At 41.8% G+C, this 576,716-nt stretch overlaps 2 protein-coding genes across 10 annotated transcripts; one reads left to right on the forward strand and one right to left on the reverse strand.

Moving 5' to 3' along the window:
- Positions 1-8,285: 8,285 nt before the first annotated feature.
- On the forward strand, positions 8,286-40,602 carry PACRGL (parkin coregulated like). Of its 3 annotated transcripts, XR_008445195.1 has the most exons (9): positions 8,286-8,380; positions 13,673-13,833; positions 18,702-18,769; positions 22,396-22,486; positions 27,561-27,695; positions 32,329-32,436; positions 36,261-36,341; positions 38,284-38,427; positions 39,659-40,602. XR_008445195.1 is itself a non-coding variant. In XM_054030742.1 (8 exons), the coding sequence occupies exons 2-8, from the start codon at positions 13,690-13,692 to the stop codon at positions 38,338-38,340; spliced, it is 684 nt and encodes a 227-aa protein (XP_053886717.1). In that variant the 5' UTR covers positions 8,286-8,380; positions 13,673-13,689; the 3' UTR covers positions 38,341-39,620. The 3 variants fall into 3 exon arrangements, 2 of the variants coding, with proteins under 2 accessions (XP_053886717.1, XP_053886718.1); XM_054030742.1 differs by lacking the exon at positions 39,659-40,602 and having other exon boundaries at positions 38,284-39,620; XM_054030743.1 differs by lacking the exons at positions 8,286-8,380; positions 39,659-40,602 and adding an exon at positions 8,409-9,682 and having other exon boundaries at positions 38,284-39,620.
- On the reverse strand, positions 40,588-412,681 carry KCNIP4 (potassium voltage-gated channel interacting protein 4). Of its 7 annotated transcripts, none has more exons than XM_054030738.1 (8): positions 412,582-412,681; positions 131,256-131,380; positions 73,562-73,631; positions 63,951-64,021; positions 46,974-47,081; positions 45,732-45,836; positions 45,334-45,396; positions 40,588-40,674 (listed from the first exon to the last, which is right to left on the reverse strand). In XM_054030738.1, the coding sequence occupies exons 1-8, from the start codon at positions 412,679-412,681 to the stop codon at positions 40,627-40,629; spliced, it is 690 nt and encodes a 229-aa protein (XP_053886713.1). In that variant the 3' UTR covers positions 40,588-40,626. The 7 variants fall into 7 exon arrangements, with proteins under 7 accessions (XP_053886713.1, XP_053886712.1, XP_053886716.1 ...); XM_054030737.1 differs by lacking the exon at positions 412,582-412,681 and adding an exon at positions 233,602-234,024; XM_054030741.1 differs by lacking the exons at positions 40,588-40,674; positions 412,582-412,681 and adding an exon at positions 146,046-146,127 and having other exon boundaries at positions 44,357-45,396.
- Positions 412,682-576,716: the final 164,035 nt, after the last annotated feature.

The raw sequence follows: 576,716 nt of genomic DNA on the forward strand, positions 1-576,716 counted from the left end.
ATCAGGTTTCTTTTGGCCCAATCCTCTAATTTGCCTAGGTCCCTCTGTATCCTATCCCTACCCTACAGCATATCTACCACACCTCCCAGTTTAGTATCATCTGCAAACTTGCTGAGAGTGCAGTCCACGCCATCCTCCAGATCATTAATGAAGATATTGAATAAAACCAGCCCCAGGACCGACCCTTGGGGCACTCCGCTTGATACCGGCTGCCAACTAGACATGGAGCCATTGATCACTACCCGTTGAGCCCGACAATCTAGCCAGCTTTCTATCCACCTTATAGTCCATTCATCCAGCCCATACTTCTTTAACTTGCCGGCAAGATTACTGTGGGAGACCGTATCAAAAGCTTTGCTAAAGTCAAGGAATAACACATCCACTGCTTTCCCCTCATCCACAGACCCAGTTATCTCCTCATAGAAGGCAATTAGGTTAGTCAGGCATGAGTTGCCCTTGGTGAATCCATGCTGACTGTTCCTGATCACTTTCCTCTCCTCAAAATGCTTCAGAATTGATTCCTTGAGGACCTGCTCCATGATTTTTCCAGGGACGGCGGTGAGGCTGACTGGCCTGTAGTTCCCTGGATCCTCCTTCTTCCCTTTTTTAAAGGTGGGGACTACATTAGCCTTTTTCCAGTCATCCGGGACCTCCCCCGATCGCCATGAGTTTTCAAAGATAATGGCCAATGGCTCTGCAATCACATATGCCAACTCCTTTAGCACCCTTGGATGCAGCTCATCCGGCCCCATGGACTTGTGCTCGTCAAGTTTTTCTAAATAGTCCCCAAGGTAGGGGCTTGGGATGCAGTAGGGGGTGCAGGCTCAGGGCAGGAGTTTGGGTGCGGCAGTGGGCTCAGGGCTGGGGGTTGGGGTGTGGAAGGGTGTGAGGGGTGTGGGCTCCAGTCAGGAGGTGCTTACCTTGTGCGGCTCCTGCTTGGCAGCACAGCCCAGAAGCGGCCGGCACATCCCTGCGGGAGGGGGAACTGGGGGCCCCGCGTGCTGCCCGCGCCCGCAAGCTCCCATTGGCTGCAGTTTCTGGCCAATGGGAACTGTGGAGTTGGTGCTCGGGGTGGGGGCAGTGTGCAGAGACCCCCTTGTCCCTGCCCAGGAGAGGTGTGGGGCCAGGGCAGGTATGGAGCCTGCCTTAACCCTGCTGCGCCAATGGACTTTAGCACCTAAAATCTCCCAGTTTGGTTTTAGTAGTCTCCAGGAGATAGGGCCTGATTCCAGGAGACTCCCAGCAAAACTGGGAGGCTTGGCAACCCTAGTTAGGTGGGGAAGCATACCATGCAAAGCAACAACTTCCCTGCCCTGCTCACTTCCTGCCCCCAATATGCTATCTTCAGACCCAAGAGCCTTGGCCACATGGATTACTCCTAGCACTGGGGAGGGGATGGGCTTTCATGGTCTCCTATGAATGGACAAAGCATTTATTTCCCTGGTTATTATTACTTCAATGCAGGGGCCATAAAGTTCAATGAACTGCCCTTAATCAGCATTTTATATGTCATATATGCTCTGTTTCCTGGTCTGGGATAAAATTAGAAAAAGATTTCTCAGTAAATAAAACAGTTTCTCTGGCAATTGAGCTAAGAAATGTGTCTCCTTCCTATTCAGCAATCTCTTCTATTTTGGCACCTTTAATATGTGAATTAATAGAAGATTTTATTTTTTCCATGTTCAATTCCCCATACTGACAGCAGCAGCAGTAGAACAATGAGGAATGGGTAATATTTCAAACAGCTAGCACAGGCAACGTAATGAACAAAAGACAGTGAATCATCACCACCAAGTGGACAAAATAGAAAACTGAAAAAGACGTATCTCTGTGGATTACTTCTTCTTCTGGCGCTCTGTTAGAGAAAATGTATCAGAACAGCCTGTACTCACACTATCAGCCTAATTATCAACTGTAAAGAGATTTCTATATCAGTTTGCCTAAGTAGTGTATAAACTACATTCCCTCTGACTTCAGCTTATCCAGTTTAGAAGAATATAAGGGTGAATATGACAATTAAAACAACCAGTCTGCAGTAATTTGCTAGTTAGAGCAGACCAGCTCAATCTTCTGTAGGAAAGTAATTTTACCCAACTAATAAGTATATCAGATGTGAATACCTTCCTCTAAAGCATACAGCCAGCATCAAAAGCTGTTTGTGCTGCGAATACCAAATTTTGTACTACAGAAATCTGTGGGAGCAGGATCAAAGGTAAAGTAAACAGGTTTTTTCCCCCATAGTATACTAAGGTATGTTATAAAGTAACAAACCTCAAATATGAAATAGCAATCAAGCATTTCTGAATGATCCAATTAGAGAAATGTGTGAGAGAAAATCCAAGCATCTCTGAATGTGCTGACAATATCTCAGATAGTTTGATTAAACTAGAGAATTTGGAGTTGAGAACACTGGTTTCCTGTTCTTAGCTCTGTCACTAATTTGTATGACTTTGGGTGTCACAAACCTTTCTGTATCTGATTTACTGTGATCACAGGCATACTCTAATCCCCTGTGCCTCTGTTTACAAGGATTCTAATAATATTTGTGAACCTTCATAGATTTGGTATAAGGCTGAATTAATGAATGTTTATGAAGTGCCTTGAGGTCTCTGGATAAAAGGCACTATAAAAGTTAAAATATCATTATTGTATTACTATGGGTTTCTAACTTATTTGTCATAGGTAGCCACTATGTTACATGGGACCATACTAACACCTAAAATGGTAGGGTATTAGGAGTGCTTGATAATGGCATACCTAAGGCTCATACATCTAAAGTATGCCACGTGAAATGAATACATCTTGAGGGGGGAAGGTCCCAGAGCCCAGGCTCCAAACCAACCCTGGATGCCTACACTGCAGCCAAAGCCCCGTGAGCCTGAGTTTGCTGCGATGTAGCCATACTACCCTAAGGAATAATGGCCAATCCTGACAAGTTTGGTGTTGTGAGGCTGAGGCAATTATTATGAGTTCATTCAGTAGCTCTTAGAACTGATAGGATAGTACCATGCCATACAAAAATCAGAAGGGACATGCTATTGAATTGTAAAAACACAGAGAGGACATCTCTTGTGCCTCTGGAGCTCCCTATTTTGGCTTCTAAGCAGGTATCACACTTCATCTATTTCCTTCCTGGAAGGAACACTAGTCCCTTTTTAAGGCTTTGGGCCCAATGCTCTACTGCATTACACCTTGTGTAATCATGTACACCAGAGCAAAGTGAGTGTAAAACACTACTGTTCTGAATTGGCAGCATCCTCCTCTCCACGCGCCTTCTCCCCCCCTTCGCCCCCGCTCTGCAGAGCCAGCAGGAGGGTCCCAGGAGCAGCTGCAGGATGGACCAACGTGGGGGAGGACCACCTGAACACATGGTGCATGCTCCGCTAATCAGCTGGGCAGCACTTGAATATCTCCTGGGTGGCCGCCCAAGCGCACAGCTTACAGGGAACACAGGTCTGCACCTCTGCTGGGATTTAACCCCCACCCCATTCCTCTCCTCAAATACCCATGCCAGTATCTGTCTTTGTAGGGTCTTCCTTCTTAGATTAATGCATTAAACATTATGTCTGGAGAGTACGCCCACTGGGATATCAAAGACTTGTGCACCCCATCACAGCCCTTAAACTTCTCACTCAGATCTTAAATCTGTATGTGTGTCATACAGGCATGTACATTTCTTACTTTGCAACATCGAAAGATTAAAGCATCACTATGGATCAATTTCCTCCCCAGAAGTTTGCCTCCTGAGTTTTATAAGGGACTTTGATCCACTAATCCAAAACTCTCATAGCATCGTAGTCACTCATAATAGATAATCAGGTCATACCAGCTATATTATCAAATGTTTTAGACAATCTATTAATACCCAGGGACTACAGTCATCTAGCATTGCTCAGCTAGCATGGCACTTTTCTACACCAATTTTCCTTGAAAATTTATATTCATGTTCACAGCTCCACCACTTCTGAACAGGTGCTGAACTGCCTGGTACTGTGTTTGAAGATGAATGTGTCTTGCGTATCTAAACCTTTGCACAATTATGTGCCTATATTCTATTTTTTTTAGTCTCAAACTACTCTGTGCAGTTAGTCCAGGATAACCATGCTGAGATGAAATTTGAATGTTACCTAAATAAAAAGTGTTACATTTAAATCAGTGCATGTCTCCTGAAGCTAGAGAAAATTTCTAACTAGTTAAAAAAAGTGTGTTTTCCCTATACGAACTGGGGAAAAGGAGAATCAGGGAATGATGGAGAGTGGGGGGAGTTGGGAAAACATATTTGGCTCTGTTGTACTGTGCCTTGAGATCACAAATAAGACCAAATTATGCTAGGTGCTGTCCAAGCAGTCTCTCCTCCCCCAACAACAAAAAAAAGTTAACGCAAAATTAAAGTCATATAAAAATGTTGTAAGCATATTTTAATGGGTGAGAAAATTATAAATATTTTTCCCTTTGCCTTCGTTCTTGATTGTAAAGAGCAGATGGGCTGATACAAATTTTCATGACAGTTTTGCAAGGCTGTACTTTAATATGTATTGTGTTACTTTTGCCCATTGTGTGTGTGTGTGGGGAAGCTTGCAGGATACATAACCAATAATTTTTGGAGGAAAGGTTGTTTAAAGCTCTTTAAAATAATGTGTAAAAATATACTTTTAACTGGAGTACTACAAAATACTGTAAGGCTTGACTCTTGCTAGTGAAATGCAAGCTGTGCTGTGCCTCCATCCTCACTAGTGGTGAAATGGCCAAGCTTCCTGTACTCTCTCCTCTGATGAGTGAACTGAAGCTGAACCAGCTTGGAAAGGAACATGGCCAGCGCACCACAAGGATGTACCGAATCAGTACATCTATCAGGTAATCTCCATTAGAGGGATTTTTATGGGTCCCTGGCTGTAAATTAATGGTGTTTTTCCTTTGCAGAAGGTAGTTGTGGAAGTGCTTTCCCCAGTTGAAGGCAGTGTAATGAGTCCCCACTCCAGTGCAGTTGCCCTCATGGGTGTACAGGTTAAATGAAGAACACATTTATTATTGATATTGGCAAGTTGTGTCCTTATTGACACAGTTTATTTCTACTAAAGTGAATGTCTACAATTGTACTGTATAGGCAGTTATCGGTCACTTGAAGTCTGGCCAGATATCTTACTCATTATGAGAAAGCAAGTAAAGCATTAGCCTGCACAAAGTAAAGAGTTGTGTACATAAGAAGTGGCTCCAATACTGGGTTGCATTTGCATGACTTTCTGTGTGTATACACACAAACATACACATCCTCCCCCCACTCCCCTGGAGAAGATTACTTGCAATTATTCATATTCCCATCTTTTTTCCCCCTAACTCATTCTCTTCGACTTTGCAGATATCTACCAACCTCAGTTAAATGTAATATTACCCACAGTGCATTCACTTATCCAAATTGGAGTGTTTTTAGTTTGCATACTTTTCAGAGAGCCAAATTGCAGTTCCTGTGTCAATTGCCATATTTTGTACGCTCTTCAAGAGAAAGATATAGTGTTTGGAGTCCATCCTGCCACTCCCCTCACAGCTGCACTCTTAAAGCAATGGTTTACAGTACCAACACAGTCCTCAATATACCACAGTAAAGATCATATGCGAAGAAACAAAATTGTCTGAAGGCATCCATGTGTGTCTTCCAAACATTTTTCTGATTCATGAAAAATAACATAGATTAGAAAAATATCCATAAAATATAATGGCTTTGGAATGCAAATGTTAAAGAATGCAGGTAATTTTATAAATGATTATAACCTATTCTAAAATGATTGCAATAAGAATTCCCACATGACCAGAAAATAGTCATAGCACAATAGTTATCTCATGTCTAGCGTTGTTGATGAGGAAAGCTATGTTGTGCTTTAGGCAGAACCTCAGTGATGCTTTGGTTTTCCTAAACACAGGATTTTTAATTGAAGTTTGCCTTGCCTTGTAATAAGCAATTTTCCCTTTGCAAGAGAGATTGTATACCTGTAGATGGTGGTGTCACCCCAAGCAGCTGTTACAGAAATAATGCTGTTCAGTACAAAAATATATCACCAACACCAAGCAAAAAAGAATAATGTCTCAGAAAGGCAGTACTGGTGACTCTTAATGAGGATAAAAACTTAAGCCTACATTTTCTAGTAGCGAATCTGGGTGTTCAAGTTGAGGCATTTTAAAGAAATCTAGTTTTCAGAGGGCAGTTGCTTACTATTTTTGAAAATTTAGGCCTCAACTTAAAATTTCCCTAAATAATGTGGAGCCATGAAGCAGTTACCTGAAGTTACTAGACTTTCTGATTAGTTTCAGCTAAACATTTAGGAATTGGAACTTTGGGATGGACCATTCTCTTTTTATTTAGAATCCTCGGTGTGTTTCAAATGAGTTAAAAGATGTGTCCCTATGTTTTTCTCTCCAACTTCCAGTCATTGGAAGATATAAATCATTTGTGTTGGATAAAGCTTATTCCAAAATGCCAGCGCTGACCAAAATCTAGGGCTTGTGTTAGTTGTCAGACAGGCCATAAATATGTTTCAGCATTGCTATTGCCTTTTCCCATCTATTACTGCAGAAAATTAACTGAATAGGTTGTCTAATTCAATTTCTTTTTAAGTCTTATACAGTCCCTCATTGTGTATTACTGATGTTCAAGGAATAACACACACCTTTCACAATTTAAGCAATAACAAAAAAAGTCTCCTACTTGGGGAATTCACTGGCATGTGTTCAAGAACAAATGTACACCTCTACCCCGATATAATACTGTCCTCGGGAGCCAAAAAATCTTACCACGTTATAGGTGAAACAGCATTATATTGAACTTGCTTTGATCCACCGGAGCGCTGCTTTACTGCGTTATATCCGAATTCGTGTTATATCGGGTCGCATTATATTGGGGTAGAGGTGTATCTCTTAAAGAGCAGTGAACATGCCATAGCTAATTCGGTCTATCGGGAAAGAAAAATTGTAGTCTTCACTCACTACACAGGCTTACCAGCAAATATTGTTTGAAACTTATAACTGTCAAATGTTGATACACTGAGAACTGTTAGCTAGAAGATAAAACTGGTGGCTCAGATAATATCTTAATTGGAATGTTTTTATCCAAAAATACCTGCAACTAGAATGTGTATCCTGGTCTGCAAATTGCTACTCTGTAGCTAAAAAATAAAATTAAACTAAAAATACTTCCCAGTCACTGGTCTTATCTTGTCTTCCTACTGGAGAAAAAATGGGAGCTGGGCTTCACCAGCCTAATTCAAGTCACAACTATATAGCACAGCATATGTTGAAAATCTTCCTTTTTCTTTCCTTTAACCTTTCTTCCCATAGATATGCATCTACAAGCTGGAAGCCAAGTATTTAAGTTTTGATTTGTTCAAGATGCATCCTCTGTTCCTTGATACTTTATTTTTCTTTTGAACAGTTAAAGTAGCTTGACAGACAACACAATTAAAGTTTCTAACACTGCAGGATGACTTCTAATGAGTCATTGGGCTTTGGACATGGAACCAATGCACACAGCAATAGTCTGAGGAAGTGGGCATTCACCCAGCTGTTGCTTTTTACAGATCCAGACTAACACAGCTACCCCTCCGATACTTCACAGCAATGGCTAGTTCGTTCAACTAGCATCCTATTTTCATCCCTTTTAAAACTGCCATTTGGTCTGGTGGAACAAATTGGTGGGAATAAAACGAGAAACCCAGGCCCCGCGTTCATCCATTTTGACTTCCCAGTGGTTCTTGTTAGCGGCAGCCGGGGCATGTGTGGGCGTTGCCTGGGCACAGGGGCTCTTGCCCAGATCCTTGCAAGGTTAGGACTTTAGGGAGACTATCCTACAGCCAGTGATTATGCCGAGGAGCCCAAAAGGGAGCTGCAAGGCTGGTGGGGGCAGGCCTGAGCGAGGTGCCATTAGTGCCCAGGGCAATAACTCTTTAGCGGGATAATGATTGCAACGCAACAGTCAGAGCTGAGGAAAGGACACGGGCGCCCTAGTCCCAGAACCAGGCCAAGGCTTTGCTGAGCGGGCGGGGAACCTGCCCAGTGCAGAGGGCAGCCAGGCTGAGGCACAGAGAGAGCCCCGCCCCGGCAGGGTGAGTGTGGGCGAGCAGCCCGGCCCCACGGCCAGGACGGACGGGACTATAGCACAAAACTGGAGGGGGGAGATTCGTGACTGAACATCCCCCGCCCCTCCCCGCGAATTGCCGAGCCCGCCCACATCCGCGCATGCTCCCCAGCCCCGCCCGCCTGCAGTCGCTTCGTAGGAAGTTTGGCCTTTCCGCAGCCCGTAGACACAGCAGAGCTTCCTTAGTAACCGGTGGGACGGGACGTGAGGTGTCGCTGTGAGCGAGTAGCTGCGCAACCCCGGCGTCTGGCGGACCTGGTAAGGGTGGCGGCGCGCAGCGCTACGCTGGCGGCCTGGGGGCTTCGTCCGAGAGTTCCTCCCCCGGCAGACTGTAACCGCCGGAGTTACGGACCGAGCCTCGCTCCTCCGCGGACCTGGGGCCCCGCAAGCGCCCCCATAGACCAGAGCCCCAGCAACACCTCGGAGCCCTGCCGATACCCCCAGGGACTTCAACCCTGCATCCCCCAGAGCCTGGAAACACCCCATGGACTCAAATCCCGCCACTACCCCAGAGCGCTGCTGACACCCCCAGGGACCCACAGCCTGCAGAGCCCCTTAAAAACTCCTAGGGACCCGAGTACTGCAAACACCTTCCATGGACTTGAGCCGCACACCCCCTCCAGAACCCTGCAAACACCAGGCCACATAGACCCATATCGAGGGTGACCCAATTTCCCAAAGGGAAAACGGGACACCACATGAGGCTAGCCCTCCTCCCCGCAACCAGCATGGGCCCAGCCCAAGTGCGCCTCCGCCAGTGAGGCTGTCCCAAGCTGTTTGCCTGAGCCCTGCGTTGCTGCTCACCCAAGCCCTGCCTGGTCCCTACCCAAGCCATGACTCCCTCCCTGCATGGAGCTGGTATCACAGGTTGTCCCCCAGCACATTCCTCCACACCCCACTTTTTTGACAAAAATGGGCATTTGTCTTGTTTGCTCTTGCCGACTGATCAAGTTGGCAAGAGCAAATGGGACAAATACCCACTTTTGCTGAAAAAGTAGGGATGGCTAGGACAGGGCTTAAAAAAAGGGACTGTCCTAGCCAAAACAGGACATTTGGTTGCCCTATCCACATCCTACAGAGCCCTGCAAACATCCTCACAGTCCCAAATCCCATCTCTCTCCTGAGCTCTGCATATACCCCCATTGGTCTATACCCCACAGAGCCCTGAAAATGCCCCCTATAGCTCTGTAACCCTGCATACCCCTCCAGAGCCCCACACATAGTCTATGGACCCATGCCACACATTCTCCCCTGTACCGTGCATACACCCTCAGCTGCCTATATTTCCTATGCAACCCTGTACATAGACCTATAATTTCCATAGAACCATGCAAAAATTTCATAGACCTATATGACATATACACCCCCAAAGCTCTGCTTACATTCCTGTAGATACCCATACCTAGATATGATTTTGTCATATAACTCTGCATATACACCTCTACCTGATATAACACGAATTCGGATATAACGTGGTAAAGCAGTGCTCCAGGGGGATGGGGCTGCGCGCTCTGGTGGATCAAAGCAAGTTCGATATAACGCGGTTTCACCTATAATGCGGTAAGATTTTTTGGCTCCCGGGGACAGCGTTATAGAGGTGTACCTCCCATAAATCTAACACTCAAATATGCTGTATAGAGAATGCGTACTCATTACATAATCCCCTGCATGTGCACTCCATAGACCTTAACTTCCTCATATGTTTCATATACCAATAGTCCCCTCTCTATGCCTCCATAGAACTATAATTCTCCACCTGACCTTATAGTTTCACTCCTCCGCATATACCACTCCTAGACATAAAGCCCCACCTGAAGCATCCCCTTTCCATCTGATGACTCTTCTGTGGCCAATTAGATAGGAGTCCTGCTTTGTGAACCACAGAAGGTTCTTCAGGTGGAGAAGGGCAGAAAGCAGTACTGCTTCCCTCTCTGCCTCCAGCTTATTTTCCCGAACTCCTGAAATGCTCCTTAACTTCTCCCACTTCCCAGATTATTAGGTTATTATTCATGAATAGGGATGAGGGTGCTGTGTGACATGTGTAGATAAATCGACCTCCGCTGGAAGTAAGTATAGACGTGCCTTAACTCTCTCCTCTTCTGCTTTGAAACTTTTCCTCATGCTTGCTTGTTTTATTTCTGTTAAAGATTTTTAACTTAGGCCTGTTATTTACCATTGGGATGCTTTTATTTCTAGTTTAATCTTAGACATCACTTCTATGCATCTCACTGTACCTCTGCTCTCTGATCTTCTTTCCTAAATGTGCGTTATTTATACATTTCTGTTGTGCAATCAACTCCTGGCTGCACGATAACTTCAAATTCGGTGGTAGAAAGACTGAAGTCTTCTTGGGTAAAGTATTTTTTTCCTGCTCCCCTTCTTGTAATTCTAACTCTACTATCTTCCGTAATTCCAACCTTGATTTGTCCCCAGGTGCTGAAATTTTTCAGTTATCCATAGCTACATATTTTATTTTAATTCTTATTCTTCTTTGCTGGTAAGGTCACTACATCTGGAATATTAGAATTTGTTGTTATTTACTTTCTTCTCTGCTGAAATCTTTATCATGTGGCTTAATTAATTCTCAGAGGAGAAAGTGATTTAGAGTGTCTTACTATGGATGACCATGCTAGTTATTACATTATAATATTTTTCTTCTAAAATGTGCTCTTCCAACAATCTGCAAGCACATGTTCAAATGTTAAACTAATTAACAATATTAAACTAAATGATTGGTGCACTATATTAAAATAGATTGCAAATACTGTATTTTCACTATGCTTGCTACCTAGTGGAACATGCTTCTAATTATGTGAACTTCCTGAATGCTTTGCTGAGGAAAATAAATTCCACATTTCTCATATTAAATATGGTTTCTTGTTTTATTGCTAATGTTACTTTTTAGCAAGAAGACCATCATTATGGCTGAATGTAGATTTTGAAGTTTGGCACCAAGAGCAATATTGAATTGTTTGCCTGACATAGTATAATGTTAATTTTAAAGTTTGTTGTTTTACTATTTGGAGCTTTTATAATATGGAAACCATTCAGAGACCAATTATTCTGGCATTTGGAGAGATACGTTAAGTATGATGTGGTAATATGAAGTTTGGTGGTAATAAATTTGCACTGGCAAGTTACAGTAGAATCTCAGAGATACGAACACCTCTGGAATGGAGGTTGTTCATAACTCTGAAATGTTCGTAACTGAACAAAACATTATGGTTATTCTTTCAAAAGTTTACAACTGAATATTGACTTAATACAGCTTTAGAACTTTACTATGCAGAAAAAAAAATGCTGCTTTTAACCGTCATAAGTTAAATGAAACATGCGCAGAAACAGTTTCCCTACCTTGCCAAATATTTTTTTTAAACTTTCCCTTTATTGTTTTAGTAGTTTACGTTTATCACAGTACTGTATAGTATTTACTTGGGGGGGGGGGGGGGGGGCGCGAGGGATGTTTCTGCTGCCTGATTGTGTACTTCGGTTCCAAATGAGGTGTGTGGTTGACTGGTCAATTCATAACTCCGATTTTTTGTAACTCTGAAGATCTACTGTATGTACAAAATCAAATAATTTTGTTACGTGGGAATGTCACTTTTATCTGTGGAATCATTGCCAGCTTTAATACAGTGGATGCATTCATATTTTTTAAAAGTCATGGGCAGGTCACGGGCAGTAAACAAAAATTAACAGGCCCATGACCTGTCCATGACTTTTACTAAAAATACCCTTGACTAAAACTGGGTGGGGGAGAAGATACTCGAGGGGGCCCCGTGGGGGTTAGGGGGGTGTGTGGCTCAGGGGGGTGCTGGGGAGGAGGACGTGGGTCCTTGAGGGGCGAGTCGTGGCCGGGGGGGGGGGGGGGGGGGGGCTGCAGGTGCTGGGGGGGGGGGCGCTGCGGGTGCTGTGGAGGGGGGCACAGGTGCTGGAGGGAGAGGGGGGCGGTGTTGGTGGGGCCGGGGCAGGCTCCCTACCCAGCTCCTGGGAAGCAATGGCCCTAGTTCCATGTGCTGCCTCTGCTCCGCCCCCAGCCCTGGTTCTGCAGCTCATTGGCTGGGAGCTGCAGGGGCGGTGCCAGGCTGCCAGCAGAGGCAGCATCTGGAGCTGAGAGAAGGGAGCCCCCCCCCCCCCCTCCAGGTAAGCACTGGCCTGCACCCCAAGCCCTGAGCCTCCCACACCCAAACTCTTGCTGCTGGAGTGGGGGGGGGGGGAGTAGGGGTTGACTGCCCAAATAGTCAACTGCCCCAGGGGCTGCCTGAGCTGCTCAGGTGGCTCCCAGGCCATCTGCATGGGGCTGCTGCAGAAGTCACCGAAAGTCATGGAATCCGTAACTTCCATGACCTCTGTGACAAACACAGAGACTTAGTCATAGAATGCCAGAATTCTGAGGGGGGGGGAAAAACATGAAGGAGAATCCAAGGTGTAAATCAAGACTAGAAATTGATTCTGGTAAATGTTTTCTCAGTAGACAGTGACTCAATGATTGAGTCGTTTAACAACGTACACTATGAGCAAGGGAACTTGGACTATCCGAGCAGAACCAACACAATTAATAGAAATTCATTTCAAATTAAATTGTATAAGTCACTAAATCACCTTAAATATTTTTGTGTAAAAAAAAAAAAAAAAAAAAAAAAAAACCCTGTATCTCTGAAGAACTTGTAACTCTGAAAATCTTTATTCTTGTATCTTTCTTTAAGTATGAGGTGATATCTGAGACTGTATATCTTTCCTCAGTAGTAATCTGGGTTCTTCATTAAAGTTTCACACTGAAGATTTGATATGTTAAATTACAAATACAATTTCCTCTGTTAAAAAGATACTAGAGTAGTGTTTTCTGCATTATAACTATTTTTTTGAAACTTTCAATATTTTGTTTATTTAATAATTTAATAATATGTACATGTTTTCTAATTGTTAGTTTTTAAAGTGTTCTGTATTCAGAAAGCTAATTTTTGAAATCTTTTTTGAAATCTTGTCTTCATTTTCTGTTCTTTTCCCATTTTGTCTATCTGCTCTTCTTCATTTCTATCTTTCTCCCTATTTATTGTCCTCTGATTTTGCTCTATTTCAGAATATTTTTTAATCACTCCTTGCACTTAAATTCACTTTTTTCCCCATCTTTCTCATCCCTTCCAATGTTTTTGCTTCCTCTTCTGTTGTATTTGTACTTGCCCTCCCTTCCTCCCTCCAGAGAACAGCTTTGTGCTTTAAGTGGGCACTGGCAGCAGAGTGAAACTGACTAAAATCAATTTCACTTTGCTGCAGTTGTCACTCTAGCAGAGTGGTAAAGGACAACGATGCAGGAAACAAAGAGATGTGGAGGTGTGTGTTTGAAAAATGGAGTGATTGATATATACCCTACACTGTTTTGGGTGTTCAGCAAAACGTGATTTATATGCATTGGTTCATATTTCCTGCATTCCTTGCACACCCAAGAATGTGAGATTTGGGCACAACAAAAATCAGGATTAAAGTTCTTAATTTGTTGTCAAGTGGGAATGAGAACTCTGTTTTTAGGTTTGTTTCCTTTTTTCATTCTAGGAATTTATGATAAAAGAATGTCATCAGGTTTCCAAATAAAACCAAAGACTGCAATACAGAAAAGCAAGACATCTTCGTCTCCTTCATCTAGTTCTCCAGATCTTGTGGTTAAGCCACAACCAAGGCCTAGTGATAAACTTAACCCCAAAACTATTGATCCGGTATGTAGAGATGGTATTTCTAAACAAATTACTTTTTCCTGGAAACAGCCAACCTTCTATACCAACATAAATGAGTAGGGCCAAACAGAGAGTGAGAGAGTCACAAAAAATATGGCATTCAATTGGGACAGCAGAAATCTTTGATCACAGAAGATCTATGGTTTTCTAGGGTTTAGTTCTTCTTTTATATTGTCCTATATTTTCCAGAATGTAAACTTTTTCAAAAATAAGTTGCAAGCCCTTCCAATTGCAGAAACGACAGTGGATCTGTTTATGATATGAAGGTTACCATGTCTTGTTCACCCAGCCTGAAAAACTTGGAAGAAGAAGAGAGAAGAGAATGGAGATATCCCATCTCCTAGAACTGGAAGGGACCTTGAAAGGTCATCGAGTCCAGCCCCCTGCCTTCACTAGCAGGACCAAGTACTGATTTTGCCCCAGATCCCTAAGTGGCCCCCTCAAGGATTGAACTCACAACCCTGGGTTTAGCAGGCCAATGCTCAAACCACTGAGCTATCCCTCCCCCCACGATAGCACCAAGATGTGTTAGAAATTCCATTATTTTTTACTGGGGTATTGATTTTGAACATCACTACCAACACTGATTACTAGTTTGGTGCTGACCTATTGCAAATATCTACTAAATGTGATTGTCAAAACTTGCTGGACATAATTATCAATTTTGACACTGCATTCTTTCTGGTTATTATTCCTGAAGAAAGAGGTTGCCAATTTTGAACATACAAATACACCTCTACTCAATATAATGCGACCTGATATAACACAAATTCAGATATAACGCGGTAAAGCAGTGCTTCGGGGGGGGGGAGGGGGAAAGGGGGCAGGGCTGCGCACTCTGGTGGATCAAAGCAAGTTCGATATAACGTGGTTTCACCTATAACACGGTAAGATTTTTTGGCTCCCGAGGACAGCGTTATATCGAGGTAGAGGTGTAGTTGAAGTAATTGAATTTTAATACATCTAAATATAAATGTGTACATCTAGACACAAAGAACGTAGGCCATACTTGCAGGATAGGGGACTCTATCCTGGGAATCAGTGACTCCAAGAAAGATTTGGGGGTCATGGTGGATAATCAACTGAACATGAACTCCCATAGTTGTGGCCAAAGTATGCAGTCTTTGGATGCATACAAATAGGAATCTCAAGTAGGAGTAGAGAGGTTATTTTGGCTCTGTATTAGGCATTGATGTGACCACTGCAGGAATACTTTATCAGCCTTCTTACTGAATCATGGACAAATTGAAGAGGGCGCAGGAAGAGCCATAATAATGATTAATGGCTTAGAAAACATGTTTTACACTGATAGACTAAAGGAGCTCAATTTGTTCAGCTTAATCAAGAGAAGGTTAAGAGGTGACTTGATCACAGTCTATAAGTACCTTCATGGGGAACAAATATTTAATAATGGGCTCTTCAGTCTAGCAGAGAAAGGTATAACACAGTTCAATATCTGAAAGTTGAAGCTAGATAAATACAGACTGGAAATAAGTGGACATTAATAGTTAGATTAATTAACCATTGAACAATTTGCCAAGATTCATGGTGAATTCTCCATCACTGGCATTTTTAAAATCAAGATTGGATTTTTTTTCTGAAAAATATGCTCTAGGAATTTGGGGAAGTTCTATTTTTCTTGAAGTTAGATTAGAGATTACTTTTTTGTTTTAAGGCAAAAAAAATGTAGTGCCAATATACTTAAGATTCTTGTCTTCACTGAATGTCAGTATTAGACTCACAGAATAAGTGGATAGGATACCTATGATTGTTTCTGTTAAAACCTTCAGCCCTGACTGTTCTGAGGTAACATGATCTAGAAAGAGTGGGCAAAGCTATTGTGAGTATCAGCATCATTTTCAAGACTATCTTCTTCCTTATTTGAGAATTGCTGTAGAAAGCACTATTTTCCATAATAGGAATACGTTTTCTATGCTTGGAGACACTTAATCTGATTTGTGAGTTTAGATTCTTAACGTTTGTTATTAATCATTCACTCTCCAAGATCTGCAAGCCCTAATGCCTGAGGTAAACAGTATCTAATTCCTTATCCTTTTCACAAGGGTATTTGACAGCAACCTCTCCATTTCTAGGATTGGTATTTCTATATAGAAATACTTCAGTTTTCTCTTATGTTTTTTCCTTTTAAAAAATAAAAAACATACGTGCACGCACGCACACACGCAAAAGGCTAAAGGATTTTCAATACAGGGTAGTTGTCACTTCTTTTAAGAGGAGATGGGTCTAGCCTCACCTGTGACTGATCAGCTGTTTCCCAGCTGAGGCAGACATCAGGTGATAGCTGGAAGATTTAGTACTCATAAAAGCCAGCAAATAGGTCAGTTGCTGGTGACAGTTGTCAGGAGTCGGAAGGAGCAGGAGCCCCTGGCTCAAGGGAGAGAGCCCAGTTCATGTGAAATTTCCAGGTAATAGTCCTGTAGAGTGTAATCCTGCAAGGAGCAGCCTATGAATTAGATGGGAGCAGAGAGGCTTGCTGTGACTTGGTCATGGAGTAGTTAGGCCCCTGCAGAAGACTCTGGGTTAGTGGAGAGGGAAGTATTCAATATACTGAACTTGTGGTGTTTTGAAGCAATAAAGCCGAAACCCTGAGGGAAAAGGGATTGAAATCTTATGGCTGGAGACTGTTCTGTGGTGCATGCGCTGGTGAGTTAGCTTACCAGCTTACAGTAGGTACCACCATAGGCTGAATGGAAAGCCAGTGAGAGACTACAATGCTTCGTAATGCTTATGAAAGGTGCCAACTTGCCAATACTAAAAATTGAAAGCTTCTGTCCAGAAGGAACAGTTTTATTAAAATACCATCTCTTTTTGTGAAAAATATCATGGTTTCATCAAGTCACTGTTATCCAAGCCAACATACAGTGAAATTAAACACAAAATTATGTTAAAATTTAGTTAACATTGCAAAATCAAGAGGTAGGAAATAGCAGATTGCAACCTTAATCAGACTCCTCACGTGTGTGCTTTGATACAATCTTTAATTACATGATTGCATACTATTTTTTTCCACAAGACTCCTGGTTCATTCAGTGCACAGAATTCACAAGGTCATTGAGTGAGTAGGTATTTGATATTACTTTTTAGTCTTGTTGTTAAACATATGACACTAGACTTTCTCTGTTCCTCACTATTCAAAACCCTGCTCTGAAGTAAAAATTATTAACTTTCTCAGATACTTCTATGTGGTGCTCATCACTATAGTATCTAAGAGATTCACAAACAATAATTTATTTTCACAACACCCTGTGAGGTGAGATGGTATTATCCCCATTTTGCAGGTGATGAATTGAGGCACAAAGAAATTGAAGTAAAAAGTATCTACTAATTTTGGATGCCCAATCTGAGACACCTAGGGTTGGATTTTTTCAGAGTACTTTAGCTTATGTAGCACTCTATATCAGTGGTTCTCAACCTTTCCAGACTACTGTACCCCTATCTGGAGTCTGATTTGTCTTGTGTACCCCCAAATTTCACCCTACTTTAATAGTACTTGCTTACAAAATCAGACATAAAATACAAAAGTGTCACACCACATTATTACTGAAAAATTGCTTACTTTCTCATTTTTACCATATAATTATAAAATAAATCAATTGGAATATAAATATTGTACTTACATTTCTGTGTATAGTATATAGAGCAATATAAACAAGTCATTGTCTGTTTGAAATTTTAGTTTGTACTGACTTCACTAGTGCTTTTTATGTAGCCTGTTGTAAAACCAGGCAAATATCTAGATGAGTTGATGTACCCCATGGAAGATCTCTGAGTACCCCCAGGGAGAACCACTGCTCTATATGATCAAAACACAACTCCCATTAACTTTAGTTCCAGCTGTGAGTGTATAGCATTCCAGGGTGTCAGTTTGTGCACACACAATCAGTGAACACACTGTCAGTGAACATCTAGGAAAAGTTTTGGCTTAAGTGATCAGTTAGCATCCTCATATAGGAACTCTCAGGAAGAGGCAGGGATAGAATCCAGTTCTCCATGGTAGCATTCAACTGCCTTAACTATGAGACAATCTTTTATCTTCTTCCAATCTTCTGTATCCTTCACTACATTTCTGAAAAAATTAGGCAGGAGTCCTATCTCCAGCCTCCTTCATTGCACAACACTGCTTCATCTTCACAGCAGGTCTGTCATGTGCACTGAATGAGGCAGGGGTCATGTGGGGAAAAAATGTATCATAGCATATATCCACAAGGAGGCCAAATTATGGTTGCACAGCAACCCCTCCTCAATGGCTCCAAGTCTCCTTGCCCAGCCAGTCCCAGCCTCCTCCCTGGCTCCTCATTCAATCCGTCTTCCCACCGCCACTGGCTCCCAGCCTTCTTGTCCCAATATCCTCCTCCTCCTCTCCTCCCCACTTGTCCAACTCATATCCTCTCTTCAGTCAAGTCAGGCTTTGTGATGTCTGTGTGCCATCTGGGGGAGCATGAAGAGCCCAGGAGCCATGCTCCCTCCCCACTTATGTGACAGACCCCTCCGTCCCATGGGGCCATCATTGACTTTAGTGGGACTACTTGCATGAGAAAGTAGAAAAATGGGATGGGAAATGAAAAGTTCAGCGAGGATGAGCATATTTATTATTTTTTCTTAACAAAACAGTAGTAACATACTGCTGTGAGGTTACTTTATTATTTAATTACATGTTAGAATTCTTTTTCCATCCAGTCGCTGCAGTATCCTTTACAATTGTTTTCTGATCACAAGATGGTTTGTCACATTTCTCTCTAAACTGCAATACTAAAGTACATTTATAATGGTTATAACTGAAATATTATGATAGTGAGTAAATAACGTATTTTACTTTTTTGTCTACCCAGTTTGGGGATCATTCAAAAGCTCCTTCTGCGTTTTCTGCCATTTACTCTAAAGGTGGTATACCTTGCAGGTAATGAATTTTTAAAAACAATTGAATTGAATCTATTCAGACAGTAGTCTTAGGTGCAGTTAAATAGATCAAGACTCATTTCTTCATTACTGTTAGTGTAGGATGAAAACTATACATTGACTTGTATGTTTTCTGGCTACTTGATTTTACTGCTCTCTGAAGGTGCCTCTGATATTTAATTCTTCTCAAAAGAAAGCAAAAACAAGGAGTCCGGTGGCACCTTAAAGACTAACAGATTTATTTGGGCATAAGCTTTCGTGGGTAAAAACCCCACTTCTGGGGTTTTTACCCACGAAAGCTTATGCCCAAATAAATCTGTTAGTCTTTAAGGTGCCACCGGATTCCTCATAGTCTGTATGCACAAAAACAAACACGGCTACCACTCTGATAAAAGGAAGCAATCACTCAACATTTGTTTAGTTATTTATTATCATACATAGGTGCAGAGGCTGCACCACTCCAAAAATGGTGAAGTACTTACAGAATTAATTTGAGTCTACTTTGTGAAAGCAGTTGATTTCTTCAGACAGTGATGTTTTCTTCCTCATAGTGGCAGAACAGAATTTGGTGTCATTTTAGTGAGTAGGCAATTGTCAGAAAAGGTGCAGGGAATGGAACATTTCTTACATGATCAGTTTCTTTACTGCGAGCAGTATCTTCCACAACTCAGTTACGTTTGGGCTGCTCTCTTCCACTTTGTAGTTTCCAGAGGCAGTTTAGGTTGCAGCACTGCTTATGCTGGCCACGCCCCCTTTTCCTGCTTGCCTCCAGATAAGTCATTCCAAAACTTGTAGAAAGAAACTAGTAACAATAACCTCAATGCCAACCCAATAACTATGTACTTCAATGCTCTTCTGACATCTAAGATGTGCAACAGCTTCTCAGTAGGATGCTGTGGTCTTGGACAGAATAAGGGAAGAATAATCTGTGAAGCATGGAAAGGAGAGTTTGCTTTGGTGAGAAATGATTTTGGAGTTCTCAGCACCACCTTTGTCATTGTGGAACACACAGTAAAGTTCCTGCACAGATAATGCTGCCAACTCTGAGACTTATCTATCAGATGCAATAGCGACCAGAAAACAGGTTTTGATAGAGTGCTAGAATGCTGATTACTGAAACCAAAAGTTCAGATCGGTGAATTGTTATGGCTTTTATCACCAGAGGTAGTCCCATTTTGAGAACATTGGTCTGGCAACTAGTCCAACCAGTCTGACTGCTCTGAGAAACTTGGATACCTGGGAGTTGTCTGTCATGGATCCTGTGAATAGAATGCTATTAATGGCTGATACTTGGCATGCTATGATATTGAGTCAAAGACCTCTATCCATGCCCTGTTGGATGAAGTCCAAAGTAGTTGGAATCCCTGGATCTCTTGGGTCTACCCTGTGCTTAGGGCACTATATGCTTAAATTGGTCCAGATGGAAGAGTGAGCCTTTAATAGAGAGACTCTCCTAGATGAGAGCCAGGTCTTAATAATTTTGAGGACAGACCAAGGGTTGCTAATGCTTCTCTTGCAATAGGCAGGCTGTTAGTTGAAGCCAGTCTGTCTTGAAAAGGCCTGGAAAATATCTGGTCTTCGCAGTAGCTCTAATGATGGTTCCAGTTTCAGTTCTATAAGAATGGAAAACTATGGCAGTATTATATTCGTTTGTTCTCTCTCTATCTTTTGGATCACTTTCCCCAGGAGTGGAAATATTTATGGCAGGCCTTGCAGTCATCTGTATGACAGGGCATCTGTTTCGATGGAGTTGGGGTGTACTTCACTGGTGAAATATTTGTCATTTTGCAATCTTGCGGTTTGCGACCCAATCAGCTGAATGGAGATTGGCTGCTGGTTCACAATCCATATTTGCAGGAAAGTCCATTCTTTTAGAGTTCTTGTCCTTAGGAATGGACTTAAATCTGCCCAGCCGGGCTCTGTTGTTCACCACAGTTACAACCAGGGAATTTGGGGCTGGATGGAAGAAAAAGCCCTTAGCTCCCTGCACTGGGAAAAAGTAGTGTTTCTCCAAATGCTTTGTGGTAGGTGGTATTGAAGCTGGTGTGCTCCAAAGAACCTTTGCAGGCTCTGAGTGCATCGTTAATAGGGAGGGCCACTCTCCTGTGGCAGATGGCTGCAGGATATTGAACAACTTATGGATATTTTAGGAACTCTGCCTGAATGCCCAAGGAAGCCACCACAAGCTGCAAAAAGTCCTGGTATGTCTTGAAGTCCTCAGGCACTGAAGGAAAGAGAGAGCCAGGTACTGCCAAATCATCCAGGGACAAAGAAGAGGAGCCAAGAAGAGCCAAGGCCAGATCCTTCCCCTTATGGACCCAGATGGGACGATTCCAGAGGCTCCACAATGGGAAGGCTCACTGGTGCCTGAATCTGTGGTGGATTGGTGGTCCCCGCCACCAACCTGCCCGGTGATCTCACCTTAGAACAATCCTTGTGACCGAGGATTCCATGGAGGCCACAGGGCATAAGGATAGAGCATTGGTGGCCAACCGTGAGACAAGTGCCAATCCTGGTACTCCTGGTGCTTCATGAACAGCTCCCCTGTGAGCCAGGCAATGGAGAGTGGGAGGAAAAAGATCCCGACCTTGATGCTTAGGAGTCTCAGGTATCTGGGGATAAAGGAGGTGAGCAACTAGTCCAACTCATCCATTGCCCAAAATGAGGGAGAGACTGGTGCCAACAGTGAAAACAGTATCACCGGCACCGAGTATGCCTCTATTGTGCCCAGTGCCAGGAGCAATGTTGAACCCAAAGTCAGCATTGGTATCGAAGTAGCTGATGGTGAAGAAGTGGAAGGTGGTGAGACCACCACGGTAAAATGGGCAGCGCAGGATGCAATGGTGCCGAAGAGGTCCCTTGCCCCAAGCCCAGCACCGACCCCACTTCCACAGACTGTGGAAGGGAAACATTGGAGTGTGGTGCCAACACAAAGGTTCAGCAGTCTGCCCAGCCAATGGGGCTATAAACGATGTAGCCCAGATAAAGTCTTGGACCAAGGGAGAGGTCGGAATGGAAAGGCAAAGGTGGTCCTTTGCTTACTGATATGCTGCCAATGTGGAAACAGTCCGTACTGGCATTACCCTCATCGGTGCCGGACTCAACAGATAGGCTGGGGCCAGAACTGGTGTGGAGTGGTTAGAGGCACCTGTGCCATCCTGCATGCCAGTGCATGCTTTTTCTGTAGGAGGCAGAAGAGTCTCCACAAGACCTGAAGTGGTCTCAGTTGGTCTTATGTGACCTTTTCCTCTGTGCACTCGATGAGGAATGGCTCCTCCACCTCTTGAGAGAGGCCCTGGCTCCAGAGCACAAAACGGCAGCACTTTGAGAACCTAAGGATGACCTCTGATCCAACGTAGGCCATATAGCCTATTTGAGCAGATGCCGATACAGGCATAGATATACTGGCACATGAAGAGAAGGGAGTTACCTATAGCGTTCTACCCAAATAGGGCTGTGCATTTCACTGGGAAGGCAGTGCATATTAGAAGTGTGTATATTTACCTTTACAGTGATTTTTGCAAAACAATTGCGGATCTCTTGGTATGAATAGCATGTTAAAGAAATTTACTGTTATATGCTGTTTATTTCTCTGTCCCATTTACTAACTTTTGTTCTACCTGATAGGTTGGTTCATGGCTCAGTAAAACACAAATTACAGTGGGAATGTCTTCCTGAAACTCTTCCATTTGATCCTCTTCTTATTACTTTAGCTGAGGTAAACTTGCTTTTCTTGAATAATAGAATAATACAATGCTTTTTTGCCATGCAAAGCTCAAAAAATGAAATTGGCATGCATTATTCAAAGAGGTGGGTAATTGAATGTTGATAACTACTATAACTAAAACAGCTGTTTACTTATTACTTCACATGTCAAGTGCCAACTCACTGTGATATCTAGATACTGTTGTGATTGGTGGTTTTCTAGAGACCCAAATTAAAATTTTACACAACTTACAAGAATAAATAATATTCAGATGTTGAATATTTAGAGGCAAATCCAGTTCCCAGTGTCCAGACCAGCTATTTCAGTTCACAGGAAGGAACATGGGGAGGAACAGAGGACCTGCATAGAAGCAGATACTTTGTACTCCTCCAAACACCTCCAAGGAACTTAAACACTTATTTTACCCCTCTGAGTTTTATTCCCAACTGTTATACCTCCTCTTTACCTCAGTGTGGAATCCAAAAAGTTATGTTCCTTAGGGGTTGTAGCTAGTGGATCTTTCTGGATTACTGGATGAGCTCTGTCTGGTGGACACTCACTAGTCTCCTTAATCTGGATCCAACCATTGGATCCCATCTGCTCTTAGGCTGGCTGAGAATTGAAAAAAGTCTGGGTGTTGTCTTTAGGCTTCTATGCACTCTCAAGATGTACTTCCTCTCTCTGGTATTCCTTCCTGAGAGAGCATTCTACAGTTCTATTGGCTAGGCCCTGAATCTAGGACCAGCTCTTCCAAGCCTCCCTGTAGCGGGGTGGTTACCCCGCTCCTGCCTGGAAGGGTTTAAAACAGCCCTGGTAGAGGGCTGGGGCAAAGGGAAAAGCTACTGGGCTGATTGGGGAAGTAGCCACAGCTGGGCCATGCCCCAATCAAGCCACAGCTGGCCTGTATAAGAAGGCTGGGAGCCAGGCACTCAGCAGTCTCTCTCTGCCTTCAGAGAGAGAAGGGCCTGGCTGCAGGGAATCTAGACAGGGTACCTGTAGTGGAGCAGGGCTGGGGAAAGGCTGAGGGGCTGGGGAGCTCCAGCCTGGATAGCCCCAGGCTGCGGCCTGGTAGGAGGCCAAGGGGTACTGGGGGTTGCAGAGGGCAGCCCAGGGCTAGGCCAAGGCAGCAGGTCCAAACCCAACCTTACCTGTGATGAGTGGCCTATACTGCAGTCTGCTCCAGGGAGCAGGGGCTAGTTGATGACTGGCAGTGGCTTTATTCTGAGGCAGGGTGGGGATAGTGGCTGGAAGGGGAGACCCAGCGTGTGTGGGTATTGCCAGGGGGCAGCACCCAGAGCAAGGGGCACTGGGGTCCTGGGAGGGACACGGGGGCCAGTGCAGAGGACAGGTGGATCACTGGCCTGCAGAGGGCGCTCCAGAGGGTGGAGAGCTAATTCCCTGGACAACCAGCAGGAGGTGCTGCAGGGGTGAGTCCGGCCCTCTTACACTCCCCCATAGCTCTTGCATGCTTCTAGAGTTGTACTGAAGTTGTGGATCCACTGGATTACTGTTCCCCTCTTCAGGGACTAGAGAACAGTGAAAGCAAGAGGCACACAAAGTTTGCAACAGAATTGCTAAATCAGTTGTACTTTACTCACAAACAAAGCACATGAGATATACCTCTATAGAAAATAACAAAAACCTTTATGCAAAACTCACCTTCCAGTGCCCTCACTACTCCAGGAGTCCTTTGGTCAGTCCTTTCAAGGTCCCAAGACTCTCCTTGCCACCTCCATTATTGTCTTCTCCTCCTCCCTCCTTCCCCACTCCCAAAAGTTAGTGAGGGCCTTCCCATTATAAGGTTGCAGTCCCCCCATTCAAGTGACTTTCCTCAGTGGCTTTGAGTTCCTCATCAGGTGATCTCATGGTTACATACTCACCTAGGAGAACTAGTTCCACTGGGTAGCAGTTAGCTTATTGTTTTAGGATGTTTCCATTTGAATGGGAGACCATCCAGATTAATGACTCTTGATTTCTCTGCATTATTAGCCCTTTGCCAACACTTCTGGGATCCTTATTTTGAGGTGGAGTTTTGATATAGAGATGTACAGACATACACTAATCCTTCACACCTTCCCCAGCAAAGGTCTAAGGGATAGGTATTAGTGGCATCAGCAGATGCCTTTTTCTCTCTATCCTTGGGCTTTGGATCAACTTGTCCTTCTCTTTACCTTCCTCCCAGCTCTCTCCTTTTGCATACTCTCTGCTACACTAACTCGGAAAGGCAGAGGGGAAGGAAGATGAAGCACCTAATGGCTGCTGATTTGCAATTGCAACCAAAAATGCTAGTGACTAGAGGGAAAACTTCAAGTAAAACCACCTTCCTAATCCAATATGAAAGGAGAAGTGAAGAGGAAAAGCTGTTCATTCTTTCTTCCCTTCTGCCCTTTGCAAACATCACATGAGTAGGATTCAGTCAGAGGGTGAATCGGGAACAGAAAGGACTGTTACAGTACAGCGTTTTTCTTGCCTATAGAGAGTTGTAGCTTTCCTTCCCATCAAACAAAAAATAAGCATGTTAGCTAAAATGTTTCTGTGAAAAAAGAACAGTAGTTAATAATAGTGGTGTTCAATTGTCTTTATGTTTCAGAGGCAACTTCCCCCTTGAATCCATTTGCCTTTGTTTTATCTGTATACAAACTTGGGAAGACAGGGATTTACTAGTTCTTATTTGGAAGATTTTCCTCACAATTATAAGGGCTAGAAATCTTAAATTGTGTACAATCTTAATCTATCATGGGAGTTAAATTAATACATAAAATAGGCCAGATGTGGCCTATATGCTGGGAGTTTGAGTATGATTTAGAGATTAGATTCTGTATTTTATGCATTGTACATCAACTGACAATAATGCTGTTCTGTAATCTGTTTAAAATCTCCTTTTGACCTTATATAGGCCCAATAAATACTTATCCTAATAATGCTTTCTGAAGAACTGGAACATTTCAGTATAGCTCGTTATGTAGGTTGTGATAATGTATTGCTCTATTTGAATAGTTTTGTGTCTTAATATTATTTTAAATTGTTCTTGGAGACATTTCTCCCAGGGAATGAGAACTCCCTAATGGATTTCCAGTAATATTTTAAGAGAATTAATATTTTGAAAGCTAGTAAGCTTTTAATAAACCCATAGAGATATTGTAAAATGTCATTGTCAAAAGATACTATATCCCTAGTGTTAAACAGACTTTCAACTGAGAGGTAATGTTCAACCAAAACAGTTATTTTTCACTTATCTTATTACGATTAGTCACTGTCAGTTTCTATAGATACCTGTTAGCGGCAATATATTTGTTTTTGAGCCCTCAGTAAGATGTAGATCTCAAATCGGAGCAAGGGGGTGGGTGGGAATTACCGCTCCCAAGAAGCTAATCTAACCAAGTTACACCCCACAGTGATAAACATACTATAAACAAAGATAATAATATTTGAAGATGGTTAATCAGTTTGAGCAGTTGAATATTTTTTTAAAAATAATCTTTCTCCCTAATTTGGGTTATGGGAGAGAGTAATGGAAAGTTGCAGAACAAACAAGAACCAAAAATCTTTGGATTTTGCTGTTCTTTATATAAATACTTATTTTATTGGGAGCGATCACTATAATTAAAGTTGCATAAGGATTTCCATTCAAATCCTGTTTTCGGTCCCTTTACAACCTTGCAGCACTTTCATTCTTAAGGCCTGAAATATTTCACACTACGGCTCTGCCCAATGGTAAATTTTCTAAAATCCTGAGCAAAACCATCCTGAAATGTCAGATGTTTACATCTGAAACCATGACATTGACTATTTTAAAAATCCTATGACCATGAAATTGAGAAAAATAGCCCTAGATATATCATTGTGGTGTGAAGAGGAAGGCCTTTGGCATATTGGCCAAAATAGCTCATCCAGAGCTGAGTTTGGATCTCAGAGCTCCAGCTCCTGTAGGGAATCCTTTGATTCTTTTGTGGTTTCAGAGATTCTCCTGTCAGTCACCAGTTTCCTGGGTGTAAATAAATTTAGGTCCAACCCAACTATGCAAAGAGAACCCTCTCTTCAGTGAGTTAATCTTACTCACTGGAAGTGGGGCCTTGTAAACCAAAATGAATCAGTAAGTAAGCAGCCAGGAAACCTAGTAGAAAATATGTTCAAATTTATCCTTACCCTCTGTTCTTTGTACTGGTCACTACAAATTACTTTGTGTCCAGTCTTATTTCCTGTTTTCCCAACATTTGGCAGGGAGTTTGCCTTAAAAAACATTCTAGAAATCTCAACAAACTTAAATTTAGGGCGTGTCCACATTTGAAATTCTACAGCAGCACAGCTCCAGCGCTTTAGTGTAGACACTACCTATGCCGACAGGAGGGGTTCTCCCATCAGTGTAGTCCCCAAGAGGCAGTAGCTAGGTCAACAGACGAATCAGGTCAATTTAACTACACTGTTCAGTGGTGTGGATTTTTCACACCCTTGAGTGATGAAGGTGGGTAGACCTAACTTTTTAGTGTAGATCAGGCTTTAGAGTCCTGTATCAGACATGCTAGGCTGAACCTGAGCTATGTTTGATATTTTTGTAAGAAAAAATAATCTTAGTATTTGAAGTGGCTGAGGGACCTTCTCTCCCAGAACAAATCAAAGAGTTCTGCCATATAGATTGTGAGTTCCTGTAACTCCTGTGATTCCGGATATCACGAGCCTGCACATTTGTACTGCTTTAAAGTGTCAGCCTTGTACCATGTTCTGTTTTCATTAAGGGTAGGGAAATCCCTTAGAGAGGTCATCCTATTTTCTGTTCATGGGGCTGTGGAGAAATTAGTTTGGGAAAATGGAATGAAAATAAAGAAGTACATCTGTTGATGAAAATGACCATATTAAAAGGGTAAATGTATTCTTTCACATATCAAGGAAAAAACCTGAATATTTAGTGAGCAGAGATGTACTCAATGAATCCACATGGTGGAGTAAGTGTGTTTTTATGTTTTTGAATGGCTGCAATAAAACATGAGCAATATATTGCTGCTAGAGGGAACCTTTTGATGTTTTACTGTAGTGTTGTGTTAAAAGTTGCATATTAACAAAAGATATTTTCCATATATATATACAACAGGGTTTAAGAGAGACAAAACACCCATATACATTTGTATCCAAGGAGGGCTTTAAGGAATTACTCTTGGTTGAAGATGCTATTGAAAAAGCAATTCCCTTGTTGCCTCGTCTAGTTCCAGTGTTAAAGGCTGCTCTGGTATGTTTCTCTTATTTTTCATTTATTGTACTCTTGGAATTTTTTTTCTTACAAAGATGAAGTCTAAAGAAAAAAGTCAGTTTGATACAAGTGTTGCAGATGGGAAATTGTCGGAGTCCTGGGATGACAGTAGCAACCTGTGAGAAATGGGGCAGCTCCCAAATGCCTCTTTAGGCTCTGAGAGTATGTCTACACTGCAGTGTAAGCCTGTGCTTGAGCCTGGGCTCAAGGCTAACCCCCCCCCTTGCATCTACACTGCAATTGTGTTGTCCCAGGACCTTGCAGAGCTGGAGGGTCTGAGCTCAAGTCAAGCAGGGTCCGAGCCTTATTACTTTGCAGGGTAGTCGCAACCCCACTTGACTCAGGTCGTGGGAGTTATCTGGAAGTATCCCACATCTTCCTTAGTCCTCTCTATCCCAAGAATCTGCACTCTGTTGAAAACAGAAGTCCCTTCCCTCCCTCCCCGTTGGAAAATGGAGGCAGCTTAGGTGAGCGTTAACCCATTCTATTCTGAGCACCAATCTGCAAGCACATTATCAGAGAGCCTCCTGGGTGGGCAATGGAGAGCGAACCGATCAAGCCTTTTGCAAAGCGGGGTGCTTCCTGGTAATGTGCAGGGTGGGCAGTAAAGTTTTCCCACAGTGTATCATGTTCCTAAGGCTAGAGTGACCACATTTCGGGGGAGGGGAAGGAGGAGTGCACTAGGGACTCTGAGATATAATTATTTTGATATGGCTCTGCACACTGCAGCGTGGACACCAGAGCACTAGGTTCGAGCACAGGTCAGAAAATTCTTAATCTAGGGTTAAAATATAATGTAGACGCTCAAGCCTAGGGTTCCCTAACACAGGCCAGCTAAGCTAACTGAATTCTCATTAACCTTGGTCTTACGTTGCAGTGTAGACATACTCAGAGTGTGGGAAATACAGAGGGACCTAGACAAATTAGAGGATTGGGCCAAAAGAAACCTGATGAGGTTCAACAAAGACAAGTGCAGAGTCCTGCACTTAGGACAGAAGACTCCCATGCACTGCTACAGACTAGGGACTGAATGGCTAGGAAGCAGTTCTGCAGAAAAGGACCTATGGGTTACAGTGGATGAGAAGCTGGATATGAGTCGACAGTGTGCCCTTGTTGCCAAGAAGGCTAACGGCATTTTGGGCTGTATGAGTAGGGACATTGCCAGCAGATCGAGGGACATGATCATTCCCCTCTATTCGACATTGGTGAGGCCTCATCTGGAGTACTGTGTCCAGTTTTGGGCCCCACACTACAAGAAGGATGTGGAAAAATTGGAAAGAGTCCAGCGGAGGGCAACAAAAATGATTAGGGGGCTGGAGCACATGACTTATGAGGAGAGGCTGAGGGAACTGGGATTGTTTAGTCTGCAAAAGAGAAGAGTGAGGGGGATTTGATAGCTGCTTTGAACTACCTGAAAGAGGGTTCCAAAGAGGATGGATCTAGACTGTTCTCAGTGGTACCAGATGACAGAACAAGGAGTAATGGTCTCAAGTTGCAATGGGGGAATTTTAGGTTGGATATTAGGAAAAACCTTTTCACTAGGAGGGTGGTGAAGCACTGGAATGGGTTACCTAGGGAGATGGTGGAATCTCCTTCCTTAGAGGTTTTTAACGTCAGGCTTGACAAAGCCCTGGCTGGGATGATTTAGTTGGGAATTGGTCCTGCTTTGAGCAGGGGGTTGGACTAGATGACCTCCTGAGGTCCCTTCCAACCCTGATATTCTATGTTTCTATGAAATAGGCACCAATAGAACTTCAACATCATTGTGCTTTGTGTATAATATGCATATAATTGGAGGTAAAATAAACAGACCCCAGAGCAAATAGATAAGACTGTTTTATGCAAGGATTGAAATAAAATTAAAAGGATTCAAAGAATGAAATGGAATAGATCAATGGGGAAAGAGGAATAACATTAGAAAATGGGATTAAGCATGCTTTTTAAAAATGTGTATTATAGTAATGCATTTGAAGGAATTGAAAGGTTATGGTAAGGCAAAATGGAATAGACCTGTATGGGGACTCTTAATACAATGGCCCCGATCTGCAAAGATACTTAGGTGCCTAAACCCCAGATTTAGACTTCTTTGCAATCCTGAAAACCCCCCACTTGGCTGCTATCCAGCCCTGTAGGAACCTGAACTCACTCAGTGCTAAATTTCCACTAAAAGTTCCCTAGGCATGTAAGTATCTGCCTCTGAGCATGCACACTGCTGCCTCACTCTAGGCATCTGGATTCCTCTCTCCCACCTAAGCCTTATTGTTATCCATGAGCCAGGGCAAGATAGGCGGAGAAATGCCTGTTTTGTCTTTGGGGCCTGATGTGATCGGCATGCTCAGAGGTTCAGCATTGCAATGCCTAGCTCCTTTTGAGGATCTGGGCCCAACTCTCTTTTCAGGATTCTATTTCTAGTTTTCCCACTGACTTGCTGTATGAATTGAGCCAAGTCATTTAATTTTGCTGTGCCTCCATTTGTTCACCTATAAAAGGATCGTAATTGTTATTTACCCCATGGGTTTTACAGGGATGGATTAATATTTGAAAATTCTTTGAGATCCTTACGTTACGGGCACTACAGATGAGTCAAGTAATATTCATAGGCGCCCACTCCATGGGTGCTCCAGGACTGCAGCACCCACGGGGAAAAATTAGTGGGTGCTCTGCACCTACTGCCAGCCAAACTCCCCTCACTCCCCACTTCCTCTTCCTCCTCCTCCTCCCCTGAGCGCGCCGCATCCCCACTCCTCCGCCTCCCTCCCAGCGCTTCCCGCCGTCAAACAACTGTTTGGCGGTGTTAGCAGGGAGGGGGAGGAGCGGGAATGTGGCGCACTCGGGAGGAGGTGGGGAAGAGGTGGGGCGGGGACTTTGGGGAAGGAGTTGGAATAGGGACAGGGAGGGGGCAGAGTTGGGGCAGGGACTTTGGGGAAGGAGTTGGAAGTGGGGGGGGTCGAGCACCCACCAGTGAGAGCAGAAGGCGGCGCCTATGGTAATATTTATAGTCTTTATCAGTTCCCTAGGCCTATTCTGGCAGTTCTAGTTATTCAAACTTTTTCAATGTTTATCCTTTACCTCTGAACTTTTTCCCACTTGTCTTCTTACAATGTAATGCTGAAAACTAAATGCATTTCTCTGAGGCCTAAGAAGTACTTCATATACATCTAATCCTCCCATTACCACTACAATCCAGTATAATACATAATTGATCATTACACAAAACAGTCATTAGTGTTCTGTAACACATATGTTAATGATCCACAATAGATCCTTGCAGGAACCTCATTCAATATCTTCTTCCAACCTAACACTACAATAGTTACTCTGGGTTTACTGATTTATTAGCTAAAATATTACTTACTATACTATAATTCCAGCTAATCCACATTTCTTTAATGCTTTTAAAAATGTTAAGGAGTAATGTAGCAAACACCTGACTAAAACTGAGATTCTGTAGATGGACTGTAGATGGACAGACAGAGTAACTGCACCTGTATTCTATCCTTCATGTTTCACTTCGGGAGTGCCCAGTCAGGTCTCGGGTCTGCAGCCATCACCAGTCTCTGTGTGGGGACCCTTGCCTCACTCCCATCTGACATGGAGTTTTAAGCCTGCACATAGCCCTGCTTTACACTGGGATAGCCCCAGCAAGCAAGTCTGCCTAATGGCCAGCACCTGTAAAATTGATTTCTGTCTCCAAGGGCTATGAGCAGTGTATTGCCAGACATTATAAGTTACCACACAGCTCTTTCTAAGCAAGTACATTTATTTTTAAGGTGAAAGCATTACAGAGAAGACATAATAAAAAACAATAAACTGATTTAAACCCTCACTAAACATACCAGGAGCCACCCATCAGTCTTATGGGGCCCTAGTAGGCCAAAGTATTTCACATGGTTGGGGCCGCTCTGTATGGAAGGTCTTGTCCTTTTGCTGGATCAAAAAGAAGACCCTGAGTCAGTTCACACACAGCCTTTTTAAGCCAAAAATGCTTTATTTTCCTAGTCCCAGGAACCCAGTTTGAATCAGTATATGTGAACCTCCCCAAGGAGGTGATTTCTCTCTGGAGATTTTCAGTGAGTATTTCACCATAATCACCCCCATACACACTGTTTTCATTCCTGAAGGAGCTCTGGTAACCCTCCCCCTGGGAGTAGAACATAATCACATTCCCTGACCCACAGTGTTACATAAACATAATAAAATATGTTCCCCCAAAGATACTGCATGTTGTTTAACTACCTAGCTTGCTCTCCTATCAAATAAATAAATGATTAGTTGTCACACTATAGAATAAATGAAAAAGTCTGTTTCATTCTGAAAAACTTCTGAAACTTGCCATTAGCATCCAATATTGGATGCTGTGTTGTGTTTGTTTCCTTTTCCCCTCCGAAAATACATTGGCATTTAAATGTTACATGCTTGATATTAACATATTCTATAATGCTGTACTTGTGTTTCGAAACCTCTTCAAACATTAGTTTCAGTGCTTTGAAAAAGTAAAGCACTGTGTAAGTGCTAATTATTGTACTCAAGAGATTGCTGTTTTAGCGAGCTTGCACATTTGATTGAGGATTACTGTTTGATAGCAGTTTAATTTTTTTCCCCCCCTTGCAAGGCCCATTCAAACGGTGAAGTATTTGAAAGAGGATTGAATGCTTTGGTACAGCTGAGTGCCATTGTTGGCCCTGCTCTTAATGATCAGCTGAAACACCTACTCACAAGCGTAAGTACAAAAAATTGACACAGTAACTGTGCCTCTTCATTTCTTATGTTACTTTTGTTTAGAGACTTCCTGTCATTTCACATAAAGATGATGGAACTTTCAGCTATTCCATGAAAGGCATTTCTTGATAAGCTTTAGCAGCGATCCATAGATTTATTTTATTATATGGTGAATTATAGTGCTCTAACATTCAGTATAGCTACTAGACCAAAAGAACAATTTGTACATTAAAACTCCCTAAAGACTGAGACAAATTAGTTAGTGTTTTGAAGAGACATTGTTTATTTATTATAAAATTACCTCTGAATTTTAAATATTAATATTTAGTAACAAAACCCATTAAAGTTGCTGTGATGGGGAGGACTAGGTCCGGAGGCCCCCTGCTGAAGGCCTTATGGCCCTGCCACACTCCACCCCAGAAAAGGGCAGTAGAGAGGTCCTCCGTGCTACCTAGAGTGGCTGTGTGGGAAGCAGCCAATCAGGGCCCAGCATGCATAAGAAGAGCTGCAGGGCCAGTGAAGGCCACGTGAATAAAGATACCCAACCACGAATGGCTGAGGCCCAGGTTATAGTTAAGGCAGAACAGAGGACCGTTGGGACTCCGTTTAGGACTTGGAAGGCTGCCCCACGGACAGTTTTTTGTTTTTTTTGTTTTTTTTCCCCCCCATTGTGAGGAAATGGGCCACATAAGAAGGTATTGCCTCCCCCCCCAAAAAAACCCCTCTAACTCAGAAAGGCAGTACTGGTACAGTCATAGTCCCAGGACTCCCTGTAATTGGCAAACCTGGTAGACAAGGAAGAAGGATTGAGGCCCATGTGATAGAAATGGAAAAGCAGTTGTGGGTCTCGAACAACCCTTTTGCTGAAGGGAAGACCCAGCCTCCAGTGTCTGTCCTGAGGGAAGAGAACATGGGGAATGTACCTAATGTGTCGCAGGAACTGAAGCAGGGCCGGGGCCCTGAAATTACTCCTGTGGAGAAGAGCCCAATAAGAAGCTGTGAGGGACAGCAGGGTTCCCTGACAGGTGGTGTTGGAGACAGAGGGAAACCTGTTTCACAGAGCCTGGGAGCTCAGAGAATGACTGATAGTCAGGACCCTTAGTTGCGCACCAGGCACCCCTACAACCTGCAGAACAAGATGAATGCTCTCTGGTATGAACTAAATAACAGGTTAAAGGCTTACGAGACCCAGGTCCAGGGAATAGAACAGACACGTTTTCAAATGGTGAAAGAGCTGACCAAGCAGGTGGGACAGACCAAGCAGGAGACAGCCGACCTTGAGAAGGTAAGCTGGCACTGGCGGCCAAATGTAAACAGGTATCCAAGGAAAGCAAAACGTGTCTGCTTAGTGAGCGAGACACTGGGTACACAAAAGATGATAGGCAGGTGAAGGAGGTGAGCTGAACTAAAACTTGGAGGAGGAGGTCTCCAATCTAAAAGATAGACAGAAAGAGTTGGAGCATCTCCTTGTTTTGGAGAGGGAATGCTCTGCCTATTATAGAGACCAGTGGACCCATACAGAAATAGAGGTACATGAGAGAGAAACTCTCTCCTTTCAGAATTCTGAAAGAAAGGCAGCAGCAGAAGCTGAATCTAGAAAGGACCCGGCAAGCCTTTGAGGAGCAGCTTACCATACTGGGAAAAAAGACAGAGACTAAGGCCAGAGAGTACCATGAGGCTTGTGTGGATACCAGTGGGTTGGTTGATGGGCTAGGCACCCAGAAAGGCCTCACGAAAGGAGTAGGTATCAGTCTAATAAAGAAGCAGGTGTCCTGTGGCACAAACACTAAGTTCCCATGTACAACAGTGCTGCAATAATGGCAATAGCCCCCTCAGCTACACAGTAGGCCTCTACTGTAAAGGACTGGAGTAAGCTAGAAGAGAAGGCTGCTATGGCTGATCGGAATCAGGCTGAAATCCTGGAACTACGGATACAGGTAGCTCAATACTGGCAGGATCTGGAAGAAATCTGCTCTTCGTGGGAAAGGATTGTAGGGCAAGCAGTAAAACAGGAGCAAGAGCTGACTCATCTCAAAGTTGAAAACGAAACGGCGGACCAACGGTGCTTACTGCTGCAAAAGGAGCTGACCAAGCTCCAAAACCTGATCAAGGTCCAGGCAGGGTCAAAGTCCAACTCGGGTAAGGAGAAAGCTGGAGTTTTGTGGACTGACGCCAGTACAGAAGGAAGATGGCTTGGATAGGGACATACACTCACCTGCCGAACCATGGATCTAAAAACCCAGGATCATGATATAGTGGCAAAGCAGGGCAACAACTGGACCTCTGCTAAAAAGAAGAGTTCTTCTCAGAGGAAAAAGGAAGCTAAAAATGGTCCTAACCTGCTGAATATCATCCGCACAATAGTGTGGGTACAGAAAGAACAAAAGTAGGTGTTGCTAAGCCAGGTATTGAAAGCAGTGGGAAAAACAGTACAGTCCCTGGTCTTTGGAAGTCCTGGAAGGGATCTTAACCTGGATAGAGAGATCCTTAACTCTGAAGAGTGTACGTGCAGATGAATCCAGAAGGATTCCTCTCCAGATCAGGAGGCCACAGTAAGAGTTTTTATTTCTGGAGAAATCCCAGTTCTGTTAACCAGCCTACAGGCTTTTACCATCTGAACACCCCACATGTGATAAATTCTGACATGCCACTGATTATGGAGGGTTACATGCACTGTATGGGGTACCTACAAAAAGGGGGGGCCCGGGCTGCGGTCACTTCGTATTTCTCTGAGGAAGATAAGGGTATTGCCAAAGACCTGGTGGACTTCCTAATGTAAGCTAAACAAGAAGCCCCCCCCCCCTCCTCCCTTGGCTGAGAAACATGGCTAAAGGGTACCTTTGGTCAAGCCCACCTTTGAGATAGGTTTGCTCTGAATAGAAGGAGCTCCCAGAGAGCCTGAACAATGAAAACCTCTCCAGACAAAGAATTCTGAGAGGAACCCTGATTAACTGGGGCAATGAGATGTTAAAAGCTCTCCAGGTAGAGAGGACTGGGAGAGAAACCCTGATAGACAAGAGCAGAGACTACCATGAATAGCTCTCCAGGTAGAAAGGCCTGGGAGAGAAGTATTCTGAGGAAGCAGGGCAAAATTAATAGGTGTGTTGCAGAGCTACTTAAGGAAGGAGCCTGAATTGGAAAATCTCTCCAGGTAAGAGAGGCCTGGGAAGGAACCCTGACCAAAAGAGGCAAAGATTATAAAAGCTCTCCAGGTAAATAGGCCTGGGGGAGAAGATCTTGAGTAATCAGGGCAGAAAGTGAATAACTCTCCAGGTAGAAAGGCCTGAGAGAGAAGAGACAGATCCATTGGGGTGAGAAACTGCCAAATCTCTCCAGGCAGAGTGGCCTGGCAGGGAAACCTGAGAAACCAGGGCAAGGACTACTAAAGCTCCCTGTTTTTCCCCACTGTGTAAGAGGCCAGGGAGGGAGAGCCCTAACAAACAAAGGGGCACAGACAAAGGAACTCTCCAGACTAACTATTTCATATTCCTCTTGGTACCCTTGTTTTGCATCAAAAATAGTTGCAAACAAATATAAAAGCTGTCTATGGATTTTATACTGCTACCCATCATTGCAATAACTGAGCATTTTCTGCAAAACTATGTTTTTCGTTACAAAAAACTTGGTTTTCCCCTTTTGCTTTTGACCATGTGTCTTACTTTGGAATTACCTACTATGCATAAATCAATGAGTCTTTTTGCTTTTATTTTCCTGAATTAAGGTGAAGCAGTATTCTAAAGCAAAAGTAAATGTGGTTGGTTTTCATACATTGTACTTCAATCATTTTCTTTCCAAGTTATATTTATATTTTATTTTTTCCAATAGATTTCAAAGAGGTTAATGGACAAGAAATTCAAAGAGCAGATCACTGTTGCATTACAAAAGCTAGAGCAGTATGGTGGAAAGGTGAGTTGAACAGATTATTCTCTGCATTTTACATTTTGTTAGAAAATATAAAAACATACTTGAATTTAAATCATGTCAAGAAAACTTTTGAGTTCAAGTCTCTGAATCCTTCAAATTAGAGCTTTGATCCTGCAAACACTTATATATGTGCTTAACTCTACATGCTGTGACTACTCTATATGTAAAATGCAGCATATGTGTAGATTTTGCAGGTTTGGGGCCTAGTGGTGTTGTGTATTGATTCATAATGTGAAAATAGCTTTATTTTCCTGTGTATGAATGGTGACCTAGAAAAGAAATAGAATCTACTTCATGTAATACATAGTCACTTATAGCCTTTTATTTTACATTTCTATAGAGAATACTTTTTTATTTTAAATTATTGTCATACATCCCCACACTAATTTCTTGTGCTCCTTTGTAAGAAACGTAGGCGCACACCTTAACATGACATTCTAAGGATCCACACCTACATAGGGATCCATACAGCAGGCCTCTTACTCTCACACTAAGTCCCATTCAATGGGACTCCATTGAGAAGTAAGTGCCTGTCCACACAGATGCCCTTTGCAAGATAATTGTCTAAAACATTAAACTGTTTCTGCTAGGAGGTGTGTGCATACTTACTGGTGAGATGGAACATTTGCTATTCTTTTCCTCCATAGACACCAGAAGAGCTCTATAGTTCTACTTTCAGGGCTTGAAATTTGTGAGGAAAAAAGTTTATCTACTGCAGTGACATGTAATGTTTTTAAAATACTGGCTTTGTTAGTTAACCTAAAGTATTTAAATGTCCGACAGTAAGCATCAGTTTGATCCAAGTTCCATTTCTATTAACATTTTGTCTTCCCAAACAAGCAAGATTTTTTTCTAAAGCAATAATAAAACAATTACTAAGAAATACTAAAATTCTGTATATAAAACGTAAGAGAGATTGCATATATCTGATACATTTTTCAGAGTAGCAGTCATGTTAGTCTGTATCCACAAAAAAGAACAGGAGTACTTATGGCACCTTAGAGACTAACAAATTTATTAGAGCATAAGCTTTCGTGGACTACAGCCAACTTCTTTGGATGCATATAGAGTGAAACATATATTGAGGAGATATATATACACACATACAAAGAGCATATACGTTTTTGTATTCTACTTTCTGATTTCCACTTCTTCTTTTGTCCTGTTTTCTACCCTCTCTTCCTGTTCCCTTTTCGTAAGAGAAATTCTCTTTACCAACCATTATTGAACCCTTCTTTAAGTTCTCTCACTCCTCCCTTGTTGTCTTTAAATTATCTCCTAACTCTTATCGAGGATTAATTCTGCCTTTGTCAAACACACGGCTTCTATTGATTTAATTGAGAATTACATTTGTAAGAAGGCTTTCGAATTGGGCATTTGATTTTCTTTCATTCTTTTCTTCCCCCCCTCCACCCCTTCTTGGGTACTCGCTTCAAATATTGAAGAGGAAAATAATGATGCCCTGTAAACGGTATTATTTAAAAACAATTTTCCCAGCAGGACACGTGATCTATGGAATTTTTAAATCCTGTATGTTTTCTCTGTGTGCGCGAGAGCCTTTTAAAAAAAAAAAAAAAATTTAGAGTGAGAGCAGCAAGAACTTAGCAGTAGTTAATAGATAACCCACAAGTCAGTGGTACATAAAACCTACCTCTCCCATCTATTTTCTTCTGTTATTTTATCATTTCTTTGCATGTTTTTTTTAAGTTATTTGTCTCTGTTACTTTTCCTATGAGAGAGAGATTTGATCTCTCTCAAAATATTTAATGTTTTTTTTGTCTTCAACTCTCTTTTAATAGTTTAGTTTGTATGATGGGTGTTTAGATATGTATAATTTTAAGGAAATGTTATAACTCAGATACTTCCCTTAGTTGCCTTCAGAACTAAGTGCTTCATACTGTGTAAACTTCATTTTTATCAACAGGAGAGTGTTGCTATCATCAAATCTAAAATTCCAACCTATTGTTCCATCTCCTCGTGAACGAGAGACCCCTCTAGTCATTTACACTGCATGGTGTGGTTGTGGGCGTCAGAAGCTGACTGTGGATGCTGTTGGAATTTCCTTATGGTACAATTTATTCTAATAAAACTAACCACAAACATTCTGTAATCTGGTTTGGGAGAAAAATGAAGATTAAGTGAATTGTGTCCATAATATCTTGTAATTATGGCAAACAGTTATATCATTGTTATTATATAAATCTGTTTGTGTATCCAGTCTTATGTTTACAGTTAGTCATTTATTGGTTATCTACCATTCATTGTTTCAGCTGTAAACAAAGTAAATGTTAATTCATTTTTGCTGTACATTCCTATTTCCTTAAATAATTCTGCCACACTTACGGTGTTATCAAATGTTACATAAAAGGTAGAATTTGATTGTAATTATTAATTAAGCAGTAACTAACTCCCTGCTAAAGTGCATATACATATTTATTTTACATAGGTAAAACTTGCAATGATTTCTTTCCATGATGAGTGTTAGAGATGAAAATGTGTTTTCTGTTACAAAAGAACTGATTTAAAACTCGTTGTACAGTGTTGCTCTAGTAGTGTAAAATAATCAGGTGTTGATATTGGAATACTGTTTTTCATATTCCATCCCAGTAACCCTTTATTTTGAAAGCTGTCACATTGGGAACTTAAATCTTAGCACAGTACTGAATTAACAGTTTAATACTTAATTCAGATGCGTGTATTGAAACAGTAAATCCATTTGGTTAAAGAAATGCCTGTAGTCTAGTATTTTTTCTTTCTTGTATTTTATTTTTATATATATAATTTTTTTTTATTTTTATTTTTTTACAAAATGTGCACATTTAGTTTACACAAACACACTACAGCAAATTTCAGGTGTACATGTATTGTACTACTCTTATTCCTACACTGGTGATAGCAGAGCAGCCTTCAACATTCCATCTCTACACCAGAATAGATACCTGATTTATTTTTGCAAAATAATAGTTGCAGCATTCTTTCTACTCCAGTAGCCTCTTCACATCTTTTGTGCAGAAATGTCACAATAAAGATTGGCATATCTTCAGTAGCATTTCAAAATATTGGCCTGGAATCACTGAAAACAATAGTATAGTAATTTTGATCTCTTAATTGTGATGGGGGAAAGATAATCCATTTTAATCTTTCACGTCTGTGCACTTATGTTTTTTTAGGTCCAGAATTAAAGCTGTTCCTACTTTGACAGAATTTAATGTTCCTCAAAAATGTAATAGTAGTACTGCTTATAAACAACATTGGTGAATAGCTAAAGTTTCTGCTTCTTTTTCACTCCCTTTTCATAGTAAACAGACCACTGAAACAGATATTAGACTGTCTAGATATTACTGCATTCTGAGCACTGAAGTGAGATGGATGCTTCAAAAGACCATTATCTCCTTTTTTCCTCAGTAAAACCGGTAAGACACGTACTTCTGGAAATAATGGTAGAATTAGATTTTCTTCACAAAGAAATTTGAACTCAAAACCTTTTCAGGTCCTTAATTTTGAGCAGAAAACTTTACTGACAGTCCAACCCGAATTACACATACAATATATAGGACTTCAGGTACTCATTTCATGAAAAATTCATAAATGCAGATTTATTAGGTAAGGATGATCTATTTAATACCTATCAGTGTTATATGTCTGAGTCATTAAATTTTTTATTATAAAAAAGATTTCTTCCTCTTATGTAAATTAGCTGGGCTTCAGTAAAAGAGGAAAGAAAGCCAAATAAAATTGGATGTTGTTACAGGAGATGTATTGCTCATCAACTGTACCAATCTTTACTCAAAGTATTATGTAAAAATGAGTATTACACCATACAAATGTGAAAAAGAAATACAGGGTGATTTCTCTGTAAAACAGAGGCTGATACTTTTTAAGGATTTTTAAGACACTTAAAATTCTGGGGCTGAATCCATAACAAACAAGTATCAAAAACAGCTATTTCTGATCTCCTTGTGTTAAAGCCTCTTGTATCTAGGGGTTGGAATGGTAATAAAGCTGTATAATGGCAGATGCTATGCTATTTTTGGGAGTTGTGGGGTAAAACCTAATATTTTTAGAATATCCCATTGGATAAAGGACAAATTATTACATCCTAACCTTTGGGAGGAATGCTTTATAATAAAACAAAACTTATTTGCATAATACGTGTCTCAGTGTAAAGCTGAGCAATCCTACATATGGTAAATGTGGCAAATCCAGCTTTAAGTAATGTTGCAGAATAGTTCACATTTGTCCATTAATTGCAGAGTAAACCACATTGTTAAATCACATTTTCAAAGAGCTGCATGGAACGCATTATGTTTTCATCCTGTAAGAAGAAAAAAAATACATCAGATTATTTTAAGAGTATAGAGGGAAAAAGTGGGTAGAAGTCACTAATGTTAGTTACTGACAGCAGCAACTTGTTTGGAAAAATTAATAAGTGATGATAAAACTTAACACTGAAACTGGTACTGATTTGAGAAAAAAATACCAAAACTATTAATAAATAGTTACTGAAATTAAAAAAAATTAACTGAAAAGAGCATATTCAGTTCATTTGTGTTTTTGTTAATCATTCTGTAAAACAGTCTACACTGTTTTGCAGGTAATCAATTGATCTTTTGATACTCTGTAAAAAAATAGTATATAAATAAGTGGTAACTTCATATGTGCAGTTTGAGTACAGTCAATAACTTCCATATATTTGAAATTGTTGCCTGGCACAGTATATTCTCCCCAAAAAACCCTTTGGCATTATAGAGGACTATTTTGTAGATTGAAGAACAATTTAAAACTGAGTCAGCACGTGCATGCATCACTGTGTGAAGTAAGCATCTTGATGATTCTCTCAAATACATGGTTAAAATTGTTGGCTCCTCAGCTCAGCTTTTTCCCCACTGGCAGTACGACATAGTGTTCTCTGATTCTACTTCTGTTTGTCGATATTAAATTTAATCCATTTTTATTTAAACTTTTAGAGGTGCCTTTACACAGTTATCTTTCTCAGAATCATCAAAATGTACTGGTCATCCCACACTAAATAAATATACATAATAATGATGAAGACTCTCAGCAGTTACAATAAAACTACCCCTTAACGTCCACCGCTCAATACCTAAGAAAATAATTCGGTCGTGTATTTGTCCAAGTTTTGGACCAAAGGAAGAGTGAAGAGTATCTTATGAAGAGTGCTACCTCCTAGATCAAGGTAGTTCCAGCTCCTTTTCAGCTGTGATCTCTCACGTAATTAGGGCCTAAATCATTCAGGGCTTTCTTAATAGGTTAAAATCCTTGCCTTGAATTCCACCCAGAAGCTTATTGATGATAAACTCTCAGCACGAAACTCCACCTAATAAACTAGCTCATGTTCTTCCCTAGCTCTAGTTTCCAAGTGGTCTCGTCATGTAGTTAATTACCATAAACCAATCTCAAGGTGAGGGTTACTTGTCTCAGCAAATGCAGTTGAAAGAAAGTGTACTTGACCGTGTCCATAACCTGGGCATCTAGGAGCAATCAAGTATCTTCTTAAAACCGCATGGGTTCTGCAGCCGTATTTAACAAATGGCGTTTGTACTCTCTCACTGAAGTATATCTGTATAATCATATGGCTCCTTCTCCCAACCAACATTATCTGGCTTATATGGATTGAATTGCAGCCAATAGATCCTCCCTCCACTCCCTTGAATAGTTTATTCATTCTACTCCATTAATGAGGTCAGATGTGGTAAACAGTAGTAAAATACTTCATAACAAATCCAACAACAAAACCTTTCTTCACATGATGTTCTAAACAGAACCAATAAATACCAATTACCTACCAGCAAAAGATGTCTCTACTACTAGAGTTGTGATGCTGTGTGGAAGGCTGTCCAAATTTCCTCTTTAATAACAGGATAGAACACCAGTCTTCGTAATGGTAGCAAGCACATTTTTTACCCACGGCACTGTACAGCTGTCCCACTTCCTACAATCTCTTTTCAGGAAAACTTTGGGCCTGACAGCTAAACATAGGTCTAGCTTGTGTTTTAAAAGCTTCTTTCAACACTCTTTCTCAGTTCCGAAATAGGAAATGAACAAGGGAATCTGTTCTTAGTCTTCCTATTCCATCAGCATTGTGATGTTGCTTTGTACTTCAACTATAAATCAGTGGCTGTTCAAAAGAATTTAGAGTAACAGCCGTGTTAGTCTGTATCCGCAAAAAGAAGAACAGGAGTACTTGTGGCACCTTAGAGACTAACAAATTTATTAGAGCATAAGCTTTCGTGGACTACACGAAGTGGGCTGTAGTCCACGAAAGCTTATGCTCTAATAAATTTGTTAGTCTCTAAGGTGCCACAAGTACTCCTGTTCTTCTTTTTGCAAAAGAATTTATTCACTCTGAGCTAATAACAATCGGATATCTTGTTAGACAACTGATGATAGTGCTAGTATAGGTGTTTAGGCCAATGCAATTAAATCTAGTGGTACTCTTGGGCTCTCTTTACTATCCTTTATGCAAGACCACAGACTCTGATATACTGTAATTGTAATCAATGCTATTGGCCTTGGAAGCTACAGAGTTTTTTTTAAGTTAATAACTAGTGAAGAAGACTACTAACTACAGTAGTTTCTTCTATGCACAGTTATCCAACTAATAGTTAGTTTACAAGTGTAGCAAACCCAATTACAGTACCAACTCCTAAATTATAGAAAAGTATCAGAAAAACTGCATTTCACACTGTATACACATTAATCTTGGTGATATGGGCTAATACACACAAAACCATTTTTAAATAAAACAAGGACCTGGTACTGGCATTGGCTGTTGAAGGCTGATTTTGATCCTGCTATTCTGAAATGATTGTATTTCAGGACACACTGTGGGAAATGCAGTTACACAGAATAATTTTGCAGAAGAGAATTTCTTTGTTTTTGGTTCATTTATGTATTGTTTTATCTCTAAAATTGATGAATAAAGGATAACAGAGTGAACCTATTGCAAGAAATAGAAGGCGCACTGAGAAATTCCATTGTTTAATAATAAAGATAGAATCTATGAAATTAAGTCTGCCTTCAGACCGAAGCTAGATGTTAAAAAAAAAAAAAAAAAAAGATTTTTTGGCCAAGAGTGATTAGATGCTTGACGTGTCATCTTCCATGTCGCCACTTGAAATTTTTAGTGTTGGCCTGAACAAAGTGTCCATATCTAACACAACCATGCTTATCATTAAGCTCTCTTTTGTGTGATCTGAAGCTCATCAAATGTGGGTTTTTAAGGAGTCAGGGGAAGACCAAAACACTGAGAATATCTGCTGATAGTCTTGAAAAGCCAAGTTCCAGGCATTGATGCCCAACACCCTAACAGCCGCGGCAAGATGTAGGAAATGAGTTCCCAAATTACTGGGTCCCAAAGTATGTAGGGATTTAAAGGTTGTCACTCATGTTATGAATCAGAGATAGACTGTAGCTGCCAGTGCCAACATATCTGATTACTCAGAAACAGCAAAGGCTATAATAGCCTGCTGAAGCCATGAATCATTCTGGAAAAGAACCACATTGTAGCCCTTACTGCACAATCCTCCTCCATTCCTATAGATGAATTTTCCTACCCATCTGCATCATTGCCATCTTGTCCAGACTCCATCTGTAATTTTACACCCAGCCTTATCCAAATCTCAGTTAGGCACTGAGGAAATAGCAAAATTGGCATTTAATGAGAGGGAGACAGATGAATGCCATCTCCCTACTGGTGATCAGTCTGCCTGAGCAGCCTTCCAGATATACTGAACAAGAGAAGTGACAAGATAAAATCCTACAGCGCCCTATATCCGATCTCTCCAGGAAAGAAAACGTACTCAGCAACACTGCAATCTTAGAAAGGAGTGGATCCACTGCAAAGAACACCATCGACACTATGGTTAATGGTATCCAAAGCTTATCAGCCACCATGAGAAGTGCTATTAAGAATAGTACATCATTGACTAGGTCTCTATACCCTTTCACTATCTCCTTGTCTTTGATCCAACAGGAATTTCCCATGGAATACCTAGAGATGCAAGTAAAAAAACTGACAAAGTCCATACCATATTTCCTGTGCAGCTTTCTGGATACAAGGTGTTTATAAATTGTTGCTCATGGATAGACATGCTTTTCCTAGTCTTGTTTACCCCTTCTCTCATATACCAAAAGGGCAATACATTGACTCTTTTATAATTGATTTTCCTAATCTCCTTTCCCCCTATCCAAGGACACCCAAATAGAGCTAGTATGTCCATTGAAATCTACTGTACTTTACTGTATTTATTGGTAGACAGAATTGATGGTTTTAGTTTGTTCTAGCCATTGACAGTTCTTTTCTCAAGAAAATCAATCTGAATGATCTAATCAATTGTTGCTAGCCCTTTTTCCAGTTTGGATCTCAACACTTGATCTAATGTGGTTATGACACCCTCTGTATGTACCATGTTCCTCTAATAGCTTGTAACCTTGTACAATGTGCAAATAACAAGTAGCTTTGGTGTTTTCTGCAATTTTATTATGAAAAAATTAATACTTATTTTTATAAGGCTGTCTTGTCTAACTGTAGACAAGTTCTTAAATAATAGCACATTCAGTTATCCTACAGTGAATAAATGTGAATTCTGGCAGATATTTACCGAGCACAAGGCTCAAATAAATATTCACATAACAAACAATTTATTGTCTACTACATGGTAGCTTTGCACGGAAAGAGGATGCAAACACACTAGTAGAATAGATGAACATTAGCTTTTCAAAAACTATCACCTCTATGAATACAAATATTGTATATGTTTGCATATGTAACTGACTGTTTTGTAGAACAGTTTGCCAGACACATTTTTTTGTAAAGGTGCCTTGGGAAATGTGGTCCCTGGTGCCTAGAAGTGTAAGCTACATCTTTACACCCAAATCCTAATTGGTAGTACCGTGTGACAACCACTTAGCCAGCTGATAGGAGTAACTAAATCAATTTATCATTACTTACTTTTTGGCAGCTTTCAATGAATTCATCTATGGTAACTACCCCATCTTTATTCTTGTCCATTTTCTGTCCAGAAAAAATAAGAACATTTGCTTAAATCATGGAAAAATCCTACTTAAAATCACTTATTTTATTTACTTTTTTTCAGAGTTATATTGCAGGCTGGTGGCCACCCAGGTCAGCATATCATTTTGCTAGACACTATAAGTACAATTCAGTCCCTGCCTCAGAGAGCTTCCAGTATATAAAAGTCAAGACATGACAGATCAGACAGACAAGTAGGTTGGGATGGGGGCACAGGGAAGATAGAGTAACAAAAATAATAGGATGTGCAAAATTGTTTGCCAATCAAAACATGGGATTTTTCTTGTAGACCATCCTTTTTTGTTGTTTTGCCCTACCTGGAAAAATGTTTCCACATGTTGTCTAGGGGTGTCCTCTTTGAGAACAGGATAAGTGCATTTTCCCATCATATCATATATAGCTTTCATAATATCAAGCATTTCCTGAAGAGAAAAACATGTTTATGTAAATGTTTCTTTTGAGCATTTATAGTTTAGAAGAAATATTTAAGACTGTGCCACAGTCAAATTGTGATTGAACAACTTCAGGAATGTAATGCACACGGATCACTTTGAAGTTTAAATTAGCTACTGCAGCTTCCATACGTTCTACAATAGAGAGAAATAGATAAAACATTTTAAGTAACTGAAAACCGTTAAGTAGATGCAGATTTATGCTTCTGAATTTAAATGCTTTATGATATCTAAAAGTCCACTGATATTGTGGAAAGAAAGCTCCTGTGGACCAGTAAGTGGAAACAAACAAACAGAAAATTTGTAGCAGAAGGCAATTGGGCAAAATCACATCACCTCCTTGTGTGTGAGTTTCCCCAGCTTTTGTAAGGTGCTTTGAGATATGTCGCTGAACAGTGCTCTATAAGAATGATTAAAAACATGTAACTCATCTGTCAGTATGCTGAATAAAATACTGTATTTAAAAAAAAAAAAAAAAACTTTATGCAGTGTCTTGCTGAAACTGTTAGTACCAGTATCATTTACAGTAAGCAGATTAGGAGCCTGATCTTGCAAAAACTTATGTGCATGCTCACTTCACATGTGCATTGTCCCATTGACTTTGATGAGTAAAATTCAGCATGTGCCTAGTCCTTGCAGAATAAGGCCCTTTAGGATATAATAGCATTTTAATATATTCTGTGTTTAAAAAAAAAAAAATCTATCCCTGATAATGTGTTGTTAAGTGTTCACTTGCATTTCTGGATACATATTTTTATGTACAAATACCCTACCTAGTTCTTGCAATTCTGTGGGCAAATGTAGGTACTCCAAAGCATGCCCATTGTGCCTCTTTCTTAAGAAATTTTGCCAGCTATGACTTCTATGACTACTAATAAAATCTAAATTTGTGGCTAGTTCTTAACGATCTTTTTTTAAAAAGTTTCTGTAAAATGCATTTATTTTAACCATTTTAAGTGGTGGGAAGAAAATAAGTTATCTAGTTGTTTGCCTCTGAACTCAGTTTTGTCAACAGTTTCTCTAAAGCCACGTTCCTTTCAAACCAAACTTGAAAAGACACATACATGCTGTGGTTTCAGTTATTGTGGCTACAAAATAAATTCTTACCTCTTTAGTTATGTATCCATCCTTATTTATATCATACAAATTAAAAGCCCAGTTGAGTTTTTCTTGTACTGTCCCTCTGAGTAAAATTGAGAGACCCATAATGAAATCCTAGAAAGAAAACAAAAAAAATCTAGGTAGTTTGAATCTGAGCTGTATCTTTCTAAATATGCAACTTTCAAATCCTGGACTCCAATGTGATAAATTCTCCAGTGTAATACCAGGCTGGAAAGAAGGACTGTTGTTTTGTCTTGTTTTGGGAATTAGTAGTAAAGACTGGTTTTTAAAAAAGTCCTTCCAGACTTTTTATGTATTATTGCTAATTCATGGTAGATTAATATAATACAAGCAACAATCAGTTTTGTAGCCTCCTTCTGTTAATGGATTGAATGCACTGTAGTGTATGACTTAACTGTATAAAATGCTGCATGCAAGCAACTCCTTTTGAAGTCAATGTGGGAAAAAACACATCACTGCTGTACACGGGTCCTGAACAAAATCTATGTACGTCTTAAACCCTCAATTTAGGGCTTAACTGGGACTTAAATGGCATATATGACTTATTGTGGAATGCTACATGGGAGTAAATTTCACACACAATAATAAAGGTAATATTCTCAGCTCTTACACCTCTGCAGAGGTTTTCTTCAGAGGCTGGCTGCTCTATAAATTGGAGTGCAAACAAAAAAAGGCAATTCTGAGAAAACTATTCATTAGAGAAACTTAACTTTATTTTTACCCCCTCTATATGAAATACAGAGATGATTGTACATTAAAATATTGTAGAGAGAGTCTACAGAAGTAAAACAACAAAATCTGAATCCATTCCTTTGATACTTGGTGGTAGATAACTCTGACAGAGTAACATAGTCAGCTTTCAAAGAATGAAATTAGTCGGCTACATTACTTCCCTATAGGCCAAGAAGTCTAACAATTAATACACTCGTGTTACACCAGTGCTAGAACTAGATTTGTGTTTCATAATTAATATGGTTTTATAGCAGCATGAACGTCATTCACACTTTAACAGAGACTTGACAAAGAAGTCAAACAAACTTATTTATTAGTTGTATTTCTTTCATATTTTTATTTAATTTTCAAAGAGACTTGGTGAAACCAGGGCTTTATCTTTCCCAGTCCCTTGTCTCCTAGTTACTCCTGACCTGATTTTGTGATGTGATATAGTCATTGCCATAGAGATTATAACCAAACGATTTAAAGGCTCAAATTGAAATGGGAATATATCCAACAGCAATAAAGTCCTAGAGTAGCACCAAGCCCATTGGCTACAAAGGTTAAATAATTCTGTATTGACACTGGTCAGGTTTACATGTTTATTCAAGAAAGCAGAGTTGGAAAAAAAGCCAACATTTTGGGGGAAACAGCTAATGGCCTTACAAAGAGGGTCTGATGCATTATGTTTTAGTGTTTTGTTTTTTTCTTCTGTATGGCCAGTACAGTTACCCTTCAAAGTACATATTGAGTACATCTAAGGCCGCAAAGCTCTATTGAAGTCCTGTCTTTCTTGACAGGTTTCAGAGTAGTAGCCGTGTTAGTCTGTATCCGCAAAAAGAATAGAAGTACTTGTGGTACCTTAGAAACTAACAAATTTATTGTAGCATAAGCTTTTGTGGGCTACTTTCATTGGATGCATGTAGTGGATAATACAGAAGGAAGATATATATATACACACACACACACAGAGGGAACATGAAACAATGGGTGTTACTATACACATTATAAGGAGAGTGATCAGTTAAGGTGAGCTGTTGTCAGCAGGAGAGAAAAATAACTGTTTGTAGTGGTAATGAAAATGGCCCATTTCCAGCACTTGATAAGGAGATGTGGCGGGGGCGGGGGGTGTGGAAAATAAGCATGGGGAAATAGTTTTACTTTGTGTAATGACTCATCCACTCCCAGTCTTTATTCAAACCTGATTTAATGGCAAATTAATTCCAATTCAGCAGTCCCTCATTGGAGTCTGTTTTTGAAGTTTTTTTTGTTGTAATATTGCAACTTTTAGGTCTGTAATCGAGTGGCCAGGGAGGCTGAAGAGTTCTCCAACTGGTTTTTGAATGTTATAATTCTTGACGTCTGATTTGTGTCCATTTATTCTTTTACGTAGAGACTGTCCGGTTTGGCCAATGTACATGGAAGAGGGGCATTGCTGGCACATGATGGCATATATCACATTGGTAGATGTGCAGGTGAATGGGCCTCTTATAGTGTGGCTGATGTGATTAGGTCCTATGATGGTATCCCCTGAATAGATATGTGGACAGAGTTGGCAACGGGCTTTATTGCAAGGATAGGTTCCTGGGTTAGTGTTTTTGTTGTGTGGTGTGTGGTTGTTGGTGAGTAATTGCTTCAGGTTTGGGGGCTGTCTGTAAGCAAGGACTGGCCTGTCTCCCAAGATCTGTGAGCGTGATGGATCGTCCTTCAGGATAGGTTGTAGATCCTTGATGATGCACTGGAGAGGTTTTAATTGGGGCTGTAGGTGATGGCTAGTGGCGTTCTGTTACTTTCTTTGTTGGGCCTGTCCTGTAGTAGGTGACTTCTGGGTACTCTTCTGGCTCTGTCAATCTGTTTCTTCACTTCAGCAGGTGGATATTGTAGTTGTAAGAACGCTTGATAGAGATCTTGTAGGTGTTTGTCTCAGTCTGAGGGGTTGGAGCAAATGTGATTGTATTCTAGAGCTTGGCTGTAGACAATGGATCGAGTGGTGTAGTCTGGATGAAAGCTGGAGGCATGTAGGTAAGTATAGCGGTCAGTACGTTTCCGGTATAGGGTGGTGGTTACGTGGCCATCAGTTAGTACTGTAGTGTCCAGGAAGTGGATCTCTTGTGTGGACTGGTCCAGGCTGAGGTTGATGGTGGGATGGAAATTGTTGAAATCATGATGGAATTCCTTAAGGGCTTCTTTTCCATGGGTCCAGATGATGAAGATGTCATCAATGTAGCGCAAGTAGAGTAGGGGCGTTAGGGGACGAAAGCTGAGGAAGCATTGTTCTAAGTCAGCCATAAAAATGTTGACATACTGTGGGGCCATGTGGGTACCCATAGCAATGCCGCTGATTTGAAGGTACACATTGTCCCAAATGTGAAATAGTTATGGGTGAGGACAAAGTTACAAAGTTCAGCCACCAGGTTTGCCGTGACATTATCGGGGATACTGTTTCTGATGGCTTGTAGTCCATCTTTGTGTGGAATATTGGTGTAGAGGGCTTCTACATCCATAGTGGCTAGGATGGTGTTTTCAGGAAGATCACTAATGGATTGTAGTTTCCTCAGGAAGTCAGTGGTGTCTCAAACATAGCTAGGAGTGCTGGTAGCGTACAGCCTGAGGATGGAGTCTACATAGCCAGACAATCCTGCTGTTAGGGTGCCAGCCTGAGATGATGGGGCGTCCAGGATTTCCAGGTTTATGGATCTTGGGTAGCAAATAGAACACCCCTGCTCAGGGTTCTAGGGGTGTGTCTGTTCGGATTTGCTCTTGTGCTTTTTCAGGGAGTTTCTTGAGTAGATGGTGTAGTTTCTTTTGGTAACCCTCAGTGGGATCAGAGGGTAATGGCTTGTAGAATGTGGTGTTAGGCTCTAAGGTGCCACAAGTACTCCTATTCTTTTTGTCTTTCTTGACTAGTTGGTTTAGTGTACCCTGGGGCTTGCTGATTTCCTCATAGTTTCCAGTATTAGTACACTTGCCTCATAATGCATTTTAAAGTTATGAATCCTGAAAAACATTTTACTGAACTTACTTATAGTTTCAGCGACTCAGGGCTAAATCTCTACATGGCTCTTTGAAGGCATACTGCCAAATATTAAACCATTATGCTTCAGGAAATTCAGAACAGATTTGCTCATATAATTTTAACAATCATCATTCCCATTTCTCTGTGTGCTAAATCTTGATGGATCTTTTCCTGAACTCTGCTACGCCTAATGCTGTATTGTCAGCTTTCATGCTGGCAATTAATTCATTGCTCTGCTCTTCTCCATTGAGCATTCTCTCCTGTTTACTCCCCACACTATCCCTTTCTGGTGCTCCACCATTCCCTTGTTTGCTCCCCTTCACCGTCTGTATTCTGTACTCAAGGTACACTTCCTCAGAGGCCAAGCAGAAGCATGGATGATGACCAAATTAGCTAGCCATTTTGGGAGAGGCAGAAAAATGTTCCTCTTGCTTTATCTTCCCATCTTAAAACTTGAGCATTCAAGGCTTAAGGGCATATTTTGGAGCACCTCCTGCATGGAGCTGAGTGCACATTGAGCCTCACGGGTGTTGAAAAGACTCAGCTCTTAGAATGTGCTCCACATCTTGCAAGATCAGCCCCTGGCTTGACCTCATATTTTCAGCTCTAATACCAATGGGAATAGTAGACACTACTGTGAAAGTAAATTGGGTTTTTTTGGTTGAATGTTCGCCTTGCTCTAAGGTGTAAGTCCATCTCTGAAGTGCTAATACTGACCAACTCTGATAGAAAGTTGTGACGTGTTGACTAAGAACCCTCATGCTGAGTTTTTTGCTATGTATATGCTTTCATTTCAGACAGACACAACATAGCAATCAAAGTCTAGAGGGATGAAAAAGCTGATTAATCTTTTCCATTAAAAAAGTATAATTTATCTTTAATATCATACATTTTTAGCCCGCTCATGCCAAACATCACTGTGTATATTATTTATTTATGTAGATTTCAGTCTAAAAACTTACAAATGTGAGGATGCCTATCTAAACTCTGGGTGCCCTTGACATACATAATATATACGTTCAAAATATGTGTCACCTAAAACAGCAGCATTTCTTCTGCCTGACCTTTCATCCATCACTTGTTCATGGGGGCCAATCCAGTTTAAAATTATTTCCTATTATTTTTATTTAAATTCTGTGTGTGCAATTTAGTGCTTTGGGAAGCAACCAAGTTATGAGTGCTGGAACCTGAAATCCATTATTTATCCACATAAGGCAGAATACAGGCACGCATGTAGCTCACCTGTGCCCTTGAGAAACTATTTTGGTAAGAAAATATCTCTCTCTGCCTCCTTGGGTTTTCAATTAGTGCCCACCCCATAGTAGCTAAGAGCACTGTCACCATGCTAAAACTATCAGCAAAAGTGCCAGCTGCCACTGTGGGCTTTGTGAGGTGAACCACTGTGAAATGGATGAAAACAATCTGTAGGCCACCAAACAAGTGTATGATCTTTTATATGATCCACAGACAGACCCTTGGAGCCAGTTCTGCAGCCATTCCATGCACGTTACTTTTCTGCATACAATGGCTTTTTATTAGTAGTATTAAGTGCCAGTGTTCATTTGACCCTGAACAAGATACAGAGGAACACATGATTAGGAGCTTTACTTTTCAGTTTCCTAATTTTGAGTTTTATGTTAGTACTCTATTAAGATTGACAAAGAGTCCTGTGGCAACTTACAGACCAACAGATGTATTGGAGCATAAGCTTTCGTGGGTGCATCTGACGAAGTGGGTATTCACCCATGAAAGCTTATGCTCCAATACGTCTGTTAGGGCTTGGCTACACTCGGGACTTCACAGCGCTGCCGTGGCAGCGCTTGCCACGGCAGCGCTGTGAAGCGCGAGTGTAGCCGAGAGAGGTCTCGCAGCACTGTATGTACTCCACCTCTCTGAGGGGAATAGCTTGCAGCGCTGCGGGCTCTGATTACACTGGCACTTTACAGCGCTGTACTCGCTGCGCTCAGGGGGGTGGGTGTTTTCACACGCCTGAGCGCAGCAAGTTGCAGCGCTGTACAGTGCCAGTGTAGCCAAAGCCTTAGTCTATAAGGTGCCACAGGACTCTCTGTCGCTTTTTACAGCTCTAGACTACCACGGCTACCCCTCTGATCTATTAAGGTTGTTACTTAATTGATTAGTTCTCCTCAAGGACTAACTGAGACAAAAGCAATCAAAGTCATTGACAACTTTGTTAAGAGATAACTTTTATTTGTTTGTCCAAGGATGATTAATTAAGTTACTCATAGATCACAACCAAAGGCTTTAAGCAGCTCTTTTGCAGAAGTGAGATGTATGCAGGTAGGGTTGGCTCCACCAAGGGACTAACTTTTAGGTACCCTATACAATATGTGGGGAGCAATAGGTATATAAGCATGGGAGCCATAGAAGACAGCATGCTGTGCTACCTAAGTTTTGACAAGAGAGGTGTGGTCTAAGCCCACCACTGTCAGGGAGATAGGCATTTAACTCCAGAGCTTCTCAGCCATAATCAGTGCTTAATTTATGCCAGGGCTTCGGGGCTGAGCCCCAGCACTTCTAAGCTTGGCAGTTCATAGCCCCGGCACCTCTGGGCTTATCACGTCAGCTATGGCAGTGTAAAAAAAATTGCATTACCCCTGGCAACTAATTGCTTGAGCCCCAGCACCTCTCCTTACAAATAAAGCACTGCGCGGTAGCTGTTTTTTTTTTGTTTGATTGATTGTTGTGGGGGAGGGGTTGCAACAAAATGGAGGCGGCAGCTGCAGCCCCCTTACAGACTTTAACCCAGTGGTTAGGGCATTCACTCAGGATGTGAGAAATTCAGGTTCAATCCCTCCCCTGCCCCCAGGTAGAGAAGGGATTTGAATTTGGGTGTCTCATCTCTTAGATGAGAGCCCTAACCCATGGGTTATGAGGTATGCTGGGATAGCACACTCTCACTTAATTTCTGGTGTGGGGTGTCTTCTGTTGACACAGTTCCACTGTATCTAAATAATTAACTATGCAAGAAGCCAAAGAGAGAGTTAGAATTATTCTACAGGCCAGTGGTTTGGGCATATGCCTCAGAGATAAGAAACCCAAATTCAGATCCCTTTGCTACAGCAGGCAAAGATGGGATTAGATCCTGTCTCTCCCATATTCTGGGTAAGTGTCCTAACTACTAGGCTAAGGTTCTAAGGGGGCCACCTCTTTCTCCCCATCACCTCCAGCAATTTTGTGAGGATTTAGACCTGCTCTGAGCTCACATAACAAATCAGATCCTGCAGACGAGACAGGCAGTGGAAGCCTACTTTGAGGATCCCACGGGGGCTAAAATGTGAGATAGGCACCTAGATTGAGGCAATAGTGCCCATGCTCTCTGGCAAAAACGTATGCACCTACAGGATTAGGCAGCAGTTGAGTGGGGGCTTGGAGAATCCCAGTGTCACCTAAGGCTATGTCTCCACTTAGAGTACAAACACTGCACACACACCCCCTAGCATGGGTATAAATAGCAGTGTAGCTGGTACTCTGCTTAGGGGAGCAGAGTAAAGAGATACCAGAACCTACAAGTATGTACCCTACACAGCTCTGCTGTGCCTCCAATGACTACGCTGCTATTTTTAGCCGTGTAATGCCCCACTGCCTACTCAGTGCCAGAGCCTTTTTCTGCTGCCCGCCGCTGCCCTGCCTCACCAGAGCCTTTCACTGCAGCGTCCAGCTACACATACCGTACCAACTGCTACCAGTGTAGACCAGGCCTCTGGGCACCCAAAAGGGCATTTGGCTACCTAAATCTTTTTCTGGATCTAGCACACAACACCTCAACCCTGCCAGTGATGAGTATTAGTTGGAGATTACTGAGTGATCTCAGTTCCCACTGGCCCAGAGTCTATAAGTCGCTAAGCAACATCAACTAGACGTCATTCTAGATCAGGATCACTAACTTCAATAAGCATTGAAGGCAGGTCCAGATATTTAAAGGTATTTATGCACTGCTCTCCTGTGAGTTGCAAGGGCTAAGGCACAGATCCTCCCACTGGCACTTAGGCCCAGATTCTCCAAGGTATTTAAGTGAATTAGACAGCTAAATCCCATTTTCAACGTGACGTTGGCAATTGGAGGAGGCAAGTCTCATAGAAAACAATCCATGGGATTTATGCTCTAAAGGGCCAGATTCACATAGGCACCTAAGTCCAACATTAGACATCACTGACATTTGCAAAAAAAACACTGCTCAGCCACCTAATCCCACAGGGGCATAAGGTCACTAGGTGCCAAGGTTTCTGCTGGTGGGCATGTGCAAAGCTGCTTAAGTCCTGATGGTACCCCACAGCTATTGAGTGGCTTGGAGTCCTTCTGCAAGTCGGGCTGTGGCCCTGAACCAGGATTCTCAAACGGTGTGTATCCCCACTTATCTCATCAGTGGGGCCTGATCGCGGAGCCATTCTCAAAGCACGCTACAAGCTCAGGCTCTGCACAAAAGACAAAAATGGAGAGTGTATGCGTACATCCAGACCTAATAGCCCAGTAGTTAAGGCTCTAGGCTGTGGGAGACTTAGGTTTGAATCCCCACTCTATCTGATCCAGAGCAGAAACTTGAACTCAGGTCTTTCACCTCCCAGTGAATGCCCTAATCATCAGGCTAGTCTGGGATGGGTATGTCTCAATCTCTGCTATTAGTGCTGTTCTGCTTTGTATAAATAATTAAATATTCACTGGTACAGTGAAAGAGCGAAATTAGCAAATTCTCCTGTGACACCCAGGTTCCAGTACCTGCTCCAATAAATACTTTATTATTTATACAAAGTGGAACAGCTTCAACGAGAGTGTTAAAAGATACCCACCCCAGCAGTTATGTAGGTGGTAGTAGACCTGGATTCAAGTCTTGCACTATAGGAGGCAAAGTAAGGATTTGAACCTAGGTAAGTGCTCTAACCATGGATACTGGGAGTGCTTTCTCCAGCTGTGTTTTCTGCAGGGCCCAATCTGGTAAGCGCACTCTGAGCACTCCTACCAGATTGGGGTCCATGGGCAAGATAGGTGGGGGGAATGCATAGTTAGGGAATCCCACCTGGGTTTAGGTATGAGGCACTGAGATGCTCAGTGGTATCAGGACTTAGGTGGCTGTGCACATACCCAGCAGCAGAAATTCAGATGCTAGGGGAATTTTAGGTGGCTAGGGCCTGAATGCTAGTGAAGCCTAAATGTTGGACTCAGGCATTTGATAGTTAGGCATCTAAGTCCCCCTTGTGAATCTAGCCCAAAGAGCCTAATCTCAAGGAAGCAGAAAGGTTAGTAAGAGGTGGTTACTTACCTGTAACTGGAGGTTCTTTGTGATGTGTGGTGCCTATTTATATTCCAAATGCGAGTGCACGCCATTCGCCAGAGAAGGAAGTTTTTCAGCAGCAGTGTCCTTTGACTCTCGTGGCCACCTTATGTCGCCACATGCTCCCTGCGAGGTTGTAAGAGGCCATGCAGGGCGACACGCCTTAGCCTCCCTCTTACCACAGCATAGAGCAGAGGGGAAGGTGAGCGGGCATTGAAATACAAATAGGGACCACACATCTTGAAGAACCTGCAGTTACAATGTCTCATTGGAGTGCGCATAGCATTCTGTAATGCAGTTAGAGATCCAACTGATGTGTGCTGCAAGGAGAGTGCCTTCCCTCTTGATCGTTCTGTGATGGCAACGAAGAGGCGGAATGAAAGGCACATGTTCTGTCCAAGTAGAAGGCCAGTGCCCTGCAGATGTCCAGGGAATGCAGTGTGCTGTCCACGGGAGTGGCGTGGGATTTAGGATGGAAGACTAGGAGATGGATGAACTGGTTGAGATGAAACTCAAGACTCCCTTTAGGAGGAATTTAGTGTGAAGGCGCAGGGAGACCTTTTCTCTATGGAAAACGGGGTCAGCCATCATGGCCATCAGTTCACTGACCCACCAGGCAGAGGACCTTCATGGATAAGTGGGCCAGGGAACATGCGGCCAGGGGTTCGAATGGAGACTGGGTGAGGGCAGACAGCACGAGGTTGAGTTCCTGGGGCAAGGGGCTGTTAGCAGTGGCAGGAAGCAGTTCATCAGGCCCCTCAGAAACTGGATAGTGGTAAAGGTGAGTAAATACCAACTGGCCGTCCATGGGAGGGAGGAAGGTGCTGAGTGCCACAAGATGGTCATGGATCAAGCCGAATGCAAGGCCTGAGTTCTTGAGCTCCAGGTGGTAGTCTAGGATGATGGGCACAGAGACAGCATGGAGGGGGAGGTGTCATCATTGTGTCCAGGAGGTGAAGTGCTTCCATTTTGTGGCATAGCATGCCCTCATAGACTCCCCTCTACTCTGTGTAAGAATACAGTGGACGGCGATGAACAGGTGTTGCCTACTGCCGAGCCCCATCCAAAAACCAGGCCGTCCATTGAAGCAAGCCCACGTTGGGGTGGCAAACCCTGCAGTGGTTTTAGGTGAGAAGCTCTGGCCAGTTGAGGAGGTTGATCGGTGGGCGGGCCAACAGTCTGAGTAGGTTGGGAAACCAGAACTGTCGGGGCCAGCGCAGGGCTAGCAAGATGACTGTGGCCCAATCTCGGTGGATCTTGCAGAGGACCTGGTGGAAGAGCATACCAAAGGCCGCCATTCACCTCTGGATCCTGACCCCTGGCCGCCCTGGAGAAGTGGAGGGGGAACTTGCGGTTTGCTTGGGTGGTAAAGAGGTCCCAGAGGGGGATGCCAGAGGTCCAACAGATGGAGTGGAGCATGGAGCCATGGAGTTGCCACTCGTGGTTGAGGTACTAGGTTCTGCTGAGAGTGTTCACCAGAGAGTTCTGCGCCCCTAGGAGGTATGCTGCGTGGGGCACGATGTTGTGGCAGACACACCAGTTCCAGAGGTGGACAGCCTCTGTGCAAAGTGATCAGGATCTGGTGACACCCTGTCTATGTATGCCATAGTGATGGTGTTGTCTAAGAGGATCTGAATGTGCTGGCCACGGAGAAGAGGCAGGAATATGTAGCAGGCCCATTGGACCGCATGCAGCTCCAGTGCATTGATGTGCATGTGCACTTCCCTGGGAGTCCACCTTCCCTGCGCGGTGTGGCCTGCCAAATATGCGCCCTACCCCATCAGGCATCCCTGGTGAGGGTGGTCGTGGGGACGGAGGTGGCGAACGAGGTGCCTTGGAGCACTTTGGTAGGATTGGTCTACTAGGTGAGCGATGTGTGGACCTAGCTAGGAATGGTCAAGGCCAAGTCCAAGTTGGGGCCTGCAGACCAAGAGAGGCCACAGTTGTAGGCAGTGCATATGGAGGCACACGCACGGTGACAGACAGAGACAACAGTGCACCGTTATGTGTGGGTTTTGGCGCGGGGTGCCGTGAGGGTGGTGAAGTGGTCTGCTGGGCGAAAGGCTTGTGCTGTGATTGAGTCTATGTGCGCTCTGATAAAAGAGGATCAAGCCTCTGGATGAGAAAATATACGGAGTTGAAGCCCCTGCCGATGAAGGGGGTGGAGAGCAGAGCTCCCTGGGGGCTAGGGGGCTGGTGAGGAATTCTGTTGAGTAGCTGTGTAATAATATCTCCAATACCTATTGATTAGTGGTGATCTTCCACCATTAGTGGGCAAATAGAGCAAGATGGCCCCCCAAGATCATAGAATATCAGGGTTGGAAAGGACCTCAGAAGGTTATCTAGTCCAACCCCCTGCTCAAAGCAGGACCAATCCCCAGCCAGATTTTTGCCCCAGATCCCGAAGTGGCCCCCTCAGGATTGAACTCACAACCCTGAGTTTAGCAAGCCAATGCTCAAACCATTGAGCTATCCCTCCCCCCTTAGATGGCACAGGGGCTGCAGGCAGTGGCATGGGGGGGTTCACAGCTCTTGACCGTCACATAAAAATTGGGCCTTCTGCTGGTGGCAAGGTGTGGCAGCGGAAGCCGATGGCCACGGGTGATGGGAGTGAGGGCACCAGCGGGCCGGCTCTTGGGACCTAGTCTATGTGGGTTGGTACGGCAGGAAGGGGTGTGGCCAGAACTGTGGCTTAGATTGTCGGTGGTGGGGCCAGGGGTGTAGATCCCAAAGGACCGGAAGGTCACCCACGAGTCCTTTAGTGAATGCAGGGCCTCGTCTGTTTTTGTGGAGAACAGCTAGTCCTTGTCGAAAGGGAGGTCCTCGGTGGTGGATTGGACCTCCCTGGGAAAACCAGACAACTGGAGCCACGCATCATATCTCATTGCCACCCCTGTGGCTGGGGACTGGGAAGACGTTTTTGCCACATCCATTGTGGCCTGGAGGCTGACTTTGGCCATCACATGGCCCTAGAACCGCTGGTGCTTGTCCTGCAGGATGTCCTCTAAGAACTCTGCCAGCTTGGTATAATTGTTTAAAATGTACTTCACCAGCAGAGCTTGATAGTTGGAATTGAAGGGTTGCAGAAGCGTAGACTTTGTGACCCAGGAGGTCCAGGCGTTTCGCTGCCTTATTGATGGGGGTGAAAGTGGTGGAGTGCTGGCACTCCTGTTCAGTGGTCGTGTGTGTGACCAGTGAGGCTGGAGGGGGGTGGGAAAGCAGAAAGTCAGCCATCTTAGCTGGCACAAAGTACCTGCGTTCTTACCTCTTGAGTGTCGGGGCACAAGACGCCAGTGTGTGCCACACCACTCGGGTGGGTTGTAGGTTTGCACTGTGAATGGGCAGAGCTACACGCGTCAGACCCCGGAGCTGGAGAATGCCCAACAAACGGTCTGGTTGGCCCTGGACCTCCTCTAGGGGGATGCCTAAATCGAGGGCCACCCTCTGTAGCAGCTCCTGTTACTGATGGTGATTGTCAGGAGGCGAGAGGGTCAGTGGGATAAAGACCTCATCTGGAGAGGAGGGCGCTGCTGTTGGGATCGATGGTGCCATGAGGCCAGTTCCTGATAGTTCTGCGGGCCCCATGGATACAGGTACTACCCAGGCTGGTGGGCCGGAAAAGGTGGGCGCACCCAGGAGACCACACTAGGCTGGGAGACCAAGGAGAAGGACAACTCTTCTGTTGAGAAGCCCTCCAAGTCTGAAGAAGCTTCCAGAAGTAGCAGAGCCGTTGGTGCGGGTGGTACCGCGACCAGCAGGGATGGGTCACAGCTGAGGAGGAGTGGCTCATCCGCTGGCATAGGTGGGCGGGAGGCTGAAAGAAGCAGCAAGGGCAGGTACAATAGCTCAAGGTGGGATGTGGGGACCAGCGGATCCATCTGGCCCAATGTCCAGGGCTCATCCCGTTGTCTGCCGCTCTGAGCAGAGGATATGCGGAGTGGAACCTGAAGAATCCTGCTGTTGCTGAGGAGTGCACACCAGCGGGCTGTCGGGATCCTTAGTCATTGCAGGAACCGGCGGTGCTGGTGGGTCTCGCTTCAGAGTCGCCTTGCCCCGCTTTAGGGGGTGGCCCACCTCAGAGAGGAAACGCGGTGCGTCACAGCAGTCTGCGATGGGGATCTGCTGTGGTGTTTGAGCGCGCTCGTGACTGTCCTTGTGCACCTTCTCATGTCTTGGTGGTGCCGATGGATCCGGGAGTGAAGCCAAGGGCAAAGCGCTCATTGCCGATGATGGGCAGTGCATCACTGGCACCACCGGTCGGGATCAGACTCCACATGAGGCCGGAGCGCCTCCGCCATGAGGAACTTGCGGAGGCACAAAAGTTGAGTGTCGCAGATCTTTGACAGGAAGGACTTGCGGATATCTCAGTGGGTGACAAGGTGTGTCTCACCTGGGCAGTAGAGGCAATGTGTGTGCTCATTGCTCACAGAGAATGAGTGAGGGCATAAGGTGCAGTTCTTGCACTCTGGAATGCAAAGGGGTTGGGAGAGGCCCCGGAGTGTATGAGTGCGAAGGGAGGATTCCAACTCCAACCATGTGGTAAGAAGGAACTGACGGCGCGTCGCCCTGCATAGTCTTTATAACCTCACAGGGAGTATATGGCGACATAAGGCGGCCATGCAGGTCAATGGACACAGCTGCTGAAAAACTTCCAGCTCCAGTGCATGGTGCACATGTGCACCCGCCTTTTGAATTCATATAGTGACCATCATTCGAAGAAGAACCAGTGTTTTAGATTCTCGGTTTTGACTCTTGCACCTTTTATGAGCCCTACACTCATTTAAAGTTGTGTGTGTGTTTGTGTGGGGACGGGGGGTACAAATAAACTCTACTTGAACCTTGGGCAGAGTTGCAGAAATCCAAATTGAAAGAATTCTAAAGATTTACCGCATGAACATTTTTTCTGAACACTTCAGACTTGTTTACAAATGCATTGTTCAGGAGCTGAAGGCAGGCACACACTGCTTTTGCCGGATTGGGTTTGAGGCTTTGGGAAAGGAAGGCTATAGCTTGGTGCCTCGCCTTTGGGAGATAAGCCATGGCTATGAGGCAAACCCAAAGTCGGATCAGGGCTGCTCACTCAGCTATGACTCAGACAATTTGGGCCCTAATGCAGCACAAAATTATGCATGTATTTAATTTCAAGCATACAAGTAGTCCCACTGAGTTAAAAGTGACAACTCAAGGGCTTAAAATTTAAGCATCTACATAAACCTTTGCAAGACTGGGGCTCAAATGGGGTGTAATACATAGTTATGCCATATCCTCACTCCTCACTGCAGCTGCTGGTTGAAAAATGGAGTGAAAATGCCTCAAAAAAGTTGGAGCATAGGATTGCTTTCTCCGTTCTCCACAATATCCATGTTTTTTATTATATTCCTACAAATTAGGTTGGTAAAGGAGAACATCGAGGAAAGGAAATTGCACTTCTTCTGGCTCTTCCTGTACCAATCCAAACAGCCTATTTATATAAAAGCCCATGTGATTTGTTCTTGATATAATGAGGTTATAGATAGAGAGCATTTTAGCAGTAAATACAATTTACCACAAGTACTAAGGAAACAGCTGGTGATAAACCAGTATTTATGCCCCAGCTTTCTAGAGCTTTTCCTCTCTGTTTTCTTTTACTGGCTGGAGGACAGCCATACCTACAATATGAATCAGTATAGAAAAAATTTAGCAAAGTTGCAATTTATAAGTAAGGAAAATTATTCCTTCTAGAATAATTTCTTCACACTGCCTAATGAATCTACATGTTGTCTATATTTAACTATTGGGTAATATGTTTAGAAATTTTTTACACTACTTTAAAGAATAAAAAGAAGTACTTAGGTATTCATATTCTGCAGTTAGTTTGTAGGTATTATGCTGCTACATATTAAAAGAATGTTGGGCCAGTTTCCTTAAATCGCAATAAAGCTACTCTGGATTTAACACCAGTATAAATGAGATCTGGATCACTCTACCTAGATTAATACAGTACAAAATTGAACCTGAAAACCTATGCTGGAAATGAATGTGACTTTTTTCAATAACAGACAATAACAGCAGAAATGTGGCTAGAAAATTGGTGCAAACAATTCTTTGCCAGGGTTACCTCTGTTGGATAATATATGCTAATATTATATGTATTATCCACACCATATTCGTATACATTAAGCACAAATAGCCAATTTAGGCAATATAACTGCTATAATATTTGTGCTTAATGCTATGTTTTTTTTATATAACCAACCCTGCTCACTTATGTTAAGTTTTGCATATCCCAACACATAGTCAACCTGTGGAACTCATTGCCAGGGGATGTTGTGAAGGCCAAAAGTACAGCTGGGTTCAAAAGTGAATTAGGTAAGTTCACGGGGGATAGGTCAATCAATGGCTATTGGCCAAGATGGTCAGGGACGAAACCTCATTTCTCTGGGTGTCCCTAAACCTCTGATTGACAGAAACTGGGAGTGGATGACAGGAGACAGATCATTCGATAACGGCCCTGTTCTGTTCATTCCTTCTGAAGCATCTGGCATTGGCCACTGTTGGGAGTTACAGCGGGTTACTGGGCTAGATAGACCATTGGTCTAACCCAGCATGGCCATTTTTATATTCTTCCCTTGCATTCACTGAAGTAAGTTTTGTTTTCAGCAAATAGGTAAACTGTCAAGATCAGGACAGATGAGTGCTTTACCATAGTAACAGAAAGGGAGTTGCTCTCACAAGCCTGTACAGGAATGTCCCAAAGGAAGAGGACAAGACATCTGATTGTTCTACCCTAGTACAAACCTAGGAGGTGCCTCATGTCCTTCTGAAATACGTGTTCAGAACAAAGAGATAAGCGGTACACCATTGTACCAGAAAAACAAGATAGAAAGCTGATCGGTTAAATCTAGTTTCATATGATGTACATAGTACTTTTTACTTGTGAACAGGTAGGGTATAAAAAGATGGCTTTAGAGGTGTAACTTGGTGTTTTCAAATAAACCTAAAGCCTAAACAAAATCTTGTTGCTGTTTTCTTTTTAAATATAGCAAAACCCCAATGAATTTGGTTTTTATACACACTAGTCACAGAATACGTGCTTGGCAAAGGCACCTGCTTCCATGTTGTTCAGATTACAAGTACGCATCAATAATAAAAAGGTGAAAATACTTGTAAAATTGTCCTGTGTAATCTCGCATCATTGCCAGACTCTGAGAGAAATTATTCTCTTACAAACTAGCACATGTGAGAAATTTCAGACTAATTTAAAATTGGGCTTATTTTAGCTAGTCATGACCTTAACGGTGAAGAGAATAGCATCTCTCCATGATGGACGTGACATAAAATAAACATATTCTTTAGAGGTAAATTGAAAGACTTTTTAAATTCCATGACCTAAGATCATGGTTCTCGTTCAATATTTGATGACACACATCACTACTGCAAAAAACACACCAGGGAGTTGTGCTCTTTACCATGCTATTGATGATGTCATCTGATGTGGCAGGCAAAGTGCAAGAACTCTGAAATCATGTCTCGGCATTCAAGTGGAGGAAGAGCTTATTTTAAATGCTTATGTTGTACAGTACATTTGCCATGAAGCCACATTTTTCTAAATGTAAAGCTTGCTCCTGGAAACTACTTGTGCATGTGACTAATCCTTATTTATTTGAGTAGTCCCATTAACTTCAATTGGAGTTGAGAGCACTTGTCATCTCACAGGAGGCACTCAGCAAGATCATATGTTCTTATATGTCACTTGCATCTAATTCAGGTTGCCTTTTAAACAAACATTACATCAGCAGCACAGTTTGAGTTACAATGCTGAGAGATGCAACTCTAAAATAATAATGGCTATTGCCAATGCATTGGAAAAACTTGAAATCTGGACCACAGCTAAAAAAGCGAAGTTGGTGAGCAACAGAGGCACATACATTCAGTCCTAGAGTTAAAAACTGATAAAAGCACTTACCTCAAAACTCACAGATCCATTGTGATCAGTGTCGAATGCATTAAAGAGAAAATGTGCATAGGTTGTAGAATCTAAAATTTAAAAACAGAAAGTGTGTTCCTTAGTAAGTGCATTTTAAAACATTACCTGATACCCTAACACATATTTTCTTTAATTTTCTTCAATGAAAATTTTTAGCCAGGGCTAAATTTTAACTCCAACCTTAATCAGGTTTCTCTTTTTGCAGGAACAAAATTGTAATTAATTACACAAATAATTACATCCTCAAAAATAGCCTCAAAAATAGAGGCTACGTTCTAAAAATCTATCCTTATGTACGCTCATCATCATTACTACATGGAAAGAATCATTCACTGTCGTATGACTTTATTGTGACTATTATAATACGCTCAGTACACCTCTACCCCGATATAACGCGACCCGATATAACACAAATTCTGATATAACGTGGTAAAGCGGTGCTCTGGGGGCGGGGGGTGGGGGGCACTCCAGCTGATCAAAGCAAGTTCGATATAACGTGGTAAGATTTTTTGGCTCCCGAGGACAGCGTTTTATCGAGGTAGAGGTGTATTTACAAAATGGTCTGTATTTGCTCAGGGCTCTGCTCATCAGATAAGGGACCATAACTGGAGTTCTGTATCCTGACCTGCAGAAGATGATGTTCATTTGTTCACTTTTAAGGAAGAAACGAAGCACAACTGTCAATGCATTTGGTGGATTATTTTTATTTTGAAAGGAACCATGTTATCTAATTTGTAACTGAACTTGCCAGCAGGCTTCTACATGAATGAGCACTGGAGATGAACACTGATTGTCTGGTGTGATCATTAAGTTAAAAATATGACTGAATATTCAAACAAGTGATCCATTTATTAAACAACTATTTTATTCTCCCTGAGTATAGTGAATACTGCTATATTGATGTACTTTGAAAAATAAATGTAGAACACAAAAATGTGCCAAACATCTAAATGAGGGGTCTCAAATCACCACGAGGGCCACATGAGGACTAGTACGTTGGCCCAAGGGCCGCATCACTGACAACTTTTCATATAAAGGTACAAAAGCCTCCCCTCCCTCCCCCCCGGCCTCACCCCCACTCCACCCCTTCGATGAGGCCCCACCCCTTCCCCAAAGTCCCCACACCAACTCACCCCCTCCCTGCCCCTATTCCAACCCCTTCCTCAAATCCTCGCACTTGCCCCGCCTCTTCTCTGCCTCCTCCCCCCTCCCTCCTGGAAAGTGCTATGTGCTGCCAAACAGCTGTTTGGTGGTGGGAAGCACCTGGAGGTAGGCAGAGGAGCTGGGACAAGGCGCGCTGAGGGGAAGGGGGCCAGCAGGTGAGGGGAGCTTGGCGGCCGCAGCAAATAACTCCGCGGGCTGCTGCGTGTTTGAGACCCCTGCTCTAAATATTTACATATGGCTGTCTCCCATTACGGACTCCATAAGCTAAAAAGTGGGGATTGTTTTATTTGGAGGATTTTCTGTGGTATTTGTCATCATAGCACCTGAGCACAAACACTAAGGAATTTGTCTTGACAATTCCCTTGTAACATAGGGTAATATCTTCCTCTTTTTATCAATGCAGAATTGAGGCACAAAGAGCTAAGAAGTCTCATTTTAAGAGGTGAGAGCTCCTGCAGCAAAAAAAACAAAAAACAAAAAACAGATGACATGTGACCCAGCTTATCAGAGTCCTAGTCTAATGCCTTAACCACAACACCAGCCTTCCTCTCTCTGAGCTCCCAAGAGTTCTCTGGATTTCCGTTCCCACCCTAACACACCCAAAACCTGTGCTAGAACACCAGGCAAGTTAATACTGCCTGAGGTATTATTTACTTGCCCTACTTTCCTCTCCATACTTTATATATGTAATCCCACCCTGCTTTATGTATTCGTATTGGCTTTTCTATAGTGCTCATTACCTTAATAACTAACTACCTCACAAACCTGAATTAATTTTAGTCTCAGAAAATTCTTGTGAGGCAACGAAGTGTTATTATTTTATAGATGAGGAACTAAAGCAAAGAGAGATTCAAGCTGATTGCCCAAGGTCATGCAGGGAAAACCAAAGATGAACTTATCCTGGGTGTTCCTCTGGGAGAAGGGATGATCCTGCCTAAAGGTGATAAATTTTTGCGGCCTCATTATGGCAGGTGGAGCTCATTAACTCTAGCTTGGATGATCTAATACTTAGTCCTGCCTTATGTGCAGGATCCTGGATTAGAAGACCTCTTGAGGTCCCTTCCAGGCCTCCGATTCTATGAAAGTTACCCTCTACACTACTCTGTTACCTTCCTGTTTCATCACCTTCCCCATCATATCACATTAGAATTTGTACTCCATGTCACATCTTCTGGTGTTAGTGGCAGCACTCCTGAGTGGCATGCTTACAGAACAACACAAGGTCTTATCAGGAAGCAACCTTGTTACTGCCTGAGAAGTCCTTTTCTGTCTAGCAGGATCTACAGGGAATTAAACAATTGGCTCCTGTGTACACTATTTGCATTTCTGTTTTATCAAAATCATATTAACCTTGAAAATCTGGTCACACTGTGCAGGGCCAAAATAATCTTCTTGCATTGGATCTATCAATGGCATTTACTCTAGGCCGGGGGTTCTCAAACTTCATTGCACCGCGACCCCCTTCTGGCAACAAACATTACTTCACGACCCCAGGAAGTCTGAGCCCGCCTGAGCCCCATTGCCCTGAGTGGGGGGTGGGAGCAAAGCCTGAGCCTCACCGCTCTGGGCAGGGGAGCCAAAGCTGAAGCACAAGGGCTTCAGCCCCGGGCCGGGGGCCTGCAACCTGAGCCCCGCCACCCAGGGCTGAAGTCCTTGGGCTTTGGCTTCAGCCCTGGGCAGTGGGGCTCGGGTTTCAGCCCTGGGCCACAGCAAGTCTAAGCCAGCCCTAGTGACCCCATTCAAAGGAGGTCATGACCCACTTTGGCATCCCGACCCACAGTTTCAGAACCACTGCTCTATGCTGTATCCTAATGGAGGCAAAATTCCCATTTTCAACTTAAAAAAAACCAAGCCAAAACTCATGACTTTTATCTGAATAAGGACTGCAAATAGCTTAGTCCTTATTACAGTATGTTAATTTGGTATTATATACATTAATTATTGTAGGAACAAACCCGGCACTGTTTGAACATATGTTAGTAATGCATTTTCATTGAATTCAAAAAGAAAATACTGTTGAGACATAGTATCAGAGGGGTAGCTTTGTTAGTCTGAATCTGTAAAAAGCAACAGAGGGTCCTGGGGCACCTTTAAGATTAACAGAAGTATTGGGAGCATAAGCTTTCGTGGGTAAGAACCTCACTTCTTCAGATGCATCTGAAGAAGTGAGGTTCTTACCCACGAAAGCTTATGCTCCCAATACTTCTGTTAATCTTAAAGGTGCCCCAGGACCCTCTGTTGCTTGTTGAGACATAGACAATCACAACACTGGATGGATGGCTAAGTACCAACCATCAGTCAAATCCCCATTTTAATTTATTATTTCTTTATTATTTCTGGTTTTGGAAGTTTGAAGACTCCAATATAGATCTGAAATTTTAATACACAAAATTTCTGGAATGTATTGAGAGAAGATTTGTTGTGTTGTGGAAGGCGGTATCGGAACTGTCTGCAGTAATTTATGTTTATTACAGAATTATAATTCAATGTACACTGATTCTTTAATAATTTTTCTCACTATCATGGTAAAGTGTTCCTGTTTATTTACTGTCTGTTTAGATAGACTATAAATGTGTTAAGACACGACTTTCTATTGTTTACTGCTTTGTTCAGACAACGCATGGCTGAAGGGATACAATTCAATTTTTAATTCTCATTTGTATCATGATGTATGAATAAAAATAATCCATGTTTTCAGAATCTTTTCTTTATAGTGATCTGTTTGTATATTTAAAAATATTCTTTAGGTCACTGTTCCTGCAGTCTTTGTGCAGGTAAAACACCCATTGAGGATGACTGTCAGGGCCGGCTCAAGGCACCAGCCGACCAAGCACATGCCTTGGGTGGTATCTTGGAAGGGGAGGCCAATCTTGGGGTGGCGGGGGGCACTCGTTTTTTTTTTGTTTTTTTGTTTTGGTGGGGCGGCGCTCGAGGTTTTTTGTTGGTTTGTTTTTGTTTCAGCGGCGCGGCACTGCGGGGGGCGGGGGCTGGCGCGGCGCTCGGGGGCGGGGGCTTCGGCAGCGCGGCACTTTGGGGGGGCGGGGGTTGGCATGGTGCTCAGGGTTTGGGTGGCACGGGGCGGGTGGGGGTTTGGGCTGCGCGGCGCTTGGGGGAGGGGTGGGGATTTGGGCGGCCCGGCATTCAGCGGGGGCCGGGGGTTTGGGCGGCCCGGCCTGGCGCTCGGCAGGGGTTTGGGTGGCCCAACGTGGCGCTCGGCGCGGGTTTGGGTGGCCTGGCGTGGCACGGCGCTCAGGGGGAGCGGAGGTTTCGGCAGCCAGGCATGGCGTTCGGGGGGGGGGGGGGTTGGGAGCACGGCACGGCGCTTGGGGGGGGCAGGGGTTTTGGCGGCGAGGCACGGTGCTGGGGGGGGCGGGCGTTTCGGTGGTGCGGCACTCGGGGGGAGGTGTTACGGCAGGGCAGCGCTCTTTTTTTTGCTTGTGGCAGCAAAAAAGTTAGAGCCGGCCCTGATGACTGGAATTTTGCCTGAAAAAAGACTGCAGAGTGAGGTACTTTAGTGTTTTAAGTAGAGCTACTTAATGTGATCTCTTTCCCACTAAATCTTGAATATTATTCACTGCAGACAGAGCTTGACTTTTTAATGAAATACAGTTTCTCTTCTATGCCCAGGAATCATAACTAGTAGGATACATTAACATTTTGGCAGGCTGCAGCAGGGACAGATATAAAGTCATAATTTGTTTGAGATTCATATCATGTACCTTAAACATCTTAAATATATGTTTTATTGAAGACAAACAGAAGTGGTAGCTACTATGCACCCACCAGCATCCCATTGAACATCCAGGGTAAACAATTTAATAATGGCCCAGTGAATCCACTGTTATCTGTGACCTGAAAGGTTAGGGATCAAGTCCTAAGTTATATTTTTGGTGGTATGTAAACACATCAGTTGAATTGAACATTGAATGCTGGGAGGCAATGTGCTCCCTTCCTTCACAGATACTGCAATGGTTTTCTTATATACTAGAGAATTTAATGCAGCTACCTTAATTGGGTGCTTTTATAATGTATAAAGCTTTTCTGAAAGCTATTTTTGCCTCATAAAACATGTTCATTTTACTATAGTTCTTCATCATCCATTTGTTATTCGAAACCCAAATCACTCTCTTGTCCCCTTTCTAGCCCGCCTTCCCACTTCTCCTGCACTTTAATGAAATGACTTGCCTGGTAACATGTGAAATTAATGTCCTGAGGGCCGGTGGAAGTTGCTTGATTGCCGTACAGAGGAAATGTTACACCACAGTTGGCTTCCTCAAATGGAATGGGCAGATCCAACAAGAAGTTGTCTCATTTTTTGTATTGTTTACACTCTATGAGCTGCTGATGCACATAGCTACATACAGTACAGGTATGATGATTCTAAGTGTATACCACACCTGTTTCTTTCTAGTTAGCTAATCTACAGTAACTCCACACTCAAAGTCATCCTAGTTAACGTTGTTTCCTTGTTACATTGCTGATCAATTAGGGAACATGCTTGTTTAAAGTTGTGCAATGCTCCCTTCTAATGTTGTTTGGCAGCTGCTTGCTTTGTCCACTGCTTGCAGGAAGAGCAGCCCGCTGCAGCTAGCTGGTGGGGGCTTGAAACCAGGGTGGACCGGCAGCCCCCCTATTAGCTCCCCCTATCAGCTCCCTGCTCCCCTAAGTTCCCTGTGCTGCAGCCGCCCAGCAGGCTATCAATTGCAGGCTATCAATTGCCGGCAGTTCAGCTGTCCCTCCCCACACTGCCATGTGCTGCTCCTGCCCTCTGCCTTGGAGCAGCTCCCAGAGATTCTTGCTTACTGTGCAGGGGTGTGGGGGGGGGGGCTAATGTCCCTCTTCCCCTATGCTCCTGCACCCCGCCTCTCCATATAGAGCAGAGAGGGGACATGGAAGGAGAGAGACATAGAGAGCTTGGGGCAGCAGCTGCTGTCTCAACTTCCTGATCCACATAAAAAGACAATGCACTTAAGAGTGGGTCAGCTTACTTAAAGGGGAGTGTGCATCTCTCTCTCTCCCCCACATACAAGGTGTGTGTCTGTTTCTGTCTGCCATGCTGTCTCCCCTCCCTCGTGTTCATGCTGCCTTGTGTGAGAGGCTACATTAACAACGTGTTAACCCTTGAGGGATCAGCCGAGTGCTAGTTCATCATTTAGCAGCAACGCATTCCCTGGGAAATATCCCTCCCTCCTCCACCCTCTAACTTCACCACCTCAACCAAGCTTCACAATCATCACAGCTGTGAAGAAGTATTAAATTGTTTGTTTAAAATGTATACTGTGTGTATATCTATATAATATATAGTTTTTTGTCTGGTGAAAAAAATTTCCCTGGAACCTAAATCCCCCTATTTAAATTAATTCTTATGGGGAAATTGGATTCACTTAACATTGTTTCACTTAAAGTTGCATTTTTCAGGAACATAACTACAATGTTAAGCGAGGAGTTACACTATTTATTCTTCTGAATATTCCGATATACATAAAAACAATCCAAGAAAATTTAACTGCAAACTAACTGAAGGTCTCAAATGTGGGGATAAGAGGAAAGTAGGGCTCGGCAGCCCTGGGGGAAATTCCTTCTGGTTTATGTCTTATGTTACTAAAATCTCATGCTTAAGGGTTTCATAGCTGGTCATCTGCAGAAGTCAGGAAGGAATCGTTTCCCCCAGTGTATTCTCAGATTTTTTTTGTCTTCTTCCTGTGAAGCAGCAGGGAGGCCCACAGCTAGAGGTGGGACATTGCTCCATGCAGCCGTCTGCCCTTGTGTCTCTCTGTGTAGGATCAAAATCTTTATTCTAAACTACTGGAAATTCCTAACACAGCTGAATATTGTAATTCTTACCCAAGCAAATCTCTGTGCGGTTTTCTGCCCGAGTAAGGATTACACTATCAAATCACTATTTTTTCCTTTGTATATTGATATAATTTAAATAGCATGAAAATATCCTTTCACAACAAAAATTGAAAGGGAGACATGAATTTGTGTTGTACTTGCTCTTCCGACAGTGCATAAATATTTTATCTCTGACTAGAAGAATAAAGTTTCAGTAGACAGTCACAGATGAATAGTTCACTTCTTTAATATCAAACTACTTTTTAAAATAATAATTAGGACATTGAGTCTTCTGAATATGCAAAATGTGAGTGTAAAGGGAAGCAAAATGACATTCTTTAGTATGTGCTTCTTGCAATGAAAATCTGGCTACATAACTGGCCTGACATTTGTAAATTAGTGAAGTTTATGGGATTTTAAAAAGCAACTCTGCATTGGGCTAACTTGGCTCCCCTTGAAATCAATGCCAGTTTTATCACTGGCTTTAATGGGAGCAGAGTTAGGTCAATGCTGGATACTTAAAAATTCCACCTGCCATGCACTGAAATAAGAACATATATCCCCAAATATGACTGACATATCAATCACTATCCTTCCTATATACTTTATAAGGATTACTTGAATTTTACACGTTAACAATATGGTAGCTCTAATGAAGAATACAATCAAGCGTATTAGAACTGGGAACAGTGAGTTTAAGGAAACTGTGTATTATAGCTGAGCCACTATTAACAATGTCCTCCAAGAATCTTGTGGTCTCATTCATACATTTGTACCTCTGTTTAGTGTTAAGTACTTAAAGAAAACAGAAACCTCAAGGGACAGATTCTGAGCTTATTGACATTAGTGAAAATCATAAATCATTCCATAGGAGTCAATAGAGTTACACTGATGTAAAACTGGTCTAACCAAAAGAAAAAGCAGGCCTTATATGCTGTCTTCTCTCACAATCCCAACAGATCATATACTAAATTTATGGTGATAGTTGTTTACATGTTTGAATATTTTTTAAATTAATGTCATTTATATTCCTCTGGTTCAAGGAGAATTATGAGCAGAGATATGAGAGGTGGAAAGTGGAGTTACAATCATAAAATTCTGATGAACTTTTATAAAAACCTCTGCAAGCATCTTATTCAGAAGGATAAACACATTATTAGCTCTCCATAACACCTCCTATTATTGATGAATGAATTCACTGGATTTGATACCTCTTAATGTGGACAAATATCAGAATGATATTAGTATGTGTGGAACCCCTTTGAGAAATATGTAGAAAAGAAGTTTCTCAATTCAGGAAAGCCTATATGGGTGAGAGCTTTGCCATTGACTTCAATGGGGTCAGGATTTCACTCTCTGTTCTTAAAATCATTTGGAACTGAGAATGCACAGTGCTTTGCAGTAACAAGCCTTATATGGCTGTGACATTTGTTTCATGTATTTTACCAACATTATATGAAGCAAGAGTAAAAAAGAGTGAGTGCTGTTATACTGGTCTAGATTGGAGAATGCCTATTGGTGAAAATATGGAAGATAGGAAGTTCATAGTTTCTTTCTTCTTTCTTCTGTTACTTTAACTTGCTAAAGCATGGTGGATTACAGTAGGAAAAGTTGCTTTTTACAAACCAGGGTAACTTATAACTGATACTACAGTTTTATACTGATTGGTATAAAAAACTAGACAGATAGATAATCATCAGGCAGTTCTACTCTTCTTAAATGTTTTGTTCTTACTTTTGAATGTTCCTGGTTGTTGTGGGTTTCAACAGTGGTAACCCACAATGGTTACTACCCCTTTACCTTCTAGTTTTTTATTTAAAATAAAACTAATTGGGAGTTTTTGTTGCTACTAATTAAGGTTTTACATAAAAATGAAAAGCAACAGCCATTGCCAGTTAGCTCCATGGAAACCTTCCATTCTCCAGTGTTATAGGAAGAGATGAACAGGGACAACTGAATAGAAAAGAAGTGGGGAGGGAACAGTAGAAGGAAAAAAGGGGGGGGAGGGGAATAAACACTGAAGGAAAATCAGGTTCAAGAAAAAAACATTAGTCATAAGTGATTGTGTACTTTCATTTCACTGAAATATAGGGTAGATTGAGAAATTATTGAACATCACAGGACACCACTTCACTCAATAAAGAGGATGAAAAAAGACCTGGAGTAGGGAAAGAAATCCCACTGAAGTTAATGGGATTTCACCCACTTTCACTAGATTTGAATTTGGCCCACACATTTAAATTACCTCCTACACAAATTCCTACTGGAGGGGAGAGAGGCAAGGAGTAGCAAAGACATAGCTGTATTAAAGCTTACAAGGAGGTGAGCTGCTGAGAGATCCTGATTTTCAAAGATACTCAGATTGTGTATTCACAACTATATCCTGACACCTTGTAAATACCTCCTCTTTTTGATTACTGCCATACATGCCTGTGAACACTTCTATCTATTAAGATACTTACAATTCTCTACAGAACTTTATACAACCAGTTTATTAATATGAACAATGGGCTGATAATCCAATTTAGAAATTCACAAGCGCAGTTCACTGTAAATGCTAGCAATGCTAATTATGTCTGCAGAGTACTCACCTCCCTGTGGAAAGAACTGAGAATAAATCTCTTTGAAGGTCTCTTCATTAACAATCCCACTGGGACACTCCTAAGGAAAGTCACAGACAAGACATATGAGTAAACTGTCCATTTACCACAGTGCAAACAAATCAGTTGTTCATGAGATCATACAACCAAGTGATAAAGCTGATATAGGTAAATCTGAGATATTAAAAAATACCAAAAAAACAAAATCTGATTCTTGCATTTTAAAACAAATAATAATAATTTATCACTTTAAAGCCACTTTTTAATGAATTGCTTCTTCTATGCCACACCTAAACTTCAGTATCTTCACAGACCTGGGTGAGTGACACAAGCAGCACTAAGCTCTGCTGCAGTCCTTCCTCTATGGAGCTGTCAATGTAGCCTTTGGCCATAGGCTACCTCACAGCTGTAGACAGCACTCATGCTGAATGGAAGCCAGCTACACAGCACTGAGGCAGTATTCCCTTCAGATTCCACCTCAAGGGTAAAGGTTGTGGACATTGAACTCAAAAGAACCCAGCACAGAAGAAGAAAATCAAGCCCCGAAGATCCTCCTGTCCCATTATTCCTTGTGTGTGGACCAAGTTATTTAGCAAGGGAAATCAGATGACTGGAAGGTATGCTGAAGGGCAGGCAGATTAGGAGGAAGGCAAACTAGGCAAGGTGAAAAAGATATCAAGGGAGAAAAGAAAAATAGAATGGTGATTTTATAAAAATGATCTGTGGAGACAGAAGAAATAGAAGAGAGATGGTATTATCTACTGGTTAGTGCAGGCAACTTGGATCTGAGAGATCTGTGTTCAATTCCTCATTTTCCCAGTGACTCAGTGACTGACCTTGGCAATTCACTTAACTTCTCAGTGCCTTAGTTTCCCCATCTATAAAATGGGGATAAGAAAACTGACCCACATTGCTAAGATCTTTAAGATCCTTGGATGGAAAGCACTATACAAAGTATTTTTATTAAACAGAAAGGAAAGGAAAGGAAAACTTTGACATTAGTACATTTAATTTTTATTTATTCATGTGTCTACAATTTGGAGTGATGGGAAATTAGGAATTCATGGACCTAGACTCAGGAAAGGGGACATGTGAGGTATTGGAGGATGAGATAAAGATCAGGAACAATGTGATTTTTCATGTGGGTTCATAAAAATCAAAACAGGAACATTGAATGCATTCATAGTTCTAACAATCTATTCTAGATAGCAAATAGGAGTTCAGCGATAGCAAATAGGAGTCTGTAAGCTGATTTCTCTCACTTTTCTTTAATTTATAGAGACAGACATACAGAGTAAGCCCTTTTCATTCAATGTGCAATCAGCTCTCTTTTTGGTAGGTCACAAGAGCCATAATAAATATTAGCAACTCCAATTACATCAGTCCTTAGGTTAGGCTAGACAGTAGTGTCAGGAATAAAACTGCCATTTCCTGACAGCATACAACTGTACATGTTAACTGTTACAAATAATGCTGTCACAGAGGAGATGATTCAAATGTACCCTGGAAAAACCTGTCTGAATTTTATTTTATGTTAGCTCAGTTGTAAGTTAGCAACTACCATGCAGCTTGGTTTTTGTGATATGAGTCAATTACCATAGATAACAAGATTTGTCAATGCTTTCTCTAAAACTGATACTTTGCTTTAACACTTAATGAACTAATGTATTAACACACCAGTTGAAAGAAATACTGTTTGAAAAACAATGCCCTTTCATGGAATTGTATAGCGGTAGAGCCAGTAATGACCACTTGGGTCACCTAACCTGACCCTCTGAATTTTGCTGAGCTCTTCACTACATCATTTCCATTAATGTCCTATTGCTTCTGACCTTGGATATCTGCAGTAATGGCATCTTAAGCACAGCCATTCTACTGGCCAATTGTTCTTATTAAAACTTTTCCTGTAAGGTCTAGCCTAAATATTCCATTCTTTAGCTTAAGGCCACTTCTCCTTGTTCTAACATTCCCTGAGATCATAGACAGTTCTGTTCTTTCTTTAATACCATTATCTTGAAAATATTTATAGACAAAGAACATGTGGCCCCCAAGGCCTCTCTTTTCTAGACTTATAAATGTATCTCTCTTGTGTTAAGGGGGTGTCTTTGGCCCACCAAGGGATAAAATATTAAGAAGACTCTTGTTTACTGTTACAACATTGAATCGTGTCTGTGTCATATTATCACTGGCTTATTCCCATTGTAACAACCATGAATAAAAATCTTTAAAACCTTTTATTAAACACATAGAAAAGGAAGTTAAAGCATTTGAAACTTAAAAAGTAAATAAGCCTTTTATCTGAACAATTTCCTATATTCTGTTTCCCTTTAGTTATATTGAGTTTTTTATAGGAGAAAACCTCTGTTTGATAGTCTTTTCAAATTGAATTAATGATGATATTAACTGTTCCTTTTAGGAAAAAAAGAAAGTTCATTTAAATGGTCGAGCTGTGGTCATTGAAGTCAAATCCTGTTTCCTTTAAAAGAAAACGAGATAAACTCACACAAAAGGGGAGACAAAAGAATAGTAGAGATAGAAAATACAGCTTCTGTCTCTGACAATCACTCTCATTTGCAACCTTGGGAAATTACAGGTACAGTTCATGGTCTTATCAGACACACCTAAATCTGGCAAACTTTTACCAGTGTCACGCTATCTAAGGCATAGCTTTCAGCGGGCCTTTCTGGGCACAGGCTCACAGCAGTGTTGTAAAAGGGGGAGTTGTCTTGTTCAACTAACGCAGGCTCTTTTTAGCCAGGAGGCAAAAAGAGAAAGACAGAAAAGAGGAGAAATAAGGAGAGGAAAGAAAATGACACAAGAACAAGGGCATAACAGTAGGCACCTCAGGTTCACATTTTAGATGTTGTTCAGGAGCTAGCCAGAGCTGGCGGAAGTGCTGATGCCATTAAGCTTCCCTCTCTATGGCTTTGTCTGGTTAGGACATCTTTCAGGATCAGGATAATAAAGGCCCAGTGGCATCATCATGGATCTTGGGGCCCCTAGAAGTGATAAGGATAATGGGAGCCATGATGATGAACTTGCTCCTTCCAGTCCACCCATCCCACTGGCTCTTTCAGTGGCCCCCAGATAAACAATGTCAAGAAGGGTGGCAACCTCAGCCCAATACAATTAATGAAGCCAAAATCACGTCAGTGATTTCTACTAGAGACATTACTTCCCACTTCTAGATTCTTTCAACTTCTTGTTAACCTAAAAAATCCAATTAGTACCAGTCTATTTTTCTCCAACTTTTGCTTACTTTTATAAACAATTTTATATGATTGGCTGAGTTGGACTTTGTACCTTGGATAATTTAACATAGGGCTCCTCACAGTGGCTCTCTCCATCTCTCCTCACATGCTTTATCCACTAACCCTTGTATAATTTTGTTTACCTTGTTTTGTTTCAGGAACCTGTTCATGTCCATTTGCTTAGAAGCTGTGCAGGTTTAATTTGTTTCATCTTGTCCCTCTGTGTATGTTTTCATTTTCACTGAAAACTTTAATTTACTATAATCCCAAAATATAATGGAGCAACATGTGTATATGCTTTTAATTCTGATTCTTCAAATTAAAAAAAATGAATTGGTTTCTTAGGGCCCAATCCAACTCCTAATAAAGGCAATGCATGTTTTTCTAATAACCGTAATGGGAGCTGGATAAAATCTTTAATCTGATACTTATAGGATGAGAGTTTAACAATGAACTTTCTTCTAATATCACAGTTCAGGCAAAAACTGGATCTGTCATTCCAGATAAAGGGTTAGTGGTCAGGTTTCCAGCACACACTAGCCCAGAGATACTCACTGAAGCACAATCTAGGACCTTATAAGCCACATATTCTCTTAGAGACTCGTAGAGTCCACAGATCTGAATGTGGCTTCACTCAGGTGGAACACACTCTCTATGTTGCACTGATATATGCTGTCCCTTTCACATTGGCTTTCTTATTCACAGGGCCGGCTCCAGGCACCAGCCCACCAAGCTTGTGCTTGGGGCGGCACCTGAAAGGGGGCGGCACGATGCTCCGGCCCCTGGGTAGAGCGGGGCCACGGCTGGGCTCGCCGCCCTCACCCCGGCACTCTGGCCGCTCTCCCCCCTGGCGCCCTCCCCCCCGGCCGCCGGGGGGGGAGAGCGGCGAGCCCTGGCTGGGGCTATCCCCCTGGCCGCCGGGGAGAGAGCGGCGAGCCCTGGCTGGGGCTCGCCACCCTCTCGCCGCCCAGCCCCCTGTGCTCTGGCTGCCGGGGGGAGAGCCGAGCCCCGACCGGGGCTCGCCGCCCTCCTCCCAGGGCTCCGGCCGCCCTCCCCCCAGCCGCCAGGGGGGAGCGGAGCCCCCGCCGGGGCTCCGGCCGCCCTCCCCCCGGGGCTCCGGCCGCCCTCCCCCTCCCCGCAAGGGGGGGGGGGGTGGCCAGCGGCTTTTTTGCCTGGGGCGGCAAAAAAGCCAGAGCCGGCCCTGCTTATTCATACTTGTCCTGTGTGGGGTATAAATCTAAAACAGTTGAAGTAAAATAAAAGAAACTATGAAAGGATGTGCCAAAAGAAAAAAATAATTATTCAAATATTTTATTACTTCATCAAAATATTTTATGTCGATTAGAAAATGTCTCACTGAATAGTCATCTGAGAATCCAGGATGAGAAGAAAGGAGAAGGTTGTTATAAACGACATGAGAGGCTATAAAAAAAGAACCAAAAGATAGAAATAAAACCTGTACCTTTTCCGAGAGATTTTTCCACAATTTAAGAGTGAAAACCAGCTTTAGAATATAGTATTTAGGTCCTGATCCTGATCCCATTGAAATAAATAAGAGCATTACCACTTACTTCAGTGCAAGCAGGAGTGGACTCTAAGCAGGTTACCAAAGAATGCTTAACTCTTGTGTCTTAACACAGAGCAAAAAGCCAAGCATGTCTGTCTATATTTCTTTATTAGGCTTTCTCCCCTCACCCTCTATCCATCCCTGAACTGCAATGCCTCCCTTCTTTTGTATCAACTTAAGTCTGCTCCAATTCCCCCATACCTTATCTGCATTAGTTTTTGGTCACTGCTACTGCATAGTTCCCTCCAGCTCTCTGAAAACCACTCACACAGTATTTGCCCACTACTTCCTTTCCATGCTATCATTCACCTGCAGGCTGAAGAAAATTAAAGAAAAACTTTGTACTTTTAAAGACCTTTCCATTTGAGGACTTCAATGTGCTTTAGAAATTAAGCCCCAGAGCACCCCAGTACAGTAGATATATTGGAACATGGTTTACCAGTGAGGCAACAGAAGTTAGCATCTCACCCTTAGGTGACACAGGAAGTCTGAGACTGCTCTGTGAACAGAACACACATTTCCTGGCCTTAACATAAAACTATCCTTCCAGCTGCGTGAGCTGAAAGAAACTGAAAATAAGTGGGTATTGTCACAAAGAATAGTAATGTTGAGTGTACGAGACAGGGCTGATTCTACTGTTTTTGCCGTCCCAAGCAGCACGCCGAATTACCGCTGCGGACAGCAGGGGAAGTCCGTGTGCCATTAGGGCGGCACACGTGTTTCCGCGGCAGCGGCAATTCGGCGGCAGCTTCTGTCTTCAGCTGGAAGACAGAAGCCACCGAATTGCCCCCGCGGGCAGCTGAACATAGAAGTTGCCACCGCTGTGGAAACGTGCGTGCCGCCCTAACAGCACATGGACTGCCCCGGCCATCCGCGGCGGCAATTCGGCGCACTGCTTGGAACGGCAAAAACACACGGACTGCCGCCCCTTGCAGATTGCCGCCCCAAGCACCTGCTTGGAATGCTGGTGCCTGGAGCCGGCCCTGGTAGGAGAAAAGGGAAAATCTTTATGATCCTAGGACCACTGCCTTTAACTATATCACTGATTCATCTATAGAGGTAAGGTTTGTAGAACTGGCCCCTTAATTAACTGACTTCAGTTAATTGGGTTCAGTGGGACTACTCAGGTGCATAAGTCTTCATAATATCTGGTCCTTACTTTGTTCAATATTTTGAAACAGTTTGTAGGAATGATGCTATATCTAATAAAATAAGATTAGATATAATTTATATTCAAGATAAAATATAATCTCAAATAGTACATTTTGTAAATTGCAATTTAAAAATTATCCAGAATTTGGGTCCTGATCCTGACTGATGCTGCACATCTATCATTCAGCTCCCATTGTAGTCACTTATTAAGATCAGGCACTTAAGAGTTTTCTACAAAGATGTGATACCCTCTGATTGTATAGATACAACCAGATGAAAGCATGTGAGCATGACTTAATTAGAGACAGAATTAGATGAATATTTTTTGCATACCCAAACTTCTTTTGTGGACGGATCTGTTTATGTAACACTTTGTCTGTCTTGTCTATTTAGCTTAGAAGCTCTTTGGGGCAAGGTACTATATAACACTTAGCACTGATATTAGTTGGAGTCTCTGGTTGTTACTCTAATAACAACAATACAAAGCATCTTTCATTTAAGAGTGAGGGATTTTTTGTTTGCTTGCTTGAAACTCTAATCTACTCTGGTATGCAATTTCACAAAACTAACAGCTTTTTAAACATCTTTAGTAATGTTAATTGCATATAATTATTCAGAACTAGATTTTATTAGTTTATATTTCTGTCTGATGTGTATTGCTATTACCTGGGGAGCCTGCATTTAGCTGAAACTAACCTTGATGGTGATATATTTTCAATATCAAAGATCCAGTGGTTTACGTGAAAAGATAATTAGAGTCAACTTGATTATTATATTGTACACTCTGAGTGGCGATGAAGTGTGAGGTCTGCAATATCCCCAGACAGCATTTTTGCTGTACCTTTAATGGTTTTATTGTACACACATCCTTCTAGGAGCTGGAATTAACATAAAACATTATGTTGTATAACTGTGTGCAAATACCATAATGAAGTCCAAAATGCTGCTTGCATACAAACTTCAGATTTGAGAATAGTGAGCTGGGGTTTAGTTGCAGTACTGTAGGGATATTAAAGAAGGTACTAACAGTGATCCCCCCAAGTGACAGTGACCCCCCAATAATTTGTCCCCCACACTTTAAAATCCAACAGTTTCACCAAGTACAAAAATCTCTTGGTCTTCTGTTAAAATGTGTAAGCTACTGTCTGTAGAAACCATTGATTGTATCTATCCTGTGAAAGATACTTTATTACTATGTAAAACTTACAAACAAGTTAATTGACTGTGTTCTTGAAGTAATTAATACAATGTAAACAAACACTATAAGCTGTTAAGTGACTTTCACTTCATTGTAACAGCAACGGCTCCTAGACCTTCACCCTCTGTGATTAAAGGGCCGGGAGTCTCAAATGAATTAGCACACACCCTGAAAGTGGTGGAGACAGTAAATTAAAATATGGTTACGATATGGAATGTATGTTAATGAATGCTTGATGTACATGAATAGTTAGGGAGGTGCCAGCCTAGAAAGGGAGTATCCATCGGCCGAAGAATGTGTAAAGTGGACCACCAGAACCCCCGGAGGGTAAACTGGGATCCACCCCATCACCTGGAAGGATGAGAAACACAAACTTTGGACAGTTTGGAGCCACCAGGAATGTGCCATCTGCTTGACTGAGTCAGCAACAGCAGAATGAAACAGCTCCATAGACTAACATAGGAATTGATTCCTATAAGAATGGACTCTCAAGACTGAGGATTTTGAGTCTCTGGTTCTGCTGCCAATCTCCAGGAGCATCAGGTGCACCTGACACAGACTCGGCTCCATCCTCATGACCAAGATACCTGGCCAGTAACTTGGCATGAGCAACTTCTAGGCTGGTAACTATAACACCTATACAGAACTTAAATGAATGATTGTGTAAATGAATATATATATATATATATATATATATATGTGTGTGTGTGTGTGTGTGTGTATAAGGAATAAGTAGTGATAGGAATAAGTGGTCAAACAACATTGTTTACTTTTATCTTTTGCTTTATCATTATATTTACAATAAATGTGGCATCTTTGCCTTATCCCTCTTAATAAGATCCTGCTGGTTTTTATTCTATTGGTATAACAGTACAAGTGAAGTTACATTCGCACAGGCTGAAGTGACCAAGATGACTACAGGAATAGCATTATAATTTATCACTGTGAAAGACTGGATTCAAACACTTCGTTCGACTAATTGTATATGGAATATCATTCTATCTCATATTGGCAGGGAAATCTCATTCTAGCATCCATTTAAATGAGAAGACAGGGTAACACCTTTTAAATGTGCTCTATATGAAACATTGATGAAGATGAATCAGAAATGGCATTGCTAAAGGTTGCCTCTTGCTGGAATGCTCTTTTTCTATAAAAATGTGCAAGTGACAATACTCAAACTGTCAATGGGACTATGCAATCCATCCGCCATGTAAAGGCCAGTTTCTGCCCTTGTGCATGCAGGCATACATATAAGTCAACTGGAACCCTGTGGGAGCATACTCAAAGGCAGAATTTGGTCGTTTGTTGTACACTTGGATATCCAACGTACTTTAACTTATTCTTAAAAAGATCCAATACAAGTCTAATTCTTCAACTCTCCTAAAACTTGGTTCACATGGATAGAATCTGTTTTAGAAACTTGCACTGGATAAGCAATACAGATTTACTGGATGTAAGTACAAATAATGGTGGGGCAGATCCAACCTCTGTTTTCTCCTCAGGGTAATCTTTAAATAATAATGCTGAGAGACAAGACAACAGTAATGTGTTCAATAATGAACTTTTTTCAAGACTGTCTGGTTCTAATTTCCATTAGTGTAGCAATTTATTACTGCCATATATACGCTGTAAGGCAATCATGATCTAGCAACCCCATCTTAGGACAAGTAGTTCCAATATGAACTTTTGTACACTAACTACTCATGATAAGATACTATCTCGCCTAAATAACTCTTTTCTATTCCCTCCTTATCCCTTGGCAGTGTAACTTTAAAACTCCCAATTCTAAATGCAAATGAAAAGCTACAGTAGGGACTGGTCCTGCAAAGTGCTGAGTGCCACTTTTAATATGCTGAATGCCATTACATTCTTGTAGGAGGTATTCAGCGACCACAGAATCGTAGAAATGTAGGGCTGGAAAGGATCTTGAGAGGTCATCTTGTCCAGTCCCCTGCACTGAGGGATCACCAAGTACACCTAGACCAACCCTGACAGGTGTTTATCTAGCCTGTTCTTAAAAACCTCCAGTGATGGGAATTCCACAACCTCCTTTGGAAGCCTGTTGCAGTGCTTAACTATACTTATAGTAGGACATTTTTTCCTTATATCTAACCTAAATTTCTCCTGTTGCAGAGCAAGCTGATTACTTCTTGTCCTACCTTCAGTGGACATGGAGAAGAATTTATAACAGCACCTAATACATTGGAAGACTATAATCAGCCCCCACAATCTTCTTTTCTCAAGACATGCCCTTTTTTAACCTTTTAATATCACATGATAAGGCTCTTAGGGCCAGATTTTTAAAGGTATTTAGGCTCCTTCCATTAAAATCAATGGGAGTTAGGTGCCTCAAAAATGTGGCTCTCAGTGTTCAGCAGTAAGGAGTGACAGATTCATCACCAACACAGGCACACAAGTGCTCAGATACTACAGTGATGGGATATTATTTTTTCCCCAACAAATAACTCCATAGAGGTCTGCAGACTACATTCTACAAGTTGAACTCTGGACGTTCTCTTGTCTCTGATGACTGGCCCTTTACTCTGGTCTCATCCCACCCCCTTCTTTCTCTCATGGCTCTCCACTGACAGCCTCACTCTCCCTGCCCTACATGATCCTTTCCAGCTTCCTTCCTTCCTTCCCTCCCTCCTCTCCCCCTTTTTCCTTCTGTCCCCTTTCCTCCTTCTCACTTAATTTCTTCCTTCCCATTTCCTTCCTTTTTTCCTACTCCCATGTTGTTCTCACCAGATTATGTAAACATATCACATTACTGCTTCGTTTGCTCTCCCTTTCCCCTTCCTTCCTAACATTTGTCACACTTATTGCTGTGTCTTTTCTTCAATTAGGTTGTAAGCTCTTCGGGATAGGGATAATGAATACCTATGTGATTGAATAGTGCCTAGCAGTATGAGACCCCAATTTCGATTGTGGCGTTTGGTTGCAATTGAAATATAAATAATAATAGATATAAAACTAAACTTTAACTAGCTTTACTGCTGTGGATTTTGATTAATATAAGTACTTGGTCTTCAAGATCAAGTCCTTATTAGAACCTGCCCTTTAATGCTGATATTCTATACCAATGGCTAATAAGTTAATATAGGGAACCAGTTTAATTTTCAGTGACCATAGGAGCGTAAGTATTGCTATATCAGAATGGATTAATGATCTGTCAAGTCCAATATCTCAGTTCATCTGGACAATATGTCAAATGGCACAGGAAATTATAACCCTCATCCAGTTGTTCAAATGACTCAGCAATACTTTTGTCAAAAATTTTCAACCAAAACATTGAAAAATAAACTTTTTTTGGAAACTAATTTTTGTGGTAAAATATTTTGACTAAAATTTTAAATGGGAAATTTCTGAATGAAAAACTTTATTTTGAGTTAAAAACTTTTTGTTTTTTGGTTTTGTTTCTTTAAAATAAACCTTTTTTGAAACATGGTTATTTCAAAAGTTTAGATTTTTGTTTTTTCAACTTTTCCTCACTGGACAAAAAATGACATCTATGGAATATTTTTCCACTTCTTTTTTCTCTTTTATTTTAATTTTTCCTATTTCTATTCTGTAACATTTCAAAATTTTTCCATCTTTGAAGGGCAAAAGGAAAAATTAAAAACTCTGTAACTTTGCCACTTTAACTTCAAAAGTTAAGAAAATTAAAAAAAGTTTGATAATCTGTAATTATATTATTATACTTGCAGTGAAATGTTTGTCTTCGCTTCTCCCAAGGACTGGTTTATCTCATAAGAACATAAGAATGGCCATATTGGGTCAGACCAAATGTCCATTTAGCCCAGTATCCTGTCTTCTGACAGTGGCCAATGCCAGGGGTCCCAGAGGGAATGAACAGAAGAGGTAATCATAAAGTGATCCACCCCCTGTCGCCCATTCCCAGCTTCTGGTAAACAGAGGCTAGGGACACCATCCCTGCCCATCCTGGCTAATAGCCATTTATGGATCTATCCTCCATGAATTTATCTAGTTCTTTTTTGAACCCTGTTATAGTCTTGGCCTTCAAAACATTCTCTGGCAAAGAGTTACACAGGTTGACTGTGTGTTGTGTGAAAAAATACTTCCATTTGTAGGAGTAGAGATCAAGGTAGAGATCAACTAAGCAGTCCACAAGTAAAGACTCTAACTCAGTTGGGAAAGGTGATCATCTTGTCCCTTGAATTAATAATGTTGATTTTTTTATAACTGGTGAACGTAAAGGCTGTAAAGAAACAGGGGATCTGAGGCTTGAGACAGAGGAAGCTGTGGTCTGTTACTGAGAGGGATCTTGTGCTTGGTTACAGTCTTTTAACCTTTTTCATGTTATCTGGACTCAGCTTTGAATCATGTGTTTCTATACTTCCAAATCTGCATGGTTCAGGTACTTGCTATATCTGCAATGCTGCAAGAGACTAGAGTAATGATAATTCATATATTTTTCCTTCCACCTCTGACTAATGTGAATGAAATACAGATGTCCTCATGATTTTTACATTTTCAATATACTGAGCCAAGTGATAATTTTTCTACTCATAGCACTTCCTTACAACACCAAATTCATCACCCTAGCTAAGAGTTACAATATGAATTTTTATATTCTGATTAAACATCCAACTCTAATTTTGCTCAGAAATAGACTGTTCTGAGTTTAACTGGTGCACATTTGCATCATGGTAAATTTGTGTTCAGATTCCATGGAGAAGGATCAGTGGCTGTTTAGGAGAATAACTATCAGCAAACCACTGGTCAAAAGTTTCTCAAACTTTTCTCCCTCTCCCAATATCTGATTCTGGTAGCCAAACTATTGTCAAACTGTCTCTCTTCAGAGATTAAAAAACAGAACTGTGTGAAAATGGGAGCACACCAAAGCCAAACTAGCACATTTTATCTTTTAAATGATTTAATGAAAAGGCAAACATTTGGGCTTTTTGCTGGGAAGATTTTTTTGTCAATTCACTTCAGATAATAATGTCCCTTCTTCCCATTGTCTCTAATAGAGGTCATGGCTTTGCAGGACCAGTCGTCTTTCAATTTTGGAAATATAGAAAGATGAGATCCTAACAGCAGAAGGCAAGTAGTGAGAGAGAAAGAAGAAGGATGGGGAGGATGGAGGAGTTAACCTGACATCAGATTTAAAAATAAAGTGGGGTTTGCTTTGAGTTTTAGCCATCATTTTATTAGATACACAGAGGCATTTACATGAGGGTGCACTAGATCTAAATATTATTATTGAGGGATGGGTGTAAGATGACTCTGAGTCTTCCTGTTTCTAAGGCAGTCTGACCTTCAAAACTGTGCATTCTCTGTATCCAGATGAAACGGTTAACTACCAGACCTAGTGAGTGAAGTTATAATGCATGAAGTTAAAGTTTAAATAGGAAAAATGGATACTGAAAAGTTCAAATACACAGAACTAGATCACACATTAAAAGATTGTTTGTGACTGCAGCAATTTGTCAAGATTTCTGGAGTGTTCAGTTCTCTTTTTTTCATCATGGACATAGCAGAGTCTTGACTCACCTGGTGTCAGACTCTGCAAACACCCCAATTTCCTTCCTTCCTTCCTCAAACAAAATTACTCTCCCTTCTAAGGCCTGGTTTATTAACATAAAATAACAGTGCCACTCAAAGCTACACTATCCCAGCCTTCTTTTTCCATGCACACAATTCCATTATGCCCCTCTTGGGCTCCTAATTCCCTCTGAAGCATTTTGCTCTTGACCCTGGCTATAGGCAGCTCCAGCCACGTCTTTCCTTCTGCCTGGGAAGGAGAGCTTCACTCTTGGTCCTCTGTGTCAAGTACTTTAAGCTCAAAAATCTGATGTTCCTTAACACTGTAAAAATCTAATAGAAAATGTCCAACAGATTCTAAATAGATATATTTTTAATCCACTACTCTGTTAGCTATATATTACAGCCTTGGCTTCAGTAGTTTTGTCTGGGAAAAGATATGTTGCCTGCTCCCCTTTAGGATAGCGATACTGTTTGGGACTGAGATATTGTGGGAGGAGGGTGACCAGATAGCAAGTATGAGAAATCAGGACAGGGTGTTTTATGGGGAAAAGGCACTTATATAAAAAAAATCCCCAAATATTGGGACTGTCCCTAGAGAGGGGCAAATCGGGGAAAAAATGTTTGAGAAACTTTTGAACTCTGGTTTGCTGAAGATAGTAATTCTGCTACTCAGCTGCTGATCTGTGGCCATGGAAGCTGAACATAAGTTAGCTATGATGCAAATGGGCACCCATTAAACTCAGAACAGCCTATTTCTCATAGTGTAAAACTGGAATTGGCTGCTTAATCAGAAAATAAAAATTAATATTGTATCCCTTGTCAATGGTGCCACACCCTTAGGGTAAGAGCTTGAGTCGTGACATGGATATCATCAATAGAATATTAGAATACAGATCAGAAGCACAATTTTGAGCAACATTAAAGAAAGAACATCAAAAGGTACATAGGTGCTGGAACTAGAGGTGTTGGGGGGTGTTGCCGCACCCGTTTGCTTGAAGTGGTTTCCATCATACACAGGATTTACAGTTTGGTTCAATGGTGTCAGCACCCCCATTATACAAATTGTTCCAGCACCCTTAAAAGGAAGGAAAAGAAACACCAGAGGGTACAAGAATGATAGCATCCTGGAGATAGTAATTTTGAAAAGACATTAGGGAAATCATGGTTTATTATTATTAGAGAAGAAGAGATTTTGAGGTCAAGGAAGTATAGAGGAAAAGAACATTTAGTCTGGATATAGCAAAAATTACCTAGAAGGGATATCACCTGTACAATAACTTCTCAAGGGAAGTAATAGAAACCCTATCTTTTGACACATTCGGTTGAACAAAACACTAAAACATATTTTCGCCTTCACTTTGTCCCATTAGTCACAGTCAGCAGCTCTTGTGCTCCATCTCCAACCATTCCTGTTGAGTGTATCTTTCATAGGTGACTGGTAACTGCTGATGGGAGTTGGAAGGGGGGAATGGCAGCCCCTCCTACCCCCCTCGCCACCAGAGCTACAGTCAACTTCCTGGTGACAGCCAAGGCACCCTCTATCAACACCCTCTTGACTACAGCGTGCCCCAACCATGGTACACTGGGAGGTCACCTGAGTTGCTCATCCTTAAGGCCGGCCTTGCCAGGGTCGGCCTTAAGGAAAATGACACCCAAGGCTACTGAATGGCTAAAATGTATGATGCCTACCTAAGTCCCTTTGGCATTTTTTCTTCTTTTTTGACTTATACATCTCTGTTCTACCTCCCTACTTTATATTTTGAACTTTTTTCCATCCTTATTGTACCACTTGTGCCTTCATTAATAATCATAATCATATCGCAGAGGATTCCTGTCAACTCCCTCCTTTTGCACCAAACACTCTTCATGCAACTCCTAACATCCATATCCACATTCCCATCATAGCTCAACACTGAACCAAGGTATTTAAACTGTCGCATAGACTTTAACTCTGACCACTTAGTTTTACTAGCTTCTCTTTGTCCCTCCCAAAGAAGCATCACATGCATTCCATCTTTTGTCGGCTTATTCATAAACAATTTTCTTCTAATGTATTTTCTTCAAAAGCACTAAAACATATAATTTGTGAAAATTAATTCTCCATTGTGAAAGGGATGAACACAAAAGCACAAATCCAAACACATATACCCTGACTTACTGAGTTTGTGTGATGGAAAGGGCGATGGGTCAGATTTGGGGACCTGGAGAATGCTGAATTCTGGTTATATTCTAAGGGCATGTCTACACTTACCGGGGATTGATGCTGTGGCAACCGATGCACCGGGGATCAATTTAGTGGATCTAGTGAAGACCCCCTAAATCAACCGGAGTTCGCTCTCCCGTCGACTCTGGTACTCCACCGGAACGAGAAGTGTAAGATAAGTCGATGGGAGAGTGTCTCCTGACGACCCAGCATGGTGTAGACACCGCAATAAGTCAACCTAAGGTACGTTATTCACATTGCTGGAGTTGTGTAACTTAGGTCAACTTACCCCCGTAGTGTAGACAAGGCCTAACAGACCTTCCTAGGCACACTGAGGTGTTACAAGAAGCGCATACTTTTCTTAGACTCCCATTTTTTGGCCAAGCTCCAAGACCCTAAAGAGGGGAATAGACCTAGAGGGTCAGATCCTTAATTACTGTAAATCAACATTGCTCTATTGACTTCATGAGGCTATGTAAATTTACACCAGTTGGGGATATAGCACAAACACTTCTTTATCTCCCAGAGAAATAGGATAGGTAAAATATGTAACGTCATATAGTTTTTTTTGTATCTGAAAACAGACAGAAGGTTTGCAGTATAAATATGTATGTTAGTCACGTCTCCAAGATTGCTCAGCAATGTTTATGTACAGAAAATACATGCTGGAGGACCAAGGATTATTATACATAAAAAAAAAAGATTGAATGTACAATCATCATACTTAGATTTCCCTTTCCATTCCCTGCTCTAATTCTAGAAAATGTATTAAGAGAAGACAACATGGGTTTACTGTTATACTCATATAACTCCATTGAAATCAGTGGAGTTGCACCTGTGTAACTGTGAGCAAACTTTCATCCATCATATTTAGAAGTTAATAAAACTTAAAGAAGTTATTTCTCATCAGTATCAGAAGTATCTACCCTTTTTCTTCCCTACAGACAGGATTTGCTCTGAACTCTCTTTTTGAACACACCTTTCCAAGTAGCTGAACTGCTAACAATTGGTCCTTGATTTTTCACATCTCTTTTTGAAGTTAAATGCACAATAGAAATATATATATTTTTTCTTGACAAATCTTTCAACTCTTCCACATCAAATGGGAGTATTGAGGATGATCTGGGAAAACTGGTACATGTGTGCGGTGGTTGCAATGACTGTAAAAGAGATTTCTGTTTTTGCTTGTCTCATAAGCCAATTATATTATTTCCCCATCCCGCTGTTTTTACTGAACTTTTCTAATTGCCTTCTATGGGCCTGATTCCTAGTTGTTCCCAAACTCCACTAAGTGTGTGAGTAATGTCGTTATGCCATCTTTACATCTCCCTAGAGCAGCCTCAGCTCTTCCCTTATGTGCATCTATCTACCTATGGCTATAAGGAGCCATTGAGGCAACTGGAGATGACTGGCGCAGAGAAGTACCCACTCCTTACTCCGGTCATGTCCATACACTAGAGATTGGAGGCAGCTGAAATACAGAATAACTATGTTAGAGGAATTCCCTAATAGCTATTTCTGCTTGATTTATGGCCCCCTGGCACTGGAAAATATAGTGTACAGAGGCAGAAATGTAATGGTGAATGGTGAATTACAGAAATGTAATGGTGAATCAGACCCAAGTCTTGCCCTGAGTCTGTAAAAATAAACCCCGTAGAGGAAAGTAAATAATTAAACTTCTTTAATATAACACCAATAGGCTATACTAATATTTTATGAAAACCCTACAAATCCCAAATGCCTATTCATTCAAAGCTAACAACAACTATTAGAGTTAATTAATGATTCCAGGCCTGCTGGAAGTTTTGGTCACTGTGCATCTCTTCAATGTAATTTTGATAAAAATGTTTAATATTTGTTTAACATAAGGGATAATTGACCAAACACCACTGTATATAACAGAGCAAGTATAAGTCACATGACCAGCTAAGAATGTGCACATCTTACTGTATTTATTTGTTACCCCATCTCATCCTGGTGTATTTGTTCCATCCACTTGCATTTTGCCTCCTGGACTGTAAGCTATTCGGGATAGGGACTATTGTTTATTATATGTCTGTACAGTGCCAACCACAATGGGGCCCAACCTAGTTGTGGCTTTTAGGTGTTACCATCATACACATGTTTAATGATGATGATAACTTCTCCAATAGAGCTTTCATCTGTGTAACCCAGGCAGCATTTGGGAAGAAAGACCTTTAGTAAGTGTCCTAACTTACAGTTTTTATAGAGCCAGAGGCAAGAGGCAGGGCTAGGAACAGGACTATACAGGACATACATTGCCCTACACTCCCCCAAGTCTCTGGTAGCCCCAGAGCTCTAGAGGTCCCAGAAATTTGTTGGCTGGGCAGGGGCAGATGAGGAACAGCCTGTAACAGAGGAAAGAGAAGCTCTCTTATTCTTCAGTATGGTAGCTGAAAGTACAGTTTCCTATGGGAAGCCCCTGCACCTCCTGGCTGACATTTCAAATATTCAGGGGACCCTGCTGGGAAGAAAGTCATCATGGTTGTTGAGAAGTACATCTTCCAGCCTATAGGATTAATGCAAAATTAAAGAATTGGAGTTAGGGCTTTTATACACTGGCAATTTACAGCACTGCAACTTTCTTGCTCAGAGGTATGAAAAAACACCCCCCTGACTGCAGCAAGTTTCAGTGCTGTAAAGAGCCAGTGTAAATAGTGCACCAGCGCTGGAAGCCGTGCTCCCAGTGCTGGGAGCTATGCCTCTCACTGAGGTGGTATTTTAGAGCGCTGGGAGAGCTCTCTCCAGTGCTGCGCTGCGACCACACAAGGGACATTAAAGCGCTGCCATAGCAGCGCTTTAGCATTGCCAGTATAGATTAGCCCTCAGTTTAAGTTTGGTTAAGAAAATATATATGTGTTGTAAAGGAAGGCCCTGACTAGCAAGTAAAAGGAAGCCCTTTGAAGATAATGAATTATATGGCCTGAAGGAATGAAGTAGGGAGGATGTCTGGTTCAAAGAATGAGATAAGGGAAAGTTTCTAAAAAACCCTCTGACTGATAGGGGTGACTGCAGATGATTTTAAATAAAACAAAGAGAATCTGTCTTAAAATGAGACAACGTGGCCCTTCCTAACCCACATAGCCATGTTAAAGCCTATGTGAACCCAGATGCAATGAAACAACTATTGGTCAGCAAAGAGGAGGGGAGGAAAGGCATTGGGCAGAGAGGAGGTTGTAAATCTTATCTAGAGTAAGATTGGAAATAAGGAAGAACTGTCTCAAATTGGTTTTTAGCTGAAGTCAGTAACTGGCAATAACATCACTTGTTTGTTGAAGGGTATAAAAATAATCTCTTAAAGGGTTCATTGCTAATACCTGCCTGACCACTTTGGAGCTGACCAATATGGGTCTGAGCAGCTCTGGGTTTAGCTCGTTTGTAAGTATCTTGATCAAATGCTCATAAATGTTTTGTTACTGCACTGGATGTAGTGACTGCTTATTTGTAGGCTATTAGACACATTTAGAGCAATTGTAGAAATACTATTTAGCATTTGGATTTAATAAAGGAATTTATGGTTAAATTAATGTTGTGGTAATACCCTGCATAAATATTAATAATTCTAACTCACCAGGACTGCTCAGACACCATTCATCTGCTATCCAGATCCTCTCCTTCCTCTCAGCCCACTTCTCCCTCACTTTCCTGTTTAACCCCAGCCAGACCTGCTTTCAACTTTGTGTGCCACCAGAAATGTCCTTCTCCACCCTATGAGCTAATTATGGGGTTTCCTGCAGAGGTAACAGGTAACTATATTGCTGAGGGTGTTGTCGGTAGGATAAGTAGCAGTGCCATGGGGCACTTAAGATTTATTATTGAAGGGTAGGCAGTTTGAAGTTGTGCTTTGAGCCAATACACGAATCAATAAATCATCTCAAGGTATGCAGCTGCACAGGGACCTCATCTTCCAGGCATTCCACATAACACATAGCCCGAATCAACCAGCCAGAGCACCTCACCCAATGCCTTATCTGCAGTCCTATCTATCTCTGGAGACAGCTTGCCTCACCTTCCCTTCTCAGCTCCCTATTTGTAAAATTATGCTTTGCATCCACTTCTGGCTTTCCATATGGGGCGCCAGACGTCACAGAGCTTCAAACAGTTCTGGGGTGGCAATGTTGAACAGGTAACAAAATGAGAATTATAAGCACACAGGAGGTGGTATTGGTTTATAGGAGAGGCGGTGAAGCACTCAATCAAAGGTGGAGAGAGAGCTAGATGTACCCAGCACAACGTGCATCACTAACAACTGCCATTTCTCCTCCCACTTGCTGGACTCACCTACATCTAAACTGATCCTAAACTGTTGTCAAGCCCAATCACAAATATGCAACGTCCAAATACTTTCCCCAACAGTGCCAGTCCCAACACTCAGCTGTTGAACTCACTCACAACCCACCTGCTTTCACATTTCACTGGTGATGCTGAAAAATGCAGTCCTATTGTCTATATTGTTCATAAACTTTTGCTGAATTTCACCTTGTAAAAACCCACTCTCACCTCTTTCCTCCAACCCACCCAGAATCTCTCCCATTTCCCCCTCCTCTTCCCAGTTGGAACTGTGAAAGGTCTCAAGCCTCATTATGTCCCATTTTTGGAAAAGGTAGTCATTACAGTAACGCCTCACTTAAAGTCGTCCCGGTTAAAGTTGTTTCATTGTTATGTTGCTGATCAATTAGAGAACATGCTCGTTTAAAGTTGTGCAGTGCTCCCTTATAATGTTGTTTGGCAGCCGCTTGCTTTGTCCACTGCTTGCAGGAAGAGCAGCCCATTGGAGCTAGCTGGTGGGGGCTTGGAAGCAGGGTGGACCGGCAGCCCCCCATCAGCTCCCCACTCCCCTAAGTTCCCTATGCGGCAGCTGCCCAGCAGGCTATCAATTGCCAGAAGTTCAGCTGTCCCTTCCCGCACTGCCATGTGCTGCTCCTGCCCTCTGCCTTGGAGCTGCTCCTGGGAGCCTCCTGCTTGCTGTGCGGGGGGGGAGGGGGCGGAGTGGGGGCTAATGTCAGGGTGTCCCCCTCCCCCCTGCTCCTGCCCCTCGCTTACCCCATCTCCACAGAGCAGGGTGGGGACACAACAGGGCTCAGGATGGAGGGAGCTTGCTCGCAGCAGCTGCTGTCTCAACTTGCTGATCTACATAAAAAGGCAGTGTACTTAGAGTGGAGTCAGTGTACTTAAAGGGCCAATGCGCATCTCTCTCTCTCTCACACACACAAACTGAGTGTCTCTGTCTCTCTCTGCCATGCTGTCTCCCCTCCCTCCTTTTGTGCTGCCTTGTAGAGTGTGAGGCTACATTAACAACAATGTGTTGACCCTTGAGGGCTCAGCCGAGTGCTAGTTCATCATTTAGCAGTAAGGCAATCCCTGGACAATATCCCACCTTCTTCCACTTTCTGACTTCACCACCTCAACCAACCTTCACAATCATTATTGCTGTGTACAGTATTAAATTGTTTGTTTAAAACTTATACTGTGTGTATACTGGTGAAAAAAAAATCCCTGGAACCTAACCCTCCCTATTTACATTAATTCTTATGGAGAAACTGGATTTGCTTAACATCGTTTCACTTAAAGTTGCATTTTTCAGGAACATAACTACAACGTTAAGCGAGGAGTTACTGTACCATGACTGGCACTGATGTATTTGGAATGGCTGACCTATAGTGTTCTTTCATATTTTATGCTGGTGTCCGATGGCCTATCATTGACCTCCTGAGAGCAGATAAGAAATGAGACACTTTAAGGGCTATTGAATGCTCAGTGAATATTCACAGTAGATCAATGCAAAGCTCCTTGGCACAGATGCCTAATCATATCTAATACAGTCCTCTAATTATGATTTATTTGAAAAATCCACTGTTCAATGGCCCTCCAACACTTAATTCCACCTCCTGCTATAGATTTATATGATGAATTATGAATTTTTTCAACTAGTATAATTCTCACTGTGAGTGTTTTATGGTAAAATGCTCTTTCACAGAAGTGAAAGTAGATCAAGATAGGAGAGGGAGTTTTTGTGTCTGTCATCACAGGTCTTGACATTATAATGTTATGCAGCATTGAAGAAAGTTACAGAGGTGGGATTCAGCAAAAGGGAAATATGGGGCTAAAAGAAAAAAAAGTCAAGCACGTCAGGTAAAAGTAGATGTATGTGCAGAATAATCCCTGGTTATTCCCATCCAACCCCTCCATTTCTACTAGGATTGAGAATTTGATGAGGATAAGGAATCTGTACTGATGCAAAAATAAATAAAATTGTGAGGTCTGTTTTTCCCCCTTCTAAAAGTTTTGAAATACCCCATAAAAAGTTATGCACATTAGAAGATTTTAAGCCAATACAAAAGAAATATTTAATAATTTAGCTTCTCATCCTCACATTTCCAAGAGAGAAGTGGGATACTGGGAAGAAGGGGTTGCTATTCTTCCCCTCTCCCCCTAGTAGGGATGGATTCCAATGTTAAAGGAAGATCTGACCCCCATCCTCCAAAGAGAAGGTGAATAGGTTATTATTACCTGGGACATGCCTCCCATGAGGTGCTGCTGTGTTCCATCTACTAGAAGGAACTAATGAGAACCCCAGATACGAGTTGTCTGTTCCTGCTGCTCTGATTTATGATTCTCTTCTTATTGAGTCCTCATTGCACCAACTATAGATGAATGGGAGTTCTGGGGAACTGAGTTCCTCCAAGCCAAAATAGAGAGGGAGGGCAGCACATTCTTTGCTTTGAGAAGAGGAGAAGCAGTTGTGCTCCCCCATATGCCCCATTATTTTGACCTTTGTTCTTTTGAAAGTAGGGCCAGATTCACCCTCAACTGATACATCCCTAGGAGACGGCAGGTGATGTTTCTATTACACCAAGTTTTGAACCCTAGCAAGTAGGGAGATGTGGACACTTTAACTTACTGCAGTCTCTCCTTTGGTGGACTCTCCACTTATAGGGCTATGTACTGCATTTACACCTACAGAAGCAGACAATCTGGAGTGAATCTGGCCCATTGTCTTCAGACATATCTGGCCTAACTTTTCAAATGTGAGTAGTGATTCTGGGAGCCTAAGTTTTTGGGTGCGTAATGTGAGACACCTTAAAGGAGGCCTGATTTTCAGAGGACAGGTACTCAGCAATTTATGAAGATCAGGCCCCTTTCAGATATCTCAGTGTGGGTACCCAAAAATCAGCTGAAAATTCAGACCACTTATTCAGAGAGGAATGCTATATTTCCTAACTGATACAGAGGTTAGTAAGCTACTATTCTGTGCTTCTAATTAAATATAAGAAGTACTATAGTCAAGTAATAATTAATTTGGCAAGGGTGAGAAATTCCTATTAGTGCATACAACATTCCAATTTACCAACACAATTGTTAGAACAAAGCTTTCCAAAAACCTCTTCACTTGGTTGCAAGTTTGTGAAATTGGTTATTTCATTTACTGCTCAAGTAAATAAGGTTTCTTGATTATTTAAGATTTATCTAAACTTGGTAAGGATATCTTGGGTGGTGGAGAGTAAGTATATTAATTTAAGCCATCATGAAAACAATCCTACACCTTACTGCTTATCACCAGTGTAGAAAGTGCTCCTTCACAAAGATATGAGAGAGCACTGTAATATAAGTGGTATCTTCTTCTCAAGAAAAATACAATCATCCACACAGTGGAATCCATCCTTGTAAAATGACTAAAAGTTCTGGAACTGCTGAACTGAGTAAAGGGAATGCTTCAATATTTTCTTTAAAAGGATTTAAAGTGCATGGTTAAAATCACAATAGGACTTTTAACTCAAAATTGATGGGTTTTTGGGGAGAGGGTGATAGAGAAGGGACTTCTGTAGCTTTTTCTTTTGGTAAATAGAAAAATATTACGTACCCTCACAGTAACCATGGTTCTTTGAGATGTCTTGTCTGTGCATGCAAGTTCAGAACTTTTTAGAAAGCAGTTTTCCTGCACATCCTCACTCTCCCTGTGACAAGGGATAAAGGACCCAACCAATTTTCAATTCCCTTGCTAATTTGGAATCCCAGAATGAAGACTCCAAAGGAATAGGGCTGGTGATGGAGGGTGAGATGTTGGATCTACATGGACAAGATAGCTAGAAGATTACTCACTGTAAGGTAAGTAATCATCCTTTTTACTTTGAGTCTTCGTCTATGTGGATCCCACTATTGTATTACTGCTTGCTAGTCACCAAACTGGAGGGAGAACTGAGGAGTCTTATCTAAGACCAAAGACTAACTAGTCAAAGGGAGAGTTGAAGAAAGCCCTTCTAAACCTGGCATCAGCTCTGGCAGCCAAGTCAAAGGCAGTGTTTAAAGAAAATGTATGTGGAGAGCTCCACATAGCTACTTTACAAATCTCTGACATGGGAATGTTTCTTGAGAAAGTTAAGAATGGTTGACTGAGCCCTAGTTGGATGAGCCCTAATTCCCAGAAGAAGAGGCTTATCTGTTAATTTGTAACAAATAGATATGCAGTGAGTAACCCACTTAGAGAGGAACTGAGTGCAGAGATCCTGACATTAACTGCTTACTATCTCCCTCTCGGCCCTTTTTGAGGTTGTAGGGATTGAGGCTTGTGTCTACTATAAATTATTCCCTGGTTCTAAGAAGACTATATAGCCTGGCAAGACCAGTCTTGGCTGGCATCTGGAAGTGGAGAATGTTGAAGAGCTTATGGGCCTTTTCTTGGAATGCTGAAATCTATGTTCTTGAGTGTCTCAGATATTCTCCCAGCCAGGTCCTGGAAAGTCCTACAAACATCTGAAGGTGCAGCTGGAATTGGCGAGACTATCTTATCAGGAGATGATGAAAAATGAACCACTGCTTGCTCTGTCACTTCATCTCCAGGATGGCTGGTGGAAGCCTCTTCTGCATATTCAGGCTCTCACTACAAGTCTTTCTGTGCTTGAAAGAGGCTGATCTTTGCAATGAAGGGGATCTTGATCTCTCTCTAATTGAAGGTGCAGGAAAATGAGACCTAGATGTGCACTTAGTAGGACCCTAGCATGCCCAGTAAGGCCAGGTAGGGTAGAAAAATTGAGAGGGTGGTGGAGGGCCCAGGGAGGACTGTTCCAAGCCTTTCAACCCTATAAGTGGAGAGGGAAGGAACCTTTCCCTAGGGTAGGCTGGGGTGATAACCTTAGCTGGACTTTTAAGGGCAGGGGAATGCTCTCTACTAGAAGCTGAGGAGAAAGAAGGGACTCAGGAGGAGGTGCTGATGGGATCAGTGCTGGGGAGATTGGTACCAAGGAGGAAGGGGGTCAGCATCAGGGTCCCACATGTGAGCTGTAAGCAGCACTGGGATGTTGTCCCCAAGACAGTGTCAATCTTAAAGAATTTTATTAGTACAGCAAATCAGAGCTCAAGGAGTGGAGTGGCCTCTCCACTCATCAGAACATTGGGGTACGTTGGCTTGGGAACACTGTTTGGAATCCAGGGAAGGTCACTTGGACTCTGAGGTACCCCTCACGGACTGTTCTAACAGGCGCAGCTTTAAGTGAGATTCCCTTGACTTTCTGTCCAAGTAGAAAAGGACCTGCAGATTGAACCATGATTGGAGATATGAGATTCCTTCAAGCAGAAAAAGCATCTGTTATGGCCATCAATTAAAGAGATCAGCCTGTCACAGCAAGGCAGGGCTTAAAGACTACCTTGGGGGGAGAGGGTGAGATGCAAATACCTGAGGAGATTCCCCCGCAAAAAATTCCCCAGGGACAGGACAAGCTGTCAAAGGGGCAGAAAAACTGCTAACTCACTATAAAAACTACTAATCTAAATCTATGTATAACCACTTATTAAAAAAAATACCTGTGTGACTAGTCACAAGTGAGAAGCAGAGAGGACACTGCAGCTCCAACTCACTGCCGTGGGAGTTAAGAGGGAACTGAGGGTCGGTCAGGTCTGTGTGTCCCTCTTTGTCCTCCGCTGGGTGGGGGTTTGAGAGTGTGCAGGGCATAGGCATAGCCTGATTGGGCACTGCTTATTAGAAAATTCTGAAATTGGGGGTATTCACACAAAAAGTGAGATCCTCATAGACAAGGACTCAAAGAACATTTGAGGCTACATTCTTGAGACCCAGGAGCAACTGTACATTTTATGAAATCCCATTTTTTAATGTCGGATATTTTGCAAAGTTCCTCCTCCCCCGCCCCGCTTCATTAGAAAGACACAAAGCACACAGTGTAAATGGGAGTGAGCCCAGCTTCCTCTCCTCTGCTAGAAGAAACAGAGAGCTCCCTGTCTCTACCCTGTCTTCAATATGTCTACAACTTCACCTCCTTCTTTACTGTTGCAATGAATGCTTCCCCTCCCGTTTCAACCTACTTTAAACAATGGACACAGCTCTGTGTTTGCCACCACTGATCCATCCAGAGAATGTGCCAGTTGGTTTTCTTAGCAAGGGAAGGAAGGGCAGAGAGAAACTCCACAGCCAATTTTAGAAACATGTTTTCTCTGTACTACCCGTTTATCAGGTTTCCTTAGATAATTTTCTGTGCTTTTTCTAACTTCCCTAACATATATTTAAATTATTTTCAACATTTAATTATACACCCTCTAAACTCATGAGGTTGGTAAACGGTCTTAAAAAATGCTCAGTGAGATTATTCTCCAGTGGGCTGATGCACACACAGAATTCTCTTTAAAGCTAATAGCTGGTACTTTTTGGTGTGCAAGGTATGCAGTTTTGGACCCCAAGTGGACTTTTGCTTAGATGCAACAGTGCTAATTTCACAGTTAAGAATCCTCCTAAAGACCCTGAGCAGATCCCCACCTGATCTACACCATCTCATCTAATTTACACCAGTTTATGATTTGGCCCTTTATAGCCATGTATATTTTCATCCTGTAATATATATAAATTAGTCTTGCTTATTATGATACCATAATTCATGCCCCCTAATTATATTAATGAGTCTATTTAAAGGAAAATTTATCCACAGACTAGCAATTAAAATGTAGTTACAGCTGAAGGGATTTCATTGAATTTTGTATCGGTAGAGCAGCTTCATACTGTAAAAATGAAGATTACCTAGAATATTAGCAAAGTATTTCCCTACTTCACAGGAGTTTTATGAAGCCCAGTTCATTAATGAGTGTAAAATACATTGGGGTCCTGAGAAGGAAGCAATTATATAAGTGCAAAATAATAATCTTTATTATTATGTTGCTTTAAATATCTCTCCTGAAGTTTGTAATTATAAGACCAGCACTAATATTCTTTCCATCAGTGTGATATTATCCCTGTGATGTATAAGTATATACATTATATACGAGAGTGTGTTTATAATGATCTAGCTCTATGCTGATGGCTTTTCCCTAATTCTCTCGATTGAATAATCTGTGTTTGATTCAATTATGTTGCAAACCACTGGTGTTTTTAATTTCAATTATCAATTCTACTCAGAGTGTTATCAGGAGCAATAGAGCTATTAATTTAATCTCCTGTTTAAACTGATTTATTTCTTGTTTTCTTCTTTCATGTTATCTTTGCCAAGACTGGGATCTAAGGAAAGCTTTAACAGTACCTTTGCTTTGCCGAACAGTTCTTGTTTTTAATTCTTTTTTTTAATAAACTCTGTGCAATCATTTGGTAAGATGTTTTATTGATAACCTATAAAGCAATGATGAGCACATGAAATCACAGAAACATGTTTGGTTGGTCAGAGATGCACATGGTTTGAACCAACACCACTGTAGAGTATGGGCGAAATGCTAGCCCCACTGAAGCTAATGTCCAAATTCCCCTTGACTTCAATAGGTCAGGATTTCATCCTAAAAGAGCTTTGCCATTGTCTTCAGGAGATACAGGATCAAGACCGTAGTTTAGAGAGTGCTTTTTACATATTTTCCAACAGTCTAGTTTCCATTTTAAAGTATTATGTGCTCATTATGCTTTTTTTCCAGAGATGTCCCATATTTATTCAGAACCCCAATCCTCTGTTATCTCCCTAATGCCTAAACAACCATTTTTATCTGATACCAATGTGAATTTCTCACAGTACTGTTGCTTGAATACACAGAAGCAGAGAATTTGCAAGTGAGGTGGCTTGAAACAGCCTGAAATTAATGCAAGTCTATACCTTCTCATAACCTCACTGTCTGCTTAATCCTCAGAGGAAGTAATCTGTTCTTCTTAAGCACATTGCCATCAAAAAGGGCCTCCAGCAGATCATCACTGAGCTGCCTGAGGAGGGATAGCTCAGTGGTTTGAGCACTGCCTGCTAAACTCAGGGTTGTGAGTTCAATCTTTGAGGATCTGGGGTAAAATCAGTACTTGATCCTGCTAGTGAAGGCAGGGGGCTGGACTCAATGACCTTTTGGGGTCCCTTCTAGCTCTATGAGATAGGTATATCTCCATATATTAAATACCAGCTCCGCCATCCAGCAAGGCCCCGCCCCCTGCAGGGCAGTATCTCTTTCAAGCCACCTTTTAAAAGTCCCCATTCTTCTTGAAGAGCCCGATCAACCTGCTCTATTCACTTGGACTCACTCTCAATTCATCACCTATTTGGACTAATGAGTGCCCCCTGTCCCACCTCCACTGGTGTTTCCATTCTCCTTATTGCCCTTCTCTCTCCACTTCCCATGTCTGTACCCACCCAACCGTGCCTCGCCTTCGTCCCAGCTCTTGTACCCTCCATCCTCAATCCCTCCCCTTCTGCTCTCACTTTCCTCCTTCCCCACACAAGCCCCTCGCAAAGAACTCCCCATTCTATTTAACTAGAAAATACATAAATGTATTTAAAAACTTAAAGATAAAAAAGTGGAACCAACAATATTTGTCTATTCTAAAACCTAAGCATAGACATTTCACTGTTTTCACCTTAATCCTCTCTTCCTCTACCTCCTTATTTATGGCTTTCTCCCTTCATGTTATACACAATCAATGTCTGAACTGATGCGCGAACCCTGAAATTGGATCAGCTATTGCAGTCCTTTGTGCCTCTGCAGAGCTCTGCTGAAAGTCACTCGGGCAGAGCCTCAGCTATGACAATTTACATCAGCTGAGAATATGTCCCAGTACGCCTGCACGGATGTACTAGCGGACCTACCTGCAGGATTGGGGCCTTACACTATAAACTCTTGAGGGCAGGGAATTAAATATATATCTTTGGTCACTAAACTATTACTACTAAATAATAACAAGAGATGTAAGTCATGTATGTAAAGAGATAGTACGATGCTTTTGACTTCTGTTTCACCCCATCTCTCGCTTCAGAGAATTGGTAGTATTCTTTCATGAGGGCTCTTGTGTTACTGTAATTGAACCTTTCTGCAACAGACTACCAGACTCTTCTTAAAGAGAAGCTTATTCTGTTGATTTATTAAAACAGGACAGAGACACCAGAGGTGAAAGTAAGCTGGTATGGTCCAGTACGGCGTACTGGATCTGCCGGACTGGAGCGGCTTCTCCGGTGGTGATTTTAGGGTGACCAGACAGCAAATGTGAAAAATTGGGACCGGGGGTGGGGGTAATAGGAGGCTATATAAGAAAAAGACCCAAAAATCAGGACTGTCCCTATAAAATTGGGACATCTGGTCACCCTAGGTGATTTAAAAGGCCCAGGGCTCCAGCTGCTGCAGGGAGGCCCGGGCTCTTTAAATCACTGCCGGAGCTCTGGCAGCTGGGCTCGGGTGGGGAATTAAAAAGCCCGGAGCTCCGGCCTCTGCGGGGAGCCCCAGGCCCTTTAAAGTGCCACCCGAGCCTCGCTGCCGGAGCTCCGGCGATGCTTTAAAGGGCCCGGGGCTCCCTGCAGTGGCTGGAGCCTCTGGCCCTTTAAATCGCTGCTGGAGCCCCAGGGCTCCTGCAGACAGGCTCAAGTGGGGATTTAAAGGGCCTGGGGCTCCTGCAACTGCGGGGAGCCCCGGGCCCTTTAAATCACCGCCGGAGCCCTGCCGCCACTACCCCGAGGCAGTGGCGGCAGGGCTCCGGCAGTGATTTAAAGGGCCCGGGGCTCCGGCCTCTGCGGAGAGCTCCAGGCCCTTTAAAGTGCCACCTGAGCCCCGCTGCCGGAGCTCCAGTGGCACTTTAAAGGGCCCGGGCTTCCCCGGAGCAGCAAGAGCACTGGGCCCTTTGAATCCCTGCCCGAGCCCTGCTGCCCCAGGGTAGCGGCAGCAGGGCTCCCGCGGTGATTTAAAGGGCGCGGCCAGCAGAGCCCTTTAATTCTCCCATGAGCCCCGGGGCTCCCAGCCGCCTCTGCAGCTGGTAGCTCTGGGGTGATTTAAAGGCCCTGGGGCTCCCAGCCACAGCCAGAGCCCCAAGGCCTTTAAATCTTGAAAGGCCCCGTCTCGTCCGATTGAGGCCATGCCACCACTCAGGACTCCGGCATACTGGTAAGTCCTTTAAGGCTTGGTCTACACTAAACCCCCAAATCGAACTAAGGTACGCAACTTCAGCTACGTGAATAACGTAGCTGAAGTCGACATACCTTAGTTCGAACTTACCCCCGTCCAGACCCGGCAGGCAGGCTCCCCCGTCGACTCCGCGTACTCCTCGTGGCGAGCAGGATTACCGGAGTCGACGGGGAGCACTTATGAGTTCGATTTATCGCGTCCAGACTAGACGCGATAAATCGAACCCAGAAGTTCGATTGCCTGCCGCCGAACCAGCGCGGTAAGTATAGACAAGCCCTAAGTTACTTTCACCCCTGAGAGAGACAGAAAAAAATGACCAACAAAAGAAATATAAATCCAAAGGGAAGTAGTAAAATGTCTGCTTAGTCCACGGATTAGCTGAACGGGGTCAGGCTCTCCATTGATTTACACCTTTTACATATTCATTTTCATCAGTGGAAAATGAGTATTAAACATTACAAAATCTAAATAGTAGCATTTTATATCCACTTTGCACTGCTGTAAGCGATCGCTCCAGGGGCAGGTCAATAGGGCTGTTGAGTTCACAGCTCTACCACTTATAAATTGTACGATTCTGAGCTCACACAATTATACTCTGACAACAGTATAAATCAGCAATAACTTAACTGAAGTTAATGGAGTTACACTGGTGTAAATGAACCATCCTTCTTCTCTGATCACCAGCTGTGAAGTATTTTTAAGAATTTTATTCAGGCCCTGTGTCTCCCTGGCTAAGCCTCAAAACTTCTCAGTGCCTCATTTTATCCCTCTGTGTAACAGATAAATAATAATACATCCTGGAATATGGTAAAGATGCATTTAATATTAGGACAGGGTTTTGAACCTTCCTATGCAAGGCATTATTATATATACAAACCTGCTCCCACTCACTACTAATGACTACAACAGCCTTCTACAGTCTCAAACCAAAATAAATAGTAACAAAGGAACTGGTTCACATCCATCCTGTGTGACTTGATGAACTAAACAACAATAAACAAATTGGCTACAGGTGCCAGCAATGTTTTAAATCTGTGTTGCTCTTTATGTAGCAGTGCCAGCCAACTAATGTAATTTTAGTTGGTTGGCACTTTGGCAACAGCATGATTATTGGATAAGATCTGAGTTATATATTGACCTGGGTATGTGGCTGGTCCTTTGGGATCAGAAGAACCCTTTGTTTGATGAAATAGGTTTTAAATAACCATTCAGCATTAAGTCTAGTATCTGGGTGTTGAATCCAGGACTGGAATAAAGAGGCTACAATTCTGACTTCTTGGTAGCCAGTGTGGTGAGACAGAAGTTGACTTTTGTTGCTGGATTGGTATACCTTATGTCAGGAATGGTCTAGATAATACTTGGTCCTGCCAGGAGTGTAGGGGACTGGACTAGATGACTTCTCAATGTCCCTTCCACTCTTATGATTCTATGTTTCTGTAACATTCAGTTCAAACATAGCCCTTAGCCTGAATGCTTCCTGTTGCTCTTTTATTAGAAAAGTGAATTGTAGGTTGGGAGCTTAGTTGTTGTTTTTATTTTAGTATGACTAGCTCTATCTCTTGCACAATTTAAAATGAGAGTGGACAACTCACTGGAGAAAATACTGTAGGAAACAACCCTGAATGGAACAGGCAGAGAAATTGTGGAGATACAGCTTCATTTTCTAGAGCTGTCAAACAGGCACTTTTCATTATGAACACAAATTCATACCCACCTTTTGAAAAGAGCTTCCCAATTCAGCACAATGTATTTCTTAGAATGCCAACAATGATCCACTTAATATCAATCACAATGGTGGCTTTTCTGATATAGACATCTGTGTATTGGGAACTAGACAGATGGAGATATTTTTTGTTTGTTTTTTAGGATTTAAAACAGAAATAAACTGAAAATGTTGTATACTGTCTAAAATGTTGTTTAGGCTTTTTGTATCTGGCAGGCAAACATATGCTAGTAGCTGGAGTTGCAACACTGAATTCAAATTTTATCATTTCAATCCTGAAATACAAAATACAATGAATTGGCAATCCAGGTTTAATGAACACATCTATATTTACAAAATGTTTGTTTTGAAATTGTGCCAGTGATTGAGTCTGGCTGTTGTCATCCTCATGTTATTTCAGAACTTTTCAAAGAGCAATCATTCTTTGTTTCTCAAAGAAGTTCATTGGTAGAGGAGGAAAAGTAAATTTAGTTAAATACTAAACATGAGCAAATACAATTAGGAAGTCCAGCTGTTAGAGAATACAGTCAACCTGTAGAAATGAAAAGAATGAAAACCAGTCCCTTTGGGAGGAAAAGAGAAATAGAGTTAAAACTATGCCACAGGGCTTGCAGTTTCAATATTGTACCAATTATTTATGTCTGATATGCTATTTATACTTGGAACATTTATCTTTGAATAAAGCACTCCTCCTTCTCTGAGCTCCTAGAAACATTTCCTTTGAAGAGCAAGGGCCTGATCCTGTAAACCTATATAAATGTGCATGACTTTAAACATGCGAGTTACAGAACTGAGCTTGGAGTTAGCACTTATAGGTGTAAACTAGATGTAACTGAAAAATATTGAAGTCAGTGAAGTTACACTGGTATAAAACGTATGTGAGATGAATCAGGCCCACAGAAGCAAAACCCTTCTCTCTGTGCAACATGTAAGAGAAACAGTTTTTGTCCCTAGGTTGCTTGGCTGCAATAGACTCCTCTCTATTCATGAATCCATTGGCCATGCCCACACAGACCACATCCAAGCTTCCTCTGTTCTATCGCCCAGAGCATGCAAGTGGTGTGTAATTCTGCAACCTGGTTTCACCATCCACAATAGAACTACAATGGTTCTGCTACCCATTTTGATGCTATGCTATGTGCTCATAGAAGGGTCATAGTGGACGTTAAGAACTAATGTGTTAGGTCATAAAATTCATCTCCTTTGGAAAGGAAGAATGACTTTAGAAGATTATGGAAGATCTGATGATACATCCACTCACCCATAAGTATCAGACATTGTTTCCAGGATTAAATGAAAGACATTAAAAAAAATCAGAATTTATTTTTAAGCTATGTCAAGGGTGTTTAGAGCAAAGAGATAGCATTAAAACATTTCTATACATCTAAATAAATATATTGCATAAAACCAATCTCCCATATCCTATACATAGATACTTGGTGTATTAATTTTTGGAGTGCTTTTATACCTTATCACATTAGTAATAGTTATTGGAACTGAATAATAAAACAGAACTAAGTATCTGGTGATAATGACTTTAATATATGTTTGGAAACATGAAGAGTGAAACACAGGAAAAAAACCCGACTGAAGGCTCTTTGTGAATAGAACAGATGACAAAGTGCATTAAAAAAATTATAACACAAGGGAACTCTCATACATCCAAGGAAGAATCGCACCATACCGGGTGGCACTGCAGTAAGCAGATTATTTCATTTCTCAGAACTGTGCCAGCCCTCGGGAGGTTCCTTATTGTTCAATCATTAGTAAATGTGTAATGAGATCAAAAATTAGCAAAAACTACAGAGCTTCTGTTCCTCAAGGCTTTTCATTGACCCACAAATAACTGCAGCCTAAAAAAGACTGACATTTGCTTAGACTTTTAAGATAGGATATTATCACATTACTCTGCTAAGTAGGTGGTGGTGTTTGGGATATGGGCTTTTCTTTTTGTTTATGGAGGAAGAGGGGGGTTGACCTACTAACTAGTGGTAAAAGGAACGATTCCAGACCAAACTTGGGTCTGGTTTATTTAATTGTGTCTCATTGGTGAGGCTAATAAATCTAGAGAATCTTGCCATTTAAGGGTAAGAAATAGAAAAACATAATTAGTAGCTGAGCAAAACCTCCAAGCCCACTACTGGAGTGGGAATGCATACTTGAGACTTGTAAATAAATTGCCTAACAAATACAGAAAAAAGAGTTTTGTTTACATTTAGGACATAGGATTGGAAGGGATCTCCTGGGTCATTAAGCCAGTCCCCTGCTTTCACAAGCAGTAATGGTTAGAAACTTTGTTTTAATTTCCAGCTTAATTTATTCATGGCTAGTTTATATCCCTTGATTTTTGTGACAACACTGTCCTTTAGCTTAAATAGCTCTTCACCCTTCCTAGTGTTTGTCATAGATTCACAGATTCTAGGACTGGAAGGGACCTCGAGAGGTCATCGAGCCCAGTCCCCTGCCCTCATGGCAGGACCAAATACTGTCTAGACCATCCCTGATAGACATTTATCCAACCTACTCTTAAATATCTCCAGAGATGGAGATTCCACAACCTCCCTAGGCAATTTATTCCAGTGTTTAACCACCCTGACAGTTAGGAACTTTTTCCTAATGTCCAACCTAAACCTCCCTTGCTGCAGTTTAAGCCCATTGCTTCTTCTTCTATCCTTAGAGACTAAGATGAACAAGTTTTCTCCCTCCTCCTTATGACACCCTTTTAGATACCTGAAAACTGCTATCATGTCCCCGCTCAGTCTTCTCTTTTTCAAATTAAACAAACCCAATTCTTTCAGCCTTCCTTCATAGGTCATGTTCTCAAGACCTTTAATCATCCTTGTTGCTCTTCTCTGGACCCTCTCCAGTTTCTACACATCTTTCTTGAAATGCGGTGCCCAGAACTGGATACACCAGCGCAGAGTAGAGCAGAAGAATGACTTCTCGTGTCTTGCTCACAACACACCTGTTAATACATCCCAGAATCACGTTTGCTTTTTTTGCAACAGCATCATACTGTTGACTCATATTTAGCTTGTGGTCCACTATAACCCCTAGATCCCTTTCTGCCGTACTCCTTCCTAGACAGTCTCTTCCCATTCTATATGTGTGAAACTGATTTTTCCTTCCTAAGTGAAGCACTTTGCATTTGTCTTTATTGAACTTAATCCTGTTAACCTCAGACCATTTCTCCAATTTGTCCAGATCATTTTGAATTATGACCCTGTCCTCCAAAGCAGTTGCAATCCCTCCCAGTTTGGTATCATCTGCAAACTTAATAAGCGTACTTTCTATGCCAATATCTAAGTCATTAATGAAGATATTGAACAGAGCCGGTCCCAAAACAGATCCATGAAGAACCCCACTTGTTATGCTTTTCCAGCAGGATTGGGAACCATTAATAACAACTCTCTGAGTACGGTTATCCAGCCAGTTATGCACCCACCTTATAGTAGCTTCATCTAAATTGTATTTGCCTAGTTTATCGATAAGAATATCATGCGAGACCGTATCAAATGCCTTACTAAAGTCTAGGTATACCACATCCACAGCTTCTCCCTTATCCACAAGACTCGTTATCCTATCAAAGGTTTCAGAGTAGCAGCCGTGTTAGTCTGTATCCACAAAAAGAACAGGAGTACTTGTGGCACCTTCGAGACTAACAAATTTATTAGAGCATAAGCTTTCGTGGACTACAGCCCACTTCTTCGGATGCTGGGCTGTAGTCCACGAAAGCTTATGCTCTAATAAATTTGTTAGTCTCTAAGGTGCCACAAGTACTCCTGTTCTTTTTATCCTATCAAAGAAAGCTATCAGATTGGTTTGACACTATTTGTTCTTTACAAATCCATGCTGGCTATTCCCTATCACCTTACCACCTTCCAAGTGTTTGCAGATGATTTCCTTAATTATTTGCTCCATGATCTTCCCTGGCACAGAAGTTAAACTTACTGGTCTGTAGTTTCCTGGGTTGTTTTTATTTCCCTTTTTATAGATGGGCACTATATTTGCCCTTTTCCAGTCTTCTGGAATCTCTCCCGTCTCCCATGATTTTCCAAAGATAATAGCTAGAAGCTCAGATACCTCCTCTATTAGCTCCTTGAGTATTCTAGGATGCATTTCACCAGGCCCTGGTGACTTGCAGGCATCTAACTTTTCTAAGTGATTTTTAACTTGTTCTTTTTTTATTTTATCTGCTAAACCTATCCCCTTCCCATTAGCATTCACTATGTTAGGCATTCCTTCAGACTTCTCGGGGAAGACCGAAACAAAGTAGTCATTAAGCATCTCTGCCATTTCCAAGTTTCCTGGTCCTGTTTCTCCCTCTTCTCTGAGCAGTGGGCCTACCCTGTCTTTGGTCTTCCTCTTGCTTCTCATGTATTGATAAAAAGTCTTCTTGTTTCCCTATATTCCCATAGCTAGTTTGAGCTCATTTTGTGCCTTTGCCTTTTTAATCTTGCCCCTGCATTCCTGTGTTGTTTGCCTATATTCATCCTTTGTAATATGTCCTAGTTTCCATTTTTATGAGTCCTTTTAGATCATGCAAGATCTCGTGATTAAGCCAAGGTGGTCTTTTGCCACATTTTCTTTCTTTCCTAACCAGCAGAATAGCTTGCTTTTGGGCCCTTAATAGTGTCCCTTTGAAAAACTGCCAACTCTCCTCAGTTGTTTTTCCCCTCAGTCTTGAAGTCATGTAGTTTGCTACTAGCAGATCAGGTATGGTACCAGGTATGGACTGACTGCAGAGATTCCTTCTGAGAGAGCTACATCAGATATGTTCACTATAAGATCCTTTATTGCTCTCCCAGGTATGACTGAGTTTAGCATAAATAAGGTATGTTCACAGATCACCACCCAGTGGTTGAAGAGTATAATACAGTTTAGCATTCCATTCCATTCCTCCCTTTACATTCCTACCATTTACAAAGTTAACACGTTCATATTAGCTTTGAAGTTCAGTACAGATCAGTCTGTTAAGTGTCTCTGAATTTGCACTGGTCTTCTAATTACACAATCCAAATGCATTACATCTTGGTCATCTTGCTGTCTATCAGTTACAACTACTAGCTGTGGTCAGTTTGGAGTCCCTGAGTCATCGTCTTCTTGTTCTGCATCCATGACTGTATAGTTTCCTTTGTTGATTGTTTTTCTGAGGAACAAACTAGATGTCGATAGTTTCTGTTGAACTCTCCACTGTTGGTCTTGATCATATATGATCTGGGTGATGAATTATTTTTCTTTGACAGCTGGAGTTGTCCATTCTTTCTCTCCATCCAATTTGACACATAAACGGTAATGAAGTTCTAAACACAGCAGTTCCCTGAATGTCATCTGCTGTAAAAGTGTTCATGAGCTTTTTTTTGACCTTTCATATGATTCGGATACACAAGGGATGGACAAACTACGGCCTGCGGGCCACATCTGGCCCACGGGACCATCCTGCCCAGCCCCGAGCTCTTGGCCCGGGAAGCTTGCCCCCAGCCCCTCCCCCGCTGTTCCCCCTTGCCCACAGCCTCAGCTCTGGGCGGCGGGACTGTGAGCTCCTGGGGCAGCGCAGCTGCAGAGCCTGGCCTGACTCAGTCTCTGTGCTGCACAGTGTCGTCGGCTACGGCAGCGTGACCCATCTCCAGTCAGGCGGTGCGGCTGTAGCACCACCAGCCACCGGTGCTCCAGGCAGCACAGTAAGGGGGCAGGGAGCGGGGGGGGGGGTGGATAGAGGGCAGGGGAGTTCAGGGTGGTGGTCAGGGGGCGGGGTTATGGATGGTGGTCGGGGGGGAAACGGGGTTGGATGGGGCAGCAGGGGGCAGTCAGGGGCAGGGGTTCCGGGGGCAGTCAGGGGACAGGGAGAAGCGGTGGTTGGATGGGGTAGGGGTCCCAGGGGGGCCATCAGGAATGAGAGGAGGGGTTGGATGGGGCGGCATGGGTCTGGGGGCAGTCAGGGGACAGGGGTATGTGAATGGGGCAGGGGATCTCAGGGGGGCCATCAGGAATGACAGGAGGGGTTGGATGGGGCGGCACGGGTCCGGGGGCAGTCAGGGGACAGGGGTATGTGAATGGGGCAGGGGGTCCCCAAGGGGCCATCAGGGAACAGGGGAGGTTGGATGGGGCAGGAGTCCCGTGGGGGGGTGGCAGATAGGAGGTGGGGGCTGGGCCATGACCCCATCCACTAACCGGCCCTCCATACAATTTACGAAACCCGATGCAGCCCTCAGGCCAAAAAGTTTACCCGCCCCTGGGCTACACTCTCTTCATTTGGCCACTTTGGAAATATATCTACTGTTCTGAGTCTGAATCTGAGTTTCCTTCCCATCAGGAGTTGTGCTGGACTAGTTGTGCTATTGGTGAGAAGAGCAAGGAATGGATCTTTCTGCTGTAGAATTTTCTTTGCTGTCTGTAAACTCTCCATTTGCCTGCAGATCATTTGGGCTACTAATAACCTGTTCCAACTCATATTTTGTCCAGAATGATTTAAATTCTACTGCAGTGAATCATGGTCTGTTGTCCATCACTAGTTTCTCTGGAATACTTAAGTGAGCAAAATCTTACTTCAGTTTCTTGATAACACTGCAACATGTTATGTCTTTCAAGTACATTGTTTCTATACATCTTGAAAAAATAGTCTATGATGACCAGGTAAATTGTGTCCTTTGAAATCACATAAAATTGCAGCTAATCTCTTCCAAGGTCTGTCTGGTAAAGGTGTTCGTATACTTTATGGTTCAGCACCGTCTCAAGTTTATTTGTACTGGATCTCCAGTACATCTTCCATGCACTATGAATACATAGCTTTTGTCTTTAACTTTGTAAGCTGATTCTTACCCATGTTCTGGCCCATGCAGTTCAGAATACCTCCAGGGCTAGTCAGAGCCATGTCAAATGACTTCAGCTCCTGGAGGGGCTGAAGGTTATTGTAAGTCCCTTCTGAGATGATTATGATGCCTGATCCTGAGTCCATTTTCAAGTTTATCCATGAATGTTCAGTTTCATTCTCCAGGCAGGCTCTGTGCCATCATATGCAACAGATCCCAGAAACAATGGCTCTTGATTGTCTGTAATATTTGTCAACTCCCCGACTGCTTTGGTGAGGCAAACATCTGCAAAATGTCCATATTTTGTGCATTTATTACATGTTGCAACTTTGGCAAAACATACGTCTGTTGAGCTGTGAATTTTTCCACATCTTGTGAATTTAGGCTGTAAGGCTTTGGTGTTTGACTGGAATTTGTCCCTCTTTGCCTGGGAGTTCTCTCTCATTGCTTCAGGAGTCTTATGGTAAAGATAGTTTGGCAAGTTGCTCTTGGTTTTGCTGTCTCACCAGCTCAGACTATTTGAATAGTTGTGTGTTAGGTTAAGTCTGTTTTTAATTGCAGTTGCTGTGAAATATTTTCATCTGTTAACCCAATAACCAGCCTGTCTGATATTTTCATGTTTTGCAGTTCCAAAAATCACAGAGCTCTTATAAAACTTTCAGCATTTTCCACCAGTTCTTGAATTCTCTGGTGGCAACATGCTCTTTCCATAAACCACATTTCTTTGAGATATAAAGTAAACATGACCAGAACTCTTTTGTAGACATCTTTGTGACTGTCTTCAGTAAAGTTAAAGTCAACTTTGGCTGGTGTTGGGTACAAATGACCTTAGTACTGAATGCAGGGGTAGTGAAATATGGTTACCAAGGTTGCAATTATTGTAGGAATACAGGAAAATGGGACTGTGCTTAACCTGTCCCAAATGAGGGGGGCCATCCTCAGTTGAAAGAATTAAGCAGGGACCCAAATGTCAGATCCCTGTGAAAGTAAGAGGGGTGGGAATGGGTATCCCCAGCCAGGAGGCTGCACACCCTCAAGGGTCCTCCCTAGACTGGTTTAACCTGTTCCTCCTCACTGTTCAAAGAATAGAGCTAAATAGGCTTAATTAGGAGCCTCTTTGTTATGTTAAATGCCCAATCAGAGCTGAAATCACTTGAGATGGGGCAGTGTTTCTGCCCAGCCTGCAAAGAGCTGAAAATTACTAAGAGACCAGTGTGCAGAGTCACAGCAGAGAAGCAAATGGCAGCAGAAGGCTACTGACAGTCAGATGGTGAACGAATGGCTGCTCATCAGACAGGCGTGATGAGCAGCCAGCAGGGCAGCTGGTGGAGAGGTTCAGCAAGAGTGGTGAGCAGGCGGCTGGCAGAAGCAGCGAGCAGGCGGTCAGTGAGTGGCCAGCAGGGTGTCTGGCAGAAAGGGGCAGCCAGTGAATGCCTGAGCAGCAGAGCGAGTAAGGTACCTCTTTACCCCACCTGGGGAGGGAGGTGAACTCTGCAGATGAACCTACTCCCACCACGGACTTCCTGTATGACCACAGGCCAGTGCCATAGTTTCAAAACCTTTTGGCATCTAGTGGGGTTTGCAAAACACCTAACATTCTAGGCACTTTTGAAAATTCCAAAAGGTGCCCAAATACCTTTGAAAATCTGGCCTTTAGTCTGTGTGTGCCTTAGTGCCCCATCCGTACAAATGGGGAAACAGCACTGCTCTACTGTGAGGAGAAATAGGTTAACACCTTGTGAGGTGCTCAGATACTATGGTGAGGGGGCCACAAAAGTACCACAGGTAAAGTGGGACCTTATCTATACCACTGCTATCCCTTCCCTTGGTTTTGGCCCCTTCTTTTCACCAATGCCCCCCAAATCTCCCCCTTTTCTGAAAGTAACCTTGCCTGTATTTTTTGAGTCTCCTGTGTTCTCACTAAAACAATCCCTCTTCCCTCCCCCCCCTCCACAGAGGGATTCCTGTTTTACAGAATAAACTTCCAGATCCTTAATTTAATCACAAGCCCTTTCTTATCTTAACCACCCTGACTCTGTTTGTAAACAAAATACTGACTCCCTGCCCCAAGGGCACCTCTCATCTGCAGAACTCATATTTCACACTAATGCTGTGTTGTAATTAAGACCTCTACTTGGGAGCTCGCACATCTCCTGTATGAAACTCGGGCTGGGGGGGGGGGAGGACTCCGCCCCCATGCCCTCCCTAAATGGCACCCCGGCCGAGCACAGATTGCAGATAAACTAGAAAAGGCAGTCCACCAGAACATACTTAGGCCTTGCCACTTGGCGTCTGAGCCACAAAACAGCATGTTTGTGTGGTTTGGGGGTGGGGGAGGGAAGAGGAGATTCTAGTCCTAGTAGCAGGAGGCAGGGCTGGAAGCAGTCACTGGGCTCCCACTAGTGGGGTGGATCACAGGCAGGATCCCCACTGGCACCCTACACTGTCTTGGCCCCGAGACAGGGGAAAAGCAGAGTGAGGGGATTAGGGGACACATGGAGGAGGTACCCAAGTCTGGCCCTAAGGTGGGGGTGGAGCAGAGCAGGGAGGAGGCACACAAACCTGACCCTGGAGGGCAGGGGCACACAACAAAGAGGCAGGAGCACCCCAATGTTCTCAAAGGCTGAAGGGGGATTCCCCCCTATCGGACTGATACAGCAATGCTGAGAGTGGGCAAGCCATGGGGTATGCCCGCTACCTAGGGACAGGTGTGTTTACATGGTGGTGGACATGGAGTTAGTGAGGGAGCTCCTTCCCCTTCTCCCTTCATTCTTTCTCCTTCTCCCCTTCCCTGCTATTCTGAACAATCTGGATTGGCTGGGTGGGACTGCCAGTCAAACATACAGACCCTTCGAAGGGTATCAGTGAATGAGCAGATGGGGACTGGATGGAGGACCAGTCAGGAAATTTGGAAAGAAAACAAAACAAAAAAGAAGAAAGAGCAAGGAGAGAGGGGAAGCTGTTTGGAGGAGGGGAAGCAGCTTGCATAGGGTTACCATATTTTAGTTTTAGTTTAGTTCGCTGGAAGCCTGAAACAGGGAGGCAGCAGATAGGCTGGGGCTGGGGCGGGGTGTGGCGCGGCCCAGTCCGGCCCCCTGGCCGAGCGGCTCCCTCCGGTGGCCGGCCGGCCCAGGCCAAGAGGCTCTGGCGTCTCCCGCCCAGCTCGGCTCAGGCCCTGGGGCGCCAGCCCCTGGCCGAACACCCCCGGCCAAGCACCGCCGGCCCCGGCCCCTGGCCGAGCACTGCCGGCCCCCGGCCCCGGCCGAGCTCCGCCTGCCCCAGCCCTGGCCCCGGCCCCGGCCGAGCACCACTGGCCCCGGCCCCGGCCGAGCACCGCTTGGCCCTCCCTCCCTATTTTCCCGGACATGTCCGGCTTTTTGGGATTTCCTCCCAGACGGGGATTTGAGGCCCAAAAAGCCGGACATGTCCAGGAAAATCTGGACGTATGGTAACCCTAAGCTTGCAAAAAAGGACTCTTGTAAAATCTCAACCTGGAGGTGACAGGACAGCTGAGACCACATAACTGACACACCGTTTTGAGCTCAGACCAGAACACACAGATAAGCTGGACTGACCCAAAGGATGGAGGGGATTGCACTGGTGTGGGGCAGAGTCTGCGTGTGCCTGGCCAGGCACGGAAAAGGGAAGAGCTGTTTTGTGTATGCCATCCCAGGAGTGAGAGAGTTTGTGTACCCCCTGCTAGAGATCTCGGCCTGGGTCAGCTCCTGGCTTTTCCTGGGTTAGATACAAGTGTTGCTCTATTATTAAGTGTTGTGCTTGTTCTAGGGGTTAACCCTGATCCCACTCAGAGGGAGGGTTGGTATTTGTGCTGAGGCACGTGGCTGAGATCTAGGACCTCTTCCGCAACTATGGGAACCCCCATCTGACCATTGTCTTTTCCTCTGATTTTGTGCAAGATTTGTTGCTGTTTTTATAACTGTTACTGTAACAAATACTAATTTAAGAAGGCAGGATAGCACTCACCCTCAAAACCTGCACCTAGAACATCACAGAGGAATTCAACCTCTCTAGCATCATTCATTTTTATTTTTCCTCTAAGAGTCAAAAGCCATTGTCCCTTGTTATGATCAGCTTTTAGCATTTGACTAATATAATGCAAAGGGACACGTTCTCTATTTGTACTACAATACATAAATTCTACTCAAGAAACGGATTGTCTTGGAGACCACATTTGAAAGGGAGCATGAAAATTATTGCCTATTAATCACTGGTCAGAGTGGTTATATAAACTGAAAATTGCTTTAAGGGTGAAAGTCACCTCTGTGCAGAGGAGAAGCATGAAGCCTATGTACCACTGAAATCTCACTTATGTCATCAAAATAACACTCTGCCTTGGGGAGAATTTCACTCTAGAGATATAAAAGAAGAATTAGTTGGTCCTAAAATGTAATGGACACAGATCAGATTTACTTTTTACCTAAAAAAAATATTAGAGATAAGACAAACAAATGTGAAACTTAAACCTTAAAACTTTTGTAGGGAGGTATTTTTCTGTCCACAAAAAAGACACTGTATAGACTGCCACCGAGAAATCAAAAAGTTCACACAAGATTCCAAATATTAGGCACACACCTCCACCCCCAATCCTCAAAAAACAAAACACCCGCCCCCCTACACACACACACACACACACACACACACACACACACACACACACACACACACACACAGAAAAGAGGCAGAAAAGGAGAAAGACTTTATACCTGTTAAATCACAATAGACCAGTGGTCTAAGGACAAGGCACCAAAAAAGACTTGCACCAACATTGGACATAAAAGGCAATATGAAGAGGTTTTATAAATACCTTAGAAGTAAGAGAAAGGCAAAGGAATGTGCAAGTCCACTATGTAGTGGGGAAGGAGAGCTAATAATAGATGACATTAAGAAGGCTGAGGTGTTTGATGCCTATTTTGCTTCCATCTTCATTAAAAAGATTAATAGTGATCAGATATTTAATAGTATCTTTATAGTAGCAAAAAGGGGAAAGAACACAAGCCAAATACGGAAATAATAGGTGAATGAATATTTAGATAAGTTGATAGAGCCGGATGAAATTCATCTTAGGGAACTTGAGGAATTAGCTGAAGCAAACTCAGAACCATTAGCAATTATCTTTGAGGATGGGTGAAGTTCCAGAAGATTGGAGAAGGGCAGACATAGTACCTATTTTTTAAAAAGGGAACAGACAAGACCTTGGGAATTATATACTAGTCAGTCTAACTTTGATACCTGGAAATGTACTGGAACAAATTATTAAACAATCAGTTTGTAAGCAGCTAGAGCAGGGGTTCTCAAACTTCACTGAACCACAACCCCCTTCTAACAACAAAAATTACTATATGACCCCAGGAGTGAAGCCTCAGCCCACATGAGCCCTGCCACCACAGGTAGAGGGGCCAAAGCTGAAGCCCGAGCCCTGCCGCCTGGGGCAGGGGAGGCAAAGCCAAAGACTGAGCCCCGCCACCCTTGGGCTTTGGCCCCCGGTAGTGGGGCTTTTGCTTTGGCCCTAGGCCCTAGCAAATCTAACACCAGCCCTGGAGACCCCATTAAAATGGGATCGCGACCCACTTTGGGGTCCCAACCCACAGTTTGAGAACCGCTGAGCTAGAGGATAATGGGGTTATAAAGAATAGCCAGCATGGATTTGTCAAGAGAAAATCATGACAAACCAACCTAATTTCCTTCTTTGAGAGAGTTACTGGCCTAGTGGATAGGGGGAAGGAGTAAGCATGATACATCTTGATTTTAGTAAAGCTTTTGACACAGTCTCCCTTGACATTCCTATAAGAAAACTAGGGAAATGTGCTCTAAATGAAATTACCATAAAGTGATTGCACAACTAGTTGAAAAACCATACTCAAAGTGTAGTTTTCAATGGTTTGCTGTCAAACTGAGACACTGTATCTTGTGGGGACTCATAGAGGTCAGTCCTGGGTCCTGTGTTAGTTAATATTTTCATTAATGACTTGGATAATGGAGTGGAAAGTATGCCTATAAAACCTGTAGATGACACCAAGCTGAGAGGGGTTGCAAGCACTTTGGAAGACAGGATTAGAGTTCAACAAGTTCTTGACAAATTGGAGTATTGGTCTGAAATTAACAAGATTAAATTCAATAAAAACAAGTGCAAAGTATTTAGGAAGGCACAATAAAATGAACAACTACAAAATGGGAATGGAACATTGGGGAAAGGCTCTATCAGCGTATAGAGATAAGCCAGACTGGTGTGAAGGGCTTCGGAATATGCTTGCTTGGAAACCAACCCAATAAACATTGCACTGTCTGCTCTTCAGACTTCTGGTCTTTTGCTGCTTGCTGTCTGTGTGACAAGAACCAGGGAAGTGGGAAGGTGAAGGGAAAGCCCTCTAACAGGGCGCTCCAAGGTAAGGGCCCTAATCTCAAAGATCCTGCGGGCAGACATCACCACCGGGAATGAGACCTTCTAGGAGAGTAGAGAAAAGGTGCAGGATGCCAGAGGCTTGAAGAGGGGACCAATGAGCCACGCCAGCACAAGATTCAGGTCCCAAGGAGGGACAGGGTCAAGGACGTGGGGATAGAGTTGCTCCAGACCTTTCAAAAACCTGACCATCATGAATATCATCCTGCCCTGGAATGGAGGGTGGACAGCCGAAATGGCGGCCAAGTGGACCTTAATTGATGAAAGAGACAGGTCCTGGAGCTTAAGATGCAGAAAGTAGTCCAAGATTGACTGCAGCAAAGCCTTCTTGGGCCGGATACCCTGGTCCAAGGCCCAGCATGTGAACCATTTCCATTTGGCCAGGTGGGTCACCCTGGTGGAGGGCTTTCTGTTACTCAACAGGACTTGTTGGACATGGGCCAAGCACTCCTGCTCCTCTGCATTCAGCCACGCAGCAGCCAAGCCGTCAGTTGCAGTGCTGCCAAGTTTGGGTGCAGAAGACTACCATGGTTCTCGGACAGCAGATGCAGCCACAGCATACATTAGAGCCCATGACCACGGGAGTAAAAAGGCATCTGACAGGAAGCCTCTCTCGATCCCCCAAATCGAGCAAAATATGTGGCACTTCCTGTTCTGACAGGACGTGAACAAGTCCACACAAGGAGTTCCCCACCTTTAGAAGATCACGCTGACCACCTCCGGATAGAGTGACTATTCGTAGTGAGACAAGAAGAACCTGCTGAGGTGATCTGCTAACACGTTCCTGGCCCTGGGGAGGTGTGCAGCCCCAAGATTGGCATGCTGCACACAGAAGTCCCAGAGCTGGAGAGTTTCTTGGCAAAGGGCTGACCTTGCTTGTTGATGTGAAACATTGCAGTGGTGTTGTCCGTCAGGATCTGTACCAGATTGCCCTTCAGGTGGGGCAAGAAAGCCTGGCAGGCCAAGTGAATCACTCTGAGCTCTCTGACGTTTATGTGGAGTCTAGTGACCAAGGTCTTGCATGCTGAGATCACCCAGGTGGGCTCCCCAGTCCAGGTCCGAGGCATCTGAGACTAAAGGTCAGCAATGGAGCCGGGGCCACTAAGGGAACTCCCTCCAACACCGATCCGGAGTCCAATCACCATTCCAGGGATGACTGTATGTGATCCAGCACCCTGACTACGCAGTCCAGATCATGCCTGTTGGGGATGTAGACCAATGCCAACCACACTTGCAGAGATCTGAAATGCAGCTGAGTGTGACAGACCACGTAAGTACAGGCTGCCATGTGGCCTAACAACCTCAGCCAGGTGTGAGTGGTGGTGAGTGGGCCCTCACATGAGAGATCAGGTGTGACATGGTTTGAAAACAGGCATCCGGAAGGAAGGCTCTGGCCACATGAAATGGAGGACCACGCCTATGAACTCTATCCATTGCACCGGTATTAGGGTCTATTTCTTTAAGTTTATTAACAGGCCCAGATTGTGGCAGATAGAACATACCAGATCAAGGCTCCTTTTTACCTGATCCCGAGATCTACCCTTGATGAGCCAGTCGTCGATGTACGGATAAACCGGGACACCTTGATGCCTCAGGTGAGCAGCCACTGTCGCCATGCATTTTCTGAACCCTCGCGGGGCTGACAAGAGGCCATAGGGCAGCGCCATGAATTGGAAATGGCACCGGCCCACCATAAAACAGAGGAACCATCTGTGCCCTTGGAAGATGGAGATATGAAAGTATAAATCCTTCAAGTCGAGGATAGCGTACCCAGGATCCAGGTAGGGAATGATGGAGGCTAGGGAGACCATGTGAAGCTTTAACTTCTTGAAATATTTGTTGAGGCATCACAGATCCAGAATAGGTTTTAGGCCCCCTTTCGCTTTCAGGATTAAGAAATAGCAGGAATAGAACCCTTTCCCCCTTATTTCCCAGGTGATCTCCTCCACCGCTCCCAGCCATAGGAGGTTTTTCACTTCCTGAGTGAGAAATTGCTCATGAGAAGGATCCCTGAAGAGTGACAGGGAAGAGGGGTGGGAGGCAGAGGCAGCCGAGAATTGCAGGGTGTAGCCCAGAGATATTATGCCAATCACACAATGATCTGAGATTACTCATGACCAAGCCAACGGAAGGGATGCAGGTGGTTGAGGAAGGAGTAGGATGGATCCTGAAAATTGATGGGGGAGCCATCCTCAAGTGCACCTTCAAAACAGGCACTTCTGGCCCCCTTGGTGTTTCACCGGGCCAGGCTGAGCTGGTGACTGGAGATAGAGGGGCAATGACTGAACCCAGTGTCTCTGTCCCTTCTCCTAGAGGAGCCCTGATAGGGAGGCCAAGACCTAGGAGGCAGGGGTGGCCTGAACTGCTTCCTCGCTGTTTGCGGCGGTATGTAGGCCTAGCAAGCGGAGGGTGGCTCAAATGTCCTTAAGTCCATGCAGCCTCCCATCTGTCTGCTTGGAGAAGAGTCCGCTCCCATCCAACTGCATCTCCTGGGACAGACCCGTGGATTGAAGCCAGGAACTGCACCTCATTACCACGGCCAAGGTTACAACTCTAGCTGCCAAATCGGCCGCATCTCAGGCCATCTGGAGGGAGCTCCTCGCCACTGTGGTACCCTCCTCCAAGATGGTGGTGAACTTTTGGGTCAAGTCCTGGGGCAGCGAGTCTTTAAACTTTTTGAGGGAGTCCCACTGATTAAATTAAATTGTATCTCCCAAATAAAGCCTCACCAGTTTGACACCCTAAACTGAAGGCTCGCCGTTGAATAAACTTTCCTCCCCAAAAGGTCCAGTCTCTTGGCATCTTTATTTTTTGGGGCAGAACTCGCTTGTCCTTGTCTGCTCCTCTCGTTGGCTGTAGATAAAACCAGTGACCCTGGGAGTGGGTGGGTAAAAGGTATTCGAACCCTTTAGCAGGGATGAAATACTTCTTTTTGGACCTCTTGGAGGTGGGTGGGATGGAGGATGAGGTTTGCCAAAGGGCCTTGGCTATCTTTAGAATCCTGTAGTGCACAGGCAATGCGACCCCCGAGGAGGCTGCCACCAACAGCACGTTGAATAAAGTATCAGACTGCTCTGCCATTTCTTCCACCTCTAGGCCCAATTTCGAAGCCACTCTTCTGAGCAAGGCAATGATGACCGCAAACATGGTGCTGGCGACCTGGGCCATCTGACAGGAAATCTAGGTTGCGGAGTCGGGGATCTCAGCTGTGGAGACAGCGAACACTGCCTCTGCTCTGGGGACCGACGGCATTCGGCTACCCTCTGAGGAGGTCTCATGGCTGGCTTTCCTCCATGGGAAGCCTTAGCCAGATCCAAAGCTATGCGTGGCACCGGTCTCTGCTCCCTAGCCGCCAGGAGGGCCTCAGATGTCGACGGCCCTGCCAAGTGCCTGGGTTCCCTACTGCTCCAGGGAGTTGGAGAGTACCCCCTTTTGGCTCCAGAGTGGGTGGGCAGCCTGAACAGGTCCTTTGCCCAACGCCCCTTAACCCTTCTTGCTTGGTGCCAGGGAGCCTTGTTTCTTCAGACACTTCTTGGGCACCAGCGAAGGGGAGCAGTGCCAGTTGGAGACCAATGCTGGCAGTACACTCTGCACTGATGCTGAGGTGCTGGGCATAGAGTTGGAGTGGGAAGGCTCCGATGCCAGGCAAAGCGCAGCCTCCATGAGGAGGGTCCTTATATGAATGCCATGCTCCTTTTGAATTCTAGGACAAAAGTCCTTGCAAATGAGACACATCATAGAATCATAGAATATCAGGGTTGGAAGGGACCTCAGGAGGTCATCTAGTCCAACCCCCTGCTCAAAGCAGGACAAATTCCCAACTAAATCATCCCAGCCAGGGCTTTGTCAAGCCTGACCTTAAAAACCTCTAAGGAAGGAGATTCCACCACCTCCTTAGGTAACCCATTCCAGTGCTTCACCACCCTCCTAGTGAAAAAGTTTTTCCTAATATCCAACCTAGACCTCCCCAACTGCAACTTGAGACCATTACTCCTTGTTCTGTCATCAGGTACCACTGAGAACAGTCTAGATCCATCCTCTTTGGAACCCCCTTTCAGGTAGTTGAAAGCAGCTATCAAATCCCCCCTCACTCTTCTCTTCTGCAGACTAAACAATCCCAGTTCCCTCAGCCTCTCCTCATAAGTCATGTGCTCCACCCCCTAATCATTTTCAGGTGTGACTTCCCCAAGCACTTTAGACAGCTGCTATGAGGGTCACTAATGGACATAGGCCTATTGCAGGCAGAACAAGGCTTAAAACCCAGGATCGGAGCATGCCCCACCCCGGGGCTAAGTCCCTGCTGGGATGCTAACTTACTAACTAACACTACTTAACACCTACTTACTGACAACAAACTATATACAACTAAGGCCTGGTCCACACTAGCCCCCCACTTCGAACTAAGATACGTAACTTCAGCTACGTGAATAATGTAGCTGAAGTTGAAGTACCTTAGTTCGAACTTACCGTGGGTCCAGACGCGGCAGGCAGGCTCTCCCGTCGACTCCGCGTACTCCTCTCGCAGAGCAGGAGTACCAGCGTCGACAGCGAGCACTTCCGGGATCGATCCCAGAAGATTGATTGCTTACCGCCAGACCCAGAGGTAAGTATAGACCTACCCTAACAAGGAGAGTTAGAGAGAACTGCTGTCCACTTGCGAGGCAAGGGGAAAAGGTGCTCCGACCACCATCATGGGCAGTAAGAAGGAACTGAGAGGGCATAGGGCAGGTGCTGCACTCCAGAGCACAGCACTCCAGAGGGTACCACTGCTGACCCGACGGACACTGCTAAGGCAAAATCTCAGATGGCTGTGCACATGGGCGTGCACACACATACAACAGAATTGACATGAGCAAACATTCAAAGAAGAACCTAAGACACATTAAAATAAAGCACTAAACACTATCTAACTAATCAAACAAACAATGTTTGAGTAAGTAAGGCACTTTGTTCAACACTATGGATCCAAGAGATCTGGAGACGTAGAGATCTGTCTGACTGCTACAGTTGGAAGGAACAGAGGTGGCGACATGACCCATTTTATAGCCACACCTTCAGCACATGCTCGAATGCCGAGGGGAGGAATTGGTATTTATTATTTAGCATGTGCATAGTCGTCTAGCCAAGCGATGGCATCTTCAGTGGTGTGATGCAGTTCTTCTAGGTCACCGCTGAACCTAGTCAGCAGGTATTCATCGACAATGTGCATCATCATCTGTATTGCACCGCAGCTGCATAAAGGGAGGTCACGAAGGAGCCAGCAATACTGGTTGGCTGCACAGAGACCTTGCCAGGTCTGGAACCTGTTCAATAGGCACCACTGGTGACAGGGCAGGTCAAAACCAGGCGGGCAAATTGTGGGGTCAGTGACGAGGGACTGGTTGGGGATTATAACAGATATTCATTCCTCCCGCCAGAGTGTTTCCCCCCTAACATCCTGGTGTGGCGAATGAGACCATAATGGGTGACATGATGTGCAGCTGGTGGTTTAAAAAGGTCATTGTGCAGCGGCAGGCTTGGGATGGCGCATACTTTCTCCAGTAACTTGCTACTGGCAACCTCTCGTCTGATATGAGGAGAAGCAATATTACTCAGAACTGGAAGCCATGGGAGTGGAGTTGGATGCAGGGTGCCGGAGATGATACGCATGGCGGCATGTAACTGCCTATCCACAGTTTGATGTGTGACGACCAACTCCAAACTGGTGCGCAGTACTCCACCACAGAATACGAGGTGGCAAGTCCTCGTTCGTAAAGTTGGAGCACGAATACCCCATGACAAACCTGCCTGTTTGCTAAGAAGATTGTTGCACATCTTAACTTTAGCTGCTGTCTTCTTCAGGTGAACATAGTAACTCAGTGTGCAGTCTAAGGTCACACCTAGATAGATCAGTTCTACTTCATGCTTCACCTTCTGACCATTCAGATAAACATTCAGCTCTTGGGTTCTGCTGGTGTGATGAAGATGGAACAAACTGGAGACTCTTTTTATGACGCTTGGCTGGAGGCCTCAAGTCTTACAGTAGAGTTGTTGAGGAGAGGAGTTGGTGGGGCGCAGGAGCACTCTAATGGGAACTGCTATCAGCAAGGCTGCACCAAGCCGGGGGCACATCTACATACTTTTGAATTTTTTTATTTTTTTTTTGGTGTGTACAAGTTAAATATTTTTATTACAGTAAAATTTACACTGTTGAATTTCAACATATTGTCCGTGTGTGCCTGATTTATATACTTATTAACAGCAATATGAGCACTTTGAATGAAAGGTGTCTTAGAAAAAAAAATTCTCAGAAAATATAAATACACAAGGTAACTATTTAAATCTCCCTCATTCATAAAAGTGTCTCTATTCACTTCTAAGGAAATTTTAAGTGGTGGATAGTTTCAGAGACTAAGGAATCAATTCACATGTATTTTCCATGGTACAAGGATGGGTGCGGGGTATGGGCCCCTAACCTGCATACGTTTCAGTACTGACACACGTCTAAAATCTAGCCACAATTCCCTGAATGCCTGTTAGTCTTCTGATATATTTATTAGTACAACAGAATTTGCAATGAGAACAATAGACCAAATTAAAGGGTTATTAATGTTTAAGTTTTGCATAGGACCATCCTTTGTGTGACGAAGGCATCATCTAAGATTATATCTACACTTAAACTGCTACAGCAGTACAGCTGCAGCTGTACCACTATAGTGCTTTGGTGTAGACACTCACTACAGCAACGGGAGGGGTTCTCCTGTTGCTGTCAGTAATCTGACCTCCCCAAGAGGCAGTAGCTAGGTTGATGGGAAAATTCTTCCATCAACGTAGCGCTGTCTACACCAGGTTTGGTTGGTGTAGCTATCTCTCTCAGAGGTGTGGATTTGTCACACTGCTGAAAGACATAGTTATGCAGATGTAAGTTTCCAGCGTAGACCAGCTCTAAGTATTTTTTAAATAGAAATGTGCAGTGGCTTAAAGCTGTGAGAGACTTATTAATAGACAAAAGAAAAAGCAAGTCCACATGCTGAGTGCATGCTTGATAGTCTAGGCAATTTACTGTGAAGTGCCATTTGTACTAGGCATGCCACAGAGCCATTGGTTTGAAAGGTTAATGATTGCAGCAATCACAATTTCAATTTACAACAAATGGGATGACAAGAAGCCAAATAGAAAATGGAGGGGCCCCACTGTGATGGTAGCTGACCAACAATCCATCAACAACACTCCAGGAAGATTGTGAAGCCAGAATGCTGGGGAAAATCTTTGGAGCCTGGAGAAGCCGGAGACTTCCATTAAGCCCATTTTTCAAATGATAATGTAAGAGCTTTAAAATTTCTAAATTACTGAACACAAGCCTATGCCCTCCCATAGTGCTTATTCTTTTCATAGCTCTTATCACATCTAAGGGATCATCTCCCACCCCTTCACATCACATTTCCTTTCATCTCTCGCCTCTTGTCCTTTAAGTGTTGCCCTAATGGCCCTGGCCATGACCCAAACAACCCTTCCAGAAAGCTAAATGAGTGCTTCTGGCCGCTTTTCTACAATCGTCCTCTACTTCTCTCTCCCGAACATTGCAGCAGAGGTGATGTTCTACCAGGGTAACCCTCTCTAATGCATCCAAGCAGCCACATAAACTCAAAGGGCTGGTCCACACTAACTCCCCAGTTTGAACTAAGATATGCAACTTCAGCTATATGAATAACGTAGCTGAAGTCAAAGTACCTTAGTTCGAACTACAAGTTCCACACGCGGCAGGCAGGCTCCCCCGTCGACTCCGCGTACTCCTTTCACGGAGCAGGAGTACCGGCGTCGACGGCGAGCACTTCCGGGATCGATTTATGGCGTCTAGACAAGACTCGATAAATCGATCCCAGAAGATCGATTGCTTACCACTGAACCCGGAGGTAAGTATAGACGTACCCAGAGACTCATTCCTTGACTTTCTGCTTCTACGATGGGTGCTGTGATGGTGAGAATGTCAATTCATCCGATCATCATATCGCTCAATGTAATTTGCTTGCATAAGGAAATCCAATTGATTAAAATGTCTTTGAAGGCTTACTTCGTTTTTAATTAAACAACAACAACAAAGTAATTGCCCAAACCTCTTAAATGTCATGCACATTACAAAAACACTTGATTCAGATAACATCTTTCTCATCTACACTGAAGCAGAACTATGGAAGTAGCTTGCAGGCATACACTGCATACACTGGACATAATTATACAGGATATAACTTTTTATTTCTGTCATGACTGGGACCCAATGACTTATTCCCTCCTGTATCATTTGGATAAACAGACATACAAGAGAGAACTGTACTGTATAAAGTAAAAATGCAGTTGAAAATTCAGACAATTATACTTTTCATGTGCAGTACATGATTTTTTTATGCACAAAAGGCATTTAATATTATTACAAGTTCTATTCAAATATGGATTTCAAGAGGATTTAATTAAAAGTTTTCATGTTATATTTATTGTCATATTAGTCATAAATGTATGGTGGCTGTTTGGAGTCTCATTCCCTTATATTCCTTCCCAGCTTTGTTTTTATTATTACTATATTATTATCAGTTGTATTATGGTAGTGCCTAGAAGCCAACTGATGATGGGATCTGGTCATGTGAGGCACTGTACACAGATTGAGGAAGGGACTATCTACTACTCTAAGTGCTTACAATGTAAGGGCTTGTTTACACAGGAAAGTTTTACCATTTATACTGGTTTAGTTAAATAGTTATAGTTCTACCAGTATAAACCTCAGCAGGAACACTTTTATTCTGGTATAAGAGTTTTTATTTTGGTTTTACCTTAAAATCATTCCCAAATGTAATCCCCTTTTCTTTTTCTTATTTCCTGTTCTTCAGCCAAAAACACTTATTGCTGTAATTATAGCTGCTGCTTCTACTTGCTCTGAGTTGATATGGAAACATTCCCAGGAACCAAGTATAAAGCCTTGAGTGACTGCAACGAAGTAGCTGCTAGGCTATTTCAGCACCCTAAAGGGAGTGCAGAAAGCTGCTAACCATACCCAATAGCTGTTTGGAAGCTAATGTGGAAGGCTGCACTAAGGGCAGACATTCCGCATGTACACACATACCCCTTAGTTAGAAGCTGGAAGGTCCTGGTCAATCAGTAGCGAGTTCTGGCAGGGTTACAAAATTAGCAAACACCAGTCAAATCCAGCCCAGCGGTGTATGCAGGGAGAAGATAGAGCTTCCCAGGATAACCCAGACTATCCCTTTTTTAAGCCCGGACAGTCCCTTTTTTAAGCCCTATCCTGGCCATCCCAACTTTTTTGACCATTTGCTCTTGCCAACTGATTAAATTGGCAAGAGCAAATGGGACACATTCCCAACTTTGTCAAAAAAGTGAGGTGCAGAAGAATGTGCTGGGGGTCAGCGGTGATGCCAGCCACGTGCGGGGGGCAGGGGAGAGAGACAGGACTCGGGCAGGGGCAAGTAGGACTTGAGCGAGCAGCAATGCATGGAGTTGAGGGAGGGAAGACAGAACTAGAGCAAGCAGTGATGCCAGCCTTGCGAGGGTGGGGGGGGAAGGGTAGGGGAAGGAGGAGGACAGTCAGAGCTTGGGAGAGCAGCGACAGCAGCCCCGCATGGGGAAACGGGGGGTGGGGGTGGGCCCACAAGCAAGTGGCTTGGGCCAGCCCCGTGCAGTGTCCCATTTTCCCTTTGGGAAATATGGTCATCCTAGGGTTGGATCTCAATACAGCTTCCTGTAATTTTACAGAAATCAGTGGGATTGAGACTGGAAAACAGTATAAAGGAGGAATTGCAGATCGGAGGCGAAATGTCTTTGTGAGGTGTATTATTACATCATTGAATTAGAGATAGTGTGAGCCCACAGCTACAGTTATCACCAAGGTTTTTTTTCTTTCTTACTTGATATTGTGGATGCTGAAACAACTGGCTATGTGGTACAACTAAATGTTTTATTTAACTGCCACTTTAATACCTAGGGCGGGCCTACGTGGAAGCAGAAGATTTCTGATTGTCAGAAGTCCCAATCCCTGTATTTATTTTGTAAGGGACTAGGCACTGTGTTATATTCTTCATGTTAAAGGAAAACAAGAAATATCTAGTTAGTGATGTTAGTTTCACTAGGGTACATTGTAACTGCTGTGCTATAATGGTTTATCATTGGAATGTTACTCATAAAAAGGAATTTGAAATTATTAATTGTGTGCGTGCATAACTGTCTTATGGTAAAGGCTGGTACTGGATTCCTAAGAAGAAAAAGAAAGTGAATCCTATTACAATTTCAACTTTTAGTATTTAGAGGGTTCCTATAGTAAATCAAGCTCTTGCAAGGATAAGAATTCATGGTCTCTGCAAATACTTTAAGTCAGAAAGAGGGATTCTATAGCACAGTATTGGTAAGTAAATTGACTTACCTTCTCTCTACGTAGGTTCCACAAGCAACATAAATTAAACTGAAAAAGGCATCATCTCCTTTTTATAAGAATAAGAGTCTCCCCTGGGGTGGAGGGGTTTACATTGGTATAATTATGTTGATTTAAATTCACAACTTAGCTTATACCAATATAACTTTCCCACTCAGGCAAAACCTGAGTATACACAACAGACAAGGCGTGGGGGAAATGAAAAGAACCAGACTTATGGTTTGCAAACGTCATGCTGTGCCACATTTTTGTTTGTGTGTATGGTTTTGTTAGGAGGAGATTTGGTAAAAGGTAAAAAAGGAAGGGAGTAGGGACACTGAAGGGAGTTAGGTAAGGGGGATGGGGCAGGAGAGAAGAGGGAGACAAGGAAGGAGGAGAACATGGAGGGCAGGTGGAGTGAGACAAAGACAGTGTAGGATGTGGTTGGAACAAACAGCCAATCAGCACAGGGGCAAAAACATCCAGAGTCAAATCTGCAAAAGCATTCTAACGACAACATTGGTGTCCAGTACCTGCTAAGGCTGCTTGAACTCCATTTGATAAAATGTGTAAGGATGATAGAATAGACAGACTAATATTTGTGGCTCAGTACATGCAAGATATCTGTGTAGTACAGGTACACTTGATCCACTCACGCTATGAGGAAGTTGGGGATCTTTGTCCCCAACACCAAACTTTGCAGCTAGAATTTATTACTACAATGTATACAAACGAAACCCCAGATTCAACTATGAACTTTGGAAAGAATCCAGTTCTGAATTCTGTGGCTTGGGCTAGCTTCTGTTGCTGTGGCAGATGTTACTTTCCTAACAGTCTGTAAGACTGAAACATCCATTGCAGCAGTTTTGGAGACAACTGACAAGTTTACCACGATAAACTGAATAAAGAAAAACTGCAGCTCATGCTCATTAACTCCAGATATTCAAAACTTGCATCTCTTGGATTATCATGGACGATAAGGGAATGAAATATCTGAGGAAGGATGTATTACCATGATAAAACATATCTGATGCATCTTGGAATGTAAAAGGGGAAAATAAGTATAAGGGATGGAACTCCTGTTTTAGGCTTTATTGAAAATCCTCAATATTTCCTTATAACCAACACTTTCTACATACATGTTTCTACGTTCAAGAAAATATTCAGATCCAAAAAGACTCAAAGCTAGAAACTGCTCTTTTGGAAACATACAGAAAGCCTCAATTTGCCCACCTTACAGCTCTTAAAACCTTTAGAGAACATTACCTCAGGATATGCAATAGCTAGAGAATACTATGAAGAACAAGGGAACGTTCTCTAGTTATCTAAAGAAGTTGGAAAGCTTTTAAGAGCAATCACTCTTAATCACTACAATACCAATGTCAGATACCCACTGGTGTCAGGAATGATATTCAGTCAGGATGCCCTAAGGGTCTGACTGTATTTTATTTGCATTTGGGTTTTTCAGTGAAAATCTTTTGTTTAAGAAGAAATTTCAGCTAGACTTCTTTCATTACAGATTATATGAAATCTGTAAGGTTTACTGTTTCTTCCAAGTGCCTGCCATTAAAAAAATATTATTATACTTCATTTTGTCATTGTGCTATCAGTATGCTATTAGTGGTACTACATCTAACTTCTTATATTTCATTTTTATAGTAAATGCCAAGTGAAGGTCAAAAAAAAAAAAAACTATATCAAAAGGGCCATAAAAGAAGGCTGCATATATTTTTGCATTCATCTGAACACAGGACTCAGCTCAGTGACTGGAAATTGCTCGCTGATGACTGGTGAACAACTCCAATTCATATTATTCAAGCTCATTCAAAATCAAACATCTTGGCTCAATGTTAATTGCATATAATGTCATATAAAAGTATTCATAAAATAATCTAAAACAAAAACAAAAAACACACTTCTTGATACTTTCTGGTAGACACTCAAGGGTTTAGACGCAGAAATAACTTCATTCAGCTCTGTGAGACAATAACTGCTTTCAGATGCACATGTAATTCCCTCTGATTCAGTTTGTGCAAAATACGACCATTTTGATTTGATGTTGTTGACCACTTTGCACAGGTTTAAATGATAAAATAAGGTGCAAGAAGATAGTGGAGAAACGAGCCTCATGTCTTTGGTTAAAAATGACTAATTTGTGCATGTTAAAATAGCTAATAGTAGGACAGTTTATGTAATCCAGTGAATGTAAAAGAAACCCATTTGAAATTCACAAAGAAACACAAAAAATTGTACATCAGGGCTACAGCCATTACCTATTTCATACTAAGGTTTACAACAACTTACCATTTAGGAACATTAATAAAAGTTTGCGCTTACATAGTGACTCATGTAAAGAATCTCAAAACGATTCACATACACTAATTAATTAAGCCTCACATTACTTCTGTGAGGTAGATATTATCATCCTGCTGAATAAACCAATGCAAACAGAGGTTAAATAACTTGCCAAAAACAACACTGCAAATCAATGGCACAGTTAGGAGAACAAGAATATGAGTCTATGGTCTAACCACACTTCTTTCCATTTCTCCATTTTTGTCTCTAAAACAGTACATCTATTAAACTTTGAGATGGGCTTAAGCTGCACAGTTTAGATCCAAACCCATTTCCAAACTTTCACACAGTTTGAAGATGTTCAGATTTATGTTTGTGATTTAGTCTATTGTAGAGATAACTTGGTGCCTGAGCCAAATTTGGATCAGAACTTCCGCAAAATTCTGATGTTTTTCTACCCAGAGTTTGACATGGACTTATTTCTCATTAAGCAAACTTTTGCATATCTAGAGCACATCTATCAGTACTTAACCACAAACAATAAAAACCTCTTACATATTGAACAGTCAAGCTTATATGCATAGCTTGAACATCTTATCTTGTTCAAGCTATGCATGTTCATCTTATGGAAAACACGGTATTTTTTGATTTTGCTAAATTGACCAGATACATAGTATCTTGTTATTTAACCCCACAAACACTTTCATTATGCATTCCATTCATATACCATTTCTGATTTTGTTGTGGATTGCATGCTGCTATTTAAGGTGACAATAAAGTCAGAAAGAAAGTGCTTACATTCTTGAATCCTCTATACAGAATCTGAAGTTCCTTCTTTGTGAATTTGCTCTGTGCTTCCAGCAGTTCAAGAGCCTCAGGCCGATGCCGCACGGTGGCTATTTCCATTTCATCTTCTACACTGTCTACAGAACAGAAAGAAAGCTCAACAAGAATATACATGGCACAGAAATACCTGCTCATTGCATAAATAGAAATATTAAATTAGACTCTTTAGGAAAAAGGCATTTACAACATTGAAGAAAGAGGACATTGTGAACTCACTGGGACAGGGATTGTGTCTACTTCTAGGGTTGAACAGCACCTCATACAATGAGGACCCAATCCTGATGAGCAAGCCTGGACAGTGCCATAATATAAACATTAAATAATAATAATGCACAGCAAGGAAAAATCCTGAAGGTTATGCATGACCTCCCTGATAGGTCTTTTTCTGTCTCTAATGCTTATGATTTTATGCTAGCAAAAATAACTCAAGTTTCACAAAGTAGCATTGTCACCAGGATCTAGCTACAGGAATCTTCTGTCTAACCCATTGATTAGTTAATGAATGGAGGTTTGCAGCTTTGGGCTGGAGCATGTATGTGTTGGCCTATTGTCCTAAAGACCAAGGTGGTATTTGGGGAATTCTGTAAGACATCATTGGGTTGGCATTTCATAACTGAGGTAGACCTTACTGATGTATATAGGTACAATGTAGCCTCCTGGATAATCCTGTCTTTACATGGGTGGGAAGCTAGTTGGGGGATTTGCAAACTTCAGCACTTGTAGACCTTCAAGGCTTCCAGAAGAGCATCAGATTACAAGGAGTGAGAACTGGCAGATATCCATTTGATTAACTTGTTTGAGTTAAATATAAAGTTTAATAAAGTTACTGCCTTTACACCACAAATACAGTGCTGAGAGTTGTATTGTTGCTTCATGCCTCTGATCCTAGCAAAAGACATGTTTTAAAAAAAATTTGTTTCACAGTATTTTGAAATATCACAGCACAATGCAATTTCTGTAGTGCTCTAGGGACAAATTTATTAAATTCACTACCTTGTTCTAGTGTAATAGTTGATCCCTCTATAGATATGTAATCTGAGCCAAAAAACAAAAAACAAACATACATAACAATTCTTAGCTCATACAAAGCACAAAATGCAGAGACATCGTTGTTTCAGAAGGCCCAATGCCCATACAGTATTATTGGGAAATTTTATTAAATCTATTATTCCATGATCAAACATTCTTAAAACATATTACTTAAGTAGTGTTACACTTTAGGAAGCTCTCACTGCCAGGCCATTTTTTGTTCTGACATTTGCTATAACAGTGACTTCCAGCTGCCAGGCTGAAATCTGGCATCAGGAGGTTGATTTCAACCAAACAATAAAAATGAAACCCCAGTTTAAAAAACAGTGCATCCCCTGTAATATATAAACACACACAAGACTACTGTAAACTCAGCTGTACCACTTAATGTAATTGCACTGTTTTGGCAAGCCTTCTAGTGCTGCTGGCACTAGAACAGAAGATCTAACTTTTAAAGAAGAATTTGGGAGGAGGAAAGGAAGAAAAACATGCTTTAAAAATGTGAATAGCTTTGGAAATGTTTGGTGTCCACCAGATGGTCCAATGGGTAAGGCACTAACTGAGATCTTGGGAGATGAGCGTTCAATTCTCTGCTTCACTGCAGACCTTTCTATGTGACCTCAGGCTAGTCACTTAGTCTTCCTGTGTGTCAGAAACCCATATGCAAAATGTGAATACTTCACAGGGATATTATACATTTAAGATTATGAGGTGCTCAGCTGCTCTGGTAACTTTAGATAGAGCTGTAATAACAGCATTCACAAACATTAGTTCACATTTCAAACAGCTGATCATTTCAGCTATGCTCGTGCCCTCTTTTCTCCTCTGTTCTGGAACATTTGCATGGAAAAATTTGCATTCACTGTACTTAGGGGAATGGCAGCTCTTCATATAAACACCAGCATTATCACAAAAATAAGGGTATTTGTGTGCAAACAAGAGTATTCGTTATTCACTGTTCATCATTATTCCTCCGCTTAAACGTTTCAGTCATCCAGTCATGAAGTAAAACTAATATTATGTGATTTAGGTGACAATGTCTGAAGTCTTTAGAGACTACCTATAGATAAAGAATTAATTCACAGAAATAAAAATCCTTTCAAGAATGACAATCCTGTCCAGAATGATTCACAAGTGCGACCTTCATTAGATAATTTATTTGCAAGCAATTGTTTATCCAGATCTAGTGCCCAAGATTCCTCTTTTTTTGCATCTGGTTTGTGCTGCCAGGCTTTTGGTGTCATTTCCAGAATCGCTGCCTCAAAGAGATATTTAAAAAAAAAAATATTTTGTAACATCAGACACAACTCATTTGGTGATGCCTTGGAGGTAAGACTTATGGCAAAGGTAGCTGAAAGGCAGGGTCCAAGCCGCAATCCAGCCAAAAGATACCATGTACTATGTGGCCACCAACCTCTGAAATATTGAAATGAGGCACACACAGACTAAGGCTTTCAGGATACAATGATGCATCTCATTCTGAGCAGCGTCTGTTCAGACCAGATAGATTACTGTATACCGGAATCTGTAGTGTCTCTGCAAACCTCATCTCCCTATCAAAGATGAGGATGAGTGCAGGGCCGGTGCAACCCATTAGGCGACCTAGGCGGTCGCCTAGGGAGCTAGCATTTGGGGGGCGGCATTTCGGGTCCTTCGGTGCCGACCGGACCTTTGGCCACCCCAGTCGCCATCGGCATTTAGGCGGAGGGAGCTGGGGCAGGGGGGCACGGGAGGGCCGCCTGCAGCAAGTAAGGGTGGGCGGCATGCAGGGGAACCGCTCCCAGCCCCAGCTCACCTCTGCTCCGCCTCCTCCCTTGAGCACGCCACCCCTCTCTGCTTCTCTCCCTCCCAGGCTTGCGGCGCCAAACAGCTGATTGGCGCTGCAAGCCTGGGAGGCGGGAGAAGTGGAGCGGCGACGGTGTGCTCGGGGAGGAGGTGGAGCAGAGGTGAGCTAGACGGGGAGCTGCCGCACGGCTCCCCGGGCCAGGGGGAGTTGCCGTGGGGGGGGGGAGGAAGGAAGCTGCTGCAGGGGGGTGCCTCAGGGTGGGGGGAGCGCCTTAGGGTAGAGAGCTGCCACAGGGCTCGGGGGGTGGGGGGGCCGCAAGGTGGAAGTTTCGCCTAGGACGCGAAACATCCTTGCACCCTCCCTGTATGAGTGCAATTTGTTCTATTTTAAGCAAATTAGTTGTTATGCTCAGACTCTTTGCAAGTTGTTGGGCATAGTTTGGATGCCAAATCAAGCTCTGCAGTTTCTGAGGACTACCTGCTACAGTAGCAACTGGGCCTAGGATTTGGCTGATTGGTTCTATTCCTTTACAGTCATTGGGCTTGCATAGAAGTAAATGAAGGATGATTTTGGCCTTTTAAATTGTGTGATGCTAGGAGTACACAGTTGTGAGAGATATCTAAGGTCCTAATACACCTAGAATAAAAAGTTACTACCTCAGTAGATTTTTTTAGGAAAGGAATTGTATTCCAAAATATAACTCCAGTATTTTAGGATCCATTATCATCATGATGGTGACAAAGGCTTTTTCTAGAAATTGTGATTTGATTCAAATAGGATGTCAGTGATGCAGGACAGAAACAGTATGGGACATCAAAAATTGATTCTCATAAGTCGTTTATATCGTCACTGTAGCCTGCTCCTTTGTCTAGATGTTCTGTCTGTATTCTCTACATACACTGACTTTATATATTAAAGATGCTCGTGTCAAAACTTTTCAGCAGAACTTGTATAACTTGTATACAGAAAGATTTATCATGCTAAGAAGCACAAAACTGTTCTACTTAGATCACTTATTTACAGATGCCATTATATCCAATTAGTGCAATAACATGCTACCCTGGTTTATGACAATGATTATGCATGGCACACTGAAGATTAGAATATTTTCAATTAAAAATTAAAGGCTTTTTTTCTCCCCAATGCAATTCAAATCTTTCAATTTGCATTTGAAAATTAAAACTTGCATTCTTACAATACAAGAACCAGTTAGCTCCACCATTCAGTATTCATGAGTTTGTAAGCACTTCCGTTACAACCCTAATTTTCTTGATAAATGGCCTGTGAAAATTTGCTGGAACTTATCATGCAAGGTCTAAGCCGAAGTGATACATTTTTACAAAAATCAAATTTGATTTACACTGGTTTGCAGTATAAAGATTGTGCACGGGAATTAATTCAGTAGAAGGACTTTTACAGCCTCATCCTATTTACATGGAAATCAATGTCAGTTTGATCATTAAGGGCCTGACTGTCAAAGGTGCTGAGCAATCACTGTCTTCAGTGGAAGTTAAGGGTGCTGAATATGGCTAAGGATCACATGATAACTTCCTCAGAAGCAGGATTTTGTATTCTTCCAGTGGCATAATAAAACTTTACTGTATCAAACAGCAGATCCAGTCTGTTCCTAAAAAACTCCCACAATTTATAACAGGACCTTGAGAAGCATGTGTTTGGGTTTCAGGAATCTGCATTTTTGGTTTCTCCAAGCCATTACTTATCTGTGTCAGCACCATTACACAAAAGTGTCTATAAAGGGAAATGAACAGTAAAACAGTCATTCAAATCTATAGAAGGAATTTTGTTGCACAACAGATTAAAAACATTGCTGTTTAAAATTTAGCCAACATACTCAAGAGAACACCACTAGAACCAAGTAATCTTCAGTGAATACAAGTGAGTAGGGTATGCTCGATTTTACTTTTAATCTGGAAGATGGAATTTTCAACAACATGGTTCCCAATAGTCCCATTCGGGGGCATTTTACTCACAGGGAAGACAAAAAAATACTTCTTGCAGCACCCAAGGATTTCCTTAGGAGGTTTATGCTGCTACTTATTACTCTTTTTTACTGTTTATAACGTTCTATAAGAAATTCCACTTTGCAGCCTATCATCGGTGTAGCTAACTCATAATTTTATCATAAATCTGATGATATGTGGTCATTTTCTTAAAGCCCCAATTCTTGGAATCGTGGGATTGAATGAGAACTTCAGCTTCCTTTTTCAATCAAAGCAAGTTTCTAGTCCTCATGGTAGCACAGAAAAGCTTGAAAAATGAACCCTAAAAGATGGGGCACATAGCTGGCTAAGGAATGGAGAACATAAAGGCTACTTTTGCACCTCCCCACCCCCAAACTATAAGGACTGAATATTGAACAAATATTATAATTTTGCATAAAAACAAATCTTTCCTTTATATGTAAAAATTAATCTATACTATATATGAGTGGTATATTTACTAATTATTGCAATGGAAGAAAAGGACCAGGCCTTAAAGGTCACCTGCATTCACACTATTGAAATCTTCCACTAATTACAGGTCAAATTTAGTGTTTAGATTAAACTGACTAAGTAATCAACCCGAGAACAAGCAACTGTTGAAAAGTTACCAGTACTTTATGTCTGGGGGTAGGGATAGCTCAGTGGTTTGAGCATTGGCCTGCTAAATCCAGGGTTGTGAGCTCAATCTTTGAGGGGGCCACTTAGGGATCTGGGGCAAAATCAGTACTTGATCCTGCTAGTGAAGGCAGGGGGCTGGACTTGATGACCTTTCAAGGTCCCTTCCAGTTCTAGGAGATGGGATATCTCCATTATAAAAAATAATAATAATAAAAAAAAAATGTCCTGATGACTATTTACACATTTAAATGGGCCATGCCGTAGGCAGTTACAGACTTTCACCAGAAATGCACACTCTAAGCAGTCATTTGTGAACAATTTGACAGCCTAAAGAGACTTTACTAGCTTTAATACAAGATAAATTCATCCATACAGTAAATGGTAAGGCAAGAGGCAAACACATACACTGAAATGTTGAACACTGTCTGGGTTTTTCTTTAACACTAAAAATGTATATTGCATTTTAATGATTCATCAAATTATATTAGACAATAGTGTGGTGATGATGGCTCCACATAAATAAGAAATTTAGTCTAATACACTTACATTGTATTTCTGTATTCTTTTATACTAATAACTTCTCAGTAAACAAGACCATAGTGAGACTTCTTTATAAAGAACAAATTACACTGATTGAAAGTTCTGTATTTCAGAAATATTATTTATCTGGTGTTACATTTAGTATACAGTATCTTTTTTTTTTTTTAATATGTTGGCTACAGAATCACACAAATTGGAGTCTGAGGGCACTCAAACACTTAAAACGCTGCAGTAGCACTGGTGCACCTATGCTGCTTTAGCACTTCAGTGAAGATGCTACTTAGCCCTCCTGCTGACTAGTGCTGTCTACACTGGGCGTGAGGTTGCTATAACTGCATTGCTCAGGGTGTGGATTTTTCACATACTAAGCAACGTAGTTCTACTGATATAAGTTTAGAGTGTAGACCTGGCCTGAGGCAGAAAACCTATATTCTTAAATATGCAGTGAAACTGTGTGAAAGTACATGTATTTATATACAAAGGGCTTATAATTTTAGTGGCATTAATGAAAAGTTAAAACCACCCATATCAATTCTCTAGATTCTAGAGTGTAAGAGCTTAAAGTATTTAATTAGTTTTTCTACAGGAAATGTCAGGGTAGATATTAAATGACCTAAGAAAGAAAAACTGGCACACAATTACCCCTTAAAGTTTTATGTGAAGTATTCTTACAGTTGTAATGCTCTTCTATTTTTAAGTGTTTTTTTTACACTGGTTTCAGAAACTATTTGCCAGATGAGCTATGTTTTGAAAATTTTTCAGTTCACCAAATGAGGGAAAAGGTTAACAGCAATATAAAACACACCAACTTACTCTTTAAACAGTGGCATTTAGAGAAGTATTTCCAAAAGCTGGGCACTAAGTTGTGCCTCCCAAATTACGTATGCACACATTTGCGTACATAAAATCCAAATGTATATATTACGATCAAGTAACTGCATGCACACAAACTATTGATTTTTGGTACATTTTTGGCCCCAATTCAGTAAAGCATTCAAGCACAGGTGTGACGCTGGCAGACCAGGTGCCAGCTCATGCCAAGGCCCTGGGCCTCCTTGAACATTGACAAATACATAGCTGGAGACCAATCTGGCTCACCTGTATGTTAGTATAATTAAAATAGATATTATGTATGTATGTAATGTTTAGTTATTATGTATGTATCTAATGTTTAGACTTTATGGAATGCTTGTAGGATGCTGCATGTATAAATCCTACTCATAATATCTGTATCCCATGGTATAGGGGAATATTGCAATATTTGCTCTGTAACTATAAAAATGTTTGCTAAGACTTTAAGTCCCCCACAGTCACAGGAGAAGAATTACCAAGTGTGAAATACCAGTTCACCACAAGAGGTATTATCTTTGAGGTCTACAGACATCAGAGAAGCCATTGTGGACCAAAGACTTCGTTGATTGCTTCCTCCACAGCCCTGAAGAAGGTACCATCACATTGAATACTGGGGGAAGGAAATAAAAATGTCATTTAAGGAGAGCTTATTATTCCTATACTGCTTGAATTCATAAGCATAAAGAAGGATTCCTCAACTGTTTAGCTTGGGTTAGCCCTAAAAGACATAAAAAGTTTGCTTATTATAGAAGTTCTATCATCATTTAGAATTTAAGGTGTGTGTGTGTGTCTGTGTGTCTGTGTGTCCTGCTTTAACCTTGTAAATAACGCATTTATTTTTCCCTGTTAATAAAGCTTTAGTTAGTTTGTTACAGGACTGGCTACAAGCACTATCTTTGGTGTGTGATTAAGGATGCCAATTGACCTCGGGTAAGTGACTGGTCCCTTAGGACTCAGAGTAACCTCAGAGTATTTTGTGATCTCTCGTGTAAAGTGACCATCTAAATCAGCTTCTGCACCAAATGACTGGAGGATAGCTAATGTGACGCCAATTTTTAAAAAGGACTCCAGAGGTGACCCTGGCAATTACAGGCCAGTAAGCCTGACTTGACTACTGGGCAAACTGGTTGAAATTATAGTAAAGAACAAAATTGTCAGCCACATAGATGAACATAATTTGTTGGGGAATAGTCAACATGGTTTGAGTAAAGGGAAATCATGTCTCACCAATCTGCTAGAATTCTTTGAAGGGGTCAACAAGCATGTGGACAAGGGGGATCCAGTGGATAGAGTGTATTTAGATTTTCATAAAGCCTTTGACAAGGTCCCTCACCAAAGGCTTTTAAGCAAAGTAAGCTGTCATGGGATAAGAGGGAAGGTTCTCTCATGGACTGGTAACTGGTTAAAAGATAGGAAACAAAGGCTAGGAATAAATGGTCAGTTTTCAGAATGGAGAGAGGTAAATAGTGGTGTCCCCCAGGGGTCTATACTGGGCCCAGTCCTATTCAACGTATTCATAAATGCTCTGCAAAAAGGGGTAAACAGTGAGGTGGCAAAATTTGCAGATGATACAAAACTACCCAAGATAGTTAAGTCCCAGGCAGACTGCGAAGAGCTACAAAAGGATCTCTCAAAACTGGGTGACTGGGCAATAAAATGGCAGAGGAAATTCAATGTTGATAAATGCAAAGTAATGCACATTGGAAAATATAATCCCAATCCCAAATATAAAATGATCGAATCTAAATTAGCGGTTACCACTCAAGAAAGAGATCTTGGAGTCATTGTGGATAGTTCTCTGAAAACATCCACTCAATGTGCAGTGGCAGTCAAAACAGTGAATAGAATGTTGGGAATCATTAAGAAAGGGATAGATAATATGACAGAAAATATCTTGCCTATATGTAAATCCTGTATGTAAATATATGGTATGCTCACATCTTGAATACTACCTGCAGATGTGGTGGCCCCATCTCAAAAAAGGTATATTTGACTTGGAAAAGTTTCAGAAAAGGGCAACAAAAATTATTAGGGGTATGGAACGGCTGCCATATGTGGAGAGATTAATAAGACTGGGACTTTTCAGCTTGGAAAAGAAACGAGTGAGGGGGGATATGATAGAGGTCTATAAAATCATGACTGGTGTGGAGAAAGTAAATAAGGAAGTGTTATTTACTCCTTCTCATACCATAAGAACTAGGGGCCACAAAATGAAATTAATAGGCAGCAGGTTTAAAACAAATACAAGGAGGTTTTTTTTTCACACAACGCACAGTCAACCTGTGGAACTCCTTGCCAGAGGATATTGTGAAGGCCCAGACTATAACAGGGTTCAAAAAAGAACTAGATACATTCATGAAGGATAGGTCCATTAATGGCTATTAGCCAGGCTGGGCAGGGATGGTGTCCCTAGCTTCTGTTTGCCAGAAGCTAGGAATGGGCGACAGGGGATGGATCACTTGATGATTACCTCTTCTGTTCATTCCCTCTGCGGCACCTGGCATTGGCCACTGTCGGAAGACAGGATACTGGGCTAGATGGACATTTGGTCTGACAAGTATGGCTGTTCTTATGTTCTATCACAAAGTCAAGCTTGCCTGAGTAGCAAGATAGCTCAAAATGCCAATGGGGACTGTCTGGGACTCCATGTATATTGCCGGAGGAGTTTACACTTGTTGTTGATCAAATCTAAGTATAGAACTCACAACCAGATTGGGGTTTGTGGCCTGCTTCTTCACAGACTGTCTGGAGGTTGGTATTCTTGCTTGTGAGCCTCTCCAGACAGCATGCACAATAACTATCTATTTTCTGTACATCATCCCTCAATTTTGTCGCAGTTCAGCAACGCATTTAAGCACGTATTTAAGTCCACCTTCATTCAGCAAAGCATTTAAGTATTGCCAACCTCAAGATCCCAAAAAATCATAAGATTTTTTTAAAGAAAGACTATCTTGTGGGTTGTTGGTTTTTTTTTGGGGGGGGGGGGGGGAGGGAGGGAATCTGTCTTGATTTTGAACTCCCCTACCTATTCCCAGTGTGTGACAATTCACGTGGCCCTCTCCCCCAAATGTACTGGGTCAGGTGATTTTGGCCTGTGCTGCACAAGCAATCACTCCCACATTTGCCCGACTCCTATCCAGCCTTTACCCCATTACTTCGGCTCACCCATATTAGTTCTACTCCCAGCATCAATTCAACTTCCCCAGCCACACTTCTGCTCCTCTCCCATGCCCAGGAGAGCGGTGCAGTGGGATCTCTTATCCCTCTTCAAGGCTGTGGGGGCAGCTCCCCCAGCTCTTCACTCTACTCTACCCCTTCCCAGGCTGAATGCTGCAGGGAAGGGGAGGCAGAGGGAGAGCGACAGAGTAGAAGGACCGGTTGGTCAAAGGAGGAGGGAAGGAAGGAGAGTCACCCTGAGCTGGCTGGGCTTTTTCTGCTCCCTCCCTGCTCATGTGAGAATACTTTGGGTTGCTATAGGGAGGCAGAGAGCTCTGTCTGCAGCATCTCTGACTTGTTACTCTGCCCTAAGAGGCCAACAATCCATCAGAGGGCTGGAGCTTCTTGGGTCATTGCAAGAATGGCTCCAGCTCCATCCAAAAGCATGTCACTGGTGTAAAAATTCAGAGAGTTGGCAAGGATGTGTACTTAACTTTAAACCTGGGTTTAAATTGCATTAAAGGTAATGGGAATTAAGCACATAGCTAAAATAAAGCAGATGTTTAAATGTTTTGTTGAACTGGGATAGAATGCTGAATTGGGGGCCTTTATGCATGCAAGTATCTATCTATTTTCCATGCAATATTATCTGAGTTGATCAAAGAAATTAAGATTTAGCGCACATAATTGTGTGCATGCCTGTTTTTATGGTCATCAAGTACTTGTTTTGAAATTATATCCATTAGAGTCACTTAAGAGTTCACAACGTACAAAACAAATTATGTTTTGGTAATGCTCACTTTCTTTCTAGTACTCTGGAATGCTGTCTGGCCAAACCAAATAGCAGTTATGTCAAAAAGTGATAATAAATAGTGATGATGGGTGTCTTCAGTTGCGATGACACTTAAAATTAGTGCTATATTACTGACTAAAGTACAAAGAAAGATACTGACTCCATGTTCCCTTTTTAATATTCCGTTCCCAAATACAGTGAACTTCGATGTAAGTTTTACTTCAACTTGCCTTACTTGGTGAATAACACCACTTATTAGCAAGCAAGTGCAAGTCTCATGCTAAAAAACTTGTTTGTAAATACTTTTTATTGTTTGTGCAACAATCTATTTTATTGGGGGGAGGGCAGATTACTATTACTTGTATATAGGGCTTATAATTTTAGGTTTTAACTGATAAACATTGAAAGACACCCTGGTACAAAAACTCCCACCAAAATCGATATTTATCCAATAAACACCAGAAAAACACTGGAAATCAATACTTGTATCTAAGGGCTGGTCTCCATGGAGCAGTAATGTGAACTAGGGGAGTGTGATTTCTAAAGCACACTAACATATTACTCATTAATTGGTCTATGTAGACCCTGCTAGACACTAAAGGTTCCCCAGTGCACTTTAACATACCGCTGTTTGAAATAGTACATGCTAAACCACACTAGGGAACATTACAAAGAGATTACTCATTACAATATATACAGAGAAAGCCCCCAAACTCCCTGATTTTTGGACATTTACAAAAAAACCCTCAAAAATTGCTAAAAATAATCCCTGAAAAATGAAATTAATAAACCCTGAAAAACAGAAGCTTGCTTTATATAGCAGCAAAAAGCGTGCTAGGCTCTTCACAGGTATACAGAAAGGTTGCTTTCTAAACAACTTAAATTGCAAACCTATAGTCATGACTAATACCAATGTTCAGTTCTTTTCAGCTTTAGGTCACAAAGCTTTTTGTAAAGATGGACAAGTATCACAGTGTCTTACAGGCTTTTGTACGTTACCATACATGTCAATCTCCCTGGACATTTTTTAAAGTATTTAAAAGTAGCCATCCTTCAACCAAAAAAACTTCAAAAACAGGCTTCAAAGAGGAACTGCAGAGTTACAATTCATTTGCAAACTTAACACCATTAATTTGGGCTTGAATAGGGACTGGGTATGGCTGGCTCACTACAAAAGCAATTTTCCCTCTCTTGGTATTGACACCTCCTCATCAATTATTGGGAGTGGACAACATCCACCCTGACTGAATTGGCCTTGTCATCACTGGTTCTCCACTTGTAAGATAACTCCCTTCTCTTCATGTGCCATTATATATATGCCTGTATCTGTAATTTTCACTCCATGCATCTGAAGAAGTAGGTTCTTTACCAATGAAAGCTTATGCCCAAATAAATCTGTTAGTCTTTAAGGCGCCACTGGACTCCTCGTTGTTTTTGAGCCAAGAATGAAACCCAAGTCTCCTGATATTCAGATTAGGGCCCTACCCATTGGACCTCATCATCTCCTGTTGACTTAAATGGGACTACTCAAGTGAGTAATACTCTTCAGGATCAGTCCGTAGTGAGACAACTTATGAATGAATACAATGTTAAGAGGTTTTCTATCACACTGTATTCAACTCCAAACCTAATTTCTACTTTTAATTGTTCTTAACCTCCACCTATTTCTCCTTCTCTTTGCATTAAACCTCTAACTATTTTCTCCTCTCTTTTTGGGTTTTTTTGACTGCCTCTTTTTATTTATTGTTTGTTATTTTTCATCCCTATTCTGTTTTCACTTTTTTATGGTTTTTAATCTTTGCTTATGTTCACTTGATTTTATTTCTCTCTTTTCTGTTGTCTCTTGTCTGTTTCCTCCAGTTTGTTTATAAACTTTATATCCTCTCCAATTATACTATTTAAACTCCAATTGAGCATCACCCCGTCTGCAATTGTTGGTCTTAACCTTCCCTTTCCAGGCTGATCCTTAGATTTCTTACCCAAGCCCCATACAACAGTCACAGCCTCTGATTCTGTGCTGCATTCCAGAAACTTTGTACTATTCCTATTGCATAAAGGGGCAAGAAAGCATCCCAGCACTCTCCAGCTGGGAATTCCACCCATCACAAAAGGGTTCTCCTAAGTGGCACAGGACTAGCATAATGGCCTTACAGCAGGGGTGGGCAAACTACGTCCCAGGGGCCGCATCTGGCCCTTCAGATGTTTTAAACTGGCCCTCGAGCTGCTGCTGCTGGGGAGCGGGGTCCAGCCGGGGGCTGGCTCAGCGCAGCTCCCGGAAGCAGCAGCATGTCACCCCTCCGGGTCCTATGTGTAGGGGCAGCCAGGAGGCTCCGCACACTGCCTCCTTCCCAAGCACCACCCCCGCAGCTCCCATTGGCCGGGAACCATGGCACCATGGTGGTGCATGCGGACAGGGCAGTGCACCAAGGCTTCTGGTAGGAGCCGGAGAGGGGACATGCCGCTGCTTCCAGGAGCTGCTTGAGGTAAGAGCCGCCTGAAGCCTGCACTCCTGACCCCCTTCCACCTCCCAACCTCTTGCCCCAGCCCTGATCCCCCTCCCACCCTCCAAACCCCTTGGTCCCAGCACCCTTCTGCACCCCCAACCCCCTCATCTCCAGCCCCAACCCAGAGCCCGTACGCCCAGCCGGAGCCCTCACACCCCCCCTCCCACGCACTCCAACCTCCTGCCGCAGCCTGGAGCCCCCTCCCACATCCTGAACTCCTCATTTCTGGCCCCAACCCAGAGCCCACACCCTCAGCCAGAGTCCTCACCCCCTCCCAGACTCCAACCCCCCAATTTTGTGAGCATTCATGGCCCACCATACAATTTCCATACCCAGATGTGGCCCTCAGGCCAAAAAGTTTGCCCACCTCTGCCTTTCAGTATCACTCTTCCCCTTCTCCAGTGTAGGGGCAAGCTCTGTGTGTGGGAGGAAGCACAGAGACTGCTCGGTGCTCCAGCTATTTTGAGCTGCCAGAGTAGCCCATTGGTGAATAGCCCCTGAGGCTGCTTAAAGTTACACCAGGGCCAGCGTAGGCACTCTGCAACTCTCAAATTCTGGGCTTGGCTAAGGGGACTCCCAGGTGTACATTTTCTGACCAGCTCACAATTGGGGCCAAAAAGTTACTCTTAAACCCATTATTATGTTAACTAATTTATAGAGGAAGATCCTATTGTTGTTAAAGTGGATTTACCTTTATTCAATTTAGCCCATATACAATACCAGCATGAGGTGGGTCTGAGCAATTATTCTTTCACAGACAGAGTCAGAGTACTGAAAGGACATAGGTATAGCTTTCCTTTTTCTCTTGCCTTCTTTTTCTCACACATGCACTGTAAAGTGTTACCTCCAAAGCAGTTCACTGTTAAGTAGTTACAATTGCTTCCCCCCAGAACCAATTATACTGGTATTGTTCTATGGGCTGGCCATAAATGGCAGTTTAAAAACCATTAACACCTTTGTCCCACACACAGACCAAGCATTTCCTTTATCCAGTGAACTAATTCTTAATTGTTCACAGGGTTGGCGTAGCTGCCTTAGTCCCAGGATATTAGAAAGACAAGGTGAGTGAGATAATATCGTCTATTGGACCAACTTCTATTGGTGAAAGGAAGATGATTTCAAACTTGTAAGTGGGAAAGCTTGTCTTCCACCAACAGAAGTTGGTCCAATAAAAAGTTATCATCTCACGCATCTTGTCTTCCTAATTCTTAATTACCTTTCAGAGGAAAAATACACAGCAGCTACTCATGGCAATGACACCTTGACATCAATTTGAGCAAGGATAAAATTGCTGAGAGTTGACATACCCCTCCAGAATTACCTCTTAAACATCAGTAGATCATTTGAGTCATTAGCAGATATCTTGTCTCCCAAATGAGCAGTTAATAACATAATTTTAAAAAGTATAGCTTGTGACACATGCAAACCTAAAAACAAAACCAAGTGAAAAATAAAACTTGCTTTGAATATCAGGAGATGTCGTTTTGGCAGCCGAGCAGGGCAAGAGCTTCATAAGCCGCTCTTTAATGCTGCGTTTGGTACTGTTCTGAGCGTAGAGGAAACCTAGAAGATACATTATCAGGACTGTTAACATGGCCTTAAGTACAGCTTATGTGCATGCTGCAAAACTCATCATGCCAAAATTCTGATGGGTAAAAGAGACAGGCAGCAGTGAGAGAATTCCAGCTTGCAAAAGGCAATCAGAAATATTGAGGAGGACAACAAAATTGCTTGTCTTTGCATATTTTCTATCAGGGCATTTTCCTGTTTGTGCCCCTCTTTAAAAGTGCTTGTCTAGCATAATAAGGTGCAAAATGTAGACACTAACTCATGTCTTTAAAAGAGAACAAGAACTGTGGCATTTTTAAAGATTTAAGTTACAAAATATTTACAAGCACTTCACTTTATTGTAATTATTTTAATTGCCATGTGATTCAAATATGAAAATAAAACTGTTTTGTTGTCCCACATGAAGGTTCTCCAGCTCCATAAATGAGTTTGCATCAAATGTTTGGATCATATCATTCATTTAGCAACTGTGATCACCAGCTGGCACTTTTGCCTTTCCTGAAAATTACAATGCTACTCGATACCCAGCCATTCCTCCGTTCTCTGTCCTTTTACATATAAATAACTATAACTACCCATTATACATTGTTTATATATAAATGGCAAGAAATGAGGATATGGCTATTTAGTCAAAATAAGTGTTAAAAATGAGGAAGATTCTTACTGACACGAATGTTAGCCTGCATTAGTGGAAAAGGAGTGGCCATAGTAGATGCCTGTGACTTCAAACCCCTTGGGTACATGTTAAACAAAATGTACGACACACACAGATAATCTCCTAGACTGATGTTTAAGGCAAGAGACAGAGTTAATCACTGTAAAGCAGATAACTGATTTATCTTCCTGAGTAAGGTAGTGCTCAATCTTGGTATTATGCAATTCCCATACTTCTCATCTCTACCACATACAGCACTATACAGGGCAGCACTTTTCCTGAGAGTTCCTGCTCTGGTAGCAGGGGTGAAGAATGAGTGGGGAAGGAATGAGGTGTGGTGGAGCCCACGGATGGTTCTGGCAACAGCTTCTACACCCTAGTGACCTGGATAATTTTGGGGTGTTCCAGCTGGAGTTCTGTGCTTGTACTGAATGTTTGAGTGTAAAGTGTTATGAAGAAAAGCCATGCAACTTCCTCTCATCTCTTGAATGACTAGAACCCAGACTGTCCATCCTACCACCGCCAGCAAGCGGAAACAGTCTGTGAAGCCTGCAGTGCTATCTGGGAAAATGAAGTATTTTTAAAGGTTGATCTTTTAAAAAGATCTTAAATATTAAAAACAAAGAAAAAAGTTGGGAAAATGTTTTTAAAATGTTGAAAGAAGTAAGGAAAGAAGGAAAGGCTTTGGTGGGGGGTGGGGGTGGGGGTGGGGAGGAGGAAGGGAGGGAGAAGGCAGAAGATATAAGAGTCAGTCCTGAAGGGAAAGCAGATGGGGAGAAAATTTGAGGCAATATCAGCTTTTGAGAGTGGCTGGGAGGGCCCAGTTTCAGCACAGGACCAAGGAAGTCTGAATTAACTCTTGGGGAATCTATTTTGAAAAACTGTTTAACAACAATGAATGCATTATTATTTGTATTACTGTAGTGCCCAATGGCCCCACTCAGGATAGGGACCCCACTATGCTAGGCACTGCACAAACCCATCGTAACAGACAGTCCCTGCCTCAAGGAATAGCTCAAGCTTCAAAGACTACTTTGAATATAAAACTGACCCATGAAACTCAGGTTGTCTTTTGACTGGCAGAGTAGCTAGGCTGTCTAACAACTGCATTGTGAGCTAGATATAGATCTAGCTTGCTGAAGAGTCTTATTTTATCTTTTTTATTTTGTTTTGTGTTACTAATTCTTGAAACAATGCATTCCAGTGAAACTTAATCCTAACTCATCAACTTTGTTACTATTTACTTCCTATATAGTTCTGCAGACGTGCATTGTATTTTACAAAACCAATAAAAGATGTATTCCTTCTCTTAAAGGGTTTGCAATCCAAGACGCTGGATTTGCTACCCTTGTGCCCATAGAATTCAGTGGAGTCCATGTGGGCTTAAATGTAGCTCATCTACTTGCATCATCGAGGCCAAAGGTAAGCTGAGAAAAACTGGAAGCGATGACAACACGAGAAGGGGTAAACAAGAGGTAGGATGGCATAATTTTGTTCTCAAGTTGAAGACTACTCCATATATCTTGAGGGTTACAAAGAACGTTTTTGTTTATAAAGATTTTACACTAAGAATGGGTATAAGGTAAAGGGGCTGGCCAATCTTCTTATAGCACAGTGAATCAGCAAGCAAGCTTATACTTTCTGGTGGCTGCAATGAGTTCATCCTGGGACCATACAGGCATCTGTGATGCTACAGCCACTCAGTACAATCCTCACACTTCCAAGGAGTCTCAGCTCATATGTTGTGAATGCTTAACCTGAAGGATTATTTCCCTGAAGCATTGAAATGACATATGGAACAGTTTTCATGAAGAAGCGCAAGTCCACACCCTCAGAGTGGGGGATGGGGACTGTACATACAGGAAAATTTAGGTGTCCAGCTCCATAACTAGAGGTCAGTGAGGATGAAGACTAAAAATGGGGATGAGGTGAGAAGTTATTTGTGACAGTAAAAGTTGTATGTGTGTGAGCACTTACTCCTGCACATAATGACTGTAGAGTATATTATACCATCATAATCACAGCATTTGCATTATTATAATTAAAGACTATGTCAGCACATTATAAATCTTTATTTTCAACCAAAATGTTCAGCCATTTTAAATTTAAATGATTATTAAAAAACTAACTGCATGTTTGCACTCAAATTCTGAAATTACATCAATTTTATGTTGAAGTTCAATAAGTCATTATAATGGACAATATGGTAACCACTTTTAGTATTGTAAAGGAAAATGTAGTGTCTAAGTTAGTAAATTTTTAGAAGTGAATTTAGTGCTGATACAAGTTGACAGAGTGGCCATTATTTATCCACAGAATACAGTACAAATTCCTCTCACTGCCCAGCCAATGTGTCTCAAACATAATCCGTAGGAATCTAGAAGAGGACAGAGCAGGGTTGTTCACTGCCCTACCATGTGCCCCAACTCTGCTTTGAAAAGCACAGTAGAATCACTATGAGTCGGATTATAAAACTCACTCATTCACCTTACTTGATGAGTAGCTCCATTGATTTCAATGGATCTGGTCATAGAGTAAAGTACTATTCAAAACAAAAAAGAAAAAATGACAATCTGGCCATATGCATGCTCAGTTATTTTATCTCTGCTGAGACTGTGGGTGGAAAAAACAGTTAAGGCCAAATGTTGTAGTATTTTGTTGTGAAATACTGTAGATATCTGCCCACTGCGAAATAGGCTGGGAAAACAGAAATGCTAGTAGATAACATTTGGTTATTACCAACATGAGACCGATTAAAACTGGTAATCTAAGGTGAAAGGCTCCATATCTCATTACAAGCTCTCATAGCCAATTCTCAAACTATTATTTGTAGAATGCTGATAGTCCAGGAAGCACTATTAAGTAGATAAAGAAGCTGCTTCCGCCCCAGTGCTGGAGCATAATAATAGTAATGCTTAGCATATCTATAATGATTTATAGGTCTGATTTTCTCAACTCTTCTTGGTTTGGTTTATTTAAGGGCTTATCTTCAATGCAAGGTTAACTTGGGTCTTACTCAGGTGTTGCCACAACCTGGCTCCCATCTATACACAAACCCTCTGGCCTGATTGTGGTGCAGATTTATACCCAGGCTAGCTAGCCTTTCTTAGGGCTAGGCTAAAGCTCAAGTGCTGCTTACACTTGGGCTGGTGATTCCCTCACTTTGCAATGAGGATGCAAGCTAAACCACTGGAGCGCTGATAAGTCCTCCACTGCCTCCCCACAATTCCTTCCATGTGTCCAGGACAGACAACTTCTTCCACAATTCACTGGGAAAGAATCAGCTTCCTGCAGCACTAGAGAACCATAGGACTCCAAAAGTCCTAATGCCTGACAGCAGTATGTACAATACCAGTGAGGACTCATTATCTCGAATGGCTTTGCAGTGTGGTTGGTCAGACCCAAGCAAGGCTAACCCAGGTGCTGATCACACAGCTTAACTTTACTATAAAGACATATCCCAAGAGTGGCTTTTGTTATATACTATAAATCATATTCTGTTATAATGGCATAACTCCAGAGGTCAATGGAGTTATTCCAGATTTACACTGTGTAAGAGCAGAATTTGGCCCTGTGATTATAAGTAGGGCTGTCGACTAATCGCTGTTAACTCACGTGATTAACTTAAAAAAATTAATCACGATTAAAAAATTAATTGCAATTAATCACAGTGTTAAGCACACTGTTAAACAGAATACCAATTGAAATTTATTAAATATTTTTGAAAGTTTTTCTACATTTTCAAAAATATTGATTTAAATTACAACCGTATACAAAGTAGACAGTGCTCACTTTATACTGTAATTTTTTATTATAAATATTTGCACTGTAAAAATGGCAAACAAAAGAAATAGTATTTTTTCAATTCACCTCAGACAAATACTGTGGTGCAATCTTTTTATGGTGAAAGTGCAACCTATAAATGTAGATTTTTTTGTTACAATACGTTTTACATTGTTTTGTTTTGAATGCAGTTAAGAGCCTACAAGTCCACTCAGTCTTATTTCTTGTTCAGCCGATCACTAAGACAAACAAGTTAGTTTACATTTACAGGAAATAATGCTGCCCGCTTCTTATTTAGAATGTCACTTGAAAGTGAGAATAGGCTTTCGCATGGCACTTTTGTAGCTGGCATTGCAAGGTATTTACATGCCAGATATGCTAAACATTCGTATGCCCCTTCATGCTTCGGCCACCATTCCAGAGGACATGTTTCCATGCTGATGATGCTCGTTAAAAAATAATGCATTAATTAAATTTGTGGCTGAACTCCTTGGGAGAGAATTGTACGTCTCTAACTCTGTTTTACCCGCATTCTGCCATATATTTCATGTTATAGCAGCCTCGGATGATGACCCAGCACATGTTTGATTTCTAAAGATAGCTACAGCACTCGACCCAAGGTTTAAGAATCTGAAGTGCCTTCCAAAATCTGAGAGGGACAAGGTGTACAGCATGCTTTCAGAAGTCTTAAAGGAACAAACACTCCAAGCAGAAACTAAAGAACCTGAACTACCAAAAAAGAAAATCAACCATCTGTTGGTGGCATCTGACTCAGATGATGAAAATGAACATGCATCGGTCCGCATTGCTTTGGATGGTTATTGAGCAGAACCCGCTATCAGCATGGACATAGGTCCTCTGGAATGGTGGATGAAGCATGACGGGACATATGAATCTTTAGTGCATCTGGCACATAAATATTTTGTGACGCCAGCTACAACAGTGTCATGCGAATGCCTGTTCTCACTTTCAGGTGATATTGTAAACAAGAAGCGGGAAGCATTATCTCCTGCAAATTTAAACAAACTTGTTTGTCTGAGCGATTGGCTGAACAAGAAGAAGGACTGAGTGAACTTGTAGGCTCTAAAGTTTTACATTGATTTATTTTTGAATACAGGTTTTTTGGACATAATTATACATTTGTAAGTTCAACTTTCAAGATAAAGAGATTGCACTACTGTAACTTTATTAGGTGAATTGAAAAATACTATTTCTTTTGTTTTTTTACAGTGCAAATATTTGTAATAAAAATAAATATAAAGTGAGCACTGTACACTTTGTATTCTGTGTTGTAAGTGAAATCAATATATTTGAAAATATAGAAAATATCCAAAACAGTTTAAATAAGTGGTATCCTATTATTAACAGTGCGATCAATCGTGATTATTTTAATTGTGTCATTAATCATGATTTTTTTTTAATTGCTTGAGAGCCCTATTTATAATCCAACCCAAAAACAACTCACCAGATGACATCAAGGTGGTAATGGAAGAAACAAAACCAAAAAACCCCAGGAGGTTCTCCCTTTAGTGGTGGTGGTAAATTAATTACAGTACCTTGAAAATATATTCACATGGTTAGCCAATATCATATAAGGTAGAACCCCATTTATCTGACCCGCCGTGTTAACCACAACCAGCGGCACACTGGTCTAGAAGAGGGCAAACTCTCCTGTGGCCCACTAGATGGTGATGCAACATTGCACTTTTCCATTCTCCGGTTTATCTGGATTTTTATTATCCTATCTGGTCCCAGTTAGATCGGATAAACGGAGTTCTGCTATACTTCTAAAAGTTATACTATACTTATGCTAACCACATGCCATACTCCCAAGTATGCATTGCAAATCATGCCAAGCATATAATGGAAATATATTTGTAGTAAACTGTGCATGATCTCTGTTCCTTGTACATGTAGAAACTGGCAAAAACAAGATGTATGTTTTTTAAGATTTGTAAATATGAGCAGTGCCAGTTATGTGTTTTAGGGATAACAGGTATAAGATGCCTTTGTGATGTGCAAAATAATTGGAAATCAGATAAGAACAGGAGTGTAAGGTCTTTAATTAATGAGGTAGAATTTTCTATCCGCTGTAAACAGCTGAGGTATAAAAAACAGATTGTAGTTGTAATAAATTTGGAATAATGAAGACTGGGTAAATTATTAATTCCTTTTGTATTGTGCTGATTTATATCATCTGATTGAACCAAGCTATCTGACAATTTATCAATAAAGAACTGAACCCATTGGTATCAACGTTTTCTACATTCTTTTTCCTTAAATTTCCTCACCTTTCCTCTCTTTTTGTAGGCTTCATTTACCATCTTAACATTGGCAAAGGCTGTAGGTGACCAGCTCCCAATTACACTCCTGTTCCATTTTTCACTTGGCAGTAGCTGCTGTCACCAGCTGGTGAGGGACATGTTCTCAACTTTCTGTGACCAAATGCATAGCTAAGTTGCCCTCTATTTCTGTCCACATCACAGGTTTCAAATCACCTAACCAGCAAACAAGTTGCCATTGCCAACCCGTTGCCAGCCTAGCTTAAAATATTAATTACAGGTTACGTACATAAAGGAAAACAAATACAAAAGCAAATAATGAGAAAACAGTCACACAAAATAAGATTAAAGACAATCGTGGAAAGGCCGAAAGAAAACACATTGTTTCAAAGCATCAAGAATACATTTCATCTTAAAAACTTTGAAATCAACCTTGAAACCTGAAAATAAATCAGATTCATACATCTGCACTACTCCATTTTAGACCCTCCAGAAGAGAATAGTGTTACGAGCATGTGGTCATTTTTCTCTTGTGACACACACTCTCTCATACACCAAGGATGCTATTACATATAAATGTCAGATAGCAACAGCAGAAGATGAGACATGAATTATGGGTGAAGTGAGTATTGATGGCGATAAATGTTTTTTCACAGGAAAAATATTATCTAAATGATAATTATGGTCCCTTTCTGCCTTTATTTCTCAGTTTCAGTCTGGAAAAGCTGTGTAAGAGTAATCTTTCTGACTGGTTTTCCTGGGCAGAGAAATGAAGCAGAGTACTGTTTCATAATTTACAGCCCTGTTTAGTTCACAAGTCACGCTTCTGAACTATAGTTACTGTTTTTCTTCCTGGCATGTAAGTCTACAGATGGCAAGTGAATAAAATAGCAAATAATATTTTCCCTTAGACATTATGTCTCCTCCGGATCAATAAATATCACAAAGTTATGATGGGTAGGGAGACAATGAGGCTCAGGGTACATCCCCTTTTGTACCAATGATTGGGTCATTTATCTTTGTAAGAAGGAGGAAAAGCTCCATGCTCTAATACTCCCAAATGTGAATTTTTTGGAGAATCGTTAGTACAAGTCCCATAAAACCAAGCAGTTAATGGACCATGCCTAGTTGCATAGGTCACATTTCCAAATTAATATTTTACTACCACGTGACAGTCTTGTACAATAATTAGATGAGTGGTGTCTCATGTAGGCACCTTCTGGGGGGCTCAATTTCAGCTGTACAACTCATTTTCTCCCAAAGTCAAAAGAGCTGGCAGCCCCAATATGGTGCTCAAGAGTCAGCTCAGATGGAGAGGAGATGGGGACAAAAGAAAGTTTAGTTTCATTTTCACAGTTCATGACTTGTGCAGGCAGCCAAGGCATAATCCTCACAGGGACTACTTATGTAACCAAACTGGACAAGCAATGTAATAGTTTACAATGTAATTATCATGCCTGCCCAGACAAGTCTCTATGGTAGAGCCAAAAACAGAGCTCCTAGAGCTGTCAGCTGGCTGTTCTTTACAACTATGGCCAGCCTAAACATTTTTTTGCCAGGCCTGCAAGTTACCACCAGTTATATATCTCCTGTATTTAAAAAAAAAAAAAAAAAAAAAAAAAATCCTGTCCTGTCCTCTCCTCTCCTGCCAAAAAACTAACCTAACTCCTGTTCACAATGGTCACACACCAGTATGTCCCCATCAGCTTCATAGAATGCAGAGTTGTGTAAACCCCAGCAAATCTGTCATCTGAAGGAGCCACTAAGAAGCTGAATTGATTAAACTAATGGCAAGATGGGCAAACATATGCATTTTAGGGACCATTGCAGAGATTGGTCATACTACAATGCTGTTGCTCTCCCATGCATGAAACCCATCTGTGTGCACCCACTTCAAATCAGCCCTCTATAAGAGTCACATTCATGTGAAGTCTAAGACTCTGGGCATTGAAAGGCAAACCTACAGGCAGCACAGCTGTACAATGCTGCTACTGACCTAGATGAGGGACAGGCATCCACTTTTCTGCTCACCTCCACTGAACTACAGGTAAGAATGAGATGGAGTTGTGGGGAGGGCTTGGAAACAAAGATAATGTGTGGGCTGAGAGAAAGGCCTGAGAATTACTAAATGTGCCAAACAGAGGAAGTGGGAGATATGAGGGTGGGAACTAGGGAGGCAAGAGGAAAAGGGAGATGGTGGAAGGAGAGAGGACGAAGGAAGGCAGGATAAAGATGAAGAGATGGAAAAAAGACAAAGCATAAGAAGTTACTCACCTTCTGCAGTAATGATGGTTCTTCAAGATGTGTCCCCCTATGGGTGCTCCACTGTAGGTGTGTCTGCATCCCTGTGCTGCTGATTGGAGAATTTTGGTACCAGTGTCTGTTCGGTCCCTCACTGGCGGCTGGGGCTTCGGAGTCGAGTCTGTTATGGATAATGGTACCGTGGTGCCAAATTTGGCATCTGAGTTCCCCAGGTTCGCATAGTGTTCTGCAAAGGTATGTGCCGATGTCCAGGTAGCTACTCTGTAGATTTCTGATATAGGGATACCCGACGGATAAGGAAACTGGTCTCGTAGAATATGTGCGGACTGTAGATGGAGATGTTAAGTTGGAATCTGGTAACACAATTTGATACAGTTCAAGAGCCATTTAGAGAGTCTTTGAAATCGCTTTGCCTTTGGGCCCGTCTGAAATGGAGAGGAAGAGTCTCAGAGATTTTCTAAAAAAATTCTTGTCCCGTCCAAATAAAAGACCAATGCTCTCCTTACATCTAGCATATGGAGGATGGCTTCCCTATTATCCTGGTTAGGCTTAGGATAAAAGGTTGGAAAGTGAATGTGTTGGTTCATGTGAAATCCTTGGGGGGTGAACTTTGGATGTGGTCTAAGCGTGACTTTGTCTGGGAAGAATTCTGTGAATGTGGGGATGTGCCATCAGGGCTACTATCTCCCCTATCCTTCTTGCTGAGGTAATGACAATCAGGAATGCCATCTTCACGGAAAGGTGAGTTAAAGAACAAGGGGCCATGGGTTCAAAGGGTGGTCTAGTCAGTCCTTTTAATACTAGATTGAAATCCCATTGTAGAGTAGGAAGCTTGGATTGGGGAAAGAGGTCCAACTATGCCTTTGAGAAACATCTTTGTAATCAAGTGGGGAAAAACTGAGCACCCTTCTAGAGTCCCAATTTCTTGATATCCAACATATAGTCTAGGACTATGGGTAGAGTGGCCATATCCAGTGTGACCCTTTTGGACTGGCATCAGATCCAGAACCTAGTCCACTTCTGTAGATAAGTACAACAGGTAGTCATTTTTCTACTGTGTAATAACACTTCCTGTACCTCTTCAGAACATGATGTCTCTATGAGCTGGAACCATGAAGGCTTTGAGGTTGTATTATCTGCAGGTTGGGATGGAGAGTGCATCTCTTGTTCTGCAAGAGGAGGTAAGGAATGATCGGAAGAGTCACTGGTGGACACAGCGCAATCTGTGACAGGTAAGGGTACCATGTCTGTTTGGACCAGGTGAGAGAGATCAGTAGGAAGTTTGCTTTCTCTCTTTTTTATTTTCAACAAGAGTTTCAGCAATAGAGGGAAAGGCATAAAGGAGGCCCTTGTCCCATGAGAAGAGGAGAGCGTCCCTCATGGAATGCTGGCCAATGACCACTCTGGAGCAGGAGACCATGGGCATTTCTTGTTCCAGTAAGAAGCGAACAAGTCTATTATTGGTGGCCCCCATCACTGGAATAGGTTGTGGAGTATTACTGAGTCTATCCCCCACTCATGGTCATGTAGGAATTTGTGTCTGAGACTGTTCACTATCATGTTATGTACTCCTGGTAAGCAAGCCGCTGATATTGTAACATTGTGGGAAATGTACCAACTCCATAGCTTTAGTGCTTCCATACAAAAGGAGGGTGATCTGGCACCTCCTTGATGGTTTATGTTATAAACATAGGCTATATTGTCTGTCATGACCTTTGTGTGTGTACCTCTGATCATTGGCAGGAAGTGAGCACAGGTATTCCTGACTGCTCTGAGTTTGAGTAAATTGATGTGAAGGCACATCTTGGATGGAGACCATTTGCCCTATACTGTTAGATTATTGATATGTGCAACCTATCCTAGGAGGGGAGCTTTGGTGGTGAGAAGTAGTGATGGGAGAAGTTTGAGCAAACTGGATTCCCATGCAAGAGTTTGCTGGATCTTTCCACGAATTCAGGATTGTTTGATTTTAGTGGGCATCAATAGCAGTTTGTCTAGGTTGTTCTTGTTCAGTCTGCAAACCAAACTGAACCATGATTGCAAGCATCTCATGCGGAGTCTGGCATAAGGTATCACCAATGTGCCTGTGGCCATGCAGCTGAAGGCAATGTCTGGCTGATATTTAGGTGCTGGACTGCACGCTAAGCATGGAGAAACAGAGGAATCTGTGATGTAGGAGTGCTCTCACTTGGACAGAGTTGAGGTCTGCTCCTATGAATTCTAGTCTTTGTACCAGTATTAATGTCAATTTTTGTGCATTGATTTGCAAACCTAGGTTCTTCTCAGCTAACAGTTTTGTACCTTGAAAAAGAAGGTCCTCCCTAGTTGTTTGCACTTCTTTGGCGAACGCAGATAAGTGCAGCCAAGAGGCTCATCTTATCACGATAGCAGTGTCAGCTGCGTCAAGTGCAGACTAAAGTGATGTCTTTGCCACCAATTAGTCTTCATTAACAATGGCTTTAAATTGCTCTTTGTGCAAATCTGGGAGCTGCTCAATAAAGGAATTGAGTTTTGAGTAGTTTAAGAAATTGTATTTTGCTGTTAAGGCTTGATAGTTTGCAATATGGAACTGAAGAGTGACTGATGAAAATGTTTTTCTCCCAAAAAAATCTAGATGCTTCCAGTCCTGGTTGTAGTGAGTGGATTTGAAATGTGCTGGCAGCCTCCACGTCCATGATGGTCAAATTGTGAGGTGGGTGGGAGAAGAGAAATTCCATGTCTTTTGCTGGCATGAAATACTTTTTGTTGGCCCGCTTGCATGTTGGCAGGACTGATGCAGGGTTCTGCCATATGAGTTTAGCAGGGTCCAAGAGGGTCTTGTTAATAGGGAGGGCTACTTTGGACAAGGTAGAAGAATGTAAAATGTGCATTAGTTTGTAGTGTGACTGCTCACCTCCTGTAGTGGTATCTGCAGTGCCTCTGCCACTCACTGGGCCAGCCCATGAAACAGCTTAAAGTCATCTGCTAAAGATGGTGGAGGCGGCATCACCATCTCATCTGGTGATGACATAAGAAATTAGTCTGCAGGGGGGGGGGGGGGGGGAGAGGGGGTTGTAGCTTCCTCTTCGACTTCAGCCTCTTGTTCCTCTCAATTGTTCAGGGGGGTTGCATGCCCTTGATGCAGCAGCCAAAGGAGGATGTCTCCTTGGCTCTTTATAAGCCACGCTAGAGTCACGGGAGGCACAGTGTGTGTGTGCTTGCCAATGGTCTCAGTAGGGCCACTGAGAGGGTGGGAAGGGGCCTAGTGCTTGGTACCATGTGATGGTACAGTTGAGGTCCATACTGGAATTGGGTGAGAGAAGAGGCAAGAGACCACTTCTTTTTACTCACTATCTGATTCAGTGGATGAAAAGGAGGTACACAGTATGATGTTGCCAGCAAGTCTGGAGTTCTGGGTGGACTCAATACCGGGGCCCCGGTAGATCCGGTGCGTCAGACACCAAAGGTTTTTCATGTACTGGAAGGTGTCGGTACTGATGGTGGCTGTCAGTGCAGAGAGGTCTACATCAAAGGAGTCAGTGATTTGGACCTGATAGTGCAGTCCCCCGGTACCTGGCAAGCCAAAGACAGAACTGACATCAATGTCTGTACCGAAGGAACTTTCCCCAGGATGGATTCTCTGGATTTCTTCAAATCCAGTCACTATTGATGATTCCTTGCCCGTGCCCACTGGGTACTTTGGCAGGCCAACATGCTCTGGTGGGGCGGTACCACGCAAGCCTGGGTACTGGACTTAGATGGCTTCAGTGCTGTTGGGTTGGTACCAATGAGACCGAGTGAGCCAGAGATCATTTTCAGTTCAGTCAGGGCTTGCTGGCGGACTCACGGCCCTTTTCTTGGAGGCCTTACGTGAGTGGCTCGTGGACATCTTCTTGGGCTCACCTCCCTTAGAAGTAGAGGGTTGTGGCAAGGCTTCCCGCCATCCGGGGTCTTGGCGTGGCTCAGAGGATGATTCAAAAGCTGCCTCCTTTAGGAGAAGTTCTCTGTCCTTTCTGGATCTGGGCTTCAGTTGTTGGCACAAACCACACTTCTGCAGAATGTGGTTCTCTCCCAGGCAGCAGACACACCGAGAATATCCGTCAGTCACTGAGACAGATTCTTTGCTTCTGAGACAGTCCTTGGAACCCGGTGAACTGGGCATACACCATCCATGGGGGGGTCCACAGATGGGGTGTGTTTGTGTGTGTATGCCAAAGGAAAACAAAGTCTAAAGTCAAAAATAAAGGGAGATTCTTTTGGTGATAAAGGAGTAAAGAAAAGAAAGGGAAGCTCCAAAAAGGTAGCTAAAATTAACAATTCTGAAGAAGTTAACAATCTGCACTAATGGGCAGCTAAAGCTCCAACTCTAGCCAGGGGCAGTTGAGAAGGAACTGAGGAGGGTTCGACTGCGCACTGTTGGTTAGCCTCATGGCAGAGCACGGGAGAGGGGGAGGGCAATGCATGCGCAGACCAAACAGACACTGCTACCAAAATTCTCTGATCAGCAGGGCAGGGAGATAGAGAAACCTACACTGGAGCACCCATATGGATACTACTCAAAGAAGAAGAGGGAGAAATGGCCACTCTTTTTGCCTTCCCTTCCCCTGTGCCAAACTCCCTAACCCCCCTCTAACTATACCACATAGTCCCCTCCTAGCATGGACAAACATCCAGTTTTTAAACAGGAAAATCTGGTCATTCTATAAACAAACTATTAATGTTTTTGAACATAAACGCCATCTCAAACAGTTGAGAAATATACCAATGCCCTGATAATATGGGATTCATTTTATCACACACACACACACAGAGCCAGTGCATAAAATTAGCTGGCTTATTATAGCAATGGCTACATTTAATCAAGTTCACCAGCTTAGCTTTGGAAGTCTAGTTTGAATTAAATGTAAAGTGGGTGAGCAGGTGGCGAGGTTCACATTGGACCACACTGCATCGAATTCATCTTTTGGATGCTGTAGTAGCATCCAGTTTCATCACCTTCTGCTCCTGGTAGGTATTGGATGAATATAAAACAAGCTATTTAACCAATTGTAACAGATACAAATCATGACAGACCTATAAAAAACATCAAGAAGAAAAAGAAGGTTCCATATTAGAGATGAAACTGCAATATGAGACAAAAGTAATCTTGGGAGAGCAAGGGGGTAGGCATGTAATTTTAAAAACTGTAAAAGTAACTTATGCCCCTATAATAGTTTCAGGGCAGGTTCTTTTTCTGAAGCTTCTCCTAAGCAAAGTAATCTCCATTTTTCATTTTCAGGCTGGGATGCTCAGAGGCATTCTGGGGAAAAAACCTCAAATACTGAACTAGAGAACTTAATAGCCAGCAACCCTCTGAATATAATACTCTTTCTCAATAGCCTGAGACAACTACATAGCCTACTTTTCAATTTCTGCTCTGACTGGGACATAATTGTACTGTATTTCTGAAAAGAAAATATTTACAAGTAGACTTCTTTTGAATGACAAACTAGTGAATACAAATGTCTGGTAGAAGCAGGACTCCTTGATACCAACAATAACGGATAGTTTTATTTCATATTCAAGAATGCCTGCCTTCCCAGAAGAGGACTGTGATAGCTTTATTCCAGCACTTCAACAATGTACAGGAAAAATGCATAATACAGGTATAGATAAATATAGAGGGATAAGAGGGGCCATTTTCCAAATCATACTCTGACTCATTAAAGATAACCAGAATATTGTAGTTCAATATACAGTATAACAGCTTTAATAGCATTTTCATTGCTAGCCTCTAGCTAGAGAGTTCCTAGGCAACCAGTGGAGGTTATATTGTTAAGCATCAGTCCTCGTTTTTCAGAATGGGTAAGGATTACTTATGAGCTCTTGGTTTTTAAACTTGCCATGGACTTTGTCCACCTTACTTCACAGAAGTTCTTTCTATTTTATTCTCCACTCCTGATACTCACCTCCATCCCTCCACACAATCTCATCACCAATGGTGTGATACCTTTCTCCTATATAATGATGCTATCTGTAACAGCCTTTCTATGTTTTTCCTTATCATCAGCTTTCCATCTCATTTCTAAGATTATCTCAAAATAGCTGTTCTTCCTTGCTTTTGATTGTGCTCCCCCATGTTATTATTATTTAAATCCTGAAAGCATTTGGGGGATATTATATCACATCATCCTAGTACTTGAATTGAGGTAACCTTTTTTTTTTTTTTTTGGTATATTCACATAATGTGTAATTGATTCTTTTTTTAAAAGCCCTAAAGAATTCAGCTTCAATGTGAATTTTGCTAAAACAGTGAGAACTGCAAGTGGCCTAAATGATGAAGCTAAAATTTAAAGCATTGTTAAAACTGACCATAAAAATGCAAACTACTCCTATTGGCAAAAAAATTCCCAAATGGAAGGATATAATATAATCAAAAAATTGGGAGCAGAGAAGAATTTACTGCTGAGAAAACTATTTCTTATACAGAGTATAGTAAAGACTTGAAATAGCTAATGTAGATGGAATAATAAAAGAAAAACAACAAACAGGCATAAAGAATTATGTTTTTCAGATAATTTGAAACATTTCTTCTGGTGGATGGTAGAGAAGTAGAGGCAACAAAAAGGTGGAAACAAGAAAAATAAAACAGGCACAAAGTTTCACCTTGACTTGGTTTCTGATGTTGTTTAATCTTTCATGCAAAAATGCTTGGTCTGCTTTAATGATCTGATTCAGTAAAAATGACCACTCCTTATTTTATTTAATTAGATAGTGAAGGCCTGATTTTTCAGAGACTTACACTGTCAGCTATACCTGTGCAAAGTGGATGCTGCACCATATCAGTGCAGAATTGGGCTCTTCAGGTATAGTCCAATTTAAAAAATACTTTTTGCAGCTTCTGAATTGTATGGGATCCTCAGCCATAGACAAGGGCCAGATTCTACCACCATTTACACTGGCACAAAATGGATTAAGACTATTGAATCCATGAAGTAACTCTGGATTTACACCGCTGTAAGTGATGATGGAATCCGGCCCTAAGTCTGATTTTTGAATTAGGAATTCTGGGCCCAATTCTGCAGTGATGAACAGTGCTTTAAGTTAAACAGCAGGAGTAAGTTGGTCTGAAAACAGAGGTATAAATGACAAAGTAGTATAAATTGCATAAATTTCGCATTCAATGTGCAAAACATGAGTAATTGCATGCTGAAGGAGTTTAGCAGAAGAAGCAATTAGGCAGGAGAGTGAAAGATAGGGTATGGAAAAAGCACAAATTCATAATGATTTGTCAATATGATGATCGATTATAATGATACTGGGGATGTCATGGTTTTAGGAAAATTAGGTGTCACCATAGAAGAACTTCACTGAGTGAGGGTCTAGAAATCCCTCAATATCTTATCATAGGTTAACCCCTTTCCAAGTTGATGTAAACAATGCATGATGGTTATTTATGTCCACTGGGAAAATTTCAATATGAAAACATAAAGTCTTAACAAAAGAAGGGAAACTCCCAACAAATTTTAAATAGTGTCAAAAATGTGTAAGCCAGAACTCAAGGCCAGTCTCCTACCTCCTGTCTTCCCCTCCATAAAGGAGCCAGTCACTACAATTAACATCAACCTGAGGAGGAAAGTAAAAGGAACACAGCAGCAGGAGCAGTCTGATCAGTTGGTTACTCCCACCCCAAAGAGTGTCCAAGCTGCCAGGAAGGAGAGATCCCTCATTCCCAGCCAGCCACTGCAGCAGAGTTGGGGAGCAGCCAGGGAAACCTGACATGGCCACTGTTGCCACCCCAGAAAGTCCCAGAGCCGCCAGCGGAAAGAGGAAGCAGGAAGAGGTCTTGGTCCCAACCAGAGTCAGCCATCAATTCCCGCTCAGGCACCTGATTCCTCACATGGGGAGGGAAAGAGTGCAGGTGTAGAGTAGGAACTTTGATCTGCTAGCCTCTTGCTCCGCTTTAAAGCAGGGACAGCAATGGGAGCCCAGCCTGTGCTGCACAATGCCTGAGACCTCATGGGCTTAGCTTGGGCAGGTGAAAAGGATCAAGTTGGAGCTTTGATGAGTGTCTTGCAAGGATCTTGCCCTTGGAGTGTTCATCAGCCCAGATGTTTGAAGTTTCTGAGTGGTTAATTGCTCCCTGGTGATGAGGGGTGAAGCTCAGATGAGTGAAGCAGGGAAGATTTGGTATAAAAAAATCACTTGCTAGGCAAACTCAAGAGTTGTGAAGAGAGGCAGCTTACAGGACAGTTTTAGAGGGAGTTGAAAGAGGGAGTGAGAGAGGCTCAGTACAACCTGTGATATCAAGATGGCCAGTGATGGAACAGTACTGGTGACCTGGTGGATATGCCATATTCTCTTTCCTGCTTGAAGTCAGAGGGGACTTCCTGTGCATGAGGTACAAGTTGGTGTTTGTGCTGGAGGAACAGATTCTTGCTTTAGAGGGGCAAGCTGAGGCACTACTAAGAATCAGAGAAACCGAAGAGTTCCTAGGAAACAAGAGTATCCCAAGTTCAAGGAAGAATGGAGCTGACCACAAAGGAATATGTGAGAGAGGAAGCCAGAGAGGAGACCTAGCAGTCTGTCAACACCAGAGGCAAGAGTTCACAGTAGCTTCTACATAGTTGGAGACAGATGAGGCTGGAGCAAACTGTGGCCACCAAAGAGAAGAGAAATAGGAGGAATTTCACACAGCTAGAATCAGAGGGGTAGCAGTGTTAGTCTGAATCTGTAAAAAGCAACAGAGGGTCCTGTGGCACCTTTAAGACTAACAGAAGTATTGGGAGCATAAGCTTTCGTGGGTAAGAAACTCACTTCTTGCATCTGAAGAAGTGAGGTTCTTACCCACAAAAGCTTATGCTCACAATACTTCTGTTAGTCTTAAAAGTGCCACAGGACCCTCTGTTGCTCTTTACACAGCTAGAAGTTTAAAATCAATACCACATCCTCAGTATGGAAACTATAGCTGATACCTCTCAAGATCGATGGGTCCAAGGGAATGGAGAGATGTACAGGACATCCATGCAGATGAAAGCTCAGCCCAAACTTTAAGAAAAATTTTGCTTACCCTCAAAGGAGTTCTTTAACCATCCAAGGTCAACAAATGATCCTTGTTGGAGATCCAATACTCAGAAGAAGCAAAAGACAATTCTGCTAGGGCCAGGAAGACAACAGGATGGCGTGCTGCCTTTCCAGAGCCAAGATGAGGCATCGATCTAAGACTGAATAGGCTTTTGATGTTGTTGGACAAGGATCCATTGGTGATAATTCATATTGGCACAAATGACACTGCATCATGGGATACATCACATGTAGTAGGTGACTTCAGGAAACACTGAAGTGTCTTTAAGAGAAGAACGTCCAGGCCATCTTCACTGAGATCCTTCTTGTCTTTCAAGCAAAAGGAAGACAGAAGTAGAAGATGCAGAAAGTGAATCACTGGCTAGGTTAGTGGCAAGGGGTAAAGAGCTTTGGTATCTATGAGAAGAGGGGGCTATATAATTTGGATGGCCTCCAACTCAGTAGAAGGGGGACCAATATCTTTGGGGAAAGGCTGGTTAGAGTAGCCATGAGGGTGTTAAACTAATAGTAAAAGCAGAGCGTATAAAGAGGGAAGATGTGAGCACTCAGCACAAAAGTCGAGATGTTGAGAATAAAATTAAATCAAGGAATCAAAGGACATGAAAAAAAGAAATGTAATTGCCTATACACCAATAATAGATTCCCAGGTAACAAATGAGGAAATGATCATTTATGAGCATAAATTCAATCTAGCAGGTATTGCTGAAACCTGGTGGGATGATTCATACTACCGGAATGTTAAAATCAGTGGTTATGACCAATGTAGGAAGGATTTAGTGGGAAAAATGGGAGGGAGAGTGTCACTCTATGTCAAACATAGTATTACTTGTTTCCAAGTCACTGATGACAAAGAAGAAAATGATCTTGAATGCTTATGGATCCATGTCCTAACACACAAAGCAAAAGATAAGCACTAGTTGGTATCTGCTATAGAACACCAAATCATACTAGCGAACAGAATGACCACTTCCTTATGCACCTTATTCCTTATGCAATGTGTAGGGGGGGAAACTATGTGATGGGGGACTTCAATTTGAGTAACATGCTGTAGGTCTCATGCTGCCAGTACTACAGCATCCTTGGAATTTCTAAACATTGTAGATGACAATTTCCTAATTCAAACAAATGTTGAATCTAACATGAGGATATTCTATATTAGACCACTAGATCTAATGGATAAAGACAAACTGATCACAGAACTAAAAATTAATATTAATAAAAGAGTATCCATCAGGTGATAGCTCAGTGTCAGTGCTTACTTAGAGCCTGATCTTGCACTCAGTGAAGTCAATAGCAAAACTCGCACTAACTTGAGGGTGCAGGGTTAGAATAATAAAACCATGGAGTTAGAAGGGAATGCAAGGGTCATGTAGTCTGCCAAGATGTAAGATTTGTGGTGTCTAAACCATCCAAGACAGATGGCTATCCAGCCTCTAATGGTCTTACTCTTCACCTCCCTGCCAGGGCTGCCAACAAGTTTGGTTTTTTCTGTGAATCTTGGTGATGATTTCTGTAATACTGACACTTGTCCATATGGAATTGTATCAACACTAAGAACTAATTTTACACAGGTGATCAAAATGGTTTAGATGAAATACATTAAAAAATTATGAAAGTTTTTCCTGTTGTTCAACTAACTCAAAAAACAAGTACAATATGGGGGGTGCTTAATTTTCCAGTACATCATTAAAGACAGGTATAAATATACAGCACATGAAAAGATGGGAGTTGCCTTACCAAGTAGGGGGTCAGTGTAATGAGGCCAATTCAATCAGGGTGGATGTGGCCCATTCCCAACGGTTGACAAAAAGGGGTGGATATTAACAGAGAGAAAATTACTTTTTGTAATGCTAACAAGGCCAACCCAAATAAATTTGTTAGTCTCTAAGATGCCACAAGGACTCCTCATTGTTTTTGCTGATACAGACTAACACGGCTACCCCTCTGAAACATTTTTCAGAGTAACAGCCGTGTTAGTCTGTATCCGCAAAAAGAAGAACAGGAGTACTTGTGGCACCTTAGAGACTAACAAATTTATTAGAGCATAAGCTTTCGTGGACTACAGCCCTCTGAAACATGTCACCCTGTTTATAGTTTATAAAGTGTGACAAAGTTCCTCCTCTATCTTGGTGGGTCCTGCGCTTATTGGCGGATTTTCATGCCTCAGAGATTCACCATGTGGGTTGGGGAACAGCCCAGAGACCTTCCCCTCTGGGAGAGCCCACAGTCCAGGTCAATTGGGAGGTTTGGGGGAAACCCGGGCCCGCCCTCTACACCGGGTTCCAGCCCAGGGCCCTGTGGACTGCAGCTGTCTATAGTGCCTCCTGTAACAGCTGCATGACAGCTACAACTCCCTTGGCTACTTCCCCATGGCCTCCTCCAAACACCTTCCTTATTCTCACCACTGGACCTTCCTCCTGGTGTCTGATAACGCTTGTGCTCCTCAGTCCTCCAGCAGCACACCCTTTCCCTCTCAGCTCCTTCCACCTCTTGCTCCCAGCTCCTCACACTCCCCCCACAAACTGAAGTGAGCTCCCTTTTAAAACCCAGGTGCCCTGATTAGCCTGCCTTAATTGATTCTAGAAGCTTCTTCATAATTGGCTCCAGGTGTCCTAATTAGCCTGCCTGCCTTAACTGGTTCTAGCAGGTTCCTGATTACTCTAGTGCAGCCCCTGCTCTGATCACTCAGGGAACAGAAAACTACTCATCCGGTGACCAGTATATTTGCCCTCTACCAGACTCCTGTACCCCACTGGTCTGGGTCTGTCACAAAAGTGATAGATTAAATAAAAATCAGTTCTGAACCAAACTTAAAAATGGCATCCTTCTCCTTAGGCAAAGAAAAATGGAACACTCATATACTGCATTCCTCATAAGCAAATCCTAATGTTTCAGGGTCCCCCCGCCCCCGTGAAAAGACAGTTACCTTTTCCGTAACTGGTGTTCTTCGAGATGTGTTGCTCATGTCTATTCCACAGTAGGTGTGCGTGCTCGCCATGTGCACCGGTACCGGAAGTTTTTCCCCTAGCAGTACCCATAGGGGGGAGCACCCCCCACGACTCCTGGAGTGGCGCCTGCCTGGCATGGTATAAGGGGAGCTGTGTGCTCCCCGCAACCTCAGTTCCTTCTTGCCATACAACGCCGGCAGCGGGGAAGGAGGGCGGGATGTGGAATAGATATGAGCAACACATCTCGAAGAACACCAGTTATGAAAAAGGTAACTGTCTTTTCTTCTTCGAGTGATTGCTCATGTGTATTCCACAGTAGGTGATTCCAAGCTGCATCTGCTGGAGGTGGGTAGGAGTTCACAAGTTCTCAGGAGGGAGTACCACCCTGCCGAACCTGGCATCATCCCTGGTTTCGGAGACTATCGCATAGTGCGAGGTGAACGTGTGAACCGAAGACCACGTGGCGGCCCTACAAATGTCCTGGATAGGGACATGGGCCACAAAGGCAGCCGACGAGGCCTGCACCCGCGTCAAGTGTGCCCTAACAATAGGCGGCGAGGAAACACCCACCAGCTCGTAACAGGAGCGGATGCACAAAAGTGATCCAGTTGGACAGCTGCTGAGTGGGAGCGTGTGGCGGCAGCGTTCCTCATTAGTCGCGTGAGGTTTGGGGCAAAGGACTGATAGAAAAATGTCCTGACCCACGTGGTAGGCGGAGACCACCTTCAGGAGGAAGGCGGGTGTGGGCGGAGCTGGACCTTGTCCTTATGAAACACAGTATACGGTGGCTCAGAGCCCTGAGCTCCGAGACCTGCCTGGCCAATGTGACAGCAACCAGGAAGGCCACCTTCCATGAGAGGTGAGACCAGGAACACGTGGCCAGAACCAGATTCAGGTCCCACTGCAGGACCAGGGGCTTAGAATATGGATAAAGCCGGTCCAAACCCTTTTAGGAACCCAAACCATTTAAGGAACCGGCCGGTCATAGCATGGGAGAACACAGTGTGTCCTTGCACCGGGGGATGGAAAACCAGTATGGCTGCCAGATGCACCCTGACCGATGAGGGCGCCAGGCCCTGAGCCCTCAGACGGAGGAGGTAATGGAGTATAAGCTGGATCAGGGCGGCCGTTGGGGATACACTTTGGTCCGTCGCCCAGCTAGCAAAACGAGACCACTTCACCACGTAGGAGCGGCAAATGGAGGGACGCCTACTCTCAAGGAGGACATGCTGAACCGGAGCTGAGCATTCCTCTCCTCGCCACCTAGCAGCCATGCCGTGAGGTGAAGAGCTGCCAGGTTGGGGTGGAGGAGACGGCCCCGGTCCTGAGAGAGCAGGTCCGGGCGGAGCAGCAACGGCCATGGCGGAGCCACCGCACCAGTGCTGCCTGGGCCACGCCGGGGTAATGAGGACGACCCTGGCCTTGTCCGTCTTTATTTTCTCTAGGACCCTGCTGATTAGTGGGAATAGGGGGAAGGCATAAAGGAGTTGGCCAGACCAGGACAAGATGAAAGCATCGGCGATAGCGTCCCTCCCCAGGCCCCCCCGAAGCAGAACCGGGGGCATCGCCAGTTATGTTGGGTCACGAATAGATCCACCTGGGGAGTTCCCCACCTCCAGGAAAGCTGGAGGGCCACTTCTGGGTGTATGGACCACTCGTGTTGAGAGGAAAAGTTCCTGCTCAAGTGATCCGCCCTCATGTTCCCAGCGCCCGGTTGATGAAAGGCTTTTAGATGGATGTCGTGGGCTATACAGAAGTCCCACATATTGAGGGCTTCGTGGCAGAGGGCGGAGGATCGGGCCACACCTTGCCTGTTGATATAGAACATCGAGGCCGTGTTGTCTGTGAGAACCCTGACTACCTTGCTCTTCGGGTGCGAGCGGAAGGCTGTACATGCCAGCCGCACCACCCTGAGTTCCTTAACGTTTATGTGAAGGGTCAGGCCTTGTGAAGACCACAGGCCTTGGGTCTGAAAATTCCCCACATGGGCTCCCCATCCCAGGTCCGATGCATTGGACACCAGCTCCACGGCCGGGGCCCTGTCCCTGAATGGGACCTCTCGGAGCACGTTGCTCGGTGTGGACCACCTCCGTAGGGAGGCGGTCACTGAGTTAGGCACAGTGAGGACCTTGTCCAACCTGTCCGTAGCTTGGGAGAACTGCGAGGCCAGCCAGAGATGGAGGAGCCTCATCCTGAGCCTGACGTGACGGAACACATATGTACACGCCAACATGTGACCTAGCAGCTGTAGGCAGGACCTAGCTGTCGTCACCAGGAATTTTACGATCGAGTCGATGAGCCCTTTCAGGGTCTCGAACCTGTCTGGGGGGAGAGAGGCCCTTGCCAATGTTGCATCCTGGAGCGCCCCGATAAACTCTATGCGTTGGACCGGGACTAACATGGGCTTGGTGTTGTTTACCAACAGGCCCAGGGCGGTGCATGTGGACAGGAGGAGTGCCACATGATCCCTCACCTGCGACCAGGAGGTGCCCTTGACCAGCCAGTCATCCAGATAGGGGAATATCTGGACCCCCTGGCGCCTGAGGTAGGCTGCTACTACCGACATGCACTTTGTAAAGACGCTGGGGGCAGTGGACAGACCAAACGGGAGGACCATGAATTGGTAGTATTCTGTCCCACCAAAACAAAACAGAAGAAGCGCCTGTGCCCCTTGAATATGTGGATGTGGAAGTACGCGTCCCGTAGATCGAGGGCCGCGTACCAATCCCCGGGGGATGATGGAGGCCAGGGAAAACATGGAAAACTTGAGTTTTACCAAGTACTGGTTCAGACCTCGCAGGTCCAGTGTGGGTCTGAGCCCCCCTTTTGCCTTCGGGATAAGGAAATACCAGGAGTAATACCCCTTGCCCAGGAACTCCATGGGCACTACCACTATCGCTCCTAGTTCCAGGAGCCTCCTGACCTCTTGCTCGAGCAGAGCCTTGTGCGATGGGTCCCCCAAGAGGTACAGGGGCGGTTGAGTGGTAGGAGATAAACTGCAGGGTGTAACCTCGGGAGATGGTGTTGAGGACGCAATGGTCCGAGGTGAGCCGTGACCATTCTGGGAGGAACGCACACAACCGATTGGAAAAAGGGAGCTTTATTGGGGGTGGATCCCTGCTGAAAACTGGCGGGGTACCCCAGAGCATCCCGTCATAACCGCCTTTTACCCGCCTGCTTGCCCTTAGAGGACCCAGGCTGGGGGGCAGGCCGGTATTGTCTTTGCCGGCGTTCTTATGAGCGGCCTTATATTTCGGGAGGGTGGCCTGGGCGGGAGCCTGCTGTGACTTGAACTTGGGTTTTGCCAGAGCAGGGACATAGAGGCCCAGGGTCTGGAGGGTCGTGCGGGAGTCTTTCATGCCATACAGCCTTGTGTCAGTTTCCTCCACAAACAGTGACTTCCCATCAAAAGGGAGGTCCTGCATCAACAACTGTGCTTCGTTGGATAGCCAGGACGCCCATCTCAGGGACACCGCCGAGACCATGGACAGTGTGGCCGTGTCCGCTGCATCCAAAGCGGCCTGCAGGGACACCCTTGTGGCAGCTGCTTCTTCCTCCACAAGTGCCTTAAACTCCTTTCTATCGCGCTCCCAGAGGGAGTCCTCGAACTTGGGGAGGGATTCCCAGAGATTAAAATTGTAGCAACCCAGGAGAGCCTGATGGTTTGCTACTTTCATCTGGAAGCTTGACAACGAATGAACTTTTCTCCCAAAAGCATCGAGCCTCCAAGAGTCTTTGTTCTTTGGGGTTGAGTCTGGCTGCCCCCGTTGCTCCCTGTGGTTGACCGACTCGACCATCCAAGGAGTTGGGCGCTGGGTGAGTATACAGATACTCGTGCCTCTTAGTGGGTACGAAGTACTTGCGCTCTGCTTTCTTAGAGATGGGAGCCAACGAGGCTGGTGTTTGCCACAGGGCATGCTTCTGACACCCCGGCCACCGAGCAAGCCCCCACCGGGGGCCCTGGTGCCCACTGGTACCAGTGAGCTGGCCATGATGCACGGTGCCACTGCACTTCCTGAGGCACTGGTGGGGCCAGCCAATCAGGCTGGCTTACCTGGCCTGTAGACGGGTGACTGTGAGCAGAGGTCGGGCTGGCGTACGACATGCTGCTGCCTCTGGACCAGGAGTGGTAGCGGTGCCGGGATCTACATTGGCCACGGGACCACAATCTCGAGGTGGGAGAACAGCACCGATGGTAGTGGCTGCTCCGCGAGCGGTCTCAATGGGCGGACCCATGATGGCGAGGAGCCGGCGATTGATGCCAGGAGCTACGGTGCCTTGGCGGAGACTTTGAGTGGGATTCCAAGCAGGAACAGCGTCAACAATCATGCCACGACCGACTGTGGTACCGCCTTCGAGACCAGGGCCATTGGCAACGTCCGCCACACTCCCATCTGTGCTCGCTCCGTGAAGACGAGCAGTGCTGGGAGTCTCGATCGGATGGCACCCATCCAGACAGTCTAGCCGGTGTTGAGGGCGATCCACATGGACTGAGCCCTGAATGATCACTGGGCAGTGAGCGGTGTCGGGAATGTTCCCTCGACCGAGACTGGTAGTGGGCCGGTGGCAACTGCGGCGATCCCAGCAGCGGCTTTCCTCTGGAGCATGGGGCCGACATCAGCAGCACTCCTGGCACCGGCATGGACATGACGTCCTTAGCCGCCTGGAGGGTTTCGGGCGTAGATGGCATCCGGACATTTGGAGAGGCCGACTCCGAAGGGGCCGGGATACTCCGCTACACGCGAGTTGGATGCCTAGAGCCCAATGGGGACCGAGGACTACCCAACATGGATCTAGTCTCTGTTCCAGACTTCCCTTGGTGCCATTGCGAAGAGGGAGTCTTTCCAGTCCTCTTGACATGCCCCATGGAAGGGGAGCGGTGCCGACTAGTTGAAGGTACCAGAGGGTCTCCGCGTACTGACGCCGCGGTGCCGGGTACTGGATTGGAGCGGTGTGCCGGGGTCGGGGCCAGCGCTGACTCCATCAGGATGGCCCAGAGTCTAATGTCCCTTTCTTTTTTAGACCGGGGCTTGAATGACTTGCAGATCTTGCGCTTTTCACTGATATGGGTTTCTCCCAAGCAGTGCAGACAGTCTGTGTGCGGGTCACTCCTTGGCATAGAACGCCTACAGGAGCCGCATGACTTAAATCCTGGGGCACGGGGCATGCCCCGACCCGGGCTCACTAACTAACTAAACTTTACTGAAAACTAGACTGACTACAGGTACTACTGAACGAACAGTTCTGGGAACAAGCTGCAGCAAGGCTGGAGCTGAGCAGTTCCAACGCACCTTCACTGGCAGCAAGAAGGAACTGAGGGTGGGGGGAGCGCACAGCTCCCCTTATACCGCGCCAGGCAGGCGCCACTCCACGGTTCACAGGGGACGCTCCCCCCTACGGGTAACTGCTAGAGGAAAAACTTCCGGCACCGGTGCACATGGCAAGCATGCACACCTACTGTGGAATACATATGAGCAATCACTCGAAGAAGAAAGTATTTTTTTTTAACATTTAAAAAAATGAATAAAAAGATTTCCTGGTAATATAAAGCCAAGGAAAGAAGTTTAATTTATTCAAACTATTTCCTTAGATTTGGAAATTGCTTTTAAAGTTGGCATTGTTCACAAATGTTTTGAAAACCATCTCATTTATTTCAGCTGGTTGATTATGAATGCTTCACAGAAGCATGAAAATATTCATTAACGATAATATAAAACTGATCAAGAGAGCTCTAGAAAGCCTAAGAGTGCCCTGGATTGAGCTTCACTGCCTAGGATATGACAGAACATCACCACTGTGACTGAAAGGACTCTCAGCACAAAACTTGGGAATCATTGACCCAACAGTTCTTTCCCTGCACTTATTTCTACAGGTCAAATCCTGAAGCTTTGCGACAGTCCTTACTCAGACAAATTCCTGATGATGGCAACAAGCCTGTTTCTCCTCCCATTTATGCACTGTAAATTTACATGACGTTAATGGAGTTATATAGGTATAAAATAAATGTAAATGAATAGCAAACTAGCCCACAGAGAATACATATTTCTTTTTCATTCTTTTTTACGTTAATTACTAAATTTTTAATATTTTTTTTGTAGCACTTTTAAGGCCAAACCCCTCCAAACCAAAATCAATCACCATCAACAAACATCTCCCCATTCATCAACAATGTTCTCTCTACAAGATGTACCATTCTAATATTTTCTTTTTAAACCATACCTGCTTGTTTAAAAAGGAGACACCAAGGGTCCAGCCAATTTAGAAGGATGTGTGGTTTGGGTTTTTTGGGGGCAGTTGATACACATTGAATACTGCTATCCTAAAATGTTAACAGATAGCAGCAAGAGCTATCAAGTTGAGAATAACCAACAAAAAGAGCCCAAAAATGAATAAATATTTTAATTACCTTACAGCCAAGTTCTATGCTGATTTATGTCCTGTGAAAATTTACTGACTTCAGTGAAGTTTCACAAGGAGTACGTCAGAACAGAATTTGGTCTTTTCACAGCACAGTATTGTGCCTTAGTGGTCATAGTTATACCAGCACACCAAACACCAAGCTAATATGTTAGTTCCTTCATTTTCCAGAAGAATCATGTAGCTATCTCCTTTTTTTCCCCAAATAGCTTGGACTTCATCATCATCTATCATTTTTTCAAATGTACTTCTATGCATTTCCTATGCCGCTTGAGTGATCTTCTGATAGCCCAGTCACTCAGGGATACAAATGCTTTTAACCACATTTGGAACCTGTTTTTATTTACCCATGACTCTTTTTGAATCCTTTATTTTTAAATCAAATACAAAGAGACCATGCGACGAAGAAAGCAGTAACTTCACTTTGTTTCTTTAGAGTCCTGTGCAGCAGTCTTCACTATTCTTACACCAGAAACACTGTTAACTCCCCTTATGTGTGAAATATCCAGACTTGGCAGTAACTCCAAGACAAGGGGAAGAAGGCAGCCACACTAAAAGTGAGAGTAGTTATCTGTCCATTACTGGCCCCTGGGTCTTACATAAAAACCACAGAGCAGACCTTGCTACTCTTCAGATAGGGTACCTTACTATAAGTGCTGTATACAAACCTAAGTATCTTATGATTTCAAGTTGAGCAATCAGGTGAACAGATAGACATACACAGAACAAAAACAGTCCTAAAAATATCTAGCTCATAATAAGAAATCTGTGTAAAGCTTCATCTTTTTGAATATCATTTTCAAACAATGCACTCGAGGTTTATATCAACATAAACTACTAACCAATAAATGTCAAAAAACTATAGATTTGTTTGACAATTATAGACTTCAGTAAATACAATCCCTGACTATTGGTGCCACTGAACTTCAAGCTTTTTTGGCCTAAAATTCAGACAAAAAAAAAAAAAGTCTTTGCTTGTTATTACACCACACAGTTGTCCATGCACTTTGAGGGGAAAGTCCATTTCATAGAAGGCTATTACATGCCAAATGCCAACATGTGAGACAAAAAGGTTTTTTTAGCTGCTCTGTAGCAACTTGCAGCACCCAGGACAGAGACATGCTGCCAGGCAACCGCAGAGGGAGAGAAACATCCTTAAAAACGTATCTCCACAAATTAGCATAACAATGGTGGCGACAGTATCACAATGCTTTAGCTTGCATAAAACAGTAGGTAGTTTCAGAATTAAGGCTTTAGGTAAGGAATAAATAATGATAGTTTAAAGTTAATAATTCAAAATGGCAGCTGCAATGATTCTTTATTAGAAACATCAAAATTGAGGACTCAGATCAAATGGACCAATAGCATATAAGAAATAGGGGTGAAATAAAGTTCAGTAGGTAAGACTACCTGAGGGTAGGGGTAAGGAGGATGTTCAGCTCGAACAATAGGCAAGGCTGATTGGCTGAGCAGTTGCCACCCATATAGGGAGGATCCATTCTAATTAGTGAACTTGAGAAAGCAACCAATTAGAGAAGGCCAGAAACTGAATATAAGGCTGACAGCCAGCAGGCTTGTGTGTGAACAGAGGAGACTGATCAAGAGAAGAAGACAGCAGCAGCAGGAAAAAGCCAAAAACAGATAGAAAAGGCAGAAACAGTATAAACAGCAGCAGCTTATTTGGACAAAGCACAAGGACCCTAGCGGGATTGTGAAGGAGTGTAAGTTTGGGGGGGTCTGTGAGCCCTGCTGATCAACTCCTCCCCCGCCCTTCCAGCACCTCCTACACACCAGGGAACAACTATTCCCCGGCGTGCAGAAGGTGTTAGGAGGGAGGAAGAGGAGCAGGGATGGGGCACACTCGGGGAGGGGACAGAAAGAGGGAGGAAGGGGTGGCAGAGGCAGGAAGAGGTGGGGCAGGGTTGGGGCATTGGGGGAAAGAGTGAAGTGGGGGCAGGGCCTGGGGATGAGCTGGGAGGTTTGGGGGTCCGTGGAAAAAATGTAAATCAAAATGGAGGTCCTTGGGTTGCTAAAGTTTGAGAACTGCTGAAATAGTGGGTTTCAGAGTAAATGTTGTAATATTCTCTTATAGATGTGTAGAAGTTCTGCATGTTACATTATAGCCGATTTAGTATTATACTGTAACAGTGTATTAAAGCTTTATACATATGTATGAAGAGTGTCTGCATACCCTAGATCAATGTTTCTCAAATGCGGCACAGTGGTTCCATGCAGCTACCAGGGCCTTTTCTTACAGCCACAGCCTCCTGGGCTGAGATGGGAGGGGGAGGGCAAAGTAGCTCTCCCTCCTCCTCCCTGCTGCTCGTGGATGCACCACCTTGGTGTTGGTTGCTGATGTCACCAGCAGAGATTGGGCTCTGCCCCCTTCTGGAGTCACCTGGGGCACAACACAGTAGGAGCAGGCAGCCAGTGAGTTCCCCGCTTTCCCTGGAACAGCAGGGCTCAGGCTTTGGACTTCAGCCCTGGGGTGGCAGGGCAGCAGGCTCTGGACACAGGGCTTCGGACTCCGTCCCTGGCTCCTGTCCTCCAGCTGCGAGGCTTCAGGCTCCGGCAGCAGGGCTTCAGGTTCCAACCCCCTGCTGCCTCCCCCAGCCTCCCACCCCCATCTCCCCAGACCACCTTTGCCTCCCCTAACCCTCCCTCCAGGGCTTAATTTGTCCCCAGGCTTGCCAGGGCTGAGTAAGTCTGCTGTGAAAAGTGATACTTGTATGTTTGTAAATATCACTTTTCGCAACAGACTTACTAGCTAGCAATAATGAAATTACAATGATTTGGACATGCATATTTATTTGGTTTTCCTAAAGCTAATCAAGTATTTTAGGAAAAAGTGTGAGAGCAGCCACCAGCAAGAGTTGGTGGCCGCATTCTGAGGCCACCAAAAAATTTGTCCTGAGAACCCCTGCCCTAGATATTATAACTGTTATATGGTCTACAAAAACAACAAGGAGTCTGGTGGCACCTTAAAGACTAACAGATTTATTTGGGCATAAGCTTTCATGAGTAAAAACCTCACTTCTTCAGCATCCGAAGAAGTGAGGTTTTTACTCACGAAAGCTTATGCCCAAATAAATCTGTTAGTCTTTAAGGTGCCACCAGACTCCTTGTTGTTTTTGTAGATACAGACTAACATGGCTACCCCCTGATACTTGTTATATGGTCTGTGTATGCTGTGTGTTCTGTGTAGTCTGTCTTATTTTACTGTGCCGCTTTAATTTATAATTTCTAAATAAGTGTTTTACTATGTCTTATGTATTGTAATGTTTTCCTTGTTGCTTTATTGAATGTACTGTAACTCATTATTTCCTTTAAAACAAATGATCCTTTGTTTTCGAAGAATTACTGCTTGAATATCAATCCTTTGAGTGGAGGGCTGTATCCGTGTCCTTCCACGGGTTAGCAGAATTGATCTGCTCTGGGTAGTACCCTGTGGGTCAGAGATAAACCCCCTGGTAATTCCTCTAGGGCGAGCCACCCCTTGTTATCCATTTGGGCGAGGTAAATTGACAATCAATTTATGGTTATAGGCAAGCTACTATTGTGGGTGCCTTGGGTTCAAATTTTTAGATTAAAACATGGACAGAATGTATCTTTTCATTAGCCTAAAGTCATAGGAGTGACATATAGGTAGTGGTAGAATTTCCCATTTCCAGTCTTTTGACTAACTATTGACATTAAAAATGACCCATATATAATTAATAGTTCTCTATATATCTTGTTTTACACATTATGATGTTAATTCAACTCAGTGAAGCAACTGTTTAATTTTATGAAACAAAATAATCCACATTCTAGGTGATTTCTAATTTATAGCAAAATTACAGAACATTTTGATTTGGCATGCTGTAGTGATACATCATCAATCATCATCATTATCATTCATAGTCAACTCACTATCATCATTTCAGAGCACATACATTAAAACCAGTCCCTGACTGAAAGATCTTACTAAGACGTGATTCCTGCAATTGGATACACATGGGCAAATACTCGTGTCTGTGCAACTGAAGTTTATTTGTAAAAGTGAAGATGTGGAGTCTACTCTAATTAAATTGTGCATTATCCAGCTCATCAACTAATCCAGACATCCTCAAGCTTTTCCATGTTGTGGACCACTGAAGAAAGTGAAGAGACAAGAAGAACATTATATCATCTGGTGTGGGCACAATGGGAAAAGGTGAGTTTTCAGAAGTGAATTAAAAAGAAGGAAATGGCTTGGCAAACCAGAGTAGGAAGGCTTTTTTCATGTGAAAAAGTCATCTTGCTCACTGGGGCAAGTTTCAACAAAATAAAGACAAGTCTAATGGATGATGAACCGCCCATGAAGAAAAGGAAAGAACTGTTTAACTTCACTGTTCTTCCAACAATGATATACGGAGAAGAAAGCTGGTCAATGATGAAAGCAGCAGAAGAAAAATTCACTGATGCTCAGAGAGCAATGGAAAGGCAAATGTATAAGATACTGCTCTGTGATCACATACCGAATGAGGAGATCAGAAGGCATACAGAGGTGACCGATGTTGTGCAGGCGATGTACGATGCAAAGTGAAGATGGGCGGGTCATGTAGTCCACAGGCAAGACAATAGGTGAACAACCCACATCAGCGACTGGATCCCCAAAGACCACAAGCGACTGCTGGGCAGACCGAAAATGTGCTGGGATGATCCCATGACAAAAGTCTTTGACCAGAAATGGAAAGAACTTGCTCGCAACAAAAAAGAATGGTGTAGAGTCGACTTGCGTTCATGGAGGGATGGACGAGGACAAGCCGAACAAAGGTGAAAAAGGCATTGAGATACTTGTGGAGGAAACGGACGTGAGGTGCACAAAGGCTCATGTCATTGACAGAGTAGAGCAGTGTGTAGAAAGAATAGTAAATATGGCAGGCGACCAGCTTGGCTTAACAGTGAAATCCTTGCTGATCTTAAATGCAAGAAAGAAGCTTACAAGACGTAGAATTTTGAACAAATGACCAGGGAGGAGTATAAAAATATTGCTCAGGCATGCAGGAGTGAAATCAGGAAGGCCAAATCACACTTGGAGTTGCAGCTCGCAAGAGATGTTAAGAGTAACAAGAAGGGTTAGCAACAAGAAGAAAGTCAAGGAAACTGTGGGCCCCTTACTGAATGAGGGAGGCAACCTAGTGACAGAGGATGTGGAAAAAGCTAATGTACTCAATGCTTTTTTTACCTCTGTCTTCACAAACAAGGTCAGCTCCCAGACTGCTATACTGAGCAGCACAGTATGGGGAGGAGGTGACCAGCCCTCTGTGGAGAAAGAAGTGGTTCGGGACTATGTAGAAAACTGGACAAGCACAAGTCCATGGGGCCAGATGTGCTGCATCCGAGGGTGCTTAAGGGGTTGGCAGATGTGATTGCAGAGCCATTGGCCATTATCTTTGAAAACTCACGGTGATCGAGGAGGTCCCAGATGACTGGAAAAAGGCTGATGTAGTGCCCATCTTTAAAAAAGGGAAGGAGGAGGATCCGGGGAACTACAGGCCAGTCAGCCTCACCTCAGTCCCTGGAAAAATCATGGAGCAGGTCCTCAAGGAATCAATTCTGAAGCACTTAGAGGAGAGGAAAGTGATCAGGAACAGTCAGCATGGATTCACCAAGGGCAACTCATGCCTGACTAACCTAATTGCCTTCTATGAGGAGATAACTGGGTCTGTGGATGAGGGGAAAGAAGTGGATGTGTTATTCCTTGACTTTAGCAAAGCTTTTGATACGATCTCCCGCAGTATTCTTGCCGGCAAGTTAAAGAAGTATGGGCTGGATGAATGGACTATAAGGTGGATAGAAAACTGGCTAGATCGTCGGGCTCAACGGTTAGTGATCAATGGCTCCATGTCTAGTTGGCAGCCGGTTTCAAGAGGAGTGCCCCAGGGGTAGGTCCTGGGGCTGGTTTTGTTCAATATCTTCATTAATGATCTGGAGGATGGCATGGACTGCACTCTCAGCAAGTTTGCAGATGACACTAAACTGGGAGGAGTGATTGATATGCTGGAGGGTAGGGATAGGATACAGAGGGACCTGGAATGGGTTACCTAGGGAGGTGGTGGAATCTCCTTCCTTAGACATTTTTAAGGTCAGGCTTAACAAAGCCCTGGCTGGGATGATTTAGTTGGGAATTGGTCCTGCTTTGAGCAGGGGGTTGGACTAGATGACCTCCTGAGCTCCCTTCCAACCCTGATATTCTATGATTCTATGATAAGTGGGGGTAACATAAGAGATCACATTAGCAAATTCCTTGCAGGTCAAAGAGCCTTTCATTTCCAGGCTGGCACAAGACCTGCCACAATTACTGTTGCATATCTCACTACCAAGACACTTAGAAATGTCAATAGTGCTTCCTTTATCTATTGAGAAGTGTGAAGGTATAAGGCAGGGATTCTCAAACTGGGGGTCAGGACCCCTCAGGGATCATGAGGTTATTATGTGGGGGGTCGCGAGCTGTCAGCTTCCACCCCAAACCCTGCTTTGCCTCCAGTATTTATAATAGTGTTCAATATATAAAAAAGTGTTTTTAATTCAGAGACTTGCTGTGTGAAAGGGGTCACCAGTACAAAAGTTTGAGAATCACTGGTATAACGGATAGCATTCCTCTGGAGTCAGAGGCCTGCAGCGGCTGACTAGCTGATTAGTCCCTCTCTGCACCTGAGAAAGACCTGGAACTTAATTCGCTGACCCTTATGAAACAGTGCAGCAGGCAGTGGAGGAGGGGACTGTAACACTCCTCAGAAAGCTGACGGGCCGGGGTAGTGTTCTCAATCATAGAATCATGGAATATCAGGGTTGTAAGGGACCTCAGGTCATCTAATCCAACCCCCTGCTCAAAGCAGGACCAATCCTCAACTAAATCATCCCAGCCAGGGCTTTGTCAAGCCTGACCTTGAAAACCTTTAAGGAAGGAGATTCCACCACCTCCCTAGGTAACCCATTCCAGTGCTTCACCACCCTCCTAGTGAAAAAGGTTTTCCTAATATCCAACCTAAACCTCCCCCACTGCAACTTGAGACCATTAGTCCTTGATCTGTTATCTGGTACCACTGAGAACAGTCTAGATCAGGGGTCGGCAATCTTTTGGAAGTGGTGTGCCGAATCTTCATTTATTCACACTAATTTAAGGTTTTGCATGCCAGTAATACATTTTAACATTTTTAGAAGGTCTCTTTCTATAAGTCTATAATATATAACTAAACTATTATTGTATGTAAAGTAAATAAGATTTTTAAAATGTTCAAGAAACTTCATTTAAAATTAAATTAAAATGCAGAGCCCCCCAGACTGGTGGCCAGAACCCGGGCACTGTGAGTGCCACTGAAAATCAGCTCGTGTGCCGCCTTCGGCATGCATGCCATAGGTTGCCTACCCCTGGTCTAGATGGACTGCTACTGGAGCTACTGCAGAGAGGCATTGCTCCAGAAGCCAAATGGACAGAAAGAAGATTGTATGGATCCTTTATTGCTGAGGATCTGAGGTAAGAGTCAGGAAATTTTGGTTACTGGAGTTACTGGCATAAAGGGTAGATTTGGGGAAGGGACTAGTCAGCCTGCATGTACTTTGAAAAATCTGCAAGGTTTTGTTTGTTAAAAAGGCTTAAATAAAACAACTAACCCTGCTGGAAACTACTTCCCTGGATTCCTTGAGAAAGGTCAGACAGAATTAGCCCAGGGAGTGAGCTGACTCTGTAAAATCAAAGCCAGATCTGATAGGGAGGAGGTTGCTATAAGATAGGCCCTTATCCTTTTCAGGAAGTAAAAAAGAATAGGTGTGAAGCACGTACACAGAGACACTGCAGCCAGGCAAGGGTCTGATTTCAAATCCATATTTCATCTGCAGCTCATCAAGTATTATTCACAGACAATACAAACTTGAAAGAGAAATACAGAATTAATTAGAATTTATCATCAGTAATATGGAGGAAAGTTCTTGACCTAATACTTCAATAATTTGCTTCATATCCATGCCATTTTATTGCAACAGTGACAGATACCCATGACAGGTATTTTTAGCAGGTTACAAGAAAATGGACTTCAATTTTAGGTGACTATTGTGACAGGTTTATAGTTTTATATTCTCTGGCTTATCAATTTTAATAAAAAGAACACTACTAGGAGGCTTTTTTTAAATTAAAAAATTCTTATTTAAGCCAGACACAAAAGACTTCTGATTTTTCTACAGAATACTTAATTCAATCGGTTTCAAAGGTCTACTACCAAATTCTTAATGAATATGCTGATGGTACATTAAAGGGACACCATTGTAATGATCATAGGAATTTTGGATTAGGAATCAAAGTTACTCAGGGTGTTGTAAAGAGGGAATCATTATGTAATGAGCCTCATCAGCAAAAGCACATTGATAGCATTTGGGGAGCCAGGCAGGCAAGCCATCAGCACCTCTCTGTACAATTTGTAGCAACAAGTTAAAAGTGTTTTACAGTTATGAAAAAATACTGGAGACTTTTAAAGTATGATGTAATAGCTGGTTGGCAACAGCTATTATGTGGTGTCAAAACAAAACTAGAAGTAAGAAAAGATTAGAACGAAGCAGGAAGAAATGGACCAGCTAAAGCCTCCAGGAAAATTATTGTTTGAAGAAAAAATTGAGAAAGTGGAAGTAAGGATTTGAGCTATATAGCAATGCACGTGGTGCAGAGAGAAAAAAAAGACGAATGGCTGCAAACAGAATTATTTCTTCATATGGCAGGTGAACAAACAAGAGGTATTTAATCCTTTTCAATTTGATGATGCACCAGATAAAGAAAAAAATACAGGTCTTAAAGAATAAGTTTGAGGCACACTGTCCACCATGAAGAAATATCATGTATGAGAGGCTCAAATTTTTCACCAGAATTCAGACAGATAGGGAGAGTACAAATCAATATGTAACTGATTTAAAATTGACAGCACAATTTTATGAATATGGAGAACTGTGTGAATCTCTCTTAAAAGACCTCTCGTATGTGGTATTGTGTCAGACTCAGCGTAAGCTAGGTTACCGAGGAAGACTAACTCTTGAACATGCTGTGGACATATGTCAAGCAGATGAAATGACTGCAAAACAATTGGAAGCACTGGTGTGATGTTATCTAATTAAAATATGACCATAATGATCATTGTTGCACCCACTGTTATATATTTGCAACAAGTATTGTAAAAAATGTGGCATGTAACATGTCTATGGCAAGGTTATGATTTGCTCAATATAATTATGCTCTTTGTATGCCTGTATCATTTTTGTATTTGAAGTTATGAGTATTGGCTCTCTACCTGTATTTCAAAATGTTTGCTCCTGGGGTAATGCCCTCAAGGTAAATAGCCAGCACATCTTGAAGGGACTATTCAAATTAAGTGGCTCAAAGAACATTTAACTCACACTGGAAGATGCCCATCTACCCTGCAGGGACTTTCTTGTAAATGTGCTGTTTGATAATGGCTTTCTACTATGTCTAAGTGGAATCTTTACGCGGACATGTAACTCGCCCATATGACTCCAAACACCTGTCATTTTCCACTAGCTGTGCTGAGGGCTTTGTTTGAAACAATGGGTTTCCCTCCACATGGCAAAAGATATGAAAGGCCCTGGAAACCCCTCCATTTTGCCTCTTTCCTGCTCAAACCTCTGGACTATGGACTTATACTAATGGGAGCATTCTAACCAAGGGACTGAGGTCCTTCCAATGATTTGGAAGCAGCCAGAGATTTGACTTAAGCCAGCAGTTTATTCCATCACTGCTACAAGCCTGAACCAAGAACTTTGCAATTACTGTATATATTTGATTCCTTTAACTAATTTTAACTCTCATGTTTCTTCCTTTCTTTTTATAAATAAACCTTTAGGTTTTAGATACTAAAGGATTGGTATCAGCATGATTTTTGGGTAAGATCTGAGTTATATGTTGACCTGGGTGAGTGGCTCGTCCTTTGGGATCAGAAGAACCTTTTATTTGATTAAACTGGTTGTAAAGAACCACTCATCTTTAAATCCAGTGTTTTGTGGGGTGATACAAGGACTAGAATACCTAAGGAAACTGCTTTTATGACTTCTTGTTAACTTCTGTTTCACCACACTGGTTTTCTTTTGTTGCTGGTTTGGTATATCTTATGAAAGAATAACCACCAGTTTTGGGGCGTTTGCCCTATTTCTCAGCAGTTTGCCCTGAATTTGATATTCTCAGTTGTGACCCACAAAGGCACAGTTACAGCTGGGTGAACCAGAAAACCTTGTGCACACATTGCAATAAAAGTCTGACTGTAGTAAGCACCCAGATATGCAGTCATGGACTAGGGGGTGTCCAGCTGCTAATAAAAACCTGTGAGCAAAAGAAGTGAACAAGAGCAGTCAGAGGCAACTAAGGGTTGTTATAAACGTGGCCAAAGCCATGCCATAAGGAATTATCCTGAGCATGGGCAAGAATGCCAAAGATGTGGCAAACAATCACTTTGCCAAAATGTGCAACTTTGGAAAGGAAAAGTCCCAGGGCAAATGGATGTTTACCCTCACAGGAGAAGATGAGCACTCGCAAGATCTGTTCCTCAGTATGCTGAGTACGAAACCTCCTAAGGACAAGTGCTATGTGGATTTTCTCATTAACCATGAGTTTTCAAATTGATAATGTGGCCAATGTTATGCCTTTAAAGTTTACAACACTATAAGGACCAAACCACTTCACAGCTCAAATATCCTGGTGATAACTTATTCAGGGGAAAGTTTGCAAGTGTGTGGTGAATGCAACTTGGACTGAGAATATTGGGATAAGAAACCATTGCTGGGATGGCAGAACCAGAAGGTGACTGGGATATATTTAAAGAATACAATGATTGTTTAGGATGCTTGCCAGGCAAGCACACCATAAAAATGAACTCAAAAGTACCACCTGTAATACAAGCACCTCATAAATCTTCTGTGGTATTAAGGGACAAAGCTGAAAAAGAATTGTACTGAATGGAACAGTTGCAAGTTATGCAAGAACCTACAAAATGGGTCAATTCTATAGTAACTGTTGACAAACTAGGTCGAAATGAAATAAGAATATAGTTCCAAGAGATATTAAGGAAGTCATGCAAAGGGAACATTTTCAATTGTGTACAGTAGAAGAAATCACCGGCAAGCTAGAGAAAATTGTAGCCTTTGCTGTCTTAGCTGCCAGTATGGATTTTGGCAAAGCTGGATGACAAAAGTTCTAGATACTATGTTCAACACACCATTTGGCAGGCACACGTACACCTTTTGGCATCTGTTCAGCTCTGGAAGTGTACCAAAGAGTATTCCAACAAACTTTTGAAGGTCTGAAAGGTGTTGAACGTTAACTAGATGACATACCAATGCGGGGGAAATACCAGATGAGAACATGATGAAAGACTCAAGAGAGTTCTAAATTTGTGTCATAAAAGGAACCTTGAACAAGAGCAAATGTAAATTGGCTCTGACAGAGATAAAATATTTGGGGCCTCACTTGACAAAAGAAGGTCTAAAACCTGACCACTCAATAAATTGCTGCAATGGCACACACAAACCTGCAAGGCTGAATTGCAAAGATTTCTTGGAATGGCTACATAGCTTGGGAAATTTATCCTGCACAGGTCAACAGTATCGACTCTATGAAGACATCTCATGGATGCCAGTACATAAGGTAGCATAAGAACACCTAATAAAATTGCTTACAAGGGTACCCATGCTGAAGTACTTTAGTGTACTAAACTAACTAGTTACTGTGTCAGTGGATTCAAGTTCTACCGGATTAGGGGCTGTATTGCTGAAAAAGCGAGTGCTTGCTGCTCATGTCTCTAAAGCTGTGACAACTAAACAACAGAACTATGCCCAAACAGAAGAAATGTTGAGAATAGTATTTGGCTGTACTTGATTTCAATCACTTTATCTACAGGAAAAGAGAAGCTATAAAACAGACCCCAAGCCTTGAGGTCATTTTCAGAAAATCTGTGTACTGTGCTCCACCAAAGATTCAAAGATAGTTGCTAACACTCTAGAAATATCAACTGAAATTTGGATACAGATATGGGAAACAGTTGGCAATTGCTGATGCTTCATCCAGAGTATGCATGTTGCATGGTGAAGGAGTATGATGTTCAGAAGAAGCTTATGTTGCAATATATCTCAAAGTCTTATTTGCCTTTTTCAGAACAGATATTGAAGAAATTTCAAACAGCTTCAGGAAACAATGTTGTCCTGCAAACCTTAAGACAAACTATTTGGCAAGCATGGCTAGACAAGAGACCTGAAGTATCAAAGGATATCCATACTTATTGGTCATATAGAGAGGAACTGAATGTGTAAGTTGGACTTGTTTTTAGAAGTGACAGAATCATAATACGGGAAAGTCTCAGAAAAAGAGATCTTGTCTGTTGTCCTGGACAACGATCCCTCACTTTCACAGGCCTTGGGAGGCAGGCCAGTCCTCGCTCATAGTCAACCCGCCAACCTTAAGCATATTCTCACCAGCAACCACACACACCACACCATAGTAACTCTAACTCAGGAACCAATCCATGCAACAAACCTCGATGCCAACTCTGCCCACATATTTACACCAGCGACACCATCACAGGATCTAACCAGGTCAGCCACATCATCACCGGTTCATTCATCTGCACGTCCACCAATGTAATATATGCCATCATGTGCCAGCAATGCCCCTCTGCTATGTACATTCGGCCAAACTGGACAGTCCCTACGTAAAAGGATAAATGGACACAAGTCAGATATTAGGAATGGCAATATACAAAAACCTGTAGGAGAACACTTCAGTCTCCCTAGACACACAATAGTAGATTTAAAGGTAGCCATCCTGCAGCAAAAAAAAAACAAAAAAAAACTTCAGGACCAGACTTCAAAGAGAAACTGCTGAGCTTCAGTTCATTTGCAAATTTGACACCATCAGCTCAGGATTAAACAAAGACTGTGAATGGCTAGCCAACTACAAAAGCAGTTTCTCCTCCCTTGGTGTTCACACCTCAACTGCTAGAAGAAGGCCTCATCCTCCCTGATTGAACTAACCTTGTTATCTCTAGACTGATTCTTGCCTGCATATTTATACCTGCCTCTGGAAATTTCCACTACATGCATCTGACAAAGTGGGTATTCACCCACGAAAGCTTATGGTCCAATACGTCTGTTAGTCTATAAGGTGCCACAGGACTCTTTGTCACTTTTTACAGATCCAGACTAACACGGCTATCCCTCTGATACTTGTCTGTTGTTATTCTTGAAAGTTATCCGAGATAAGACATATGTAAAAGGAGAACTCAAGATGTCTATTGGCCAAGCATTTATAATCAAACTGGGGATATGGTATAGTTTTGCATCATGTCAAATCCTCAGAAATAAAACTCTAAAGGAAGCAATGGGATCACATAAGGTCCCAAACAGACATTGGCAGAAACTAGACATAGACCTGTTTGAGTTTCAAGGTGCAGATTATCTTATTTTGGTTGATTATTACTTGAAATACTTAGTCTGTTTGCTTCAGGACATCACAAGTGTGTTTGCTATCAGACCCTGCAAGTCTTTCCTTGCAAGGTATGGGATACCTGAAGAACTCAGAGACAATGGACCCACAATTTTATTCTAGAAACTTTACAATTTTTGGAAAGCAATGAGACTTTGTTCACAAAACATCACGTCCTTTGTTCCCACAATTGAATGGAATGGCTGAGAGAACATTTCAAACTGTAAAAAGAACTCTAAAAATAATCTAGCTTGGATAATGCAGATCACTATCTTAGCCTTTTGGACTAATGCACCTAGGGAGTAAGGGAGATTTAGTATCCCCTGTTCAACTCATGGGAAATGTCTAAGGACCAAAATACTGACTTCATTAAAGTTGTTGCAACCCAAGCTGATACAAGGAGACACGTAAATTTATCTTAAAATTGAAATGAGGAAAGCAGACACATTTATTTGAAAAAGGTGCAAAGCCTTTATCACCACTGGAAAAATGGAGAGACTGTATTCATCAAAAAGGAGCACAGGAATGAACACAGGTGATGGAGCACTTTGTTAGTCAAAGATCTTATCTTGTTGAGACAGGAAGGAGATGTCTATAGAAGAAACAAAGGCTCTAATGAGCACTAAAATAATTGTGCATAAAGTTCAAATTTAGTCTAATTGTTTAAAAAGGGAGATGTCATGATAGTAGGAACCAAAATTCCACATAGTGTTGTATGTGGGAAATCATGTAGTGAGCCTTGTCAGCAAAAGCACATACTCATTGCTGACACTTGGAGCCAGGCAGGAACACCTGTCTGCACAGTTCTCAGAAACAAGTTAAGTAAAGTGTTCACTGTTACATAAAAAAAGTCTCCAGTATCTTTTCTTATGTTGGCAATACATATTACAACCAGCAACTAGAAATTAAGTCAATTTAAAAAGGAATATAATGTAGTTTTAGGTACCACTCCTGCCCTGAAACACTCTTGCCAATTTTTGTGACCTACAACCCACATTTTCCTATTCCATAAAGTTTTTTCTCTCCTCTGTTGCTGTGTGCAATACTCTCACAAACATCAAGGAAAACCAGGGAAACTGACAATATACAAAAGGTTGCCAACAAAGTAAATAAACATGCTGAAAGAATTAAAATTGTACTTCTAACCACGGTAAGCAGTTATTTTTCAGGCATAAGTGTGATTTTTTTTTTTTAGTGATGATGTTGCTTTAATGTCAGTGTATCATGCTGACAGAGTTTGCCTGAAAATCTCACCCTGTTAGAACATAAGAAACTGCTGGAAAATGCAACTGACTTGTGTTGCAGACAGATGACTGATTACCCAATCCAGATATAAAGGGAAAAAAGGTTACTAACCTTCCGTAACTGTTGTTGTTCAAGATGTGTTGCTCTCATCCATGCCATGTTAGGTGTATGTGCTTGCTACATGTGCCGGTAGTTTTCCCCTCAGTGGTACTGTAGGGGATTGGCTCTGGCGCTCTCTGAAGTGGTGCACATATGCACTGGTATAAGGGGTGCTACTGATCCCCTCCCCTCAGTTTCTTCTTGCTAGAATTCCAACAGCGGAAGGATGTCGGGTCATGGAATGGACATGAGCAACACATTTCGAAAACCAACAGTTACCGAGGGTTAATAATTGTTGTTCTTCTTTGAGTGCTTGCTCATGTCCATTCCATGTTAGATGACTTCCAAGCAGTATCTCCAGAGGTGGGTAGGAGTTCATGGACATGTTGCTTGCAACACAGAGCCAGCGTCATCTCTGGTCTGCTGGGTGATGGCGTAGTGGGTCTTTAAGGTGTGCATGGATGACCATGTTGTGGTCCTGTAGATATCCTGGATAGGGACTTGGGCCAAGAAGGCTGATGATGATGCGTGAGCTCTCGTAGAATGGGCCGCCACTATCGGTGGAGTCACAACCTGTGCCAACTCATAGCAAGTATGGATGCAGGTAGTAATCCATGACAAAAGCCTCTGAGAAGACACTGGGTGACCTTTCATCCTGTCAGCCACTGCAACGAAGAATTGAGTTGATCTGCAAAAGGGCTTGGTACGCTCTAAGTAGAAAGCCAAAGTCTTTCTGACATCCAGAAACAAACACCTCTCCTCTTTAGATGTGTGAGGCTTTGGGCAGAACACCATGAGGAAAATATCCCGCTTAACATGGAAAGGCGACATCATCTTTGGCAAGAAGGCAGGGTGGGGACACAACTGAACCTTGTCCTTGTAGAGTGCTGGGGACTCCAATGTAAGGAAGGGCTTTAATCTCGGAGACTTGCCTCGCTGAAGTGATAGCCACAAGGAAAGCAACCTTCCACGACAGATGCGAAAGAGAACAGGAGGCCAGATGCTCAAAGGGAGGGCCAGTGAACCTAGAGAGGACTAGATTAAGGTCCCATTGGGGCACCGTGTCCTAGACCAGCGGAAAAAGCCTTTCAAGGCCCTGAAGAAACCTGATAGTCATTTCATGCGCAAATACCAATCTGCCCTGGATACAGGGATGGAAAGGTGAGATGGCCGCCAGGTGCACCTTGATTGAGGAGAAGGCTAGGCCCTGATGTTTCAAGTAGGTAGTCCAGAATGGACTGCAGAGAAGACTGAGTAGGGGAGATCCTCCACTCCAACGCCTAGCAGGAGAAGCACTTCCACTTTGCCAGGTAAGTCGCTCTAGTGAAGGGTTTTCTACTTTGCAACAGAACGTGCTGGACTTGACTGGAGCATGCCTGTTCCTCTGGGTTCAGCCACATAGCATCCATTCTGTGAGGTGGAGAGCGGCAAGGTTCACTTGCTCTTTGAAGTTACTGCAGTCTGAACCTCTTTCTAGCAGGGCTGGTGTACAGAGACCCAGGGAATGTAGAGTAGTCCTAGAGTCCTTAAGCCATGTAATCTCATGTCTGTTTGTTCTGCAAGCAGGGCGAGGCCTTTGAAGGGGAGGTCCTGGATTGATTGTTGAGGCTCCACTGATAGCCCAGAAAACATGAGCCATGATTGCTCACATCATTGACATGACAGCTGAGTCCGCCGTGTCGGAGGCGGCCTGAACGGAGGCCCTTGACATGTTTCTCCCTTCATCTAAAATGGCCAGGAACTCTTGCCTGGAGTCCTCAGGCAGTGAGTCAACAAACTTTGCCAGACTACCACACACTGAAATCATACCTCCCAAGTAAGGCCTGATGGTTTGCCACTCGTAATTGGAGGCTGGCAGATGAATACATTTTTCTGCCAAATAAATCCAGGCTCTTGCCGTCCTTGTTTTTGGGATTTGGGCCATTTTGCCCCTGCCTGTCCCTCTCCTTGGCCAGCAAGACGACTAAAGAGTTAAGGGCTGGGTGGGAATACAAGTATTCAAACCCTTCTGTGGGGACATAATACTTCTTCCTCTCTGCCCACTTGGAAATGGGCGGGAGAGAGGACAAGGTCTGCCATAAAGCTTTTACCAGCTTTACTACCCCTTTGTGTACCGGGAGCACCACCCTAGATGGGGCTACCGTGGCCAGAATGTCAAATAAAGTGTCAGAGGGTTCTGCCAACTCCTCTGCTTCCAATCCCAGGTTTGCTGCCACTCTCTTTAGCAGCTCCTGGTCTGCCTGGGAATCGTCCTGTGGCACTGTCTGGGACAGTCCTGCCACTGCGTCGTCGGGTGAGGACAAGGAGGCAAGGGTGTGGGAGGGGCTGGCTCAACATCCTCCACATGAGTGGTCTCCACAGAGGCCAGCGGTGTTCCTGTGCCCCTTGCTCAGACCCCCTTCTGATTCCAAGTGAGGGTGGGAGACTGTCGCTGACTTCCTCTCTGATGCTCCTGACACTAAGTCTCTGATGCCTGGGGGAACCCCCCTGGGTTCCAAAAGTGTCACGGGCAGGCCATTGGCCCTGGGGTTCCAGCATCATCACTGGCAGTAAGAAGGAACTGAGGGGGGGAGCTGGTGATGCCCCTTATACCACTGAATATGTGCGCCACTCCAGAGGGGGCCAGAGCCATTCCCCTATGGATACTACTGAGGGAAAAACTTTCAGCACCAGTGCATGTGGCGAGCACACATACCTAATATGGAATGGACATGAGCAAGAACTCGAAGAAGAAGTAGGAGTCAGTCAGTCAGTCTCTCTCTCTCTCTCTCTCTCTCCAGGAGGCTTTCAGTGTAACCTACAAATTTGTGGGAATCATCCGTGTGAACGGTCACGCCTGTGGAGAAGACTTGGGCTAGATTTTTTGGGTTTCATGTTGAGCTTCTTTTGTGAATAAAACCAAACTCAGTTTTGAGCCAGTACAGAACACAAAGAAATTTTGGACTTAAGCCTCTATCATATTGTTAGCAACCAGCCTAAAAGGCACATTTTTGGCCAAGATCCAGAAAGGGACTCAGGCACCTAAACAACAGAGATTACATAAAGTACTGCACTTTAATTTCAATGGTTTTTACTTGGAAATTCTTACCTGAGCAAGAGCAATGACGCCACGATGTGACAGTTAATGTGGCAACAATTTCACCATGCAAGACATACAAATTGTACTTAGAAACTTTAAAAAACACATTTATTATATATGCATAGCTCATGCACGGTGGAATACCAATCCTGATTGAGGTATTTGGGGTACTACTATAAATAAACAATACTATATATATAGTTTCTCAGGCTATTCCTAGAGAGGTTTCTCATCTGTTGAGCTTTCAGACTTTGGACTGAGCTAAAAGGATGCAAGTATTTTTTAATATGTGATCTGGTGGGCCATACATACTAATCAAGGGACTACTCTTGTCTGCGGACGATAATTTCAAGGTTACATGTAAAAGGTTCATACTAATTGTCACAGTTAAAGTTACTTCAAAAAAGTGATCTTTTTAACATCAGAGATTATTTATATTCAGGGAATTATTTTCTCATACAGATAATCCATTCTTAGCTCTTGAATTCACAACCAAATGCTGGTGGCAGCCATTTTGTTAAAAAGATTTATTCTTTTAACGCTGGAAGCATATAAGGTCCATGTGAAAGCGGTGGGATTGTATGACAAAATTATCCACTAAAGTTTTTGCTCTCGTATTTTCTTCAGGAAATGTTATGCACCTGAATTTTCACTTTTCCATTGAAGTTCTTCAAAATGGTTCTCCTAACAACAGAAACATGCAAATTATGAATTTTCACATTGTGTGTGAATCATGGCAGACTTTGACCGATAATTATTCAATCATTTGTGTCTTCCAGGTCCTACACATTTCTGCTTGGCCAACATATGTGACTTTGTCTCTTATGTCCATATCCCTGTTCTTCTCTGCTCCCCTAATGATGCTACTTGACATGAGCATCTAGGGTTACCATATTTTGAGTGTCCAAAAAGAGGACACTCCACAGGGCCCCGGCCCCGCCCCCGCCCATGCCCCCTGCCCCAACTCCACCCCTTCCCCAAAGTCCCCGCCCCAACTCCGCCCCCTCCCCCGCTTCCCACGAACATTTGATTCGCAGGAAGCCTGAAGCAGGCAGCAGGTAAGCGGGGGGTGGGAGGAGGAGGCGCGGGCCAGTCTGCCCCCCCCCCCACAACTGAGCGGCTCCCTCCGGCCCCAGCCCCCGGCCCAGCACCCCCGGCCCCGCACCGCCTGGCCCGGCCCTGCCCGGCCCTGCACCCCAGGCCAGTCCCCGGCTGAGCGGCCCCAGCCCGGCCCCCGGCCCAGCACCCCTGGCCCCACACCGCCGGCCCTGGCCCAGCACCACCGGGCCCAGGCTGGTCCCGCACCCCGGGCCAGCCCCCAGCCGAGCACCCCCGGCCCAGCACCGCCAGCCCCGGCCCGGCCCCTGGCCCCGCATCCCCGGCTCGGCCCCGAACCCCAGGCCAGCCCCCAGCCGAGCACCCCTGGCCCAGCACCGCCGGCCCCGGCCCGGACCCGCACCCCCGGGCCCCAGGCCAGCCCCCGGCCGAGCGCCCCCGGCCCAGCACCTCCTTATTTTCCCGGACATGTTCGGCTTTTTGGGATTTCCCCCTGGACGGGGATTTGAGTCCCAAAAAGCCGGACATGTCCGGGAAAATCCGGACGTATGGTAACCCTATGAGCATCCTTCTTTCTCTTAGTCCCATTTACATGCCTTTTTTATTCTTCTCCATGCAGAGAATGACCTTCCAAATCATGTTTGCAAAGCCACACTCCTCATTATTCTCCTAAAATGTCATTTATTTAACAGTGCCGTGAAATTCTGAGATCATAACAACCCATAAATTGTTCTCTCCTCAAGGTTGTCTAGAGTCTGCCTTTTTTGATTGTAAACTCTTTGCATCAGTGCCTTTCTTTATCTTTGTATCTTGTAAGTGTGTAACACATTGCCACTAAGCAAATAAAATACAAACAGTGATTTTAAGTTAAAACCACCTTTGCTGGAAATTGTGTGCAATAGTATAAAAGGAGTAACTGTTATCAGGGGACGTGTTTCCTTGCAAAACTCTCCCAAATGACCATACTCTGACTGTAAAAGATGTAAGATTATTAAACAGTTCACTTTCCAGGCAGTAATATAAATGAGAGCATTCTAGCCTAGGGGACAGTGCATGGCCTCTGCCAGGAGCACATACTAATCTTGTGTGAAGTAACAAAAGAACTGAGATCTTCCTTGATATCCTCTTGCAAAGGTATATGATGTTTTAAGAAATCTCAAATAGTTACAGAGTTTGCAAGGCAACTCCTAGACAGTAATGGCTGCGAGATTTCCTGAAGAGAGGACAACAAACATAGGCAAGTGTAAACCTCTGCCTGCACACACAGAGTTACTAGCTCTCTGATTTCCTTTCAGAGAACACTTGTAAAAAAGACAAGAGTAATATAAAACACCAACAAACAACAACAAGCTAGCACTTCCCACTAATTGAGGGAATTAGAAAAATATAAAGAGTGCTAGGCTACTGCCTTTCAGAGTCTGACACACAGACATGGAGGAATTAATGTTTTTTTCTGACTTTTCTTTATAACTAAAATCTTAGACAGCAATCCAAATAGTCTGAAAATTTGGGGCCTGATATTGCTCTCACTTACACAAGGGTAAATCAGGAGTAACTCCACTAAGTTAAAAGACTTAAGACTCTGTAAAACCCTGTAAGATCAGAGTGAAGCACATGATGTTCAGTTTGGACAAAAAATGTGCCAAAACAAGAACTTTTCTAATGAAACCCTTACATGGAAACAGCTTGAGGTTATTTTGAAGGGCTTTTAATTTTGGGGTTGAAAATTTCACACAATGCTGAACACAATATACATTGCTCCATAGAGTGGAGTGACTTACAGAAGCAAGTCTGCTGCAGAGTGCATGAAATTAACAATCTAGAGATTTAAAATAGATGGAGATAATGAAGCCATGTAGGTCAAGAGCAATGATTTACAGAATGAGCGAATCAGGATCATACTTTCTCCCTTGTGTAAGTAAATAAGCCATTGCATTTGGTAAATTCAAGATTACACACAGCAGAAGCAGAATCTAGAGTCATACAGTGCTGCAATTTTTAACTAAAAAAGATTGGAAAAGCCATAGATTTTAAAATGTGGCCGAACTGATAGCCCTGTGGTAATTTAACAGTGTATGTGCTGAATGACAAGAGTGGGATTTCTTTTGATGAAAGGCACAATACATTTTTTTTGGAACATACACAGCTCATATTCCATAACTGGTAACAGAAAGAAATAGCACCAGAGGCCCATCCTGTATATGGGTTTCCTCCCAAACACATTAGCGGCAGCCACTAATAATACTCTGCTATTTTTCTATATCAAGTAATACATGGTATATGGTATAATGTTCTTCCTTATCTGTTCAAAAATGTTTCTGATCTATCTATGCAACAGTTGTGATACAGTTTGGTTCCAACCCATCTCTGTCCTTGTCTAGCACCCACCATAAATATGCAAAACTCTTTGTTAAATGTCTGATATTTATTTTATTCTTCTCCTTCCTCACATAATGGGCTGCTGCCCTAACTGCCTGTTTCTGGCTGTGAGTATAACCAAGGAGATATGTTTAAAGCAGCTAACTGCAATGCAGCTTTTAGAGCTGTAAAGACTGTAGACTCCTCTGTGACATGCTTATCCCTCCATTGGCCGATTGCCTAAAAACTTGCTAATCTGCCGCACACTTTGCTTCCAGTAGGTAGCAGCACTGATACCTGGGAGAAAGAATGAATCACCTCTGCAGTGATAAAGCCTTCACTGCAGACTAGGAAACATATGATGCAATCAAATAATGATCTAAAACAGTGGTTTTCAACCTGTGGTCTGTGGACCTTTGGGGGTTCGCAGACTATGTCTAAGATTTCCAAAGGGGTCCACACCTCCATTTGAAAATTGTTAGGGGTCCGCAAATGGAAAAGGTTGAAAACCACTGATCTAAAATGTCAGACGCATATGTTGCATTAAAAAGATGATTTCATCAGAAGAGAATATATCATCACTTGGGACTCGATTTTGCCAGATACTGAACACTCTGGCCTCAATCCACCAAAGGATTAAAGCGTGTGCTTAACTGAAGTCAATGGGGTTATGCATCTGCTAAAGCCTTTACAAGATCAAGTCCTTGAGCACAAATGCAATTTGATATGCAGGTTGCAGAATCAGGCCTTTAAACTTTTCTCCATTTATAATATTTGTCCCCATTTATAAAATGTGGATTATAATAATTCTCTCCATCACAGGGGTGTAAGGAAGCTTAAACTTTAAGTGCTTTAAGACCAGTGAGGAAAGATGCTATCTATGTGCACAGTGACAATATTACTAGAAGTATAATCTGGAAAACAATCTGGAGTTGGCAAATCAATTGACTTTTCATTTCTAGTTCCTATTATTCATGTTTAGATAAATCGCCACGCCAACTAAATTTTTAACTTTCATCTTCCACAAACTGAACAGGGTTCTGGGATAAGATACAGAGACCACAGGCACTGACTTATTTTTCCCAGGGAGTGCTCTACCCCCCCACTCCGCCCCGAGGCACTGCACTCTGCCCCTTCCCCAAGGCCATGCCCCTGTCCTGCCTCTTCACCCTCTGCCCCACCCCCACTCCACCTATTTCTGACCCCTCTCCTTAGTGCCTTCTGCCAGCCACTGAACAACTGATTAGCAGCCTGCCCCAAGGCCACCAAACAGCTGTGGCTGGTGGGTGCTGAGCCCCGGAGCACCCATGGAGTCGTATATGTGCTATGATTTAGTTAGTCTGGAAGGTAGTTGGGAATTCTAAGTTTCACTTTTACTATTTTTCTCTATTATCAGAAATTCATATTAAGGGGAATTGTGGTGTTTGTTAGTGGGTGTTTTTGTTTGTTTGTTTGCAAATCTGCCCAAATGTATCTTCTTGTGGATATTTGTGTTATTGTCAAACATGCATCATTGGAGAAAGTCAAGCTACCTAGGAACACCTCTCTTCAGGACTATCACTTGGTACTCATGCCTGAACTTGAAAAAATGCTGTCTCGTTGAATGTCTTACTGCCTGACTTATTGGAATACTGAATACTCTAAATAATCCAGTTTAACCACTCAATGGTCAGGTGTCAGAAGAAGCTATTCAACATCTGTAGATCTAGCTGATGCACTCTAAAAGATATCTGGTATGCACTGATGTACTCCCATTTCAAACAGTACAATGTTAATGCATGCTAGGAACCTTTTAGTGTGTGTCAGCAGGGTCTACACGGGGCAGTTAGAGTGCAACCCTTTAGGACATTCTACAGTTTACACTCCTCTGGTGCTTATGCCACATGGTGTATGTGACATTGTGCAGTCTATATGGTTTTATAAAAACTTGATAATAAGTCAATATAATGTAACTGAGATAGTTTTAGAGAAAATATGGTAATAAGTGAATGTAACGTAACTGGGATATGCTTCATGCAAAAGGTCTCTTGTAAGGTATCATTACAAAGCTTATAAGCTACTGAGTATGATCATCTGATTTGTATGAATGTACCACTCTTGTATCTAAAACTAGAAATATAAAATGTAACTCTGAGGGCCTATTGTAATTGTGTAAAGTGTGGACCATTAATGATGGTTTGGAATCTTGATGACTCCCATTGTCTGCAGATGGCTGTATTTACCTGTGAGTCTTCCTGTATATGTGTGTGCTGGCAAGTGAGTAATGAAGTCTTGCAGTGACATGTGATCATGTCACCTGAACTGGAATCCATCTTTAACCTGGTGCTTTTCCAGTGAGGGGGGGTGGAAACCCAGAGAGACAAAGAGTTCCCGCCTTATGCAAAAGATATATAAAGGGGTGGAAGAGAACAGAGAAGGAGAGGAGCCATCATGAAGAATCCCCTAGCTACCACCTGAGCTGCAACAAGAGCTGTACCAGGGGAAAGAATTGTGCCCAGGCCTGGAAGATGTCCAGTCTGAGAAAAACTTACTGAAGCATCTCTGAGGGTGAGATTATCTGTATTTAGTTTGATTAGGCATAGATTTGCGCATTTTATTTTATTTTGCTTGGTGACTTACTTTGTCCTGTCTGTTACTACTTTGAACCACTTAAATCCTACTGTCTGTATTTAATAAAATCACTTTCTATTTAGTAATTCACTCAGAGTATGTATTAATACCTGGGGGAGCAAACAACTGTGCATATCTCTCTATCAGTGTTATAGAGGGCGAACAATTTATGAGTTTGCTCTGCATAAACTTTATGCAGGGTAAAACGGATTTATCTGGGTTTAGACCCCATTGGGAGTTGGGCATCTGAGTGCTAAAGACAAGCACACTACTGTGAGCTGTTTTCAGGTAAACTTGCAGCTTTGGGACAGGAGATTCAGACCCTGGATCTGTGTCTGGAGCCAGACGGGAGTGTCTGGCTCAGCAAGACAGGGTGCTGGAGTCCTGAGCTGGCAGGGAAAGCAGAAGCAGGGGTAGTCTTTGCACATCGGGTGGCAGCTCCCAAGGGGGTTTCTGTGATCCAACCCGTCACAGTGTACACAAGCCCTAAAGAGCTAAATAACCAGAAGGGTACAAGGTCAGATCACAGATGTTTAATAGCGTCTTCTGTTGACACCTGGCTATTGAGTGGTTAAACTGGATTCTTTAGGCCATCAACTACTCCATTTAGCTGGTCCATTAATCCCAAGAAAATGCCTTGTATCATTATTTACTTATATTTTAAAATTTGTTACCTTGCAGGTTAAATTAAATGTTATAGAACAGTTTGTTTAGTGAATATAAAACTTGCCATTGCTAAAGAGAAGTGGGTACAAAGATAACATTGTTAAATCGTCTTGCAATGTGACATTTACCTCTCTATGGCACAATGTCTAACTTTTCAAAGCTTTGAACTTTGGAAAATACAATTTGGACCAGATCCTAAACTGGTGTAAATCAGAATAGTTTGATTTCAGAGGCACTATATTGGTTTATATCAGCTGAGGATCTCACCCTTTGTTTTTATCTAAATATAAATTGTTACTACATAACAATTTCATTGTTTGTGATCCTGATCTGTCGTACACAGGTATACATCATGAGTAAGGCTGCAAGTTTGTCACGGAGGTCATGGAAGTCATGGATTCTGTGACTTTCCGTGACCTCCATGACTTTTGCAGCGGCCAGTGCACCTGGCTCAGGGGTAGCTCAGGTAGCCCCTGCGCCAGACGCACCAGCTGCTGCTGGGGCAGTCTTGGGCCACCGCACTCCCCGCCAGCGGCAGCAGAGTTTGGGTGTAGGAGGGGGTAGGAGGTTGGGGCACGGGATGCGGTGAGGCAGGCTCTGGGTGCTGCTTACTTGGGAGGCTCCCCGGAAGTGGCGACATCCCCCTTGCCAGGTAGTTCTGCGCACTGCCTCCACCTGCAGGCACCGCCCCCACTGCTCCCATTGGTCACGGTTCCTGGCCAATGGGAGCTGCAAAGCCAGTGCTCTGGGCGGAGGCAATGCACAGAGCTGCCTGGCCACACCTCCGCCTAGCTGCTGAGCAAGGGGGATGTCGCCGCTTCTGGGGAGCCCCCCAGGTAAGCGCCACCCAGAGCCCACCTCAACCCGTCCTGTGCCCCAACCTCCTACCCCCTCCTACTCCTAAAATCTGCTGCTGTTGTGGGGGAGGCATGGAGCCAGGTAGAGAGCCTGCTGGGGCCCTACCACCACCACCCCGCACCAGTGGGGTTTCCAGGTTGCGTGCCACCTGCCTGCCACTACCCCCTCAAGCACCAGAGGGGGTCACAGGCTGCATCCTGCCACCCGCCCTCCCAGCACCTGGGTCTATAGTAAAAGTTATGGACAGGTCACGGGCCGTGAATTTTTGTTTACTGCCCATGACGTTTACTAAAAATACCCGTGACTAAAAAGTAGCCTTAATCATGAGCAACTTTACTGACAGTGTAGCTACAATGGCATAAAACGGACATAACTACTGATATATACCAATATAAATGCAACTGGAATCAGGGCCTGTATCTTCCTGTATAAGAACTTGAATTTTTTTTTAAACTTGGCAAAGTAAAAAGCTTTTTTCATGAGATCATCAAGATTCAAAGCTCAGTTCCCTATACCTCTCCCAGTAGATTCTGTCTATATGATTTAGTGTTTTATATGCTTATAAAAATTCACCTGTTCTGAGTCATGATTTCACTAGGTGGATAACGATGGAGATGGTTTCAGCTTTTATCAGTATTGTAAATTTACCACTACTCCTAAGTTATTGCTCCCAATATTAGAACATTTTAATGAAATGTTCCTAGTGGCACATTTTCATTCCAGACATTATACTGTTATGCTTATTAAAGTACCAAGTACAAAAAGGGATGAGGTAATTGTGCAAAAAAACCCAGTGAATGATGTGAACTGGGAAACTTTCATAGATGGTACAAAAGCATATTACTTTCTTACTTAACTAAAGGTTTTTGTTTTTAAATTCTGCTGGTGTTAAACGCTTTCTGTCAAAAGGGATGGTATTTATTAATAGGGCACTTCTGATCTCCAGAGACAATCCTACAAAAATCAATTAACTATAAGCTTATTTCATCACTCGTTATTGCCTATAACGAACTTACTAAATTTGATCACTACCAGCTTAAGTAAAGTTAGTGATTTGCCTTGGCCAGATAGGTTTTATTCTAGAGACTAAAGATACAGACAGTTTTTAAGAAGGGTTTTACATACATGTTTGGAACTGAAAGATGAAATAATTCTAGTAGCCTTTGATAGAACTGAATGGGATCTTTTACTATATATCCACTCCATTGCTTTTTGCTTTAAATTGTATAATACATAAACCACAACTAGAATCTTTAATAATGGTTTGAAGTCTTTGTCTATAAACTTATATACAGGCAAGGATGTTTTGTTTGCTTATCCTTGCAACTTGTATTGAAATTGCTCAGGAACAGCTTTTGGAATTCAGATTTATTACCTGGTGAAAATTCCCATAAAACCTGTTTGCGCAGAGGACATTATCTTTGTTGTTGACGTCCCCATATCTCTAATGGTAAATTTTCTGGAAATAATGATGAGCTTTAGTAAAATATGGGTAGAGGCCTATGCAGATACAAAATCTATATCCACAGATGCGGATATCCACGGAGCTGCAGGGCTCTCCAAGGAATCGAAGCGGCGAAAGCAGCAGCATGTTGGGCTGCTGCTCGCAGAAGCCAGCACCCAGCCTCGGCAGCTCCTCTGGCATGGCCGTACTGCCCCCAGCCCTGCCCACTGGTGTGGGCACCAGGCTCGCTGCATGGAAGTGAGTCCTGCCAGTGAGCTTGGTGCCCGCCCCAGTGGGCAGGGCTGGGGGCAGTACAGCCCCGCCAGAGGAGCTGCCAGGGCTGGCCACTGGCTCCTGCAAGCAGTGGTCTGACATGCTGCTGCTTTCACCACTGCGGTTCCTGGTAGAGCCCTACAGCTCTGCAGGCAGCCAGTTTATATCAGTGGATAGCCACATCCGTGGATATAAATATTGTATCCTGTGACGGGGTGGACTAGATCCTGAGGACCCCTGCTGGAGGCCTTGTGGCCCTGCCACACCCCACCCCAGAAGAGGGAATTAGAGAGGTCCTCCGAGCTGCCTAGAGTGGCTGTGTGGGAAGCAGCCAATCAGGGCCCAGCAGGCTAGTATAAGAAGAGCTGCGGGACCAGACTGAGAGCAGTTCCTTGCAAGAGCTGGAGGAGGGTGGATGGTGCTCCAGGCTGGCTGCTGGGACTCCACAAGTACAAGGCCCTGAGATCAGGGTGAAGAATGTGCAGGAGTCACGGGGAAGAGGTTCAAGGAATTATAGCAGCAACACAGTTTATTTAAAGGGACATTGCGGATGGCTGCTATCTATAGGGTACCTGGGCTGGGACCCAGAGTATTGGGTGAGCCCAGATCCTTCCCTCCCCCCACCAGCCACAAGGAAAGGAAGCTGGACATTGAGGCACCCCCAGAGGGAGGGAACTGAACTGCAGCAGCCCAGCTGGAGAGTTGTGGCCAAAAAGACCCTAAGAGGGCAAAGACTTTGTCACCAGGGAGGGAACCCTGGGTCACTGCTGTGTCCCGGAGCAGGGACAACTTGTAGGAGACATTACAGGGGGCACTGAAAAAGACCCTTGTTGGACTTGTACCCCAGAAGAGGTTTTCCTTTGCTTTTATCACAGAGACTGTGTATGATTCAGCTAGAGGGCTGAGTCACTTAAGACACACTACAGCGAGAGAGAAAGAGAGAGAGCGAGCCAAGGGGATGCTCACAAGAGGTGAGTGCACCCCATTACATATCCATACAGGGCTCTAAATAGGGGTTATAAAATTAATTAGGCAAAATGCTCCCCATCATAGGTGCCAACTTATGTAAGACTGAGTGTATGATGTCAGTTATTAAAATTACATTCCTTTGTGACTGAGAAAAAATAAGTGTTGGCTTCCTTCGGAGTAAAGGATAGAGAAAGCAGTTATTTACTATCGTGTCTGAGTTTAATGTTTCTCTTTAGCACTCTGAAAATCTAATTTCCTCTAAACAGGATCTGTGTTATCATCCATCACATCCCTTTTGTGCTGGCTCCTTAGTGATATTGCTCATAACAGCTTGGCCTGATAGGACAACTGTGGTGTGAGGCTACAGTATCTAACAGATGCTTGCACCCTAATCAGATACACACTAATCAAATAGTATGTGTTAATATATACGAGTAACATACAGCTGGTTTTCTTCTGAATCCTCATCTTCTTACTTTCATGAAAGGCCTTCGTTATGTAATTCTAAAAAAAATCTTGGGGTGCAGCTCCAGCACAGCCACTGTATTATTCTCAGTGGGGGCCAAATAGTTAAAGGGACTGCCACCAGATGTGTAAATCTGCACCATCAGTTCTGTATGCAGAGTCAGTGGAAGGCAAAAATATCAGCATTTCAATATCTCATTACTCTATATGGAGTTACAAGACCAAGTCAGCTGGTTAAACATTGAAATTCAAATATTTATGCCATCAAATGATTTTAATTGTACAAACAAAACTTAGACATTTGAAAGCTGTAAAAGCACAAAATGCATGTGATCCAAACCAATTCAAGTTAGCATCACCAGGCTTGCAAGTTCCACAGCAAACTAAATCTTTGAAAAGGATTTCCAGAAGAAGAAATTTATAATATCACTCTAAAAATGTATGGCACAAACTTGTGGTACAATATGTTGCACCAGTTTGCTTCCTACTAGCAATACATACTATTCAATTCTTTCTCGTTCTTATAGTAACCTTCTCCAAGAAGTTGCAAAAGCAATACAAAATGGTGTAAGGCTGACTTGCTGCAAATTCAAACCGGTATTTTTAAATGGTTTATTGGTATGAGCTGTGGGGTCCATGTTATTGCAGACACTGTCCGGAACCTAGGAGCACACTCCAGTTTTCCCTCCTGAGTGGGCTTTTAACAGAGCCACATGAAAAATGTCAGCCTGCTGCTGAATCCAGAGAAAAATGTGCATTTTTAAACAAACATGAATTTTAGTAGTTAAATAAAAGCTTGTGGAAACCAAAAGGTAACCCTGGTAGCTGTTGGGAACCATAGCCTCAGTCAGCCACTAGTCAGACGGACGCAATAGGATATTCCAGTAGCTTGCCAGCAGAGATAAGAGTCATTGTGGATGGCACCCAGCTCTACATCTTCACTGCATTAACATTTCCCAGCAATTCCAGTGCCTCATTTACATCTGTGCAACCCTGACGGCCTGCACTAGTATTCAAAATATGACTATCAACAAAAGAGTTCAAGAATAGCACTGTGAAGTTTTAGGGGCACATTCTCAAAGTAGTGGAAGGAAAGCTACAGGGAAAGGAATGTGCTTTTGTATTAAATATTGTATACCTATATATTCTAAAAAAGGAGCATTAAAATTGAAAAGTGTTAAATATGAGTTAAAAATACCTAAGAAATATTCAAGATTTACTCTGTCTGGGTGGACCACTCTGACCTTAGAGAATAGACACTGCCCTTCTTTTCAGGGAGGGAAACTGGTGTTTCTCTCATCATCTTCTTGAGTACCTTGACTTTTCTGGCCAAGACCAAAATGCCTAGCATGTAACCATTTCACGGCTTCTTCTTTCCCATCACTAAACTTCATCCTTGAGGCTTGCATCCTAGCTACTCATCAGCCTGACCTCACCCATGGCATTCAGCTATCGTAATGAGAAACACCGGTTAAGGACAAACAATCATCTTGCAAGAAGCTACATGGACCCGGCAAATCTCCAAACTTGTACCATGGCTCCTCCCATGTCTCCTCGAACCAAACATCCAAGCTTTCCTTCAGAGGGTCTTTCATATCTCACTTTATGCGGCTATTCTTCGCAAGTATCTGGGTCAGCTATTAGAGCAGCCTTGGATCCCCTTCTCCACTCCTGCAAGCTTCCTTTTCTCTCCTCCTCTACAATGCCAGAATGGGTCTGGCTTTTGGGAGGGGACGAAGAAGAGATGTGTACTCGTGATACTTTGAAGGGAAAGTGTAGTGTGTTACATGTTGGGAATGTGGGGATGTGATTAGTCAAGGTTGTGAGGAAGAAGAGGAGAGAAAAGCATTTCCTATTGAAGAAAATGGCAGCGTTACCTCTTTGTGTTAACCAGTATTACTGTGAAGATGAAATCTAAGTCCATTGTTTTCATACTAGCAGAGATGACAAATTAAAAAAAAAAAAATCTTCCTTTGATTTCAGAAGTAGCACTAAAAACATCCAATTTAAAGCCAACAAAAAGATCAATCTTATCTCAGATGTGAAAGAGAAAAATAGTTTTCTTCCCATACCGCATATTTTTAGCTCAAATGGATGCAACTAAAAAGTCACCATTAAAAGTGCCTCAGTTCAATACTTCCGTAGTTTAGTCTTCTTTTTTACTCCATTAGAAAAACACACCTTGTTTGAAATTTTTATACATTTTTACCTACACCTCCCCCTACCCATCTGCACATACCTGCCCTCCACACACCCAGGTTAAAAATCACCAATTGTTTATATGTATGATAACATTGGTGGGGTTTTATATTTTATAAAAATATAAATAAACCACCAATATCATTTTTATGTACACACACACACACACACACCACCAACTATTGGTAGCTTTTAACCTAGACAAGTATTTGCTCTAGCAGTCACTGCCACAGTAAAACATAATATGTAATATCACCCTAGATGAATGAATATTCTAGCATTCAGCTGACATTAGAGAACACCCTGGTTATTTTCTTGTTACTGTTCAGTCCTCATCCTGCCCACTGATCTATGTGGATAGATTAGATCCTTACACTCACGCAACATTCCATTGAAGCCAATGGGACTCTGGGTAGGTATAAACTTCCATCTCATGGATCACTTTGCAAGATTATGTCCTTAATTAACTGTTTTCTAAATGTCTTCTCTCCTTACAGCATATTTTAAAGAATCAATGTCCATTGAAATCTGCTAGCCATCTGAACAAAGGGAATTATAGCCACAGGAAATGAAGATTAGGAGGGGCAACATTCAGAATTTATGAAATCTGAATCAATAAAAATAATTAGCCTATATTCCACTAAAGAATCAAATAATTATCCAAGAACACTTTCAAAATCTTTAATTTATCACACCCAAAAGGCAAATAATTGCTTGCTGATACAGTAAATGGGAATTGTCAATTTCAAAACAAAATAAGAACACTAGAATACACTGGAATCTACTAGCCTATTAATAAATTGTCAAAATCCGCAACAATTTACTAGCAAACAATTTGGGGAGAGGGGGTTGTGCCTTACTCTCACCCCCCTCTAGATTTAACTAACACCAATCATGAATTCCTGGCTTTTGTAAAAAAGTGCATTAAGAAATGTAGGGGGAGATTTTTAAAAGCACCTCAGGGATTTAGGAGTATAAATCATTCAGTGGCATTTGTACTCCTAAGGCACTTCTGAAAATCTTTCCTCGACCCCTCACCGCCTAGTAATTTGACAGATTCTTCTAGGGGTTCATGTACTTTTCCTGAGGGTTTGAAGTGCAGATAGCTAAAGTACTTTTTCATTCCTGAACTAAATCTAAAATGTGAGTTAAGGTGGAGAATGGTGAGGGGGAATTAGGGAAAAAAATTCTAGAACATTTCTAGGAATTTAGACATTAAAAAAAACCTATATTACAACAACATTAAGGTTACAAAGTCAAGCAATCAGAAGTTAGGAAATGTCATAATTAAAGTTGCCTTTGCAATCTTAATTCTGCTCCTTGTGTGTATGTATTATGACACAGTCTTTAATTACATTATCACATACTAATTTGCACAGTGTCCTGCCTCATCAGTGCTCAGGCTGGACCTGCTCTGGCAGTAAAGATTTTGAGCAATGACAATAAGATTGCATTTCCAGATTACTTTAGCAGGAGCTATATATGTTCAACAAATCGGAAGATCAGTCACTTAGCATCTCTCTCAAATGGCTCACCAAAAATAAGAGGCACCCAAAATTAAAGGACACTGAAAATGTTCGCTGTGTCCTCAAAGCCTCAGTTTACCTATATGTAAAATGGGGGAATTATATTTTCCAGATTAAATCTGAAAATACATAGCATTTAAGATCTCTTCAGGCAGAGGTACTTAGATAAATATTGTCATCCCTATTTTACAGATTTATAAACTGGGTCTCAGAAACCATTAATCTAACTTGAAAAAACAGGCAAATTTAACTGAAAAGACGACGACATATAACAAATGTTTCACTTAGCCTGTGTGCACTCAAAGACTGAAATAAACTAATAAACACATTGTTTGGGCGTAATAGGCAGACTGACATTCAGGCATGGGCAGTACCCAATTTATTTGCCTAAAATATCTGAACATCAACTGTTCATTTTTTCCCCTCGGAACTTGAAAAATAGAAATTATTTAAATATAAATGAAACAGCTACAGGAGGGCTGGGTCTGGTCAGCCTATAGACCCGGGAAAGTTCTGTAGCAAGGACACCTGCTGTAACATAGCTAGTGAGTGTAACTATGGAAACAAGAAAAAGGAACGAGAAAGGGAAACAAAACTTGGTGATAAAAAGATGAAAGCAGACCATGAAAACAGCACCTCAAGAGAGCTATCCCCTTGGTAGTTTGCAATCAAAATCTAAATAAAATAGCAGAACTTCCTGAAAAATCTTTCTGTGATCTGTGCATGGAAAGGACCCTCTCCACCCAATCTGGTCCTTCCCATGCTGAAGGTTTGCATTTTGGGACAGCTGCCTTTCCATCATTATCCCCCCTTTCCAAAAAGAGCCCTAGGGGAGAACAAAACTGCATGTAGAGTGGGAGCAGGGGTTGGTATGGACCTTCGAGGAATGCACATTATCCAATGGGACTGGGGGACTCTAATGCTGGCACAGAGGTATTAGGTCTTTCCACAGATGACCCAGGGACTTGCCAGGTTTGAGGGTAAAACCACAGCCTGTTCCATTCTAAGGCAGTGATTTAGATGACCTCCTGCAAAGGAAACCTCCCCACAAGGGCTCATCCTTTGGTTATTTTTATGGGCTACAAAATGTGTGCTGTATTAAGGTGGTTTACCCATCATCTCCTGCCAGTATGACATTTTTTCTTCACAGCATATTTATGAATATTTGTCCAATGTAGCTTTAATTTACTCAAGTGATGGGGCTTCAACAACTTCCTCCCCTCGCAAGGCTACTACACAGGCCTTTTCTACACTACAGGGGAAATTCGATCTAAGCTATGCAATTTGAGTTACGTGAATAGTGTAACTCAAATAACATAGCTTAGATCTACTTACTGCGGGGTCCACACTATGTGATGTTGATGGAAGATGCTCTCCCATCAACTCCCCCTACTCTTCTCAATCCGGTGGAGTACAGGAGTCAACAAGAGAGCGATCTGTGGTCGGTTTAGCAGGTCTTCACTAGACCCATGAAATCGACCGCTGATGTATTGATGGCTGTTCATCGATCCCCGGGGAAACGTAGATGAGCCCGACAGTTTAATAGTCCATCCTGTTTAATAGCAACATTTATTGATGTTCAGAGTGTGTCTATTCATGAAAATTAATCCAAAATGGGGTTGAATGTGAATTTAAAGTGGATTAACTCCATGTGTAGATGCTCTTATTACAAAAAAAGGTTGTGCTAGTTCTCCTTTCCTTATTTCCATACCACTACCTTTAGTTATAAAAATCCTCCTTCCCTCATTCTTGTAGCACCCCAAATAATCCCCTTTATAGCCATTTACACCCTACATTTACTTGCATGTGATTATGCAGCTGCCATTTAGCCAAACTGTATATTTTTAGTTCTCATACTCTTTCCTCATATGTCACTGCCCCTTTTCATCTCTGAATTGCATTCAATTTGTCAACAAAATACCTTTTTTCTCCATTTCTTCTCTCCCAGATGTTATCATGAATACCGTTAAAATTCTCTGGCAATTTACAGAATGAAACAGTTTCTGAAAGTAGAAGGAAGAAATGCCATGGAAAAATAGATTGATATCTTGATAGTCTGTCAGAGGACAACAGGAACTGTGGTATGAGAGAGGCATAGTCTCCACTTCTGAAGCTAAATATGCAAGAAGAGGTGTCCAGACTTTATCATCAGACAAAGATTTAGGAACTGTCTTCTATTCTTCAAGTCTTGCCTCCAGAATGGAAGTAAAAATTATTGCTGTTGTATTATCTCATTGGTTCTTAGCACAACTTATTAAGGCTGCCCTGATTGAAGATAAAAGCCTCTGGCTAGCACCTAATCTTATAGTAATTGTTGTGAATTTGGAAAAAGCAGCCTGAGACTGCACTGGGAAGGGTTAGTTTCTTTGGCAACTATTAACATTATAAACATATTCCAAAACTCAACTTGATTTCATATTTCATTTTGTTGCTGTTTATATTTGAAAATTATTGCAACCTAGAAAAAATATTTAAAATTAATTCAATTGTGAATGCTAATGAACATTTCTACATAGTGGGAAATTGGAGCAAATACTCACCATATGCTTAGACTATACCTAACATTGGGTCTTCTGTCAAAAAGAGGCTCAGGAAGACATCACAGATGCTGTCAAGAACATACCTTTTGATAGGGCATTCTTTATGAGGGGTCTTTGTCTCTGAAATACTCCTTTCTTAGTCCATCAGGGTTTAGTAATCAACCAGACACTGCAACTCCCATCATTTCATGAGTAATGGTTCATAAGCAGAGGGGTTGGAGTTTGAAAGAGGGTTTATGATACAGCTGAGTAAAACGGTGTTAGTTTTTGTAAGAGAACTTACTAATTTGAAAAAAAATGTAACTAGGAACTTGATGGATCAAAATACTGTACTGAAATATTTAAATTTGCTAACGGTGTTTTAAATTTGATGAAGTACCTGGAAAACTGTAAAGATATGACAGAAAAACAACACACAAAAATAAACTCAGAACTAGACAAGTTTTGTGACTTTGTGTGTGTAGCGTATGGTGTGAACATATATATTACATATAAAACTACAGATGGCTTGAGGAAAGCTAACTATCATCATATATATAAGGTTTCCTCAAGCCATCTAAATCTTGTTAGGAATAAGCTGAAGTGAGCCACATTCATGCCCGGTACAACTGCATTGATTTCACTGACGGATAGGGACAATATCCTCATGTGCACACCATGGTTACTTTGTGCCCAACTGTGCATGCACCATCTGCAGAATCTTGAATTTTATTCACTTGTACCTGGATTTGTGCTTTATGCTGAAAAACAAAGGAATTATCTGGCTATTTTGTACAGGGAAACTGTGCTTTGGAGCTTTAGGATAGCAGCTATTATTGACACAGGGTTCATCCAACCTCTGTTTCCCAGTGTCCAGAGAAAGTGCCAAATATCTCTCACTTGCTGTTCTTGATAGCTAAGACTGGCACCTATAACAATAAGCTTGTTGCAAACAGCAACAAGGAAGAATTCTAACTATTTCACACTATATTTAATGGCATCACAGTTTTTATTTTTTTTTTCCAGCTGTGTTCAGTGCTGAAAAAATGACTGTCTCTTAAACAGCACACCAGATAAGTGAATTTACTTTTGGCCATTCAGAATGAGAACACTTTTGATTTACTCTGTAAACATATTGTTTTGCATATTGATAGGTGAATCTCTTAGAGAATGAGGCCCTCATGAATTATTTTGAGTTTGCAAGAGTTAAAAAATATAATTCGAGTCCACAAATAAAATGAAACAAACCAAAAGGAACCTGGTTCTATGAGGGATACAAGAACTCCTTTACTCTACCCATCCCCACAAAGCTACGTTGATCCAGGTGAAGGCCTATATTGAATATGCTCTGTCTTAGGGCATGGCTACACTTGCATTAAAGCAGCCCCGGGCGCCCTAACTCACGACCCATCCACACTGGCAAGGCACTTAGAGCGCCTGGACTCTGCAGCTGGAGCGCTCCTGGTAATCCACCTCCATGAGAAGATTAATGCTTGGTGCGCCTCAGCTGAAACGCCCAGGCGTCAGTGTGAACGAGGTGTTGCATTACTGCACTCTGATCAGCTTCCGGAAACATCCCATAATCCCCTCAAGTCAACTGGCCAGGAATGCGGATATGCCCTTTCAAAGCTCTGTTTCTGACAGCCGGCATGCTTATCTGCTCCAAGACAAAGCAACCATTACTGTGGAATGCTGTGTGTGTGAGAGAGAGAGAGGTGTGTGCAGGGTCTGAACTTACAAGACAGCATGCTGACATGCTCTCAGCCCCCTAAAAACCCACTCTCTCTCCCCCCACATACACACAACACACTCCCTGTCACACTACACCCCACCCCCCATTTGAAAAGCATGTTGCAGCCACTTGCATGCTGGGATAGCTACCACACCATGTTGCAGCCACTTGCATGCTGGGATAGCTACTGCTCTCTGTGGTCATTGCAAGAGCTGCTAATGTGGCCACGCCAGTGCGCGTGCAGCTGTCAGTGTGGACAGACTGCAGAGTTTTCCTTACTGTGCGCTACGAAGGCTGGTTTAACTCAAAGCGCTCTACATCTGCAAATGTAGCCATGCCCTTACACTCAAAGCACCACTGTATATGTGGCAAATTACACCTACATAATTACACCTACATAATGCATCAAATTACACCTACATAATACACATCAGTGACCCAAAAAATATGCAATCCTGCTCCCCAAATGCACTCATCGTTTCCTCCCAGTCCGATCAGTATAGTACTGCCAATGTCAGGGGCTAGATATCATAGGAGAATGATTTAAAGGGACTTAGGGACTGGAGTGCACCTTTTGTTAATCTGCAAGGCAATGTTCAGGCTGGCATAGGCCATAGTAGAATGCATGAGTGGCTGAAAGGCTGGTGGTATCAGGTAGCTCACACCCTGCTGCCGCAAGAAACCCAATGCTTCCAGCCCAGAGGAGTCTAACAGGGTGATCCACAGTCCTGGATGTTCTGAGTACTGAGGTGGGTAACTGGAGCCTTGTCAGAAGGCAGAACGCAGGATTGCTCTGCCCAGGGAGGCATCCGAGGCACCTACTTGCATCACAGCACAGTGTTTTGTGTTTCCTAACATCAGTGATGGGTATATCCCAAAGGCTGCCTGAGCTCTTGTTGAGTGCACCCTCACAGTGCCCTCAAGTGGTATCTTGTTCAGCTCATAGGGAAGTACTATTAAGCCCGAGACCCATTTTGACAGCATCTGAGCAGAAATGGCCTCCCCTTTCATCTGCTCCACAAATGACCCAGTCTTGGTGACTTCCAGAAAGGCTTTGTCCTTTGCAGGTAAAAAAAAAGACAAGGGCCCTACACACATCCAATGTCTGCAACCTTGCCTCCCCTCAGCCAGCATGTGGCTTAGGGCAGAACACAGGTAAATGGATGCTTTAGTTGATGTGGGAGGCCAACGCCACCTTAGGGATGCAGCCTAGTGGAAACTTTGTCCTTGTGGAAGATTGTGTAGGGAGGGGTCTGTTATGAGCTCTCCAACCCTCCTGATTGCCATCAGAAACCCTACCTGCCTGGACAGATGCAGGAGAAAGCACAATGCCAACAGCTCAAACAGTGCTCCCATCGGAGACAATAAGACCAAGATCAAGTCCCATGCGAGAGCTGGCCTCGCCTTTGGCGGGAATGTCCTTCAGAAAGCACACCGTAATTGAGCACCTTGTTAGCAATAACAAGGTTTGATGATAAACGCAGTTTAGGATTAAGTTCGTGTGCGATTTGCAACAATTGATGACGTGTGTGTGTGTGTGTGTGTGTGCGTGCGTATGTGTTATTGTGTGTGTGGACACCCATGCATGAATCTGATGGGAAGGGAGTAGTCACTAACTAAAACAAACAGAATATATCATTGCAACTCTTCATGGCAGTAGCTTCTTTATCAGATATCATCTGTATTTTTAAGTGCATTTATAAACAAGAAATCATTACAATAGATACTGAGCTGAACTGAGATACACCCTCATCAGGTCTGTATATGACCCACTGTTTTAAAATTATGGGCCTGATCCTCTTCCTATTATAGGGAATTCACTACTGCTATATGACCTCTTTGTGTTGGCTATACTTGCAGAAAGGGACTATTAAAACATGCACAAATTCACCACCGCCCCTCAACCCTCCACTCCCAGAGAATACTCTGGCACAAGAGGTGCACTTGTGGGGGCCACAGAGCTTGACCTACGATCTAACCTCCTACCCTGGCAGACCAGGGTAGCACTTCATATAGGGTGTTCCCCAGCTGCTACAAGGCTTCCCTATTTATTTGTAGTGACGCCTCTTACACCTGAGGGCCGATAACATAAGGAAATCTGCTTTAAGGGAACAAGGTGCCATCCTGTCTCAGTAACACAAGCACAATGAAAACACAGTTGGTGAACTGAAAAATTACAGGTCTCCAGTACTACTGAAGTCTAATAACAAGCAATTCTCATTTATCTATCCAGAGGGATGGATCCAAATACTGGCAGTTGTTATGGCTCAGCCCTCTTACCTTTGATCAAAAAGGTTTAAGTAAATTAGGTTTTGCCCTTAGACACCTGGCAAGATGTACCATTTGAGTGACCCTGAATGACGGTAACTCATTTCTGTTTTGATGGATGAGTGTTCCATGGCTGACTGACACAACTACAACTGATAGAATCTTCTTTTTATATAGATGTGTACTTGACAGTCAAGGTAGTTCTACTTCTGCAATCCGAACTAGGATCATCTCCAAGCCTGAAAAACAGAGTTGTGGACTGCTACAGAGGAAGATTTAATGTGCCTTGCCCTCTGTGCACTTCTGTGAAGCTTTAGCAGCATTCTTAAAAAAACAAAGCAGGAATAGGTTCCATGGGAAAGTTGATTTCTTGCTGAATCAACCAAACATTTGAATAGCCAGTTTTCTATGGGCTTCCTACGAAGCTGGAAAATATTTGAGGAATGTAGAGCATTACTTTGGAACGAGCTGCCCTGTATCTTCAGTTAGTAAGCGGCTGCTCATCAGTTTGTAGCTCTTATGTAATTAATGAAAAGTATGACATATACTTCTGAAAATTATTACATTTACACCACATATTATAATCACATTAATTATTTTACAACCTTATTAGATCATATAGGCACATATTTAGTTTTCTTTCCGTGATGAACATTTGTAAAGAAATTATAGCATATTAAAAATCAATCTGAAGAATTTAAAGATTCCTGCATAGTTCCTCTTGTCACAACACCAGTTGTTGCCGTAACAGAAATTGGCTACTTGTGCTATGGACAGCAATTTTCCATATTCATTTTTCAAAAGAATAGAAAAACAAAATTTAGCAATTCTGAAAAACAAGTAAAATCCTATAATGAAAAAGGTTTCAGTTCAACAAACATCTACAGCTGGACACAGTATCTCCCTAAATGATAAATGATCCAATATGCCCTTGAAAAGCACATTCACAGGGCTCTTCCACACAATCCACATACTTAACAGTCTTTGTGAGACATGAAGCACCACTCTGATATGTGACAGCTATTGCTTATCCACTTACTTTGGGATACACTGTAATCAATTCTGGGTGTCTGGTATTATAGCAAGCATTTTAAAATTCTCCATACATTATATAATATCTATGTCACTATGTCAGATAAGGGGAAAAATGGAAAGTGCACTTTTTATCTGATATTGTCCTTGGGCCCTTATTTTAATTGCTATGTTATATATAAAAATAGAACTTTTAGTAACATTTTCTTTATTTAAGGTAGCTCTGGTAGCGTATTATTGATGTTGCCAGACACTTCTCAGTATAAGACCCTATTTTCAGTTGCTTATAACTTTGCCAAAGTTTAACCCTTTGAGCTTGATTTTTACATGCTGGATGTTTGCCTCTTTTGTAAAATTTCAGCCAAAATAGTTCAACTGTTTCAGAAAACAAGTTTAGGGGAAAACATTTTGCCCACATTAAAAAATTCTGGGGAAAATTAAAACCCAAACTAATTTGTTTAAAGACATATGGTTGCAAGGACTTTACCAGCAATTCATATAGTTCACCGATTTGAGAGGAATTCTCAGACTTAACAATTATGTCCCTGAAAAATCTAACGTCAAAGTCCTCCAGTCACCTGGATAATTTGTCATGAATGGCTGGGGTTCATTATAGTCTTTTACAACCACGTTGTTCCAAAGGGGTAAATAAGGTGTTCTCATCCATTGGAAATGCCTGAAGAAGCCTGAAGAATGTAACGCCAATATTTAAAAAGAGCTCTAGAGGTGATCCCGGCAATTACAGACCGGTAAGTCTAATGTCAATAGTGGGCAAATCAGTTGAAACAATAGTAAAGAATAAAATTGTCAGACACATAGAAGAACATAACTTGTTGGACAAAAGTCAACGTGGTTTCTGTAAAGGGAAATCATGTCTTACTAATCTATTAGAGTTCTTTGAAGGGGTCAACAATCATGAGGACAAGGGGGAATCCAGTGGACATAGTGTACTTAGATTTCCAGAAAGCCTTTGACAAAGTTCCTCACCAAAGGCTCTTATGTAAACTAAGTTGTCATGGGATAAGAGGGAAGATCCTTTCATGGATTGAGAACTGGTTAAAAGACATGGAACAAAGGGTAGGAATAAATGATAAATTTTCAGAATGGAGAGGGGTAACTAGTGGTGTGCCCGAAGGGTCAGTCCTAGGACCAATCCTATTCAACTTATTCATAAATGATCTGGAGAAAAGGTTAAAACAGTGAGGTGGCAAAGTTTGCAAATGATACTAAACTGCTCAAGATAGTTAAGACCAAAGCAGACCGTGAAGAGCTTCAAAAAGATCTCACAAAACTAAGTGACTGGGCAACAAAATGGCAAATGAAATTTAATGTGGATAAATGTAAAGTAATGCACATTGGAAGAAATAACCCCAACTATACATACAATATGATGGGGGCTAATTTAGCTACAACTAATCAGGAAAGAGATCTTGGCGTCATCGTGGATAGTTTTTTGAAGATGTCCACGCAGTGTGCAGCAGCAATCAAAAAAAGCCAACAGGATGTTAGGAATCATTAAAAAAGGGATAGAGAATAAGACGGAAAACATCTTATTGCCCTTATATAAATCCATGGTATGTCCACATCTTGAATACCGTGTACAGATGTGGTCTCCTCATCTCAAAAAAGATATACTGGCATTAGAAAAGGTTCAGAGAAGGACAACTAAAATGATTAGGGGTTTGGAACGGGTCCCATATGAGGAGAGATTAAAGAGGCTAGGACTTTTCAGCTTGGAAAAGAGGAGACTAAGAGGGGATATGATAGAGGTATATAAAATCATGAGTGGTGTGGAGAAAGTGAATAAGGAAAAGTTATTTACTTGTTCCCATACTATAAGAACTCGGGGCCACCAAATGAAATTAATGGGCAGCAGGTTTAAAACAAATAAAAGGAAGTTCTTCTTCACACAGCGCACCATCAATCTGTGGAACTCCTTGCCTGAGGAGGTTGTGAAGGCTTTAAAAGAGAACTAGATAAATTCATGGAGGTTAAGCCATTCATGGCTATTAGCCAGGATGGGTAAGGAATGGTGTCCCTAGCCTCTGTTTGTCAGAGGCTGGAGATGGATGGCAGGAGAGAGATCACTTGATCATTACCTGTTAGATTCACTCCCTCTGGGTCACTTGGCATTGGCCACTGTTGGTAGACAGGATACTGGGCTGGATGAACCTTTGGTCTGACCCAGTATGGCCGTTCTTATGTTCTAAGTCCTAAACAGCTGGCTCCTGGAAAATGTTTTGGACAGGCTTTGATGATGTTGCAAGTATTTCCATAAACATTTCTGTAGGTGTGATAAAGATCAGAGGTCCAGTTCTGTGAAATGGCATGTGCCATGTTGTCCTGCCGCGCTGCAATCAGCAGTACATGGCCTTTACAAGCAATTATGTCCCATTGTTAATCTTGATTTTTAAAAAGATTAAGACAATGGTGAAAATGTTAATGCAAATTCAGCTGCATTTTCATAAGATGAGAAACAGAGGGCTGTTAAAACACAATCCTGTTAGTTTTATTCAAGATGACTGGCAGGTGATCAGGAAATGATTATAAGACATTAATTGGTCAATGGGGAGTAAAATCAATTGAACAGTTTAAATGTGTCGCAAATGGAAAAATGAGTTGTGTCTTCCATGTAACAGCAGAGACTAAAATTAGATTACTTATTATTTCTTGTTAGATTAACCTTCTGCTTTCAGGGAATGCATGAGGCAAATCCTGCCTCCTTCCATCTATTGGCCTAGAGGATCCAGGATGTAAAAGAACTAGATCTTGGACCATTAAACTAATTCTTAGCACTAAGAGAGCAATTTTACCCTGGAAAGAAAGGCAGATAAAAGTGGACTTCTGCAAATGGGTAAAACTGCAACTTGTTCATATATATGAACCATATTATCTTTTTATTTTATTTTATATTGATAGAGACATAATCTGAAGGTCATTGTTTTGCCAACAACAATAAAAGGATCTGATTCTTCATTTCTTGCACACCCAAAACTCTCACTGACTTTAAAAATGAAAGTTATCGTCAACACTACTTCATGGGGAGCAATGTATACAAGAGAAATACAGGTTGGGCCCCAAATAGCCCTACATAATGAATGTATATCACAACTATCCCAATTACTTTCCAGTTAAAAATAGCTTTCAAATGAAATAGCTATTCAGAAAAAATGGCATAAGGTTCACTGCACTCGTTTAAATATGACAGGTAAAATGCCTCAGTGTGTATTAACCTAATTTAAAATAATATTGCAGCAGAAATTGTATGAGGTAGATTTTTTTAACCTAACATTCCTTCAATGATAATGTAAATAGTATTCTTAACAGTATGTTGTCTGAAGTGTTTACTGGTGATGTTTGCCTCAAGGCTCAGGCTGATGCACAGCCCTATGCATCACAAAAGCTCTGCATCAGGACTGAATGGAGGTGATGGTCCCATCTCATGAGTAGTGCATCCTGTGCACACCATGGTCTCTATACCAAACCCACATAGGCCATTACAGGAGATCACACTAGTTAGTGGCAGGCCAGGGGAGGGTGCCACCTATACATTTTTACATAGATTCAGAAGCCCTGTTATCATATGCAACCAATGAGAAGAGACTGTGGCCACTACTCAAATCCACTGGCTGGAAGAGTAGCCCTAGACAGCCTCACATCCTAGCCCTGAGCTACATGGTGGTGGATTTAATCTCCTCAACGACCCTCTACTACAGGCGGGCCCAAATAATGGAGCTCTAGGTAGTTGGAATGAATTTCACCATAATTAAGCTAAGACAGACAAAAGAAAGAAAAAAGAAAAACAAGAGAGAGAGTAGACCAAACTGAAAACCTCTGGTTGTATGGATACTATGTGGTTCTTAAATGAGTACAATGGCACCTAGTAGACAAACTAATGAGGAAGTGGAAGAAGTCAGTGCAACACTGTGCAATATACGAACACAGACAAGTGTAATTCAATAAATATTGACAGAAGTTGTTCCTTTTCAATCAGGTTTGACAATGACCTTTATTCTTCATTTAAATGAGTTTAGCCCTGGAGATAAATAATTAGTCATAGGTTTTGGCATCTTTGTTACATGATGCTTCTTAATTAAAGTCCCCAGTGGGGCTGTAAGAATTTGTAAGCAAGTACTGTGCTTGTAATGTATCTTCCTTCAGGCAAACATTTTAAATATTTACAGCATACGTGATCTGAGAGATTTTTCAATTCCTCCCCCCCTTGTGTTACAGTGTACAACAACAATCAGCTTAGCTCACTCTGGAAAGCTAGTAGGAATAATCCTGAATCAACCTACTGTCAATAAATGCTTAAACAGTGACATTAGCGTACCTCTAAAATCATAGGTAATACCCAGGGTTTCTCTTGCTAATATGTTATGTTGCAGTCAGTGCTATGTAGTTGCACAGTGACTTTGATAGACAGGCATTTTACCTGTCATATTTAAACGAGTGCAGTGAACCTTATGCCATTTTTTCTGAATAGCTATTTCATTTGAAAGCTATTTTTAACTGGAAAGTAATTGGGATAGTTGTGATATACATTCATTATGTAGGGCTATTTGGGGCCCAACCTGTATTTCTCTTGTATACATTGCTCCCCATGAAGTAGTGTTGACGATAACTTTCATTTTTAAAGTCAGTGAGAGTTTTGGGTGTGCAAGAAATGAAGAATCAGAGCCTTTTATTGTTGTTGGCAAAACGATGACCTTCAGATTATATCTATATTGATATAAAATAAAAAAAAAAGATAATATGGTTCATATATATGAACAAATTGCAGTTTTACCCATTTGCAGAAGTCCAATTTTATCTGCCTTTTTTTTTACTTCCTATATTGGTTGATTATACATCTCACCTACTTTTAATGTCTCTCTATCTGTTTCAGAGTGATTTAAATGTATTCAACACCATTGGTTCAGGGAATTGGAAGGGTCCACCCTTCACTTAGATGCTTTCCTGGGATTTTACTGAGGGAGCACAGCTTTAAACTCCTGCAGGATCACCACAATGACCTTGCTGGCAGAGGTTGCAGTGGAGCTGAGCTCAATCAGAGCATTCCCTGTGGCTTCCCTTTTTTGAAAATCAGAAAGAAATACTTCAGAAAGTGGAAGCATAGGCAAATTGCTAAGGATGAGAACAAAAGAAGAGCACAAGCATGTAGGGAAAAAATCGAAAAGGCTAAGACACAAAATGAGTTCTACCTAGCAAGGGACAAAAAAGGCAATCAGGAGTGAGCAGGCTGGACAAAGGAGCTCCTGCCAGCAAGCTAATGAAGAGCTGCCCAGAGACAACAGCCCAGGAGGGGACGAACTGACCGATAGGCTAGAGAGCCTGTAGAGATCCAGGGGAAGGTAGGAAGCTCAGGGCACTGTCAGAGTCAAAGAAGGCTGATCTTGCCTATCTTGCTTGAGGATCCGGAACTGGAATTCAGTGGAGTAGTTGTGCCTGGGTTCCCCTACTAACCGCTGATGGACTTGGGAATGAAGAAAGAGTTTTCAGACTCCCAGGCACCGGGAATAGATTGACAGCCCCGCTAGGCTACATGAGCCCAGGCGCTGCACCACACTTGGGCAGAGGGGGCACCACTACCTCGCAGTACCAATGTAGAACATAAACATTGAATTAATCTACAGCTTTTGCAGTGTTTTATTCTGTAATATCCTAATAATTTAGGAATGGAAGGAAACTGATCTCAGAATGTATTTGTGCATCAAAGCTGCTATTTTTATTTGTTAAACATAAAATCCTACCTGCTTCATGCCACCAAGAATCAGAGCTGACAAAAAAAGAATTTTTTTAGTAATAGCCTGGCCTTAAACTTAATATGCTAATTTAAACAGTAGAGAACACTAATAAAAGCTAGTGCGATGGTGCTCCCCTCCCCATCTCTTGTGATTCACAGATATTGCTTTTCTGAGAACTGTAAAAGAGCAGTTTTCAACCTCTGGTCCACAGACCTCTGAGGGTCCGCAGACAATGTCTAAGATTTCCAAAGGGATCTGCACCTCCATGTGACATTTAAGGGTCCGCAAATGAAAATTTTTTGAAAAGTACTGCTGCAGAATATTTGTGATTTTAAACCAACAAGGATTATAATCTTTGAATCAGATCCCATAGTTATGAATTCAGTTATGTACTTTCTCTCCATGAATCTCACTGTTAAACAACACACAGTTGATCAGCACCAAACACATGCAGAATTGACAGACATGAGATGGAATAGTTACTAAGCATTTAGTAGTTATTTCCTCCCACAATGTAATCCATAGCACTTCGCTATGGATTACGTTGTGGGAGGAAATAACTTCCTCCCACAATGTAATAGTGATGCCCTATTCACTACTAGCTAAAATGGTTATAGAATCTTGGAACCTTTTGAAGTTAAATAAATTTTACAAATAAAACAACTTTAAAATTGCCTGCACAAATAAATGTTGTTTGACATTTTCCTCACAGATCCGAAGAGCATAATCATAGAATCACATAAATTCTTCACCATAGTATAAATATGTTCTCTCTAGTCTCTTAAAAATATAAAGTTGCATCGTTCATATTATATACCTGATGAGAATTAATGTTTAGAGACTTGCTAATAAGAGGAAGGTTAATGATGTCCCTAAATTGTACCCACCAGGAACTGTTTTTAATGGTCTTGAAACTACTTAACATGCAGGTATACAAATTATCGAAGTTGCTCTCTGCTGTCACCACATAATGATGTTTCAGGAGTGGAAGAACTTTCTTTTAGGAGTAGAAACAACTTTACAATGGAAGGAGTTGTGGGCACACCCTGCATTACGCAAGATCTAATTGGGTGAAATTCAACTCTGCAAAGAAGGCCAACACAAGGCCTATGCACCACTTAAACCCTGTTATGAGGTCATAAGTGGGATTTAAATTGTGCATAGGTCTTTTGCAGGGCTTCTGTAGTGGGCTGAATTTCACCCATTGAAAACATGACCTCTAAATTTACAAAAGAGCTCATCACCCAGCAGCTTCCATTTAGGCAGGTAAGTAAGTGGAGATAGAAGCTGAGCTCTTTTGAAACTATCTAAAGCTTCTCCACTGGAAGCTGCCAGGTGGTAAATTCTTTTGAAAAATGTAGTCCCACTTGGGAATGCTGAACAGTTGAAAATCAAGTCAGACATGATAGGAGGTTCATAAGGATATAATTCAACTAGCTTTCCCAATCTACTTAAGGCAAATGCTAACTACTTATGTGAGCTAACAGCATTCATTTATGTTATAACAGAGAGAGGTACTAGGAGAAATGAATTTAATTCCCTCAGCTGCCCCATTTTTACATGAAAATACTATACTTAGCCACCTTTCATTGAGCTTCGAAATTCTCACCTGGAAAGCATTATATACATGCAAAATATTTATTAATGAACAATTTTAAGATAGATGAAGTTTGTCCGTATTTCCCAAACTCACCATTTTAGTTCTACGGATTGCTGAGTTCCATTATTCTGAAATATTTTCCCCCTATCACTTTGGAGGGTTTTTTTTATTATATATATATATAAAATCTGTGTGTTACACACACACACACACACACCCCTCCCTCTCTGGCAAAAATGATATTCACACTATATAAAGCACAAAAGGTGCAATATAGCCTATTTCACCCCATTGCAAAATGGATGTGACTTAAAAAAGAGCGGTAAATATTATTGCTTTTACTTTTTGTTTACCTCCCCCACAAACACACAAATTCTAAAAGGCAGAGACAGCACTTCATTTTCTCATTCACTTGTAGAATTAGACTCTCTTAATCACCTTGAAATTATTTTTAAGCAGAGAGTGATGCCCTATTTTATTAATTTAATTATAATGGGAAGAAAGTAATAAAGCCATTATTGGGTTCATTTTTCCTCAGAAATGTACAACTTTGTAATCTAGTAATAGTACAATATGAATCGTTTTGTGTCAAATACAGCCTCTAAGTAGTTGCGGGGTAAAGTTTTGGTTTTATTGGAATAAGAGTGAGAAATTATTCAAGAGACAAGACTATAAAAAGTTGTTCTCTCTGTATGAAGTGGCTTAAAACAGGGTCCTGGATACTTGAATCCACTTTTCTCCCTCTGACTATCATGGTAGTTGGGCTTCTTTGAAGAGCTAGAGGTAACAGCTTCCTATCCTTTACCTGGAGGGCCTAGTGGCTGGGCATTCTCCGTGATGAATGGTCTTTGGCTGTGGAGTTTACTTCCCCAACAGGTTTGCCAGTGCCGGGACCAGAAAACTTTCAGAGCATGCTGAAAGGACTCACCTGCTCTTCCTAGCTTTTTCTGGAATGGGTGTCAAGGAGGGGATAGATTGATTTGTAATCTTTTTTTAGGGCCTGGTAAAGTTTTAGGAGGTCTCTGTCTCTCGCTCTCTCTCTTTTTTTGTGTGTGTAAAAGATGTTATGTATTTTATTAACTCTCACATTATGCCTAGAAAACATGACCAGCATAACCAGAATAAAATCTAACAAACAACATTTAACAAATAGTGAAAGTTTTAATTAAAAACGTTTTAAACTAATCAGAAGGATGATGATGTTTGTTTTCTGGACAACAGTACATAGGATAATGAATTTTGACAATTAGGAACAATGCTTGGTAGATATACGACTTGAATAACTGTCAAAAATATTTATCCCACTTGAACTACGCATTTTGAAATGGCAAGACAAAGAGAAGAAACAAAGTTCTGTTGCGAACAGACATTGCACTCAGAACCATCACTATTTACACCACATTTTTAAACATGGGTACCTAAATTTGGACATCTAAATCCATATTTAGTTACCTAAATCAAAGTGGCCTCATTTTCAGAAATGCTCCCTGTGGAAATCAGGCCACTTACTGTGTTCCTGTGTGATGCCAACCTCAAATACCCATTTGATCATTTTTCCCCACATGCACTGCTCTACCTTCTTCCATGCACCATAGAACACCCTCCCCAAATTCGTCAATCCTCTCAGTCAAATCTCTATTCAGGACGCTTCTGTTGGGACACTTATAAGGAATCACCCAACTAATGATGATTAGATAGAGGGCACATGGAACAATCAATATGTTTTTAATCTTTTATGCTCTATAAGGGGAAATAAATGCATATACAGTGCACTCCTTTTATAAGAATCACATCCATCCCAGATGATTTGATTCTTATAAGCAGTTGATTCTTACAAGTGGAATTGCAAAGAATGGATGAAATCTACTGTTACGTTTTAAACAACTGTTTTTTTTTTATTTAAATGAGAATCACCTCATTTACCGTAACTAAATTCTTTAGACTTTAAATATATTCAACATGGAACAAAATCATACCAATATTCTAACTGAGCAACACACTATTAATTTTATTATCACCACCAATCATTTGGGTGGTTCTTTTATTCAAGGCAGTAATTAATACTGTACAGAATCTTACAACTTTACACAAAGTGTAAGTTAGTGGAGCTATTTACTTCTTACGTATACAAAGATACAAATTTTTAAAAAAATCTCTCAAATAAACGGCAATGAACATAACATATAAAAGTGAATTAAACTGACTTTTATATCATAAATATAATTGTAAAACAACAAAACCCACTGTTTAACAGTATTGACTCACTTTAATGTTTATTTTGGAGTGTCACCGTCCACTGTCTCTCTCTGGAGTTCATGTCTGGCACTGTGAATTCACAATGCAGTGACACAGTCACTGTTTGATTACAAACTTGTCCAGTGTTCCCTAGATCATTGCACGATCCACAACATTGTCAACCTCCTTTTCAGGGTGATATAGGAGGTTAAGATCATTGAAGCCCCTGTACAATACGTCATTTGTCAAAGTTTACATCACATCCTTTATTTGGGTCAAGGACTGGACAATTACCTCAGCATAAGAGTTCGTCTCTGCATCATTTTCGAGTTTCACTTCAAAGTGGTCTCTGATATCAGTCACAATGTCCTCCTCAGAGAAGTTTCCACAGCATTAGCATTGTTGTTCTCATCAATGTGGTGCAACACCATGTGAGCCACTTGCTTGCGAAAGTACACCTTGACAGTTCTGATAATTCCCTGATCACATGACTGAAGGATAGATGTTATGTTCTTTGGGAGGAATTCAAGTCAGATATTCCTCAGTTCTACATCTTTTGTCACATAGGCTTTGCAGTTGTCCACAAGTTGCAAAATCTCTCTCCTTTTCTGGCCCAACTTTTGATCCACGTCCTTCAGCCATTAATCAAATAGATACCCGCTCATCTAGGCAGCTGCATTGGCAGTGTAGCAGGCTAGAAGATGTCTCACATTTTAAAAACACAGTCGGTTTTGACTTTTCCTGATGATGAAAAGGTTCTTTTTCTTACCAGTCATGGAACAGATAAACAGATTAGTAATTCTTTCTTTAGACTTTTTTCCTCCTTTTTTATTGTGTGATTTAAAGGTGAGAGTGCCACCAGGCAGGACTTGAAAGTAAATTCCACTTTTATCTGTATTCCAAATGTCTTCTTCAGCGAAGTCATGTCTAATTTCAATCCACTCATTTTCTAACCATTCTTCATCTGACCTAATGTCTGCATCTTGGGCTTCTCCATGCATTTTCTTAAAAAGAATCCCCTTTCATTTTTTAAAGCGTTCAAACCAGCCAGTGCTGGCCTTGAAGTCGGTAACATCCAATACCATGGCAGTTCTTCCACTTTCTGCATCATCAATAGTCCTCTTAGGGCAGCATTTCTCTTTCTGGCACTTCTGATTCACTTCATAAATACCACCTCAAACCTAGCTGCCTTGCCTGACTACATTCTTTTTCTGTCTCCTTCATTTTGTATGTTGTTCTCCCTGTCTTTGAGAATATTATATAATGAAGATTGTGGAATGCCCAATTTCTGAGCTGCATTTCTTTGGCTGGTCTTGGTAGAACTCCAGAAGGTGTCGTATTTCATCTGCAGAAAGCATCTTTCTTTTCCTGATAAGTTGACTTACACATAAACAGCACAATTTTTTTTTTCTACACAGGGATTATACTTCAGACATGCTATATGCCTAATGACATGAAGTATTATCAAATTCAAAACTGCTTTATTGGCTTATTACATGTCATTGCATTTGATTGAGTATTGTATTATATGTAGTCAGTTTGCCCTGAAATGATTCTTATAAGCAGATTGCTTGATTCTTATAAGCAGAATATTTTAGCATGGTTAGTATAGGAATGATTTTGATCACTATAGACAGTCCCAATATTTATTCTAGCGACACCATCAGAGGACCCAACCACATGAGCCACACCATCATGGGCTCATTTATCTGCATATCTACTAATGTGATATATGCCATCATGTGCCAGAAATGCCCCTCTGCCATGTACATTGGCCAAACCAGATAGTCTCTATGTAAAAGAATAAATGGATAGAAATCAGATATCAGGAATGGTAACATACAAAATCCCTGGGCATTCAATAACAGATTTAAAAGTAGCCATCCTTCAACAAAAAATCTTCAAAAACAGACTTCAAAGAGAAACTGCAGAGCTACAATTCATTTGCAAATTTAACACCATTAATTTGGGCTTGAATAGGGACTGGGAGTCGCTGGCTCTCTACAAAAGCAATTTTCCCTCTCTTGGTATTGACACATCCTCATCATAGAATCATAGAATATTAGGGTTGGAAGAGACCTCAGGAGGTCATCTAGTCCAATCCCCTGCTCAAAGTAGGACCAACACCAACAAAATCATCCCAGCCAGGGCTTTGTCAAGCCAGGCCTTAAATACCTCTAAGGATGGAGATTCCACCACCTCCCTAGGTAACCCATTCCAGTGCTTCACCACCCTCCTAGTGAAATAGCTTTTCCTAATATCCAACCTAGACTTCCCCCACTGCAACTTGAGACCATTACTCCTTGTTCTGTCATCTGCCACCACGCAGAACAGCCTATCTCCATCCTCTTTGGAACCCCCCTTCAGGTAGTTGAAGGCTACTATCAAATCCCCCCGTCACTTCTCTTCTGCAGACTAAATAACCCCAGTTCCCTCAGCCTCTCCTAGTAAGTCATGTGCCCCAGCCGCCTAATCAGTTTTGTTGCCTTCCGTTGGACTCTCTCCAATTTGTCTACATCCCTTCTGTAGTGGGGGCATCAAAACTGGATGTAATACTCCAGGTGTGGCCTCACCAGTGCCGAATAGAGGGGAATAATCACTTCTCTCGATCTGCTGGCAATGCTCCTACTAATACAGCCCAATATGCCATTGGCCTTCTTGGCAACAAGGGCACACTGCTAACTCATATCCAGCTTCTCGTCCACTGTAATCCCCAGGTCCTTTTCTGCGGAACTGCTGCTTAGCCAGTCGGTCCCCAGCCTGTAACAGTGCATGGGATTCTTCCTTCGTGCAGGACTCTGCACTTGTCCTTGAACTTCATCAGATTTCCTTTGGCTCAATCCTCTAATTTGTCTAGGTCACTCTGGACCCTACCGCTACCCTCCAGCATATCTACCTCTCCCCCCAGCTTAGTGTCATCTGCGATCTTGCTGAGGGTGCAATTCATCCCATCATCCAGATCATGAATAAAAATGTTGAACAAAACCAGCCCCAAGACCAACCCCTGGGGCACTCTGCTTGATACCGGCTGCCAACTAGACATCGAGCCGTTGATTACTAGCTGTTGAGCCCGACAATCTAGACAACTTTCTATCTGCCTTATGGTCCATTTATCCAATCCATACTTCTTTATCAATTATTGGGAGTGGACCACATCCACCCTGATTGAATTGGCCTTGTCAACACTGGTTCCCCACTTGTAATGTAACTCCCTTCTCTCCATGTGTCAGTATATTTATGCCTGCATCTGTAATTTTCACTCCATGCATCTGAAGAAGTGGGGGTGGGGGGTTTACCCACGAAAGCTTATGTCCAAATAAATCGGTTAGTCTTTAAGGTGCCACCAGACTCCTCATTGTTTTTGTATATTATGATTGTTCCCCTGCCCCCAGTCTGGCTTGCTCAGGCTATCACAGTGTAAATCCAGGAAGCTGTGCAACCTTAAAACCCCTGGTCAGGAGAGAGCGAGATGCAGTTCTCTGCCAAAGAGAGATAACAGTTGGTAGTAGGAATCCTTTAAGTGGGGACCCTTGAGGGACCATGGAGGAATACAGGTGAAGTTACCCTGAAACTCTGACAACAGCAATTGGATAAAGCCCATAAAAGCAAGGATTTTGGACTATAGATTTGACTTGATCATGATTTTTCAGCCACTTTTATCTAAACATTTTTCCATAAGATATACGTTTAACCTGGTGAAAAAAATTTAACTGAAAGTCTTAGAACAGTATTTTTAATAATTTCATCCCCATTCAAACTTTAAACAGGATACATATAAATGTCAAAAGCTAGTAGCCTAATAGTACAAAATGTTAATATAAGAGTACATGTAGAAATATCCATTTATCACTAGTACTTGGGGTGCTGCTGCTTTGATAGAAATAAATCTATATTTCTGTGTGAGTTGATTACTTTACTATGAATACTGCCATCTTGTACACAATATCCTGCTAAGGGATTAAAATAGTCGACACATATAACCTCTGAAGAAATTAGCTTTGCTTTTGTACAGTGTAGCTCATTGATCTTATTCATCTGAGAAGTTGAAATTCTATCATCGTACAATATGTGAGAATCAGGGTGGAACCCAAATCCCAAAATGATTACTGTGAATTAATTGAGTGCACTCCATTTAATGTCTTTAGTTAAGAGGATGAAAGGTTGCCCAAGAAAGGGAGGAAAGGCTGGGAACTAAAAACTTCTGCTGCAACTTAAGTCAGATGACTATTATTCAAAGGACACACACACAAGTGTGCATAGGTAATTAACATACTGTACACAATATTTTCTTTTGGAATTATTTTTTGAAAATATTGACAAAATTAAAGGGAAAGTAGTGATTTTTTTCAAAATTTTGGAATCATATATTGTGTCTAAAATATACATATTTTGCAAATTTATGCAAGTCTAGCCATTGCACTATCATTTGAAAAATTGTTCTTAGTCTGTGTACTAATATGTATACTAGGTTTGTATGTTAGCAAAAAGAAAAAAAAAACCCACATGAACGGGGAAAAAAATACCCAAGAACACACACCATAGCCATGAAAAGGGCTAAGGCATACCAAACGATAAAAGAAACAAAGTTACCTTTGACACCAAAGCCCCAGTTCTACAGTTCCAATACATTCAAGAGTATAACAAGCTGTTGGATTGCTCCCTTTGTGCCTTACACTGCAGTTATAAGTATTTACATGGAAAACAAATATTTGATAATGGGCCCTTCAATCTGGCCAAGAAAGGTAAAACACAACCAATGCCTGGAAGTTGAAACTCCACAAATTCAAACTGGATATAAAGCATACATTTTTAACCATGAGGGTAATTAATCATTGGAGCAACTTATCAAGGGTTGTGGTGGATTCCCCATCACTTACAACTTTTCAGTCAAAATTGGATCTTTTTCTAAAAGATATGTTCTAGGAAAAATGCTCGGAAAGGCCTATGGCTTGTGTGATAGAGAAGGCCAGACTAGATGATCACAAGAGTCCCTTTTGGCATTGCAGTTTATGAATTCAACAACAAGAAATTTTTTTATAGTGGTTATCATTATAAAGTCAGCATTTGCCAATATCTGGGATATCACTAGTTTACAGGGTCAAATTGGGATCAGAACCCATGTACGTATGCAACAGAAAAAGAGCTCCTTCTCCAACTTGTAGCTGCAGAAGGGCAAAGTATAATTAACAAGTCAAGTTACAGGAATGTTTAAAAGGGTTGTGTTTTTCAGGGAAATTAATGCCCAAAGTTTTACAAACATGTACATGAATAACTTTATCTGCATGACAGATTCACTGAAATCAGTATGACTACTCACATGCGAAAGGGTTTACGAGATTAGGGCCTAGGCTTTGAGGTGTTTAAAAAGGGAATACAGATTGCTTGTGAACTGGTATTTTCATTTGCAACATCTGTCTATGTGCTAAACACATTGTTCAGAAAGAAGAGAACGTTCTGTTCCACTAATGACATTATTTTAAAAAAAATTAGGAATAGGCAGATTGGTCATATCAGCCATGCAATGAAGAAAGTAGTGCATAGATCCAAGTCTAATGAAGGCTTAATGCAATGGTTAAATAGAGGGCATCTATGGCTGGAGGAAGTACAATGGAAAATGAAGGTTAGGTTAGAGAGACAACAAAACTATTAGTATATGATCTACTTCACAGCAGCTTTTTGTAACAACCTAAAATAAGGCCACACACATTTTCTCTGCAGCAGCAGAAATACTGCAGGTAAAAATTAAAAACCCTCTGAGAGTGACAATGGTAGTAGGTATAGTCCAGGATACACCAACCATGAAAGGTATGTAGAATCACAAATTTTACATAGTAAATTTTACTATTATCAGCTTTTGTTTTTCTATAGGTCACTACATCTGAACACACACAACACAAGATACAATACTTTGGTATTATAACATACTCGTTATATGGATGTTTGAAGCAGGGTTAGAAGAACAGCTGACAGTATGTTATCCCCAATGCCAATTTATTTCTGGGTGCAATTTAAAGTGTGTATATGTTTGTTTATCTCTAAAGCTCAAAGCAGGTCCTGGCTACAGGAGATATATCTCTCCCCCTGTTGAGATCAGATGAAATTCTTGAGCTGGTAATCTCCTGGTTTTCGTGAAAGTTTAAATGGAACTCCATTTATCTTAGGTACTTATATAAGCACTATTACCTGAGCACCTCACATATAAGTAGTGGGTTTCCAGGTGAGGACTTAATTTTTTGGTTTTGATTTAGGAAGTTCTCAATGGCTTGAGACCTGCCTTCTTGAAAGACTACTCTCTCCCAGTTCCAAGTTTCCACAACTGGAAGGCTCTCGAGCTGGACAGCGTGTCATAATCTGAGAGATTTTAAAGAACCTGTTTAAGGGCTTTTTTTTTTCAGCAATAGTAAACAGAGGGGAAGGTGGTGGAGAGGAATAGCTCCTAATTGATTGCAAAACTGGTTGACTTGATGTACCCAGTGAGAAAACATTCAAAAACACACTCTACTTAAAAAAAAAAAAAAAAAAAAGACAGTCACCTTTTTGTAACTGTTGTTCATGTCCATTCTGTTCTAGGTGTGTGTGCTCGCTACATGCACTGGTGCAGGAAGTCTTTCCTTCAGTAGTATCCGTAGGGGACTGGCTCTGGCACCCTCTGGAGTGATGCGTGTATGCACCGGTATAAGGGGTGCCACTGGCTCCCCCGTCCCTCAGTTCCTTCCTGCTGGAAATTCTGACAGTGGAGAAGGAGGGTATAGATGTGGACATGAGCAACACATCTAGAAGAACAACAGTCATGAAAAGGTAACTGTCTTTTCTGCTTTGAGTACTTGCTTACGTCTATTCCATTGTAGGTGACTCACAAGCAGTACCACAGGAGGGGAGTAGGAGTTTATGGACATGTTGATTACAACACAGGGGTGACAAATCAATCATAGAATATCAGAGTTGGAAGGGACTTGAGGTCATTTAGTCCAACCCCCTGCTCAAAGCAGGGTCAGACAGATTTTTTACCCCAGTTCCCTAAATGGTCCCCTCAAGGATTGAACTCACAACCCTGGGTTTAGCAGGCCAATGCTCAAACCACTGAGCTCTCTCTCCCCCCTCATCATTTCTGGCCTACTGAGTGATGGCGTAATGCATCGTGAACATGGGTACCAAAGACCATGTCACGGCTCTGCATATATCATGGATCCCAGGGACACGCGCCAGGAAGGCAGATGAAGACACCTGTGCCCTAGTCGAATGGGCCTTCACTATTGGTGGAGGCACAACCTGCGCCAACTCATAACAAGTACAGATGCAGGTGGTGATCCAATTTGAAATTCTTTGAGAGGACATCAGAAGGGTTCATCCTGTCAGCTATCGTGATAAAGAGCTGGGTCAATCTGCGGAAGGGCTTGATGTGCTCGAGGTAGAACCCAGGGCGCGCCTGACATCCAGAGTGTGCAGCCGCCTCTCCTTGTTGGTGGAGCAAGGCTTTGGACAGAACACAGAGAGAAAAATATCCTGGTTGACATGGAAGTGTGACACCACCTTATGCAGAAAAGCCGGATGGGGCCGCAGCTGGACCTTGTCATTGTAGAATACCGTGAATGGGGGCTCCAAAGTGAGCAAGCACTCAAAGAAGAACAAAAACGTAAGGAAAAGTACTTCTTCATGCAACTCTCAGTCAACCTGTGTAACTCATTGCCAGGGGATGTTGTAAAAGGCAAAAGTATAACTGGGTTAAAAAAATAGATAAGTTCATGGAGTTCACTGTACATCAATGGCTATTAGCAAAGACGGTCAAGAGTACAATCCCAAGGTCTGGCTGTCTCTAAGCCTGTGACAGCCAGAAGCCGGGACTGGATAACGGGATGGATCACTCGATAATTGCCCTGTTCTGTTTATTCTTTCTGAAGCATCTGGCATTGGCCACAGTCAGAAGACAGGATACTGGCCTAGATGAACCATTGGTCTGACCCATATGGCCAGTCTCATGTTTCTTCTTGGTGGAGTAGTTTTAGGGGTATGCTGTGGCTTTGTTTTTGTTGTACAGTTATTTTAATTAACATTCAATGTGCCTGGAATCGTAGATGAGGGCCTTTTTATCTTATTATAAATGATAGTAATTAAATAATCAATAAAGTTCCACAGTGTGGATAGATTAAGAAGCAGTGAGGCAGGTAAAGGGACAGCAAAGCCCTTTTCAGCTACATGCAGACAGAGGAAAGGAGAGCAAGCTTGGGGAATTGGCAAGGGTATGATTGACTGATCCAGGAACTGTGCAAATTCACTGATCTCGAACAGGAAGGAAGGAAGGATAATTTTGTGGGTAAGACACTGGGCTGAGACTCAGGAAATCTGATTTCTGTTCCCACCCCTGCCACAGACTTCCTGAGTGAGCATAGCCATGTCTCTCTGGGGCAGATCATCAGCTGGTGTAAACTGTCATGCATTACTGTCATAATTTCATTGAGATCAGGGGGCGTAAACTGTCATAACTCCACTGAAGTTCTACCCTTTCACTTCTGTGTTTCAGGTTCCACAACTGTCAAATAGGGATAAAAATGCTTCCCTATCTTCCAGTGGTGTTGTCAAGACAAATTCATTAGTGTAGGTGGGATGCTTATATCTTACATTGATGAATACCAAAGGGAAGCCTATAAATATAAACAAACACAGGGCTGCTGCACTGGCCTGCTTGTGCAGGTGCCTCATGCAGGATCTGGGGGGTAATCCTCTATCTTCCATTTTGATCTAAATACACAATCTCCTTTTGTGCAATGGATCAGTATTTGGCTATTAGGACCTGATCCTTGTCCCACTGAAGTCAATGGCAAAGCTGCAGTGAATGCTGTAAGTTATGAATGTCCTGCAAAGCACTCCTTATTAATTTCTTACATGAGTAAAATGCCTATTAGCTTTAGGGGGAATTTTGCCGGAGTAAGAGATAAGTGAAAGAGCATGAAACAGGCCTCACTGGGGTAAGAAATCCCGCTAACTACTGCTGCTAGTCAAACTAGTAATATTATAATGTTTTTGTTGTGTTTTATAATGTTGTTATTTTTCTCCTGTACAGCTCTATCAGTTCCATGTTGCTGGGTGATTTAAATACAATTATTATATTATGTGAGGCAATATCATGACACTATTGGTTGGAATTAATTACATAATTCTAGTCCTAACCCTGAATAGTTATGCTTCCTATTGTATATCACACTGCACTTTTTATTTCTTACAGGGTTGGTTTATTACTAGCAGATTTTTTTAGGTGCAAGATTTACTGCATTTGCTGTAACATATACAACATTGTCAGACTTTGTGAAGAATTAAGAAAAGGGACAAACTCAATTGCTAAATGGATGAATTCTTTATTTTATCCTTTTTCTATAAATACTTTATTGCCATCAATTATAAAGTTGTCATGCAATGAAGCAAGATGAAAGTTTAAAAACACTGAATGCTTATGTGCAAATCTACACAGCCCAGAGTTTAAAAGAAAAAAAATGTGAATATTATGAGGGACAGATTAACCTTAGTTTAGAACTTTGAAAAATAATTTCACACTTCCATAAAAAAAGTATTTAGTAGAAAGTTTTGCTGTTGCCCGATGATGTAAATTCTCACATGCGGTTTTAAGGATGAATTATTTAAATAGTTCAGTAACTGTAAAAATGCTAAGTTAAATATTTCACATTTCATCAGTACGTTGAACAGTTTTATGAGGTGATTTTTCAAATCTCCATCAGTCAAAGTTCTTTTCCCACTATGAAGAAAAAAGGTATGCTTCAGAAAATTAGTGTGCTCTCCTTAGCTATCTGACTATGACCAGAAAGTGCCAAAGTTACAGTAAATATCTGGTATTTACACAGCAACAAAAATCAAGCTTTAGGCTATAAATGGTTTTTGTTTACTACAGTATTCAGACAGAAATTAGAGTAGATGACAGTATAATTTGATTTTTAAAACTAAATTTCATTAGCAAATGTGACGATAACATATTCAGTATCATGAAACAATGCTTAGTATCTGTACCAAGGTCTGCACTGTTTTAAACAGAACCTGGTATTGAAATTAAAGGGAAGTTCTGTTCATTAACAGATGACATGTTATGTCCCTATATACATAGAGAACAGACAGTCTAATCAAATAAATAGGTTACACACACACACACACACACACACACACACACACACACACACTAATTATTTTTAGAACATATATCAAAGCAGAAGAGCACTCAGTTTTATAAAACAAACTATGATAAATCTCGATGTATTAAGTTTTCTACTGGTGAGCAGCTTTCAAAGGTTATTGTAAATGATAGATACATGTGTTTTCAACCTTTCCAACATACTTCAATGCAGATACGCTGTAAAATGTAATACACTGTATATAATAAACCCTATGTTAGATTCTACTTCTGTTTTAAAATATCAGATAAAGGAAACAAACAAAAACAAGATTTCACAGTCCACAGGTTCTTCTCACTTTTTCAAGCATTTTCACGTTACAGGTTTTATATCAGACTAGCAGTCTGTTTTACGTAGACAGCTTTTAAGCAGACTAGATACTACAAACAGCACAAACAGTGATTGACCACTTTACCTTCTGAAAAATCAATCAGTCCCAGCAAATGAAGCAGCTTCAGAGACGCAAATATAATCACAACAATACCCACTGTTTGCAGTCCCTCCGATTCCCACTCTAACGTCAACATTCTTCAAACAAACAAATCATTCCAGTCTTCTAGCCAGTTCTTAATCAGAGGGAAATTAGAGGATTTTACCAATATTTTGTTTTGAAAAAAGTTGCAATGGTGAAAAGCAACCTTGTGCTGTACTGTGGAAATGAACTGACCACCCTAGTTGAGGCAAAATACTAGCTAAAGTCCTGCATCTCATGCTTCTCTAAGCATTTGATTTCATTAGCAGTAAGTCCTCTTAGAAGGCTGAGGTGGACCACTAACCCCTTGATATGACATTGTATCCAGCAAGTAATGTTACTTCAGAGCTGCTGGAAGAACATCTGTTTCAGAACTGGAGACTTTGCTGTGTCAGTTCGAAAAAGAAACACTCCCAGGAAACTTGCACTAGGGAGCACACTGCTACCGGCACTGTGCAGTCTAATGCTCCTAGACTCATGCTTTAGGATTCTACCCAAGAACCTATTTTAACAGTTTTTGTTTTTTGTTTTTTTGGTTAAATTTGACAAATGCCAGTTTACTGAAGACATTTGTTTTCACATGTCAAACTCTGCATATAGGAAAAATACTGTCTTTTGCATCTTAGTGCATGGTATTTACAAATGCCGTGTCCCTTCTTCTTGAACACCACCAGAGCCTAGTTAGAATCTCTAATGAAAATGACAATGAAATTAAAGGATAACATTTTTACATGATGTTCTAGTGTCCCTGCTTAACAAAATGTAATGTTGTAAAAGGGGCACGCCTTCCCAACCCCCAATTTTTGCAACATAGGTACAGTATGTCTTTTAGACACCAGAAGTGCTTCTTTTTTGACTAAAGGCTTGAGCCTGCACTTTCATAGTTTTTAATTGAATTTAATGATGCTCAACTACCACGAGGAACACAGCAACTTCCAGGATCAAGCCCGAACTACACATCAAGAAAAAGGCTCTTCTTTACCATGGCTGATTTATCATTAGGCTTTTATAAAATTAATCTATTCTGTGTGTTCAAATGAATAGAAATAAGATATATAATGTACAGTGCATGCTGTAAGAATTATTTATGCAGAACGGGCCTTCTCGCATTTTAGGGCTGGGCCTGTGAAACAATTACTTCCACTTCCACCCTCCAAATTTAACTAAGTCTCGTCCACTGGGATACAAGGCAACACAATAAGGATCAAGGGAAGGCCCATAAGGTGAATCTTGGTCCATCCTCAATAATGTCTAATTATATAATAGAATTATTAGGGTTTAGTAGTGACCCCTATATTTAGGTTGTCTAACAACATTCACTAGAAAAGATTCTTGCTAACTTTTTTGATAAGTTCTGACACCTCCATTGTTTGCAGGAAGCCTCTGAAAAATTAACAAAACAATTTATTATCTAACAACTTGAATAGATGCACAGGGAGAGATAGTCTTCAGGCTACCACCAGCCTCCTTTGCTGCAGGAGAAAGGAGTCTGTCACCTCAGACTTAATGCTATACATAGTTGCAATTTAAAATAAAACAAACCAACAACCTTTTTCCCCACCATATAACCAGAAGTTTAGGAGCTGAAAGGTTCATTCATTGAAGAAGCGTGTGTGTATTCAAATTAATTTAAAGTGATCTTCTCTGGTTTTGTAGAGGGTTTTTCCCTCCAATGGTTTAACTATAGAATCCAGTGTATTCAGCCATATTCAGGTAAATAAAATAGCCATCCTTTCCATTCCCCCTCTAACAGATATAGGATATCTGCAGAAGCAGCACAATAAAATAGTGGATCATAAATAAACTAAATTCACTAATATTTTGTGTGCATCTTATTTCTTATTCTAATCTTCCTGGTATTTATCCCCTTTAGTTCTCATTGTCCATAAATGACCCATTTGATCCATCTCCATATACATTTTCTATTCTCTCTCATTTCTGTGCACTGTTTTTATTCACAAGCTCTTCTTTCTTTGAAAAAGTAGCATCTCATTCCCTCTTTCTCTCATTTTTCTATTCACCCCCCTTTGCTTTCCACCCCTTAGCTTTCTCCCATTTCACATTGTTTCCCATTCTTTTGTTTCCATCACCTTTGCTCTCCTTATTTTCATCTCTCTGGCTCCTTTGCTCTCTCTTCTATCCCACTGTCTCTTTAGGCTTCTCCTCCTCTTCCTCGCTCTTTCAAATAATGCTTAACATTTAGTTATGGTCAGATTTTCAAAACTGCTCGGCAACTAACATACTGAGAGTCCCAATGAAAGCTGAGCTTGTTTGAAAATATGACCCATAGTGCTCTAAAGACATTGACAAACTAATCCTAATATTCTGCAGCCCAAGAGATAAGCATTATTATCCCCACTAACTAGTGTTAGACACACTATTAGAATAAAGGATTCTCCCACTCTAAATTCTGGCTTAGTCTCCTAGATCAGGCCACCTCATGTTATTGAGTTTCCCCTAAATGGGACCAGAAGCCCCACCACTTGCTCAGCAGATGTGCCAGAAGAGAGGGACTGCAGTTACCAGCAGCCCAGGTGGTACCTTACTCTCTGGTTCCCATGTCATCAAACTGATCTGGAGTCCCTCTAAAAATTTGAGGGACCAAAAGCCATGTATTTCATGGGTCCCACTGATCAGCCCTGGCAGCTGTGTGTGAGTGAAAGGAGACTCTTTAAGAAAACGAATCACTAAAACCTTATCACAAAATGATCATGATTCTACAGAATGATAGAAGGGAAACAGCAGAATAAAGACAATGAATTTCAAGAAGGCAGACTTCAGAAAACGCAGGGAGTGGTAGGTAAGATCCCATGAGAAGCAAGTCTAAGGGAAAAAACAGTTCAAGGGAGCTGGCAGTTTTTCAAAGAGACATTATTAAGGACACAAGAGAAAAACTATCCCGCTGCATAGGAAATATAGGAAGTATGGCAAGAGACCACCCTGATTTAACCAAGAAATCTTTAAATATCTGAAACTCAAGAAAGAGTCCTACAAAAAGTGGAAAGTAGGTCAAATTGCAAAGGATGAATATAAACCACCACCACAAACATTCAGGGACAAAATTAGAAAGGCCTAGGCTCAAAATGAACTTAAACTACTAGAGACATAAAGGGTAACAAGAAAACATTCTACAAATACATTAGAAACAAGAGGAAGACCAAGGATAGGTTAGGCTCATTACTCAGTGAGGGGGGGGGAAGACAATAACAGAGAATGTGGAAATGTTGTTTCAGTTTTCACCAAAAAGGTTAGTTCCGATTAGACATCTAACATAGTGAATGCAAGTGAAAATGAGGTAGGATCTGAGGCTAATATAGAGACAAAACAAATTAAAAATAAGACAAATTAGATGTCTTCACATTGTCAGGGACTGATGAAATACATCCTAGAATACTCAAGGAGGAGGGATAGCTCAGTGGTTTGAGCATTGGCCTGCTAAACCCAGGGTTGTAAGTTCAGTCCTTGAGGGGGCCACTTGGGGATATGGGGCAAAATCAGTACTTGGTCCTGCTAGTGAAGGCAGGGGACTGGACTTGATGACCTTTCAAGGTCCCTTCCAGTTCTAGGAGATGGGATATCTCCATTTATAAAAATAAAAAGGAGCTGACTGAGGAGATATCTGAGCCATTAGTGATTATCTTCAAAAACTCATTGAAGACAGGAGAGATTCCAGAGGACTGGAAGAGGGCAAATATAAGTGTCAATCTATAAAAAGGGGAATAAGGACAATCTAGGGAATTATAGAGGAGTCAGCTTATTAACTTCAGTATCCGGAAAAATAATGGAGCAAATAAACAAGCAATCAATTTGCAAACACCTAGAAGATAGTAAGGTGATAAGTAACAGTCAGCATGGATTTGTCAAGAACAAATTGCATCAAGCCAATCTAACAGCTTTCTTTGACAGGGTAACAAACCTTGTGGATAGAGGAGAAGCAGCAGATGTGGTCTATTTTGACTTTAGTAAGGCTTTTGATACTATCTCGCATGACCTTCTCGAAACAAACTAGGGAAATACAACCTAGATGGAGGTCTATAAAGTGGGTGCACAACTGGTTGGAAAACCATTCCCAGAGAGTAATTATTAGTGGTTCAAACTTAAACTGGAAGGGAATATCGAGTGAGGTCTTCCACGGGTTGGTCCTGGATTGGGTTCTGTTCAATATCTTCATTAACGATCTAGATAATGGCATAGAAAGTATGCCTATAAAATTTGTGGATGACACCAAGTTGGGATGGGTTGCAGATGCTTTGGAGGATAGGATTAAAATTCAAAATGATCTGGACAAACTGGAGAAATGGTCTGAAGCAAATAGGATGAAATTCAATAAGGACAAATTCAAAATACTCCACTTAGGAAGGAACAATCAGTTGCAGACATATAAAATGGGAAATGACTGCCTAGGAAGGAGTACTGCAGAAAGGGATCTGGGGGTCATAGTTGATCACAAGCTAAATGTGAGTCAACAGTGTAACACTGTTGCAAAAAACAAAACCCCCCATAATTCTGGAATGTATTAGCAGGAGTGTTGTAAGCAAGACACGAGAAGTAATTCTTCCACTCTACTATGCGCTGATAAGATCCCAGCAGGAGTATTGGGCACCACATTTCAGGGAATATGTAGACAAAGGGTTCTCAAACTTCATTGCCCTGTGACCCCCTTCGGACAACAAAAATTACTTCACAACCCCAGGAGGGGGGACTGAAGCCTGAGCCCGCCCAAGCCCCACTGCCTCGGGGGAAGGGGGGGCAAAGTCGGTGCCCCACCGCTCTGGGAAGGGAGGCCAAAGCTGAAGGGCTTCAGCCCCTAGTCAGGGGACCTGTAACCTGAGCCCGGCCGCCCAGGGCTAAAGCCCTCGGGCTTTGGCTTCTGCCCTGAGGCTCAGACTTCAGACCTCAGCCTCAGCAAGTCTAAGCCAGCCCTGGCAACCCCATTCAAGGGGGGTCGTGACCCACTCTGGGGTCCCAACCCACAGTTTGAGAACTGCTGATGTAGACAAACTGGAGAAAGTCCAGAGGAGAGCAATAAAAATGATTAAAGATCTAGAAAACATGACCTACGAGGGAAGATTGAAAAAATTGGATTTGTTTAGTCTGGAGAAGAGAAGACTAGGGCAGGAAGGACATGATAGCAATTTTCAAAAGGTTGTTACAAGGAGGATGGTGAATAATTGTCCTTGTTAACCTCTGAGGATATGACAAGAAGCAATGGGCTTAAATTGCAGTAAGTGAGGGTTAGGTTGGACATTAGGAAAAATTTCCTAACTGTCAGGGTAGTAAGCACTGGAATAAATTGCCTAGGGAGGTTGCAGAATCTCCATCATTAGAGGTTAAGAACAGGGTAGACAAACATCTGTCAGGAATGGTCTAGTTATTACATAGTCCTGCCATGAATGCAGGGGACTGGACTAGATGACCTGTGAGGTCCCTTCCAGTCCTACACTTCTATGATTCAGTTCTAAAAATCAGTTTACATTTCCAAGGTAATCTCCACAGTAAAAAGGGCTAGACACATACTTTTGTGGTTATTTTTAAAGAAAGTTACTCTTAGCATTGATATTCTCAAAGTCAGGGACTCACAGCCATGTACTTGGTGAGCTTCAAAGTACCTGCTCTGCAAATTAATGCAATATGGACATGACACAAAAGTGCATGCAGGTGAAAAGAAAGCAGCATTATATTTAATGCACCATGCAACACTTTCAACTGTGGTATTAAAATATGCTGAATTCCTCCTGTAAACAATTCATTAAAAATAAATAAGAAGTGAAAATTTCCTGCCTCATAGTATTTGAAAGTAAAGTAGAATTTGGGCAAGGTTATCATTCAAGTACAGCCACTGTTTGTATTTTGAGCACTCTTAGAATCCACAACCAAGTGTGATTTTTCTCTCTTATTTTACATCCTGAGAACCACTTAAGAAACATTACTATGATATGTCTTTATGGGAGTGTCTGTACAAGCACTCCAAGCAAAATTTTAAAAAAGTCTTATTTTCCAGAAAAGCAAACTTGTGGGCACCACCACAAAAACACTCAGTAAAATATCCAATAAAATAAAATTAAAAAAAAACAAACAAACCCACTTCTCTGCTGCCGCTTCCAGCAGCTCCCTTTGGCCGGGAATGCTGAACAACGGCCACTGGGAGCTGCGGGGGGATCCCATGACTGCGGATGGTCAACGTCAGCAAAATGTCTCACGGCCTGCAAGCAGATTATGCTGATGGGTTGCATGCAGCCCGCGGGCCGCAGGTTGCCCACCCCTGATCTAGTCTGACCTTCTGCCTAACACCTGAATAGAATTTCCCCCAAGTAATTCCTGTTTGAACTGGAGCACATCATTTGAAAAAAAAAAAAAAAAAAAAAAAAAAGACTCCCCTCATGATTTAAAAATGGTCAGTGATGGGGAATCCACCACAACATTTGGTTAAGTAGTTCCAATAGTTAATTATTCTCACCGTTAAAACGTTCTGCCTTATTTCCAGTCTGAATAGGACTAGCTTCAACCTTCAGCCACTGGACTGTCATATACCTTTCTTTGCTAGATTGACTATAGGTACTTACAAACGGTGATCAAATTACTTCTTAACCGTCTATTTAGCTTTACAAAGAGATTAAGCTCCTTGAGTATCACTGAAAGCCATGTTTTCTAGTCCTTTAATCATTCTTCTGGCTCTTCACTGAATCCTCTCTCTGATTTATCAGCATCCTTCTTGAATTGTAGGCATCGGAACTGGGCATAGTATTCCAGCAGTGGTCGCACCAGCGCTGAACACAGAGGTAAAATAAGCACTTTACTCCTACGTGAGAGTCTCTGCTTATAAATTCAAGGATCGCTTTTTAGGCAATTAAAATTACTACTAAGCACTGCATATGCAGGTATTGTACCTAATACCAGCCTCATCTGGGTTTCACAAACTGGTGTGGAAGTCTTTAATAGTCCACTATGCCTGGAAAAACTCCTATTAATATCTTTCCAGATTACTCTTAAAATAACTTATGCACATTAAAAGAAGCACAGGGCTAAATTGTTCTTTCCCCTCACAGGTGTGCAAGGAGGGAGGGTAGGAAGGCTGCATGTAAGCGCCAAGCCCCAGGGCTGTGTGAACCTAGCATTACTAGCAGAGCCAGAAGCCCCCAAAAGGGTCAAGAGGAGGTGATTGAGGTCTTGGCCCTGCCCCATGCTCCTCCTTCCCTGTAGGCCAGAGCTCTTGGTTGGTCACACAGGAAACATAAGCTTTTCTCTCTTAATAGTACCATGGAGGCACCTATGTGCCACAGTACTGGAGGCAACAGCATCTCTCCTGAGGCACAGTGCCTCCTGGAGCTCCCATGTAGTGCTGTGGATCTGTAGCTTCCTCAGTAGAGACAGTGTCTGTTGGACCAATCTAGCCCCCAAACTCCTACATGCACATTTTTCCACAGGAAAAAAAGATTCTTCTTTTTCAATATCCTACTTATTCCTACACATATTAGAAGTAACATCATTTACGTCATATGTAAAGAGAGTGTATTAAATATTAGACTGGACTGTGTAGAGTTCAAGCACTTAAATCTTTCTTGTGTGGACGCATGTATGGTACTTAGTGTAATGGAGCCCATATCCTTAGCCGGTCTTCTAGGATATGTTTACATGCAAAAATTAAAAAAAAAAAAATCCTGGCAGCAAGTCTCAGAGCTCAGGCCAACTGACTTAAGCTTGTGGTATAGGGCTAAAACCCCCTTACTGGTTTCAGAGACCAGGCTCCAGTTTGAGCAGGACCATCTACACTGCTGATTTTAGCTCCATAGTATGAGCCCAAGACAGACTCTCAGACTCTCTGCTGTGGATTTTGGTTTGATCTGGGTTTTTTCTTGCTTTGTAGATGTGTCTCTAGATATTACTGCAATACAAACAACAAATGTTAACATGTTAATCAGGATATTCCCCAAGTGCATTGTCTGTACAGTTTGGAAGTAGAAAACCAATACTGAAAATGGTTTCAATAGTTTCATACAACTGAAGTGGGGCAAGAAGACAGGAATTGCCATATTGGATCACAACAGTTCTCCAGCTAGTCTAACATCCTATCTGTAACTGGTACCAAATGCTCCAGAGGAAGGTATAAGGAACCCTGAAGCAGACAATTATGGAAAAAACAGCTGATAGAAAGTAACTTCCCCTGAGCCCAATCAGTTAGTGGCTGATTTATTCCCTGAAGGTTTATAAGACCTTTGAAAATTGTATCTGATGTAACTGTGGACATTCTCATTATCCATATAAACATCTAAATCTGTTTTTTAATCCTACTAGACTCTTGGCTTGAATTTCAGCTTGCAGTAGTGAGTTACACGCTAATTATATAATGTGTACATATATTTTCTTCAGTTTTAAAATTTATTATTAGTTATTATAATTATTACCACCACCACCACCACCACAGCACCCAGGAACCCTAGGTAGACCAGGATCCCATTATGCTAGGCAGTACTAGGCAACATAGGACAAAAAAAAAAAAAAAAAAAAAAAAAAAAGAGATGGTGATCCCTCCAAAAACCTTACAATCCAAGTTATACAATTTTCTGCTTTTTAGTTACCCCTTGTTCTTTTGTAATTATTCATGAGAAAGGGTAAATAGGAATGCTCAACTGTTTTATCAATCTCTATTCTAAACTGAACAGTTGCAGTCTTTTCAATCTTTCCTGAAATAGAAGTTTGCCTGTAATCATTTTCATTGTTCTTCGCTGGATACCTCCTATTTTTGCTATATCTTTTTTGAGATGAGGTGACCAAAACTGAATACATTTTTCAAGGTGAGAGCATCTATCAATTTACATACAGGCATTATAATTTTTTCCTAAATGATGGCATCTGCTTAGTGTTATAACTAATTTAAGGAAGAGACATAATTGACTAGTAAGGAACAGTACTTCATTAGAAACTGGCTATTTGATTTTTTTCCCCAAACGTAGTTAAAAAAGGAAATTGCTGATGAGTTAGAAAGAGAGACAAAGTTTGGAGGGATTTAATTAGCTGCCCTTCTTTCTGCACTCTGCTTTTCCGTAGGGAAATGTCCGTAAGCCAGAAAAGAGTGAAGTTTTTAAGTAAATACAGAAAAAAACTAAGTATAATGCATACTGAACTGAACTGCTTCTTGTATTTGTTTTGAGTGCCAGATCAGAATTTATTACAGAAATTCTGGAGCTGGTAACAACCTTAGCCTTCCTGTTAAATATCTGGTAAAGATTCCATTCATCAGTAATAATCCACAGTTTTATGCACATGGAAAACTGACTAGGGATCTTAGATCTGCAGCAGAAAATTTGTTCAATAGAAAGTATGGCTGAAACCCAGGGAAGTAATTTTCTTAATTTATGCAGGTCCAGACAAGGATTATCCACAGAGGAAATGAATTCATGTTTCTGAATACTACATCCCCTGTGTACTCTGCTACTGATAATCGTATAATCTCACACATTCATCCTAAAGTGGTTAAAAAATAAGAGACTGATACATAGGATCCTTTGTTCATCTCAGCAATATGGCAATGATTTTACAGCAGAATACCACATTAGAAGAATAATTTATTCAATCAAAATTGCTGACAGTCTTTACCTAGGTAGAATTCAATTACTTGAGCTGGAAACAAGAAAACATGGTTTGCCCCAGTTTTCAAGTTGTGATTTTTTTTTTTAAAGTAAATTACATTGAAATATTGCTGTGGCTTTGATGATCTAATGATTTTTCTCTGCATTCTGCTTGTTCTGAGCTATTGTACCAGAGTTCTTATTTTTATTCTGTTTCTGATGTGTCTGATTTTTACGTGGTCTTAAACGTTTACTTTTGGCCTTCCTTGAACATACATTAAAATGCCACAGCCACCACCAAACGGAGATCATGATTTAGAACTCTGACTGTATAATAATCTACTTCAAGTAAAAATTCTAATGCATAAAAATAAAGGGTAATCATTCATCTGGTTTACAATCTAGAACTGATCAATACACAGTGGCACTAGGCTGCCTGATACTGTTGAATGCTCATTGTGACTATGTCCCTGAATACATTTTGTGCATGGTCTCCCTTCAGATCAGGCAAGAACAGTTTGATGGGGAGGAAACCATGTACTCTTGAGCCGTTCACTTGAATTTGGATCCAGTATCTGTGGAGCATCAATTCTAAATGTTGCTCTCTCTCATTTACAAGAGAACTGCCTTCATAAGAAAGCTTCTCAAGGTTTCTGCAAGTTACAGAAACATTTCATTTTTCTAAAATAAAACCTCTGGAAATTCTAGGAAAGGTATGTCCAATTTTCTCATATTCCTCAGCGCATATATATATAGAAATATAAATACATATATATATATATATATATATCATACATACATACACACACACACTTGAACTTTCACTTGGCCCAAATCCTGATGTATTAGTCTGCCAATTAAGGCAGATTCAGGGGTCTTTTTTTAAAACAACCACCCCCAAATGCTCCCTATGGGGTAGTTTAAGGTCTTGCAGCCAATTTTTTTTTAAAATAATTTGTATATTGTTTTTATACAATTATGTTTAACTTAGTGGATAAAACACAAAGTGGTTTGCAAATTAAACTGCCTCACTCAGGAAGCAGTAGTGAAGTTTGCACTTTATAAGAAGGCTAATACAAAGTATTAGAAAAAGGCCAGCTCCTTCCTAAAATCATATTAGATTATGTTTTGCAGCAGCAGCTAGTAATCAAACCATAGTTTATTTTACTATAAAACCCACTTGGTTGGCAAATTATACTGTCACTTCTGGCAAAAATACTATGTTTCAACTATATAGCAGTGGGTTATAGCACACAAACCTTATTCTCCTTTTTGAAATCAAATCAAACTGGGTCAATAGCAAAAGCTGCTGTTGCTAAATTTGCAAGAGTAAAACTTGCCACACAATCTACTCTGGATTGGCTGGAAAATAAAACTGTTGTTTGCCTTTCTGGCAAAGGTATTGCCTTTGAACTACGTGAATGCAGTACAAAAATCCAGGCTCAATTTCTCTCTCTGAAAAGGTCTATTTAGAGCACTAAAGAACATAATCCTCCACCCAATTCTTCTGACTCTCTCCCCCACCCCAAAGTCCATTTAAATAGTTTGCTTTGCCAACCTCTAGCCCTGATTCACCCACAAAGTCTGCTTCCTCCACTTCTACTCTTGTGCTGAGGAGAGAGACTGGCAGAAATCCTGTGATCAGGCTGACTTCCTCCACTACAAATTATTCTCTCCTCCTTCAGTTCTTTCTTGCTTAAACAACGCTTCTCCAACTCATTTGAATCCCATGCCCACAATCTCAGCCGCCTTTTTGCCACCATCGACTCACTCAAACTTTCATAGAATCATAGAATATCAGAGTTGGAAGGGACCTCAAGAGGTCATCTAGTCCAACCCTCTGCTCAAAGCAGGACCAATTCCCAGCTAAATCATCCCAGCCAGGGCTTTGTCAAGCCGGGCCTTAAAAACCTCTAAGGAAGGAGATTCCACCACCTCCCTAGGTAACGCATTCCAGTGTTTCACCACCCTCCTAGTGAAAGAGTTTTTCCTGAAGTTTTCAACTTCATTTCTTTTTCTGACCAGGATCTCACCAAATTCTTCCTACAGAAAACGGACAAAATATTACATAACCTTCCCTCTCCTCTCAGCTTGCGTTCCCTTCTCCCTTACCCCCCACATCTTGACTCCTACCCTGTCGCAGACCCTTCAATTGCTGCAGTGACCCCCCCATCCGATCTCCTGATCTCCCTTGCAGTCATGTTCATATCTTCCTTACTCTTCTCTTCAACCTCTCCCACAGCTTTCCCCCCTCAAAATACAAAAAAAATTTCATCCTAGACCCACTCCTATCCAGTTTGCATTTCTTGCACTCGATTGAAACTGCTCTTGCCAAAGTCTTGAATTACCTCCTCCTAGCTAATGTGCAGAAACCCAGTACTCCATTCTCATCTTCCTTGACCTCTCAAGCTGCCTTTGCCACCATGGACCATGCTCCTCTTCTTGAGATCTTGACCTCCCTTGGATTCTGTCACTCTATCCTGTCCTGGTTCTCCTCATACCTCTCTAAACACACCTTCAGAGTGTCCTCCAGAGGATCATCCTCTTTTGTCCTCAAACTTTCTGTTATGGGTTTCCTTCTCTGTCCTTGGTCCCCTTCTCTTCTCCTCTACACCTTATCTTATTATGCAAACATAATTTCAACTTCTATTTCTATGCTGATGACTCTCAGATCTACTCCTCTGTGACTGAATGGTCTCCTTTTATCCAAACCAAGTTCGTAGCCTGTCTCTCTGGCATTCCCTCATGGATGTATAGATATTAGCTCAAGCTCAAGCTGGCTAAACCAGAGCTCCCGAAGTTCCCCCACAAGCCCTCCCTATTACCTTCTTTCTTCATCACTGTGGACAACATCACCATCCTGCTTGTCACTAAGGCCATAACGTGTGCATCATCTTCAACCTGATCCCCTCTCTAGGTCCTCAGATCCAGGCTACGTCTAAATCTTGCCAATTTTTTTTTTGCATAATATCTCAAAGACATGGTCTTTCCCATCTATCCACACAGCTAACACTCATCTAGCATTTCGATTACTACAACATCCTTCTCTCTAGCCTTGACAAATGCAGATTTGCCCCACACAGGATGCTGTCATAAATATAAGTCTCATAGCCCATCACTTTGTCCATGTCACTTCTCTCTTTTTATCCCTCCATTGACTTCTCTTTTATCACCACATGAGCTGTTTGTATTCACATTCAAAGTCCTTGATGGTCAGTCCCCTCTCTACTCATCTCTCATTTCTACTGAGCTGATGACACTTGCCTCCAATCAGACCATGTCAGCTTCTCTTGCCCACTGGTTAAATATACCAACAAGTACCTTCATTCCTTCTCCCATGCTGCCCCTCATGCTTGGGAGGAACACCCCATAAAAATCTGCAAAGCTACCTCATTATCATTCTCCTAATCCCTCCTCCTCCACTCTCCTTTGTCCAGATCCCTACCAAAAAAACTCCAACAAAAACAAAAAACAAAACAACAAAAACCACAACCCCCCCACTGCAATACTGGGTGCTATTTTTGTTAATATCCTTTTGAGTTAGCTGACATTTATCATCAATTACATTCCTTACATATGCAGGAGTTCAAGAGAGATCTACAGGAACAGGTTGGCAGAAGAGGTAGAACACAGAAGCAGAATATTTAACTCCACGAATGTTCAACTGCAAAGCTGAATTAGGAATACATTCATAGATTCTCTACCACTCATCTTAACAGCTACCTTTTTGTGGACTGTGCAGGTGTCGAGGACCCCAAATGAGTTCCCAAAGGAAAAAAAGACATGTACCTGAGCCCAAATTCTCTTGCTTAGGGATATACAATAATTACTTTGAATATATTTAACAGTCATATTGATTTGACAACAGAATTGCATTATGCAGTAATACATAAGAATGTAATATTCAGAACTATTCTGTAGCATCTCCTATATGGTCTAATATTTAATTTGATTTATTAACAGCTGCTAAAGCATACATCACTGTCTATTTCTTACCCTACCGTGACCAAACATCATTTATAATTTTTTTCAGTGAAACAGCATCTTCAAAACCTTCTTTCCTCAGTACAACATTTTAAGGATCTCATGTTGTATAATTATACATGTTGTATAATCTGAAAACATGGTGCAGAAATGTTTATTTTTTTAGGACAATAGTTTTAGATTTAAACGAGATTTCAGCCCTCCTTAATGTAAAAAAACAATTACCTACCTTTTGTAACTGTTGTTCTTTTGAGAGGTGTTGCTCATGTCCATTCCATTCTAGGTGTGTGCGCACCCACGTGCACAGTTGTCAGAGACTTTTGCCTTACCGGTATCCATAGGGTCGGCTGTGGTGCCCCCTTAAGTGCTATGCTCATGCATCAGTATTTTAGGTGCTGCTGACCCTATGACCCCTCAGTTCCTTCTTGCCGGCAACTTCGACACAGGGGTAGGAGGGCAGGTAATGGAGTGGACATGAGCAATACATCTCGAAGAACAACAGTCACAAAAGGTAGGTAACTTTTTTCTTCGACTGCTTGCTCATGCCAATTCCATTCTAGGTGACTCACAAGCAGTATCCTCAGAAGTGGGCTCGGAGTTCGCAGTTTAGCAGCTTGTAGTACAGCCCCATCGAAGCTAGCATCATCCCAGGCCTGCTAGGTAAGTACATAGTGGGACGTGAGCTTATGGACGGAAGACCAGGTGGCTACCCTACAGATATCTTGGATAAGCACTTGGGCCAGAAAAGCAGCCAAATAGGCCTGTACCTTGGTCTAGTGAGCGGTTACAATCATCGGGGTGGCACCTTCGCCTGATCATAGCAGTAGCAAATGCAAGCAGTTATCCAAGAAGAAATTCTTTGAGCAGACACTGGGACGACCTTTCATCCTGTCGGCCACCTTGACGAATAACTGTGTTGACTCGCAGAATGCCTTGGTCCTTTAAATGTAGAAGGCTGATGCCCAGTGATGAGCTGCCAAAATCTTAACTGGTTCCCTCCTCACCCCATGAGGGGGTCTTGGCCCGCCCTCCGGGACTCCTGCCCTATCCACACCCCCCCCCCCCCAGTTCATGAGTGGGGTGGGCACAAGGAGATTGTTGTAGGGACCAGATGGAGGCCAGAGAAGTAGCCAGAGGGATGTACATCTTCCACTTCACATGCAACATCAAAGGGAACAGAGACTGTATCCATTTTCATGCAGAGGTTCTTGTGCATTAGTAATCTCAGGGACTTCTTAAAAGGGATCTCAGGGAAAGTCACTGCTTGAAGATTCCCTGGCAATGCAGATGAGGCAGAAGAGAGAGGGCCCAGAGCTAATGCAGAGCTTAGGAACATAGTTGTATGGGAGGACTATTTGCTGTAAAGTATCAGAGGGGTAGCCGTGTTAGTCTGAATCTGTAAAAAGCAACAGAGGGTCCTGTGGCACCTTTAAGAAGTGAGGTTCTTACCCACGAAAGCTTATGCTCCCAATACTTCTGTTAGTCTTAAAGGTGCCACAGGACCCTTTGTTATTTGCTGTAAAGAATCCAGGATAAACGAAATCCCACTAGGGTGACCAGATGTCCCGATTTTATAGGGACAGTCATGATTTTTGGGTCTCTCTTATATAGGCTCCTATTACCCCCATCCCGATTTTTCACACTTGCCGTCTGGTCATACTAAATCCCACCCTCCAACAATGGGGAACAAATATTTAATAATGAGCTCTTAAATCTAGCAGTGAAAGATGTAGCATGATCCAATGGCTGGAAGTTAAAGTTACACAAATTCAAACTGGAAATAAAGTGTCAAATTTTAACAGTGAAAATAATTAACCATTGGAACAATTTAACAAGGGATGTAGTGGATTCTCCGTCACTGAAAACTTTTAAATCAATATTGGAACCATAGGAATGAATAGTACAGAATTGTTCCTGATGGGTCTTTTGACACTTCCCGTGGGAAATTACTCTAGAGTCTAATAGGCCAAATTCATCAGTATGTTCTCTTCTGATATACTGCCTGGCTCAAGATACTTCATGGCTATGGGAGATGTAGACAGAACAGGCAAGTAAAACTCCTTCCCGACAAGTCTCCAAAAAGGTACCAGATTTGTTTGGAATAGATAGTATTTCAATAACCAGACCCTCTTCCTCACCATATCTCTGAAGACATTACTACAGCACTAAGGCTATAGTTTCTGTGGATATAGTGCAGGATGCAGTGGGCTGCTTACGTGGATGTGAAGCTCATTTTGATGTGCTCTTTTATATGCAAAAGACTCTGCACCCAACTCCCTTGGAAAAAACACCCCTTTCATGATCTATTCCACACTAGAACAACTATTAAGAGAGTGGCTGGACTAGTTCAACACTGGTTTAAGTGTCACTAAGGGATTACACAGCTATTTTTACCATTTAATCAGGGTCAAGGATTTGGTCCTTGGTGTTTAATTACTCAGACAGTTATTTCCCCCATTTATCATCTCTGTGCATCCAGACTGTGCATTTTAACTCCTCTAACCTTCTCATTCCCCCAGATTCCTAATCATTTTACTCTTCCCTGAACTCCTTCCAATTAGGCAATATATTATACAAAAATAAATCCTTCAAAAATAATTATATTTAAATTTCACCTTAATATTATTAGTCAGTCTGATATTTTAAACAAATAAAAGCAAAAAAACCCCCCAACTTTATTTTTCTGATTTCTTTGCAGCATTAGAAACACTATACAGTATGCTGAATGTGCACAGAGTTTGTGGACTATCTGAGCTTCACTCTATTGAAAGCGCACTCCCCATCATCTGAATTGAGGAAAAACTCTGTTTAATCCAGTGATGTTTATTTGCAATCCTATTCTTCTTAGCCTCTCTTTGTTGATAACAGCAGCAAGGCCAGATTGCAATACTCTTAGTCCAAGTAGGGCATATTCCTCAAGCACTTCCATTGACTTCACTACTCATCCAGCCGAACTAAGGAGCAGCGCCTACCTGTGCTGCCTCGGAAACAGAACAGGACTAAAGTGTCACTGAGAAGTCAGAGTCTCAGCCATTCTCTCCCTCTTGCTCTGTGTGGTATAAGCCTTACCTACTCCACTGCAATGGCTTACTTGTGCTGTCTGGCACACTGACAGGGTAGAGCCAAGGCTTTGCTCACTCCCTACCTGCCCACTACCCCTCATCATCCACATGTGTGGGAAGAGAGTAGTACCCAGGCGGCAGTTGCTCTCCCTGCCACACAGAGTCTGACACTGCATGTTGCCCATGCAGGCTAGCAGCAGAGCTGATGACTGAGCCCAAAGGATCTGGTTCATACAGGCAGGATATTTTATAGAAGTGTCTTGGTAATTGATTTTTACAGAAATCCAGTGTTCTAGCATTAGAGGTGTTTTTCAATGGACACAGGACAAGCTAAAGGGAAACTACATCACCAGCAAGAAACACTAAAAAAAAAAAAAAAAAAAAAAAAAAAAGTTACTCAGAATTCCATCTCTGGGTACAGGGGTACACTTGTGCCTGTATCATGTCCTGTTTAGCTGACTGAGCTCTAACCCACCCTGAGAGATTATAAGTACATTATCTTTTTGTTGTTATACGAACAAGGCTTAATACAACAAAAAAAGATGGAGATGATACCTATTCTGAGTCTCATGCTAACTATGACGATCTCTCTTCACCACCGGGACAGGGTTGTTTTATTTAATTTTAATTGTTTGGGGAAGGGGAGTGCCACTACAGTATAAACCAAGCTACACATGCCATCTTTTCTATTCTTGTCAGCTGCATCAAGCCTCCCATTTAGCTGTATGTGGGAAATCTCAACAGTTCCAAAGAAGGCTGTTCAACGGTTTTCACAAGTTACTTCTGAGTCTCCCTCTGTCTGCAGAGGAAAAACAAAAACCAGTGCCAAATAGTTCTCCTCACCCCAACCCTCCACACATAATATAGTATCTGGAAAGGTACTGAAAGGTCTTCTGCCTTATAGTTCAGTCATTCCTCATAACAAGTATCTATTTAGCTTGAGCTTTGGAGGCTTTCAAATATTTCCTTTAAAAACATTCAAGACGCTTTCTGCTTTGCATGTAGCAGGTTTTATAGCCTCTCTATGAAGTAGGTTAGAAACAGAAACATACTCTACTCTGGGAACCTCAGAAGAGTTGGTTTACTGGACAAATGAAAATGAGGCAGAGACATTACACTGTTTAAAGTTGGACTGAGTTGGAGGAGGATCCCATAAAATCCTGGAGGGTGGGGGGTGGTAAGTGGGGTGGTATGATGGCTGCCATTAAAAAGCCAGCATTTGCTGGAGAGTTTCAACAGGCTCATTTAACTAGAGGGAACTGTGCTGTCACATACATTGTGTAACAATTGTTGTCAAATGCTGACTTTTTAATAGAGGCCACTGTAACCAATACACCTCCACTACCAAGAACACCATAGCAGAGTTGAAAAAGAAAAGGTAAGCACTACTGAACAAACTATATTAACTTTCCTTCTTTGTTGTACTGGTACAGACAGTGGGTGATGTCCTTCTGCTGCCAGCTAACTGTCATGTAGTTCAAGGGGTAGCAGTCTGTACTACAATGCTAAAGGTTCAGGCTTCAAAACACTGCTGAGGCATTATGGGAGACTTGTTACAGTTATATTGACTATAATTTGGTTTAGGTTTAATCACACTCATAGACTTTAAGGTCAGAAGGAACCATTATGATCATCTAGTCTGACCTCCTGCACAACGCAGGCCACAGAATCTCTCCCCCCAACTCCTGTAACAAACCCCTAACCTATGTCTGAGTTATTGAAGTCCTCAAATCGTGGTTTAAAGACCTCCCCTCATTTGGAAATAACAATTCTTAGGTTGAAAAGTGAAACACTCTAAAAGTTTAGAAATAATAAAATGTTTTTGCAACCTTAATTCTGCACCACGATGTGTGCGCATTAAGATATAATTTTTGACTACACTTGAGATACTGGCAAACCAGGTTCCAGATTATGCCGAAGTCCCCATGCCTTACTTGGATACTAACAAATACATAATTGGAATTAGTCTGCCTCACCTGTGTGTTAGTATTGTTAAAAATAGGTTTTCAGAGTTATAAAATGTGCCTTTAAAAGTCTTTATTGAATGTTTGTAAGTTGCTGCATACATTAATCTGACTTACAACATCTATATCCCACACTGTAAAGTAATATTTGAGCGTTTGCGTTTGTAATTCCTGTCTGGTGATTTACACAGTTATAGAAAAGGAGACATGAATTAATGTGAAATGTTTGCTTCCAACAGAAGGTGTTTGGGCCTTTTCTGTTAGGCAGGACCTTCAACAGAAGAATAACTAGTGTGGAACATCAGAGAACAAAATACTTTGTTGACTGCTCTCAGTTGCCTCCTCCACCCCCCAAAAAGAGAGAGACATGCAAGTGAATTTCTCCCATCAGTTGAGCTGGCAGTTCAGAGAAGGGCAGGGGAATGAATAAAAAGTCCAAACAAAGAGGAATTGTATCTTTATGCTGCTTGGACTCTCAAGAACAAAGTTTTCTAGGCATGAGCAAGAGATTCGTCTGGGTTAGCCTTCTGGGACATGTAGAGCTTGCTTCTTATATTACCTTTTAAAACTTAAGACTTTAATTCATTTGTGTGTGTATGTATACTTGCTTTTAACCTTATAAATAACTCCAATTTCCTTTTACCAATAATAAATCTTTAGACTGTTTATTATAAGATTGGCTACAAGCATTGTCTTTGATGTGATGGAAGATGCAATTGACTTGGGGCAACTGACTGATCCTTTGGGACCGAGAGTTACCTGAATATTATTGTGATTTTCTGACGTAAGGGATCATCTATCAAAAAGACAAGCTTACCTGGGTGGCAAGATAGACCAGAGTGCCCAAGGGACTGTCTGTGACTCCATGTTAAGGCTTCTAGAGTGCTTAAGAGTTTACACTTGATAATTGGTTGGTGAAATCTAAGTATAGAACTCACAGCTGATTTGGGGTTTGTGCCCTGCTTTGTGTCAGTCTGCCTTGAGGTTGATACTCATGGCCTTCAGCCACTGCAGGACAGCTTGACATTATCACATACTTTTTCTCCCCACAAACATCCCATCCTCATTCAGGATAGAAGCACAAGAGGACAGAATTCAGATGAGACAAGGAACCTTGGAATTGGCATTTCCTAACTTTCAAGTGATTACAAAATCAATCTAACATTTTTTTAGATGCAATACTACATAAGACAAGCAAAATCAACTTGGATATTTATAATCAAGAGCTTACTCCATTTCAGGTATATACGGTTCAGTCAGAGTATATAGTTCAACTGTCTTTGTCTAAAGTACTTTCTTTTAATCCTGTGAAGATGTGACAAAGATATTGTTGAATATGTCATTCAGACTGCTGCAACCCTGGTAATAAATAATGCTCAAACATTTTTCTCCTACATAGTATGTATGTATGTATGTAATATAAAAGTGGGCAATGTGAATCATGAATTAGAAATGACAAAAAACATTTGTTATTAATATACAATACTCCAGAGAAATGATGTGTAAGTAGCACAGAAAACCTTTAGCCCGCTTGTGTATGCCTTTTGTGGTACACAAGGTGCTAGACAGCTGAATCATTACTTCAGTGGGAATTGCATGTACTCTGCAGCTCTGAAACTCTGGATATAAGGGTCTCAAAAGTTGGGCACTTAAAAACACGAGGCACACAAAATTAGTGAAATGTGACCTTAGTCATTACTTTTCTCTTTTTCTCTTGTACGGTTTACACGCAATAACTTCATCAATTCTATAGGAATGATCATGTGATCTCACCAATAGTGTTTCAGCAGAGTATTTAATAGTTAAGATATTAAATCAAGATTACTACATCTTTAAGAATACTAACGATTGCATATTGAATGCTGTTAAATGTAACAGGGCAAACAAAGGAAACTTTTACAGTTTTCTACTGTATGATCATCCTTAATGATGCAAAAAAAATTAAACTCTTACATTTACTGATAAACACCAGTGAGTTAGTTTACAACAACAGAAAAATAATCCATATTAACCTGTATGAGATGTAATTAAAGCATCTGTTAAACATCACTAAAGATCTGTTGCATAGATTACAACTGACTGAATTGAATACATTTTCTAATTTCTGGAATATTGCCCAATTGGAGAACAAAAAGCCAAACAAGATTTATATTTTAATTGTATTGAAACTGCTTAGGAATCTAGATACATAAGCAATTGGCAATACATAACCCTTTCATCAGTCTGTCATCTTTTATCTGACGTTTACATTTTCCTTTAGAAATAATAGCAAACTATCATCCAAGCTATAGTAGCTTTTACTGTGCCTGCAGATGCACTGTGTAACATCTTAAGTTTGCTATGTCTCTATAATGCCTTTTTGCCAATTTGCAAATCCACTTATAATGAATACCATGTATGAATCTTAACCTGTAAAGTCAGACGAAAAAACCTCCATTATATTGGCTGATCAGAAATTTTTCCCTCCATATTTTTGTCCTTTAGCCAGTCATCATCAATCCAATTAAACCTTCCAGCTAACTGATAAGAGCACCCTTGCTTTCCATTCTGCACCGTTGCAGTATCACCAGACATGCCAGCTGCTCCTCACCATTTATTCCTCACCATGTTTAATTCCATCATTTGCTAGTGCAGCATAGTGAAGAAAAGATGGTTGTGCTGCCTCGTGCTGATCATGAAAGAGGGAGGGGGAAAAAAAACAAAAAACCCTCTCATCTCCAGACAGTTCAGGTGTGCAAGATCTCTGACAGATTAACCCAAACCTATAAGATAGGACAAATGTGTCACATAATTTATAATCACTTTTATCAGCGAGTAAGATTTTGATGGTGTTCATCACCTCCATATCTGAACACCTTACAAACACTAGCGAATTAAGCTTCAGAACAATGTCTTTGTAAGAGCGGAGAATAAAACCCAAATCTCTTGACTCCAAAACCTGTGCCCATACTCATTCCTCATCCCCCGAGAGATATTGGTTGACAAGTGAATGTGCTACAAACATTCAGATTCACAGGGAAAAAACCCTAGAACTGCATTTTTAAAACATTTATATTGTTATATTAAGGATACCAAGGTTTTCACTGAAAGAGTTAAAGATGTCATGCAACAACTGTCCAGAGAGAGTGTTAAGGGTCACATGAGACATTACAAACCATCTACATCATAGGCTGTAATTCCCACTGTCTCTCGCAGACGAAAGGATGCCAACAATCTAATGCATAACTAAACAGTGAAAACTCCTAAATGGCTACAAGCCCATGATTATGCTTTATTCAGATTAAATGTTTTTCTTTTTTCTAGTTAAAAGACTTGCACTAAAAGTGTGAAATCATAAAGAAAATAAATTATTTCAAATTAAAGACAAGTGAAAACCTGCAAATGGCATGGAAGAAAGGCCTTGTCTACATGAACACAGTTTGTGGCAAGCTGGGATGAAATCTACCTTGCACTAGCCTGCTGCATGCTAAGGTTATGTCTATACTGCAATTAAACACCCATGGCCGAAGCATGAAGGGGCATATGAATATCTGGCACGTAAATACCTTGCAACACCAGCTACAAAAGTGTCATGCAAATGCCTGTTCTCACTTTCAGGTGACATTGTAAATAAGAAGCAGGCAGCATTATTTCCAGTAAATGTAAACGAACTTGTTTGTCTTAGTGATTGGCTGAACAAGGAGTAGGACTGAGTGGACTTGCAGGCTCTAAAGTTTTACATTGCTTTGTTTTTGAGTGCAGTTATGTAACAAAAAAAGCTACATTTGTAAGTTGCACTTTCCCAATAAAGAGATTGCACCACATTTCCTGTATGAGGTGAATTGAAAAATACTATTTATCTTTTTTACAGTGCAAACATTTGTAATAAAAAATATAAAATGAGCACTGTACACTTTGTATTCTGTGTTGTAATTGAAATCAATACATTTGAAAATGTAGAAAAAAACAAAATATTTCTAATATATTTAAATTGGTATTCTATTATTGTTTAGCAGCACTTTTAAAACTGATTAATTGTGATTCATTTTTTAATCGAGTTAATTTGTTTAGAGATACTCGCTTGAGTTAACTGAAATTAATTGACAGCCGTAGTGCTTATATGGATACAGGTTATTTTGCTTTGCTGAAAATATACTGGCATAATGCATCCTATACAAATATAACTGTATCTACACTAGGACTTTTATCAGCTTAATTATATCAGGAAAAAAAAAATCACACCTATAAATTTCAAAGGTATGCCATTAAAACATTAAGTATAGACCAGGCCTCATCAGCATAGCTGCTCCTTATCAAGAAAAGTTATTTTTGTATATAGAAGACATTAGCACTGAATACTATACTGAGGTGTTTCTGCTCTAAAATCATTAATTTTTGTCGACCAGTTGGGAGAAACTTCACCCTCTTCTCCCCCCCCCCCTTTATTCTTGTCTGAGACTATCCTAAGGAAATTCTATCCAAAAATCTCAGCCAAAGCAGTATTATTTACACTATTAAATCACACAGAAATTAGAAAATGCAAAGTTACAGTTTACCACTGTATCTGTAATTTTCAGGGAGTAGTAAAAGAGATGGGTATCTGGTGGGCCAAGGAGAAAAAGTTAAGAATAAGAGAGGAAGAATAGCAGTGCAGAGAGGAAGAAGCTGCAGTTGTGAGGGAGGCATGAATGGGGGAATAGAAATAGTGAAGAGTATAGGAAGTAAGAGGAAAGGACCAGGAGAGGCAGATGCCTGGGAGATACTGTGATTGGACCACTTCAACCCTTCGTACATTATACATACTCCATGTATCCTCCATCATGACAATGGAACCATGTTCAATCTAGCTGGTACTTCTAGAACTCAGGATAATGGCATTCAATATGAATGAACTGAAGACAATATAAAATTAGCAATTGTGCACTGTTAGTATCTGTAGAACATGCAAACAGAAGTAAAAGGCTACATTTGTTCTGTGGGTGAATGAAAAGGACATTAATTAATAGATTACTGGGACCACAATCACTCAGATTTATAAAAAACTAACCACCACTCTACATGCCACTCTTGTTTATAGATGTACAGAGGAAACTGAAAACACCACATCTGCCCCTTAGAGACCTGGACCATCTATAGCCTGAAAATTTCTCTCTGGCAGCTTGATGAAGAAGAATAACCTCCCAAGACACTTATTTACAGGAACATAGTTGTGCATTTGTGTTTTGGATATCTGGGAGCAGCCGTCTTCTCTTAGCTGGCAGCAGCATGCATTGATTTAAATCAAAGTGATTAAAATCACCTATTTTAACCATGATTTAAATCAGTAAGCAGGAAACCTTAATTTAAATCAATTTTAATCATGTTTTGCATTCGTACTTTTTAGTTACTTTTCCTAAAGACAGATTGGTGATTGATTCATATTAAAAACACACTGATTTTCAATTAAATAGAGTCTTTACACCAAACTTAATTCACCTCTACCCCGATATAACGCAACCCTATATAACACAAATTAGGATATGATGCAGTAAAGCAGTGCTCCGGCAGGGGTGGGACTGCACACTCCGGTGGATCAAAGCAAGTTCGATATAATGTGGTTTCACCTATAACTCGGTAAGATTTTTTGGCTCCCGAGGACAGCGTTATATCGGGGTAGAGGTGTACTTTAAAAAAAAAAATTAAAAAAAAATAAATTAAAAAACAACACTAACCAGGCATAGTGTATCTATACATATTTATTTAGGCAATTATATAGCTTGCCTTATATTTATTCAGATTCTTAATTTTTACACTTCTATTAGGATAGAAAATGGTGAATAATGCATATCTTAGTTACTATGATGAAGAGTTTTACTTGGGATTTGTGCCAAACTCTATTTGGATGGAAATTTGAATCCAATTAATGCAGAAAATTTTTTAAGTTGTTTTTATTAATTAATACTACCATTAATGTGTTGGATATATAAGGAAAAAGGTTCATCAAAACAAGTTTTGCATTTAAAACTGATTTACAAAACGAAGGAAGTACTATCTGGAGTAAGTGAACTGATCTGATTGTTTCTCACTAGCGGGTCCTTCAGGATTTTAGAACTAATAGATCTCATCCTCATACTTAGTTTTTATTCATAGACTGGAAGAGGAAAACAAAACTTTCCTAATTATTCAGCTCCCAATGGTCTCTTGATTTTTTCTGTGTCTGCACTATCAAGACTATACCCGCATAGCTACACCAGCATAACCCCATAGCATACATGCAGCCTATACCAATGGAAGAGGTTTCCCCATCAGTATAGGAACACTGTCTTCCTGAATCAAGTTAGCTACATGGACAAAAGCATTCTTCCATTGACATTGCTGCATCTAGAGTAGGGATTAAGTTGGCACAGTTATGTCAGTCAGGGGTGTGTTTTTTCACACCCCTGACCAATGTAGTTATGTCAGTCTAACATTTAAATTTAGACCAAATGAAGAGAAGGTTAGTCACCTTGTGCAGTAACTGAGGTTCTTCGAGATGTGAGTCCCTGTGGGTGCTCCACTTTAGGAGTTTGTGCACCCTGCACCTCTAGTTTGAGAATTTCGACAGCAGTACCTGGCTGGGCCACACATGCGCTCTCCCAGTCTCGCACCTGCAGCAGCACTTAACTAGTGGAAATAGTCCTGTTCCAGTATGAACCGAAGAAATTTCCTGTGCCTAGGGCATACAGAAATATGAAAATATGAGTCTTGCAGGTCGAGAGCTGCAAACCAATCCCCTCGTTCCACTGCTGGAATGATTGTAGCTAATGTAACCATTCTGAATCGTTGTGTTCTGATGAATTTGTTTAGCCTTTCCCTCTGTGATGTACCAGGACTGGCTTTACAGCACCCAGTTATAGGAGATGTTCCGCTCCACTCTCAGGAAGTGCTCGTGAGAGAGGTTCCTGGAGAGGGAGGGTGGGTAGGAGGGATGAGGAGGAACTGTATAGCATAGCTGGTCTTGATGATTTCCAGTACCCATCTGTTGGAAGTGATAGCCCTCCAGTTTGGACAGAATGGTATTAGATAATTAGTGAAGGGATGGCTGGTGGGAGGAAATGTTGGCAGCAAAAGTTGGGGGAGGTCTGGCAAGCCCTTGACCAAACCTTGAAATCTGCTCTTTACAGGTTAATTGTTGAGATGTGGTGGGTTGGGAGGAGCTTGATCTGCATCTGGCCGGTCTCTGTCTACACCTCTGGTTATTGTATTTTCTTGGCTGCTGTATGTATGGGGCCTGTCTGGGATGCTGCGATGTATAATACCTGCCTTGTTTTTATTTTGTTGCAGGTGTATAGATGCCAAGAGACCTGAGCATGGCCCTTGAATCTTTCAACGAATGGAGCAACTCATCAGTCTTGGCGGCAAAGGGTTCTGGACCTTTGAATGGAAGGTCCTCTACCGTGGCTTGGCCTCCCTACATAAGCCCGACAGGTGAAGCCAGAAGGCCCAGCATTTTACTATGGCGATGGTGATGGTAGTTGCTGCCATGTCAGCAGAGTCCAAAGAGGCTTGGAGGGCAGTTCTAGCTAAGAGATGGCCCTCAGAAATGAGCGATGTAAACTGCTCTTTTGTCCTTTGATATATAGTCAATAAAGTCAGAAAATTTGGAATAGTTTATATGGTCATACTTCACCATAATTGGCAATCCAGAAGTGTAGCATCACTGATGAATAGGCCCTGCAGCCGAGTAAGTCCAGTGTTTTCCACTCTTTATCATAAGGGGTGGTTCTAGAGTAATGCTGTTTCCCCCATTCATTAACTGCATCGATTACCAATGATTTTGTCTGAGGGTGTGAGACAAAAATTCCATCCCTTTTCAAGGGACAGAATATTTTTTTGTCCACTCTTTCACACGCGGGCGGGATGATTGCAGGGGTCTGCCAGAGGTTTGTGGTGGGTTCCATGATTGCTGAGTAAATCAGAAGGGCAATCTTGGACATACTTCACACATCCACCTCCTCCAAGAGCTCGTGACATGACTCAGAGACCTCCTCTACAGTTATCTGGAGCATCTCTGCTATTCTTTTGAAGAGCTCCTGGAAATTCTTGAAATCATCTCCAGCAGTAGGCATAAGGGGCACAGTAGTCTCATCGGGAGAAAATATAGTGCAGGAGGCAGGAGTCATCTCCTGAGCTAAGACTTTCTGTCTCCTCAATGCTCTGTTCTGGAAGGGCAGCTGGTGGCACTGTGAGTCATGGTGAAGAGTGCCTATGTACCTTCATGGTGTCACGTGGGGGCCCTAGGATAAAACTGTCTATAAGCTGCCCATGGTCCCAGAATGCCCATTGAGGTGGGAAGAGCATAGTGGGGGCCCTCCACCGGTGACCATGACATCCTTGAAACCCAGAAGGAGGCTTAAAGTACTCCTGATGTGTGGACTGAACACTGCCTTGCATAGGTGAAGTGTTGGGAGGAGACCCCTCTCCCCCTCTCCCCCTCGTCATCTTCATCCTCCTCGGTAGAGAAAGTAGGAGTGGCTGTAGTTGGTGGAGTAAGCAGTAGCGAAAGTACCGAAGTAGTATTGGTACCGAGGAGAAGTGATTCTGGTTCCAGGGCAATTTTCAGGTCCTTCACAGCAAGAAACTGTTGAGGCTGTGGTATCGATGGAAGTACCTGTGTAAAAGGCAGTATGGAAAATTGTGGCGGTAAAAGAGGACCTTGCAGTACCGGTAGGAAAGGAGCCGACAGAGAGCATGCCAAGGATGGTATGGCAATCTGCGTTGCAGTATCTGTGCTATTCAACGTAGGGCCAAGCAGCTGGAACTGTTCCCTTTTGTACCGCGGAGTCACTCTACTCAGAGCACTTTGTCTGTGCTGCCGGTGCCAGGGTGGAGGAGATGATCTTTTGCTTGCCTTCCTTCTTAGAACCTGCCTGCCTAGGGTCTTTGGCTGTGACGGTACTGACGGTACTGGAGGTCCCTGCTGACTCAAAGGTACTAAGCTGTGGCACAGTTGGTACCGAGATGGTGAACAGAGTCCTGGAATGTTTCCTCTTTGACACGATCTTGGTAGGGGGAGTGTTAGCTCTCCTCTTTCCACATCCTTTAGGAGACAGGTCTCTTCCTTTCAGGGTGAAGGAGTGGGGTCTGTCGGAAGCCGCTTGCGGTGATATGGTGGCAGGAGAAATTTGCGAGCCTGGGTCTGAGGCAGGACAGAGGGACTTCTCCATTAGGATTCAGTTGAAGGTCCCTCACTTTCCTTGTGTGGGACTTAAAATTGTGGCAATGGGTGCTCTTCTGGGGCACTCGTTTCCCTCGGGCACCAGACTCATTGCGAGTGTCCGTCAGAAATCGAAGTCACCTTGAGACAGGAGAGGCAGCATATAAAGCCAGGCGAACCTTGCCATCTGAGGAAATTTAACATCCCTTAAGGGGATGAAAGGCCAACAAAAAAAAAAAGTTTGTTTTTTTTAAACAGGGAGAAAAAGAAATAAAGAGTTCTTAAATAACTAAGCTAACTATACTAAACTACTTGACTAATCTAAACTAAATCGGAGGTAAAGCGAGCGAGTGTAATGCTGGAACTCTGACTCGGACCAAGGGCAGTTGAGAAGGAACTGAGGGATGAGGGGAGCCGCACAGCACTAGTTAATTGCTGCTGCAGGTGCAAGACAGGGAGAACACATGTGCGGCCCAGCTAAATACTGCTGTCTAAATTCTCCGACTAGTGGCACAGGGTGCACAATCACCTAAAGTGGAGCACTCACAGAGACTCCACTAGTAGAAGAACTAGTCAGTCACTGAACTAAACTAGTTGAATAAATTTAAATGAAGAAAATGCTGTCTGTACCTGCAGAAGAGGCTACTGCTGTCAAAACCTGGTTTAGTACTTCAGCAAACTCCTGGAGCTCAGCCAATGACTTCCACTAGTTCAGTGATTTGACTAACACTTCAGCAACAAGTACGGCATATTTAATTTAAATTTAAAGTGATTTTAATACATTATAGTGAGTTTAGGCCTTAACATACATTGTCAAAATTTAATTTTAAATACAGGTTTGTTTTTAAAGTAAATCTATATTTAATTTAAACAAAAATCCAATTCAAATTTAAAAATCCATTTTATTATAATTAATTATAGATTTTTAATCCACCCTTGCTGGCAGCCAGAGGAACATCAGCCATTGACAGCACCTCCTACTCTTATAAGCAACTTTGGTATTCTCCACCAGGAAAAGTATGAGCAAGCAAAGAACTCTAGCATGTGATTCACAAAATAAATGAGATGAAAGAATAGTGATGTAGTTGTTAGTACACAAAGAAACACTACATCTATGACCATTTAACTTGCAGAAGGAAGCTCGAGAATCTAAGAAACATTCTTGGTTTTATTGTGAGCATTAATAAAAATTAACAGCATATTACTGTTGGCCTTTCAGGTATACTGGAATGAATATTTTCTCATAGCCAGTTCAACACAGGCTCCCAGAAATGGTTTAGTGAAAATAATGTAAAACAGGAGAAGACTGAATATAGGACAAACTGTTCAAAAAGAATCTTCTTCCAGGGTTAAAATTATTTCTTAACAAAGTAACGTCTCAGGACCCAAGAAATACAAAATAGATTTAACAAATGTTAAGAAGAGTGCTTACCCATAAGCTCTCACTTTCCTTGACATAACTTAAAATACAACTCAAATAATATGGTAAGTGGAGCAGTACTTAGCTATTGTCCTGAATAGGTCAAAAGGGAATCAATTTTTTGTGCTCATCACTTACTCTTTGTTTCTCTTTGTAAGCAATAGGTGACACTGGAGTTAGAGAAGTGGGCATTGGTAGTGCTACTTGTGTATTGCAGACTGTTACATTCATTTCTACTTCTCTGGAACTAAATTTTGCATGGCAGGGCTATGTAGTTCAAAAGCAGAAATAATATCTATCCTCTTCATGTTACAAATGACCTTTTGAATATTTTTTAATCAAACTGGGCTTTAGAGAAAATCAGAAGTGGAGGAGTTCCATTCCTACCAGCAAAAAAGTAATAAAGAATAATACCTAGTTCTCATATAGCACTTTTCATCTATAGATCTCAAAGCCCTTTACAAAGGAAGTCAGTGTTCTTATCCCAAATTTACAGAAAGAAAACTCAGGCACTGAGACATAAAATGACTTGCCCAAGGTCAGATAGCTGGTCAGTGGCAGAGCCAGGAAAAGAATCTGTCTTCTGAGTCCCAATCCAGTGTTCTATCCAATAGGCCACCGTGCCTATCAAATAAGAAAAATTCTCACCAACGTGGGCAGAATCTCTCTGGCTTTATTTTGAATGTGCAACATCCATGTTGGCATATCATAGGGTTTTTTGCCTTTGTATGTAGCCAGCCAGATATAGATCACATATATGCATAAAAGTTAGGTGTACAAATGCTCATGCAGTTAAAAAAAGATAGACCCTAGATATACGCTACAAAGTGTTTGTTTAAATTATATAATCTTTTTCTAATTTTTCAACTGCACAGGATGAGATGTCAGGAGGATTCTTATGGTATTCCCAGGTCTACCAAAGACTTCCTGACCTTGGGGATGCCTGTTCTACTTTCCTCAGAGCACGAAGTGGAGGAAAATAATATTCACATATTTGACAAAGAATTGAAAGGCTTAATTCATTCATCTTTGTAAAGTGATTTCAGATCCTTTGATGGAAGCTGCTGAAATATAAACTATTGCTACCTATGTCACCACTTACTAATGTTTATAAATTTCAATTCCAATGTGGTCTGAACAAAAAACTTTTATTTCCTAGCAACTGTTATGATGAGTTGTACTTGGGCTCTTTTGTTTTTTAATCTCATCCTGAATTTTCTCTTTCTTTATTAAATCTTATCTTATGCCTGCCGAAAGTGATTAACCAAAAAAGAGTGGAAGTCATGCTGATTTTAATACAAATGGTTTGGTTCTATAGGTTCTCTCATATTAAACACATGATCTAATTAACAACTGATTGAATTAAGTGGAAGGCAACTGTATATTACATCAATTTTGTTCTTTTATGATGAAGTGTTTATTCATAGCATATTTTAGATCATTTTCTGTTAATATAACTGATCTGTTCTGGTCTTCAAAAGAAATTTCTATTTTTCATTTGTATATTCATATTACAGTGGATGGATAAAATTAATGTTTCACAAAAACATTAAAGTGCTACTGAATTTTTTAAACAATTAAAATTAGTTCCAAATTTAAATAACTACATGAAATTAACAATCCTTTATCAGAATCCTGAATTTATTGCAACACATTTATCATATTCATGAATTCAACAGTATTCTAGCGGATTCATTAAATTAGTAGCAAAAAGACTAATCAAAGATTAAATAGACATCAGCTTGCACAAGGCACAAAATTAACATTAATTTACTGGATTAATTAATTTTTCCCCACCCCACGGTTTCATGAATCAAATAGGAGGCTGGTGATTTAATGATAAGTGTTTGATATACAATATTCATGACTCCCATATGATTTTCAATTTCATGTAGACATGTAAATTGAAGTACTCTTGAAACAGTTTTTAAAAAGATCAATAGGAATTCACTTATGTAATGAAGCCTTCATTTTTGCAAATTCTAGAAAGAGCAGTTTAAAAAAATCAATTTAATTAAACTATTCAATCAAATCAAATCAGTGGACCATATCTATTATATATTCTAATATCCTGGTCCCATTCAAATCAATAGCAAAGCTCCCATTGACTAGAACAGGGTCAGTATTTCACCTATAATGTGTATCATTTACAATCCTGTAGATATTCCCTAGCAAAACTTTAATGAATTCAAGTGTTGATACACACAGTGCATCATAACAGTAGTATTCCTTTAGCTTTGAAAAAAAATGCTTTACAACAGGAGATATGGTTAATACAAGAAATGTCTTGTTCCTTCAATTATAATCATCGGGCCTTTATTTATTGTTTGTGGAAAATCTCAATATTATCTTATCAGGTGGCAGGCACTGAATGTCAAGTTGCCAAATACTGCACTTGGTACCATGATTCCACCTATTGTATTCAGTATAATAGGGTTCTGTATTTAGACAAAGAGCCATTCACTGCTGTCTTATTTTCATGACTTTTTTTAAACCCACAATAAATGATAAACTTAGAAACAATTGTATATAAAGTAACGAACCTAGTGAACTATTAAAATCTGTGAGCAGCCTTTTCATTTGACACTGATTAAATTATTTATTGTTTGTAGTATTAATGGTTTACGTTTTCTAAACAGTAGGATGTATCATTAGTACTGAATGTTTTTTTTTTTTTGCCTTAGTCTTCACAGACAAGGTCAGCTCCCAGACTGCTGAGGCCAGATGCAATGCATCCGAGGGTGCTGAGGAAGTTGGCTGATGTGATTGCAGAGCCATTGGCCATTATCTCTGAAAACTCGTGGTGACCAGGGGGAGGTCCCGGACGATTGGAAAAAGGCAAATATAGTGCTTATCTTTAAAAAGGGAAGAAGGACAATCCAGGGAACTACAGACAGCCTCACCTCTGTCCCCGGAAAATCATGGAGCAGGTCCTCAAGGAATCCATTTGGAAGCACTTGGAGGAGAGGAAGGTGATCAAGAACAGTCAACATGGATTAACCTAATTGCCTTCTATGATGAGATAACTGTGTCTGTGATTATGGGGAAAGCAGTGGATGTGTTATATCTTGACTTTAGCAAAGCTTTTGATACGCTCTCCCACAGTATTCTTGCTAACAAGCTAAAGAAGTATGGATTGGATGAAGGGACTATAAAGGATGATAGAAAGCTGGCTAGATAGTCGGGATCAATGGGTAGCCATCAATGGCTCAATGTCTAGTTGGCAGCTGGTATCAAGCGGAGTGCCCCAGGGGTCGGTCCTGGGGCCAATTTTGTTCAACATCTTCTTTAATAATCTGGATGATGGGATGGATTGCACTCTCAGCAAGTTTGCGGATGACACTAAGCTGGAGGGGAGAGGTAGATATGAGGATAGGGACAGGATCCAGAGTGACCTAGAGAAATTGGAGGTTTGGGCCAAAAGAAATCTGCACTTAGGACAGAAGAATCCCATGCACTCCTCCAGGCTACGGACCGACTGGCTATGCAGCAGTTTTGCAGTAAAGGACCTGGGGATTACAGTGCATGAGAAGCTGGATATGAGTCAACAGTGTGCCCTTGTTGCCAAGAAGGCTAACAGCATACTGGGCTGCATTAGTAGGAGTATTGCCAGCAGATCAAGGGAAGTGATTATTCCCCTCTATTCAGTACTGGTGAGGCCACATCTGGAGTACTGAGTCAAGTTTTGGGCCCCCCCATACAGAAAGGATGTGGACCAATTGGAGAGTGTCCAGCAGAGGGCAATGAAACTTATTAGGGGCCTGGGGCACATGACTTATGAGAAGAGGCTGAGGGAACTGGGCTTATTTAGTCTGCAGAAGAGAAGAGTGAGAGGGGGGATTTGATAGTAGCCTTCAACTACCTGAAGGGGGGTTCCAAGGAGGATGGAGCTAGGCTGTTCTCAGTGGTGGCAGATGACAGAACAAGGAGCAATGGTCTCAAGTTGCAGTGGGGGAGATCTAGGTTGGATATTAGGAAAAGCTATTTCACTAGGAGGATGGTGAAGCACTGGAATGGGTTACCTAGGGAGGTGGTAGAATCTCCATCCTTAAAGGTTTTTAAGGCCTGGCTTGACAAAGCCTTGGCTGAGATGATTTAGTTGGGGTTGGTCCTGATTTGAGCAGGGGGTTGGACTAGATGACCTCCTGAGGTCTCTTCCCTAATCTTCTATGATCAGTGTATTCTTTAGAGAAGACAAACTATATGCAGTTATTTTCTCTGACTTTTGTTTTACATAATTTGTGAGGAGCATTTTCCAGCATCCAGCACTTTTCTCCATATTTACCTTTTCTCTAAGCAACTTGTGTCCAACAAACTTCTCTAGCTATGGACGGTTAGACACCAATCAGAGACACAAAGACAGTCTTTACAACTGATTGCAAACCAAAGGTTGTCCATATAAATGATGTTAAGTGTTGCTCTCCTAACTGGGATCTGGATGTGTTGTTTCCACAATGTTATCACCACCTTGTAGGCTCCGGAATCAAGATTGGCCCCCACCCTAGATGTCCTGCTGGATATTTTGAGCTATCAGTAGTTCACCAAACAAGCCTCACTTTTTTGTCATCTTTAAAGATTTTTCCTACTACTCAAGCTTTTAAATCCATCTGACAACTACACTGTACATTGGGGCTGTATGCCCCATTTCATTATGCAAGTTAATTATTCTGCACCCAATCAAAGCATCAGAAAAACTTTTTGCCAAAATGGTGCATGTCAAATACTTATATAAATGTTGTGTGGCAGGATTTTTCTTTCACAAACATACATTTTTAAATGATCTGAAGCCATCAAGTTATGCCACAGCTAACCTACATGAATGTATGATCTTATTACCTTACCCTTGTCTTCCCTCATATTGTTTGTCACAATCACTTGAGGCACCTAGTTTCAAATTAGACTAAGCTTTTCAAGGCTTTTTCTTATGTTTATTTATTTGTACAGAGCATAATACAAATGGACTCCCAATACTGACTGGGTCTTTGGTTGCTACCACCATATGACACAAATAAAATAATTAATAGATAAAGCCTCCCCTCTCTGGTCTCCTCATTTACTGATAAGCGTCTTTAAAAAGAATCAACATAAACACCAGAATTTAGATGATATAGATACTACAGCTGAATACAAGACTGGCATATTAACCTTCTTTTGACTTAAAATTTGTGCCATAAAATAGCTTGAAAACACTAATATTTATTACAATTTGAATCAACTATGGATAGAAGAACACGGTGCATGCAATGTGTTACTTTGTCACTTTGAGACTCTTCAGATCTTTTATTGATTGGAGAGAAAAAATTTGCACAAATCCAATGAAACAGCATGCAAGTCTCTTTCTGCCTTAAAGATCAGTGTATTTCCTATGGGGAAGTTCAAATCACAATCTTTTCATAGAATTGAACCAACCTGGATGCAGTGAAGTGGAACATAATTCAGAATAATTGCAACAGATTCTCAAATGGAAGTTCTCTTCCCAATGCCACTTTAATTCCCCCCCCACCCCCCCGTCAGTAGGGGTAAGAGGGGAAGCTACATAATATTTTTCTAAAGTCAACCTAGTAATCCTATTAACAACAACATTTCCACTGGATTTTCTATTATTTATAATTGTACTTCATTGAGCTGGACACAGTGGCAAAATTAGGGCAGACACATGCATGGATTTAAACAGCAGGTTTCAACTTTTATTAAACTTTTAACATGAGGGAGGGGCACTACCCACCCATCACCCATACTCTCCTATACCAGGCATTAAATGGGGTCTAGTTCAGGGATTACAGGGCTCCTCATCATATAGGCTCTCCTTAGCCAACTCCTCGGGACTCAGCTCTGAGTCCTAGCACCCTCCCCCCATGAGGGGGACAGAGGGTGCAGCAAGGTTGGGACCTTGGCCTGCAAGAGCCATTATGTCTGACCTTGGCCCAAGTCTCACCCTATCACATGAGCCTAAGGTCCATTACCAAAAATCCCATGTCTTTTACCTCTGCGAACCATTCACTGAATTCTCTGAACTGCACTGGAACCTGGCCACCTAAGCAACACCACCCCAGTATCTTGGTTAGGTACCATGCACAGTCCTACTGTGGAAGTAGAGAAAGAACTGACAGGGATTTGAAGGGGATTTCAATGCAAACAGTCCCTTCTATGAGCAAGAGTCAGGCTAGCTGTAGCCCTAATAACGAGAGACTTGTAGAAGCGAGGATTGTGAGAGGCGAGTGGAAAAGAACTGTGTGAGAAGTTGTTGTGACCTTGTGTGAGATAAGTATGGAATGTAGACTATACATTGGTAAGAAAAATAAGATATCAGGATGACCCATGTATAAACAAAATGCAGCTGTTGCCCATTATTATATGTAAGAAAAGGTATAAATGCTTGCCTTAATTGTTTATCTTTTGAGAGACCTGCCTAGGAGAGGGAAACCCTGTGTCCTAATGCACTCTCTCCCTCTATGCAATTGCTTGAGATAATAAAGTATCTGACTTTGCTGCACCTAACCAGAGGAGTGAGAACTCTGTTTTTCTCTGACACTACTTAATCTACTGTGGCTTGCAGATGCTGTAAGGAAGGCAAAAAAACCTCCCTGGTCCTCTACCAACTGACCCATGGGAAAAAAAATCCTTCCTGACCCCCTAAACAGTCAATCAGCTAGACCCCACAGCATGTGTCAAGCTGGGTTCCATTCCCAATATGGGTGGGTAGGATGAGCTGCTGGAACAGAGTAGAAAGAGCTCCACATGGCCCCTATGATGGGCTAAATCCTGGGACGCAATCAGCACCCCTCTCACCCCCTAGCTAATGGTTGCCAGAGATTCCCATGGGAAGAACTACCTATTGTCCCTTGGCATGTGCCTCCTTCCCTTGCTACTAGGGCTGTCCCCCTTTCAGCTGGTACCATCCATTTCCCGCAAATGTTGATGTGGGTGGGTTGCATTTCGTTTTTGTCTATTATTGTACATTCTAAAAAGATAATCATATTCACAGTGCTTTTACTTTAGAGTGAAAAAAATCAATCTTAATATGATCCATGAAGAAAGGATATTTTCTCCCCACAGTATATTAAATACAGAAATGCATTTAGCATTCTGGATAAACCATTGCAGTGCCAATAAACAAAAGAAAAAAAGTGGAGAAAGACTATGGTTGTATGAGGAATGTTTCCTTTTGGTGTATGTGTACATTGGGGTCTGGCATTTTAGGATGTGAAGCAATTCCTCATCTCTGCAAACTTAACCAACTCTTCACATTACTAAGCCATTATGCAGAATACCGGTGATAGAATTTTGGAATAATCAACCAGTGAGGTGATTCTGTGCCCTCTACCCTGCAACTTAAATTTATAATAATGCAGAAATATATCCACGCACCACCCACTGGTTCAGATTCACAGAAGTCCTGTAACAAGCTGTAACAAAATCCCCCCCACATCCACTAGAGGATTTTGTGTACATCCGAGTGTATTTTATTCAGATATAATTTCTGTCTCTTCTCCAGTTATTTAGCATTGAATCCAGAGTGACCAATTCAACAGAGCAGATTTCTCAAAACAAGTACTTGAGGGAGTTGGGTTGTGTTTTTTTTTTCCTTTGCAAATTATCAGCAAACAGACTTTGAATGTAGCACCAGGGCCGGCTCTAGGCACCAGCTTATCAAGCAGGTGCTTGGGGCGGCCACACCAGAAAGGGGCGGCACGTCCGGCTCTTCGGCGTCAATTCGGCAGTGGGTCCCTCACTCCAGCTTGGAGCGAAGGACCTCCTGCTGACGTGCCGCAGATCGCGATCGCGGCTTTTTTGTTTGGTTGGTTGGTTGGTTTTTTTTTTTGGGGGGGGGGGGGGGGGTGGCTGCATGGGGCGGCAAAAACCCTGGAGCCGACCCTGTGTACCACAGTGTCTGTTAAGCTACAAGAATGCATTATGTGAATAAATGCTGTATTGAGGCATCTGGGACAGGAATCTCATCCAACACTTTACAGTGTAGTGAACAGAATTCTAACTGCACTGTTTCAAGTATCCTTTCCCACTACTCTGTATCCATATTGCTATTGATGTACATTAATCTCCAATATCTAATGTAACATAATCTGGTTAGACAAGAGTCCAAATGCAGACACCCCTGCTGCAGCAATATGTTTAGGGTTCTAATCAATAATACACTTTTCCAACAGTTTTCACTATTTCACCCTCCTAATCAAGAAAAATTCAGCAAAATGTATAGACATTTGTTAATACATTTGTCCTGAACATTCATACTGTACCTTATGTATCAAAGCCCATGTTTGCTAATAAATTGAATATGATTGACAATATTACATTCTTATTGACAGAAAAATCAGATGAACTAAGAAATTACTTTTTTGAGCCCTTCTGCAGCCCTTTGGCTACAGTGTATTAATAAATTCAGCAGTGCCAAGAGTGTTGATTTGTATCTCACAATTCACGGACATGTACACATTAATAAAATAAATAATTTCCAGCCCTATCTCACACATCATTTCTCTGTGGATCATGCTTGACTAGAGAAGTCCCATGCTGAGCTGTGGAGTTGGAGAAGAGAAATCACTGCTGGCAGAGATGTTTTGAAAGCAAGTAGAACAAATAAATATTGCATGTCTGATGCACTGTTCTTTAGAACAATCAAACTTCCAAACATGGCTTTTTGCTAAAGGGCTATTGGCAATTTCATGATATACCCCCAATTTAGAGTTTTATGACTCATCCATTTAGCTTCCTCTAGTCTGAAGAATGGCATACAAGATGTAACCAGGGAGTAAAAACTTTCAGTGGAGAAAATTTAGTGGAAAAAAATTAAAAAGGCTATTTTAACTTATAGGAGTACAAAATAAAACAGAAGTCATTTGCTCTGGACATTTCTATGCCTACAGGAAGCAAAAAAAAAAAAATCTTTGATTTACAGAACAAAAAAAATATAAATAAAATGTGATAAGTTATTAGCCTGTGATAGGATCTGTTCATTTGAGATATTCTGAAAAAAATAATCTAAGAAAAATCTCTGGAGCTCCTGGGTGAAATTCTGGACTCATTGAAATCAATGGATTGACTTTTAAATGGGACCAGGATTTTATTGATTGTAGTTTTGGGTCTGACATACCAACCATTAAAAACTATAAAAAACGTGTTCTTAATATTGCACCCATACACCCACTTCCCACTGTACTTCCCCTCTCCCCACTTCATTTCTTGGTAGTCTTGTCACAGAATGTAAAATTTTAGAGCCCAATCCTGCAAATATTTACCAATGGGTGTAGTGCTTACTACAGACAGTAGCCCCATTTTCTCCAATGAGTGTACACACATTTATACAATTTTGAAGGATTAAGCCTTTAGATTGTGAACTCTTCAAGGTAGAAAACATAACTTTTCAAATATTTCTCTAAAATTCTAGCATACTTTGAGGTGCTGTGAAAGAAAATGCTAAGGGTAGGATTTTCAGATGTGCCTACATGAGTAGGTGTCTAATTCCCATTGACTTTCAATTGGAGTTGGGCTCATGAATCACTTAAATGGCATTCATTTGTTTCCTCAACCCCCCAAAACTGTGTTCCATGAAGTTTTAAATCTAGGTTGGGGAACAGTACTAGAATAAGTTCTTTGCTTGGTTATTGTATGACTATATTGATTGAAGGCTAGATTTTACTATATATCAGATGCACAGCTGCAATAATATTTTATATCTTTTAAATTATCTTTTAATTATTACAATGCTAATCACTTGTTAATGGTTAGGTTAAAAATATACCAACTATAAAGTTTGTTAAAAAAATCATCTGCAGTATATATGCAGTACTGTTTCCTAATTAAAATATTTTTCATAAAGTTATTTGCTGTACAAACTATAGCATGCATCCTAAATATGTAATTATATGAATGAACAGAATGCTTCCTTCTGGTCTGTTGCATCATTTATATACTTTTTGACAATATTTGTAAATAGAAATTTAACTGCTTGACCAGAGAGGCTCTAAAGCAGATGGTACGATATACTAGCTATAGAAAAGACAAGATTTAGAAAACACAAGGCTGCGGCTGTACTGGCAGCTCTGTGAAGAAGTGAAAGCAGCATTGCTTCCTCTAGAAGGAGAGGAAAATTCTAACATCTTTTCTTGGCCTTTGCTCCTGTCTAATGGAGATGCATTACATTTAAATTATATTCTGAGACTGTATCTTTAGTCAATATTTTTGTATAGATGCAGTGAGGATTGTAAAGTATACTGCTTTATTCACACAGAAATTTTGCCTTGGACAAAGGATAGAATAAACCCTGACATATAATGATATATTTCTGATATAACCTCAAGATCATGCAACCTGTTAATTTTATTCGAATTCAGATAAGATGGAGATAATACTAACTCACTCCCCAATGAATCCTTGTTCCAGCTAACCATTGGGAAAACAAAGTATCACGTCATTTGTGTGATGATAGTTATCTGTATGTCATCTGGGCATAATTGTGTATTCTCTGCTAATTGCATGAATTTACATACAGGTTGAACAGGAGAGCTGATAACAGAAACTCATGGAAAGCTGCCCAAGAAATGCTTGGGGCAGACAAGCAACCCATTGTTGTGGATCTCTAAGAGAAAAAAAGTGGAATCTATCCCCCCAGCTTAGGTGAGTCAACAAAATGTTGTAAGTGGTACTGAAAGCTGCTAATAAACCTATTAGGATTAGCATGGAAATGTGAATCTATAATAAGAGAAGGATAAACCAAGCTAACTTGTGCAGACACCATAACAAACTAAGGCATAAAACTGGAGTAAAAAAGTTCAAGGAAACTACAAATTATGTCATAGTTGCTTTGCTACAACCATCTCAATATTCACCAAAAAACCCCCGAAACAACAGAGTCACATCATCATCGACAGATGGCTTCTTGAGCAAGGGCCTACAACTTCTTATCTGAGAGGTTGGCAACCTCCCTCCCATAGGAAGGCATTAACATCTACATTAAGCCATGGACCAATGTCTCCCCACTCAGTTGTACTACCCTAGAAGGGCATAAATCCATAGTCAAAGATTTAGTCAGTTTCCAGAAGAGACAATGCTTCTCACAAATGGATCTGCCACCACAAAAGCAGCTAATCTGATCCAAATCAACATAGTGAAGTAACTGGAAAATTCCTCATCATGACTGAGGTCTGACCCTGAGTGGAGTCAAACAAAGCAACCACCCTCCAGAAGAATTTCCATGCACTGGACTTCAAATGTACAATGGTGGAAGAGTTGGACAGAATTCCTCCTGTGGCAAATAAAAGCCTCCTGTGAACCATTCCAATGCATGGAATGATACCAAGGGCATGAATTTGGCTAGGGTAAAGGCTTCAGGATTGTGACATTTGTACCTACCCAAAAGGTAGAGAAGTTTTTTTTTGAGAGGAATGACTTTTTGCACAAGTGAACAAGTATTTAAATACAGTAGCTGCAGCCAGTTACTACATTTCACTTGGTAAACTATTTGATGAAAAAATACTAAACCTCTTTACAGAAGTAAAAGTAGTACTAGAGGATGCTGGGTCTGCAAGCATATTAGTAATGTGGACATAAATGCTCCCTGCCAGATTCACATGGAGCCTGCTACTATCTCTGCAGGATCCCTGGGTAAAGTGAAGTTCCCTCACCAGAAGTTCCGTTTGCTTTTTAACTAATAAAAACATGGGCCTCTAAGTGTTGACAAATGGACTAAGAGGAAAGGTTTTGCCCTAAGATGAAGCAGTTTTCACCAGCCCAGGCTGCTCTGCTTTCATCCCTTGCCATGGAAACACTGTGGTCAACAACAAACAATGGGGGGGGGGGGGGAGAGAAGAGCACGGTCTAGTAGATAGAGAACTCAACGGATATTCAGGAGACCTGGATTCTGGTTCCCAGATCTGCCACCGGCCTGCTGCGTGACCTTGGCCAAGATGCTCCCCCGTCCTCCCCATGCATCAGTTCCCCTAGCTGTAGAATAGGGATAATGATCCTGATTCACTTTTTAAAGTGCTTTGAAATCTATGTATGAAAAGCAAAAGTTAGGTATTATATTCCTGGTTTTGCTGCTGACCTGCTATATGGCCTTGGAGAAATCACTTCACTTCTATTTCACATTCCAATCCCATGCATGTCATATATATTGTAGTCAATGGGAAAACTGCCTTGATTCTAAGGTCTGAGTTAAGCAATTTAGGACAGGTCCTGTCCCTTACCATGTGTTTGTACAGGGCCTAGCACAATGGAGCTTTGATCTCGATGCTACTGGAACACAAATAAAAATAATACTAACAACAATTTCAAAACAAGAGAGTTTTAACTTTTTTTTTCTTAAGCCATCTAAAACACAGCATCCCCTAAGGTTTTGCTTGAAAAACATTTCAGATATCTCTGGCAGGAGCTTGAATGATAGCAATAAGTGGAAATATTCTTGGACTGAAAATATCTAGAAAGGGAAGTAAATTACTAAAGATTTTATTTTCCCTTGTTTGTGCAACAATTTCTCAAGTATAACAGGTAATACCTACAGCAGCTACCAGTAAAACTAATCTTGAATAGTGCTACATGGGCTGTTTCATGCTAGCTTTTTAAATAAAATGCTTGAACAGTAAGATGCAGAGTTCACTATGATACAGTATTCTGTAGATACAGACCTTTGGAAAAAGTAAATCAATAGAATTTTGTTTTACTGGATGTCATAGAAGTTAAAGGCTGGACTGGAAGTGATAAAAGTAGAGTACAGAACATGTTCTACTAAACCTTTCTGAAAGTATCCATTAACTCAAATTAATGAGCTACAAAACTAATAGCTGGCACAGTGTTTTAGATTTCATTTGTCTCAATCTCAGTGATTAAGGAAGTTTGCTGTGTTTCTGTCACATTTTCCTTGAGAAAAACCCAAAGAAAAACACCAATACTTTCTATAACCATAAAATATTCTTTTAACAGAGGTCTGATACAGCAAACCCCTACTAATCCAAGCAATTGATACACACATGAAAAATTTGGGTCTTATTCTTCCTTTGCAGGAAATGAGTAACTTCCACTGAAATCAACAAGCATTACTTGGCCTTGTGGTGGAAGAATCAGACTAATTTATTGGAGTATCTACAGAACTCATCCCCATAGTATCCAAGCACAACACAGGCATTAAGAGCCAATATTGTGTAACCCTTACTCATGCTGAATATCATGCATTCACATGAGTATTCCCAATGAAATCAAAGATATTATTCAAGAGAGGTGTGCTAATCAGTGTATGGGGTGCAGAATCTAATGAATTAAGGACTGTTATAAAATCCACTGAAGTTTATGGAACTGCACCCACTAAAAGGAGAGGATAAGTAAGAGGTCACACAGTAAGTTTGCAGAAAGTAGAAGCCAGATTTCCTGCCACCCAGGCATGTGCCTTAATCATAAGATTATATCTTTCCTCCCATATTGACCCTATTGGACTACTATACTGAGCCCTCTCACTGTTCCTCGGGGCTCAGGTCTCCAAGAAGGAGACTTCAGCAGGTAAGCCCCTCTGGTGCTGCTCCTTCCTTCAGCCCTCTCTGGAGCTCTAGCTCTCTGGCTCAGAGCCAGCATGCAACTCCTTCTGCTCCCCCCCATCAGCCCTGGATCAGTAACACACCTCTTGCTGCTCGTCTGCCTTCAGCCCTCTCACAAGAGCCAGCTTTTGTCTCTAGCAGCTCTCATCTCCTGCCCTTCTCCTGACTGACTCAGTCCTCTCTGACTCCTGACTGACTTTTTATAACCCACCAGGTGCTGCCAAACCCTCTTAATTGACCCAGCTGGGAGCAACAGGACTGGAACAGGAAAGCTGAGCCCAGTTTCATTTAATGGGCTGATCACTCTGTTACAGCCACGCTCAAACACTCCCATTGACTTTAGTGGGTGTTCCACGTGCAAAATAATTACAGGACTTACCCAGAAAAGTAGTAACCATAAAACTAACGAAAAAAATGTTGTTTTCATTTGAGCAAATATCGACTGAAACCCCAAATAATACACTTGTATTCTGACAGAGAAAAAGAGGCCATCTATTTGGGAATAATGGGAAATAATGCTTTTACTAACATTAACTCATTAGTATTTTATACTTTATGTGCATGAACAATAGGGAGGAATTTTGCATGTGCTAATGCAGGATCTCTTATGGACACCAAAAACATAGGCCTTGCACACTAGAGTCTGACCCATTTGCTGAGGCCCAACAAACATGTAATTTTTACTCAGATCTCTAAAATAATAGAGATGTGACTCCAACTAACAGTAACAAGTAAAGGCCTTACACTCAACCTGTCTGTCTGTAATGTAGTAATTTTTGAATGCCATATTCAATAAATTCCAAAATTTCAGGGAATTTTCTAGGCATTAATGGCCAGAGTTATGTTAATTTTAAGGGAAATCAGAAAACCGAAACAGGGAAAATAAAGGACGCACGGAGCCACTACCAGCCGCTGTGAGCCTCAAGCGCCTCTGCAATTGTCTATAGATCACAAAACTGGTTGATGACACCTATTAAGTTAAATACATACATACATACATACAACCGCCTAGCTATTATATGGCTGTTTTCATGAATAAATCTAAAAGCACAGGTCAGTATCTTTATCCCTGTTTTACAGATGAGGGAAACTGAGGCAGAGAAATAAAGTGATTTGCCCAAGGTCACCCAGCAAGGCTGTGTCAGAGCCAGAAAGAGAAAAGACAGTTACCTTTCCGTAACTGCTGTTCTTCGAGATGTGTTGCTATTCCACAATAGGTGTGCATGCTCGCCACATGCACCGGTGCTGGAAGTTTTTCCCCTAGCAGTACCCGTAGGGGAGCGCTCCAGCGACCCCTGGAGTGGCGCCTCCATGGCACGGTATAAGGGCACTGCATGCTCCCCCAACCCTCCGTTCCTTCTTGCCAGACACTCTGACAGAGGGGAAGGAGGGCAGGATGTGGAATAGACATAAGCAACACATCTCAAAGAACACCAGTTACGGAAAAGGTAACTATCTTTTCTTCTTCAAGTGATTGCTCATGTGTATTCCACAGTAGGTGATTCCAAGCTATATCTGTTGGAGGTGGGTAGGAGTTCACAAATTCTTGGGACGGAGCACAGACCTGCCGAACCCGGCGTTCTCCCTGGTTTTGGAGACGATTGCATAACGCAAGGTGAAAGTATGAACTGAAGACCACGTAGCAGCCCTACAAATGTCCTGGATGGGGACCTGGGCAAAAAAGGCAGCCGACGAGGCCTGTGCCCTAGTTGAGTGTGCCTTCACAACTGGTGGCGGAGGGATTCCCACCAAGCCATAACAGGTACGGATGCATAAGGTGATTCAGTCGGAGAGCTGCTGAGTGGAGATCGACTGACCTTTCATGCGCTCGGTCGAGGCGAACGGTTGCGAGGACTTTTTGAAGCTTAGTCTGCTCCAGGTAGAAAGCCAGAGCCCATCGCAGATCCTCCGTGTGGAGGAGCGCTCCTCATTGGACACATGGGGCTTGGGGCAGAGGACCGGCAGAAAAATGTCCTGACCCATATGATAGGCAGAGATCACCTTTGGGAAGAATGAAGGGTGTGGGTGGAGCTGGACCTTATCTTTATGAAACACCGTGTATGGGGGCTCGGAGGGCAGGACCCTGAGTTCCGAGATCCACCTAGCCAACGTGATCACAACCAAGAAGGCTACCTTCCACAAGAGGTGTGGCCAGGAGCACGTGGCTAGCGGCTCAAACGGGGGTCCCATGAGATGGGCCAACACCAGATTTAGATCCCACTGCGGGACAGGGGGCGTAACATACGGGAAGAGACGATCCAAACCCTTAAGGAATCGGCCAGTCATAGCACGGGAGAATACCGTGTGGCCTTGCACCGGCAGATGGAAGGCTGATATGACTGCCAGGTACACCTTGACTGACGAGGGTGTAGCCCCAGGAGATGATGTTGAGGACCGAGGTCAGCCGTGACCACTCCGGGAGGAAAGCACACAACTGATTGGAGAAGGGAAGCTTTATTGACCGTGGATCCCGGATGAGAACTGGCAGGGAGCCCCCGGGCGTCCCGTCAAAACCATCTTTTCCCCGCTTGCTTGCCTTTGGAGGACCCAGGCTGCGGGGCAGGCCGAGATTGCCTCTGTGGGCACCTCTTATAGTCCCGCGACTTCTTATAAGTCGTCTCATATTTTGACTGGGTGGCCTGAGTGGGAGTCTGCTGCAGCTTGAACTTAGGTTTAGCCGGAGCCGAAACATAGAGAGACAGAGTCTGGAGAGTTGTGCAGAAGTCTTTCAGGCCATGCAGCTTTATATCCGTTTGTTCTGCAAACAGAGCTTTGCCGTCAAACGGGAGGTCCTACTGGGAGGTCTCCACCTCACTGGTCAGCCCAGAGAGTAGGAGCTGTGACGCCCTTCTCATGGACACCGCAGAGGCCATGGACTGTGCAGCTGTGTCCGCTGCATCCAAAGCTGCCTTCAGGGTTGCCCTGGCAGCCACTGTGCACTCCTCCACCAGCGCTTTGAACTCCTTCCTGTTGCGCTCCTGGAGGGAGTCTTCGAACTTGGGCAGGGAGCACCACAGATTGAACTCATTCCGGCCCAGGAGAGCCTTGTGGTTCCAAATGAGTCCAGCCTCCTTGAATCTTTATTTTTCATGGTAGGGGCTGGTTGGCCCTGCTGTTCCCTGTGGTTGATCAACTCGACCACCAGGGAGTTAGGAGCAGGGTGGGTGTATAAGTATTCATGCCCCTTGGCGGGTACAAAATACTTGGGTTCCGCTCCCTTAGAGATGGGAGCCAGTGAGGCCGGGATTTGCCACAGAGCATTTGAAATTTTTGCCACTCGTTCGTGGAGAGGCAAGGCCACCCTACCCGGTGCCAAGAAGGACAATACATTAAACAGGGAGTCCGAGGGCTCCTCCATCTCTTCTGCTTGGAGGTGGAGGCTTGATGTCACCCTTTTTAAGAGTTCTTGGTGGGCCCTAAAATCCTCCTGCAGGACGGAGGGAGCAGGGGCCGTAATCGCCTCATCAGGTCGGCGTGGTACTTTGGGTGTCCACCGGCACCGGAGGGTCCACCACCTGTTCGGTCTCCTGGCACTGTGCTGAGGATGTACATCCCACTGACTCTTTCCTTGGAGGTCTGGAGAGGGGGGCCGATGGTCCTTCTGAGGCTCCGACCACCAAGCGAGCCCCCACCGGGGGCTGCATCGGGGGCCACGGTGCCCACTGCTACCATTGGGCTGGTATGGGGCCTGGTGCCACTGCACCTGCTGAGGCGCCAGCAGAGCCGGCTGTTCGATGGACGATTACGAAGAGAGGCCGGGCTGACATATGACCTGTTGTCCCTGGACCAGGAGGAGTGGTGGTGCCGGGATCAATGCCGACCATGGGACCACGATCCCAACGTGGAGGACCAGTACCATCAGTAACAGCTGCTCCACGATCGGCTCCGGTGGGCAGACCCGCGACAGCGAGATGCCGGCGACTGACGCCCAGGGCTGCGGAGGCAGGACACGGAACGGGAACGACGTTGACGTTCATCCTGTGACCGAGATGAGGACCTTTGGCGTTGTCTGCCTTGGTCCCGTCGGTGTTTGCTCCTTGAGGCGGAGTGGTGCTGAGAGTCTCGGTCAGACGGAGCCCAACCAGACAGCCTGATGGACGTTGAGGGTGATCCATGTGAACTTTGCCCTGAATGGTCACAGGGCGGTGAACAGCGTCAGGAACGTTCCCTCAACTGAGACCAGTACGAAGCCGGGTGTGACTGTGGAGATCCCAGTGGCGGCTTGCCTCTGGAGTGTGGGGCCGACATCGGCAGTGCTCCTGGTACCAGTATGGACATAACATCCTGGGCTGCCTGCAGGGCCTTCGGTGTGGAGGGCATTCAGACATCCGGGGAGGCCTGCTCCGAGTGGGCCGGGCTACTCCGCTCGAATTGAGTCAGAGGCCTAGACGCCGGTGGGGATCGAGGACTACCCGACATGGGTCTAGCCTCTGTCCTGGGTTTACTCCAGTACTGCAGCAAAGAAGGCCTCTTTCTAGCCTTATTGGCATGCCCCAAGGACAGGGAACAGTGCCAACTAATCGATGGCTCCAAAGGGTCGCCATGCACCGACACCGCAGTGCCCGGTGCTGACTTGGAGCAGCTCACCGGAGCCGGGGTCAGCGCTGATTCCATCAGAATAGCCCGGAGCTTTGCAAATCTTGCAAACGCCTTGCAAATCTTGCAGCGATCGCTGAAACGGGTTTCCCCCAAACAGTGCAGACAGGCCACGTGCAGATCACTCAGTGGCATAGATCACCTACAAATGTTGCACAACTTACAACCCGGGGTACATGGCATGCCCCGGCCTGGGTGTTCTAGCTAAAATAAACTAACTACAGGTACTGTACACTGAACGAACAAGCAGTTTTGGGGACGAGCTACAGCAAAGCTGTAGCAGAGCAGTTCTGAAGCACCTTCACTGGCGGCAAGAAGGAACTGAAGGTGGGGGGAGCACGCAGGGCCCCTTATACTGTGCCATGGAGGCGCCACTCCAGGGTACTGTGAGGTGAAAATCGGGTACTGCTAGGGGAAAACCTTCTGGCACCGGTGCAAGTGGAGCACGCACACCTACTGTGGAATACACATGAGAAATCACTTGAAGAAGAATCTAGGTTTCCTGATGTACAGCTCAATACTTTAGCCACAAAACCACATTTACACTTTCCAGCATAACAACTCTGATCTCAGCTCTGGCTATCTTCCCAATAGAATTTAACATGTTGGCACCCTGAATGCGTAATTTCCCAGACACAAAGAATAGTGTGGGAAAGCGGGAGTATGCACAGCCCCTGGCACGGAGTGGTGGTGGGGAGAATGGGAGACACTGGTATGGGGGAGGAGGAAATAGGGCAAAAAGGGGGAATTACAGGCACACATAGAGCCCCTGCCAAGGAGAGGGGAATGAAGGCAATGGGGCACACAAAGCTTTTGGCATGGGAGGGAGAAGGAGGAGACTGGGGTACACAGAACCTATGCCATGGAGGTGAGGAAGAGATACTTGGGAATGGGAGCACTTTGGGGCAGAGGGAAGGGGATTAGGGGAACCTGCTCTGAGGAAAGGGGCTCACATAGATATGACCCTGCCACTGAGACAGTGTGGACTGATTTAAATCAAACTGATTTAACTCACTGATTTTAATCATGAATTAAACTTACAAGCAGGAAAACCTGACTTAAATCACCAATCTTGTTTTGCATTTGTACTTTTTAGGTGTTTTCCTTAAAAAAAAAAGTTGATTTCCATTGCTTGATAACCATTAAAATAAGTTGAGTTGCAACTAAATATGACCTTTACACTAAAATTGGCACTTCTTTCTGCCAACCAGGAGGATACACACTATCTATGCACATTCATTTAAGCAATTATATGTCTTAACTTACATTTATTCAGATTCTTAATTTTTATAATGCTAGAAAATTAGGCATTATTTATTTACTAGTTGCTGAATAATGATTCATTGTTATTTGTGTAAAGTTCTATTTGGATTGAAATTAAAATTCAATTAAAATGCACAAAATCAGCATTTAAAAATGTGTTGGATGCACAAGCAAAAAGGTTAATCAGAAAGTTTATCAAAACACATTTTGCATTTAAAACTAATTGATTTATTAAACTAAAAAACTATTATCTGTAGTTAGTGAACCGAACTGATTGTTTCAAGTTAACATGTCCTTCAAGATTTTAGAATAGTAAATCGCATCCTCTAACAACTAGGTTTTTTTCATCGATTGGAAAAGGAAAGCATGCTTTCCTTCTTTTTCAACTCTGAATGAAAAAGTCATTTAACTAAACTACCTGAATAAACTAAAATTAAGATAATATTCTCTCTGCACATGTAGAACAGGTTACTGCTGTCAGGTGCTTAGCCAGTGACTTCCATCAGTTCAGTGGTTTGGCTTTTTTAAAATCTTGACAAACATACACTACTCAATATTTTAAATTAATTTAAATGATTAATAGATTGCAGTAAATTTAGACTTTAACATAGGTTATCAAAATTTCAAATTTATTTTTAAACAGGTTTATTTTTAAAGAAATAAACCTTAAGTTGATTTAAATTTAAAAAAATCAGATTTAAGTAACAAAAATCTGATTTTTCTATTTTTGTAAAATATAATTGATTTTTAGCCACCCTGCATGGAGGGATTTCGGGAGGGGAAATGTGGTGCACATAGAGGCAGTGGCATGGGAGGAGAGGGGATGGAGGACACACACAACCCTTGGAAGGAGAAGATTGCAGGGATTTGCAGGGAATCCCTGACAAAGCGGAGGAGAAGAGGGTAATATATAGGGAGCTTGATGAGGGAGGGGTAATGGAAGGCTGCAAAAAAACCTCTGGTGAGTGCACTGAGCTTGGCCTACACAAGCTACAAAGTGTGTGATGCCATATTAAGTTAAGACGAGCACTTTCTTGAATCCATAGTACAGCTTAGGTGAAATTCTGCCCTTACTTACTTTCTATTCAGTCCCACTGACCAGGTGCAAGTCAGGGAAGAATTGACCCAGTGGAAAGATACCTGAAATCAGACAAATATCATTTGTGTGAGAGACTGCAGAGAATTACAGCACAGTACATTAATTCTCTTTTAGCCTTTTCCCTCCAAATTAATAAATTTTAGAGCTGTGGTCATTGATAGTGTGGGTTCGGGGGGAAGAGTTGGGAAATTGAGTCACAAATCCCCCCAAGTTAGGCTTAATCAATTTTCACCTCTATTGGTACAATTTCAGACAGAATTATTGTCACTTATAGTGTATGGACATAACAGTTATTATCTGTCAGACATAAATGTAAGACAGAATTGGTAAATGGGCTCAAGTTACAATTCTAGAGCACCAGGAAGCTCTTCCACCTTCCATGATAGTCATCACCTTCTCTGATCCCTTGGTCCGTTCCTTCAGTCCCTTTCTTCAATTTCTGGCCTGATGTTTCTCCAATTTGGGCCTATGTTCACTTAGGTCTTGTATACATTATAGATTACTTAATCTTTATCCAACTGGCTTTTAGCACATCAACCTTAGAGATACATAATGCCTACACAAGCTTCAAATACCCAACTTTGGTATTTTTTTCCTGTGGTTTGAGTTTCTGGGTCAAGTTGTTTTGTGTAACCTGTCTTGGGTCTTTCCAGAAAAAAGGTGCATTTTCTTAATCTATCATTACATGTTTGCGTATCTCTAATTTACATCTTCCAGCACAACATGTTACCTTTGTTCTGTCAGCAACAACATTTTAAGCAGATTAGAAAGTCTATATAAAAGAAGAATTGGCAAAAAACACTTATGCCAGCAAAGCCTTGGCCTAAGCGTTACCTCATCTGTACTCATTCACTATACATAATTACAAATTATTAAAATATAGCTAACAAAGCTCCTAATCTGACCATTAACAATTCTTCATTTTACATTTCAATGCTATAAATCGGTGTATGTTATTCTGTGCTATCCTAATCTATTAGAAAAGGGGATGGATGTTATAAAAAAATTATTCTTTAATGTCCACATTTCTTATCTTCTTTAAACAGCTTTTTCATTCAAAGTTCGGTTTTGCTTGTGATTCATTACAAAGAATCATTTGAAATTTTCCTGTGAATGCATTTTGAGGGGTATCTCAATTTCAGGGCCTTGATATTCAGTAGCTTTTAATGGTACCCCAACAGAGTTCTTACACATGGGAACACCTTACTCGTGGTTACTCATTTAAGAGTGTTTCTGTATATTAACAAAGATCACATTATATAGTGGTCACCATTAAAAAGTCAACATTTGCCAATATAAATTTCAGATGTAGAGCTAAAATACTACTGTAAGTCCAGGGACCCATGTGGTGAGAGTAGGTAAGTAAATTGGCAGGATTGGGGGAAAGTATTGTTCCTTCACTGGCCCGAGGAAATACTGTCCTCCTTCCTCTCTACCCCTCTGAAAGTTAATTCTGCCCTAAACTGAATAATTTTTCCTTGGTTCCCACCATTGCATATGGGAACTTTCTTTAAAGGGAACCCTGGGGACAGCCACTAGATGTTGCAATCATCCTGCTAGGGAATAATGAGGATGCTGAGTTTTCATGGAGCCTTTGATACAATAATTGGGTACAAATCTCTAGATTATTTAGGTTTGTACCCCATGACCACAACCATGGTATCTCCCCCTTATCCATTTCACAAGCAGTTGGGAGACAGTCAGTCATTATAGTTAACTTTTCTCTGTTGATGAATGTTGACTTCTCCATGACTCTTCCTATATGTAGACTAACATCTTTAAAATCCATTATTTTCCTGACACTGTATTAGCAACAACATATATTATTATGATCATGATTAGTAAAAAATATTCCTTAATTCATTATTGGTACAACCTTATTACTGCTTCTTTTGTCAGTCTATAAGTAACTCCTGACAAACTAGCTGAAACTGGAAGCAAGCCTCCACTGCTTTTCAATCTAAGTTATTCTTTTTCTAGTTAAGCATTCAGTGCTTTCCAGACTGACATAATGTCAATATGGATATGAGAGTTTAATCCAAAGCATTCTCTACAGAGTTGTTGTGTCCTGTTCTACGAAGTGAAAAGATTCTAAGAATATTAATTCACCCAAGAAACTGTCCCAATAATCCAGGGAATCGCTGGATGGAAAGCACTACTGTCACTGAAAAAAATCATGGAAAGTTTTAAACTATTCTGTCTGATTTTAAAGGATTTTAATTTGTTTAAATCTAATAAGTAGAACTGGTCAAAAAACTCTGAATTACTCTTCCACAGCTTATTCATCAAATCAAAGAGAACTCCACAGAATTCTGAAGAAGCATTACACTATTGGAAAACAATTATTTTAGCAACCTGAGCCAAAAGATAATAGAAGGTAAGAGGTAAAATTCCATCTATTCGGAATGCACGTGACTAAAATAAAATGGATTGACACTCTTTACTAAACATATATGCAGCTGTTTCTGGAATCACAACTGCATCTTCTTCCACTATAACTGGAGTAAAGTATCTGTAACACATATTTGTCATCTATTGGATAATGTGAAGAATGCAATTCAGAAACCTATAATGTACTTTGTTACCTAAAAAGCAGGTAAGGATGGACAGACCAATTAGAGAGAGATTTCCTACCTTTCTCCAAACCCCCTCAAAGTCTGAAAGAGCCCACTAGAGAGTGCAAGTGGATGTGGGAACCAACCAGAACTTTTCCCACTTCTTCTCCAGTTCAGATGTCTATACTGTATTGTGGACCAGTAACCAGAGCCCAAAGATCAGAGTTATGAACCAGAATTGCTAAAGTTTTGTTTGTGTTTTATAACAGCTACATATAGAGCACTTTTAACATAAGGATCTTAAAGGACTTTCCAAATGTTTATTAAGACTTACTGCCTGCTGTAAAGTAAGATATTCATCTTAAAGAGGGGTAGACAGAGATACCCAGATGTTAAGTGACTTGTCCAAGATCGCATAAGAAATCACTGGCTGAGTAAAATATAGAAACCAGGCATGCTGGCTCCTACTTTCATGTTCTAACCAATTGAAAACACCCCCTGTTAACTAAGAAGATGGTAGTATTTTACAGCAAATACTTTTACGTAATCTTTTATAGGAAGTGGCACTTGAATAACTGATTTCAGACAATCGCTCAAATTAGATCAATTTATTATGAAGTTGCCTACTATGTTTACTCTGTACCTGGCCTCATTATCATATAGTTTCATATATAAGTATCAAACCTGTCAGTTAATTATTTCATCATGGGACAGATTTATTTTTAAGTAACATAAGTAGACAGGCATATTTATCAAAGATGACTTGTAAATGAACTTGCATGGAATGCCAAGTAATATTTCAGTCAGTACTTCTCACGGTGTTAAGATTTACTGAGCCCAGAATTTTCAGAAAATTCTTTTGACTAAACTTGGCAAACAACTAGTGTTTTGGCTGCAGCAAGCAGTTCTGAGAATATAGTTTCAAAGAGATTAGAAGGTAAACCTCGTTACCACTGACCAATTATTTAACGTCACATCACAATGTATATAAAATAAGACTATTTTGTAAGCTGGATAAAGTTCAATAAAATGTTTATATATAATGGAATGAATTGGATTCTCCAAATTTCATGTCTGTCTAAAATATACATAAAACAAAGCAAGTGAAAAATAGTTATAAATATTGTACATCTGTTTCTCTGACAACTCATACAACAGTAGAGGATTATTCCTAAAAGAAGAAAAAAAAAAGGGTCCTGAGCAGGCAAGTGATCATACATTTTATTCATAGGTTCTGTATGCCTACAGCCAACCAAAAGCTAATTGCAGCTAAATACAGAGGAGTAAGTCAGGGTGCCCAGATCACGTATATTGAACAAAAAAAAAAAAAAGCAAGCCTGCTGCATCACATGATCCTAAATTCCCCCTCCCCCCACCCCAAGCTAAGGGAGTAAACAGATCACATTCTATAAATATTTCTTAGATGACTACTATTTATCTTAATAAAGAACATTTCTGATTTGGCAACCAATAGCTCATCTGACATCACTTTACCAAGGGTTCAACAAAATTTGAACCTGGAGGAAAAAAAAAAAAAGAGTCCTTGAGCCGCCACCAGCTTTTGAAATCATAGGACAATTAACAATACCATACTCACATCAGCTTCGAAGGGAAATGCTTTTTATGGATTATCACTGCAGTAAAAAATGCTGCCAGTGACCTTTTGCATAAAAATGGGATTATTTTTCATTTAAATTTCAACTCTGAATTCACCTACTGCTATCAGTTTAATATCTGGCATGTGTTTAAAGTAGATTAGATTATCTGGAGAATATTCAATTTGTTTTAGCATTTTGATAACAATGTTGTTTTGTGGGAAGCCAGTTATTAAATTCACTTCTCTTACTCAGTGCTGGATCACAGGTTGTGGATTATCAGGCAATACGGGTAATATATACTGCCCATAGCTATAATGTAATGGGAAAAAGGATCCTTATCAAATTCTTTTCTATACTCACAGTTCACTCAATTTTGCCATCTCCAAGAATCCCTTGAATAACTTTCCACATTAGGGCAGAATAAAATTTCCCAACATATATTCCATGGCATTTTATTTGCTAATTTTTAAAGGACATTTTGTACCATCAGTCTGAAATTCAAAACAAGAGAGATCAAAAAGCAACTCTATGCAGCTCTAAATAAAATGAGCAAAATACAGCTCAGTGACCCAGTGTTCATGCCACAGCCAAGTGGAAGGGGTTAATGGAGGCCTGCCATTAACCCCGCCCCAGAAAGAAGCAGGGGAGGTGAGTCCTCCTAGCAGCCTTTGGAACAGGTGGAGGAAGCAGCCAATAGGAGGGAGGCTGCACGGAGCAGCCAATCAAGGCCCAGTGGGCTAGTACAAAAGGAACTAAAGGGTGAGTTGCTGCAGGTACATAAGAATATAAGAACAGCCATACTGAGTCAGACCAATGGTCTATCTAGCCAAGTATCCTGTCTTCTGACAGTGGCCAATGCTAGGTGTTTCACAGAGAATGAACACAACAGGTAATAAAATAGACTATTAGGGTTGGAAGAGACCTCAGGAGGTCATCTAGTCCAATCCCGTGCTCAAAGCAGGACCAACACCAACTAAATTATCCCAGCCAGGGCTTTGTCAAGCTGGGCCTTAAAAACCTCTAAGGATGGAGATTTCAACACCTCCCTAGGTAACCCATTCTAGTGCTTCACTATCCTCCTGTGATCTGGAAGCATCAGTTAGTTGTCCACAGAAAGCCTTGTCTACCTCATGCTTCTGATCTGGTGGTCTATAGCATACACCCACCACAACATCACCCTTGTTGCTCTCACCTCTAAACTTAACCCAGAGACTCTCAACAGACTTTGCTTCAGTTTTATACTGAAGCTCTGAGCAAGCATACCGCTCTCTTACATACAATGCAACTCCTCCACCTTTCCTCCTGTACCTGTCCTTCCTGAACAGTTTATACCCATCCATGACAGTGCTCCAGTCATGTGAACTGTCCCACCAAGTTTCTGTTATTCCAATCACATCATAGTTCCTTGATTGTGCCAGGACTTCCAATTCTTCCTGCTTGTTTCCCAAGCGTCTTGCGTTCATGTACATGCACCTAAGATAACTAGCCGATTGCCCTACTTTCTTGGTATGAACCAGGAGGCTTCCCGTCTTGTACCCGCCTCCTTGTGTTTCCTCCCGGTATCCCAATTCCCTACTTACCTCTGGGCTTAGGTCACCATCCCCCGGCAAATCTAGTTTAAAGCCCTGCTCACTAGGTTAGCAAGCCTGCCTGCGAAGATGCTCTTCCCACTCTTCGTTAGGTGGATCCCATCTCTTCCTAGCAATCCTTTTTCCTGGAACAACATCCCATGGTCAAAGAATCCAAAGCCCTCTCTCTGACACCACCTGCGTAACCACGCATTCACCTCCACAATCATCAAATGATCCATCCCCTGTTGCCCATTCCCAGCTTTTGGCAAACGGAGGCTAGGGACACTTCAGAGCATGGTTTTGCATCCCTGCCCATCCTGGCTAATAGCTAGTAGCCCAAGGATGGAGGACTGTGTTCCTAGCAGGCTGCAGCACCTTGGACAGGGCAGTTGCTGGCAGGGATGGTGGAGCAAGAGGGAGCTCCTAGCTGACTGCTGGGATTTGCTGGCTCAATGCCCTGAGAAGAGGATGAAGAAGGTGTTGGGGCCACGGGAAAGTGACCCAGAGAATTGAAGCCACATGGAAGGAAGTTAAGGAGACATAGTAGGAGGCTGCTATCTATAGGGTCCCTGGGTCAGGACCCGGATTAGTGGGGCAGGCCCAGTTTCCCTCCCATTCGCCACTAAGGAAGTGGCTCGACCCGTAGACATTGATACCTAACCCTGGAAGGGGGAAACAGGTGGTGATAGGGCTGGAGGGTTGAGTTATGAAGAGGATGCTGTTTTCAGGCAGAAAAGACAACAGGAGAGGCACCACCTGGAGAGGGCACACAGTCTGGCAGAGCTAATCCCCATGATGGCCAGCAGGAGGTGCCGCTGTGGTGAGTGGAGTCATCACACAAATAATAAATCCTAGTATGAAAAAGAAATGGTTACTTACTGTAACTGTTTTTCGAGATGTGATGCAGATGTGTATTCCACTTAGATGTGTGCAAGCCAGAGACTTTTGTTAGGCAGTAGGGAGTGGCCCCCGTGCCTCATGACTGTGGCCTCTCCTGGCTATATAAGGTGGTGCAGCCTTGACCCCCATCAGTTCCTTTGCATCACAAGCCCATGAGAGAAGATTCCGATGTAGAGGGAATGGAGGGTGGGTCACGGAATACACGTCTGCATCACATCTCGAAAAACCACAGTAACAGTAAATAACCATTTCTTCTTAGAGTTGATGCAGATGTGTATTCCACTTAGATGACTCATGAGCAGGACCCCAATCTGGAGGTGGGTCTCAGAGTCTACTGAAATAGGAATCACAGGACTGCTCTTTTGAGGCCCGCGTCCATTCTGGAAGATGCAATAATAGCATAATGGTCTGTAAATGGAACATGGATGACCATATGGTCACTCTGCAAATATCCAGTAAGGAAATATCACTCAGGAATGCCATCAATGTCGTTCTCGTGGAGTGAGCCCATATCTACTGAGGCGGTGTAGCCGAAGCTATCTCATATGCAGGCTTGACACAGTATGTTATCCATCTAGAGATGGTCTGGCAGAGACTGCTTGTCCCTTCATGAGGTCTGCAAATGACACAAAAAGGTGAGGCGAAAAGCGAAACTGCTTAGTCCTCTGTAGATAAAAGGCTAGAGTGTGGCTTAAGGAAAAACCACAGGTAATACACTGCCCAATTCAGATGAAACTGACAAACCACCTTCGCTAAAAACTTTGGGTGTGGTCACAGAGTTACCTTATCCTTGGACAACTCAGGGTAAGGTGGCTCAGCCATAAGGGCCTGCAACTTGCAGACAGGAATGCAGTTTTCTCAGACAGGAGGGGCAGCTCACGGATGCAAGGGGATCAAATACTGCCAGAACCGGGGAAGGGCCAGAGGAGTCGGTGATCGGGGCGGGGGCAGTATGCGGAGCACAATGCGCCCTCCCCGCCCTGGCCTAAGAGCCAGACCTGCTGCTGGCCGCTTCTGGGGTGCACCACAGTGTTGGAACAAGTAGGAACTAGCCTGCCTTAGCCAGGCCGCACCGTTGACAGGACTTCTAACGGCCCAGATGGTGGTGCTGACCAGAGCCGCCACAACCCAGTGCCTTCCATTCGGTGACCCAGTACCGGGATGTGACCCACAGTTTGAAAACAACTGCTCTAGAGTTATACCAGTGTGCAAGTGAAATCAGAATGTAGCTGACAACATGTAGCAGGACATAGAGAAGTAGCAGCTGAAAAAAAAAAGTCCAATGCCAGTCCCATGTGAAATAAAACTGCATTATTTGGGAAAAACAGGTTGCTTTAAAAGTGCATGAGAGAAAAGGAGAGAGAAGTTCAGGAAACCACTATTAAGTCCTTCGAGGCAGAAACCAGAGGGGGTGTTGTTTCTCTATCTGATGTGCACCTAGCTGTGAGAATTTTTTTTTATTAAGCCTGCCCCTCCCCCAGGGCACAAACCTCTCTGAAGTAGCTAAAAAAGTGACTCAGTGACCCAGTGAAAACATCAGACCTGACCAAGTGAGACCTCTGGGACAAGGGAACAACAATAACAGCAGAAGAACTGAGCCAACTTCTTCTTTATTTGTAAATGCTATCTTATCTATGCTTCAAGAACCAAGATTCAGTCACTGAAGAAAACAGTGGTTAAGCAAAAACAACTCTGCTTACTCAGAAAAACTAGGGGTGAACATCGACCAACATTTAGGAGAATAGTCTATCTGAAGTATCAAAAGATTCAAATAGACGTGCATATGGGTGTAAAATACACGATAAATAATATCACTTTGCCATTCTATACAATGTCTTTTATCTAAGAATCTCAATGCAAATGTCAATTAATTAAGGTTGAGAAAATCCCTGTGAGGTAGATTATCATCCCCATTTTACTGATGAGGAAACTGAGGTACAGAGAATAAAGGTGAAATTCAGCCATGGTGTGAAAGGCCAGCACAAGGCACCCTGCACTGAGGCAGTGGAGGGGGGGGCAGGAAACTGTGAGAGGAACAGTTCCACATCTCCTGTGCACTGTCAAAAGGAAGTCTCTGCAGCAGTTTTGTGGAGATCAGCAGAGAAAGAAGTGTGCTTATGGATGAGCCAGGGTGGAGACCACAGAATCTTTATTTTCATGGAATCATTTGTCCTGATATGATAAGCAAGTGGTTAAGAGGTGCAGTAGCTTCTACTCCATCCTATGCTAATGTAGTAGCCCTGCAAGAACTATGCTGCTGCCCTGGGCCCTGGCGCCAGGTGGATTTCATCTCTTCACTTTAAATTCCCACCTTTAGGGCTTAGATATTAGTTGCATTAGTTAGAGCACATTAAACCCTGTGCAGGTGCACTCATTCAGACATAAAGCAAAGCTCAGTTTAGCTTAATTCACTGAACTAAGATCACTTCACTTCTGAATGAAAGCGCTGACACAGCAGTTTAATGCACTTTAACTAAAGCATTTTAAAATTCACACATTTAGTTAATTCGGCTTAACTTTCTTGAGTTTATAGACAAGCCTTATGTGCTGGAGAGCAGTGACCACTTTTACTATATGTCTGCACAGTGGGGCCCAACACTACTCTATTAATATTTACTGTTTGTATTAATGAGTTAGGACAACTAAAGTTCTGACAACTAACATTTGCATTTCTCCTTGACAGGATCCTGAAGACATACCTACTGTGCAGGCCAAAGTTATGGTGTTCTGGGGCTGAATACCACAGTAGCAATTTTCTATAGTTCATTTAATTTAATCATTCCCATGGCAGTAAACCAACTGAACAAGAATTCAACGTGGTGATGAGTTATTTGTTTTATTAAAAGCTCACTTTCTCCCTTTAGGAATTATAGCCCAAAGCCCAAGGAGTTTTAAGCCTGCATTGCATTTGACGAGCTTGGAATGTATCCCCAGAATAACAAAAGTCTATTGTTGATCAGTTAAAAGTGGATTCAGTCAAAGGATAATATGAACTGAAGTATTGCAAGTCAAGTGATTTTCCCAGGAGCAGCAGGCAGGGCTAATCAGCTAGCCAGCTATAGGCCTCTGACCTCAGAGGAATGGTATTCCTTATACCTTCACAGACCCTTGTGGTGCTAGGTGCTGCACAAGCACAGTAAGAGAAAGTCCTGCTGCAAAGAACTTACAGTCCAAGACAACAAAACAAACAACAGCACACAAGGTACAATCTAAATATTTAAGGTGATATTAGGAACACGTCTTAACTTCTCTTCCCTCCCCCACCTCCAAAACTAACTCTCCTGCCTCTCACACCATCCACTCTATCACAAGTTATCTGAGGCACTGGGCCATTGCCGCCCCAATGTGCCCTCCTTATCCCACTGCAAGGGGGGGAAATCCCCACAGTCACTCAGGAAGTGTTTGTGTGTCTAATGGCAGACATCTGGTGAGCTCTTGGGGTCAGGGAAGATCCCTGGGGTTTCAACGATCCCCAAAACTGTAGCAACTCCCTTAAGTATAAATGTAAGTACCTGATGGATTCAAAAAGGAATCCAGGTTTTCCTAAATAAAACCAGAAACAGAAGTACAGTAATGACATGAGTTACACAATATGCACAGTCTGCAATGGAGCAGACCAGGATAATGATGAATGGATCAGATTTGGTATCAGTTACAGTGGTGTAAACCTGGAATAATTTCACTGAAGTTACACCCGATTTACTCATCGATGCAATCGAGATGAAAATCTAATGCAAATAAGTGGGGAGAAAAATGGAAAGAAAACTTCAGAAGGAAGTTAAATACATAGAGTACTCTTTTCTAACCATAGTAAATACTTATTTGGTCCTTTTGAAAAAACAAACAAACATTGATAACAGAATGTACTGATGCAGAGGTTCAACCAAATTTAAAAGCTAAAAATCAGACAGCACTATTTTTCTACAAAATAAAAGCAGGCCTACATTCTGAATGTAAAGCATTGAAGTAAGGCAAAATTATTACTTCCATAATGATCTTTGCTATAATAGTTAAGGTTGTCAAAGGAATAGATGAGTGCACATTCCAGAATACTTTGTTCTGCCATGGCAAATTTATTTTTCTGTGACTGTTAGTAGGATGGGGATTTCATTATTTTGCACCTGATTCACTTGGTGATAAGAAAGAGTCTATGCTAGCCACAAAACTCTGACAATGATAAAGCGCGTCTCTAAAACACATTCTGACTCTGCATTCTCTTTTTTGAATAAGAAGTTCAAAAATAGCCTGCTTGATTAACTTAAACTAATGATAGTAAAATTGAAGAGGTGTAGCTCATCTGCTTGTTACATTGCTTTTTTCGTTACATTTTGCTCTGCCTTGACGAAGGCTTGAGAAGACTAATAAAACAGCACTCTTTTCAGAGTACAGTATAAAATACACCACATTCAGCTGAAGCTTTGCCAGCATCTCAAAATAATATTTGCCTATGAAAAACAAGCATCAGTTCATGGGCTGCTTCTCCCCACTTATAATTTAAACCCAAATATGGTTCAGATAAAAGATATAGGGAAATCAAATGACCCTACAGCTAGATTGACATGTGGATGCAGGGGTGTAAGTGCTGCAACTATTGGCAAATCTTGCCATACCTCATGCTGCTTTGTGACCAGCCTGTTAGGGCTGTGCTAAGCAGAAGCAGAGCGCCAATAGCTCAGCTGATGACTCCTGTTGCTGTCCTTTCTCCTTCCACTGCTGTCTCCTGCTAGATCAAGGTTTGCTCTCTCTCTGTGCTCTCAGTAGGCCATTGTCCAGTAGCATCTATCCTGATGTTCTATCTTTTACGCTCCCACACATAGCAGTAGCTGGAAGCTCACAGGGTAGAAAGACTGGCTCTGGAGCAGCAACATCCGTCAGCCTTCTGCTTGGCTTACTATGCACACAGGAGCACAAGAATTCATATGCTTCTTCAGGTGAGAGTATGTGAATACAACTGCATGTGGAAATATATGAAAAATCATGGATAGAAAAAGAAGCAGATGCAGCCTGAGCTGAGAAGGGGAGAAGAGGAAGCAGCCAAGAATTCCTAGAGAGCAGTGTGTGTGTGGGCAGTAGTTTGTTGGGGGGGGGGAGTGAGGTGGAGGTAGGAGAAATGGGGTTTTTTTGGTTGGTGCTAATTCTTTTCTTTCTTTTGCATTTATAACAATACCCCTAGAGTTGGTTAGTAAGCAAGGCCATGGATATACGCTTTTGTTTCCCTGACTCATGCCATATGACTTGGATCTAGAAATAAATGATTAATCCCATATTAGCAACCTCCCTAGGCAATTTATTCCAGTGCTTAACCACTCTGACAGTTAGGAAGTTTTTCCTAATGTCCAACCTAAACCTCCCTTGTTGCAATTTAAACCCATTGCTTCTTGTCCTATCCTCAGAGGTTAAGAAGAACAATTTTTCTCACTCCTCCGTGTAACAGCCTTTTATGTACTGGACAACTGTTATGTCCCCTCTCAGCCTTCTCTTCTCCGACTAAACAAATCCATTTTTTTCAATCTTCCCTCATAGGTCATGTTTTCTAGACCTTTAATCATTTCTATTGCTCTTCTCTGGACTTTCTACAATTTGTCCACATCTTTCCTGAAATGTGGTGCCCAGAACTGGACAGAATACTCCAGCTGAGGCCTAATTAGCATGGAGTAGAGCGAAAGAATTACTTCTCGTATCTTGCTTACAATACTCCTGCCAATATATCCCAGAATGATGTTTGCTTTTTTTGCAACAGCGTTACACTGTTGATTCATATTTAGCTTGTGATCCACTATGACCCCCAGATCCCTTTCCGCAGTACTCCTTCCTAGGCAGTCATTTCTCATTTTGTATGTGTGCAACTGATTGTTCCTTCCTAAGTGGACTACTTTGCATTTCTCCTCATTGAATTTCATCCTATTTACTTCAGACCATTTCTCCAGTTTGTCCAGATCATTTTGAATTTTAATCCTAGCCTCCAAAGCACTTGCAGCCCCTCCCAGCTTGGTATCGTCCGCAAACTTTATGAGTGTACTCTCTATGCCATTATCTAAATCATTGATGAAGATATTGAACAGAACCAGACCCAGAACCAATCCCTGCAGTACCCCACTCGTTATGCCTGTCTAGCATGACTGTGAACCACTGATAAATACTCTCTGGGAACAATTTTCCAACCAGCTATGCACCCACCTTATAGTAACTCCATCTATGTTGTATTTCCGTAGTTTGTTTATGAGAAGATCATGTGAGACAGTATCAAAAGCCTTACTAAAGTCAAGGTATACTACATCTCCCCATCCACAAGGCTTGTTACACTGTCAAAGAAAGCTACTAAGGTGGTTTGACACAATTTGTTCTTGACAAATCCATGCTGACTGTTATTTATCACCTTATTATCTTCTAGGTGTTTGCAAATTGATTGCTTAATTATTTGCTCCATTATCTTTCCAGGTACAGAAGTTAAGCTGACTGGTCTGTAATTTCATGGGTTGTCCTTAGTTCCCTTTTTATAGATGGGCACTATATTTCCCTTTTCCAGTCTTCTGGAATTTCTCCCATCTTCCATGACTTTTCAAAGATAATTGCTAATGGCTCAGATATCTCCTCAGTCAGCTCCTTGAATATTCTAGGATGCATTTCATCAGGCCCTGGTGATTTGAAGACATCTAACTTGTCTAAGTAATTTTTGATTTATTCTGTCCGTATTTTAGACTCTGATCCTACCTCATTTTCACTGGCATTCACTATGTTAGACATCCAATTGCCACCAACCTTCTCAGTGAAAATTGCAACAAAGAAGTCATTAAGCACCTCTGCCATTTCCACATTTTCTGTTATTGTCTTTCCCCCCTCATTGAGAAATGGGCCTACTCTGTCCTTGGTCTTCCTCTTGCTTCTAATGTATTTGTAGAAAGTTTTCTTGTTTCCTTTTATGTCCCTAGCTAGTTTAACCTCGTTTTGTACCTTGGCTTTTCTAATTTTGTACCTACATACTTGTGTAATTTGTTTATATTAATCCTTTGTAATTTGACCATGTTTCTACTTTTTGTAGGACTCTTTTTTGGGTTTTAGATCATTCCTTCCCATACTTCCTATCTTTCCTACTTAGTGGGATAGTTTGCTCTTGTGAACTTAATAATGTCTCTTTGAAAAACTGCTAACCATCTTCAATTAGACTTGCTTCCATGGGATTTTACCTACCAACTCCCTGAGTTTGCTAAAGTCTGCCTTCTTGAAATCCATTGTCTTTATTGTGCTGTTCTCCCTCCTACCATTTCTTAGAATCATATACATATTATTTACAATACAGTAACTCCTCGCTTAACGTTGTAGTTATGTTCCTGGAAAATGCTACTTTAAGTGAAATGATGTTAAGCAAATCCAATTTCCCCATAAGAATTAATGTAAATGTGGGGGGGGGGGGGGGGGAGTTAGGTTCCAGGGAAATTTTTTTCGCCAGACAAAAGACCATATACACACATTTATATATACATATATATATATACATATATATATATATATATATATATATATATATATATATATATATATATATATATATATATACACACACACACACACACACACACACACAGTATAAGTTTTAAACAATTTAATACTGTACACAGCAATGATGATTGTGAAGCTTGTTGAGGTGGTGGAGTCAGAGAGTGGAAGAGGGTGGGATATTTCTCAGGGAATGCCTTACTGCTAAATGATGAACTAACACTCAGCTGAGCCCTCAAGGGTTAACACGTTGTTAATGTAGCCTCACACGCTACAAGGAAGCACAAATAGAGGGAGGAGACACAGCCTGGCAGAGAGAGAGAGGTGTGTGTGTGTGTGTGTGTGTGTGTGTGTGTGTGTGTGTGTGTGTGTGTGTGTGTGAGAGAGAGAAACATGCATTGCCCCTTTAAGTACGCTGACCCCACTCTAAGTACACTGCCTTTTTAAGTAGATCAGCAAGTTGAGACAGCAGCTGCTGCCAGCAAGCTCCCTTCGTCCTGAGCCCTGTCGTGTCCCCACCCTGCTCTGTGGAGATGGGGTACAGGAGCAGGGGGGCAGGAGTGGGGGGGAGTTGGACACCCAGACATTAGCACCCCTCTTCCCCACCCCCCTGCACCGCAAGCAGGAGGCTCCTGGGAGCAGCTCCAAGGCAGAGGGCAGGAGCAGCACATGGCAGTGGGGAGAGGGACAGCTGAACTGCCCAGCAATCGATAGCCTGCTGAGCAACTGCAGCACAGGGAACTTAGGGGAGATGATAAAAATAAATAAATAAATAAATAAATAAATGGGGGCTGCCGGCCCACCCTGGTTTCATGCGCCCACCAGCTAGCTCCAACAGGCTGCTCTTTCTGCAAGCAGTGGACAAAGGCGGCAGCTGCCAAACAACGTTATAAGGGAGCATTGCGCAACTTTAAACGAGCATGTTGTCTAATTGATCAGCAACATAACAACGAAACACCGTTAACCAGGATGGCGTTAAGTAAGGGGTTACTATACTGTACAGTAGAACCTCAGAGTTACAAACCTAAGGAATGGTAACTCTGAACAAAATGTTATAGTTGTTCTTTCAAAATTTACAACTGAATATTGACTTAATACAGTTTTGAAACTTTACTATGCACAAGAAAAATGCCGCTTTCAACCATCTTAATTCAAATAAAACGAGCACAGAACCAGTTTGCTTATCTTGCCAAATCTTTTTTTTAAATTCCCTTCATTTTTTAGTAGTTTATGTTTAACACAGTAATGTACTGTTCAGCATTTGCTTTTCTGGATGGGAGGGGGAGACGTGTCTGCTGCCTGATTGCGTACTTCCGGTTCCAAATGAGGTGTTTATAACTCTGGTGTTCGTAACTCTGAGGTTCTACTATAGTAATAGTAAAGAAAATGGTGGTATGTGCACAGTTATAGACCTGATCCTGTCTTTATATGGCCAGATCACTAGTTATTGCTTAAAACCCAGTAGGGCTCCATTTGGGGGCCAAAGTTGCAAGATTAGGAGCATAGTTTAATAACTTAACAGCACTCCTCAAAACACAGTGTGGTCTGGTAAAATGTCTAACCTTTGCCTCAACTTGCTTTATCCAAGTTTTTGTTGCAGATGTCTTGCTATCAATTTGGGTAATGCGTTTTGATCTGCATTTTTTTCATTTCATAGTTCATGAGACGCACTGTCCTTTAAAATAGTGTTGTCTTTGAGTACCCAGAGAAGTTTCAAGGGCACAGAGTCCTTATGCTTTTTGTTGTTCCTATTACAATTCTAGTTCTTTTTCTCTTGCACATTTGCAATCATCAGAAGTTACCCAGAGTGCATTTCTAAATTATAAAGTATAGCTGTAGAAGGACTGCAGGATCAGGCCTGTGATTATATTACAGATACTTGTCTGCCACCATAGGGGAAAAAAAAGAAAACATAGTAAAATATAGGACTAATCTTCAGTTGGTATAAATTAGCGTAGATCCCTTACAATGAATGGTTTTATGAACATTGGTACCAGCTGAGGATCTAGCCAGTGTTTTTAATTCAATTTAATCATAAATTGCTGTTTTCTAACTTGAATGTAACTCATTTAGAATGACGTATATTGTACTGTAAAGACATACTCTAATGTTTTAAGATTTGTTTAATAAAATCTTCAGTACCTTAACATAATCTACCTAAAATATACTTGAGAAAAATAGGTTTTCCTTCGGTGTTTTCCTCTCTACATGGCACTTATTTACTCTTTAAAAACTATGTTCATATTCAAATGGCAGGCCATCAAAATATTTTTTTTTAAAAACTGCACTATAAAAATGTTTAATTTGAAAAAATATTGGCAAATGTATGAAAAATAAGAAGACAGTTTTTGACCAGTCTTTTTCCTTTTTACAGTGGCATCTTGAAGCAGATTGGGGCACACACAATTTTTATTCCAGTAAATGGCAAGTAATTTCCTACTTAATAAATTACATCAGTGGCTGCTCAAGTATATGACAGAAGAAATGTGAGTTCCTTCTCAGAGGCACCAAAAATCAGCAGAGATATCCCATGGGGTTCCATAAATGTAAATCGAAGGGGGGTACTGACCAGAAACAGATTGCAATCACAGAGAAATATCATGAAGCACAGCAGTTGTATATTTTCATCAAGCTTTGAAGGGTATCACCAACTAGTTACATCCTAAAAAAGTGGCTCAAAAATGAAATACAGAAGGATGGGAGTTACTTTTCAGTGCATCTGGAGATGCAAGTTCAAACAATTCCTACAGCAAGCATGTGTTAAGATTTGATAAAAATAAATCACTATCGGAAGAGAACAAACATTAGAAAACATCTATTCAGAATACTGCAAGTGTACCATTAATTGGGTATGAAACTTTTTTTCTATTGCTTGCCTTTTTAAAAAGTTAATTTCCTGTTCATACATGCTGATCTTCTCTGAGGTCTTTACACCAAATACTGCAATCATCTATATTATTTCACACTCACTATAAATGAACAACCACCAAAAATCTGATTTAAGAAATCTAATTGACATCAATAGCATTAAAGTAGGAATAAATCTGGCCCAAAGAGAAATAAGCCTTATGAAAAACTCATACAGAACTTAAAGAATAATCTTTCTGCAGAATTTTTAAACGAAGCTTTAGCAGGGTTAGAATTTGCTAAAAAACCTTCAGAACTCATTATTTAGTTGTACAGTATTTTAGAATAATTTATAAAGAACCTGATTTAATTTCTTCTGGTTTCAACTAAATTAAAATTTCTATACAATTTTTTTTTCATAAGGGGAAAAAAGTTGATCTGATTGGTCAAACAAGGTGACTGAAATGAATCAAACTTAATTCTTCCTACTTCCCTCCCAGAAGCTATTAAACCCTTCTATTAGTTTTGGTGATTTCCACTCACACTTTGGATTATTTTCTTCTCCCCTCAGAATCCTCAATACCATAATGCCTAATCAGTCATCACCTGGGTTAGATAGCTTTCTGTTCCACTTATTTATAGTCTATATTTAACATGTTGCTTATATCGCTATCAAATAGAATTTCAGTAACAGAAGTTATGAACTGCATGCAATCCCTAACCACAATGATGCAAAAGTACTTGCTCCTGTCACTTCCAACAATGCCTTCTCTTGAAACAGCGAAAGTGCGGTTCTTGACAATTTACAAAGAACAAGACGCAGCCATTAGCTGCAAGGATGAAACAGAAAAACAAAATCTGTGTTCTTATAAATACTGCTGTCAGGGCCAGCTCCAGCTTTTTTGCTACCCCAAGTGGTGAAGAGAAAAAAAAGAAAAAAAAAAGAAAAAAAGAAAAACCCAATTGAGCTGCCGCCGAAGTGGAAGAGACGGAGTGAAGGACCCGCCGCCGAATTGCCGCCGAAGTCTAAAGCGGAGCACTTGAGCTGCCGCCAAAGTGCTGCGGAAGACCCAGACATGTCGCCCCAAAAACGGATGGAGGCCCCTTTCTATTGGCCACCCCAGACACCTGCTTCCTTCGCTGGTGCCTGGAGCCAGCCCTGACTGCTGTTATAGTAAACTGAGTTAAGTGCCTGGCCTACACATAATAATTCAGGAGAAGTTTATCTAAACAAGCCACATAAAACTTCTGTAGGGAAGGAAGGCCACAAAAAATACTGACATCCCTTCTTTTTCAGAATAAATTGTGAACTTGACCATTTCTTCTTGTAAATTAGTAATAAAATCTAGAGACTATGTTATTCACATGAATGTTACAGGTCTTACTGATAACTGAGCAACTTCAATTTTCCCTTTCATTTGCAAATTGGAAGATCTCTCCAGCAACAGAATTATCCTCATCCTTTAAAAATCTATTCAAACATGACAAAAAGCTGTCATAAGTTTGTTAAAAACCTACTGGGAAAAATGTGTGCATATTTTCATAGTTTAATTTCAAGTAATTTTTGACTCAATATTTCTTTGTGAATTTTGGCAAAATGAAGTTTAATACTGATAGGTAGAAAAATTAAAGTATGTGTGTTTTGACACAAAATTAATCTTGTCTAAATAAAATCCAAGTAAATATTAATGGCAAGTAGGTTAGCTTTCAGATTTGATTTGTGATCTCTACATTGACTAGGAATGTCATTTGTTAATATGTTGACTGGATATCTAGAGAGAGCCCAATATTAGTATAGCATTCTGTGAAAGAGGCCTGTTTGTCTTTAATTATTTATACAGTTTAGGACTTGCCCTGAATCCCAATATTTCATTAATTTCAATTAGTTTTACTCATAGGGCTATTGGATTAGACCCAAAAGATTAAAAAAGAAGAATCCAAATAAGAGTTAAAATAAATTGTAAAGTAAAAAGTTAAACAAATATTATAAAAATTACATGGGACTGAAGATGTTGCCAAGCTGAATTATATTAATTATTTTCATCCAATATGAAATTCCTTCCCAATAAAGAGGGTCCACACACAACTCTATGCACTATATACGTCCTACTTAAACCTTTCCCCTGGGTGTGAAAACTAATCCCTTCCCCCAACAAATTAAGTTGAATGATACTAGTAATATAGGCCCTGATTCAGCAAAGTATATAAGATCATTTTAATATTAAGCATATATGTACTCTCAGTGAAGTAAATGTGACTACTTAAAGTGCTTAAAGTTAAACTTGTGCTTAAGAATCTTGATGAATTTTGGCTATAGCACCTACTGTAATTACTGATATGCAGGGCCGGTTCCAGCTTTTTTGCCGCCCCAATCGGTGAAGGGGAAAAAAAAAAAAAAAAAGATAAAGCCAATCGGAGGCACTTCAGCGGCAGCTCAGTCGTGCTGCCTCATTCTTCGGTGGCAATTCGGCGGCACGTCCTTCTCTCCCTCTCTTCCTCTTTGGCGGCACTTCGGCGGCAGCTCAAAGAGGAAGAGAGGGACTGAGGGACCCGCCGCCGAATTGCCACCAAAGACCCGGACGTGCCGCCCCTTTCCATTGGCTGCCCCAAGCACCTGCTTCCTTCGCTGATGCCTGGAGCCAGCCCTGCTGATATGTATTGCTGTAGCTTAGACTACTACCATAAGTTGCGAATAAAAGTACCACAGGAGAAAAGTTCCCTTCAATTGTCACCATATGGAAAGTTACTTGCAACCTGAACAAAAAATATTAGACAAAACTGCAATCGCAAATCCAATCCTGTGTTGGTGCACATCAGTGAATGAAATTAAAGTTATGTATGAATGATTAATTATTTATTTGCCCATGTCCGGTCTCAAAGGAATTAATAATTGCACTTGTTCTAACATTAAAGACAGCCGTTGGTCACATAATCAGTCTGTATGATTTGACAAACAAATCAGTATTATCAATTCACTGTTGAAGAATAGAAAATTTCCTTCAGTGCAAGTGTTAGTAGCGTGTTTTGGAGATGAAGAGACACAATTATGTAAATCAGACATAACTATGAAAGTCAAAGCTTTTCCCTCTCTTTTCTTAATGTACCTTGATTTTTTATTGGATCATTTGTCTTACAGTATTTCAAGGGTCTGCCTTTCCTTCAAAGCTGTACTTCAGGCCTCTTGGGAGAAGCAGACAAGAAAAAAAAAAGTACCTATCTTGGAGCACCTAGCTGAGGCAACCCTTAAGGTTACATTTACAAATGGAGAATGAATTATTGCTCACCTAAGAAGAAAAAGAGGGTGTAGCACAAGTCATAGTTAAGCTTAGTGGTATGGCCTTAATAATAATACTTCACACTTGTGATGCTGGTGGACCACGTGCCAACCTATGCCAAAACTATAGACATCATCTGAGCACTGACAAATTCAGAACTGGAAACCAGAACAGTTCACCTTCATGTTAGTATTGTTCAAAATAAGTATTAGACTTACAAAAATGTGTTTACTCTCTATGGAATGCATGTAAGTTGCTGCATGCTTAAATTTCACTTGTAATATCTTTATCCCATGCTATAAGATGATATATAAGTTTTGCTTTATAACTGTAAAAATGCTTGCCCTGAACCTGTGAACGCAGTCAGGAGGAATAGTCCACTGCCCATCAAGGAGAGTTATCAAAACTAAATGGGCCATTGTGGAATATCCCAATACAAAGACTACCCACCATAATGGCCCTCTCAAACCCATGAAGGTGCTACATGGAAGAAAACTCATCCCATCAGCTTGAATTCTGAAAGAAGACAAAGATAGGTGACATGAAAATTTCTCATCTCTACTGCTCGGTGAACTCACAGGGCTGGAGCTGGGAAATAGAAACAGAGATCCCCACGGTCAACTTGGGTTAGCCCTAAAAGACATCTAGTGCTGACAGATTACTACCACTCTGCCACCTTTTGTAACCATAGATTGTCACTCATTTGTGTATATATGTTGCCTGCTTTAACATATTTTTTTCCTAGTCAATACATCCTTAGTTAGTTTAGTACAGGATTGGCTACAACAGTCTTCGGTGTGAGATTTGAGGTACAAATTGACCTGGGGTAAGTGACTGATCTCATGGGACTGGAAGTAACCCGAACCTTTTGTATGGGCACCAACTATCACTAAGCCCACCAACTTGTCTGGGTGGCAAGATAGACTGGAAGGCTGAAGGGATCCGTCTGTGACTCCATTGTAAGAATGTTATAGTGGCTTCAGGCATTCACATTTGTTACTGGATTGGTGAAAACTAATTATAGAACACACAACCAGTTTGGACTGTCTGTCCTGTTTTTTGACTGTCTTCCCTGAGGCAGGCACTCACAGTCATGAACCACTCTAGACAGCGCAACAGCGCTTACATAGCATCTTTCATCCTAGGAGCTAAAGACACTTTAAATTAGTATCCAAGTAAGGTTCTTCACCCCTCACTTATAGATAAGGAAGCTGAGGCACAAATCATGAGGCTTCTTTATTGTCAAATAGCATGGAAGTGCCAGAGATTGGGTGTACAACCCACACCTGCTAACTCCCAGTTCTATATTCTAAACAACAGACAGTGTTGTCTCTGATGGAAATACAAACTGCAATTAGATATTATCTGGTCTTTGTTCTTTAAAAGCAATTTTTGAATTAAAGATTACAAACAAACCAAGAAATCCATTCCTCTACATGGCAACAGCTATATCCTAAATTTAAAAATGATAAAGCTAGCATGAAAGTCAAAACTCCGATTAAGATTTAGTTACTACTACCAAATCACTGGGCTATTTGTTAATATTAAAACATAAGATTGCAGCAGTGCCTTCAAGCATCATTCCTTTATTATATGAGCATTTTGAGAGGAACAAGCTTGCAGTATACATCCTAGGTGGTATTGCATGTCTTTTGGGCAGTAGAGAGGATATTTATACACAAGAGATTTTAGTATTATCATCATCAGCATGCTCCTTGAATTCCCTCCAACAGTTAGTTTTGGCCTCAAGGAGGTAGCATGTGGCACCATTATAGTTATGGTTACAAATTTTTCCTGTAGTGTTATACTTTCTTTTCATCATCTTTGTTAGTTAAGTCTGAAGAGAAAATTCATCTGTGAAGTCAAGTGTGAACACAGTATGACACTTACAAAGAAATAAAATTGGTTCTAGCTGGTAATGTATGAGGGTTTTTTTCCCTTTAATTAGCACTTTTTGTACAGGCAAAGTTGTAATATTTTAAAGGGTGAAAAATGTCTAAGTAAAATGTAAAGTGTTGGGTTATCATCATCAGGTGTTCTCTGAAGCTTGGAAGAGCAGAGACGAGGGGATGAGAAATATCCCTCCCTGTATACTGGCTCTTCTGCCTTCCAGAGCTCAGCGGGTAGCTTGGAGAATTTCAGGCTATTTAGCAGAAGCATTTTCTGCATGGAGAAAAGTAGAATTAAAAAGAAAATGAAAGAAATGAATAAAAGAAAGTGTCTCCTGAATCCACCATGAGAAGGAATGGCTCAGTAATCTAAATATCATATTTAAAATTTTGTCTCCCCAGAGCAACAAATAAAAATCTATGTACACCTTGAAAGACAGAACCAACTTCTAGGCTGAAAAACTGAGTCCCATGCCATTTACTGGGAGGATTTGTCAGAACTCACCTTGGTAACTGAAGCCCAGGTCTGTTCTTTGTAGATGTTAGAGTGATATGTTTTATAGAAGTAGAGACTGAGCACAGGACCAGAGGCCAGGACTGCTAGCTCACAGAATTTAAGGCCAAAAAGGGTGATCATAGTAATTTAGAAGAACAGGAGTACTTGTGGCACCTTAGAGACTAACAAATTTATTAGAGCATAAGCTTTCGTGGACTACAGCCCACTTCTTCGGATGCATATAGAATGGAACATATAATGAGGAGATATATATACACACATACAGAGAGCATAAACAGGTGGGAGTTGTCTTACCAACTCTGAGAGGCCAATTAATTAAGAGAAAAAAAACTTTTGAAGTGATAATCAAGCTAGCCGAGTACAGACAGTGTGATAAGAAGTGTGAGAGTACTTACAAGGGGAGATAGAGTCAACGTTTGTAATGGCTCAGCCATTCCCAGTCCTTATTCAAACCGGAGTTGATTGTGTCTAGTTTGCATATCAATTCTAGCTCTGCAGTCTCTCTTTGGAGTCTGTTTTTGAAGTTTTTCTGTTGTAATATAGCCACCCGCAGGTCTGTCACTGAATGACCAGACAGGTTAAAGTGTTCTCCCACTGGTTTTTGAGTATTTTGATTCCTGATGTCAGATTTGTGTCCATTAATTCTTTTGCGTACAGACTGTCCGGTTTCCGTACAGACACATGCCTAGAACCCCGACCAGGGGTATTCTATTTGCTACCCAAGATCCATAAACCTGGATATCCTGGACGCCCCATCATCTCAGGCATTGGCACCCTAACATCAGGCTTGTCTGGTTATGTAGACTCTGTCCTAAGACCCTACGCTACCAGCACTCCCAGCTATCTTCGAGACACCACTGACTTCCTGAGGAAACTACAATCCATCGGTGATCTTCCAGAAAACACCATCCTGGCCACTATGGACGTAGAAGCCCTCTACACCAATATTCCACACAAAGATGGACTACAAGCTATCAGGAACAGTATCCCTGATAATGTCACAGCTAACCTGGTGGCTGAACTTTGTGATTTTGTCCTCACCCACAACTATTTCACATTTGGGGACAATATATACCTTCAAGTCAGCGGCACTGCTATGGGTACCCGCATGGCCCCACAATATGCCAACATTTTTATGGCTGACTTAGAACAACGCTTCCTTAGCTCTCGTCCCCTAACGCCCCTACTCTACTTGCGCTACATTGATGACATCTTCATCATCTGGACCCATGGAAAAGAAGCCCTTGAGGAATTTCACCATGATTTCAATAATTTCCATCCCACCATCAACCTCAGCCTAGATCAATCCACACAAGCGGTCCATTTCCTGGACACTACTGTGCTAATAAGCGATGGTCACATCAATACCACCCTATACCGGAAACCTACTGACCGCTACACTTACCTACATGCCTCCAGCTTCCATCCAGGACACACCACACGATCCATTGTCTACAGCCAAGCTCTAAGATATAACCGCATTTGCTCCAATCCCTCGGATAGAGACAAGCACCTACAAGATCTCTATCAAGCATTCTTAAAACTACAATACCCACCTGCTGAAGTGAAAAAACAGATTGACAGAGCCAGACGAGTACCCAGAAGTCACCTCCTACAAGACAGGCCCAACAAAGAAAATAACAGAACACCACTAGCTGTCACCTTCAGCCCCCAACTAAAACCTCTCCAGCGCATCATCAGAGATCTACAACCTATCCTGAAAGATGATCCTTTACTCTCACAGATCTTGGGAGACAGACCTGTCCTCGCTTACAGACAACCCCCCAACCTAAAGCAAATACTCACCAGCAACCACACATCACTGAACAAAACCACTAACCCAGGAACCTATCCTTGTAACAAACCCCGATGCCAACTCTGTCCACATATCTATTCAAGTGACATCATCATAGGACCTAATCACATCAGCCATACCATCAGGGGCTCGTTCACCTGCACATCTACCAATGTGATCTATGCCATCATGTGCCAGCAATGCCCCTCTGCCATGTACATTGGCCAAACCGGACAGTCTCTACGCAAAAGAATTAATGGACACAAATCTGACATCAGGAATCAAAATACTCAAAAACCAGTGGGAGAACACTTTAACCTGTCTGGTCATTCAGTGACAGACCTGCGGGTGGCTATATTACAACAGAAAAACTTCAAAAACAGACTCCAAAGAGAGACTGCAGAGCTAGAATTGATATGCAAACTAGACACAATCAACTCCGGTTTGAATAAGGACTGGGAATGGCTGAGCCATTACAAACGTTGACTCTATCTCCCCTTGTAAGTACTCTCACACTTCTTATCACACTGTCTGTACTCGGCTAGCTTGATTATCACTTCAAAAGTTTTTTTTCTCTTAATTAATTGGCCTCTCAGAGTTGGTAAGACAACTCCCACCTGTTTATGCTCTCTGTATGTGTGTATATATATCTCCTCATTATATGTTCCATTCTATATGCATCCGAAGAAGTGGGCTGTAGTCCACGAAAGCTTATGCTCTAATAAATTTGTTAGTCTCTAAGGTGCCACAAGTACTCCTGTTCTTCTTTTTGCGGATACAGACTAACACGGCTGTTACTCTGAAACTTGTCATAGTAATTTAGTTGGACAGCTTGCATAAAGTAGGCCACAGGACTTCACTAAGTAAATCCTGTCTTGACTCCAATAACTTGTGATTGAATTATAATGCTTATTTTAGAAAGGCAACTGATCTCAAGTAATGGAGAATCTATTATTTCTCTTGATAAGCAGTTCCAATGGTTAATTATCCTCACTTGGTAAAAAATTGCCCTTATTTTCATTTTGAATTTTTCTTGTTTAATCTTTCATCCATTTGATCTTCCTACGCTTTTATTTGATAAGTTTAAGAATTATCCTGCGCCATACCTTCTGTTTATAAAATTGTGATTCAAGTCAGTTCTGAATCTTTCTTTGGTCAGCTCAGTAGACTAAGCTTTGTTCTTTTCTTATTTGAAGGTGTGTTTTCCAGTACTTGAATATTCTTGTAGCTCTTCTCTAAACCTTCTCCAATTTTTCAACATCCCTTTTCAAGTGTGGATGCCAGAAGTCAATACACCGTGGCAGTAGTAGTGTCAGCATTACAGAAGTAAAACCATCGCTCTAGATCAGGGGTCGGCAACCTCTGGCACGCGGCTCGCCAGGGTAAGCACCCTGGCGGGCCAGCACATCCCTCGGTCCGCGCCACTTTCTGCAGCCCCCATTGGCCTGGAGCGGCAAACCATGGCCAGTGGCAGCCGCGATCAGCCTAACCTGTGGACGCGGCAGGTAAACAAACTGGCCCGGCCTGCCAGGGTGCTTACTCTGGTGAGCCATATGTCAGAGGTCGCTGACCCCTGCTCTAGATTCATAGATGCTAAGGCCTGAAGCGACCAATGCGATTATCTATGCGGAACTCCTGAATAGCACAGGCCATAGAACTTCCCCAAAATAATTCTTAGAGCATATCTTTAAGATAAACATCCAATTTTGATTTAAAAATGATCACTGGTGGACAATCCAGCATAACCCTTAGTAAATTGTTCCAACGGTTAATTACACTCTGTTAAGACAATAGACCTTATTTCCAGTCTGAATTCATCTAGTTTAAACTTCCAGCCATTGGATCATGTTATACCTTTCTCTGCTACATTGAAGAGTCCATTATTAAATATTTGTTCCCTATTAGATACTTATAGACTATCATCAAGTCACCCATTAACCTTTTCTTTGTTAAGCTAAATAGATTGATCTCCTTGAGGCTATCACTCTAACACATGTTTTCTAATCCTTTAATAATTCCTGTAGCTCTTCTCTGAACCCTCTCCAATATATCCACATCCTTCTTGAACTGTGGTCATCAGAACTGGACACATCAGTGCCAAATACAGAGGTAAAATAACCTCTCTACTCCTAATCAAGATTCCACCATTTATGCATCCCAGGATTGCATTAACTCTTTTGGCCACAGTGTCACACTGGAGCTCATGTTCAGCTGATTATCCACCATAACCCCCAAATCTTTTCAGATAATTTCCTCCAAAGATAGAGTCACCCTCTCCGCCCCCACTGTGTAAACAGTCTTTGTGTATATATATATATACACACACACACACACACGGCATATTAAAAGTAATATTATTTGCATGCACCCGGTTTACTAAGCAATCCAGATCGCTCTGTTTCAGTGACCAGTCCTCTTCATGACCTGTGCGCTCCCCCACTTTTTGTCATCTGCAAATTTTATCAGTGTTTATTTTTTGTTTTCTTTCAAGGCATTGATAAAAAGTGTTAAATAGCGTGGGGCCAATAAGCGATCCCTGAGGGTGGAAATGCAACCACTTTGTTTACAGTTAAATTTAGAGGCCTATCAGTTAGTCAGTTTTTAATCAATTTAATGTGTAATTTTAATTTTACAGCATTCTAGTTTTTTAATCAAAATGTTGTGCAGCACCAAGTCAAAGCCCTTACACAAGTCTAAGTATATTATGCCAACATTACCACCTTTATCAACCAAACTTGTAATCTCATTTAAAAAAAAAGAAATATGTCAAGTTAGTGTGACAGGATTTATTTTCCATAAACCCATGTTGATTTGTATTAATTACATTACCCTCTCCCTTAGTCCATTATTAGTCGAGACCTGTAACAGCTGCTCCATCATCTTGCCCAGGATTGATATCAGGCTGACAGGCCTATAATTACCTGGTTCATTCTGATTACCCTTTTAAAAAAGCATTGGCTTTCTTCCAGTCATCTGGAACTTCTCCAGTTCCCCAAGACTTACTGAAAATCAACATTAATGGTCCAGCAAGCTTCTCAGCTAGTTCTTTTAAAACTCTTGCATACAGGTTATCTGGACCTGCTGATTTAAAAATGCCTAATTTTAATAGCATTTCTTCAACAGCTTCCAGAGATACTAGTGAAATGGAGTGTTATCATTCTCTGTTCACCCTTATTCACTATTTCTATGCTCATACATCCAGGGATGTTAGCCTTCTGATCTTGGGAGCTCATGTTTAAATGGTTATTTACCATGACCCCAAGTTCTGTCAGAGTCACTGCTGCCAGGATATAGTCCCACATCCTGTAAGTGTGTTCATAGATGTGCAATTTTGCATTTGGCTGTTAGCATTTTGTTTGATTATGCTCAGCTTGCCAAGCAATACAGATCAATCTGTGTAAGTGTCCTGTGCTCTTCATTATTCACCATTTGACCAATCTTCATGTCATCTACAAACTAGATTTTACATTTTCTTCCAGATAAAAATACTGAATGTTATTAGGCTCAGAACTAACTTTTTGAGCATTCCTCTAGAACTAGATCCACTCTTGGAAGATTGCCCAATACCAATTAAATTTTGTGGTCTATCAGTTAGCCAATTTTTAATTTATTTATGATGTGCATTTTGATTTTGCATAGTTCTAATTTTTTAATGAGAATGTCACAAGGTCAAATGGCTTACAGAAGTCTAAGTGTTATGTCAGTTATATTGACCAACGAAATTTGTTATTTCAAAGAAAAGTATTTCTTCTAATGCAAACTCTGTCACAGGTTCTCTCTGTGGCCTTGGGGAATTCATTAGAGGTGATTGGAGAATGGCTTTTCCATTTTGCAACAACTGTCAAGGTTTAAAGATCTGGTTTTGATCCACAATGGAAAGAAAACAGTTTTTATGGTTTTCAAAAAATTGAATTCTGTTAAAAAGACTACATTTTTTATTCAGCTTCCCTCCACCCCCATGTATCCACCTGGACCTCAGAAACCTTCTAATCAAAAACTTCATTGATATGGATATATCTATGCAAAATATTTTGACTTTGACAAAACAAAAAGTTTCACTGAAAATGTTCCTAGCAGCTCTAAAAGTCACTTCACCTTTGCATCTTAGTATGCCAATCTGTAAAATGCAGATAATATATATAAATGCCTACTTCACAGGGACATTGTGAGGATGAATTAATGTCTGTATAGTCCTTTGACTGAGTAAAAACAGTGTAACAGACAGTCAATTTCCTGCAATATCCTGACAAACTTAAGTTATGTTAAAACTAACTAAATGAGGTTTAACTTCTTTAGAGTTTATTGTATCAAAAACGCTGTTGTGTGTTATTCCATGTATTTTCATGGAATGGGTAAATAGGAGGATAGGCAAATAGTTGTAACATCTCCAGAGAGGCCATCCTCCAGGAGCAGTACACATAGACTAGCTCATACTGGATTCTCCAGGGACCAATGGACAAAGAAAGGGTTTTTGGATAAATAACCTGGTTTCAAACTAGCTCATGGTCTTCTTCCTGATCCAACAATCGGACAGGATCCCTGGTCCACAGAAGGACCCAATCCTTAGACTAAGGTGGAAGGATTGGGCCTGCCAGAATCCATGTTATGGTTGGGGTTAATTCTAATAAGTTTATTAGCATGCGTGTAGGTTTAATTGTTTTTAATGTGATTTCTCTGTAATGTTTTTTACTTTGAGAATAAAATAGGCTTGCATTGGAAGAACTATGTGGTACGCAGGGTAGATACACCTCATCACAGAGTGTCAGGTGATGTATGGTCAAAAGAAAGGGAAAGGCTGTACCACAGCTGGTTAGGTGCTATGCTGGTGACCCTTACTATAAAATGTGGTAGTATGGCCTAGTGACTGGAGTCAATAGAATGGCTCTTCCACCCAGGGCTCAGTGGCCCAATGGCCGGAATCCATAAAACAGCCCTTCCATGCCAGGCTGTGTGGCCAAACGGCCAGGGTCAATAGAGCAGCCCGTCTGCTCAGGGCAGCGTGGCTCAATGGCCGGAGTCAATAAAGTTGTCCATCTCTGTGGGGGTTGTATGGCCTATAGGTCAGAGTCAATAAAGCTGTGCACCTCTGAGTGGCTGTGTTGGCCTATTGGGCCATTGGGGAAATGGGGCACAACTAGGGGTGTGTGGCACCTGGGATATGGAGACTCGGGCGCTGCCTGCTCCTCAGAGTCCCAGCCCACAGCCCTGGCAGTGGCCAGGGTGTTAGCCACTGAGTCAGCATGGATCCTCCCAAAACAGGCTGACCTATTCCCCGATTCCCCAACTGGAGCAATGTCTAAGGCCGCTGGGCTTCTTCCTACTCTGTCTTCCTGTCTTGCAGTTGGGGATTGGGCCTGCTTTGAGTAGGGGGTTGGACTAGATGACCTCCTGAGGTCCCCTCCAATCCTGACATTCTATAATTCTATGATTCCTCAACGATGGACCATGGTTCCTCTGGGTCTCTGGGGCCCTCAGGCAGTGCAGCTCGTGACGGCTCAGTCCCTTCTCTGGATTCCGCAGGCAGCCTGGAATCTGTCTGGGCCTCAGCATGCCTTGGGTCTGCAGTCAGGGCCTACAGCATTTCCTGGGAAAGAGCCTGCATCCTTCCCCTTCAGCAGCCTACCCAGACTGAGCTGGGCTGCTTCCTTTTATATTTTGCCTCCAGGCTGAGCATGCACAGCAGGGGCAGAGGGGCATGGCTTCCTCGGCCTGCAATGCGCCGTTAACCCCACGGGACCAGTACATCCCATCACAGATACTTATAACGGGAGCAATTACAACTGTTAACCGTTTCTGAAGAGAAAGCAAGCAGATATCCTTAGGCAACCTTCTCTGTGCTGGGAATAACAGTGAATTGTACATCTTGGAAATACCCCAATTGGACGAGAGAGAGACACACATCTCCACCCAGAAAGCCAACAACAACTGCTTGCTGAACGACTGAGGGGAACCACAGATGCAGTTACCCTGAAATGAAACTTGGCACTTACTGCATCTGCTTTGCAAATTATGTGGCAAAACATTCATTTGAGGCCCCATTTACCATGCTATGGAAACAGCACTAGAACCCAGGTTATTGCTATAGTTTCCACCATGGTGTCCATGATTAGTGTAGGCAAGGCCTAACTCACACTAGCAAACAGCATGTCTATAAAGACCCATTAATTCTGAAATCTGCTATAAAGAAACATTGTAGTTTATCCAAGATATTCTTTTTTTTAAAGCCAACATTTCTAGTAATAAGAGGTGGTGCTTTCCCATTTTTCCTGGTTCTACTTGTTTCACAGTTATACACTATGGGGTTTCTTGCACCTCCCTCTGAAGCATCTGATACAGGTCACCATCTGAGACACGACACTGGACTAGCTGAACTACGGCAGTTCCTATAACAACTCTTTAGCCTACTGTTAAGCCAGTAGAAGGTAATTTGGAGATGCCTTCAGAAAGATTTTGATCCCTCAGACAAGCATAAACTATGCCTGCTTGTTGTGGCACTCTGTCCCTCTCTAGTGGTGGCTAGGACAACTAGAGATTGAGGAATCTGCTACAGAACTTTGTTAACAGAGCTGGGGTTTTTCAGGCAGCAGAGGTTCCTCAGTTAAGATCCAGAGATCCCGGTTTGATCCTCACTGCTGGTGACCCACCCAGGAGCGTCAGCAAGTTATACAAGTACACAGAGCCTGGCAAACATAGGATGAGAAAGGCACTATTCATGACTAGAACAATGTTTTGCCTTTCTCATCCAATTTGTCTTTACTTTTGAATGTGATTATAATACATGTATGCAGTGTGATATGTTTGCAGACTCGCATCTCCAGCATTTTCTATCTACAGTGGTAACAGATGGAGCCTCTCAGGAGTCCAATAAGATGTGTTGAGGATTATGTCTTGTAAGTACCAAAAACGGACAACATTTTAGTGACAGAAAAATTTCAGTTATTGGGAGAAACAACAGGAGAAGCTATGAGAAGATTTGGTCCTTCTCTGATAAGTTAATTGGCATTAGAAGAGCCTGTTCCTTATTTATTTTTAATGTCCCCTTTGGACTTGCAAATCGCTGATGTCTAAAACTAAAACAGCTATTTTAAAAACTGCTCACTCCTTACTCACATGAGGTTATAACAGAGAATGGCAATTTAGGCAGCACAGAAGAGAAGGGAATAGGTGCTGCTGCCCCCAGGTCCTGTGTGTGGAAATCAGTTACAATCTGACCCAGTGAAAGTGGTATGTGCTATTCCCAAGCAATAGAACCCCACTGTCTGCAGTATGGTATGTAAACACAAAGCTTAACTAAATACATTAGCTTTCTGACAGGACATAATATCAAAACATCATGCTGGGCTTATTGACCATGTTTGATTACACATTCCTAAGTGCCTTGTTACAGTCAATAAAATGCATGTGAAGAGAGATGACAATTAAGACAACACCACTTATTTCCAGACAGACAAATATATAAACTGTAGTCAACGAAGTTTCAACCTAACACTCAAGCTATTCTTTGAGTAATCAAGGACATAATTTTCCTATATATTCACTCTGTTACCGCTTTCTTTTTAGTATAAAGTATTTAAACACACCCTACTCCTTTTACGTAGTCCTGCAAAATGAAAGATTTAAAAAGGTAAGAGAAATAAAAGAAAACGGAAAGTAAGAATGGTTTCAAGTTGCTTTTCTGGACCTCCTTCTGAAGACATCATTATAGTGTAACTGACAGACTTGGCATACCAATGGAAATGCGGTCATTAAAGTCACTATCACCTTATGACCTATGCACTACAACATTGATCCTGGAGAAGACACACCATTGTTAGCCAGAGTAACATCGGAGAGGAACTCTATTTGGTCTATTGGACTGATTGGTATGTTCCAAGACTGTCCAAGTCTGTGTTCTTTTGAGTTCAGAATTGGAAGTTCAGAAAGGACTGCCACAACAGCCTGGAGACTTTTTCTTGAACTGAAAAAAAAAACTAGAAATGCAGAGACATTGAAGGAAGTTCTGTTTATTGGTTTTGTTTCCCCCCCACCCACTGTCTTTCCTTTTCTTTATTTCCACTCCAAGTCTAATGATTTAAAGTCTACTGAGCATATGGACATGTTGTTTCTTGAATCTAACAACATACCATACACTGTCCTTGTCTATTCACCTGACACTTGTAAAGAGAAATACTACATATCATCTGAGAATCGGGCCTTCTCTCATCATCCAGCCATGTAAAATTTAGGGGAATCAAAAGGAGACATACTACTTACTCAAGAAAGGAATTCTGTCTCTTTTTACCTGGAGGTAGTAACAATAAACCACCACCCATGAACCATTTGACTATAAACAAACATTATTTTCTCCTAACGTCTCCTTCTCCTAACATCTCCTTCGACTCTCCTATCTGTTCCTCTGTGTTCGTTTGGTTTTTCGGAAACTGATTTGACAAAAGCAGCAGTTGTTAAGTGTAGGATTTTTTGGTTATAACCCAATTAATACTTTTTATCATAGTACAAAATGGGTTAAAATAGCTTTTCTCATTTGCAATTTTTCCTGCCTGTTTAAATAAATGTAAAGAGAAGTTTTAGCACTAGCCGTGGGGTGCACTAAATAACATCTCATTAACCCATAAACCACGACAGTTCCCTGAAGACTTTGAACATTAACACAGTTTTTCTTCTGGGTGTTAAAGCAGCAGTAAAGTAGGATTGAAATTAGCTTATAGAAGAGAGATGCCTGAGCTTTAAAAATTGGTTTTCAGTTTAGATCCAAATCCAAACTTCCCTGAAGTTCATGGGTTATTTGATTTGGTGTTCCAATTAACCCATTTTAGAGAAAGTGTGAGGAACGAAGTTTGGATCTGGATCTAAAGTACCTCAAAGTTGAAGGGGGTTCAGACTTTGGCATCCAAACTCATGGCCATTTCAGTTTCTGTTCTGTAACACTGGGCTCTCCAAAGTAACACAAATGCAAAGTAACAGGCACAGAAATATCAGTTGTAATTAAAATCGTATTTTCAAATATATTTAAATACATAAAGAAGTAATATTTGCTCCTACTGCATAGATTTTCAAATAGCTTGGCTGGTCTAATAGAGTTAATCTTTATCAACAATTCTTATCACAATAGATCAATAAAACAATACAAAAATTCCAAAAAATAATGTTTCTGTAGCAAGAACTTTTAGAAGTCTTAATCCAAATTTATGCTGATAAAACCACATGGCATTTTATTTTGCAGAGTACAAGCTTGTTTGATTATAATAGGGTACCTGATATGTAATTTTGTGTTAACTTCAATATAACCCTAAGGTAACTAAAAACTGATTTCAACTTGCCAACATCATAATGCTATGACTGCAAATTTTAATATTCTATGGTAGTTAGCCCAGCTCAAGTAGTGATCAAAAATTATTACTGTCTGATGGCTGTTCAATGATTTATGTGAAGTTAATTGCGGATCTCAATCCAGATTCTAATGGACAGGCACCTACATGCATAAGAAACACTTCAATTGACTATTCTTACTAGCAATCACAAAGGTCAGAGGGAATGGATATGAACACCAAACTATCTTCTCACTCTGGACCTGATCCAAAACCTAAGAATATCTTTCTAATGATCTCAATGGGCTTTGGATCAGGCAGTCTGAGTTATTCCTTCAAATCAGAGTTGTTCCTTCAAAATAAGAGCTGAAGAACCTTGGAGGGGTTAGGGAAGGGAAGGAAAATGTCCTCCATGTCTTTAACCATTCAGAAGATAGAGGATTTCATCTTCAAGGGTGCCTTTCTGGACCTTTTAGAGATAACAAATTAATTTTCTTTAAAAAAAATACAAAACATTTATACTGCAAAATTTGTGGCACCTCAGGGTATAAATTCAGTAAATCTGTTTAGAATATAGTTACTACATATATATTTCCCTTGTAGCTCCAAATAGTTAAAAGAATTCATCCTCGCTTGCCATCTACAGCCGTGTAAATGTTGCTGTGCACTGTTACACAGCTGTCAAGTTTCACTTTTGGATAAAAGGTGCTACATAAATGTAAAATCATCACCATCATTATCACGTTCAAACTTTTACTGTTTAAATGCATAAATCTAACTTTAATACTGAAGTCTTTATGAGGAAAACAGAGGCGTGTAGAAATTAAGTTCCTCTAAAATATGAAACATTTAATATGCTATAAAAAAGTTAACCCTTTTCCTGCAATCCTCTCCCACACCTCTCATACTCCTATTCATACTCATTCATCTATGAATATTTGTTCAAAAGAAATGGATATTAAGGTACACCAAATGATAATGGTGCTTTCTACCTTGATGCAATGGGAATATCCCAAATTCAAGTGGTTAATGGGAGAAAGTTTACTGGGGTTCCAATTAAAAAAAAAACAATTAAAACAAAGCCTGTCATTCCCCCATCACACCAAACAGCATAGATCTGTGCATAATTACAGTTTTAAATACAGTTAGGAATGTAAGTTCAGGGTATTGGCCTAAGTCTAAATTTGTAGAAGTGACCAGTGAAACCATGGGCTTTGGTTTTTGGCTGCTCAAACTGAGGTACCTCAAAAGTACTGACACTCACCATGGACAGTCAGGCCCCCTTTAAAAAAAGTGTCTCAAGTTGAGTAGCCAAAAACTGATGCACCAAAAATCACTAGTCATTTTTAAAACTTTAGATCATAAGTCCTGATTTTCAAATGGAAAGAGTACCCAGAAACTCTCACTGAAACTAAAGTTAGTCAAACTGATAGGTGCTAAGCACTTTTGAAAATCATGCCAACTATTCAGATGACTAAATATAGATTTAGGGTTGAGATTTTCCAATCCACTACAATATTTAGACATACAATTATCATTAATTTCAATGAGAGCCATATGCCTTATCTGCCTTCAAATCCTTCCTCAAAGTTTTCTCTTGCCATGATGCCTACAAAAAAAAACCTTGATCATGGTTTGCCTGTTGACATGTAAAGACCACATCTATCATACTGACCAACATTGTCTCATTGTTTCCTTTTACTCCCTTGTATCCATCAGTTGTCTCTTGTCCTATAGATAGATTGTAAACTCCTTGGGGTAGGGATTCTGTTTTGTATAGCACCTAGTACAATGGGTTCCTGGTTCCTAACTAGGGCACCTAAGTGCTATGGTAATATACATAATTAATAATAATAATGGCTGTACCTCCCATCTCCTTTAAAAAAAAATCTCACCCTAGCAGAGTTACTTTAGGTAACCATTTTTTAAATCTTGGCATCAGCTAATTAGAGCTTTGATTTTTTTTTTTTGGATGAAGTATATATTCAAAAATAGTGTTGACAATTTTTTTTCTGCAAAAGATCTAGTTTGACCAATAATTTCATTTTTCCAAAAGTTTCAAAATTAAACACTCCTAGAAAAACTTATCACTAATTTAAAAAAAAATGGAAATGAAGGAAATGCATATGTTTGCTCACTTTATTTTTTTCCCTTAGAGAAGCAGGAAAAAATGCTAACAAGTAACAAGTAACACTTCAATTTTAAAAAGCAACACTTACTCTCACATTTTAAATGCTCTAAGTAAGAGAAAGTAACCTGGAGTTATTTTCCAGTTGGAAAGTGTGAGTAAGTGGGTGTGGAAAGCACTTCTCAAACTTTCTTATAATTTTCTAACTGTCAAAGTTTGGAAAACAATAAGAAAGTAAAAAACTAGATTTTTTTTTACACTTCCCTTGTGCTGGAAAACAGTTATTTCTTAACAGAAAAATGTGAACTGGGATTTTTCATATGAAAATTCCTGCAGAAAGCAATTCCCATTTGCTGGCCAGCTCTAGTGTTGACTACAATAGCTAGCAATTGATGAGTGAAATGAATGATAACCAGCAAGATGCAGTTTCAAACACAAACACAGAAAAAGGCTTCTGCCAATCTTTCTATGTACACAATGAATAGGACTCATTCAGTGTTCCCCAATCAAATTGACATGGGATCAACTTTTTAATAAATTGCAATTAATATCCTCCTTGGAATGAACATCCTATTACACTAATCTAAAATTTATTTGTAGACATCAGACAACTGTGATTGTTCCAAGTGTATATTATCTGCTTACTACTATAGAATGAATAAAACCCAATTAATCTTCATTGTTATAGTCAAATGCCATTAACCTAGACTATGAGGCTGTGAAATTAGTGTTCAAAGCTGTCATGAATTTCAGTAGGATTGTTGGGGGATCAAGACAACATTTTAGCAGCAGAGCACAGGTTAATTGCTGAGAGAGTTAAGGATTTCATTTTTTCCAGATTAGTTAACTTTTTAATTTATTGGCTTTAAATAAGGGTGTCAGTTATTCAACTTTGCCAGCACTTCCACATTTTAGCATAACATTTGCAATTTAATTAAATGCTAATATGAAGTATCACTCATATCACCTTCAGACCAGAATGTGGGTGGCTCATTTACTTCAGAATTTTTCAGCTCACTGGACTAGTGAAGGGCAAATGGAAAACTTTTCCACATTTCTAAATAGCAATTAACACAGAATTAACATCACAGGAAAATACAGAGCATTCTGTTTTACTCTGAAAACAGTGCATTTCATTAACTAAAGCAACAAAATTCCGTTTGATGGCAAAAACAAAACAAACTGACTACTGATTAGGGATTATCTTTTCAAAACTATATATCATAGCAATTTATTACGGTTAAGAAAATGCACACTTAAAAAAAGTATAACTGATTTTTGTCATACTATTCCTCAGTCTGCATCTTAAAAGATACTCTCCTCTGTTCTGATTTTTTCAGATTCATATTTTGAGCCACATTTCTTAGAGGGTATGTTAGAATGAGGAACTGTAATTATGTTTTTCCTGGTGCTGATTGTTAAGTATCTATATTAAACAAAAAAAGCAAATGGGATAGCTCAAACCATTGAAATGTATACAGATCCCCTACATGTTTTCAGCTGAATTATGAGTAGGCATAAACAAAGTATTTCTAATTTTATCACGAGAGCTTCATTATGGCACTTAAGCCAAGGAAGAAAGTAGGAAGGAAAAGGCCCCAAGGGAAGTTTTACATTTCTTTATTTCACTTTTTCTATCCCATTTTCAGACAGAGAATCTTTCATATACATAGTGTGATTACCTGTCAGAGTTACACAATTATTAAAAGGCTTCCAACCCAGTTTCTAATGGGTTATGACCTACAATGGTGACAGCCACCTACAAAGATTTTATGAAGCAACAATGCTGTATTACTAGTCACTTGTGTTGTGGAAGCGCCCTGGTGTTTAAACCTGAAAACCAGATCTCAACTGTCATGGTGGTAAATACAGAGAAAGACAGTCTCTCAAATAGCAGGACCCAAGCCAAATAGGGCTTGATGCCACTGCCAAACATATCCTTCTCCACTATTTTTGATCTAAGCTCTATTTTGCTAATTGACATACTGAGCCTTGTCAGAGAAAACTAACATGAAAGGCAACACAACAGAATAGGGCTAGCACTATCTGTGCTTTCCACATTGCTGTTAGTAACAGCAGCCAACACGACAGCTCACAGCCAATTGCAAAGCGTCCCCATGGACATTTTATTAAAAACAACAATAAGCTTATTTCTTGTGAGTTGCCAAGGATCCCTCTAACATAGGTCAGCCCTGGAAATTATTTACCATATCTTCCTCTCCTGTAGTCCTGCATTTTACCATAAGTTATTCTTTCTGTTGTGTACTCATAACCAGGATCATTGACCACTGACAGCTGGATGTGAGAATGGCCTGCTAAATCAGAAAATCTATGAACTGATCCATATGGCCACTTCCATGCTCTCTTACAAGTCCCTCCTCAGAATCCATTCCTTCTGTTGTGCCTGAGGAGATATTTGTAAGAGAAGAGAGTAGTGGCCTTAACGGATGAAACTGGCCAACAAATAATGGATAACTTGTGGAATTGTCAGAGATGCATAACTCCAGAGAGGAGTCAAGTTATCACTACAGAGCTCAATCAACGTGAAGTAGTGCATATTCATGCAATGTGGGCGCAGAGCATGAGCAACGAACGTCACACTGGAATTTTAGTTTGTTTCTAATGTGATAGCACTGAGATATGGCAGCATTGTCTGAACCAGCTCTGACTATGAAACCCCAAGCCATGAAAATGCACTGGTACACAACACAGAACAGGACAATGACAACCCGCCGCCCCCCCCTCCCCACACACACAAATTTACCTAGAAAATAACTGTTAGACTAGATCTCCTGATGTCTCTTCCAACTCTGATTCTATGATTATAAACTGTAATCAATTCACCCCTTACACTTATCTTTGTTAAACTAAATAGATTGAGCTCCTTGAGTCTAATCTCCCTAAGATAGCAGTTCTCAAACTATGGGAGGCACAGGAATGTGTAAAAGGAGGCAGGAGTTGTGTGCTCTTTGTAAGAGCTCCAGCTGTCAGATGGATGGCTGGGGCTCATACAGAAGGGCCATGTACACCTCAGGGGATGAGGTAAAGGAACCAGCTGGAGCTGCAGCCCACCCCACTCTGACAGGGAGCTGCAGGGCTCTTCACTAGTCCCATGCAGGACTCTTTCAGAAACTGTGACATGTCAGACACCCATTGCGTAGTCACCCCCACCCAAGAACTTAGGACTGGTCTACACTGCCACTTAAGTCACTGTAACTTACATCATTCAGGGGTGTGAAAACGACACCCCTCTGAGCAATGTACGATACATCAATTTAAAGCAGTGTCCACACTGCACTGTGTCCGCAGGAGACACTCTCCTGTTGGCATAGCGTGTCTTCACCACAGGTGCTACATTGGTGCAGCTAATTAGTTGGAGAGGATTCAGAGAAAAGCCACAAGAATGATGAAAAGATTAGAAAACATGCCTTAAAGCAGGGGTTTTCAAAATTTGTCATTGTGAGCCTCCCTGAGCTATGAAAAAAAATGACTGTGCAGCTGCATAGTTTACTAAACTAATATACCAAACTGAAAATGAATAAAAAAGTAGAGATTGGATCAAGTGTAGATCAGTATAAGTTTCAGAAATATTAATTTTAAGTTCAAAAAGAGTACAAATGGAAAGCGCTAAAATAAAACTTCACAAACAATTTAGGAAACATGACATCAACCAATGATATATATTAAATGAGTATAATATCGATCAGTCCCATCTTATCAGACCCTCCCTCCTCCCCTCTACTTTAGAGTTTCCACTGGTTGATTCTGAGGAAGAGACGGAACTGCGGGAGAAATGCCTGCACATGCTGTCTGGAAGGCGGGGTGCAGCGTGAGCAGGACGGACTGCTATTGAAATTCTCCGATCAACAGTGAGGGGTGCACACACCTACAGTGGAGCAGCCATAGGGACACTACTCGAAGAAGAATCAGTTACCTAGCAGTCAGTGAGGATTCCCTCTTTTGAGATCTGCCAGTTTTTAATCCATTTAATGTGTGCCATCTTAATTTTATATTGTTCCAGTATTTTTAATCAAAATATCATGCTGTACCAAGCTAAATGCCTTACAGAAGTCTGAGTATATTATGTCAATACTCTTACCCTTATCAACCAAATTTATAATTTCATTAAAAAAAGGAAGATATCAAGTTAGTTTGACACGACCCATTTTCCATAAACCCATGTTGATTTGTATTAATCACCTTCTCCTTTAGTTCATTACTAGTCAAGACCTGTCTCAGCTACTCGGTTATCTTACCCAGGATCCATGTCAGGCTGACAGGCCTGGTTACCTGGTTCATCCTGGTTACCCTTATTTATTGGCATTAGCTTTCTTCCAATTTTCTGAAACTTCCTTAGTGCACCAAGACTTATTGAAAATCAACATTAATGGTCCACCAAACTGTTCATCCAGCTCTTTTAAAACTCTTCTATGAAAGTCATCTAGGCCTTTTGATTTAAAAATGTCCAACCTTAGCAGCTTCTATTTAATACCCTCCAGAAATACTAGTGCTATATGATAAGAGTGCATCATCTATTTTCCCCCAAAACAGAAATATTTATTGAACACCTCTGCCACTTCTGCATTATTATTGATAATTCTACCATTTCCATCTAGTAATGGACCAATACCACTGTCAGGATTCTTTTCCTGCTCCAAACTCCTTATTGTTCTTAACTCTGCTGGCCATAGATTTCTCCTAGTGTACACTGGCTTCCCTTATCAATTTTCTACAATTCCTAACTTCTGATTTATATTCATTATCATCAGCTTTCCCTATCTTCAATGTTATATTTTTTCTTTTTTACATCTACCTTCACTCCCCCTCTAAATCAAGTTTTTTTTTTTTTTTTTTAAACTAGTCCAGCCTTCTTCGATTGTGGATTTTTGGGCCTCCTCTAAGTTGTTCATAAATGATTCCAAATTCTCATTCACATTTTTCTGATTACATTTTTCCTCCCAGCTGATTTGTCTCAGAATGGTTTTCAGCTTTGTGAACTTGGTCCTATTAAAGCACAAACTATATATATTACTAGTGTGAACTTTAATCATCTTGCACATTATAGATGTAATCAAGTCATGATCACTTGTAACTAAACTACCATTAATTTTTAGTTTTGTGATCAGTTTGTCTTAATCTGTTAGCACAAGGTCTAATATGGAATACCCCCAAATTAGGAGCAACACTTTTTGAGTTAGGAAATGGTCATCTATATATAAATTCCCAGGATGTTTTAGTACTGGCAGCATGAGACCTCCAGCATGTGTCACTGAAATTGAACTCCGCCGTTATCACATAGCTTTTTCTCCTACACATTGTAGATTGGCTGCTTCCTTATGCATGTTATTTGATGGCAGGGCCGCCCAGAGGATTCAGGGGGCCTGGGGTCTTCGGGGCACTTCGGCAGCAGGTCCCGGAGCGAGTTAAGGACCTGCCGCCGAACTGCTGCTGTAGACCCGGAGTGGAAGGAGCCCTCGCCGCCGAATTGCCGCCGAAGACCCGGAGCGGAAGAAGTTCTGGGTCTTCGGAAGTGGGTCCTTCACTCGCTCCGGGTGTGTTCAGCGGCACTGTAGGACCTGCTGTGAAGACCCGCCGAAAACTCTCATGGGGGCCCCTGTGGGGCCTGGGGCAAATTACCCCACTTGCCCCCCCCCCCCCGGGGCAGTCCTGTTTGGTGGTGTAGCGGGGTGCTTACCCTGCTCCTGCAGAGAGGTTTAAAACAGCCCTGGCAGAGGGTTGGGGCAAAGGGAAAAGCTACTGGGCTGATTGGGGAAGTAGCCGCAGCTGGGCCATGCCCCAATCAGGCCCCAGCTGGCCTGTATAGGAAGGCTGGGAGCCAGGAGCTCAAGGGTCTCTCTCTGAGTGCAGAGAGAGAAGGGCCTGGCTGCAGGGAGCTAGACAGGGTACCTGAGTGGAGCAGGGCTGGGGAAAGGCTGAGGAGCTGGGGAGTTCCGGCCTGGATAGCCCCAGGCTGCGGCCTGGTAATAGGCCAAGGGGTACTCGGGGTAGCAGAGGGCAACCCAGGGCTAGACCAAGGCAGCAGGTCCAACCCCTCCTTGCCGATGATGAGTGGCCTATACTGCAGTCTGCCCCAGAGAGTGGGGGCTAGATGGTGACTGGCAGTGGCCTTATCCTGAGGCGAGGTGGGGTTAGTGGGTGGGGGTTCCCCTGGGAGGGGAGACCTAGCGTGTGTGGGTACTGCCAGTGGGCAGCACCCAGGGCAAGGGGCACCGGGGTCCTGGGAGGGACATGGGAGCCTGAGGAAGAGGACAGGCGGATCACTGGCCTGCAGAGGGCGCTCCAGAGGCTGGAGAGCTAATTCCCTGGATGACCAGCAGGAGGCGCCACAGGGGTGAGTCCAGACCCTCTTACAGGTGGCCTCTATCAGACAAAGCAACTAGTTAGGACACTGATCCATCAGCATTCAAGATCATTTGCTGCTGAGTTATCAGTGACCCAAACAGATATTGTCATTTTTGACAGAGTGCCATTCCCTCTCTCCTTTTGCTTACTTGATCTTTCCTAAATAGGTTATAACCATGGATTTTGACATTCCAGTTGAATCATCCCACCAGTTTTCAGTAATACCAAATAGATCAAACTTATATGCTCATAAATGAGCAATTCCAATTCCTCATTTGTTACCCCGGCTCCTACAATTGGTGTACAGGAAATTCAAGAATTTTTTTCTCTGTGTTCTTTAGTTCCTTGATTAATTTTGTTCTCAACATCTTGATTTTGTACTGAGTGCTAATATCTTCTATCTTCTTACCTTCCCCTTTTGCTACTAGTTTAACCCCCTCCTGACTATTCCAGACAGCTTGTCACCAAAAAGATTGGTCCTCCTTCTACTGAGGTGGAGGCCATCCAAACTATACAATCCTCTCTCCCCACAGAAGGTGGGTAAGTGATCCACAAAACCAATGCCCTCCACCCCTACATCACATATGTAGCCAGTGATTCACTTCCAAAATCTTATGCCTTCTGTCTTCCTTTGCTCATGAAACTGTAAGGACGTCAAATAAGATTGTCTAGATATTCTTCGTCAGCACATTTTCAAGTTTCCTGAGGTTCATCTATCATCTGCAAGATACTCTGACACACAGCATCATTGGTAGTAACATGAACCATCATCAATGGATTCTTGCCCAGAGACCATCCAATCTTAGAGGGATGTCTCGTGTCTTGGATTTGGAAAGGTAGTACACTGTACTGTTGTCTACCTGTCCCTTGCAGAATGTTCTTTTGATTCTTCTGAGTATTGAACCTCCAACAGGATCAGAACTCCCCTTCACCAGGTTTCAGAGCCCAAGCAGTAATGTCTACACTATTATTTTTAGTCCCAAAGTGTGAGCCCAAATCAGCTGACCCCACCTCTAAGGCTCACTACCATGTTTTGTTTTGTTTTTTTCAGTGTAGATGTACTCTATGGGGCCCCATTGAGAGGCTGTTAATGAGGCCAAGGTGAGTTGGACCAGTTCCCCGCCAAAGGGCCCAGTCCAAAGGGTAAAAAGAGAACACAATGGGGGCAATTGTACAGGGACAAAGAGGAAGGACAGAGTCTATATAAATTTTTGCATTTGCTCTGTGAGATGCTTATTGTGCCAACTCTGATTCTACCTAAAATATCTGCTCTTCTCTTGCTTACCCATTTTCTTCCTTTTATTCACATGCACGCACACACACACACCACAATTCTCTTCCACTTCCATTAACATTCAATCTTTCCTCCTTCCTCTGATCTTCCCCAATTCCAAATGAATCCTTCAGTGTCTCCTCACTTTCCTTCCCTGCTCCTTTCTTTCCCTCACTTTCTCCCATCTCACTTCTCATTTTGACCAATCAACAATGATTGGATTAGCAGAGAAGTCAGATTAGTGTAGTTGATGATGAGTTGTAATTTTGCTGCTACATCAACACTGTATCACTAGCTTCAGCATCGGCAGCACTTGAGTTTCAACCCAATCCCCCCAACGAGTTAGTGAGTTTGAGTTTAAAGCACTGCATAATTGGAACTAAAGATTCATGGGAATGATTGGGATTTGGGTTAATGGCGAAACTCAAGTAACAGCTTGAGCTAACAATACTGTGAAGACAAGCCCTTCCACACTGCCTTCTGACTCCTGTGTATTAACTTCACTAGAGTCAAATGTCCACATTTTAAAGGATTTTAGTTTGGCTCAAAGAGCCTCTTGAACTTTGCTATTTAGCTTTATTGGTTTAATACTTGTCCTGCCGGTTCTCTTTTTTACACTGCAGATGGGAGATATAATTCCCAGTATGAGCTGAGGAACATGCACTAGCTGTGATTGAGCTAAGCACAGTAAAAATAGCAGTGTGGTCATAAAGGGTCAAAAAGGATGTTAAGGAGCAAATAGCTGAAGCTGTAAAAACGAAAAAGAGATTTTTTTTAAATACATCAGAAGCAGGATGCCTGAAAAAGAATCAGGGGTTAAAGAAGAGCAATTAAGGAAGATAAGGACAGCTAAATGATTTATTTGCATCAGTCTTCACTGCAGAGGATGTGGAGATGATATCTGCATTGGACCTGTTCATTTCTGGTAACAAAGTATTATTAGAGATTGAGATATCAGAAGAAGTGGTGCTACAACAAACTGATAATTTACAAAGCCCCCAGGTGAGATAGATACAAGAGTTCTGTAAGCGCTTAAGTATAAAGTGACTGAGCTGCTTACAAATATATGCAATCTCATTTTAAAAAGCTATTGTTCCAGAGGAGCGGAGGGTTGCAATGTGGTACCTGTGTTTACAACAGGCTCTAGGGATGATGTGGTGAATTACAGAGCAGTAAGCCTTATACCTGTACACAGGAAATTAAGGAGAGGGCTGAAGCCAATGCCCAAGCCGCACTGCTCATGGCTGAAGCATACACCAGAGGGCTTCAACCCTGGACAAAGGGGCTCAGGTTGCAGAACCCCCACACACACCTCCTGCCTGGGACAGCGAAGCTCGGGTGGGCTCAGGCTTCGGTCCCCCATTCTGGGGTTGTGTAGTAATTTTTGTTGTCAGCAGGGGGTTGCAGTGCAATGAAGTTTGAGAACCGCTGAAGTAGTAGACAAAAGTGAACCAGTCGACATAATTTATTTAGACTTCCAAAAAGCCTCTGAGAAAGTCCTTCACAAGTGGTTATCAAAGAAGCTAAAAAATCCTGGGTGACAGAAAATATTGTCATGGATCAAAAAACGGCTAAATGACAGAAAATGAATTTGATTAAAAAGTGTCAATTTTTATGGCATAAGGGAAACAGTGGGGTGCCTCAAGGTTCTGTACTATCTTCTGTGTTATTTAATATATTTATGAATTACCTTGAAGGTGGGGGGTGTTGGTAGGGAGCTGTGAAAAGCATGATTTTCAGACCAGAGATCACTGTGCAGAACTCGAGAGAGAGATCTAAAAAGGCTAGGCGAATGGGCAACATGACAGCAAATGAAGTTCAGTGTTGATAAATGCAAAGTAATGCATATTAAAGAGAAAAATGTAACCTTCTCACACCTTACAAGGTTCTAAATTAATTGTACCAGCTCAGGGCAGGGGCCTGGGAATCATTTTAATTTAGACAGTTCAATGAAGACCTGTGCTCAATGTGCAGCTATGGTCAATTAATGCAAACAACAAAATGTTCAGATGCGCAGACAAGGGATGGAGAATAATATGGAATATATTACAATGTTGTTCTATAAATCATGATGCAGCCACTTCTGGAACACAGTGTGCAGTTCTAGTCGCCCCATTTCAAAAAAGCTACTGCAGAACTAGAGGGGGCTTAGAGAAGGGTAATGGGAAAGAACAGGGCAGGGAAAAACTCAAAAATTGGGATAGTTTATCTTAGAAAGGAGATAAAGAGGAATATGGTAAAAGTATGTAAAGTAGTGAATAGTATATAAAAGGTAGATCAGGAGCTTCTGTAGTCACTCTCTCATAACACATGAAGGGGGGTTCCAAAGAGGATGGAGTTTGGCTGTTCTCGGTGTCAGATGACAGAACAAGAAGCAATGTCTCAAGTTGCAGGAGGTCTAGTTTGGATCTTAGGAAACACTATTTCACTAGCAGGGTGGTGAAGCACTGGAATGGGTTACCTAGGAAGGTGGTGGAATCTCCTTCCTTAGAGGTTTTTAAGGCCTGGCTTGACAAAGCCCTGGCTGGGATGATTTAGTTGGTGTTGGTCCTGCTTTGAATAGGGGATTGGACTTGATGACCTCCTAAGGTCTCTTCCAACCCTAATATTCTATTCTTTTTTTTTCTGACTCTGCAAAAATAGGCTTTAAAATATCACTGACATTTTTGTAATAATACCTGAGAAGAAAGAGGCAGACTCCGGGGATTTTTTTAAAAAAAATACATTTCTTGTGGCTTTAACGTTTGTTCTAATTGATTTAAATCAAATCCACCCTGATTCCTTATGTTCACCAATATGTTCCATCTTTTTTTTTTTTTTTTTAACTGTGACACTTGGAGTACATTTCTCAAATCTGAAAAAGGGCTGTGTGTAAGCTCAAAAGCTTATCTCACTCACCAATAGAAGTTGGTCCAATAAAGATATTACTTCACTCATTTTGTCCCTTTAATACCATGGGACCAACATGGCTACAACAACAACAATCCATACATATTGTTTTATTTCATCTCATTAAACTTCCAGCAGATGGTGCAATAGTCTGAGATAATAGATAATACTCTTTAACATTTATAAAAAACACCTTCCATCTCAAAGGATACCCATAGCCGTTCATAAAGTACAGCATAGTTACAGTACTAAGAGAAAGCAACCAGTCATTAAATTACTGGACATAAGCAAGACACAGCTGAAATAAGCTAAGGATGGAATATCAACCTGGATTTCAACCTCTACGGGAAATCTCTTCTCTTTGTGATTTTAACTAATCCCTTGATATTTAGTTATAAAGATAAAGGAAACCACAAAAATTACAACAACATTTAAAAATAAATAAAAAAATACATCAATTCTGTAGCTAATAATGAGCACCATCTGTATTACAGTAATATCCTTGGGTGGGGCCCAACTGAAATCAGAACCCCCTATTAAAACACATAGTAAGAGTCTTTGCCATGAAGAGCTTATAGACTAAATAGGCAAGACAAAGGGTCAGGAAAACAGAATATAACAGAAGAGGAGAAATAGGATCTAACTGCTCTGAACAATATCAGATAGACTGTACATTTCTAAGGGTAGAGATGTTGTGTCTGGAACAGAACAGAGCATGTCAGTGGCTTCTGATAAATAATAATCATGTAAACGTACCTGACTATAAGGGAATTATGTATTTGGCAGGATTTTCTTAATCAAAATCATCATTTGTAATGGAACAATGTCTAGGGATCCCATTGTGTCAGGCATTGTATTTACACAAAATGAAGAAACGATGGCTGACCCAATAGCTTACAAGCTAAGAATAAGACAAGAGACAATGGTGGGAATGCAGTGGCTTTGAGAATTTTTGTGTGGAATTCCTGTCATAAATGAAATGTAGAATGCAAGAAAGTGTCAAGGTGCTCAGAGTGAAGGAAAAGAGGGGAAAGACGGGAAATAGAAAAATATCAGAATTTCACACCCAGGGCAAATTTATTTCTTTTAAAAATTAACATTATTTTAAAAGCACAAAAAGTATAAAGTAAGTAATTACAAATTAATCTGCTACTGTATAGTATGCCTGTGTGTTTTGCAATACACAGTAGGTTGGCTGCATTTGCTAACAAGCACAAAGAGAAAGCCCAGATGTGAATGTCTTTTCACAGAACACAAAATAAATGCTTTGGGTTGAGGTTCAGTTTGAAGTGTTAACACCAGAAACCGGAGTCTAAGAATTACAGCCATCCAACCTCTAAGCAGAAACAATACCATGTAACCTCCATGTCCAATCAAAACTCACATTTAAATTCTGAATGCTCACAATTAACTGTTTGTGAGCAAACCACAGACCAAGAGGTTTTTTTTTTTTATTGAAACCACTGGACAAACATATTTGAGAATATCATAAGCTGCTCACAGACAATTCACAAAAAAAGAAAAACTAAATTTGTCAAGTTACTTGCTACAAGTTATTTTCTCAGTTCTACACAGCTATTACTTGCAATAAGTATATGGAAATCAGGAAACCATAGAAATACTATACTAAATCTGTATAGTAATGGTGGGTAACTTAAGTGTTTTTACAGAAACCACTGTATTAAGTAAGCATCATCTACTACAGAAGGAACTGAACGTTTATTCATAGTATCCTTAGAACAAACATTAAAGCTACAAGAAATGTATTTTTTTTTAAATCCCTGGAGTCTGCCTCTTTCTGCTCAGGTATTATTACAAAAATGTCAATGATATTTTACAGCCTATTTTTGCAGAGTCAGAAAAAAAAATCATAGAATATTAGGGTTGGAAGAGACCTCAGGAGGTCATCAAGTCCAATCCCCTGCCCAAAGCAGGTCCAACACCAACTAAATCATCCCAGCCAGGGCTTTGTCAAGCCAGGCCTTAAAAACCTCTAAGGATGGAGATTCCACCACCTCCCTAGGTAACACATTCCAGGGCTTCACCACACTCCTAGTGAAATAGTGTTTCCTAATATCCAAACTAGACCTCCCCCACTGCAACTTGAGACCATTGCTTCTTGTTCTGTCATCTGCCACCACTCAGAATAGCCTAGCTCCATCCTCTTTGGAACCCTCCTTCAGGTAGCTGAAGGCTGCTATCAAATCCCCCCTCACTCTTCTCTTCTGCAGACTAAACTCCAGTTCCCTCAGCCTCTCCTCGTAAGTCATGTGGCCCAGCCCCCTAATCATTTTCGTTGCCCTCCGCTGGACTCTCTCCAATTTGTCCACATCCCTTCTGTAGTGGGGGGACCAAAACTGGACACAATACTCCAGGTGTGGTCTCACCAGTGCCGAATAGAGGGGAATAATCACTTCCCTCGATCTGCTGGCAATGCTCCTACTAATACAGCCCAATATGCCTACTAACAGCCCAATATACATCGGGGGTGCACATAAGTCTCTTGGCAAAGTTGATACTCAGTGAAATAAAAAAGAAAAATGCCACTGAAAGATATATAATATTCAGAGAAACAGACTTTCATTAGATTACTAAAAAGATTTCTTGCACTTTTTATTTTTGTTTTCAACAACCTTGCCCATAATTAGATGATCCTCTTTTCATGTCCTTCCAAATGTCATAAGACGAAGCCTACTTTCACTGGTTGCTTTGCTATATGCATTTTTGTTTTTCTGAACACATGATCTGAATTAATTTGGTTTTAGATATAGGATTTTCGATAGTGAAGTAATTAGCAAAGCAATAATACCTCTGAGCTTATACTCTGAAAATTACCTACCTGAAATAAATTGAGATTAAGGGAGAGATGACAATTTACATCATCTGTGGATCTGACCCTTTATATAAAACAGAAATATAAATACACAACACACACAAACCTAAGACTTTTTTTTATAACACTAAGAGGACTTATCTAACACTCAGCATCAACAGTCAACATCTCAAATCTACAATATGAATCGAATTTATAAAATGTCAGAATTGTGAGATTTTGCAGACTGTTTTATTGCTTGAATTCATACAGGAGGGCTCATGGGGATACATGGCTCTCAGAGGAGAGTTTTGGTGCATACAGTGAAAAACAAAATTCAATACAGATAATGAAAAACATAAGTAATGCTCAGAAATTAAGTGCACCAATTAAGTGCAAACATAATGTATACTTTGTTGTCATAATATGTATAAATAGATACCAAGTTCTCTGCCTACTTTCCATGCAAAACCATATCAGAATCACTACAAAAGCAAATGAGAATGAAATTTATCGATTTATCTCTGTAACCTAATACTCCTGGTGCTGCCATTTATGGAGAAATGACAGTGACCTCCTGAATAAATCATGGCAGAGATGTTTTTCAAGATATTTGATTATAGGGAAATGGTGATAGATCTTTATTTTCGGATCTGTTTTACAGGTCTGATTTTTATGGTCTTTTCCTTATTTTGTCCGTTGACTCCCTAAGCCACAACATACTGAAACATTTCTGCAAAAGGTCTCTAAACACAATTAACTCTTTGGAGGTGAAGCATCAGACCAACCTTACCAAAGAACGATAGTGTATGGAATAGAACAGTTCTGTATAGCAATGGCCAGAGACACTGACAGAAAGTCGTATTTTTGTTCCGTCCCTACAAGAACTGAGGGCTTTTACAATGAAAAATGCTGCATTCGTGCATACCAGCACACTGGTAGGGAGGAAAAGACTAAAAGTTGGTCTCTAGCAGGGCACTTCAAAGAGAAAGAATATAGAACAGACACTTTGAATTTTATATGAAGAGCATAGGCCTTTTAATAGGTATTTGTACAGAATACACATCTTCAAACAAACAAACAAAAAATCCAGCATAGCTATCCTTCTTAACTCTGGTAACCTACTGCTCTTCAAAGGACGGCTGTTCTTCTCTTAATCAATACAAATAGCTGAATCACTCATGCAAATTGTTTTCTCTCTCTCACATTCTTCTGTGTGTATTTTTATTTATAATGATCCTGTGCATTACTGTGTGACAAAAGGAGACATTTCAGCTACGGACTCAGAGCACAATACAAAAAAACAATTGCAATAATGAATAGAAATAACTCTAGATATGCACAGTTTCTTATCCCTGCTGTGCAAAAGAGTGGGGTTGTCCACCACAGTGGCACCATATTCACATGCCTAAGTCTCTAAAAAATATCCTCCATAAGTATGGGGCTTTGCACAATGAGGTGGTGGGAAGATGCACACTGTCCCATCAGCACCTAGTAGAAACTCCATGAAAGGTAATATGGCCACAAGTTGTAGGTAAGAGTTAGAGGACACTAGAGCCAGCATAAAAGGCTCTTATCCCCCAGTGGCTCCAAGATCTGCAGAGTTTGGAGCACTACAACATCTGCCTTCTTCTGAGGTGTTCACATGTGGGGAACAAAATCTCATCTTCTCATGCCATCTCCACTAATGGAACAATTTGGAAGAAACTTGGTGACAAAAAACAAAATGTTCTTGTCCACAGATCTGGCTTCATATAATTAAGTGCTGATCCTTTAGTAAAATTCAGAGAGTCAAAGTCTGAAGTCAGTTAATAATCCCTCTAAAGTAAGTGGGGTTGCAGCAGTATAAGTGAAGGTGAAATTTGGAAGAAGAGATAGGAGTTTGAACTGTATGAGTGTCTAGAGGAAAGTATGACATTAACCTCCTTTGAACAAGGCAGCTGATGATACAGTACTTGAACAAACTATGGGGAAAATCGAAGAATTCAACAGAAAATTGTTTCCCTTTTATGATTTTAACCCTTCTAGGAAATTGAATAGAGAATTATATCCTTGTCATAGAATCCATGCAGAATGGTTCATAAACACAAGATCACTATTTAATTCTACAGATTTTTAAAGTATTGTCGGTACTCTATCAAACTCAATTCCTTTTCCCCCTATTAAATTCTATGACACTTTTCCATAACTTTTGTAGTAAAAGATTCAAGGAGATGTTGATCAAAATCTCTGCAGCTATTATAAAATTATTCACACCTTCAACTATTTCCCAGTTGTTAAGTTTAAAATATAGCATTGCTTGTGTAGACAGTTTTTAATGAATAAAGAATGTATGTGTATAACCAGAATTTATATCCAAATAGCAAGATTGTATTTGGCCCTATGTGGATGTTCAAGAAGAATAAGTGGACACAAGGAACAGTCTTCCTCCCATGCCTACCTTTGTTCACAGGCCAGGCAATTGCAGTTCTTGCACTTCCTGGAGCATGGGAAAGAGGGATCACAAGGAGACGTAACACAGCCCTTCCCCAATCTGCAAGGTGGCTCTGCTTATGGGAGTGCAATATTGCATGCTGTATCCTGTCAAATTGGGGCACAGTATCTGTGTTCCCAAAAACATTATATTATTGAAACTCTTGTCTGAAGCACAACTTCCAACAGAAGCTCCCACTGGCGTTCTGTCTTAAAGGCACAATTTACCCAAAACCTAACGAAAAATAAATTGCAATATTACAGCATATTATTTATCTCACTGCCCATCCTTGAGAATTTTACTTCTCTTCATGCCTTCTGTGAATGTCACAAATAAATCATAAGCTCAGGAAGAGAACTTGAGGAAGGGGAACTCATCTGGGGGTATTTTTTCAAAAGGACTGAGTGGGAATTTAACTGCACAACATCCTTTCATGGCAATGGGAGTTGTGCATTTAAATCTCCATATATTTCCAAAAATTCACCAGCTGAGAAAGATATCCAACTATTTAAACCTATGTTGATCAGAAATCCTAGCAACTGGTTCTTTATACTGGCATTTAAGGACAACAACAAAACAAAAGCAGCTATCAGTTTGAAAACAGAGTGACAAATTATATTGTGTCTGTGTTATCTGAAGCTGATTTTTACTTGTCACACTTCCAAGACCAGGGCACAACTGATGGGGTTGTATATATTACTGACTTTTCTGTGTACTTGGAATGACAAAGCATTATTTAAAAAGGATAAGTGATTTTAACATGATTTTCAATTAAAGGAAGAAAGTATATTTTAGGCTTTTATTATGTGAAATAAAAGTCAATGAAATTCACTCATGATAGATAATGAAGTGGAACAAATTAATACCATGCACTACCAGCCCTTTGATATACTATCCATTCAAAGTAGGTATCATCCTTATCTGGGTAGACCGTGAAGACAAATTAAACAAGTTTCCATAAAGCTTTCAACAATTTCTATTCAGCCTTCAGAATCAAAATGGAAAATGTAAGAGAAAAGATCAGTTTTCTCAATCCTGCAATTACTGTGAACTTGGGAAAATTAATATATCCATCTACAGACAGCCAACAGATTGTTTCAACTATTCATACTGCATAGGTTATACTAAAATGGATTGCTATCTTCAGACAAAAATCACAGCATGTTAGCATGTCTGTTCAGAAATAGGAGACTAATATACCTAGATAACTGACAGAGTGCATTACCCATCCAAGTCCCAGGAGACTTCATCAAGCAGTTTGGCCAGCATCACTCAGATGGAACCAAGGGCCAATATTTTATTAAGTTAGGAATGATTTTGGGTGCCCAATCTGACAACTCTTGCAGAACCTGGATTCTGAAAATGAGAACCCTTTACGATGTCTCAAATTGGAAACCCAAAATCTGATGCACCCAAAAATCACTAGCCAGTTTTAAAGATCTTGGCAAAGGTCCACACATCCATTTTCCTTGGCAGGTGTGCAGGGAGTATGGAACCATAACAGAGAAGTTAAGTGGCTGCAAAGCAAAATTAATGGAAGCTTGTTAAAATTACTGAGCCTACAGACACCAAACGGAGCAAGAGGAACGAAAGCCAGACCTCAATCAGCAGCATCCATCTATCCATAAGCTACTTAAAAATTTATGCTCCACAGGCCATGAATCAGACCCTAGGGTGGAGAGGGCAGTCTCAACAGGAAGGCCATGGAATTAGAGCAGAACACACTCACCTCACCGTAAGTGATTGTTCTGCTCTAAATGCAAGACTTAACCTCTTCATTTAAGCTTCTTTTGTAACAGCATCTCCCACCATTACTATGGTTACCAACTTCCTAATTGCAGAAAACCTAACACCCTTGCTCTGTCCCGAGGCTGCGCCCCTTCTCCAAGGGCCCACCCCCTGCTCACTCCATTCCCCCTCCCTCCCTCATTTGCTCTCCCCCACTCACTCATTTTCACCAGGCTGGGGCAGGGGGTTAGAGTGCAGGAGGGGGTGAGGGCTCTAGTTGGGGATATGGGCTCCAGGGAAGGGGGTGGGAGCTCCGGGCTGGAGGGTAGGGCCGAGGGTTTCGGAGGGGGCTCTGGGCTGGGACTGGGGGTTGGAGTGCGGTCTCCGGCTGGGGCTGTGGGCTCTGAGATGGAGCGAGGGATGAGGAGTTTGGGATGCAGGAGGGGGCTCTGGGCTGGGGCCGAGGGGTTTGGAGTGTGGGAGAGGGCGTATAGTGTGGGCTCCGGGAGGGACTTTGGGTGTGGGAGGGGGTTTGGGTGCGGGCGGCACTGACCTCAGACGGCTCCCAGGAAGTGGTGACATATCCCTCTGGCTCCTAGGTGGAGGCACGGCCAGGACACTCTGCGTGCTGTCCCCAGGTGCCCGAACAGAGCCAATGGGTGTTGTGGGGGTGGCACCTGTGGGTAGGCCAATGAGAGCTGCAGAGCTGGCACTCAGGGCGTGGGCATCACGCAGAGCCCCCAGGGCCACCCCTATGCCTAGGAGCCAGAGAGACATGCTGGCCGCTTCCCAGGAGCCACACAGAGACAGGTAGGGAGCCTGCTAGCCTCGTACCAACCAGACTTTTAATGGCCCGGTCAACAGTGCTGACCGGGGCCACCAGGGTCCCTTTTTGACTGGGTGTTCTGGTTAAAAACTTGGCAACCCTAACCATGACCAGTAAACAATTTGTGGGGAGGAAGAGAGAACACAAGTAGAAAAGAAGAGAGATAAGAGAAAGGGAAAATACACTGAGAATTGAGAGACATTGAGGGAACAGAAGGCCTTTTGGGGATGCTTAATGTTGAATTTAATTTGGTCTTGTGCTTAGAGACCACAGTAACAACAACATAAGAAGTCCCATACTGGGTCATGCCAATGGTCCATCTAGCCCAGCATCCTGTCTTCTGACAGTGGCCAGTGGCAGATGCTTCAGCGGTAATGAACAAATCAGGGCAATGATAGGAATACCCATGTTGTTATATAAAACGGATTAAATGTATAGTAGTGGACACTTCAGAAGTGGGGAGGCTCGTACTGTTACATAACCCAATAAACTATAACAACCCCTCCTCCATCTTAGAAAGTCCAGTATAAATTCTAACACCTTCCTCAGCCAGTGAGACAACTTTTCATGAATACATAGTTCCTAATTGATTGTCCCATTTTAAATATTAAAAATGCAGATCCCTGAAAGCTTCAACCCTTTTGCCAGTCCTGGGAAGACAGCCAAGCAAACAAAAAGTTGTATCTTTCCTTGTAACATGTAGTTTTGTAAAATAGGAAACTGCTGCTTACATAAAGGGGTTTGACATGCTAATTTTAGAGAAATCAAGTTTTCATATATCTATGTAAATGTGCTTTATTGGTAGGAAAGATAAGTATGAAAGAAGACAAAACACCAAAACGCATACAAACCCTATAAATACATTTGAGTAATCTTAAGAATACACAACTGCTTCTGACATGAGGCCAAAAACACAGAAGCTTCAATTAAAAGGAAATTTAAAAACAAATCTGTAAATGCTAGCCAGTAACCATGCCAGAATAGGATAGTCCTCATACTTAGAATGATTAATCTAAATCTGTGCAGGAAGCCACGGGAAAGTGGCCTCCTCCATCACAGTATGACAAAGTATATTACTTGAAATCAGATTCACAGTCACATATATTGTAATTCAATTGAGGAGAACCACAGGACAACTCATTTTCTTGGTAAATTCAACCAATTTAGTTGGGGGTTTTCTTAGGTTTGTTTTTGATTTTTTTATAATCTCCATGGGATACAAGAGAGGTTGTGGGCCTGTGGAATAGATGAAACATAATTATCAGAAGACCATTTTTTATTGCACTGGAATATTATGAAAACTAAAGAGATGCCATGTCCCAATTTACTATACCTATATTTGGAAGATTTTTGGCTCCATTAATTTGTCCTTGTAATTGGATTTATAATAATCCAAACTACTGATAGGTACTAGAAAATACTCTGGGAGTCAGTTCATGTGGTTTAATTTCAGTAAACAATTGGGAGATAAAAATACATCATAGAATCATAGAAGATTAGGGTTGGAAGAGACCTCAGGAGGTCATCTAGTACAACCCCCTCCTCTAAGCAGGACCAACCCCAATTAAATCATCCCAGCCAGGGCTTTGTCAAGACGAGTTGTAACATATTAAAGATTTTAAGTGAGAAAATACTTAAAATCAATGCAAAATTTCACTGATAACCAATGAAGGGATTTTAGGACCACAGTAATACAGTATGACCACATAATTGGCACATAGTGAGAACAGTAGCTGCATCATTTTGCATCAGCTGAAGTTTTTTTTAAAAAACATGGTCTATCATAAAAATCAACAGGAACAGAAGAGATATTCAGTAGCTAATGTTGAGATCCTGTCAAAAGTCATTTACACATCCCAACACTAACAGACAAGTTATCAGACATCAGTCATTTAAATCCCAAAGATTTCTGGCATAAATCTTAAAATAAGATCACTCCTAAATTAGCACAGAGGTGGAAGCCTACTTTATGCAAATAAATTACTGTACAAGGAAGCATTCACTGTATAAACATGATTAATAAATGTAGTACCGGGCCTATCTAAAATAAGATTTTAACAAAAGTGAAACAGTATTCCTAACACAGGATAAAAGGTAAGTCAACTCAACCCCCGATCAAAGGCAACCAAAATATTCAGAAGGATCCAGGCAAATTCAACTTTATTTGTTGGTTATGGGTAAACTTCAAATAGTTCAAAGATTCAGTATGGATCAGCTAAGTGTTCTGTAATGTATATAAAGCTTTTCACAATCTTCTGAGGTCTCCTCCAGTCTCCCAAGTCAGTCAGACCCTTCAACTCCATTATTCCAATGTTCTTGACCCATCTATCTCTGATTCCAGAATTCCCTCTCCTTATCTTCTTATAGATAAACTAAACACAATAATCCCCTATCCATAACTATCAGATTCACCTGATATTGCCTGGGAGGAAGGTCTCTTCAGGTCTCTATAATGTGGCTCCTGCACATTTTAGTGTGTCCCATAATCCACTGTCCTCCTCTTTTACCAAACATGTACTAGATCTCATGAGATCTACAGACAGTTGCTGGCCCATTAGAACATGCTAGATGTGCTAACAATCTATAGATATATACAAGTAACCTATCAATATCCAAATTATTTCCATCCTAAATTAAGGTTCAATCTGGTTTAAGATTTGGGTTGTTTTTATTTCTTTGGAAGAAGGTTAAGTCATCCCTTCCTATTAGCAAACATCTTTGTTAAATATGGTTTAGACTGCCTAGCCGATCTAAAGAAATTGGGCCTTCATAGATCTAGGGAGTGGTAAGCTCTACACTAGAATTGTGTAATCTCTCTTATTGTTTTTTTTAAGATATGTTTTCACTGAAGTACTTTTGTTACATATAAAAGTACTTTGCTTTCAGTCGGCTTTAGTCGCCGATTACCACTATTATTTCCTCATACGGAACAGAATTGGGCCTGAAGTCAGATTTTCTGAGGTAAACAAAGTTAGTTCCAGGGGACTGCAACCTAGGTGGGGGTCTAAGAATGGGAGAACCTCTTGATTCCTTCCTGAGTGAGATGATGGCTCAAGGCCTGGGAAAGAGTCATCTTCACTAAAGGCTTTGTATAAGTAAGTTAGTGATGTGTCCAAGAAAAGCATCATAATATCAAACTATTTCAGGAACAAACCCTGTCACTGTGAATATGGAGCATAAAGACAATGTGAGCAGTCTGAGTATTCTGAATTTATGGAGTGAAATGGGAGCTTTGCCATTGACTTCAAAGGATCAGAAATTCACCCCAATATCTGCAATCACAGAACTAAAATGGTCAAACGTACAGGATTTACCATGCCCACAAAGTTAGCTGTAAGAGGTAACCAAACATGACATGTTTTCCACTAGGTTTGTCAATTAATCACGGTTAACTCAAGCAATTAACTTAAAACAAATTAACTCAAAAATATTAATTGCAATTAATCACAATGTTAATCGCACTGTTAAACAATAATGGAATACCAATGGAAATTTATTATAAATATTTTGGATGTTTTTCTACATTTTCAATCAATTTCCGGTTATCACTGTGGAGCCATCGATGTGTGCATTTGTCAGCTGACCAGCATCGCTGGAGATCAGCACTTTGAATAGGAGGACTGGTGCCAGGACCAGGGGGACTGTGCCACAATGGAGATCATTCCCATGGAGTGGGTGACAGGGACCACTGAGAAGACAACCAGCGAGAGGGTGAACGGTGCTGGTAATACAGAACCTGGCACCAACCCCTAGGCAAACCACATTGAGAGGGCAGAGACCGCAAACGCGGTTCCGGTGATCTAGGGCGAGCCCCTGAGGATCTGAGTTGTGAAGCCAGAGATCTGAGGTGCGCAGTCATAGAGCACTGCTTCGGCTCAGGAGATTGGCAGCGCTCAACTGCCCTCTGGGGGGTCTTGGCAGCTGGTTTGCCCTTGCCGCTTCCTGTAGCGCACACATTGCTAGCGGCGCTGGTAGAGTCCTCTTCTCTCTAGGCACCAGGAGAGCCTATGAAGGCATCGATCCCACCCTGCTTCCCCTACTGCTCCAGGGAGTTGGCAGTGGATCCTTTGGAGAGCTAAGGGCTCCAGTGTGGACGGGCAGCCTGAACTGGGTCCTTTGCCTGATACCTCCTGGCCTTTCTTCCCTGGTGCCGGGGAGCTGTGTTTCTTGGTCTTCTTTTTGGGTACCAGCAACAGAGAGCAGTGTTGGGTGGAGCCCAGCGCCAGGGGTGAGCTACGCCCCGAGGCTGAGGAACTAGGGATAGAGTCCAGCTGGGATGGCTCGGAAGCTGGTCAGAGGGCAGCCTCCATGAGGAAAGCCCTCAAATGGATATCGCACTCTTTCTGGGTCCTGGGGCAAAAAATTTTACAAATACACTTGTCCTTCACATGTGATTCCCCCAAGCACTTGAGGCAGCTGCTGTGGGGGTCACTAACAGGTATAGGCCTGTTGCAGTTTGAACAGGGCTTAAATCCTGGAGACAAGGGCATACCCCACCTGTGACAAAGTCCCCTGGGACTTTAACTTCTAACTATACTTAACACTATCTACTATAAACAAACTATTTACAAGGCCCTAGGGCTCAAAGTCAGAAGAGACAAAACTGCTAGCCCTTGCTATGCAAGGCAAGGCGTTCTGACTAACCGACACAAGCGGTTAGAAGGAACTGAGAGGGTGTAGGGCCGGCAGTGTCCGATATACCAACGCATGAGCGTGGCACTCAAGGGGGTGGCACAGCCGACCCTATGGATACTGCTAAGGCAAAAATCTTTGACGACCGTGCACGTGGGCACGCACACACATAGAATGGAAGCACTCGAAGAAGAATGGAAAGTTTTACTTCACAATTTTCACTTTTCATTTTTATAATTTAAATATTATTTTAGGTTTTTTTAATTTTTAAATCCTCTTGGGATTTTCTTTTCAAAAGTGCTCAGTGTTGAAGTCAATGGGATTTTACCACCAACTTAATTCGAGTAAGGTTAGATCATTTTTTAAATCCTGTCTATTATTTATTAACAACCTTAACTTCACTAAACTGAAGTTTCCTCTTTGAGAATGTGTTCCAAACTACGTAGCTAGTTTAGCAATTCCGATTCACATCACTTCCAAACAACTTCTTCCATCTTACTAAGTTACCTGTCTAAGTATCTTGCATTTCATATCTTCTCTATAATAGCTTGCTATACATTTTAGTAAAATATATATATGGTTAAACGGCATTTGCCTTTTCTTTTCATCATAATTTCTTTATCTTTTTCATAGATTTTAAGACCATTATCATCATGTAGTCTGACCTCCCACATAATATAGTCCATATAATTTCACCTAGTAATTCTTAAATCCATAATTACTGGTTGAACTAGAGAACATCTTTTAAACCTTGCTAAGTTGTTCCAATAATTAATGACCCACACTGTTAAAAAACTGCATTGCTTTTGGACTTTTATTATGGAAAGGAGCAAGAAGTGCTTTTCTATTTGTTCTCACACTGAAAGTTTCTCTCCACCACCAATAAATTTCATTTAAGTTTCTCTGAAGTTTTTCCGTTTCTACTATGAACTCATGGTTTTACTATTTCTACCAGGTTTAATCTCATAACATTCCAGCAAAGCCATATGAAAACTATGCCTCTACTCAAGGGGACAAGTAACTTTAGATTCTTATTATCCTCCTTCAACCAATATTTACCAGAAGAACAAGAAATATCCTAAAATGAAATTCTGTTGCCATTCAGTATCAATCACGCTTTATTTGAAGAACCAAAGTTTGCTAAAAGTAGCATAGATTTGCCTCTGCTTAAATTTGACCTTCAAGTGCAAGGTTTAATAGGCTGGGGATTAAAGTTAATCACTGTGGCTTGTTCATTCATCTAGGTTAGAAAGAACTACAAGGAGGAACTAAAACAATATAAAATAAAGCCGGAAGGCAAAAGTAGTCTATAAAAGAGATAAAGTGAAGTGTATGTGAAAGAGAAAAGGTTAGAAACTAGGTAAAAGAAAAATGTTCCAAAAGATTTTAAGATTTCATTGCTTTTTCTGTGCTGCATATCAGATGATTAAGGCTACATTTTAATCACGGGTATTTGTAGTAAAAGTCATGGACATGTCACAGGCAGTAAACAAAAATTCATGGCCTGTGACCTGTCCATGATTTGTACTATATACCTCAAAAAAAAAATTTTGGGGGGGGGCACTGTGGATGCTGCGGGGGGGCCATTGGCACATGGCCTGGAATGGCAGTTGGTGGGGCTGATAGGCTCCCTACCTTCCCAGAAGCGGCAACATCCCCCTCCCTCTGCTCCTAGGCAGAGGTGTGGCTAGGCAGCTCTGTGAGCTGCCTTCACCCAAGCGCCAGCTCCGCCGCTCCCATTGGCCGGGAACTGCAGCCAATGGGAGCTGTGGGGACAGTGCCTGCAGGCTGGGGCAGCGCACAGAGCCCCCTAGCTGTGCCTTCCCCTAGGAGCCTAGGGATGTCACCCTGATGTAAGAGCCGCCCAAAGCCTTCACCCCCTCTCACACCCCAACCCCCAGCCCTGAGCACTCTCTCACATCCAAACTCCTGCTGCTAGGGGGGACGAAGACTGCCCCAGTGGCAGCCGGTAGTCACGGAATTCATGACCTCCGTGACAAACTCGCAGCCTTAGAAGTGATACATACAAAGTGTTGTCTAAGGGAATTAGGCTATACTTGCATACAATGCAAACAAATGACACCTCCAAAACTGTAATTCAATTTGCAAACTCTTTGCTGATTTTAAGCAACTTGTTTCAATGAGAAGATCCAGCCCTACAGATAGAGAATGTTTTATATCACAGTATATATTAGTGTGCCTCTCAGGCCAGAGTACACTGACAGAGCTGTGACCAGTGGAAGTCTGATGCTAGATTGCCCTTGATATAATAGAGAGGGTGTGGCTTGCAAAGAAATTCTCTGTAAAGGCCTAGGACTCCGGAGTGCCCTCCCAAGCCTGGTCCGAAATAGCCCAGATTTGCTGACTTTCAGGGCATACTGCAGAGCCAATTTCTCTTCAAAGACCAGCTGAAACAAGCAGAGAGAGAGGGATACTGGCTGATGAATGGGAGTGTTAGTATTATGTTACGTTCTACTGCCTGCAAAAAGGGTGATCTGACTCAACTGGATTTAGTTTTTGTAATTTTAAATAATCTGCAAGGCTCTCAGATCCTGCACATGGGCACTTTTTAGATCTTCTAAATCAAAAGAAAAAGCAGTTTTCTCTGCCGAATTTATGTAATGAGGACAAACTGACAATCACATTTCCCAAAAAATGGACACTAACATTCATAGTTTCCAATTTAGATTGGGTCAGCTCAGGTATTTTGTTCAAAAATGTATTCTTACCATAAACACACTTTGAACAATACCAGTTTTTAAAATTACAATTGGTATCTCTGAATTTAGGATGTCAACCATCTAGCTGTAAAGTGACAATTTTTATAGGAAGTGGATCTGGCGCTGCTCATATTGAAATCAATAGCAAAACACAAGATATAGTAAAAATTGAATCAGGCCTTAGGCCAGGAGCCTTTTGTAGAAGGCTAACCACATCAGTACGTGCTCTCATATGATAATTATCTTGATTATGCAGCTACTGCTGCCAGTCTATCACCTCTGATCAAGTCTATCTGCTGCTGGCTTTTATTAATTCCTTGCCACATAATCTGTGTGATGATAGGCAACCTAGACACACAAGGTGGGGAGGTAACATCTTTTATTGGACCAACATCTATTGGTGAAAGAGACAAGATTTCAAGCTTGAAGAAGACCTCTGTGTAGTTCAAAAACGTATCTTTCACCAGCAGAAATTGGTCCAATAAAAGAGGTTTCCTCTCCACCTTGTCTCTCTAATATCCTGGGACCAACACAGCTACAAGAACTCTGCAGCCATCCTTGTTACACCCACTTCTTTATGAAGGAGATGTGACTGATATTGCAACTACATTCAGTATCTCTGGGGATCAAACTGTATATTATGTTTAAACCACAAAAACCTCAAAAAGCCATTGGGCCAAATAGCAAGATCTGTAGAATATTCAAATCCTTTATCAATACAGGTGATGTGTATTTGTGTGTTTCTGTCTCACTGTGGGGGTGTTTCCTGCAAAAATTGGAATCACTTGGGGGGTGATTAACGCAAACTCCCGAGGCCAGCTTTGAAGCTTGCCTTCCTGGACAAGGGCTTCTTTCTGATCCAGCAAATGGACATGGACTTTTGTCCTAGGGCCCCCAATCCTCTTAAGGGTCTGAAAGACTTCAGCCTACCAGGGACCCATAATACACTGGTCTACAATTTTTGAGAAGTCGTCTGCTTCAGAGATAAAATGTGCTATTTATTATGTATTTTGATGTGCTGAATTCAAATATGACAATTAAAACAACTGATTGGCTACTGTTTCTAAGATATTTAAGTTTTTACATTTTATGTCTATGTATATTGTGTAGATAATAAAGTTTTAATCCTAAATTGTAAACCTAGGTCTTTTCATGTGTTTATGGTTGCTTTACATGATAATATTTCACCTGTCCTGTTTATGTAACACTTTAAAAATCAGCAAAAGGTTATATAAATAAAATTTATTATGAAACAAAAGGCAAAAAACTATTCTGTACATAGTTTAGTCCTATTCAGTGTCTACTCGGCGCTTCTTGGCTTGTCTCTTGTATTCATTAAATGGAGCATCTCTTGTCACTGTCCAGCAATAGTCTGCAAGCATTGATGGGCTCCATTTGCCCTGATAGCGTTTCTCCATTGTTGCAATGTCCTGGTGAAATCGCTCGCTGTGCTCATCGCTCACTGCTCCGCAGTTCGGTGGAAAAAAATCTAGATGAGAGTGCAAAAAATGTATCTTTAGTGACATGTTGCAACCAAGGCTTTTGTATGCCTTGAGGAGGTTTTCCACCAACAACCTATAGTTGTCTGCCTTGTTGTTTCCGAGAAAATGTATTGCCACTAACTGGAAGGCTTTCCATGCAGTCTTTTCCTTGCCACGCAGTGCATGGTCAAATGCATCATCTCGAAGAAGTTCACGAATCTGAGGACCAACAAAGACACCTTCCTTTATCTTAGCTTCACTTAACCGTGGAAAATTTCCATGGAGGTACTTGAAAGCTGCTTGTGTTTTGTCAATGGCCTTGACAAAGTTCTTCATCAGACCCAGCTTGATGTGTAAGGGTGGTAACAAAATCTTCCTCGATTCAACAAGTGGTGGATGCTGAACACTTTTCCTCCCAGGCTCCAATGACTGTCGGAGTGGCCAATCTTTCTTGATGTAGTGGGAATCTCTTGCACGACTATCCCATTCACAGAGAAAACAGCAGTACTTTGTGTATCCAGTCTGCAGACCAAGCAAGAGAGCAACAACCTTCAAATCGCCACAAAGCTGCCACTGATGTTGGTCATATTTTATGCACCTCAAAAGTTGTTTCATGTTGTCATAGGTTTCCTTCATATGGACTGCATGACCAACTGGAATTGATGGCAAAACATTGCCATTATGCAGTAAAACAGCTTTAAGACTTGTCTTCGATGAATCAATGAACAGTCTCCACTCATCTGGATCGTGAAAAATGTTGAGGGCTGCCATCACACCATCGATGTTGTTGCAGGCTACAAGATCACCTACCATGAAGAAGAATGGGACAAGATTCTTTTGACGGTCACGGAACATGGAAACCCTAACATCACCTGCCAGGAGATTCCACTGCTGTAGTCTGGAGCCCAATAGCTCTGCCTTACTCTTGGGTAGTTCCAAATCCCTGACAAGGTCATTCAGTTCACCTTATGTTATGAGGTGTGGGTCAGAGGAAGAGTATGGGAGAAAATGTGGGTCCTGTTACATTGATGGTTCAGGACCAGAAGTTTCATCCTCTTCCTTATCTGACTCAAATGAGAATGCTTCTGGTGCATCAGGAACCGGCAGTCCTTCTCCGTGGGGTACTGGGCGTATAGCTGATGGAATGTTTGGATAATGCACAGTCCACTTTTTCTTCTTTGACACACCTTTCCCAACTGGAGGCACCATGCAGAAGTAACAATTGCTGGTATGATCTGTTGGCTCTCTCCAAATCATTGGCACTGCAAAAGGCATAGATTTCCTTTTCCTGTTCAACCACTGGCGAAGATTTGTTGCACAAGTGTTGCAGCATACGTGTGGGGCCCACCTCTTGTCCTGATCTCCAATTTTGCAGCCAAAATAAAGGTGATAGACTTTCTTAACCATAGTGGTTATACTGCGCTTTTGTGATGCAAAAGTCACTTCATCACAAACATAGCAGAAGTTATCTGCACTGTTCACACAAGTACGAGGCATCTCTGCTCACTTTGGCTAAACAGAAATGTGTCCCTTTGCAAAATCAAACACTGACAAATAAGAGAGCATGACACTGTCTGATTTCTAGAGCTGAGATAGGGCAATTTGTTCAGCAGAGTGATGTAAGCTTTGTTATGATTGCATCATCCATGACTTCTAGGAATAACATGATGCAATTCATATCATGTATGACGCAATACCAGCTTCAGATTGCATCATTCATTGTTTTGCCTAAAAAGCAAGTACTGTCCAAACCCAGTGTGACAGGGTCGGTAGCTCACCGCTGTGGCGCCTCCTCCTGGCCGCTTCGGGGAATTAGTTTTGCGCCAGTAGAGCGCCCTCTTTGGGTGGCGTTCCGCCTGTCGTCTCGCCTCTGTGGGGTGCACGGACTTGCGTTGCTCCCGACGTCGGCGTCCTCTTCCGGAGCACTGCCCTCCGACAGTGTCCCTTTGTCCAATCACACCCCCTTCCGGGGGGGGGGGGGGTAAACGACAGCCCCACACCTTCAAGTCCGATCCTCACCGTCTAGGATCTGGTGTGGTTCTGACCAGCCGCTCCCTGCGGCCCGTGGCTGCGCGTGGGGTAGCACAGCAAACAAAGGGGGGAAAGGGGGGGGGGGACTCAGGCCCGCCCACTACTCTGAGTCCCGGTCCAGAGGCCCTCGTGTGACAGTCTCACTGTCTTCCTTCTCCTTCCTCCTCTGACTATCCCTCTGGACCGCTTCCCCAACCGCCCTTCGCTACGCTAGGCCTCCTCCTCCCAGGCCTGCCGCCTAGCAGGCTATGGAGTAGGGCCTTCTCCCACTCTCTCAGGCTGGCCTGCACTGCGCTGTCCGTGGTGCTGGCCTCCCAGCTCTGGAGACAGACCTTCCCCTCTGAAGGCCTGGGACAGACTGACTGCTCCTGCTCTGGGCAGCCTTTTATATGGCTAAGCCGGGCTCTGATTGGCTGGCTCCAATCTGTCTTCCTATTGGCTCCCAGTAAGCCCTCTCCTGATTGGCCGCGCGTCTACGCAGGCGCCTAGGCCTGCCGCAGCCCAGTCTCTCTAGGTGTGGGGTAATTGCCCCACCACACCCAGTCATAAATTTATTCATAGATCCAGTCAAAGATGTATTTTAGTCATTTCTGGTTTAAATTGAGCTTCCTTCCCTTTATCACTCACTTATCCTCCACCATTCCCAAGTCAAGGGTCATATATACTGACCCAATAGCATATCTTGAAAACTAGAGCCAATCAACAATTTTAAGCATCATTTTTGTTCTCAGTGATCCAGAATTAGTAAAGTTTGACTACATTTATTTCAGAAGCATTTTGGCTGTAGAGCAGTGATATTGATGCATGATTTCCAATATATTTAGGGTGCATGCAGGATCCCTTATTTTGTTTTTTTTTGTTTGTTTTTTTTGGTATGTTTTCTATATGATGCTTTTACCCTAAGAATAAATGTACTCTTCTGAGAAAGAGCTGTGTGGTAACTTTCTCAGAAAGAAAGCACAATACAGGTGCTGGCTGTAGGCAGACTGGGGATATCAGAATGTATAGCAAGAGGCTGTGTAGCCTTATAACCCACAGTCAGAAGGGAATGGGACATAGGTACCTGCCCAGACACAGGTGACAGCTGGAGGTCTGAGACCTGACTGGTCACTCTTGGATTGGACCATGGAGATGAGGTATAGGTGCAGTTACCTGAAACAGTGTCAATAGCTTTTTATTAATTCCTTCCCATATGATCTGTGAGAATCTATTATGCATGCATGCACACACAAAAGCGTGAACAATGGTATACAGCTGCATAAATGTTTAAATAAGACAGACAAGGTAGGTGAGCTAATATCTTATTGATCAAATACATATCAAATAAGAGGTATTACCTCACCTACCTTGTATCTTTCATATCCTGGGACCACATGGCTACAATACCACTTCCAACAAACAGATGTTTAATTAGCAGGAGCTTAAGATGGCCACATTACTGTTCATGTTTGAGTATACATGTAAATATAGAAGATGTTAAAACCAACAGCAATAACTGCAGACCTAACTAGAATCTGCAATACTACCTCCATCTTTGCTATTTTGAAAAATTAAGCACAAACATAATAAATGATACAAAATTGTAGGACTCAAGAAAGTTCAACTTTCTTGTAGTTTCACTAACTCACTCATCAACCAAAATCATGCAAAACTACCTAGAAAGGTAACTGTCAAGCTTTTATTTTTATTAAAATTCTCAGTCATCTTAGATAAATACAAATAGCTATTCTTCAAATATTTTCATAAATAGTGATAATTTTACCCACTCTAAATCCTCAGATACTTATCCAGAATACAAGGACCTCTTGGGTCAGCAAAACTGGCTTGGAAATCTCATGAGAAAAATCTTTGAGATTTTTCAGTTCTCTCAGAGTATTGCCAAAGCAGCAGGAAGCAAGAAAATCCTGTTTTACGTAATTTGACATTTCCTTTTCTCATTACACCTCAAAAGTGTGCAGCTGTGAGCAAAACAAAGCAAATAAAAAAGTAAACCAAAATGGGGAAAAAAGTTAATTTGGTTCAGTTCAACATGATTCTTATTTTATCCAAACTGCTTAACCCATGGCTTGCCCTACATTTGTAGGAGTCCTCTGTGAAGTAATGTGAGAGAGCCATATTTAGTTCCTGCCTGAGCCCTTTTTGCTAATTCCTGTTTATGGTCTCTCCATAGTTTGGGCTTTGACACTCCATACCTAAATTTAAAATGGACCCATTTACTCAGCCTAAAAGGTAGGCAGGATCTCCACAGGTGCACATAGTGAGTTGCAGAGGTCCACAGAAGCTGTGTGGTCTCCAGCAAGTGCAAATGCAAACGTTGGTGAGGTCTCCATAAAGTGCAAGATCTTTCAAAGCATCAAGTTTAGCAGCTGTAAACCTTATTGTTCCTCCTCAAGATCAGTCTGGATGTATTCATTGTACTAATGGATTTTTAAAATGTCAGCAATTGCTCAGTCTCAAAAGCCTTTAAACAAAAACAGAACTTAAAGTACAGCAGGCTACAGTAAAACTGCCTTATAGCTCTAAATGAAGCTTCAAAAAGCAAGAAAATTCAGAAATAAGGCTAAAAATCTGGGCTGACAGTCCATGAAGTAATTATACTGATATTTAGCTCTGCACTGCATCATATACAACATATACATGGTACACAGACTGCTAAAAAATATGGACACGTTAGCTGATAATACTTTAATCAGGGTAACAATTTTAGAGTTGAGTATAAAAATATGAGATTTTACATCATAACATTGACCACCAGCTCAAAAAATAAAGAAACCCCTGGGAAGAGCCACAGAAACTCAAACCAGCAGGAGATGCGGAGGAACAAGCCAACAGGGACCTTAAGACATATGTCCTACTGGTTTCTACAGCTTTTGCTCTCCCCTGCACAGTGTGCTTGCCTCCCCCAACCCCTCCCTCACGCCAAAACTTTACTTTACATTATTTTACTTGCCTCTCCATGCTGCTATTCTTCCATCCCATTACTCACCTAACGTATGCTCTACCCTACCCCCTTCCCTTTTTTTGTCTCTGTTTTGCTAATCTCCTCTGAACAAAACTTCACTTTAAAAATAAATTTTAAAAGCCCCCCAAAATATCCTGGAACATAGGTGCTGGAACCAGGGGTACTTGAAGTGCTGCTGCACCCCCTGGCTTGAAGTGATTTCCATTATATACAGGGCTTGCAGTTTGGTTCAATGGCTCTTAGCACCCCCACCATACAAATTGTTCCAGAACCACTGTCCTGGAATCAATGTGACATTTTCAGACTACCACACTGTTCTGCCTGCCTGCAAGTTATATCTCCTCTTCCCACTCTTTGTTTGTGTTGTCTATTTAGAATGTAATCTTTTCAGACCAGTGACTGTTTCCCACTTGATGATTTTATACAGCAAGGTCCTGATCTTGATTGGAGCGCTTAGATGTCACCCTAATACAAATCAGTGAATAATTACATAATTCTGTACCTACATTACACATAGAATAACTGTTAAACACATTAAGGTTGCAATGCCAAGCACTCAAAAGTTTGACATTTCCTAACAGTTCTGGCTGAAATTTAAAAACAAATAAATAAATAAATCATCATTACACCTGGCATGGAAAATTTCAGCTGAAATTGCTGAAGTCTGGCAGAGTTATAAGGGAGTGAAAACAGGTCTTATAAAGGGAAATGTTGAGTAATCTTAATAATAAAGCAGTACTACCAGTCTCATCTATAATGCTATATTATACACCAAAGTTGAAATCCTGGTCCCCATTAAAGTCAATGACAAAACTGCCAACTGGGTCAAGATTTTATCCTAAGCATCTAAAGTATTGATGCTGCCAAACAAAAAGCAGGAAGCCTCCATAGGGAATGTTTTTGTTTAGGGTGACTACCACCATCCGTAAGAAATGAGGATGACGTAGGAAGCACTTTAAATAAAATAGCTAGCTTATCTTTAGCACTCTCACATAGTCAAAGATACTAACAGAGAAAGCATTAAAATTATTTTCAAATGAAGGAGAAATACAAATGACTTTACCAGTACCCAGGTTTTGGCAGCTAGTGATTAAATTATAATACAAAGTGTTTTCAGTAAATACATATTCATGGTAATCATATAAAATATTTACACCCAGCTTAGAAGCTGGAATAGGGACAGATTGCTGAAAAATTTTGCAAGGGCAGGCTCAGTATTAGGTCATTATAAAGTATATCATTGCTGCTCTCTGCTGGTCAAAAGGGGGGGAAGTACAGTATATGCATCTCTCACGTGTGAATAGGAACAGGAAATATTTTAGCAGTTATACCCCAGTCTCAGCCATAAAATGTTTTTTCTAATGTGATTTTTTTCCCCCATGATATACTGTTCATCAGTATCCTTCAGACCAACAAAATTAATAATAAATGCAATCAATCAATGACCTGTGGATACATACAGCCACTATATAGCTTACTGGCTGCCACATTTGCACAATTTATCATCAAATAGTAAGTGGCGTCAACTCAGGTTCCAAATCTACCTGTCCCAAAATTCAGATTCACACACAAAAGCAGCATTAGATCTCTCAAATCAGGTCATTAGGTGTATGATTCCCAGATTTTTACACAATTCCAAGTTTTGGAGGGTGTAAAAACATGGTATCCAAAATTAGATAATTTTGATTGCCTAAATTTAGTCATGATTATTTGAAGGCAGAGTAGAATATTGGAACAAGAGGCTCAATCTGGAGATCAAAGGGCAAAATTTTGTCTATTTTAAGTTCTTAATGTTCATTGAAATTAACAGTGTTTTAATTAAAAAAAACCTGGTCCCTCGTTTGCACACCATGTCCTACCATAGAAAACATGGGCCCTAATCCTACACTGAGATTCTCTAGCACAGACTCTTGCACCTGTATGGTATTGCACCAAAGTCAAAACCAAACTCGTTTGTTTCCTTATAACATTTTATTGTTTTTATTTGTATGTGATTTTAAATTATGTGGCTTTATATTTTATTTTTATTCAGATAGTTGATTTGTTTCATATGACTATGTGAAAGAAAAATGCTTTTGTTTTCAATTTTTTATGTTGACAATCTTTTAAAGAACACAAACAAGTAATCAAGAGTGCATTTATAGAAATAAACAAACTGACAAGGGGACTGAAAAGAGAACTGTTCAGAAGCCAAATCAGAGTAACCAGCTGAGTATTCCAAATTTGCATAAATAGCATATAAAGTATCCAGCGTTTGAGACTGAAAATCATTGCAGATCTATAGAATTCAGGAACTGAAGGGGACCAAGCCTGCTTCCACTGAAGCAAGATTGGGTTTATGGACTCTCAGACTACAAAGAGTAGGAAATGGAGAATTAAAAGATTTAAGACACAAATATGATAGACTGTAAAGTGTATGGAAGAAACTTTTAAGGAGCTTGGATTTGGAAGAACCTGTGTTGTATCTAGATTTGACATCAGGGAATTAAGAGCTGATTGGTATTGTTGGAAATATGGGAGACAATTATAGATTTACCAGACCAGGCATAAGAACATAAGAATGGCCGTACTGGGTCAGACCAAAAGTCCATCCAGCCCAATATCCTGTCTGCCGACAGTGGCCAATGCCAGGTGCCCCACAGGGAGTGAACCTAACAGTTAATGATCAAGTGAACTCTCTTATGACATCCATCTCCACCCTCTGACAAACAGAGGCTAGGGACACCATTCCTTAGCCTTCCTGTCTTATAGCCATTAATGGACTTAACCTCCATGAATTTAACTAGTTCTCTTTTAAACCATGTTATAGTTCTAGCCTTTACAACCTCCTCAGGCAAGGAGTTCCACAGGTTGACTGTGTGCTGTGTGAAGAAGAACGTCCTTTTATTTGTTTTAAACCTGCTGCCCATTAATTTCATTTGGTGGCCCCTAGTTCTTATATTATGGGAACAAGTAAACTTTTCCTTATTCACTTTCTCCATACCACTTATGATTACCTTTATCCCAAGGTAAAATACCTTGGCTTGAAAGTCTGTAATTTTAACTGATTCTTTTTACTTACAACTCTCTACCAGTTATTAAAGTTCAAGATGCAGCATTCCTCGTGGACATTTACTTCTATTAATAAAGGACACATGCGAGTAACTAGAAAATCCTAAACCTGGAGAAAGTAGGTTCTAGATTTAAGGAAGTCAAATATTAAAATAGGCTGAATTAAAAAGTTTCTCTGTTGAGAAGTATTCTTCTCTGTCATAGCTTGACCTCTGACCCTTCTTTACATCAGAAGACTCCCTTGCCTGGGATTGATGAGTGAAGATGAAAAATTTCAAGGCTACTGTTTTGGGAGAAATATAAAAGTTTTGAATTTCTCATTTCTGAGCCAGCAATCATTTGGTTTTCACTTTCAAGTGCTTCCTTGAGACCAACATTAACTTTGACTCCCACAAGAAACTTCCCACCTGAGTATAGTGAAGTACAGAGACATTTCGAGATAGCTGCTGCCATTTTAAAAAAGTTATATCTGTACTGATTATTTTTTCATCCCTCCCTCCCTTTGTATGTTGCTTTTCTTTTTATTTTGTAAGCTCTTTAACACCAAGACTGTATATGTTTGGACAATGCCTATAACCTTGTGGTACTACCATAAATAAATTATTAGTAATAGCTAGTTTCTGACAGCACCAGCATCATAATAGGCACTGCACAAACACAAAACAAGGCACACAGTTCCTGCCTCAAAGAGCTTACAAACTAGAAGACAAAATAGACAGAGCTACGTTAGGGGATGGAGGTGCAAAATGAAAATAAAGTAGTCAAGCTGGTCACTGGATATGTTTTGAAGATGTATGATAAAATCATCTTCTGTGTTTGTTAAGATGTATAGGATATTTCCAATTATGCCTCAAGCTTATCATTAATCCATAGTTCTTTGTTTTGTTTTTTGTCATCAGAGTTGAACTGGGTCTTCAGGAGGGATTTTAATGTGGCTTTGTGGACCAACTGAAGAAAGGGTATTCTACTTTCAAGGAGTGGTGCAGAAGTATATGTGGAAGAAAATGTGGGTGAAGCTGACAAATAGCATGAATGTGAAACAAAAAGCTTGATATGTGGATAGTGGAAGAGTAGCCAGTGGAGGGATTTCAAGGATTGAAGGTGGGTTTAACATAGTTGAAGTGACAGACTATAAATAGAAGGGAGGATTTTTTTTAAGGAACTAGGACTTGAAACAACATGGCCTGCGTTATGTCCTCATGTGACTTCAGGGAATTAAGATTTGATCTTTTGCTAAGGCTCAAAGATTGGTATTGTTAGAAATATGAAAGATTACCTTAGTAGCAGCATTTTGTATAGGTTGAAATGGGCAATTAAGTATTAAGGAGCATGTAGAGGAAGCAACATAACAGGATTTCTGAGCCCTTATTCTGTCCCTGGCTTATCAGCCAAAACCTGGTCCAATTTATATCGCTGTATACTAGAAAGCTCTCTGGTGTCAAAAGAGACACATTTTAAATATTATTTCTAATATATTTTGTTAATATCTGGTCATTCAAAAGCACGAATAAGGCCAAAAACCAATTCAATCCTAATTTTGGCTAAATTATTCTTTGTGACGGAAGAGGAAGTCTGACTCTTGTAGGAAGTAATACCCATTTCACCTCAGTCCCCATTCCTTTTGGCTATTGAACATCGTACCCACTTCATGTCCAGCATGAACCTAACATACATATCCAAGCATCTGTACTACAACTTTCATGACTCCAAATCAGAAAGCATCTCATCAGCTAATACTGGTCAGAAAACTTTGTACATATACAGAATCTTGATAATTTCCAAATTCAAACATCTTTAAAACCCTGGTGTATTGTTTGCCTTTAATTTTAATTCTCCTTTATATAAAAGGCTCAGTTATGGTAGTCCTTAATAGAGTAGTCCCAATGGGCAAGTATTACTCAGAATGAGTTAAAGTTGCAAAGTCAGGCCCAAAACAAGGCAATCAAATTACCACATGGTGAAAACTGTGTCTCTTTCACCAAAGCATTTAACTGCAAAATGGGGCAATTTTACATTCTGATATCTGCCCCAATCAGTATTTAAAAAAAAGATTAAACATAGAGCTCCTTTGACAAGTCGCATCAAATACAAAATCTGTACCTAGCAGGAAACTTCCTCTCAAATTTGTTTAATTAATAAAATCAATTTATTTAGCACAGTACAGAAATATGAATTATTTATGCCTTGATCCAAACCTCACATTTTTCCTCAAAGGAAAATCTCAGCACTTATAAAATGACACATCTAGATACAGTCTGGGAGTACATACATTAAACTGGCTTTGAGCATGTAGCATTAAAAGAATTGTCAGCTAAAGAATAAATTCCCAAATGGCTTAAGGAGCTTTAACTTGAGGTCATAGCAATCCATTTTATGACAATCAAAATAGAATGCAAAAAAACATTTTGTGATTTCTGTGCCTCTATTTTCTTAAACTCCATGTGAGATTAAGGAGATTATAAAGAGATACTGGAATATCTGAGCTAATGGCTGATGCACTGTTGCAATGGAAAATGTCCATATTTTATATTAAAAAGCAAACTCAATTTCACTTGGCTGTACAGATCATTAATGATTATTAAAACATGCTTGTCTAGAGTGAATAAAGATTAACATTTTCTTCTTGCAGTCAAATGTTTTGGTGTAATCTCAAGAAATACAGCCTGTATTTCAAAACCTGTTTCCTGAAAACTGCCTATTAGTTATTTTTAAATTTAATATGAGCATCAAAACCCAGATCCAAACATTTCTGAACTTTGAGGTGTGAAGGATTCAAATTGTGTGCCCAGCTCCCAGCTTTGCAATGTGAAGCACTAAACCTCTGGATTTGAACACCACAGAACTTTAAAGCCTTCATAGTCTGGATTAAAGAGTTACAGCTCAGGCCTGTTTCTTTTAAATAACAAAAAGTACTTAAGGTGACTTCCAGTTTCCCATAAAGGAGCTCTGAATAGATTTTACTAGTACATACTAGTTACCATATCATTTAAACAAGTTAATTTCAAACTAAGTCAGCAAAGAAGCTTATTACTGTCATTCTTGTCTTTTCATCACCTCTGTTTGCCCTCATATCTAAAATTAAATTGGAAGCTCTTTGGGACTACAGGTAGAAACACCTAGCACATTTTAGGGTGCTGAAAAATTAAAAAATAAGAACAAATACTTTCAGTTCTACAATATCTTTCATTCAAATATCTGAAAGTACTTTTCTGCTCAACATCTCTGTAAGAAAGGAAAGTATCATTATATCAATTTGAAGGACAATTCAATGGAGACAGAAGTTAAAATCAAAATTTCCAAAAATGACCATTGATTTTGAGTGCCTAACTTGAGACAACCTGGCCTTGATTTTCAGTGACAATGAACTCACCACTTCTCCCATTCTCATTGACTTCAATTGGGAGCTGTGGGTGTTCAAAGCTGAAAATCAGGCCCAAGGTATATCTAGCTGGGCACCTAAAAACCTGAAATGACCCCAAATCAATGGCCCCTTTTGAAAATATCAGCCAAAGTGACAGTGTGTCAGTGCCAAAGCTGGAATGGAAATTAACAATCCTCTTAGCTCCAAGCAGGGCCGGCTCCAGCATTTCTGCCGCCCAAAGCAAAAAAAAAAAAAAAAAATCGCAATCGCGACCCGCGGCGGCAGTTCGGCGGCAGGTCCTTCATTCCTAGAGGGAGTGAGGGACCTGCCGCCCCCGAATTGCCGCACATGCTGCTCCTCTCCCTTGGCCGCCCCAAGCACCTGCTTGTTAAGCTGGTGCCTGGAGCCGGCCCTGCTCCAAGTCCAGTATTGTAACAATTAGATAACGCTCTCCTCTAAAAACAAAGTACAGTGCAAATGGAACTCAAACATCTGAATGCACCATACGGTAAATAAGACATACAAAAATAAAATAGGTATGTAGCGGGGTGGTCACCCCGCTCCTGCCCTGAAGGGGGCTGTGGCGGAGAAGCTAGGCTGATTGGAAAAGCAGCCACAGCTGTAGCCAGTGCAATCAGGGCCCAGCTGGCCCTTATAAGGCGGCCTTGGGCCAGAAAGACACACTCTCTCTCTAGCCTTTCGAAGGACCTGGCTGCCTGGGAAGCTGAGATGGGTATCTAGGGTGGAGCAGTGCTGGAGAAGGGGAGAGGGAAAGGGAGCTGGGGCACTCCAGCCTAGCAAAGCCGCAGGCTGAATTAAGGGCCCACAAAAGGGTACTAGGGCTGCAGAGGGGCAGCCCAGATATAGGCAGAGGCAGCTGGTCCAACCCCCCATGCCTGTGATGAATGGTTTATAGACTGCTGTCTGCCCCAGTATGCGGGGGCTAGAGGATGACTGGCAGTAACCACTGAAGCAAGGTGGGGATCGAGGGTTGGGGGCTTCCCTGGGTGGGGAGAGCCAAATTCTGGGTTACTGCTGGGGGCAGGACCCTGACAGAGAGGGGCACCGGGGTCCGGGAGGGACACGGGGGACCAGCGGCAGGTGGGACACTGGCCTGCAGAGGGCACTCCGGGCTAGGAAGAGCTAATTCCCTGGATGACCAGCAGGAGGCGTCTCGCCAGTGAGTCGTCGCCCCGCCACAAGGTAATACAAAAATAAAAATGGCTGAGTTTAGCTTTCACCGATGGGTTTGTGACTGACAATTGTGATCTGCAGAGATCTTACAACCACTTGCTGCAGAGACTAGTGCAACTCCCTTTGTGGTTCAGATGCAGTCTCATTGCCTTTAATTAAAAAAAAAAAAATGCCACAAAAATCATTTTGATTACAGTGGCATTGTAGACAACACACCTTATTCCCCTAATGTTTCTTTTTGCTTTCCCAGTGTGTAACTGAGGTATGGACTGAGATAGAAGGCTCAATCCAGGTAAGATGCATTTTAAAGAACTGACCAGGAATCTGACCTCAAACTCAGCTGAGGGTATCTGTCCCCTGTTTGTCAAGGTGGTTTGCAATTTGCTCCTGGCTTCTCAAATAGCAGTAATTTCCAGAAATGTTTGCACACACCCCACACACGCTTTAGCTGGTCAAAGTGATTACACCCCTTCTTCTCAATGTACTCCTTATCTTGATCATCTATTCCTTTGTCACTTTCAGAATATTTCAGCATACTACATTCGGTATTATCCTGAAGTCCCATCAGGAAGATGCGGCTATTGCATAAAGTAGTGGCCCACCTTCTAGATTTACTAGACCACTGAAGGGATAGCATACTACCACTCTAACTTCACTGGCTGCCAGTTCAGTTCTGGGTGCAAGCCAGAGTCTCTCTCATTGTCTCTAAAGCCCTAAATAATCTGGGACCCAGGTATCTCAGAGGCAATCTGGAATTTACTCCTGAGATGGATTAATCCAAGCTGCCTATTTCATCATCTGTATGCACATGAGAACTTAATAAGTGCCTACCACCAGCCCTATCAAGATATCAAGTCAAAAGGAGGGATGTTGCCTCTGAGATACCAAATAAGATCCTGGAGTGGCACCTCCACGGCACGGTATAAGGGGCGCTGCGCATTCTCCCCATCCTCAGTTCCTTCTTGCCAGACAACTTCGACAGAGGGGAAGGAGGGTGGGATGTGGAATAGACATGAGCAACACATCTCAAAGAACACCAGTTACAGAACAGGCAAATGTCTTTTCTTCGAGTGATTGCTCATGTCTATTCCACAACAGATGATTCCAAGCTATATCTGTTGGAGGTGGGTAGGAGTTCACAAATTCTCGGGACGGAGCACAGCCCTGCCGAACCCGGCATCCTCCCTGGTTTGGGAGACCATTGCATAATGCGAGGTGAAAGTGTGAACTGAAAACCATGTAGCAGCCCTACAAATGTCCTGGATGGGGATGTGGGCCAAAAAGGCAGCCGACGAGGCCTGCGCCCAAGTCGCGTGTGCCAGGTCATAACAGCTATGGATGCAAGATGTGATCTGGTTGGAGAGACGCTGAGTGGACAGCGGCCGATCCTTCATGCGTTCGGCCAAGGCAATGAACAGCTGCGAGGACTTTCTGAATGGTTTTGTCCACTCCAGGTAGAAAGCCAGAGCCCATCGCACATCCAGAGTGTGGAGGCGGCGCTCCTCACTGGACGCATGGGGCTTGGGGCAGAGGACTGGCAGGAAAATGTCCTGACCCATGTGGTAGGCAGAGACTACTTTCGGGAGGAATGAAGGATGTGGACGGAGCTGGACCTTATCCTTATGGAACACCGTGTACGGGGGCGTGAAGGTCAGGGCCCTGAGTTCCGAGACCCGCCTAGCCGACATGATTGCGACCTGGAAGGCCACTTTCCACAAGAGGTGCAACCAGGAGCACGTAGCTAGCAGCTCAAACAGGGGGCCCGTGAGGCGGGACAGCACCAGGTTCAGGTCCCACTGAGAGCCTGACATACGGAAAGAGACGATCCAATCCCTTAAGGAATTGGCCAGTCATAGCATGGGAGAACAGCGTGTGTCCCTGCACAGGTGGGTGGAAGGCCGATATGACCGCCATGTGCACCTTGGCGGATGAGGATGCCAGGCCCTGGGCTCTAAGGTGAAGGAGATAGTCCAAAATGAGCTAGACTGGAGCAGGAAAACACCCCTGCTCATCCCCCCATTGGGAGAACCGAGACCACTTTGCCAAGTAGGCTCAGCACGTGGAGGGTCACCTGCTTTCTAAGAGAACACGCTGAACCTCTTCCGAGCACTTCCTCTCTTCCCGGTCTAACTATTGAGCAGCCACACCGTGAGGTGGAGCACCGCTAGGTTGGGGTGGAGGAGGCAGCCCTGATACTGGAAGAGCAGGTCTGGATGGGACGGCAACGGCCACGGCAGGGTGACTGCCAGGCCCGTGAGGGTCCTGTACTAATGCTGCCTGGGCCATGCAATCAGTAGGACCCGGGCCCTGTCCGTCTATCTTTTCCAGGACATTGCCTATCAGTGGGAACAGGGGGAAGGCACAGAGAAACCGTCCCGACCAGGACAGGAGGAAGGCATTGGAGATAGCGCCTCGTCCCAGCCTCCCTCCCTCCACCCGGAGCAGAACCAGGGAAAGTGACGGTTCTGCCGATTCGCAAACAGGTCCACCTGGGGAGTTCCCCACTCTTGGAAAAGTCTGTACACCACCTCTGGATGAAGAGACCACTCGTGCTGAGAGAAGTCCCTGCTCAAGCGATCCACCTGTGAGTTCCGGGAGCCCGGCAGATGGTAGGCCTGTAGGCAAATGTTGTGGGCTATACAGAAGTCCCACAGCCCAAAGGCTTCCTGGCAGAGGGCAGAAGATCGGGCCCCACCTTGCCTGTTGATGTAAAACATCGAGGCCGTGTTGTCTGTGAGAACCCTGACCACCCGGCCCTCCAAGTGCAAGCAGAAGGCCATGCACGCCAGCCACACTGTCCTGAGCTCCTTGACATTTATGTGGAGGGCCAAGTCCTGCACAGACCTTGGGTCTGAACATCCCCCACATGGGCTCCCCACCCCATGTCCAATGCATCGGACACCAGTTCCATCAACGGGGGCCTGCCTCTGAATGGGACCCTGTGGAGCATGTTCCCCGGGGAGGACCACCATCATAGGGAAGTGATCACTGGTTAGGGCACAGTGAGGACTTTGTCCATCCTGTCTCTGGCCTGGGAAAACGCTTAGGCCAGAGCTGGAGAGGCCTCATCCTGAGTCTGGTGTGGCAGACCACATATGTGCACATCAATGTGACCCAAGAGCTGGAGGCATGCTCTGGCTGTTGTCACTGGAAACCTTGTAACTGTCAATGAGCCCCTTCAGAGTCTCAAACCTGTCCTATGGAACTGAGGCTCTGGCCGACGTGGCGTCTAGGACCGCCCTGAGAAACTCTATGTGTTGTACCGGGAGTAACATGGACTTGGTGTCGTTGACCAACAGGCCCAAAGTGGCGCATGTGGACAGAAGGAGCGCCACGTGATCCCGCACCTGCGACCGGGAGCTGTCCTTGACCAGCCAGTCATCCAGATAGGGAAAGATCTGGACCCCACAGCACCTGAAGTAGGCTGCCACCACCGACATACACTTTGTAAATACCCTGGGGGCAGTGGACAGGCTAAATGGGAGGACCATAAACTGGTAGTGCTCCTGCCCAACCATGAAACGGAGCAAGCATCTGTGCCCCTCAAATATATGAATGTAGAAGTATGCGTCCTGTTTGGTCCCTGAGGTAGAGCAGTGCCTGGAGTCTCAGTCAGACGGAACCCATCCAGACAACCTGGTGGGAGTTGACGGCGACCCACGTGGACTACGCACGGAATGGTCGCTGAGCGGCGAACGGTGTTGGGAACGTTCCCTCAACCGAGACCAAGTCGGGGGGCGATTGTGGAGATCCCACCAGCAGCTTGCCTCTGGAGCATGGGGCCAACATTGGCAGTGCTTCTGGTACCAGCATGGACATGACGTCCCAGGTCTCCTGCAGGGCCTCCAGCATGAGGGCATCTGGACATCTGGGGAAGTCTGCTCCGAATAGGCCAGGCTACTCTGCTCAACTGGAATCTAAGGCCTGGAGGCCGATGGGGATCAAGGACTGCCCAACATGGGTCTAGTCTCTGCCCCATATTTACTGCGGTGCCGTGGCGGAGAAGGCCTCTTCTTAGCCTTCTTGGCATGCCCCGTGGACGGGGAGCCGTGCCGACTAGTAGATGGCTCCGGGGGGTCACTGCGCACTGACATTGCGGTCCCCGGTGCCTACTCGGAGCGGCATGCCAGAGTCTGGGTCAACACCGACTCCATGTGGATAGCCCGGAGCCTAATGTCTCTCTCTCTCGGTCTGAGGCTTAAATGACTTGCAAATCTTACAGCGATCACTGAGATGAGTTTCACCCAAACAGCGTAAACAGTTCACGTGTGGATCACCCACTGGCATCGGGTGCCTACAAGTGTCGCACGACTTAAAATCCAGGGTGCGGGGCATGACCCGGCCCGGGCGCACTAGCTAAACTAAACTAAAACTAATTGAGTACTGACTACAGGTCACATACACTGAACGAACAAGAATTCTGGGGACAAGCTACAGCAAAGCTGGAGCAGAGCAGTTCCAAAGCACCTTCACTGGCGTCAAGAAGGAACGGAGGGTGGAGGGAGCACGCAGTGCCTCTTATACCGCGCCATGGAGGGGGATTGCTAGGGGCGCTCCCCTACGGGTACTGCTAGGGGAAAAAACATCCGACACCGGTGCACATGGCGAGCACGCACATCTACTGTGGAATACACATGAGCAATCACTTGAAGAAGAAAACTGGGTTATTGTGGTGAAAATAGTGTATCAAGCCTTGGTTCAGGAACAAATCCTCCCTTTATACCATCGATTCCTATAGGAAAAGTGATTTCGACTTATGACGTTTCGACTTACAATGCAAGCCAGCCAACACGAATTGTGTTGTAAGTCAGAGGACTCACTGTAGTTTTACATGAATAACCCAGGGGACATTATGAAAGAACACAAAATGAGTACTTTTTACATTATCATTCTCTAGACTTATTAGTTCCATCTTCTTAGAGATGTGCTAACTCTCTCAAGGCCCTATGTGAAGAGAAATAAACATATGCAAACAGACAAACATGGCAAAGGGACATGGAAGAAAGAGTGAATGCTATATGGCATGATTCACTCCTTTTCAAAATTGATAGCAGCCCATCCATGGCTTCTCCACATCTCTATGCCTCCATGGAATTTTGAGGGAGCAGCTAAATGGTGGAGGACAGTAAGTGAGAGGGGTATCTGAGAACAGGTAGCAATTTCCTCAAATGTATATATTATTCAATTACTTATTTGTGATTTTTAGGCATTGATTGTGACTATTTCTCTGTAAATCAGAAATATTCCCAACTAGGGCTTTTGGGCACTATCACACTGGTAACACTAATAATGAAGTTGTGAGGGTTGCTTATAATGGATCAAATGAGACTCATGGAACTGGTTAGATGAGCACACAAGCACTTCTAGCATGAATACTCATTAATGCAAATTAAAAACAAAAAAAACAAAAAACACCTTTGTTTCCACAAATACACGTGCATGCAATCTTGAAACTCGGATTCTGTGAACATTCATGCCAGTAAAACTTCAGTGGTACTTTGGATACTGAACACAAGAGACAAACACGACCACAAAACTTTCTTTTAAAACTACGTGAATGAATAGTCACAGAAAGTTTTTTTTTGCAGAATTCTCCTACTTAGACTCCTTTACATCTTCAAAGAGATTTGCAAATGCTAAGTGCCAAGTTGTATCATTATCCCTTGCTAACCCTAACACTTGCAATATTGACTGAACTTACACTCTTAAATTCTTAGGAACTTTAAGTTAAATGTTAAATTATTCTTCAAAAAGCACAAAATCTCACAATCCATGGTGCGAGACCATTTCTAATAATGTGGGAGCTAAAAGACAAAACAGTCTAAGATGAGTGGCCAGAAAGTACAGCATACTATCTATCAGCTCAAGCACTGGCAACTGCAAATGACAGTTTATTCATGTCTAGGGTGACCAGACGTCCCGATTTTATCGGGACTGTCCCGATATTTCCTTGCTTGTCCCACGTCCCGACCAATGTTAGGTCGGGACACTGGACAAACAAGCAAATATTCCGGAGTCTGGAAGTGCTCGGGCGCCCCCCGCCCCGACTCCGCCCCCTCCTTCCCCCATTGGCTCCCTCCCCGAATCCCCGTCTCTTCCCCAGGCTCGCCCTTCCTCCTCTCTCCAGCGCTTGTGGAGGGAGGCCCGGGAGATGCAGGGGAAGCGCGGGGCCAGGGTGAGTGAGAGTCCGGCCTGGCCCCAAGCACAGGCAGGACTCAGTCGGGCGGTAGGGAGAGTAGGGGTGCCGCCGGCAGGGCCAGGCGGCAGCTGTTCTCCCCCCCCCCCCCCCCCGGGCAGTGGGACTCGGGAGCAGCCGCTGCTGCAGCTCCCACTGCCGCGGGGGGAGGAAGCGGCCGATGGCCAAGCTCGGCAGCTGCGGGTCTGGTGCCCCCGAACCCGGGCCTGTTGCAGGGACCCAGCAGCATGCATGCTGCGCCCAGCCCCTGGCCAGTCGCGTCTGGGCTGCTGCCCAGCTGGTGCAATCCCACGGCGGCCCCGGGGCGGAGGCATTGGCAGCCCAGCCCCATTCCTTCCCCTGCGGGACCAGAGCGGGACGAGGGGGGCTGGGGCCTGCTGCCCCACTCCGGGGCCACCGCGGGATAGCACCAGCTGGGCAGCAGCCCAGACGCGACTGGCCAGGGGCTGGGCACAGCGTGCACGCTGCTGGGTCCCCGCAGCGGGCCCTGGCGCCAAAGTCGCAGCTGCCGAGCTTGGCCATCGGCCGCTTCCTCCCTACTCTCCCTACTGCCCGACTGAGTCCTGCCTGCGCTCGGGGCCAGGCCGGACTCTCACTCACCCCGGCCCCACGCTTCCCCTGCGTCTCCCGGGCCTCCCTCCAGCGCTTGTGGAGGAAGGGTGTGTGGGGGGGGGGGGGGGGGGGTTGGGGTGTTGCCCTTCCCCCTCCCACCACGCCCTCCCCGCATCCTGATATTTGACTTGGGTGATCTGGTCACCCTATTCATTTCTGCATTTGTTTCTGATTCACTAGTTCAGGGATCGGCAACCTTTGGCACGCGGCTCGCCAGGGTAAGCCCCCTGGCAGGCCGGGCCAGTTTGTTTACCTGCTGCGTCCGCAGGTTTGGCCGATCACAGCTCCCACTGGCCGCAGTTCACCGCTCCAGGCCAATGGGGAGGGCGGGAAGTGGCAGCCAGCACATCCCTCAGCCCGCGCAGTTTCCCTCAAACCCCATTGGCCTGGGACGGCAAACCGCGGCCAGTGGGAGCCACGATTGGCCGAACCTGCGGACGTGGTAGGTAAACAAACTGGCCCGGCCTGCCAGGGGGCTTACCCTGGCGAGACACGTGCCAAAGGTTGCCAATCCCTGCACTAGTTAATAAACAGAGCTGTGCAAACTCTGCAGAGTTTGGTTTTGAAGGGAACTAACTGCCCGCAGATTCATCTGGTGATTCGGGATAGATTAACTCTCCATCAGGCTTTCCTTAAAACATCTTATTGAGAGCTGTGATGGCATGACACATATTCACACATTTGCTTCCCACCCTTGCTTCCCAATAGTACAATGCTAGCACAAAACTCTTCCCAAACCATCTCTTCTCCCAACTCTCAATGCTAGCTGGCTTTGTTGAACGGAGGATGACAATAGCTGCATAAAACTGGTAGCTAAGAAACCGCCAATCTAAGAGAGAAACCTTAACCCTGGTATGCGGTTGATAGGGAACCATTTTGGTTTCCCATCTAGCATACTAAGGATCATGGGACTCCTTTTAAACGCAGCTCAGAAAAGCCAGTTGGTAGAAGTTTTTTTTCCTACTTCCATTGCACTATTAGGGGTAAGAAGGAAACATACATATCTTCATAAACTCCTTGACCCCAGAAAAAACCTTTAGGACTGGGGAGGGCAGAGGCCCACAGCTGGCAACTCTCCAAAGGTCTTCTTGGTGTGAGAAGAGCCACCGAAGAACCCTAGAGCCAGCTAGACCCAGGAGAAGCAAGCAAGAAAGGGGCAGGCCACTGTCATTCTCCCCCCCCCCCACACACACACACACACATTAATACCTTCTAGTCAGTTGTGTAAGAAGGGGTAGTCTTGAGGATTACTGGAAAGTGAGATGCTGTTGGAGGACAAAAAAGGGAGATTCATGCATTTCCTATATGCACACAACCTCAGCTCATAGTTACTTGCAAACTGCCAACAAAAGCATTATCAAATCCAAGGCTCAGGCAGATTGAAGTTAAATGGGAATATTTCACACAGCTCCAATAATAAAGCTGGAAACACTTCAAAAGTATCAAAACACACCTAAGTATAAGAATTGTGTATAGACAGACAACATTAAAATGAGTAATTTTGTTTATCTTGAAAACAAATTTGATCCTGAATTATTATTCATTCGTTTAAAGACTAAGCAGAGGCTGAACCAAATTTGTCATTGAACTCCTTATTTATTGCTTATTTATTTAATATCCAGTGTTTATTCACAGCACTATTTAGGATACAGTAAAAGTGAATGAAACTTTTTTCTTTTTAAAATGCTGCCGGGCTGGGGACAGGATTTAAAGGGCCCAGAGCTCCTGCCGCTGCGGGGAGCCCCGAGCCCTTTCAATCCCGGCCCCAGCCCAGCCGCCAGAGCTGCGGGCAGGATTTAAAGGGCTCTGGGCTCCCCACAGCGGCAGGGAGCTCTGAGCCCTTTAAATCCCCACCCCAGCCCAGGTGCTGAGCTGTGGGTGGAATTTAAAGGGCTCTGGGCAAATGACTGCATAGCTGCTGCATGTGTCATGGTTACAGGGCAAGCTGTATTTTTAGACCCTTTCACAGAAGTCCTTCAGGTGATAAGGTTAGCTTCCTTTACCTCTCTCACCGGTGGGACCCTTCGACTCTATCACTCTTGGACTGGATCTCTGGGTGGCAGCCCCTCTGTTTCCCAACTATTTTAAACACAAAAAGCCCAGTTGAGTTTGGTATCTTCCTCTGGGGAATGGCTGATTTTAAAGTGGCTCAAAAACAGCTTATTTAAAACAAAATACTACTATTTATTTACCTAAAAGCAGAGGTGAAAGTAAGCTGGTCCGGTCCGGCATACCGGCAAGAGCCAGTACGCCGTGCCGGACCACATCGGCTTCCGCGGCGGGGATTTAAAGGGCTCTGGGCTTTACATTTGTCTAAAAATACAGCTTGCCCTGTAACCATGACACATACAGCAGCTATGCAGTCATTTGCCTGAGGAAGGTTAACTTTTTTGTTTCTTTACATGCTGCTCTGATGACAAGAAATCATTAACTGGCACTCTTGTAATCAAGACATTAAGCACTTTAGAAAAAAAATCATGACCAGACGAACAGTGAAATATTTACTGTTAACAGAGTCAGCTTTCATTAATGTCATAGTCCTATCATTAAAGATCCATCAGGCTTTCCATTACAAACTCTGATTTAACAGGTATTAATATCTTTGCGACTGTAAATTAGACAAGGCTGTAAAAAGGTGTTAAGGCTAAATGCAAGTGCCTTCCCATACCTCCTTAAACATGTACCAAACAGTAACATCATCATTTACATCTACAGCTTCTAATGAGCTAGGGCTCAGCTGCGACCTTTTCCTAATGTGAGCAGCCTCCCTCTGAAGGAAATGAGACTACTCATATAAGTAAGGATTGCTCACATGAGCAAGGGTGTGTAATATGGTATCTATTACTTTTAAGTTGATTTAAACACATGTTCAACCTAAAAACATATCTTTAAAGTAAACTGTACAGGCATGTTCCCATTCATTTGGTTTTGTAGGCTTTTGCTTGGATTTGTAATGAAAATATTTAATAAAGTCACAATTCTTAATTTAAAAAACAGTATTGGTTATGAAGAGATTTAAGTATATAGTTTATTGATTGTTAATACTGTTTGAATATCAAGAAACATTATGGATCCTAAGCTGGCCCAGTCCTGGAAGCTGAACCCTTGCTTGGAGTGTTATTGAATTTCAAGAAGATTCTGCAGAGACCCTTGCAGAATCAGGGCCTAAATCTTTATTTAGGCAGCTACATTGATGTTCAGGTGCCTAACTTTAGGCATCCAAGTTCAATTATTGGGCCTATGATATTGGCCCAATTAGAAATCTCCCAGATTGATGTTCTCTTAGGCTGCTCATAGTGAATTCAAATTTTAGGTTGTTGATATCTTGGGCATATTTTTTTTTGTTTTTACTCTAATAAGTGAATTCTAATACTGCAATAGAGAATTGGAGTGTTTCCCAAACTTGGGATGCCGCTTGTGTAGGGAAAGCCCCTGGTGGGCTGGGTCAGTTTGTTTACCTGGCGCATCTGCAGCTCAGACCGATCGCGGCTCCCACTGGCCGCAGTTCGCCACTCCAGGCGAACAGGAGCTGCTGGAAGCGGTGCGGGCAAAGGGACATACTGGCCACTGCTTCTCAGCAGCTCCCATTGGCCTGGAGCAGCGAACCGCGGCCAGTGGGAGCCACAATTGGCCAAACCTGCGGATGGGGCAGGTAAACAAACAGAGAGGGGGAGCACGTAAAGGACTGATGGGTGGGCAGCAGAGGTGACGCGTAACTGGCCGCTGCGCAGTGTCTGCCCCGCACTCATCAGCCATCGCCAGTGAGAGCCAGCACGGGAGCGGCTGGCCCCGCGCGCTACATCTTCACCCCGCTACCAGCCTTACACAACCATCCTCACCGTCAACCACTGAATGCCCCCACACTCACCGCTGGTGAGCAGGTGGCTGGTGAGTAGGGATTCAGCCAGCAGCAGAACAGCCAGTAGTGATAGGGGGAGGGAAGGGGAAATACAGGACAATTTGCCCATTTTTAAGGAAAAGTCGGGACACCTGCCGGAGACTCAAATAAAGGACTGTCCCTTTAAAAACAGGACATCTGGTCATCCTACCAAGAACTCAACAAGACTCCTAGGTTGAGAGTACTTGGGTGTTGGGGCAGCTGGTGTAAGGCAGAGCAGCTCAGAGCTGTGCTTTATGCTGGAGAGAAGGATGCCAGGTGGCTTAAAACAAACCTTCCCCCATCTCTCAACCTCCCTGGTTTTGAAGTGGTTTCCATCATATACAGGATTTACAGTTTGGTTCAATGGCTCTCAGCACCCCCACTATACAAATTGTTCCCGCACCCCTGAAACAAAAAGGTACCAGGGGGCTAGTTCTGCTCTCACCAATGCTGGTTTTACATGAATCCTTTAAACACCTCTGACTTGACTGGAGTTACTCCTGATTTATACCAGTGTGAGCAAGATCAGAATCAGGCCCACTGTGTCCTGTTACATAACAGCCAGTATAGGGACAAGTGCTTCTATCTCTGGAGCTCTGACAAAGACTCAAATAGCATTCAAATCTCCATCAAACCACTCAGGATTGCCCTTAAACTGTGAAGGGCAGTAGGAAAGTTGTACCTTACATAATCAAACACCAGGTTTTGGAAATAAGAATCCAAACATATTGTACAGTAGATCACTTAATTTTTTTCTGAAGCTCCATATGTTTGGCTTTAGGCGCTATGAACATTTTCTTATGTTTCAGCTTCCTCTGACAAACAGTAACGCATTTATTTAGTTGAAGCTCCAAGGGACAGAGATGCCAAAGCCAATAAAACTCCGTTTGTTTCTATGATATCTATACATTTCACTCACATCCAAAGCATTCACAGTGCCATATATTAGCAATTCTGCCTTAAAAACCATTATCATACCTGGCCTGCCTTTACACAAGTGGAATAGCAAATCAACGAAAATTTTAAAAAACCCTGAAAATACAGACTCAACGCATAGTTGCGTAACAGAAAGCAGAGAGCTGACAATATTGGCTAATATAACCTGCACACCCCTTAACATTTTATTTCAATTATTTTTATAGATTTGCTGTGGTTACAAAGTCAGTAATTGAAGTGGTGGGAGTCAATATCTAGTATGCTAAATAAAGATCAGTGGGCCAAATGCATCTCTGGTGTAACTCCATAGAAATCAGTCAGCTTTATCTTTGAAAAATACCTTACATCTCCTTTAATATGTTGTGTTATAAGTGCGACATTAAGTGCAAAAAATGTGATTTTTTTCAAACGTGTTTTTATCTTGGTTGGGGTCATGAGACTTTGTGAAAATAACTATTGAGTTGGTGTCATTCAGTGCTTCTAAAAAGTTCAGATCAGAATAATCCACCAAGAAAATGTACCATGAAAAAAACTCTACAAAGTAAGTATTGGGACTGAAGAGAGTATGAAGGCATTCATCTGAATTCAGACTTTTAATCACCATGGGCCAAACCTAGCTGTCGAAAGCCATTGAAATGAAGATGAGTTTTGCCTGAATATTAACTGCAGAATTTTATTCCTGTCTTGAGAATGATTGATGTCCTGTTGCACTTTTTAAAAAAGTGAAATGTATGAGTTATTTTCTCACCATGTACTTGCTTTCCATACTTCTGCAAAAATGATAGACTAATCCAAATTAGTTATATGAATATTTAACATTTATTATTCTAGTGTTTAGTAGCAGAGCTGAATGTCAGGAAGACAGTTCCCAGAGATAATGGATGCAATCTGGAAGTGCACATTCCATTGTAATACAAAAGAGAAAAATGTTGCCTTTAGAAAAGATAGCCAAATTAATTACTGGTCTATCTTCAGTGAATTTAAGGATGAATTTGGCCCAAGGTATTTCATTTAAGAAAACAAGTATAATTTTCAGCATTCACTGGTCTCCCAATATTTTTTTTTTTTGTTGGTTCCATATGTGAAGATACCATTACGGAAGCTAAAAAAGTAACAAGATTTTGTGTGTGTAAATCATGTGGAGTACTATTAAGAAACTGAACACCCAATTGCCTTTAATACAGGAGGCATTTGATTACATTTCTCTCTACTCACTCTAATCCTAAAGAAATTTAAAAATGTAATTATATTTAGACGATACAGCTGCTTTTCCACTGTTCTCTGCTTTGTTTGAAATGTTTTATATAGGATCTATGAATACAAAAAATATTTGAAAAGCAGTGTTGGGTTTTGTCACTGGTAAGCCTTCCATAGACAGAGAACAAGTTCAATCCTAGCATATAAAAGAATCATGGTTTACAAGGATGAATGCATTTGCAATAAATCAGTGCTCAAGAATATTTTTTTTAAATGTAAGTGATCGCCATGTGCATTCTATTTGTGTCATTTATTACATTCAGAAGCAAAACTCCTCAATAAGGAACCTTTCACAGCACACAAAAAGATATGATATATATACAGAAAGAATGTGATATGGTATACAAATATTGTAAAGCAACTGCTGACAAGTTACTTACTCTGCAATCAAACTTCTGGGCCTTCCATATCATTGCCTCCAAAACTCACGTACCATTGATTTGCAAAGTGAAAAGACAATTGTTTCCTTAAATTAGAGCGCATTTTAAACATTCTGAATTTTGACTTTGACTCCCTCTGGGAACTGATGGGCAGGATCCCCTGGGAGGCTAATATGAGAGGAAAAGGTGTCGAGGAGAGCTGGCTGTATTTTAAAGAAGGCTTATTGAGGACACGGAACAAACCATACCAATGTCCAGAAAGAATAGCAAATATGGCAGGCGGCCAACTTGAATTAACAATGAAATCTTTGGTGAGCTTAAATACAAAAAGGAAGCTTACAAAAAGTGGAAACTTGGACAGATGACTAGGGAGGAGTATAAAAATATTGCTAGACCATGCAGGGGTGTAATCAGGAAGGCCAAAGTACAATTGGAGCTGCAGGTAGCAAGAGATATGAAGGGTAACAAGAAGGGTTTCTATAGGTATGTTAGCAACAAGAAGGTGGTCAGGGAAAGTGTAGGACCTTTACTGAATGCAACCTAGTGACAGATGATGTGGAAAAAGCTGAAGTACTCCATGCTTTTTTTGCCTCTGTCTTCACAGACAAGGTCAGCTCCCAGAATGCTGTACTGGGCAGCACAGTATGGGGAGGAGGTGAGCAGCCCTCAGTGGTGAAAGAACAGGTTACTATTTAGAAAACCTGGATATGCACAAGTCCCTGGGGCCAGATGCAATACATCCAAGAGTGCTGAGGGAGTTGGCTGATGTGATTGCAAAGCTATTAGCCATTATCTTTCAAAACTTGTGGCAACTGGGGGAGGTCCTGGACGATTGGAAAAAAGACAAATACAGTGCTCATCTTTAAAAATGGGATGTGATAAACCTTGATTTTAGCAAAGCTTTTGACATGCTCTATCACAGTATCCTTGCCAGCAAGTTAAAGAAGTATGGATTGGATGAATGGACTATAAGGTGGATAGAAAGCTGGCTAGATTGTTGGGCTCAATAGGTAGTGATCAACAGCTCGATGTCTAGCTGGCAGCTGGTATCAAGTGGAGTGCCCCAGGGGTCGGTCCTGGGGCCAGTTTCGTTCAACATCTTCATTAATGATCTGGGTGATGGGATGGATTGCACCCTCAGCAAGTTCGCGGATGACACTAATCTGGAGGGTGAGCTAGATATGCTGGAGGGTAGGGATAGGGTCTAGAGGGACTTAGACAAATTGGAGGATTGGGCCAAAGGAAATCTGATGAGGTTCAACAAGGACAAGGGCAGAGTCCTGCACTTAGGATGGAAGAATCACATGCACCGCTATAGGCTGAGGACTGACTGGCTAAGCGGCAGTTCTGCAGAAAAGGACCTGAGGATTACAGTGGACAAGAAGCTAGATATGAGTCAACAATGTGCCCTTGTTGCCAAGAAGGCTAATGGCATGTTGGGCTGCATTAGTAGGAGCATTGCCAGCAGATTGAGGGAGGTGATTACTCCCCTCTATTCGGCATTGGTGAGACCACATCTGGAGTATTGCTTCCAGTTTTGGGCCCCCCCCATACAGAAAGAATGTGGGCAAATTGGAGAGAGTCCAGCGGAGGGCAATGGAAATAATTAGGGGGCTGGGGCCCATGACTTACGAGGAGAGGCTGAGGAAATTGGGCTTATTTAGTCTGCAGAAGAGAAGAGTGAGAGTGGGGATTTGATAGCAGCCTTCAACTACCTAAAGAGGTGGCAGAGGACAGAATAAGCAGCAATGGTCTCAAGTTGCAGTGGGGAAGTCTTGGTTGGATATTAGGAAAAACGATTTCACTAGGAGAGTGGTGAAACAATGGGTTACCTAGAGAGGTGGTGGAATCTCCATCCTTAGAGGGTTTTCAGGTCAGGCTTGACAAAGCCCTGGCTGGGATAATTTCGTTGGGGTTGGTTCTGCATTGAGCAGGGGGTTGGACTGGATGACCTCCTGAGGTCTCTTCCAATCCTGATATTCTATGAATTCCTGACTACTATATACAGTCTTCACTCAGGCACAACTTTCCTTGACTTTAGAAAGAACAGCTTTAGGGCTGGGCCCTATGAAAAAAAAGAACATTAACTCTGCAGTTTGCTGCAGACAGAAGGGGTTAGGATTAATTATTTAAAAAGTAAAATTAGGAAAACTATGCACATCTGTGTAAACATACTGCCCTGTCAGCTACTTGAACAGACTCAGTGGGGTTGTTTGGCTTATTAGCAATCTTATCAGATGTCAATCAAAAGACTGCAGCTCATTGATTAAGAACTCGACATTTGATTTAGAGTATATATGTGGATAAGCGTCAGAACAACAGTTCAGTATTGAACCATTCGATTTCACTGTCATGGAATCAAGTCAAATAAAAAACTCTAATTCAAAAGGAAGAATGGAGAGATGTGGTATCAATGTGTGACTGACCCTTAAGAGGATGTAGAAATATAATAGAAGTGTCTACTTACAATATGGAAAGTAATATTTTTCTTGCCTGTATATGAGCAGATGGTACGTTCATAAATTGAGTTTAATTCATGTTCATGCTCATGAAGAACCCAATCAAGAAAGGTATTGAGTACAGGTGAGCAAAGGTTTTTGGCTAAAATCATTTTTCCACTGAAAAATGAAGATTCGGGTTAACTGAAATGCTTTGCGAATTCACATTAATTTGGCAACTTGTTTCAGTCCAAGAAAAGGAATTCAGACATGTCAAAATGGTTCATTTGGCATTTCTGAAACAAAATGTTTCCATTTTTTCGGCTAGATTCGCAAGGGGACTTAAGCTCTACTCATAAAATGGTGGCGATGCCTTCCCTCTACCCAGACCCCAATGATTTGTGCACTCACCTGGGATGTGGGACACCTAACTTTGGAGCAGGGACCTGAACACAAGTCTCCTGTATCCCAAGTGAGTGCCCAGACCCTATTAGCTCTTCTGGCATAGGGTTCTCACTCTCCCCTATAGAAGCTATTTCACGTTGCATAAGTAATCGAATATTCATTGGACCAGAGAGCAAGAATGACTTTCTAGAGTGGTGGGCAGAGCATTCACCTGGGAAGTGGGAGACTTGGGTTCAAATCCCTGCACCACAGTGGGGATTCAAACCTGGGACTCCAATGTCCCAGGTGAGTGTCCTAACTATTGAGCTATACAGGTGACAGAAATTACTTCTCTTTTGTGAATGGTGCCCATTTCTTTTGCTTTTATTAATCAGATGGGCAAAGATGCCCAGAATCAAAAGGAAGTGTTTCGCACAAACCAAACAGAATGTCTTCCAACTTCTCGATCTACTGAAGATTTTAAAAAGTGGTTTCAGGTTGATCTGAAATTATTATTTTTTCAATTTTTTAAAAGATACAGTGAACAGAAAAATCCATTGTTCATTCCATCCTAGTACTGAGCATGTCCTTTTAAGTGTAGAACTCCTTCACCTCTTAATAAATGTTAACTGACTGGGCCCTCAAGTAGTAGTCAGTAAAGTAAAGTAAAACTGTGTTTTAAAAGAGAAGTAATCAGCTTAATATATCACTGACAAACACTTCACTCTGATTTCATCTCCTTACAATATTTTAACTGAAAAAATAGATTTTCCACATAACTGTTGGCTATAGTCTGCAGTTGGTATCCATTATAATCTTCAGTAAACTTTTACTGAATAATGTCTAGTAGATAAATAGTATCTCCCTACGAAGAATAGAAGAGGGAGTAGAGTTATTACATGTATTAAATAACCTACTGGCACCAATTACAATCAGGGCACCACTGTACTATGCACTGACATATGGTAAATCATAGTCCCTGTCCGAAATAATTGACAAGTCTTGTTTTAAAATTAGATTAACAAGAGGGCACGTTTAGACTAACAAATAATTTTTTTCTAGAGTGTTATAAAGTGGGTGCTACTGTAGGCCCCTAACAGAGATCCCACATCTGCCCGTGCACTGTAGCAACATTTCCCCTTTCTGAAACAAACATTATAATAATTATGTTGTATTTCACATACAGCCTAAGTTGATACAACTAGACTTAGAATGACTTAGATCAGAAACGTGATGAAATAATGTGTACAAATGACTCATGAAATATTATTTTGACTCAGTGGATACAGAGGACAAATACAAATCAATGAACAACCATAACACACAGCGATGGCAAAGAGTATACATCTGTGTCTGCTAAGCTACTTACTGAGAGGTTGACAGTGTATCTGAGCTTTACACTGTATACCAGCATCCATATGAACATGGAATACTCTATGGCTTATAAACCTATAAAGAATTTATTTTGTATTCTAAAAAGTTATGCATCCCAATACCAGCAAAAGCCTGCTGCTAGGAAGAGTCAGGATACTATTAATGACCAATCCCAAAGAAGAGTGCAAATAGCTACCAAATCCAGATTTATATAATAATTATTTTCAAATATGAGAATTTAAATTTCTCCTCTTATTCAACACCAAAAAAATGGTTGTGATTATTCTAATTATTTTAGTGATAGTCAATTTTTAGGACCGATTTGCTAATTGCTTGCTTTATAATTGCATTTGCTATTTTTAACGTTTTTGTATGTTACAGCTGTGAACATAAAGAAAAATATTGCTCTTAAATTCCCAAATGACTGTACGTAAAATATACTAATGACTGTTTCTAAGTTGTTGCAAAATGGTTTGAATAGTGTCTTTCTAAAATATAGTCAGTCACAGGGCTACTTAAAAAAAAAAAAAAAAAAAAACCCCTCTCACCCACCTACAGAAGCCTAAGTTTCTTTTGAATGAGGAAGAAAGTGTGTGCCTTTATTGTGAACAGAAGGAATTACAGCAGAGTGAGGATGAGGCATGTGATGGTGGCAAACCAGGTGCCAACTCTTGCCTATATTGCAGGCATTAGCTAAGCACTAAAATTCCTAGCTGGAGACCAGACCAGTTCACCTGTATGTTAATTTTGTTCAAAATAGATATTAATCTTATCAGAATGTATTTAGAGCTTAGACTCTAGGAAGTGCTTGCAAGTTGCTGCATGCATTAATATAACTTGTAATGTCAGTATTCCATATAAGAAGAAAATATTTAAGTTTTGCTTTATAATGTTGAAAATTGATGCACTGACCTTATGAACCCAGGCATGAAAATCACCCCTCTGCCCATTCAGGAGGACTATCAAAATCAGATAGAACATCACAATACAAAGGATTAGTTAATGGCCCTATCACACCTTGGATGAGAAAACCTATAAATAACTCTAATTTCTTTTTCCTAATAAATAAACCTTTAGATAGTTTACTACAGGACTAGTTCCAGGCATTGTTTTTGGTGTAAGTTCTAGGATACCAATTGATCTGGTGTAAGTGACTGGTCTCTTGGGACTGGAAACAAACTGAATATTGTGTAATTTTTGGTATAACTGACCATTTACCACTAAGTCCAGTTTGTCTAGATAGCAAGATAGACTAGAGTCTCTAAAGATGGGTATAACGATCCAGGAGTTCACATTTGTTATCTAATTTGAAAATCTAATTATAGAACATACCCAAAGGGGTGGTATCTGTCTTGAAGTAGGCACTTACAGTCGTGAGCCACTCTAGACAACATGACAAGACAAAGGATGAGGGAAGGGGTAAAACTAGGATCAAGTGAGTCCAGGAGTTGGGAAGAGTGAGTAAATGGGAAGTGGAGAGATAGGAGGAGGAGAAGAAATTTCATTGTGGGTAGCAAGCAATGAAGAGACTGATGTGGGAGAGGAAAGAGGTGATTATGTCATATTTCGTTAACATTCTGTTCTTACAATTATGACTGCATGACAAACCTTATGGAATTAAGTTAACCCCACTTCAGTAAGGTTTAGGTGCTTTGGAACTCACTGTATTAAAAATACAGAAGTTTACGTGTTATTGTGGAATCGCACATATGAGCTTCAAAGGACTCTTAAAACCAAGTGCTAAAACAATAAACCATTGGGTAGGTTTCACAGGAAATACTTGGTCAGGGGAAAGCAAATGACCCACTTCCAAATCCAGACTTTTGAAGCTACACCTTGAACAGTGGATTAACTATTCATGGTCTCTTCAAAAGGACCAAACTAGTGACTCTCAAACTCATCAGGCTTCTTGTTTTGAGAAACCATCAAAAACCCCATGTGGAGGTTTGAAGGACTGCTCCCCTGCCACAGTCCAAATTTGAGTTGGGGTGATCTCTGGTAATCTTATTAGCATTGTACATGCTCTTTAATTGTTTTTAATAGGTTTCTTTCTGTAATGCTTTAGATCTTAAAAGCAAATGTGCTTGCTTAGAAAGAACTGTGTGGTAACTTGTAACAGTGAAAATTACACTGTTAGCAAAAGAAGTTGGCACTGGCAGCCTGTCTTTCGCTGGGGATGTCACAGGATAGTCAGGGGACTGTACACCTTGGAAATACCCTGGTCAGAAGGGAGAGAAAAAACACACACGTCTCCACCCAAGTGAGGCAACTGCTGGGGAGCTCAAACCATACAGTGGATGGCCTTGCTGGACCACAGAAGGGAAATACAAGTGCAGTTGCCCTGCACAGGCGGTATCTGGGTTTTTATATCATGCCCATCACATTAATCAAATACCTTGGTCCTGACTCTAAATTCGTTAATATGAACAGGAGTCTTTCCTTTAACTTCAACAGGATTTGGATCAAGCCCATAGCCCTAGAAATTTGCAATTATTAAATAAATATGTTAATATCATTGCAAGGACACCCCAATGTATGTGCCAATGTGCGGTACCCTAATGTTATGTCTAAAAATGCTGCCTTAACAGTGCTCTGACAATTGCTTCAAACCACAGCATGGCTAGGGGTAGGTATTGCAAATGCAGAGTAGCGATAGCATGGGTTAGCCTTCCTGTTCAGTAACAAGTATCCTTTTTGAATTTACTCTGCCCAGGCTATCTACTGTCACAACCTCAGCTATATTAAAAACACATTTATGTTCTATGAGCAGGTTCTAGCTAATTAAATTCTTGTGAATCATTCCTCTTCCACATTCCCCCTAGTGAATCACCATTTGTTTTATGCACTGAATTTGCTATGCTGCCACATACTACATTTTGCAGATCAAACCACTACATGATTCCCTTCAACTAATGTAATGAGGGATCATCACCAAATGTGTATATTTCTAGTGGGGTACTACAAGTATCCGTTCTTAGCCCTATGCTAGTTAACATTTTTATGAATTACCTGGAAGGAAACAAAATCATCAATAATAAAGGTTGCAGATGACACAGATTGGGGGAGTGGTAAATAAATAATGAAGAGGACAGGTAAGATAGGCACAAACAAAAAAAATATGCATTTTAATATAGCTAAATGTAGAATCATAGAATATCAGGGTTGGAAGGGATCTCAGGAGGTCATCTAGTCCAACCCCCCCTCAATGCAGGACCAATTCCCAACTAAATCATCCCAGTCAGGGCTTTGTCAAGCCTGACCTTAAAAACCTCCAAGGAAGGAGATTCCACCACCTCCCTAGGTAATGCATTCCAGTGCTTCACCACCCTCCTAGTGAAAAAGTTTTTCCTAATATCTAACCTAAACCTCCCCCACTGCAACTGGAGATCATTACTCCTTGTTCGGTCATCTGGTACCACTGAGAACAGTCTAGATCCATCCTCTTTGGAACCCCCTTTCAGGTAATTGAATGCAGCTATCAAATCCCCCCTCATTCTTCTCTTCTTCAGACTAAATATTCCCAGTTCCCTCAGCCTCTCATAAGTCATGTGCTCCAGGCCCTTAATCATTTTTGTTGCCCTCCGCTGGACTTTTTCCGATTTTTTCACATCCTTCTTGTAGCGTGGGGCCCATAACTGGACATGGTACTCCAGATGAGGCTTCACCAATGCAGAATAGAGGGGAATGATCGCATCCCTCACTCTGCTAAAATGCTCCTACTTATAAGCCCAAAAAGCCAGCAGCCTTCTTGGCAACAAGGGCACACTTAACTCATATCCAGCTTCTCGTCCACTGTAACCCATAGGTCCTTTTCTGCAGAACTGCTACCTAGCCACTCGGTCCCTAGTCTGTAGCAATGCATGGGATTCTTCCGTCCTACGTGCAGGACTCTGCACTTGTCCTTGTTGAACCTCAGATTTCTTTTGGCTCAATCCTCTAATTTGTCTAGGTCCCTCTGTATCCTATCCCTACCCTCCGTATCTACCACTAATCTGCAAACTTGCTGAGGGTGCAATCCATCCCATCCTCCAGATCATTAATGATGATATTGAACAAAACCGGCCCCGGGAGCAACCATTGGGGCACTCCGCTTGATACCGGCTGCCAACTAGACATGGAGCTATTGATCACTACCCATTGAGCCCAATGATCTAGCCAGCTTTCTATCCACCTTATAGTACATTCATCCAGCCCATATTTCTTTAACTTGCTGGCAAAGTTACTGTGGGAGACCATATCAAAAACTTTGCTAAAGTCAAGGAATAACACTTCTTTCCCCTCATCCACAGAGCCAGTTATCTCCTCATAGAGGGCAATTAGGTTAGTCAGGCATGACTTGCCTTGGTGAATCCATGCTGCCTGTTCACTGTCCTCTCCTCTAAGTACTTCAAAATGGATTCCTTGAGGACCTACTCCATGATTTTTTCAGTGACTGAAGTGAGGCTGACTGGCTGTAGTTCCCCAGATCCTCCTTCTTCCCTTTTTTAAAGATGGGCACTACATTAGCCTTTTTCCAGTCATCCGGGACCTCACCCAATCTCCATGAGTTTTCAACAATAATGGCAATCCCATCCGTCAACTCCTTTAGCATCCTTTAGTAAATGTATACATCTGGGAACAAAGAATGTAGGCCATACCTGCAGGATCGGGGACCCTATCCTGGGAAGCAGTGACTCTGAAAAAGATTTGGGAGTCATGTTAGATGATTAGCTGAACATGAGATCCCAGTGTGATGCTGTGGCCAAAGGGGCTAATGCGATCCTTAGATGTGTAAACTAGAGGATCTCGAATAGGAGCAGAGAGGTTATTTTACTTCTGTATATGGCACTAGTGGGACCACTGCTAGAATAATGTGTCCAGTTATGGTGCCCACAATTCAAGAAGGATGTGAATATTTTGGAAAGGGTTCAGAGAAGAGCCACAAGACCGATTTAAAGGATTACAAAACTTCCTGCCACAGCCTGTAGTATCATCTGAAGGTCATGTTCTATTTCAAAGTAGGACCACATTTTCACTAGTACCTACAGAACCTGCATTTGCAATCACTGTGTGCAGAAATTGCATACCTCTACACCAGTATCAGATTTGCACATGCAAAGGGCTGTTTGTATGCGCAGATCATAGAATCAATCATAGAAGATTAGGGTTGGAAGAGACCTAAGGAGGTCATCTAGTCCAACCCTCTACTCAAAGCAGGACCAACCCCAACTAAATCATCCCAACCAGGGCTTTGTCAAGCCTGACCTTAAAAACCTCTAAGGATGGAGATTCCACACCACCACCATCACCCCCCACCCCCCCGCAGGTAACCCATTCCAGTGCTTCACCACCCTCCTAGTGAAATCGTTTTTCCTAATATCCAATCTAGACCTCCCCCACTGCAACTTGAGACCACTGCTGCTTGTTCTGTCATCTGCCACCACCGAGAACAGCCAAGCTCCATCCTCTTTGGAACACCTCTCCCCTCCATTTCAGGTAGTTGAAGTCTGCTATCAAATCCGCTGTCACTCTTCTCTTCTGCAGAAGAAATAAGCCCAGTTTCCTCAGCCTCTCCTCATAAGTCATGTGCCCCAGCCCCCTAATCATTTTCGTTGCCCTCCACTGGACTCTCTCCAATTTGTCCACATCCTTTCTGTAGTGGGGGGCCAAAACTGGACACAATACCCCAGATGTGGTCTCACCAGTGCCTAATAGAGGGGAATAATAACTTCCCGCAGTCTTCTGGCAATGTTCCTACTAATGCAGCCCAATATGCCATTAGCCTTCTTGGCAACAAGGGCACGCTGCTGACTCATATCCAGCTTCTCATTCACTGTAATCTCCAGGTCCTTTTCTGCAGAACTGCCGCTTAGCCAGTCGGTTCCCAGCCTCTGGCAGTGTATGGTATTCTTTTGTCCTAAGTGCAGGACTCTGCCCTTGTCCTTGTTGAACCTCAGATTTCTTTTGGCCCAGTCCTCTAATTTGTCTAGGTCCGTCTGGACCCTATCTCCTCCCCCCCCCAGCTTAGTGTCATCCACAAACAGATATGAAGTCTGCAGCTTTATAAATGCAGAAATGTGAGATTTTGCGGCGTCAGTTACAGTTTTGCAGACCAATTGAAAAGCCATTTTTGAAAATTGGGCAGATTATACAGCAGATAAGTTCCCCCCCAAAACTTAGGCACATTTTAGGTTGTTTTGTGTAACAATTAAAACATTTTGGGAGAAAAATGGGAACTGAAGATGCACTTATTTTTAATCAAAGATGCAAAAAGAAATTTAAGAATTTAACTTTAAAAAGGCTTGTGTTCCTTTTCCATTTTCTTGGTTAAGTATTTCCATTTTTACAGTATGTGCTTGTTGAATGAACTTTTTGGAACCCTATCAACTGGTGACCAGCCACTGTCTTGCTATGCCTCTGGAAAGATGCAAGTATTAAAAGTGCCAAGTCTTCGCAACTGTGTCTCCCTGAGCTCCACAGTTGATATATATTAAAAAACACTCCAGCAACAAAAAGACAATAGGTGCCAGACAGTAGCAGAATGGGAAACAAATGTTAGAGGATTAAAATGTTATTATATGCAGGAAGACTATTCAGGCTTTCCCAAAGACAACAGCAGCTGCTGAAACTTTGTATAATTCATGTAAATTCCAATTTCAGGGCAGGGTGAAACTAGACAAGATTAGCTCAAGCCCTTGCATCAATTGCTATAATATGTCCCTTCTATTTTGAAAGCATTTTAAGTATTTCAGGGGCCAGGTCCTCAGCTGATATAAATTAGTGTAGGTCCATGACCTCAATGAAGCTATGAAAATTTATACCAGTTGAGGATCTGATCCCAGGACTCAGAATAAAGTGTTTTCAGGAATGCAGGCATGTTGAAAATTTGCCTACTAGATCTGATGCTAAAAGTAGGAATTAAGAGAGGAAAAAAAGCCCTGACATGCTGCAAACAGACCTAATCTAGAAAGCATAGCACTGAAGGTGTATGATACATAATGAAGATATAAACACAGCAGAATAGGATGGATCAGACCCTTTGAGCTTTTCTTTCCATATTTCTGTTACAATTCCTGTAGGCCAAAATTTTCAATTCAAACTGAGCAACTAAAACTAGGACAAAAATTCCCTCTGCAGTACACATTCTAGATCTCATTTTGTGTTCATCTCATGGACACCAAGAACTTCCCCCCTACTTTGTATTTTCCTTCCTGATGCATTACCCTGTGTTTACCATATATTATTTTACTTCCTCTTTGTTAAAGCTACTCTATTACTCAAGGCTATGACACAAACAGAAGAGGGTAATTTTATTATACATTAACTTCTACATATCAGGTTTCATGGAAATGGATTAAAGTACCGACCCCACTAAACTCAGTTTATCTAATCAGGAAGAAGACTGGGTGTAAAATGAGAAGGCTGGCTCCTTAAATACAATCAATATCATAATTGATCAAAGTCTATGAAGTAAATAGAGATCAGTTTCAGACATGAGATAAATGCAAAAGTATTACTAATACCATGCACCTCTGGAAATACCTATCCTATTTGGGGAAGGGAAGGGAGAAACTTACGGGACTTAATCTGCCCTCACTAACATTGGCTTCTGATGATGTAACCCAGAGTATGGAGCTGCTGCAACTGAACTTTACACCACAAGGGATGTTACAGTATCATCTTTTCCTATCCCCACTGCACTTAAGGGCCTAAAGCTAGCCAGTGCCACTTCAATCAGTGGATGTTACTGGCCATAGTGGGGTCATAACCAGACCATCTGGAAGATCTACTAATTCAGTGGATCTTCCAGGCAGCAGAAGCTTCTAGCAGAACTGCTAGGGGAATCCCAGGCGCAATTTAAAGCTGCCTCCCTGGTGAAACACTTCCCAACCATCTCCAGGTTGCATCTGCTCTGTTAGCACGGGGCTTCACAGTTTGTGAAAGTGGATATGAATAAAATCTTAAATCTGCATTGCTGACAACAGTTAGAAAATGCAACACAAATCAACACACTTCAAGTTTTTGAAAATCCTTTACTTTTTCTACTCTGAACTTCAGGGTCTGCACAATATTTTCCCTTGCTTGAGGTAGTAGGACAGACAGTCCAGGCTCCAATCACCATTATATGAGAGTTGAATGGAAACAACTTTCTGCAAATATCAGACCCATATCAGCTCTTGCACAAATTCAGTTACCATAAAAGCTGGGGTGGCTCTGAGATGTGGAAAGACAGAGAAGCCACACCAACTAAGTCTTCCCAGGAGACAAGCAAAATTTCCTCATTCCTACCTGCTATGCCCCCCTTTTCTAATTCCACAGAAGGCAGCAGAGGTGCATTCCCCCACATCATCACAGGGCAGGGACCATCAACATTACCTGCCTTTCCTCATTCCTCCTTGCTCTCTTACTTCTCCCTTCCTCACCTCAGGAGCAGGAGCCCTGAAGTTAAAATGCTGCTGTGGGCAACTGTGTGGCAAAGGGTACAAAATATCAGCCTGCCTTCTTCAGAACCAAAGAATATTATTTTTCCATGATATACCAGCCTATTTGAATGGCACTTGTGACTTCTACTACAACATACATCAGAACTTCTCATATGTGTAACAATTCCAGCTAGCGAAGCTCTTCACTCATATGGGGGCGGGGAAATCTCGGTTCTGAAACTGAAGATCAAAGATTCTGTTCCTGAGACATCATGGGTCTCATTTGGAATTCATACTGCCTTCTTAGAGAATGTGTTTGTATAAATAAACAGTCAGCTGACAGCTGGTAGGTGCAAGGAAAAGATCTGATGAAAACAAGAAATAGTCAATAGAAAAAGAAATTTGAAAAAAGGGGAAGAGCTGTTTCAATGGTCTCATTTATAATAGATAAAGAAAAGGAAAAGAACATCTGGTGACTGATGATAGCCTTGAATTGTTTAGATTGGCAACTGAAATGGGCCCTGAATTCCTAGGTATCCACATATTCTGCAACTATCTTAAATTTGAATTTGCACGCGATGTACTGGCTAGTGGGTTTGGATACTGCTTCCCTTCAGATGGTGTCACGCTCACTCACTTGCACATGTCTATTTGACAGGTCATGCTAGCTTAGCAAACACCTGCATTTTAGCAGAGGATGGTCCTAAGTTTTATTTCCTAAAATCTGTGCTAATTCAGACATTGTTCCTGACATTACAGTACTATTGCCATAAGAGATACAACATGAATAGATGGGTGTGGCCCAGGGTCATACTGTAAAGGTACCTGCAAGAGGGGAAATATCACATCTGGCTCATTTAAAGGTTACATCTCTCCAAGTAGAGGATTTCCTCACCCTGGCCACCTATGAAGATTCAAGCTTTAATCAGTCTGATCCAACAAGGCATCAAAATGCCAAACAAAGGATAGCTTGATTCAACCAAGAGAAAACTGAAAAGAGAATTATACTGCCCTTAACTTAGGGGCTTTGGTGAGCAGCAGTATTGTCCTTCTGGGTAAGTTAGGCAGTCACTTTCCCAACATCTGCTTGGTCTGGAAGCTTGCTGGCTGGTTTCTTCCCTGGACCAAGAGGAAAGAGTAAGCCCTTCCTCATGGACCCATCTGTAGGGCAGAGATGCAAAGAAGATGGTGTTAAAGGACTCAGGTGGAAGATTCTTCATTTCCAGGGAACAGAATGGGGCAGGCCTCTGCATTGTTTTCTTTTAGACAGTTAACCCTTCCTCGCCGACCTTAGTATGGGGTATGTGCAAGCACATCACAGAAAGGTCCTATATAGCCCTCCCCAGCCTCCCCCAGGTAGTAATGCAAATGCCAAGGTCAGTGTCACACTGTATTTCAAAGTGACAGGGATAGGTTTGATAAAATAAGAAGGCAGCATTGTAAGCGCGACTTTAAGAAAGGGGAAAAAAAGTCTTATACATGGAAGTGAACTAATTTATGCTGCAATAAAATCTCTAAAGAGCATGAAAACTAATAGTACAAGCTAGAAGCCCAAGAGCCAATAAACTGCAATTGAATGATTGGCAAGTGTGTGACAACAAACCTAAGTATACCCACAATGGGGTTTAGAGAAAATTTAAGTCCTAGTCTTCCAAAACTATTAATTGCACCAGCTATGTGGAGGAGACAGGAGGACACATTCAGTACTATTTGAGTCTCTGGCTCAGTTTTCTTTGGCAAAGTCAACAGTAACTAGGACCAATTTCAGTTAGAACATTTTAACTACAATGTTCTGATTAGGATATTGTACTGACATAGGCTAATAAAATGCTAAAAAAATAAATAGTAGCAGTATTATCACTATATTCATTTTGTGCCTTTCCTCTCAGGATTTTCCCTCTTCTTAAAAAAAAAAAAAAAAAAAATCTTTTCATAAGAATCAGACTGACTAGCTACTTCTAAACCACTACCAGCCAACCAAAGAAAAGAAAGGAAAATAGAGGAATTTAGTAATATAAAACAAAACCACCAAAACAAATAAAAATTCTAGAGTTTGACAGATAATTGATTTTTTGATTCACCAGTGGTTCTGGAAAAAAAATAAATCAGTTCAAGTTGAATCAAATCAGAAAATTCCAAAAAATTTCAGCAAACTAAAAAAAAGTCAGTATTGGGTAAATGTTTTCACTCCAGCCAAAACATTTTGGTTTGGGATGTTTTTCAAAGTGCTAGATTCATACAAAGGCGAAAGTAGGTGGTATCAATGGTGTCAGTAGAGTTCCCTTATAAGCTTTAGGCGAGTTGTTAGGGCACTTAGCTGGGATGTAGGAAACCCAGGTTCAATTCCACCCTCTCCCTAATGTAGAGAAGGGATTTTAAATGGGTCCCTCACAGTGCAGGGGAATGGCCTGACTAAATCTTATAAAGGGACCCATCCCTACCCTCCTTCTATTCTGGCTGTTTTGCAAATCTAGCCCTTTGAAAACACACAGAAAAAAAACATTTAAAGCGCAACAAAATATTTAATTTCATTCACCTTAAATGGACTGTTTTGATTTGCTGTAAGTTTTTGGAATTTTTAAACATTAAGCTATGGATAGTTCAGAGTGGGTTCTCTCTCAATCTCACCTGTTGAAGCTGTTCCACTGTATATAAATAACCAATCATTGGCGCACACATGTAAACTTGGGCCTCAGCTCCCAGGTGAGTGCCCGACTGGGCTATAGTGTCATTCTCTCTTTGGCCAAATGACTATTCATATAAAGGAAAAAGAGCTTCAGCAGGAAAGACTAAGCAAGACCTACCCCACTCTTAGATCTCCCATATTGCAGAAGAATTTGTCTAAGTTCATGTTTATTCTCCACATCAAAGGGAGGAACTGACCCCAGGTCTGTCCCCTGCAGCTGACTGTCCCAACCATTGGGCTAAGGCTTTAAGGGAGACAGCATCTCCTCCTCCACTCGCCCCTTTGTAAACTATGCCTCCGTATAAAAAATGTTTTTGACTGTATCTAGTATCCGAGGGGTAGCTGTGTTAGTCTGGATCAGTGTAAAAAAAGAGTCCTGTGGTACCTTATAGACTAACAGATGTATTGGAGCATAAGCTTTGTGAGTGAATACCCACTTCGTCAGACACATGACTGTATCTTTTCAGCAAATTGATGTCAAATTCACAAATAGTTTCAGCTTGCTGAAAAATGCATTTTAGATGACCTTTTTATTCACCAAAAATATTTTCCCAGCTCTAATTTGGACCCCAAAAAGGGAAAGTGCCAGAGACTCCGTGAAGTCCACTAGGGACTTTGCTTTTGGATTTATGTGCAATGGTAATGAGCGGGGGTGAGGGGATAGAGGTCTCAAAGCATTCAAATATTATTATTTTCAGACCGATGATTAATCAAAGGTCTTGTCTTTTCACAGCAACACGTACACATTTGGTACCTCTCATGGGATGAATGGGGACATTTTATTTAAATTTCACAGGAATCAAATGTTTACTTTATCACAAAGAAGAGCAAGTGAATGTTAACGTGTAATTAAAACAATGAAAAAAAAAATCAGACAAAGCACAGATCAATGTCAGAACAAAGGAGTAGTATCCTTGACTCGAGAGTCATGCGGAGACTCATTATTGAAGAGATCCACTGTGACAAACAGTGTTAATTAACAAGCCTTCAGAGGTCAGCCATCTATCTAGTTCATTTTTTTAATCATAAAGTTAATGAAGTTGTAATATTGAGAATGCTTTGAGCAAAAGTTCGTGCATAGCAACTGCACTGATCTGGCCAGATAAAAAACCCATTTATACAGATACACTGCATTCCCTGCTTACACAGCAGTTTAAAGCACTATGATTGTACAAGGCACTGTGCAAATGCTGAACTATGCAAAATCCAAAACAGTTTCCAGCAGTAAAAAGCAGATAGACCTCCTAGAGGCACAGGTGTGAGTACAAAACAATACAGCCTCAGTAAAGAGCAAAGACCAGTGACGTATGATCATTATAATTGAAATGAGTCATGGTTCAGGTGAGTTTTTACTTTTGGAATAAGGAGTGGAAGAGGGTTGGCATTTATGAATTGGGAGGGTAATCCAAGTGTAAGGCCTGATTTGAAAGAAGGTGCTAAGATTAGAGTGGCAGAAGACAAGGGGAGCAAAGAGGTTAGAGGCATTGGGTGGAATGTACCAAGCAGAATGAGCATACGAAAAGTATAGTTAGCCTTGTCCCTAAGTGGTGAAATCCTGGCCCGCTGAAGTCAGTGGGATTTTGGCTATTGACTTTCACAGACTCAGGATTTCACTCATGGGGTGGATTTGAAAGTGAAGAGGAGAAGCTTGAATTTGATGCAGAGGGAGAGAAGACAGTGCAAAGGTTCAGGAATTGGCAGGGCAACCTTAATAGAGCAGCAAGAAGCCAAGATGATCTTGGCACTGGAGTTTCAGTGAAAGAGAATGTTGGAGAGAAGGCCCTTTCCGTACTCTTTCCCCTTCAACGCTTGTCACCATTGCAGAGTGCTGAGGTTTTCCCCCCTATTTTTGGGATAAAGTGGGAAACTGTAACCATCCATGATGTCTTTACAATCACCAGGAAGCTATGAGAAGGTAGGAGTCAAGAAAGCTGGTTCTCTGCCTTCTCAGCTTTTCCAAGGTATGTACACATAAAAGGATGGATGCCAGATTGTTCCTAAGAGAGGAACAAACCCAATCCCCTCTCCCCCCCCCCATAGAACAGTTCAGAAGAAACTGTGCAGAAACTCAGGGTACATACTCATGCTATCCACATACAGATATGTGAAACTAGCATTAAAATAAAGAGGGCTTGACTCTACTGCCTTGCACTTTACATAGCTAATCATATTTCAGCAAAAACTAGAGCAAATTGAAATTTTTCTGACGGAACATTTTTTGTCATCAGAATATGCCAATTTCTAGACATCAAAGCTTTCTGTGAGAACATGTCAATACTGACTTTTTTATTATTATTTATTATTATTATTATTATTATTATTATTATTAAAGGGAAAAAAATTGAAAATGGGCTTTTTGAAAGGTCCAAATGCTCCATTTTGACATTATTGAAATGGAATGTTCTGATTTTTTTGTTCTGAAGTTATTATAATATATAAAATTTTAAAAAGTCAAAATTGGAAGAAAATGTTTCAGTTGAGTTGAAATGAAATTGTCAAAAATTTAGTTTTGCAAGAAATTTAGAACATTTTGTTTCAATTTGGAATGGAAAATAGATTTCAAAATATTGGAATTTTCCATACAACAGAAATTCCAAGTTTTGCCCAGACCTAGCAAAATTACAGATCAGTATAATAATGCCTGCATCTGTAATTTTTACTTCATGCATCTGAAGAAGGGGGATTTTACCCATGAAAGTTTATGCCCAAATAAATTTGCTAGTCTTAAAGGTGCCACCAGACTCAGATTTCAAGTTACAGAAAATTCACCATTTACACTCCTCGTTATTTTAATAATTACATCTGTCATATACGGATTTGGGAATAAACCTTTTTTTCAGAAGTTAAGTACATCATTTATGTGAAACACAGATATTTACCACACCACGGTTGTTGACTTAATAGGAGAACTACAATAAATGTAACTACTCTGGGTGATGAATATTAATGTTTTAAATGGCACCCAGTGTACATACTGTAAGTAATACCCAAAAAGTACATCTATTTCCTAATAAATGACAGTGGCAGCCAAGAACGTCTAATCTTTCTGTTCTGTCTGGCTTTCACTGACTATATTGTAGTGCAATGAACACCCAATATCTGATTTCAGACCGCACTCAATTGTTCATATAGGATTTTGCATTTCTCTTCTCTGTTCTCTTTTATTCATATGAACTTTTTCAGCTGTTGCCCATGGAAACAGAGTGGAAATCTGACCACTAGTTTCAGTGTATCAGATCAAAAATTGAAGAGAACCTTATTTATTTCCTTATCCTCCAGAAACAAGTTGTTCTAAGTATCAACTGGCTTCTGGCTCAAAGAAAAAAAAAAAGTTGCTCGATTGGTACTAGTGAGAGGACATAGGACATTTGTTTGTATGGCAGGCTTTATATGCTTGGTACAACTTCACAACATTCAATAAATAAGCAACAATGTACTTAGAGATGGTCTTGACTCAAGAGCAGCCAGCAGAAAACCTTCTTGAGCTTTGGAAAAGTTTGAAGTCAGATCACGATTGTCATAATTTGGGCTTATTTCTACATGGGCCAGAATTTAAAACACATAATTCATGGGGCTACTTGGAAAACAAATGCAAAGACAACTCAACTCTCCCTTGCTGAATATTACAAAAGAGATTTTCAAAGGAAGCTAACAATCTACTCACTCACAGTTGTCAATATTGGGCTATCCCCAGCATAAAATTGGTTAATTTGCTGATGTGTAATTTTGTGAAAAATCAGGAGTGGTACAAACATCTTTGATATAATAAAAAAATAAATTAAAAAAAATCAATTTGCCAGTCAGTTTTCCTTTCTAAATGAGCTTTTACTGGTAAATATTGATTAGATTTCAAGTTAGTAACCCAACCAGCTCTCAGCTGTAATGTTAAAGACTCTAGATGGGGCAGATAGAAACAAATACATCCTGATTATCCAAATATCTTAGGGAATTCCTAGGGCCTGATCCCCTACTCTGCAAATACCTTTCTTTGGTGCCAACTGAGGGGACCTACTGAATGTTACTTCTCTGGGTTCTGAGGAGCCCAAAGCAATACTCGTCAATTCTACTGTCTCTTTTCCCACATATGGGCAAGACATATCAGATTTAATTTTGGTGTGAATGTTATTCATAGAATCATAGAATCATAGAATATCAGAGTTGGAAGGGACCTCAAGAGGTCATCTAGTCCAACCCCTTGCTCAAAGCAGGACCAATTCCCAGCTAAATCATCCCAGCCAGGGCTTTGTCAAGCCAGGCCTTAAAAACCTCCAAGGAAGGAGACTCCACCACTTCCCTAGGTAACGCATTCCAGTGTTTCACCACCCTCCTAGTGAAATAGTTTTTCCTGATATCCAACCTGGACCTCCCCCACTGCAATTTGAGACCATTGCTCCTTGTTCTGTCATCTGCCACCACTGAGAACAGCCGAGCTCCATCCTCTTTGGAACCCCCCTTCAGGTAATTGAAGGCTGCTATCAATTCCCCCCTCATTCTTCTCTTCTGGAGACTAAACAATCCCAGTTCCCTCAGCCTCTCCTCATAAGTCACGTGCTCCAGACCCCTAATCATTTTTGTTGCCCTCCGCTGGACTCTTTCCAATTTTTCCACATCCTTCTTGTAGTGTGGGGCCCAAAACTGGACACAGTATTCCAGATGAGGCCTCACCAATGTCGAATAAAGGGGAACGATCACGTTCCTCGATCTGCTGGCAATGCCCCTACTTATACAGCCCAAAATGCCGTTAGCCTTCTTGGCAACAAGAGCACACTGTTGACTCATATCCAGCTTCTCGTCCACTGTGACCCCTAGGTCCTTTTCTGCAGAACTGCTACCTAGCCATTCAGTCCCTAGTCTGTAGCAGTGCATGGGATTCTTCCGTCCTAAATGCAGGACTCTGCACTTGTCCTTGTTGAACCTCATCAGGTTTTTTTTGGCCCAATCCTCTAATTTGTCTAGGTCCCTCTGTATCCGATCCCTACTCTCTAGTGTATCTACCACACCTCCTAGTTTAGTGTCATCTGCAAACTTGCTGAGAGTGCAGTCCACACCATCCTCCAGATCATTAATAAAGATATTAAACAAAGCCGGCCCCAGGACCGACCCTAGGGGCACTCCGCTTGAAACCGGCTGCCAACTAGACATGGAGCCATTGATCACTACCTGTTGAGCCCGACGATCTAGCCAGCTTTCTATCCACCTTACAGTCCAATTCATCCAGCCCATACTTCTTTAACTTGGCGGCAAGAATACTGTGGGAGACCGTATCAAAAGCTTTGCTAAAGTCAAGGAATAAACACATCACTGCTTTCCCCTCATCCACAGAGCCAGTTATCTCATCATAGAAGGCAATTAGGTTAGTCAGGCATGACTTCCCCTTCGTGAATCCATGCTGACTGTTCCTGATCACTTTCCTCTCCTCTAAATGTTTCATAATTGATTCCTTGAGGACCTGCTCCATGATTTTTCCAGGGACTGAGGTGAGGCTGACTGGCCTGTAGTTCCCCAGATCCTCCTTCTTCCCTTTTTTTTTTTCCCCTTTTTATTGTCGTCAAAGAAGTGAATCGGCAAAGTATTCACATACTTCAATCAACATGAATAAACAGGTCAGTGTGTCCAGGCAGAATAACTACCACTTTAAGTGATCATTTGGGAGCACAAATAAGTAGAGAGCCCTGCACGGATACAAAAATTTGGATCCGCATCCAATATAATTAACTTGTATCAGATCCACGATCCACACTCCACCTTTTATATGCATCTGCATCCACACCCACACTAGCCACCCTAGCTCATTGTTAGAGCCCTGTGCGGATACAAAAATTTAGATCCACACCCGATCTGCAATCTGCAAAGATGGTAAACATTACAATTGCATCCTTATCCACATATATAAAGTGGATATCCATGGATTTGCAGGGCTCTACAAATAAGCATTTGCATGCACAAATATTAGGGTTTGTAGACATGAACTGCTAGCTCACAAATGATGCAGACAAAGTTTAGGTGGTTCTGAAGTATTTGGCTCAGACATACTAGAAGGTTTTAATACACATTTCTACAGTGTCTGTTTTTTTTTTTTTTTTTTTTTTTTAACGGTAAACTCTTGTTAATAGTTTTGCCTAATTAGCCACAGTCGAATATTCAATGGATCCACAACACAGTTCTAAATATTTCTTGCTTCAGAAACATATGGTTTCAGCAATTCAGCCATTAGTTACTGACCTAATGTGCAATGTTTTTAATAACAGATTTAAAGATTATCCATGAAGCAACTATAACAGGTTTTGTGAATTCTTTAGACAGATGGTTAATAGTGAACTGCTGATCACCACTTGCAATGGCTTGACAGCTGACAGATTGCTTGCATGTTGCCAAATTGGCAACATCACCTGGACCAGTGCAGAAAAGCATCTACAACTTTCAAGATTGTTTTTATGTTCCTCAGATGGAAACTAACTGAAATTCTTTATGCAGATCAAAACGCATCAGCACAACCATGAATAGAGACATAGTAAAACCCCAATGTGGAACCACTATATTGTCAACAGCACTGAGCACCTTCCAGTGAACTAAGTAATCTCTAGATTGCTTTACAGAAAATAAAGTTATGGGGGAAAGCCCTGGGGATCAAAGATGCAGCCTGTTAAAGTTTGAGTGGAGTCAAGAATATTGAGCCTTTTGTAAGTAAACATAATCCTGATAGTTTTTTTATCCCAGTGTTATTACAACTACTGTTTAACCCAATCATCAATGCCAACACAGCAGCAGGAAACATGTACCAATATAACCCTTTAGTGAGCATATTTTCTTACACAGGATTCAATTTTCTACTCAGCATGGACAAATCTAGCCAGCATTTTTGGTGTGCTGTACAAGAGAGGGCTTTTCAGGTAAGGTGAGATTTGGGTTTTATTAATGAAAAGCATCCGCACAATGTGATGATCATTATTGTCAAAAACCAGGTAAAGTTATTTCAGTCTATCAACTTCAAAGGAAATAGGTACAGATCCAGATTCAGCTTACAAAAAAAGCAAAATTCATCCATCCAATTTGTGGCTGCTTTATAAATACAACCTCATATACACTTCATTATGTATATTACGTTTAGTTTAAATTTTGTCAGCTACTGTATCTCACGGTAAATACTATCATGAATTCTAACATCAGTGAATGTTAAAGGAAGGATAAATATAAATAGAATCAATTCATAGTAACAAATGAATGCTTTTGTAATATTCAGCAAAAAATAATAATAATAATCCCACAGAGGAAAATGTGTCTCCAGTTCAGTTTTCTAGCAGATAAGCTACAGAATTTTAATTCCATCTCAACGTTGACTGACTCCGTCTAAAAATAGCCTTTTTGATGTGTCACAAGACACTCAAGTTCTGGTTTATTTGAACTGATTAACATATAATCAACCTTTGGCACAAATGCTTGATTAAAACTCACATTCAAAGCTGGATGTTCACTTTTAAGTTGTTAAAATCCTGAAACACACACTACATTTTATAAATAATGAATACATTTTTCCCATGTTGTTTTTGTAAAATAATCTCACTTGAGACCGCCTGGTCTGAATGTTGAATAGCTTTTACTGAAAATTAAGCACATCTCAAAGGCAAACAACTTTAACTATTTCAGCTTCACTACTTATGATTAAATGGAATCAAATACAAGAAGATTTTAGAACACATTTATGTCTTCTGTTAGGATCAAATTAAAATTACTTGCAGTCTCCATTAAAGCCTATCAACTGATTATTTTTCCCTTCTCTCTCACACATGGCACCCCACTCCCTTCCCCTGCTCTCCACAACCCCCCTGCAATGGGGGGGGGGAAAAAGCTAACTATTGATTCTAAGACAGTTCTAACTTCACAACTGCTTCTGAATAACTGTCTACTTTTTAACATCCTTTCTGGTTTTCAAGTTATTGAATGAGTCACTTAGAGCCATAGCTTGCTCAAAATCAAACTAAGTTTGTGCACCAAAAGTAAATTGCTTATGTTCCTCTTTCATATTCGATTAAATCAATATGGCAAGAAAGTGTTGCACTGAAGCAGATCATTCCATACCGTCAAAAAAATGATATGACTCAAAGCGACAACTCTGAACTTCCATATTGCACTTTACTACACTCCCATAAACAAACAAACAAAAAAAAAACCCACCCTACCCAAATTTCCTCATGTTTTAAAACAACAACAAGAACAGGAACTTGACAGAAAACACTGTTCAACATACAAAAGCACTACACTAAAAATACCCAGTTTCCAATGAGTCTGAACAAAAGCAATAGATCCAAACATCCCCCAACTTTGGTACAATTCAGATCCAGAGCTGGACTTTGTGGCTGCCCCCCTTGTCTGGGTTGAAATAAAATCCAAACATACTCAAACTTTAAAAAAAATGAAACTATCAAGCGCTGCAGTTTAGTCCATCTGGAAATAACTACTATCCTGTCTCTTTAAGAACAATTCTTAAAGCCCACCTTTACCAAGATACCCCATCCCAAAAAAGAAAGGGTGGTCCAGTGTTTAAGGTACTAACCTTAGACTCAGAAGATAGGGTTGCATTCCTTCTGCTGCCCCAGACTTCCTGTGACATGTTGGGCAAATCACTTAGGGTGTCTGCACAGCAGCTAGATGTAATTTCCAGCTGAGGTAGACATACATGCATTAGCTCTGTTTTAGTTAGCACAAAAAAAGTGCCAGTGGCAGCTCGGGCTAGCCACCCAAATATGTGCCAAAGCGCAATTGAATGGGCGCAACTGTAGTTGGGTGACTAGCTTGTGGCCATGGGGGCACACTATTTTTTTAGGCACTAGCTCAAGCTGAGCTAGGGCCTGTATGTCTACCAAACTGGGAATTACACTTTCCAATTGCTTTGTAAATGTACCCTTAGTCTCTGTGTACCTCAGCTTCCCATCTGTGAAATGGGGGTGTACAGTATTTCACTACCTCACAGGGGTGTTGTGAGGTTAAAGCATTAAAGATTGTGAGGCTTTCAGAAATGATAGGAATGGAGCCAAATAAGTACTTTAGCAGCTAGTTACCATTGCTAATCTGCCTAATTATAATGGATAGGCAGTTGGCCTGTAAAGGATTCATTAATACACTTTTTAAAAAACTGCAGATAGCATATTCAGCCTTGTGTTCTGTTCTTATTACTGCCACCAATGTCTTTCCCCTACTTGGTTGTTGCATAAAACAAGGGAGAATCTGTCTCAATCCAGCAGAATCTTTCACAATGGAAAAAAAATAAACTTCAGTCAGTGTATGTCTAGCAAGTTTGCAAAGATCTGTTTCCTGCAGCTTTAGACAAACATTGTGTGTGTGGCAGGTCCACTGAATTGAGTCCTAAGCTGCTATTTGTTGTTCCATATTTAGGGCAGTCTTCAAGCTTGGGCCCATCGCAGGGCATTTGACTACTCTTTTTTTAAAATTATTCCTGGAGTATGTTCTACATCCCACAAAGAAAGGCCTACAGCAAAGTCATAATGGTTGTGACAGATATAGCAACCCCTTGCAAGATCTTTAGGGTCCACTGTTTTAAATGAATGGTTTATGTATGATTATGTTCTACTTCATGGGGGGGGGGGGATTACCACAGCTCCTCCAGGAAATAAAAACAGCGGGTGATGATTAAAGCAAATCAATCAGATTGTAACTCTCCCAGGGAGGTATCCTTCACTGGGAGGCTCACATATATTACTTCTGACTAAATTCTCCAGAGACCAGACAGACAAGGAAAGGACTTTTGGATAAACAGCTTGAGTTTAAGCTGACTGAGAACCTTCTTTCTGATCCAGCAAATGGACAGGACTTTCTGTCCAAGTGAGAACCCCAATCCTTGTGAAAGGGTTGGAAGGACTGGACCTACTAACACCCCCAAAGATTTATGTGACCTCTGTTAAGCTTTTTAAGCATGTATATAGGAACTTTTGTGTGCATGTTTGTTCTCTAAAATGCTTTTACCTAAGACTAGAAGTGCTTGCTCAGAAAAAGAGCTGTGGGGTCACTTGTAACTACCAGCAACACACTGGTCATAGCCCTTGGAGAGAAAGCAAAGCAAAGCACAAGCACTTGCCTTTTAGGGATATCACAGTGCAGCTCAGGGAGCAACGCAGTCTTTAGAACCCTGGTCAGGAAGCAGAGAGACAAGTCTCCACCCAGTAAAGGTGACAGCTAGGAACCAGAAACCTGTAAGTGGTTTGAGCATGGAGAAGGTGCAGTTGCCCTGAAACAGTGACAATGGCATTTTAAAACCAATTTTAATCATATATATAAATAAAAAAAAAAACCCACCACCATGTAGAGTTAACATTTTCTAGTGCTTTGCTAAAGGAGTTTCTGCTACACAATGTATTTTCAAAATGGTAGTTTGCATACTCTGAAAAGAAACAAATTTCAAGGTGTATAGAAACTATGAATATGTTTTTACACTTTTAAAGTGAATATATTTCATGTAAGAAACTCAATTTTAAATGTGTTATTTCCCCTATATTAATATACTCCATTGCTGTATATGAGTATCATATCTTTATGAGCTTTGTTGTACTAATTCAAATTGTCAGCAAGGTTTTTCTCTGAGTAACTGTTAGATGTCTATAAATCTTTCAGACATGCTGGTTTCCTAATGTGAATGGTAGAAAAAATTATAAATAAGTTTTTCTTTGCAGAAGTTATACAAGATGCCAAGTATAATCTGTACTAGCTTTTACTCTGAAAAAGGCATGCTACTCCCTAATTTTATATAGAAAGTCTAATGGATAGGAATTGAATTCCGTCTATAAAGATGAAACAATACGATCCACATATCCCATGATAAAACAGACTAAAACAGTCTCATTTATGTCTTCAAGCATCCATCCCTTTTCCAGAGTGTCTATTATACCAAGGCCAGTACTGAAGTGGGGAGGAGAACAAACCTCAGCAAAGGTCATATTGCAAAGATGGGCACTTCCTTTGTTGACAGCAACAAGCAGTCATCAGCCACCCATAAGAGGGACAGAAGGGCAGCTGCATGAATATATATGGGGAAGGCACCAAAGTATCTACTATATCCATCCTACAACCCAGCCATCCTGACTACACAGTCAGATATTCTAAGTATTTAGAGCAATCATTGAATGGGTTAACCCTGTTTATCATAGCTGAGATAGCTGCAGTCACTTCAGCTTCCTGTCCCTCCCTGTCATTATTTCCCGATTATATATATGTCTACTATTGTTTTCCTTTTTTTGTTGGTCGCATCTTGTTCTTGTTTATCTAATGGAACAGAAATTGTCAATTGTCTTTTTGATGACATCATCGTTTGTGCACTACTGCAAATCAAGGAGAACACCATGTCTAGAAATATGGCTTAACTAAAAAGATGGTTAATGTAACTCGAGTATCAAGTATTTGTGCTTTAAAGCTACACTAACTGAAAAATAATGTAAAAGCAATAGAAAATAATTTCATCTTAAAGAATATTGTTTTTTGAAAGTTAGCATTCACCCCATCAATGAGCCTTTTATTTTAGTTTCACTTTAGCATTAACTCAAGCATTGATAGATTCCTTAGATTAAATTTAAGATAAGTGCATGCTAATGTGGCTCCATTACTGTAACTTACTACAATCTTACCTTGTCAGCTCCTGGCTGATAACGTATGAGTTGAAGTCTTACCCAGAGACAACAATGGTATGGAGTATGCCAATGGTGAATGTCTTGGATGAGATATTCTGTCTATTGTATCTCTTTGCTTCAGGATAACTTAAGTATATGAGTGCGCAGATTGTAGTCTATTGTTAATTCGCTATTTTAATATTTTACATTTCAGGATACAACTATGTATGGTAGCCACAGCTTGTTTTCAATATGTGGTAAAAGTCTTATAGTTCATGCTTACATACGTCCATATTTGTAAATTTCCTGAGGATTTTCTACATTGTTTGCTGTAATCTTCCTTGTGTTGTTCTATCACAGAGTGCTAATGCTTAAGTTAACTAAGGTACCGCTATGGTTAGTGTGTGTTTTGTCATTAATATATGTGATTCCTTGATTTATCATGTCAGTATTTTCACCTTTCACATACAAAGTGGAAATGGGTGGCTATATTAGGAGTATCAGTTTTAAAGCAGGAATCTCAGTTGATTTTAATAGGAAAAAAGGGTTGAAATCAATATGGTACATTGTGACCACAACTTTTAAGCAGTTCCTAACTTTAGAATATATAGATTTATTCACAGCAAATTTAAAATAGGACATATGCCATACTTCCCTCCACCGCCTTTAAATATGCAGAGTAAATCCAGGGAGAATTTCCAAAACTCATAAAAACTGATTCTACTTCTATTGAGAAAATATTGAGTTCTTCTGCCACAGCTGAGGCCTTAATCAGAACACCATTTAATTATATATTATGCATAATAAATCCAAAATGCATATTTTACCAGAAAGCTCTAATGCACATGTTATTTATTCACAACACAAGGCCAGCTTTTGTAAATGGCAACAAATGCCATTTATATATAATACCATGTGAGTGGAAAAACTAAATAGAAGACCAGACATGACATTCTCATAATTACACTGAGCATGAAAAGAGAAGACAAATTAGAACTTGGCTCTACTGTGTAAACTTGCAGAATCTTCACAGAACAGAATACAGGGAGAAACCTAATCTGTTGATTATAGCACTAAATTGTTGTAAAATTATATGTACCCAAGGTATGGGGGGGGGGGGAAATAACACGAGAAGATGCTGAAAACAAGAGCTATAAAATACCACACACAGTTTGATAATGCTAAAGAGTTAAAAACCAAAGTATGGTTGTTTACTAACAGTACGGCTATAACAGTCTGGAGAGTGCTTTTTTGTGATTGTTTCTTTATTCATCTACTCTAGGAAGATATTCCATTATAAAGTAATTCCTTTAACATGCATCACACATTACAGACTGGGGGGAAAAAAACCTCCTCTTTTTCACATCGATATCACCACCATACTGAGCAGTCACCAAAATACTGTCATACAGAAATTAATGCAAATAAACTGCTGGCTTACAATATCCACCATTACAACTGTTATTTGCTACTTGCAATAAATTGAAGTTATCAGGGAATATGGTGTTAGCTTTAAATCACTAGAGTGGGAAATGGCTGGATTTTAATGGAAACCACTTAATTATGGAGCCAAAAATAGTGTCTCCATGGGAAAGATAGTTGCAGCTTTAACATGTTAAGGCCCCCTTCTTCTACAATCAATTAGAAATATCTGGGATTTCCCCCTTCCCCTCATGCAGAGTGCGGCGCGGCTGATTGGATGCCTGGCCTGATTGAAAGCTGCTTGCAGCCACTGGGGCCTCTAGCAGCCAGAGTCCCTCCCCCTCCCCCACAGAGCAGCGTGGCAGTGTTTGAGTCCACCTGGAGCCTGCAGTTCTCCCTCTGCCTGGTGAGCGGGGGGAGCAGGGCAGGCAGCAGGGGTGTGTAGAGGCTGCAGGGCAAGTGGGGAACAGAGGCTGCAGGGGCGAGGGGGCGCAGAGGCTGCAGGGCAAGGAGAAGCAGGGCAGGCAGGGGGCGCAGAGGCTGCAGGGCAAGTGGGGAACAGAGGCTGCAGGGGCAAGGGGGCGCAGAGGCTGCAGGGCGAGGAGAAGCAGGGCAGGCAGGGGGCGCAGAGCGAGTGGGGAGCAGGGGGCACAGAGGCTGCAGGGGCGGGGGGGCGCAGAGGCTGCAGGGCAGGCAGGGGGCGCAGAGGCTGCAGGGGCAAGGGGGTGCAGGGGCTGCAGAGCGAGTGGGGAGCAGGGGGCACAGAGGCTGCAGGGGCAGGGGGCGCAGAGGCTGCAGGCAGGCAGGGGGGCGCAGAGGCTGCAGGCAGGCAGGGGGGCGCAGAGGCTGCAGGGGCAAGGGGGTGCAGGGCGAGTGGGGAGCAGGGGGCACAGAGGCCGCAGGGGTGGGGGGGTGCAGAGGTTGCAGGGTGAGGCGGAGCAGGGCAGGGGCATAGAGGCTGCAGGGCGAGTGGGGAGCAGGGAAGCACTTAGCAACCCCCAACCAAGATCAGAATGGGAGGGAGGAGGGGGAAATGCGGGGTACTCAGAGGAGGTGGCAGAGTTGGGGCAGGGACTTTGGGGAAGGGGTTGGAATGGGGGCAGAGAAGGGGTGGGGTGGGGCCGGGGCAGAGTTGGGGCAGGGCCGGGGGTGGGACCGGGGCCCCGTGGAGTGTCCTCTTTTTTAAAAGTTTGAATATGGTAACCCTAACCCCACTGATAAGTTATTTACACCTATGTAATCCAATTTACCTCAGAATTACCCAGGTTTGAAAGAGGCCACAATCTGAAGACCATGAGGTTGTTGCTTTTTCTACCGATGATATTTAATGAGACAAGAGAACCCAGCTTCACCTTCACATTCTAGCTGGACTTTATAAATGTGGCACTTAATTTTCCATTCCAGCACAGCCCCATAAATGGAGAAAACTGGATATGGAAATCATTGACAAGCACAGAAGCCCACTGTCATTTTTCAGAGCTGAATCATAGTTTTGGCAAAACTCCTATTGACTTCCTTGGTGCACAATCAGGTCCTTGGGCTGTAAAATGACATCCAGTACTTTAGGTTAATTAAAAGAACTAGGGATGACGCTGTTGTAGTTGCTCCTTTTGAAATAAATTCTGTGTTAGACTATAAACACTTCCCCTCCACCAAAAGTGGAGGAAACTAGGTCTCTGACACACCTATTATCCTTAAGGTCGCTGTTAGATCTGCAGTGACAAACATTTTCAAGAGCACATCACACATCTTTCAAATATAAATAAGTTTCAGACTTCAAAGGAAGGAATCACACAAGTGGCAGAGACTGCTTTTATAAACATTTAGAAAGTATGCCCTATGGCCGAGTAAATCTTTCACAGCTGTGTCAAATATATTTTTGACGAAAAAAATATCTGAGGACAATCAGATTGTTGGTGTCACTAGGCATAGCTACCAGGTAACTCGGGAGAGCGGAAGGCCAAAAGTGTTGATGAAACTCTTTTGCTCTGGGCCTACCTGAACCACAGTGACTCCATCTTGGGAACTCTCACCTACTTCTACGCTAACTGCTTACATGCTCTGAAGTAGGCTGAAGCAGAAATGTAATGTCAGCTTTTTAGCAGATGGCTGCAGTTTCACTCACACTAGCAGAAATAATAGAGATAAGAAGCGAGGGAAAGGAGGGGTAGTTAGTTTGCAGGCGTCTAATCCAAGGTCGCAAAGACTGGGAAAGTTTTCTCACAAGCTTATGTAGAGTTTATTGTAACAGTTGTCTGGAAGGGAGGGGTAAGGGGAAACAGCCAGACAAAGAGATGTACATAAACAGTTTGGAGTATAAAAGGTAAAAGTTGTTTGTATTTGTTGCACTGGATTTGAGACATGCTGGTCTCCTAGTGCCATTTCAGAGCTCTGAAATAAACTTGGCTTGCTTTCTCCCCTCGGTGTCTTTATTGGTGCCAAGCACACCGGGCGACGAACCCCTTGTTTGCCATCTCGGGCCCAGTTCTGGGCAGGCAACAAGATGAAGGATGAATAGACTGGTCAGATTTAATCTACTAGAAAAAAACCAAGGAATTGAGAAACAGAGGTTCTCTCAGAGCCTAAAAAAGCAGACAGAGAAGTTGGGAGGCAATGCAACCTTGTGGATACAGCATTGGCCTGAGACTCAAGAGACCAAGGTTCTATTCCTAGCTCTGCCACTGATTTGCTAGGTGACCTCAAGCAAGTCACTGCACTTCTCTGTGGCTCCTTAGGCTGGATCTTGAAGCTAGATACATTCAGACTGGAAACAAGGCACAATTTTTGTTTAAATAAAAGAGTGAGGGTAATCAAATCACTGAAGCAACTTACAAGGGCTCAAGGTGGACTTTCCATAACTGGCAGTTAAGTCAACATGTGAGGTTTTTTCCAAATGATTCCTGTTTGCACTACAGCGTATTAGTTCAGTGAAGTCCTATATTATACAGGAGGTCAGATTAGACAATCATAATAGTTCCTTCTGGACTTAAGAGCTATGGTGTTGGCAGGCAAGCTTCTGAGCTTAGATGAACAGGAGCAACAAAGAAGTTTAGGAAGCAGTTTGTAAAGGGACTGTAGTTCCTTTTGTTTTTGGTATGGCTCTGCACCAGGTGTGAATATGGACAAGGAGGAACTACATCGGTGACTTGCCTTAGATATCCTATGTTTTCCATTCTGCCGGGAGAGATTTCTGGTGCACAAAGTGCAAGATGTGTGAGATAGTGGAGGGGAAGATACATGGCCTGGAAGCAGTGTTTTCGATACTGAACAATATCAAGAAAAGAAAAAGATTTAATCGGCAACCACATTCAGAAGACTTCACCTCAGACACCACAAGAGGAAAGATCAGTGATAATGGCATATGATGAGAGAGAGAGAGAGAGAATTAATAGAAATCACACTGGTGATCTGGAACCAAGAGGGGGAAAGACAGCAAGGAGAAATTCAATCGGTCTAGAAGAACTGAATTTGTAATCCAAAAGACAAAATTAAGTGCCATATTAAGTAGCACAATAGGAAATCAATGGTCAAGAGTATAAGCAGCAGCAGCCTCTTTGCTGAGACAGTAAGAATTTGGCAGGAAGTTCCGCACCCTTCCCTTTAACCAAGATATTCTCATACTTGCTCTAAAAGAGATGAGAAACACACCGAGCAATATAAAATAATGTGGTCTAAATCAGCTGTTACCACTCAAAGATCTTGGAGTCATTGTGGAAACATCCACTCAATGTGCAGCAGCAGTCAAAAAAAAAGCAAACAGAACATTGGAAATCATTAGAAAAGGGATAGATAGTAAGACAGAAAATATATTGCCTCTATATAAATCCAGGGTACCCCCACATCTTAAATACTGCATGCAGATCTTGTTGTCCTATTTCAAAAGAGAGATATTGGAATCAGAAAAGTTACAGAAAAGAGCAACAAAAAAGATTAGGGATAAGGAACATGTTCCATAGGAGGAGAGATTAATAAGACTGGGACTTTTCAGCTTGCAAAAGATGACTAAGGGGGGATATGATAGAGGTTGATAAAATCATGCCCGGTGGGGAAAAAGTATTATTTCCTCCTCCTTATAACACAAGAACTAGGGATCACAAAAATGAAATTAATAGGCAACAGATTTAAAACAAATAAATATCTCTTTACACAACGCACAGTCAACCTGTGGAACTCTTTGCCAAAAAATGTTGTGAAGCCAGGACTATAAACAGAGTTCAAAAAGAGAACTAGATAAGTTCATGGAGGATAGGTCTATTGATGGTTATCAGCCAGGATGGGTAGGGATGCAAAACCATGCTCTGAAGTGTCCCTATTCTCTGTTTGCCAGAAGCTGGGAAGGGGCAACAGGGGATGGATTACTTGATGATTACCTGTTTTGTTCATTCACTCTGAAGCACCTGGCATTGGCCACTATTGGAAGACAGAATACTGAGCTAGATGGACCATTGGTGTGACCCACTATGGCCGTTCTTATGTTCTTAATAGAATCCTAGTATGAATAGGAGAAGAGGCCTATCCCCAGACTGAGAGGTTCCAGGCTATTCAGAAAATAACCAACCCCTTCAATTACACCAGGATGCAGATTGCAACTCAGATGTTTTATGTTCACACAGACTTCCTTTGCCTAAGAGATAGATAGCCACATTCTTCACTAGCTGAAGCTTTCCACTGTATCCTAAAGTAGAGCACCTTTCAATAGTTCAATAGTTGTAATGTGATCTGTTTTGGGACATCCTAAGAACACATGGAATTGTGGCAATGGCCATATCAGAGGAAAGGTTGCAGTCTCCAGACCTACTGGATATGTTAGAAGGCACTTTGAATAGCATCAGCATACAAGTGCTCCTACATACTAAAATGTATAACTCTCCCCAGCACACTCCTGTCCAGTGCGACAGGATAGAACCCCGTCACAGGAGATCACTCAAAGAATGTATTATTTCGATCAAAACTGGAGAAAGAGGATCAGGAGTCAGAACTGACCAGAAGCTGGGGAGAGACAAACAGAGAGTCTTGGCTTGTAACACCAGCCTCTCAAACATACTCAGTAAAGCTCTATTTCTTTCAGTTTTACCTGCTTGCTACATCATTTACTGTTAATGAAACAAGGAGGATAGCAACGATCATTCATAATTGAATTCTCCCTGAAAAGAGCTACTACCTTTCTTTGGAAGGTACTAAACAATAATTCTGACTCTCCCCAATGGGTTTACTTTTCATCTAATTTATTATAAAAACAGTATAAGGTTGTGCTGTGTCCCATATATTGTAAGTCAACCTGGCAAAATTCCACTTAAGGCAAATACATTTTTAAAGGATGAGTAAAAAAATCAATATTAATATCCTCACAATAGTAAGAGATAGGTAAGTGTTAAACTGATTTAGTATGCATTTTTGGTAAAGATGTTTGAATATAGTTTTGAAGTTATGAGTGCCCCCCAAAACAGGGCTATTTGAAAGCCTTTGAATAGATCTGGTATTATGGACACCCAGCCAATCTCTGGACTATTGGCTACTTTAAGTGTGCTATTAAAAATGATGGCACACACTGGATACAAAGCAATCTGGATAGCTTGGTAAGCTGGGTGCAAGCAATATGCATTTCAGTGCAGTCAAATGTGAAGTCACACATCTAGGAAAAAGAATGCATTCTGTACTTACAAGATGGTGGCCTCTACCTTGAGAAGAGGTGACTCAAAGACTTTGAGGTCATGGTGGATAATCAGCTGGATAGGAGCTCCCACTGTGACTTAAAGCACCAGTAGTATCCTTAGATGTATGAACAGGGGATAAGGAGAAAGAGTATGGAGGTTATATTACCTCTGTTGGGCACCAGTGCCACTGGAATACTGCGTACAGTTCTAGTTTCTGTAATTCAACAAGGACATTGATAAACTGGAGAGGGTTCAGAGGAAAATTTAGAGCCATGAAAATTATTAAAGGATTGGAAAACATGTCATAGTGAAAGAGAGGGACTTCAATCTAGTTACCTTCACAAAGAGAAGATTAAAGGGTGACTTGACAGTTTATAAGTATCTACATGGGAGTGGGAAAAAAACCCTGATGAGCTGTTTAATCCAGCAGACAAAGGTATAACAAGATCCAATGACTGGAACTGAAGCTGGATACATTCAGAGAGGAAATAAGGCACACGTTTTTAACAGTGAGGATAATTAGCCACTGGAATAGTTTACCAAGGCTTATGGTGGATTTTCCATCAATTAGAAGATGGGATGGGTTTTAAAAAAATATCCTGTAGTTCAAACCAAATTAATTCAGGGAAGCTCAATGGTCTGTGTTATACAGGAGGTCTGACTAGTAGATCACAATGGTTTGTCCCTTCTGGCTGAGAATTTATGAATAATACCAATTGCTTGATACTAATTAATCAGTGGTGCTAGAACAATTTGTATAGTGGGGGTGCTGAAAGCCATTGAACCAAACTGAAAACCCTGTATATGATGGAAACCACTTCAAGCCATGGGGTGCAGCAGCACCCACAGCACCCCTCATTCCAGCACCTATGGGCACTATTATGTTATTCCAAAATACTTTTAGAAACTATAATTCTAGTAGCGCCAGAAAAAAAGATTCTCCCAGTATCCACACGCCTACGTGAAAGTTAAGCTGTTAGCGACAGGCTACATATCAGCTTGTGATTAAGTGTTTTTAATGCCTTCCCATTATTTTGGGGGGGATTTGTTTTAAATATTTAGCTTTGTGAAAAGCATCAGGCTGACAGCACAGGAGCTTAACTTTCTTTATTTACTATCAATTACATGGCAATGGCTGTGTAAGTACCCTGATGTTATTCTATCAGTGTACATCATTTCTAATTGGCCAGCCCAGTCAATGATGGGTGCCAGGGTGGTGCAGGCTCCATACCTATTACACCCTTGCAGTATTTGCTGAAGCCATCTACAACATATTTACCCATGTTTGAGATCTATGGATGCAGCACACTAAAGAAATGCAGAGTATCATCTTCAAAAGTAGCAATTAGTCCCAGGAGGGAAGTTCTTCACTGGGCATTGAACTGAGGCCACTAACACATTTCACAAAGGCAATTGAACAGCTGTCAGAAGGTAATGACTCTCAGCCATTATGTTAGTCATAACAATGAGCTACAAGTTAAAGGAACCCATTATTAATTTCCTGAGTTACCTAGCCCCTCTTCTTACACTTGCCCATTTCTAGTTTTCAGACACTGTACTCAGAATCTTATACCTCTAACGTGATAAATATCTGAAATGTACAGATGATCTATTCTTATTGTGTATGGAACAAAGACAGTACAATTTTCCTTGATTTAATATATTAGATTTCCATCTACTGCTTGCATTGCAGCTATTGAGTATTGTTAAGGGGTTTGCTTTAACAGCTGTTGTTCAATTTCTCTTGAAAAATCTGATGATATAATGTAGCAAAGTATTTCTAAGCCAGTGACCAAAAAGGCCAATTTTAAAATGACCAAGATTTCCCCCCCACTTCCCTAATTGCACATTCAGCTAGGTCTACTCACATTCTAATTTAGGACCATATTTTAAAACATCCATGCATGCAACACTCTCTGACATCAAGGAGGAGTGTACAGTATCATTCTTAAGAAATGCAGAATGGTGCACAACCCTGTGTGATTGTTACGGGCTAGTGCTCATCAATATTAAATTCTTTGATGTGACAATTCCTCCCTCCACACACACTTCCTTTCATGGACATCACAGTGAAGTGTGATTACTCTGAAGTTCCCAGCAGACTCCAGTTTGGGTCACAAAACATTGAGCATAGCTGCTGTTTTCAGAGCAGAACAAAAAGAGCAGCCACAAGTAACTCAAGAGAGACTGTCATTACCAGTCATACATAGTGCTTGTTAAAAAGAAAGCACTAGGACATCACTCAGCAACTCCCTGTATATCCATGGTCACGCACTGTTTTCCAACTGAAAGCAATTCATCAAAATACCCAGCATTAAGATTGGATTAGAAACGTTGGCATTTTACAGCAATCCACTGATTCAGTGGATTTATCTCCATTATAATTTCAGCTGTAAAGTTCTGTGCAAACTACTGCTGCCCCTCTCAGGGCTCATGAAGAAGTTTTTGAAACTATTGTGGATATCATGAAATTAACATTTTATAGCCAGGGAAATTATAAGAAACAAACCATGTTTCAGTGTAACATTAACTACCCTTTATGCCAGCTTTTATTTCTTGGTGAAATTTATTAGTGTCAACTTATTGCTTTGAACGGTATCTGGTGTGTGTGTGTGTGTGTGTGTGTTCTCACTCCATATCAACCCTCATAGTGTATGTTCTATTATTTATCTGATTGAACAGGGTCATTTCACAACCTTTTATTATACATGAGATTCAAATTCTGACAACATACTGTTAAGAGAACCATTTTAACTTTTGTAACTGAGAAGGGGCTGATCTCTTTATAAGGCACATCAACTTTATTCTTACATATTTGTTTTAAAAAGCCAGATTAGACCACCCGAACTTTAATAATTGGCCCAATGTCTTAGATGCAGAGGGGAAAATATATATATTTAAAACTTTGTTTCTGTATCTGTATCAGGTTAATTTGCTTAACTTGTACACAGATTACCACCTTTCATAAGAAACTACAAACATTATAAAATATAAACTGATATCCTGACTACGGTTATATCTTAAGATTTTAGCATATTTTAATGTACTTGTTCTTATATTTATCAAGCCTGTCCTTCCCTCCTCCTCCTCCCCCCCAGTCATGTGCAGTTTATTATGAACATTTAAAACTTCAATTTGTACCTTAGTAAAACATTAAAATGTTTCCATTATTAGTGTATCAATACAGTAAATACTCACCTTTGAAAAAAACCACCAACAAGATACACTTAAGCAGGACAGTAGGCACCTGTTCAATTCACAAGCAATTGAAGAGTCATCACAAGTATCAAGTCCTGTGATCTGTATAATTATACCGTTGTTTCTCCCTTTAATATCTGTCATACATATTTAAAAACTTCTTTCCTTTTAGTTTGGAAATACTCCTACTATAATCACAGCAGAATCTTTCAGCAACTGAGGATGATTGGAAAGGCCCATTCAAAATATCCAATTACTTAGGTGAGTGCAGCAGATTGGAAAATAAAAAAAAATATTCTGATTCTGCCATTATAATACTTCATTTTTGCATACAAAAAGTACCTTCATATTGAATTACATTCCTGCATAATGGCTTGTATTCAAACGTTGCATAGTAGATACGCACCACAATATTGAGAAAGATACTGAATAATGTATATATTTATGTAGTTAAAACAAAATCAGAATCCCAGTTGAGTAAATGGAATTTTGCTGTCGATTTAAAATAGGGTAAGTATTTGACCCTTCTAGATTAAGTAGCTGATTGAATCACAAAATTCAAATCCAGATTCAAGCTTCCCCAAATTTGAGTGTGTTCAGATCCAAGGTTTGGTTTTGTTCCGTTCCATCTGGAGGAGAGAACTCTGAAGTTCAAATATGGTTCTTAACTTCATAGTTAAAAGGAGTATTTGATCTGCTGTCCTTGTTTGGATCCATTACTTTTAAATTCAATAATAATTACTTCCAGACAGATCTACAAATATCTGAGAACACAGAACAACTCTCGGTGTTGTGAAAAGAAAGCCAACGAATGTCAATCAAGGTGAGCTATTGGTTTTCCATATAACATGCAAGGAGATCTTACTAGGAAAGTTGAATCCTAGAGCACAGAAAAGGGATGACACCTAATGAAAGTGGCATCAATGCAATATCACGAAGAATAATATTTTAAGGACACTATCAAATTTTTTAGAAAACCATATAAGCATCATGAATGGGCTTGTAACGGTGTATGATTTAATTTTTTTAAATGTTCTAAGAACTTTTCAGCACTTACACATGCAATACATGTATCACAAAGCAGCATATGTGCAAGAGTGTAGTTAAATATAGTTTATCTAAAACACCTCAGACAATTGTTTAAATCCTCCAAGTAAAACTGCCAAAAATAAAAAAAAACCCACAAAACACACAACCACCACTAATTTCCCTCTTGCTTCATTCAAAACCTTCATTTTCCAGGTCTGAGAAACATGCAGGGAGTAAAGCTGCAGGTCATGAATAAACACACAATATCCATTCATCCTTTCTGTGTAAGCCCTATTTTTGTGTATTTAATCATATGTAAAACTAAATGAGCAATTTCAACAAAATATGCATTTATTCCATACTTATTGTTGCCTACAACACTTTGAATACCACAAAGCAATACGTTTTATACTTTTTCTTATGGTTTATTTCAGCTGACATTCCGGAAAGCTGTGTTATAAGGGGTAAAAACCAAACTGATTGTGTGCCCATGCAGACGGACAGTTCTCAAACTCCAGATTTTTTGTAACAAAGTAGTCAGCTGTTCTACAAACCTTTATACATCTTACAGGAATTTTGCAGACACTGAGAGCAAGTCTATCCCCATAGTCTGTCTCCCAATTACCACCATTATATATAAAACAAACAAAACAAAACAAAAAACAAAAACAAACACACACACCACCAATAGTGGATTTTACCATAGAAACTCACTGGGGTACAACAGTCATACCTAAACAGAATATATAGAAATATACCAACTAAACACAATGATAGCCTCTTACAAAATACCATCTGTAGGTAACTTTTACCATTATACAGATATTTCAGTTTTGTAATTAACAAGTTTAAGACAAAATCAGCTTCTAATAATATATTCAAAAGCATAAGGTCTCAGTTATGTATACCAATAATAATGCACTCTCATGGACTCTAATGCACTCACACACCATCCAAAAAACAAGCTTTAACAAGAATGCATCTGATAACATATCTGTGGGAGATACCATCATTTTCAAGAGCTGTAATTATGTCCACACATTTCTAAACATATATAGCATGAGAGAAAAGACAGTTTTCAGTTAACACTCTTTAAAAAAAAAAATCACTTGAAGAAAAGAATGAGCTTCTCTAAAGGGTTACACACACAGGATTACTTTAAGCCTGGCAAATATATTTTGCCGAGATTTTGTTGTATTTGTTTGTCTATGAGCAGATTATAGTTTTATAGGCTGAGATCCCAAATGTATGTGTGGAAGTACATGTATAGTCTAAAATGCAGGTTTACAGGAATATTTAAGAAATGGCTGAAATAATCTAAGATCTTGTAAAATTTTTGGGAAACAATATCTGTGTATTTGTGTACTACACTGCAGCCAGTTTCCTGGGTAGAATAACTATTTAAATGAAAAGAATAACTATGCTTTAAGAACAAGATCACAATGATCAAATGTTTTACTAAGGAGCGCTCAGAAAAGCCATACTTAAGAAATGCAAACACCTGATTTCTTATGTTTACTGTTTTATATACAAACTTTGTTAATAAGGCTAATAGACAATTGTCCACGATAAACAGCATCAAGCAAAACAAACTTGCAAATACACTTGGCTGCCCTCAGTGAATGTTAGAGTTGTTCATTTGAATCCAAGGATTGCAGTTATTTCCTCTGAACACATTGTTTTACTTTGATAATGAAGGATAGTTTAATCAGATGGCAATTATAATAAAATATGTATAGCTGGTTACAACACTCCCAGCCCAGATGATGTGCTTATAGATGTAGATCATTTTATAAAATCTATTTGCATGTTAATGATTTTGAAATCTAATTTGTGATCTATTAATATTGCTACAACTATAGATTATAAACATGAATAAGGAGTTAAAATTCTTAACGTCTTTGCTAAACATCTGGTTTTATATTTGTACAGTACTTGAAAGTATTTTAATGACATTTTTGCTGTAAAAAGAAAAACCATCACTACAACTTGTAACGTTTAAGTCACAAAGCTCCTGTTGTGCATGTCCATCTCTGGGTGACTCACGTAGTATCGTACATCTACGTTACAGGTGCCCCTTGCACTGTTACAAGAGATCATGATAAAAATATTTTAGAAGTCACTGAAATAAACTCCCTTACCTTCTACACCTGCTTCAATCAGCCCAAATTGTTCCAACACTTTAACAAAAAGCACAATCACGATCAAAACTGCTATCATTTCAAGCCCTTCCAAGTTCATGGTGAGAGGTCATGGTCCGACCACAGCCACTGAGGAAAGTGCTCTTCTGCCTGGCTTTGTAAAGCCATTAAACTACATTAAGAAGGCTACTGCAAGAGAAGGGGGGGGGGGAGAGGGAGGGAGAGAACGAGAGAGAGAGAGAGAATACATCCTGTCTACACTAACAGAGGCCAGAAGTGGCAGACGGATAAACTCAGGCCTGTCAGGATTATCTGTTTGCTCATTATCACTCTGACACAGAAAGACAGCCATGCATGAAGTAAAGTGCCGATCACCCAAGGACCCAGGAGGTCACCGAGTAAATGTCCCCTGTAAAAATGACATGCCTAGAGTGATGCTAGACATCTGGGAATATGCTGCTTCTTGTGCCAGTGCTTCTGGTACTGTAGCATTGTTGTGGATATTCAGTTGCCTAGGTAACAGAAGCTAACTAATATGTGGACTCACATTGGACGCTAAGGGACAAAAAGGCCTCATATCAAAATAAGAATGGGAACATGAAAATAATCAGGCTGGCTGAAATAAATCTGAATGGCTTGAAATGTGTGTTTCTAGAAAACTAGTACTATATAGTCTCCCGTAAATTAAATCAAATTGTAGACAGATATTGTAGCTTAAGACTGGACTTTTCAATTAGTTTCTCTTGTCAAAAAGAGAGCCTAAGGATTATGAATTCACTGCTGTACCTACCAAGTATATTTATATTTTATTCCTGGAGTGTAGAGAGAATTATTTTTGCACTTTATTTTTTTAAAAGTACGAACCTGTTCCATTTCATCCTTTTATCTTTCTTCATGTTTAGGGCCAACTTTGTGAGATTAAAGAAATTAAAAAGGACAAAGGTAAAGGGAGCGTGAAGAGGGGGGAGGGAAAGAGTTCACTAGCAAAGCTTTTAGTGTAATTTTTTTTTTTTTTTGGAGAATTAGCTATTCAAAGTATTTTCCACATGGTCAGCAGCAACACAATAACAGTGTGTTAACCATGGGACAGAATTACAGTGCTTCCACAGCAAAAGATATGGTGGTGCATTTTTATTACACCTTACCATATTGGCATTGTCACATACAGTGTAGCTTAAGCATGCACATATATTAGAAAAACTTGGGGCTGTATTACAGCAACAGTGCCCGGGCCGGAGCTGCAATAAATCTAAGCCTGCAGGCTGAAATCCCAGCTCCTGATGAAGTCAATGGCAAAACTCCCATTGACTTCAGTGAGACCAGAATTTCATCCCTAGTTTAAACAGGATCACGGATTTTTTAACATTTTGTTGTGAAAATGGTTAAGACAGCTAAGCCGCTGTTAGCAACAGTATAAGTACTAGTGAATCACCAGTGCAATTGCATTGATGATGGCAAACTATGTGACACGAGTACTAATTTTCCCTAATGTAGACAAAGCCTAATGGTTTGATGAGCACATATCACTCTACGTTATCGCCTGACAAGTATTATCTGCTGGGGAAGATCTCCTCTCCACCCCCAGAATGGTAAGGAGAAAAAAAAAATTCTGTGGAGAATCCCAAGGTACAGAGCTCCCTTTCAAAAGGGATTCACCTGAGTGCTTCACTGGTTGTCTTTCAAAAATGCTGCAAGGCTTAATAATTTTGAAAGAAATACCTTATCTTTGACTTTCTTCAAGCCATCTTTCCTTGAGTTGTTTGTACATCCTTTCCCCACCCCCCTTTTTCTCAGGGCAGGTGCTTTTCTAAAGATGTTCCACTTATGCTAAACTTTTCTTCTTCCAGGGCACCCTAGTAATGGACAAACAGGTCACAGACCCAACACTTGCTGAATTTGGGCTTTTAATTTGCCAATCCACCAGTTTAAATAACAATCTTTGTTGCTTTGCGTGCTGTGCATAAAAAAAAAAAAGGACAGGTACAAAGTTAGTTTGGATGCATATGAGAGAGACAAGGTGGGTGAGATAATCTGATATTCTCACATATGAATTAGTCTATCCATTCCCATGGATTATTTAATTAAAATGTGGCTGCTGAAAATGTTAAAGTTGTATTGAAAAATAAGAATGTTATTTTTAATGGACTATCTTATTATGGGTAGCACCTGAAAGCCCCAACCAAAATTGAGTCCATGCTGTGCTACCCATTGTACACATGTAGTAAGAGTGTCTTTGGCCTAAAGAATTTTGTCAGTCTTGTCTAAATAGATTGTAAAGATGGAAGAGATAAAGGAAGAATTATTATCCCCCATTTTACAGATGGGGGTGATCTGAGGCACAAAGACATTAAGTGAGTTGCCCAAGGTCACCCAGGAAGTCTGCATAAGAGCTGGACACTGAATCCAGATCTTCCAAGCTCAACTCCAGCAAATTAATGGCAATACCATCCTTGCTTATTTGTCCTTCACTCGTATGATGAATCAAAGTATCACCTATAACAAAATATATTCTACTAGGTTTTTTTAAATTAAGAGTGCCAGTCCTCAATTCAGTGTCTTATAATAATTGAGATTTCTAATATTAAAAAACAAAGGAGGCAGAATTCTCTCCTCCTCCAAGAGAGCCTTTACACAGCATAAGGAGTAGTAGAGGGGCAAACAAAGAACAGGCTAGGCTGTTCACTTTTGAGACACTTGCTAATACAGCTACATCTGTTACTTAAACTTATCCATTTGCCAAAAAAAAAAAAAGCACACACACAAACACAGGATGCAGTTTAAAATATAAAAATTTGAAATCCAGTAGTAGTTCTAGCTTTAAAAAAAGCTAAAACAAAACCATTACAAAAAACATTTGTATCTGTTTCTTTAATCCTTTGTATTTTAATATTTTAAGTAAATAGTTAAGAATTACAAATAAAATATTAAATCCTCTGATGCAGTCAATCATTCTGAGATTTAAGATTTGTTATGGGACAAACCTTACTGTTTTTACTCTCAGCCACCTGCTGCCAGCCTACATTTTAGGAGCTGCTATGATGGTGCTACATCACCCAGATCTTTCCCCATCCTGGGAGATCTTCCACTAGCCCTTTCAGCCAGATTTAAAAAGCAACTTTCCATTGCAGCCTGTTGAGAGAACAGCTTGATCATTTGCCAAACCACAGGTTCAATCTAATCGTATATTGCTTTAAATGGTTTATTAACTATCCTTTGGAAAAGCCTGTGCACCTGCAGTGATGAAGAGCTTGTACAGCATGCTATCATTTGAAAATTACAATTGTGGGTGTACCGAAAGTGGACTGTGCCAGGGATGGTGTTAAAATAGTTTTGGGGAAGAGGAATCTGTTTTACAACATGCTTTGGTTTTGTCCAAGTGATAGATAACTACAAGTTTTGAGCAACAGAGGGCCCTGTGGCACCTTTAAGACTAACAGAAGTATTGGGATCATAAGCTTTCGTGGGTTAGAACCTCACTTCTTCAGATGCAAGTAATGGAAATTTCCAGAGGCAGGTATAAATCAGTATGGAGATAGCGAGGTTAGTTCAATCAGGGAGGGTGAGGTGTTCTGCTAGCAGTTGAGGTGTGAACACCCAGGGAGGAGAAACTGCTTCTGTAGTTGGATAGCCGTTCACAGTCTTTGTTTAATCCTGAGCTGATGGTGTCAAATTTGCAAATAAACTGGAGCTCAGCTGTTTCTCTTTGGAGTCTGGTCCTGAAGTTTTTTTTTTGCTGTAAGATAGCTACCTTTACATCTGCTATTGTGCGGCCAGGGAGGTTGAAGTGTTCTCCTACAGGTTTTTGTGTATCGCCATTTCTGATATCTGACTTGTGTCCATTTATCCTCTTGCATAGTGACTATCCAGTTTGACCAATGTACATAGCAGAGGGGCATTGCTGGCACATGATGGCATATATAACATTGGCGGACGTGCAGGTGAATGAGCCGGTGATGTTGTAGTTGATCTGGTTAGGTCCTGTGATGGTGTTGCTGGTGTAGATATGTGGGCAGAGTTGGCATTGAGGTTTGTTGCATAGGTTGGTTCCTGAGTTAGAATGGTTATGGTGTGGTGCGTGGTTGCTGGTGAGAATATGCTTAAAGTTGGCGGGTTGTCTGTGGGCGAGGACTGGCCTGCCTCCCAAGGTCTGTGAAAGTGAGGGATCATTGTCCAGGATGGGTTGTAGATCACTGATGATGCGTTGGAGAGGTTTAAGCTGAGGACTGTAGGTGACAGCCAGTGGAGTTCTGTTGGTTTCTTTCTTGGGCCTGTCTTGTAGCAGGAGGCTTCTGGGTACACGTCTGGCTCTGTTGATTTGTTTCTTTATTTCCTTGTGTGGGTATCGTAGTTTTGAGAATGCTTGGTGAAGATCTTGTAGGTGTTGGTCTCTGTCTGAGGGGCTGGAGCAGATGCGGTTGTACCTCAGCTCTTGGCTGTAGACGATGGATCGTGTGGCGTGTCTGGGGTGGAAGCTGGAGGCATGAAGGTAGGCGTAGCGGTCAGTGGGTTTTCGGTATAGGGTGGTGTTAATGTGGCCATTGCTTATTTGTACTGTGGTGTCTAGGAAGTGGACCTCCCGTGTAGATTGGTCCAGGCTGAGGTTGATAGTGGGGTGGAAGCTGTTGAAATCATGGAGCTCAGCAGCCGGGCAGGAGGGTCCCACAGGCCGGATGTGGCCAGCGGGCCGTAGTCTGCCCACCTCTGCCCTAGCCCCACCACAGGGCAGAAGCCCTGAGCTCCTCCTTCCCAGCCTGGTAGGCAGAGAATGGGGGGGCTCCCTGAGCTACACACTAACTGTAAAAGAGAGACATATGGCTCACAAGACATGGTTTGAATACCCATGTCTACAGAAAAGCATACGGAGACCCAAAATTCAGTCACTGGGGATTTTCAGCAAGGATTGCACAGTGTCAACCTCCCCACAAGTCAAAAAAAAAAAAAAAAAAAAAAAAGGAATGAACTTAAAAATTAAGTACCAATTCTATAAAAATATTATGGCAAATAAAATAATAATAGCAGCAGCTTAATTTCTACTACATAACAAGGATACTTCTTAATCCATATACATAATCTTCATACAGTTATACATAAATAAAAAGCAAAGAAAAATTCAAATCTAAACAGGTTAATCCCCACAAACATAGTGAAAAGTGCAAAGTTTCAAAAGCTTAGCTGGAGTTCTCTATCTGAAACCTAGGCAAACGCTTTCTACTCCTTTGCTGGACTATGGAGTCAGCTAATTAATTAACCAGCTAACTAATTAACCAACCAATCAGTACTAAGTATATAAGAGAAAGAAACAAAACTGAAAATAGCACAATATAAGTGACTCTTTCCCCACCATCACATTTAAATAAGAAAAGAGTTGGTGAACTGTACCAGTTAAAACCATTTAATTAAAACAGTTTGGCTAAAAACATTCAAGGTATACGAATTAACATGAAAAGTTCAAAAAAGGAAATGGGGGCGGGAGGACTATAACTAACACTGCCAGTGCCTCCCTGTGTTGGAAAGTTAATAGGACTAACCTGCTGCAAATTGCTTCAGAGTTAGGGGAAAGCTTTCTGCTTTCTGCTCCTCTGGCTCCCACCGGGACCACTGTCCCCATTCAACCCCCGGTTACCTGCCCTCTGACCACCCCAACCCCTTTCCACGCACCCCAACCACCACCCCAAACTCCCCTGCCCTCTATCCAACCCCCCTTGCTCCCTGCCCCCTTACCGCACTGTCGGTCACATGGCCTTTTGTAAAGCAACAGCCCTGACTGCTGGTCCTCAATGGAGTCTATGAGCCCAGCAACAGGGAACCTGTTGAGCATGCCCAGAGAACTACCCCATTCAATTCCAGAAACTTCTGGGCATGGAATGCTAATTATGCATCTGCCTAGCTGCCAGGACCCAGACAACTCCCTTTTCTCTTAAAGAGATATCTCCTCATTAAGCATGTGGGTTACATTTGCAGCCCCCATCCCAGAAGGGGTAACTAAGTCTCATAGAATTTACTAGAGGGAGTTCAATAAGTATTTTGTGCTCAGCTATAAAGCAACTGAAAAATAGTATTGAATTATAAATATCACTGAAGACTTGCATTGATTAAAATTATACCCAGTGCCATTTAGACAGTAAGAAAAGTGAAAGAAACACTTTCATTTTAAAATATGAATATTGAAAATGTTCAGTGTTTTTTGCACCCCCAAAATTCACTTGGCTCCTAAAAAAAAAAGGCCAGGTTTGATCAGCTTTGCTTCTTTACCCTTTATCATCTCTCCTTAGATGTTACAGAGTTCTTTTTTTCCCCTCCAGGAACATCTGTAAAATTAGCCCTACAATAGTAATCTTAACAAAAAGAAGAAGAAGAAGAAGATCCAAAGCCAGAGAGAAAATGATCTGAAAAGAAAAATGTATCTTAACATATCTAGATACCAGAAAACAGAATTTTCTGCTTAATTATAGAGAAAAAGAAAAGTGAATAGCATACATCTTGTGAGTGCAAGTCTCTCCTCTTATCACTCTTTAGTCAACCTGCCTGCAACACTTGCTGTCCAGAAACCAACTTCTTGCTATGCCAGATATCTGCCTGGATCTAGGTCAGCCTCCCCCCATCGATACCCACAATAGACTTTTGAACTGACTGACTTTTCTAAGATATGGCCCACTGAAGATACAAAGATCCTGATGATGATGATGATGAGTCAACTTTCAAAGGCTTAGGGACTAGGCTAACTAACAGATCACATTTTGCAGACCACTTTGACAAGGCAATAGATGGGGCAGAAACATGCAAACAGATTGGCATTTTCTCCGGTACCAATCCCAACATGCTCATTTTCCAAGTTATCAGACAGAGGTCCAGATCATTTGTCACAATAAAATTGGCATTTGAATATGAACATTTATTCTCAGTTTATACCCTACTCTGGTTATCAAAGGGAGAAGATACCTCAAAGATAGGAAAATATTTGTCTTTTTGCTGTATTTTTATCCCTATAGACTGAAAGATTGTAAAGCTCCCTGTTGGCCTTATTAGTTAATGTTTATATCGATTGTAAACTTTTAGCAAAAAAAAAAAAAAAGTCTACATACAAATAAGACTGATAGAACAGTTCCTTTAGTTCAGCTGATGCAGCATGTGGATGATAGGCATTTTCCTTCTAATCCCTTATTAGGTCATTAATAGCTCACCACAGATAACAAAGGACTTTCATGCTAGTCAACAGTAGGAGTCCCAAAACATTCTAGCTCATACTTCCATGGGAACCACAGGGGAGACTGACACCAGACAGCATTCTGTAAAGCCCAGCTTAAAAAACAAGAAGGAAGTCTGGAGTGTAGTATCAGTTGAACCACCTGATACTTTAAGTCAAATATCAGCATGTGGTCAGGGTTCAGTTCCACTTCCCCAGAACACCACCAGCACCTATGCTTAAAAGACATAACCCTCTTTTTCAGGAGACTTTAACTATTAGGATCACAACAGAACCAGAGGGAGTCCAGATCAAATGTCTTCCCCAGTTCTTATGGACTGGCTACACAAAAATAGCTTGAATAGAAAACAAAACCTAGATTGTAGGATTTAATTCCCATGTTTGCCCCTACAGATTTCCCAAGCCTGCCAGAGAACTATAAAGCCCCTCCACTAGTAAGGCTGCACAGCTGTCTTTGTTCTGGTATGTCAGACTCCCAAAGGCATTCTGGTTTCCCTCTCTGATCCCTGAGTCATACAAAGAACTCACCTGGGCCTCAACGTTGCAGTACTTCTGTACAGGCAGACCTCTTTGCCTATGAGGACCTCATTGCAGTATCAACACCCAGAGTTCTAGTTTCCCTGGAGTTCTCTTCTCAACATCTAGGCTGATGCTGCTTCACTTTATTATGGAAGCTAAAACATGGGTACAACAGAGGACTCAACACCCCCAACGGGTCTGTGCCAACCTTCACATAGTAAAATTTATCAGATATTGCATATGGAGTTGATGTAAGTAATAATAATATGGCCTTGCATTATCCGATGGCTGTTAGATATATGCAAAATTAATTGACAATTACAAGATCAGATGGCCACTTTGCATGCACATCCCTCACTCACTCTCTCACACACACACCCTTTGTTAGCAGTCTCAGCAGAGGCACCCAAGAACAGACCGGAAGATTACACTAACTTCTCAGCTCTGGAAGTGGTCTTTTCAGAGTAGCGTTGAGGTACTGGTGGGACAGTATGGAGAAGCCTGAACTGTTATGTGACTGAAGAGAAAACTTCATCCTACAGAACAGTGAGTTCTGCACCATTCAACAGCACTAAATTCACCAAAGCAAAACTTAAATTAATAGTAAAATCTGTCTTCATACACTTGTTTCTCCTCTTTACTGTGAGACATGTTTCTATTTTATCATCTGATTCCTACACTATTACACTTATTGGGAGTCTGTCAAAATTAATTCTTTCCCTTTAATAACCAGTTCATTTGCATTCCAAAAATGTAAATCTGAATCAGATTAGTCACTCTAATTGGTTCTTTAGTTCTGATCATTCTAAGCCTTTTGAAAGGAGCCTTTATTTAAAATTCAGATTTGTTGCACTTGAAAGATTAGGGCTTGATTTATATCATCTCTGGTTGATTCTGAATGTATGGAACAGAATATGTACATGTCTGGATGAGCCAGAAATCTCTCTGAAAATGGTTTGTAATTCTCACATGTTGAGAAATACAATAGTGTTGCCTTTGAGTTTTATTTACCTATAAATCTTAAAATAGTCTCAAAAGTGATTACATGCTTCAGAAAACTGTTTATAACTGGCATGCAGTCTGCTGACACATGGCAAGAATCCTAGCACCTATTTTGAAGCCATTTTTCTGGCATTATATAAAAGCACCACTGATACTTCCTTCAAAAAATCCACATCTTGCCTTCAGTTCAAAGTCTGATGGAAATTTTAGTAGTTTTGGTTCAGACACTTTCTAAATCTAGCAAGCAGACTTATCTGGCTGAGGAAGAGTGGGCAATAATTGAAAAAGCCTAGAAAAAAATTTCATTAAGGAGCTGGATGTAAGAAAATGAAAATACTCAGATATTTTTACTGCAAAATACTACAGTGGCTCTGCCCCTCTTGAGGATTTCTCTATGGAGGGGAGAACACTTTGCTAGCTGGGTAAGTCAGCTTTAGGGCCACTTTGCCAGGCAAAGCTTCTACAGCATGGCTGAGAACCTAGCCCCAAATTCAGTGATCCTTTAACATTGTGAGCTAATGAATTTAATTGGCTACTCATTCACCCCTTTCTTCACTCCAACTCCTGCAAGTGTATTGCTTTCCTCAATAGCCCATTAACAGATGTGGTAATCAACACCACATACAGGCTCCATTTCTCAGTTTTATTATGGACCTGATATGCTGCTGCTCCCTCTCCTTTCCTCCCATTTTACTTACCATTGCCATTATCAAAATAGTCAAGCTAGAAATAAGCTTTAAATTTTTTCCTTAATTTCCATGTTTCTTCTACCTTGAAAGAGTGCAAAAACCAGGGTCATGCTTACCTTCATCTATATCATTTAACAGTAAAATTATTCTACTTGCACACCAGAGCAAGATCCTTCTCTCCAATGTTTACTCTTTTTGTTCAAAGTGAACAACTTCACTTATATTCAAAAGCAGATAAACTGTTAAGATTAAACTCTACCTTTCTCTGGCAGGATAACAGATCCACTGATCCCCAGTAAAAGCTCTCATTACTATCAAAGTTCTGTGCATGGAAGATGGCAATATTTGACCCCTGGTTTCAAGGGCATACCCTGGTGTTAACAAAAAGCTAAAGGGTAAATTGTTTTTATATTGCAGCATATTTCATTTGCACTTTACTAATCTGGGGTCACATTCACTGCAGGAAAAAGTGATCACAACTCTACATGTTAAAATCCTCTTATCTTCAGTGTTGTTCCCTCTTTTACATCAGTTACCTCTTATAAATTATGAGTGCTGTATACACATACCACATCGTTAGTGCTTTATTGATATTGTATATTGCTAATTTTTTAGGTTAGCTTGTACTAAGACAAACACTTTACAAAAGTCTAAATACATTAGAACTTTATGTAGTTACCTTTATCAACCAAACTTATCTTCTCTACCAATGAAATCAAGTTTGTTTGACAAAAGGCATTTTCCATAAACTGTGTTGACTGGCCTTAATTATATTAACATCCTTTAATTTTAGGTCAATTGACTCTCATATAAGCTTTTCCATTATTTTGCCTGGGATTGATGTCGGACTAACTATCCTAGAGTTATCAGGGTCAATTTGCTAGCCCCTTTTGCACTTTGGCACAACATTAGCACTCTTCCAATCTTTTGGAATTTCCCCAGTATTCCAAGATTTATTAAAAATTAACACTAGTAGTCCAGCAATTTCCTCAGTCAGCCCTTTTAGGAGTCTTGGGTGCAATTTATCCAGGCTTGCTAATTTAAAAATGTTTATTCCTAACAGTTGTTGTTTGCATGCTCCTGCATTACTAATGGACTGGAAAGAATGTCATCCTCATATGATACTGGTATATCATCCTGTTTCTTTCCAAATACAGGATAGAAATATGTATTAATATTTCTGCATCATTAATAGTAATTTTACAAGGTTCCACCTAGTAATGGGCCTATACCTCTGCTAGAATCTCTTTTGTTCCTAATACACTTAAACTCCTCCTTATAGTCCTCAGCCCTGGATTCCCCCCCCCCCTCGATTACTTTAGCTTCCCTTATCAATTTTCTGCATGTCATAACTTCAAATTTATATTGATTGCTATCTAAATCAACTTCTCCCCCATTTTTTAATATATTACATTTTCATTTCTAATTGCTGCCTTCATTTCACTACTGAACAAAAGTGAGCTTTTAGCCAAATTTGTTCTGTTGCTTAATTATGGAATCCTGGCTATTTGACCATCCTATAAACTCTTCTTTAAGAGCACCCAATTTTCATTTTTCTGCCTAAAATTTTCCTTCCACACAATTTCACTCAGTTTTCTTTAGCATTGAGAAAGTAGCCCTTTTGAAGTACCAAGTGTGTATCTGGGTATATATATATATATACACGTACGTATGTATATTATACTAATTGAGTGTAGTCAGTTCATGATCACTGGTCCCTAGGAAACCAACTATGAGTACAGTAATAAATTCATCTTTAGCATAATGAGGTCAAAATATTTACCTCATATTGCAATACCTGTTAGAAAGTGATCTATAATCTTCAAAAACTCCAACAATGTCTTACTACTGTCTGCACAAGACCTCCATCATATCACTCCCTGTGAAGAATTTCACTCACCACTGGAATGCCTTCTTGTGGCCTGACATGGCACAGTAGTGCTCTCTCCATCCTGAACCAGAGCAGATGACAGCTCCAGTGGCCTCTCTTCCATAACTTGGCCCTAAGGCCAGGTAATAATTTAAGTCCTTCCCTTCTAGGATAACAATCCCACAAATAGAAGTCCAGTGTCCTTATATCAGGTCTCTAGGTTCCATGGTAATTGCTCCCTCTTGACTCAGGGCTTCCACTGTCCTTATCCCCTTATAAAATGGAGAGGGGCGCTTCATGGCAGCTTCTGTGGCAGTTTATGTAGTGGGAGATTGTGAGTTCACCAATCCACCTCCAACCAAGGGACCCTATAATCAGCAACCAGCGTGTACTCCTCACAACTCCCTGCTGCTGCTGCTGCCCTAGGCTTCTTTCTACCCAGTCTTTCTCAGGCTCTCTCTCCCTGAAACCTCTCTAGATTAACCCTTCTTATCAGGGCCCTTTCCTGGTCTCCTAACAAAATCCCAAACTAAGATTTTAACCTTAATAAATTTACTCCCTCCTTAGACTTAGCAAGGGGAACTTAAAGGGTCTGAGCCTGCACTGAACAGCTCCCAGTGCTCTTCAGGAACAACAGAAGTTCCCTAAAAGTCAGGGTGTGGGAGGTCACCCCCCCCCCCCCATCATTCACCCAGGGCTTCTATATCATGATGCCAACTTTTCCCAATTTAGCAGTAAAAATTTCCCAAATATGGTGAAAAATTCCCAGATAAAGTTTTTTACAGTGCTTCTATATCCTGGGAAATTTCCCCAAACCTGGGAATTTGTGAGTAAAATGTTTCAACTTTGGAAATTGGGAATTTTCATTCAAAACATTTTACTCACAAATTCCCAGATTTGGGGAAGTTTCCCAGAATATAGAAGCACTGCTTACAGTTGGTAAAAAAGGGGGCAAGCATGGCCCCTTGGCTCCTCCTGTTCCAGTACCCCTGGTGCTCTCACCCTGAAGGTCTGAGTCCTGTCCTTTTTTCAGGATTTACCAACAGAACTTGCTCAAATCTCCATGACTGGTTCATCTCTCACCAGGCCTTCTGCCAGACTTTTTTAATTCAGAGAGGATCTGAGGGCTTATTCTCCCCCTAGATTTCCTCCTCAATTCTCCTGGTTTCCTTGTTACCTAATTTCAGAGTGACTACAAATTGCCTCACTCCTTCTCTGCAGCCTATTGTCTGCTCTGAAGTGCCTTATCTTATAGTCAGCACCCAGCTCTTTTCCCAGCTGATCTTCATACTTAAGCCTGGCTTTCCCTCCAGCTGCAGCCTGGTACATTAATTGGCCTCTCAAGAGCACAATAATCTTTTTGGAGCCTGTGTGGGGTGCATACCCCCATTACACTCATATGCTGAAGTCCCCCATAACACCACAATGTTTCCTTCCACACATTACAGACAAATGGCTAAGGACTTGCAATACAATTTGAGATCTTCTGATAGGCAGTGATTTAGAAGTACAAAGTACCTGAATTAATGCAAAAACGTCAGCAGTCATATTTAGAGATGACTAGGGTGACCAGATATCCTGATTTTATAGGGACAGTCCCGATTTTGGGGTCTTTTTCTTATACAGGCTCCTGTCAAGGCTGTATGCCCACTTTGAACTTTAGAGTACAAATGTAGGGGCCTGCATGAAAACTTCTAAGCTTAACTACCAGCTTAGCTCTGGTTCTGCTGCCACCATTTCAATGGATTCCCTTCCTGGGAAGCCTTGAAAAACCTTCACCAATTCCCTGGTGAATACAGATCCAAACCCCTTGGATCTTAAAACAAGGAGAAATTAACCATTCCCCCTCCTTCCTCCCACCAACTCCTGGTGAATCAAGATCTAAACCCCTTGGATCTTAAAACAAGGAAAAATCAATCAGGTTCTTAAAAAGAAGGCTTTTAATTAAAGAAAAAGGTAAAAATCATCTCTGTAAAATCAGTATGGAAATTAACCTTACAGGGTAATCAAACTTAAAGAGTTCAGAGGACTCCCCTCTAGTCTTAGGTTCAAGGTACAGCAAACAAAGATAAACACTCTAGTAAAAGGTACATTTACAAGTTGAGAAAACAAAGGAAAACTAACATGCCTTGCCTGGCTATTTACTTACAAGTTTGAAATAGGAGAGACTTGTTTAGAAAGAGGTGAAGAACCTGGATTGATGTCTGGTCCCTCTCAGTCCCGAGAGCGAACACACTCACAAACAAAGAACACAAACAAAAGCCTTCCCCCCCCCAAGATTTGAAAGTATCTTGTCCCCTTATTGGTCCTTTAGGTCAGATGCCAGCCAGGTTACCTGAGCTTCTTAACCCTTTACAGGGAAAAGGATTTTGGAGTCTCTGGCCAGGAGGGATTTTATAGTACTGTACACAGGACAGCTGTTACCCTTCCCTTTATAGTTATGACAGGTCCTATTACCCCCCACCCCCTGTCCCAATTTTTCACACTTGCTGTCTGGTCACCCTAGAGATGACCCAACGTTGATGTAATTTACTTTTCTTCTGAGTTCCCCAGTTTTTCAATGTAAATTATACACACATATACTCTTTAAATATTGCCTTAGAATTTGTAAGAGTGTCTAGGAGCCAGAAGAGAGGAGTCTAACAAGAAAAAAAAAACAATAAAAGGGTAATAAGAATGTACTGATTATAAAAAGACATGTTCCACCTAAATGTAGACCCCAATGAAAAAAAAAATCAGCGAAGACTAAAAAAATGCCACCATGACTAAAAAGCAGAGTAATAGAGGCTACTAGAGGGGAAAAGGCATACTTTAAAAATTGGAAGTCAAATCCTAGTGAGGAAAATAGAAAGGAACATACATTTTGTGAAGTTAACCTAAAAGTACGATAAGGCAGGCCAAGAAAGAATTTGAAGCACAACTGGCTAATGACACACAAACTAACATCATTTTTTTTTTAAGTTAATCAGAAATAGGAAGTCTGCCAAACAGTCAGTGGGGCCACTGGATGATGGAGGCGCTAAAGGATCAATCAAAGAGTACAATGCCATTGTGGAAAAGCTACATGAATTATTAGCATTGGTCTGCACTGCAGAGGATTGGGGGAGATTCTCACATCCAAGCCATTCCTGTTAGATGACAAATCTGGGGAACTGTCCCAGATTGAGGTGTCAATAAAAGAGGTTTTAGAATAAATTAGTAAATTAAAGAGAAATAAGTCATCAGGATCACATATACAAAGAGTTCTGAAGGAACTCAAATATGAAATTGCAGAACTACTAGCCATGTATGTAAATCAGCCTCTGAATCATGTGACTGGAGGGTAGCTAATGTAATGCCAATTTTTAAAAGGGCTGCAGGGGTGATTCTGTCAATTACAGGCCGGTAAACCTGACTTCAGTACCAGGCAAATTGGTTCAAACTATAGTAAAGAACAGAATTATCAGACATATAGATGAACATGATATTTTGGGGAAGAGTCAACAGGAGTTTTATAAAGGGATATTATGCCTCATCAATCTATTAGAATTTTTTGAGGGTCTGAACAAGCACATGGGCAAAAATGGTCCAGTCAATAAAGGATACTTAGATTTTTCAGAAAGCCTTTGACAAAGTCCCTCATCCAAGGCTCTTAAGCCAAGTACGTAATCATGGAATCAAAGGAAAGGGCCACTCATGGATCAGTAACTGGTTAAAAGACAGGAAACAAAGACAGGAATAAATGGTCAGTTTTCAGAATGCATTAATATAGTTATAAATTTATCTGGAAAAAGGGGTGAACAGTGAAATGGCAAAATTTGGAGACACTACAATATTACCCAAGATAGTTAAAACCAAAGCTGACTGAGAAGAGTTACAGAGGGATCTTAGAAAACTGGGGGGACTGGGCAAGAAAACGGCAGATAAAATTCAGCATTGATAAATGCAAAGTAATGCACATTGGAAAACATAATCCCAGCTATGTATACAAATTGATGGGGTCTAAATTAGCTGTTCCACTCAAGAAAGAGATCTTGGAGTCATCCTGGATTTTTTTTTTCTAAAATCATCTGTTCAATGAACAGTTGCAGTCAAAATAGCTAACAGAATGCTAGGAGCCAGTAGGAAAAGGATAGATAATAAGACAAACTATCATAATATCTCTATATAAATCCACACCTTTAATACTGCATGCAGTTCTGATCACCCCATCTCAAAAAAGAAATATTAGAATTGGAAAAGGTACAGAAAAGAGCAACAAAAATTATTAAGAGATTAAAAAGAGGCAACTAAGGGAGGATATAATAGAGAGCTAAGATGAATGGTGTGGAGAAAGTGAATAGGGAAGTGTTATTTACCTCTTCACATAATACAGGAACTAGCGGTCAACTGATGAAATAAATAGGCAGCAGGTTTAAACAAATAAAAAGAAGTACTTCTCCACACAATGCACAGTCAGCCTGTGCAACTTTTTGCAAGGGGGTATTGTGAAGGCCAGAAGTTAAAAAAAGAACTAGATAAGTTCATGGAGGATAGATTTATCAGTGGCTATTAGCCAAGATGCTCAGGGACACGTGTGTCCCTAAATCTCCAACTGGCAGAATCTGGGACTGAATGACGGGATGGATCACTCAAAATTACCCTGTTCTGTTCATTCCATCTGAAGCATCTGGCACTGACCACTGTCAGAGACAGGATACTGGGCTATATGGACCATTGGTGTGACCCTTAATGTACAACTTCTTTTCAGTTCCTTGGCATGTAATTTACATTATCTTTGATTCACTTACAGTTCCTTATACATTGGTGAATCTGTATAAGTAAGTCTAAGGGAGGAGTTTAACTTAGGGTATGTCTACACTATGAGGATGCTACTAGCATAGTCATGTCAGCCTAGATATGATCGCAAAGTCCTTTGTGTAGACACAGCCTACACCAATAGAGGGTTATTTTTCCATTGATGTAGGAATACCACCTATCTGAATGACGGTAGCTATGCTGACAGAAGCATTCTTCTATCACCATAGCTGCACCTACACTAGGAGTTTGATCAGCATAGTTATGTTGGTCAGGGTGAGGTTTTCTCACATCCCAGACGGATGTGGCTATGTTGACATAACTTATAAGTGTAGACCAAGCCCTAGTGTAAAGTATTCTGAATGTTCAGGAGTCTAAGTTCCACCATCACTTTGGACTTATCCTCATTAGTACAGAGTTCTTTGGAAAATATTTTCTCCATGATGCATCTCTCATAACTATTCCAACAGAAGCTGGCAAAATAGGCCCCAGGACGCCCCCTGCGCACAATGCGCTGCTGCTGCCAGGGTCATCTCTAGGCTTTTGCCACCCGAAGCGCAAAAGAAAAAAAAGAAAAACGGTTGGCGGAATGCCGCCCATGAAAACGTGCTGCCCCAAGCATGTGCTTGGTTTGCTGGTGCCTAGAGCCGGCTCTGGCTGCAATAATCCATGGGCTCTGCTAACCTCCTTCGGCATGACACCTTCTTGATTGGAGGGAAGAAGTGGTGGTATCTCCCAAATCCCACCCATTTGTGGCATCAAAATGAGACATCACTCACAGTAAATTGTACAGCTCTGTGATACTCCCTCTTTTCTTACAATGTAGAATGAAATAACTATCACTGACACTTAAAATAAGTCAGATTCTCAGTAATAATGACACCTCTCTGAGAAGAATGGGCAGCCTGCATCTCTGCAGACCCATGTACACATCTCTGCCTAAGTTATACCTGATTCACATTTCTGAGGTTTTCTTCACAACCATACTGCTAGAGACTTATTTTTAAAAATATAAAGGCCGAGGGCAAGTCTAGGCTACAGCTACAGCAGCTGCACCAATGAAGCATCAATAGTGAAGACGTGCTATGCCATGAGAGATTGATCTCCTGTCAGCATAATTACTCCACCTCGGTGAGAAGCAGACCTATGTCGGTGGGAGAGCATTTCTCGCCAACATAGCACCGGTGTGGACAGCATAAAACTTGCATCACTTTGGGTTTTTTTTTTTCACACCCCTGAGTGACATAAATTATATTGACTTAGGCTGTAGTTTAGACCTGCCCTGAGATTATGAAGAATAAAAATGGCCTCAGAGGTGCTGTGCAACTGTGTACCGGCTCTGTCCAAGCCCTGTGTTTAAAGTAGTAATGGATTAACCTTAACTCTGACCTCAGCAACAATAACACATATTTTGTTTTGACACATGTATTGCCTGAAGACTTGTCTTCACTAGACTTTTGTACTTTGAGTTAATTTAACTCAAGGTATTTAACACATTTATAAAGTCCAGCGTGGATACTCCTTACATGTTTGATCCAGGCTATAAACATTTGTTCTTTAGCAACTCCAAAGTCTTGTATTCACTAGGAAAAAAGGTTTGGTGTTACTTAATGTCAGCTAACCCATGGGAACTAATAAGGTAAAATGCTACACAAACAGGGAGGTTTGTAGTTTCCACATGTGTTAGCAGGTTTACCTTGACTTGCTCAGACCTCTGAAAATTACAAACTGTCTTGTCTTTACTAGGATTTTACCTCATGTCAGTGACACCATGTTAGTTTACATGAGGTAAGAAGTGAACACCCTTTTATTTCCTAGTGAAGTCGCACCATAAGTGTCTGATTTGTTTGTGGTGTTGTCAGTGTTCCCTCCACACTCTGAACTCTGTGGTACAGATGTGGGGACCTGCATGAAAGATCCCCTAAGCTTATATTCCACCAGCTTAGGTTAAAAACTTCCCCAAGGCACAAATTCCTTTCCTTGTCCTTGGGCGGTATTGCTGCCACCACCAAGTGATTTAAACAAACATTCAGGGAGGGGCCACTTGGAGCCCTAACCCCCCCAAATATCCTCCCAAACCCCTTCACCCCCTTTTCTGGGAGGCTTGAGAATAATATACCAACTAAATAGGTTAACAAGATGAGCACAGACCAGGACACTAAAAACCAATCAGGTTCTTAAAAGAAGAACTTTATTATAAAAACAAAAGTAAAAGAAGCACCTCTGTAAAATCAGGATGGAAGGTAATTTTACAGGGTAATAAAGACTTAAAACACAGAGGAATCCCCTCTAGGCTTTTTAAAGTTACAAAACAGGAATAAACCTCCCTCTTAGCATAGGGAAAATTCACAAGCTAAAACAAAAGATAATCTAACACATTTCCTTGCTATTACTTACAATTTCTGGAATTTTAGATGTATAATTTTAGTAGCTGGATTACCTGCTTGTTTTCTCTCTTTGTTTCAAGAGGGAACACACACAAAAGAGCAAAAACAAAGCCTCCCCCCACCCCCACCCCAGATTTGAAAGTATCTTCTTTCCTTATTGGTCCTTTTGGTTGGGTGCTAACCAGGTTATTTGAGCTCCTTAACCCCTTACAGGTAAAGGAGGGATTTTATGCTACCCTTAGCTCTATGTTTATGACAGGTGTAAATATGAGTCTGGAGTCAAGGTTGCAGTGTGAGTGAAATTAACATGTTCTGTGTAGTGTGTGCATGTCAATTGGAGCTGGAAGGAAATTCTTTGTGAAGTTAAGGAGTCTGTCAATGAAAATACACGGTGTGAATAAAAAGGCATGGTAAATAAAATGGACACACTTCACTGGTCATTTCCTTATTTTTAATGAGGCTGAATTTTGCCCTTATTCCACTGTAGCTATTTTTTTAAGTTTTTAATTGGAATATAAAATGAGTCATGTGCTGGTCTGATTGCTGCGGACAAGAATCAGTTATGTTTTGTCGTAGGTGGGGATGAGGGGAAGGGTCTCAAAATCTGTATTGCAAGTCCACCCCAAAAGTGTGGAGACTGTCAATGCAAGCAGATTGGGATTTCCAGTCAGACTATTCACCCAGTCCTAGATTTAAACATGTTGTAGGCTACTTTTTTAGAAGAAATACCAGCAAATGCCTTTAGAGCAACGTGGGTGATCAAATACTCACTGCTCGCTGCTACTTGTATTATGGATTGATGTGTTTCTGAGTGGTTAGTCAACCTATTCTTCTGCAGAAGTCTGATCATATGATTGCACTTGAACCATTATCAATGTTCTGTGGAGTATGTCACAGATGTCAACAAGAAGAAATTAGTGCATTTTTCTATTGACAATTGGAAGTTAACCTTTTCACACCAGCAGCTAACATTTCCCAGCATAAAATTATCTGCTGTAAATGGTGTGCAGGCACCTAGGAGTTCAAATAAGAAAATAGGAAATTCAGAACATTTTCAGTTGCACCATTGCTCATCTGTCTCTGTCTAGCTATGCTGCAAGGACAGCAGACCCTTGACGTGGTTTAGTTAAACCACAACTTTATTTTTAAGTGTCTGGGAATACTCAACAGATAGAAGTCTACAGTGCAGGTAATTCCACAATCATTTTAATATATACCTGGGGGGCTTCCATCAGTGCTCTCCCCTTACACATTCTGGTCCCCAGCCAACCCACTGCTAGGACCTCACCATTCCCACCCCTCAGCTGAGGGTGAGGGGATGGGAATGGTCTGCATCCCCAAGCTGACCTGGTCTGCAGCTACAGCAGAATTTCACTCTCTGGCTCTCTAGTCCTTAGAGGGCCACACACCTTTTCCAACAATCCAGACAGCGACTCCGATCACTTAGGTCATTTATATTCAGAAGGTGTTTTAGACAAATGTTCCAATCATCATTACAATGGCTGTCTGACATATGACAGTGATGGAATATCTGGGTATTAGATAAAAAAAATGAAAAACAAAGACCAAGAAACAAAAGACTCTAGAATAATTCTATAGCTAGGAATTTAAGGTAGAAGACAGCTGTTGGAAAACTGTATATAATAGCAATCAGAAATGGTAACTTGTATGGATGCAGGGAGGGGATCCAGGCACACAGACAGGACCATGCATTACCAGTCAAAACCCCTTTTGACCACCCTCATTTCCCCTAGCAGAACCACACTAGTTTTACTATCAGTGCAAACTCTACAGCTACAGAAGCATGGGCAGGATCTTGGTGTATGCTTTCAATAGTCTTACACAAGGCCGGCTCCAGGCACCAGCACAGGAAGCAGGTGCTTGGGGAGCCAATGGAAAGGGGCGGCACATCTGGGTCTTCAGTGGCAATTCGGCGGCGGATCCCTCAGTCTCTCTCAGAGGGAAGGACCGGCCACCGAATTGCCACCGAAGAATAAAGCGGCACAGTAGAGTAGCTGCCGAAGTGCTGCCGATTGCGGCTTTTTTTTTTTTTCTTTTTTTTTTCGCCACTTGGGGCAGCAAAAAAGTGGGAGCCGGCCCTGGTCTTACAAACCACAGTAAAGTGGTTTGTTTATGCATGTGGTTTTGCAATTTGCCTTTTAAAAATAATCTAGGTATGTCTCAAAAATGAAACAAATACTTTCCCTTAGTTTTCAATAAGGATGATAAAATGGAACATGCACATGAAAGTAGTACAGCTGATGGAAATGAGTGTTTAGATATGGAAATTACCACATCTGAGGTGGAAGAAAGACTTTAAGAGTTTAATGCATTCAAATCAGGGGGACTGGATAATTTCCATCCCAGAATACTGAAAGAACTGCCACATGAGATTGCTAGTCTGGTAACAAAGATTTTTAATATATCTATTTGGGGGTTGTACCACGTGACTAGAGAGTAGCTAACATAGCACCTATATTTAAGAAAAGGAAATAATACAGACAGACCTGTTAGTTTTGACCTCAATAGTATGCAAGGCTTTAGAACAAATTGTGCAGGAAATAATTAAATTTATAGAGATAAATGGTAAACAGGATGTAATGCAACATTGGTTTACCAAACATAGATCATGCTAGACTAACCTGATTTCCTTCTTTCAGAAAATAACAGATTTTTTTATAAGGGAAGTGCAGTATCTGTAACATACTTGGACTTCAGTAAAGCATCTGACATAATACCTCAGGGAATATTATTAGTTAAATTAGGGAAGATGGGCATCAATATAAGAATTGTAAGGTAGATAAAAAACTGACTGACTAAAGGGAAGAAGGTAACAGGTTGTGCTGAAAGATGAATTTTTGGATTGAAGGGCGGTTACTAGTGGAGTTTCAAGGCTCCGTCTTTGGAACCATCTTATTCAATATTTTTATTAATGACCTGGGCACGAAATGTAGGCGTGTGTTAATGATATATACTGATGATACAAAGGTGGGAGGCACCGTCAATACAGACGAAGATCAGAATATTATACAGGATGACCTTGAAGACTGGAGTGACAGAAATAGTATGAAATTCAATATTATGAAGTACAATGTCATGCAGTTAGGGTCTAATAATAAGAATTTCTGCTACAAGCTGGAGACTCATCAGTTGGAAGCAAATGAGGAGGAGGGAGACTTGGGTATGCGAGTAGATTCCAGGATGACTATGAGCTAGGAATGTGATGCAGCTGTGCAAAAAAGGCAAATAAAATCCTAGGATGTATCAGGCGAGGAATTTCCAGTAGAGCTGAAGTAGTATTAATGCCATTGTACAATTCTAGTCACCCATGTTTTAAAAAAAAATTAAACTGGAACAGATGCCAAAAAATAGCTACTCAGATGAGCAGGGGAATGAAGAGTCGATCTTATGAGAGAAGACCGAAAGAGGTTGATTTGTTTAGCCTAGCAAAAAGAAGGCTCAGAGGGGATATGATTGCTCTCTATTAATACATTAGAGAAGGCAAAGAGCTATTTAATCTAAAGGACGTTTGGACAAGAATAAATGGATATAAAGTGGCTATGAATAAATTTGGGTAGGAAATTAGAAGAAGATTTCTAACGTCAGAGGAGTGAGGTTCTGGAACAGCCTTCCAATAGGAGTTGTGTGGCAATTACCTTAATTAGTTTTAAGAGAGAAATGGACAAATTTATGAGCTTAATTATATGATGGGGTTGCTTGTGAGGGGACAGGAATCAGCTGCCCTAGGACTCACTTCCAGTTTGTGTCTTATGTTCCTAAAAGCTCATGCTTCAGGGTTTCAGCTGTCTACTGTCAGAGGTCAGGAAGGATATCCCCCCCCAACCCATGTTTTGTTTTGTTTTGTTTTAAATCTCCTTCCTCTGAAGCATCAGGGATGGTCACAGCTGGAGATGGAGGTAAATGGTAATAGTCTGGGGAAAGCTAGGGCTCTGAGATGGCACTGATCATTCTCTCAGGTGCTTGGCTGGCTAATTCTTGCTCATATGCTCAGGGTCTAACTGATCGCCATGTGTGGGGTCAGGAAGGAATTTTTCCCCCAGGTCACATTGGCAGTGATCTTGGGTCCCCCCCCCACATTTTTCTGCAGCATGTAGATGCAGGTCGATTATCTGGGTATATTTCACTCAATTGTTTCCCTGCCACTGTGTGGGCCATGGGTATCAATGCACCTCATTCTCTATTTCTTTATTCTCTGCCTGTGGCACATAACAGTCTGGTCTTCTGTGGACTCTAATAGTTCAGTCTAATTTTGGTTGTTGGGTTTAGCTGCAGGTGCTGTGTGGTGTTGGTGGCCTGTGATATACAGGAGGTTAGACTAGATGATCTGGTCTTAAACTCCATGACTATTTACACATATGCCCAGCCTTCTGTGGTATTTTTATTTGTTTATTTTGAGCCCTTTTCCCTATCTTTGCCTCCTGCACTTTTCATTTCAACATTATCTTTCTTTATCTTCTCCTGCTCTTTGTGTTTTTCCATTAGCTAAGCCTTCCAAGCCTATATTGCTAATCACTTACTGTTTTGCAACTTCCTCTGTTTGGCAAGCAAAGTTCTCATCTTTCCCCTTCATTATTGACCAAATCCTGAAAGGTACTGAGCACCTGCCTTTGCTAGGGTTCAGCACTAGGAGCAGCAGGTGTTTAGCATTTCTTAGAGGTCAAGCTCCATTTGAAGCCTTTAGTCCTATGACTATTTTGTCACTATCTATTTCATCACATACTTTCCAATCTACATAATTTTCTGCTAAATGATATAGAACTGCAGTAAACACGTCTGCCGACAAGCCTGTCTCTTTGCATCTCAGATTCAATTTTGCACACTTGTTTCATTTTTAGCTGCTGTCAGATCATAGATTAATAAAATATTATTGAAATCAGTGTATTATTTATCTGTCTTCTTTGCATTTTCTCATTGATCTGATACCAGTCTGACTTGTATAGGTGGAAACTAAACATAAACAAATTCAGACTAGAAATAAGGCACACATTTTTAACAGTGAGGCTAATTAACCAGTGGAACAATTTACCTAAGGTCGTTGTGGATTCTCCACCACTTGGTGTTGAGGCAGGAATTAATAGGTGAAGTTCTATAGTCTGGATTATGCAGATTGCCAGATAAAATGATCACAATGGCTCCCTTTGTGCTTAAAATCTAAAAGTCCAGAAATTTCTCAAATTCTCATGTATATTTTGGGTAGTGTTCATGGTTCTTAAAATTTAAATGTCCAAGGATTTTCTAGCTTCAAATTCTGCTCGGGTTGGTAATGAGCCATAGGTAGTTACCAACTGGCTGATTAGTTATGTGTGAAATGTTAGTGACTTCAGACAAGTGCCCTATGAAGAGGTATCCACATGACTGGAGAACCACCCCATAACTAGCAAGCCAGCTCACACATTCATTCCTTGAGAGTGCCTCAAATGACTGAAGTTGAAGCACAGTAGTGGAACAGTGTAGGGACAAATACAGCACTGTTGTCACCTATTGTAAGTCTGCTTTGCACCAGTGCTATCACTCCAGGACCTTTTACAAGTATTAATGTCTCTCACAGTAAAAGTCAAGTGTTATCACATCTGAGTGGGGATTTAGTTGGGAATTGGTCCTGCTTTGAGCAGGGGGTTGGACTAGATGACCTCCTGAGGTTCCTTCCAACCCTGATATTCTATGATTCTATGAGATTTAGCCCTTGTTAGCCATTTTTATTTGGGGGTGGGGGCAGGTGGCAAGCTAAAGAATTTTCCTGGAAGAATTAGAAACAATGTACATATTGAAGTAAAATATCTCTACTGTAACTTTAACCAAAACAATTAGGGCAAAAGAATAAAAAAACAAAACTAAAAACTTTGTGGGACTGGATCACAATTGGTGGCTAGCTGATAACTGGCTCTTTCCAAATTGGTTAATTTTCACTGTGTTTGCTGTATTTACTTTTCAATTTAATATAGTGCCCTGTAAGCTTTGACTATTAGGCAGAGATGACATTCAAAATTCCCCATATGTATTAATCAATCACATAAAGCTGCCTTTTCTTTTCTTTGTTTATGTTAATTGTTTCTTAAATATTTTTCAGCAGCTATGGCCAGATCTTCACCCCACCTAGCTGCTTTGTCTTAATGAGGGATGTTGCCCTAGAGGGGCATCCGGGATTCCCCTGACCATCCTTGAATGCTGAATACCTGCATAGCTGGCTCTGGGCTGCCCACTGATTCCCACTATGAGTATAGGATGCATCTGGGGTGAGGATCACCAGCTGGTGTACCAGTCCCTATGAGACTAATTTACAGTAGCCCTTAGGCTGTTTTAAATTATTCTGGAGACCTTTTCAGCACCTGCCAGGTGCCTGATTGGGGAATGGAAGAGTGGCTTAGAGTCACCAACCTCAAAACTTTCCTCCCCCCACCTACAGTTCCCTCAGCAGTGTCGAGCCTTACCCCTTACTGTTTGATGTGTAATTGATCTGTGTCAGAGAGCTCAATTTAAAAGGGTCTTTCTGTTGATATATGCTTCTCATCTTGAGAATTAGATTTAGTGCCCTTCTCAAGAAGGTATGGACGGCACCTGCTATGAGTATATTTTATGTCTCCAAGTAGTGGACTCTATTATGTCCCCCATGAGTGTACTTTATGGTCCTCAAGTAGAGGAACCTTCCTTGTGAAGAACCATTGGCAAGTACTTTTTCTGTTCTACACTGTGAAGTGTTTTATATACTCTCAACATAGGGAAACTAACCCATTTCTCTACCTGTGCATGAGACAAGCCTGATCTTTTTTTATGTTTCTAAAGCAACACAAACGAATGTGTTCAAGCTGTGTTGTTCACTGATATCAGCGATGCTGATGGCAATGTAAGCAGCATTTCTGTGGAACAGGGTTTGTCAGTTGTACTCCCTTTGCTTCCTGGCAATCTAGCCTTTTAGTAGCAGGGCACAAATAGTGCTAGAGTAATGCATAGAGAATGAGGGTTTATCATTTTACAGTAAAATATTTAGACAATAGAAATAGTAGAAAATTAAATTTCTCAAAAATACTAGGTATTTTTAAGTAAATGAAATTTTAGGACAAAGTTAGTGTAAAATACCCTTTTAGTAACAGTGTATTCTCTGATCATTGTCTCTCCTTTGTTCCTCCACTCTAGATAAGCTAGTGCTAGATGTAAATGTTCACTACTAAAAATAAGCTGAGTTAAAAGGATGACTCGTGATATAGAAATGATGCACAAAAGCAGCCCCTTACCTTCAAGCACTTCCCTTTGTTATTGCTTACTCAGTATTGATTCTCCCCACTGTTGAATTGCCCTATTATAAGAACTCTTTTCTCAGCATGCCTTTATGGGGTCTGGGCCTTTAAATTTGGCAGAGACAGGCAGCTGCAACCCTAACATGGGGCCTTTAGATGTGAGCGTGCTCGTGCCCTCCCATCCCCACATGTTCAATAGGTGCAGTCCTAATATGACCATTTTGCTTCTCACTGGTGCTTCTCTGATTGCAATCCCTCTTGTACTTTGGTAAGTATTCTTAATTCTAGTTATGTTTTCCCCCAGTTTCTCCCTTTTCATTCCTGAGCAGTTTGCCACATTCTAACACTCATCCTACCCAGATCATTGGTTTCTCTTTTTTCTTATGTAAATTGCAGAAAATATAGTTGTAGTTGCTTATGAGTACAAATTCTCCATATTAAAATTCAAAGAATCATACACATCATGGTGACATTTTGAATGTAGATCAGCATATATAGCTTGAATGTAACTATTTCATCAGTCAAAAAGTAGATGAGGCAGTTAGGAGAAACACTAGCTGAGGAAAATATCTAGTAAAGAGGTCATATTTGTTTTAGTGCATGTTGCCAATTGAGGTACAGTATTTCAAATATTACATTTCTTATTATCTTTGTTTTTCTAATGTCTCTGAAGCATTCTGAGCCCCATTTGTTACACACTGCCAGTAAAGATAACAGTAAATATGTTTTTGCTTTCATTCAAACCTTTGTATTTGTCATTAAAATGAAAGAGTAACATAAATCTTTTGCAATGTTAAACATTTTTCACACTGTGCATTACCAAAATGACCGGAGACCATCTGACAGACCTTTTAAAGGTGAAAGGAAAGGACACATTGTTTACTTTTTTCATAAGAACAGGCAAAATTCTTATGCTAGAATGACACAGCTTGGGTAGAGTTGGGTCTAGCCCTGGTAATGAGGTGAATGAGACCAAAACTCTTTTTGAAATATCGGAGGCTAGCCACAATCTCTTTACTGCATGCTCATGTCCAAACAACTGGGGAAGTCTAGCCTGAAACTGGGTATTGGATTCCGCAGAGGGAACAGGGAGTGATGGGTGAAGTCCTGCTCTCTCCTGAGCCAATTTGTGGAGCTCAGTCAGCATAGTGAATATGCATGCTGCAAAAACGGCTGTAAATAGCAAAGGCTGATCAGACCCATGCTCCTAGAGGCAATGGGCTTGATTTGCCATCGCCCTGCACCATGTATAATCATTTACGCCAGTGTAAAGTGTGAGTAATAGCCTACCAAATGAGAATAGTCCTGTTTTACACCCACTTTGCCCCGGTGGAAATGGCTACACAAAGAGCAGGACAACAATGAATTGTCTGCCACACAAACAACGTCTGCCACACAAGCAGCCACCAGTGTGTGACCCATATCCTCCCAACATGGGCAGTAGCTTTTAGCCACAAACTTGTGATTTATGAGGAAAGTGAAAAGATGACAGCAGATACATAACAAAGTGAAAATGAGAGATATGGTTTTGAGAATGAAAACAGCTCTCTCTCTCTACGCTTATTGTGTCTGTGATGTGCATGCAGGTGTGGCTGCTGGGAGAAAAAGGTCATAAGGAGCTTCTTTCGCTGGAGCACATCTGTGTTCCTGTAGTATACAGGTTAGGGACTGATCAGTGTAGCCACGTCTACTACACATTTTGCAGGGTGTGTGTTGGGATTTCTTCTAAATCACCTGTGCAGGGGGAAGCCACAATCATAGACCTTGCAATCCCTAACAAAGACAGAAATCGTCAACCACAGTGCCAGTAGCATTAGCAGACATCTCAAAATGAGTTTGGCTGGATGCAAGCTGGGCAATTTCCCTTCCTCACTCCTCAGCACAGCACAGAAGTGTAAATAAAAATCTTCAGGATGCTCCCCCATTGCCAGAGAGGGCATTGTCTTTGCCTGTCTGAGCTACTGACAGGATATCAGTGCTGGTGTTGGGAACCTCTGCTCCCGCCTCGATCATGGCTGTAGCCCACAGAAACACAGAAGAGTCTCTTGGGCCTGATTGTTCACTGCTTTGCACCCTATGTAGTCCTTTACACTTCTGCAAAGTGGACATAAAACTCTGCTAACTAGAATGCTCCACTCATACTGGCAGTAACTTTTCATCCATTTTTGCTCATGGCTAAATTACTAGGGTCCAAGAGAGAATCAGCCCCTTCATGTTTAGTAACACTGAAAACATGCACCTTGTATTTTGAACTATTACTACTACATGTTACCAATTACATACAGTACTTCATGTGTTGAGAAGGGCTAGAAGCCTGATTCAGTTCTTCAGAGAGTTTGTGACTGACAGCCAGTGCTACAATTGGAGTGGGATATTTTAATGGGACAGATAATATTAACATAATTAGGAAGAATTCAACTTTGTATTTCCTTGCTTCAAAGCAATCTGATGGAACACCTCAGAGGGATCTTTAAATTTTCAAAAATAGAAGCAAATGAATGGATACTTACCTCAGATTTCATGAGAAATGAGTCATGGCTCCACAGTCATAATTCTTTTCATCACTCTCTCTCTATTTTTTAAATAAAAATAATCGCCCTTGTTTGTACTGGTTCCTGCATCCCTATCAAAGTGGAACAGAATTAATTTTGCTTCAGCTGAATTGTACACCTACAGCTCTGTGGAAAACAATGGGCCACTTTTTGAAATGGGGTTCATTAGTACAGATGAGAAGGTATAATATTACTCATTGACAAGGATATTCACAACTATCACTCATCGGGGTAAATACTCTTTTCTGTTCATTAGATATTATCTAAAGAAAAATGCAATTTTGGAAGTAAATTTAACTTCACCAGCATATGCCTAATGTGTTTGGGAAATTGCTTTATTTCAATCTGTAGATACAATCTATTTTATAACAATAATGCCCTTAATACTTTCATCCACAAATATCTAAGTGCTTTGCAAAATAGAGAGGTGGGGTTTTTTTTGTTCACATTTTTAGGTAGGAAAAATGAGGCACAGTGACGCTATGCGAGTTGACCAACATCACACAATGGTAGAGTCAAGGATATAGTCCAAGTCTTCTCCCATCCAGCCTCATGTTCAATTCACTAGATCAAAGCTAAGAGGTAGATCTATAAAGAGGACTCCAACATTATTACTTTATAGTTTGGAGAATTCTACTGTGTGTCTTACAGTGCATAGTGACGGATTAGGTACAGTACTATTCACCACAAACTTGTTGGAAGAAAATCATAAGACAGAAGAGAAAACTTGAAGCAGGATCTCCTACCTTTTAATCTCAGCATAAAATATTCTTAGAAATGTAGATAAACTGTAAGAACAGCATGGTTTCCAAAGAATATAAAGGATGAAGAGTTAATTCATGAGGAATTTCCATTAGATATTATCCATCAAATGATGAGGCCCACAAGCTCCTTAAAGCCAAGGCAGTGTCAATGAACTGATTAGGCAGTTTGACAGAAGGGGTATTATTTCCACCTGGGCTGTAACCTCCAGGATAATATTTCTTAAACAATTAGTTTAATAGCATTTTTTCCTCTACAAAAGACTGTGCAATTCTGATAAAGGAATTTCTCCACCAGACACTATAGCTCAAGACCACAGCAATACTTTGTCTCACCAAGTCTATGCTGCTACTCACCCCCAACCTGGGATGAGATCTCCACTCCTGCTCTAACCCTTTTACACTGTTCTCATCTTTTACTTGGCATAAAAGGGCCTTAAAAGCCCCAATTCTAGCTCAGGGAGGATTGCCCTGGTATAGGGGATGTGATAAGGGCAGGGACTCAGCACACAGCACTACAGAGATTCATAAGAACATTGGGAATCATCAAGAAAGGGATGGGTAAGAAGACAGAAAATATCATGTTGCCTCTCTATAAATCCATGGTATGCCCATACCTTGAATACTGCCTGCAGATGTGGTTGCCCCATCTCAAAAAAGATATATTGGAATTAGAAAAGGTTCAGAAAAGGGCAACAAAAATGATTGGGGTACAAAATGGCTTCCGTATGAGGAGAGATTAAAACTGGGACTTTTCAGCTTGGAAAAGAGGCGACTGGGGGGGGGGGGGGGAGAGATATGATAGAGATCTATAAAATCGTGAGTGGTATAGAGAAAGTAAATAAGGAAGTGTTATTTACTCCTTCTCATAATACAAAAACAAGGGGCCACCAAATGAAATTAATAGGCAGCAGGTTCAAAACAAACACAAGAAAGTATTTTTTCATGCAATGCACTGTCAACCTCTGGAACTCCTTTCCAGAGGGTGTTGTGAAGGCCAGTAATATAATAGGGTTCAAAAGGGAGCTAGATAGATTCATGGAAGATAGGTCCATCAATGGCTATTAACCAGAATGGACAGGAATGGTGTCCCTAGCCTCTGTTTGCCAGAAGCTGGGACTGGGTGACTGGATGGATCACTTGATGATAATCTACAAAAACAACAAGGAGTCTGGTGGCACCTTAAAGACTAACAGATATATTTGGGCATAAGCTTTCGTGAGTAAAAACCTCACTTCTTCGGATGCATCCGAAGAAGTGAGGTTTTTACTCACGAAAGCTTATGCCCAAATATATCTGTTAGTCTTTAAGGTGCCACCAGACTCCTTGTTGTTTTTGTAGATACAGACTAACACGGCTACCCCCTGATACTTGATGATAATCTGTCTGTTCATTCCCTTTGGGGCTCCTGCCATTGGACACTGTCAGAGGACAGGACACTGGGCTTGATGGATCTTTGGTCTGACCCAGTATTGGCGTTCTTATGTTCTTATGATTCCAGGCAGTTCTGAGGCCAACAGAGCAACTAGGACTCTAAGTTACACTGGGGACCTCTACAGTCCCCAGAGCAGCTCAGGAGCAGGCGGACAGAAATGTGGCTTAAAGCCACGTTAGCCCAAACCCTAAGAGATGCAGCACAGAATCTCTCCCGGCCCCTGCACAACTATCATGAGACATATAAACCACCTCTCTCTTCATGTCATATCACAGGAGCTGAGATTAGCTAAGATACTACAAAGGCTCAAGATTTATAGGTCTGGGGAATGGCAAATACAACAGGGCTCAGTGTGCTCAATTGAAAATGCTTATCCCGCCTTGGTGCATCAGAACCCTTCTTTGATTACCTTCAGGGCAAATAAATGGCTGTCTATTTCCACAGACTTTTCAGTGGGGAAAGGTAGACAGGGCATAGTCTTAGAGTTTGGAGGCCGATGAGTTATTTAATTGATGTTAGAACACTGTGTGAGATTGATTTAGAAGATACGTTTTTATTTTAAATTGAACATGTTTCTAGGACATTTGTTGACAGCTGCATTATAAAATAAAAGAACAACAATAAATACATAATAAAACCCATGGATTACTGTTTCCTGAAACTGAACATGGTGAATCAATGAATTATGCTTTAACCTGAAGATAGTCCAAGATTTGTAAAATCCTATCCACAATACCAAAGGTAAGGACAACCTTCCAGGTGAAGGGAGCAGTACATATGCCAACAATAGTAGGACAGGGTATGTAAAAGTTAGATCTGGTAGGGACACCTATGGTTAAGATTGCCTAACACTTTCCATGAGTGGCTTATAAACATTATCCATTCAGGTTGAATTTTTCCATGTTTGCTCTCTGCTCTGATTGAAGTTTCCTTTTCAAGTTTAAGTGAAAATGATGCAGTTGTTTCTGAGACTGAAGCTAGTGAAAATTAGATAGTTTTGCCAATGCTACATTTTTCCCTAAAAACTTTCCTTGAAGAGATACATGCTTTGGAGCAGAAACTTTAAATCTAGCAGGAGAAAAATCCTGGGGTCAGAGGGGGAGTATGTGAAGGGTAGTTTACATAAGATGTTGTGGGGTGGGGCCTCGGGGGTAGGGCTTGTGGTTGTGGGGCATAGTTAAAACAAAATACTTGGGAGCAGTTGTGTGAAATGGTGTATTTGTGTGGCGGGGGGGAGTTAAATTGAAATGACAGAGGAAGAAAAGGGTGTAAATATAACAACATGTTTTAGAGAGGGGCTAAAATAAAATTCCAGGGAGGAGAAAGAAATGAAATGCTGATGGTAGGCAGGGAAGGAAGGAGAAGAGAATTAAATGCTGGGGTCTCACTGTTTCCCATTTTCTCTCTCTCCTCTTTTCCTTCCCTTCATTTTAATTTCTTTCTGTGCATCTCGTTCTCATGTTCTAAGCAAACCTATGTACATATATTCAAATTTACACACAAGCTGAAAATGTATTTAAATTTTGCATATCTACTACTTTTTGCTTTGAAAACCTCAGCAGCTGTATATGCATTCTCATTAGATGTTATGAATATATATAGCAATTTAAATCATGTCTGACACTTTCACTTAACATGGGCAAATAGGTTTTACAGTAGGAAATACACTTCATCCATAACAATTAAAGTGTGCTGAGCAAATTAGGTAGACAAGGGAGCCAAAGGTGTTATGAAGTGCTAAAGCTTCCATGGTAACCCTGGAAGTGAGGATGCAATTGGCTCATACGGCCCCTTCTGTCATGTCTTGATTCCATGCCAACAAACCATGAACTGTCCATCATTTCACACATCTATTTATAGATCATCCTCAGCTGCTACAAATAAAATGGTAAATGATACACATTCAGGGAGGGCTATTACCAGCGATCAAGAAAGGGGCTGTTTCCATCTGAAATGTAATCTGCGGCTTACAGTGAAACAACGTTACTAAGCAGCAGACCCGATATGTGAGGTGACAGATATATGTGGTGTGTTGTCAAAGTGCCTGCATTTTTATTAACAACAATTTGACCCACAGGCAGGAAGCCTATACCAAGCTGGACCAAGAGTACTGTACCCATTGGGGGAACAGCAGGGGTAGGTACCACTGCTGAATCCTACCCATGGATTGGACAGCCAGGTAACAGGTATGTTGGTCTCTGCCTACAAGAGCCCCACCTCCTATGTGATATACATAGTAAGGGCTGCTAAATATGTTTAAGCTCCCCACACCATGCAAGCATTGCAAGGGCAGGACACTTGATACAGCTGCCTCCCTGCATCATGTATTATTGGCACAGAGTGCCCAATGGGCACACACAAACAAGTAAAATCAAATCAGGTAAGCTGCACCACAAACATATTGCTGCACCAAACCCCAACATCTCCCAAGGAAGGCAGGGACACACCCCTAGAGATGCATGTGTGGATGGAAAAAGTTAGGAGATTCCTTCCTGTGGCAGTCAGATCTAAACCCAGAAATAATAGGAGAAGCCCTACTGACTAACTGAGGAGACAGTGCAACAAGGCACAAAGCCCTCGCCAGTTTGCCAGTAGTGCCACAAGTGGACAACACAAACAGATAGGAGGCATCGTCTCATTTCCCAAGTCATTCATAGCCTTATTCCTTTCTACTTATTTGATCTTTTCTCTTATCACTCTCAACAGCCCTCATCCCCCATCCTGTTCCAACAAGGATGTCAGCCTCATCTCCCAGAATGTTGCAAAACATCTCTGCATCTTACAGACTGCCTTTTATATATGAAACATGTATGAAACTTGGTGTCGGTTCTGCTTTGAGCAGGGGGTTGGACCAGATGACCTCCTGAGGTCTCTTCCAACCCCAATCTTCTATTATTCTATGATTCTAGACTGACCCATAAAGCCACTACCCTTTCCTCCTTCAAATCTCCTTTGAAGACCCACCTTGGCCATCATTCCTGTAAGAAATCAGCCAATTAATCAAATTCTTATGTAAAGTTATTATACTGATTATTTTTCTTGAACTAGCACTTTCTGACTACAAATATTGTCACCATTTTTTTCACATTTTACATCAGATTATAAACTTTTTGGAGCGGGGACTATATCTTCCTACATTCATACAGCACCTAGTACAATGAGGCCTGATCAAGAGTAGGGCCTTTGGGAGCTACCACAATAAATAATAAATTTCATTAATTAACAGTAATTTTACTTTTGGCGCTAATATGTTTTAAAGACATACATACTTGTTCACTTCATATTACACTATGCATAGTAAACTATAGCCTTTGGTGTGGTTGTCCTGATAGACAGTTTTCTCTGAAAATAAACCCTACAACATTATTTAGTTGCTATATTTTACCTGTTGAGCAGCCTGTACATGTCACAGCACAGAGCTCTTTAACAAGATGATGTGAATTCTTCCACAGTTTAATGCTTGATGCTGACAACTCTAGAGGGAAAACAAAGCTGTTTATCATGGAGTTGTCATTTTTAATGTGTCTGTGCATATAAATGATCCAAAAGTGAACATTTGGTGAGAAATTTCTAGGTATTATTTATTTTTCAAAGATTTAGGAATTTAAAAACAAATAGCTGGAAGTTTGGAGGACTGCACATTTCCCATCTATTAGAGAGAAGCTTAAAATGTCACTTCAGTCAATTACCCATGCTCCCAGTACTTATAGAACTGCCTATCCAACCATTCCCTTAACTTTTCAACACAACCCATTTTAGCATTTAAGAAAAGGTCTCTTTTCAAATCCATCCTTCAGGCAAGCACTGTGGCTAGAAAGGTACACAGGATACTGCAAGAAAGCAGTTCATTTGCAGCTACCCTGACTAAGAGGATTGTGGTGAAGCAGAGCAACTGCTAGCCAGCACAGCCAGGGTTAAAGTGAGTTTCTGGGCCCAGCTAACCCTGCCCCATTACACCTCCAGCCAATGCCAGACCTGGAAGGAAGAGAAAAGGAGAGAGCCAGGCTCAGTTTGGGGATGATTGGTGAAGGGGGAGGAGCTAGCCACCTCCCTAACTGAGGGGAAGGGACAGTAACCTACTTGCCAAGGCAGCCACCTGAAAGGAAGCACTGTTTTTCCCTGAGCTGTAGGAGACTCTGGAGGAGATCTACGAGCCGCCGGCTTTGGCAGCAACTGAGTGGGTGAAGCCCAGGGACATGGTGGTGCCATGCCCCAAACTAAACAGTCTAGTAGAAAGTAGTCCAGGGCAGTGAATTGATTAATTCTATTAATCTCTGCCAGGAGAGCTGTCCCTGTTCAGGAGTTGACAAACACAGGACCCTGGGCTGGGATCCCATGGAGAGGAAGGGCCTGGTCCCCTTGCCTCCCCTGGCCTTAAAGACTGAGGTTATGTCTACACTATGCAGCTTTTAGCAACACGGCTGTGTCACTACAGCCGTGCTGCTAAAAGGCGCACAGTGTAGCCGCTATTTGTTGGCTCTCCAGCCGACAAAAAGTTTCCACCACCAACGAGCGGCGTTAGCTTTGTCAGAAGGAGAGCACTCCTGCCGACAAAGCACTGTTCACACTGGTGCTTGCTGTCAGCAAAACTTTTGTCTTTTGTGTGTGTGTGTTTTTTTAAATACCTCTGAAAGACAAAAGTTTTGTCATTCAGTTGCCATTGTAGACATAGGCTGAGGCTCCGCAGCCGAGCTGGGGACCGGAGTCCACATGCTCTAGCCAAAAGACTGTTCTGCCCTCCAAGTTGCCTGGTACAAGGATGCTGCATACACTTTGAGTAATCCTTTGTTGGGTGATTAAGAGTTTGTAGGATCAAAAACAATTTCATAACAGGAATGATGAACGCATCTTTTAAAATATTGACTAATATTTTATAGGACCAGCTTTGTTTCAAAGCTAACTGTCATTATGATTATCCTGTGTTATGTAGGGGGACAGACTAGATGATCACAATGGTCTCTACTGACCTTAAAATCTACGAAGTCCATGCCATCCTAGCAACTATACATTACCTTAAAAAAGGATACAATTACTATGTCAAATTACTTTTCTCCCACCCCATCCACATTAATATTTGTAAGGTACCACCATGTTACAATTCTTATGATATAAAAAATACCCTAACCTTGGATGCAGCCAAGCCACATTATGCACAGGGCCTTAAGGTGGGCACAAGTAGGATGTTTCCCATAAAAGTCTGTTGCTTCTTCTTTGCAAATACATCCACAAACACTTGGAATATAAGAAATGGGCACAATCAGGACATAACAGGTGACGCTAGACTCAATCCTGCTGCCAGACCCCTGAAGCACTAACTTACCCCTTGCTGCAATGGCCTTCAAGGGGCTGTTACACCATCTGGGATTGCCAGAGAACAAAAACACATCCCTGAGCCATGCTAACCAGTTTCACACTAGCTAGGGAAAGGAACCCTTGAATTGAGGAATTCTCAGGAACCCAGCTTTATTGCCTCTATGTGTAGCCAAAGCAGCACAAAGGGGCCCTTCTCTGGGGGCATGATCTGGCCCATTAAACAGAAAGCATGTGCAGAGCTGTGTCCAGCCCTTACTCTTTCTTAGATTTGCATGTGTGAACTCTGAATGCACAACTGGTTTCTTGACTGAAATTTCAGTCATTATTCTGTCCTCTTGAGGCATCTTGGCAAACCTGATAAAATTACGAAGTATAAAAAGCGAAAGAACTAATCCAAACAAGCCACTTACATATCGATTCTCTTTTTATTCATTTCCTCCCCTACTCTCCCAAGCTTGGAGCTCATGCTGGCCCCCAACAGCTTTCCTTCTGTGAGCAACACTCACTTAGCAGATCATAGCTGAGGTCACTGACCCTGGCAGCATAATAGGGATATTTGCACAGAAATAAATTTATTTGGAATAATTTCTCCAAAGTATTAGGCATGAACATGCCTCGCATAGATATCAAATATCCATGCTAGCTCTTTCCCTTTTTTTTTTTTTTTTTTTTTTTTAACACTTACTGTAGTGTCTTTTGCTTCCGTGGAGCAGGATCAGGCCTTAATATGCAGGACAGATAACCCTAGAAACCAAATCCCTCTATTAATCCACAGCACATCTACAGCAAAGAGAATGACCCTGCTGGCTTCAGTGCACTGTTCCACTTAAATTCTCTCCAGATGGAACCCAACTCTAGGGAACTCAGCCATAATTTGGTTCATGCTTTTCCCTTGCTCTTGGAAGAAATAAGCTACACTAGCCCATTACTTGGTGCAGCTTACTACCCCATCTGTGTCAGCCCAATGTGATTGGGAGGTGGCAGAGCCAAAGCTCCATCCACTTCTTCCCCACAGAGGGGATTACGGGCCATGCAGCAGCTGTTCTCCCTTTCCCACATGGCCATTATCTGGAACATAGGTAGCAAACACAGGGGAATGAGAGGGATTCCTTATTCCTCAGGACTACTCATATATATGCATCCAGTGAGGATCATATCTGGTCCAGACTACTCAATTAGATAGAAAATTTAGATGGCATGCAACTCTCTGAGTTGGTAAATTATTTTAATTAAACATACAAATGTAGCATGGGAGAAATGGCTGATAGTGAAATAGAACTGGAAGTCAGAGAATATATATTTTAAAATGGCGGTGGAAATCAAGAGTAACATTATCTCCTTTTTAATGAAATACTGTGTTTCAAGTTGGGATGCCTAGAACAGGAGAAAAGTAAAGTTCAGTGTGATAATCTCTCTCAAAATGGTAGAGACTTTTTAATTGTGACCGCTGCAGTTACAATAATTGGCCCTGGTGTAGATCCCAAGGCTAGAGACATCTGAATCCTATATGAGAAATCAGAAGCTCTTGGATTAATCCCTAAACACATTAATAAATACACATACTAGATAACTGACAAACAGGAGTAAAAAAAAAAAAAAGTCACCCAGTTTCAACAGAACATAAGCTTTCTAGAACACAAGCTATGTTGCAGTCTCATAACTAAGTACTTTCTGCACATAGCCTGGTCCTCATGAGAAGGAAACGGCATAATTTACCAAAATATAACCTATATATTTGATGGATGGCTATAAGTAATTCCATTAGGCAAGAGATTCAGAGAGACAGACAGACACACACACACACCTTCCCCTCCCCCCACCCTATTCTTACAATGCAGTAGAGTGGGAGAGAGGAGGAGGAAGTTAAAATAAGTCTTCAAAATAGGGTTGCACCTGTCCAGGTGTTCTCAGAACCATTCCTTTTTTGAGATAGCTGTCCCAAGGAAATATGTAAGATTACTTACTACACTGCCAGATGTCTAGTTTTATGGGCTCAGGGTCATTCTGAATGTCCCTTTTTTGCCACCTTTTTTACAACCTATTTCAAAATATTAAGTATCAGAGGGGTAGCCATGTTAGTCTGAATCTGTAAAAAGCAACAGAGGGTCCTGTGGCACCTTTAAGACTAACAGAAGTATTGGGAGCATAAGCTTTCGTGGGTAAGAACCTCACTTCTTCAGATGCAAGTAATGGAAATTTCCAGAGGCAGGTATAAATCAGTATGGAGATAACGAGGTTAGTTCAATCAGGGAGGGTGAGGTGCTCTGCTAGTAGTTGAGGTGTGAACACCAAAGGAGGAGAAACTGCTTCTGTAGTTGGATAGCCATTCACAGTCTTTGTTTAATCCTCATCTGATGGTGTCAAATTTGCAAATGAACTGGAGCTCAGCAGTTTCTCTTTGGAGTCTGGTCCTGAAGTTTTTTTGCTGTAAGATGGCTACCTTTACATCTGCTATTGTGTGGCCAGGGAGGTTGAAGTGTTCTCCTACAGGTTTTTGTATATTGCCGTTTCTAATATCTGACTTGTGTCCATTTATTCTCTTGCATAGTGACTGACCAGTTTGGCCAATGTACATAGCAGAGGGGCATTGCTGGCACATGATGGCATATATAACATTGGCGGACATGCAGGTGAATGAGCCGGTGATGTTGGAGCTAATCTGGTTAGGTCCTGTGATGGTGTTGCTGGTGTAGATATGTGAGCAGAGTTGGCATCGAGGTTTGTTGCATGGGTTGGTTCCTGAGTTAGAGTTGTTATGGTGCGGTGCGTGGTTGCTGGTGAGAATATGCTTAAAGTTGGCGGGTTGTCTATGGGCGAGGACTGGCCTGCCTCCCAAGGTCTGTGAAAGTGAGGGATCATTGTCCAGGATGGGTTGTAGATCACTGATGATGCGTTGGAGAGGTTTAAGCTGAGGACTGTAGGTGATGGCCAGTGGAGTTCTGTTGGTTTCTTTTTTGGGCCTGTCTTGTAGCAGGAGGCTTCTGGGTACACATCGGCTCTGTTGATTTGTTTCTTTCTTTCTTTGTGTGGGTATCAAAATGTTTTAATTGATTCTCTTAGCAAAACATTTTCAAGATGGTATGATCGTTACATACTGCCTAATTTCAAATTTTTACATATATCTAAAGAACAGTAGTGAAATCTGTAGATGGAAATGAACACTTGCCAAAATTGTAAGTTAGGCTCATGAATCCATATTTGGGAATCTAATTAATTTGACAGATTTTTAAAAGTGCTGAGAACCCAGGAGCTCTCAAAGGTCACCTGTGTAGTAAGTGAAGGCTCAACCTGGAATGCAGGCTCAGAATTAAAAAAAAAAAAAAAAAAAAAAAATCAGGCTACTTACTTATATGCCCAAATATGGATCTAGGAGCCTCACTTCAGGATCCTGTTTTTGAAAACCTAGATGACTAAAATAGCATTGTAAACACAGTTTCACATGGTTGTATCACAGCAACTATTAAGATACTAGAGCACACTGTACATAAATTCAAGAAAATGGCAGTATTTATCAAGTAATTTATCAGTGTTATAAAGGTTACTTAAGCTTCCAATGTAAAGGTGATCTGAGTGCTTTACTTTTGAATGTCATGTTAAATATCATATCTAGTATGTATCACTGAATAGTAGTTATCAGATAATTGTTTTAGTCCTGGAGTCTTAGAATTCCACCTGTAAATCTAGAATATTTCCATGTCAAAATTTAAATCTGATCATTCTTGTCAGTGGATCCACTAACGCTGTACTGTTTGGAATGGAATGGGTTTTTTTGCCTTCTCTTTTTGTGTGATTTTTCAACTGTGTTATTCAAACTTTTGCCATTTTCTGGTGGACAATGACATTTAGGCTGCAATTTTGTAAGAATTATAAAATAAAAAGTTGTAAAAAAAGTAATCTTCCAGTTTTGCAGGAAGAGATAGTCTTCTCATAGGAACGCAATATTTTTCAATGGCATTCACCTTCCAGTGAAGAAAATTCTCTGCCAAACTAGAAAACTTTTATGGCTCCAGAACTACAGATTAGCTTTATTAATAGTCTGAAATTACATGGTGTAAAAGCAGAATTTGGCCAATTCTGATTTAGGGCTTGATTGTAACTCCTTTCTACATGGTTGTTGTATAAGAGAGTGGGGAAATAAGGCCCTCTCACTCCCTTGTACAGCTTCAGAAAACGTATATAGCTTTTAAGTCTGGCCATGGGCAGGAAAGGTAGGGTTTCCCTCCCACAAAGAGCAAGTTGATGAGGTTGATGTGAAGCAGGTTGTGGAGTAGGTGGGGCCATGCCAGAGCTGGCTGGACATGAATGAGGAAATAGACTGCATCTGATAATGGGCCAATACAACTTTCTACTCCTTTCCCTCACCTAAGCAAATCAGCATCGCCAGAGGAATTGTGATTCATGGTGTGTCTTCACTGCACAGTTAGGCGGGGTGATTGGGACCTGTGTTAGCCTAGCCTGGGTTTGAGTGGTGACACTGCAAAGCCATACCTGAGATACTGTGTCCCCACTAGTGCAACACTCCCCCATGTGTGTCCTCTGGGGGCATATCCCGTGGTTCTTTGTGCTGCAGTAAGCTGAGATTCTCTGTGTCTTTCCAAGCAAATTATGGGAGAACTTGTCCCTCTTTCTGGGCAGACGGGGAATTATTTGAAGGCATTAGAGGCCTATGAGCACTCAAGTGATGTAGCCTGCATCCTCACTGCAAAGTGGGCAGGTTACCAATCTGAGTGAAGCAGAACATGGGCTCTAACCCATACGCCCAGCAGTGATACTTGCAAAGCTTGAAAGCACACTTGTTATAGTTAAGAACAACTGAAAGCAGAGGTGACATGGAGGGGGGGCATGTGGAGTCAACCCCCCCCCCCCAATTTCTGCTTGGCCTGCCAGGGGGGACGGAGAGAGGCTCTGTCTTTCTCCTGTTGTGGCTGCCTCCCAGCATGCTCAGCCCCTCTCCCTGGCAGCCGGGCCCAGGCAGGGAGTGGAAGGAGCAGAAGCAGTCGCTTCTCACACTGGCCACTCCACGTTGCTGCTCTGTGCAATGTGGCGGCTGCCTGCAAGAGCCAGGCTGGCGAGGCAAGGGCAGGCCACTCCCCGCTGGGCCTGACTGTCAGGGACGGGGGCTGAGCGAACCAGAATCTCCCCACCCTCCCGGTCTGTTTCCGGCTCACTCAGCCGCTGTCCCTGACAGCCAGGCCTGGGGGGTCGGGGGAGGGGGTGGGGGCTGCCACCGCTGCTACCACCTCACCAGCCAGGCTCTCACAGGCTGCTGCAGCACTGCACAGAGCAGCGACCAGGAGTGTCAGCCGTGTGAGAAGCAGCTCTGTCCCATTCCCTGCCTGTCTCTGCTGCCAGGGAGAGTGGCTGAATGTGCTGGGGGTGGGGTGCAGCAGAAGGACAGAGATCCACCCAGAGGTAACATGGGGTGGGGAGAGCGCAGTGGCTGTGGGCTGGATGTGTGTGTGGGTCACTGGGCAGAGGAGATATGTGGAGCAGTCACATGTCCTCCCCTTTAGCTCGTATGGGGAGGAACAAGTCTTCTGTGATTGCATATGAATTTTCCCCTCACAGTCCAACAAAGGCACCCACTCAAGGCTCCTGGCTCCTCAGCCATCACCTCTCTTGGGTGGAGACCTGTGTCTCCCTCCCTCCTGACTGGGGTTTTCCCAGGCAGCATAGTTCCATTCCTACACTGTGAGTTCCCTAGCAAGTGAAACTACCAAGCAGGCCTGCTTCCCCCCACTCCCAGAGACTATAAACAGCACAATTGCTTACAGTTAGAAGTTACCACACAGCCCTCACTAAACAAGCACATTTATTCTTAAGGTGAAAGCATTACAGAGAAAGTATATTGAAAACAATAAAAGAACCTATACGTATGCTAATTAGCTTACCAGAGATCACCCCCCAAACTCCAACAAGGGCTCTGACTGGTGATCAATCCTTCAAACCCCACCAAGGGATTTTCTATTGTTATAAGTTCATAACATCTGTTAGCGGAGAACAAGCACACCCATGAGTCTGTGAATCCCTCCTTTACGCAGCCTGGTCTTTGATCATCACAGACTGTGAATAGGCAATCAGCTAGACAACTGTGCTCTCCTCAGGGTATAGCTTCATAAGGTTAGGTGTGGAGGTGGGAATTTGCATTCTCCGCCCTCGGGTATTTCCCCAGAAACCCACTTAACTTTGTTCATCCCGAAAGTGCCTCCTTGTCTAGCATATTGTTTAAAATAGTCCTTTGAACTCATGCCACTTCTCAGAGTTTACACTGCCCACATCCCCCCTCCTCCCAAAGTTATATACAATCCCATAATATATAAATTTTGCATTTATAATACAATGGACTCCAAAGCCATTTAAAACTTAATGCAATAAGATCTCCCAAGATATTACAGGAAATTGCCATATCTGTCATAACACTAAACTCAGGTGAGAAGCTTTTGTGTGTAGGTGGGAAGAAGATTAAAGGCAACATGGAGGTAAGAACCCGGGCTAACTCTGCAGGGAAGGAGTGTCTCAGAGTCCTTTCCGGAAATCCCTGTAGTCCAACACAACTATGAGCCACTCCTTACAGAGCCAAGAAAGGGTTCTTAATCAATCCCTTAGCAAATAGATTTGTTAAATATTTATAGTGTGTTTTGATTTCCTTTGGTATTAACTCTGGAATCCCTTTTAATACATCATTAAGAATAAAGTATTTATAATAGAAGCAAAGTTTTATTTACCTCTAGCCACTTAGCTGTAGACTTGCTATTTTGTTTTCTGCATTCTGTGTCATTGCGAAATGATCTTTGAGTATTCTGAAGAATTGTGTGGCTGCAGAGTTCATTTACATACCTTTAGTATAACACATTTTATTTAAAGTCCTGCAGAGCACAATTCTGTCCTACTTACTCAAACAAAGTAGTGCCTTTCTCTTTAATACCAGTGCAGTTATCCACAGATTAAGGTTTTACTCCATGTGAGTAAAGGTGACAGAATCAGGCCTTACAAAACATTTCTTGATAACAGCTGATAAATGTGACTCTTTTGAAACTATAGTTAATAATCTGCAATATTTGCATAAATGTGTACTAAGATGGATGACTTCAAACAATTGTCATTAATTAAGAGATTGAAAAAAACAAAAGACTAATAACACTTTATAAACCAAGATAGGCATATTAGCATATTTTACCCTACATCATTGTTGCAATGTCACAAAGACAAATATTCCTGATTACACCTGAAGCAATACTATAACTAATGCAATCAATCATAGCAAGTGACTTTAGGTTTTTGTGGTGTTTTTTATATTCACACTGATTTTTATATTAGCCCTGAAATAGAAATGTGAAACAATCAAATTTGTTGTAATATGTTGCTTGAAGGATTTCCTCTCAACTGAATTGTTAGCAACCATTTCCTAAAAGTATCTAATCAATAGGCAGACATTCAACCTAAGCTATATTCATTAGAGGAGAATGTATTTTTCAGAAGCCCAACTTGAATAACTGTTTATCTTTTGTGTGGCACTGGCATGCAAAACAATTTTCTTTGCCTACCTGAAGATTTGAGAGATTTTTTTTCAATTAACCTAAGACTGAAAAGTCACTCACAAAGAGGAGATAAAAAAGTCATTTAATTCCAGTTAACACAGCTCATTATTAATTAAGACCACACAGCTCATTTTGAGTTATATGCTTTGGGGTATGCAGAGAATTAAGGGCCAGACTTTTAAAGGGGTTAGGAACCTAAATACCTTTAAATATCTGGCCCTAAGCCATGTAAACCCATAGGACTATATGATAATATAATCAGTCCAGGTAATGTTTAGATATGGTAATCAAATTATTTTTGTTGCTTGTTCTTTTTTCAAATGAGATCCAAAAAACTATAAGCCTGATCCACTGGTCAGGGGCTTCCTCTAGCTGAAATGCTGCATCTTTGCATTTGGCAGAGTAGCTTGTCCCATAAGCAAACTTTGTTTGAACTTACAAAGCTATTTCTAGAATTATCAGAGGCCTGTGATGAGCGGAGTATTCCCTTCCCCACTAACCTAACCTGACCCTGAACTTAGTTGACAGCACCATTTGCTGTCTCCTCATTCCAGGTACTTAAAATGGAGGACAAGGGATAAGTACAGGTATTATTCCCATTCTACAGACTGAGAAGCTGAGGAACAAATTGCTTATGGCAAAAATTTTCAGAAGTGACTATTCGTTTTGGGTTCCTCAGTTTTTTGGTACCCAGCTCCAGACAACTTAAGAAGCACTTTGGGATTTTTTTTTTTGGTCAGTTTCAGCACCCACCCATCATGTAAGCAGAAATAGCCCTGGGAATCTGGCTAAGTGTAATAATTACTGTGACTTAGGTCCTGGGCTGCATCTGAAGAGCATTAGACAACTTGGAGGGAGTAGGTGCAAAAGTGGTGTGAATGCCACTTTGTGACCCTTGATCCTAGGGTTGGCAAATGCTTGGCCAGTTTCAAACACAACTTAGAGCAGCCAATTGCACCATTTACCACTGGTCCTGGAGAGTTGTCTTTGCAGCTGGGGACTGGCACTCAGAGCATCCTTACATCACATGTCCCCTTTTCCATAAGATATGGCACATGACTGGGACCAGGGGAAGAGGTCACTAAGGCAGCTTTACATCAAGCTATGATTCACCTCATATGAAAGTGCAATGCTCATGTAGCTAGATGCACCAGGTATACTTTGTATAGGGAGAATGGACAAGAAGACTTAATGCACTGAAGAATCAGTGCCCATAGCTTTACCTACAATCAAGGTTGCTTCTCTAGTAGAACAAACAATGTAAATTCTGTTTTATATTTTATGCTTGCTTTCTTATAAACAGATACACAATACTACATGCATGCTATTTGTTTGTGTTTGTGCCATTCCGTTGCATCTCATTAGATAGCTGACCAATGCAGTTGTGCACAATGGCTTCCTATGCTTTGTTAAATATAGTGTCCTCTTGTTGTCTTCTCTTTGTCCTATGGCACTGCTATCTGATCTACCTATAAAATGCATGATAAAAGGTAACAAATACTCTGCTAGGGTAAGTTTCACAGTAACTGAATTTAAGAAAACAGTGAAAAATCCTGTTCAGAGCTTCAACCAATTTCATGACCCTATTCGTGCCCATTCGTGTAAGCATGTCTTTGCACAAATGCTTAAGGAATGCCTGCTGTTCATAAAAGATATCCATAAGGGTTTAGAAAAGATCTGCAAGAATTGTTCTAGGTCTGGAAAACATGCCTTATAGGAGAGAATAAAGAAGTTCAATCTATTTAGTGACTCCAAGAGAAGGTTAATGGGTAACTTGATCACAGTCTGCATGGAGAAGAGATTTCCAGTACTGGACTGCTCTTTAGTCTAGTGGAAAAGGCAGAATAAGATCCAATGGACAGAAGCAGAAGCTACACAAATTCAGACTAGAAATAAGGCACGATTTTAAGAGGACAGTTAACCTTTGGAACAACTTACGTAGTAGGAATGTAGTGGATTCTCCATCACTTGAAGTCTTTAATATAAGACTAAAAGATGTGCTACAACTCAAACAGAAGTTGTGGGCTTGATGCAAAAATTATTGGATGAGATTCTCTGGCCTAAATTTTGTAGGAGTTTGGGCAAGATCACAGTGGTTCCTTCTGGTCTTAAAAATCTATGGATCTGTATTTGTGTGTGAGCAAGGATATGTGTGTGCAAAATCCAATTCATTATTCTTCTTAGAATGTTTCCGGCATAGAGCAGAAACAATATGAGGTGGCTTAGCTGACCAATCAAGCATCACAAATAGTTGACATGAACAGAGCATAAACAGCCAATAGTTCTAAATTTGTTTGCATAAACTGTTTGTGGGACAATTTAATTTGCACAAATAAAATCTGTTGGGGAATAATTCACAAACAGGAAAAAAAGGCAGAATTAATCACATCAGCTATTCAGCATGAATTCGATCAGCTGCACTGACAAGGGTTCTAGGCCTAAAGATTAGAGCTGGAGTACTGGCCTTGTCTCAGATCATGGGAACAAGTGTACAGCATACCACTCCATAATTCTGCTCTGTTGTTCTGAAAGCACAAATTATTAGCTAAGCAGTACAAAATGATCTTTCTCTGACTACTTAGGGAGTTGCCACTATCGTGTTATCCTTAAAACTTGCAAGAAAGCTTTGATTTTAGTAAACTATTGATGGCTGGTAATCACACGGGAATTGGTTCTTGAACACTCTACAGAAGGGATATGTGGCAATGTTCCCTCATCACTGCATAGCCACCAAAAGCTCCACTGCATCAAAAACTCATTAACACAGCAGCGTGTGAGGGGTGGGGAGGTATGGCACATTAGAGGGACTCCAGCAAAAGCTGGCCTCGTGATGTTTCCTTTTCCAAGCATGACTATAGAAAACATCCACATGTGTTCTATGCACCCTGTCAGAGGGGTCACAGGTATGCATGAGCTGGGGGATGCGAAGAGGAGTATGGCATGAGAGGGCTCCCTCTTATCACTGATGATATGGCTATGTCATGCAGAGACAGCAGAAGTTTCCTACCTATGGTTGGAGGTTCTTGTGTCATGTGCCAAGGCTTTTCAGCATATGCAATTATTTTGACCATGCCCTCGCTTAGTTGTATGCTATCAAAAGCCCTGTTCTTCCATGGTGAAGGTATAGCACAATGCTGGGTCTACAGAAACTGCAGATCTTGGCAGATAACTTCTCTTCTGTTATTTAGATGTGGAAAATATGCTCCCTTCAGTGGATTTCTTTAGGCAAATAATGAAGTTTACCAGGGCAGTAAACAATTAATGACATTGCTTAGTGTATGTCACACTATCTGAATATCGAAATTTACAGCCATCTGGATTGCCCCCTGCTGCTTTGAAGCTTTTGGTAAAAGCTCACTTTGTACTGCAGCACATTTTAAAGATAGCAACTTAAATGCCAGCATCAGATGAAACCTACTACCATGGGTTTGCACTATTTATTCTGCAGCCCTAATTTGGGGCAGCTAAGAAATGTTTTCTGGTCAGAGATATTTTTATAAAGGAGTTTTTCAGGTAGTATAAAATTCATGTTTGTCAATGGTCTCCTCAAGGGATCCCAGTGACAAAAAATTATTTATTTTCCTAAGTCACAATTACATTATTTTAGATAGCGGTCTATGAAGAAAGTATTACATAATCCTCCAAAGATCAAGTTGTTAGAGAGAGATTCCTGTTTCAGGCATGTCCCATTGTATAAGCCTCCTAGAATCAAACTCAATGAGAACCCCTCAAAGGCCTTCTAACATGGTGTAATTTATCTTTTTGGAGGCTGACCTATTAAGACTTGCATTTTTGGGGAAGGTCAGTAACAAATGAGCTTTCAGATTGATGCTGCTGGCTCAATGACCTTGATATGACACAAATCCACACTAGTGTGTTCTACCCAGAACAAACTGTAATACAGTGTATTTGTTTCTCTTCCATGTTTTCTGCATTAGACACAGTAGGAGAGAAAAGTTTCAGAGAACTGGTGGGAGGTTAAAACGCTACAATCCAGACGACCCAGATATGGGCTACTTACGTGTCACACTAGTCATTGTGTGACTGCTATGTTGTAGAGCAGAGTTAATTTGCCCTGGAAGTTTAAATCAGCATACAATTGTTTTCATTCACTGATTGGTCAGAAGTAGGGAAATGGAAATGACAACGACCAACAAATATTTTACAACATGTGCAAACAATAACATCTTCTGGCATATCTGCCACTGCCCCAAGTCAAGTCAGCTGTGACTGAACACTGCTGTGCTGCAACTAATCAACCCCAATTTGGTGTTTTTAAATCAAAGAATTTCTTGGTCAGCCTGCTGCATAGGTCACATGTAAAAGCCAGCCATAACCAGGGATAAGCGTCACCCCTGAATCGGATGGTATCGCAATATCCAGACAAAGGATGAATATCATCCAAATGCTAGGAAATCCCTTCCATCCTCCCTTCAGTTCAAACACTGGATTTTAGAAGAAAAACTAACACTTGTGTGTGCTGTTAGTGCTTTCTTGGTGTCAGCTTTAGCTCTTGTTAGAGGTGCAGGGATTTGAGTTTAATGCTGACCTCCCCCAATTCCCAGAACAAAGAGCAGAGCAAAGGTGGTACTGAGGGTCCTGCTTTCTGTCCCCTATTCCCTACAGATCAGGTTACTACAGTCTGCTGCAGGAGACAGAATCTGAAGCCACATCCCTCTGCTCCATCTTGTTAGTGGTTGGAACCAAACGGGGGACAAGAGGTGAGACCCTCTGCTCAGTTTCTTCCTACTGCTTCCTGTGGAAATGAATGCTCAGGGGCTGCTGCGGAGCTGAGATGAGACAAATGCTAAAGCTCTACTCTCCCCTACTGCTCCCTGTGATTGGCTGAAGAAATGAGTTGGGGTGGAGACAAAGCTCCCAGCTGCAGGACTGGACTTGTGGAACAGCTTTCCAGAGGTGACTTTGAAGCTGCTTGATCCTTTTGATAATGCAGCAAAGTAAAAATCCTCCCACCTGGAACCCAACATCTTGAAAGTCACACACACAGTATGTCTACTCTGCAGTCACAGGTTGTTGCTGACCTACTTTTAATCCAGCTAGTTAGGGCCGTGGAACAGTGAAGTTGCTGCAGCATTGGCTAGCCTGAGTAACTAATCCAGGGCTCTAGGTGGACTCATACAACCCACACTGAAGCCCATGCTGTCTTTAATCTAGCTAGATTAAAGATAGCTTGGGTATGTCTCCATGAGTTGGAATCATTTCCCTCATTGCAATGTAAATAGAGCCACACACAGAGAAAAATCATGCATTATAGACATTTAAGAGTTAACGTTATAGAAGTTCAATAATGAGCCTTCCTGCCTGCCGGTGTGGGGGATTAAGGGAGTGTAAGGAGCCTCCTGTTTTCCTGCACGGATTACCTGCATCACCAGAGCCTGTGGGCGGAGAATGAGCTGGCTGGGTGGGGAGAGTTTAGCTTTGCTCACACAATACTGAACCCACCACAGGGAGCAGCAAACTAGTCTGCACCAGTCCTTTTGCTGGCCCAGGTGATTTTCCCCTGGGAGCGTGGAGGAAGCAGGAACCAGATTGTTACTCTCAACGTTGCAACCGACCACTTACTCTCTCCTCCGGTAGCTCAAGAATGCTCTGCTCATCACTTGGGCCTGACTGCAGGATTACAATCCAGCACTTGATGAGCAGGGGAGCGAGACATAGGCGGAAGGCAGAAGAGCAAGACTAGGGTACTTTCAGAAGACTATTGAGATACTGGCTTATGTTTGGTCACTCAGTAAAACCCCTATATGCCTTCTACTGCCATTGCTGTTACTTTCCCCATCCTCCCACTCCCATATTACTCTCCCCCCCCTTAGTGGATAGCTTGTTAGACAAAGGGTAACTGTGTGTTTTAAGTCTACCTCTGATTTCCACATGCAGAGAAATATTGTTGCTTGAGCATGATACAGCAATATCACCACCATACACAGTGCCTGAACAATTCCATGCAACTCAACCATAGAATACTTGCTGAATAAATGTTGACTGAGGTGCTTTCATCGAGAGCAATTTTATTACAGAAGGGTTGTCCAGCATATTTTGGAAAGGGTCCCATTTTTAAAACTGTGCTCTACTCCTATATTTGGACTTCTTGCAAGCTATGATTGAGATAATTATGTTTTTCTCAACTATGCTGATGTCCATAATGTATGTACAAACAGCAAAGAGGAAATGATAGCTACTAATAATCAAAGTACTACTGCATCATAGCCTTCCTTTCTTCTGCTGCTATCTGTCTTTCACCAGTCCTCATCCATAAAATATCTAACTAGCCAGCAGGTGTCCTCTTCCTTTATGGCTATCTTGGAATTTCAAGCATGATTTACATTTCTTTGATGTGTATTGGTCTCTGAATCATTAGCTATTTTACTCTCCTACCACAACAGCAGATTTTCCCCCCCGAGGCAGGAAATTCAGAACAAGAATGCTGAAAGGAAAAGAGTAAGCTGTACAGCAAAGACCACTGGGAAATGAGAAAGGATGAAATGATGACACAAGGCATAAAACTTGAGGCTTTTCTTGACAGTATTAGCTGCACAGCCAAGGACAAAAAAAATGTACACTATTCTTCCCTTTCAAAAGTAATGCTAAAATGTAGAAATTTGGTTAGATTGTCCAAAAAAATGTAAACTTCTCGCTAATCTTTCTATGGCCATTACAACATGTTCAACTGGACATGAGAAAGATGAAAGCAACATGTGGTTTCTTGGTGATCTACTCTTAACTGTGCCCGTGAATCTAGGGCTTTATTCCACTTTCACTGAAGTCAATGGAAAGACTGCCACAGACTTCACCTGGAGTTGGAACAGGTCCAAAAAGTGACTAGGAGATGCTTTCTGCTGGAATCTAAAAAATATGTTCAGCTAGCACTTAAGGTAGTAGAGATGCTGTACTGTTCTTGCAGATGTGCTCAAATTCATTAGCGTTGCAAGTTGTGCTAGAACTTAGGGGTGAAGAAGCATTAAATCCTGCACCAAGATTGTCTGGGCAGCACTTAGCAACTCTTCTAGATGTCTTGACTGAAAACCATCAAGTTTATAATGGTATTTTTATTACCTGAACTAGTAATGAACCTGTGATACATAAACGATGTGACTTCTTGGTCATTTAGTTTTAAGGTTAGCATCCATAAAAAATTACTTCTCCAGAGAAATCTTTTTAATCTACATAATGAGGAACCTACAAGGGTCATAAAAATGTAAGAAGTTCAATCAGTATTCTCCGTCATTGAATTATTCAGAGAAAATATTTAACACTAGGATCTTAGCATATGGCATAAGGATATATGCAAAGCGTCACAAGTTTCAAGTGATGCAGGATTCCTGTCATGATGCAGAATGTTTAATTCCTCTATGAGGTAGCCTTTGTACGTTCCCACTTGTGGCTTCAATGTCTGATCATCCTTTCACATACTCCCAAGAGGCAAAGTTGTCTTGAGCCTATATCCCAATCAATACCAAAAGATGGTGTCCGAGTTTTACCTGAATTGGACCATTCGTGCTCTTACTAAAACTTCATTCTTGGTTGGAGGAAATTAAGCACAATACATTACATGTCAAAAGGCTGTGTGTGTATTTGATTTAGGGCATTTAGAAAGCCAGCTAGGCTTTTTTTTAGCTTTTGGAAATCATAGTGAAGGGATAGCCATTTCCATTTATCACCTTTCTAAGTGGATCAGGCTGCGAATTGACACCTAAAATAGCTACAGTACCTTAGGGTGTTAAAGCCACTCTACAAGCGCCAAGGTGGTATCAATATCATGCCTCAAATATTTCCATCACAAAAATCTGCAGAACTGCTTATTATGTGATGATTTTCACAGAATTCTGTCACTTGTCTCTCAGATCAAATCTCTCTCTAGATCAGATGCTTGCTTTGGGAGGGCAATTCTTCAATCTTGTTAACTGGAACGTCTCAGCGCACATTCTTGGAGATTGGACTGCTCAATAAACTTCCAAAACCTCTAAATACCCACCCCAAAGAAGAAAAACAACTATTGCTTATCATAGTAACTGGGGTTGATGTATTTCCTACTTATATTAACCTGGCCATTTTCACCTCTTCCTTGGAGTTTTACTTTCATGAACACTTGGTCTGGCTGAAGGGACTGAGGAGTTTGGGGCTATACACTCTTTTCACAATCTTGACTATGAATGTTCAGTACCATGAAAGGGCACTCACAATCCTGACAAGCACTGTTTTCCAGGAAAGTCCTGAAAGCCTAGCAGGATTGAAGGAGGAGAGTGGCACACATTCTACAAGTTTGAATCTGCAGAGGCAACATTCCCAAAGAATGAGTTACTATGGTAAGTAACTTTTTTTCCCCCCTTTGTAATAGCATTACTGTTTTTCTGGCTGGCTTGCTGCCTTTGATTGATAGCTATTAAATTAGGTTTTACCTCCTGGGTTCTGTCCAGATTAAATACATTTATAGCACAGCATGACACAATGAGGCAAAGGAACAAGTGACAATTACTTCATCTATTTTAGCCTCCTTCATAGTTAATCATTTAAAGAGTGAAGGGGGGGAGGCATCAGCCATGTTTAATCTACAACAGTTTGCAAATAACATTAGTCAGAAAATGTGATTTGTAAAATTTTGAGAATGACTTTTAGAAAGTGAACCAAAGAAAGGGGCATTAAATATGCAAGACCGTGTCAGCTTAAAATTGCTGAAGTCATCAGAGATACAAAGACGATTCATTTGGCCAATTGTGTGTGACTTTTAAAAGAATTAATATTTTAGTTTAGGGGTTTTTTTTTTGTTTGTTTTTTTAAAACATTAGAATGAGGAAGGTGACTTCTTATGGTATTAGAATAGGAAATTCACTGTATGATTGGTGCTTCAGATAGTTTCAAATGTCATATGCTCACCAAGCATAAAAACCATGGCTCTCATGCCTGTGAATAACTGCATCTCATGCTGGCATTTGCCCATCTGGCCGTATATATAAATGGCCCTGGGCCATATATAGAAGTGGTTTCCTAAGGCAGATGTCCTGCGGCAAGACAGGAATATCCCATTCAGTGGCTGCTGACAGGGAGGAGGAACATACATTTCAATTCATGCATTTGGCACATATATGAAGTAAGTATGGTAGTATGTATAAATGGAAGAATATCCAGCAGCTTCTCCCGCAAACCTCTGGCCAGAATCCTAGCCCTCAAGTCAGACAAGGCTATATTACACACTTTGCAAACAGGACTATACACATTCAATTCTTTGCTGTTGGTGAGACAAGAAAAATGTGACTGTAAAGCCTGCTATATAGCCAATAAATTTGATTTCTGTTTCAACCAGGAAGAGATCCAGCTATTTTCTGAGAGTCTATATCAGGGATCGGCAACCTTTGGCACGCAGCTCACCAGAGTAAGCACCATGGCGGGCCAGGCCGGTTTGTTTACCTGTCGCATCCGCAGGTTTGGCCAATCGTGGCACCATTCCAGGCCAATGGGGGCTGCAGGAAGCGGTGCAGGCCAAGGGATGTGCTGGCCGCTGCCCCCATTGGTCTGGAGCGGCGAACCGCGGTCAGTGGGAGCCGCGATCAGCCGAATCCGCGGACATGGCAGGTAAACAAACCGTCCCGCCTGCCAGGGGGCTACCCTGGTGAGCCGCGTGCCAAAGGTTGCCAATCCCTGGTCTAGATGTACAGCCAACTAGCTAGAAACTTCCAGTGTCTTGCTATCTCATCTAGAAACTTCCAGTGTCTTGCTATCTCATCCATAAACTCTCTCTCCTCCAGAGATTCAAAGCCCCATTTGTTTGGTTATGTCTGATCGTCAAATAGCTAAAGATAGCAGTTCTTAATAGAACTGGATGAATTTTTTTCAGTGAATTGATTTTTTCAAAATGTCATTACAATTTTTAATCTGGCCAGTTTTTAAAAAAAATCTCTCACACACACACACACACACACACACACACACAAAACAAACAAAAAACTCAAAATTTTTTTTGTTGATTCTAAACAAATTGCAAAAACACCAAAAAGCAAAAACAAAACAAAAATTTATTTCAGGTCTATTCAAAACATTTCAATCAATTTTAAATGAATTTTTCCCCAAGTTTTCAGATTCAACAAAAAAATTGAAAAACTTTGTTTTGGTTCAAATTGAAGTGCATTTTTTTCTTATTTTTCAATGTAGCCCCGTACAAAAAAATCCATTATCACTCAGCTGTAGCTCTTAATACTGTCATCCATACAACACTTACTGGTGACTTGCCTAGCAGCCACCCATGACACCTCAGCCACACTGCCATTTTTAGTGCGCTACCTCAAGCAGAGCTACATAAGAACATAAGAACGGCCCTACTGGGTCAGACCAAAGGTCCATATAGCCCATGTCTTCCAACAGTGGCCAATGCCAAGTGCCTCAGAGGGAATGAGCAGAACAGGTAATCATCAAGTGCTCCATTTCCTGTTACCCATTCCCAGCTTCTGGCAAACAGAGGCTAGGAATACCATCCCTGGCCATCCTGGCTAATAGCCATTGAATAGCTAGCATGTGTGAATCTACCTGCTCTTGGAAGCATTTTCTAAATTTAGCAGAGCTGTGACTGTTCTATTATTGAGTATCTTTCTGTAGCCTGATCATCCTTGGGTGTTGGATTATTTCTGTAGTTTCTGCAGGAGATCAAACTGAACCCAAATCTTATCTTTAGGAGGGCTACAAGATAGCCCTGCATAAACAACTATTCCCCAAGCAACCAAGTAATGACACCACTCCATGTGGAAGGAATTCACCATCAGATAGCTATTCCTGAAAGAAACCAGATAAAAAGGAGTAAGGCAGAGAGCTCTTCCCACTGGAGATAATGTAATACATCTTTAATGTCATGAGGGACTCAAATTCTACATCGACGAGCACCATGGAAATGTCTATAAATAAAGTGTATTTAGAAGTGTGATCCTTGTATCACTTTTCAAGAAAGCATTAATTTTCCTGTGCTACTGCCAGATATAAGAAGACAGGTGAGCCATAGCCAACTTCACAGTCCAACTGATATGTGCACCAAGGAGTTTGGAGCCCACTTAAAAATGAAAAAAGGACTTTTTCAGCCTGGTCTGAAAAAACAAAAACTGATGGATCTGCAAAGCAGGGGACTACAACTCCCATCAGCCTCCCCCCCAAATTGTATATCCCCTTCCCCAGGCCAGGTAAGGTCCTTAAATAGGAAGTGGCTGGGCCCTGTTTGGAAGGGGAGCTGTATGGCAGCAGGGAGATGAAGAGAAGCCCCAGGAATAATGGACAAAAATGCATGTGGAAGAGACTGTGACTGATGGATAGCACAGCTGTATGCAGGTCTGTGTGGCACTTATGGGGGAGCAGCAGTGGCAGGGCAGGGAGCCACTGCAGAGGGGCCCCAGTGAGAGACACTAACTGAACCTGGCTTGGAAACTCACTAGTTCTTATCTATTTAAACAGAGACTGGATTGGAGAAACATCTGAGGCACTAGGCCTGAAGAACCCTGACTCTCAACTGGACTGTCCAGGGACCCGAACAAGAACCACTATTGCTCACTTTGAACTGTACCTGTTTAAACCTCCACGTGTCTGAGTGGTGATTGGGACCCCCACTAGGCCTAATGCCTATAAAGCTGTAGCTGCTGACGTACCCACAGTGTTGCCTCCGAGACATAGTACACTCGGCAGGCTACTGGCATCCCAATAATTACAAAACCTTTCTACAGCCATGGCTTAAAGATTCTATAAAGGCTCAGTACAGACAAGGTTGTGTTTGGTAAAAGAAGAACTTGCCCCGCTCAACACTTTCATCTTCCCTATTAATGATATCCTCCTATAAAGACAATGCAACCTATAAGTTCCAAGGTGCCTGTCATTTAGGTCAAATTTGCTGACAGTTATGTTATTTTTCAGTGGTGTATGGCTGTGTAATAGCAGCTTTCACCTCTTAGAAGATTTCTCCCCATCTCCTAAAAATTAACTATTAAATAAACAAACAAACTCTTCCATTTCATAACATCTTTGTTTGTGCAGCTGCATCATCAATGCTGCTGGCAGGAATGTGCTGCACTCCATGGACGGCACTTATTAATTAGCTATTTCACGCAGGCCATGAAGGGAGTGCTCATATTGGGCCTTTCCTGTGTCACACCAAAACACTGTGGTTTAAATATTTTCACTGAAAGGTGGAATTACCAGTATTTTTGATGTAGAGGTGTGATGAAGAAGTGGAAGACAGAAACTATGAACTGTTCAAACAAGCTTTACTGCTCACATTTGAATTGACCCCTGAGGCACACAGTCAAAGGTTTTGGGGTATACAAAAGAGCCCAGGTGTCACTTACATGGAAGTCATCACCCTGATGGGAGAATAGCTCAGCAAATGGGGTAAGGGTGCAGGGGTCACTACCCTGCAAGATTTGTATAATCTGGTTGGGTTGAAGTAGCTTCTATAGGATCTGTCCTCAGGATCTTAAAATGTGGCTAGTGGAGAGGAAGCCTAAAGACCTGCGGACTGCAGGCAGGCTGGCAGATGAGTTTCTTGACAGCGGGTCAGGGTATGGGAAGAGACCCAAAGGGAACTGGCTTAAGCATGGGTCTAGGGAAAGGGAACCCATGGAGGCATCCCAGGAGTGGGACTCAGGTGAACCCAGAGTTGACAAGGTAGCCAAGGGGGGCAGACCTCCAAGGGACAACAGAGACCCTGAGATTCAATTACTGTAGGCAGAAAGGGCATAAGGTTGTGCAATGCCTAAAGATCAGGGAATTGGTGGCCCAACCAAACCCTTGAAGGGATAACTAGGGAAATGCTCAGGACAGAGGGGCTAACTCAACCTTTGTCTGCCCAGGAAGGCAGCCTGTAACCAGTCTCAGAGAGTTAATGAAGTGAGTGACCTTTCATAGGAAAGCAGTCACACAGCCAGCTCCTCAGGAGTACAGGGAGTGTTGGCAGATAGGGTCCCATTCCAGTACCCCATGTACATGTCATCTTGTACTCTCTGGGGCTCAGGCACATCTGATCCCCAATGGGAGAGGAAGGTGGTTGTCAATGGAAAGACATTAGTGAGATAGAGAGATTGTGGGCCAGAGAGAACTCATCAGACCCTGTGTAGAGCAACCCCATCAAATGCTGAAGGGATGCGTATCTTGGGTAAAGGTCCCAACTACGAAGCCATTCATGCTGCCTCTGACTCAGATCCCCATGCAAATACAGGAGGGATCAGGGTGGCTGTGTGTGTGTGAGAGAGGATGATTTCCCCCGCCCCCCTCCCCCACTCCCCAGCTTGTAACCTAAAGGAAGAGCTGCTAAGCTCAAGACACCTGACTCACTGGACCCTGAGACACCTGAGCCCAGAGATTTGGCTGGGTTAAGATCATATGCTGAAGGGATCACCACCGATTCTAACCTAGGAGTGAGGATACCCTAGGCTGTGGCCAAGACAAACAACACATGGAGGAATGTGGGCTCATTGCCCTACCCACGCCTAGGTAGATAAGAGAGATGAGACAGTGGCAGGACCCTATCCCAGTTTGAAACCCAAAGGTTTTGGTGTGGCAATAAGGCATGGGGCTGCATAAAAGCTGTGTGTGCACCCTGCGAGTGTCATCGAGCAGAGCAGATCTATTCGGGGATGTGAAGCTGCTCTGAACTGTGTATTGTAAACTAATTCTGATGGATTAGCAGGGGTACTAAGAAAATCTTGAAAGTGCCTGATATAACAACTGCCAAGGAAATGGGAAAGATGCAGTGGCATTTATGGATAGCATTGGTAGGTTTGAACTTCTTCATTGAAGTGACCCCACTCAGTTTGTCTCAAAGGGAGGAGAGCTGTGACGAAGTAGGATTTTTTTCCCCAAAATATTTTGTATAAATGTTGTGTGCCTCAGTTTCCCCTATGTGCTGCATGATTAATGGGGGAGGGGAGGGAGAGAAGGTGTTTTCTTTGCAGAAGAATCCAGAGATCCAGGTGGTCCTGACAATGGCCCGACAATTTGTTACCTAGCAACTGACAACCCTGGCCTTGTGTGGGAAGCCAGCCGGTTTGACCAGCTGGAGAACAAAGTGAGTCAGGGGAAGACCAAGGGACCCTGTTTGCCCCTCAATAGGAACAAAAGACTGAGGAGGTGCCCTCCTGAGAATGGCGACATGTGGGCCATGGTCTGCTGGACACACACTTCGGGACTGGGGGAAAAGAAGGGACTCAGAGAGGTCTGAGCCCAACTGGGCTCTGGGAACACCCAGATGGACTATGCTGTAACTTTTCTATTCTCTATGCTAACCAAATACTTTCTACACTGTGTTCCAGACATCTAATAAACCCTCCTGTTTTTACAACGCTGCCTGAGAGTCACTTCAGTCTAAAATGGTCAGGGGTGCATTGCTCCTTTTGGGCATGCAAGCCTTCCCCAGGTGTCCAATTCAAGTGAACTCACTGAGGGGAGCTCACAGAGAAAGCAGAGGTGCTGAAGGCTCCAGTGTTCAATCTCAGAAGCCAAGCAGCTTCTCTCAGTGAGAGAGAGTGACTCTAAATGGTTAACATTCCAAAGGGGTCCTGACAAGAGGATATTGCGTCTTTTAAATAACAATTAGGAGGCAAGCCAAATTTTGAGCTGAATCATGTTGTGGATGACCCTTGAAGAGTGTTGCAGCCATCTCGTTGTTCTATAATTTATAAACCACAAATGAAAGTGTTTGTTATTCCAGCACTAGCATCTAAACAATCACTGTTACCTGTAGGTGATGGCTGTCACAAGTTACTGCTGTTAATTGCTAAGGCAAGCTCCTGCATAATAGGGATCTTATAGGAGATATATAATGAATCACATAACAGTTACAACATGGCATTCAGAAAGACAAACTGGGTTGTGGAAGGGGGAATCATCCCCTCACCTCAAAGTTTAAATGAGACATTATTTTAAGAGAGGCTTATAAATATATGTAGTCCCTACATTACTGAGCCTATGGCCTGAATTAATCAAAGGAATACTGGATATGCTTATTTAGTTGTGAATTTTGGCACTGTTATTCATTCTGGCCCAATCCCGGCCCCACTGCACAGCCCAACTACTGAGACTATGCTCCAGGGCAGTGGCTCTTATCCTTTTCAAACTACTGTACCCCTTCCAGGAGTCTGATTTGTCTTGTGTACCCCTAAGTTTCATCTCACTTAAAAAATACTTGCTTACAAAATCAGACATAAAAATACAAAAGTGTCACAGCACACTTTTAATGAAAAATTCTACTTATATTTCAGTGTATAGTATAAAGAAGTCATTGTCTTTATGAAATTTTAGTTTTTGCTGACTTTACTAGTGCTTTTTATGTAGCCTGTTGTAAAACTAGGAAAATATCTGGATGAGTTGATGTACTCCCTGGAAGATCTCTGGTTGAGGTTCCCCTGGTTGAGAACCACAGCTTTAGGGAATTTTGCCAAAGGGAAAGAAGGAAGAAATCTTCTACTCTTCCTCAGACCACAGAGTGGACTGGAGGCACTGAGGACTAGATCCACAAAAGGTCTAAGACACCTAACTACAAGTTAGGCACTTAAGTCCATAATTTAGGCACCACAGATCCTCCTTGACTGCCCCCCTAAATCTGTAGCACCTAGATTTCCATGATTATAGTCCCCTAGTCACTTAAGTTTCTGCATGTGAGCATGAATATAGCTGCCTCAGTCTAGGTACCTGGGAGCTGAGGTTGTGATTCTACTGGGTATTAAAGCACCTAAAAGTTAGGTGGCTGCAATGCTGAGCACTGTAATACCTTATGTCCCTTTGCAGATCTAGTCCTGTGTGCCTACCATCCCCAATACTTTTTATCTCCATATGATCTCAGATCCACTGATCCTTTCCTTATGCCATCTCCTAGTTGTGTACTGATGAACAGGGAGCCCTACAGAGCTGGGTTCTGTGGCATACCAGTAGGGTGTGCATCCTCTGCATGAGCTCTTCAAATCCTACTTCTGTCATGCCCCGATACTTGCAGCCCTGCCTCTGTTACTGGAAAAGAGAACTCTGTGTCTGTGGAGGAAGGCGCATGATTTACCCCCAAAATTTGAAAGCCAATTTTTAAGGAGTTAATTCCAAAACTTCTCTATTACAGAAAGCTGTCATCTATCTGTGTTTTGGTAGCAATCACCCCATGACCACCATCACCTGATCATTCAGTTTATCTTTAATCCTGAATGAGTACATCCTTGTATTCCAGTTTTAAGTCTTGCAAGGAGTCTTTGGTGTTGAGCACAGATTAATCAGTTATGCCAATGCATAATGCTTTTGTGTTGTGTACAAATATAAATGCCAGGACAAGACCATCAAGTCTGTTGAGACTGCCTTGAATTTGAACTCTGACCACTAGAAACAAAAGGCTAGACATTTATTGTGCCGTCAGTTATCATACACCCTCAAAGCATCACTTTCAATAACAGTATTTCTGGTACTTACATGCAGGGAAAATTATAATCAGTACCTGCCAGTAGGTTGGGTATTTGTGGGATATCGACAAGCAGTCCAGTAGGTCAAGTACAGTAGTAAATAAAAAGATCAGTTTTTACTGCATACACTCCTTACATGGCATTCTGAATTAATACTTATGCTTTAGCTCTTTTTTTCCAGGTAATCTTCACAACAGATGTATGAATACCTAATGCTGAAGCCATTTCAGTATATCAGAAATGGATAATTGATAATTAATTCCAAGCTTATTTTTCAAGGGAAAGTGTTATACACTACTCATTGTCTTTGTGCTAGTCTCTCAAGAAATTTTAAACAAAGCCACAATAATTGCTTAGTTATTTCAGGTCTGCCTTGTAGTTTTCCACTATATTAAAAAGGTATTCATTGCTGACAGTGATGGGGAAAAAATGTACATGTTTGCCTGATGGAGCTTTTACTTATTTTCAGTCAACATAATTTCCCTTTATGAACACATCTGTTATCTAAAAAATAGCCTACATTTTATTTATTCCACTAATAATTTGACAGATTCATAATTGCCTAATGTTTGTACCATTACAATAGCAACAAACAAACAAGATAGATTACGTGGGAAAGAACATGATATGGTGATATTTTTTTTTCAAAATATTTAATCCAAGTCACACACAAAGCAATGTCAACTGTATTGTGTTCCACAAAAGAATAAAAACCACAGCTGAATTTTAAGCAACATGTTTAAGAGTAAAACCACTACTGATGGAGTGGATTCATAAATTGGTCTTAGGTGTTATAACATCTAACTCCTAGCCACACTGCTCATTATATGGGGAGAGTTAAGTGCCTAGGAAAGGAATTCACAGAAGCCAGCAAACTGAGCAAGGGCCACCTAAGCCAGCCAGTAGTGAAATGCAGAGGAAAAAGTTGGGGCTTAGAGCTCAGATCCACAAAGGGACTTAGGCGCCTGACTCACAGGCCAAAAGGAGGCACCTGTCTTCATTTGGGATTCACAGCCCTGAACCCTCTCAGAGTTAGGAGAAGATCAGCCCTTTTTTTGTGAAAAAGCAGAGCTATCCCACCCCAATATTCCAATGGTCAGGGCACTTAACTGGGATGTAGGAGACCCAGGTTGGAATTGCTCTCTGCTTCATTGGTGCTAGGAGTTGAACCAGGTCACCCACTGACTACCAGGCTATTAGCTGTTTTGTAGCCTGTTGAAAAAGCTCCACTTTGTAGAAATAATTAAATATTGATTGGATCACAGAGTGCCTCAGAGTGACTCTATAACCCAGTGGTTAGGTCACTTCCCTGCAACGTGGGAGCATTATGTTCTAGTCCCTGCTCCAATTAATATTTAGTTATACAAAGGGGAACAGCTTTAACAGGAGAGATGAAGGGACACTCACCCCAGAATATCCAGTAGCCTGGTGGTCAAGGCACTCTCCAGGGAGGTGAGAGACCAAAGTCTGTAAAACCATAGTAAAACTGCCCTTTCTGTTGTACTCTGTGGCAATGTGAGGTGGAACTGAAACAGGGATGTGTGTGCCATCTATCACCCCACCACAGTTTGGGAACCTCACTGCTACAGATCCATCCACTATGTCCTGCACATTACTGAGAGTCACAGTCCTGCAAACCAAGAGATGCTTAATGACCCAGCACACTTCCATAAAAATGTGGATTTTCCAACTCCAAAATTGCAGGCCAGCTGACAGCAATTCCAGGCTCCAGGGAAGAACAGTCAAAAGGCCCCCACGCCCGCACAAGCCATGCGGATGTGGTCCACCTGACATTTGGGTGGTGCCCAGTGAGCTGCCGTCTGCGCTGCTGGGCGTGCTCTTCCATCATGGCCAGGGCTTCTGCGTGCGTGCCAGGTAGGGTTGCCAACTGTCTAATTGTGCAAACCCAAAGACCCTTGCCCTGCCCCTTCCCTGAGGCCATGCCCCTGTCCCACCCCTTCTGAGGCCCCACCCCCTGATGACTCCATCCCTTCTCCCTCTGATGCTCGCTCTCCCCAACCCTCACTCACTTTCACCAGGCTGGGGCAGGGAGTTTGGGTGTGGGAGGGGGTGCGGGATCCGGGAAGTGATTTGGATGCAGGAGGGGGTGTGGCATGCAGGCTCTGGGAGGGAGTTTGGGTGTGGGATGCAGGCTCTAGGCTGTGGCGGGGGGTGGGGTGCAGGAGCGGGCAGGGGATCGGAGCTTACTTCTGGCTGCTCCCAAAAGCGACCAGCACACCCTTCTGGCAACAGTTCCCAGCCAATGGGAGCTTCAGAGTTGGCACTCTGGGTAGGGGCAGCATGTGGAGACCCCCTGTCTGCCCCCTCCTCCCCCCAGGGCCGTAGAGCTGTTCCAACCACTTCCGGGAATGGTACGGAGCGAGGGCAGACATTGCTGCTGGTGATGGCGGCCGGGGCCCCCGAGTTCTTTTAAATAGCCCAGACCCCTAGGCAATTGCCTCCTTTGCCCCCCCCTCCCATTGCTGGGCCTGCCAAAATGATTTCCCCACTAACCTGTAGCAATACAGCATTGCAAGCTTCCACAGTGCGATCACCGCTTGCTTCTCCACTGTCAGTGCACCTCTCATTCTGGTGTCCCTGTGCTAGAGGAAAGTGGCCTTTTGCATCTGAAAGTTCTGTAGCTACAGCTTGTCATCCCAAACCTGCATTACGATGCAATCCTACTCAACAGTGCTCATTTCTTGGGCCCAGAAGTGGTGGTCCACTGTCTGCAGCTGCTCCATGAATGCCACCAGCAACCTTGAAATTGGTTTTCACTATGTCCCACAACACTCTGACCTCCACGAAATCCCACCTGATCCAGGGCCCCCACCTCTTCCTCTGCAGAGCAGCCCTTGCTGCAGAGCCAGGGCTCAGCAGAAGGGCAGTTTAAATAATTTACACAGTGTCAGTGTTCTAAACATGACACAGGTCTTTGTGATACCCCAGCTCTCTCCCCCAGTTCTCTGACTCAGCCAGACACCTGGTGTTTGGAGCCAAGCCATTTTGGGGGTAGAAAGCTAGGAAAATGTTCAGAAAGGGAATGATGGATATTTGTGAAATACCTTAATTGCAAAACCCCTTTTCTGAAGGTTACCAAACCTCCTAGACAAATCCTACCTGGCCTAGGAGAGCTCAGGGGATCTGGTAATTTTTTGGAGAAGTTACAGGGAAGTTAAAAATGGATCTTGGTTTTAAGTTAGGATCAGTCTGAACTATGGAGTGGCTACCAATGGCCCATTACATCCGGGTGAGCATCTCTATAGCAGCATTGGGCCTGATCTGGCTCCCATCCCCTCTCCAAGGGTTGCAGCTATCTGGAGGTGCTTGCTTTCCGTGCCTTCCTCATTCATACCTCATTCATTCAACAAGACAATCGATTACAAAGTGGGGGGAAGATCTTATTCTACTTCTAGCAAAAAGACATTTTTCTTTTACCTTAATTATACTACCTCAGGCGCCCGCTATAACATATTATCAAGGTTCAATACAAAGTCATATAAAAGTTATACAAAAATGCATAATGCAGAGATTTATCTACAACTGCATTGATTGACTGCTGTATGCAGTAATATAGTGACCCCTGGGTCTTTGAATGAGGCTTTATACTGGGGTGAGAGGGGGGCCGAGCGGCGAGTCGGAGGCGAGAAGGTGGGCAAGCGGTTGGTGGGCAAAGAGGCGAGCAGTGAGCCAGCAGGGGTTCTAGGGGCAGGCATGGGGGTTTCTGGAAGGGGAGGGAGGAGGTGAAAGGAGGCGAGTGGTGGGTGGGAGACTGACTAGGAGGGACGCAGCAAGCCAGCAGGGGGGCTAGGGGTGAGGAGGGGTGTGATGGTGGGGCCGAGCAGGGAAGGGGTGGGTCCTATTTTACTGCTGTGATCTGGTCACCCTATGTACGCCGTTTCTTTCCCCCTCTACACTACAGGCTTCCACACACTGTCAGTGCCTTCCTAGTGTGCCATACACCGTGAGATATCTCTTCTCTTTGTGACAGGTTTCAGAGTAGCAGCCGTGTTAGTCTGTATCCGCAAAAAGAACAGGAGTACTTGTGGCACCTTAGAGACTAACAAATTTATTAGAGCATAAGCTTTCGTGGGCTACAGCCCACTTCTTCAGATGCATAGAATGGAACATATATTGAGGAGATATATATACACACATACAGAGAGCATGAACAGGTGGGAGTTTATGCTCAATATATGTTCCATTCTATGCATCCGAAGAAGTGGGCTGTAGCCCACGAAAGCTTATGCGCTAATAAATTTGTTAGTCTCTAAGGTGCCACAAGCACTCCTGTTCTTCTCTTTGTGTGTGACTTTATTCAACAAAATCTTGAGCTTCATAAAGGATACCATGAGTGAAAAGAGAAAGAGAAAAATAGAATCAGAGCACAGGAGTTTTCAACACTGAATGGACGAATAAATACTTATGTACTGTTTCCAAAGACAAAATACTGTGCCTCGTGTGTCATGAAATGTTAGCAGTTCCAAAGGAATACAACCTTCGGCGGCACTTTGAAACTAAACATCCCAATCTCACCAAATTGAACCCAAATGAAAAAATAATGAAAGCAGCCAGTTTAGCAAAAAAACCTTAGTGGAGAAGAGCAAATTTTCAAGAAAGTGAGCACTGAGAACGATATGGTTACTAAAGTAAGCTTTCGAATTTCTAAGGAAATTGCTGCTGCTGGGAAATGCCTCACAGAAGGCGAGTTTTTAAAAAAGTGTATGTTGATTGCTGTATCTGAGTTATGTCCAGAAAAGAGGGGAATATTTGAGAATGTCAGTCTATCACACATGACTGTACAGAGAAGAATAGCTGACATTTCTATCAATCTAAGTGATCAGTTAAAGCAGAGAGTCAGTGAATTCTGCTTTTACTCCCTAGCTATGGATGAAAGCACCGATTTAAAAGACACCGCCCAACTTCTTATTTTTATTAGAGGTATTGATAAAAACTTTGAAACTACTGAAGAACTTGTTGGCATGTGCTCCATGACAGGTTGCACAACCGGAAAAGAAATCTCCAGTGAAGTGATAAAGTGCATGAATGATAAATCGGGATTAGATTTATCAAACTTGGTGGCCATTAGTACTGATGGTGCTCCAGCTATGTGCGGAAAAAAGGTTGGAGTGGTTATTCTTCTTGAAGGATTTTTTGGGAGAGAAATAACCAAAACATCACTGCATTATACATCAGCAGGTTTTCTGAAGCAAAGTCTTAAAATTTGAGCATATAATGTCAGTGGTAGTTTCCATTATAAACTACATCCGTTCTAGAGGACTAAAACAGGATGTTTCGAGCCTTTCTTGAAGAGGTAGACGCTGAATGCAGAGACTTAATCTACCATACGGAAGTGAGGTGGTTGAGTCGAGGAAGAGTGCTCCAGCGTTTCGTTGCTTTGTGAGAGGAGGTAGTAAAATTCCTAGAAAATGGGCCAATAAAATTCCCAGAGCTTGAAAATGAGTCCTGGAATCAAGATCTCTTTTTCTTTTGTGATATCACAGCACACCTGAATGATCTCAACATTTAACTTCAGGGGAAAAAACAACTTATATTTCAAATATGTGAAGCAGTGAAAGCTTTCAAAATGAAATTGAAACTTTTCAGAAGTCAGCTGTCAAAAGTTGAAATGTGTCACTTTCCCACTTGTGCACAGCGTATCCCTCAGCACAAACACACCGACTTAGGAGAAAAATACACAAAGCACATTAATCTTTTGATTGAAGAATTTGACAGAAGACTTACTTTGTCTAAAGAAGAAGACGTCCAGTTGAAGCTGATTGAAGATCCCTTTTCTGTGGATCCAGAGGAAGTGCCACTAGATTTACATTTGGAGGTTATTGAACTTCAGTGTTCAGCAGTTTACCAAAATAAGCACAGAGAAAGCAGCCTGCGAGACTTCTACAAAAGTCTGGACGATGAAAAATACAAGAATCTTATTGAAGTTGCACTGAAAATATTCAGCCTTTTTGGAAGCACTTACATATGTGAACAAGCATTTTCCATCATGAACATGAATAAAAACAAGGAACATTCTTCTTTGGCTGACAACCATTTGGAAGACATTATGAAAATATCCACTTCAAATATGACCCCCAAATACGACAAGCTTGTTGCCGAAAAGAGATGTAATAGCTCTCATTAAGTTTGCAAGATAATTATGAAAAGAACAAATGTTTTCTTTCAATGGAACAGTTTTTTTTCATTTTTCCATGATTCATAAAAAAAATAAAATAATTAATAAAAATGATTGTTTGCTTTACTTGAAAAATTCTTAATAAATTATCAGCCCCCCCACAAAAAACCTTCCTTTTCGGCCGACAGCTGTTTCGGCAGGGCGGCGCTGGGGAAGGAGGGTTTGTTTCCGCGGGGCGGGCGGCGCTGGGATGGGGGATGTGTTTCGGGGGGTGTAGCAGGGTGGTTACCCCGCTCCTGCCCTGAAGGCTTAAAATAGCCCTGGGGGAGGATTGTGGCAGGGGAAAAGCTGGGCTGATTGGGGAAGCCGCTGCAGCTGGGCCATGCCCCCAATAAGGCCCCAACTGGCCTGTATAAAAAGGCTGTGAGCCAGCCGCCCAGATGAAGTCTGCCTCTGCTTGTGAGAGAAGGGCCTGGCTGCTAGGGAGCTGAGCAGGGTACTGGGAGTGGAGCAGGGCTGGGGAGCTCCAGCCTGGAAAACCCCAAGCTGCGGCCCTAGCTAAGGCCCTAAGACCAGTACCAGGGCTGCAGAGGGGCAGCCCAACTGTAAAGAGAGGCAGCAGATCCAAACGCAACCTTGCCTGTGATGAGTGGCTTATACTGCAGTCTGCCCCAGGGCGCGGGGGCTAGTTGGTGACTGGCAGTAGCCTTATACTGAAGCGAGGTGGGGAGAGGGTTGGGGATTCCCCAGAGAGGGGAGACCTAGAGCCAGAGTGTGGGGATATTGCCAGGGGACAGCACTCCAGATCAAAGGGCACTGGGGTCTGGGAGGGACACGGGGCCAGTGGCAGTGGGACACTGGCCTGCAGAGGGCGCTCCAACGGCTGGATGAGCTAATTCCCAAGAAGACCAGCAGGAGGCGCCGCCAGGGTGAGTCCTGCTTGCTTACACGAGTGCTGCGGGGGTGGGGTTTCGGCAGGGCTGGGCGGCGCTGGGGGTGGGGTTTCAGCGGGGCCGGGGGGTTTCGGCCCTCAGCTATTTTCTTTGGAGTAATATGGCCCTTGCCGCTTTACGAGTTGTGCAGGTCTGGTGTAGATATTGCCTTAGGCAGCTTTGCATATGCTCACCAATGGAAACGTAGGCACCTAGAGGACTTTATCAGCAGAAATGTATGGGTTAGGTGGCAGCTGAGCAGTGGCTTTGGGAATGTCACTGGTGCCTAAAGAGGCAGTTAGGCACCTAAGTCCCTCTGTGAACCTAGCCTTTTGTGACTAGAAAATGGAATCTTTGTCATTGCTTCTGTATTGTAGTTGGTACTCTTGTTGTTAATAATGTGTACTTTACTAAATCACCTGTCTTACACAGATATTTGAATACTATTATATTAAACAGAGGATATAATCTAGCCAAAGTTCATCTACATCAGTAAATATTATGCAGTATGATTAATTCCCTATGTCAAAAACTCATCCTACATTACCAAGTCCAATAATACAAGGAAAGCTAATGGCACTTCATTACTAATACCATGAGTAAACTTCATCCAGTGTTTTGAATTATGCTAATGCTGAGCCCCAGAAGTTCAAGAAGCAACCCTGATGCCTCTGATGGGAGATCTGATTAAAATGAAGGTGGACTCCTCTACTTCTGGCAGCTAAACTATCATTAGCATTATAAAATAAAGTACTGTGGTTTGTCTGAAGCTTGATACATGGGGCTTTAGTCACACAATTCATATTACCATTTACATTAGCTGTGTGGCTTTGAGGCCATTGTATATGTTTACATTGAATGTGGGAATTCCCAAAAGAACTACATTCCTGGTGTTTTGGGGGCTTTTAGCAAAGTTTTTTTATTTTTCACACACATCTGTGTCCTATTGTACCTCTTCTTCTTATCTGCTTCCATACACTGTGCAGAGTCCCATTTACAAAGGGCTCAGGTGAGGCTCTTGCCCATATTGGGGGCAATGTGCACCAACGCTGCCCACAGCATGTGACTCCCAGAGGGCCTGGATGCAGGGGGAGTGAAAAGCTGCCATAAACCTTAAAAAGCCAAACAGTTGTGCCCCTCTGCTGCTGGCCAGCTCTGCTAGTTGGTGCAAGGAGTTGGAGGTGGGTTTGTGACGGTGTCCTTAGCCACACCCTGACCTTGAGCCCAGGTTAATGTAAGGACTCCAGTTGTGGCAGCAATAACCTCCATAGTTATAAGCTTATCACATTCTCCCTCTGCTTTTATGCACTCTCACAGCAGCTGGCCAGTGGCCATACAGTGGTCCAAAGTTAAGGAACAGCCCCCTTTATCCTCCTGGGTCAGCAAATTTGCAGTAGCCAGAGCAATACAGGAATAAAAACTTCATCTAATCATCCTTCAGTATTTATAGAACAGTATACCTCCAATTCCTTGACATATTACTTATTCAGGAATATTACAGCATGTTTTCAAGTGACAAACTGTACTATCAAAGTACGAACACAGAAATTGGACTCAAATTAATGTCATGCTATTCCCATTTCTTCGTAATTTAACTGAACAAGACTACTGATGCCCTAACTTTGCTTCTTATACTAAAATATTTATCATTTTCTTCATGAATTTCAAATTATGAATAACTATGCTGGTTCATAGAAGAGAGATATTTATAACTCACTGTGTTTTCATCTAATAATATTATTTTCTGTGGGCTACTTTATTATTAGATATGGGTGAATCTGGTGGGATTTAAGGTTCACTATCCCCATTTGTTGTTTTGGAGGGGGTGCAAAACGAGTTTGAATTCAAATATATCCTTCATACTGCTCATCATTTTTTTTTTTTTTTATGCCCAGAAAGTGATTTCCAGTTTCAGAAGTGCCATGTATTTCTACTATAAAAATGCAGGGAAGTGTGAACTAAATATTAGGGATTAAAAAAAAAAATTCAAGATCTATTTTTCATCAGAAAGTTCTTCCCTGCTGTACATTTTTTTCTCAGTCTCTCTTTAATACTATTTAATATTTATATTAAGAGCAGTGTCCAGAGGCCCCAAGCAAGATCAGGACCCCTGTGTGCTCAGTACTGGACAAACATCTTCAGTGACACAGAATTGCCAATCCCACATGTTCAAAAATCATGAGTGAAGCTCACCAGAAATCATGAGATTGTCTTTAAAGTCATGCAGTTATGTAAAAATAATAGTTTTGGTGTTCTTTTTCTTTGCTTTCTGGTTTTTTGAGACTTTAGGGTGCATTGGGTTCCCATTTTGAACCTTTCTCCACAGCCACGAGGGCTAGAAACTTACTTTTTCTTTCAGAATGAGGACTGAAATCATCATATATCCACTTAACTCCAGGAACTGGGGCTTTAAGGAAAACAATTATCATGAGACTCATGACAAAATCATTTGCGTTGGCAACACCGATAACTGGGTGAGTGAATAGGATTACTAATATATACAAGCGTTACCTACATATTTGCATTTTCACTGTTAATAAAAAATAAAGTAAGTGGCAAATATTCACATCTGTCCCTAAGTCTAGCCATAACTAATTGGCTGATTTCTTATAGGCCTTACAGCAGAGGTGGGTCTTGTGGAGAGTTTTGAAGGAGGAAAAGCTAGAGGCTTGTGGATGAGTTCAAGGAAGTTTTCCACACTTAAAGGGTAGCATGGAAGAAGACAGACATTTAAGTGAGAAGCTGACCCATGAATGGATGGGGAATGCTGGTATAGTTTGCAAACTGGAAGTGGTGTGGTGCAACACAAGTGAGAGAAAACCAGATAAGTATGAAAGTTGCAAAGGGCCTTGAAGGAAAAGAAAGCAGCTTCAGTCTGGTAGTCAACTCTCACCCAGAGGTAGGTACATATTCGTAGCACTGTATATAGTTTGCGTTGGGATCCTCCAGGATGAAAGGTGCTTTTGCAAAGGTAAAATAATATTTTAAAACAAACGTGATTATTGTGAATGTACTTGAATGACAACCATGGTGATCAGTGTTTGATTTCTGCACACTACATATATGGCATGGGCAGCAGCTGAACAAGCCTCTCTACGCTGCCATCTACAGCTACTTCAGTCTTCATGGTGGAAGGATGGTTCAGTAGTTAGAGTTCTAGCCTGGGCTGAGGGAGACCCAAGTTTAAATCCTGCTCAGCAGCCACAAACATCTCCAGTGAGCCTGGGCAAGTCACTTAGTCGCTCTGTGCCTCAGTTCCACATCTGTAAAATGAGGCCATATAAAATGTATAAATTCTTGGTTGCCAAATACGGTGCTACTTTTTGTGATGCTGACAGCTGTCCACTAGGAACCAGACAGACTGCTGCGACAGGGTGGGATATCTGTATCAAATTATAAACTCCATTTTGTATTGCGTGTTAAATGTGTGTCTAAACTTGCCCAAGGCAAGCCCATTGAATTGTTGTTCCCTTGCTCAGGAAGGTGCTTGACACCTCCTCAAAGGATTAGCACTGAGAGGCCATCATGATTATAATCTGGAGCCACTGACTTTGAGTGTCTCTCAACTGCTAGCCCACTTCTATGGAACAGTATTCTTTCTCCCGCACCTCCCACAGGGACCCATAGACAGGGAAAGCAGGAGCCTGGAGTTTTCCAGTGGAGTACATGGGTCATGACAAGGAGACAAAGATTCTATTTAAAGGCATGGGTCTCTGCTTTCAGCAAGGGAGCTGATGACCATTGCCAAGTAAGCAGGACTGGCAAGAAAGAGGGCAGGAGGGATTATGTCCAGCCTGAAATGCTGGCAAATCATTGGATGCATATGAGGAATGAAATATTTTTCAAAGATTTGTAACTCCTGAGTGTTTTTAAGAAAAATATCTATTAAGAAATTCCTTTGCAAAGCCTGTGTTCCTTGTTTTTCTGATGCATTGTCCCTAAGGGGGTTAAACTAGAATCCTAGAGAGCCCACAGCCTAGGGAAAGTTCTGGGGGCATTTATGACTGGGGAAGCTCAGAGGTTTGAAACTGATTTTGGGGTTCAAGACAGCATGGCAGCAGCACCTCACATGCCAAGGAAGTCAGATGAACTCTGAGCCCAACAGCGTGTCCTATAGACCTAGAGCTAGAAACGGTGACCAGATTCTACTCAGACCCACTTAACTTGGAAGCACATGGGACCTAGCAATTAAGTCCACTTGCAACATACTAGGGACTTTTCAGAGTGACACTAGGTATGGTTCTAACCACCACCATGTCATTTCACATAAATTATTGAACAATTTTCATATGATAATGACCAGTGGCTTCTATAGTCCTGGGTTGGATCTGACCTACTGACCAAATGATGAAAAGTTCTGATAGTAGAACCTCAGTGACAAACACCTTGGGAATAGAAGTTATTTGTAACTCTGAAATGTTCTATTACTCTGAACAAAACGTTATGATTGTTCTTTCAAAAGTTTACTACTGAACATTGACTTAGTACAGCTTTGAAACTTTATTATGCAGAAGAAAAATGCTGCTTTCCCTTTATTTCTTTAACAGTTTACGCTGAACACAGTACTGTACTGTATTTACTACTTTTGGGGGGGGGGTATGGCGGGGGCAGTGACCAGATAGTAAATGTGAAAAATCGGGACGGGGTGGTGTGGGGGTAATAGGCACCTATAAGACAAAGCCCCACATATCAGGCCTGTCCCTATAAAATTGGGACATCTGGTCACTCTGTCGGGGTGGAGGGGGGCAGTGTCTCTGCTGCTGCCTGATTGTATACTTCTGGTTCCAACTGAGGTGTGTAGTTGACTGGTCAGTTCGTAACTCTGGTGTTCATAACTTAGGTTCTACTGTATCATATTACCAAACACTTGAACTGTGCAATCCACCAGCTACCTTACTTTTCATTGTGTAGGAGTAGAAGGTGACCGTTATTACTTGGCCAATATAGTAATCATACTATCTAGCAGTTACACAATTGTTTAACTGGAAAGAGAACACATCCTGAAGAAAAACACATTAAGGAGTACTGAATCTATCGTTTAGAATTTTTCATTATTCCTCAGTCACTTTCCAACTTGAATCCTTTTATTGAAAGATTATTTTAGTTAAGGTTTTCACTGTAACAAATGATTTTTTCCTCTTGGCAGCTTCTTTGCTGCCCTCTAAAGCCCTTTACTAGAACAGCAAAACTGAATGCAAAACTGAGTTACAAAGATTATAAACTTCAGCAACAAGGTGGCTGGAGAAAGAAAATCTATGGTCTAATAACCATTGTTGATAAAGAAAAATAACTTGTTCTGTTATGCAAAATGCAGTCCTGTCCATAATTTCATCTAACTGGCACTACTGTTAATCATTTAATGAGCTTTGCACGGTACATATTTCTAAGCTACTATATAACCAGATCCAGGGACAAGCTCTTAGAAAATAAAGGATTAAATAAAGGAAAATAGGCTGAAGAAGTTTCATGCGAATACTAGTATTTGTAGTATTCTAATAGAGATGTTTTGTGAACATACATTGGTTTTTATTCTTTCTTCTGTTCTTGTTCCCTGAAATTCCCATCTCATTTCTTTGTGTCCCCTTTTAAGTTAAAGAAAAGAGTTGACACAAAGAATATATAGATAATTCATCTATTGGTTATTAAAAAGTAATTTTGTTATTTTTTGGTTACCTGTCCCATGAATCTGTATTCATTGTTATGTCGTGAGTATTGTATTTAATTTTTTTTAAGTGTGAAAGTTTTTCCTGTCCTCCCCAGTTTGAAATTTTTTCCCAATGGTTTGGTATTTTCTGATTTCTCTCAAGTGGATACTATCACCACCTTGTTAAATGTTAAAGTTTTAGAAACATAATATTGGGGGCAGGAGTAGATCTGTCTATTTCAATCTCCTGTTCCTCATCTGCTTTCCCATTTTAGACACATACTCCATCTCAGATGGTCACCTAAAGGTGGAATCTAAGGAGGAGCAGGAGAGGAGGATGAAAGGGATATGTTTAGAATTGTGTTTTATTTTATCAGGTAAGTTTTATCTGGTCTCATGACCACCTGAAAGGATGCATTAGCTTTGGTAAAAATCTTTTGCAACTCTAGACTCTGCTGATAGGAGTACATTGAAAGGTGGAGTTGGTTCTGATCCAGGGTGAGACCTCTGAAGTTCAGACCACTAACCATGCTCTTCACTGTTGACTCAAATGCTCCCAGAGATATAAATTTTCAAGACTTAACAGGACAAAAAAAGACTTAACTGATTTGAATAAACGCTATTTTCTTCTGATCCAAATATTGCTTTATATCAGGGCAGCAACTAACTCATTGCAATCTGATTGTCCAGAGTGCTTGACTCTGGCTCTCTTCCACACCTTAATTGTTAATCAATACAAGAGATAGCTATAGTTTAATAAGGAATGCTGAAATTAAAACTTTTCGGATATAATGAAAGACAATTATGTTTTTTTTTCTTCAATACTGCTGAAGGAAAATCTTCCGGCACCAGTGCATGTGGCGAATGGACACACCCAAGTTGAATGGACATGAGGAATCACTCAAAGAAGAATACTTAGCTTTTATATGGCTCTTTTAATTTGTAGATCTCAAACACATTTTACAAATTATTACCTCATTTTGCAAGTAGGGCAACTGAGGCACAGAGAGGTGAAGTAATGTGCCCAAGATCACACAGCAGGCCATTCATAGAGCCAGAAATAGATTCCAAGTATCTACTCCGGGCAAGTACCGTACCCTAAGAGCAATGCTATCAAAGAGTAGAGACTGTGTTATCTTTCTCCAGTCCAATCCACAATTTTATGATCCTACACTGGCCAATTATATGTAATCATGTCTCTCTCTAGTGACTTGTCCCTGAAATTATACAGCTTAGTATCCTATCACTAAAGGCCCTCTCGTATAGATCCAGTAATAGAAGCCTGTGTTTTTTGGTATTGAAGTCATGGATTTGTTCTCTGCTGAAGACCATTGTGCCTGTGTACAGATGGCAATGATTTGGTACACATAATTACAGCAATGTTGTTCTCAAGGCTGAGGGAAGGATGGATCCTTTCAGGCAGCCATGATACTAGATAAAAATGTAACTGGTAGGAATATGAAAAAAAACCACCACCACAATTCTTCTTTTCTTTCTCTTCCTTCTCCTTACATTGCACCCTTAAGCTGCCATCTCAGATGGAATATTTTTCCAAAATGTTGTGGGGAGGGTGAGAAACATCTGATTGAAATAGGCATTGAAAGGCATTGAAAATGAATGCCATGAAATAGTGATGTTTCTGGCTGTGAAAGATCTCAAAATACTGGAATGTCTCCATTACAATATAGATTCATTAGTAATTTGCTTAGGAGGATTTTTCAACATCCTTTTTTCAGACATCAATCAGGTATATCTAGGGTTGGCACATTAATTGCTGCTGTGGCCAAACCTGAGTTGGCTCTGGCCTTCAGTATCAGATCACCATCCATGTGACATCCAGGATATCTGAGAGTTGGATCCTTGCCCTTCATGTGTTGTGGCCCATCATTAACAGCGAATGCTCTGAGCCTTCCACAGGAAAGCGAATGCTCTGAGCCTTCCCCTTGCTGGCAGTAGCCTCACTAATAAAATATAGATCTCCTTTTGAGGATGGTGGCTGACAACGTGGTAACTGTTCAGTTGCTGGGCCATCTCAAGGTCTGCAGCATTATGGACCACTTCAAATTTGACTTCACGCCAACTCACAGAACGGAGACTACAATGCCTTGGGGGGTCAAGGTTTCTCTTATAAGGAATATGCTCCAATACCTAGTGCACTTAGTCAGTACGTTCCCTCTTTACAGATATTGTACCATGATAGGAGGGGTTTTGGCAAAGATGCCCCACCTTTCAGGGGGAGGCCGTTCCTGGCAAATTAATGGTTCAGTTGCATCGGGGTGGGGCAAGATTTGTACTCCATGGAAGTATACTGTGAGTTTTGTTCTTCAGCAACAGGGTAAGAGTGGGCAGGAAGAGGAGCAAGGGTGGGGCTAGTGGATCTAAAACAGTACTGATCCACCACTTATTTCTTCACTTATGGGATACTCAAGTTCTGGGGACATTTCAGAAATGAGGCTGCCAAGGAACCCAACATTAAGGCTCTGGCTGGACAGCAGAGGGAAGATTCTGTCCCTACCTTCCTTTGTTGGAAACCCCCTCCGCCCAAACCCAACTATTCAGGCGTCGTGCAGGGGAGTGCATACCTCCTTGGCTTTTAAAAGATCTGCAGACCTTAACCCCCACTTAGTTCTATGATAGTTCATCCCTAACCACATACAGGACATCACAAATGGACAACTGGACTGTTCGGCATTAATAAGAGCTGAAAATAGTGCCATTTTCTTTAGGAAGATCTGATTTGCAGATCACTATGTCATTAGAGAAGAGTCAGCAGCATGTGAGCAGCCTGCTTTCTGTGTACCACCAGCAAGTGCTCTGCAGATCTCCATTTGAGTTGCTAAACTAGGGTGTGCTGAACAAAGGATGGACCACCACACATAGTATCTCCGTCTCCTCCAAAAAACTACCCTTAAGTGAGAGAGCCTTAGTTCCAAGCCTCCTCTATGCTCTCACTAACACTTTTGGGCACTATTCATGCTGCAAAATAAATTGTGAAAAACTTCAGATAATGGTCATTTTGGATTCTTCCACTACTGCATTTGAAATTAAGTGACAAGCACATCTAGGATGACCTAAAAAAATTGGTCTCCATCAATAGTGTTTTAACCCTTAAAACACTAACTAGGACTTTCATACTCTGAACTCACACACAGACACACAGACACACCCTTCAATTTTGGGTCATCTAGAAACACTGAAACTCAGAATATTGGCTATGTATTAAGGCTGAACATCAGTTGATTTTGTAATATCTCAGTGTTCTGTGGTTTTATGCTTAAACAACTCCCTTAGCAGAGATGTAAGGAAGACAGAAACCAAAATCTATTTGAGACAGAAGCAGAATTTCTAATTTTCAGTATGACTAAATTGTCATTTCTGTCCCTGATACTTGAACAAAACTTTAGCATAAACATTTGTGTTGTCATTGTAGCCTAGCAGGCTATTCAAATGTTCAGAAAGTCATGTTGACATATGTCAGCTCTTCAGATTATTGTGTGAAATAATGATGCTATTACTATGTAGCTTAATATTACATTAGTTTATAGTAAATGATAAAATGTTAAGTTGTAGGTTTAACATGCTTAATTAAAATGGAACTATTAAATGCACTGTAAAATAAACAGAAATGGGTTGCATCTTAGTGCCATTCAGTAACTGAAGTACGATGTTTGAAAGCTGCATTTTGGAGTTTATGAAAATGATGGTCTCTGCTCCAGGGTTTAATGACACTCATGTGAGCACTTTAATTAAAATGCAAATTTAGCTATAGTGCCAATGTAAAGACAAAAGCTTTGGAGAATACAGGATATGATATCTGAAGAACTATTAGACATCATAACAGATCAGATTACTGCTCCTGAATTGTAAAAATGATGTCACTTCTTCATAACATTGAAGAAATTATAAATTAATTGAGAGAGCTGTACCACCTAGAATTTAATTTCCACAAATTTCACTTCAAAACACGTTCCTGTGAACAACAACTTTCTTGACTGTAGTGTTATTAAATCCTTAATTTAAAGTACTGTGCTTTATTATTGTACAACTCTCTCAGAAAAAAGACTTTCTGATGTGAGGTTCTATAGTCTGGCATCCAATGACAGTAAAGTTTCATTTAAAATACACCTTGCATATATAAACGAACACCTCCAGTGCACTTAAACAAAGTGAGATGAATGCCTGGGGTGCCAAAATGGGAAATGCTTAGAAGAAATGGACCGTGACTTCTCATGTAATTTTATGGACTTGGACTTTGCTCAAGCATGTAATGTCCTCATCCAGCACAAAATTTCTCCCAACTTGGTACAGTCCATTGATGGATCTCTCCTCTCTTTGTGCCCAGTCACTCATAAGATTACCCCCTTCGCAGACATTACCCTTCAAAATCATGGAGAAATCCTTCAGTCTGGGTTGATCTGTGCACCTCATTCTCTAGTCATCCTCGGTATTCTCTGATTCATTGCCCATGACCCACATATCTGGTAGTGGGCAGGCATTGTGCATTTTAATTCTTCATACTGCTGGCAACGTTGCCTGCCAAATTCCAGCCACAGACCAGAAGTCTTCTTCAGCTCTGCCTGCCTCCTAAGAAATTCTGAGACAGAAGAGGTTAGCCCAAAGAACCCCAATAACCCCGAGGTCTCCCCAACAGCCTTGGTGGTGCCCTCCAAATATCGAAACTTCACTAACTTTTGACAAAAATAAAGCTGGCATCTTGCCATCCCATCATAGCTATGACTGTCCCACTGATCTCCAACCTAGAGTAGAGGTCCTTTTTGGACATATCTATTCTCTCTTGAAATCTGAGTTACACGCTGTCTGGAGCTATCTCCAAGAAAACTTGCAAAAGGGGGCTCATCCATATTTCCACATGCTTAGGGCTCTGATTTTCTTTGCAAGTAAGAAGGATGGCTCCCATGTCTGGATTACTGGGCGTTAACAGAGGTTATATCTGGGACCAGTAACCTTTACTCCTCATCAGTGAAAAGTTGTTTTCTGTCAAGGGGTTCACTAAGTTGGACTTTTTGTGGAGCTTACAACTTGGTTCAGATTTGAGAAAGAGACAAATGGAAGACCACCTTCCACATCCAGTATGGACACTGGATATTTGGTATGCCATTCAGCCTCTGCAACGCTCCTGTAACTTTCCAATATTTCATTAATGATATTTTGGGGCCATCCTGGACCAATTAGTGGTTATTTACCTAATTTTTAATGAGGCTCGGGTACTTTGAACATGTTCACCGTGCCTTAGAGACTCCACTAAAGCCACCTGTATATGAAGTTCAAGAAGTGTGAATTTGACCTGAATAGGGCTGAATTTGCCTACAATAACGCAACCCATGCCTCCACCCAACAAAGCCTGTTCTTTGTTATCTATGGTGTTCATCTTTGTTTTCTTCCAGATACACCTAGTACTTGCTGTCACAGACTTGGCTACCCACCTGTGCAAAGTACACCAAGAACTCAAGGAACAATTGACAACTGCTAAAGAAGCTTACAAATGCCATGCTGACGATGGCTGCCAGGCCCTATCTTGACATTGTCCTATAGACAATGTTTTAAGATTCTAGGAGGATAATCAATCAGCCCTCCCATCAGCCAACCTAGATCACCAATACCTGGGCCCATTCAAGACCTTGGAACAGGTCAACACAGGTAGCTGCAGCTTGAATATTACTGAGTCCTTAAAGATCCATCCCATATTTCCTTTCTAAAGTCTGACACCAAGAATCTATTCCCGAACCATGACAACCCACTGTCAAAGCCCACAACCATTTGAGAATAGGAAGAATACTTGGTTTGATGAATTCTTGATTCCCAGCGAGTTAGGGGGAAACTCCAGAACCTGGTGAGCTGGAAGGGCTACGGCCCAGATGACTGGTCCTGGGAGCTAGTGGAAAACATCCACATCCCAGATCTGCTAAAGAACTTCCACTGAATGTATCCCAAGAAGCCAGACCCTAGGTTCCTTAGATGGTGTCCTCGAAGGGGGAATTACTGTCAGGAATCAGGGTTTGCAGCTGGACCTGGGATCAGCTCGCTGTCCTGCAACTGAAGGCCCTGATTGACCAAATCAGCCAACTGGCTGAGAGGCATCAACAGTTCTGCTCTTAAACCCAGCAGTAACACTAGGCCAGTGGCTGCTCAATGCTTATGCTGGCAGTTGCAATAATTCCGGAGCCAGCCTTGTTCCCAGCCTCGCTCCTGCCCTGCTTAAGTCCCCTCTTTTGCTCAGTTCCTGACTATCTCGGACTGCTCACACCCCAGTTCATGACATAGTTACATAGACTTGCTAGAGACCTCTATATGGATTAGAGTCATTCAGCTTTGACTGAATGAGATATACATATCTATAATCCTTATATACATATGAACAGGGCCTAAAGCCTGCCACTTAGCCAGGAAATATTGGAAGTCAGGGATGGCCTGGTGATCTCAGTGGTACCTGTTGGCAGTCAACATGGTTTACAGCAGCATTCAGGCTGCTCTAATCTGTACTATTGTGGTGCTGTTGAAGAGGAAGAGGTGTAGCACCTCAGAATCTGACCCCTGGACTTTGTTTTGTTGTTTGGTTTATTTTTTTTAAAACCAAAGGCTTAGGTGTTAATTGGGCATGAATGTTTGTGAGCTCTGTTCCACACACAAAAAACATCAGGAATTGGACAGTGGGAAGAGTGAAAATGAAAACTAAGTAATTTACAACAGTGGATGATATCCTGTACTTAGCAATTCAACTCTAAATTTAATGAGCTCTGAATATACACTGAGATTTTTAGAAATAAAACTTGCAAGTTTTCTAAACCATTTTTCCTTACACAAGTTTCTATAAACCCAAGACTCAGATAGGTTGCTCAAAGTGAGACAGTCCTGGTTTGCAAATCACCACAAAAGGATTTTTAACTCAGTGCAGTCGTAAATTTAGCCAGACCTTTTAATCTATTTCCAGAGCTTGGAAACTTTGCATTATTTTTTTTATATATTCCGTATTACTGAAGTACTGTGGCTTTTAAACTGGAATCAAGTTTACCTTGACCAAATATGTGACAATGAACACACATTTCACCTGTTAGGGCTTGTTCTTGCATAATGCAGCCCTTGTTCAACACTAAGGTCAGGGAGGATTGAGGGCACTTAGCACTAAAAGTCGCTGAAACTCAGATTTTGGTTCACCAAAAGTTTTGGTATTTTTGAATTTGTTTTCATTCTGATTCAGAACTAAAGCACGCTGATTGAAATTGCACCTTTCATGGAATCAGAGAGATGTAGGGCTGAAAGGGACCTCAAAGTCATCAAGTCCAGGCCTCTGAGATGGGGCAGGACCAAGTAAACCTAGACCATCCCTAAAAGGTGTTTGTCCAACCTATTTTTAAAAAACCTCCATGATGGGGATTCCACAACCTCCCTTGGAAGCCTATTCCAGAGCTTAACTACCCTTATAGTGAGAAAATTTGTCTTAATATCTAACCTAAACCTCCCTTGCTGCATATTAAACCCATTACTTCTTGTTCTACCTTCAGTGGACATGGAGAACAATTGATCACAGTCCTCTGTGATAGCCTTTAACATATCTGAAGTTAGTTTTCAGGTCCCTCCTCAGTCTTCTAGTCTCAACACTAAACATGTCCAGTTTTTTTAACCTTTCCTCCTAGCACAACTTTTCTAAATCTTATATAATTTTTGTTCCTCTCCTCAGGATTCTCTCCAATTCTTTCCCAAAATGTGGCACCCACAATTGGCCGCAGTACTCCAGCTGAGGCCTTGTGAGTGCTGATCAGAGTAGGGCAATTACCTCATATCTCACATATGACCCTTGTTAATATATTATATTTGTTAATATAGCCCAGAATATTAGTCTTGTTCACAGCTGCATCATATAGTTGATGCATATTCAATTTGTCATCCACTCTAACTCCCAGATCCTTGTCAACAGTACTACCACCTAGGCAGTTATTCCTCATTTTGTAGTTGTGCATTTGATTTTTCCTTCCTAAGTGAAGTATTCTGCATTTGTCTTTGAATTTCATCTTGTTCTATTCAGATAAATTCTCCAATCTGTTAAGATTTTTAATCCTAATCCTGCCCTTCAAAGTCCTTGCAACCACATTGGCTTCAGTGGGGCCAGAATTTCACACAGTATGTGTATTTTCCAATTTAAGCATAAAAGTTTTCAAGCAAATGCAGCAAATATTGAACAGTCTTGTATTCCCCAAATTACGTAATCTGATTCTACCATGAGATCAATTGACTATATTGTAAGTATTTGTTTAAAAACAGAAAATGGCTCTAACAGTACATAGTTAAGAGGTACTAAAACAATGTTCAGTTAAAGTGTAAATAAATAGGCATTACATCAACACTAAGATAGTTGTAGTTGCTGGGGGGGGATTAAAAAAATATAAATATTTGCTTTTCAATAATAGTACAATGTAACTATTGGCTTTCCCAGGAATCCCTTTATCACTCCTTTGTTTGCAGAAGGATGCCTTGTTAGCAGGGCTGGCTCCAGGCACCAGCTTTCCAAGCAGGTGCTTGGGGTGGCCACTTCGGAGAGGGGTGGCACGTCCAGCTGTTCGGCGGCAATTCAGCGGACGGTCCCTCACTCCTGCTCGGAGTGAAGGACCTCCCACCGAATTGCCACCGCAGATCGCGATCGCAGCTTTTGGGGCGGGGGGGGGGGGGGGGGTGGGCGGCTGCTTGGGGCGGCCAAAACCCTGGAGCCGGCCCTGCTTGTTAGAGGAAAGATTTCTTGAGACTAAAGCACAGACTAGGATTCTGGAGATCTGGGTTCAATCCTCAGCTGTCCCACATATTTCCTGTGAGGCATGAGGCTTTGGACACATCATTTCTCTCTCTGTGCCTCAGTCCGCCATCTGTAACCCAGAGCTAAGAAATACCTCCCTATCCCACAAGTGCATTGAGAGGACAAATCCATAATTACTTGGAAGTTGCCCAAATACTACAACATATGCATCATGTAAGTACATAAGAACGGCCATACTGGGTCAGACCAAAGTTCCTAGTATCCTGCCTTCCAACACCAGCCAATGCCAGGTGCCCCAGAGGGAATGAACAGAACAGGTAATCCTCAAGTGATCCATCCTCTGTCACCCATTCCCAGCTTCTGACAAACAAATGCTTGGGACAACATTCCTGCCCATCCTGGTTAATAGCCATTGATGGACCCATCTTGCATGAAGGTATCTAGTTCTTTTTGAACCCTGTAATAGTCTTGGACTTCACAACATACTCTGGCAAAGAGTTCCACGGGTTAATGGTGCGTTTTGTGAAGAAATACTTCCTTTTGTTTGTTTTAAACCTGATGTCTATTAATTTCATTTGGTGACCCCTAGGTCGTGTGTTATGAGAAGGAGTAAATAACACTTCCTTGTTTACTTTCTCCATACCAGTCATGATTGTATAAACCTGTCCTATCCCTGCTTAGTCATCTCTTTTTCCAAGCTGAAAAGTCCCAGTCTTATTAATCTCTCCTCATACGAAAGCTGTTCCATACCCCTAATCATTTTTGTTGCCCTTTTCTGATTCCAATATATCTTTTTTTGAGATGGGGAGACCACATCTGCATGCAATATTCAAGATGTGGGCATACCATGGATTTATATAGAGGCAAGATGATATTTTCTGTCTTACTATTTTTCTTAATGATTCACACAGAAATGATTCAAACAGAAATCATACACTCACAGTGGTATTATCATAGAATCATAGAAGATTAGGGTTGGAAGAGACTTCAAAAGTGAGGATAAAGTTCAGGTGATTTAGGCCCAATTCCATGAGTTGCTGGGAACTCCTGTTACAACTAGAAATTTCTGTATTTTGCTTTCTGTAGGCCAGAGGTAGAAAGGAAGTGTGCAGAAGAGTTAATGGTTCTGTATTAACTTTAAGGCAGGGGTATTCCACACTGTGGAGCCATCTCCAGCACTGCAATTTTAGATAGCCACTGGATGATGTAACATGGGAAGAAGTCTCCTTGTGCTTTCTTTCTTCTTAAAAAATCCATACAGGGGGCAGAGACAACCAGGTCCTCAGTGCTAGAATTAGTATATCAGTTTGCTGTGTTTGTACGTAACCAGGTTTTTAAATGCTTCCAACTCAGTTGATTTTATTCTTCCCCCCCCCCCCCCCCGCCCCGAGACTCTAGTCCTCAGTGAACCCTTGTCAGCCTGAACACTGCACTATAGAGTTCAGCCAAACTTGATTACTGATTGTGTGAGACAAAATGTTTCTTAAATGCCCCCCGCCATACACACACAAAAACCAGTGGGACTAACATGATTTTTGCCACCATCACACTCATCACTTTGCTTATGTTATATACCCCTTTCCCCCACCTTGCATCTGTCTTGTCTATTTAGATTGTAAGCTCTTTGGGGCTGTGTTTGTACAGTGCCTAGCATGATAGAACCTTGATCTTAGTTGGTCCTTAGGCACCACTATAATAAACATGATTAGTAACAGAAATAACTACAGCTTCAGCTATTCTGTAGATAATAAATGCTCTCCAGGCTTCAGGATCAAGTGGGATTCTCAAGCCTATGGTAGTTTCCATCATAATACCTATGTCTTCTCCTGAAGCTCTGCAGATTTTGCTTGCACACTACTTATATGAATGGATCTGAATCTGCAGTCCTTACTCAAACCAAACTCCTTCCAGTCAGTGGGAATTTTGTCTGAATCTGAAGAACAGGATTGGATCCCCTGAGTTGGTGAACAGTAAATCCTTACACAAAAGCACAAGCCTTAGTTTAATTTTTTTTTAATAAAAGCCAAGTTTAAAACTTTTCAAAAAACTTCTCTGATGTGAATCAATATTTTTCTGTTTCTGAGATTCTACTTTTGTGTACAGGCCTACTACTTTTGGAACCACAACAACTTCAGACAGGCAATATCATCGGCTCAGCTTTGCTTGAAATGATCAGTATAATGCAGGTTGCTTGAGGGCTTCATTACCTACAAGGTCCTTTTCCCTGTAATGTGTATGTACTTCCAAACTTAATGGAAGTACTAGGCAATATCTTTAAACCTTGGACTATTTTTGCAAATGTGTGTTAATATTTTTCATCATGTCATTTTATAAGAGGGAAAGTCAAATTCCAAGCAAGGTGATTACAAAGATGCTGATGTTAAATACTTATAAAAAGTAGAGACACAAGGTGAGGGAGGTAATATCTTTTACTGGACCAATTTCTGTTGGTGAGAGAAAAGCTTTTCGAGCTTCTCTCTCACCAACAGAAATCAGTCCAATAAAAGATATTACCTCACTCACCTGGTCTCTCTAATATCCTGGGGCTGTCACAGCTACAACTATGCTGCATTTAAAAAGTAGAACGAGTTATTTGCACCTGGCATATATATATTTTTCTCTCTTTTCCCCAAAAGGACAGTTACCACCAACTTTAAATACCATCTAAGAGACTGGCAAAGGAGGCGTTTTAGAAGAAAATGTCACAGCTAAAGGGAAATGGAACAAGGGATATGGTTAAAGTGAAAGCCTTACTTAATAATCTACATGTGATGTGCTTCAGCCACCCTCGCACCCCTTTTCTGTAACTTTAATAGAAGGTTAAAAAGATTTTAACGGTGGGTTTACCATGGTCTCTGTAGGCTGAGGTCGCTGTATAGCAAACCTCGAACCTTGTTTAAAACTGTTTAATGTTGGACAGTGAGAGGGGTGTATTAACACCTTTGACTCTTTCAACCGATATAGTCCATCTAAATCAATACAACAGTGATCCCAATCAAGCTAAGGAAGTGGCAGCTGAAGGGAATGTCAAATGGACCACATGAATGGGCCAGTGACAGTCTTCAGCAACAGAAAGGCATATGAGGGTTGGGACTCTCCAGGAAAAAGTCCTGATCTATTCTGCTTCCTACTTGGTACTGCCAAATACCATCCCCTGACCCTCACATTAGAAATCACATTTGTTCTCAGGTACCCAGGCAGGATCCGAGTCAAACACAACTGACAAAGAATACATCTTCTGCAATGCCCCTCTGCAGAAAAATTGCTAAATCAGATCAAGAAATCTGTCTGGGATCAATATAGAATCAGTCAAAGAGCTATAGCAAGAACTCCCACACCTGCAAAATTGTTCTATGGCATGTTGACTGAATAAATATTGTGATTTATTTGACAAGCCACTTTCAGTGATGACAGATTGAGTAAGGAAAAATTGCAAATCTATTATTAAAATAATATTAACGATAAACCTTTAAGGGAAATGACATGTTTGGACTGCAGGGGAAAGCTTATATGTTACTTTTTAAAAATTCTTACTCAGATATTAATTACAGAGCTTCGGGGAGTCACAAACCTCTATATTAAATAAACTACTATTGGTCTCTTAAATTGGATTAATCACAAGGCTGAATGTTGAGTAATCTTCTCACCACTCTATCCCTAATTGGATAATCATTAAAACTGTTGAATTCAGATAGTTGTGCAGGTATAAAAGTAAGCTAAAAGGGAAAAAAATCTGTCTATACCTATGGTTACCAAACAAATGAATGGCAAGATAGGAGATCTATAACTTTGGGGGGATTGCTTCTGAGATTATACACTATCTGAAAAGGAAAAAAACTAAATTAAAACCATTAAAAAGATGTGGATATACAGTCCACTTACAAAAGTAAGATATTAACTTTTTAAAATCCAAAAGAAAGGACCCGAAGAACTGGAGCAGATGCTCCAATAGGTTGTTTGGGTGTCTGAAGGCTAGGAAGGGCACGGACAAGGCCACCTTTTCTCCTTCTCTTCTGTTTTCCCTTAAAATGCAAGGACCCTGTCCCAGACACAGGGGTCGAAAACAAAAGCAGAACCATGAGGTACAGATCGAAGCCCTTTGAGAAGCTACACTCAGTAATAATGAAGTTCTTGTGATTCACTGATGAGGGCAAATTCTCCATGAGGCTAGGAATCAGACAAAATGTTACATGTGGTAATCATCAGATCTTTTTCCATCTACTGGTAACTAGTAAATATTGGGAAATAATGCCCAAAAGAGAATGGTGAATATCTCTGAAAACAACTGAATAAACATGGGCTCCAGCAAACATACTACCCTCAGCCAGCAAGATCAACATTGTTTTGGTAGAAAATGCAGTTTCTTCACTGAATGTGTGAAGTATGTTGTTTTTCCACCACTATTTGTGTGGTTCTGGAAACAGGTTTACTTCCTGTATGCTTAGATCTCACCAGGGAATTATCAGGTAAGGACACATCAATCCCCATTTAAAGGCTTTTTACCTGCAGTGCTCCTCCCCAGAATCCCCTTCTCTTCAGTTTCTTCCTCCCTCTACCATGATTCAAATCTCCCAAGTACAAGGACAAAGTTCAAGTTGCACATTGAATAATCTCATGGCATTTCCAATTTTTAAGTACTCCCCAGTGCAATCATATCATGTAGAGTGCACTCATTGTCTCATACTGAAGCTGTTCCACTTTGTATATTAACTATTCATTAGGCCAAAGAGAGAAAGACTGAGTAGCTTGGTGATAACAGCATTTGTGCGGGAGGTAGAAGATGTGGATTCAAATCTTCTATCTGCCTGATTCAGAGAAGGGAATCACTAGGCTACAGTGTCAGTCTCTCTCTTTGGCCCAATGAATGTAAGTAGTTATACAACGTGCAACAGCTTCAACAGGAGACATTGAGAGTTTCCCAGCCCAGGACAGGCTATAGCCTGGTAATTAGGATGGTCATCTATGAGAGGAGAAACCTGAGTTCAAGTTCCTGCTCCGGAGTGGAGATTCACACCTGGGATTTCCCACATCCCACGCAGGTGCCGTAGTCAGTGTGCTAAAGGTTATAAAGGAATACACACAGATTTGAGGAAAAAAACATCTGTCCCAGCCAAAACTAATCAGGTCAAATTTGCCAATAGTTTTGAGCTGGCCAAAAATGCATTTTTATTAGCCTGAAAGATTTCACCCAGGTCTAATTGTAATATCCCTACCATTTATAGGTCAATTTTATATATGCCTAAACAGGTTACAATTTGTTTTTTCTTCCTATATGCTACCCCTTCCAGTTTTGGAAATTTGATCTGATTGAATTTACACCTTCCTCTAGATATATAGTGAAATATTATACAATATGGGACCTATATTGGCTTTTATCTTATCTCTTGTAAATCCTTCCTCTTCCAGGTTCCCAGTCTTCCCTAGCGTATAATTATTTAAACCAGGGGTTGGCAACCTCTGGCATGCGGCTCGCCTGGGTAAGCCCCCTGGCGGGCCGGGACAGTTTGTTTATCTGCCTCATCTGCAGGTTCGGCCGATTGCGGCTTCCACTGGCCATGGTTTGCTGCTCCAGGCCAATGGGGGTCGCCAGTACATCCCCCGGCCCCCATTGGCCTGGAGCAGCGAACCGCGGCCAGTGGAAGCCGCGATTGGCCAAACCTGCGGACATGGCAGGTAAACAAACTGGCCCTGCCCACCAGGGGACTTACCCTGGCAAGCCGCGTGCCAGAGGTTGCCGACCCCGGATTTAAACCTTATAAAGGAAAGATGTCCAAATTACAATATTTACCTTTTTTTCCCAAGAAAGTAATAGACTGCATCAAATTGACAGCATTATAGATATAGAATTTATATTGTTTTCCACAGTGTGGCAGCAGAGTCTTTAAAAAAGAAAAACAGTGCTGCTTCAAGAAACCATTGCTAGAGTAGATAAGAAAGGGGAGGCGATAAGAAGTTCATAGAATCATAGAATATCAGGGTTGGAAGGGACCTCAGGAGATCATCTAGTCCAACCCCCTGCTCAAAGCAGGACCAATCCCCAACTAAATCATCCTAGCCAGGGCTTTGTCAAGCCTGACCTTAAAAACCTCTAAGGAAGGAGATTCCACCACCTCCCTAGGTAACACATTCCAGTGCTTCACCGCCGTCCTAGTGAAAACGTTTTTCCTAATATCCAACCTAAGCCTCCCCCACTGCAACATGAGACCATTACTCCTTGTTTTGTCAGCTGGTTAAAAAAGACCAAACAAATTTGTTTCCATAAGGATGAAATTCTTTAGAATTCTGGATAACTATAGATCCTCCCATTTACAAATAACCATTTTGTGGGTCATTCTTTGCTTTTTTTCTGGTAATAAGTCTCATGGAGAATGTTTTGTATTTTACATTTGATATGACAGTTCAATGACTTCTGAGTTATATGAGCATACTAATTACGCCCCTCACATGGGGGGGACGGACACTAGAGGAACCTCGTTCTATAAAGCTGGATGGAAACATTAAAGGGGGACACTCTTTAGCCTCCAGTTGGGTAAGTGCTATGGGGGAGTGGAATATGGTCCTTTCAAGCAATGAATAGAAAGCAATGTAATTCTTCTCACTCCCAAAGAATGTCTTTAATTCCACTATTGAGACAATTGAACAAGGGATAGAGCTTAGCCAGCATGATGAAGATTGGAATCTAATCTATTTGCCTCATTCCAGAAGTATCTAGACAGATAACCTTACAATTAAGCGTGGAAGGATTAGATTGCTATTGGTAAATGTCAGTAAACATTGATTTCACCATACCCACACAAACCAACAAAGAAAATTTTCATCACTAACTGAAGTTTACACATAGGTAAAATAAGAAAAATACTGCTTGAGAACTTAGTAAATATCTTTAAATCAAACTCTAAGGATGTTTTGATTTGTGATATTTACAATTTGTGTTTTAATAGTTATAAAGTTTTAACCATTTGAAATCAATGTCTACAATCATTAAAATAATTGTCTGACAACCCCCATAAATTTCCCACAACAGTAACAATTTAAATAGATAAAAAATGCTTAACGAAGATTGATATTTGTTGAAATTAGTGTGTGGGGGGGGAAAATGAATTCTGCCAAGTCTGCTTACAGTGCCACACTGAGATCTTCATATTCTGCATCACTGACTCAGATAGCAAAAGTTCTAGTGGCATTTCCTTGGTCAGTGAGCAAGGGATATCTTATTATCCTTGAATATTCCAATTTCCAACACATGCCTTGCCTCCAACTTTTCACCTCTAGTCTGTCATGTTTGGAGTCAGAAGATGAAATTAAACGGCCAAAGGCACACTCCACAGTCATTTGGCACCGGCTCAGCTTGTAGTTGAACCGTTCCTTGCTGCTGTCAAGGCTTCCTATGTAGGGTTTCATGAGCCACGGCATTAACGGGTAAGTGGGATCTCCAAGGATCACAATGGGCATTTCAACTTCCCCTACTGTGATCTTCCATTCTGGGAAAAGAGTCCCGGCCTGCAGTTTCCTGAACAGCCAAGTGTTCCAAAAGATGCGTGCGTCATGCAACTTTCCTGGCCAGCCTGTGTTAATGTCAATGAAATGCCCATGGTGATCCACAAGCGCCTGGAGAACCATAGAGAAATACCCCTTCTGATTAACATAGTCAGATGCTAGGTGGGGTGGTGCCAGAATAGGAATGTGCGTCCCATCTATTGCCCCTCCACAGTTAGGGAAACCCATTTGTGCAAAGCCATCCACTATGTCCTGCATGTTACTCAGAGTCACGGTTCTTCTGAGTAGGATGCGATTAATGGCCCTGAAAACTTGCATCAACACAATTCCAACAGTCGACTTTCCCACTCCAAACTGGTTTGCGACCGACTGGTAGCTGTCTGGAGTTGCCAGCTTCCAGATTGCAATAGCCACCCACTTCTCCACTGGCAGGGCAGCTCTCAATCTCGTGTGCTTGCACCGCAGGGTGAGGGCGAGCTCCTCACACAGTCCCATGGAAGTGGCTTTTCTCATCCGAAAGTTCTGCAGCCACTGCTCATCATCCCAGACTTCCATGACGATGTGATCCCACCACTCAGTGCTTGTTTCCCAAGCCCAAAAGCGGCGTTCAACGGTGCCGAGCATGTCCGTGAATGCCACAAGCAATTTCGTGTTGTACGCGTTACGCGGCTCGATAGCATCGTCGGACTCCTCACTCTCACTGTCACTTTGGATCTTAAGGAATAGTTCGACAGCCAAATGTGACGTGCTGGCAAGGCTCGTCAGCATATGCCTCAACAGTTCAGACTCCATTTCCTGCAGACAGATCGCGCTGCACAGAAACCGTTGAAAGATGGCGCCAAAGGTGGACAGAAACAGAGGGATTTCTGGGATGTGAAGTGATGCATCACGGGGTGTTGGGACAGGACCCAGAATCTCCCGCACCCACGCCCCCTTCCCACAACCCACGGCACCAGAATGGGAAGAGGTGCTCTGTGGGATAGCTGCCCATAATGCACTGCTCCCAATGGCGCTGCAATTGCCACAAATGTGGCCACGACAGTGCGCTGGTAGCTGTCAATGTGGACAGACTGCAGTGCTTTCCCTACTCAGCTGTATGAAGACAGGTTTAATTCACAGTGCTGTACAGCTGCAAGTGTAGCCAAGGCCTTAGTATTAGACCTACTTTGGGACAGTGTCTCTATTGCAAGAAGCAACAGAGTCCTGTAGCACCTTTAAGACGAACAGATGTATTGCAAGAGATTGCCCAGTGTGCACCAGCAGTGAGGCTCCCCCACTAACATCTGAAATAACTGAGAGCTGTGTTAAGTGGTGGACCCTGAAGACATCTTGGCAAGTGGCCAGATGGCGGAGAGGGCCAGAGCAAAGCCCTACAGAGAAGTGTGGCAATCAGCTAATGGGTTGTGTAAGATGCCTTTTTACTTCCCCTTGCACCCAGAATGGGAGGTGAACTGTGTGGATGAAACTCTCAACTCTGGGGCTGTGCTGGCCAAGGATAGTAACTAAGTAGGGTGCAGAGGAGGGACGGGCATGTTAAAGGGACTTTTGGGTTGCTGGACTTAAGAACCCGAGGGAAAAGACACTGCCCAACTTACTTGGGGGTGGGTCTTTTGCTCATGGTTTATGTTTATGAACCCTAGTTGTGGTGTTTTCCCAAATGAATGCTGAGTTACTTCCCTCTTTTTAATTAAAAGTTTTTGCTATACTCCGACTCCGTGCTTGTGAGAGTGGAAGTATTGCCTCTTAGAGGTGCCCAAGGGTGTGTGTAATTATCTCAGGTCACTGGGTGGGGGCTCAAGCTGGTTTTGTGTTGTATTGGTGAAAAGGAACCCCCTAGATACTTGCAACTCCTCCCAGCTTGGTATCATCTGCAAACTTTGCAAGTGTAATCTGTCTGCCATTATCCAAATAATTTACAAAGATATTGAATAGAAGCACGATAGATCCCTGCTCTTCCACCTTGACTGTGAACCAGTTGTGTACCCACCTTATAGTAGGTTCATCTAGGCTATATTTCTCTAGTTTGAGACGGTAAAGTCAGACAGTATCAAAAGCCTTACTAATGTAGAAATATAGCACATCTACTGCTTTCCACCATCCAAGGGGGCAGGGTCAGTCCTCATCTGAGACTCTGAGTCATGATTTTAAGGTACAACGATGAGAAACTGCTACTGGGAAATCTTTATAAATGGTTTAGTTGTATATTTTGAAGAAAGAGAGCTTACTCAATATTAACATTGAAAACTACAAAAGGAAAATAATCATTTGGCAACATTGCATTGAGCCTAGAAAAAAGGGTAAAGAGACCCTTTGCTTCAATTTTACACTATTTCACAGGGGCTGGACACCATCCTGTTGGAGAACAAAGGCACTACTTCCAGCTACTACCATCAGCATCCAAACAGAGGGTGGGAAGCAGTAGGATCATTGACTGGTACTGGCCTACTTCAAATATTAATGTATATTTTTAAAGGGTGCAGAGTTGCTGGCACAGAGCATGCTCTTCCCTAGAGGAATTCTGGCTGACTAACGTTTTTTTTATTTCCTCCCTCAGATGTGTTTTAGTTGTTTTTATGGTGAAAATATTATAACAAACTCTTAGCTCACAGGCATGTTATGAGTTTTAGTCTTTGTTGAGTACAATAAGATCCTCAGATGAAAGTACTGTTTTTATCTATACAATACACTACTACACAGATAGGCTTTGTTTCTGCAATCAGGTCTTCCAGCATGGAACTCTGTGCATATTTGCAAGGGTCTGTGGTGGAGAATCAGGTTGCAGGATTGGAGCCTAACTTACTAAATAACATCTAATCATGATTTATATCTAACAATGGATGGGTCTCAAAACCAGGGTGGATTTGATTTAAATCAATTTGATTTAAATCATGATTTAAAACACTAGTCAGGAGGACTCTATTTAATCATGGTTTTCTACATAAAAGTGCATTCTTGTTGGTTATAACCTTAATACACATTCTTCACAATTCAGAGATAGATGTAGGTTTCATTTTTAGAAGGTACACACTATACATTTTAAACAGTGATTTATCTTAAAAAACTTTTCAGATTAGTTTTACAGCTATATCATAAAATGAATGACTATTTGGTTATTTAATTTACCAAAGGTAATTGAAGCAGATTTATGAAGTCATTGGGAGGTGAACTATCTCAAATTCAACAGGTTAATCATTAATATTTGGAGGATTTTCTTGCCATGCTGTATTAGTAGGAAACAGACCACCAGACATTTAAATTATTTTATTTAACTAAAAACAACAACAACAACAACGTTAAGTATTCTGGATTTTCTTCTTCAACAGCAAACATGCTTTTTAGTTAAAATATTATATATGTCCCTCCCTTCTCATATTTATCTCCAGATTTCTTCTCCTTGTCCAGATCTATTCCATCCATATCAATCTTCTATTCATTGAACTTTTAGAAATTTTGTACTTTTATAGAGAGGTAAAGTATTGACTCTGTGTACACAAATTTGCAGAGGGACAACAGAGTTGAGGTCTGTTATTTTCCACCTCTATATATTTATTTATTTTAAAACATTTTTGCTGTTAACTAGCATGTTACCTCTGGAAAGACAAATCCACAGCTTGAGAACTACAAAACTAAGCATCTCTGATGGTATATTCTAGACTGAGCACTGAGTCCCATTGGGTAGATAGAAAGATTAACCTTAAAAAAAAAAAAAAAAAAAATCTATACAGAAACCTGTGGAACCCCATAAGATTGGGTCCCTAATCCATGAACTATTGGAACTCATTTACAAAACTTTTCTTAAACATTACATAAATATATTGTCTCATATTATAGAATTAGAATTTATAATCCCTTTTCCATGAGGAGATACATTATAGCTCAGATATCTTAATTAAAACTATATTTTGATAAAAAATGCTTTTTGAGGAAAAAACCTATCACAAAAATCTGATTTTTTTTTAAATAATTGATTTTATCCTCCCTGCTCAAAACCAATAGTTTAAAAAAGTACAAACTACGAAAATCCCACTTTTACCTGTAAATATTTACCCATGATGGCTACTAGTAACCTCTAATACAATAATAACTAAAAAAAAGTAGAGAAAAAAAATCTATTTTTCCAGTTTTCTTTCTTTGACAGTACTTTGTGCAAAGTCATTTTCTCTTTCCTCCTTATATTCAGTTACGTCCTGATCCTGCAAAGCCTTTAAGCATGTGCTGCACATTAAGCACGCATGTAGTACCACTGACTTCAGTAGAACTATTCAGATGAGTAAAATTAAGCACATGTATCATGTGTGCATGTTCTGGGCCTTAGCTGGGGAGTTTCCCTTCCTGTTTGTTGGGTATTTCACATAGCAACAGGAGACAAAAAAATTAAATAGAACAATGCGATCCTAACATCAGTAGGAACGGACAGAGAACTCATTGGTAGCAACTGAAACTACTAGTAATAAAAAATTAAGGATGCACCTCAAAAACCATGCTCAAAGGGCCTGCCTTGCAGCCACGGGGGTTTGACCCTGAGGAACGCCTCACAGAATAAGGGCCTAATTCCCCATCCACCAATACCGACTCCTTTTCCTTTGCCTGGTGGATTACTGGGTATCACCAACTCACTATGAAATGGAAGAACAGGCAAACACCTCCTTCCGCGGATTACTTCAATACAATACCATACTAATAACTCAACTACGGATTTGTATCTCCTGAAACCCAGATACTTTCAGGCCAAGTTCTGTATTTTAAGTCTCTGACTAAAGGCTGGATTACTGACTCTGTTCCAAAAGCCAATTTATATTGAGTAGCTCACAGCACTAACATCTCACATTTATGCTGAACAATAACCATTCTTTTTAAGTATTACTTTCGTAATTTTCTGGTAAAACACTACTGACTTCTTACCTTGTTACCCTTCTTGATCTTCAGTAATGTGACCCAGGCCATTTTTCTAATCTAAATCAGATTTATTCATAATTTTGTCCAAATGCTGCTGTGAAATCTAACTTAGGTAGTGTCCATTCGGTATAAAACTACCACCAAGAGGTCATACCTAATCAGCACTTATGTTTAATATATTATAAAGTGATACAACTGATTTCATAAATGTTTAATGAAAGCATTTAAATGAATTGAGAATGTCTGCTGCCTCAAGCTATTACATGTCACTGTTCCTACTGATTATGGATATTATGTTAACAGGCTGATTGTTACATTTCCATAGTTCAAATACACTTTCTATATTCTGAGATAACTATTTGTTAACCAAATATTTGTGTTTAGTGTAGGTCAAATGCTATGTTTTGTACATGGTTTTAGAATTCTGGACTTCTAATGCAAGTACACCACTACCTCGATATAATGCAACTTGATATAACATGGTAAAGCAGAGCTCCGGGGAGGGGGGGGGGGCTGCGCACTCCGGCGGATCAAAGCAAGTTCGATATAACGCGGTTTCACCTATAATGTTGTAAGATTTTTTGGCTCCCAAGGACAGCGTTATATTGAGAGAGGAGGTATAAGAAGGAATAATGTACATCCAATTGCATAGAACAAGGGAGTAACCACTGGCAGGTTTCAGCTATACTGTAAACAGAGTTTTGAATAATGTACACATCTCACTAGAGTCTTCATATGAAATTAGACTTACAGGTGCACAATAGATGGTTTTTGGTATATGTTGTATGTTAAAAAAATAAAACATTGGATAGCTACATTTATTTTACAAAAGAATAATCTGACAAATTACATGGACTACCTTTACCTTTAGTAACAAATGTCATTTAAAATCTTGTCAACCCTGATTTCTGTTAAAAATACACTGACAAAATATGCTGTATCTGGAGTTATATTAGACCTGAATCAAACCTGCCATTAAAGTACAGGATTGTGTAGCAAATCCCATGGTTTATGTTCTGAAACATAATATATTGTAACTTCAGATATTTATTATTCATAGAAATGTCTGGCTAGTTTTTGAGACTACTCAACTCTTTGACAGGTTAAGTATATGTTGTGAGGGGAGCATATGAAAATGGTTACTTACTGTAACTGTGGTTCTTCAAGATGTGATGCAGACGAATATTCCACTTTGTGTCGGTGCCCAGTGCGCTGGAGCCAGGCTTTTGCCTAGCAGTACCCATAGAGGGACAGCATTTGCGCCTTGTGATTATGGTCCCTCCCTAGGCTCTCTGAGGCGACACCACCACAACCGCCCTCAGTTCCTTCACACCAAAAACCCATAAGAGGAGATTCCAATGCAGAGCGGATGGAGGGTGGGTCATGGGATACAAATCTGCATCACATCTCAAAGAACCACAATTGCAGTAAGTAACTTTCTTCTTTTTCTAGTTGATGCAGCTGTGTATTCCTCCTGGGTGACACGAACAGTACTCCAATCCGGATGCTAGGGCTCAGAGTCTATTGAAATAAGGATTGCAGGACTGCTCTTCTGAGGCCTAGGTCTGCTCTGGAAGATACATTTACAGACCACTATGCTATTACTGTATGTATGGATGACCATGTGGCTGCCTGCAAATGTCCAGTATGGAAAAAGTCACCAAGGAACATTATTGATTTTGCTTGTGCTCTTGTGGAGTGAGTCTGTATCCACTGAGGATGTGTAGCTGAAGCTGTCTCATATGCAGCCTTGATACAGGATGTTATCCATCAAGAGATGGGCTGTGCAGAGACCGCTTGTCCCTTCATGCAATCTGAATATGACACAAACAGATGAGGCAAAAGATAAAATGGTTTAGTCCTGTCTAGATAAAAGGCGTAAACATTGCCTGACATCCAGAGTATGAAGCCACTGTTCTTCCAGGAAGCGTGCAGTTTAGGGAAAAACACAGGTAAATACACAGCCTGAGTCAGATGAAACAGATCACCTTGGATAAAAACTTTGGGTGTGGTCACAGCGTTACCTTGTCCTTGGAGAACTGAAGTGATGGCTATCAGGAATGTAGTTTTCTGAGGCAGGATGGGCAGCATGCAATGGGCTTGAACTGAGGGCCATTCAGACCTGCCAAAACAGTGTTTAGGTCACACAAGTGAAGCAGTTCTCTGAGTGGAGGATGTAAGCAGAGAAGCCTCTTCAGAAATCCTGTCACCATGGCTTTGGAAAAAAAAACTGACTTTGCTGCCATGTGCACTCTCAGTGAGCTGACTGCAAAACCTGATTTCTGAAGATGTAGCAGATACTCCAAGAGTGCTGGATGGAATCCCCTGATCAATGGCGGATTAGCCACTGGGCCAACGGGGGGGTCTTACCCCATTCTGCCCGCCCAGCACTGCTGCGCTCCCCAGCAGGAACACTGGGCAGGCAGAGCGGGGCAAGCTCCCGGACCTCACTCCTGATCCCTGGCAGGAGTGTCGGGCAGAGGGGTGAGGCAAGCCCCCATGCCCTGTCCCCATTTCCCTGGCAGGAGCACTGGGAATGGGGGGGACTGCAGGTGGAAGGGATGGGGAGGGGCCCCCATTTGCTCTGGCTCAGGGCCCCAAAATACCTCAATCTGCCTCTGCCCCTGTTGGTTGGATCCTGCATGCCAAGGACCACACTGAGGATCTCTTCCACTTCACTAAGTAGGCTGCCATAGTGGTGGACTTCCTACTGTTGAGTAGGACTTGGACAACTGCTAAACACTGCTCCTCCTCTTCATTCAGCCATGTAGCAGCCATGCTGTAAGGTGCAGGAAGCTGATCACAGGATGGAAGGTGAGGCCGTGGTCCTGAGTGAGCAGGTCAGGATGGAGGGGAAGTGATTGAGAGGCTGAGCTGACAGAGCTAGGAGGTCTGAAAACCAACATTGTCTCGGCCTTGCTGGAACAATGATGATGAACTTGGCCTGATCTGCCTTGAGCTTCAGGTTGATGTGCAGAATGAGGGGAAAGGGGTACAGAAGAACCGACTGCCAGCTGCAGGGGAAGGGAGAAAGGGAGCCTGGACTGAGGCCTATCCAAGAGCAGAATAGTTGACACTTCCTGTTTTCCCTCAACACAAATAGGTTGATTGCAGGGATTCCCCCACATTGCAAAAGACAACCCAGAGAACACACTCTTTCGGGGACCATTTGTGTCTCAGGGAGAAAACCCTGTTGAGACAATTTTGCATCTCCGGCAAGTGGACGGCTGCTAGAACAATGTCAGATTCAAAATTGCCATAGTTTGATCGCCTCCAGGCGGAGTAACCTGGAATGCACCCTCCCCCGACTGGCTTGTTCACATAGTACATCATGGTGGTATAGTCAGTGAATATGTGAACCATGCATGTCTGAGTCCCAGGATCTCAGTAATATGGGCTGAACGACGCCTGAGGGAGCCAATAGGTGGTCTGATTCATCCATCACCCAGAAGTAGGTGGGAATTGGCAGCCCAGATGAAGACAGTACGGTCAGTACTGAGCATGCTGGTGCCACAGGCAGCAGTGGCTATGGCATAAACAGGTACTGGAGTGAGCCAATGTTCCTATGTCGAAGGTAGAGAGAACTGCCATGAGAGCCCTTGCGGCATTGAATGAGGTGGTGCCAAAGAGGGTCTTGGTGCTGAGGTCCCCCGTATATATTCCACCACCGGTGCCATCCCCATCATGGGAAGAGGAGCATTTGGGTGTGGTGCCAACAGACACGGAGGTTCAGCAGCTCGCTCCATTGGGGGGCCATAGGTAGCGGAGCCCTGGGCAAGTCCTGGACCAATGGCGAGTTCGGGACGGAAAGGCAGAGGAGATCCATGGCTGCCTGGTACACCGACGACATGGACAGACTCAGTACTGGCATCTTCCTCATTGGTACAAAGACACAATGGACGCCCAGAGGCTGGAACTAGAGTGAATGATACAGAGTTTCTGCACTCCCCACTTGGTACTGAGGAAGGATCAGAGCTACCTGTGCCATCCCACATGCCAGAACCAGCCCTGTGCCGGTCTGCGCTTTTCTTAGGGAAGGCAGCAGAGTTGCCCCACAACTGGATTGGCCTTATGAAATGTCTTCCTTGGCACTGGTGACAAAGAATGGCTTCTCAGTCTCTTCAGTGAGGCGCCAACCCCAGAATGAGAGGTGGCAGTGTTCTCCTAGCCTGAGGGCAATATTCAGCAAGAGGAAGGCCTCAGTACTGATCAGGCCACAGGGCCTTTTCAAGCAGGTGCTGCTTGAGGTGAAGTTCCCATGCTAACTGAGTCCATTTCCTGAACAAATTACAAAGGGAGCAGCACTCTTTATGGTGGGCCTCGCTGAGACAAAGCAAGATTGCATGTGGGGGTCGCTATTGGGGGATCTCCCCTCCATGCAAAGGACAGTGTTTAAGCCCTGGTGAGGGGATCACTGGGGAATGTTAACTAACTACCAATAAGTAACTATATACAATAAACTAGGCTAAGGCAAAATGCAAGGTTGTGAGACTACAACCACACAGAGCTCCGATTCCAGCCATGGGCAGTGAGAAGGAACTGAGGGTGGTTGGGATGGTGCTGCCTTATATACCCAGGGGAGGGGCCATAATCACAGGTTGCTCACGCTGCCCCCTTCTGGATACTGTTAGGTGAAAGTCTCTGGCTGAGGTGCGCTAAGTGGAATACACGTCTGCATCTACTTGAAGAATTTCTTTTTATCAGTTTAAATCTTGTAATTTCACGGGATGTTTCTTTGTTCTGACATTATGAAAAGGGATAAATCTGAGTGCCTGACTGGCTTTCAGTAGGCTCCCATAGTGGAGGACTTCCTACTGTCTGAGAAAGCAAGACTTTAATGAGAGGACACAGATGATTAAAGTTAGGCATGTGTTTAAGCATCTTGCTGAATCAAAGCTTTATAGAAAGATACGATCCCAGTGCTCTAGTAGGCTTCTCTCCAGTCAGTCATATGGACGACTCTCAGCCAGTGCCACTGAACTAGGACCTGACTCAAAACCACTGAAAGTCAATAGAAAGCACTGAATCAGGCCCACACTAATGTGGTTTAACATCTGCTCTTTTGGCACCTTAATCTTTGACGTACCCCAACTTTATGACCTCTAAAGTAACTATTTCTCCACAGTTCACTGAACTGCAGACATATGCTAATTAGCCTATTCATATCTACCTACATGATCTGATGTGTCCTCCATGTTACGCTTTTGGAACAGAACCACACTCTCCATCAGCTGGCTGAAGTAATAACTTCAGCGCCATGATCTCTACTACAACGTAAACAGAAGGAACCTATGATGGTCGAATATGTAGGGGAGCTAGGCAGCAGAAAAATACATGACATTAATTGCCTTTTTCTTCATCTTACTGATCACCACAACTGCCACGATGACAAGGGTGATCGTGGTGATCCAAAATGCCCCTGAAACAATCTCATAGGATAAGAAGGTGGTGATTAAAGCAGATTACATTAATATTTATGAATTAAAGTCTTCTTAAAGAAAACTGGGGCTCAAACATTGTGTGCATGTGTGAGAGAGAGAAAAACTAAAATAGAGGTAGTTTGCTTCAGAGTAACAATTAGAATACCAGAACTCGTAATTCCTCCAGAGAGGAAGAAAACTTCGGACAAGAGAGCATGGAGGTTTAATGAAGTGTTGCCATTTTCTTTTAGCAGCTGGTGCTGATTCCACAAACATGTATACAATAAGAATATAGTGCTGTGGTTCAGAGAATATTCTCCAGGTGTTTTCACAACATATAAAAATCAAGGATAGAGTGGTACAAAAAAAAGATTCAAAAATTTTTAGAGAAGGAATAGCGAGGGCATTTTTTACTTTATAGTTAGCCACAGTGTCCATTAGGTAGCATTACGTATATATTCAGTATTACTCTGCATACACTATGTGAAAATAAAGTTATATTGCAAAGTCAAGCACTTGAGGGTCAGGAAATGCCAGACAGTCTAATTATAGGATCATACTATTGTTTTTCCACAGGATCCCTGCCTCATTCAATGCACAGGGATGGATCGTGCTCAAGGAAGGAGGCAACTATTCAATATTTTTATCATTCAGTTAGTGGCAGCTTTCTTATTTCCTGTACACCACCTGAAGCATGCACTCAGTACAGAATCATTTGTTTTCTCATAGTCTTTGGTAGGATACTCAGCACCCTAGCATCTGAGTGCCTCACAAACGTTGAATTTATCTCCACATTTCCACAGAGAGAACGTTTTTCCCATTTAACAGTTGGAAAGGCCAAGACACCTGACTGAGTCAACACAGTCAATCAGTGGCAGAGCTAGGATTAGAACTCAAGACTTCTTGACTCCTAAAGCTGTGCTCATTCGCCCACATCACACGTCCTTACATGCTAGAATTGCTGAGCACCAACAGCTACAGTTTTGAGTGCCCTATTTGAGAGGCCTAGGACAGAATAATTTTTCAGAATACTTAACATTATATAGCACTTTATATGTTCCAAGTACAGTTCAGTATTTCTGAAAGTCAAGTTGTTCATGCAGAAAATAAGGGACACATGATTAGTAACAATTTGCCCAAATGCTGCTTAGTGACTTGCTCAACGTCACATATGAGGACTGAGAGGTAGGGTTAGAGCCTAGCCTATACCTCAGCCAGCAATATGTTAAAACTACAACTTGCCTTGTCTATGCTAGGATTTTAAATGTGTTACCTGGAACCCTGGGAGCTGACAGCCCCTCCAGTAGTTGGGGGGGCTAGGCCAGATTCTCCCCAGCCCCCCCTTCTCCAAGACCAAGCTAACACTTGTTACAGAACCACTGTCCTAGTGAAGACAAGATGGGAGAAAAGGCACTGGCCTCAGCACTTTCACCCTGCTAAATTTCAAAGTTCTGCTACAAACAATGGTGGTTTAAGAGCTACAAAAAATAAAATAAAATAAAATGAAATAAAAAAAATCATAACTTTTTTTATTATGGTAAGCATTAGGAAACCTAATGACAGAGGTGACTACTAGTTTCCCCCCATAATCATCACCTTAGCAGTGATAAAGACAGTATTAACAAAAATATGTAAAACAAGCATACAATTTTCTGTTTTATTAAATTTTGTTGCTTCTAGCATGCCTTTTTCAAACTTCATATACTATCTAATTTACTTGGACAATTTTTTATATCTAATGAGTCAAAAGCAAATTAACAATATTAACTCGCTGCAAGAATCGATGTAATCATTTTGTCTTTAAAATTAAAGAATTAGTAGCCCCATATTCCTGTATTGGACGAGCCCCCAGCCCAAAAATTTATTATGCACCTCCCCAGCCCTGAGTAGTGAGTATACACCTACTCCCCATTTCACATCTGTTCCTCATGTAGCTCCAGGAGTTCTTCACACGTGCCCCCTTCCCAAGTCTGGCGTTAGAGGCAGAGAGGTGGGAGGAGCAGAGAGCAAACTGACCCACTGTTCCTGGGGGGAGGAGAGTTACAGCAAGGCTGCCCTGAGCTGCTGGGCTCTTTCCGCTCCCTCCTGCCACAGAAAACATGGCTGCTTCCTCTCCCTTCTCAAAAAGTCCTCTTGGCATCTGAGAAAACACTGCCTGCCTCCTGAATAGTCCTGATTGGCTGCCGTTCCCCAGATGGTGGACGAGTGTGGCTGGCAGCCAATCAAAGGGAGGGTTGCCCCAACTCAGACAAGGCTGAAATTTACCCGTCGGCTGGAGTATGTTTTATGGCAAGACCAGCCCCGGCTAAAATCCCATAACTCAGGAAGAAATCCTGAGAGCTGGCAACAGTGAAAAAACTCAGTCACCTTGACTTATGAGTAGTGCATGCAGAAGTGGAAATCAAAGGGCCTTAAAATGCTGGATCTTTATATTTACTCTTTGTGGAAAGTGTATGCAACTTCTTGCTGACATGATAATGAACTCGAATATCTAAAACTTGATGCATAGGCCAGGTGAGAGATAAGCAAGGATTTTTCTCGACATAGCCCAAGAGAAACGTTGTCAGCACTAATGAGAGGAAAAATGTATTTAAGAGCTGTAAGATTTTCTTTCTATATCTCTGTAACACTGGTCTACAATTTTTGAGAAGTCGTCTGCTTCAGAGATAAAATGTGCTATTTATTATGTATTTTGATGTGCTGAATTCAAATATGACAATTAAAACAACTGATTGGCTACGGTTTCTAAGATATTTAAGATTTTACATTTTATGTCTATGTATATTGTGTAGATAGTAGAGTTTTAATCTTAAATTGTAAACCTAGGTCTCTTCATGTGTTTATGGTTGCTTTACATGATAATATTTCACCTGTCCTGTTTATGTAACTCTCTAAAAATCAGCAAAAGGGTTATATAAATAAAATGTATTTTGAAACAAAAGGCAAAAAACCTATTCTGTACATAGTTTAGTTCTATCCCATTCGCAGAGAAAACAGCAGTACTTTGTGTATCCAGTCTGCAGACCAAGCAAGAGAGCAACAACCTTCAAATCGCCACAAAGCTGCCACTGATATTGGTCATAGTTTATGCACCTCAAAAGTTGTTTCGTGTTGTCATAGGTTTCCTTCATATGGACTGCATGACCAACTGGAATTGATGGCAAAACATTGCCATTATGCAGTAAAACAGCTCCAAGACTCGTCTTGGATGAATCAATGATCAGTCTCCACTCATCTGGATCGTGAACTATGTTGAGGGCTGCCATCACACCATCGATGTTGTTGCAGGCTACAAGATCACCTTCCATGAAGAAGAATGGGACAAGATCCTTTTGACGGTCACAGAACATGGAAACCCTAACATCACCTGCCAGGAGATTCCATTGCTGTAGTCTGGAGCCCAACAGCTCTGCCTTACTCTTGGGTAGTTCCAAATCCCTGACAAGGTCATTCAGTTCACCTTGTGTTATGAGGTGTGGTTCAGAGGAGGAGGATGGGAGAAAATGTGGGTCCTTTGACATTGATGGTTCAGGACCAGACGTTTCATCCTCTTCCTCATCTGACTCAAGTGAGAATGCTTCTGGTGCATCAGGAACCAGCAGTCCTTCTCCGTGGGGTACTGGGCGTATAGCTGATGGAATGTTTGGCTAATGCACAGCATATGTGTGGGGCCCACCTCTCGTCCTGATCTCCAATTTTGCAGCCAAAATAAAGGTGATAGGCTTTCTTAGCCATAGTGGTTATACTGTGCTTTTGTGATGCAAAAGTCACTTCACCACAAACATAGCAGAAGTTATCTGCACTGTTCACACAAGTACGAGCATCTCTGCTCACTTTAGCTAAACAGAAATGTGTCCCTTTGCAAAATCAAACACTGACAAATAAGAGAGCATGACACGGTCTGATTTCTAGAGCTGAGATAGGGCAATTTGTTCAGCAGAGTGATGTAAGCTTCGTTATGATTGCATCATCCATGACTTCTAGGAAGAACATGATGCAATTCATATCATGTATGATGCAATACCAGCTTCAGATTGCATCATTCATTGTTTTGCCTAAAAAGCAAGTACAGTCATAGATTTATTCATAGATCCAGTCAAAGATGTATTTTAGTCATTTCTGGTTTAAATTGAGATCCCTTCCCTTTATAACTCACTTATCCTCCGCCTTTCCCAAGTCAAGGGTCGTATATACTGACCCAATAGCATATCTTGAAAACTAGAGCCAATCAATTTTAAGCATCATTTTTGTTCTCAGTGACCCAGAATTAGTAAAGTTTGACTACATGTATTTCAGAAGCATTTTGGCTGTAGAGCAGTGTAATTAATTAGGCTAAATGCTTTTTATTAGAATTTTTCACTAATAATTTTATTTTTTTTATCACTTAGGTATTGGGTAATATCACACAGACTGCACCAAAAGAGAAGAGAAACCAGCAAACTCTAAATAGAGGAACAGAAGAGAAAAGCAGTTTCTGGAATCTAACTCCACACTCATGATCTTTGTTAGATGGGGCTTGATCAGAATTTTCTTCTCCCAGTAAGATATAACACAAAACTGGTGAAGTGAGGGGAGATGTCTAAAGACCAAAAAGATGATGTGAGTTGGCAGGGGCATAGGTTACACTGAGCACACTTAACTCCAGTTGAATGGGAACTACAGGCTCATAACTCTGGAAAAGTCAGGCCTAAAAAGTGTCCCACGTTGAGCATTAGAACTGTCCAGAAAATTTTCTTCAATATTTTTGCAAATTCCTCTCCCCGCCCCCCCCCATTTTTCATTGAAATTTCAATTTTTTCTGAACAGGTCTTCAAAAGAGGGAGGCATCCAAAATTAGTGGACACTTGAAAATTTAAGCTGAAGAGATTTGCCCAAGGTTATACAGCAAGAGTTCGGTGACTGCCTTCTACTTCCTTGTTCTAACCAAAACTTGTCTCGTAGTCCGTCCTTTGCTTATAACAAAAATGTAGGGCTCGATTTTTAAAGATACACCTCTACCCCCGATATAACGCGACTCGATATAACACGGGTTCGCATACAACGCGGTAAAGCTCTGACATGCTGCTCTGAGCAGCGTGTTAAGGGTGCCGGGCTGCATAAGGGGCAGAGGGTCTTGGAGGCGGTCAGGGGCTCTCCCCCACCAGGGTCTAGGAGGCAGGAGCTGTGAGGGGACAATTTTGGAGGCCCCGCAGTCCCAGAGTGGTCCGGGAGATAAGTGGGGGGCCGGGAGTAGCCCACTCTGCTTCCCTCGCCCCGGCCCCTGCCGTGTTGCTCGGGGAAGGGGACTTGGGGGAAGGGATCCTCCCCCACTCACCAGCAGGAGTGGAGCAGCCCAGCCCCAGCCTGCTCCACTCCGCCAGCTCCCAGCCGCAGCGCTCCGCTTCTCACCGCAGGTGAGTGTGGGACCTTTCCTCAACCAACCCCCCCGCCACCCTCCAGCGACATGGCTGGGGCTGGGGCAAGAAAAGCAGAGCGTGCTGGGGCCACATTGCTCCGCTTCCCATCGCCGGTGAGTGCGGAGGGCGTCCTTTCTCCAACCTCCCCGCACACACCGGTGGCGGGAAGCAGAGCAGCATGGCCCCAGCCCGCTCTACTCCGCCAGCTCCCAGCCACGGCGTTCCCCTGTACTCACCTGTGTTGGGAAGTGGGAGTCCTTTTCCCCAACCTCCCCACACTCACCGGCGGCAGGAAGCGGAGCGCCGCGGCTGGGAGGTGGCGGTGTGGAGCAGGCTGGGGCCAAGTTGCTCCACTTCCCGCCGCTGCCAGTGAGTGCCTGTCATGGGGCAGAGTGTGTGTGTGTGTGTGGATAGGGATTGGAGCAGTCAGGGGACAGGGGTCTCTGGAGGGGGCGGTCAGGGAACAAGGAACAGGGGGGACCAAAGCAAGTTCGATATAACACAGTCTCACCTATAACACGGTGAGATTTTTTTGTCTCCCGAGGACCGCGTTATATCGGGGTAAAGGTGTATATGAACATGGTTTATTTTAAATCAACTTTTACCACAAAAGTACAACCCATGAACTCAATTAAGCATGTGCACAAATCTTTACAGGATCAAGATGCAGGGGAAAAAACTACCAATGGCACATAGTGAGAAAAATACCTTGTATTCCAAACACGATTGCCAGTAAGAACACACAGCGAACAAAATATAGAAGAAAAAGAAAAAAAAAGACCTTGCATATCACCCCTGCTTCAGAGACTTTTAATGGATTCTGGGAAAGCTATTCATTTTGCTAGTATTTATTTCTACTGCTGTAGCCCCTAGGGAAGTGCTCTTCACTATTTTTGAAGTGGGGGTCACTTTGGCAAAAAACCCTCAATGTGAGAGCCACATAACCCAACACAGACGGTTGAACACATACCCGATACAGATGGTTGATACACTCAGAGTTCTTTGTTGGTGGATTTGGTAATATTACCGTTATTGGTAATATTGCTTCAAGTGCAGGAGAGGGTATGGGGGGCTGGCTCTGGGAGGGGGCTCATGGCTGGGGCAGAGGCTTGGGGTGCAGGAGGTGGTATGGGAGGCTGGCTCCGGGAGGCTGCAGGTTGGGTGGTGGAAGAGCTATTCAGAATCTGCCCATTGAAGGGGGTAGCACTTTCTTTGGGCGGCCCCGGCCCCACGCCATTCCTGGAAGAGGCCAATGCGCCCCAGCGGGGGACACATGGCTCTGCGTGCTGCCCCTCTCTACAGGCACTGTCCCCGCAACTCCCATTGGCCACAGTTCCCCATTCCTGGCCAATGGGAGTTGTGGGGGCAGGACCCGCAGGCAAGAGTAGTGCGCTGAGACCACTGCTCCCACCCTTACCTCCCCAGGGCAACAGGGGCACGCTGGACATTTCCTGGAGTGGCGTGGGGCCGGGGCAGACAAGGAGCCTGCCTTAACTGCAGCCCCACTGCACCGCTGGAGAGTACAATTGACAGGGAGCCTCACTTAGGGTCCATGGGAACCGCCACTGGTGTGCGGGCCTTGCAGTGAAGAACACTGCCCTAGTGGTAAATCTCACTGTGGCTGGAGACAGCTTTCCAGTGCAAGAAGAGAGATTCATACTGGCTCAAGTTGAGCTAGTGCTCTAAAAACAGCAGCGTGGACATTGTGGCTCCAACTAAGACTTGGATTAGCTACCTGAGCTCAGACCCAGCTGCTGCCTGAGCAGCTTGAGGGCCTGAGCACCCACATCTACACTGCGTGAGTCTGTCTACCTGTTCTGGGAGGTTTGCTCTTAGTTGCAGTGTAGGCTCCAGGAGTCTAGTCATGGACCACAAACCCATTGTGTTAGGTTAAGCTGTACAAACAGAACAAAAAAAAAAAAAAAAAAAAAAGACTGCCTCTGCCCCCAAAAGTTTACAATCTAAGGGCTTGTCTTCACTACGGAGCTAAATCGGCATTGCTGCCATCAGTACAGCGGCATCAATTTAGCGGGTCTAGTGAAGACATGTTCAATCGATGGGAGAGTGCTCTCCCATCGATTTCTGTACTCCACCTCAATGAGAGGCGGAAGCAATGTTGGCGGGAGAGCATCTCCCATTGACCGAGTAGTGTGGATCCCACGGTAAGTAGATCTAAGCTACATCGACTTGAGTTACACTACTAACGTAACTCAAATTACATAGCTTAGATCGATCAGCAGTGGTAGTGTAGACCTGCCCCAGGTGTAAGACAAGAGACAGATGGACAGAGACGATGGGAGAGTATAAGGAAGTAATGAGACAGCACTGGTCAGCATGATAGGCAGTAGTACAGCACTCCAGCAGCCTAACCATTGTCAAGTTTTTTTATAGGCATCATGGCAGAGGAGAGTTTTAAGGAGGGATTTAACGGCGAACAATCAGGTGGCTTAATGGGTGTTTATGAGGAGCTCTTCCCAAGTGTGAGGGGCAGAGGATTAAAGGACTGCAGTATCACTTTTGTCAGATGCAAACTTTGTCATCCTTCCATGCAATCGTTTGAAGCTTTGTGAATTTCTGCAGAACAAGTACCAATGAGCATGAGGACACCTCTGGAAGTGAAAGGTGAACTCCATGGGCCAAGATCTTCATTGCCACTGTATTGAAGGGTGACTATTCATTCTAGCTGTGTCTATCATGGATTGAAAAGGTCTGGCTGAATTGGCAAAATTGTCCAACTGCATTGCTATAGATACAGGCGTCTGTTTTCATGGGAGAATTGGGTATCATGAAAGTCATAACTGAAAGCTACTCATAAGATGAGCAAGCAACGTGACGATAGTACAATGTCTCATAAGACCAAAGGTTGAAATTGATCTGAGATCTCTAGATGGGGCAGGTCTGCTTTCAAACATAGTAAATAGGCAGCTATCTATTGGTGTGTGTTAAATAAGGATATCATCAGAATGTGTGGAGATTTTACAAGGAGATTAAATACAAAGTTATTTGCAGAACATTGTATGTACACACATTGAAGATCTCTCAGAAGAGGGGATTAAGGAATAAAGGGCTTCCACTACTGTCAGAAGGAACATCTGGAACATTTCTAAGTGTGTGCGCGCATGTGTAGGAATTCATAGTTGAAACATTCATGAGGGAGTGAGGGAAAGAGAGCCACATTTGGCTACTTATTTTTTGTTATATTTTTAACCTGGCCCAGCTCTATTACAAATTAATTCTGATTCCATTAAAAACAAAATTATAGTGCCATATACTTAGATCAGCTCTATTCACAAAACTCCTGTGAAATTTTTTGCTTTCCTGTAATGTCATAACTGTGGGATATCCCACACTTTCCTACTGTTTCCCAAATTTTACCATTTGGGAAATAGTCCCAAAATTTGGGATAGTGGAGAAAAAGCACTTTTCACATTTAAACTAACACTTTAAGGGTTCTACATTTAAAATTGAAAGTGAAAATGTTACTTTCAGAGAGAAAGTTACACCTTAAACACTTTTGCCAATTGGAAAATGGTTAAAAGTCAGAAAAAAAACAGTAAGATAGGGGAGAAACCACAATTTCAAAACAAAAAGTTTCAAAAGTGCTCCAAAATTTCAGGTTTTTCTTACAAAATATGTTTGTTTAAAAACCAAGTTCAGAAAAATAAATTTTCCCATAAAAATTGCATTTTCAATGAAACTCTATTTTTGATGAAGAAACTATTTTTTGGAAATTTTTTGATCAACTCCACTTGTGAAAATTCACCATCTCAAATAGCAGCCTCTGTAGACAGGCCAAAGTTTGAACTACTCTGTAGACATACTCTACCCGGGTTGGAGACACAATGATGAGATGTCACAGAGAAACTTGCATTGCCACTGCCCAGGTGGCAGTTGTTCTTTGGAGAGAGGACATCAGTTTCCAGCGCTCTCATTCGGATACTTCCCCCACTCCCCTCCCCTAACACACACACACACACACACACACACACACACGGAATTAACTGCATTGCCACTCTTTCTAGGCACAGCACAGAGCATTGTAATGTTTTATAGCATTATTATATAGTACTACTGATTGTAGCATTGTCAAAGTGCTTTATTTATAGCACCCTGCTGAGCTGCTGAGGCTGACTGAATTTATTTGTATCTTGCAAATTATGCACAGTAAATAGGTCTGGTTTTGTTATGAGAAAACATGTCTAAATAATTGCTGAATATAGGAAGGCCCTATTTTTTTCTTGTCAAATGCAGCAAAGAATGCTAATTCATTTATTAGGAAAATAATCAGACAAAAATTGCCAAAAATTTTGAATCAATTTTGCTTTCCTTTTTATATAGTCAAAAACTGAGAATAACCTACAATATATACTGGGCTTCCCTGGAAAGGTTCAGAAATTAGCTTTATGATCTGTGTTATGTTAAGATGCAGGTTAGTCAAAGGATTTATTCAGTATAAAACAAACAAACATTCAATAAAGAAGTGCTAGGAAATATGATTCTATACAACAGACACCATGAGAGATTAAAATGCTTCAAAACAAAAAAACATTTACAGCAAGGGTCAAATGCATTTACAGTTTTCAAACACTTAGAATTCACATGTGAAAAATTCTTTTTCTCTGTACTAGGATATATCCAATCACTTATCTTTTTACTGCTGAGATACTTGGAAACTTCCTTTCTGAATTATTAAACACTTTTTGGATTTCGCTATAGTTCACAGAAATATGACAGTGATGAATCTCAGCACTATGATGTGTTACCAAAATACTAAATGTGCTTGACAGCCTGATAAAAAATGAATTGCTCTCCCTTCTGTGTGGTAGGATATAATCTGACCCCCTCTCCCCCAAATCAAATAAAGTGCATCTTTTAAAGGTTAGTAGACTTCTTCCTTTTTACAAAAGGCGCTTTACCAAATGGCAACAATTAGCAGCCTTTAAAAAACAAACAACAACAACAACAACAACAAAAAACGGCAGAATGTGTTTCATCTGTTTATTTTGACTTTTAATTAAAGAAAAAAATCACCTGTTTGAGCACTAGACAATTATAATTTCACAAAATACAATAAAAACACTTAAGCAAATGATAAAACTACCCTGGAATCAGAATTTGCTCCAAGCTATCACTATGTCACCTACACTCCATAGAGAAGCATGCTGCTTCAGTTAGAGCTGGCCAGAAACTTTTCAATTAAGCTTTTATTTGGGGTTGAAAAATGCTAATTTGTCAAAACTGAAACTACAGTGGAAATGTATCATTTTTGGTAGTCCAGGATGGATTTTCTGATCAAAAGTACAGGGGGAGAGAAAAAAAAAAGCCAATAACGCTGTGGTGAGGGCATGATCTGGGATGTGGGAGATCCAGGTTCCAATCCTTAATCTGCCTGATTCAGTCAAGGGACTTGAACCTCAGTTCTCCCAGGTGATTGCCCTAACCACTAGGCTATGGACTATTCTGGGGTTGGTCTCAGTCTCTCATCTTCAACTGAAATGCATATGGACAGATTTGACTACTCCTGCATGAAATGTCTTCTGAGCATTTCCAACCAAACTACCCTTATACCTGGAAAAAGTTCTTCTATTAATCCCAAACCTGCTTAAATCTAACAATCAAATTGACCCTGGATATGCACAGTGCTTTTCATCAGTTGATCTCAAGCTCCTACCATTTTGATTTTAAGGAGAATCTGTGTTTTAAAGTATAAGGCCTATGACAAAGCTGAACAGTTCTGATTTCATCCTCAAGACTGCACTAGTGCATATACAAGTAAGCCAGTTCATTACAATTAGAGCTGGTCAGGACATTTCTGTTCAAATACCTTTTCAATGAAAAAAAAATGCAGTTTATGAAAAATGAATTTTTCTGCAGGAAAATTCCAATTTTGCTGAAATGTTTAAATTTTCCATAAAAAAAATATTGTGTTGGATCAAGTTGACCTGAATCAAAATATTGTGATGTATTGTACTGAATCTAGAGTCTCATTTTGAGTCAGTTCAACATTAATCTGTATTTGCCTGAGATGCCATGGTGCCACATGTCCCCATTCTCTTCAAGGGGTGAGGCTCCCTGGCTGGATTAGATTTCCCACTATATACAATGTTACATCCATTGGTTGAACCATTGTGGTGCATCATGGGAGATTTTATCTGGCTCATAGCCCATCATGGGATCCTGGCTCATAGAGGAGACATCTGAACTAGGTCTCCCATGAGTCACTGTGGCAGTTCAGAGGTTTGTTAAACTGATATGAAATGTAACATTTCCCAAGTTTTTCAGAACTTTCTGTTCTGTGAAAAAAATTGATATTTTGACTTTTCATTCTGATTTGTAACCGTTCATTTTTGCCACTTCCTTTTTGCCCAAGAATCCCTAGGGTTGATCATGACCAACAATCATGTTTTTAAAGGTGTTAAAGCCTATCTAGTGTTAAACATGTTTATAAACGTACTTATTTTCCTAGTCTAGACTGGACCTTACTGAGACCATGGAGACTGTCAGGTCAGCTTCCAATTCTGTTATTCTCCATTTCAGGTATACAAACTGTTTCTTTTTAAAGAACCCTTCTCGTTTACTGCCTCAAGTTACTCTCACACAAAACAATGTGTAAAGCATCTAGCAAATTCATAGGTCATTGGGAGGAAATCAAGCAGTAAACATCAGTTACATCTGCAAAATACCTTCCTACATTATCAGAGGGGTAGCCGTGTTAGTCTGAATCTGTAAAAAGTAACAGAGGGTCCTGTGGCACCTTTAAGACTAACAGAAGTATTGGGAGCATAAGCTTTCGTGGGTAAGAACCTCACTTCTTCAGATGCAAGTAATGGAAATCTCCAGAGGCAGGTATAAATCAGTATGGAGATAACGAGGTTAGTTCAATCAAGGAGGGTCTGTTACTTCCTACATTATGCCAGCCAAGAGTGTATGTGAATAACTCCTCAGTTGCAAGGAGGACTAAACTCAAACACAGCCCTCAAGGATAAATGGCTGAGGGGTTAAAGCTCACTATATATGATTAAAGAGAAATCAACCACTCACTATTTTTAGAATTCCTGTCCCATGAGCCATCCTTTGATCTATATTTTAATCTTTCATTTTGCTCCGAAATGCTTGATTTTGGCAAGCAAACAACACAGGCTGGAGTTCTGAAAATCTTTGTGAACATAAGCATAAGCAGCATGTGCATGTTCATACAGCATGGCCGATACAAGTAATAGTGCACCAGGCATGGATCACTGCCACTTTCAAGGCTTCCACAGGAGGACAAGATCAGTCCTTGAAAAGCCCTGGGAATAAGGAATCTTGATGTCTAAAGCACCTCACCTGGGGCCCTAAGGGGAAGAGGAGCTCCCTTCACTTTGGGGTGTTAGTAACCTGGTGGACACCTAAAAAGAAAAAACTGCATGGTGAGGAGACTCCTACCCCAATGCTATTTAACTGGCATAGGGAAATCTAATCCTTCACATTCACTCACTAGCACATGGATTGCAGGAGTCTTTCATGCAACCCCCCCCTATCCAATTCAATGCCAAAACCCCACAGGTTTCTGAACAAGCCTGGGACTTGATCCATGCAAAATTCAAGTACAGCAATTGCTGACCCATAGAAGCTCTACTAGTCTCTTGGGCTCCACAGAGAAGAGGCTCCCCTGCAGCTGCTGAATTAGGCAGCCTTAGTTACTCCCTTTCAGAGGCAGAGCCCTCAACTATATCTAACTTGTGTGTTGTTGACAATAGTGTCTGGGGACCCTATGGAGATGGGATTTTCTCCAGTTCATTCATAATCAATCTGCTAAGGAAGAGGCTGACAGCTTTAATCCAGGAGTAAGCCACAGACAGCAAGAAAGAATCCATTGCTCAAAAGGGAGATGTTAATTCACCTGGTTTTAAACCATGTACAAGGAGGCCCTTGGAACACACCTGCAGTCAGAGAAGCTCAGTTAGCACTTTCTGATAAGCAAATGATGAGCCTCTCCCACTGCTGACTCCAAGGTAATTAAGAATAATAGTTGAGAAGACAGACACTTTTCATACATTCCACCAGCAGTTACACAGTTTAGAGCTGAATTAACTAGTTAGCTTCAGTGAATGGTGAGTTAAAAGTAAGATTTGTGCTAGACTTTGTAGGACCCCCACCCCTACTGGTTTCCTGACACACAACCAGGATCTTTAACTTCCACAGACCCATCACAGATTGCCAAGCAAACACAGAAACTTTGGAAGAGTATCCAAGCCAGTCCTTACACAAAGAGCACAAAAAGTGAAGTGAGGATAGGAACTAGTAGTCAACATTTAGAAAGGCTTTTGAGAGGGAAAATTATCTAAATAAGCTAGGGTTTGGGCAGCCACTGGATGCATTGTGAGTTTTAGCACTTACATTGCACTTTACAAAAATTATTAAGTACTTAATTGTCACAACATATACATGGTACAGATGTGACTGATTTTTGCAGATGTAGAAACTGAAGAACAATGAAATGAAGGCCAATTTTTTCAAACTTGAGTATATGGATTAAGGAAGCTAAATCCTCATTTATAGACCTAAATAAAAGTGGCTTGATTTTCAGAGACAATTGGAACTAATGGGCGTGGAGAATTTACCTCACTTCTGGATTTAGGAACCTGATCCTGCAAACACTTGTGCCCTTAACTTTAATAATTCAAAATTACTATTTTTAAATTCAAGTTAATTTATAACAGTGATTTTCAATCTTTTTTTCCATTTGCAGATCCCTAAAAATTTTTTTGAATTGTACAGCAGACCCCTTTGGAAATCTTAGACAGTCTATGGACCCCCATTGGTATGCAGACCACAGGTTGAAAACCACTGATTTATAGTAAAAAATAAAAAAGAATAAGAAAAATCAAAGCTAAATGCTTTGATTAACCTGAACCAATTTTGGGGGGCTGGGTGTAGGAAAGGGGGATTTTCAATTTGTGAAAATTTGAAATTTCAACTTTGCATCTTATTTTGGAGGGAAAACTTGGAAATTTTGAAGTTCTTGTAGAATTTTTTTTCCCCACCCTGCTCTAGCTCTAACTACTACACCATCCTTCTGCTTTCCTTTTTCAAACTCTGTTCTTTGTTTTTTGGTTATGACATTGCAATGAAGGAACAGCACAGGTGTGAGGGAGGGGTAATAGAATTCCACCTTTTTTGTTATTTAAATAAGGATTTCTCTCTCTTTTGGAGTTATTATAGTGCCAGTGCAAGTACATAGATTATTGCACACTGGGCTTTGAGTTGCATTTGCAGTGTAAAAAGATAGGTTAACTTTTACCACATTGTAAAGCATCTTTGAATCACTATGACCAGACTAAAGGGCATGGCTGACACATTTTCCACTGAGGTTATATATATATAGAGAGAGACACATGACAGACAAATGAAGTCATTAAAGCCTATCATGTTAGTGCACACTTGGAGAGTCCTTACTCCACAACTCGTTGACAATACATTGTAACACTAATAAGCTTTAAAACCTTGGAGCCGTATGTCTGAAGTCACTTTGGATAATTTTTAGGTAGAGTACTCGACTTGCATGCATTATATCCACTTTGAAAGAGAAAACTGCTCATCCTAATTTTTAAAATTACATGTATACTCTGTCTTAATACATATTATAAAAACAGAAATCCGCACTTATTTCACTTGAACAGTTAAGCCCATTTTAAAGTAACAAGCATAAATTTAGTCTGCAGAAGAGAAGAGTGAGGTGGGATTTGATAGCAGCCTTCAACTACCTGAAGGGGGGTTCCAAAGAGGATGGAGCTTGGCTGTTCTTAGTGGTGGCAGATGACAGAACAAGAAGCAATGGTCTCAAGTTGCAGTGGGGGAGGTCTAGGTTGGATATTAGGAAACACTATTTCACTAGGAGGGTGGTGAAGCACTGGAATGTGTTACCTAGGGAGTATCCTTCTTTAGAGGTTTTTAAGGCACAGCTTGACGAAGCCCTGGATGGGATGATTTGGTTGGTGTTGGTCCTGCTTTGAGCAGGGGGTTGGACTAGATGACCTGCTGAGGTCTCTTCCAACCTCAGTAGTCTATGATTTTATGAAGCCAGAAAGCCCTTTTCCTCTAATTCTGACCCTGGGCCAGATAAAATGGAGCTATGCTGATTTATGCTAGTTGATTATCTAGCCCACTGATTTCCGCCCCCCCATCTAGCAGTGAAAAAAACTGAATATCCCTCAAGTTGAAACATTATGACAAGTGTCAGTATGCAGTATTTTACTAGGATCAAATTAGAAGCACAGGATTCCCCCCAACCCCAACCGCTGGTACTACTCTCTTGTCAAAGGGCAACATAACACCCATTGTTTCAGATACCCTTTGATTGTTGTTACTTCTGTCAGCAGATGTATCTTCTCTGACCTGCCACGTCTTATACTGTGTAGGTTCTCCCTTGGCAGTAACCCTCTATTTCATCCCTGATGGCTTCATTTCCTAAAGTTCCAACTGGCATTGTCTCTGGCTTCTTCTCCAGCCCTGCCCCAACTCTAGTAATGACCTGATCCATCCTCTTGATCCTTCCCAGTCCCCTGCTCTTCCTCGCCACTGGATCCTTCTCCTGCCTCCCAACTGTGACTACACCCGATTCTTCCCCTTCTTCCTGCCATCACTCTACTGGACTCATTTTAGCCCCACTTCTAGGCTATTGCCAATTGACTCCAACAAGCACTCCCCACACAATTCTAGTCAGCACCAAGAGCTAAGGGCAGCTGACATCCCACCCTGTACAAATTAATGCAGGAATGAAGGGACTGAAAATACTCATATCATTTTAGCTCAATAAAAGGAAGAGATTTTTAAACTCTGTCTTTAATCTCATGTAGACATCAGATACCTGCCATACTAATTCTAAGGCAGCCAGGCCACAGACTGAATATAGCATTACAATTTAATTTATAGAGGATAATAAATCTTCAGTGGCTGATATTAAAAAGGCATGTATAATGCAAATATATGCTTCTGAATAGTCCATCAAAACATGTCTGAACTTGGTTTAAGAAATAGTTTTACATAACATGGGCTAATCTTGCATGAAAAAATCAATTAAATGGTTTGAATACTCAGAAGGGATTAAACATGTAGTATTCTATAACACTAAAGAGTCAATTATGCTTTGTAACTTGATCATTGTTTTACAAAGTAGGATTTATTCAGCTCACATGATAATGAATGAGCAGAGCTGAAAAGCAGGAAGTTTCATGAAGATCTCTGCTCTGCAACCAAACTTTCCTGTGTCCCATGTTTAACTAAATCTACAACAGACAAACAATAAAAAAGTGTTCATTTAAAAAGTGCTAATTTCATACTGTAGCAAAACCAGTCTTAATCAGTAGCTGCGCCTTCAGTTGATAGCATGTCAAATGTGAAAATATGCTACAATTCAAGAATAAATTGTTCCAAGTTACAGATCTCTCCGAATAAAAATAAAAGTAAATTTATATTCCACCTCTTTGCACTTGCTCAAATATACAGTACCCAAAATATCTTTTGCAATTATCTTAATTATTTTTACCTTTGATTTATTATACAAGAGTAATGAATCTGAAATTGTAATTTCTCATGAATGTGAACTAGGTTTTGACAGTGTTTAAAATGTTCCCTCTATACTGGTTTGCAACATGATATTTTACAGATGTTTTGAGTCCTTTAAAATTTATAATGACAAATCATTTATATTTATGTATCTTTTACTGAAAAGATAGATCATCAAAATAAATTGTTTTGTTATGTTGCAGTATATGAGGACAAGTAAGTGGAGCACATTGTGGATGAAAATAACTATTCAAACTCATTTAAATTAAAAGTTCACTTGCGACCTGATCAGCCCTGGAAAGTAACATGCAGCCATTAGGGCTCACTCCAGTCAAAAGGAGCCACTGCAGCTGCTGATCCAAGACTCAACAACTTCCCCATTCTCTGAAAACGTAACAGCCCCTCTCCCCTCAACAATTAACTGAAGTGACAATTAAAAAATGGAGTAGTTAATATGCCTAACAAGATACTTTTAGCATAATCAGATGCATTCTCAGCTTGATAAAGTGATAAAAAGGCTGCATAGGGTTTGTTGTACTTAATTTGCAGTCTCGGACTAAGGGCTTGTCTATATGGGAAATCAGTAGCACCTACAGGCCTGAACCAGGCTGAGACCCCATTGTGCTAGGCATTGTGCAGACATTTTGCTCAAACTCCAATGAAAGTAGTTTTCAAAATAATTATTCCATTTGTATAATTAACCTTTAATTTCAGCCTCAGTTTCACAGGCAAAGACATATCAAACACTACCTAGGTTCTTCCATGGCCCCCAATCACAATATATGAGAACTCACAGACATTAGCATATCCTCATGACACTGCTGTAAGGCAGCAAGACACAGTCATCATCATCCCCTTTTTATAGTTGGGAATCTGAATTACAGAAAGATGAAATGGCTTGCATGAAGACACAGAGGAAGCCTGTTTAACAACTGGAATTTGAAGTCAGGTCTTCAGAGTCCTACTCCAGTTGCTAAGCCACAAGGCAAATATCTCACATGGATGTATTCTATTCAACAGAATAAAAATACCTTATCTGTTTGTAAGTGGTTATTTATTTATCTTCAGTGCCATGTCATGATATTGCTTGCCTTGTAGCCAAATATGAGCTAAATACAGGGGCCCTATTTTTAACCTGGCCCGTATGGGCCTATTTTTAACCGGGCCATAACAGGTGCCCGGCTTGAGACATCTAGAGCACCTCTAAATCAGGCCCAACATGAACAACTCTAGCTGAAGTCAGTGGAAGCAACAAGTGTTGAGTACACTGAAAACTCAAGTTCTACATATAACAAGTCAGGACACCCAAAAACTGAGGCATGAGTCAAGTCAAGCATAGAGTCAATATTCCATTGTACTGTATTTAAGTATTTCAGAATTGTTTGAAACCTCTTCTTTTAATGAATTGTTTCTAGTAATTTTAGAGGTTATGTTCCATAACTCAACTATCCCCTTTTCTGTCAATAAGACTGATATTTCCAATCAATTTAAGATATGAAAAAGCATTTGGAATGTACCATTGTCTTGAGGAAAATAATAAGTAGCTGAGTAGGAAAGTGCTTATTATTTATTGGTTAACTATGAGAGTGTGGTGAACTAATTAAATGACATGTTACATGTAAAGGATATTATGATGTTACATTTAAAGGATATTATTAACTTCATAGTATCATACCATCCTCTATGTACCATCTTCATAGTATCATATGTCCTTTATCAACACCCCCTCATAAAACTCCATAAGATTAGGTTGTGGTATTCTTTCCATTTTACAGAAGAAGACTGACATACAAAGTGAGACTTGCCCAATTCCATAGAGGAAGTCAATGGAAAAAATGGAGTGCAAATCAGAGCTGTGACACTGCCCTGTGCTTCATCCCATAGACAGCAATGCCTCTACTTGTCATTAACACCTCTGACACATGTTCTATACTTCCAAATGAGTAAGTCCTAAAATTTTAAGTGACATGATCAGCTGTTCTGAGTTTGTGGGTTTAGCAGGTTAACACTCTTCAAAAATTCTCCTGAATTGAGACATACCATTTCACAAAAAAATGAGCTGTTTGGATTATAGTAGCATTGTATTAATTTTAGAAACATGATTGCTACATTACCATTTAATGATTTTAATTTTACAGCTAACACTTAAAAAAAAAAAAAAAAAAAAAAAACACGTCACTAATGCAGCTCCTACTGACTTAGAACTGTATATCTAACTAGCTGTTGTGGAACAGTAACTCAAAAAACCCCATAAAGCCTGTAACTTTTAGACGTTAAAGCAGAATATTTTTAAATTACCAGTAAGCAATGAAAACCTACAGTCTAATAGTCCGTAAGGATCAAGGAAAAGAATTACTGTATCAGAACCTACAGAAAGGAAAATGTATTGCATTTAAAAGTAACTACAAATTGTTTATGTACATAGTAACTATTTGATTACAATCTCTTATACATACTTGCTTATCAATGTGGTATTAGAAAGAACCCTGCGGCCTATTAGAAGGGGACATCCTTTTGTTCATTTGTAACATTTTGATCATAGCTTTTTCTGTGGCTTTTTGGGGAAGTTCAGGATAATTTTAAGTCTTTTTTACATATATGTTTATATTGCTTATTGTTTTCAACCATAAAGCCCTGTTTCCAAAAGGTGCCATGTATTATTAAAACTTCAGTAATAATGAAACTCATTCATATACCCCTTTTCATTTTTTGTTCTTTATATTCATTAACTAATCTAGTCTCATAACTAGTATATTTCCTATAATGAAGGGATAATTACTCACTCTCTCTGGTTATATTTTCTAGACTATTGATTAGTAAACTCAATAAATCAAGTAAAACAAGTTATCCCTCTCCCCTCCATTCTGAGGTGATGAGAGTTTCAAATGGCAAATAACACTGGTCTACAATTTTTGAGAAGTCGTCTGCTTCAGAGATAAAATGTGCTATTTATTATGTATTTTGATGTGCTGTATTCAAATATGACAATTAAAACAACTGATTGGCTACTGTTTAAGATATTTAAGTTTTTACATTTTATGTCTATGTATATTGTGTAGATAGTAAAGTTTTAATCATAAATTGTAAACCTAGGTCTTTCATGTGTTTATGGTTGCTTTACATAATATTTCACCTGTCCTGTTTATGTAACACTTTAAAAATCAGCAAAAGGGTTATATAAATAAAATTTATTATGAAACAAAAAGGCAAAAAACTATTATGTACATAGTTTAGTCCTATTTAGTGTCTACTCGGCGCTTCTTGGCTTGTCTCTTGTATTCATTAAATGGAGCATCACTTGTCACTGTCCAGCAATAATCTGCAAGCATTGATGGGCTCCATTTGCCCTGATAGCGTTTCTCCATTCTTGCAATGTCCTGGTGAAATCACTCGCCGTGCTCGTCGCTCACTGCTCTGCAGTTCGGTGGGAAAAAAAATCTACATGAGAGTGCAAAAAAGTATCTTTAGTGACATGTTGCAACCAAGGCTTTTGTATGCCTTGAGGAGGTTTTCCACCAACAACCTGTAGTTGTCTGCCTTGTTGTTTCTGAGAAAATGTATTGCCACTAACTGGAAGGCTTTCCATGCCGTCTTTTCCTTGCCACGCAGTGCATGGTCAAATGCATCATCTCGAAGAAGTTCACGAATCTGAGGACCAACAAAGACACCTTCCTTTATCTTAGCTTCACTTAACCTTGGAAATTTTCCACGGAGGTACTTGAAAGCCGCTTGTGTTTTGTCAATGGCCTTGACAAAGTTCTTCATCATACCCAGCTTGATGTGTAAGGGTGGTAACAAAATCTTCCTTGATTCAACTAGTGGTGTATGCTGAACACTTTTCCTCCCAGGCTCCAATGACTGTCGGAGTGGCCAATCTTTCTTGATGGAGTGGGAATCTCTTGCACGACTATCCCATTCGCAGAGAAAACAGCAGTACTTTATGTATCCAGTCTGCAGACCAAGCAAGAAAGCAACAATCTTCAAATCGCCACAAAGCTGCCATTGATGTTGGTCATAGTTTATGCACCTCAAAAGTTGTTTCATGTTGTCATAGGTTTCCTTCATATGGACTGCATGACCAACTGGAATTGATGGCAAAACATTGCCATTATGCAGTAAAACAGCTCCAAGACTAGTCTTCGATGAATCAATGAACAGTCTCCACTCATCTGGATCGTGAACGATGTTGAGGGCTGCCATCACACCAATGATGTTGTTGCAGGCTACAAGATCACCTTCCATGAAGAAGAATGGGACAAGATCCTTTTGACGGTCACGGAACATGGAAACCCTAACATCGCCTGCCAGGAGATTCCACTGCTGTAGTCTGGAGCCCAACAGCTCTGCCTTACTCTTGGGTAGTTCCAAATCCCTGACAAGGTCATTCAGTTCACCTTGTGTTATGAGGTGTGGTTCAGAGGAGGAGGATGGGAGAAAATGTGGGTCCTGTGACATTGATGGTTCAGGACCAGACGTTTCATCCTCTTCCTCGTCTGACTCAAGTGAGAATGATTCTGGTGCATCAGGAATCAGCAGTCCTTCTCCGTGGGGTACTGGGCGTATAGCTGATGGAATGTTTGGATAATGCACAGTCCACTTTTTCTTCTTTGACACACCTTTTCCAACTGGAGGCACCATGCAGAAGTAACAATTGCTGGTATGATCTGTTGGCTCTCTCCAAATCATTGGCACTGCAAAAGGCATAGATTTCCTTTTCCTGTTCAACCACTGGTGAAGATTTGTTGCACAAGTGTTGCAGCATACGTGTGGGGCCCACCTCTTGTCCTGATCTCCAATTTTGCAGCCAAAATAAAGGTGATAGGCTCTCTTAACCATAGTGGTTATACTGCGCTTTTGTGATGCAAAAGTCACTTCACCACAAACATAGCAGAAGTTATCTGCACTGTTCACACAAGTACGAGGCATCTCTGCTCACTTTGGCTAAACAGAAATGTGTCCCTTTGCAAAATCAAACACTGACAAATAAGAGAGCATGACACGGTCTGATTTCTAGAGCTGAGATAGGGCAATTTGTTCAGCAGAGTGATGTAAGCTTCATTATGATTGCATCATCCATGACTTCTAGGAATAACATGATGCAATTCATATCATGTATGACGCAATATCAGCTTCAGATTGCATCATTCATTGTTTTGCCTAAAAAGCAAGTACTGTCCAAACCCAGTCATAGATTTATTCATAGATCCAGTCAAAGATGTATTTTGGTCATTTCTGGTTTAAATTGAGATCCCTTCCCTTTATAACTCACTTATCCTCCGCCATTCCCAAGTCAAAGGTCGTATATACTGACCCAATAGTGTATCTTGAAAACTAGAGCCAATCAACAAGTTTAAGCATCATTTTTGTTCTCAGTGACCCAGAATTAGTAAAGTTTGACTACATTTATTTCAGAAGCATTTTGGCTGTAGAGCAGTGTAACCTGCCTGCATAATTAGTCTGAAAATAAAAGATGTTTCCTTCAGTTTATAAGAATACTAAGAATGCAGGTGCTTCATTTAAATGGGCATGTGTTCCTGTGCCTGCCCAGAATGCACCTGTATACATATGGAGGTAATGCATATCACTGAAAAAAAATAGAAAGCTAGAAGGCAAGTCCCCTCACCCCCATCCTCCCACCACCCAATACATCTAAATGGCAAGATACAAAAGATTATTTAAGCCAAATAGTTGGGTTTTTTTTATTAAAGAAAATCTAGCCCAGCTAAAGCCAATAAAAAGGACCAAATTATGATAGTAAATATGTACGTTAATGAGTCTAAGAGGGATTTAGAAAAGCAATTATCCAAAGAGACAAAACCAAACATTAAAAAAATTCTTCAAAATTGCTCACTTTACTCCCTATTGCTTCAAGAGAAGCATTTCTCTCTCTTAGGCTTCCTGCTTCCAATACATTTAAAGAGGATAAGCTACCTTGCAGTCTCAAAAATCATCTCATTGTCCTCTTTCAAATTTCTCCTTGAAACTCTCCTCTGCCATGATTCCAACAGAAAAAAAAACAACAACTATAGAGAGACTGCTGGTGTGCTGTTATATTTGTGTTTATTAATAATTTTAATGTTAAAATAATTTCCTGAATTATGTACATTGTGTGACTGCATAATTACTAACACTCCTCTGTGAATCCAGAAGACAGAAATTAGTCAGTGACATGAACTCTAGACTTAACTGAACGCAGATTAGAGAAGTCTAATCACACTCGGAAATGCCTTTACTGTATACTTTGAATGAAGGGATAGAACCACAAAAAGGCCCTTGTCAAAGACTACAGAAAAGGGTATGAATACAATTTTTAAAGTGCCAAGGGTCCTAAGGGACTGAATTCCCATTGATTTTTAGTGAGTCTTAGAGTATGTCTGCACTACAAGCACTACAGCAGCACAGCTATGCCACTGTAGCGTAAAACACTTAGAAAAACCTCTTCAGTCACTCCATCATTGTAATAAACCCACTCCTCAAGAAGCAATAACTAGGTTGACAGCAGAATCTTTTTTGTTGACCTATTTGTGTCTACAGTGGGAGTAATGTTAACCTAACTATGTCCCACTGGGTGTGGGATTTTTCACATCCCTGAGTGATGTAGCTAGGTCAACCTAATCATAGAATCATACAATACCAGGGTTGAAAGAGATCATAGGAGGTTATCTAATCCAACCCCCTGCTCAAAGCAGGACCAACACCAACTAAATCATCCCTGCCAGGGCTTTGTCAAGCCTGACCTTAAAAACCTCTAAAGGAAGGAGATTCTACTACCTCTCTAGGTAACCCATTCCAGTGCTTCACCACCCTCCTAGTGAAAAAGTTTTTCTTAATATTCAACCTAAACCTCCCACACTGTAACTTGAGACCATTATTCCTAGTTCTGTCATCTGGTACCACTGAGCATAGTCTAGATCCTTCCTCTTTGGAACCCCCTTTCAGGTAGTTGAAAGCAGCTATCAAATTCTGCCTCATTCTTCTCTTCTGCAGACTAAATAATCCCAGTTCCCTCCACCTATCCTCATAAGTCATGTGCTCCAGAGCCTCCAAATAATTTTTGTTGCCCTCCACTGGACTCTTTCCAATTTTTCCACATCCTTCTTGTAGTGTGGGGCCCAAAACTGGACACAGTATTCCAGATGAGGCCTCATCAATGCCGAATAGAGGGGAATGATCAAGTCCCTCAATCTGCTGGCAATGTTCCTACATATACAGCCCAAGATGCCGTTAGCCTTCTTGGCAACAAGAGCACACTGTTGATTCATATCCAGCTTCTCGTCCACTGTAACCCCTAGGTCCTTTTCTGCAGAACTGCTGCCTAGCCACTCGGTCCCTAGTCTGTACAAGTGCATGGGATTCTTCCGTCCTAAGTGCAGGACTCTGCACTTGTCCTTGTTGAACCTCAGATTTCTTTTGGCCCAATCCTCTAATTTGTCTAGGTCTCTCTGTATCCCATCTCTACCCTCCAGCGTATACCATTCCTCCCAGTTTAGTGTCATCTGCAAACTTGCTGAGGGTGCAATCCACGCCAACCTCAAGATCATTAATGAAGATATTGAACAAAACCGGCCCCAGGACCAACCCTTCGGGCACTCCGCGTGATACCGGCTGCCAACTAGACATGGAGCCATTGATCACTACTCATTGAGCCCGATGATCTAGCCAGCTTTCTATCCACCTTTAGTCCATTCTTCCAGCCCATACTACTTTAACTTGCTGGCAAGAATACTGTGGGAGACTGTATCAAAAGCTTTGCTAAAGTCGAGGAATAAACACATCCATTGCTTTCCCCTCATCCACAGAGCCAGTTATCTCCTCATAGAAGGCAATTAGGTTAGTCAGGCATGACTTGTCCTTGGTGAATACACGCTGACTGTTCCTGATCACTTTCCTCTCCTCTAAGTGCTTCAGAATTGATTCCTTGAGGACCTGCTCCATGATTTTTTCCAGGGATTGAGGTGAGGCTGACTGACCTATAGTTCCCTGGATCCTCCTCCTTCCCTTTTTAAAAAGATGGGCACTACATTAGCCTTTTTCCAGTCATCCGGGACCTCCCCCGATCACCATGAGCTTTCAAAGATAATGGCCAGTGGCTCTGCAATCACATCCGCCAACTCCTTTAGTGCCCTCGGATGCAGAGCATCCGGCCCCATGCATAGGCGCCAACTTTCCCCAGTGCCGGTGGGTGCTCCCACCATCCTGCCCCGCCCTAACTCCACCCTTTTCCCCACTTCTGCCCTTCCCCCATTCCAATCCCTTCCCCAAAGTCCCTGCCCCAACTCTGCCCCCATTGGACCCCTTCCCCAAACCCCACTCCAGCCCCGCCTCTTCCCCAAGCGTGCCGCATTCCCCCTCCGCCCCCCCCAGCCTTGCCGCGTGAATCAGCTGTTTCGCGGTGCAAGCGCTGGGAGGGAGGGGGGAGAAGCAGAACCCGGCGGTGCATCCAGGGGAGGAGGCGGAGGCAAAGGTGAGCTGGGGTGGGGAGCTGCCAGTTCGGGCTAAGCACCCACCAATTTTTCCCCGTGGGTGTTCCAGCACTGGAGCACCCACGGCGTCAGTGCCTATGGCCCAATGGACTTGTGCTCGTCCAGCTTTTCTAAATAGTCCTGAACCACTTTCTCCACAAAGGGCTAGTCACCTCCTCCCCATACTGTGCTGCCCATTGCAGTAGTCTGGGAGCTGACCTTGTTCGTGAAGATAGAGGCAAAAAAAGCATTCATTACATTAGCTTTTTCCACATCCTCTGTCACTAGGTTACCTCCCACATTCAGTAAGGGGCCCATACTTTCCTTGACCACCTTCTTATTGCTAATGTATCTGAAGAAACCCTTCTTGTTACTCTTAACATCCCTTGCTAGCTGCAACTCCAAGTGTGATTTGGCCTTCCTGATTTCACTCCTGCATGCCTGAGCAATATTTTTACTCCTCCCTGGTCATTTGTCCAATCTTCCACTTCTTGTAAGCTTCTTTTTTGTGTTTAAGATCAGCAAGGATTTCACTGTTAAGCCAAGCTGGTTGCCTGCCATATTTACTATTCTTTCTATAGATTGGGATAGTTTGTTCCTGCAGCCTCACTAAGGATTCTTTAAAATACAGCCAGCTCTCCTGGACTCCTTTCCCTCTCATGTTATTCTCCCAGGGGATACCGCCCATCAGTTCCCTGAGGGAGTCAAAGTCTGCTTTTCTGAAGTCCAGGGTCCGTATTCTGCTGCTCTCCTTTCTTCCTTGTGTCAGGATCCTGAACTCTACCATCTCATGGTCACTGCCTCCCAGATTCCCATCCACTTTTGCTTCCCCTACTAATTCTTCCCTGTTTGTGAGCAGCAGGTCAAGAAGAGCTCTTCCCCTAGTTGGTTCCACCAGTACTTGCACCAGGAAATTGTCCCCTACACTTTCCAAAAACTTCCTGGATTCTCTGTGCACTGCTGTATTGCTCTCCCAGCAGATATCAGGGTGATTAAAGTCTCCCATGAGAACCAAGGCCTGTAATCTAGTAACTTCTGTTAGTTGCCTGAAGAATGCCTCATCCACCTCATCCCCCTGATCTGACGGTCTATAGCAGACTCCCACCACGACATCACCCTTATTGCTCACACTTCTAAACTTAATCCAGAGACTCAGGTTTTTCTGCAGTTTCATACTGGAGCTCTGAGCAGTCATACCGCTCTCTTACATACAATGCAACTCCCTCACCTTTTCTGCCCTGCCTATCCTTCCTGAACAGTTTATATCCATCCATGACAGTACTCCAGTCGTGTGCGTTATCCCACCAAGTCTCTGTTATTCCAATCACATCATAATTCCTTGACTGTATCAGGACTTCCAGTTCTCCCTACTTGTTTCCCAGGCTTCTTGCATTTGTGTATAGACACTAAGGTCTTAAGTCACCGAGGCCTTAAGACACTAAGGTCAAGACCAGGCCTTAGACTCCTAAAAGTGGTGATGTTACTTTTGAAAAATGGGAGTTAGGTGCTACGGAAAGATTACCCCATGTGCTTATTTACTCTCTAAAAAGAGAGTACATGTGATTTTGAAAAAAAAAAAATCATCCTTATACACAGAGATTGAGTCAAACCAAGGTGAGATAAATGCATAATAGAATATAGCAAATCAAACAAAGGCCACTAAGACGCGAGTCAAAGACCTGTGAAAGCACATTGAAGCTCCTAAAGACTCAAACCTGCAAACATTTCTGCATATGACTAACTTGATGCTGACAAGTCTCTGTTGAACTCAGTAGGTCAATTGGGGGGGGGGGGGATGTTTGCAGCATTGGGGTATGTGTTTACATAACCTCTACAGATTTCTCACTATTTTAATGCCAAAGTGACTTTGAACACTTCCACCAATATATTTTCCCTGCATTTGATTAATTCTTTGGGCAACTGAGAACATCCTCAGTGCCATAATAAATTAAAAAAAGTGAACTGTCAGAACAGTGTTTCATTTTTTGTATTTTATGAAAACTGAAAAGGAAGAACAAATTCACTTGTTTCTTTAAAAATGTACCAGTCATCTCAGAGGATGACCCAGTTCAGTGAACAAGGTTATAGTTTAACAGCTAACGCGGACATTCTCTTGAGTTATTTATGTAGTGTGGCTGTAATACACTTTCAAGTTATTTTTTATTTAGTGCATTACACTGTCATCATGCTTGCTGACATTAATATAAACCTATGGAGATAATCAAGTTTTATAGACACCTTTTTCTGAATTGGATTAAGTGAGATTCAAAACCTCTAAAATGAAATATCGTATTTTTACATAAGCTTCACAACTTAATATACACACCAGCTTAAATCCGTGAGGTTCTGAACATGTTATGATTATTCTATAAACGCCCAGTCAGGATGTTGTAAGTAATGGCTGATGCTCCAGTAATGCAAGATCTGACCCAGCACACAAGATCCACAGCCTCCCAGGACTCTCAAAAAAGCAGACAACCATGGATGCTAGCCTCACATCATCCTGGTATCAACAAGATATAGGTATAGTGGTTGCTCTTAAAATTTTGCTAACTAAATATGGTTACTTCCATATTGGCAGTATCTTACAATTTCTTAAGAGAATGTCATAATCAGTGAGGTACAGTTATCTATGGCAAAGATCAAGGTTTTTTTTATTAAGCGTGACCACTTTAGACTTGCAAAGGGACATTAAAAAAAAAATATGCCAAGGGCATTGAAGAGTTGCTCAGAGAAGCAGAGTTCATGCAAAATCCTCTCTCCACCACCTGGAAAGAGTTGCAAAGTCCAGAACTTCCAATTCCTCCAACTGGGGCCACTCATACAACGGGCGTTTTTGAAGCCTTGGGGTGGAGTAGTGCCCAAGCCTCCTCTAGCCCTCTATGTGCAGACCCAAGATGGGGAGAGGGCCAGGTTCCTGTTAATTTAGAGGTCATATAGCATAAAACAGTGCCTGATTTAGCACTGCTGATGTGGTCAGTGCACCCCACTTCTACAACTGCCTGAGTGCTGTAGGAGAAACACAATAAGGTGTTCAGATACCACGAGGAGAAACATAACAGATATCTAGACAGACAACTCTCTATTCTATGGCTCCCGGAAGGTGTTCAAGGGAAAAGTGCTCTATAAGTCTCGAATTGCTGCTTGGTTGTGGGGGAAGAGAGTTGGGGTGTGTGCATATTCATTTTCATTCAATCTGAGACCTCTCTTTTCCTTGTATGAGTGCCAGAACACTGCAGTCAGCCAATGATTGGCTTTAGGCCTCTAGCTGCCCTTTAACATTTAGGGGGAACAAAAATCTAAAACAGCCAGAGGAGAACCCACTCCTCATATCCGGGCATCTGAACATTCTCATCTTGGAAATCCATGAGTGCCTGCATTGGCACTACAAATCCATTACCAAAGAGGTATCCCTGTAGAACAAAGTCCCATGAGCTGCTGTGGGCCAGCACTTGCTTTCTATTGGATAGGTCCCATGGGGATAGAGCACTGCAGCACTTTCACTACCAGAAGTAATATTCTGTGCTAGAATCATCTGCCTGAATGACTTGTGACTGAGCAAGTAGAACAATACAGTATTGGAAGGAATTATACTTTGATTTTCAGACTCCAAATTCTGCAGACTTCTTGAGATCATCAAGAATGGTCAACAAATCTGAACTTTGAACCCCTAACCCAAGTAGTAACATTTCCTTCATATGTACAGCAAGAGCAGGTTGTTCAATTAATTAAAAATCAACTTGTCTGAAGATGTGTATCAAATTCAATTCATAAACACCAAAACCCCTTCAGCTTCATTCTTGCACATAAAATATTCATCTACTATATAGTCTTGACACAAATAATCAAATTCAACTGCAGAATCCTAATGACAATATAACCACATTGTTTAAACATCAAATGCAAAGAATGAAACATCAATAAAACATAATGCCAGCATTTTGAGGTATGGCATAAACATATTTGTTTAAAAAATAAAATAGCATGACATTCAATGCTTTTCAAAGAACAGTTCAAAATATTAACAAATAAAAATTATAAAATGAGTAGGTAAGCTAAAATAGTTTGAATTCTGCAGAATAGAATCTTTGGGGGAATGGAATCTTGCAGCTTCAATAGACTGCATTATGAATATGAATATTCCAACACCTCAATATAGACAAGATTTTGTAGTGTTTCAGCAGAGCTATTCACACAAATGTTTTGCTGATTTTTTTGCTTTTCGGTGGAGGGGATATAAAGTGTGTTTGTTCATTCTAAGTTAAAGGAAGTAGTGTCCAGCAACTCGTTGAATGCAATGGATTTACAGCAGGGATAAAATAGTCCATTGGCTTATAATTCTTATCAAGGAGAAAAGTCATTTACTTGCTGTGAAGAATTTGGTTTAGGAGTACTAATTACGTACACAGCTGACAACTAAAGAGTAACAGCAGACAGCTATTTACATGACTGACAAATATGAAAGTTAGATAAAATATGGAAGGAAGAATTTATTATACTAGTCTAAGTTGTTAGCTTGACTTTTAGGATACTTTTTCTTGTCATACTGAATTGAAAGCTAAGTATAGCTTAAGATGGCTCATTTAACCACTCCATAATTAACAAGAGTTCCATAATTAGCAATGATGATCCATTTACACAATGATTTGATGGAAACCTTTCATTATAATTTTAAATGAAACTTCCAATTTGAATTTTAAAAATGTATTTTAGGTAGTTGATGACTAGAGCACAATGAGATATTCACACATTTTCCAATTTATTGTGCTTCATTTATTACAGAATTAAATTATTTAAATGGCGTCCTCTCTACCCCTTAATAAATAGATAGCATTTATTTCATGCTTTACATTTTTCAAGTGCTATATAAACATTAATAAAATCAACACTACCACCCTCCATGGAAGCCCCATTTTAGAGAGGGGAAACAGACGGAGAAAGATTCAATGACTTGCTGAAGATCACACACATTGAAAGAAATGAAGAGTTTCTCGTCCCATGCTAATGCTACTAAAAGTGTTGCTTCTTTCTACTTAATAAAGTACTGTAATTTAGGATACTGAATATGTGAAAAAAATGTGTGCTTTACACTGAGGGACATAATGCCTTCCAGACTCGGGAAGCACAGAACTCCCTCATCCATACCGACAGAGGGCTCAGCTGTCTGTGGCCTGGTATACACTTAGGGTACGTCTACACTGCACACTCCTTTTGGCAGCATGTAGAGTACATACATTGCACACACCCACAGTTATAAATAGCAGTGTAGACAGAGAGGCACTGCTTACGTGAATAAAGACACTCCTGAACCCTGCTGGAGCCTTTTCTCATTGTAGTGAAACACTGGCAGTGGAGAAGCAGTAGAGAATGGCTCTGGCAGCTCCCCACTGCCAAGCCTTTTCCTATTGCTGCCCCTGTGCCAGAGCTTTTAACTGAGATGTGTAGTTATCACAGGATGGACATAGCCTGCTTTTCACTGCAGTGTGTAGCTATACATAACCTACACACCGCCTCAAGAAGTATGCAGTGTAGACAGTCTTAGAAGTTTTGCCAGCATAGCTATGTTGATTAGGGCTATGATTTTGTGCTGACACAGTATGCTGGCAAAAGCCCTAGTGTAGATGCTAAAACTATGCTGGCATAGTTTATTTTGCTTGGAGAACTGATAACTTTTTAAGAGTAGACAAGGCTCATGTCACTGTTTTTCCATCCCTTCTTCCCCAACAGACGTCTCTTCCCAGGTCTCGGGATCCATGTGGGGAAGAGGTCAGGGTTGAAAGGGAGTAGGTAGGCCAGTGCCCAGGGGGCAATCCTCCCCAATGTGCTCAGACAAGCTTACAAAGGAAAATATAACATGTCCTGGGGCTTTATTACTTTTCCTGTGGCACCTCCTCCAAAGTAGGGATTCACACTTTAGTGGGGGAGGGAATCCCCAAACAGTGAATGCAAGGAGAAGGGCCAGAATCATTGGGGGACAAAGTACGGATGCACAAGTCCCCTATGAAGCCTCTCACTCATCTCCAGGGGGATAAATCCTATAGCATCCTGTTTCCTGGGCTTGAGAAAACCCCATTCTCTCTAACCAAATGATCAAGGACAACTCCACAAAGGACACAAGCAGACTTTTCCTCTCCCTGTGCGCCAAGTGATAAAGATGAAAAGCTAAATTCAGATGAGGCACAAACAGGTGCAATTCCATTGATGTCACCTACTTTGAACCTTGCTCAAGAGCCTTTTAAAGGTTGGAAAAGCTTCTTACTGCAGAAGCTACAGTAGCAACTAAAAAAGAGTAAATCTTTAGCTTCATGGATTTATTTGCTTTTTTGGAGGGGGGGGGGGGGGGGACAATTTAGAAGGATGCTGGTATTGTTATTGCAACCTCTATAGTGATTTGCAACCCCATGTCCCAACAGGAAGTAGCTGCAATCTGAGGGAACTTATTTCCCCTAAAAGAAAGGCAGTGTTGCCACTCTGCCAACCCTCCTGGGGGTATCGTACAGGGAAGAAATCTTTGAATTGTGATCATTTTTACATAGCTGCTCCAACAGACACTGCCCAGGGAGTAAATTCAAAACAGCACATCTCCTGGATGCACTGGCCATGTCTCATAGCCAGAACTCCCATTTGGGGGGCAATGCCGGCTACTTCCATGGTGGATTTGGGGTGTGGGCAACCTGCCTTTTTATGACACCACTCCCCGAGAGCATATTCTGCCATAGCAGGTCCTCTGTTTCTGCCACTGCACACCGTAGAATGAAGAAACTGTATAGACTTTCATGGGAGTTTTACTTCCAATAAGGACTGCAGGATCAAATTCACACATTTTAAAACCCATTAAAGCCAGGAATTTAGTTGTATGGCAACCTTAACTCTAGTGCCTGGAGCATATACATTACAATAAGTGCTGTTATTTCAAGATCACAAAAGGATGACTACATTAAGCGCTCTCAATTTTTTCCCCTCTGATTATTAACTAATACATATCAAGTTTTGTTAGGTCTTTGTATCTGCAGTATTCTTTATGTAATATTATCTAGTTGTCAAGCATTTGGACAGCTTTTATAGAGCTACATTTTATTTTGCAAATATGGATAAATGCTGGGGGGAGGGTTATTTAATACTTTAAATTTTATATAAAAAATTGGTCACTTAATCGTTCAAAACCATGAAACATGCACAGGTTTAGAAACAAACTTTTGTAAGTCTGAGAATATGGATATTTAAATTGGGAATATGGACAAATTTTCATCAAGGAATAAGTTTTACTCAAACGTGGTTTTATAATCTGTAAAGACACTGAAAACGTAAAAATGATTAAATAGCAACAGATATTTTACCTGCTATGCATTATTTTCAGCCATAATTCTGATAAAGATCAACTGCATTTTCTCTTCACCCCTCCCCCCCAAAATAGAGTCTTCATGAAGACTACAAGGTTTTTAGTGACTAAGAAAAATGAAATCACCAAGAAAACAAACAGCATCTTGGCTGGAGATAATTCAGTACGTTATCTTAATAATTGCCCCCTTTTCAGTGGCATATTATCTCACCATATTCAGATCAATAAATCATGCATTCCAATAGTGGGAGCTGCATCAATAAAAATTTAAGTGATGATCATACTTGCTTCTTTTGTTTTCCTTTTTTTGGATGAAACATCAAAATTTATGGTGAGCAGTCAATGGAAGGATTTGGAAGATTTATTTTTGGTTTGGATGCCTCATCATAGGAGTCAGAGACAAATGGGAAGATTTGAAGTCTGTTTGTAAGCTTCCTATAAAGGTCCAAAAGCATAACTGAGGTTTGTTTGGGGAAGATACTAGACAATGCAGAGAACTGTTAGAAGAATGGTTAACTTTCATTAAGGGCAATAGAGGACTGGGTTTCCCGGTACTATTGCAATACAAACAAACACCACAACAATTATAGGTGGGGTTCCTGTTAAGGTTGTCTGACATGTCCCATTATGAGGCCCTGTTTTCAGTTGCTTTATTCGACATTGGTGAGGCCTCATCTGGAGTACTGTGCCCAGTTTTGGACCCCACACTACAAGAAGGATGTGGAAAAATTGGAAAGAGTCCAGCGGAGGGCAACAAAAATGATTAGGGGGCTGGAGCACATGACTTATGAGGAGAGGCTGAGGGAACTGGGATTGTTTAGTCTCCAGAAGAGAAGAATGAGGGGGGATTTGATAGCTGCTTTCAACTATCTGAAGGGGGGTTCCAAAGAGGATGGAGCTCGGCTGTTCTGAGTGGTGGCAGATGACAGAACAAGGAGCAATGGTCTCAAGTTGCAGTGGGGGAGGTGGTCTAGGTTGGATATTAGGAAACACTATTGTGACAGCGTACCCCATAAGGCTTTATGGGGGGGGTGTTTATAAATGTATGTATGATATAACTGGAATATGTTTTGTGCTGCCTGTACCATGTAACATATCTCCATAAAGGTTATGGTCTACTATATCTATTCATCCTGTTTGTACATATATATCATTTTCTACTTGAGGTTAAGAATATGGGCTGTATGCTTGCTTGGTTTCTAAGTAAGCTTTGTGAGGCATTTGGTCAGCTTCTTTAGGGAGGAATTCGCCAGGTTAAGTACCTGATCAGGAAACACTTGGGGAAGGGAATTTCTGGGAATCATTCTTTAACGTAAGAGGAGCATATTGCAGGAAACTACCATGTACTGGAACTGCCTTTCACCAAGGGCATGGAATGGGTGTAGAGAGCAGATCTCAATCTGTCACGCTGGACAGGTTGTCAGTCTCACTTTGGGGGTTGAGAGGCCTGTGATATAGGGAAGAGGAGCTGCCTCTTACAATGTGAAGCACTAGATTCTGGAACCTAGCACAGCAGGATCCCAGGCATGCATATCTTTAGTAAAGCCCTAATGCAAACTTGCATGCCATAGTTTTGTTAAACAGAAGCCTTACTTGGGGAACAGTGCATCTTGGAATGCTCCAATCCACATAAGAAGTCTTCCTGGAGACATGCAAGATACCATGTGGACAATGGCTTCGGCCTGTAAAGACTGATTCATGCAGGGGCATGTGACTTGCCCAGGTGACTCCAGAATTCCATCTTGGAGTTGGACTTTGCATAGGAGGGAGGAGGGGGGTCTCCACCCACAAGAGAGAGTCTATTTAAACCTGTGGAAGACCCCTCCATTTTGTCTTCAGCTGGCTAAAGAAGGAGCCTCTCCACCCCCCCCCCCCCAGGATACTTGAAGGAAACTGTAACAAAGGACAGTAACTACAGGGGGTGTGAGTGATTGCTGGACCCAGGCTATAAGGAGATTAGCCTGTAAAAGGGAGTATTCTGGAACTTGTGAGGAACTTATCTGTATTTAGTTTGATTAGACATAGATTTGCGCATTTTATTTTATTTTGCTTGGTGACTTACTTTGTTCTGTCTGTTACTACTTGGAATCACTTAAATCCTACTGTCTGAGTAAATTACTAAATAAAAAGTGATTTTATTAAATACAGAGTATGTATTAATACCTGGGGGAGCAAACAACTGTGCATCTCTCTATCAGTGTTATAGAGGGCGAACAATTTATGAGTTTGCCCTGCATAAGCTTTATGCAGGGTAAAACGGATTTATTTGGGTTTAGATTCCATTGGGAGTTGGGCATCTGAGAGCTAAAGACAAGCACACTTCTATGAGCTGTTTTCAGGTAAACTTGCAGCTTTGGGACAAGTGATTCAGACCCTGGTTCTGTGTTGGAGCAGACTGGAGTGTCTGGCTCAGCAAGACAGGGTGCTGGAGTCCTGAGCTGGCGGGGAAAACAGGAGCAGAGGTAGTCTTTGCACATCGGGTGGCAGCTCCCAAGGGGGTTTCTGTGATCCAACCCGTCAACTATTTCACTAGGAGGGTGGTGAAGCACTGGAATGCGTTACCTAGGGAATTGGTGGAATCTCCTTCCTTGGAGGTTTTTAAGGCCTGGCTTGACAAAGCCCTGGCTGGGATGATTTAGTTAGGAATTGGTCCTGCTTTGAGCAGGGGGTTGGACTAGATGACCTCCTGAGGTCCCTTCAAACCCTGATATTCTAGGATTCAAGCAGAGGTTCTCAAACTGGGGGTCGGGACCCCCCGGGGGGGTCATGAAGTTATGTGGGGGTTGTGAGCTGTCAGCCTCCACCCCAAACCCTGCTTTGCCTCCAGCATTTATAATGGTGTTAAATATATTAAAAAGTGTTTTTAATTTATAAGGGGGGGGGTCGCACTCAAAGACTTGCTGTGTGTAAGGGGTCACCAGTACAAAAATTTGAGAATCTCTGCACTAGAGGTTAACAGATCCTAGTGCTGAGCATGCTGTGGCATGCACCATCCCCACAGAGTTAGGGGGGCAAAGCTGGATTCCCCTGTAAAGGTTACTCCCAGCTGCTCTAAACTGGGGGGACACAGGGAGCCAATGAGTTACAGGAACAACTGAGAATGGATGAGGAGCTGGGCGGACAGGCTGGGACTGACAGGACAAGGGGAATGGATCTGGGAACCAGTGGGGCAAAGGGAAGGAGGTGGTGGGAGGAGACAGTTGGGACAAGAGCTGGAGCAGAGGGGGTGGGTATTAGGACTGGCTGGACAAAGGAACTGGGACAAGAAGGTGGAAGAGGAGAGGACACACATTGAATGAGGAGTCTGAAGAGGCAGACAGGGAGCCAGTGGGGATAGGCACATGAGTGGAGGTGATAGGGTGTGGCAGGGCGGGGCAGAAGAGATCAGAGAGTGGGAAAGGGAAGAGGAAGGATGGTCTCATGGATAAGGTAGTGGAATGTGGTCCTGGAAAGTTGGATTCTCTCTCTGCCTCTGCCACAGAATTCCTATGTGATTCTTGACAAGTCACTTAAACCAAGTGGTCACTAATTGAATGTTTCTCATTTTCCGCACGCTGACTTGAGACACTGAAGTCTGATATGCAGAAGTGCTGAGAACTCACAGCTGCAATTGAAGTCAATGGGAGCCATGCTCTGAACATTTATACAGCTATAAGATGCTAAGTAGTCTGAAAAAAAACCAAGTCCTAGGTACCTCAGATTGGGCACCCAAAAATAGTGGATACTTTTGACCTGAATCTTTCTATGCCTTAGTTCTCAATCTGTAAAATGGGCATAATACCCACTCATCTGACATGGGTGTTATGAAGACAAATTTGTTAATGCTAATGCACTCAGATTTAGTGATGAGCACCACCAAAAAGCCTGCTGGAAAATTACTAATTCTGTCTTTAAAGCATGGTTTGAATAGTGTGCAGAAAATAGGCTTAAGGTCATACACTGAGACAATGAAGAGAAAAAATAGTGAATAGCTGCTCGTTAAATGAGCGCTGTCCATTTTGTGCACTGAATGGAACAGGGGTCCTGTTAAAAATAGTATGTGATCAAGTAATTAGAGGATGTATTAATGCATGGTGTCAAGTGCATCAGACAAAGTGGGTATTCACCCACGAAAGCTTATGCTCCAATACGTCTGTTAGTCTATAAGGTGCCACAGGACTCTATGTCGCTTATTAATCCATATTACTCCTTGGGGAATTCTGCGCCCTGTGAGGGCACAGAATTCATACCTTCTGCAGATTTCTTGGCTACCCCGCAGAAAAATGGGGGAACAAAGAAATCTGTGGGTAAACACATGCCCCTTCCGCAGCAGCCCAGGCACATCTGCTGGGAGCAGCCGGCAGCAGAGAGCAGATCACCACGGGGGGGGGGGGGGGAGGAGGAAGGCAGGGCATGCATGTGTGGAGAGACATTAAGGTGGTGGGGCTGGGCACCTGCCTGCAGAGAAAGAAGAGAGAAAGAGACATTCACTCTGTCCCTCTCGCTCCCTGTTGCTGCATTCTGGGCTTGGAGGCGTAGGGGTGTGTGTCAAGCAGGCTCTGTCCCTGACACAGAGCAGAAATGTAACAACTAAGCAGGCAGGCTGCTAATGTTCCCATTGTTAGTTAATTGTTCCCATTCTTAGTCAATAAAGGCTCCTTTACCTTGCCAGAGTGATACAAAGGAGCCTTATTGTAAATGACAGTATTGGAATCCTCAGCTAGGAAGGTCTATGTGCTTTCTCGCTTGTTTTCCTGTGCCAGAGAAGCACAATGGGGTTAGATTACAGCTCAGGATCTATTTTACTTATCCATTAAAAAAAATGCAGGACGATGATTAGCAAAACTGTACGACCTTCATGTGTGAAAGTCTGAGCAATTTAAAGCGACAGTCTACTTTACAGAACACCAAAAACCAAAATAAGAGTCCTGTAATTTAGGACTGCATTCCAGTTACAATCCTGGATTGTAACTGAAATGCAGGGTCTTGGTTACCAAGTATTTGTAACTTAACTTTCATGTGTTTAGGAAATGCTGAACAGTTAGTGATTTTTTTTTTCCTGTAGGGTAGTTTTAAAAAAAACAAAATAAGTGAAATTGGGGTGATTACATTGCATTATTATGACAAATAAAATAGCAGAATTTGGGATTTTTTGGTGTAGAATTCCCCCATGAGTAGTATATGCTTAAGGGGGCTGATTCTGGTTTTACAGGTAACCTTAATTTGGGCATTTCCTAGTTTTTAAGTGCTTAATTTTGCATACTAATTTCCTTTAAAATGTTTTTTTTATATAATCTTAATTGAAATTATATGGGCAAATTAGAGAGCAAATATTTCATTTTTATAGGATTCTACAAGAACACCGCAAGCTGGCTATCAAGTTACAAAAATGACATCCACAGTATAAAGATCAATTGACAGTATACCCTATATGATTAACATTTAGCATTCTAACAAGGAGTTTGGTGGCACCTTAAAAACTAAACAGATTTATTTGAGCATAAGCTTTCGTGGGTTAAAAAAAAAAGCTCACTTCTTCAGATGCATGGAGTGAAAATTACAGATGCAGGCATTATATAATGACACATGAAGAGAAGGGAGTTACCTCACAAGTGGAGAACCAGTGTTGACAGGGCCAATTTGATCAGGGTGGATGTAGTCCACTCCCAATAATAGTGAGGAGGTGTCAATTCCAGGAAAGGCAAAGCTGCTTTTGTAATGAGCCAGCTACTCCCAGTTCCTAGTCAAGCCCAAATTAATGGTGTTAAATTTGCAAATGAATTTTAGTTCTGCTGTTTCTCTTTGAAGTCTGTTTCTGAAGTTTTTTTTCCTTCAAGTATAGCTACTTTTAAATCTGTTATAGAATGTCCAGGGGGATCGAAGTGTTCTCCTTCTGGCTTTTGTATGTTACCATTCCTGATGTCCGATTTGTGTCCATTTATTCTTTTACGTAGGGACTGTCCAGTTTGGCCAATGTACATGGCAGAGGGGCATTGCTGGCACATGGCATATATAACATTAGTAGATGTGCAGGTGAATGAGCCCTTGATGGTGTGGCTGATGTGGTGGTGTCGCTAGAGTAGATATGGGTCGCTAGAGTAGATACTCTGTCCCGATATCTACTCTTGCGACACCATCAGAGGATCCAACCACATCAGCATGAGGTTTTTTACCCACGAAAGCTTATGCCCAAATAAATCTGTTAGTCTTTTATATGCCACTGGAATCCTTGTTGTATTTGTGGATACAGACTAACATGGCTACCCCCCTGATATTTAACATTCTATAATCTCATGCAGACCTTCCATCTGTGTATGAATTGTAGGGCTTGATCCTGGGTTAAGTCAAAGGGATTGCCTTCAGTGGGATCAAAATCAGACCCAGACAAAACAATTTAAAAAGTATAAAAGGTGTGTGTTGAAGGGAGGGTGCATCAATTGTGTGCATGTACTACTAAATAAAAAAAACTGCATCAATAACTTTAAGCTGAGGACAAGACAAGATACTGGGGAAATTTGGCAGCCATGGACAATATTATTTCAGACTGTAGTAACAATGCCAGTTTAGACTTACTTTTCTGGTTGGATTGAAGTGGTTTCTGGAATGAATTGAAGTATTGTTGTACTTTTCCTAAAGCTCTACAGAATGCTTTTCTGACGTGAGAAATTGGCTGTGCTGTGCTAGATAAATGGCAGAAAAGCAGTGGCCAGCATATGACAATGGTGAAGCCCATTTGTAAGTTGTCTACATATTATTGTATTCCACCACTCTATTCTGCTAGGAGTACGGTTTGCTTTCAGTCTTTAATGTAATAATTTCCACACATCAAGGAAGGAAATGATGCATGTGATATTGCTGTGCACTTAATAGATTACAGAAAGCTTGTCATGCTGCAATGAAAAAATCTAAGCGCTTCATTGCTATTATTTTAGTCTTACACTGGTTCACAGAAATAAGCCTTCTTTGTTCTGGGACATATCAAGTCTTCCCTCCCCATAAGTTTTCAAGTATATTTTACATATTTTCAGTATAAAATATCAAGAAAGAAAGAAAGAAAAAATATACTATGAGAATACAATATATTGTACTGCTCCAGAGCCAGATTTACACTTTAATATGCTTTAGAAGACATGTCTGGTGCAGTTGGCACTCATCTGCTTTCCTAATTATAATTCTAATATTGATGCTAGTAACTGTTTTAGTTCTCAGGATTTAAGTTGTTTCCAAGCAGAGAGCACAAACAGCACTCTTTCTTACAAATGAATGAATTTGCATCTTCCTCTGGAAACTTCATTGTTCTAATGGCCCAAAGAGAGATGTAATTTAACACATAACATTTAGCATATCAGATACTTGCTAAATTTCTAGTCTTATTTTTCTAGTTTTGCTGGCTTAAATGGCGTAAAGATGCTTTACAAAGCCACCATTTTAGGCAGTTATTTATCTTCAGATAAAAGGCCAACAATAGGTTTACATTAGCTGAATCCCAAATAAATTTATTAAAGAGTAAATCACCGTGTGGCATAACAAATAGATATTTTAACTGGGCAAGAATGGTTTAGTTCATTTTAACATGCCATCTGGGAAGCAAAGCTTTGCCTTAAAAATACACATACAAACCCTTTTTATTGAAAGGAAATGAAACACAATTATGGCTCGCACAGAATAGAAATTATATACCAATGATGATTCTCATGTCCACACAAATTTTTCCATATAGCAAAATGCACTTTAAATGAAATTAACATTTTTTTCTATTAAACTGGGATACTTTCCTTTTAAGTCAACAGCTCCCTGTTTAGGAATTTCTATACATTTTAGGAGACCATCTAGAAGCCTAAAAATATTTCAGACCAGCCTAATGATTCATGAGATGAAATTTAAGAAGAAAGAAGAAGGACTTGAAGAAGTCAGAATGCATCACCATAATGATAGTCAATAACCTTTAACTAAATCAACCCTATCTGAACACTATTCATTGCTTATATTATACCTTGCTAGATGTGACTTCTAGGGATGAAGATCAGCATCTTTAAACTAGTGATGGATGTACAACTGCACAGCCAATAATGGTTGTGCTTTTTAGCTCACTACACAGCAGCAATCACCCTTTTCCTGACAGTGGTTTTCAACCCAACACTAGATATTTGTAATATTTACTCTTGAGAATATTAATAGAAGTCAGCCACTGAAAAATAGGTAGTAAGATATTTTCCTTAAGAAACTGCTTCTTCAGTGAGTCTGAAACTATAGACCCCTAATTAAAACAGTCTAAAAGTGTAGAGGTAACCCAACTTCCAAGTTTAAGAACGATTGGATTCCAAGTGACCCTGTCCATTTGACAAATGGTTTACACAATATTAAAGACTATATAGTTGTTGATACTGCCCCACCTAGTTAGCACTGCTTAAGTATTTCTATGCCATGCCACTATGTTGAGTAGCTTATAATTTTGCTGAACTGAACTTTTGAAGATGGCCTTTATCCATCCCAAATGGTGATTTTTTGTTTTAATAGATTTGAGCAAAAATCCTTCAGCTAATGCTTTCACTATTTTAGAATAAAGAATTGTGCCTTTCTTGAACAAGTTCAGCTGAAGCAGTTAGGAACAAGACATTGAAATTTGGCAGGGAAATAGCCACAAATGATAAGTGCTTTTGAAAAGTCTGGAGAAAGTTGGTTTTCATTTCAACACATGCACAACTAACTTAGCTGCATACCAAATATGTAACTTTTGAGGAGCTCTGATAATTCAAATGCTAAGGGAGCTCAGCAGGAACTTCGTGGGAAAGCAGCTACAAAGTCCCCTGTCTTTTACAGAGCTCAAGAACTCCACAGGAAGCTGGGATCTCTGTCGCTGTTCTCCTGAACTCTGCAGGAAAGAGGAGTAACAAGGGTGAGCTGTGAGTTGGGAGGGATTGGAGGAGAAAGCAGAAATCTCAAAATTCAACTCATTGATTCTAAAGATGTGCAGTGAATAGAAACCTGCCTCATTTATTGCACAAGAGAACACAGTCAATGAGGCTCTATACAGACACTTACTCATACAATATAAGTAGAGAAAGCCCAAACCTGAAAAAAAAAAAAAAATGCTGAAAAACGATTACAAACTTTATTCTTTGGCTGTGCTCCAGGCTGAGTGCAGAAGCTGTATAGTTGTGTGTAACTACATCCTCCCTGTAGCTGGAATGAACTCCAAGTCATCACAAACCTCACCACCTTCCACTCCAAGTACAAGATGCATCTCTTTGACCTGGTCTTCTCTAACATACATAGCAACATATGTATATTAAAAAAATCCTATAAAAATAGGACATTCCACTGGACACACACCTCTCTCTGGGAAGAGATGAGAGAACAAATAAGTGACTGATGTTATTCACATCACTTAATGCAGTACCGAGAGGTGCTCATGTACTACCATGATGTGTGGTATAAGCTTTCTATTCTATGTAAGTTCTTAATAGCTGTGCAGTATAACCGTCCATATAGTGCCACAAATGGTGTCTGATCACAGCTATGGCCATGTCTGTATGTACAGTGCTGCAGCTGTACAGCTGCGCTACCGTGTGATGAAGTTGCTCTGTGCTCTTCCGTCAGAGCTCTCCCATAAAAACTACAATAAAAGCTACTTCCCCGAACGGCATAAGCTATGTTGGCGGGAGAAGCTCTCCTGCCAACATAGCACTGTGCATATGAATACTATGTTGGTGTAACTTATGTCGCTCGGGGCGGGGTGAAATATTCATACCCGAGTGACGTAAGTTTTGCTGACATAGGCTATGTCTACACTACAGCCTATGTAAGCATACATGGCAATAGCATCTCTCAGTTTTAAATGACAGAATGCAATAGAGCCTGTTTTGCTACTTTATAGTTTAAAGGATCATTTTAAAATTATGGCACTGTGAAGGAAAATCTGGAAAGGAGAACATAAAGGGTGAAAGTCAGAATAAAGTTCTCTGATGACGCATTGCAGTGAATGCTTGATATTGCACCAGATTCTCAATATGCAACTACATTTAGCAGGTTAATATAACCATTTCTCACACTACATTAGTGACAGAATAGCAGTGGCCAATACTGTGCACAGAGAAATAGCTTTAAAGACCAAATTTATTTTACTTAGGATGATGTAAAAGAGACCCAAAAAATGGATGTTATTTTGACTAAGTCAACCAAACTCTTAAGATGACTTGGGACAAAAAGCAATGGGCCCAATTTGGAGCAGTGATGAGCATCTCATGAACTCAAACTACAAGCCCAATAAAAGGAATAGTGTAGTGAGGTTAGTGATATTTCATTTATGTGCTCATATTCTAAAGAATTGAAACAATCTAGGTCAGTGTTTTTCAAAGTGTGAGTCGCGACCCAGTACTGGGTCGCGGCATGTAAGGGACTGGGTCGCTCTGGTCAGCACTTCGGACTGGGACCTTAAAAGTCCCATCGGTGGTGCTGCACAGCTACCTGGTCTGACACAGCGCTGTGCTCCAGAAGCATCCAGCAGCGGGTCCGGCTTCTAGGCGGGGGGGGGAGCCACGGGGGTCCGTGCACTGCCCCCTCCCCAAGCACTGGCTCCACATGGCCAATGGGAGCTGGTTGGCGGTGCCTGTGAGCGAGAGCCTCACTAAGCCACTTGTGCACCTCTGCCTAGGAGCTGGACCTGCTGCTGGCTGCTTCAGGTGCAGCATGGTCTGTAGTGCCAGGATGGCCCAATCCCCTGCCCCAGCCCTGAGCCTGCCCCCAATCCTGGAACCCCTTCCTGCACCCCAAACCCTTCATCCCTGGCCCCACCCCAGAGCCAGCACCCCCACCCCAGAGCCCTGACCCCCCTTCTGCACCCCAACCCCTGCCCTAGCCCTGAGCCCCCTCCCACACCTTGATCCCCTCATTCCCAGCTCCGTTGGGTCACGGGCATCAACAATTTTCTTTAACTGAGTTCCCAGAAAAAAGTGAAAACCACTGGTCTAGATGACTGGTCATACGACAGACTGAGGTAACCCATAAAATTTTTTTATATTGGTGAGTTATAGTAATTGAATGCCATCCTATATTCTATTTTTAACAGTGTGTCCTTATGCCCTATTGCAGGTTTCTTTATTTTAGCCATTAATTTCGACATAGGACTTTGTCAGATGCTTTTTTGAAAATCGAAGTACATTACACCCACTGAATTTCTTTTTTCTGTTATGGCCATAACATCTGAAAAGAATTACAGCAGGTTTGTTAAGCATGACCTCCTCTGACTGAATCCATATAGGTTATCCTTAATCAACCTCTGCTTTTCCTGAGGTACTTGATGACTCAGGACTGGCAGTACAATACAATATGCAATACAATACATATTTTCAGTGTGGGTTACTAGCTCAATTCCATAGTAATTGATAATGAACAATTTGGCAGCTTTTTGGTGGCCTATCTGAATTTTGTTTTGTGGTTTCATTGTAGTTCCTAAAGAACAAATATTCAGAGCACAAAATCCAGCACTATAATTGGCACCATGTATCAGCACCACATCTTATTCACTTCAATGTATAGTCAATGAACACATCCAACACAATGGTGTTATTTCTAAGGCTTTTTTACTGACAAAGGTGCTAGTGTAGACACTTGTTGATCAGGGGTGTGAAACCCCACCCCCGACCGACATAAGTTTCACTGACAAAAACGGACAGCAGTGTGTGGGCATCTCCTGACAAATAGCTACTGCTGCTCACTGGGGTGGTTTAATTATGCCGGTGGGAGAGCTCTCTCCCATCAGCATAGACCACCTTCACAGGAGACATCAAGTAGCTGCAGCTGTGCCTCTGTAAAGTCTGTACTGTAGACATAGTGTAGACATGGCCCTTTTGTCAGATTAAACAGAATCTAAGTGTATTTTAGGCTTTTAGCATATCCATATGGGATAGAGCATAAATTAGCCTCTAAGCTTTGGAGTTTTGAAAATATTTTAGCATAAAAAAACATTTTTAAATTGTGAAACAAAGACTGCAAAACAATGTTAGAGAGAAATACTACACTTTGGGTTCAAAATTGTAAAATCTTCAGGGATCCAGACAATATATGAATATTTCTGCCAGGCTGAGAATAGTGAACAAAACATTTTGCCATTTTTTCCCCCACAGTTATGAAATAGTAGTTTTTTTCCCCTATCCTAAAGTATTTTTATGCTAAAATAGATCTATTCCTCACAGGAGAGACGAGGATAAAGTTGCACTGGGAAGCTTGCTTAGCATCTGCCATAGCCTGTGTAGCTTTTGCCAGTTTAATTAGCCTTTCAGTTCCATAAACATAACAAAATGGATTTGCAGCTTTTAAGAGGTAATGAGGCATGAGCTGTGTTTCATATTGGAATATTAACTATAGAAACTGTGCCTTAAAGATGGTAATTTCACAAAGTAACCTGAACTACCTATCAGCAGCAGATGAAAGAGTGCTTATTACAATTACAAACATCTGAACACCCCCAGGATTAGAGATAGCTGAAGGTCATCACATCCGTTTGACTCACCTCTGCTTAGCATTTTCACTGATGTATATTTCCATAGGAACAAGAGCTTGGAGACCCATTAGCACACCTGTCATGTACATTTTCATTGAATGCACAGAGTCTCTAACCTAATAAGACATAGCTGACATCTGTCTTACTAATGGTTCCCAAACTTAGACAAATAGAAAATATTGATGTCCTTGAAAGAGAATAAAATTAGTTTCTTTAGTGCATCAGAATCAGACCTTAAAAGAAGTATCAGTTTAAATATAGTGGGACTAGTGTTTGTATCCCCAGAACTCTTGAGGGAGAGAAAGCTTGAACTGAAACCTTCCTCCTCAATACATCTGGGTTCTGCCTGGCCCCCTCTTCCTGCTTCTTCAGAAAAGTGCAGGGTGGCTTCTCCCTAATTTTGCCTTGGGAGGGAGGGAGATCTGCCTGGGGTGACTTCTGTCCTCATCATCGCTTCCCTGTTGGCAGAGATGACCCCTTAACTGCGGAGAGTGAGGGAGCAGAGTGAGGGCAGCCAGCTTTAGCAGCATTACTGAGCATGATCAGTACAAGCCAAGCGGGAAATTGGGGGAGGGGGCATGTGACCTCTTCCTCCCCACCCCACCACCTCTGCCTACTGGGCAGCAGACGGGTAGGAAACAAACTGCTGCTCCCAGGGCTGGTGCCTGTTGTGAGCAATGCGAGCCCAAGATACTCTGGAAAAAAGCTTGCCTGATTTACCAATAGGCTTCTATGATTTTTTCCTTCAGCAATTTCCCTGGAAGAATATACAGTAGTTTCTGTAGCATCTTGTGCCACAGTTCATTCTGTATACACAAGCAGCAGGAGCAGGCAGTTTTCTCCACACTGAGCAAAACAGACAGGTTCCAGCTCCTTAGAATATCCTCTTGAGAGCTGGAGAGAAGCGGCTTCTTGAAAACGAAAGAATGTCTGATGGTGGTGATGGGAGGACAAAGCTATTTTGATGTAAGAATACTTTTGGGGGGGGCAATGAAAGACAGGCTAAATCTTTGAGTTCACCCCCATTTGGAGTAGAAAGTCCTTGTGATAAGGAAACAACCTCTCTCAAAATACCATCTCTCTCAAAATATATCCTGTGTTTATTCCATGAAAACAATGGAAATGGCAACTGTTAACACCATGCACTGTTAAAAGTGACAAAGTCCTGTGGCACCTTATAGACTAACAGACGTATTGGAGCATAAATTTTCGTGGGTGAATACCCACTTTATCAGACGTATGTGGTGGAAATTTCCAGAGGCAGGTATAAATATGCAGGCAAGAATCAGTCTAGAGATAACGAGATTGAACTAATCAGGGAGGATGAGGCCCTCTTCTAGCAGTTGGTGTGAACACCAAGGGAGGAGAAACTGCTTTTATAGTTGGCTAGCCTTTCACAGTCTATTTAATCCTGAGCTGATGGTGTCAAATTTGCAAATGAACTGAAGCTCAGCAGTTTCTCTTTGGAGTCTGGTCCTGAAGTTTTTTTGCTGCAGGATGGCTACCTTTAAATCTGCTATTGTGTGTCCAGGGCGGTTGAAGTGTTCTCCTACAGGTTTTTGTATATTGCCATTCCTAATATCGGACTTGTGTCCATTTATCCTTTTACATAGGGATTGTCCAGTTTGGCAGATGTACATAGCAGAGGGGCATTGCTGGCACATATTACATTGGTGGATGTGCAGTGAATGAACCGCTGATGTTGTGGCTGATCTGGTTAGGTCCTGTGATGGTGTTGCTGGTGTAGATATGTGGGCAGAGTTGGCATCGAGGTTTGTTGCATGGATTGGTTCCTGAGTTAGAGTTACTATGGTGCGGCGTGTGGTTGCTGGTGAGAATATGTTTAAGGTTGGCGGGTTGTCTGTGGGAGAGGACTGGTCTGCCTCCCAAGGTCTGTGAAAGTGAGGGATCATTGTCCAGGATGGGTTGTAGATCACTGATGATGCGTTGGAGAGGTTTTAGCTGAGGACTGTAGGTGATGGCCAGTGGAGTTCTGTTGGTTTCTTTCTTGGGCTTGTTTTGCAGCAGGAGGCTTCTGGGTACACATCTGGCTCTGTTGCTTTGTTTCCTTATTTCCTCGTGCGGGAATCATAGTTTTGAGAATGCTTGAAGATTTTGTAGGTGTTGGTCTGTCTGAGGGGTTGGAGCAAATGTGGTTATACCTCAGTGCTTGGCTGTAGACGATGGATCGTGTGGTGTGTCCGGGATGGGAGCTGAAGGCATGAAGATAGGCATAGCGGTCGGTAGGTTTTCGGTACAGGGTGGTGTTAATGTGACCGTCACTTATTTGTACCCTGGTGTCTAGGAAGTGGACCTCCCGTGTAGATTGGTCCAGGCTGAGCTTGATAGTGGAGTGGAAGCTGTTGAAATCATGGTGGAATTCTTCCAGAGTCTCCTTCCCATGGGTCCAGATGATGATGTCATCAACGTAGTGTAGGTAGAGAAGGGGCGTGAATGGACGAGACCTGAGAAAGCATTGTTCCAGGTCAGCCATAAAAATGTTGGCATATTGTGGACCATGCGGGTGCCCATAGCGGTGCCACTGGTCTGGAGGTATATATTGTCACCAAATTTGAAACTGTGCGTGAGGATAAAGTCAGAGCTCAGCAACCAGTTGTGCTGTGGCATCATTAGGGATATTGACAGCTTGTATTCCACCTGTGTGTGGGATGTTTGTGTAGCGAGCCTCCACATCCATGGTGGCTAGGATGGTGTTTTCTGGAAGATCAACAATGCATTGTAGTTTTCTCAGAAAATCAGTGTCACGGAGATAGCTGGGAGTGCTGGTGGTGTAGGGTCTGAGTAGAAAGTCCACATATCTGGATAGACCTTCAGTGAGAGTGCTGATTCCAGAGATGGAGTGTCCAGGATTTCCAGGTTTGTGGATCTTGGGTAGTAGATAGAATAACCCCAGTCGGGGCTCTAAGGGTATGTTGACTTGTTCCTGTGTTAGTGTAGGGAGTGTCCTCAGTAGATGGTGCAGTGTTAGTATATTCCTCAGTGGGATCAGAGGAAAGTGGCCTGTAGAATTTGGTATTTGAGAGTTGTCTGGCAGCCTCCTTTTGGTAGTCAGACCTGTTCATGCTGACAACAGCACCTCCTTTATCAGCCTCTTTGATTATGTCAGGGTTGTTTCTGAGGCTGTGGATGGCATTGCGTTCTGCACGACTTAGGTTATGAGGCAAGCAATGTTGTTTTTCCAGAATTTCTGCCTGTGTACGTTGGCAGAAGCATTCTATGTATAGGTCCAGACTGTCATTTCAACCCTCAGGAGGAGTCCATGTGGAGTTCTTCTTGTGCTGTTGGTGGGGGTGGGGGGTAATCTGTGTATCAGTGTGCTGTTCAGTGTTATCTTGAAAGTATTCTTTGAGTTGGAGACCGCGAAAGTAGGCTTCCAGATCACCACAGAACTGTATCAGGTTCGTGGGGGTGGTGGGGCAAAAAGAGTCCCCGAGATAGGACAGACTCTTCTGCCAGTTTGAGTGTATAGCTGGATAAATTGAGGATATTGCTGGGTGTGTTAGGGGGTACCACTGTTGTGGCCCCATGTGGCAGGTAGGAGTTTAGACAACTTACGGTCCCTTTTCCTTTGTAGAGAGGTGAAGTGTGTAATGTAGATCTCCTGTCTTATTTTAGTAAAGTCCATTTGTGTGGAAGGTTGGTTATTTATGAAAGTCTCCAGGTTGGAGAGCACTTTTTTGATGTTTTCCTATTTGCTGTGTAGGATGCTGATCAGGTGGTTCCTCAGTTTCTTTGATAGTATATGGCGTAATCTCTCACTGTGGTCTGAGCAGTATGTAGATAGTAATGAATTTTTTACCTTCAGTCCATTTGGTATGATGTCCATCCATTTGCATTTGGAAAGGAAGAGGATATCTGTCTGTACTTGTGCAAGTTTCTTTATGAGGTTGAAGGATTTCCACTCCATATGGCTAAATGCAGTGCCTTGCATGGTGTCAAGTATCAGAGGGTTAGCCATGTTAGTCTGGCTCTGTAAAAAGTGACAGAGTCCTGTGGCACCTTATAGACTAACAGACGTATTGGAGCATAAGCTTAACACAGACTGAAGGATAAGAGTTTGATCTTGCGCAAATCTAAGCACTGATGGCCTATTCATGGAGGCCCTGGAATGTTATATTCCTACATATCCTTCCTCAGTAAAAGTACTGGAAAGTTTCTAGTAGAAAAATAAGTGAAAGTATCAGGGAAAGGATTATAAACTGTGTATAGATATGGTGACTGATCTATTAATACCTACTGCAAGATACGTAGGGGCAGCACTCACCCTACTGATCTGAATGTTATTTTTTCCCCAAACTTTTTCTTTTCAAAGTTCTATTCACTTTCTATAGATGAGTGCCAAACTCAGGGCCTAAACCAAAGTCCAGTGAAATTGATGAAGCTAATCTCAAGTACTTTGTTTTTACAATAGAAGACCAGCTTAAAGGAGTGGATTATCTACAAACTGCTGCTGAAAGGACAGGTTGGCACTTCGTGGAGACCAAGCAATTTAAAATGTCAACTTAAAACTCAGTCTCCAATGAAGGGATGTTTTTCATGCCCAATGAAGAAATGTTTGGTTTTTTATTTTTTTAAACTTTTTTGTTTTGTTTTCCAGTGATTCCAAGATCCAGGCTATGCACTGTTCAGACTTGGAGCATGGGTGTAACATCAAGAAGGCTCAATCAGAATAGGATTTCAACAATTAGGCCTCAAAGGAGGATCCCTGGGCGAACATGGTGGTGCATAACAGCCTCGATGCTGATTCAACTGTCTGCGTGGAGTGTGTTTCCATTTGTAGGAGGAATACCCAGCTGACATATAGCTGGCCTAATGGCTCTTTTAGACCACCCTCCCTAGCCCCTTGGCATAGAAGGCATTCCTGGAAGAAGAGGGGGCATGGCTAGAGTGTCTGAGTGCACTGGTGTTCTCTGGAAACTGGAAGGGCTAGGGGGTGCCATGGGCAGCTGGACATGCCAGCCAAAGGCTAAGGCACAGGCCTAGGAATCAGGAGACCAGAGTTCTGTTCCCACCTCTTCCACTTACTTGTGGTACAACCTTATCCAATTCATATAACCTCGGTCTCAAATTCCTCATCTGAAAAATGAAATGGACATTATAGCGTTTATCCATCTTTGTGAAGTCCTTTAAGAAGGAACATACTAAGTGCTAAGCATTATTTTCATTATCCATTTATCTTTTCCACCATGGATTTCTGGTAGCTTCTGCTGTGAATTTAGTAAAGGGTCACTACAACAATTATCTCAAGTGTCTATCAAGTCATAAGGAGTTGGTGTGTTTTACACATCTGACTACTTGTAATATACCCTTACTTGCCAGAAAAGTGGTATGCCTGTAATTTTAACCAGGCTGAAGAGCTCTACTAATGTTTTTTTGGGGAAAATCTCATTCTGAGACATGGATTTGGGAATCACATTCTTGAAATTTATTATATTCCCTGAAGTCAAGAAATGGAGCCCACCAAGTGCAATTTGCTTGGATTGATTTTGCCAGTCTTATAATTTCAAATTATTCACACAACATTTGACATTTTTGAAAATTAGTATAATGAAAACTGAAAAACTTGAACTGAATGGACTGTCTGGTTTGTACAAGGACACTACAATGCAAACCAGAGTGGGAATAAACACAATTTAGGCCTTGGTTCTTCAGATAATGGTCCTGTCCTAGATGCAATGTGTCTATTGCCCAAGAAGAGTGCCAGATGGGTAAGTACTTAGCCACAGCAGTGCAAGTGGAGGGACTGGCTGGTCACCCTCAGTACTTTCGTATCTAAGCTCATAGGAATGCACTTGGAGCAACTAGTTTATCTCACCGCTTGTGCTACTGGAGCTATATTCTATTTTTAGCACATGGGCTCAATGAAAGCTAGAACAAGTATGTCTCCTTGAGCTGGGAATCTCACTCCTAGCTCCAAGTGTAGACACACGCTTAGACAGATACATGCATAGCTTCAGTACACTAATATAAAACAGTGTTTGTAAAGAAGTGGATCTAAGCTTTTTCCATAAATATTTTACTGCTACATTAAACACAAATTAGATAGTTATTCATTAAAAATAAGTTATGCCAAGTGATTGCTTTCCATTTCTCTCAGCTTCTGTAGCTGTGCATTTTCTTTTCTATTCTCCTCTCCTTACGAGTGCTATTATGCTATCAATTTCTGACTCTCACTTTGATTTCCTCCTCTCTTCAGCAGTTTCTTTTTATGGTAGGAAGTCATTCTGCAACACTATACAATAAGAAACAGATAAACTAGTTGCTATGATTGACCTTCACTAAGAACATTGCCAAAAAAAAAAAAGGAACAAAATGCTTCGTTCTATATACTCCACACCAGTGCTAGTAAAATACAATAATAATAAAAAAAACCCTTACCAATCCCAACCAGTCCCCTGAGTACTGATCACTGAGTTAGGCTCCAAGGCTCATCAAAGTAGGGTCAGCATAGCTGGGCATTCCACAGCTTGAGTGCCCATATGCTATTCAGACCTGACAACTTCCTCTAAAGAGGAGTGGAGTATAGCAGTAATCCTAGGCAATACACCTTTTCCAACAGCTCCCATGCTACAATTCATGCACTATGGAGCATATAAAATACAGCATTCTTTAATGGCTCTCTTAACTGGCCTCGGAAAAGACTCAAAAGAACCCTGAGAGGAGTTCTCACACTTATTTCTTCATGTCAAATCCCAATTCTTCTGGGCATGGAGATTTTACTGAAGAGTCTGCAATAGCTCAGTGGTCTGAATGCGAGTCTGGGAGTTTCCATGGACCTCTGACTCACTGTGTAAGTTAGGGCAGTTCATCTGTGCCACACCATGGCTGTTTACAAAATCTGAAGGTAATAGACCTCCCTGCAGGCTGTCTAGAGGTATCTTTGCCCAAGGAAAACTTTAATTTTGAAAAAAGAAACATTTGACACCGTATTTATGTGCCTGCGGCAATAAAAGTTGCCTTGGGCCCACCTGAAAAATCAGATCGCTAGATCCCCTTGCTTTTATTCTTCCCTTCACTTTTCTTTAACTTTCTCTGTTTATTTTTCTTCATCATCTGTTGCCTCCTCTTTCCCCAACATTACTTTTCTTTCGTTGTGTTGTTTCATCTCTTTCCTCCCACCCCCATCTCCTTTTAATCTCTTGTGCCTCTCCATTCATTCTAATTCTCTTTTCTTACCTATTTCCAGGTCCCTCAACCTTCTCTTTCTGTCCTGAGGATGGGAAGCAGACACTCAGCTCAGCTCCATATCCCTGCCATGTAGCACTGCCTGATACCGATAATCATAGAATATCAGGGTTGGAAGGGACTTCAGGAGGTCATCTAGTCCAACCCCCTGCTCAAAGCAGGACCAATTCCCAACTAAATCATCCCAGCCAGGGCTTTGTCAAGCTGGTCTTAAAAACCTCCAAGGAAGGAGACTCCACCACCTCCCTAGGTAATGCATTCCAGTGCTTCACCACCCTCCTAGTGAAATAGTGTTTCCTAATATCCAACCTAGACCTCCCCCACTGCAACTTGAGACCATTGCGCCTTGTTCTGTCATCTGCCACCACTGAGAACAGCTGAGCTCCATCCTCTTTGGAACCCCCTCTCAGGTAGTTGAAAGCAGCTATCAAATCCCCCCTCATCCTTCTCTTCTGCAGACTAAACAATCCCAGTTCCCTCAGCCTCTCTTCATAAGTCATGTGCTCCAGACCCCTAATCATTTTTGTTGCCCTTCGCTGGACTCTTTCCAATTTTTCCACATCCTTCTTGTAGTGTGGGGCCCAAAACTGGACACAGTATTCCAGATGAGGCCTCACCAATGTCGAATAAGGGGGAACGATCACGTTCCTCGATCTACTGGCAATGCCCCTTCTTATACAGCCCAAAATGCCGTTAGCCTTCTTGGCAACAAGAGCACACTATTGACTCATATCCAGCTTCTCGTCCACTGTGACCCCTAGGTCCTTTTCTGCAGAACTGCTACCTAGCCATTCGGTCCCTTGTCTGTAGCAGTGCATGGGATTCTTCTTGTTGAACCTCATCAGGGTTTTTTTTTGGCCCAATCCTCTAATTTGTCTAGGTCCCTCTGTATCCGATCCCTACCCTCTAGTGTATCTACCATGCCTCCCAGTTTAGTGTCATCTGCAAACTTGCTGAGAGTGCAGTCCACACCATCCTCCAGATCATTAATAAAGATATTAAACAAAGCCGGCCCCAGGACCGACCCTTGGGGCACTCCGCTTGAAACCGGCTGCCAACTAGACATGGAGTCATTGATCACTACCCGTTGACCCTAACGATCTAGCCAGCTTTCTATCCACCTTACAGTCCATTCATCCAGCCCATACTTCTTTAACTTGGCAGCAAGAATACTGTGGGAGACTGTATCCAAAGCTTTGCTAAAGTCAAGGAATAACACATCCACTGCTTTCCCCTCATCCACAGACCCAGTTATCTCGTCATAGAAGGTAATTAAGTTAGTCAGGCACGACTTCCTCTTGGTGAATCCATGCTGACTCTTCCTGATCACTTTCCTCTCCTCTAAGTGTTTCATAATTGATTCCTTGAGGACCTGCTCCATGATTTTTCCAGGGACTGAGGTGGACAGAATCATGTAGACAGATGAGAAATGTGCATAGACAGAAGAGTTTCCCCCCAGCCCCTTAGAGGAACAGAAGAGGCTTGGGCCAGCAAGCTCTTCTCTCTCAGTCCCTGCAGAGAGGTTATAGATTCTTCTCTCATACTCCCTACCAGTGGTTAATATGGATCAAAACAGGAGCAATAGATTGTGGCTACCATCCCAGGTCTCAATCTTACATGTCATTGTATTATCTTGTAGTGACAGGCTGCAGCAAGAGGAAGAAAATATAGCTTTTTTTTAAATATTGTGCCAATCACTATAGTCTGACCTCCTTGATAGAGAAGAAATATGTCTGCAAGTTTTGCCTGGTAAGCCCTCACCTCACTAGCTAAATGAGGAAGGAGTTCCGGGGGAAGGATAGCAGAAGGAGCTCTCTCTACTTTTATTCAAAGAAGGAGAACTGCAATTCCATATACTCTCCCTTACTGTAACTACACAGGCCAGGGGAGGGCATCACCTGAGCTACTGAGATTTTTTTCTCCCTCCCTGAAACAAAGTTCTGGAAATGAATGTCCTCTCTCTCCCTTTTTGACATGTTAGGAATGGGGAGCCAGTGAAGCAGGAAATTGTCCCAGACCCATGTGAAGACAGACAAGATGCAAGGGATGTGAATTAATTAGGCTGCAACTTCATTAACTCATCTGGGAACTAGCTGGCAGTAACTCATACAGTGCAGATCATGATTCCTTCTTTAATTGTTTCTACCTGGTGGAGAGCTGCCATCAGCCCCGCCACCCTCTAGAGCTGGTGTCCAGCCTGTTGCTGGGACCTTATTAACCTCCCCACATATGAGGTTTTTTGGGAATTGTTATAAGGGTCATTTCTAATAAAATAAGTTTGGACAGACCAAAATGATATGCAAGTTACTTGGCTGGCTTTTGCCTAGTTTTGATATGAGTGTTGCCTTAGTGACCTTGTTATTAACGTAAACGTGCTTACAGGTACTGCGTAGGACAAAGGTGATTTGACCATAGGATGTGCTTAAATTGGAAAACAATGGATACAGAAAATGTACTACCAAAAGCCAATTAGAGAAAAACCAAGTTCCTGGTGACTTAGTCAAGCACGCATCAATGCTTGATCTGTGGTAATAAACCAATTAAAAAAAAGAAACATGAAAATAGCCAGGACAGCAAAAGTCATGCCAATTGAAGTTTATACGTGAATGAGTGGCACAAGATAATACTTAATGGGGATAGGAAAAGAACTAATGGATATATAATTTGGATGTGTCTAGTATATAGGAAATGATAAGGGGCAGTCAGAGCTTTGTAGGAGAAGTCCATCATGACCCACCTATGTACCAGGAGACAGTAACTCACTGTTGTCTTTTTTCTGTATGTCTGTTTCTTTCTTTAATAGTAATTGTAATTGCAAGACATGCTTTTGATTCAAATAAAGGTTTGAATTCATAAAACTGGGTGTCTCAAACCTGAGTGTGTGGCACTCTCTCCCAACAGAGTTATGGGGTGGGAAAAGGAGATTGTCTGCTCGTTGAGGCAGACATTTGGAGCCTCAACCCCATGCTCTAGCTCCGGATGCCTCCCCTAAGTCCACTTCAACTCTCATCAGTGAATGGACCATATATGAAACAATTACCTCTCCTTTACACCTACCACAAGGAGAGGCCAGTAATTAGCTTGGCTGCCTCCTCTTCACTCCCCTCCAGGTTCCCAGATATTAAACAGGGAACTGTTGACTATCAGCAAAAGTTTATCCCCTCTCTGGTCAGAGAGATGTATCCCATTGTCCCTGAATAACTCTGGTACCAAACAGGGTATTTTTGATGGGTGACGACTGAATCTCTCTGTTCCCGATGATTTGGATATCTTCAGCCCTTGTCACCTATGGAGACCTGGTGGCTCCCCACCATACCTTCTGCTGCAGCATTTTAGATCAGTTCTCAGTAACCCCTAGGAAAAGGTCCTGGATCTGCCCTAAATTTCTCTTTACCCCCCTTACAAAATCCCAAATTGTTTTCACCCAGGAGTACAATAATAGTTTCAGGAGACTGCCAAAGAGCATAAAGGGGAATCAGCTGGTCCCCACCTGTCAGTTCAATGCACAATACTGTGCCTGCAAAAGTGAATACTGGCACTCATTACCCATTCCCTTGCTTTGGAACACTGAACAAAATTAGCACATTTACACTGTTGGACTTTCTTTCTCAAAAGGGACTCATACATCCTGTAAGCATTTGAAAGCCAGTGACTCATCACTTGAGCCATTTGCAATTTCATGATAAAAATCACTGTCCTTTCCCACTCATGATATGTAATGTAGCCATCCCTGCTGAACCCATCTTATAGCCTTGTCCACTTGCAAAGGCCTTGTGGCTCCACTGGACCCAAATTCCAGCTTAATTTTTGTCCCAACCCTTTACTAAATCTTCAGATTGGTTTCCCCCAGGTACACAGTGATTCACTCATAAAGCCCCTTCCCTGGCCAATGAATGTAAGAGAAGTATCCTCGGATATGCTCCTCCTTTCATGCCAGCTCAGCGCTGCCTCACCGCTGAGACCCAGCAAACAACTTCCAGGGGGAACTAGCCACGTGGCACAGTATTATGCCCAAACATCCTGTCACCAACTCCTGTGACCTGTTCACATGATGGCATGACAGGCAACTCAGACTGGCGACTGAAGGCTTATACATACTTTCTCCCAGTTATGTGTGGACCAATGGCTTACCTGAGCCCCACTAGCCTGCCCACACCAGGTCAGGCGATTCCTTCCTCTTCTGCCTCGCCAACCACTCCCCTCCAAAGTCTTGAGGGAGGGGAACCCTTAAAGGAGTCACTCCTTCCTCTCCCTCCTCCCCCCCCCCCCCCCATCAGTCCAGACAAAGCCCTCTCCCCTACTCGCTACTCCCACCTTTGAGATTGCGAGGGGTGCTCTCCTCCTTCCCTCTGTAAAAAGGAGATGGTGGGAAATCAGCGGCTCTTGAGGGTTAAAACACTTTTAAAACACTGTTGTGTCCTTGTAGAGCAAATAGAAGCACTGATTTGTGCACTGCTGAGTCTAGTCCAGGTGAATGCACAAGTTTAGGAGGACCAGCCCTGAAACCCATAGTAAAGAGCAGATCAACAGTGGCTAAATTGAAGCCTCTTGCAGGATGCATACATATCAAAGAACAATCAGCTTTGTTTAGACATCATATGCCTATTTCACCTCAGTGTAACTCCATTAAGTTCAGTGAATTTACATCAGGGATCTATGTCCTAAAGACCATAATTCAGAGGGAACTATAATTAAGTCTACGATTATGTCATGGAGGTAACTGAATCCATGATCACCTCCACTTCAGCCCTGGGGTAGTGGGAGTGGAGCTCCCAGCCACTGCAGGAAGCTGGGAGACCCCGGAGATCCCAACTGCAGCTGGGGAAGGTGCAGGACCCCCCACCGCACCCCTCCTGCAGCAGCGCTGGGGCTTAGTCCCATTTTGTCAGTTATTTTTAGTAAGAGTTAGGGTCAGGTCAGGGGCTTCTGTGAATTTTTGTTTATTACCCATGACCTCTCCATGACTTTTACTAAAAATAACCGTGACAAAATCATAACCTTCATTATAATGGTTGCAATCAGAAAACAAATGTTGATTGATCTACTTGTGGAAAACAGCTCATGGACATTTCTAAATTGTGTGGAGGCACCACAGATGAAATCCTGGCCCCAGTGAAGTCAATGGGAGTTCTACAGAAATGGGGTCATGGTAAAAGAAGCCTTAACTATTATACAATGGCATATATACCAAGTTCTCTGGAATGTTGAATGCTCTATGAAAGGACTTAAATCCACAGAGAAAGAGCATCTGTAATCATGTATGCTGTTGTTCATGTCCCGTTTAGGCTGTGGGAATTCCTCAGTGACACTTGTGTCTTCTATAAACAAAAAAACTCCCATCCTTATTTGAAAATAAGTTCTTTCATGCAAGACTCATCGGTATTTCTCAATCAAAATTGGCTGAAGGGGATATTGTAGTTTTCTCCTTCTGCAAGCATTTGTCTAGCAGCTGCCATAATTTTCACTCCCATGAAGTGATTCTTATTCTAACTTGGACATTGTTTCCATCCCTCTTAACAGATTCTCTGAGACATGTGGGGAGGAGAAATATTTAACACCTGGTTTGGTAAAGATGCTGTTTTATAAGGGGAAACTTCAAAAAAATCATTTCACAGCATATTTATAAAACCAGAGTAGACTTCACTGCCCTACCAGCTGATTTTACATCTCTATTTCATTACAGGATGGCTCAAAGGGGTCAGAAAAAAGTGCAAGTGGATAAAAAAAGAAGGAAGATTTTTAATTAATTCAGCCAGGGATGATATGCTATCAGAATCAGTTTGAGCTGACTGCAGAGTTTGCTTAATAGAGCTGGTCTTATAATTTATCAGAGGACTTGCAACAATTACACTAAGAGCTGCAACAGTGGGTGGACGGGCTGGGATAGTCTTGCCAAAGATGACTTAAAATTAGTTTTTATTTTAAAAAACTTTCAAGTCAAGGAATTTTGCAGTTTTTCCTATTCAAGCAGAATCTTGAATTATATGGACTTCTGCTCCTGAGACTACACCAGTTTTCCCTCAGGGTTCTCTCATTCCCTGGCTCTGTAAGAAGGGGGCTCGGATGTATATTGCGCGTCTCTTTTTCTAACCTATTGTACATAGGTAGTACTTATATGTTGCCTTAGTTTTTGTTAGATGGTCCTTGAGATTCTTTAAGTTAGATCTGGGCAAGCCCAGCTGGGGCTCTGACAGCATTTGTCAGGGAGTGGCTGATTGCTTCAGAGAGGAAGACCCTTTCCCCACCAGTTAAAAGCATTTAACAGGCAGAAAAGCAGATCTTCTCTGATCCTTGGGAAGGGCTAGAAGGACAGATGCTGCAAAGAGTTAAAGAAAGGGAAACAAAAAAGATGGTTTAGTATAAACCTTTTGGTATATAGTTTAGTATAAATCTATTGGTATCACAAATATATGCTAAAAAGATCCCCTGCACAAGAAAAACTATTAAGTTGGAACATTCCAGGGTCTTGGGTGGGGGAGAAAAGGGGAGAACAGAATTCCCAGCTTCCTTCTTCAGGACCTTCACTTAAAGAATGATAAAAGTCAGGATGATGGAGAGAAACGTTTTTTGCCATGCATATTCCCTAAGAGCCCTTCCCCTATAATTCAGAGGACAAAAGAGGGAGGGAAAAGTGTACACACACATTTATATATAAATATAAATAACTGACACAGGACTCAAGTTTGTCAGAAGTTCAAGACAATCAATGTATGACAAAAATAGAAAGAAGTCCCCCTCACTTGGATGTCTGGCAGAGTAAAGCAAAAAGGCAAAAATCACTTCCCAAACAGCTCAGGAAACACTTGCTGAAATTCTTTATGCCTGGTCTTCAAAAATAAGAAGCTTGTATATTGCTTCATCGATTATACAAAAAAGTTTTGAGTGCAAGCCACAATGTCCTATGTCCACTTGGCATTCTGGGTCAACACCAAAATGACATTCAACCCACATAACTCCTGTGTTCATAGCTGCATGACAAATGGCATTTGAGGCATGCTAAAACTTTAAGTGGTCCTTGCTGTATCAACTCCAATCAGATTAATCCAGGAAAACTAAGTTAACAAGATCCCTGGTTCCGTAGCAATTATTTGTCTGACTGCAGCATTATAGAAAAATACCACATTCATCTGGTGGGGCTCAGAGCAGTTTGCACTAGAAATAAAATCCCTACCTCTAAAGGAAGATGTAAAATGTCTTCAGAGGAAATGGCTGAAATCTATATTTATGGTCCATGGCGCAGAGGTATAAATTCAGGACTATATAAGATCATAAGAAGGACCATTGGTTTGATCCGATATGCTCAATCTAGCCCAATGTCTGGTCTTCTGACAACAACTTGTGCCAGATGCTTCAGAGGGAATGAACAGAACAGGGCTTTTTATCGTGTGATCCATCCTCTGTGATCCAGTCCCAGCTTCTGGCAGTTGGAGGTTAAGGGACACCCAGAGACTGGGGCTGTGTCCCTGACTATCTTGGCTAATAGCCATTGATGGACCCAGCCTTCATGATCTTATCACATTCTTTTAACCAAATCACACTTTTGGCCTTCAACATCCCATGGCAATAAGTGTGAATTGTGTGAAGTATTTCCTTTTGTTGGTTTTAAATCTGCTGCCTATTCATTTCATCAGATGATTCCAATTTCTTGTGTTATGTGTTCACTTTCCACTCCATTCATGGATTTTATAGACCTCTATCATATCCTTCCCCACCCCCCAATCTCTTTTCTAAGCTGAACAGTCCCAGTCTTTTTAATAGATCCTCGTAAGGAAGCTGTTCCATACCCCTCATTTTTGTTGACCTTCAGCACCTTTTCCAATTTTAATATAACTTTGAGATGGGCAACCAGAACAGCATGCAGTATTCCAGGTATGAGTGTACCACGGATTTATAAAGTGGTATTTAATATTTTCCGTCTCATTATCTATCCCTTTTGTAGTGGTTCCTAATGTTGTTAGCTTTGACTGCTGCTGCACCTTGAGCAGATGTTTAAGATGTTACACATAACGGCACCAATATCTCTTTCTTGATAAGTAACAGCTAATTTAGTGGGGGAACTTGTCAAAGGCTCTCAGAATACTTTACACACATGTGCACACACACCCCACAATGCACAGCAGAATGCCCACTAACTTAGGGAGAAGTTTGGCACAGAGATCCAGGGGAGACTATGGCCAAGAAAATGCTTAGTTTATTATTTGTTCCATGCCTTGTTGCATTCACTCAGTGAGACAGTAGATTCCCCTTTTGCCCCCACAGGTATTTCTACCCTTTGTTTTTCTTCCTCCTCCATCCTCTCTACTGTTCCGCTCTCTGCATTTCCTCCTGTGCAGGAACTCCCAATTCAGTATGTTTCATTCTTACCCCCACTCCATCCATTAAAAGGATTAAATAGTTACTATTGACACTGAAGAGTCATAGTTGATACTCTGCTCAGATTAAATATGGGACAAAGGAGTGCATACATCTGAACCATAGTCTGAAACAATCTGCAAACTCAGAGAGCGGTCTCTAAACTGGTTATACTTGGTCATATTTGAAATTCTCTCTACTGTAATGAGGATTAGAATCTTACTTTTTTTAAAAGAAAAAAGTTTTAAATTGGGAGAAAGGGCATGTGTAATAAAGTCCTCAGAAATGTTTAATGCAGACCATATTTGGTCTGTATGTTTGATGCCCCAGCTCTACAGCAATAAATATATTACCAAAATGTAGTAACTGCCAGAAAAATGCTTTGTCGTTATTATAACATTCACTAGACAGATGTATTGTCAGCCATTAAAGTGAACAATGTGCAGGTATGCAATTTAGTACCATGAGTAAGTCGTAAATAAAGAGGCTGACCAAGAAATTTCAGATTGCAGATCACTGACCCCTGTCCTGCACATCAATACCTCTGAAAAGCAGAATTACATGTATATATGAAGGGCTAACAGTTGCTTCCGTGTTAAATGTGGCTGTGCTATAGTACTGCTGGCTGGTAAATGGCTTATCAAATCAGATATATACTAACTGCTGCAGCTTTATGGCAACGTAACTTGTATCAACCAGAGTCTGTAGGGTAGACATGGCCTTGGTGCCTAATACTCCAACTTATGGAGTCATTTATACCACTGATGCGAGTGCAAAGCTGGTGCAAAACACTTGCATTCTGATTTGGTAGCAGTGCTTGACATAAGGGTAAATGATTTTACAAGATCCAAGACTATGGAGAATCAGGCCCCTACTCTCTGGCATTAACCCATTTTACTGGATAGCAATGAGAATAGAGCCCTTAAAATTAAACTATTCAGCCATCATTACAGATTTGTTCAATGAACAGTCACAGCATAAATTCTGTAGCTACCCAAAGAGTTACCCCAAGCATGGATTAACTAGGTCTGATGGAATTATATCAATTTCTATGAAACCTTTTTACAGAGCTTTGCATATCTATTAATTTAATAGCAGTTTCCACCCCCCTAAATAGATATCTTTCAACTGCTTGAACAGGCTTATCTACATGATACACAATCCTGCTGCCCTACTTTGCACATTACAGGGAGAGTAGAGAAGAATTACATTAGTTTAAATTCTATTAGCCAGCATTACTGATTCATTAACATGCTGTACTTTTTTATACAAATTTAAAAAACATTCTGCAGAGAACCAGAATGCAGGCAAAATAAGAAGTAAACTTAATTTCCCATTCAAGATCAGTTAGGAGATGAAGAGAAAACTCATGAGGTTAAAAATTTAGAATGAATAACTTCTTTGAAGCTACAGTAAAAATGTCTACAGGCTAAACTGGTCTCCCCGATGGAGAAATCTTAAGGAAGTGAGTAGGCGAAGAAAAACCTGACAAGATTTTCCCTGCAGTTTCCCCAGGCAAGGGAAGTGGGGGCTGAGTTTATTCGCTCACCCCCTGTGGAAGAGGCAAAGTTTTCAAGAGAGCCCATAGATCTCAGAGGATCCAGTACAGACCAGGCCAATCCAGTTGAAGCCACATGTCTCCACATCAACTCCTTTCTATATGTTCTACATAGTTCTGGATCGGTGAGATATGTGGCAGGTTAGCTCCTTCAGAACAGTGTGCTAGGTTCCACCCTACCTACCTCTGCCTCTGGATCTCCTCTAAGGAGAGAGAATATAGCCCCAAGCATATCACACTTACCCCCCATAGAGCTGCCCCCTCACCAAGAGAAATCATAAGTCTGTGGCGAGTCCTTTACAGGGTCTAGGGCAGGGAAGGGCAAACTACAGCCCACAGGATGGATCCAGCCCATCAGGGCTTTCAATCCAGCCCACAGGATTGCCAACCCCATAGCACAGTGGAGCTAAAGCACACTCCCTGCCTGCCCTGGCCCCTCACTGCTCCCAGAAGTGGCCAGCACCACGTCCCTATGGCCCCTGGGGAGGAGGTGGGGGGGGGGCAGAGGGCTCTGTGTGCTGCCTTCGCCTGAAGGAACCTCCCCGCACAGCTCCCATTGGCTGGGAATGGAGAACCGCAGCCAATGGGAATTTTGGGGTGGTACCTGCAGGCGAGGGTAGTGCGTGGCGGAGTTGCCTGCCCTACCCCACTCCCAGGAGCCACTGCCAGACATGCTGGCCACTTCTGGGAGCAGTGCTGAGCCAGGGCAGGCAGGGAGCCTGCCTTAGCCCTGCTGCATGCCACTGCCACCCCAGAGTTGCTTGAGGTAAGTGGTGCCAGGCTGGAGCTGCACCCTGCCCCGAACCCTCTTCCCTGAGCCCCCCAACCCACTGCCTTGAGCTCCCTGCCACATCCCTCCTGCACCTCAGCCCCCTGCCCTGAGCCACCCCACTCTGCACCCCCTCCTGCATCCCAACCCCCTGCTGCACCCTACACCCCTCCTGCACCCCAACCCCCTTCCCTGAGCTCCCTGCTGTACCCCACACTCCTGCACCCCAACCCTTGCCCCAGTCCTACATTCGTGGCCTTACATACAATTTCCTCACCCAGATGTGGCCCTCTGGCCAAAAAGTTTGCCCACCCCTGGTCTAGGGATACTGTAGGCAGTGAGAAATCTGGATTCATAGTGTCTGACATGGAGGTCCAGGGCTGACAACTGGGACTATACAAAATAGATACAATAGTTTTATGCTAGTGTATAGAACAGAGCTATTGTAGGAAATCTGGGTTCTGTTCTTAGTTCTTCTACACACTCTATGAAACCCATCTAGTACCTCAGTTTTGTGTTCTGTAAATTGGGGGCAATAAAACACTTACCTGTGTTATATGGGGTGTTATAAAGATTAGTTCACGTTAGGAGAGGTTAGAGTAATGCACTACTTTACAAGCATAATGCTTGCTATTTGAAGAATTCAAGGAGAGGACCTTTGGTCCTGAAGAATTATAAAAATGTTACATTAGGCTTAGTTTGATAGAAGTAAAAACAGAGTATTTTACTGGCTAATAGGATACACCAAATAAACTGAGCAGCCAGCTGACTGGACAACAATCAGGAACCACCGCACTGGAATATTAGAAGTTTTTAGACAAGAAGCAATTCCAGAAAGGGGGATGTTTCTCAAAATATTAAAGTGGAGCCAAGGGTTAAGTATATGGCAAAGTCTGGAGACCTTCCTCCCACGATAGATTCTTAAAACCCTGTCCATAAAGTTCCAGAGATAATTATATACTCAGTAGAGGGTGACCCAAAGAGAGCATATTGCATTGCTATTTAAAAGTGAATGAGTATCACTACTAATAATAATCTGAGCTAGATCTGTGAGCCACAGTCCAGTGCCCTCCTCACTGGGCCATGCTGCCTCTGAACTAGAACTTAATCATTATCAACCAGCTATACTGCTACTATCAGTGCCTCCAGAATATAGTAGTGTTAAATTCTTGGCTCCCGGTCTATTGTATAAATCTTGGCTATATACTTTCTGAATTCAGTCTTGGGAGGACACTTTTCTGCAGATCATACCCAACCTCTTAAATTGCTTTTGGGTATGTCTACAATTTTCTGCCTTCCTTAACCTCATCAATTCCTTCTTCTCCCATAAATTCTTCCTATCCAATCCATCCAAAATGTACTGGCACAGGTCCCCACTCAAACCTGGAACACATATCCATCTTATATATCCTCTGATTTCCTGTTTATTTCAGAATCCATTGTGGAATATCTACACTATTCTTTGAGATTTTACTCTAGATTACCCCAACCTGACCTCATGCTCTCTTTATTTGATCCTATTACTCTTATTGTTCCCTATGTATCTTGAGCTTTGGATTTCTCGGTCTTCGCTCTGTCCCTCCAAAGTAAGCAATAGATCCTTCTGTCACCCTTCCCCTGGCAACCCTAATGTTCTTCTGTCTTGTCTGAAGTGCCATCTGTTCTCCTTGGCATATTATTCCTAATCTTCCTGGTAAAAAGAATTATATTAAATCATACAGTTTAAGTCTCCCAACCACCTCAATATTAAGTTTTCTCCATAAATATGACATATTTCCTGTTCATTCCCCTTCCTTGCCAGATCTACAACATGTCATAAGATAAAATCTAACTTGGATTTTACTTATATTTGCATGCAATGACTAACAAGCGGTGAAGTGTTTAATGATACAGTGGACTCATACTGGAAATGGATGGACCAGACAATTCAAAAAATCCCTGACTACTTCTGCAACCTCAGATTTTCCCCTCATTGAAGGTCAAGTGAGGAAGCAGCAACAGGAACAGGTGAACTACTAA

This window comes from Malaclemys terrapin, chromosome 5, assembly GCF_027887155.1.
Source record: "Malaclemys terrapin pileata isolate rMalTer1 chromosome 5, rMalTer1.hap1, whole genome shotgun sequence".
In the NCBI taxonomy this organism is placed as follows: Eukaryota; Metazoa; Chordata; order Testudines; family Emydidae; genus Malaclemys; species Malaclemys terrapin.

Bases quoted from the DNA above. Each gene is read 5' to 3' on its own strand.
- PACRGL (XM_054030742.1), top strand. From the start codon at position 13,690: ATGTCATCAGGTTTCCAAATAAAACCAAAGACTGCAATACAGAAAAGC. The intron at 13,834-18,701 runs GTATGTAGAGAT...TTGTCTACCCAG, and splicing joins ACCCCAAAACTATTGATCCG to TTTGGGGATCATTCAAAAGC. The intron at 27,696-32,328 runs GTATGTTTCTCT...CCCCCTTGCAAG, and splicing joins CAGTGTTAAAGGCTGCTCTG to GCCCATTCAAACGGTGAAGT.
- KCNIP4 (XM_054030735.1), bottom strand. From the start codon at position 233,713: ATGTTGACGTTAGAGTGGGAATCGGAGGGACTGCAAACAGTGGGTATT. The intron at 47,082-63,950 runs GTAAGTGCTTTT...TTTTCTTTCTAG, and splicing joins ATGGATCTGTGAGTTTTGAG to GATTTCATTATGGGTCTCTC. The intron at 45,837-46,973 runs GTAAGAATTTAT...TTTTCTCTTCAG, and splicing joins ATGGATACATAACTAAAGAG to GAAATGCTTGATATTATGAA.